Raw genomic sequence first — 407500 nt, 5'->3', positions numbered from 1 at the left:
CAGCAATGAATTATTGTTTTAGTTATATTTGCTTTAACCTTCTTAATGTTGTAAACCGCAACACTTTTAGTTAGGCTATATTATTTGTCTATTATTATTCTGTCATAATAATACCACTTGAATGCATTCTTCAGTGTATCTCCACTGCATGCCTGAATAATGAGCTGGTCTGTTAGCTTGCTGGTTAAACTGTAGCTGGTTTGGGAGGGCAGCCATGATCTCCAGTACCTCCCACTCTGCTCCCCCCATTCCTGCATCTCAAAAGCCCAGACACCTGGTATGCCCTAGAGGTCCCTCAGCAACAATGGACATTTGTGCAAAGAGACAGATAAGCCTTTATACTGGTTCCTCCCTGTGTACCTTCCCCCCTTTTTTATCAGGTTGTGACTCAATAATTAATTTGTAATTAAATAAATCACAAAGTATCATTACATTACTGGATGAGATAAAAGTAAAATACAGTTATTAGGGAGTGAAAGATGTGCCCACTGCAGGTAACTGGCTCATTGCTGCTATTTATAGATTAGTTTGTGTGTGAAAATTATATTCGGTGCTGTGTAGAAATATTATTGAAATGCTATGATTAACGTGTTATGATCAACCCAGGTCTTTGATGTGTGTTTTGCTGCCATCTGCTGGACATTTGCACCACTAAGCTGTTGCCATCAAACCCCACACGGTGACTCTGTATTTGCTGCATTTGCCCTGCCCACAGTAGACACGCACAGCAATTATTCATTTCCTTGCCCTTTGGCCCATTTGTAGCCTTTACATGATTTTATTGACTGGCCAGAGCCGGACAGCTGCCACTCAAGGTCCCTAGCCGACATGGAGGACCATCTGAGGATGAACAGAATTTGTGCTTGTGTCTCTCCCGCTGACATGAGGCACTGAGGGCTCTCCACACAGGCTTTTGTTGTAGAACCCTATGATGTTTTTTCCAAGTCCCTCTCATGTCTGGTCTAGTCCATTCCCAGCTAATTCCCTTTGTCCCACCACTCTCCTTTCCACCATTTGCCCGTGCCATGTTTGAAACGAGTCGACAACTTGAAGCTCAGAATTCCCCAGTGTGAATTTTTGGCCGTGATGGAGGGGTGCTTGCCTGAAAATTCATGATTGATCCATTAACATTCATTTGGGCTTATATAATGTGTGAGGATGATTAGCTTCTCAATGTTAGTGGGCTAAACCAAACAGCTGGTTCCCGTCTTCCTCAGAGGGTCTCTGCGGGCTGCTGCAATACCACAGAAATGAGCCCTTCCTTTTACAAGCGAAGCACTTCCACATCTTCTCAAGTCTACACTATAAGTTACAGGTTTTATATTAAAATTTGGTTTAAGGGCATGCCACATTTAATTGGAAAGCCTAAATTTTACTGCTGTTTGAAAATATGTCTTGTTTTAAAGTCTGTATTTTCCAGATTGGTTATTAAAACAGTCAATGATTTTAGTAGTCGATTATCATGATTATTAAGTACTCCGAAGGCATAATTTTCCTATGTATTCTGCCAAGACCTTATAACTTTTATGAAATTAAATGAATGAAAAATCTTAGAGATATCGCTTTCAACGTTGAAATTTCAATAGTCAAGGGACATAAAGTGCTTACTATATTTCAATCTCTGGACTTCAGCTTTTATCCTCCTTAGATTTACCATAAAAGTTTAGAGTAGATCTGTCTGCAGGGGTAAAAAATAGATTGTCTCCTTCGCAAAGTGCCCAGACCTGTTTATGCTGAAGACAGTTAAAAAAAAAAAACGATTTCCATTTTGGATGATTTTTCAAGATTTACAGGGAAAATCACCCAGAATTTGAAGGGGTTATTTGAACATAGAACTTGTATTACTTGCACTAAATAAAGATACATATATTACATACATAATATTCTAAAACCATATATTTTCTGTTTGCAGCTGGATGACCCGTCAGTGTTTCCAGCCGTGATTGTGGAGCAGGTTCCAGCTGCAGATCTTCTGCAGGTTTACTCGGGGCTGGAGTCTGACGAAGTGACCAATGGCATCATGGTGGACACGACGCTGCATGTGGTTGAAGAGCCATCCATGCTTGTGGGAGGAGTCAACCTGTCTGGTAAGTTTCATTCATTTTTCTCGTATATTACTACCGGTACTGCCTTGTCTTTAATGAGTTAAAATGAGAACATTTGGTATTTTTTATGAACTATGCATTGAACTATGCAAGAATTTCCAAAAAAGTATTGTGATTTATCACATACCTAACCTTTTCATACCTTATTCAAGAACTCTGCTTTTTTAAATATTTTTCTAAATAACTCTAAAAGACCATCGTGTTATTTTTAAGCAGTCCTGCATAAGATTCTTGGTAGCGGGCTCGCCACCTGCATTACTCCATAGAGATTGAAACAAAGTCTAGAACATTCTCCATGGAGACAAGCACGTGGCAGATCCTCCACCTGAAAAGTTACAAATCAAGTTTGTGGAGAAACAAGCCACAGCACACCCTTGTTTTTCAGTACTATTAAAACACCTTTAATTAAGTACGATCTATTTTTAACTTCTCCTACCTGGTGAAATAAAACAGGCAATGGTTGTCATGGCAGCCTTTCAGTTGTATCCAACAAGGTCTCGACATACAATTAGGAGCAAAGCACTCAAATGCATTGGACTTGAATTGTGTTTGTTTCCTTGTTTAGAAACAACAGTGTCAGGGGCAGAGGACAGCATGGAGACAAATGAAGCAGCAGCAGCACTTCTCAATATGGAGTCTCCAAATAATATTCTGGATGAAAAGCGGATGAGTATGTCCTCTTAATATGTGGAATTAATATGGCACAATATGGTTTTGTCTAGGGAAAAAAATAGAATTAGTATTTTATTGTTATTGGAAGAAAAAAATGTAAATAAGAATTTGTCCTAATAAGAACTAATTTTAAATAACGAGGGCTGATATTAACTTAAAAGGGCCATATGGTCAAGTAGTATAGCTGGATATATTCTCAGACACAGACCCAAATGGTTAAATAAATCCATAAAATAGTCTGCAACATGTTCTATAAACTGAACATATATATGACTGTAATCTCTTGATTTATGTTACTCACGGACAAGCAAACATTGGCAATAACAGGCTACACAATTACTAAATCTAGACTTGTACAGCATAATGTACTGATGTTTTCCCATGCTTTATGTCATCTGTAAATCTGCCCTTTATGTACAGTTCACACATATGGCATGCTGGAAGCAGACTTGACATACGCCTCACTCAGACCAGACCAAATTGACAACAGTGGCCTTGACATGTCCCTAGACGAGGACACTTCTTCCATGGATGAGATCCCACAAAAGTGTCATTTCAAACCACAAAAGAAAACCAAAGGTATACGTTTTTTCTTTCATTTCTTCTTCTTTGAAACATTGCTCTTATTTTCACTCCAGTCGTCATGATAATTGAGTGACTTTGCTGCGACCTTGCACCTTTTAACACACTATCCTGCTATTTGATTCATAGTGCGGAAGCCGCGGCCAGTGCGCCCCTGCTCGCCCATCAACGCCCCTACCCTGCCGCTCAGAAAGAAGAGCAAGGAGGGCAAAGGTGAGCCACGTTAACTAGTAGTTGTCTGCATAATGCGGCAATAAAAAAAACGCAAGGTCTCTGCGCCTTTTGTGTATGCTGTTTTCTCTCTGGTGGGATGCTCTAACGGTGCTCCTCAACCCCTGCAGTCCAGAGGGGGTGAATCTGCTGCACTTAATGGATGGGGAGGACTGCAGAGTGCCTTGTTTCACAGGAACGCACAAGTGATTGCAGGCTGGAGGGCACACTGATGTTAGGCTGATACAAGCAGACTGGTGGTGCTCAGTGTGAACCTCACCATAGAGTGTGACACATAGGTTTTGTGTGTGCGCGTGCGCGTCCGCGTGCGCGTGTGTTTATTGAACACTTCAGGCCTAAGCATTGCACAAAATGGAGTAATCCAGTCCCAATCTTGCTATTTTTAATGTGCTGTTCAGACATATAATCACATGACACTCATCATTACACGGCTTAAAAAACATGCATTTGATATATTTTAATATCTGCTTTGAAAACATGAATTACTCATGCTATACAGATTGTGAAGGGATTGAATCAGAAACTTTTTTAGCCCTTGACATTTCTTTCCAACTTTGGGATAGTTAAGTGATGACTCTTACTTTAGCTACTTCTCGGTCCAATGAAATCCTGGCCTCATTCACTATAATGGTGGTGATTTTAACCTGCTCCAGAGTTTTGAACAAAGCTGTGCAGTGCAGTTTGGTCTTCCTTCAAAGATAATGTTAGAGAAATTATACAATTATTCATTATTAAAATGAAAAACAATGCTAAACCATTTTTTCCTTAATTTTAGTGTGAAAGGTTTGTTTCCTCTGATATGTCTTTAATTCATCAGGAGGTTCAGACAAAGCCACTATTTCTGCTGTTTGTGTTTATGGGACATTTGGGCCCAAACAACAACGATGATGTCACACTTCACTCTCCCAAAGCCATTTTACCATTATCCTAAATTGGGGTTTAGGGTTACAACTTAATTGCAAAGGAAATAACTTGTTTAGAACTAAAGTTTTTCTGTACTTGTTTCAGGCAATACCATCTACCTGTGGGAATTCCTCCTGGCTCTACTGCAAGATAAAAACACCTGTCCCAAATACATCAAGTGGACACAGCGGGAAAAAGGCATCTTTAAGCTGGTGGACTCCAAGGCAGTTTCCAAGCTTTGGGGCAAACACAAAAACAAGCCTGACATGAATTATGAGACTATGGGAAGAGCTCTCAGGTAATGGTGTAACCCAATGTTACCTCTGCTTGGGTTGTGTTCTCATAAAAGCAAGATTGGATGGATTAATTTACAAAAAAGCTTAACTATGCAATATATCTAAAAAATGTACTCTTGTGTTTTGATCTTTCAGGTACTACTACCAGCGAGGAATTCTGGCAAAGGTGGAGGGGCAGCGTCTTGTTTATCAATTTAAAGAAATGCCTCCTGATTTAGTTATCATAGAGGATGAAGACCAGGGTTCTGATGTAAACTATGGAAACCAAAGATCCGCCAATGGGAGGTCTGCGGTACGCAAAGGGAACAGTCGAGCCCACAGCCAGCACCATCTTCAGGCCAGGAGCATGAAGCGAGAACCAGAGGATCACTTTTTGTTTCGAGAAATCAAAGAGGAAGAACTAGACGAGCAACTACATTCTGTTCATATGCTACAAGCCTGTCACGGTGCTCTTTCTCAAGACCCAATACAAGCTCTGAGGTAAGGACAAAATACAGCCAATGCATTTTACAGTATAGAAAGTTTCAAAAAATAAACTCTATAATGCTGAACACCAAGAGTTAGAACCATCACTGATCGTTAACGGCAGATATTGTTTTAAGTTACATAGCTTGTCTTTGTTAAATTATTTTTATTGTCATCAAATTAATTGCAGTCCTTTCTTCTCTGAATGCAAATACTTAGACCGTTTTTATCATAGAATTATCATAAACCAGGCACTGACTGTTCCTGTTTGTATAATATAATTTACAGAATGTGTGGTATTTCAAGAGGAAGGCAAATGAAAAGTCGATTCATAACATGGGCCTGTTAGGCTAGGAACTGGATCCCAAAGGTGGAAAGTCTGTACAGCAATGCATCATGTTACATTTTACTTTGCTTAACTCCCTGTTTTGGTGCTTTTGTTACTATATCAGTCAGTTGCATATTTTATCAACTGTTCAACAATGTTTGCACTTCGAAAACAAGGAGAATAATGACTACAGCGGTACAACAGACAACAGAGTGTTTATTATATTAATAAGGTTATTAGTTCTGGGGAGGATTATAAATGTGTGCAGTGTAACTTTCGCAGTAAGGCTCCATTAAAAAATAATCCTTGTCTATATTTACTAAGGGAGTAAATTAATATTTGAATACAACAAGGCCAACAAAGAAGATGAAGAAACTCCGTTAGATATTCTGTTTACTGCTTTATTTATGCTAAGCTTGTTTGTTCTGTCTCCTAAGGAACATCACTGCTCCCACATCTGTTCCTATGGTTATGACTTCTCCTGGATCACTCCAGTCCATGCCCCTCACAGTTCTGGCCAATGGGGACTCAGCCACTTGTTCTCCCCCTCGAGTCATACTCCACACAGTGCCCTCTGCCACAGCTGCTGGAAAGGAGATGCTCACCATCCAGACAGCCTCTCTAACAGGTGGGGCCAGCAGTCTACAAGATGGCCTACTTGTCACCAGCCTGAGCCCCTCCATGGTCTCCTCCTCCACTTCCTGTACTACTCCAGGAGTCATTAGTTCCACAGCTTCAAACACCAATGGGCTGCCGCGCCTGGTCGCCATCAACACCACCTGTGGGCAGACTATGGTGGCACAGCAGCCCGGCACTGTAATTGCTACAGTGCTCAAATCCAGTGACTTCTCTAGGCTGCAGGTCAAGGAGGAGCTGTTGGACCCGAGCTACTTCCAGTCCATAGTGAACGGTGATGCATCACTGGTGGATGAGTCCGAGCTGCCTTATCGGACTGTGATCATTGACAGCAGTCAGCAGCACGGCCCGGAGGCTGGAAGTGAAATCATAATGAACGGACACGCCTCCCAGAGCAGCAGCCCCAGTGAAGGCCTGACCCCTGTGGAAGAGCTGGAGGTGCACGGGGAGATGTCTCTACAGCCACAACACACTCTCAAAAGCCTGCATGAGCTGCCCCTGTCTCTGCAGCTGCCCGCAAACTTTATCCAGATTAAGACAGAGGCTGCAGAAGCCTGAGGACTGCTGGAATCCTCACACGCTCCACAAAGTGCTACATTTGAACCAATTTGACCACAAACTAAATATTTCTACTCCTTCCATAGAATTCTGATCAAAGATCAGAGCAAGGGATCTTGCAGCACAATATTCTGAAAGGTTATTAAGCTTGGCCTCAGGATTTTTTGTTTACGCACACATTTGTGACCATGTGCCTAATTTAAAAAGAAAATAAGGGATTGTTTGTGTGAAGTCCCTGATCAGACCTGGAGTTACCTTTGATAGACTTTTGCCCCAAGATGCAAACACATGCCCACCAGGAGAAGAGCCATCGGATAAACCAGTGATCTCTCAAAACCACGTGTGCCAGTTAATAATTTACCCTAATGTAATTTTATGTTTGAAAAGACTTTAGGGGCTTTATACCAGCTTAAACCAAAACCGAAGACTGAAAGCCAAATGGTGCAGTTATTCAGATGGTGACATGCCTGATGCATGCGCGTTTAAACCAGATACTCTGCTCTCAGAGCTCAGCTGTGTGCCTTATAGGACATTTAAAAGCTCACTGTTTTCTTGGAAACAACCTGTAACAGATTAACAGTGGGCTAAATAGCTTAAAAGATTTCCATGAAGATATTTCTTCATTTATTTTGATACAAACATGAAAGCTATCCATCCTCTCCCACTATGCGCCTTAAACACTGTGTTACTATGGAAATGGACATGTGTGTTCCAGTATGTTCCAAGGACAGTTGAACATCAAAGCTTTTTATACAGAGCAGGAGTCCAAAAACACCATTAAGGTAGTGAGGTGCAAATAAGTAAAGCAGAGTTATCTTCAAGGTTTAAAGTGTGTTTATATGAAATGGAATATACTATACATATATACATATGTAAACATTGATGCAATTCAGATTCAATTTTATGGCCACAACAAATTATTTATTTTGTGAAATTCTGTATTTAAAAAAAGGCTCATTTGACTTCTATTTACATGCATGAACATGAACATGAGGGAAATGCATTGAATATGAGGATGAAGCTTATGATGATTACTTTGAATAGCACCAGATACTGTATAATGAGGAGTATTTTGTGACTCAGAGCGTAATCGTACATTATTATACCGATGTTTTATTGTGCTATTGTAGATACCCTTTTACTTTTTTAATCATGAATGTGCTTGGATTCTCTCTTTCGGCGGACATACCTCAACATGCAGAAAATGTGTGTAATATATTTCACCAGTGTGCTCTTGATGAATTCATGCATTTCTCCTGCTCTCTAACTCCTCCTCTCCTGCTCAGGGGTCAGTTCAGTCTGTGCCCTCTTCATTTGCTGGCCCACTTTGTTAAGGACCTCTCAGGGCAGCCATCTGATTGGCCCCTTGGTCCTGCCTGGATGAAGCCATATTGATCCTGAACGGTTTCTCGACTAAATTGGTTGTATTTTCCCCAGACTGTAGCTTCACGCTGAGGGCATTGAGACATACTGACCTCCATCTGCTCCGGCACCTAAGGACAGGACTTACCCGCTGCTTACTCTGTTCCAGCACTCCGAATGTATATAGTTTTTAAAGTTCATATGCAAATTTATAGGGACAATCTTTTCTTATGCTGGGTTACATTTGCATTAAAATCTTAGACCTTGAGTGAGCGAGGATGAGCTGCTTTCTGACTTGCCTGAGGTATGTCTGCTTGTCCTATTTTGTTGCTTTTACTGTCTTGGGTTGTCAGTAGCTTTCTTTATGCTGAATATAGAATAGATTTTTACAAAATATTCATGCATAATTAAAAAACAATCTCCTTCTGTACTCCCTTGTTTTTTGTTATTGTGTCGCCTTTATATAAAGGCCGTTTGGAGAAACCAAAAAACTAAATTATGGTAAACACTGGGAGAAACGGCTCCGACCAGGTTACTTGATCAATTCATTACTTGTGCCTGGAATAATTAAATTAAGTTCTTTTTCTTTATATTGTGAGGACGTGCAGATTTGAGGGACATTCGGCCACATGACATTTGAAAAGTCTGACAAAGCCAGTGTGGTGACTGGCTGTGAGGGGGCCATTAGCAGACTGGAGACTGATTGGACTGTACTTAAGAGCAGTGCTGCTTCTCCGGCGACTGTGGTGGGCGGATGAATACATTAACATTTGACATGCTCAGAGCTGGAAACTCTCTGAGGAGAGAGTCCCTGATGCTGCTGCTGTGACTGAAGGATGTGCTGCTTGGCGTGTGGAAGGGTTGCACTGACTGAGATGGATTAGAGCATGTGCTGTGTGGATGTGAATATTGGCTTGGATGGGGTGCTTGTGTGAGATTTCAGGGCGGGAAGCTGGTGCAGCAAGCTGTCTGGCATGGTTGCCTTTACTGTGCCTGGTGGTGTTGCCTACTCCCACACTTCTGTGCACCTCGCCATCCAATAAAGGGTATGAGCACTCGCATAAACAACACAATGTGTGCCCTCATGCGCTGATAGTAGTCTGCTTGAGTAAAATAATGTATAGGCAGTGTTTGGAAATGAATACATGTATTGAAAACACTAAATTAGAACAACTGTTTTCCAGTACAGTTCATTTGGTGGTATTCAGAATTCAGATATTTCTAAAATTAGAGGATAACATAGTATTTGATCATTCATCATTTAGGCTTTGATCTGCGCTGAATTAGCACTGTCACTGGCACTAGACCTGACTAACAGCTATGAGTCTAAATCTCACCCAATCTTTATTAGCTTTTTTTTTGGGAACATTAAACAACAAAAACATAACCGGGCAAGACCAGAGAGACACTAGATAAGTAAAGAATTACAATTTCAAAATAAGAAGAAAAGAAGGGTTGAAGCATATTAAGTCCAAAATAAAAACAAAAGTCCCATTTTGTCCATTGTTAATCGAATTTGTCCATATTCAAATTGAGTAGTCTAGTCTAGTCTAGTCTTAGTCTAGTCCTTAATCGTCGGAGCAGTTTTTGTCATACTTCTGCAAGCTGCAAGGAGTATGATCCATGGTGGAGGTTTTGAGGCCCAAACACATAGTTCTAAAATTGAGTGGAATGTTGGTGTGGATATACCTTCCCACTCCTCATCCAGCAAAACAAACTCATTTAATTTCAATATATTTAATAAATTGGCTGTCCAAGTCATTAATGCATTTATATACTTAGATAGTATTCCCCTTGCTCAAAAGAGCTCTCAAAATGAGCTTTGCAATACATGCCATAAGCAATATTGCAAAAAAAATCTGCAATTTATGTGTCACTAATTCTTAAGAATCAAATACAGTTTAACAACAATATTTCTTTGTTACACCACACCTGCACAAACTTAATATTTAATGTAATATTTATCATCATAACAGTGAACTTGTCAAACCTATTGCACAAAGTGGTTTCCTTTCTCTAAACAAGCAACAAATTGTTGTCACAGAACGAAATCTCGATACAGCAGCCCACAATATCGATACTGTATCACCAAATGAATTATCTCGGTATATCAACTGACGCAATGCAATATTATAGCTCACACCTAACTGGTATGCTGCTCACAACGTTTCTTTGTAGCCTAATATTGTTGTAATCTGTTATTAGGTCTACTATGTGTCAATAAAGTGTTTCAGTGTGAGGTTAAGGTCCATTGAATCTCATAACGAAAATTACGTCTACAATTCAGTGGCTAACTCCTTATATTGCAAATAAACTTCACTCAGAAAGAAAGTGCTTTTAAAACAATTGCTCAAGCAGAGAACAAGGCACAACGGTCTATTACACTCAAACAGACACTTTGCTTTTTCTGCTCAGCTCTCCCATCGATCGGGCTGCCATATGGTAAACGAATGGTTGTTATGGATTACCAAAGTAATGGAAAGCTACCAGCATGCTTTATGTGCGCACTGCTCCAACCGGCGGTGACTGAATCAGAGAGAGCCCCGAAGATGAAGCGGGCAGGGCCGGGGCCCAGCGAGGGAGAGAGGGGGGCAGAGGCGCGCGGGAGGACTATTTCTGTGTCGCCCGCAGCCACTGACACTGCGCGAGTGTTTACTGCTGTGCCATGCAGCCTCTCACAGTGGGGACGGCTGAAGGATGACAACTGACTTTATTGTGCCCGCAGCTTCTGGCAGAAACAGTAGAAAGGAGAGAAAGAGATTATTTAACCACCAGGTCACCAGACTTGGCCCGGGCATCACGCATTGGATGCCGTTACTGTCGTTGAAATCACGGCTGTCTGTTACTGCTTGAAAAACAGTGTAAGCAACGACAATATTAACAATAAGGAAGAAAAGTTCCATGAGTTCCGTTGAAATGTCCAATGATTCAAAAGTGTGAAAAACAACAGCTGGATCGTGCGTAATTGCGCAGGACCGCCTGTTCGCCACGAGATGGCACTGTTGGCACGCGCGTCCTCTCGCTGCGCGCGCCACAGTCGCTCCAGGTCACTCTTACTAACGCACACACTCCTCAAACGTTGCTTTCCGCTCTCCTCAATCCAACAATAGTCACAGATCTAAACGAAAGGATGATATTTGAAATTAAAAATAGGCAGGAGAGTTTTTCCTCCACGCGCTCTCCGTTTTAATAAGTGACACATTAATTCACCCGTGTTTGATGGTGGATATTTCTCCGGGCAACGTGGAGGCGCTTTCCTCTGAACTGTGCGCTTTTTACGCATCACTATCTGCGCCACCTCCCGTTGCGCAGTCCACCTTGTTCCTCCTCCTCCCCATCAAAACAGTGATAAACAAGCACTCGAGGGCGCATATGAAACGTGTGCTTCTTTTGGAGATGTTCTTATATTCGCCCTTCAAACGAAAGCAAATGTAACTATAGGCTGCTTTATTATAGCCAGGCCCGCTCAAGCACGTCTGGGAGATGAAAATCAAGTCTATTTAGAAAACAGCCTGCGTTGGCAATCAGATCATTTGTTTTAGATTTCTCCTAAATAAAACATTTCTTGTGCAGAGCATTTTTTCCTGAACATCGCCCATACGTTCGAACTGCTGTGGAATTAAATATTAACTCCTGGCATACACACGTCATTAATTCACTTAACACAATGTTTCCTCCTCCTATATTATATTGAACTGAAACTTGACACGCTTCAGATGCTCGCGCTTCATCCAATGACGATTTTAACTATGATCTACGTGTAGTAAATATTCCTACAAAATATTGACTGTTTCCATCGATGACCCCTATAGCGTCACTAACTCGTCTTTACAGCCCTTTATAAAGATGAATTATAATTGTTACATATCTTCCCACTTTCAAGTTTGACTTTCATGGTTATATTAAACGTTTTTTTTCTAGTCCCATAGGCAGGAAGCAGCTCAGAGGGAAACCAACTATATTATTGGTATCAAACCTTCTCCACTCAGGGTCCTTGCCATCCCGTTCTCCATTCCAAGTCTCAAGGCTTCCATGGTAATTTACTCTCTCCACAGCAGCACAAAAGAAGTCTTCAGATTCCTCAGAGACAGAGCTGGATTGACAACCCTCTCTTAAAAAAAAGAAAAGAAAATCATCATAAAATTGCAAAAGAAAGGGCTGTGACTTCATATGTTTTAATAAGGAATGCAACTATTTGATATGTTCTGAAGGAAAAGATTATTATATACAGTGATATTTGCTAACTTTTTATTTCCTATTTTGCCTTGGGGGCTTCAGCTGTACACTCTCTTGACAGTTTATTTGAAGTATGATTGCAATTACTGGATTTGTTAACTCACAATGCCACTATTCTTTACTTGACACATTGCCCCGGGCCATTGCCTTTATTGATTTAAAAATAACAATATGGTAGAAAGCTTGAACTCTCATTTATGAGCATATCCATAAAAAATTTACATACAGTAATATGTTTTGAGCCAAACCAGGTTTCAGCTGCCAAATATTATTGATGCAACTGACGACATTAGCATACGCAGCCTCCTGACATGAATCAAAAACAATATTTACTTACTGTGAGAGATCTTTTACATTAACAATGCTTTATTACAATGCTTGCAGGAGACAAGATGGAATGCAAAGCAACCAAATGCATATAGGCTTGTGGACGTCTTTGTCAGTACGCTCGTTTAATTTCATGCTAAATGTTTCTGCTAATGAGCACTGAGGCTAATGAAGACGAGAAAGAAGACTTGTCTATTATATGGATTGCAAAGCACACATTTCAACAGCTTAGACTAGACACAAACACCCCAGGGTATTAAGTTCTTGAATACATTGTTTCATATGATAGCAACAAGTGAGATTATTTGATACAATGACATTTTAATTGAAATAACACAGAGAGAGAGATATATATATATGTATATATGGGTACAGTAATGCTTCAAAGTGACAAGAAAAGTACCGTTCCGTTCGCTCAATACACCGGAGCGTTTATGCACCTTGTTGAAAAGATGACAGAACAATTACAAATGTTAGCTAAAAAGAGTTTGTTTGAGCCAGACAGACAGAAACGTAAAATCATCTTGGAAAAGAAGAAACACAAGTGAACAAATGCGTTTTTGTTCCATTTGCGATAACGGTTAGATTACAAGCAAAAAAACAATGACAGATGTAAGTTTTTTTTTGTCTTGAGTGAGCCAAAAACTACCACTGAACTCGTGTAGTAGTTATTCTTTAGTAAATATAAAATTGTTTACCAGTATATTGTCTATTACTGCTATTATATTTCCCACAAACATATTCTCAAGGAGGTAAATTGCCCCACAAAGTACATTTTATTTTCAAATATTATTCAATTTCACCTTTTAAAATCTGAAATGGCATCAATATTAGCCAACCAGACAAATGCTATTAGATTATTTTGGCTACAAACTCATTATGCATCACTTTGGCTCGTACAATTGTATGCAGGTCATCATCTAAAGTCATCCCTTAACTATTAATGTTAGTCTTGAAGAATATACTGTACAAAGATACATTTTTGAGCAAATCTATAGCACCATTTTTCTTACGCCTTCTTAGAGTTATAATTTCTGAAATACAATATTACACAAGCCAGCCATCGTGACTTTATTGTATAGAATATAATTAAGCATATTGTTCTGATGTTGTTAAGCATCTCATCATTAAGCACCTGTTAATATAACCGAACTCAGTATTTTGTCTAAGCTGATCCTGCAGTAAAACTAACACAAATTGTTCACAGTTTGTTGTGTATTCCTGGGTCCGCATATATGTCGTATGTTTGTTGATGTTTTGATTGATCAGTGCAAAATCTGTCAATGCATGTCAATGGATGTCTGTGCTGTGGGGCTGATGTTTTATTTTGTATCATTTAATTAGTCATGCAGCCAGATATAGGTATACAAACTGATGAATAGTGTGTAGAGAGCTACACTCGGCTAAAATACATAAAAGACAGAAGCATGTAATGTCATATAAGCCATGTCTTTTGTTATTAAAAAAAAGTGATAATAGGATATTTGTAAAAAAAGAGTTAAATAGGATGAGTTTGAAATAAAATGTACAGTGCTTTAGTCTATTAGATTTTGCAACAATTTTAAATCCTCATCATCTAAGACTGTTTGAGTCGGTGTCAGTTGATAAGCAAGGCAAAAAGAGCACAGAATAAATGGCTTTGAATGCTCGAACTCCCAAATAAACTGTTCAGACTGACTAATGCTCGACGGGCCAACTTTATGATTGGGAAATAATTGCGTGCAATGGGCTGCTATCCTCTCACAAGTTGTCTGGAATATTTATCACCACCGCAGCGCCGTCCCGCCCTTACAAAGGGACAAAACCAGCCTTTCCCGCTCAGATCCGTCCAAGCATGCGGGCGATCCACCAGTTGCACGGCATGACAATTTGACAGATGGTGCGGCCTCCCTGGTAGTAGTAGGGCCACGGGTTGAAACCACCCAGCGGCTCGTGGTAGCGGCGGCAGTAGCGGTAACCACGGCGACAGTGCTGGCAGCAGAAGCCGAGGTCATCCAAGCGGTTATCCAGCTCGATGCCGACATCTCTCTGCAATAGGACACGAGAGGTGGGACAGAGGGTTAGAGTCGCACACACACGCACACACAGACACACACACACACACACACAGACACACACACACACACAGACACACACACACACACACACAGACACACACACACACACACACACACACAGACACACACACAGACACACACACACACACACACAGACACACACACACACACACACAGACACACACACACACAGACACACACACACACACACACACACACACACACAGACACACACACACACACACACACACAGACACACACACACAGACACACACACAGACACACACACACAGACACACACACACAGACACACACACACAGACACAGACACAGACACAGACACAGACACACACACACACACACACACACAGACACACACAGACACACACACACACACACACACACACACAGACACACACAGACACACACACACACAGACACACACACACACACACACACAGACACACACACACAGACACACACACACACACACACACACAGACACACACAGACACACACACACAGACACACACAGACACACACACACACAGACACACAGACACACACACACACAGACAGACACACAGACACACAGACACACAGACACACAGGCGCGACAAATGCCATTGGTCTCAAGGCAAGGTGAGAGCAGAGTGAGAGTGAGAATGGATGGGCCTGTTGTGGGTCGTGAGGAGGTTTGAAAGAACCGAAACAGTGGTAACAAGTGATGCGTGGGATAAAGCATTGTTGCTCTACGCTGTCGCAAAACTCACATTTCAAACTCGCTCTCCAAATCAAAGGCTCAATACTCTTTACCGATTGCAACGCCAGAATGATAATGGAAACACAATCGTTAGTGAACGGTCTGTCATTTTTTGTCAAGCAGCTGTAGTTTCTTTAATAAATCTGTTTAGTTTTATAAATCTGAAATAGATATATAATTCCTCAAACTGTTCAACTGTAAGATCGTTTCTTCTCTTCTCCTTTTATGTATTTTTTTCCCTGAAATTTGTATCCAATTTCAGTACCGATAAAAGTATCAATTAAGTTTTGATAGCCCTACTTTACAGAGTCTTTTACACAGCTTGTTAGAACTATTTTGTACCTGCTTTCTTTTGCTTTCAAGAAAATCAAAACCAAAATGTGTCAAATAACAAGCCATTGATTCTCCAGATTTGTGAAACAGTATTCATGTTTTTATAATGAATTAACAGTGGCACCACAGGCCTGATCATGATCTCATTTCTGCAGTTATTGTATTATTGAAGTGACATATAAACAGTCATGTAAGTTATCATATTCCTTTATGATTGTGTTGAAAATATGCAAAACACGGCAAACTAATTTGGCAAAGACAAAAATGTTAACGATGATTGTACTTTCAAATGCAGCAGTTGTTTTAAAACACAGACAAATCTGATCTATTCATCTTGTTATCTTGTTATTGTCGTTTTAGGGTCATGTGTAAAGACGTAGTGTGTAGTCCGATGAAGAGGTGTAGCTTCCTCGACAAAAGAGAGACACAGAACACGACCAGAGGGCGAAATTCTAAATAAAAATACAAATAGACACCAACTAGACCTTGAAAAAAAAACAAAAAAACCCACTCATGGCACAATGAAAATGAAAAGTCCATTTGGTCTAAAGTCGGTCAAATTTGTCCAAATTAAGTGGTGAGGTTTGTGCCAGCCATGGAAAGCAGCGTAATTACATGATATTAATAAACTAAATAATAAAATCACGCAGACGAACCGCATGTGACAATGATTTGATAGCCGCGAGGTTAATCCAAGCTGGCAGAGAATAAAACATGATGTAGCCTGGCTATACTCCTCTCTTGACCTTTCTATTATGCCAGGCCCATGTTTCTTCACTGCGGGCTTGACATTGCTCTCTCAGTCTCTCCGACAGTCCCAGGCTCCAGTCAACGACACTCTCGCGCTCAGTAGTTACCAGCATAATTACACTATTCCTTTCATCTCTGACCTCTTTAACTCCCCCAACTGAAACTCACACTCTCTGCCTGCACCAAAATGGCCGACTCCCCTTCCCTCCAATCGAGCATTCAAATTAGCACTCCCCATGCCTTGGCGCCCTCCCCCTGACCTTGACTTTAAGTGCGCGCAAGCAATTAGCAGCGTAATGATCGCCCTAACAAGGATTCTTTCATTTACGCTCGCTGGCTGCCTCGGAATTTACAGAGGTGGGCCAAGCGAAAGGTAAATTGGGTAGAATTAATGGCCCTTGGATTTTTCCATTGTGCGGTTTGTGTTGTGGACTGGACTGGCGGGGGTCGCTTGGCACGACTTTGAACAACTCCAATCTGGGGTTCGCTGGAGTGCCACTTAACTCGCCGGTGGAAGGAGTCGAAAAGCATTTGACCACATTTCAATCTCTTTTAGCAAATGGATCCGTGGAGACGGAGCTAAAAGCAGGGCATCCCGGGGCAGGAGTTGCCGGGCGCACCGCTGCCTTCAACACACCACAACAGACTGGCATAATTCCCTTTGTAAGTGTTTAAAAAAATGTCTCCGCTAACATGCAGTGGGGCAGAACAAAACACATCCACTGCTGGGAATCGGAAATGTGCGCGAGTTGTTTAAGAGGACAGGACCCGCAGGAGCACACGGAGAGCCCGGTCACTCCCCTGCTATATTATGGAGGGGATTTAGAAGCTGACTTTCATTCCCGCTGAAATAGTGGGAAGTCTATCACAGGCGTTTACTTTTTTTCTTTTTTACCTCATCCACTGATTTTTAGGTGAGGAATAAAATGTTGTATTTTGTAGCAACAATTAATCTAATTCCATATTATTATATTGGACAAAAAATCCAGAGAAAATATAGAGGTTTGACTAAAATTGTCTCCCCTGTTTTTGCCCTTACCAAACTAGTGTACAGTATCTCAGTGAAGGTTGTTACTTAGTTGGTGCTAAATCATAAGAAGACAGTTTGATTCTTGCTGTTGGTCTTGTCCTTGGGCAAGACACTTTTATTGTGTTAAAGTAAAGTACATTTCACTCAAATATAGTGGATTATATGGTTACATTTGAGATTTTACCAACAATTTTGACCATTTTCCCCTCTTTGACAATTCTGGTGATATTACTAATTTAACTTTTTTTTTTACTAATTGAGGTTGGACATGGACAACTGTTGCCTAGCAACCGTATTGAGAACAAGGGCTAAAACCCATACAAACCACACAATTGCTACAATTTGACAAAACACCTTTTTATTTTGTTAAATGGTTGTTTGAACTGTCAGAAAATGCTGTCTGTTGCATGTACGTAAATTATTTATTTAATTTGTATTACTCATTTAACACTCAATTTACAACTGCCCTCTGATAAATTGTTGTTTCTTGTAAATTATTCCTCACTGTTGCTTCCAGACAGAGATTCTGTTTCAGAACTCAGCTATATTCAAGTAATATTCAACTTTTCATTTAAATGTTTTATTAATAAACTCCAACTTAGATTATGTTAAACTATGATAAATATTTACATATACTTACTTATTTACTTATAGAAAACGTGAGAATCAGTCATATGCCCTTTAATGTCAGAGGTAGAAGAGGTCACCTTAACATTAGTCTGCACCATGACAGCTGTGGTGGCTATTTTTTATCCACTTTATGAATACTTTTTATGTATGGAATTGGTCCAGTGTCATCCTTCGAGGAACATAAAGCTTAGGTGGTGTAACTTTACAACACTGTGCTATAAATACTGGGACCGTAGACTGTGCGTGATATGATGAATATGACAACATTACATGCAGCCAAACACTAGCTTTAACACATAGGAAAGGATGATATGAGGGGGTGCTAAAGTCTGATTTATTACTGTGACAAGCCCAGCATTTTAATGATTTATTGTCTCAGTCAAGTTTCAGGTCAACAGCTTCCAGGCAACAATCTGTTATGGAAACAACACGAAAGCTGTCAATGGACCAACGATAATCTTATCTGCCCCTCACAGCCACAAACCGTGATGCTCAAAATTCCCCCTTCGAAAAATCACAAAATGAGGGCAATATTTTATTCAAATGAAACTGCAGTTACAAAAACAAACAACCAGTAGGTGGCATTCTAGCACAAAGACAATTAATCAGAGCTATCCTTATAAAACATATTATTCAGCGCTGAGTGTTGTGTGATGTGGGTGCCGATATGGAGCGGTTCACCTTGGGAAATCTGAGGCACTCGCACACAAACAAGCAGCGTTAATGAAGAGCAAAAGCCATTACCTCCGTGCTGCATCTGATTTCATCACGCACACACTCCCAGAAACCTGAATGCATATTATGAGATATGAATGAGAGAAGTCAGTCATTCAAACCATGAACGCACAACCTGCTTTAATCTGTGCACTTGTTGGTGATATTTCACACAGTTCTACACACGAGGCGCACGCCAGGCTGTTTTCATTAAATCTCAAATTCATTCCCGGATCAAAACAGCGGCGATAACAGTTCATAGCATGCTCAGAATACTGCGACATATGAAATACAGTGATCTCCTATTCTCATTTCAGCGCTGCGGAGGCTGATCATAAAATGGATTGTAATTGAATAAAGATATTGTGCGTCTTAGTAAACTCTAGTGGTTTACCTAAGTGATAAGGTGTTTTCGATTCCTCTGGAGGCATGCAACAGTTAGTACAGTTAAAGGAACAATTCTGCGGAACAGGAGAGAGTGCAACTAACTATTTGAACATTATACCATTATTAGATCATACAAAATGGACTTAGATGTGGTTTTATGTTACATGTGTTTGCTGACTAAGTTAAAGTTACAGACAAAGCCAGTGTGTTGGCATCTGTATTGTGTATGATGTATTTATTTTTGGGACGAATGTGAAGCAAATGAGCTCATTGGTCATCTATTTAGAGTTTTTTTTTTGCTTTGCTCATTGATTCCTCAGAAATTCACCATGTTTTTCAGTCCCTGAGATATTATTTTTTTACAAACTAGTATGCCTGTTCCTGATTAGCTAATCCACCTGCCAGTCACGCCCATCGGAGCTCGGGAAGGTGACGATGATAGAGAAGTGATGATATCGATTCAGTTAACATTCTGGATTTTCCAGGTTAGACTTTTTGTCCAAAGGGAGCATAAAGTGCCCACAATTAAAATACTACTTTGTTAGTCTATAGACAGAACATTCCCAAAAGCTCTTTATGATTTGTACAATTCCTATAGTTTTAGGCCTATCCCATTTCCGCCCCCAAAATTATGTAAAAATAGCTACTGTATCTTGATAAAAGCTGTTTAATCCACTAGGGACAAATATTCATATTTAAGGGCATAAAAAGGGCATTTTTTTTTCTATTGTTGAGTACTGAGTGTGGTGTCCACTGTGTTGGGTAATTAAAGCATGATTTTTGCAATCAAAAGTCATATTCTGAATAGAAATAATGATAACTGTTGCATACTAACAAAGCCAAGAGACATTTTGAGTAGAGCCCTTGTCAAATGGCCTAATCTTCATCATTTCCCATGTAAGCTATTTTATCACCATTTATGCAATTTTCAAAACAATAACATTTTATTGGTACGATAAAGTGCATTTACACTTGTTTTTACCTGTTTGGTCCCAGTTTGAGCCCAGTTTAATTCAGATGTAGACTTGATTTGGTATTGTTTTAGTCCTGGCCAATGTGAACGCCCCCAGAGGGACATAAATCCATCCCAGTACTGCCAACATGAAGAAACCTTTACCTTTTGACACTTAGTCCAATCATTTAAAACATATCACTGGTTACATTTAAGACAGGAAATTTATAGAAAAAATATTGCCAGTGCCAGCTCTGCTTTGTGTGAGAGTGAGCAGCCTACTGGTTGACAGTGGAGGAGTCACATCCTTGGTTGTGTGGGTCAAGGACAGTGGTTGTGTTCCTTCAGCCCTGTCACGTGGTCGTTTTCCAGGGCCACCTCTGATACGTACCGTAGTGACATGGCAGCTGTGGCAAAGGTCAGCCCCATATATCTGCCGGGCTCTGTCACAAAGACTCAGACCATTATTGTCCTTTACAAACTGTGTTGGCTGCTGAAATTCAGACTTCAGAATACATGTTTATTTAGTAAGGGAGAGAGGTCTGGCAACAAATGGGGAAAGCTCATGGAGCCCAGTGGCTGGTAAGTTTATTAGAGTTACTTCTTAGCTGGGTAATGGGCGTGTTAAATATTAGTGGTTGCAACTTTAGACACAGGAGTTACTTTTTTAACATGAACAACCTTTTCAGCATGCAGATTTACTCTGAAAGAATAAAAAAGCAGATAGCACATGCTTCCAGCATCCTGCTGTAATGCACCAGAGTTCAGACTACCAATTACAGACTGTAGGCTCCCGTGTAGTCACAAAGTCCTTTGTTATGGCCAGATCCACAAATACGGACCAGACAAACTTGTGGGATGAACTACTGTGGTATGTATTGCTCTATTGATAGAGGAAAATGTTTCAAAAGGAGAAGCTGGTGTTTTTATCCCCCTGGTATGTTTTAATTGCCTGGTGTGCTCCATTTCTTCTTGCACACGTTGAATGGAGATGAAATTGAGGAGTTAAGCGGGAGGTGTATCTGGGACAAGTCTGATAAATGTCAACATTACAGGACGTCTCATTTTCAGAGTCTCCGGGTGCTTTGAAGAGAAGCCTGAGCTTGAGTCATTATCTTGAGTTTAACATTAAAGCCTGTTCACCTGTAAGTACTGTGCGCATGCCTGACACGTGCCCCAGTGTATGGTCCTATCTTTAGTGCGCAAATACACTGTGCTTCTTTTTGTCTGTAACATATTTCTGCGTCAGAATTTCCTCAGAGTCAAGGATAATTAATCAATAGTATCAGTAGTATAGCGTCTAACACCAAATGCCACTTGGCCTTCCTATTCATCGTATGTGCTTTGATAATTAAAGCAGTATTAATAAATGTTTCCTATCTGTGCAGCAGTGAGTGACCTTGAATGTGCTCCTTTCTACCGCGCTCTGTAGTGCCTCAGAAAGAAGATGAGAGAAAAGCACTTACGGCTGCTGTAGGCATAAGCTGTGGCCTTTGAAAGGCTGGATATTCCTCTCAATTAATGGGGAGACATTAAGGAAGTCTTCAATGAACTGGCCTTACTTAAACAGATATATAGAGCAATTGCTGTGCCCTCCGGTGCACAAAGTCAGTTTTAACATCAATTAGTGAGCGATTTCTATGCAGAGAGAGTGAAGTCAGAGCAGAAGCATATGGAGGGATACTGTAACTGCCTGTTATGCTGGCTGCATGAGGCAAAATCATGGAACTCTTACATAGTCATTTACAGGAACATGGTCCAGGACGTCACGAGCGACCCGCTGACCTATGACCTCTGCATCAGGTGTGTCCACCTCCAAGTCTTCAGCATCTGAACATAACAGAAAAAGGATCTGTTTATATTTAGTGGAGAAGAATGAAAGGGTCTTTTTGCCGCAAAAGTAAACCACCAGATGACCATCAGTCTTTTGCAGAAACACGGCTGTAGCCAAGGCAGCCAGTCCCACTGGGCCCAGTTATAACCCGCATGAATGCCCTCCAGTGCCGTGCTAATGGGCAGCAGTGCCCCCTGCTCTTACCACTTAGAGGGGTGGGATGGATCCAGTGGATGGGCAGCTCCTGGCAAATCTCCCAGATCTTTGAGTCGAAGAGGAAGGCTGGGTTAATGATGGGCTCCTCGGCAGGGACCCAAACTCTGGAGTCCTGCACCACCTTCACTTGTGTGCCATCAGCCGGCTGCTGCACCTGAAACACACAGCTCTGCTCAGCTCAAATGTCACAGTTTTATCTGTCACCTGTTTCCATTGAGAGGGTCCTGACTCCATTGGCCCCTCCCCTGCCCTTCCCCTCCTTCAGCCCATGGCGTGCTCCTTCTATTATACATCATTGAGATTCACATACAGTGATGATTTGACTTTTAGATGACTTTAGAAGTGGTCTTCATTACTCGGTGTGTGGCAGCAATATCATTTAATGTGACAGACACAATAAAGCCTTGTCCTCTTCAGCCTCACACTCCCACTCAACCCCACAATGCTCTGCTTGGCCCCCAGTGCCATCACCATACATAATTTGTTGATACTGCAGTTCATGAGCTGTAAAGTAAACTATTATTGCTTAATGATCAGGCCTACATGTCAGTGTCGTCTAATAGAGACATATGAAGACACTTTGGTTATGCTCTCCCATAACAGTGCACATATGTATTTTTCTTCATGTGTATGTAAATACGCACACACAAACAAACCCCTCGTCTCATTCCCCTGCTAATTAGCCTCGCCGAATAGAACAACAGTTCACTTGACTGATGTTTGTACAAGGTGATTTTCTCCCAGTCTAAAGCTTAATTGCACATTAGTTAAGCTTGACGTAGAATCCTGGGGCTATAGTAGGAGTCAGATTCATTTATATTAGGCTGTGCTCCCTTCTTCCCAATTGGATACCTCCATTCTAACTGGAATTAGAATAAGCTGAATGCATTCTGTTATTAACATTGGTGTGATAATATGTATCCAATCACATGCATGTGCAGTACAGATTAATTACATAGACCAATTAAGAATCATACATACACACTGCCTGTACGTTATAATTCATGGTGGTCTGTCCCTGTATCTAAGGGTATCGCACAGAATGCACATGCACTGCACACTTGACCTAAATCATAAATTCTTACTACGCATAAAATGTATCCCATGCATATGGTAGTTGTAGGCTAATCTTGTGTGGTTGGTACGGTCAAACTTCAGATAAAAGTTCTTACATGGACATTTTGAGAAGGTTAATTTGGTTGAACTTTGGTTTGCCCGATTAATTAATATTCCTCAAGGGCTCAGGACCTGTCCCAAATCTGTATCAAAGGGTGTGCTCCATATACAGTCTCATGATATCAGTCTGTTTATATCTTGTATAATCCATATATAGGGATGTCAAGTTAATCATTGTGATTATAAGATAAGATTAGCTTTATTTGTCCACACAATGGAGACATTTCGGTTTATCCCAGGCACGCTATAGAAGTGACAAGTTTAGAAGCAAAAATAGACTTCAATATATAGTCCAAAAATACATCTGAATGTAAAGTATTTTTTATTGTGCAGTTTTTTATTATTATTATTATTATTATTATTATTATTATTATTAGGCCCGAGCGCCACAAGCTGGCGAGAGGCCTATTAATCTCGTAAGGCCGTGCGAAGCACGGCTGCGAAAGTGCGCACGTAGTGCGCACGAAATCGAGCGCGAAGCGCTCGCCCACTTCCAAACACTCACTAACGCACTCCTCCACTCATGCACGCCCCGTGCATACTAATTAGTTGTAGGAAAATGGAACATTACCGTTGTAAACGGGCGAAGCCCGTGCAAAAGTTCGCACTAAACGAGCACTTTACATTGGGATGACGACCGCGAAGCGGTCGTCATCCCCATATAAAGCACTCATTTGCGCTAAGTAGCTCACGAATACGTTCCCCATCTCTTGCATGTTCCGTGCATATAAGCATGTAATGCAAAAATTGAACATTATTACTGTATAGAGGGCCAAAAACACAAAGTGGGCGGAGCCCACTCAAAATTATCGAAAGTACCCGTCAGTGACCAGGGACCCACACCATGAGGTAGGAAAGCGCGAGCGCTTTCCGAAAATGTATAGTTTATGATATTTGAAAAATGGGAAACATTGTTTTCGCATCGGAATATTATTCTTTCTTTCTTTCTTTCTTCTTCTCGGGACCAACCCCCCTATTTTTCACCCAGTGAACATTGACGAAAAGTCACAAAAATTTGCACACCTCTAAAAATCGTGCCTCTCTACATTCTGGCTATTTCCCTTTTCTAAAATAAAAAAAATTGGCGCGTCAGCGCCACCAAATGTACCAAAAATGCATTGAGAGATGGGAAATGACCCAAAAAAAATCTGATCGTAGAATCATGAAATTTGGCGCAGAGGTAGATGGTGACAAGAGAAGTAAAAAATATTATTACGGCAACGCCGTCCCCCGAACCAAATGTCGGCCATATTGCTTCAAAAATGGCTAAACATGACTTCGGAGTTTTTCCAAACGTCGTACTTTTATGAACTCCTCCCAGGGCGTTGGCCCTAAAAAGCTGAAATTTGGTGAAAATGCTACTGAGGAGTGGGACATCAAAAGTTATCCAAATTACATTGATACCTCTCACGGTCTCTGTGCGGCGAAGCCGCAAACTGTAGCTAGAATTTCAGAAATCTCCCATATTTAAAATTTCTGCCGTTTGCGCAGATAAAGTCCGAATTGCGTCAAATTAGAATCAGTTGTTAAACTCTTTGCCCTAAACCTACTTGAAGTGAAATAAATTCATTTGGCGCCACAGCGCCCCCTACAGATTTTATATGGAGGTTAAATGTTTAGTTTTGCGAAATTATATGAAATTTGACACACAACTCAATTTTAGCATCCCCATCAAAAAAGTCAATGACTCATGTCATAATTGTTATGGCGTTGCCGTAACGATGACCGAAACCTTTCATGTTATTCCAATGGGGAAATCACCAGAACATGTTTACACTTTAGACTTTCACAAACTCCTCCCAGGGCGTCAGCCCTATTAACCTGAAATTTGGTGAGACTCATCTTCAAGACCATCAAAAGTTATCCACATTTTCATTCAAAGAGTCACGGTGTCTGTGCGGCAAAGCCGCACATTTTGCCAAGAATTCAAAATAAAATTGCTTTTTGATGGTAAAACAAAGGGGAGAAGATGTGACAGCGTCACAGATTCAGCAGTAGGCGTAATAAAAGGACAATTGGGGCGCGTTAGCGCCCCCTCCTCTTGCGGCGTGGCGGCGGTGTGGCGGCGGCGTGGCGAGGGCCGATCATTGCCGCTTGCGGCTATATTTATTATTATTATTATTATTCAGAAATGTAATTTCATAAAGATGGCTACAAACTTGAGGAATGAAAATAAAAATAGAAAAAGATCACCTTTGTTTGATTACGTTTTCAGTCATCGTGAATCATCTTTAAAATTAACAATAGGTACATAATAAATAAAAAATAAAAATAGGACACTCACACAAAAATAGTTGATGTATCTCAAGGGGCTATCCCTAATAAATAAAAAAAACATTTTTCTCACAATAACTGTGACGAGCCTAATCCAGCATGAAACATGCGGAAAGTAAATTAAATAAAATGATAAAAGTGATAATATGTGTTTGTATTTATTCTGCGCATAGAAAGGCATGCATTCTTATCTGACCTATGAACTTTCCGAGCAGATCGTTAACTCGCTTGCATATGCTGCTCTATAATTCATATTAATGTATAAAGAAGAGCAAGGTCGTGTCAGATATTTAATCTTTCTGTCTTTATTTTGATCTGTAATATGCCATATTCCATAATATATCTTAAGCCTTACACTAATGGTTACTTGTTAATGTTTTTAATAGTCATAACACAGCTTCACCTCATAGGATCACCTGTTTGTGAATGCAGCAGTACATTGAAATCTGGTTTAGAAGTATCCAAAGAGTTGGCCTCCTGTAAACCCATTGACCACTTCAAATCTTGGGCTCGGGTGGTGTTTAGCCGAGCCTTTGACAAGCTTTCCCTCACTTTTAGATCGCTGAACGGTTGGGTTGATGATGACTCAAAGGACTTGGGCTGTGGTGCAGGCTTTCGCTCCGGCAATGAGTTCGTGCACCGACCATTCCAGTGGCTACAGAAATTAAAAATCAAACCAGAGAAACACAAACAGTCCTCTCTAATTGGACCTCTTAACCACTGAAGCCAAGTGAGCTTGCTCCGAAAAGTAAATGGGGGTCACGACACGGGGCGCGCAACATGACTTCGTCTGCACAGCTGAGAAACAAGTCCAATAAGTTGTGGGAGAGAGCGCCTTAGAGAGGAAAGGGAAAGGTCAGCATTTTAGCATAGGGTAGGGATTTCTAAATGCCAGTTGACAAGCACAGAGACAACATGATTACAGTGCTCCTCCATCATGCTCGCTTTTCTATTCTGCTATTGACCAATGGTCTATTATTATAGCACCGTTTTTTTTTATCAAGTATTGGAATGATGGAAATTTGTTTTGGGCACACTGTTGGTGTGTGTGTTTTCTGCCTGTTGTGTTATAGTTAATGAATCTACCCTCTCCTGCCATTATGTCCCCAAGGAGAATATACTGTCCATATGACACATAGTTTGAAACTCTGCCACACTTCTCCTGGAAAAACTTCTTCCATGCCCACGAGCGTCGTCACACAGCGCGAGATGGTGTGTTTGTTTCACATTGAATCACGACTGACACCTCTTGGAGAGAAATGTGGCGAAAGTGGTCCTTAAACTTAATACATCATGTTTTTGGTGCAACGTCCTACTGATCACAGTACAATTCACCAAGCTCATATCCTCATGCAGATTAAACAAACAGTTCATTCAGGGAGCGCACCCATGCTGTTTGACTGTTTGCCCACATCGTCTGGATCGGTGGGAGGTTTTTGGGTTGCTGGGTGAGTTACGGTCATCCATATTAATTGGCTGTTTAATGGAGCCAACAGCCTCCACTGACATCGATGAGAGCTGTGACGGAGGTGGTTGGCAATTTCCATGTCAGACTGGGGGTACGGGGATGAAGCTCAGGGATTACTCCCTCTGACGCTTCTCAGAGAAGACAAATTGAAAAAGCAAGAAAACATCCCAGCAAACAATTCGTGTTTGTCACCTGGTTCTCGCTCGCAGGGAGCGTTTTTCTTATCAGCCGCTTGCAGTTTTCTCTGCATTTTCCCTTATTGTTTTTCTTGTCGGCCCTGGTGCCTGAGGAGGTTGCTGTGAGGCCTGGCTCTTAAAAGCCTGCAGCTGGCTTAACTGCACACTATTAGTGCTATGCCCTAATCCTGTGAGCTGCATGTGCTGCACCTCCTGCTGCAGATGGAGAGAAGTGCAGACATGGGAGGACTTTCACTGAGCAGGAGTCAGGGCCGCAGTCAAATGTGAAGGCATCCTTATGTGGGGCACTTCAGAGGTCAATGTCAGTGGCTCTTTGATATTTATATCCCTTGTTTCTGTTGGAAAACAACTCTGCTGCTATATGTCAGCCATGTTTGCAGTGATGTGGAAAATGTGTGGAGAAAAACATCTAAAAGTATTGACTTTATAGAAGAGGTAGCACTGCAGGTCACTTGTGATGTAGGTGGACATTTAGCCTTCTCCATGAGGGAACACATGCGTGGCCAGAAAAAAAGAATCTGATACAATAGTCACATAACACAATCAGATGTTTTATGTACATCCTGGTGACAGTTGAATTGTGATTTTTTATTGTTGTATTTAGAGTACAATATATTTTCAAAATAAAGCTTTTGATCTTGAAATGTCTCTTTCATTTGTGTCTTTGTCACATTAGTTACAAAAGTAGCATAAAAGCTCCCGACATATGGTGCAGTGTCCTTGTGGATCAGACACCAAGATGAGGGAAGTAAAACAAAACAGAATTTGTTTTTGTACATAACACCTTTTGCTTTCTTAAAAGTTAAAACTGAGCCTGAATTTAGCTTGGAGTCCAAATTGGCTTATTCTGTATTTTAGATAAAACACTGAACCTCAAATATTGTACAGTATGTGCCAACTTCTCTCCCTCTACAATGGGAAATGTAAATGAGCGCATGCTTGCAGTATGAGACATCTGAAAGAGGGATTTTCTCTTTGAACCCTCAGTTGAATTGCGCTGTGACACTGGGGGAAAAAAATTGAATTCTGATTGATTGAATTTCTTCCTCTTCTTTTACTCAAGTTCACATAAAGTATGAGTGAAAACTGAATTACTCTAAAGTTGTGAATTTCAAAGGGCACATTTCTTTAAAATACTGTTGTACTGCTTACCTTTCACTTAGCCATCTCTAGCACCCTTCCCTTTTAGGCTATTTGGAAGGAGCCTTTGGAAGAGATCATTAAATATTAATATTTAAGGCTCAAAACTGACAGCAAACACTATTTGATGTGAGCCACAAAGCAGCTTCGGGCTTGTGGGCAGCCTTTCAGATGGTTTCACTCACACCGTAAGGCTTGGTTTATTCTGCAGTGAGAGGCTGGTGGAGATAGGACAAGATGGACAGGCGGTGGTTGCTCTACACTCTGTTTATCTCTACTGCAGTATGCACGACAGCGAGGTCTGCATAGGCCACGTACCTGTGACTGTGTGTCCTCTGCCTCCATCTCTGTCACCTGGGGAAGGCTCCTGGTTTGGGTCCTGATGTAGCACTTCTGATGCTTGGCAAACCGGATCCCTGTAATTCCCTGTGAAAAAAATAAAAGAATAAGAGGACATAGAACAGAAATAAACCATGTTCATGTTTCCACATATATAGCCTTGTCCTGTGGATGTGGCATTCAGCCCCTGGTTTTGTACAAATATGCGTGTTTTGTTCCATTGTGACAGGTTGAGGGACAGAGTAACTTGCAAGGGACAGCTATTTATAATGTGCACATGACAATAGCTTTTTACAATAAATAACCAAACAACTACAAATGCAATTGATTTAGAATTTAGAAACATAATATATTCAATACAGTTCCTTCATACAATTTAGTTTTAACATCTTCTTAAAAATTAACATTTGTTGCTTATTTGCCTTTTACTCCCAGACAGCTGAAGCCGTGCTGCAGAGGAGCTAAAAATAAAACTCATCTATCTCCATGGAGCCGAGCAGATGACCCACCAGACCAAGTTAAAGGTCAGATCCATGGAGAGGCGAGTCTCCTCACAATGAGAATGCTTGTTTTCCCAGGTATTTTTAGCAATTAAAACCCCCATAAGAAAATACATGCAAGTTTGATGTGGAATATTTCTGGAAAACCATAACATCTCAATGGAGACAAGCAGATGACAAACCTTCCATTAGAAAAATGACATTGTTTATTTCATTTTATTTGAGTTTATGCAATATCAATAATTAGTAATCAACAAGTTGCAAACAATGTACAGTAACAATAAACCAAACTATTTTAGCCAGAATGAGAGAGCAAAGAAGCAAGAATTTTACCCCAACCCAAAACTCATTATTCTATTCCATGTGATTGCATACATAGATATGTACATACACACATGGATACACATATAACCACATATACACAATACCCCATATACAATAATGTCATTCTCTGTTGATTTACGTACAGTTAGGCCACAGTTATTGTAGTACGTGGTTTACGGATCTGCTGCACTTAGATTATTGATTTCTACAATATAAATAAAATAAATTATTATATATGTTTTTTTTATAAAGCCGACAACGCAAAATACCCCCTCCCATGGGGCGTTTTGGGTAAACCCGGAAGAAAACATCTTTTGAAATTGAAATTATATTTATATTTCGCCCGCCTGTTCAATATATTTCATTTAAAAATCCGTGAACCAAGTAATAAAATAACTGCGGCCTTAGCAGTTTAGATTTAATAGTATAATACAATATAAATCATGATTTGAGTTATATAACATAACCATGAAAGCAAGGGACAAGGTCATTTCCTCAGCACTGTGCCTCCATAATACAACTTCTTGTCATTTCATTTTTAATTGATGAATTGTTAAGCACTGTTTAAGTTGCTCCCATAAGACATTGCAAGTCCACACCCCACATACTGAAACCTCCCATAATGAGTGCAGGGTTTACATTTTGATCCCTTTGCTCTTATTTTACTTTTGTTGTACATATTGTATGAAACTGAATGACTGAATGTTATCGCGGTGCTTCATTTCAAACCTTGAGAAAAAAAGGCATGAGGTTTCCCGTGACAATGTTGAGAATGAAGAGTTTTATACGGAGAGTGCCCACATTGAATTAGCCAGTCACAGGCCCCTGTCACTCCTCTTAATCTGCGCAGTCAAGTGTGGCGCTCGTCTCTCCAGCTCCACTCCTCCACCGTACGGACTCTAGCGCCTTTCAATTTTTCGACAGCTTCAGTACAAGAGAGAAAGATCTGTTAATTCTCTTCCCTGGTGCCATTCTCCGTTAATCTAAGAAAGTCAGCCGGAATGAGCCTCGAAGACTATATCAGATTGTATCCAATTTATTTCTCCCATGGAGGAGAGCTACTCATTGGCATGCCGTATTACTGCAGACGGAAGAAAATCTACACTTGGCAAGGCTGGCGTTTAAAATTTGATCAATGGGAAAGTGGCATGAAAACAGATATGATTCTAGTTGGATTTAATTACAGGAAAAGTTTGGTGACTTTTTTCCAGCAATGTATCTGATTTGTGAAAACAGCTATATCACAGCTGTCATAATCCATTGCATATAATTTCATAGGCACAAGAAAATGATGGGCCTGTAATGATCTCAAGCACAAAGGAATGTACTTTATTGTGATGTGTTTCTTTTTAATTTGAGCATTCTGTGCTGGTGTGACGCAGAGAGGCCACTGTCGTGATGAAATGCAAGGATTACTAGGGTTGGTCATGCGGAAAATGAGGAAAGACACATTAACACGGAGTTGAAGAATTAAAAAGTGATCTCACTTTGAGAGATAATGTAAGATATCCAAATTTCCATACTTTATGCAAGTTGATAAGCTGCACACTCTCTTTCAACAGCAAGAAGAAATTGTACATTTCGGTGAGTTTCAAGTCATGTGTCATAGTGTTGTAGTCATGACGATGGATTGGAACAGCAGACTCAAGCTTAACATTACTATTGCTCATTTTTCATTAATTCAATGGGTATCAATAATGTTATGGTAAGATTGAGTATATATATATATATATATATATATATATATATATATATATATGGATGCCAGACAGGGGAACATTCCAGGTTTCAGTTGCTCTACCGGGAAACTTAGTTCACCTTTAACTATAGCATAAAAAACTTTGATTAACAGCCAAGAACAATCTTAGATTGTTTTGTAGCTTTGTTTTTTCAGAAAGTAGGACAAGATACTAAAACTACTCTGCAAAATGCAGAATCGAAGCTTAGCATTATTTGTTTACATCATCACAAAATCAGTAAAAAAGGTTTTAAATCAAGACATTTTGACTCCCATCCAGTAGTATACTTCCATTTGATGTTACTGGCTTGAGAATCTATGATTTATACAACACTGAGCTAGATAAATCCTGCCCTAAAGGGAGGAATTATAATCTGAAACTGCACTGCCTTTTCTTTACCTGATAAAATTATTATGGATCGGTCGTCCAATCTACCGTTTTGGTTTTTGATTGGCTCGACTGTTGTAAACAGTAACCAGATGACAACTTTGCAATCTTTTCAACCTTGGAACTCTCCTGGAAGAATGGGGGATTGTTGGCAACAATTCAAATAGGCTACTTGTGTTTCTGCTTTTCCAGACTATCCTCACACCTAAAATGACACATATTGGTTGTTTCGTTAGATCTCAAAATACAGCAGATGGCAAATTTGTAGCATAGGTCAAGGGAAAATGTCTTTTTTTTATGATAACAGCCTCATGCTGATCAAAAATGTTGTCTACAATAAAGAGATATCTTAAACTTTGGTTTGTTTATGTCCCAACATAAATCTTTTTCATGACCCATTATTTACTGTGGGACAATTTAAATGATAAATACAATGTAATTGCTGTTAAGACAAATTAAATCAAAACCATAATATTAATTGAAATTCTCCAATTTAGTTTCTTAATGTTTGTTTTTTTACTTTCTTTAGTGAGCTCATATGTAATTCTATATTATTATAAACATGAGATGCCAAAGTAAAGGTGCTCAAGAACATGTTTGAAGGCTAATAACAATACAAATAATGGATAATATAGTATGTGTCCTATCTAAGATCATAATAGTTGGATAAATTATGAGAACTTTATTCACAGTATGGATTAATATAGGTGAAATATATCCAGATATGTTTTAGATACATTTATTGTTGTACAATTTTCACATGACAAAGTCTCAAATGTTTTGTACCCAGATATTTTTTCTTGTCTTTGCTTTTCAAAATGAGTCCGATTTTGGGCTGTGACAATGGTTAAGTGGAGTTACCCTCTGCTCCAGTCCTGGTGGCATAATCCTCTCATTTTCCATTCTTGACACAGCCCCGAGGCTCTTGCTGATTGTTTTAACGCTAGTTTATTCTGCAGAAAAACATGCAACAATTTTTCCTGTTTTTCTACTAAACAACTCACCACCACAGCAGCAATTTAGTCCAAACCTATTTGACATTTTATAAAGCTTTTTCCCCTTATTCTAACGTGGAATGAGGGCGCAAATTACTCTGCACTTTCACTTGTTTCTTCTCTGGGGGATACGCTCCAGTAGCAGAAAGTAGAACAAGCAACAGGCCTATAGTACTCGTGTATGTGTGCATGTGTATATGCAAAAGTGAAGAAAACAGAGAGATTGATTTGGAGGTTAAAGCATTCTGGCGGCGTATACTTTACGTTTATATCATACAGCCATTTTCAAAGATGCCCATTATAGGGAAAAACGATCACAAGTCAATGCATCTTTCTGGGATGAGTTTTATCCTGTAACTATCAGCCTTGTGACCCCAACATTTCACAGTAAATAATGGTGTGACAGGAGAGCCTTCATTAGCTAGTCAAGCAGTGAGTGGGCTTTATTTGCAGAGGTGCGGCGCGTGTAATGCACAGTCAAGCGGGAATTAGGAATGAAAGGTAAAGTAATAAGTTCTGCAGCTGGAGACGGAACAGCAGAAGCAAAAAGGCACAGAAAACAAAGAGAGATTGAAGTATTAATGGTGTTTGTCTTTTCTTGGGAGTTTTTGATCGAAACTGGGCACTACAAATCACAGAGTTTTGAATTTGTTCAAAGTGAAGGTAGTGAGTCAGAGACAAACAGTCAGCGGAACTGGACTTGTTTATTTTCGTGGGTTTTATTTCATTTGTATTGGAATTGTTGTGCAGGTCCACAATAATCAGTTGATCAGAAAAGCAGTGGAAATTAAGTATTTAAATTGCCAAACCGTTAAATCTTATCAAATAAGTTTCAAATGTCTGTTTGTTGGTAAAAAGAAAAGAAATTTGTAAAAAGGAAGCTTGCTCAAGTTTTCAGATTTTTGAGGCAGCAAACTGATTGGAAAGCGTGTGTAGCAATAATATGGTGGTTTTAAATGTGTAACAATAAAAAAATTCAACACAAATGTTTTTTTGTGTGACATTTTGTGTTTTCCGCCAAAGACTACATTGTAAAAGCAGGACTTTGTGACAAAAGCAGCGCTGTGATTGGCTATGCTTGGGTGGTCATCCCTAGTTTCAGGTTAACGTCTGAAAAAAACACTTCTAAAAACTTTACACATGCCATAAATGAATGCATGGGGTTATTACCAATGTGTTAAATATTTTGTAAGAGCTGGCTTTGATAGATCTTCCTCCTTTTGTGGTTTGAAAATCAGACACACTTAGCTCCAAAAGGCTCTGCTCTTTAGACTGGTTTGCAGGCTAGTTGTTGTTAGATGTGGCATCGCACTCAAATATAGATTTTTTAGTAAAACACGGTCAGAAACGCATCACGGTTAAACAATAAGGTTTGTAGGAATGGTTAGGAAAGTGAGGATTGAGCTTTTAAAGTTTTTTTCACTATTCAAAGACGTTTAAAAAGAGTACAGCCCTGACACTGTTACTGGAAATTGTTAGGTTCTAATATACTGAGAATAACAAGACAAGATACGGTCGTTAAAATAAAATAATTAATTCCCTACAATTACAAAACTAACAGATTAAAACACGCCTGTCCCTCAAGTTCCCTCAGACCGGTCTGCCCCTCGTCTGGAGGCCTCTCACACACAGGACAAAGAATATGAATATTCATAACAAGGTGGATCTTCTCTGGCACCAGCCGTACCAGGCCATACCTTCCACTTCCTAATATGGTCGTGAGGTGCGACCCTTGACCCAGACAGAGGAGTTGGTTGGAGTTGGGGGAAGTAGAAACGGACACAAGCAGACAGAGCAAGAATGTGTAGTGTGTGTGTGTGTGTGTGTGTGTGTGTGTGTGTGCGTGTGTGTGTGTGTGTGTGCGTGTGTGTGTGTGTGCGTGTGTGTGTGTGTGTGTGTGTGTGTGCGTGTGTGTGTGTGTGTGCGTGTGTGTGTGTGTGTGTGCGTGTGTGTGTGTGTGTGTGTGTGTGCGTGTGTGTGCGTGCGTGTGTGTGTGTGTGCGTGCGTGTGTCCAGTATGCAATAACAATGAAAGGTATATTAATGCATTACAATATTAAATGCTTATTAATTACAACAATATGAATAATGATTATAAGATATATTATTCAAATGGATTCAATATAGTTCAATATCAAGTTAATGTATTATAAACAGAAGGATTGCAAAGTTGAGTAACTGTTGTCAACAAACTCTTCCAAAAGGACAAGACACAAACATCATAATCCTACCTGAGGATACATTTTCCAAACCAGCCTGAAATAGCTTACGCAACCTTGTTTAACATTTACTTACGTGTTTGAAGTCGTGCACCTCAACTACTTCTTCGCTGCCGTTGCCCATTCGGAAGATTTCAATGCGCTGGCTTGGGTCAATCTCCATCACGCTGTCAGTCTCTACCCCGTCCACCACGGCTTTGTACTGCTGGTCATACACCTGCGGAGAGAGACAGAGCACGCCCGCTGTTACTGTACGTCCAGCACTCAATACTCAGAGCTGATGCACTCAAGAATGGGAAAAAAAGGTTACACGAAACATCAGGCCCCGGTCCAAGCAAATCAGTTCAACAACATGAGTTAAAAGATTGCAATTCGGAACGTCATACAGTCATTTCTACAGGGTCAGGGAAAATAATATACCAAAGCATATTATGCTATGACAGAGGAGTTGGTTGGAGTTGGGGGAAGTAGAAACGGACACAAGCAGACAGAGCAAGATTACTCTTTGGTATACTTTTAATTTACAACATTTGAGAGCAGGAATCTGTACTTTCACATCAGTTTAGTTAACGCCCCAACTTTATGGAATCAAAATATACAGATAAAAACAGCTAGAACATTTGGGAAACTGATTTACCTGTAGTTTCTGTTGAACAAAAAAAATGTTTTTTTCTTTATTAAGACGAATACTTTTGATGCTTTAATAGACCTCAAAATGTGTCCAAAATACTTTTCTTTTCTTTCTTTTTTTGATTTTGTGGCCCGTAGGCTTTATTGAGAGGAAAGTACAGCGTGAAATGGGGATGAAAGAGAAGGGAGGACATGCAGTAAATTGTCAGAGTTTTACTGAAGTCGTTTTTTCATGTCATACTTTTATTCTTACCGGTACATTTTTCATGGTAACAATTGAGTACTTCTTACACCACTGCAACCCAGTCATTCTGTTGACATTCTGTTGACATTCAAAGACATTCTGTTGGTCCAGGTCAAAGAAACTGCAGTTCTTCCCTGTTTAAACTTTGCACAATATGGAGGTGTGATTAAATAATAAAAGATAATGTGCTTCTTCCAAAACAGTGCCTATTGTTCTCTGGGGAAATGGTGCAAGAACAGAAAGTTATAATGAAATTTCCCTTGGGTGTGAATGAAAAAGTTCTGCCAGACAAAAAAAAAGAGGCAGTTTAAGACAAAACTTGCGATTTTGACTGATATGTTTTAATAGATCGACTTCTTTTCTTTACTTTTCTTTTACTTTCCAGCATAGCAAATGTGTCTGCCTGAAGAAAAGATAAAATTATCCCTGTATTAAAGCTTTGAAACGCATTAGACTATTTCAGTAGCTTGACTGACGATGCACTTCCAAAGAGTAAAACACAGTAAAAATATTGCGAAAAAAAAACATTAATTCCCAGTAAAATCAACTACAACAAAAAAGGACACTGCACACACACATGAACCTTCTATTAGACATTTGTTTTCTTGTCCACTCTGATCACAAACGCTTGCTCATAGGGGGTATACTACTGCTTAATACATGTTTATTTCAATGTATCGCTCTAGGGACAATTAACCAGAGAAAAACAGTTTAAACCAGCTATCAGCCTTCATAATAAACACTGTATCACTAAAAAGAATTGCCGCTCATACGCAACAACAATACAACCGGACTTCACACTATTCATCTTGCCGTATCATTGACAGCAAATTGCTTGTGCATGTAATGTTTGGTCATGAGTGCTTATGAAAACCAGTAACACACAAGTGCTGTGACTCCAGCGGAATGAAGAACTTCTGTGCCTACTCCTCCTCACTATTGCCTTTAAGCAGCGTTGTTTATCACCACCACTTGCTTATGTACTGCTCTTGGACACGCATGGATAGCTCTTAAAATTCCACGTCAGAAAAATGATTCATGCCCACCAGCTGAAAATATGCTATTAATATTTATGTGCGGCTTGTGTTATGATGAGAAATATATTGCTGAGTTCATCTTCATCTGTCTCAGTGGCAAATCGGAGCTCGGCCAATGAGACGTGTGATTAATGGAAGAGCCAGGAATGGGAGTCTGTCAGGGTATATTCTCTTCGTCACATACATCGTATTGATGCTGCGACCACAAACTTATCCTTCATGCAATCCACACTTATGTTTTATTGTTTGTGTTTTAGGAGCATTTTGATTTGCAGCTAGCTCATGGGTTACTATCATGTAAAATACTACAAGTTGAACCTTGATTGTGCAACATCTATGCTCGGATTGGGAGTTAATTAAAGTCGAAATTAAGAAAAGTTCAGAGCGACAAAAAAAAAAGAAAATATACAGGAAATACACCTCCATACAGTTCCTACACCATGAGGCAAATAAATTGTCATGGGACGCATGGTTAGGGCTGGGTGCTGTTTTCAGTGCCTGTATTTGTTGTTTGTGTAAATTGATGGCCATTATTATGCAAAACATGTTTTCAATGCATTTAAAATCACATGTATGTTTCAAAGCATACTTGACAGGTACGTCATCTTACCTTACACTGTGTTTTTTTTTGGGAAACATGGAGGACCTTTCATTTGTGTTGTCCCAGCGATGCAGGTGTTTAAAGCCAAGGCACCAAAGGCTGGTACCGAAAGAACATTCTTTTTTTGGTACCAATACTTCCTGACCCTTTTGGTTCCCAGCCTTTGTGGTGTATGCATGAAGAATGATCAAAAATAAGAAATATGAGCGAAATAATACTGAACAGAATGCATTTGAATATAATCAGATTATACTCCCGTCCCTGGTTGACCTTTTCTGCATTAATAAGCCTTATCATACGAGATACATAAAACAAACTTTTCCATTATATATACATCAGTGCAAATGTATTTAGAAAATATTCCTTGGCAATTTATTTTCTTTTCCTTTAGTTTTTCATTAATAGATTATAACATATATATTTATTTAACTCTGCCCAGCACTCGCGTGATATTTATTGCCTGTCCGTCCCTCGTGTATGGATGGATTGGGAGAAGCAAGCCTTTTGCTATGCTGCTCCCACAGCCTGGAACTCCAGTCTGAATGGAGGTGCGCTGAAGGGTTTTCATGCTATATTGATGAACCAAGAATGAGAATCCTACAAAAAATTTCACTGCTTTTAAATGTAGTTTCTTAAATATTTCTTGTTTAAATGGGTAATTCTTTTTATAATTATGTGCTGAAAGTTTCCCACTTTTCCCCAGGTCATCCTAAAAAAATAAGTTTTGATCTCAATAGTTTCTTTACCTGGTTAAATAAAGATTTATAAAAAATATTGTCATGTTATGCACGTTATTTAATGCATATCTTTCTTTATGATACAGGAAAGTATAGCGTGAAATAGAGATAAGAGCGGGAAGGACATGCAGGAAGTTGTCGGAGCCAGATTTGAACTTGCGAACTTGCAAATGTATGTCTTCAATATGATTTCCTGCAATATTTTAACTCTCTTGTATCAAGATCTCTTCGTGAACTTTTAGAAACGGCTTAAATAGCCTTATTCTCAGTAATAATAATTAAATGGGAAATAACTCCTAATAGAAGATTAGCGATGAAGTGGCACTGTAGCTTATAGTTTCCATTATTTCCAAAAAGTCAACCCCATCATGAGGAGAAGCCTGATTAAAAACAGTCTCAAAATCCAAGTGCCAATTGAGCTGTTACGGCTAATACGGATGCGATTAACCAGTCTGAGAGGCAGTGTGGTGAAATTAAACTTTTATTTGAGCATTTCTTTTAGATTAACATAAAGGTGGAATGGGGGAACAGAAATTGAAGCCTTATTGATTTATACTAAAACAGCAAATTTCATTTTCAGCAGGCTATCACTTTGATGAAACTCCAACCGCGAGGACCTCCCCGACGCACCAGGTTGAAATAGACAATAATGTATTACAACTGTTTGACTTGAACTGGTTCAATATCCAAAGCTGCCGCTGCCGTTTCTGTGATTTTCCTATTACCCAGCATATATGTTGGAAATGATGTAACAGAGAACTTTAAGTGCACTTGTTTGTCATAATCGTGTTCCGTTTTTGAAGAGTAGTTTCCAGAACTGTCGGTGGGCAGAAGAACTGTGAGACCTAATTAGCTGCCCATATGACACTGAACGAGCAGATATAATAAAAGGCCAATGCTTGCAGAAGACTCTAATTTATGTCGCCGGGCGGAAAGAGGCGGGCCCTGAAGTCGCAAAGAATTCTAATGCAGCTCAAAAGGGGAAACTATTAGAAACAAATGTGGCATTAAGTTGAAGTGGAACATATTTCTCTTTTACTTCACCACCTTTGAGAGCAATTATCTGTACTTTCTACACCACTACATTTTTGAACTGAAAAGTAAAGTACGTTTCTATAGAATCTGAGACCACCTGAAAAGGCCATGGTGACATCTGCCTTAAGATGAGTTACATACTGGGGTTTGACAAAAATATATGTGATACTTGAGCATTTTTGATGGTATAAAAAAAACGTTACATTTCACTATGGAAAATGTACGAATTGTTTGTCTCCTTGGAGATGTCAATTGCTTTTCCTGGAATGTTCCACATTATAGCATTAAACTTCAGCGACCCTGCTAACAGTAAGAATTAATATTTTTACATGTATTTTTTGGCCCTGTAATAAATCAAATATAGATGAGTTCAATAACATACTGTGGAACATTTTTGTCAAAGCATTTACATTAACAGACAAGCAGCGGACCCTCCGACAGAAATGTGACACAGTGCACCTTTAAGTGACACCTCTGAAAAGCTGGAGAACTTCAGGAGTTCAATAACTCAATATCTGTAAGTCTTACCGTCTAACATTAACATTTTAAATCAGCATCAGTGTTTTTACACAAACTACGAGCAAGATCTGAGCCCCTATACACAATCACATTTCACATGCTTTATAGATCTTTGTCCCATGGAAGTGTATTTATTTTAATGTTATTGTATGATGGTTGACATGTATTTATTCATTGAAATCTATGACCATAAAAACTGTATAAGATACTAGATACACTGAACTAAATATAAATGCGACACTTCTGTTTTTGCTCCCATTTTCAACTCTTCTATTTACACAAAAGACCAATTTCTCTCAAATATTGTTCACACTTCTTGCTGAGAAATTAATAATCTATCCCACTCAAAGTTGTATTTATAGTGATTTAAGTTTGAATAATATTTATTACCCTGGACTCAAGACACCATTTCCCGGATAATTCCTGTTTTCACTGACCTCATAAATCAGTGATACACATTCAGCAGCTTTCAACTGGAAGTTTCTTTTATTAAGTTGTTTCAGATCAATATTACAATGTATTTATTTCCAAAATATAAAATAATGATCAATGCATGGGTGTCATAGATTATAATGACTTAGCTGACAAAGGCATAATATGTCTTCTTTAGGTCGATGCTGGCTAGTTTGCATAACAGAACATTAGAGGGCAGACAGCAGGACATCTGGAGAAGCCTTTTTGATTTGTGGTTATCATTTTCAACTCTGAGCATGCACTTTACCCCATGCTTGGCCTTTTATCTTTCTACAAAATCTTCAAACAACTTATTTAAATACCCCATAGTTTGCAGAAAAGTGGTCTTGCTTGATGATTACAGCAGCGTCTGACTGTGCATCTCTCTGAAATCACATTTTTATGATTTGGAAAGATCTGATGTCCCTGGATTTTAAAGAGTTTCCTGTAGACATACCAGGTTTCTGTGCCTATAAGCAACAGTGTAATCTTAGAGGTGTGCACTGACTCCCTGTGGTCTCTGCAGCTTTACACATTCTGAGGGGGCGGTAAAGTGCAAAAACAACTAACAGCAACACAAGTAGTAAAGTTTTGGTGCAGAGTCCGCTGCAAGTCTCCATTGAGACGGAATGTAACAGTCTACTATTTTTTCTTTTTGTCTATTTTCTTTTTAACGGTGATATAAAGATAGTACAACAGCACACAAGACAAATGAAAACTGACTTACACATACAGATGTTGGCAAAATAGGGTTTACATACATTAAGGTTAAAGATTGGGTGACAAGAAGAGAATGGCTACTGTTCTTCTTGCGTGTGTGTTTGTCTCTCTATCTATACACGGTGTCTTTTAGTGGCCTCTACAGGCCGCTGGGCATTACTGCGGGAAGCATGAGTCTTATTTTGCCACAGCTGCTCAGTCTGAACCGTGTTCAGAGGCCCGTTCATGCTCCGCTCTCTAACATGAGCTTTTAGAACCAGAGCGGACAGCAGCTTCTTTAAGAGGTCTGCACATGCGCTCTGAGGACCACACAGCCTCAAACCCCTGGATCTATGCTCAAACCACACTGAATAAACCTGTGTGGGAATCTTAGATGTTTACAGGTTGTGCCTAAACTGAGTGTGTGCGAGGAGAAGTGAAGCAACAGCAGCGCCAAGTTTCAACATCAGACTTAAAAACTGTTTAATGAATTTGTGTAATGAATTGGTCGATGAAGTCAGGTTATTTATTCATTAGCACACTGATATAGTACGTGAGCTCAGGTGTTTGCCCCTCACGTGGACATAGGAGGTTTGAAACCCACCCTCGCATTTTTTATTTCCACTACTATTCACTAAATATAGATGAACACCCAGGTCCCCCCATCCATAGTCACCGTATGCCTATATATATATATATATACATGTATATACGAGTGCTCCGACCACAGGCACCACTTTGTTGAAAATTGTGGATATGTCACGAAGTATGCAGAGGAGAGGGGATGGAGGGATGTGGCAGCCAAAGACCATTGATGGAGTGGTGAAGTGGTGTATTCTGAGTACACTTAGTACAGTTAATCGAAAGTGAATTGGTGAAGTACATTTTTGATCATCTTTGACTGGCGTAATGAGTTCTATGGATAATTTGATAGTAAATTTGTTGTAACATTAAATGGGCATTGATCACATAAATAGAGACAGCTATAGTTCCACGGTGTCCCTCTGAAAAAACAGCTTTCACAGGGAAAGCATAGTTGTGACGTACCATTCTAGAAAAATATTTCACATCTCCAGAGCTCGGAATATAATCCAGTTTGAAATAGACAGTGCCTTGTTTATTTCCTTTGTTCAAGGTTTCTGTCTGAAGTTATTCTTAACAGCCTCCACTTCGATGGTTTGAAACGCAGCATCGCAAATGAAAGAATGAGAGTCGGCAGGCACAGGCTGACCCCAGGCTTGTTTGGAGAAAATGGTCAGTGGTGCGGAACTAGAAGACGTTAAAGAAAGGTCACGCTGATGCTGTTGCAGGTGAGTGTGCTTGGTTGGTTTGGTACGCATCACAGGGAGAGAGAGCATATGCATGTCGATGAAGTGGTAGTTGTGGGAACGCGTACCAGATGAGCAGATGACACTATGTCCCCTCCCATGTCCTTGAGGGCGAGGAGATTGGGGCTCCAGTCAGGCAGAACGTGATGGCTGTCAGTCAGGACGGGCGCGGCAGGGGCAGGAGTGGTGGGGGAGGGGGGGAGGGGCCAAGCACTGAGGTCTTCTGGGAGCCATTGGCAGAGCTGTGATCGATCGAGGTGGGCAGCAGTAACTGACAAGCGAACACCGCGTCCTTTTGGCTTTGGTTCTTTAAAGGTTTCCACAGACTAAAAGCAGTCACAGGTTCACTTTTAACCTTGGACAACATTTCAGTGATTAGAATAATATGGCTTTTGGCCTATTGGGTCAGGATGCTGAGGTATGAATTTAGGTTTGGGATAGTCTTTATATAGTTTCCAGTATTGGTATAGGCCAATATTAACCGATTTTTAATGATATAGGGAAGAAGGAAAAAATCCCAGATTGTCTTTTTTGCATCATTTGTCAAAATGGAACAGTCTAAAAATTTTACCATATTTAATACAATCATGCAACAATTGATTGTGTGTTTCAGATAAATACATTGCTATTACTTTTATTAAAATGAAAAGTGAATCTTTACTTAAACTTGCATAGATTTGTGGGCTTTGCTTTGGATTTTAAAATCTAAATATTCACATTGATAAATATTGTTTATTGGCTCAATATTTATTGGCTCAATGAATGCACATAGAACCATTCAAATTTAGAAAATATGGAGAAAAATCTTTATTAAAAGCCACTACACAGAAAAGCAAAGACCTCTGCCAAGATCTTCTATTTTATAAGAGTTTGTATTTTGCTAAATTCACAAGCTTATAGATATTGCACGGCAGTTTGAATAAAACACACAGTTTACAGTAAATATTGTTATTATATTATTAAGTCCAAACCACAAATCAAATCATAAAGCACAAAGAATTGGCCTTAGGAAAAACACAACATGCTGAAATGCGGTTCTGCCTCTAGGGGGCTATCATTTCCAATCACAAGAAGCACACAGCGATGATGGATTAATCAAAGTAAAGGACAGGAAACAGAGAGACACTCCTTCTGTTTCATATTGAGCTGAGATTGAGGAGGGATTTGGCCCAGGGAAGAAAAATGAAGAAAGCATTTGAGTCTCGAGTGCACATGCCATCTCCCTTCACTTTATTATTTCTTCAAAACAAACTATGGAACGCTTTATATACGAGGTGCACTAACTGACCCCAGCCGCAATCCTCAACTCAAAGAATATAGAAATGTTGATCAAAGGAAAATACTTTTCTGAGTTTACTTTTACTTTTTAGTCCCTCGCACTAATCTGATTTCCGAGGTGTGAAGATGATGCATTAAGAGTTTAACTGAGAATGTAAACAAGTGGAACTGGTATAGAAAATAAAGATTCTGTTAAAGAAGGGGAACTGTAACTCGGCTGTGTATCAAAAATAATGTGAAAACTCCAATTCCAAAAACATGCTTTAATCTCCTATGGACGATTACAACTTGTGGCCAAAATGTTCAAATTTTATACAATGACCAGTATTCTCATAAAAAACTTGGGGGTCATAGGAGCCAGGGAACAGATGAGGAAATGTATCACATTAGATCAATTTGTAGTTCAAATATACACTGAACAAAAATGTAACACTGTGTTTGCTCCCATTTTGTATGAGCGCAAGATATGAAACCTTTTCTATAAATATAAAAAACCCATATCTCTCAAATATTGTTCCCAAAATCAATTATTAATAATAATATTAATATAATATCATGTAAACACATCACATGTGTGGCATACAAAGATGCTGATGAGACAGTGTGAATATTGCACAGGTGTGCCTAAGGCTGGCCACAATAAAAGGCTCTGAAAAGTTCAGTTTTGCTTTACTGGGGGGTCAGAATATTGGCAGGAACTGGAACTGTCGAATCCCAAACATTTGATTCTGTTCTATTGCACATAACGTATGAAGTTCTATCATAGGTACAGGATTTTGAACGATGACTGTGCAGAGTGTGCAGAGTAGAACCTTGTAATCCCAAAACTTTGAAAAGCATGTCTGGAATGAATATTGTCTCCCAGTATGGAAGATCCATTAGATTTTTTTCATGAGGAAGGTTAAAGCAAAAACAGCTGGGAATGGAAACGCAGCCGGTGGTGAACTTCCAGTTTTTCCACTGATGCACAGGACACCTCCTCTCACTCTGATTCTGTTAGTCTTTCCACGTCTCTCCTCAGGGCTACGAGTAGGAATGCCTCTGTACTCTGAGCGTCAATAGGACATTTTGGACTTTTGAAATAGTGAAGACCACCCTACAGGCACAAATCTCCACTTATACTATATGAAATATGAAAAGAAAAAGATAAGAATATAGAATGAAAGATGGTATATCAGGAAACAATGTGTTACTTTTAACGTTAAAAGAAATACTTTTCTTAAATGAAAGACACAATAGCACATTTTACTTCTTACTGCGAATGGGCTTGCTTCACCACAACATGTGGCCCCATTATAAGGCCTGGAGGAGCCTCCTGAAATGTAGTTTCTTTAGCTATAATATTCCACAGTATGGCATAAAGCATCTCTATCTGAATGGAGAATGTTCAACGATACTTTCTCAAATGTTGGAGAAAGTATGGTTTTAACTTTATATTTCCATAGAATTGCAGGTTACTTTCCACCACCAGAAAGTTACACACTGTGCCTTTAAAATAACACAAGTACAAAAACCTGCTATTGTGATGTGAGAATATTGCAACTACTATGTAAAGTATTTTCACTGGTGCCAAACAGAGGGATAGAAATGGAAGTTTAATTATTGTTTATATTAGTAATTAAGAGCAATATATTGCTATGGCAAATAACATACTTTCCATTTGACAATTACTGTCGCTGACAAATGTACAAAATGAATTATAGTCAGTTTGCCAAAGCAGTTTACTACATTCATATTTGTATGAGCATATTGGAGTATGGAGGGACATGAACCACAGTGTGGGCTGTACTGCAGGCCTTGGGAGACGCGAAAAGACACCATACTGAATTGGCTGTTGATTTGCCACCTCCAAACAGAAGTGCAGATGGCCTGCGCACGTGTAAACACATGTTTTTGTATTCACTGTCAGGCGCTAATTGTTCCAATATCTGTGGTTCCGTCTTGCTAGGTGATATTAACAGATTTTACATAAACATTGGGAGAGCAAAGAGGGAAACTGTTCCTGATGTGATTGGTGCCTTGGGACTGGAGATTACATGTGTGGACACTGATTAGTGAGACTGTCTACTCTCAAAAGCCGGAGAATTTGGATAAATGAGGTGGGAATCTTGTGCATCTGCCAAAACACATGTGGTCTGGTGATTCTGGTGACGCCTGCTCAATATGGGCTGCTGTTTGTGGACGGGCGCCAGTTTGGAAAATTCAATAAACAAAATGTCCGATACCCACTACAAGAAACTACACACAGGCCAAAATGAGCCCTGAGTTATCAATCTCACTGGAGCTGAAGTGGCAGGAGTCTGGTGCAACATGATGCAAAGTCAGGAACAACCCTGACCACATGTAGATTTGAACATAATGAAGATGTAATGTTCGGACAAATATCCCGCAATAGATAAAACAGGCCATTCTCTCACAGAAAATCTATCGTTAAATCTTGAATTAACTTGGTATGGTAAAAAGATGTTGGAACCCTTTTTACAGTGTTTTTAAAGTGATAAGGCATCATGTCTAAAAACAATGTGAAAGAAAATGACTAAATGAGTAAAGCAGGTTTGCTGTTGATGGTAAGGTTTATTTGTGCAAAAGCAGAACCACAGACACATGGAGAGATCTGATTCTTGATATAGGGTAATCCAATCACCTTGGTATCTGGCACAGTTCAACAAGATAAGTGTATCATAAGGGCTGACAAGTTTACTGTACTCATCTATTTGACTCGAGGGTACTAATTACATTAGCCAATGAGTATGGAAGCATGTCTTGTTCTTATTCAACTTGTGGTTTAGATTCATTCAGTTGTATACAAATGAAGCTGAAGATTATTGAAAGATAGTGAAGTGTAAACCCTCATTTGTCCAGCATTGTTCCATTGTAGAAAAAATGCAGTTGTAGTCATCTGGACTCTGTTTATTGAAAAACTAAACGTTTCGACTCTCATCCAAGAGTCATTCTCAATCTGCGAATGGAGTCTGGGAACTCAGTTTTAAATCCTACTCTGTTTAAACCCTAAACTACCGGGCGGGACCTCCTGATAAAAGGAGCTTTTAGTTGAGACTGCTCTTCTTTGTTTTGTAAAGGGCTATCTACATAATTGTAACCTGACTTTCGCTCCCTCCTCACTGAGCACCTGATTAGCATCAGAATGCCCTGGACCTCTATTGCTCCGGGGTTTCAAAACACTACACAACAGTTTTTTCTAAAAGAGTCCAGATGATACAACAGATTTTTTTCTACAATACAATAAGCAAGCTTTGTTTTGAATAAAAGACAATAACATGATAACACTTCCATGGACATAATGACCACTGAGACTGAATTTCTTTGACTCGAAACGTAACCAATTCCAGTTGAAATATTTATGTTACTGAAACCTACCAGCGCGGGTTACTATTGGCAACCGAGCATCCAGTTGAATCCATGCCAGTGGCAAGTGTTAGATTTTATACGAACATACATTCTCGGAGGTGCTGAAGATTGCTGCTGCATGAAATACCACATAACCAATTGAAACGTGTTTTTAAAGTAGTTTCTCACACAATTAAATAATGTTTTAATATGTACAGTATTTGTTGTAACTAAAATAGACATGAGACTGGACACTAACAAATGAGGTTTGAGTTTTGTGAATTACTGTACAAAACATTTAAAGCAAAATTGACTTTTAAGAGTTTTGTCATTTACACACTAAAAGTTGTATTAAGAGTAATTCATGCATATTTGAGTAATCTTTATTCTCCGGCAATCAACACATATTGCTTAGAAAAGTTTTCCCCAATGCCCATACACGCCCTGTGCTCTGGAACTTTTGTCTTAAACAGTGATCCAGGATTCAGCAGTGCTGGGAGCCATTTTAGTACTAATGAAAAACATATTGCAGGAAGTGGAGACAGGAAGTGGAGACAGGAAGTGGAGACAGAAAGTGGAGACAGGAAGCGGAGACAGGAAGCGGAGACAGGAAGCGGAGACAGGAAGCGGAGACAGGAAGCGGAGACAGGAAGCGGAGACAGGAAGCGGAGACAGGAAGTGGCTGGAGGTTCAGACAATTGTATTCCAGCGCCACTTGTGGTTGGGTGAATGAACGGTTAGTGGAGGCGTGTCAATCATTAGAGGCGTGGTTTACATTTGCAGGGGCGTAACCATAGACTGTGGACAACAATGGACAAAGTCAATAGGTTGTGTTCAAATCACAACATTACAGACATATGTTTAGTACAGATGGTGGGCAGCTAAAATTAATATCTTTAAAATGTAGATTTCTTTTGTAATATAATTAGTTCTTAGGCCTTGTCACGAAGAGGAATCCCAAGATTCCAAATGTTTTAATTTTCAGTGCAGTCAATAGAGAAAAGTGGCTTTTCCCCCATCTGAAGTTATGACATCATCACATTTTAGAACGTAAGTGCCACCTATTCCATATTTGAAAATCATGCATGTTTCGGAACGAGGAGGGGCGAGGTTATAGAATGTAGACGCCCCTTCCTGCCCACACTGTCAATCAGACCTGTTGCTAACGTGAGCTGAAGCAGACTTTGAAGAAACACCGCATCTGATTGGTTAGTCATCATTGATCATATCTCGATTTACAAAGACAATAGTGAAATAAAAACATCAGGATTGCATAGATGTTTTTAATACAAACATTTTAAGGAAAGAATATGCAGTCTGATGAGCTATACCCTCTGCAAGAACGAAGGCATAATATGTCTTGGTTACAGTAAACAAACAAACAACCAAACAAACTGCAGTAGTAGAGCCAGATCTGGGCGGCCTGCCTCTTGTCTGGGGGCTGTGTGAGTGCCCAGTCAGCGCATGATGAAAGGACGCTCTTTCACACAGCCCTGCTCTAAATATAAACAGTTTAAGGCCCAGAAACATTCAGCAGTGTAATTAGCAAAAGGCTTTTTTCTGTGGTTTTCTTAAATGTGGAGGTAAATGAGATTAAATTTAGCCTTCTCTTTATGTCCACGATGTCAATAGTGCAAACAACAAGGTTCGGAGAGTTTGTAATCATTGCCTTAAGATCTAAGTCTAATTAAACTGTAAAATATTCAATGGTAAAGGGGTTCATTCTATTATTAAAAGCAGATTATTCAACAAAGCTGTTGGGTAAGAGTAAGCAAGTATCCTACTCTTATGCAGGTTTATTCTTACTACTACAAGTTCCATGTCATTTGTGCTGCTGCTACTACTGCTTACAGCTCAGTAAGTATCTAATTCAACGAACACATGGGATTAAGAATTTGTTTTGTTTCTTTTTCAAGCTCAGAATATCAATAAACTGTAATCGACAACTAATTTTGCACATGTACGTTTTCTGGTACAGGGTCTGTCACCTGGTTTTGTTGTTGCTATTGCTTTCCTTGCAATGTTCCACAGCATTAAACGTATCTATTTCCATGAAGACAAGCAGGTTAAGCCACACGTTACAGGTCAGATCCATGCAGGGGAGTGTCAGGACATTTTTCACTGATGTAATCTAAGGGTGGCATCAGGAACAGCCAATGTATTTGAATCATTTTGAGAATTTAACATTTCAATTATGAATACTTTACTGTTCATGTCCTCTTCTAAGTCATTATTTGGTGCAATATTAGTCCAAAAAGAAAAAGAAAATTATTATCCTTTGATATACTGCCTCAGAGTTTTTTTCTTACAGTTGAAACACCACTAATTGAATAAAAGCTAGATATATTCATGCTTTACTGTGGAGCATTCACAGCAAAGTCATAACATCTGAATGGAGACAAGTGGTGGACCCATTTTTCTGGTGTAACGATGTCAAAAGTGTGTACATTATCTAGAACAAAAGTTACATTTACGTTAATGTTGTTAACATTTCCTAATAAAATTACTCGGTTCAATTTATTTAACATAAAAAGGAAATTGTTGTTGAGCACAGGCCTTTTGGGTATTCACCCCTGCAATTATTTTGAGCATCACTTTGATTTTCAAAACATTTTACCGCTGCCTGAGCCAAAGGGCAGAGAAATGAAATGCTAAGGTCACCTGCTCTGAAGAATATGCCTCAATGTGTCAAGCAGCAAAAGCCTAATGGAATTATCCTCCAACAGCGCCTCGCGTTTGCATAAACAGCTCATGGCAACAAAGTACCATCCTTGTGTGCCAATTGTGATTCATCTATTGGATTTTAACAGCTCATAGGCTAAAAACAGTGCAAGATGTTTTCACCATAATTTAATCATAAGAAGCACGTAAAAGTTCTAAAAACATGTGTGATGAAGGTCAAATTGCAGGGTTGGCCTCCCGGGAACAACGAGCAAAAGCGTTTTCCTTGTCCAACAGTTTTGCCACGATGTTCAATAAGCACACATAAACCTGCCGCAGGGAAGAGCACAGAATCACAGCTCCCTGTGGACTTGAAGTGATGTTGCCATCGGTTACATGACAGAGTTTTATAAAATAACGACAGAAATGTTCAGTTTGGAGTGCGTGAAGAATCACAAATTGTTCAAATGTGGGTCTTCTTTTAAACGGGTCATCACTAGGGCCCAAGAGTAGCACAAGTGATTGGAGAGAAATGCTTTATCTGCTTACTACAACATTATTTGGATTAAATAGTAAAAAAGCAGTGTTAGCAAGCAATAGATTTAGGTAAATATGGTAAAAATAAAAATAGAAGAAAATGGAAGAATTTCTGTGTATCTAAGATGTGGTTATTTGTTACTAAGAGTTTCGTTTGCACCCGGACTGCAACACTCCACTGAACACACCACTGAATACATTCTTGAAAGTTGCCAAAGTTGTTATGAGAAATTCCTGGCTTTAACAATATAATAGTTTGAAGTCTCTGGACTTGCATTGGATTAGTATCAGATTGGTGTCAGGTTGTTATAGATGGCCATCGCTCAGCTGAAAGAGAGATCTACCTGGGCCTCCATTTGGGTTCCTTCACATGAGTATACTCCATTCTTTAACAGGATCATCAGAAATTTTGAGAAATAGGCCCTTTTCTCTCTTTCCCAGAGACAGATGAGAAGATCGAAACCACTCTAGCGTCTGTGCCTGCAGAGTAGATTAGCTTATGTTTGGATTTTTCATCACTCCAGCAGCATATATCCTGCAAAAGAGGCCAGGCTGAAGCTTTTTTTCTGAGGAAGGTAGAATAGATTTGAGCAGACTAACCAGTAAGTGCAAAAAAACAAGACGGAAAATAAAGATAAAATAAAACAAATTGTGTTTATTATTAATACTGTTAGAATGGTTAGAACCCCTGCACTTCCACAAGGACAAGCCCCTTAGTTTGTTGTTTTGATGTTGATTTCAAATTACATCCCAACATTTTATCTGCTTATTGGGAAGGATCAGGGCCGCTGCTAGCCATTTGGGTGCCCTAAGCAGAAATGCTCAGTGGTGCCCCCATAACCCCAACCCACTTTGAACGTGCAAAATACATAGGGGGTCTAATGTCTGTAATGCAACCTTAGCAACCAAAGCATTTCTCCTGATCTTCTGCAGAACAGATCGAGGCTCCAGAAAACACTACAAGCTGTAAACTATTGACGCGTTGCATTTATGAAAACATGATTTAGACATTTGTAGGAAGTTGAACCACTTTGGCTTTGCGCTCACCACAGTGACAGCTCCACAGAGCTGCGCCAGCTGGACGCATCACACATCTTAGTTCATGCTCTTTTTTTTGTGGTTTCTAATTGAATATGAGGCAAATTTTGATCATCTAAAGACCATTTTGCTCCTCGCATTTGTGGAAAACGTATGTGGCCCCAAACAGTTCCCAGTAGAGCCTTGATCTGTCTGCATCTGTTTAAACGGTGGCTGCCTCTGCGCATCTCAAACTTCATGAAGACAGAGAGGTGATACTTGAGTCCTAGTTTGAATTGCTAAAGATCTAAAGCATACTGCAGTATTAATGTTTAATTGCAAAAGGAACAATGCGGCTGATTTACTGCTTGGTCAGGCTGGTGCCCCTCAGAGCTCGCACATACATAATGGGAGTGGCCGCACTGAGATAAAACATTCTAGTTTTTATGTGGATTTCATAATAGGACATAGCAGACCAAGGGGCCTTACAAATGGCCAGGTTCAATGTTTAGGGATTTCCTTTTAGACATTTATAATCAAAATAGCAACTAATACAACCCATTGGGAACATAAATGCTATATTGATTCACAAAAAACAAAACTTAGTCCACACTGAAAATGAACGAAGCTGAGACAAAAAGTCTGTTATGAATGTACATTATGGTAAAATAACTAAACTAATCAAAAACATCAGTGATGACAGAATTAAATCTAAAACTGCTTTATTTACCTACATTCACAAAATGTAACGGTCTGCAAACACATAATAAAGTAAAGTACACTCGCCTCTCACCCACACGACACTTGTGGTGACTCTTTTCCTCCGACTATAACAGGTTGTATGTACACAGCCCAATGACTCAGACCAATATGATGCAAGCACACAACATGACATGGATCAGCTCAAGCCAGCACTTGCGATTGTGCCATACAACGATTGTGTTAGGATATGGGCTTCGAACCTACTCACAAACAAGTGCCATATAAAATTGTCAAAATATACAGCTATTATTTCCATGAGATTCCAGATGCAATAAATAATAAATACAATTCAAAAAGGCAAATTACTGATCTGTGAAGTTTATTCCTTGAAGAATTGATCAGATATATTATTGATCGTACAGCTTTCTTCCACTGCTAAGACAAGCACATGATATATTGGTGAAATCTGGGGCATACTCCTGATTTAGTTCGCTCTGGACCTAATAGTTCTTGAAAAGCTTAAGTGGGACTAAAGGAGCAATCACAGTGTTTACTTTTCTCAATGTGTATGCACCGCCAAGAAGTGTAAACCACTCTGAGGGAACGGTGGGGATTTAACCTCCACTTTCAACCTCCACAATTATGTCTCTCAATCCACAAACAGCTGATGCAAGCTCCTTTTCAAAGCTGTGCAGGAGGTTATTAAAAGCTACTTCAAAAAAAGTGTTTGCTCAAATATTATTAATACACAAGACAAAAAAAGATTTATCTTATACTTCTGCTTTATCAAATGTCAAGTAGAGGACAGCATATTGATACCAGCCCCCGAGATATTAAAAAAAAATATAACAACGACTGTTTTTAAAGGATTTTTCTGGTTAAATCAACACTCCAGTCCATTAACTCGAATGGAATTTTGGAATTAATTTCACATACCTCATTGTACTTCTCCTGTTTGAGTTCTATTTTGAAAATCAATTTATGTTTTGGCTTGTGAATGCTGAACTACTGTGTCAACTTTCTCTGTACACCTGAAAGGGGGTGTAATGACCCACTTACTCCCCATGGTCCCCCCGTGTCTCTGCCGTTTTTGTTGCATTTGACCACCGTGCATCTCGAGCTGGACTCCACTTGCAGCTGCTGTTCATTTTCACTGCTCTCAACCATATATGACTAATCACATTGGTCATTTTAAACAACTTGAGAGCTCGCCGGCAATAAATCACCTTGATACGTGCTCCTGAGCCCATAATAGAGCTGCGTTCTGGAAGGAGGGGCGCGCCAGGGGAGGTGTGGGGAGTGCAACTTCGGGACTGGCTCAATACTTTTGGTCAACACGCCATTGAGAAGAATTATCAGAGGGCGGTACTTTCTCGTGGTTGGTGTGTAATTGTTTCTATGATCTCAATCACGTCAAAACAACAAATAATAAGTTATAGTCACTCAGTTGATGCAAGTGTGTTTTCCCTCTCAGCTAAAGTCAGACATCAACAGATCTTTGTATAATCATTCAAATATTGTTCTGGAAATTTGGACTTCAGCTTTTGATCTATCCTTCAATGTCACTGGGGGTAACAGATTATAAAAAACAAATGGGGCAATATGCACCTTTTTCTGGTCAGGAGTCTTCCACCTGCTTGTCTCCGATGAGATGTAATTACTTTACTTTGAAAGTTCCTCAGTATGGCATTCAAGTTCTATTTTGCATTAATCCAATTACAGATGTTTTTGTTGCAAAATCATATAATTATATAAAGCAATAACATTTCCATGGGAAGTGGCAGACCCTCCACCAGGAAAGTTACTTAGTGTATCTTTTTAGAGGAACTATATCCTATATTTTACATGCTGATGGGTGAAAACGAAAAAGGATGGTTATTAATATTTTACAGCCAGCCTGGGAATTTTTTCATTCTAGTCTATATCACTATATTCTGTGCATTTTTTAATCTTCTATAATGACTAAATTTCCCAACAACCTTTTAAAATGAGCTATAAAGCCATTCCAGGCAAATATGGCACCAATCGTTGCCTTTAACACTTGTTCCCGTCTTTGTTGCACTTTCATGATGTTTTGGACAAACCTTAGATATAAAGTAGAAAGAAGAAACAATCCCTTTCTTCTTCACCTCAGCAAGGGAGGCTTTTAGAGCGAGCCATATATAGAGTATAGTGTTTATCTTCACCTGCCAACTGTGTGGGGAACTTCACAACACCTTTAAAGATTGGACTTGACAAATTATGTAACGTAAGCCAAAATCTTGCACAGAGATACGACTTGGGAGCGGCATCTAAGGCGCTAGCGTTGGTAGGAAAATTGTTAAATTACACCATCATCTGGCTTTGATTGTGGAGCCTTTCGTTCTATCATGACATTATTCCACGACGCACCTTCTTCTTGTGCTTTTGCCTGCCAACGAAGCACTCAGCCGAGCCCAAGAACAGTCTGCTCCTTGTCACTGCCTCAGAATGAATCTTGTTGCCTTTTGTTGAGGCGACGGCAATATTTGAATACGACCAATCTCATGTAATAAAACGGCCCGTTGTGCTTTATGAAATATTCATCCAAGGAATCCCCCGGAGACTTGGATGCATTCTGATGCCTATCTGTGAATGTGAAGTGGACAGGAAGATTGTATAAAGCAGTGACCGCAAGCTGCTGCAAACAGTCATAAGGGAGCGACCTCTATGGTGGTGGATATGTCTCCTTGTCGCTCTGCTGGTTTTTAGCCATTCCACCTTATAATAAATCAACAAGAGCACACTCCAGGATCCAGCAGCTAAGTGGCATTTAAGAAACAGCTTGTGAGAGCTGTAAGGCTGCAATTTGGATCATTTAGGCACAAGGCAATAATTTGGCCAGATGAATGGCATTAACGGCAGGCTGCGGTGACGTTTTTAAGCCAGTAAAGCCACAAAAAAATAAAATAAAAAGGGCAAGTAGCATTTTGTTAAAAGTCAATGAAGGCTGAACTTCTGTGCGGTTCACAAAGGGCAAAATACTTCCCCGTTTCTAGTCCCCGCTCAATACTGCAGACTGCGACACGTTTACATTCTGCCAGTGCACCCAGAGATGACAATAGATAGCTATTTATCAGTAGTCCGCACGGCACAAAGTCATCTGTGTGCCAACATATGCATGAAAAAAAGTGCAAAGAAAGCAATAAAAACCTCCAGCGCACATTCATCATTCAGTTGCCAAAATACCGTTAAAGAGACAAATACGGATGGCAGCCTTGTGTTTCCCCCAACATGGTCAAAGTAAATACAACATTTGTTTTATGATCACAAGACATGACCACACAGTAAATGTGTCTGTCACAAGGTATATAGATAGGAGTGCCTAACAAATCTGCATTGGGAGACAATGTAATGGTTCAAACATTGTTTTACACTTTCTCGACAATACAATAAAAGCAAGGGGAGGCTCCTATGCATGCAGTGACATTGGGACATCACAGTGGAATCTGGGTAATGATGAGAGCCCTATAGGCTGTTGCAATGGCCCCAGTGTGGCAGCATGTCAGAGGCGGTTTGCGCTTCTTTTTTAATAACACTGAAAAAGAGGTCGTAGACCCTACGGGGGAACACAGCTTGCATGTGGGTACAGCTGTGTGATTTTTACTTCTATACATTGTCTCATGCTGTTTGGGAGTGGGGGAAAAGCTGTTGATTCAGAGGCTCACTTGGTCCATCAGGGTCAGCTGCTGGTGAAAAGCATCCAAATTAAACTATAAAAAAAGAAATGAAAGCTTTTTATTATTTTACCATTGATTGAGCTTTGAACATATAAAGTGCTTGCAGCGCTGAGTGAAAGATGTGATAACTCTCTGACCATTGGGTGAGGTGCAAAGCAAGTTTATTTCATAGATCATAAATATGTGTACTGATTGAGCATAAGTTTTAACAAAAGAAGACGAGTTTATGTGAATTCAATGTAAAGTAATGTATATTTACACTACAAAATATCAGAATATTTACAAAACAGAAATGAATTCAGATTAAATAAAGTCTTGATTTATAATGGTATGAAGGTGTATAATAACCACTACTGCCACACATACATAGAATTTAATAAAGTAGTGGAAGGTTTTGAGTGTGTTTACTGCTTTAAAGCCCTCTCCGTCAACTTTTGAAGCTTTTACTGTTGACATCTTGTTGCCAGATTCTGCTCAATATTTTACAGATGTGAATCCATACCTGAAAAGGGCAGACAAAGTTTATTTATGAATATCAGGTGATGGCAATTCCCCAGTTTTTCTTTTTAACTTTGACTTGTTGCTTTTCGTTCTTGCAAGTTTTAACCATGACATTTGTTTAACTGGACATTGGTTAATATTTTTAAAGTCTCAGTTTGTACAAATCTATAAAAAAACTATTTATTTGCAAAGCAGTAAGCTGAAAGAGAGACATGCCTTGTTACCTGGAAACATGCCGTTCTAGTTTCTGTGGCAGTAACAGATTTGACCGATTAAAAGATCAGTAACTATTTAATTTTGTGGACCAAACACAGAGATGGAATGAGTTTTGTCCCTGTGAAAAAGTGAGAAAGTGTTGACACACACAAGTCAAATAAGGATTTTTACTCTGGGACAAAAGGTTCAGAACAATGTATCCAATTTTTGTAGTTCATTCAGACAAAATAGCTGAGAGTAAGAATGTTTGAAAGGAAAATCTCATGGAGCTATCAAAATAAAAGAAAGGGCTCCTCTATATTTCAAAAGTCCATACAATTTCAAGAGACAGCTGAAATGTGAACCTATAGGAGCTAATGCTTTCAGCCTGTTTCACTCTTGAGAACTCGAGTGTGCGGTCAACCTTTTACACTCAGAAATCAGGTAATAATAGGCAACTCAACAAAATAAATAGAATTGAATCGAAAGATGCATGTTTGTCTGAACAGCTAAAGTTTGAGCCTGGATTTGAAAACCTATAGCTTTACTTGGACACAGGCCTCTTTTATTTATATCTACATTTTATATATATATATATATATATATATATATATATATATATATATACATATTACACGGGGGCACTTCCCCAAAAAGGTCTGTTTACATCCCAGCTGAAAGGGAGTCTATTGTGGAAGTCAAGAGCAGAAGAGCTGAACTCCCTGCCCTCCACGGTGACGAGCTGGTTAGAGGGGAAAGACAGCTGGAAGGAAGAGGAAGAGCAGACCAAGAAAATGTGAAGGAGATCAGAGCTCTACTGTGGGGCCAGGTTGCTGCTGCGAAAGCGATGAGGAGAATAAACCGTTTTTCTCACCACAAGAATTGAGCATACTGTCAGAACTAATAGCTAATGAATACTACGACATCCAAGTGAGAGACAAAAGGACACTAGAGGACACTGCTTTTCCCTGACGCCCGACGACCCCCTGTTGTGCATCTCAAATGACAAACCTGAAATATGATGAACACACTGCAATCCAAATAACTGTCACCCTGTTCATACATTTACATGAGCACTAACCTTCTTATTACCCATGCATGGATTTACTCATGTGGGTCATTGGGTCATGAGTAATGCCACAATACGTATCCGTGGAAGAGTATTGACACGCGTTATCGCTATCAAGTGACAAAGTGCACTACATTTTGTCCCAAATGAGAACGAGCGGCTGTCATCCATCAAAGTGTGTGCTAGCAAAGCGACGTGAAGCTGGAAGTGCAACGCGATGGAAGCACTTCTAATGCAACATGTGAAAGGCAAACTGTCTAACCACCGCAACAAGGTCGAGTAACATATTAAATTTGATGAACAGTGTTTTAGCATTAAACATCTTTTAAATGCCGCAATAAAGATGTGATCATGAAGATGTAATTACTAACATTACATGGTAATTTAATTTCATGCGTCGTCCCCTGAATCTTCCCCACCGCACATTTGCATTTTATAAAGTGGCTCATTGGCTAACTGGGCCGTTAAATGTCATGATCGTTTAAAACACAGGAGAGGTTCTAACCAAAAGAAGACTCATCATAATAAGCTAGGGATGTCATGATGTCAAATATCTTATCACAATAATGTCACAAATGATGACAAATTTTATCATGATAATTAATGAAAAAAATGAATAAAAAATGACGTTCTTCATTTTCTAGAGTATTTAGATGTTATTGCTTTGCCTGCAATGTTCCACAGAACGGCATTAAACTTGTTATTACTATTTATCTCACAGTTGCTCAACACTAGAACTCCCAGAGCAATCATTTTAACAGCTTTTAGATTTAGAATTGTAATATTTTCTTCTATCATTCTGACTTTATTACATTTCCTGTATTAATGAGTCATTTGGTGGGAATCATTATATTTTTTGATTTTATAATTCACATCACAGAGGCCTATATTACAAAAATATTTATTTATAAACTAATCACCCGCCAGCAAAATGTACTATTTAAATTAATTTATGTATTTTTTTCTCAATAATCTTTTTGTTTAAAAAATACTGTAGATGTACTGAAATTATAATATGGGCTACTAAAAACAAGGCATATTTTAAAATAATTTCAAACGTTCTATTCGGGGTCCAACCCCGTGGTCCCAATTTCAGGTCCGCCCCTGCAGCACGGCTCTCACTATTCAGGAGCCATCAATCTGACTTTCCTGTCGGTCCAGAGCAGAGAAAACACTTCTGCTGCACAAACTCTTGTCAGGACAGTGTCTTTACATCACTTTTATGTTCCATTCAAGTTGTAGCAAAAGCTCTACTGATTACTTTTTTCAGCATTGCATTGCGATGATCACATGTCGCACTGCCTTATTATTGCATTTTTATTTCACGCTATATTTCATTTTCTCCGTGACTATGAAATGTGTGTGCACAATATAAGGACCAGTAAGAAGCTTCAGTTTTGTATAATATCACTAGAAGTTCGGAACGCTTCTTAAAAGACAATCTGTCTAAGATATCTGCTTTGGCACTGCTTCCGAGATGCACAGCCTCCCGTGTAGGAGAGAGAGAGAGAAAGACAGGGACATATTCATCAAATCTGATATGAGGCAAAGAGCTACATTCTGAATGGCCAAGAGGCAATATGGCTCGCGACCCTCAGGTTTTCCACCCCTCCACTAAATATTGATGAACACCCCAAGTCTGCATGCACATCCATAAAAGTCAGCGTATGCTCCTGCTTTTCCGACTGTACTAACACACTGGTACTGCACGGTGTTTACTCTGTCATGTTAATGCTAAGAGCTTTGTTTTGCTCTACAAAGCCCATGATGATTTTATATCTTTATTCTTTGGAATATGACAGCAATGTTTTGTACCAAAGGCTTGTCAACACATTTTAAAAGGAAAGGATTTCATTTGCCTCGCCTCCATATCAATAAATACCGTACTGTGAAATGAATACCTTGATAATATTGAACTGTGAGGTTTGCATATCGTTACATCCCTACTAAAAATAAAAAGAGATTGTAATAAATTAGATCCCATTTAAACAATTCATGTAGGAAACCCATTTCAGGCCTGAACGTCCCATCAAGCTGACCAGTCCAATATTCCTTATGATCATATGATTAATCCGATTGTAAAATGAAGGAACCCTGACATTTCTGGGATTCATTGCAGAAACGTGGCTCGTCCAAAAGCAGCTCACTGGTCTGACACTTAAATAAAACCTATGTCCATGGAACGGCAGCTCCTAAAAGGGCACTATCATGCTGAGCTTTAAAGGCAGACAAAAAAGCATGGATTGAATTTGTATCCTCCAGTAATATTTGGGTAAGTTTAAAAGACATGAAAGGTTTTGCTCTGATGAAAAATTCAAGGGAAACTTTTCTTTTTTTTTGTGAAATGTGAAGTGAGCTCAGCATTATATCAAGCCTTTTTATGAAGCAAAATATCAGTGGCAAGTTTTATTCCTAATAATAATAATGTTAATTATTATTAGGCTCTGACTGAAGTGCTGGTGCAGCGAACTTTGTGCATATGAGGATAAAAGTTTGACTGGAATGGTACAGTACGGGTCAGACCAGGACAGAATGTTTGTTGAGAGATTTAATTTGCATGCAGATGGAGAGTTTCGCATTTTACCCTGAGCGGTCTAATTATCACTAGTTTGACACTTCATGTAAAAGTGACATTTCCAAAATTTCACCTAACAGTGCTACAGGGGGTACTTATCCATGCAATGGCTTACTGCAGGGGAAAAAAAAGACAAAAAGACAGAAGGTGACATTGTGGTTATCACCTGAAAGCCAAGAGGTCCTGGTTACGCTCTTCTGTGCAGAGTTTGCATGTTCTCCCCATGTTTGAAAAGGTTTCTTGAAGATGCTCTGTTTTTCTCTAATACGCATGAACAATAGGGTGACTTCTAAGATACTCCGCTAATAAAGACAATATATCTCTTGGATTTGCGCTGTACCAGCCAATCCATTATTCTCTTTGAAAGCAGAAGGAGCTTGGAGCCAACGCGCTGTCACGTTTCTCTGCTCTGCTTCTCTATATTCACATAAACTGGCATGTTGGGTTTGATGGTTTGATGGTCCATACAGTGACTCAAACTAACAACTTTGCTCACGAGTATGTTTGGAGATTTTTTTTGGAGATCATTTTAAAAGCAACAAATCATGGTAAGAAGGTTAAAGGTTCGACTCCCGGGCCAGACCGGGCCTTTCTGTGCCGGGTTTGCTTCCCCCATCAATCTAAAACATGCTCTTCGCTCTCAAAATGATGGACATTTGGAGTCTCTAAAAGCACAGTAGAGGTAGAACATTCAGCTGCCAAGCTCCTGTGTTATGGAATCAGCTCCTGTCCATGTTAAAGAGGACGACACAGTCTCTTCATTTAAGACCAGGCTTAAAACCTTAGGAACAGAAATAAAAACCTACAGTTTGCCCTAGGAGCAACTATGCTGTGTGGCAGCATTCATACTTTCTGCTTCCTCCTAATTTTTTTTAAATCAACAATATTTAGTATTTTCTGTTCACCTGTTGTCTGGTCATTTCTGTTCAAATGTTTTACTCCTTCTTCCACTCTTCTTTGTGGAAGTGATACTATTTTAGCTGATGCTGACCTGTAGATCCGGATGTTCTTCAACTGCCTGGATGAAGTATCTTAATAGCGGTCCACCCCTGATTCTAGGCCAGGTATGCGTGTGAAAATGAATGCGAATGCTATTGCGATGGGCGAAAGGCTTTGTGCGAACTAGCAAGTAGATTGATTTAAAGATCTATACTTCCTTCTTTTGTGACTGTTGTGTCATCTGTGGCAGTGACTTTAACCTCCACACACAGCCTGTACTAAATGTCTCAAAACTCACAAAGCAAATTGTATATGTATATATATTTTTTGGAGGGAAATCAACCCCAGTGCCAATATCCATTTCTCCAGTCCACATACAATCTATACTAGAATAGACTCAAAAATCAATGTCTGGACAGACATTGTTTATTTTTTTTTGTTACATTCGGCCTGAATTTGAAAATGGACCAATTTAATTGACTTTGGACCAAATGGGATGACGATGCTTGACTACATGTTTGGGACTGTGTAAACATTTTTGTTTGCTCTCTCTGTGTGTTTTGTTTCTGTTCATTCATTCATTTTCTACTGCTTGTTCCCTTTCGGGGTCGCGGGTGACTGGAGCTTATCCCAGTGACTTTGGGCCTTAGGGGGGTACACCCTGGACAGGGGCCAGCTCGTCGCAGGGTCAACACAGAGACATAGACACACAGACTTCATTCACTCTCACATTCATTCTGTTGATTGTTTCTGTTCTGTCTTTTTATTTTATTTTTAATGAAAGACTGAAAAAAAAATGATGTCTCACCTCTTGAACAACATGATTAGATGTCTCTGGTTTAGTAGTTTATTGTCTCAGGGCCGGTTCCAGACCAAACTGACTGAGGGTGCATTCAAGTTTCAAAAGTGTGCGGAAGAAATACATTATTTACCCTGCCACATAGGAGAGTGCAGACATTTTAAAATTATTTTTTGCCCCGGGACCCTCTTGAATGCAATGATTATTAAATATTCAGTTCTGCAGACAAATCATATCTAAAGTAAATGTATGAAAAACATTGGAAATGTTTCTCTTAAATTATGCCGGTTAGTTCTTGTACTTGTCATTAAAATGTGCCAACTCTCTAACATTTGAAGGTGCTATAACTTCTTGTTTCCTTACATCTAAAATATTCCCAGCACCTAATGCTTATTTAACATGAAGTGTGAGACTGAGACCTGAAGGCATCATTTAAAAGCTGCCATCTTCTCCACAACTCTGCAAAGGGACTAATATAGGCCAGTCTGCCAAAAAGGCTATGTAACCTTTTAATTGGCCAAATGCATTAAGAGAAGAGAGAACATACCAAGTGACATTTAAAACTATTTATGGGATTATGCAAGAGGACAAGGTGTAATTATTCAAATGATCTTTTGTTACAATTTAAATCACTTTCGAAAAGGCAGAGAAACAGTTAGTAAGCATTCACCCCTGAAGTTCAAATCTTGCCAGAAGTTCACACTGAAAAAACCTGCACAATTTTATTCTTGTTTGTTTGGTCTATGCCCTTTTAGTCCATACTCTTACTCTAATGTCAATATCAGTCATTTTGTATTTATTTATTTTTTCCTGAACTAGAAAACAAGGTAAATGGACAAATAGAACACCCTAAGAGGAAAATTGGTCTTAATGAATGTATGTCATGTCAATTTTGTTCAATTTATAGAACTGGTAGTTCACTGAAATAAAATGTATTACAATGTGTACTTTCCTTTTTTCATGGAGTCGAGGGCATGTAAAGGTAAGAGTGCAACAATGGTTAAGGTTTTGGTTATTGTTTGTTTTATTTGATTTATATGTTTTTTTAATATTGTTATTTTTGTTTGGTTCGTTATTTTTTGTTGATTAAGTTAGAACTACAGATTTACACACTATCCCAAAGTATTTATGGAATTTTTATCCGTTACACATCTTCTGAAGGCTTTGGGGGTTCTGAAATAACGTTCGAACCTGCTCATAAAATACAACAAATTCATCAATTCTATGTCAATTATTAGATACAGTGAAAAAATATGATCCGATCAAATAGTAACTGTCAAATGTTACCTAATTTGTTTTGTTTTTTAACATTAAAAAGAAGAAAAATTTAGTTGTCTAATATATTTTTGTTGAGTTCAATGGAATACAATAAAGTTAGAGTTTAATATTATTTACGATTATTTTGACAAAACATTCCTTTTTCAATCGACAGTCAACACTTTGCACAATCTGTCACTATTCAATCCTTTTAAAATATGCTCATAAACCCTTTCATAACCACAGTGACATGCCTTGACTGTTGCGCTGTACAAACCTATCCGCACAGAGCCAGTACTTTTGCCGACACACCTTGGGCAGTGGCTGTGAACGCACTATTGGCAGTGCAGACTTACTGGGAGACTGAAAGTGGATGTGAAAGCTCAATCACATTCGAAATTGTACAACAGAGCAGAGGAGTCTACTTGGCAGTCACATTGGTGAGACAGAGCGAGCGCGGGTGTAGAAAAGGCAAAGCGTTTGTGACTGTTTCCTCCACTGCACTGGAGCACATTGAACAACGCGCTGAGCGAACTGGCACAATGAAGTACAATTAAGATGCCGACTTCACGTACATATTTTAGCGTTTGTAAAAAATGGAAGGACAAAAAAAGGAGTTCGATGAGTAAGTTCTATGTTCAGTGCACTGTAAACTTAACTGAAGCATTCCTACAACGACTGGCACTCGACTGGCAACCATTTAAAACAACTCGCTCTTGTTTTCTGCATTGCTTCCCACTCTTACTTTTTTTCCTCCCTCCGCCCTCGCTCGGCCAGTTCCTTGAGTGGAAGGGATAATGCATCATCTTAGAAGCCAGCCCAGAGCGGTCTAATTTAGCGGCCAGGGAGGGACAGGGGTGGACACTGGAGCCGCTAATGAATGAATGAGCCTGACATGTCAAATCAGGAAAGATTAGGGAGTGAGGGGGGCAGGTTCTCTCGAAAGGTCCCACAGACACAGCTGTTTACGCCGCGTGTCTCTGCAGAATATTAAATACACCAAACAAACAAGAAACTCTAGGTTGTGACTTATTGGGTTGTCAGAAAGCTAAGCCTGCGAGTCCAATGTCCACACAGGTATATTTGAACTTGACCTAAGCCTGGATAAATGAAGGTTCTTTCAGGAATGGCATGAAACAACCCATTGCAAATTTGTGCTCAAGTAAAAGTACAGTAACATAGATAAAATTTACAAAGTACAAGTAATGCTGCCAAAATTTGACTGAAATGAAAGTAAAATTATGCATAAAAATACTATTTCTTCAGTCTTTTATACAAAACTAGATGTAACTGTTTAACGATGAATTGAGTTGTTTTGAACCACAATCCACAGTGTTTATAGAGTGTTTGTAGAGAGACGAGCAGAGACAGATGATTACTGTACTCACTAACTCCAAAAATGTACTAATTACAATTACATGGCACAAATTATGCTCAGTTACCATCACAAGTCGAAAGATAATTATAGTCTACATTATGGACTATATCTTCTACTTATAGACTATATCTACTACTTAATTACAGTAACTTGAGAGTATTTTTTATTAGTTAACTTCCCACCCTTGCATAAAGAATGTCAAAGTTAGATTGTGTGCGCACAGTGCCCCTTTCAGTCTAATTTTAGCTACATTTTAATGTAATGTACATTTTAATCTTTTTATTGTCACACTCAGTTCATGTTCACAGCTACAAAGTTATGATGTAGATAGTGATTAAACAGTGTCATGATGTAGTGACTACCTCTGCTCCCGTCAGTAAATATTCTACAACTGTGTATATTTTCACACATACATCTGTTGTTGGAAATTAGGAACGGCATAACAATGAGATACAAATTGTGTCTTCAACTGTGAGGCTCTGTCCATGCATGCTGTAGACATCACATTACAAATATGGAGATGTCTGAGATCACTGAAAACACATGATTGACAGAAAAATCAGTTGTCGCTCTCAATTCGGAAAAGCTTTCTTTAACATAGCGCCAACACAGCATGAACTTTTCTGCTGTTTTGTTAAAAAAAAATTGTTTTTCACCATTGCTTTGTTGGTTAGAAATATCGCTTTTGTGCTGTGCTTGTTGCTGTTGGCAAAAGTAAAACCCACCCACTCATGAATCTTGAGACAAACCAACTTGCTGTGAATGCTAACAAGATGACCACAAAACACATGTTAAATACATGCCAAGTTATCTCATTTTGTTGCGATGGGAAGCAATAGAATTCGGGTCAGATCTTGCGTCTTGCTTCTCTGTGTTGGTGCGTTGGCATGTGTACAATTGGAGGAGGGGGGGTTCTGGGTGTACACAACCTTTGAGCAATAAATAAACAAAGGCAGCAGCATGGTCAGCCTTGGGGTGACAGGCACCTGCGACTAGTGACAGCCGCGTTCATTAAGGCATGAGTCCTTTAAGAGGCCATCCACCGCCGCGTCCCAGCAGCCTCCTCCGGACCACAGGGAGGCACGGCACCAAGGTGAGCAATGCAATTCCAGTTTGAATAATGGAGCACTTTCCCCAGGCTTGACATTCCTGTTTTTTTTCACAGGCAGATTTTTCCCCCCGCTCGCCGCCATATACAGGCTATAGCAACAGCTGTGAGCTATTCAAGGTGCTGCTACTGGAAAAACTGGTTTACAACATCTAAAGGTCCACAATGACTCCCCGCCCAGCTGCCCGTGTGCAGATAATCTCAGCTCAAAGTGGCTCATGAATTAAAAATAGCTCAGAATACATCATGTCTAATGAGAACTGTGCTTGTTCCACTGCAATGGCAGGCACCAAATCTAAAAAATCCAAAGCTTGAAGGGATGTTTGCTAGTTTTATTTGGAGTTTTTACTCATTATTTATCAGGAATTTGGGGAAATCTCTTTTAGTAACAGGTAATAAATACAGGATTCCTTTGTAGTGTTGTTTTTTTGAAAGATTTCAAGTACAAATTTCTGACAAAAGAAGCCGAAAAAATACTACTAAAAAATTACTCATTGACTTCAGTGGCATAACTTTTTCCATTTCATACAAGGTGATAATATTTAATCATGATTTTTTTTTTATTGTGGCAAAGATCCCAATATTACATAACTTAAAACCAATGGGTATAATTTTGAGGTATGATATAGATTTACATTACATCTTAATAGTGTGAATCCCCCCAAATTATCACATTATTTCACCATTTTGAAAACAATGAACCCTTAAATTATCTGAATTATTTCTCTTGTATTATCTCTTATTTCTAGTTGGGTTCATCTCATTTGCAGAGCGTTGCTGAATTGAACCGATACTAACTGAGGATTCATTTACAGAAAGGCAGAATCCCCTGTTGAGACGTTCAGCCCAGAGCAATAATAATCGCGCTGTAAACAGGACTCTGCTGTAGGTTTAATATGAATCCACGCGCTCACACAACACATATGATCTTCCTCCAGAGTCCAGCCATGCCCTTTCACTCACAAATCCACCTGGGCACAGAGAAGATTGCACTGTATCTCTGCTAACAGCATATGTTAGTGAATAATTAGAAGGTGATCCCATGTGTCATTTTCATTAACAATGTATATCACCTTCGCATGCTCATTTCAACATATTCAGGATTAGAAGGTCACGGGGCCCTGGGTGACTGCGGGGATATGCAAAGGCCCTTGTGACATCAAGCTCCATTGCAAAGGTCAACTTAGAAATATACAATGTAGTTTATTTTCTTAATAACAAATGATAATAAATACCATTTCTAATTATTATCTTTGACTTCACTTGTTTATTCCAAAGTAATGAGATCAGAACATGATGTTGGGCAGTTTTGACATTTTAGATAAGGCAGCACAACTTGGATAAACGTGTTAAAGCAGAAAAAATACCAAATGCTTTAGAATTTAAACTACTATATGAGAGTGTGTTTTACTTCTAGTTGCTAAAAGTATTGTAGCCTAGTACTTTTGTAGCACACATTTTAAATTCTTCTTTCCTTTGGTTTAATTTTTTGATTTAACAAACATGGGATTTAGATAAGAAAGGATTTTCAGCTTATGATGTGAGAAAATAGTTTTTATCTCTGGTTGACTACAAGAAAATACTTAACAATGAGAATAGCATTTTATATTTTGATTCAGTGTTAAACTAAATTGAATGTGTTCATAGTATCAAAGACAAACCATTTTAAAGAGATGACAAATGTATCAGAAGAATCCTCTGGCTCAGTGGAGCAGACAAAAGGAAACAGATGAACTTTGTCTGCCAATAGAAAAAACATTTTCATAACTAAAAGACTTTAAAACATCATCGCTCTGGCAGATTCTGCAGCTTGAAAGCACCATGACAACTCAACTGTAGGTTAAGCTTTAATGATACACTTTTGTCTTGGGCCTCATCTATAGGTCTGCTCAGCCTCCATCAATTCTGTTCAGTGTAAAGTGAGTCCTGGTTCCTTCAGCGTCAGAATAAGTGAAGGGCTGAGCCGCTGTTACTTTGCACCTCTCGTTCTCAGGTGCAGAATTCTGTCAAAACAGCTGGAGCTGAAAAAATAAGAAGTGATTTACATCTGAAAAGGTACGAGGTCTCAACATTCCTGCAAACATGTTTTGCACTTATTTTAACACCCTGTCATTTTGCAGTAAGTGAAAAAGACAGTTTTGAATCAATTATTCAGTAAACCCGGAAATACAGGGAAAATCTGAAATTTACTTAAAAATATGCTAAGTAAAATCACATTACAATTTCCAAAATAAACTCCCTGGTTGTTGTCATGTATACACTTTCTCAAGATGAATGTGCAACCTCACACAAATTCACTATGTTTTGTAAGTGACATTTAAAAAAACTTAAACCTTAAAAAAGAATGTCCTCAAAACAACCATTCTGTTTATTTGAAAATTTCCAGTATTCAGAGTTTGTAGTTTAAGTTAAGATTCAATTAGCAAAATTCCCCAATTTGGTGTTAAAATCCAATTATCTTTTCTCCCAGTGAGAAATTAGTAAAACATCTTATCTACGTAATCTAATTTACTCAAAACTTAAACTTACAAATGAGTATTTCTTAAGGACTGTGACTGCCTGACTTCAATTTACTGAGCTCAACACAAAACAACATATGAGATATAAGTAAAAGATGTATCCTGCATCATTGCTTTGCATGACTTTGCTTTGAAATGAAATCATGAAAACGTACCATGTTTAGATCAGTTTATATCTAGGTAATGTCCAATGGTGTAGTGTTCGTATACTTCCTGCTCCAAACTGACTAAACCTTAGATTGTTCTTCTGTAACCTCGGGGAGCCTCTGCCATCTGACGAACAGGTGAGTGCTGTGTCATGTCTTCCTTCCTGATGTCAATGCCAGAGAGAATAAGCCCCGCCCCCTCAAGACCCCATCAAATGAAAGCAGGCCAAGGTCCGCAGGTTTGATATGCATCGCCCGGGCAACCTCTTCCGCCATCAACACATCGGGGGCCATATGCGAGAATGATCAGAGCTTGTTAAAGTGGAAATAATGACTGCCTTACCTCCAGCATGAAATATTTAACAATAATAATTAAAAAATATAGCCGCAAGCGGCAATGATCGGCCCTCGCCACGCCGCCGCCACGCCGCAACAGGAGGAGGCGCTAACGCGCCCCAATTGTCCTTTTATTACGTCTACTGCTGAATCTGTGACGCTGTCACATCTTCTCCCCTTTGTTTTACCATCAAAAAGCAATTTTATTTTGAATTCTTAGCAAAATGTGCGGCTTTGCCGCACAGACACCGTGACTCTTTGAATAAAAATGTGGATAACTTTTGATGGTCCACCCCTGAAGATGAGTCTCACCAAATTTCAGGTTAATAGGGCTGACGCCCTGGGAGGAGTTTGTGAAAGTCTAAAGTGTAAACATGTTCTGGCAATTTCCCCATTGGAATAACATGGAAGGTTTCGGTCATCGTTACGGCAAAGCCATAACAATTATGACATGGGTCTCATTGACTTTTTTGATGGGGATGCCAAAATTGAGTTGTGTGTCAAATTTCATATAATTTCGCAAAACTAAATATTTAACCTTCATATAACATCTGTAGGGGGCGCTGTGGCTCCATATTAATTTATTTCACTTCAAGTAGGTTTAGGGCAAAGAGTTTAACAACTGATTCTAATTTGACACAATTCGGACTTTATCTGCGCAAACGGCAGAAATGTTAAATTTGGGAGATTTCTGAAATTCTTGCTAAAGTTTGCGGCTTCGCCGCTCAGAGACCGTGACAGGTATCAATGTAATTTGAATAACTTTTGATGTCCCACTCCTCAGTAGCATTTTCACCAAATTTCAGCTTTTTAGAACCAACGCCCTGGGAGGAGTTCGTAAAAGTACGACATTTGGAAAAACTCCCAAGTCATGCTTAGCCATTTTTGAACCAATATGGCCGACATTTGGTTGGGCGGACGGCGTTGCCGTAATAATATTTTTTACTTCTCTTGTCACCATCTACCTCTGCGCCAAATTTCATGATTCTACGATCAGATTTTTTTTGGGTCATTTCCTATCTCTCAATGCATTTTTGGTACATTTGGGGGCGCTGACGCGCCAATTTTTTTTATTTTAGAAAAGGGAAATAGCCAGAATGTAGAGAGGCACGATTTTTAGAGGTGTGAACATTTTTGTGACTTTTCGTCAATGTTCACTGGGTGAAAAATAGGGGGGTTGGTCCCGAGAAGAAGAAAGAATAATATTCCGATGCGAAAACAATGTTTCCCATTTTTCAAATATCTTAAACTATACATTTTCGGAAAGCGCTCGCGCTTTCCTACCTCATGGTGTGGGTCCCTGGTCACTGACGGGTACTTTCGTTAATTTTGAGTGGGCTCCGCCCACTTTGTGTTTTTGGCCCTCTATACACTAATAATGTTCAATTTTTGCATTACATGCTTATATGCACGGAACATGCAAGAGATGGGGAACGTATTCGTGAGCTACTTAGCGCAAATGAGTGCTTTATATGGGGATCATCCCAATGTAAAGTGCTCGTTTAGTGCGCACTTTTGCACAGGCTTCGCCCGTTTACAATGGTAATGTTCCATTTTCCTACTACTAATTAGTATGCACGGGGCGTGCGTGAGTGAAGGAGTGCGTTAGTGAGTGTTTGGAAGTGGGCGAGCGCTTCGCGCTCGATTTCGTGCGCACTACGTGCGCACTTTCGCAGCCGTGCTTTGCACGGCCTTACGAGATTAATAGGCCTCTCGCCATTTTGTGGCGCTCGGGCCTAATAATATTTAAAGGCCAGAGGAGATGGTGAGCGAGGTGAGTCATATCATTGTTGAAAGGGAGAGAACTATGACGTGGACACAGGAAGTAGATTTACACAATTTCAATTGTCAAAAGACAATTGAAATTGAAGTGAGGGGGTCCACTGGGCAGACGTCAGATGTGTGAGATGCAAATGTGCAACACAATGCACCTTCCAGATGTCACGCTTCAACAGCCCCTTCAGCCTTTCCTTCCTAAGGGGCGTTCACACCACGACGTCCAATTCGCGCCCGGCGCAGGAGATGGACGCCTGTACATTTGAAGGCAGACGTCTCGTCCATAAACAAACTCTAGTAGAGGCGTGTCCGAGCGCATGCGCAGTGGAGGAGTTATTGTGTTTCCCTGTGTAACTGCGCGATGGCAGAACAAACGGAGAAAGTGGCTTTGGTGCATTAACTTACAAAGTCCAAAAACGGAGGCGATGGGCTCCGGGGTTTGTCTGGGGCCCACAGATACTTCAGAGCTGAGCAGAGTTTATTCAATATCATTATTTGCTCCAAGAGCTGCGTCTTGAAGATTTTTTTAAATTTTCTTCTCCGTTTTTGGACTTTGTGAAGTTAATGCACCAAAGCCACTTTCTCCACTTGTTCTTCCATCGCACAGCTACAGAGGGAAACACAACAACTGCGCACGTGCGCTGGACGCCTCGGACGCGCGTCTGCAAGTGAGTTTATTTATGGACGAGCGTCTGAGGCATCTGCCTTCAAATGTACAGGCGTCCAACTCCTGCGCTTGGAAGTCCAGGGGCGGTTTTAAGAGGGAGATAGGGGGGCTCAGCAGGGAGATAGGGGGGCTCAGCAGCTCAAATAAGTTACAAAGGAGGGGGGTGCCATGGAGGCTCCCTGCTAGGGTTGCCAACCATCCCGGATTGCCCAGGACATCCCGAATTATGGGTGGTTTTGATTTGTCCCGTCCGGGACAGCTCCAGTCCCGTATTCCAATCACAGCCTCGCCGGCCAATAATTGGCTACTGCAAACGCGCTACGCATACATTTACATACATTTACAACGTGCCTCTCGAAGCTCCACTTCCTGGAATTACCGTGACAGACGCTCGTCTCAGCCAATCAGCGCGTCCGGCTGCTGCGCGCTGATCCAAGGTTAGATTGAATTAAAATACCTGGCCTGTCCTCGCGCTCTGACTGCCACCGCCAGCTCAAGATCAAGTATTATTCAAATCCACAAAGGGAAACAGAAGGTAAAGCGTCAGTTCAGTTCAGTTCAGTGTCTGCAGCATATGGCTACAGTCTAATGCTAACATGACATTTGAGAGAAACTTAATAATAATTAGGCCCGAGCCCCAATCAGGGCGGAGGGCCTATTGCTCCCGCAACGCTGCCGAAGGCAGCGTTGCAACTGTCTGACCAAACCTGTTTGGTGCCCCGTCGCCCCTGGCAAGTACAGTGAACTAGCCCATGCCGAAGGCATGGATCATGCATACTTACTCCTGCTATGACAGAAATAGTCAACAATTAGTGAATGGGCGTAGCCCATTCACTAATTGTTGACAACAGCAGCGCGAAGCGCTGCATTCCTCCAAAAACCCTCCTGGCATCGTCCCGTACGCGAGAATCCATGCCGCAGGCATGGGCCATGCTTGTATCTGCTCAAATCAATGGAAGTCTATGGGGAGTGGGCGGGGCATCCCGACGAAATAGGGAGTGACGAGCGCGTAAGCGCTCGTAATGATGATTCCACCCCATGGCGGCATCGGGAAGGCTTAGAGCTTTCAAACGATGTATAATTTGTTGTTATAGTGGAAACGGCTATATTGTTTTTGCTAAAAATATTATTATTTTTAGGCCCGAGCGCCACAAGCTGGCGAGAGGCCTATTAATCTCATAAGGCCGTGCGAAGCACGGCTGCGAAAGTGCGCACGTAGTGCGCACGAAATCGAGCGCGAAGCGCTCGCCCACTTCCAAACACTCACTAACGTACTCCTTCACTCACGCACGCCCCGTGCATACTAATTAGTAGTAGGAAAATGGAACATTACCGTTGTAAACGGGCGAAGCCCGTGCAAAAGTGCGCACTAAACGAGCACTTTACATTGAGATGACGACCGCTTCGCGGTCGTCATCCCCATATAAAGCACTCATTTGCGTTAAGTACCTCACGAATACGTTCCCCATCTCTTGCATGTTCCGTGCATATAAGCATGTAATGCAAAAATTGAACATTATTACTGTATAGAGGGCCAAAAACACAAAGTGGGCGGAGCCCACTCAAAATTAACGAAAGTACCCGTCAGTGACCAGGGACCCACACCATGAGGTAGGAAAGCGCGAGCGCTTTCCGAAAATGTATAGTTTATGATATTTGAAAAATGGGAACCATTGTTTTCGCATCGGAATATTATTAGGCCCGAGCCCCAGCAGGGCGGAGGGCCTATTGCTCCCGCAACGCTGCCGAAGGCAGCGTTGCAACTGTCTGACCAACTGTCTGACCAAACATGTTTGGTACCCCGTCGCCCCTGGCAAGTACAGTGAACTAGCCCATGCCGAAGGCATGGATCATGCATACTTACTCCTGCTATGACAGAAATAGTCAACAATGATTGAATGGGCGTAGCCCATTCACTCTTTGTTGACAACAGCAGCGCGAAGCGCTGCATTCCTCCAAAAACCCTCCTGGCATCGTCCCGTACGCGAAAATCCATGCCGCAGGCATGGGTCATGCTTGTATCTGCTCAAATCAATGGAAGTCTATGGCGAGTGGGCGGGGCATCCCGACGGAATAGGGAGTGACGAGCGCGTAAGCGCTCGTAATGATGATTCCACCCCATGACGGCATCGGGAAGGCTTAGAGCTTTCAAACGATGTATCATTTGTTGTTATAGTGGAAACGGCTATATTGTTTTTGCTAAAAATATTATTAGGCCCGAGCGCCACAAGCTGGCGAGAGGCCTATTAATCTCGTAAGGCCGTGCGGCTGCGAAAGTGCGCTCGCCCACTTCCAAACACTCACTAACGCACTCCTCCACTCATGCACGCCCCGTGCATACTAATTAGTAGTAGGAAAATGGAACATTACCGTTGTAAACGGGCGAAGCCCGTGCAAAAGTGCGCACTAAACGAGCACTTTACATTGAGATGACGACCGCGAAGCGGTCGTCATCCCCATATAAAGCACTCATTTGCGCTAAGTACCTCACGAATACGTTCCCCATCTCTTTCATGTTCCGTGCATATAAGCATGTAATGCAAAAATTGAACATTATTACTGTTTAGAGGGCCAAAAACACAAAGTGGGCGGAGCCCACTCAAAATTAACGAAAGTACCCGTCAGTGACCAGGGACCCACACCATGAGGTAGGAAAGCGCGAGCGCTTTCCGAAAATGTATAGTTTATGATATTTGAAAAATGGGAAACATTGTTTTCGCATCGGAATATTATTCTTTCTTCTTCTCGGGACCAACCCCCCTATTTTTCACCCAGTGAACATTGACGAAAAGTCACAAAAATGTTCACATCTCTAAAAATCGTGCCTCTCTACATTCTGGCTATTTCCCTTTTCTAAAATAAAAAAAAATTGGCGCGTCAGCGCCCCCAAATGTACCAAAAATGCATTGAGAGATGGGAAATGACCCAAAAAAAATTTGATCGTAGAATCATGAAATTTGGCGCCGAGGTAGATGGTGACAAGAGAAGTAAAAAATATTATTACGGCAACGCCGTCCGCCCAACCAAATGTCGGCCATATTGCTTCAAAAATGGCTAAACATGACTTCGGAGTTTTTCCAAACGTCGTACTTTTACGAACTCCTCCCAGGGCGTTGGCCCTAAAAAGCTGAAATTTGGTGAAAATGCTACTGAGGAGTGGGACATCAAAAGTTATCCAAATTACATTGATACCTGTCACGGTCTCTGTGCGGCGAAGCCGCAAACTGTAGCTAGAATTTCAAAAATCTCCCAAATTTAACATTTCTGCCGTTTGCGCAGATAAAGTCCGAATTGCGTCAAATTAGAATCAGGTGTTAAATTCTTTGCCCTAAACCTACTTGAAGTGAAATAAATTAATTTGGAGCCACAGCGCCCCCTACAGATTTTATATATAGGTTAAATATTTAGTTTTGCGAAATTATATGAAATTTGACACACAACTCAATTTTGTCATACCCATCAAAAAAGTCAATGAGACCCATGTCATAATTGTTATGGCTTTGCCGTAACGATGACCGAAACCTTCCATGTTATTCCAATGGGGAAATCGCCAGAACATGTTTACACTTTAGACTTTCAAAAACTCCTCTTAGGGCGTCAGCCCTATTAACCTGAAATTTGGTGAGACTCATCTTCAGGGGTGGACCATCAAAAGTTATCCACATTTTTATTCAAAGAGTCACGGTGTCTGTGCGGCAAAGCCGCACATTTTGCCAAGAATTCAAAATAAAATTGCTTTTTGATGGTAAAACAAAGGGGAGAAGATGTGACAGCGTCACAGATTCAGCAGTAGGCGTAATAAAAGGACAATTGGGGCGCGTTAGCGCCCCCTCCTCTTGCGGCGTGGCAGCGGCGGTGTGGCGAGGGCCGATCATTGCCGCTTGCGGCTATATTTATTATTATTTTTCTTGTTCTTCATCGCTTTGAACTCTAATTTGACCCCCTGAACATGCTCAAAAACTCACCAAACTTTGCCCAAAATTCAGAATCGGCGAAAAATTTTGTTTTTTCTGGGCCATTTTTTTTCTTCTAAAAAAATGGTGCGACAGCGCCACCGACAAAAGTCAAAATACATTGCGCCTATGGGAGACGCCCCGAGGTCAACTTTGTCGTAAAGCTACGAAATTCGGAACACGCATTCCTCTTGTGAGGACAAAAAACAAATATTATTGTGGCCACGCCCCCAGACTTACCCTATGGCCGCCATCTTCCTTTGAAAATGAAAACACGCTGTGTTAGCCATTTTGTTCACGTCAAACTTTGACGAACTCCTCCTGGGGCGTTTTGCCCACCAACTTTAAAATCGGCGGACGTCCTCTGGACAAGTGGGGCATCTAAAGTTGTCCAATTTTTTGGTATACCTCTTACGGTCTGTGTGCGGCGCAGCCGCAAAGTTGGACAACTTATTTTGGGATATTGCAGATCTAAAAATTGTTCCCATTTGATCAAAACAAGTCCGATTAGGACCAAATTTGAATCAGTTGTTCAACTTTCTAGTTTGGACCAGTTTATGATGACAAAATTGAAATGGGAGCGATATCGCCCCCTACAGAGTGACCTTTAAATTAACATTGAAGGTCAAAAATTAGTTTTACCAAATTTTTCTAAACTTTACCCAAAATTCTATTTTGGCGTCCCGATCAAAAAAGCCAATCAGACAAATGCCTTAATTTTTACGGCGTAGTCGTAGCGATGACATAAACCTCCCATGTTATCCCTATGGGAAAACCGCTAAATCTCTCGAATATCCACATTTTTCTGTTTCACACTTTAACAAACTCCTCCTAGTGCGTTTTGCCCACCGATCTCAAAATCGGTGTACGTCCTCTAGACAAGTGGGGCATCTAAAGTTATCCAAATTTTAAGGATAGCTTTTACGGTCTCTGTGCGACGGAGCCGCAAACGTTTCCCAGAATTCTGACTATTTGGCCTTCAGAGTGGCCTATAAACAATAGAGTTTTTCCAAATGACATGATATTTTGAACAAAATTCTAATTTGCCATCCTGATCATAAAAGTATGAGGGCCAAAGTCATATTTTGTACGGCGTAACCGTAGCGATGACAGAAACATCCCATGTTGTCCTTATGGGAAAATCGTAGAATCGCTCAAATCACCACATTTTTACGCTTCACACTTTAACAAACTCCTCCTAGGGCGATTGTCCGATCAAACTCATATTTGGAGAATATCATCTACACAAGCGGGGCATCAAAACTTATCCATATTTTGATTCTAAGTGCTACGGTCTCTGTGTGGCGGACCTGCAAATATATGTCAGAAATGGGAAAACAGCGAAATTTCTGAAATGTTCACATTTACGCTTCACACTTTAACAAACTCCTCTAAGGGCAATAGCTCGATCAAGCTCATATTTGGGGAAAATCATCTACACAAGCGGAGCATCAAAACTTATCCATATTTTTATTCCAAGTGTCACGGTCTCTGTGTGGCGGACCCGCACATTTGACCGACATTTGTGTTCATTTGCACTGGATTTGCCATGTCAATTGTGTCGCCGTCTGTCAAATTCTTTTTTAATTCAACACAATAAGGGCGCCATCTTTATCAAGTCAAAAGCGCAGAGTCGGAAGGCCGGCGGCCCGCGAGGGCCGTTGGATGCCGCTTGCGGCTTTAATTTTTCTTGTTCTTCTTCAGCGCTTTGAACTCTAATTTGACCCCCTGAACATGCTCAAAAACTCACCAAACTTTGCCCAAAATTCAGAATCGGCGAAAAATTTGATTTTTTCTGGGCCATTTTTTTTTTTCGTTAAAAAATGGCGCGACAGCGCCACCGACAAAAGTCAAAATACATTGCGCCTATGGGAGACGCCCCGAGGTCAACTTTGGCGTAAAGCTACGAAATTCGGGACACGCATTCCTCTCGTGAGGACAAAAAAAAAATATCATTGTGGCCACGCCCCCAGACTTACCCTATGGCCGCCATCTTCCTTTGAAAATGAAAACAAGCTGAGTTAGCCATTTTGTTTACGTCAAACTTTGACGAACTCCTCCTAGGGCGTTTTGCCCACCGACTTCAAAATCGGCGGACGTCCTCTGGACAAGTGGGGCATCTAAAGTTATCCAATTTTTTGAGATACCTTTTACGGTCTGTGTGCGGCGCAGCAGCAAAGTTGGACAACTTATTTTGGAATATTACAGATCTAAAAATTACTCCCATTTGATCAAAACCAGTCCGATTAGGACCAAATTTGAATCAGTTGTTAAACTTTCTAGTTTGGACCAGTTTAGGCTGACAAAATAGCGCCCCCTACAGAGTGACCTTTAAATTAACATTGAAGGTCAGAAAATTTGTTTTACCAAAATTGTCTAAACTTTACCCAAAATTCTATTTTGCCGTCCCGATCACAAAAGCCAATCACAAAAATGCCTAAATTTTTACGGCGTAGTCGTAGCGATGACAGAAACCTCCCATGTTATCCCTATGGGAAAACCGCAAAATCTCTCAAATTACCACATTTTTATGTTTTACACTTCAACGAACTCCTCCTAGTGCGTTTTGCCCACCAACCTCAAAATCGGTGTACGTCCTCTAGACAAGTGGTGCATCTAAAGTTATCCAAATTTTAAGGATAACTTTTACGGTCTCTGTGCGACGGAGCCGCAAACGTTTCCCAGAATTCTGACTATTTGGCCTTCAGAGTGGCCTATAAACAATAGAGTTTTTCCAAATGACATGACATTTTGCACTAAATTCTAATTTGCCATCCTGATCATACAAGTATGAGAGCCAAAGTCATATTTTGTACGGCGTAACCGTAGCGTTGACAGAAACATCCCATGTTATCCTTATGGGAAAATCGTAGAATCGCTCAAATCACCACATTTTTACACTTCACACTTTAACAAACTCCTCCTAGGGCGATTGTCCGATCAAGCTCATATTTGGGGAAAATCATCTACACAAGCGGGGCATCAAAACTTATCCATATTTTGATTCTAAGTGCTACGGTCTCTGTGTGGCGGACCCGCAAATATATGTCAGAAATGGGAAAACAGCGAAATCTCCAAAATGACCACATTTTCACGCTTCACACTTTCACCAACTCCTCCTAGGCCGATTGCCCGATCAAGCTCATATTTGGGGAAATCATCTACACAAATGGGGCATCAAAAGTTATCCATATTTTGATTTTAAGTGCTACGGTCTCTGTGCCGTGGAGCTGCAAATATACTGTCACAAATGGGAAAAACGCCAAATCCTTGAAATGTTCACATTTATACTTCACACTTTAATGAACTCCTCTGTGGGCAATAGCTCGATCAAGCTCATATTTGGGAAAAATAATCTACACAAGCGGAGCATCAAAAGTTATCCATATTTTTATTCCAAGTGTCACGGTCTCTGTGCGCTGGAGCTGCACATTTGACCGACATTTGTGTTCATTTGCACTGGTTAAGCACAGCATTGTACATGTCCAATGTGTCGCTGTCTTAGTTCTTAGACAATTGCGTTAGCGCCATCTCTGTAAAATGCAGAGAGCAGAGTCGGAAGGCCGGCGGCCCGCGAGGGCCGTTGGATGCCGCTTGCGGCTTTAATTTTTCTTGTTCTTCTTCAGCGCTTTGAACTCTAATTTGACCCCCTGAACATGCTCAAAAACTCACCAAATTTTGCCCAAAATTCAGAATCGGCGAAAAATTTTATTTTTTCTGAGCCATTTTTTTTTTCTCAAAAAATGGTGCGACAGCGCCACCGACAAAAGTCAAAATACATTGCGCCTATGGGAGACACCCCGAGGTCAACTTTGGCGTAAAGCTACGCAATTCGGGACACGCATTCCTCTCGTGAGGACAAAAAACAAATATTATTGTGGCCACGCCCCCAGACTTACCCTATGGCCGCCATCTTCCTTTGAAAATGAAAACACGCTGAGTTAGCCATTTTGTTCAAGTCAAACTTTGACGAACTCCTCCTAGGGCGTTTTGCCCACCGACTTCAAAATCGGCGTACGTTCTCTGGACAAGTGGGGCATCTAAAGTTATCCAATTTTTTGAGATACCTTTTACGGTCTGTGTGCGGCGCAGCCACAAAGTTGGACAACTTATTTTGGAATATTGCAGGTCTAAAAATTGCTCCCATTTGATCAAAACCAGTCCGATTAGGACCAAATTTGAATCAGTTGTTAAACTTTCTAGTTTGGACCAGTTTAGGATGACAAAATTGAAATGGCCGCGATAGCGCCCCCTACAGAGTGACCTTTAAATTAACATTGAAGGTCAAAAATTAGTTTTACCAAAATTGTCTAAACTTTACCCAAAATTCTATTTTGCCGTCCCGATCACAAAAGCCAATCACAAAAATGCCTAAATGTTTACGGCGTAGTCGTAGCGATGACAGAAACATCCCATGTTATCCTTATGGGAAAATCGCTCAAATCACCACATTTTTACGCTTCACACTTTAACAAACTCCTCCTAGGGCGATTGTCCGATCAAACTCATATTTGGGGAAAATCATCTACACAAGCGGGGCATCAAAACTTATCCATATTTTGATTCTAAGTGCTAGGGTCTCTGTGTGGCCGACCCGCAAATATATGTCACAAATGGGAAAACAGCGAAATCTCTAAAATGACCACATTTTTACGCTTCACACTTTAACAAACTCCTCCTAGGGCGATAGCTCGATCAAGTTCATATTTGGGGAAATCATATACACAAACGGGGCATCAAAAGTTATCCATATTTTGATTTTAAGTGCTACGGTCTCTGTGCCGTGGAGCTGCAAATATACTGTCACAAATGGGAAAAACGCCAAATCCTTGAAATGTTCACATTTACGCTTCACACTTTAACAAACTCCTCCTAGTGCGTTTGGCCCACCGATCTCAAAATCGGTGTACCTCCTCTAGACAAGTGGGGCATCTAAAGTTATTCAAATTTTATGGATAACATTTACGGTCTCTGTGCAGCTGAGCCGCAAACTTTTCGCAGAATTTGGACTATTTGGCCTTCAGAGTGGCCTATAAACAATAGTTTTTCCAAATGACATGACATTTTGCACACAATTCTCATTTGCCATCCCCAAATTAAAAGTATGGGAGCCAAAGTCATATTTGGTACAGCGTAGCCGTAGCGATGACAGAAACATCCCATGTTATCCCTTTGGGGAAACCGCAAAATCTCTAAAATGACCACATTTTTGCACTTCACACTTTAACAAACTCCTCCTAGGGCGATTACACGATCAAGTTCATATTTGGGGAGAATCATCTACACAAGCGGGGCATCAAAAGTTATCCATATTTTGATTTTAAGTACTAGGGTCTCTGTGCGGTAGAGCCGCAAATATATGTCACAAATGGGAAAAACGCCAAATCTTTGAAATGTTCACATTTATGCTTCACACTTTAATGAACTCCTCTGTGGGCAATAGCTCGATCAAGCTCATATTTCGGGAAAATCATCTACACAAGCGGAGCATCAAAAATTATCCATATTTTTATTCCAAGTGTCATGGTCTCTGTGCGCTGGAGCCGCACATTTGACCGATATTTGTGTTCATTTGCACTGGTTAAGCACAGCATTGTACATGTCCAATGTGTCACTGTCTTAGTTCTTAGACAATTGCGTTAGCGCCATCTCTGTAAACTGCAGAGAGCAGAGTCGGAAGGCCGGCGGCCCGCGAGGGCCGTTGGATGCCACTTGCGGCTTTAATTAATAATTGTCTTCACTATTCCCATGAACAATGCATCCAAGCAAGTCCAGTAGTGGTTTGCCAAAATTACACTGAAATTAGTAGGTTTATGGTATGGCTAATGAAACCTTGTCATTTCTGTAATTATTATTGGTCAGCTGTTGGAAGAAAGTGTCCCTCATTTGGGGTTGAGATAGTTGGCAACCCTACTCTCTGCCCAAGGAGTAATTCAACTAAGAACCGTCTATGCTTAGAATTATAAGGCTCTATGAGACATGTTTGTTGAAATTTAGTTATTCATATATTAGTCACTACTGTGTACTATATGCATCTTACATGGTTTTGTTCAAGTTTTAACTGCACTTTTAATATACATTTTGCAAAGATTGGATTGGATTGGATTCAACTTTATTGTCATTGCACAGAGTACAGGTACTAAGACAACGAAATGCAGTTAGCATCAACCAGAAGTGCAAAACAGCAGTTAAAAGTGCAGAGTATGTAAAGTGAATCAGTGAATAAATACAGAATGTACAGTAGGGGGCAGTATGGAGTATGAGCAGTTGTCCACAATCACTGTGTGTGTGTGTGTGTGGCAGTCTACAGTCTCTGTATGTGCATGTCTGTGTGTGTGTGTGTGGGGGGGGGGGGGACATTGAGGTAGAGAGTTCAGCAGGATGACCGCTGCAGGGAGGAAGCTTTTCCTGAACCTACTGGTCCGGGAACGGAGCACCCTGTAGCGCCTCCCGGAGGGGAGGAGGGCAAACACAAAGATAAAACACATTTAACTGTTAACTTGCAAACCAACTAAAGAAGACTAACCTTTTTTCGTCACAACATTATAAGTCAGTGAAATGTTGATGCAGTTGAACAAACTGCATTTTAGTGTAAGTTTTATGTAAGGAATTGGTCATTCTCTAACATGTACCAGATGCCTTGGTCAATGTGTCTCACAGAAGCATTACACTCTTAGCATGCCTGGGCCAGCGTGTCTCCCAACTCGTTTTCTTATTTAAGACAATGACGACCCAGGACAAGCATGGACTTCACTACCACAAGTGATATGTGTCTGTCCTGTTCTCATGGTAAAACTGGCCTCTCTATTAAGGACTCTGTATGACAGAACTATGACAACATATTTACAAGTCAGGGAGAAGGATGTCTAATAACTAGAAGATTGGGCACAATTCTTACTTCAAGTTCAAATAAATTTGAAATTTCACATTTATTCTAATAAGACAGTGGTAGCTTATTTACCTGTCATGTTTTGGCACCAGGACTTCTGCCTCCATCACATGTGACATCTGATGTGACGTGTCTTTTATCAGATGTTATTCCCAGGCGTGGTCAGTGTGAATAACAGCTGATTAAAGACACAACATCAAACATGAAGAAAGAAGACATGGAAAAGTAATGTGAAATTTATTTGAAAAAGAAGACAAAATAAAAGTTCCAAATATATAATGCAAAGTGAAATGTATGTCTGTGCTTACCCTGCATTTAAGCACCTGTCACATATTAAGCAACTAATCCCAATATTGCACACCTTTTTGTTACATTTTGACTTAAAAGAGCACAAAAATCATGCATTGGTACATTGCTCTAGAAAAATCATTATCATATTGTACCATTGTAAACCGAACATGAATGTGTCTAACTTAGTTACTGATAATAAAAATTTGAGCAAAATTATTATAATTATTTTCTATAATTCAAGACAAGAAAACTGTTGTTTTCCTGCTCATCAAAATAAGCACTTTTAATTAGGTTTACCGTAATTTGCTGTAACTGCCACATTAGTTCTTTAGGTTGCATTTAACATGTGACATGAAAGCAATAGTTGAAAAGGCATGGCTGGTATTTTGACCCAAACTGACAACAAATACAGCCTACAGGACTAATCTCGTTTTTGTTCTCTTTTTGGCTTATATGGTTTAAATAATGATTGAATTAAACACTGCGTTATGTGTTTGGAATTGCCAGCAGCGATGTCAGGGTTATTTTAAGAGCAAACTGTTTCTTCAACATCATGTCAGTTTAACACATTTTCTGCTCCACATATAGTAACACTAGTTTTGTTTGTGAAAATATTGACTGTTGCTTGGTCAAATGAGCTTTTCCAGTGCCTCTGGGGAAACTGGGACTGGGGGACTGGAAAGAAAAGTGGTGAAGCTATTCTCCATCAAGTGTGATTGGATTGGATTCTACAAGATGAATTGGCTAGACAAGAATTTATCCAATTACATTGCAGAGAGTCCAAGTGCGGCCACTCATGTCTTGGTCAACAGCAATTAGGGTCAGCGGCGTTATCAGGAGCCAGAGGATGTTTGCTCTGTGAGCGGAGGTGGCACAGGAGCAGAAGGGAAGACTTTATTACCCTGCACAGGCATGTATTGTGGGCTCTTACAGCTCTAGACACATTCGCCTGAGTATTTCCTGCCGTATTATGATCAAGATACTCTTCCGCTCCATGTTTTGACAAGGCTGGTTAAAACAAAATGGTCGGACGGTCTGAAGAGTCTTGACTATTTTAAATGTATCTAGATATCACAAAAGCAGCAGAAAACATACGTATTTTCTTATTTTACCAGCATGTGTTATTAAAAAGAGGAAAATGTATAGGCAATGAGTCATGATTCAAATGATTATAGGCCCATATTCAATTACAAATATGAGTTACCTTCTCCTCGAAAACATGGGGAGCTCATTCTGCCTCTCAGCTTTACCAAACATCGCTAATAAAAATATATTTTGACTGTGTTTTAATTTTGACAGAATCCAAGTAATTATTTGAATTAATAGTGATTTCTAAATGAGCCAAATAATCATGCCATAGCCTCGAGCGGCCCTATAGCGGTGTGTTTGATCTGGAGAGAGACGTCGCCCCTTGAAGGACGTTTCTTCAAGTTGGTCTTCAAGCGTCTGAATGCGTAATCAGCGGCGGACATCTTTGTCAAAGGAGCGCTCTAATTGGTCATGAGACAACAGATCGTTGTGATGGAGGGAAATAGATTCAATGGGAGACGCATCTTTTTGGATTATGTGTATTTCAAGCACAACCAATTCAAGTCAAATCACAAATGAGTCTTAACAGATGTTGAGAGGAGTAAACAGATTGTTCTGATTTTAAAAGTTGGTGGTGTGCGCAGCCCGCAGCTACCATTAGCATTCTCTCTCTGTCTCTCTCTCTCTCTCTGTCTCTCTCTCTCTAGAGAGCCTCATAGAGAGAGAGAGAGAGGAAGAGAGAGAGATTGAGAGCCTTATATATAGAGATAGCCTTAGAGAGAGATAGAGAGATGGATAGAGAGCCTTATAGAGAGAGAGAGAGAGAGAGCCTTATATAGAGAGATAGAGAGAGATAGAGAGCCTTAGAGAGAGAGCCTTAGAGAGAGAGAGAGAGAGAGATATGGATAGAGAGCCTTATAGAGAGAGAGAGAGAGCGAGAGATGGATAGAGAGCCTTATAGAGAGAGAGAGAGAGAGATGGATAGAGAGCCTTAGAGAGAGAGAGAGAGAGAGAGATGGATAGAGAGCCTTATAGAGAGGGAGAGAGAGAGAGAGCCTTATAGAGAGGGAGAGAGAGAGATGGATAGAGAGCCTTATAGAGAGAGAGAGAGAGAGAGATGGATAGAGAGCCTTATAGAGAGAGAGAGCGAGAGATGGATAGAGAGCCTTATAGAGAGGGAGAGAGAGCCTTATATATATATATATATATATATATATATATATATATATATATATATATATATATAGAGAGAGAGAGAGAGAGAGAGCCTTATAGAGAGGGAGAGAGAGAGAGAGCCTTATAGAGAGAGATAGAGAGAGATAGAGAGCCTTAGAGAGAGAGCCTTATAGAGAGAGAGAGAGAGAGAGAGAGATGGATAGAGAGCCTTATAGAGAGAGCCTTATAGAGAGAGAGAGAGAGAGAGAGAGATGGATAGAGAGCCTTATAGAGAGAGAGAGAGCCTTATATAGAGAGATAGAGAGAGATAGAGAGCCTTAGAGAGAGAGAGAGAGAGATGGATAGAGAGCCTTATAGAGAGAGAGAGAGAGAGATGGATAGAGAGCCTTATAGAGAGAGAGAGAGAGAGAGATGGATAGAGAGCCTTATAGAGAGAGAGAGAGAGAGAGAGAGAGAGAGATGGATAGAGAGCCTTATAGAGAGAGAGAGAGAGGGAGAGAGAGATGGATAGAGAGCCTTATAGAGAGAGAGAGAGAGAGCGCCTTATATAGGTGGATAAATAGAGAGAGTTAGAGAGAGAGAGACAGAGATTCCAATCTAAACTAAAAATGATTTAGTTTAGCTGTGCATATGACTGAAAGGATTTTATTTGCACTCTTCTCTTTTATTGTCTTTATCTGTTTTGTGATTTTAAAGCGTGTTTCCCTTTGTGAAGCACATTTTACCAACACAAAGTCTACAAAGTGCTGCACAAAGTACAAAACAAACACAAGCAAAATATGTTAAAAAATAAATAAATATGTACAAATCAAATACAAAATAATTAAAAACAACATAAAATAGATAAAATAATACAAGATGGTCAGAGGACCACACAATTCTCATGCCAGTGAACAAAAGTGTGTTTTAAACGAGACTTAAAGCATCAACAGAAGGTGCATCTTTATGTGGAGGAAGATCAGCTGCAGAAAAGGTCGGCTTTTGAGTCTCGTTTTTGGGACAAGAAGTTGGAAACTTTGAATTGCCTTGTGTATGAATTGTGGTCTACAAATAAAGCCGCCTTACCAAAGTAAATGGTTTGTTTTCAGAGATTTTCAAAAATGACTCTTGGTCTTTTGTTATTTTTGTTCCAGTGGGACGAGGCAATGTGTCGCTTTACGTCCTTGATCAGTAGTAGAGGACGGATTAGTGTTTACTGTGCTTAAAACATCCAACTGTTCACAAGAACTATACAAACTGAGATTCCTATTTGAATTCAGGTCATATTAACTCGTTTAAGTGTAGGGAGAAAATGCATTGCAAAGACAAGCTGAGTCTCACCACAGCCCACACATCTTTTACTCATATGGAATACAATATCCAGAGTAGCTACTGCCGCTGGCTTTGGAGTGTTTACTTTGGACAGAATCTGGAGTGATTTAAACATATGTGATGTGTGTTCATGCGTCTTTCAGCAAAAGCATATTTGTGTGGCAGTAAAAGGAGATGACCAGAGCAATACCAAAAAATGGGCTTAATATATGAGTTGCAACCAGTCACAACCATGAATGTACAACGCATTAGTCCCACTCTCCTGGTTGAAATGTTAGTCCAAACTCATGTTGTTTTAGGCACGCTTCTGTATAAAAATACCTGTGAATACTGGAGTCTAGACTGTATGTCAGTTACATCCGTACACATGTTTGATAATGAACTAAATTAACCAGCTTTCCAAGCTATTGAAGCTATAGAACTCACGATAATGGTTCAGTTTTGACAAATCCTTAAAAGGAAGTAATAAAGTATTTGATTTAAATAAGAAATATGTACAATACGACACGATACAAGTGTGTCCACGTCTGACTGCTGGACCGTGCTGGCAATGCTGGAGAGCTGCAGTTCACAGAAGCAAGCAGGAGCAATTATTACCGGACGGGAATATTCAGGGAATGGGATCTTGATATATTATTACTTAAACAAGCATGAATCACTCTAAAGACAATTTTGAGTTATTATGGAAACTAATGATAACATGTTTAAAATCTAAATACCTAAAATGATGCATGTCTTCTTTACGAGACATTTTTTAGAACAGGGCTATTGGACAAAATCCGGTTCAATGAGCAATATGGTCCGTCCCGTTGTGGTCAAATGGGCCTTGGGCCAGACCACATTTCAATAAAGCTCTTAAAACTCTCTGGCCGACTGTGAACAGCAGCACAGATGCCACATTTAGCGCCAAGAAAAATGGTCAGGCCCTTCATGGTAAAATGGGCCATGGGACCAGTTCAGTGCCCTACTGCAGCGATCCCCAACCTTTTCCTCACAAGGATCGGCACGATCACAAGATTATTCAGGGACCGGTTGCAGGGGGCAGAGCCAGTAACAACAGCATGAAATGTGTCCTGGTTCAGATTCTGTGGTCTAGTCTCTTATAGTCCTGGTCCAGATTCTGTGGTCTAGTCTCTTATAGTCCTGGTCCAGAGTCTGTGGTCTAGTCTCTTATAGTCCTGGTTCAGATTCTGTGGTCTAGTCTCTTATAGTCCTGGTCCAGATTATGTGGTCTAGTCTCTTATAGTCCTGGTCCAGATTCTGTGGTCTAGTCTCTTATAGTCCTGGTTCAGATTCTGTGGTCTAGTCTCTTATAGTTCTGGTCCAGAGTCTGTGGTCTAGTCTCTTATAGTCCTGGTTCAGATTCTGTGGTCTAGTCTCTCATAGTCCTGGTTCAGATTCTGTGGTCTAGTCTCTTATAGTCCTGGTCCAGATTCTGTGGTCTAGTCTCTTATAGTCCTGGTTCAGATTCTGTGGTCTAGTCTTTTATAGTCCTGGTCCAGAGTCTGTGGTCTAGTCTCTTATAGTCCTGGTCCAGATTCTGTGGTCTAGTCTCTTATAGTCCTGGTCCAGATTCTGTGGTCTAGTCTCCTTTAGTCCTGGTTCAGATTCTGTGGTCTAGTCTCTTATAGTCCTGGTTCAGAGTCTGTGGTCTAGTCTCTTATAGTCCTGGTTCAAAGTCTGTGGTCTAGTCTCTTATAGTCCTGGTCCAGATTCTGTGGTCTAGTCTCCTTTAGTCCTGGTTCAGATTCTGTGGTCTAGTCTCTTATAGTCCTGGTCCAGAGTCTGTGGTCTAGTCTTTTATAGTCCTGGTCCAGAGTCTGTGGTCTAGTCTCTTATAGTCCTGGTCCAGATTCTGTGGTCTAGTCTCTTATAGTCCTGGTCCAGATTCTGTGGTCTAGTATCTTATAGTCCTGGTTCAGATTCTGTGGTCTAGTCTCTTATAGTCCTGGTCCAGATTCTGTGGTCTAGTCTCTTATAGTCCTGGTCCAGATTCTGTGGTCTAGTCTCTCATAGTCCTGGTTCAGATTATGTGGTCCAGTCTCTTATAGTCCTGGTCCAGAGTCTGTGGTCTAGTCTCTTATAGTCCTGGTCCAGATTCTGTGGTCTAGTCTCTTATAGTCCTGGTTCAGATTCTGTGGTCTAGTCTCTTATAGTTCTGGTCCAGAGTCTGTGGTCTAGTCTCTTATAGTCCTGGTTCAGATTCTGTGGTCTAGTCTCTCATAGTCCTGGTCCAGATTCTGTGGTCTAGTCTCTTATAGTCCTGGTTCAGATTCTGTGGTCTAGTCTCTTATAGTTCTGGTCCAGAGTCTGTGGTCTAGTCTCTTATAGTCCTGGTTCAGATTCTGTGGTCTAGTCTCTCATAGTCCTGGTCCAGATTCTGTGGTCTAGTCTCTTATAGTCCTGGTCCAGAGTCTGTGGTCTAGTCTCTTATAGTCCTGGTTCAGATTCTGTGGTCTAGTCTCTTATAGTCCTGGTCCAGATTCTGTGGTCTAGTCTCTTATAGTCCTGGTCCAGATTCTGTGGTCTAGTCTCTTATAGTCCTGGTCCAGATTCTGTGGTCTAGTCTCTCATAGTCCTGGTCCAGAGTCTGTGGTCTAGTCTCTTATAGTCCTGGTTCAGATTCTGTGGTCTAGTCTCTTATAGTCCTGGTCCAGATTCTGTGGTCTAGTCTCTTATAGTCCTGGTCCAGATTCTGTGGTCTAGTCTCTTATAGTTCTGGTCCAGAGTCTGTGGTCTAGTCTCTTATAGTCCTGGTCCAGATTCTGTGGTCTAGTCTCTCATAGTCCTGGTCCAGATTCTGTGGTCTAGTCTCTCATAGTCCTGGTCCAGATTCTGTGGTCTAGTCTCCTTTAGTCCTGGTCCAGATTTGGTTGGTTAAGCTTGATGTGACCTACTATGTTTAGTGTTGGATCAGGACTAGGTCTAGTTCTAGATCTGCTGCTATGATCTGCTCTAGTTCAAGTCTGATTATTAATTATCACTGGTTTCTGGGTTGATATTTGCTCAGTTCTGCTTTGGTCCTGTTTTTATGTGACAGAGAAATATTGTTTTATTTTGTATTCCTTTATTTAGTTATCTGCTGAATTGTTCCATTGCAAGTTGTTTATATATATTGGATATAAATGATGAAATTGTGGTGCAGTTTTGTAGTCCGGCCCTCAGACAATAGCCCTGCACAAAATCGGGCCCCATGGAAAATATTATTGAACTGCTGCAACTCACCACAGCTGGGATAGACAACTTCTTTTCCAGTAAAACAGTTACCGAAAACATTCCCCCATAAAGAAAATGTAAAAGCAGCAATGGTGACAAGACCAAACCAAGTAGAAATGATTTTTAATGCATTGTGATGTCACGTTTTGGCATAAATACAGGTACAGTGGGCTTGCATGTGCCAGTATCTTACAGTGTCTTGGTCTACTCACCCTTGCTGGCACGGGGCTCCACAGATAGTGCAGGCTGATCACACACAGGGCCAGGACCAGGAAGAGCGTGGCCAGGATGAGGGCCAGACGCTGGTACCCCTGGGATCTCCTGTGTTTGCCCCCCTCCACCTACCAACACCACAACATGTCATCAACATAGTGCGGCCCGCTATACATGAAAGTTCTGTTCCAACGTCTAATTCCAGTCGTCTACTCTTCAATCGTTGCTCTGAGACAGACGACGTATAATTTGGCCCCTGCCACACTTCCTGCTGCATGGAAGCCTCCGGTGATAAAAACAATATATATATATATATATATATATATATATATATATATATATACGGGAAAAATGGGCCAAGACGAGTGCAATGGAAGAACAAGGTGTGACTGAGGTAAAATGAAAATAAATGAAAATGCAAAGTTGGATTTCATGTTATTCACTACACCACTGTTGGACTATTGGGGATGATGCTTTGAACTAAAAGAATTGTACAGTTTGTTCATGTCATTGGAAATATTCTACTCCTAAAATATTGCTAATGCATTTCAATAAGATTTTGTTTAACTTGAAAATGTCCCAACTTTTCTAGAATTGTTATGGTTGCAAGGAAGGCAGCGTTCAGAAAGGTTGCGTGTATTAAAAATGAGCTGTGATTAAAAGTCATGGAGGTGTAGTCAACTCCCCAGGCTTTGACCACAAATGAATGAAGTCTTTTGTTCCACTGTTCACACTGGACCCCTTCAAATAGTCTCCAAAGATAACAGAGATGCTAGTGTGCAAAAAGAGAAAAGAAATTTAATGCAGTCACTTCAATTAACAAAATTGGTGTTGCTTATCTGAGTTTTGTAAAATGGTGATAAAAGGGGCCGTGGTGGTTCTTTTGAGTCGAGTTGAGCTGCAGCAGATCGGGCCCCGGGAGAGTGTTGGTGAGGCAAATAGTGTTTTTCCTGCAGAACTTTGACTTGAAAAATGCAAATGAATTGTGGCTCTTGTTATAAATAGAAATGTATATTGATTAAAGCTGCAGGCCGTAAACGCAATGTGTATGGAGCGTTACGTGGTCAGTCCCCCGGCGGTAATCGTGGAGACGGTTATCTAGCATGTTGTTTTGACTATTGATTTCGTAGTTGGCAAAATGTTCTGTAAAATCAAAGTTATTATAATAAAAAAGATAACACCATTATTTATTTATCATTTATAACCAAGAGCACTGAGTAGCACCGCAGTCCATTGGGGACAGGGATAGTTACAGTGTTTAGCCAAGACTGCCAAAAATCAGCACAGGAGTGGGAAATTCCATTGTAGTAATAACACTTTTCAAATCGAATAGCTGTATCTAAATTATAGTTGTTGCATTGTCATTATTAGCCAGCCAATAATTAGGCCTGTAACTATAATGACTATATTGACTTTTGTTATATGAATACGCTGGAACCACGCTGGAGTGTATCATTCTGCCTTGTATGTAGTTTGTGTTTTTAAACGTCTGAACATTTATAAAAGGGTTTATTGGGATTATCAGTGATTGTCAGTGGCCTAGAGTAGTTTAAATACTTGTAATTATTGTGACATTTTTCTCTAGCAATATATCGCTCTTCAAAATGTGTTATTGTGCACATCTAACGTTTTTGGTCTCCACTATAACTGCTTATTGAACATTCTGTCAACCTTGGGTGCTGGCCACATCCTATTTTTCATGTCCGCCTGCTTTCTCCACTACACACCTACTATTTTCAGTGTGCATTGCTGTTGTGGATTAATAATATTTCATTTCATTGGGACCCAAAACAATACTAAGGCCCGTTTGACATTATCCAAATCCATTCAAATAACACGTTTGACATGTGTCCTCGAGTGGAAAAAGCACTTGTGTCTGAAAGCGGCGGCGATCTCACGTGGAGGATTGCATAAGCCGTGGAAACTTAACTTAGCAAACCAACTCCCCTCAACCCCCCCACCCCCTCCTCTTCTTCCACTGTCTGTGCCTGAGCTTTGAATCCACACAGGAAGGTGGGATGCACACACACACACACACACACGCACACACACACACACACACACACGCACGCACACACACACACACACACACACACACACGCACGCACACACACACACACACACACACACACACACACACACACACACACACACAGATGGAAGTGTGTACTATTGCCGAAGCAGCAGCGGACGCCAGCTACTGTTTAAAGGTTTAGGAGTTCACAGCCAGCCCCATTCCTCCAGAGCTCTGTGAGGGAGAACGCCGGGAGCCCCCTGCAGTTATCATGCACAGAGAAGGTTTGGCACCAAAATAACTTGAGAACTTGAGAAAACTGTTTTTTAGCCAGAGAAGACAATTTTACCTGGGCAGTCTATTGTATTGTTTCAAAGACATCGAAAAAGTAGCGTTTGTATGTTGAGGACATTTTATCCCCACTTTAAACATCGCAGTCATATATGTGTATTAATTTCAATTTCAGTAAAGGTCAATTCAAAAACAAAAAGTCAGATTCTGAGCTAGTCCAGTCTGGTGGTGCTAGAGATTTTCTATGGGCAGCAAATATTCAAGGCTATGGTGGCCAAAGAACTTAATTGCAAAAACAGATATCTACCTATTTTTTTTCTTATTAATATCATCTTCAACACATATTTTAATAACAGTGAAGTTGAGATTTAGATTTGCACGGGAATGACATTTATATTGCACCAAAATAGATTGGCTTTTGAAAAAAATGACAGACTAAGAGTAAAGTGGAAGTACTGGCACATATCTTTTTGTAAATATCATCTTCACATATAGCCAACATTATAGACAAATTATAGTGTCAGAAATAGTTTGAAAAAGAGATTATTAATTGTAAAAAATATTTGGAAACTTTAACTTTCCAAACAAAGGGCTAATGGTTAATAAGATAAGATAAGATAATCCTTTATTGTCCACACATGGGGAAATTTCATTGATACAACGCAGTAGATACAGAGGAAAAGGACAGAATTTAGGAAGTTTAAAAAACACTCTCAATAGAAGAACTCTTATAAACAAAAACTCCTATAGACAAAACCTCCCATTTCCCAACAAGGGATGGAGGGGAAAAATTAGGATGTCCGCCGGGATAACGTGACGATCTCCGGGTAAGACGATGGTTTTCCGCAGTTTCATGAGTTCCTCCTTTGTATAAACGCACCGGCGCCGATCCATACGGCGGCTGTGGCCGAGGAGCGCGGTGGGGCCGGAGGGGCTAGCTCAGAGCTAGCGCACATCACGACGACACAACGAAAAACACTCAATAATCCAGCCGAACAAAGTCGAAACAAGTTGAATTAAGCGATTCCAGCGCGTGTCCCGATCGTACAACTAAAGTAGAAAAAATATTTACAAAATACAAACGATAAAGCACATAAGTGTGAAAAAAGAGCGGAGCGTTGCACCGGGCTGCCAGCTGGACCGGCGCCTTTGTGACGTCAATTGTAATGTCTTGGCAGTACTCTATTATCTATCTGTTCCATTACTTGTATAAGGCAACTGAGGTTTTATAGATACTATGGTCTTTCTAAAAGTGACTTTAAACAAAGAAGCAATTTCTTAAACTGGAGAAAGCCTAATCTCATCTGATCTGAAGCTAAGCCTTGTCAGTACTTGTGTGAATGTGGTGTGAATGTGGTGCGTGTTAGAATGGCTGGTGGTCGTCGGAGGAGCTGATGTTACAGATGCAGCCTCACTTCCGTCAGTCTGCCCCAGGGCAGCTGTGGCTACAATAGAAGCTGACCACCAGCAGGTGTGGATGGAATGAAGAATGCACTCACTGTAACTTTTTTGGTGTCTTGAGAAGTGCTTTATATAAATCCATTGCATTATTATTAGTATTATTTCCTCCCCCTCTAACCTGTATTATGCACTTATCATGCTGCTTTTGCATTTTTTTTTTAAGATAATGACAGTGCAGTGGGTTCAGCAACAAGTGGAATATGAAAAGCTGTACTTGAGAGCAGCAAAATCCTCCTGCTCCTCAGGTGCAATAATAAAGAGTCAACTCAAGACAATGGGCATTTGAATGCAGCCCGAATGAGTCCAGAGGTGAGATATTGGAGATTGAAGGCAAACACACTGGTGCAGGAAATAAAGACAAGATGAAAACTCAATAGGAATTAGATTTGAAAATTAATAGTATGAGAATCACTTTGCAACTGGAGTGGGAAAAAAAATGGAAATAACTACTATAGTGTACTTTTAAGATTATATGATGACAACATAAACACATCCTCTTTCGAAGTAGTATAGCTCAAAAAAATAACAATAAAAGTAAAACTGGTAGTACTGATGATTTTTTGTTGTAATATCAAAAGTTAAGTTGTAATTAACAATTAAATTACATTTCTATACAACATAGGTTTGGTTTTTAGAATTGTGATAGTTCTGTTGACAACTTTAACTCCCGGGAAAATAAAAGTTATCATTGTAATTTCAGAATAGTATTTTCTACACAATAAATAAAAAATGAAATCAATGAACTGCTGCACTTACATCTTTCCAAAGCATCTGTTGACTGCTGGACTGACTGCAAGCCTCCATAATGCAAACCTCGGGGATGAACTCCTCTTAGCAGTGGGGGAAATACAAAGCGTGTGCAGGAGTACAGTCCCAGCTCTGTGCCCTTCTGCTCTGCAATTTGGGAGTGCACTTCCACAGAGGGGAGGGAATTTTCACAATGTTTTTTTTTTTCTTTGTAGGTACAAGGAGTGGAATTACTGCAGCATTTGTGATAGACATTAAAAGCGAAGGCAGATGTCTCCTCTCCTATTTCAGAAGGAGACAAACTACTAGACATACTCTGAGCTGAATAAATTACAGTGCACAAAGATCGCAGGTAGAATAACAGCTAAATTGTCTCAACATACCTCCCTGCACAAATGTATTTTTTTAACACGTTGGCTGAAGATGAGTGAAGGATTGCTGAAGGAATATGCCACATAAAATAAAAATATTTTGCTCTTATTTGCAAAGAAAAATAACTTGATTTTTCATTTGGAACTTTTAAAAAGTGTCACACAGTTGTCTGGGGCTGTGAAACTGTATGCTAATGTTGCCGCTGCAGTAAGAGTAGTCTAAGTCATAAGTTGATCATTAAAACTTAGAATGGCAGATTATGTGTTGTGGAAAATGGTTAGTAAATGTGACAGCGATCTGAAAAAAACACTTATGGCATCTTTGAACTTTATATAATGGAGTCTTAAGGCCAGCTGCACACTAAAGGATTTTAAAATCTTATACAATTTAAGATGTGACAGAAAGTGTGCAAAGGCAACACGACAAGTATTAGTAACAGAATCGCACTGACCCCACAGACACGAGGAGTGCCACGACAAATAATCAGGCTTAAAGTCCCGTTAAAATACAAGGTTTATGTCCGACCACAGAAAACCATGTTAATATGAAACTTCATGACCCTGATCCATACAAAACAGCTATATTCGTTATACTACTACTTTATACAGCCAGTTCTTATCTGAAAGAAGGCGTGACACAGTATGGAATGATGACTGCAGCTAGTGGACTCTAAAATAAGAATCACATGTTTGAAAGCACCTATAGAACCCAAACGGCAATAAACTCTGCAACACTGAGTTCCTTTCAACACAGAGAGAGATAGAGCTATTGATGCAGTGTGTTTTCAAAGAAATGATTGTCCGATTGTTATTTCACAGCCTCTTAATTGTATTGTAATTACACAAGCAGCCACAAAAAGAATGTTGGTGAAGTTGTTCAGGGACAATTGATCCTGACACCCCATAGTTGATGGGTGAATACACTTACCCCACTCTGCCAGAGTCCACTATTATCATGAATAATGCAGAGCTTAAAATAATAAGCTCCCATAACAACCATTTTTGTCACTTTGAGTCTATTCAAACTGTACATATTGGATTCAGTGGATTTAACACCCTCGCCATCTTGTTAACAATGATGCTCAAGTTATTTTTACAAGAGCAATCTGCAATAACACTTGTACCAGAGCAATAAATACATGTGAAACGGCGGTTGCCCTATACTGGTTTATCCTTGAAGCGTTTGGTGATCCGTGCCCTATAAAATTTGTCTGAGAGCCTCCAACATTGACATTTGCAACAAACTCTCATCCCTAAGTCAAGGTTTGTTTATGGCAGGCCTTGCGCTCTTGGAATTATTGTTATCATTCCTCAAGTGCAAGTAAATACAGCCAGACACTCCACTGTGTGACAAAGGAGTTATGCAGGTGAGTATATATGATGAAGGTCACTGCATAATGTAGATTCATATATTGTGCTCTGATGTTGTGGTGCATTCAGTGACCTGCTGCTCCCTGTGAATTTGCTTGCCTTTGGAGGACTTCACACATTTAAATGAAACTGATAGAAATACCAAACACAAAGTGTGTTTTTCAAGGCATTATTTTAGCAAAAATACATGCAAGATAAATCATTTGAATGCCATACTGTGCAACATTTCTGTCAAAGGACTAATATCTCCATGCAGACAAACAGGTGGTGAACCCATCACCAAAACATGTACATTTAGACCTCTGTTTTCCACAAAGTGTTGTGTTACAACAAAAGCACAGAACATTTAGTATAAATCATTAAAAGCGTCTTTTACAACATATATCACACGATATGAATAGGATGTTTGTTTTCAAAGTTAATCTTTAGACACTGCACCATTCACAAGTTGCTTTCAGATGACAAACTTAAATACACTGACAACATTGCTTTGGTCGTCTGTCTCACAAATGCTCAGTGGCCTACTATGTAAACTCTGCACCTGAGCTTATGAAATGGTTTGAGGACAGTCACCTCCAGCTTAACGTGAACAAGATTAAAGAATGTGTTTCAGCAGATCCTCTGTTCCAGCCACTTTCATCAAATGAACAGGAAGTAAAACACAATAACAAGTAAACATATGGGAACAATTTTGCATTAGTCGACCATGTTTAATGGTCATATTGAATGTACTGTATTAAAAAACACAAAAACACACACAGCAAAGTACTTTGTTGGTGTGTCAGCTGAGGAGTTCAACCAAACCCTTACAGTATCAGTGAGCAGGACTCATTTGGCACGTTCACATCTTGGACCCGACTGGCTGTATTTGAATCCATCACATTGTCCTGGTTGTCAAGATTATTCTATATTGATATAATTTACTGCACAAACTCTGATATAACTCAGTACAAATTGAGCAGATGGATGCAAACTCATTTACATTTGTTTTTGAAACAAGAGGACTTAGAGTCTTCTGTAGTACATAGTTGAAAATCACTGACCTTTCTTATGTAAAGCAAACATGTTGAGATGGAACAATAAGACACAATCAGAAGGCAATGAGTCACTTTTCTCTATAAGTTCCACAGAGAGCGCTCGTCGCATAATGACTTCAGACACACAAATGCTCAGTGCATCTTAAGAAATTACCCATCGTCCACATCATGGTCGCTGCTATATTGTACCATTTTAAGCAGTTTAAAAATACCGACATTTTTTATTTGACTCAGCACCAATACCAAGCCAGTCGTGACAAAATCGAGGTTAAAAATCTGACAATAAAACACAAATATAATGTAAAATGAGCACCTAGATCTGATCAGTAATTGGTCAACATGAAATTAACTTTTTGGAATTTTGCCATCTTTTTATGCCATACCATTATTAATCTTGAACGTCAAGGCAAAAAAAAAACCATGTATTTTACAGTGGCATTGCATGTTTATGACTAAATACAACACAAAGCTAAAATGTGTGCCAAAATGTCAAGTAGTTTATTTCAAACGCAATTTCTCTCACTGCAAAGTTCCATTTCAGACTGGATTTTAACCTCCGCACTGGAACATTTCTCTGGTAGGATTCGTTGGACCTGCAAGCCCCTTTTAGCGTGGCGGCCCACATTTGAGGCACATATTAAGTCTGTCACATCTGATAGCCACACAACCTCGTCAGCCCTTTCCCATTGATATAAATCTTCACAATTACAGCGACATTTTGCTTGGGTAAATCAAGCACAAGCTCTTTCAGGAATAGTGTTGTGTCAGCAGCGAGCTCGAGCATCCCGAGGACCCTCATCCCCCCCGATAGCATTCAGCAGAGCCACAAACCGAGGCTTTGACACTTCCAGAACAGAATAAACAGCAATTTGGTTTGGGGTGCATGGCAGATACTCGCCGATTAGGAGCGCAGGTTGATGGGAGCGTTCAGAGCAAAAGCAGGGGAATCACAAAATGAACATTTGCACTTCTTTGTGCCTCAACCTTGATAGCTTTGATTGAAATTTTATATTATATTTTTGAGACATTGTAATAGAGAGGCTGATTGTCGATGAAGACAAAACCTGACATAAGCAGAGAAAACATCATAAAACAACTATTGTCTTTGTTATATTCTGTTGTGTTGTAGCCATCTTGAAAAAATATATGTTTTAAAATACTCCAAAGCCTTGTCAAGGAAGTAGAGGCACAAAACAACACTTCACTGAGGAGGCAAAACTCACACAAATGCTGTCCCCAAGTTCTGTTAAGTCAAATATTGGGCTTATTTAAGGCTTTGATGGCACTTACTCTGATACATTGCTTAATTCTTGGACTTCAAATAATTTTCGGTTTGGCCACTTGCTAAATTTCCTTTACATTTGGAGAAAGTAGTTGACTGAATTATATAACAAATCAAAATAAAGGCTGAACCTGGATAACCAGAGGTTACGTTGTTTGTGACATATGGGTCTTACTAGAATCTAATTGGTTTGTTGTGTCCATCTTGCAAAGGAACATGCAAACAAAACCTAAAAGCTGGTGTTTGGACAGAAAGCATGTTTTCGAGGCTACATCCTCCGTACTCCTCTCCCCTGTCATACTTCAGTGACATTAGAAAGCTCAGAGGAAACTGAGCGTCTTAACAGGAAGTTTACCCAGCACAGCATGTCCCAGAAGTGCAGACGGAGAGGATTGACACGTGTTATATTAGGAGGGCTTTCAGAGTAAATTGTGAAGATTTTGGAAGATTTATTGTAGAGTAGCTACTATGACTGAAATGTCTTGCTCTTGCTAAATATGTGCAGCATTACACCTCATGGGCTTTGAGTGGCTCACTCACAAGTGCCCACTTCTCAAGCATTGTAGGAGTGAGAAAACAACTTCAAACAATACCGTACACGGTTACATAACACATTCTGTTCGACGTCAAATATTATTGGTAGAAAATATTTTCCCAAAAGAGAGTGATGGGAGCTAAGTTACCAGTATTTCACTGTCATTGTGAGGTCAGATGTGGGTATTTTCAACTTATACCATTTAAGATAATGAACTGGGGGCAAATTACATTTTTTGATCTAAATATTAAACACAGCTATAATGTAAGTCGTCTGCAAAATTAAATCTGATTTTTAGGAGGTCAGATTTGGCAGAGTGGTTAGCTCTTGGCCTTTTGGCAGGACCATTGTTCTGTTGATCTTGAGGTGGTTATTTACATGTATTATATTTAGTTAGTGTTTTGAATCATTTGTACAGTACCTCTTTCTTTAAAGTAAAGTATAAAAACATGAAAGCTTTTCTTGTCATTGTAAATACAGCTGTACCATGAAATGACAGATCAGATGGTGGGTTCTTCCTGTGCACCACAGGGTGAACATCGCCACACAGAGAGAAGCGTCTGGGGTGAGGCCAGAGTCCTACGCACTGAACCACCATGCTGCCTTCTGCAAAGCTATTTAAGATAATAATATCAATAGCAAATGTATTATTTGTTTATTGTTATTAAAAAATGCATGAATATAATGCATTTTATGATCACAAATTCACTGCATTTATTTTATGTAATTATTTAGATTGCATTTAACATACAAATTAGTATTTTAGTTAAATGGCTGTATTGACTTTATTCTATTTTTAAATAGTTATTTATCTTGGTTTACTGACTGCATCTGTTTTATTCTTCTGCTGTCATATTGTAACTTAAGTGCACTTTTGGGTTAACCCTTAAAAACACAAATGCATAAAAACAAAATGTCTATTAAATCAGGACACAAATGCGTACATGGATTTTGTAGACAGCCTAAGGGAAGAGGTGAAGCCCAAAACCAATTTTAAATTATTTTCACTTTGCTTGGCTAAACTTGAATACAAGTGCACCTAAGGGAAATAATAGAGACATAATTCTTCCAAACTTTGCTTTTTGCCATTAAAGTAGGTGAGAGATTTTTTCTTTGACATCCTGAGGAAGAGTATCAATGCAATGTGGATTATGACACTGCAAATCTGCCTCCAGTTTATACATTCATTTCCCCAACCTTACCTAAAGAGAACAGCCACATTCTGAGGGATTTTTTCAATTTCTTGCTTGATAGGACAGTAGTATTTACTTATATAATTGTACTCCTCCTGCAACTTAATGCTCTCAAACATGAATACAATTATGAATTCCGTCTGAAGCCCTGCTAAAATATGAAATAAAAAGGAAACTCAGCAAATTGTAAAGCTGCTTTAGAACTTTCCCCCCCATTCAAGCAACTGATAGTAATGAAGATAATGAATGTGCATGCTAGACTTAACAATATGGCCCATCTGGTTTACTGTCGCACTCTCTGAGGCGCACAACGTGACAGTGTTTCATCCGTGGACTTTACTCCACACTTGCATCACCTGCAGCTGGTCCACCACAATTCTTTTCAGGACAACTTTTGATAGATACTACATCCTGAAAACACCAAAAGAACTTGGAGATGCTCTATTTTACCCTTGATAAACTTGTACAAATCCTTTTCTGTAACATACTTTTAAGACAAAGTCACCCAACTTCCCAGTAGCTGAAATTGTTGCAACTAATACAATAATTCAACAGACAAATGAATGAGGATGCGGTAGGTTTATTGAAAAATAAATAGATCCCAGTTGAGTGAGATGAAGACTATAAGATGGTGACACATTGATTTAAATAAACTACAGGCCTAAAACAAGTGCGTTCTGTTGTCAGTGCTCTTGCCAATCCACTACATTTGTTTTAGGGATATTTTTCATTGCTTGAGGACAGGCCTACACATGCTTATTGTATGGCATTGTACTGTGGTAACTCTTATGCATTATTTTTATTACAAAGCAGCGCAGTAATTTAACACATTTGATTTGCAGGGCAGTAACGAGGTAGCTTAACAAGTTTTAGTTCACCAAGGTCAGTACTTCAAATTCCTCTAGCTTGACCACCTCTCTGCTGGAGGAAAAGACTTGGTCGGCACTAGATCATACACTCCTAACTCACGGAAGTCAAAATTTGGAAGTTACAGAATCCAATATGGCGGCCCTCGTGGCGGCCCAAATCACATGCAAGGTACATTTCCTGTATAACCTTAGGGTTAGGGTTAGGGCTTATGGGTTAGGAATTAGGATTAGGGGTTAGGGTTAGAGTTAGGGTGTAGGGGTTAGGAATTAGGAATTAGGATTAGGGGTTAGGGTTAGGGTTAGGGCTTAGGAGTTAGGGTTAGGGTTAGGGTTATTTATTTTATGGTCAAACACCATCTTTCAGCAGACTATACTATGTGTGAAGTGGAACAGACTGTAATGCAATGAAAAAAAGCTTTTTAGAAAGAAAAAATTGCCATGTTGGTCACTTTCTACCTGATTCCGTAACTGTTTATTGTCTGTTATACGTGTTTCATAATAAAGATTTTTTTTTTTCCCCTGTCCTATTTTTTCCTTGTAATGGCTTGGACTTTATTTTAGCAGCACACATCTCTACGGGGAACTGGAGCACACTGTAGTCAAAGTGGACCTGGCCTAAAAAAGACTGCTTTGAGCTTCAAGACCCTACATCCCAGGGCTCGTACCACAGGACTCGGACAATAGAGCCAAACGTAACTCATAGCCAAATCATAATTACCTCTGCACCCATTCCGAAGCAGCCCAATTGACTCCAGCAGATGAATGACAACAGGTAAAGGGCAGTGATTAGCCGTGGGCTGCGCTAGCTTTGTTTGGAGTTCACTCTCTATATAGGCCATTTTTATGCAATTTATATGAGCAAACTCTGCACTAAAGTAGATTGTTTTTTTGGCTTTGGCTGTCTTTGTATGAACAATAATGTGTCTGATGTATTTTTGTGGACGTGAGCCCAAAGGATTAAGTGTAAATTAGAAAGGAAACAATCAAATTAATTGTGAACTTCAGGCCATTTTGTCAAACCAAATAAATTAATAAGAAGACAAATGTGGGATGGTCAAAAACATTTCTACATTTTATGATAAATATCTATAAAAAGAAGAATTTAGTGCAGAGCTAAGACTAATTATAAACAAATTGTGGCAAAAATGTTAAACAGTGAACAAATGCACAGAATGCAGTGGAAATGAAATACAACCTCTGCTCATTACCTTAGTATTGATTAATTAATAAATATATAATTAATTTTGTGCACCTGGCCCACTATTGCAAACAAAAGGGTCATTTATCAGAATCACTTTAACAAATTTGAGTTAAAAATGGGACTGCACAGCTTCCCATGCAATACAACTAAAGCTTGTTTTTAAATGAGCACTGAAACCTCCCCACGAGTTGTCATTAACTATTAATAAAATAAATTACTATCACTAGCAGGTGTAATGGCTCAGAGACTAAATGTATTAATTATGAATAACACTGGTTCAACTGCATCCATCTGGCCCAAATGAAGTCCCATCAGCAGCTATCAATATGAAACAATTTCAACTCAACTATTCATGTCTTTGAAAAGGTTGTTCATTTTGCTAAAGCAAGTGGAGACACAAGGAATCAACCAATCACGATAAATATAATACAAATAACTTTATTATAAACGTGTGCATGTGAGGATACTGATAACAGAGTTACAACTTCTGTCTTACAGTTTAATAAAACGTTTATATATGTTTCTATTTGTCTGGATTGAAATTGTAATGCATGTTTTCTTGTTTTATAAAGACATTTGTGTATGAATTATGCTGTAGAAATATTGTCTGAAACCCAGCAGTACACCATGTCATTTAATTATACCTAACCAAGTATTTCAGCAATGTACATAATATTCCAAATAAATGGCTTGCTGTTGTAATCTTTACTTACTTATAATTACCGCTCTTGTTTCACTGCAAGAAGTTCCTGGAACTGATTCCCGGTCTTTCTGTGTGGCGTTTGCATGTTCTTCTAAAAAAATGTACATTAGGGTCCTCCCTTCTGGGGCCAGGACTCCCCTGAAAAAGAGATGCTACATCTCAGTGGGACTTCCCTGGTTAAATAAAGGTAAATAAATAAATGAGGTTAAATATGCTATTTATTTATGCTATTTAGTGCATATTTAACATAAAGAACTCTATTCCTCCAAAAATATCACTTTCACGCTCCAAAGCCTGTTATACCTGTTCGGCTGGCGGTGGATTTAGCATAGATTATCAGATTAATCTGACTCCATCACATATTCATGAAGTGCCCATGCTGTTATCAAGAGTGGTGAACAAAGAGCCGCAGCTTGCGCTTGTGATCCTCCGACAAGTAGCCCCATTAATTAGATTGAACCATGTGGCCATCTCTACCTGTAATGTTAATCCCCCACTGAGGAACCATCTGGGCCTCCAGTGAGCACAGTAAACATGTGCGAAAGAATGCTAAAAATCTCCACAAATGGTTAACAGAAGCAGCAAAATAAAATAAACCAATTTAGACTCCATAGTGAGAGGAAAGAGGTTCCTTAGCAACTATTGGTTGATTCGCTGTGGGGAACTCTTGCACAAATACGATTGAAATGCAGTGCGATTAGAGACATTAACCCTCACTATTACCTCCAAATCAACCAAAAATACTCTCCCTGCCGCTCTCACCCTGGTAAAGTGCACATTAAGTGGCCTGTGGGCTGATTTTTAAAATAAAGTTACTCAAGGCAAAAAGAAAATCCAATATTTTTGACAAATAATTCCAAAAACAGTGTAACAAAAATCAAACGGATGGCTCTGTCGTGCCATGGGGTAGGCTGACAGAAGTGAGCCTCCCAATCTGTGTCATCAACATCCAACTACCACCAACCACTCCATAATACGGATGTTGGGAAACATTTTTAGCCAATGTCTTCCTACTGAATGATTTAAATCTCATGTTTGAGACCATTTGACTGTTAACAGATTTATGAAAAAGACAATTGCTAGATCCATCCATTTTCATCTGGGGCCGGGTCACGTAGCAGGGACTCCCAGACTTCCCTTTCCCACGCACACTTCTTCAGCATCTCCAAAGGAACGAGGCATTCCCAGGTCATACTTAGTCTCTCCTGTGTGTCGTAGGTCTCCCCCGGGGCCTCATCCATTGATTGACCGGTAAATCGAGAGTTTTGCCTTGCGACTCAGTTCCTTGTTCACCACAAAGGTCCGATACAGCGGCTGCATCACTGCAGACGCTGCACCAATCCGCCTGTCCATCTCACGCTGCATCCTCCCTCACTTGTGAACAAGACTCAAAAGTATTTGAACTCCTTCACCTGAGGCAGGGACTCCTCGCCCACCTGCAGAGGGCAAGCCACCTTTTTCCAGTGGAGTGGCTGGCATGTGACCGAGCCAAGATTCTGTGGGACGTCCCGATACAGACCTACAGAATGGTAATGTCGAACCAAGCAGACATTGTGGTGATGGATAAACAGAAGAGGAAAGCTGTTGAGGTTGACGTGGCAATATTAACGGGAAAAAATAACACAAGAAACTGGAGAAATACCAAGGCCTCAAAGAGGAGCTGGAGAAGGCGTGGAAGGTGAAGGTCAAAGCGGTGCCCGGATTACTCGGGGCAGTGACCCCCTGGAAAAACATCAGACATCTCGGTCCAGAAAAGTGCAGATCTAGAAACAGCAAAGATACTGCACAGAACCCTCAAGCTCCCAGGCCTCTGGTACAGGACCCAAGCTTAGAAAATGGATGAGAAGGGAGAAAGGATTTTCTTTTTTTTTTTTTTTGGTAATAATTCTGCCTTTGTTTGCATATGTGGTATGCTGATAGTGATTGTGTTCAGGGTTAAGTTCAGTCTGAGGTAAAAGTAAGACCAAAGGCACATCACTAAACACATTTGAGATGGATTAAGTCTGGTACTGTTGTTGATGAGGAGCAGCAGAAGGTAAACACACCAAGGCGCGAGTGGGTGCAATGGTATTTATGTATTTATTTATTTATTTATTTGTCTATGGGAGTTTTTATTTATTTATAGGAGATCTTCTACTGAAAGTGTTTTTCAGACTTCCTATAAGTGATCTGTTCTTCTGTATCTACCTCTGTATCTACCTGCGTTGCACCAATGACATTTCCCCATGTGGGACAATAAAGGAATATCTTATCTTATCTTATCTTACTTCATTTGACCTCATGGCTCAGCAATCAATTACATCCACTGCTAAAAAGTCTGGCTTATTATTTATCATTTGTTCATTGTAATAACCTTCAGAACTCAAAATATTAATTAATTAATACAAAAACATTTATGCCACACATTCCAACATGTATTCTTCTTATCCGATTCATCAGTAAACTCCTTGTATCATTTTCAGAAGTGGCCCTAGTCTAGATGACTCTAATGCAGTCATTCCTCTCTTCGTATTATATTCAATTACAAATATTTTCTTGTAATTTTTAATTTAAAGAAAAAAGCTCATGGTGTGGAGCTTGAAAAAGATCTCCTCTCTTATTATCATTACATCATATATATTATCAGTATAACACATTTAGCATGCTGTTACATTCTCCCTGTTTGATCCCATAACTACTTGTAACAAATGTGTTTGTGGCTCACCACAGGGTTACCTTGACATTTAGCTGTAGTTGATAAAAATGTTTAGGTCATAACCGTAGGAATTGTTCATTTCAGATTCACAATGTATAATATAGACCACATGCTTCATAAACATGGACTACTACTGATGAATCACAGGGAACTAAAGTGATAAAACAATATGTGAAATGTATTATTTTAATCAAGTCACATGCATTGTTGCTTGTTCTGATATAATAGGAGCCTTAATTGCTGTGTAATTACTTCTTCATATACAGTGGCAATAGTATTCATACCTCTGGAACTGTTCCACATGTTGTCACGTCACGACCTTGTCTTGGTGGGTTTGTAGTTGTGTCACACTCTTTCCCTTTCCGGATAATGGATTGAACAGCGATCTGTGAGATGTTAGCAATTTTCTTTAATAAAACCCTGCTTTAAACTTCTCCACAACTTTATCCCCGACCTGCCTGGTGCGTTCCTTGGACTTCATGATGCTGTTTGCTCCCCAACCTTCTATTAACAAACTTCTGTGGCCTTCACATAACAGCTATGTTTATGTTGAGATAAGATTACACTCAGATTGACTCTAATGTATCATTATCATCTTGCAACTATCATCAGGCAACTTCTGACAGCAATTGGTTGCACTCAGGAAAAAGGCGCTGAATACTTTTGCTCACTGCACACTTTTCAGTTTTTTATAGAATATATATATATATATATATATATATATATATATATATATATATATATATATATATATATATATATATATATATATATATACCGTATATCTGTACCTCATGTTTTCCTTCCACTTCACAATGATGTGCCGCTTTAAGTTGCAAGCCTCTGTAATTAGGCTCTGATTAGCATCCCGTATTGGCTGACATGTGCGACATGAACTCATACACATTTTACTGACTATATGAAGATATTTCTCAATGCAAATGTGTTTTTTGTCCAGGCAACATTTGTGAACACTAACACAGATCATGACCTGTACAAGAATCCTCTCACTCCTCTGATAATTGACTCCTGAAGTCACAGCTGCCATGAGACAGACTGATGTAAAGGCCTTTCTGTTAAATGTTGATAGCTGATTGAAAACAGGAGGAAAACAGTGCATTTCAGGTACTGTTGCATTAATTCTGTCCTCAAAAGTAAAGGTGACATTCACTGCTGCATCCAAAACTTTCTCTAACCTCAAGTTTGCCACACTATTTTAAGTGGCTGGTGACTGCAGCCCCCATCTATTACCTTGTCAGAAACTTGGTATTGAAATTGACTTATCCGGTGACTCCCAGTCCGTCCACAATACATCTCAAATACCCTCCTGAGACCCAATTTTCTATGTGTATCTCGCCACCTCCTTGTTTGAGTTATTTCCACTGTGAGCTCAAGTAAGCCATCATGCCGGACATAATATGTCCGAAACGTTTTTTTTCTAATATCATTAGAAAAAAAAAACGTTTCGTACCAAGATGGAAGATCAACTCGACGCCAACAGCAGTCTTGAGGGAGATTCCACTTTTTAAAAATGATATCAATATTTGACACATGCTCATTGGGGGAGAGCAGAATATAAATACAAACATTAATTGACTGTTTTGAACTGAATATGCGGTAGATGGTGGATAGGGTAATGAGCGTCATTAACTGTGTGACATTTCAACAGACAGATTCTATAGATGTGTTTTGCAAAATTGAATAAAACCACCACTGATAAGTTGTGATATAAGATATGTTTTTCTGCTAACGGTCAATTCAGGAATTTTGCTTGAGTTATGTGGTAATGATCAGACCAAGAAAAATAATGAGATACATTTACAGCATTATTGAATGGAAACTCTCTATATTCCGTCAGGTCATTATTAGTTGTTATTGGTTTTCTGTATATGCTCTGTACATTTAGCAGGGTTTAGTCAGTGTAATTTATAGGAGGAGAGGCAGACCAAGTTTACACAATGTGGAGCTGGCCTCTCGCTCGAGTCTTTTTTAAGGGGGCAACATAGCCAAATTGGAAAAGAATGAATTATGATTATTATTATTACCATGCAGAAACACACTGCGGTGCACACTGCTCCTGACAGGTTGCTCCAGCAGCAATATTCTCCACAAGGACAGGTGTCTCACATGGTGCATTTCTTAAAGCATGAATGTTGTCTTATAATATCTGCGCTCATCTCATGAAGACTAATATACATCAATTTGCCTCGCCCCCTTTGCGTTACAAAAATAAATTGAATTTATGTGTGTAAATATCACAACATTTGATAATAATTTTTGTAGTAAAGACAATAGTGAGACAACAGCTCTGTTTGTCTAATGCAAGATCATGTTTGTGATGTATTGTGTTTGCTGATATGTGATATATAGATGTGATATTTTGATGTGTTGTCTGTTTGTGATTCTCCCGGATGTATCTGATTGCATTGTTTGTGGATGTCTTTTCCTGGAGGCGTTGTTTTGTTTGTGGAGTTAGTTTGCTTGCTGTCTGGAGGTCAGCATGTCCGTCCTGCTCGTGCACAGGTAGCCTGTCACGTAGAGCGCTGCAAGCTTCGGGGAGTAATCACGCGCCTCCAGCCTCCCCCCATCAACATTCTCCGCTGCCCTTAGGCCAACAAACCAGATTTCTCATGTCAGCTGGCATGCACCTTCAACTCATAAGTAGCTGTTTGACTTTCACAAGTCTCACATCATCTAGGCGTACACACTCCCAAGCAAGGTTGCCATCTCCTTGGTCCATAATTATATGCCAGTTATAAGTGTCCACTCTCGCATGCAGATGGGCTGGGCTCCTTCAAATGCAGGTAGTGGGCTGGACCGGCCTGCTTGGGCTATTTATCACTTTCTAAAAGAGGGTCCTCATATCACAATCATCATTAAAAAAAAATGCCATTAATATAGTTTTATAGTTCTATGCAGGTCTGCCTCTTTCAGTAAAAGTGTAAATAACTACAGCAGTTCAAAACAATAGCTCTGACGTTTGTCATGGAAATTTACTTTTGTAACTAACAGACGGCACGGTGGCAAAGGCGGTTAGCGCTCTTGCCTCCCAAGAAGGAGATCATGGGTTCGATATCTGGACCAGACCAACATCACATGATCTCTCTGGGTGGAGACTGCATGTTCTCCCGTGTTACCGTGGGTTCTCTCCGGGTTCTCCCACCGTCCAAAGACATGCATGTGTTAAGCAAAATTGGTGACTCTAAATTGGCCCTAGTGAATGAATGTGAGACTGTCCAGGATGTACCCCGCCTAAGGCCCAAAGTCACTGGGATAGTCACCCCGAAAGGGAATAAGCGGCAGTGAAGTACATTTCATAAGCTTAGACAATGACCAGATCCTTCATATGATCCTTGAAGAATTTAAAGCAGAATTAAGTAACTTTGACGATAGAGCTCCCCCTACACTCCGTTGTGGAAATACATCACATCTTTTTTCTTTCTTTATCTTAATAAGACAATATGATCACATAAAAAACATAACACATATATTCACGCCAAGTATAAAAAAGAGCCAGGTTTTCTCAGCCGAGCTCTCCAGAGTTTTCCACCAGGGGAGATGATGGACTCTTCAAACTAAAATAAATGTTACTTCATTCTGCTCTTAGTCTCTTTAAAAAAAAAAAAAAAAATTAATGCTATTTTCTCCCCAAAATTATGAATACCAAAGTAAAAAAGTTTACAATGTGTAGATGTTTTTTTTCTGTGGACCACATTTAATTTTCCCAGTACATGTATGTCAAATAATATTCATAATTTCTCACATTTTGCAATAACAAATTAAACCAATGAAGACTCAGATATCAGAATAAATGATCTGGTGAAGACTGACTGATTGCGTGAGGTCCTGATTGTGGGCCATTAGCAGCTGAGCTCTCCATCTGAAGTGACAATGATTATCATCTGTAACGCGGCGGCCATTAACTCAGGACTGGCAGGTATTTCAAAGTGGAACCACATTATATTTCAACAGCAAATGGAAATGTGCCTTTTCAACCAAATAACTGCATTAGAGTCATTTTGTGACATTACCATCTTTATATGAACGGAAAATTACCCAAACTAACCTGTTGTAGCGTGGCATGTAGAAACAAGATCGTCTGAAAAATACAGATGAGCTGCAGCCATCATGAAAGCCTTTGAAAGTATCTGTGGCTCCTTTATTACACCATTCTGTGTAGTTCAGATTGAGATTGCAGAGAATAGACCATTAGTTATTCATTTTTGAACATGTATATATATTCATGAATGTCTTTTTTCAATAAGGATATAAATCAATCACTACTCCATGAATATGAGATCTATCATCATAGAAATAAATGGTGTAAATATGTTAATCTGTCCACACCCGCTCCAGAATGTCGGCATGTCAGAATGTCTTCATCTCCAAGATGGCCATAGGTGCTTTGCATTGTGGGTCAAAGGCCAAGGGAAATTTGAAGTGCACCGGTCTGTTTGTGTGCTTGTATGTGTTAGCTTCTGGGTTTGAGGCTCATCGTAGATAACCAAATGTATTTTAGAACTTAACTTTTCAGTTCCAGGCAGTTGATCACAGTCTTTTTATGGTTTGTGGTTTTGGCACCATGCTGCTCTGTGCTCCACTCCTTGTTGTTGGGTAGAATAGACTTCCTCTTTGGTCTGACTCTTCTTGGTTGTCCACAAGTGGATTTGTCTCACTTTCAACAAACGTCCCCTAAAATGCACCAGATTACCCTACATCAAATGACATATATCATATATGTGCAATATCTTTTTAATTTGGTCACTCCTTTTTTCAGTGGTTGCCATAGAACCAGTCATTAGACTTTGGCAATTGGCTGTGTTAGTCAGTGGTTATCCAGGTGTTTCTAAAGCACTTATTAATGCATATTAAAGGACACATGTTTACTGTTCTGAGCTTTTAATTATATTCTAACATTGGTTCCTCATCAAAAACATACCTGGAGTGTATTGCTTCCTTCATCTTTGTCCTCTCCCCTCTGAGCCTCACAAAACACTGTTCTAAATATCCCTGTTTTGTGTCGTCATAGGTAGTGTTCCGGAGGTTAAGAATAAAGTCTGAAGTCTAAGACTTACATCTACAGTAGATTGCGGCAGTGGAGGAACAACCGCCATAAAACAACAACAACAACAACAACAACTTGGATACCAACCGCCATAAAACACCAAAGAAGAAGAAGAAGAAGAACTGACTGGAGGTAGTGTGTTCTGGAGAGCAGTGTGTTGGCATGTTGGGTAGAAATGAGAAGAAATATTAAGAAATATTAAAGTTTGGAGCAGCAGCAACACAAAAAAGAACACTGGATCTTAATTCCTCAATCAAAATTAGCAAGTCACGTTGTATGACATGTTTTGCACTGTGTACTTCTGAACTGTCCCTCACATGCTCTTGTTAGGTGCTAATGCATAGTTGTGCTTTTATAATATTAAGTCTTTAGTTTGGTCTCTGCTCAGGCACGCTCCAGGAGAGCTGTGGGGCTGTAACGAAACTGCACTGAGGCCTCTGATTTAAAATTGGATTTGTATTAAATTATAATAAAAGTACCAATTCACATCACATAAATTAAAATGTTAAATGGATTTGCTTCTAAAATGTGATAAACAATCTAATCAAAGTCAATAACGTATATTATAAAGTAACAATACACATTGTGTTATCTTAGTTCACTGCTTGTTGTAATCAGGCTTTGGGCAGGTAACAATGGTGACCCACCTCTAACAGATTTTTGGCTTCGTGACACTTGCACCAAAGCAGAAAGACAAGTGTACAGTACATGGGTGCACAAGCCAATTTGAGTGTGTGGAGTATGGTGTTCAGGTGCAATCAAAAGTCCACAGAAACAGCCATTAGAGCAGAGCCGAGTCAGCACATCTCAGTAAACTCCCCAGCACAGAAAACGCAGAGATCCAGAGATCAGAGAGGCCATCTCTGATCTCTGGATATTCGCTTCCCACGAGAGATTTATGCTCTGTGTTGTTCGATGTGCAATCTCCCAGATCTGTAATCTTGCCCATGAAATTTATATATTGTTTTTGATTGAATACATTTGAACTACAGGTAGAGCAAATGTGATGTAATTCCCACTTTACACAATTTAGTGAGTTCAACAATATGCAAATTTGTAAAGCAACATATGAACAAAATCAAAAATAAATGGAATTGGCTACTAAATCCGGCTTGTCTGAACTGTCTTGTGGTAGTATACTAAATGTAAGGTGTAAAAGCTGTATAATGTGGCCACAAGTTACAAAAAATGTTACATATCTAAATAAATATAGCAATAAACCATAACTGACTCAAAAATGCATTACTTTCGAACTGAATCGAACTCTGGTGAGATTCGTTTGATGTGAAAACCAAGACAATCTCCTGTGTGAGATCAATAACGGGACAAATGACACGCAGAAAGACGTGAAAGTAACAGGAGCAGGTCAAAGTCTAGTTTAATTATATTTAATGATGATCACACAGAAATAATTTGGACCCGAAACGAACAGAATCCGGTAAATTTTGTAGGGTAAGTGCGATTTAAATTCATGACGAATGCTATAATCAAACTCAATTCAACTCAAAAATATCTTTATTTTGCTTTCTGACCATGGCCTTTGTTCATGTTTAAAATAATTCTAATGTCATGCAATTAAGTCAATATTATGACAGCATTATAGTAAGCTTCAAGAGAATTTTGTTTTTTCAGTGACATTGTTGTGGTTCTTGCTTGTGTAGTACTTTGGATTACTTCATTGACCCATTTGGGTTTTTAGGGATAAATATTGTTTTTAATACAAGGTCAAATCTAGGTCACTTATTTAAATACAGGAGGAGGTTTTGTGCTTCTCATTTTAATTAGTGTGAGCGTGTATGGTAATATCACGAAATTGAACTCATTTCAAAATCACTAATAACATTGATTTAACCTTGAGGCAGTGACACGTATGTGGGCCATGTCACACAGGGGGCAGTGTGGCAACGCTGTTCTGCATGTCCTCCTGCAGTAAGCATGGTCTGATATAGCTAATAAATAGTAAGAAGTCAGATAAAAGTTCTGTTTATGGCATAGTATATGATTATATCATTTGTACAGTGACAATTATATGTTGTTTTTGTATCATTTTAAATTCAAAATAATTATATAGGTTAGCCACTATTCTTTAAAGACGAGTTATAATGAAATTTTGTTGAATTTTATCTTGGTTTTCAATCTGAAATCATTACAAATCATACATTCAATCGCTCAAGGTCACTCGTGCTATTAGGATACTCCCTGGACGCCAACTGACTGCAAGGCTGAAGAAGACAAAAATCACCATCATATAGATAATCATATTAATTGTAATTAGCATTGAGCATCTCCAAAAACGACCCAGCTGTTTTTCACCTTTATAGGGTTCTATTCACATAGTTACCTATTCAAAATTGTGTTTGCAAATAGTTACTCAAAATGCTTGTAAAAATGATGAGCTTCCATCTGGTTTTCTGGGTCAGCCTGGTGTGAAGGACTGAGGAAGTGTTTGAGCCAACAGATGGCAGCTGGCTTTTACTGCACAGAGGCGCTTCACAAAGTGAGGAGGGGCCGACTTTGGCCTGCACTTCACATGTTCAACACATCAAGCGCCGCTGTGATCATGCAACATTTACAGTGTGTGTGAGCTTCTTATCTGGAGAACTTTACTAATCCTCACACCAGTATTTTCTACATCCAGCTCATATTTTCATAGTTGACATGGAACTAACTAGATTTTAAATTAGAATTTGTTCGGTGAATGTAATTAGAAGGTGATGTCCTTCTGACTCATAAAAGGTATTCACACAATAGTGGTCACCATGGAAACCCGGTGGCTGGAGTGGTCTTGTGGGAAATGTGCTTTAATAATGTATTGGTCGAGCACAGAAGGCAAATATAATGTGACCACAGTCAATGATTAGATATGACCACGTTCTTTTGAGGTCCTGGGTGTATAAAAGCTCATAATGTGCAGCACAAATTCATTTTCTTTGTATGAAAATACAGGCACAGTACATTCACTTTAGAAAGACGGTACTGTGTTGTACAACCGCTTTGTGCCAGAAGGAAAGCACAATGAGAATGGCAACAATGGACATTCATTCATTTTCTACCGCTTGTTCCCTTTCGGGGTCGCGGGTGACTGGAGCCTATCCCAGTGACTTCGGGCCTTAGGCGGGGTACACCCTGGACAGTGGCCAACTTGTCGCAATTTTACCTAACACATACATGTCTTTGGACGGTGGGAGGAAGCCGGAGAACCCGGAGAGAACCCACGATAACACGGGGAGAACATGCAGACTCCACCCAGAGAGATCATGTGATGTTGGTCTGGTCCGGGAATCGAACCCACGAGGAGGCAAGAGCGCTAACCGCCTTTGCCACCGTGCACCCTGGACATAACGTGATTATTATATATTTTTAGAATCCACTGAAGTGAATCACAGCTATAGACACATTGTGAGCTCTTGTACAGTCAACAGGCAGTCAGCCACGCCACTGTTCTTTTCGTGCTCTTCAATACTGATGCAGACTTACAATAACAGCAAGAAGCTGTAATAAAAATGGATTTAATAGAGCAAAAGTCATTGATTTGTTTGATTTTTTGGCCAGTTTTTTTCAGTATACATTTTCCTTCACTCCACAACAACTAAAATAGAATAAAAACATCCCGCTAACAGTTTTAGGGAAACAGAAAATATATATTTCATTTGAACTATGATACATTATTATGTACAGACATTCTCTGGTTTGCACTCTGTCCCTTTTATTCATTCATGTTCACTTTTTCATATTTGACAAATGTAATAGTCATAGTTTTAGACTTTATGATACATTTTTAGTTTTAGTCACAATGAGAAAAACTATGAAAAAAAATGTAGACAGCAAAATGAACACCACTCTCAGGGTAAAACTAGTTGCTGACAAAACTGTGGCCATTATCATTGGTTTTGGGAGTGTCATTCCTTCCCACATCAAATCTATGTATCTGGGCCTCAAAACTCCTGCCATGGACACATCACTGCTACTGCATACTGCTGGCGGCTGGAAAAAGGCCGTTATAAAAACATGAATGACAAAACAGCCCTAACAATCAAACACCGGACTGACATCATAATTGTCAACCCTAAAATGGAAAAAATCCCATTCGGACTCCATTTGAAAATTGACAAAATTGTGGACCAACTTTGGACCAAATGGGACGTTTATGTTGAGCAGAATGCACCTTGATTTCATTAGATGTCTTTGAGGCCTTAGTTGTTTTTTTTGTCATTTGTGTTTGTTTTTTGGTTCAGTTTGAGTGTTTTCTGTTCTGTTATATACATCTAAAAACGGGAAAAAACTGACAAAAAAACAAAAAAAAGTTTGACGTGCATGCAATAGCACGTTATATGTGTTCTAAGTTTGTATTAATACACAAATGTGGAGTTCTTTTACACATAAAAGGTTTTAATGAAGCGTAGTGCAGCAGCGTCACAGAGACTCGTCCTCAAAAGCAAACGTGATTTGAGTGTTTCTCTTTTCCACTGGAATTGATTGTCATTATACATCTTTGTCCACAGTAACATTGAATTCCTGGCATAACTCTCTGGTACAGCCACTCCGACTTGTTACAAAATTAGCCTTGGAGTAGTTCAATTCTCGACTGACACTATAAGACGTGCTGAGCTGAGTGGAGAGACACTTCAATTTGTCGCAATTCCACACTTGTGAGGATTTGAGTAATCACCGGGCTACACAGGCTGATTGGCGCAGAACGATGGCTGGAATTTTACAGAAACGTCACACTGATGATATGCAATTTTATAGTCCCTTGTCTGTTCATATAAGTCACAGAAATGCAAATGCAATTATGGATAAAATGATAGAAGAAAAATAGACCTGGGACTCAAGCAATGTTCTTGTGTCTTTGGGCAATGAAAACACACAAATAGTACATCATTTTGCAGTCAGGAAATGACAATTTGATCAGAATTATTTGTCATGAAGGCTAACTGTATGAAAAAGTCAATTACAATTTATACTGTTAATGGACTTTCTAAACAGGATTACTCAAAATATCATGACTAAAGCTATGATTATGATGAGGGAACACTGTTAGAACATGCTTAAAAGCTCAACAATGTCAATTTTGTATAATATGTGTCCTTTAAAAACTTACTTGAACCATTATACATAAATATTTCATGTATTGCTGGACATTCTGCTAAGTATTATGGCTATTTGAACAATAAAAAAGTTTTAATATACTTGCCACAATATAGAGTACATTATCCCTTTCATCCAGTATATTCTAATATATCTCTTAGAAATAGTAGACTGGAGAGCAGAGATAAAATGCTCAGAGACAGTTCTCTTCAGTTACTTCACTAGCAAGGACCACGACCCCAGCCACGATGCAAAGTGTTTATTGACATACGAGAAACATGAACAACACAAGTCTACAGAACTGTCTACAGAACTGTCTACAGAACTGTCTACAGAACTGTCTACAGAACTGTCTACAGAACTGGATGCTGTTTTGGGGCTTCAGGCGACGAGGGCTGTGGGCTCCGGGGCCTCGATACCCCATCTAGGAGATGAATTAGAAGAATTAGAAGAATCAAAAGAGGGTCAGAGGGCGGGGCATGATGTGTGTAACCTCAATGCTTAAATAGTGTAGCCGCAGGAAGGGGCGTGAAAGGGGTGTGGTCCTGCTCTCGAACTTACAGTTTTTTACGATTGAATAAACACTAAAATCTAAAGTTTAGCCCAATTATCAAAACCTTACACTCAAGGACCAAAACTCGGCCTCAGATCTGCACCACTGTAAACACAATAAGTCAGTTCACACTTTGTGCAAAACAACCACACACAGTGATTTACATCACTGAACACACTTGTATGTATTTAGACACAGAAGTTTATCAAAATGTCAATTCTAAAGCACTGACTGTCAAATGACCACACCCATGTGCCAAATGACCACACCCATGTGCCAAATGACCACACCCATGTGCCAAATGACCACACCCATGTGCCAAATGACCACACCCATGTGCCAAATGACCACACCCATGTGCCAAATGACCACACCCATGTGCCAAATGACCACACCCATGTGCCAATCCATTGAACACTGCCATCAGGTGACCAAACACAAGATCGCTTAATTGTAGACCCAATCAGGTTGGTGTAGTACACCAATCAGGTTTAAGCACTATAAAAATGCAGCAAGTGAGTTCACCAAACTGAACCAAAATGGAAGGAAGAGGAAGAGGAAGAGTGAGGATGAGAAGGAGGAAGAGGAGAAGGAGAAGATGGAGGCAGAGGCCGTGCCAGAGGTAGAGGTAGAGGAAGAGGAAGAGGTAGAGGAAGACTTCAAGCAGGAGGAAGAGGGGGAGGAGTTTGGGAGGGTTCTTTTTTGTACTGGATAAAATGTAATGTTCATGAAAACTGGGAATTTTCTTTTTCGGCATGTTGGCTTGAGGATATGGAAAAAAATCAATTACACTGTCAACAGCATTAGTCTTGTGTCCTGTGTGGTGTCTACAGTGATGCACACAAGTGTGTGTAGTGTTCACTGTGTGTATTGTTTTGCACAAAGTGTGAGCAGACATTGTGTTTAGAGTTGTGCAAATCCGAGCCATGTTTTGCAAATTCACGGTGTACTTCACCCATACGACTCTGTGCACTAGCCGAAAGTGTTTAAGGTTTTCCACAGCCGTGTGTAACTGGTGTGTAACTGGTGTAAACATAGTTAAGTCATATGCAACGTGTGTGTTCATATGGTAAAAAATATGGTTTTGATCAATTAGTGTAGAGTTTTTACAAGAGTGTTTCATTTTGCAAAGGAGCTAAGGTGTTTTGATAATTGGGTTTGTGGTTGTGCTAATTGTGTGTAGGGTTTTGCTAAACAAAACAAAACAATCAAAATTGTGTTTATTCAATCGTAAAAAACTGTAAGATAATAAACTTATGTTCATATCAATTTAACCAGCATCTCCTAGTTATTGAGATACAAGAGCTCCAAATGCTAAACAGTAACAGAAATGTTATTATGTATGGGACGTGACCATGAAAACATTTCCTGGACTTATGTTGTTTTATTACTATTTTGATTATGATTTCACCAGGTGGCGCCTTTTCCTTTTGGAAGTGCTTTTCGGTGTTTTTAAAGACCACATTGCTTAAAAGTGTCTTGGTGATTGGATAGCATTGACTCTAACTATTGAGCACCTCTTTCCATCCAGCTGCAATAGTTGAGTTGAGAAAGCTGAGAAAACAAAGCTTATTCATGGATAAACTTTGTTGAGAAAATACTCATAGAAAGTTTAGTATGTTGATTATAACTTTGAAGCAAATGTGTGGTTTGGTATGTAAATGTCAGGTATGTAATGTACAGTGTAGTGAGAGAATTCACCCTTATCACACTCTTTTGAATTGTCTTTACAAAAGCACTACTTCTAAGATTTTAGAAACTGTGAAAATAAAAAACATAATAGAGAGATAATAAGTGTTAGATTTATGTCGCAGCTTTCAAGATCAAAGCACTTTCTTCTCTCTCCTTCACTTGTTGTCGTCCCTTCTGTGCAATCAGCAGCGATCGGAACTGAACCACCAACCTTAAGGTGGTTGGGTGAACACAATCACCACTGAGATTCTGCCGCAAAGAACATTTATTACAAGAAAAGCCATAGGGAACTGTCTAAACATGATTTGGTCAAGTCCTGGAGGCCAGATGAGGTTGTACCAGAATGTTTCTTTCTTTACCTGTGCTAATTCTGTTCTCATCAGGGCACATCATTATAACTCTTGAAAGAATACTTATGATAGCACCATTATGAAAAATGACTAATGTTCTTGAGACGGTGTACACTCCCACATAAATTCTCAGTTAAAGTGTGTTGGTCTGATCATTGTAGGGACGGGAAACACCGTGACAACACACACTTTTTGTGGAGGAAAAACAGGAGTCTTCGTTAGCGTCTCTGACTGAATCAGAACACACTTTAATGAACGGAACTTCCGGTGCAAGACAGTTTCAGTGTAAGAGCACACATTTATATACACTGTGGATATCATACATTCAGGGCAACACCCCCACTTGCTCTTAACACTGTACATTTTACATATATACAAACGAAAAATGCACTTTTAAACTATTACAGTTTACATTTACATTCCAAAAAGAAAATTTGTAAACCTCTCAATTTTTAGCTTGACAACAGATTTTGTAAAAATATCTGCAACCATGTCTGCTGTAGCGCAATACTCTATACAGATTTTCCCGTCATTGAGTGCAGACCTAATGAAGTGGTATTTTATGTCAATATGCTTACACCTCTGACGATTTATGGGATTTTTCGATAATGCTATTGCACCCTGATTATTGCCGTACAAAAGAACTGGTGAGTATTCACGTTCACTGTCCATTCCTGTCAGTAGTTGTGTAAGATATAAACTCTCCTGAGTGGTGGCTGCCATGGCCATATACTCCGCCTCACATGTTGACAAAGCTACTGTTGCCTGCTTCCTAGTTTTCCAACATATAACAGGCCCACTTTTAGTCGGGGCAAAACAGTAACCAGTAGTACTTCTTCGGTCAGTAGAATCTGTTGCCCAATTTGCATCACTAAATGCTATACGGTGCAGATTGTCCTCTGTCTTTTTATAACACAGCTCTTTGTTCAATGTACCTTTTAGATATCTTAGCACATGTTTTGCGGTTATCCAGTGATGATCTTTTGGATCTGATAAATATTGAGAAAGTTTGCTTACAATCCAGCTTAAATCTGGTCGTGTACAAGTCATTAAATATATCAAGCTGCCCACTAGTTCGCGATACTTTGCTGCATCTACTGGCTCACCATCAGCATCAAAGTTGTGTTTTTGTTCACAAGGAGTAGAACGTGGCTTACAGTCTGACATATTAAACCTTTCGAGTATTTTTGAGATATACCTTCTGTGGTTTAGTTTTATCTCTGTGCCTTGAGTACAGTCGATTCCTAAGAAATGTTTAAGCTCACCAAGATCTTTCATCTTAAATTTTTCACTTAACATTTGCTTTACATTTTTGAGTGAACATTCATTGTCAGTAGCAATAATAACATCATCAACCCAAATTATCAAAACAACTCTCTCATTTTCTGTTTGACTGTTGTAAACACAATGATCTACAGGATTCTGAACAAAACCTCTTTCACGTAGATGATCGTGCAACATCTTGTTCCAGTTTCTTCCAGATTGTTTCAAACAATATAAAGATTTGTTAAGTTTGCTAACTAACTTTTCACCCGTGTCTGACTTTACTTCAAAATCCTTCTGGTTGCTCCATGTACACCTCACAATCAATTGGCACATGCAAATAAGCAGTTTTTACGTCCATTTGCTGAAGTTTTAAATTGTTCTGTACTGCCATTTGCGTCAGACAGCGTACTGATGTCATGTCCGCAGTTGGAGAAAACGTCTCCTTGTAGTCAATTCCTTGTACTTGACTGTAGCCTTTAGCAACGTACCTGGCTTTAAAAGTCTCAGTATGATCTGCATTGTCTTTTACTGTAAATACCCAACGTCCCCCCAGTGCATTTTTACCTTCTGGCAGTGTGGTCAACGTGTATGTGTCGTTTTCTTTCAGAGATTTCATTTCATCTTTCATGGCATTAGTCCATAACTTTGCCTTTGGGGAGTGTACAGCTTCTTCAAAAGTCTGTGGCACACCATACATCACCCTGTAACAGTAATCAATGTTTGTTAAGGTTTGGTCATCTTCTTTGCAAACATAGTATTTCAGAAACATTGGACTTTTCCGGTTTCTTTTAGGGTAACGTGGCTCTTTACTCCCACTTTGTTCCTCCTGTTCTTGTTTCGCAGGTTCACAGTCATTTGTACAGTTCTCGTAACTTTCAATATTAGGCTCCTGTGCCTCACTTTGACTCTCGTCGTTTGTCTCGTCTCTTGCAGTGGGGCGCTGCAACAATCCCACTGGTAGATCATAATCATCGTCTTCATCTTTATTTGTCTGGGTATGGCGCTCAACTACACTCTTAGTGAGGAACTTAACCAACCTGTGTTTCAGAACTCGTCCAGTGTCTGGGTAATACACTAAATATGACGGACTGTTTTTGTCATAACCCACAAAAACTCCTTCATTACATCGTGAGTCTAGTTTCTTTTTGTCTTGTTGATAACTGTAACAAACTGATCCAAATATTTGCATTTTGGACATGTCTGGCTTCTTCCCTGTCAGCATGTAATAAGGGGTCTCTCCTGTACGCTTGCTATAACACCTATTGCGAATCACTGCGGCTGTCATAACAGCATAAGTCCATAGGTTTTTTGGTAAATTACTTTCAAGTAACATGCACCGAGCCATCTCAAAAAGCGTTTTGGTGGGGTGAATACGGCGCTGAGGTCTCATGTCTTATTCCATTCTTACGGAGTAAAGACTGGAACTGTCTAGAAGTGAATTCTGTTCCATTATCTGACCTCATACGTTTAACTTTCCCATAAGGTGTGATATCTGCAATGAATTTTTCAGTCGCCTCAACAGTGTCACTTCTTGCCTTTAGGAAATAGACAAATGTTGCCCCAGAGTAGTCGTCTGTAAATGCCAGCGTGTACTTAAAACCCTCTTTAGCTTCTGGCTCTATTGGTCCAGCCAGGTCGGTGTGGACTAGCTCTAACACGGCCTCTGCTCGTGTGTCAGGCTCTCTGTTTCGAGTTTGAATTAACTTCCCTTTTACACAAACTTCACATTCTGGTCTAGAATTGTTAGCTTTACTCTTGATTTTCATTCCCTCTGTGACATTTTCTAATTTTGTCAAATCTTCATAGTTACAATGTCCAAGGATCTTGTGCCAAGTTTCTATATCAGTCACAAAGGCGCCGGTCCAGCTGGCAGCCCGGTGCAACGCTCCGCTCTTTTTTCACACTTTTTTCACACTTATTGTGCTTTATCTTTTGTATTTTGTACATTTTTTTCTACTTTATTTGTACGATCGGGACACGCGCTGGAAACGCTTTGATTCAACTTGTTTCGACTTTGTTCGGCTGGATTATTGAGTGTTTTTCGTCGTGTCGTCGTGATGTGCGCTAGCTCCGAGCTAGCCCCCCCGCGCTGGCCCTCCGCGCCCCCCGGCCACCGGCGCCGTACGGAACGCGTTTATACAAAGGAGGAACTCATGAAACTGCGGAGAACCATCGTCTTACCCAGAGATCGTCACGTTATCCCGGCGGACATGCTCATTTTTCCCCTCCATCCCTTTTAGGGAAATGGGAGGTTTTGTCTATAGGAGTTTTTGTTTATAAGAGTTCTTCTATTGAGAGTGTTTTTTAAACTTCCTACATTCTGTGATCTGTCCTTTTCCTCTGTATCTGCTGCGTTGTATCAATGAAATTTCCCCATGTGTGGACAATAAAGGATTATCTTATCTTAAATCATGACATTTGTGACATTCATCATTAACAGCATTCTCATTGTTAACAGTATTTACATAGTACAACCGTCCATATTCTTTTATGTCGAACTTTGTACCGTTTTTATGGATTAGCTGGTTACCTCCCTTCTTAAAGGTGATTGCAGCTCCTTTGGCGGTTGCTGCCTGGACTGAGAAGATGTCCTGTGGGTACGTAGGGATGTAAAGTGCTCCGTCCAGCGTAGCCTTTACTCTGCGTCCCTCGTCGTCTTGCAGGTAGATCTCTGCTACTCCACGATTCAGGGCAACTCCACTTGTCCTCGTCCCGTCAGCCAGCTCCATGAAGTGTCTCTCAGGTGTGAAGGTCTCATCAAAGGTTTTGAAGCTTTGGATGTCTGTCACAATGTGTGACGTAGCCTCTGTGTCCACCATGAGGCCCTTTTGTTTCAACACATCACAATTACTTGCTTTAAATACAAAAGTGTGGTTTTCTGCGTCAGCTGCTTGTTTAGCGTTGGTTTTCTTTTGTCGTCTACAGTTACTGTCTTCATGTGTGGGGCTTTTACAGTAACTGCACCACTGCTTCTCATATTGTTCTTTTCGTTCATTTCTGCATTCACGAGCCATATGTCCTTTCTTTCTACAGTTGAAACATGTCACGTCTGAGCTACTTTTTCCTTTTGCCCAGTTATTTGCTTTCATCACATTATCTTCAGAGTTGGTGCTCTTTTCTGTGCATTCATAACTCCTCAATTTTGCCTTGAACTCTCCAAAAGTCATTTCTCTGTCACTTTGAGTCACGTGGATTGAAAAAGGCTTGAATGATTCAGGTAATCCTTTCAGAACCATTGCAATAAGCAACCCGTCACTCAGAGTCTCTTCAGCATTTCTCAGAGCTGTAATTGTCGTCTCTGCTCTTATGATATAGTCCGTGATGCTTTCATTAGCTGTTTTGTGTAGCGACGTTAGCTCAGTGTAGAGGCTAATGCCACGTGGATTTCCCTTACCGGCATAGTGCTCGCGCAAAATTTCCAGCGCTTTCCGCCCGTCATCTGCGGCTTCTCTCATCACAAGTGAAAGACTTCTGTCGTCAAGAAGTTGTATCAGCACTGCATAGGCTTCCCCATTTTTATCAGCGTCACCGTCATTTTCATCTCGTTCAAAATGGTACTTTTTAGCCCAAGTAGCGGCAAGTGTCCGAGGAACTTTGTTTCCCATAATTCGTAATTCCTTTCGTCTCCATCGAAGCACAAACGGTTCCACCGGTTCCCTTCATTCCCTCTGGGCCCATAACCTGTTGGTCGGATCATTGTAGGGACGGGAAACACCGTGACAACACGCACTTTTCGTGGAGGAAAAACAGGAGTCTTCGTTAGCGTCTCTGACTGAATCAGAACACACTTTAATGAACGGAACTTCCGATGCAAGACAGTTTCAGTGTAAGAGCACACATTTATATACACTGTGGATATCATACATTCAGGGCAACAAAGTGACACGTTGGCATTTAAAAATAGACTTGTAGAAATGTGCTTTACGTTCACATAAAGGGCGCATTCCCACTTTGCCGCAGCCTTTACTAAGTTCTCCAAAAGATTTGCACTGTATCTATTGGTGTTTACCCACTGAATTGTTCACATTTTTTTGGAAATGATAATAGTGATAATCCTGTAGGCAGCCTGTATGACCTAGAGATGAGATAAACTATTCTCAAATCCTCCATAAAATGCACATGAACTCGTAAGCTCTCTCTGACTCGCGCTGCTTATTGGCTGTATTAAAACATTAAGCCGAGGTATTCAAAGGTTAAAGGCACCAATCCACTAAAGCTGAAATTGTGTCACAATCCGGGTAGATGAGATTTTCAAGAAAAGCATTGTGGCTTAAAAGATCCATCATTTATTCGAATTCCCAGAGAAAGCCAGACACTGTTTTTAATTGACTCCAACCGTGTGCCACTGGCTCAGTTAGAAGAATCTACAACGTAGCACTTGCATCATTTATTCTGACATAAATATCCCAGCAGTCACAGATGTGGATATGATTTACATTTTCATAATTTCAAATAAAATACCTGAGCTGCCTTTCCAGATGAAGCCTTAATGAGAAGTACACGCCGTATGCTGCACACAAATGTCTTTGTTATGAAAATGCACAAATCATAGGCTCACGTGCCACTGTCATGGCTGGAGCAGTTAATGTGCATGTGCTGCTGGAGGTACCTTAAACATTCAGACTGAAGTTATATGTTTTTCTGGGATTTGAAAGGGCAGAAAGTGTTGTGCTAAATGGTGTAAACAAGTAAGGTGAAGGAAGAGTGAATACTCACCAGAGAGAGTCTGAAAAGGCAGGGAAATTGAAGCGCTGACAAGATTCCAGTGTTTTTGAGATTGTATGTTACTTTCAGGACTTTCTCCTGTGTTTACTTTAACTGCAATCTATAACGCTGCTATCATAAATATTTCATTTTCACAATAACCCGGCTGTGTTTCTACAGCTTACAGCACATTCTTCTCAGCATTCCTCTCTATGGAGCTCAACAGTGGACTATAGTTCTGCAAACAGAAATCCAATTTATTTGACTTTATAGTAAATCAATCATTTAACAGTTTAAGGTACACATGGAGACAAACCAGTAATGGGGCTGTTCATGATATTTTCACAAAAACACGTGGCATAATGCCCCAGGTCATTTTTCAGGACTTTTGGGAAAAAAGAAAAACTACTTTTTTATTTAAACAGTTGTTTCTACTGTCATGAGTTATAGTAGAACTGTGAACATTATGTGTAGTTAAAAACATAGTCATACTGTATTGTTAAACAGTAGCTTTGTTAAACCTTGTGGCTGACTTAAGTTCAATTGTTTCTCATTGGACCAAACTGTAAGTAAGTAAGTAAGTAAGTAAATTTTATTTATATAGCACCTTTCACAGACAGAGGTCACAAAGTGCTTCACAAAACACAGAATAAAACAATAAAAACACAAAAAACTTACAGTGAACAATACATATACAACAATATACAGTAAAATCAGTCCCTAAAACAAGTGCATTTAAAAGGCTTGACTAAATAAAAAGGTTTTAAGCTGACCCTTAAAAGCAGTAACTGAGTCCAGTGACCGTAGGGAGAACGGAAGATCGTTCCAGAGTTTGGGGGCAACTGCCTGGAAGGATCTGTCTCCTCTGGTCCGAAAACGGGTGCGAGGAACCAGCAACAGTTTCTGATCCAAGGACCTTAGTGAGCGAGAGGGAGTGTACGGTTTAATCAGATCGCTGATGTACGATGGGACCTGACCATTTAAAGCTCTACAAGTTAAAACAAGAATTTTAAACTGTATCCGGTAGGAGACCGGCAGCCAGTGAAGGGCTTTAAGAATGGGTGAAATGTGGGCCCTTCTATTTGTGCGGGTTAAGATCCTCGCTGCAGAGTTCTGGACCAGCTGCAGACGAGAGAGTTCCTTCTTGTTAAGACAGGAAAACAAGCTATTACAATAGTCTAAACGTGAAGACACAAATGCATGAATTATAACTTCCAGGTCATTTTGAGACACCATTTTCCTGAGCTTAGAGATTTTCCTCAACTGAAAGAAACAGTTCCTCGTCAACAGCTTGGAGTGGTGCTCTAAAGACATGTCTTTGTCAAAGACAACACCCAAGTTTCTAAGACTTGGTTTAGCAGTCTGACCTAAAACACCCAAGTACTGGTTTATCCCTGGAATGGCATCATCAGGGGCAATAATCAGAGTTTCTGTTTTGTCAGCATTTAGCTGCAAGGAATTTTGACTCAGCCATTGTTTAATTTGCACTAAACAACTGACCAAGGAGTTCAGCTTCTGGATCTCAGAAGGTTTAAAAGAGCAATGGAGCTGAATATTGTCAGCGAACAGGTGATAGGACACATCACTAAACTCTTTAATGATCATTCCCAGGGGAATTATATAAAGCAGAAATAGGACGGGGCCCAAGACGGAGCCCTGAGGAACTCCACACAACAGATCAGCTGAGTCGGACATTATTTGGTTTGCAGCAACACTAAAGCTCCGACCGGATAAATATGAGGAAAACCAATGAAGAACTGACCCCGATAGTCCAATCAGGTCCCTCAGTCTGTTCAACAGGATATGATGGTCGACAGTGTCAAAGGAGCAGACAGATCCAACAGAACTAAAACCGTGCATTTCCCAGAATCAGCAGACATCATAATGTCACTGGACACTTTGAGCAATGCGGTTTCCGTAGAATGATGTTTGCGGAAACCAGATTGAAAGGAGTCGTGAATGTTTGACTGATCAAGGAAATCTGACAATTGTTCAGAGACCACCTTCTCAAGGATTTTGGACATGAACGGGAGCGACAGAGTTGTTGCTGATTGTTGAAGCAAAGTTCCACAAATCAGTCATGATTAATTATCTTTTAATATCCTTTGTTGACATTATCCAGCAGATTACTAAACCTTGATTATGAGAGTAGAAATACTGAGTATTGATGCTTGGTTTAAACTATCTATGATAATTAAAATGTCTTGTGTAGACTAAGTTTATAATGGATATTGATGATTAGAAAACACTTACCATACAGGTATATTTATAGTTACAATGTACTGTAATACTTTTTGTCATCCCTTATATTGGCATCAGTTCCATACACTTCAACATATACATTTGATTAAAAAAGGTGAAACAAAGGCAAAATTCAGAGCACAGAAGGTTAAAGTAATCGGAAATAACATTACGAGACACATTTAAGATGACAGCTGATAATTTACTTTGAAGAGTTCTGATTGGCAGAGAACAAAGCCGAAGACACCTACAGATGTCGCAGAGTCTGGAGAATAGAATTAGACAAAAAAATCAGTTTGGCCAATGAATGACTTCACTATTCACCGCATGTACACAAATCATAATGTTCTCTCAAACCATTTTTCTCCTCAAAGTTCTGAGCAGTTTTGTGTCTTGTGCGTAAACAGATTCAAATTGCAGTTGTCCTGCCTCTGTAATCCTTTGTGTGCCTGTATAACAAAGCTGCAGAAGATATAGCTGAGACAATCATTAGGGACAAAGCCAGGCCGTGGGTAAATTGGACGTTCTACTGCTTACATTTATCATTCCCCCGTCTTGTATGTTGTCACTTTGTTCACAGGGCGTTTGATTTTGTTTGATGAAAAAAATCTAAAGCTACAGAAACTCTGTGGCTGTTTTGTTTGTCAGCTGTGTGGCATAATGAGAAGAAAGACGCAACTTTACTGGTGGCCGTCTGCCAAGCAGTAAAAACTATGGGGGTTGGAACCATATGCCAGTAAATTATTAATGCTTTTGTCTTTGAATGTTTTGTATGGAAAGTAGCTATCACCTCTGCCATTATCTTTTGAGCTCAATTAGTTCATTTCATAATATTAGCGCCATCTCAAAATCAAATAGGCAGATTTAAAGTTTTTTTCCCCTTCTTTGAGCAGAATAGAATAATAAAGATTGAAATCCATGGTTTGGTTGAGGGCACATCGGGAAAATAAACTCCTTTGTAAACATATCTTAAAGGGGAAATCAAGACAGATGTCCATTTGAATGTATACTTAAAATTTAATCAAATAATTAATATCTAACAAAACTATATAAAAGTATACTTGAAAAAGCAGGGTAACTCAGTTTTCCGATGCAGCTTTAAATAGATCATATGTTATTTCCATTTAAATGCTGGCTACAAACATGAGAGCCATTCTTGAAATGTTCCTGAAAAACAATGGTCATCCATAATAAAATAATTCAGATTTAAAAACCACTCCTGTGACCAAAGGCTCAAACTTTCCACCAGCTCCTACACAAGGATTCAACATTCACTCCAGACACATGCTTTTGTCCCAGTAAAGTTCAGCAAAGATCCAAGCTCTGGGACGCCTTTGGAAGATCACTGTTAGAGGGATGTTGTTTCAGCTGGAAGCTGAATAAATAAGATAAGATAAGATAAATGCGGCAACAAGCCTTTTTCTGCCTATGTGTGCATAAACTGCAATGTCTTGGAGGAGGGCCTGATTATCTCTGTGGAACTGTTGTTCATTTGCCTATAATATTCCACAGTATGGCATAAAACATATCTGTCTCCATGGAGGACGTTCAGAGGGATGGTTTTAATTGTCTGTTTCCATAGAATCATGCCATCTCCAAAGTAACACATAAAAAAACAAATAATACGGTAATAAAAAAATAGCTACATTTCTTCCTCCAAAGTCACACTCCAAATCTCCAAGCATATATATGAAAATTAGACATGACTGAATCTCAAACTTATTAAAATGCAATTAATATGTCTAGCTCTACATTTTGCCACGACAGAAAACAGTCCAAGGGTCAGATCTGTGACATCGTTTTTAGCTTGATGGAGGAAATAAGAAGAAAGTCTTATCCGGGAATTCAACCTGCAACTCCTATGGATGTGATTTTTCTTCACAAAAGTATAACTTATTAAAACTAATGGCTAAGATTATGTCATACCAACTCTTGAACATTGTCACTCTGATCGATTAACCTCAGTTTGCATATTAACAGTAAAAACATTTTCAATCGATGTCATTGTCATCCAACACACATCACACCTCTCCATTTTCCCCATGATTCGAAGATTTTATTCACACGACCAATAACTGCCCACGCCTGAGCGCCGCTGGGAAGAGAGCGGCAAAGAATAACATAACAAACCCAGACATACACGGCACCACACCACCTCTTCCAATCTATAGTCGGAGATGAGTATCGGGCCGGTCAAAGCGCTTTCCTGTGCACCAGTGCCGTCCTTGGAACTATTTAATCACAACATGGAACAGTGTGGCAAATTGGTGCTCTCTGATTGGCTGGTTCTTGACAGCCGTGACCATATGGAGGGAAGCGATATACCTACCTGCTATCTCGCCGTGAGTGATGTCTCCGGTAAAAATGATTACTTCATTTAACCGCGCATTATTCGCTTGGCTTGGGGTTGGAGGCAAAATCTAAATTCATAAGGAGCTGAGGATGGGAAGGCGCGGCGCATCAGCTGGGCCTTATTCGTGATGCCAGAAAATGTCACTGTTGTGGGAGAAAAAACGTCAGGGGATAATGAGTGGAATGAAATATGTACGGTTGTATGGCATTTTGGAGCGACTGTGCAAACACAAAGAATGTACACACACAAAGTTTCTTGAACAAAATAATGAAAATAATTTAAATTGGGGAAGTGAACTTTGAATTCACTCCAACTCTCTCTCTTTCCAAAGTATTGACAAAAGTACTATTACAGTTGGACCTATACTGAATACTCACATACTGATAACAAATAGTAATCATATAACTTTTCTGCGTTCTGCTCATTTTTTGTGTCTTGATGCATCAATATTTTTCACTGTGTGTGTGTGTGTGCGTTTCAACTGCCATTCGGAAGTCATTTTCAATCTGAATGTAAAATATGTGCTAACTAAAATGAGAGTGTCACCGTTGCTATGAACACGTACAATCTCGATGACATACACGTTATGGATTATACGTTTTACCATTAACTGTTTCCATGGTTAATTTGACCCTGGTGAATTATAGAAAGCTACAATGAGCTGAATCTCTTGTTTGCAGATATTTGCCATTTACATTTGTACAGTGATACGGAAATGATATTAACATTCAAGCCGACTGGTGGCAGAGGCGACAGATACTATGTGGCATTTCAGTAAATGTCAGCCAAAAGAATAAACAGTTTTTCGACTTCCATTTCACTGTGCCACAATATTCGTCATTAGTGCTGAGTGACTTACAATGCATAAGGAGTAATTCATAATTTTAACTGACGCTCCAAGCAATAAATGCCAATGGTTGATCTTTGGCACTGGAAATCTTGTGCAAATGGACAGCAGTGCGGGATGTGTCACATTTGAAAACACATGTCATTATCCTATCCAGCCATTAAACCAACAAATGTAATAATATACTCATTGCCTTTAATGTTGGAATATTTTTTTCTCTAATGAAGCTGTGTTGTGCATGGGCATATAGACAATATTAAGTCACAAAATCGAGTTACAGTCCAAGCTAAGTGAATCCCTTATTACATTACAGTGACATGCAGATACTATTTACAGCAGTAAACCGAATATTAACAAGTGCATGTGATTAGATCAATCTGCCCCGCTAATGAGGGAAATACTCACAGCCTCCTCACACGCACCATGTGCCCCCATCCGTGGCGCTGAAGGAATCATTAGACTCTTTTTTCAATGCAATAATATGAGATTTAGCTAAAGACTCTTTTGCTGCTCCACACATTGTAAACACACAGTACAAAAAAGCTTGGTTATTGCTTTCGTTGTGTATTTTATGGACATGCCATCAACAATATTTAAGCAGCAGACTATGTTTTGGTATTTTGAGTTTATCATATTGTTACAAAGAGATCAGAATCCAGTTTCAATAGTCATCCTCAGCAGTACAAACATGGTGGGCCTATTTATTGATACTGACTTAAAGGAGGATATATGGACTTTCCATTTTCATTTACATAAACATGTCCTATATTTGTCTCCAGCTACAGGATTAACACTGTTAGAAATTTCAGGGCCTTCACAAAAGGCCTAAACATTTCAGTATTTAAATGTTACATTTAATATTATAATAATGATTAAAATGCATAAAATATGTCAGTTAAAGTATAATTTTAAAACTATAATTCAATCACACATTTTGTAAATAATAAAGAGTAATGTGTGGTTACATGTTCAGAACTGGCCAGACAATAAGGATAAGGCCCTGGTGTTAGCATTGACCAATCACATTTTCCCTTTACGTTTGACTAGTTAAAACCAGCACTGCACTGGTTTAGTTTGTTTTTGCTCTACATGTTTGTAACAGCTAGCTCAAACCCTTTTCACTTTTGGCTGAGTTCATGTACAAGAAAGAAACCTTTCATTTGGAATAATAATGGAAGAGGAACTTTTTGTGTTTGCTATGTAAATTGTCATACAAAGCGTGTCTAAAAAACAACTGGGTTAACTTCTCATCAACAGATTTACAGAGTTACACACCTGATAGCCTGACGTGATAAGTGTGATATATTAGAGAGGAAGAAGCTGGACAAAGTCATCAAGAAGTCCAGCTCCGTCCTGGGCTGTGCTCTGGACTCGGTGCAGGAGGTGGGGGACAGGAGGGTCCTGGCTAGATTCACATCTATGCTGGACCATGAGTGTCGCCCCCTGCAGGACACTCTGTCCGCGCTGGAGAGCAGCTTCAGTGACAGACTGATCCACCCTGGCTGTGTGAAGGAAAGGTTTCGCAGGTCTTTCCTTCCTGCTGCTGTCAGACTTTATAACAAACACTGCTAGCCCTGAACATGTGCAATACTGATGTAACCATGTGCAATACCTGTAAATAAGAGTGTTCTATTTTGTTTTTATTCTGTTTACTTACCTGCTAATAGTATTACCTATTACCTAGTCTTGTGCTAGCTATTTTTACTTTATTTTATTCAATTATCATTATTTTATTATTATTATCTTATTTATCTTTTTATTTTTTATTTATCTATTTTATTTTATTTCCCGAGTGTTCTATTAAGAGTGTGTTATTTTTTAAACTTCCTATAATCTGTCCTTTCCTCCTGTACTACTGCGTTGTAACAACGAAATTTCCCCTTAAATTTTCCCCTATATTAAAGGATTATCTTATCTTATCTTAGATTATCCTAGTGAGAAATAACATACAAAACAAACTGATGTGTTAATTTTGTTGGTGGTGAGCTGATGGTTCTGACATGGATGCTCATGTGGTTTTCGCTAATGAAAAGGTGGAGACTAGCTTTTTTGATGCATTTAAAGTTCCTAAAATTGTCGTGTAGTTCATGTTGTAAGTTTGTATTTTAGGTCTCAAGACAATTATCCATTCAGAAAGAAAAATGAGCCTCACATTCTCATTTGGGTTGCCAGTTCCTATGACTGTATGACTGTGTTTAAACATCTGCCTCTTCGCTCTGATGTGAATGATCTCTGCTTAAAGCCCAGCACCTGCACCAATCATGAATCAGTGCTACTGCAGCCTCTGCTCGCTCCATGAGGGAATTTTGGAGGTTCTGAGCTGAAAATGAGCCCTGTTCAGAGGAGGAGAAACACTTGAATGTGTCCTATATGCTGGGGTACCTGATTTTCATACGGTGAAAGAAGGATGCTACAAACAGTATGTAAATAGTTATAAATGATTCTTAACTTTCACAAATCCTTGACAAAACCCTTCAAAAAGAAAAGTAAGCTGTACCTTTTTCAGACAGTGGAGCAAAGCAGGGTGGACAATCAACACGTGTGTCATAGTGATGAGTTTGCAAACAATACAATGTTTTACACTTAGATGCAGCCAGCGCACAGCAGTCTTATTGAGTCACAAAGTATTGCTCTTTCTCACTTCATTGTGAGAAAAACTACATTTACAAATGTACAAGGGAAAGGGTGGGTAATATCGCTTTAAATTGAGTATGCATCCTGAAAATGAACGCTTGTAGATATTAATAATGATGTGCCAAAGGTTTATGAGCGCTAGGGACTAAGACATTTAAATAACTACAGTGCTTCCGGTTTTGCTACCACTTAAATGCCTTATCCATAAACAGCCAACAACAAATCTGTGTATTTTGATAGTGTGTCTAGACTTTCTTATTCTTCCCATTCTGAAGGTTATAAATGAGGCATTATGCTGTGACAGACCTCATATATATTTACCTGTTTTTGTTTATAGCTGACATTTACACTTGGATTTGATTTGCCCCTAACCTCCAACAAGGCACTGTGCCGCGTCGTCATAACAGAATAGATGGAGTTGTGTTGACGTGCCGAGCACAAGCCAAGCTATTTTCAAGCAAAAGTTTTTTCTTTTTAAAGGTAATTTGCATTTTGGCTCACTTACTTTCTCCATAAAATGGCTGAAAATCGGTTTACAAGACAAGCTGTGAACAAAGGAAGATGGTACAAAGAAAGTGAGGATCTAGCTTGAGTTAATCAAGATAATTCAGTTGTCTTTTTGGTTGTTTTCAGATTGTGGAATGGGGGAGGTGGGTTGGAGTATTTTCATAAATGTGCAAACAGAAAATCCATTGTTCAACCTGATAAACTGAAAGTAAGTTCTAATCATTTTTACAGTGTCACTCCTCAGTGACTCTCCTCGTGGTCTGAGCTTCTTCTGGACTAGACTTGATGTGGGACGGACGGTGGCAGATGTGGACCTCCTTTCTAAAGCATAAAAGCAGGAAAGTTTAAATGGTTAGGGCTCTAATTTCCAAGCAAAACCATTTTGAACAGATTTTTCAAAAGTAGGATTGACTGCATTAACACAAATCTTAAAGTTTGTTGGCAAACTACAGGATAAACATATACAAGAAAATATGTTCTGGTCCTGGGGGTCTGCTGATGACTTGAATGAGGAACTTGGATCTTGATTTGCGGTTTCGATAGTGAAGCAGTGTGTTCAGGGCAAGAGAGGCAAGCAGCGAATGTCAAAATGTTCCAAAACATATCAAAATAATGTTGTTTTCCCTTCACCTCTGAATGCTGAAGCACGGCTGGAAGTCAAGTTGTTTTTTTGGTACTCCTACTGGCCAAAGAGTGTACTGTAGCCAGAAACTAGATTCCAAATCCTTCCTCCATGTGCATTCTTTCACCTCCTAAAGAGGCCCTGCCATTCTCCCTCTTTCCTTTTATAACTGCATCTTGTTTTAGAGGTTTGTGCATGCATACGCCAGGTTTAAACAGTGCTGAATAAACCCATGGGAAAACCAGAGAAGTCGACAGATTGTGCTCCACACTATCATTTTTTTTTAAAGCCTTTTAAAAATAACTAGCTTTTAACGACACGTCACTGTTTGCACCTAAGGCTATGCTCTTGTCACGACTCGGAAATAGATTTCTTTAAGAAATATATGGCTTTGATTTACATAATTTGGGAGTGACAGATGCGTGTTTGTAGTAAACAATGTGTTGATTTTTGTGGCACATGAAGCTGTATTATACTGTATGTGCTCCTGTCTGACCAGTGCTCTGTTATAGGGAGGATCTCTTCTTAATAGTGCATTCAGTGGAATAAGATCAATATACATCTGTAGTAGAGCTAGAGTTACCATGTCACTCTATTCAAATTCTAGATGGATATTTTGATGGCAGATAATCAAAACCTCGTATCTACAATGTTTTAAATTTAGGGTTTTTTGGTCAAATGTTGAGATCATGTTGAGTGTATTTGCAATACAATTTTGCCCTTAATTGTCAAAAAATATGATCAGGCCTTTCTGTGCAGATTTTGCCTGTTTCTCTCCATGTATCTCCATGTCTGGGTGGGTTTCCTCTGGCCTCCAGTTTCCCCCATCAACCCAAAACACACGCAAATCCCCCCGAGCGCTGCATTGCAGTGACCACTGCTCCTGAGGAGATGCCCCAGCGGCATCAAATGATGGGACAAAAGAAGAGGACAATTTCCCTACGGGGACAATAAAGTGTACCTTTAACTTAACCTATTGGTGGGAAATTCCATTATAAAATTGAATAATATTAAAAAGGGTAATTGAATATATTGGTTGTGATTTATCTATCAAAATGTTTTTATTTTCATAATTATTTTTTACCCATTAACTAGAGCAGGGGTTTCCAAAATGTTGAGGCCGGGACCCCCAAAATAACTATGGAACTGATTAGGGACCCCTGCCCGTAATAATGTAAACTTTAAAATAGAAGTAAAATAGGTTTAATATTGTTTATATGAATAGTTGGCATTATTTGTCTTAATTTCACCAAATTAATCTATTTTCAACTTAAAAAGAGGAGGAAGAGAACCAAGGAGTACCCCGTGAGAAGCATATCAAGGTTCTGTAGTGGCCTAGGCAGTCTCCAGACCTAAATCCAATAGAAAATCTTTGCAGGAAGCTGAAATTCCATGTTGCTCAGCAACAGCCCTGAAACCTGACAGATCTAAAGAAGATCTGTGTGGAGGAGTGGCCAAAATCCCTTCTGCAGTGTGTGCAGAAGAACTTTGACCTCTGTAATTTTAAACAAAGGCTTTTCTCATGGGTTCAAATACTTATTTGCAGCAATAACAAACAAAAAAAATATTTAAAAACTATACCATGTGATTGTCAAGAAATTAGACATAAACCAATGCTATTCCTTAACACACAGAGATTCAATTCAACTTAGAATACGAAACGATACAGAAACGTCAGACGTTGGTGTGGCATGCATGGGAAAAACCGCTGGGCCGGGTCGCCAAGGCTGTTGTAAGCAGCCTGGCGACCCTCCTTAGTCTCACGATGTTTTTTCTCATGCAGGTTGGTTTTATTAGAAATTATGGAATAGGCGGGTCACATTCTCATTGGTCAGCTTCACATCAAGGCACTTGTCTTTTACAACAGTTGGTATTTTTCCTTAGAGATAGAGCATGGGTAATGTTTACCTAAACTCCCCTGGGCTGTTACACTCCCTAGGGGTAAACATTCCTCTGCACCATCTTTACGATACCTTCACAAACGCAGTTTGTCACATGCTGTTTTTCTCTTAAAGTAATGATGCCGATAATATAAATATCGTCGTATCACTATTATGCAGATAAAATACATCACAGAAATATAATCATATATTTACATTTTATCACAGTGATTTCTAGATTTGTATTTTTATTTTGAGATTCTCTCTCTCACATTTCAACAAGCAAGAAGATCAGCAGGCCAGGGGCGCAAACACCTCCATCATTTCTAAGTGGGAGAACTTGCAAAATCGCAGGGTGTTCAAAACATTTCCTCACTGTATTTACAATGGAGTTCGTATACAAATTTGGCTTTATTAATTGTTATTTATTAACTAACCACCCAAGTCTGCTTGCCTTCCCATGAAAGTCAGTGCACACTCACTGCAGTGAAGTAATACAATCGAACTTAAAATGTGTTCCATCATGTTGGCTTTCCAGTGGCGCAAATAGGTATAATATATAAAAAGTGATCAAATAGAGTGGTTCATTCCACGCTCCAGGTTTGTTACAATCCATTAGGATGGATGATGACCCTTTCTAGTCAGCCATAGATTAGACATTTTGTCTTGTCAAAAGCTATCAGCACCACTGTTCGTGTGACAGGCAGATTAAATGTGCAGCTTGATTTGCCGTCATCTGACAAAATAGAGAAATTAACCATATTCTGTTCCTGTGTTAAATTCCTTCTCGACACATCTTCATGACCCAATAACTGTGCGTCGCCCTGAGCATAATGAGATAGGTCCGTGATTGGAAGCTTATTGCTTTAAACCCCTGATGCCCCGACCCCTAGGGTTGAATGAAGTAGTGTGTTCTCCTGTACATCTCCAGCTAATGTTGACATACCCTTGAGCAAGACAATTAACATGGAAATGGCTCTATGCGTACAAGCTCCCTTTATACTGGACAGTATTTTGTTGTGTTATATTTATTGGAATGTATAATACATTAACAATAATGGTAATGGGCACTTCAAGTGAATGAAATTGATGGTGGTGTTGTGGTTTAAGGCGTTGCAGGTTTTACACCATTTTACTGAGTGACTAAGTCAAGGTTCTGGAAGAAGTGTTTTCCTTGGTTTAAAAGGTTTTGGCTAAAAAGCACATGGCCTGGTTTCTTAACAAACCTTTAGCTGTGTCAATGAGAAAAAGGTCAAAAACAGCTTGATGTGAGAGTCTTGTGGTTCAGGGCCCACAAAGTATATATTTAGACCTCTGAACAGTATTTCAGATCTTTATAGTGTCTTACCTGACCTCTGCCATCTCAGACGTCCCCTCCGCCATGCAGTACCCCGGGCAGAACTAAGGAACAGTGTCAGAGAGCAGACACAACAAAACGTTTAATGTGTACCAGCAATTATTATTACATAGGTAATCTTCTGTGTGTACATATTAATAATAATAGTAATATGTACACACAGAATAATATTAATATTTACACATGGAATAATATTAATATTACCGTAATATTGTTGATAATACATATTGATGTAACTCTTTTGTAAATCATTGCCCTTTTCTTAATCTTCTTTTCTAGAGTCCCTTTGTTTGTTTCTGATTTATAGAAATGTTTTATATTAATTTATTTTTTCTAGTTTCTACCCCATTCACCCAGTAACATTTGGTTTAACCAATGTAAATAGTTTCTGGTGGTGTTGTTTGTACTTCACTCTGATTCTTCCTCTTGAGTGATGAGATGACCCAGCACATAAACTGTGACTGCTGCTTTGATTCCAAGTGATCTGGTTTTATAAAGAAGATTTCTTAGTAAATCTTAATAATTAGGTACATGATATGAAAGGCTTGATGAATAAAATGAAATTACACTGAAGAGGGTGTCTAAAGCAAGAGAAGTATATTTACCATATCATCCATGTCATACTACTACTCCATTGTGGTAGTTTGACCATTAAAAGTAAGATCCTTGTAGCGGCCTTATAACTTCGTTGATGTGGTGGAAAGGACCAATTTCTATGACTGTGCACAAGGTGATTAAGTTGATTGGCAATAATTCCTGCCCTAATTAAAAGGAAGTGAACAGCCATTCATAATTTCCAGTATTTTTTAAGTCCACTGCCAAAACAAAGCACTCATTTCAACCTAATAAACTGCACACATCATTATGTACAGTCTCTAATTTCAAAAGAGTAAAAAGGCCTAATGACTGTCTGAATTGAAAGAAATTGTTCTTCAGGTCATGCAATTACAAGTTTAGATCTTTATATCAGTTAACATCCTACCGGAGATGATAAAAGCAAGATTTAACCTCTAAATGCTGATCACTCTGACATTGCTCATGTCGGGCCTCATTTGTATGTCCAGGTGAAGCCATTTGGTCTAATGCTTTGACATGGATCATTTCCTTGCACCCTCGCCCCATCAGCCCAAGGTGGACGAGGCGAGAGTACGAGAGAGTAATATACTGGAGCCATCTGTTCACCCGTCAGACCTCTTTTCACAATTTATGACTCACGTCTATTTGTCCAAGAGCTGCCCCTCCCACAGCGGCTCCTCATAGACAGTGGACAATGCTAATGTCAGAATCATGTGTGACTTGTGTAGGACTTTGGGTTAGGACTAATAGTATGGCAGTGGTTTAGCCCGGTGTTTGAATCCAGTCACCACCACCAAATATAAAGTGAATGAAAAATGCAAGAAATTGTAAATTGACTGTGAGCATCCATAAAGCGACATACAACATAATATTTTAGCATTTTATTTTTTTTTAACTATCAATTTACTCAACATCAACATTTTGCCTATCTTAAAAACAACATTCACAGTATTGTTTACAAATTTATATATTGCCCACCTCTTCTTGGGTTGAATACTTAACACCTTTCCTGAAAGGTATTAAAAAAGTATAAAGTTGATTAATGGTTTTAATACACTTACAATATACTACAAATACACTTGCCTTTGTTTGTGTAGGTCGTAGGATTGTACTGCAAGATTAACCAGTGAATCCATACATTTTATTTTAAGTGGTGTTTATATGAATGACTATGAAGAAACCACATGGCTCTCATGCGTTCTGTATGCCCCACACACTTTTCCTTAGTGGCCAATGGGTGAGAAGGTACTGTGAACCAGCTGTTCTGTCTCTGATCCGGCTGTAAGGTTCACTTGGTTTGGATTATGAAGCATCTTTATATGCACAGTCACATCTTCTACCCAGCAGGAGATCCCACCAACTGCTGCCATCTGACTCCAACTCCACAACAACCGCTGATTAACACGAAGGCCGACACGTCCCCATTCTCCTGGGTCTTACTGCTGTTGTGGTCTGCACTCTACAGCCATTTACCTGTTTTTTCATCATTGTTACTCTTTCAATCACAGACTAACAAACTGATTCAGATCAGATGCTAGATGCTAAATAGTGAGAAAAGTAAAATAGTTAAAATGACTGTATGAACAAAACTCTTCAATAGCCAACATATAATTTGTGTTTTGCTGTTTTCTCCATTAATGTACATTTTGTTCACAATATCATCCACAATAACAGATTGCCAGAAATAATTTCTGAAGCAGCAGTTGGAGAATTTAGTTAGAAAAATCGTAATTCTTTTCTAATGAAGACGCTATCCTTGATCCCCATCATAGCAGACTCTCAAAGAGGCATGAATCACACCTCACCTGTTTTTTCTGCTCAAGTTTATGTGTTAGTTGAGCTGGTGTGGGTGTTAACAACAGTCAGCATTCAACATTCAAATACTGTCAAGGTTCTGTGACGCCTACCGACTGGGCACCGCTGAGGGGGAAAATGGAGCTGAGTGAATGGGAAAAGAGCCTCTGAAACATTTAAAAGTACATAATCTATATATGTCACACTTTCTTTCTCCCAAATTTGATGACCTTATGTGTCCTGACTGTCCTCCACATGTGCAAATAAAGCAATACAGTTTGGGGCTGAGGTGGCTCTCAGTTTCACCTTCTTTTGTTAATTTTTTAACAATCCTAACATACACTCACCGGCCACTTTATTAGGTTCACCTGTCCAACTGCTCCTTTAACGCAAATTACAAATCAGCCAATCACATGGAAGGAACTCAATGCATTTAGGCATGTAGACTTGGTCAAGACAATCTGCTACAGGTCAAACCGAGCATCAGAATGGGGATAAAAAAGGTAATTTAAGTGACTTTGAACGTGGCGTGGTTGTTGGTGCCAGAAGGCTGGTCTGAGTAGTTCAGAAACTGCTGATCTACTGGGATTTTCACGCACAACCATCTCTAGGGTTTACAGAGAATGGTCCAAAAAAGCGAAAATATCCAGTGAGCGGCAGTTCTGTGGGCGCAAATGCCTTGTATATGCCAGAGGTCAGAGGAGAATTGCCAGACTGGTTCGAGCTGATAGAAAGGCAACAGTAACTCAAATAACCACTCGTTACAACCGAGGTATGCAGAAGAGCATCTCTGAACGCACAACACGTCCAACTTTGAGGCGGATGGGCTACAGCAGCAGAAGATCACACCGGGGGCCACTCCTGTCAGCTAAGAACAGGAAACTGAGGCTACAATTCGCACAGGCTCACCAAAATTGGACAATAGAAGATTGGAAAAAGGTTGCCTGGTCTGATGAGTCTCGATTTCTGCTGCGACATTCGGATGGTAGGGTCAGAATTTGGTGTAAACAACATGAAAGCATGGATCCATCCTGTCTTGTATCAACCGTTCAGGCTGGTGGTTGTGGTGCAATGGTGTGGTGGATATTTTGTTGGCACACTTTGGGCCCCTTAGTACTAATTGAGCATCGTGTCAACGCCACAAATCCATGCCACGAAAGATTAAGGCAGTTCTGAAGGCAAAAGGGGGTCCAACCCGGTACTAGCAACGTGTACCTAATAAAGTGGCCGGTGAGTGTATATTCTACTCCGACAATGCTCATTGTAGTTACTGTTATTTCTAAGATTTGTAAGATTTCTCTAGAGAACAGGTCAGAGCCCTTTCATCCTCTTCTAAAGGCAGGCCAGACTACAGTGTCAAAGGTGCTGTGGTGCGCTCATGAGGTAATCCGTTTAGAGAATATTGACAGTGGCAATGCCTCTGAACACTTCTAACATTTATCTAGCTTTTTGAAGTATACGTGAATGTCTGGTGAAAAATAGTGTACACACAACAGTATTTTAAGCACGATCGCAGTTGTACTTCTCCAGTATCATGTAATAATCTGTTCACAAGCTAATTTGAATGCTTACTTACAGTGGCTCCCAGAGAAGCTTTCGAAATGTAGCCTCTCACTGCAGCCTTCACAGCACATCTGAGACAGGCTTCCATTCTGATTTAAGGTATACTGAAAAATAACCTCCACTTTGCCTCCAGAGCTGACATATTGCATATGCGGATGTGGGAGGAGCGGCAATTTATTTCTTCACAAGGGGTCACTTGTATTTTTAATAATTCATGGGGAATATGTTGAGCTGTCAGTCCCAGCGCTTTGATCAAAGGCTCGTCTATCTAGGGCTGAGGTATCAATTTCCCATGAAAGGAGCTGGACGTGAGCACACACCTGCTTTGAGACAGCCCGGGTGATCCTACAGCTGTCCAGAGGTGGTTCAGTACAGCCAAAACTGTAATAATAAAATAAAGATTATATATAGTTCTGAGGCTTGTACTAGAAAGCTTGATTAGAGGGTTAGTAAGGTAACTTTGGGCTTCACCCCGGTTCAGTGGTACTACAAATCTGGATCACTTTCTATGGGAGCAGATCTCTATGGTAACATGCCCTGACCTCTTGACCTGCTCCAGACCAGATTAAGTTGCCATAAAAGATAAGAAGATGACACTTTGACCAATTAGAGAGTAGAATACAACTGAACGAACCAGCAGGACAGCAGGAGAGCGCGAGCAGCAGAGAAGCGAGGAAATACACAAGCAACAGCACGTATACTTCTATATCGATTCACATAGATATATACATTTTACTTATTTTAATTATTTATTTCGAGCAAGTTAATACATACAAATAAGAGAGTAAGTATACATGTCACCAAAACAAAACAAAAATGGCATATTCAAGAATTTGGTTTCTTATTCAAATTCCCCAACTATGGACATGACTCACATCATTATTATAAGTAACAGTTACTGTAGAATCAGAATCAGAATCAGAATCAGAAAGGGGTTTATTGCCATTTGTCGATGAACAAACATTCACAAACATAGGAACTTGTCCTGGTGGTTCGGTGCAATACAAACAACAAACATTGAACACTTTATGCAGAGACGGCATGATATGTACACTCTAAATAAAATATAAAATATAAAGTTGAGTAGTGCAATAGAAGTGAACAGTGCAATGAGTACAAGGTGCTTAGGCAGTGTTCATGAGTCCCACGGCAGGGGGAAAGAAACTGTTCTTATGACGGGAGGTGCTGGTCCGGATGGACCGTAGCCTCCTGCCTGAGGGGAGTGGCCTCCTGCCTGAGGGGAGTGGCCTCCTGCCTGAGGGGAGTGGCTCGAATAGTCCGTGTCCAGGGTGAGAAGGGTCGGCTGTGATCCGGCCTGCACGTCCCAGAGCCCTAGAAACGTGCAGGTCCTGCAGAGATGGAAGTCACCTTCTCAGCAGAGCACACAAAACCCTGTAGTCTCTGTTTGTCCCTGGCTGTGGCTCCAGCGTACCACACGTGATGGAGGAGGTGAGGATGGCCGTGTAGAACTGCACCATCATCTCTGCTGTCCTATTGGCTTTCCTCAGCTGCCACAGGAAGTACATCCTCTGCTGGGCCTTCTTGATGAGGGAACTGATGGTGAGCTCCCACTTGTGGTCCCGGGTGATGGTGGTGCAGAGGAAGCAGTAGGAGTGCACGGTGGTGATGGGGGAGTCTTAGATAGTGAGGGGGGGCTGGGAGGCTGTGACTTTCCTGAAGTCCACGATCATCTCCACCATCTTCTGGGCGTTGAACTCCAGGTTGTTGCCGCTGTACCAGGACACCAGCCGGTCCACCTCCCTCCTGTAGACCGACTCATCTCTGTACAAGATGAGCCCGATGAGGGTGGTGTCGTCCGCAAACTTGATTAGTTTAACGGAGTCGTGGCTGGAGTTTCAGTAGTTTGTGTACAGGGAGAAGAGCAGGGGAGAAAGTACACAGCCCTGTGGAGCTCCTGTGCTGGTAGTCCGTGTGTATGAGACATTCTTCCCTAGCCGCACGCACTGCCTCCGATCTGTCCGGTGATCCACCTGCAGGCGGAGTCGGGTACGTTGAGCTGGGAGAGCTTGTCCTGGAGCAGAGCAGGAAGGATGGTGTTGAATACCGAGCTGAAGTCCACAAACAGGATCCTGGCATCGGTTCCCGGGAGTCCAGATGTTGCAAGATGAAGTGGAGAGCCAAGATGATGGGTCGTAGACAATATTTGGTTGCAACCGAAAAGACATACCAGCAATGATAAGGTCAAAATGACCAACAATGGTAAAACACGGCACATACTAACAATGGTAACAATAGGGTACAAAAAGCACAAACCAACAGTGCAATATGGCAATACATTTAAACCTGTTTCTCTCTGTATTCTGACCAGACCATGTATTCATATAAAAATGAGTGGATATTACGAGTGGTTCGAAAAGTGGGTAGTGGAAAGTTTCTGAAACCTCTCAAATGATAAATTTGCTTTTTGAGTGCAAATAACTTTTGCACATTACTTGGTTATAACCTGCTGAAGGGTTTGAATAATAACATTACTGTATATTATTTTATAAGGTGTGGGGTTTGTGAATAATCTGGACAACTCGTTTTTGCATACGAATAATTGGTTAGTTAAGCTTAAATAATTGTTTCCCTATACTTCAACACAATACCTGAAGTAAGGGAGAAGTAATGAGCAATAAAATATACAAGTCCTTTGAGTCTATTTTGGTCTAGGTGTTGTTTTGTTTTATTTATGATTGAAAGGCTCTTGGATATTTTTCATTTTTGCATGAGTGATGTGGGCTTTCCCATAATTTGTTGTCCATGAATACTCCAAGGAATTTATTCTCGACAATATTGTCTATTTGTACACCTTCAATAGTTATTTGTGATTCTGGAGATGATAAAGACGAGGAACGATATCTAAATAGGCCTCACTCATATTATGGCATGGCCCAGCTCTCAGGCCCTGACAATACCTGGATAACCAAACCAAGGGACGGTGCACAAGTGGATGGCAAGTGGCCAGCTGAGAGGGTGGCAATTACAACAAATACAAGCTTTAATGGTGCCCAGCATCAAAACACCTCCCGCCGCAGAATGGTCAAAAAGAGCATGAAACCGCCTGGGTCGCAACTGGGATTCCTCACCGGAAACAAGATCCTATTATACCCACAGAGGACCACATAGCTGACTATCATCGAGTTCTGATATGCTGCCATCCCGGAATCAACAGCAAGTGCCAGATGCATCAAACCCTGGTTAGGAATACTCTGATGCGATTTCAATAATAGAACATGGTAAAGTTACTTAGACTTTCTATCTCATCAAATAATTCAAATTAGACATTTCCCCCACAACAGTAGAAGGACCGTTACATTTAGCCTGAAAGGGGGACCTCAGGTGTTATGGCCTTTTCCTGAGACTGGCACATTTTTTCTTCAGTCAGGCATCCAGCCATGAACAAGCAGATCCCTTCCAGAACTTTACTTTTCAGGGCAGCCAAGGGACCATGACACAGAGTGACTAACTTGTTTGGGCTGAACCCCGTACTCTCCCTGTCTGCCCATTGCGCAGCCAAAAGAAGTCATAGGAGCTTCTTCCCAATCCCTATCCAACTCTGTGCAGTACACGTGTAAGGGATCATCTCAAAATGGGTTGAAGCTGAAAAGACGTAATTTTTTTCGTCTCTCTCTGGACCCCCTCCCCCCCTCAAAAGACGAAAGACTGGCTTCACATAAAATGTTAACGCGTTGATTAAACGATAGTCGCTTGATAGACCCTGCTCACCTCTAGTGAACATTCTGAACATCCTTTGGTATGTTTATCAGTAGAAGTTATGAACTCTCCAAATAATGTCACCTGTTGCGCATGTAACAGGTCCCCAAGACGAAAAATATTACGTCTTTTCAGCTTCAACCCATTTTGAGATGATCCCTAACCAGTCCATATATTATAATTACACAAAACCATTATTATTTTTGTTTAATATTGTTTTACTGTGTTGTCTTGGTCCTCCAGTCCTTACTTCTTCGTTGTGTGTTCCCCTTAGCGCACTGGTATAAATTTGAGGGTCGTGACTTCCTCTTCCCTTTTGATAACTCCGTGCGGGGAAGAGGTCAGTCATCCCTCGTGTCATCTCTCGTGTTTTATGTGTTATATATTGATTGATTGTTGTTATCTCCGTTGTAGTTTGGGCTGGATCTGCGTAGTGGCACATGTTCACTTTTGCTGTGTTTCGTGTTAACCAGAATAAACGGAAAGAGCCTCCAAAAGATGAACTGTGTCCCGTGGCTACTCCACGCACCACAACCATAAATATCACACAACACAGGAACACACCGGTCACACACGCACCAGAGAGATTTCAAAGTCTGGTAAAAACACTCTGGGCGTGATAGGCTGACCACAAGCGTTTTTAGAACTTCTACAAACATGTGAGAGGAGAGGTTGGCGCTGGCTTTATCGTCTGGTATGGTTTCGGGTAATGACAAGTTTATTGGCAAAGTAGAGAAAAGGAGAACAACATCCAACATCAATTTTCCAAGGGCATCTTAAGAAAGGTGAAGGCTAAGCATGAAATATGCCAAACTTTTAAGGTATGTAACCTAATTAATGCAAGCACATCAGCTACAGCTCACTGCTCTTTAAAAAGCAAAAGCAGAGGGTTTCTTCCATATGTCTTTAGTTGAAAATGGCATCTACTAAATGTAACACCAACTGGGCCTCTATCCTATACTGGTTGATAGACTAACCCTACTCCAGACAGCTTTAGTGGTTTGTACTGCTTTTTGTTGAAAGCAGAGGAGCGCTGAGAGGCCTTGGAGAACATGAGAGCAGAAGTTGGATTTTTAGAAGCACTGCCCGGTGCTGGCCTCCTGGGATGTACACAGCTCCTGCTTTTCTTTCTTGGTTCTTGGGCCTGTTTCATCTCACTGCCTGCCAATGAGCCATGATAGCACAACTTTTTTCACAGTTCAGGTCAGTAGCGATAACACACTCTCCTTTGTGTTCTCAGGGCTGCAGCTGTGCATTTCTGTTTCCCAGTTTGACAAAGTTTCAGGCGAGAACACAAACCACTTTTCTCGAAATACAGTAAGACGCCTTCGCCTTTCCTAAACAATTTGCAGATGTGAATTGATTTATAAGGTTACAAAATGAATGGGGGTCTCTGAGGATTCTTCAAGTCCATCATGTTCCTGTTCACAAAGCTTGTCAAATTGATTTTTATGTGAGTAATATAAGAGTTCCTAATAGGGAACCCTGTATCCTTACAAAAACAATATGATTCAAAAGGACATAATAGGACAGTAACGTGATAAAATATGTTTGTTTCTATAGCAACTGCAACTAAGAGAGATATTTACATCAATCAGTTAACTGAAATATTGGTATTGCAAATTCTGTTCTTGGAATTTCCTGTGCACAATTTGAGATGAATAACAACATATGCACTTAAGGTTGAGCCAGATCAAAGAGAAAAAGCCTCTTAGTTCAAAGATGTTTGGTAATGTAAGCACTTCTCTTTGGTCTCTATGTTAGAAGGGTAATTGGGAGAAAACACACACACTCAGGGAATCATGGATAAAATACTGCAGTGTACACAGACATGAGTAAGGTCAGCTTCAGCTAGAAAGGTTTGATATTTGCTAGAAAGATACAATTTAATTTCTAGAGCAATGATATATTGTGTTGCATCCTAGCTTGTAGGTTAAAAATCCTTTACCAGTATTTTTGCAAATTTTACTTGGACATTTTAAGTAAAACCTTTAATAAAATTGCAAGGCAATTGGAGATATTGACGAAATCCAGACAATGTTTTATCACTGCACCAAGAATTTAACAAAACGTGAATAGACCATAAAATTAACAACAAAAGAGCACAAATATCGCTTGTTTGAGAGATCGCGCTAAATATTTCTTTCTCTTTCTCAGGTCATGTTTTATTGTTTTAATTATAGACAAAATTCGCAATATTATAATTTTGCATATCCATGCAGTACCATGGAAGCAATTTTAACCAATACTCAAAAGTACATCTTATACCTTGAAATCAATTCTCTTGAAGAAAAGACATTGTATTTTAGTGGGTGCTTTATTTTTCCTGAAATTCTTGCACTTATTTTTGTCCAATTTTGATCAACAGTCTTGGCGTTAGGGGGAAAAAAGGTGCTGGAAAAGCTGTGTGTGATTGTGACAAAAGCAAGTTCATTTAACAAGAGAGAAGACAAATCCAGTGAGTGCCTGAATCACACTTGTACAGTAGAAGCGGCAGAACAGAGGCGGCTGGAGCAGCAATCAAAAAAATAAATATTAAAAAAATCCCTGGAGAATTACTGCGTCTACTTAAAAAACAAACGTCCTCAGCTCGAGTGAGAGGCTGCAGAGTTTGATTGCTTGGAACCAATTTTCCAGTTTTTGTTCAATTCAGTTTTCATGTCTTAGTTTTGTTTGGAGCAACTTCTCATTTATTTTGTTGTGCAAATCTTGTTAAGCGCTTATAGTGTTATTTTAGACATGGACTACATGATTTGAGAATAATTTATCAAATGATATTGTTAAAAGTACAAGCTTTAAAGAAACTATACCTGATTTCTTTGTTCTTGTGATAAAGTAAATCACACAGTACAGTATGTGGCGATGTGTCAGGCAGTAAGAGCTGCGATTTTCCTTTCTCTGCATAAAAACAATTAAAAAGTAGTACATTTTGATGACATTTAGTAGTGATGGGAAGATTTTTGTCTCGGTTAATCAAGATTCATCCAAAGCTGATGGTGCTAATGCTATGAGCAGTTGAAACAAGGACTTCAAGGACCACAGAGGAGGCTCTACGCAGCTAGAAACATTATTATTGCACATTAAGTTGCCATGCGCTCTCGGCTTGTCTCTTTTTACAGGCCTCAAACATAGATAATATGAGGGAAAACATTGCCTTTATAAACAGAGGGCTAAAACATTACGTGATGTCGCCGTTACTGAGACTGATGCTCTGTAATGTGGAGGAGTAAGATTGTACAAACAATAAATAATTGGACTATTTTAAGTTGGCCTATTTCATACAGGAAACAATAATTAACTCCAAATAGAGACAAATTCAACATTGCCCAACTATGTTTACGAAAGCACAGCGTCAGATTGTGTTAATAAAAAGACATACAAAACAAAATGATTCCTGTCGGATTAAGATAAGGTATCGGATCGGCATCGGAGATCACAAACCATAAAAGAGTTGGATCAAATCGAATTATTTGTCTTTAAGAAATGCATCTTAAATTAATCAGATCACAGCAAGTGTATTAAGGTGCAAATCGATCTGAGATTCACTTACATTTAGGCATTAGAGACATTCTTTCTTTCATGCATTTTAATATGCTTAAGAAATAAGAACTAATAAGTCAAATTAGCACCTTGCATAAAGAGCTATTGGTGTAAATCGTTTAGCAAATCATTTTCATATGAATATATATTTAAAAATAATGAACAATCTACTATGTCCCTATCACTGTCTTATAATCAGCGTGCAGCACTTACAGAACATTTTTCAGGTAAACCTAATTGCTAATATGTATCGAACATAATAGTAGATTAAGAATTCAGCGATACATATCAAGTGATAATTTTTATGGGCTGTGCATGAAGCCACTGTCACTTTTGATTAATTAGCAGGTTGTCTCACTTGTCAGAAGTGCCAGAACCAGAACTTTAATTAACATATACATTTGCATTAGTGCAAAGGTGGCCTTTGATTAATATAAGTTTAGTGGATAATTGAAGTGATATGTTGCAGGAATATCATAATGCAACCAAACACAAGTCTAACATGCACGGCATGTTTTCAGCTGGCTCTGCAAGTGAATTCTAGTCAAATGTAGAAGAATTCGGGATGGGAATCCTGCCAATAGGGGATGCAATGCTCATAATACTGAGATGTGACATATCAGGGCATGAGGATACTGTAATTATGGTATGCCATGATTGACACTAAACAGATCTACATCATCCTGAGAAACACTTTTGCAGTTAAAAATGATTTTCCATCATAAACTTGATTACGGCCATTTTGGTGCGAGAGCGACCCGAGATAAAGGTTCCAAGGCTGAATAATGGTGTGATAAACTTTTGATCACCAGGCCATGGCCTTCAATTGGCCTTGCACAACCCACGATGAAAACAGTATGGACAAACTTTCCAGGCCGGGAAAATTACCTCCAAAATAACAAATAATAATGAAACAAACACAGCAGAATTAAATAGATTTCTGTAATCAGTTTAAAACCATTTAAAATTTGGCTTAATTGTATTTATTTCTGTAGTTTATTGTGTTATCTAATCCAATTTCACGAAAGTTGATTGTTTTTAATCAAAAAGAAATTAAATACAGTGTCATAATTTGAATAGCATATCTTGAAGTCATCTATATCAACTATATTAATGTTAATATGACAATGAACTTGCATATCTCCATGGAGACAAGCAGTTGATGGCACCATTGGATTAAGTTACAGGTCAGGTTTTCAGGTTTCAAGGTATTTTTGAGCAATAATAACATCAGTAACAGAATAAATGTCAGATCCGTTTCATGCCACACTGTGGAACATTTAAAGCAAAGCAACCCCTGGACCCCCCCAGAAAAGTGACATCATGCATCTTTAAATAGCTGTTAGAATTCATATGTACCAATTCAGATATAGATAACATGTCACCAAATAAAAAATCACAATGAATAACAATAACCATACATCGTCACGCATTTAATTTAGAGACATCATGAGCTTGGTGGGAATCACTGGTGCGAATGACAGAAACGTCCCAAAGCAATCGAGTTGGGAGTTAATAAAACATGAACTTGCTCCAAACATTGACACATTAATGTTCTCCAACAGTGACGCCTGACGCTGGATACGCGCTGCTAAATTACCTGCCAAACAAGCCGGCTGCTTTCCTCTGTACACGCGATGTGGTTTACCTTTAGAGAGATGACTTATCTTCTGTGTCTCTGTGAGTTTGAGAACGAAAACAATGTCACAACAAGAAAGCGATGACAGGTCATTTTTGCCAATTCTGATTGTTTTCTAAGATGCCATAAAGGTTTGCTTACCCTTAGTCTCAGGATGCGAAGAGGGAAATAACTCTAAGTAAAGGATGTAAAAATCAAATCATGGCCATGTTTTCCTTTCATTTTCATTCAAACAATGGCACAGGTAGAAAGAAAGTCAGTGTGAAAGGATTAAACTGGAGTCGCTTACTTTATATTACTACACATCAGACACCCACAGCACAACAGAGGCTATAGATCTATAAAGTATGTCTGATTTCATAATTATCCAAATGATGCCATCTATAGAACCCAGACCCTGTCATTCACTCTGCTTCTGAATCCCTGTGTGGAAATGAGACGTGTGTGAACAATCAAACACTTCAGAGCTTTGAGCTAAATCTTTAACACGACCCATTAATGCAACCAATAAATATGCCCATCTCTTAAAGGTTACTCAATTATCTCTAATTACTGACTGGACAGGAAATAATTAGCCCCGGTAATGATGCTTGAGCTTAAAAATAATGTAATAAGAAATCTCCCATGAGCCCACGTGCTATACCACATGGTTTGTGCCCACAATTAAAGTCATGCATTTTAGATAAATAGGTTAACTGTTTTCACTTGCACCCAACTCAAAGCAATGAGCTGTGGGTCCAGGGAGAGGACTCCAGGTGGTAAAGGGGTGACAAACACATTTTCAGCACAGAACTAGCAGTAGAGGTAGTCATACATAATTGTGAATAGTAGTAGTTGTAGAAATTGTATATGTAGTGTAGTGTGGAGCAATCTGCAGTATGTGAAAATGAAAGACTATAACATGTATAGCAAGAATATAGCAACAATGTTTTAATTCAATTCCATTTATTTTTGTGATGCCCAAAATCACAACAGCAGTTGCCTCGGAGGGCGACAGTGGAAAAACAGATTACACAATGTTCATAGGGACTTGGCAATGTCCCAAGCTCCACCTGTCCTTAGACAAATGTCCCAAGCTCCCCCTGTCCTTAGACCCGCTTTCTCGGGCAGGAAAAACTACAAAATCTCCTTGGGAAAATGTAGAAACCTGGTGGAGAGATCCGACTCCCTCAGACAGACAGGCGGAACGGACAATGTTAACAATCCTATTCTGTTCCCTAGTGGTTTCTTGTCCAAACAAACTATGTCTTTTGAGGACTTGCAGTTGCCACCCATACAATTTATATTCTGTACGATTAGGACATTGTAAGGCTTTGTGGCAAGGAAAAGGAACTTACTCTGACGATTTAAAGATGACAAAGTGCTTTGCCACCCCTGATATCTAGTGATAATCCATCAGACACATACAGTAGATCATTATTGTACATTGTGTTAATTGTAAACAGCAATATTGATCTAAAATTATATCTAAGAAAAACGGGTCCATTGACTTTTGGTTCAAACCCGCGGCACAGATTCTCAGCCTCACTTCACCATATCGGCCATTCACTGGATTTTGACTCACATGGAAGCTCGTCAAAACAGTTAACAACAGGTACATTTTTGGAGGGGGAAGCAATATACCCCCTGTAAATGTATTAGGGGATTTGGATTTCTAATGACACCTGCTCCCTGCCGCTGGGTTAATGTAATAATACCATCATGAGGAGGCTAGTCTTCAACGTCAGGCTAATCCCTAGTTTAAGGCAGTTACAACAGCCCCACCAATGATACTAGCTTTGCACAGATGCAGCTTAGCATACATTATAGAGCTCTTATGTTCAACAACTCCCCGTCGCCGCAGCAGGAACAACTTGTCACCTTGATTGGATTCATAAAGGCCTGCGCCACCCTGCATCACAGCGCAACCCAGCCAAATAAGGCAGAATTATAAACCACTCGCCTATGTGACATGCTGGGACAGAGTTGGAGTAGCAATAAATTAGAGCAAAGCCAAAAGGAATTAGCTCTCGGAGGGAAATGTCAAGAGTGCATGGACTTAAAGCAGAAAAAAATAAGATCATGTGACAACCCTTCTCCCCCAAAAAGTAAGAGCAGAGTTTGCTTCTGCAACATCATGCTAGAAGTCTAAGTTAAGCTCCAGAAAAAAAGCATATCCAATTTACTAAAATTAACTACATTTTGAGCACAGTAATGATATTTGTTTAGCTGCATTCAATAGTCAATAGTGGAAATGTCTCTAATTAAAGGTAATTATTACTATTATTTATAGCGCTCTCACCTCACAGCAATAATGCCCTGTGTTGGTCGACCAAGCCTTGTGAAGCCTTTCTGTGCAGAGCATGTCCCTCCTCGTGTCTTGGTGGTTTCCTGTGACCACTACAATCCCCCCATAAACCTGAAAAAAACTAAAACAAACATGTAGTCAGTTCAGATCAAGCGTAGCTCAATATCTGGAGGGATTGGCCCTCACACATGGCTTTGATCCCCAGAGAGGGAGGCAGTGGGGACACTTTTTGACATGATATAGGCCCTTTAAATAGCCAATATTAAGTATGAGATTTATATGGTAGAAGGCTTTCTATTTTGGCTTCATCTTCTGTTTTTTTTTTATTGAGGATTGTTGGTATTATTACAATCAAGCCACAAGTGTTCAGTAAAACAATAAATATTTTGGAAAAAAAAGCGAATGAATCCCAATTATCAAGGTGCGTAAGACAAGATTTTACGCTTTTCTAATTTTGACTTTATTTTGTGTATTTGTACCGGTTGTACATACACATTATAGTTTTACACCAATCAAGTCGGTACTTGAGGAGAAAATATTGAAAAAGCTGTAGAAAATGAAAGGAAGTGACATCACCCTAGGGATGTTCATTCCATTCAAAGTTTATTCATAATTAACACAAAGAAACACATTTCTGAACCCTCAAAACATTATTTATAAAAACTAAAGTTGCTCTCATATATATTTATTTTAATTTAAAAAATGTAACCTTAGAGTTTTTGCCCTGTGTTTAGTGGGTAATTTACTAAAATTATGTCATTGCAAACAGGAAGTGAAATGATAAATTTAAAAAAAATGTGCAGACCCACACACACACATGCACACGCGCACAAAGAAATTACAGGAGCAGGTTCTCTGTCAACAAATAACAGTTTAAGACATAAAAGAGAAGAGTGCAAAGAAAATAATTTCAGTCACATGCACAGCTGAACAAAACAGTTTTTAGCTCAGATTTGAACATTGTCAGAGTAGAAGCCTGTCTCACATCTTCAGGAAGACTGTTCCAGATTTTAGCTGCATAAAACTGAAATGCAGATTCCCCATATTTAGTCCTGACTCTGGCATCAGCAGGAGGCTGGTCCATGTTTAGTCCTGACTCTGGCACCAGCAGGAGGCTGGTCCATGTTTAGTCCTGACTCTGGCACCAGCAGGAGGCCGTTCCATGTTTAGTCCTGACTCTGGGCACCAGCAGGAGGTCGGTCCATGTTTAGTCCTGACTCTGGCACCAGCAGGAGGCTGGTCCATGTTTAGTCCTGACTCTGGCACCAGCAGGAGGCCGGTCCATGTTTAGTCCTGACTCTGGCACCAGCAGGAGGCTGGTCCATGTTTAGTCCTGACTCTGGCACCAGCAGGAGGCCGGTCCATGTTTAGTCCTGACTCTGGCACCAGCAGGAGGCCGGTCCATGTTTAGTCCTGACTCTGGCACCAGCAGGAGGCCGGTCCATGTTTAGTCCTGACTCTGGCACCAGCAGGAGGTCGGTCCATGTTTAGTCCTGACTCTGGCACCAGCAGGAGGCTGATCCATGTTTAGTCCTGACTCTGGCACCAGCAGGAGGCCGGTCCATGTTTAGTCCTGACTCTGGCACCAGCAGGAGGCTGGTCCATGTTTAGTCCGGTCCCTGAGGTCCTCAGAGTCCGAGATGGTTCATAAAGCACTAACATGTCCAAGATGTACTTTGGTGCTAGGCCATGGAGAGACTTATACACAAGCAGAGCTGCTTTAAAGTCTCTTCTCTGAGCCACAGGAGCCAGTGCAGAGACCTGAGAACAGAACTTATGTGATGGTACTTCCTGGTTCTAGTCAGGACCCGAGCAGCAGCGTTCTGGATGTACTGCAGAAAACTGTCCATGAGATCATCACCAGTCTGAGTTCATCTACATGCTGCCTCGATGTGTTACCCACCAGATTTCTAAAGTATGTGCTGATCAGTTTGTTAGCACCATTCACTCACATAGTTAACATGTCGCTTCAATCTGGAACATTCCCAAAGTCTTTGAAAACTGCGGTCATAAAGCCTCTCCTAAAGAAGAGCAGTCTTGATGCCGCAGTACTGAGTCATTACCGGCCCATCTCTAATCTGCCATTTTGGGGCAAAGTCCTTGAAAAGGTTGTTTACCAACAGCTCACAGATTTCCTCTTAATAAACAACTAATTTGATGTTTTTCAGTCAGGTTTTAGACCTCATCACAGCACTGAGACTGCTCTTGTCAAGGTGACAAATGACATCCGCCTGAACACTGACACGGGCAAAGCCTCAGTCTTAATTCTGTTAGATCTGAGTTCTGCTTTTGACACTGTCGATCATGGGATCCTCTTACAGAGACTAGAGGACTGGGTGGGCATCACTGGCACTGCCCTAAACTGGCTAAGGTCCTATCTGGAAGACAGGAAGTACTTTGTTGAAATTGGTAGCTGTGTCTCAAATCACATGACCCTGACCTGTGGAGTGCCCCAAGGGTCAGTCCTGGGTCCCCTTCTGTTCAACCTCTACATGCTGCCGTTGGGTCAGTTGATACGCAGTGAAAATGTGTCCTATCACAATTATGCAGACGACACTCAGATCTATGTTTCACTATCGGCAGGTGACTATGGACCAGTAGATTCACTCTGTCACTGCATCCAACAGATCAGTTTGTGGATGCAAAACAACTTTCTCCAACTGAACTCAGACAAGACTGAAATAATCGTTCTTGGCCCACAGAAACAAAGAGAAAGTGTTAGCGGTCACCTCCAGAGTCTCGCTCTAAAACCTCCAAACCAAATTCAGACTCAGACTTGAACTTTAATAGCCACGTCAAATCAATAACATCAGCAGCTTTTTACCATCTAAAAAACATTGCCAAAATCAAAAATATAGTGTCAAAACCAGATTTAGAGAGACTTATCCATGCGTTTGTCTCCAGTAGATTAGACTACTGTAACGGCCTGCTCACTGGCCTCTCCAAACGAGTTGTAAAACAGCTGCAGTACATCCAGAACGCTGCTGCTCGGGTCCTGACTAGAACCAGGAACTATGATCACATTAGTCCTGTTCTCAGGTCTCTGCACTGGCTCCCTGTGGCTCAGAGAATAGACTTTAAAGCGGCTCTGCTTGTGTACAAGTCTCTCCATGGCCTAGCACCAAAGTACATCTTGGATATGTTAGTGCCATGTGAACCATCTCGGACTCTGAGGACCTCAGGGACCGGCCTCCTGCTGGTGCCCAGAGTCAGGACAAAACATGGGGAATCTGCGTTTCAGTTTTATGCAGCTAAAATCTGGAACAGTCTTCCTGAAGATGTGAGACAGGCTTCTACTCTGACAATGTTCAAATCTAATCTAAAAACAGTTTTGTTTAGCTGCGCATATGACTGAAAGGATTTTTTCTTCGCACTCTTCTCTTTTGTTTGTGATTTTATTAGTTTAGACAATCAGTTGGATTGATGATTTTTAATTTAGTTAATTTTATTGTATTTCTGTTTCTTTAATTTCTTTGTGATTTGAATGCATTTTTCCTGCTGTGTGAAGCACTTTGAATTGCCTTGTGTATGAAATGTGCTCTACAAATAAACTTGCCTTGCCTTTTACAGCAGAGGCCAGTGAGCAGGCCGTTACAGTAGTCTAATCTAGTCGAGTCAAACGCATGGATAAATCTCTCCAAATCTGGTTTAGACACAATGTTTTGATTTTGGCAATGTTTTTTAGATGGTAAAAAGCTGCTTATGTTACTGATTTGACTTGGCTTTTAAAGTTCAAGTCTGAGTCCATTATTACCCCCAGATTTCTAAATTGGTTTGTTTTAGAGCGAGACTCTAGAGGTGACCGCTAACACTTTCTCTTTGTTTCTGTGGGACAAAGATGGTGATTTCAGTCTTGTCTGAGTTCAGCTGGAGAAAGTTCTTTTGCATCCACACACTGATCTGTTGGATGCAGTGACAGAGTGAATCCACTGGTCCATATTCACCTGCCGATAGTGAAACAGATCTGAGTGTCTTCTGCATAATTGTTTATAAAGAGGAAATCTGTGAGCTGTTGGTAAACAACTTTTTCAAGGACTTTACCCCAAAATGTAAGATTAGCGATGGGCCGGTAATTACTCAGTACTGCAGCATCAAGACTGCTCTTCTTTAGGAGAGGCTTTGTTTTGACCACAGTTTTCAAAGACATTGGGAATGTTCCAGATTGAAGCGACATGTTAACTATGTGAGTGAGTGGTGCTAATAAACTGTTCAGCACAGACTTTAGAAATCTGGTGGGTAACACATCGAGGCAGCATGTAGATGAACTCAGACTGGTGATGATCTCATGAACAGTTTTGTCAGTTACAGGTGCAAAGTGATGGGTGGTTTTAGGATTTTTGCATTTTGGGATTTATAGCATTTTAATGCCCTGAACTTTGTCATTAAAGAATAGTGCAAACTCATTACACTTGGATGTGGAAATTAGTTCTAACGGCAGCTGAGCTGGAGGGTTTGTTGATCTGTTTACTTTGGCAAATAGGACACGAGAGTTGTTACTGCAGTTTCCAATTATTTCGGAAAAATATCTTTCCCTAGTTCTACATTAAATGAGGTTGTACATGTACAACTTCTCTCTGTTAATCTCTTGTTGAACCTGGAGCTTTGGCTTCAGCCCGGCAGCACTCCCTTTTCTGTGCCCTGACAGAATCATAATTTCACCCTGGAGAGACTCAGACACAGGACACAGAAGAGATTGATTAGCGAGCTTTATTATGATCATGGGCACTCCATAATCTAATTGAATTAGATGTCTCCCCCCGGAGCCTGGAGACTGGTGGTGGTAGATGTGAAGAGAAGATAGAGGATGAGGGGAATGCAGAGGAGGAGAAGGGGAGGCGGTGGGCCGCAGTACGGTTTGAGTGGCCGAGCCATCTGCCTGAGGGCTTAAATGCGACCGCCTGGGTGCTGATTGGGAGCGGGGAGGAGTAACTTGAGAGCGTTGATTGTGGATGAGGAGCAGGTGCGAGGGCCATGGTACAGACGCCCCCTGACCTTTCACCCTCCTTCTTGGCCTGGAAAAACTGCATAACCCCTTTGGGATAAGCGCAGAAACCTGGAAGAGTCCATGGTGAAGTGAGGGATCTGACTCTCTCAGACGGACAGGCGGATGCAGCTTGAGTGCGATGATGGCGCTGGGGAGAGGGGTCCTTCCATGGAGGCCGACGCCGATTTAAGTTAGGTCTTCCAGGTGAATTTACGCAGGCTTCATTTCTCCATGGCGCCTTCTGCTTATTTTTAACCATTTTAGCCTTCATAGCGGCAATGGTGTCCAAAACATTCAAAACACTAGATAGATAGAGTTCAACAAATCATTTACATTAGAACATGAGACATTTTCAAAGTTTATAATTTCCATAAACAGTGCACCTCCTCTGAACAACTGCAGGACCAACCGGTGGTTTGGGAGAAACAGACATGTCAAAGAAAACACAGAAATGATCAGAAAGAGCAGCATCAACCACATTGACATTTTAAATATTTACCCCCTTTGTAATTATGAGATCTAGAGTGTGCCCTCTGCTGTGGGTGGGGCCACTCACCCACTCACAGGCTGAGTCACAAATATTATCAACATTCACATTTAAATCACCTGTAATGACCAAACTATCAAAGTCAGTGCATACGACTGAAAGCATCTCAGTAAAATCATCAATACAACTTTGGCAGTGCTGGGGAGATGAAGAGATGAAGAGAATGGATGGAGTTTTAGCTCAAATTATTAAAACACCATGAGGGACCACCTGTGGGTAATTATTTCATCTCTAAAGATTGCACAGACACTGCCCCCTTTTTGTTTTCTCATGTTTCATATTTGAACTTAAAGTTGGGTGGAGCCGATTCTATTAGAACTACATTTTCTGTGTTTTTGTCAAGCCATGTTTCAGTGAAAAACAAAAAATCAAGATTATAAGAAGAAATAAAAATAATTAATTAAGAGTGATTTGTTACATAAGGATCTGACATTTAGCACAGCAAGTTTCAGACTAGTTTCAGTGGGACTGGACCTTATCTTTTCACAGGGAATATGAATCAAATTTCTCAGATTGGGCAGCCTGACTCGCCTTTTGTTTTCCCATCTGTGTGATGTGACAACAGAAATAGCACTTGGGTGGGCTATTTTTACACAGGGCCCCGTGTTGGTTTGATTTTTAATATGACTATAAGTCCCGACAACGCTGAGACCCAGTGCATCCTATCAATGGGAGTTACCAGGTGAAAGGCGAGGGGGGATGGGTGGTGGGGCTTTTGTAGCCGGTGAGAGTTTGGGACCAGGTGAAAGGTGAGGGGGGATAGGTGGTGGGGCTTTTGTCGGTATAGCAGGAGTTGGCTTGTGCTGGGAAGAGTTGATAAGTGTTGACATAACACTTGATCTTGCTATATTGGGCGTGAGTGGAGCCATCTTAAGGCCTGATTTGATCAGACATTCAAGATGGCTGGGAAGGCCTCTGGGTGAGGGTGGAGATGGAAAGGAGAGTGAGGAATCTGTAGTGGGAGTAGATGTTGTAGTGGGGACCCATGGCTGCTCTGAGGGCAGGGGCGGTGACAGGGATACTGTCGGGCCTGTCACAGATGGGGCCAAAGCCTTTGATGAGGACCCTATGTGGAATAATTTGAATGATTCCTGCGCTGGCTGCGGTGAAGATTGTTGTGGTGCTGTTGCTGATGAGTCCTTCGCGGGAGGGGGTGGAGGTGATTGTTGAGTAGCTGGAGCTGAATTCTTTGCTGGTGGTGTTGGACCGGCTGCTGATGAATCCTGGTGGAGGCTGTGGTTGTGGTGCTGTTGATGCTGAAACATTGGCTCGGTCTCTGGCTGATGGAGCAGGAATTCTTCTCTCATTACTCTCTTCTCTAACTATCTGCTCAGGACCCTGTCCAGGCCCATTCTGATGCCTCAGAGCGTGGAGCAGGTTCTCTGTCAGCACCCTCACTCCACCTCTGCATAGGTGTGGCCATTTCTCTTAAACAGGTCCTCTCGTTTCCAGAATAGATTTAACTTCTCAACATAGTGTAGTCCTCTGGGTGCACACTCTTTGGAAAGCCATGTGTTCAGCTGAAGCAGCCAGCTAAACTTTATCTTCCTGTTGATTTTTGGAAGAGTTCATTTTATGAATGTTTTGATTTCCACTTTATCAAGCACGTTAAATAACTTCAAGAAGTCTCTTTTCAAAACTTCAGTCTGTTCTCGTCATATAGCCACAGCACCCACGTGAACAATCAGCAAGAAAGAAAGCGTCTGCACTCTTCAGAAGCAGGAAGCTTCCACTCTTCGGAAGCAGGAAGCAAAACTATGGAAATGTAGATCTTATAAACACACTGATGATCTAAATAAAAGTGCGTACATCAAGCAGAAACCTGAACCGTGCCTATGAGAGGTTAGAGGTGTTATGGGAAACATCCTCATCATTTGGAGCTGAAGACTTCTTTGTGCGTTCATTCACACTGCCGTTAAACCAGCCTTGAATATGAGCTACAGAGGCTTGTTTTTATCGCTTTGGAGGTTTGTGTGGTGGGAGTCTGCGGCTAACTCTATAGCAGCAGCTCTGTAAAAGGAATACACAAGTATGAGAATGAGGCTGAAAAGCATAGTGAGTTTAAAAGAAGGAAGATTAAAGTGTAGTCATCTAGACACTAGTTTTGAAACATTTTAAAGTTTAAAAAGTCAAAAGAAATCCCACTCAGTCAGTATTTCTGTACATTTTACACATTCATACACTTCCAAACTCCAAAATCCCAATAACATCTCTTTATCCACCAAGCAAATATTTCTATTCAGAAAGTAGACTTTAATTTAATTTAAGTAGATGATTAACACTATGTTCGAGATCATGGCAAATTTATCATATTAGTGGTTTGGGATGTCGAGTGTGAGTGTGATAGGAATTGCTAAGCATGATTTTTAATTACGAGAAACAATTGTATATATATATATATATTCAGCTTATCTGCCGTGAATGATTTCCTCTGTGCCATCAAAGTGAGTGGTGGTGTTTGGAGGCTGCTTTAGAGTCTCTCTGCAAGTTGTGACGTAATGACTATGCGTGACCAGAGGTGGTATCATGCTCTCCTGGGACCAGTGCCTTCCATGACTCCTCATCTTTCATGACTCTGCTCCATTCACTTTGATCATAAGAATACTGGGATTCAGTAAAAAAATTATTGGTGCATTAAACTAGAGACCTCATGGTTACTGTGGTCAGAAGAAACGATATGGCATCACTTTTAAGCCACACAAGCCAATATGCAATCTTATGGCCCGTTCAAACCGCAAACGCCTATTCGCGCGTTATGGCGAGGTTGGACGCAAGTACGCATGAAGAAAAACGCAAATACGCCGCGTTCTCGACGCAGCGGAGCAGAGACGAAATATAGTAAGCAGACGCGCGTTTGCCGCGTGCGCATGCGCAGTGGAGGTGTTGTCAGTCTGGCTTCTTTAATGGCGGATCAAAGTTTAGAAAGTGCCTTTTGCGTATTTGCTCTTCAAAGCCCAAAAACGGAGACGCTCGACGGCGTGTCTGGATCCACCAGTGATCCGAGTTGAGTCAATAACATAATTTGCTTCAAGACTAGATAAATCTCGCTCTCAGCTGTAGTTTCGTTTGTCCCGGGTCCTGTTTGATGACTTGTTTTCCCGCATTGGTGCGCGGACATGTACCAGGACAACAACTACAGACGCCTGTCCATCTGTCCATCAGGTCAGTACAGAAATATTCATGTTTGAGCGCAATAATAAAGTGTATCTGTTGTGTATCTGTTGTGTATATGCTGTGTATATGCTGTGTATGTGCTGTGTGTGTGCTGTGTATGTGCTGTGTATCTGCTGTGTATGTGCTGTGTATCTGCTGTGTATGTGCTGTGTATGTACTGTGTATCTGCTGTGTATGTACTGTGTATCTGCTGTGTATGTGCTGTGTATCTGCTGTGTATGTACTGTGTATCTGCTGTGTATGTACTGTGTATCTGCTGTGTATGTACTGTGTATCTGCTGTGTATGTGCTGTGTATCTGCTGTGTATGTACTGTGTATCTGCTGTGTATGTACTGTGTATGTGCTGTGTATCTGTTGTGTATGTGCTGTGTATGTGCTGTGTATGTGCTGTGTATCTGCTGTGTATGTGCTGTGTATGTACTGTGTATCTGCTGTGTATGTACTGTGTATCTGCTGTGTATGTGCTGTGTATCTGCTGTGTATGTGCTGTGTATGTGCTGTGTATCTGCTGTGTATGTGCTGTGTATCTGCTGTGTATGTACTGTGTATCTGCTGTGTATGTGCTGTGTATCTGTTGTGTATGTGCTGTGTATCTGCTGTGTATGTACTGTGTATCTGCTGTGTATGTGCTGTGTATCTGCTGTGTATGTGCTGTGTATGTACTGTGTATCTGCTGTGTATGTACTGTGTATCTGCTGTGTATGTGCTGTGTATGTACTGTGTATGTGCTGTGTATGTACTGTGTATCTGCTGTGTATGTGCTGTGTATCTGCTGTGTATGTACTGTGTATCTGCTGTGTATGTGCTGTGTATCTGTTGTGTATGTGCTGTGTATGTGCTGTGTATGTGCTGTGTATCTGCTGTGTATGTACTGTGTATCTGCTGTGTATGTGCTGTGTATCTGCTGTGTATGTACTGTGTATCTGCTGTGTATGTACTGTGTATGTGCTGTGTATCTGTTGTGTATGTGCTGTGTATGTGCTGTGTATGTGCTGTGTATCTGCTGTGTATGTGCTGTGTATGTGCTGTGTATGTGCTGTGTATCTGCTGTGTATGTACTGTGTATCTGCTGTGTATGTGCTGTGTATCTGCTGTGTATCTGTTGTGTATGTGCTGTGTATGCACTGTGTATCTGCTGTGTATGTACTGTGTATGTGCTGTGTATCTGTTGTGTATGTGCTGTGTATGTGCTGTGTATGTGCTGTGTATGTACTGTGTATGTGCTGTGTATCTGCTGTGTATGTGCTGTGTATCTGCTGTGTATGTACTGTGTATGTACTGTGTATCTGCTGTGTATCTGCTGTGTATGTACTGTGTATCTGCTGTGTATGTACTGTGTATGTGCTGTGTATCTGCTGTGTATGTACTGTGTATCTGCTGTGTATCTGCTGTGTATGTACTGTGTATGTGCTGTGTATCTGTTGTGTATGTACTGTGTATGTGCTGTGTATGTACTGTGTATCTGCTGTGTATGTGCTGTGTATCTGCTGTGTATGTACTGTGTATCTGCTGTGTATGTACTGTGTATGTGCTGTGTATCTGTTGTGTATGTGCTGTGTATCTGTTGTGTATCTGCTATGTATGTACTGTGTATGTGCTGTGTATGTGCTGTGTATCTGCTTGTGGTTGTGTATAAAACCAATGAAAAGTACATAGATAGTAAAAATTAATATTTTTTTTAGTAAAAAAAACATAGTTTTCATAGCGTTAATATTTTGTTCTAGTGCACCATTTAAAATTCGATTGTGGTATATTTAATGAAAGTACAAGTAAACTAAATTTAGGCTATACAGTTATTTGTTTGTTTTATTATTCAGATTTCTTGCCACTGGGGATTTCTACTGGACAATCACCAGCAGCTTCAGGTCCACAACAGAGGACTGAACGTCCACAACAGAGGACTGGACGTCCACAACACAGAGGACTGGACGTCCACAACAGAGGACTGGACGTCCACAACAGAGGACTGGACGTCCACAACAGAGGACTGGACGTCCACAACAGAGGACTGGACGTCCACAACACAGAGGACTGGACGTCCACAACAGAGGACTGGACGTCCACAACAGAGGACTGGACGTCCACAACAGAGGACTGGACGTCCACAACACAGAAGTGTTTTTGATAAAGGGATTTTCATATTTATAGCAAAGACCACATGCTCACTCAAGATTGAGCCCAAATGTCTGGTTGTTTACACAGAATGAGATAAAGTTAAATGAATAAAACAGTGAGAAGCTTCTCAGCTCTTAAGTTCTCTGTTCTCTTTACTTCTGTACCTACTTGTGCGTTGTAACACTGAAATTTCCCCACTGTGTGGACTAATAAAGGATTATCTCATCTTGTCCTTGTTTGTTTTTGTTTATGATCTTGAATTGTGGTAAATTAAATAAGTACATCTTTAAATAGCCACTGAATTTCCCACAGACTCCCCAGTATTATATATATATGAAAAAGATGCATGTAAACAGGACACACATTTTATAATATAAAATAATTTATTTTGTGGAAAAATAGAACAGTAAATAACTATATAGATATCTCTCTCTCTCTCTCTCTCTCTCTCTCTCTCTCTCTCTCTCTCTCTCTCTATATATATATATATATATATATATATATATATATATATATATATATATATATATATATATATATATATATATATATATATATATATATATATATATATCGTCTGCCATTGTTGTGGTGCCGGTTCTTCTCGGGTGAAATGTGTACGTACATCACTGGAGCGTCATCTCTGATTGGCTGCTGTCCCGCCGCGCCGCAGAAAAGCTCAAAATTCTGAACTTATTTGCGGCGAACCGTTTTGATGCTTTGATGCTTTTACGCCCGTCAAAGCATCTCGAGCGGAAAACGCAAAAGCGCGCCCGCCTCGCCGCGCTCCACGGCGAATCGCGCCGCAAATAAGCGGAAGCCGCGCCGCAAAAACGCAGGAGGTGCTCGACGCGCGTTTACATAGACTTTGAATGTAAACTGGACGCTTTTGCCGCACCGGTCTGAACGGGCCATTAGAGTAGGCTGTTGAGCTATCATATAGATTTTAATCTCAGCACAGGATAACTAATAATGGAATGACTCAAACCAAAGCATTCAAAATGGTAGCCCCATCATTCAAATGTAAAGTAAATGCAAAGTTGTGCAAGACTGAATTTGTTACAATCAGAAAGTCAGATGGCATGCTAGCCGCTGCTAGACGTTTAAGAAGTTGCACATACATAAGTGGTTGTTACCATCTCGTTGTTGTAGAATTGTTTCACTGCCTCGACCATTTGCAATCTCCTTCTCTCCATATTTCTCTCTGTATCTGTCCTGTCAAACACTGCCTTGGTGCAGATATGTTTTGAGTTTAAAAAGATGAGAAAAATAAAAAGGAAAGTCATTGGGCCCAAAAATTCAGTCAGAAGTCAGATTGCTTGCCTATCTATGGACCTCAACAGTTCGGCTCACTTCGAAGTTTGCTGTGGTGCCGGGAGTAAATGTCTCTTTCGTTTGTTAAAAATTAAAACTAGTAACACTTTAATGGTACAGCAGAGGCTAGGCAGCCGTGTAACTCATGGCCATTAAATGGTTGTTTTCAGTCAAAAAACACATGTAAAACTTAAATTTGGCAAAATATTAGCCATAAGTTATTAACAAAGTCATATACTCATTACTTACTAACCGCATACAGCTGATCTGCCCCAAGAAAGCTTTCATGATTTTTCTTTCAGAAACAATATAAGAAAAATCAATGGAAAATGTACTTCTGGAACCAAGTGGTGGGAGGCCCCTGTTGAGCTCCATAAAGCACAAATCTGGGCATAAATGCATATGTACATATATGTGACATACACAAAGTAATTCAAATGATGTGAAAGATGTAGACAATTATCAATATATATATATAGGATACCAGGCCTTGTGTTTTTCCCACTCTACACAAAGTTACAGAGCTTTATATCTTTCCGTCAGGAAGCAGCTTTTACTCTAAATGACCCTTTCATCCAGTCCGGCTCATCGCTTGTTCTTTTAGCCTCTCACTGCGTCACTGGAACAGGTCCTGAGGAGGTGGTAATCGCAGTGATGCCTCTGCACTCCACTGGATTGCAACAGATCAGCCTGTACCTCCGAGCTCCTTGTGGCCACCGCGATGGTGCATGAAACCAAGCAGTACATTCTCTGAGACTTCCTTATCTCTTTTCTAATGGAGACTTGCGGCGCAGGCCCTACCAGCTCTGTTGGGATTTATGCTGATGCCAAGTTTGTAGTGCTAGAAGCTGCTTTGTCTACTCCCTTTGAACCCTGAGGGGAGCCTTGGACCTAAAGAATCTGTCTGCCAAAATGGGCTTTCTTCTGGCTAAAATGTGGGTAAGCTGTGCACCTTGTTCACGAGCCAAATGTGCATATGCAGTAACTCTCCTCACTGCTCCCCAGAAGACTGCCGTGCTGCGTGCCATGCCAATCAGGTCCGTGAGTTGGCAGAGCAGGACCTTGCGCTCTGACAATGAGAGGAGGATAAGATATCAAAATTGTGTCTCCTAGTGCGGCGCGGCTGGTCTGAAAGAGCGTTTATTGAGCTAATTCACTGTGCCCTGTCCAAACACGGAGGCTAGACAAGAGTAGACTGCTGAGACACACAGTACTGTACAGGAAGACAGGGCTTAGCAAATGCAACAAGCGTACACCTGCTGGAGGGAAGAAAACACAGAGGATAGACCAGGGAGAAAAATGTCTATAAATATGAATATCAATGGAATATGTCTGCAAAATGGGATAAAACCATGAGTTGAAAATACATTAAAGGGTTGTATCTAAATACATCTTCAAATCTTTGCACAGTGGGAGACAGAATGGTATCTCACAGAACTACAATATAATGTAAGTAATACATATATATAATATATAATAATATGTACCATGTGTGTCATTAAGACTTACTGTAAGTGCTCATATCATGCTTTATTGTTGCCACGACAGGTTTTTCAATCACTGGGACTTTTGCCATTTAAAGTTTACTTTTGCAAAACAGAAGTTTGGTGCTCCTAAACAAAAGTTTAGCTCTGCAATATACACTTTTACATTCACAACTGATGAATCGCCCTTCAAAAGCAATGTTACCATCAACATAATGTGCTCTTTCCTCCATTTGGCGCTGCAGCTCAGAAGTCTTAGTCCTGCTCTCAGTGACCAAAGTGACCAAAGTGACCGCTGGTTTAGTGCAGGCTGTAATTGATAAATACATGTATACAATTTGATTTGATCAATATATTTATACTGAAGAAAACTGAGGGATGTCAGAAAAGCACATCGACATCACACTGTATTACAGTTACATAAATATTGTTGGATGTCTCTGTACATTCATACAGTCTTTACTCTCTGCTGTGGCCATTGTCTTGATTCATAGAAGACATTCTTCTTTTCACAAACTGTTTTTTGCAGTTAAGTTTACCATGTGTGAACAAAACACTAGTATTGAAAAACAAGGTACATTGAATGAACCAATATGTTTCTGAACGAGAAGTGTGTGTTCTGTTCTGAGAAAGAGACTGAGAATTGCATGAACCGATGAGAAATGTTCCAAATGATTTCACCAACCAAGCCTCTGTTCAGATAAATGTTTTAATCAAGTGATCAAACTAATCCAAGTTTTAAAAAAATAAACCGTAAGACTAGTCAACATATTGAAAAATTTAAGTCAAACATATTTTATACATTTGGAATCCTTTTGCAATATGTAAATTATACATTTACACCAATATCACACTGGATATACATTGATGTACAGACTATGTCCCTGTTGGTCCATACGGCCTGCGCTCTCGGCTGAGACCATTGTTAATGCATGTTATGTTTGATGTTACAGCGCTATGTCCTTAAACATGTGCAAACAGGTCTGTAGTTTTTAAAAAAAAGCAGATTAAAATTTTGTGAAATGGTATGTTTTGTTATGTTGACGTGTTTGAATCAAAAAATTTTAAAATGTGTTAAAATGATTAAAAAACAACAACAACAATGCTGTAATGGTAATGTTGCTTTGGTATTTCACTGGTTTATAACTACATTATATTAAATATGGCCTCATTAGCACAAGCTGTATTTATTTCTGGCATGCTATCAGATCCATGCTGACCAAGTGATCGCAATTTGAGTGCGGAAATGCTCAGAGTGAGGGCCCAGATGGACTTAAAATCAGCGTAGAGAGATCAGGGATTGTGTGAAACTCTTTACTGGACTAAGCAGGATTGCACAATGATGCAAAATACAACTTGTGTTTTTGATGAGGGAAGGACATTAGCAAATAAAAGCTCAACTATATATCCCTTTGAGATATTGAATTAATTAAAAAACGTACCTCTAAATTATGAACAGATTTTACACAGGCAGACATGTTAATCAGAAAAATTCAGAATTTCACCTTTTATTCAGCCAAGACAAAAAACAAACACATTCTGAATGTACAAACCTTGACTTGTTCAAGCTGCCACAGAAATTAATTTGTTTGGTGATGAAGAAGGTTTTGAATTAGCACAATCATTTCTTTGTGTTATTGAGAGCAAATACTCCTCCAACTCAACTTTATGAAGCTGAATTGTACAGACAAATTAGTGAATTAGGTGAGAGTTTGGTAATTACAAACAAACAGAGCACATCAGAAATCCTTACTATAACAATATTTTTTTGGAACAAATGACTTGGATGACTTTGAATGATTACTTTAGAAAGAATGAGAAAACAAAATTATTCAAACAAATCTTCTCTCCCAATTAATGCATTGGTTGTATATAGTAATTGCACACATTTTCTCACCCAGTTAAGCACAAAAAGAAGTAGATGTTTTTGTTTCTTATGTATTGTAAAATATCTGACAACTTTGAATAGTTTGTTTCAAGGACACATTATGTAAAATTGACTTTTTAGTGCTTTTGACCATGTTCTAACATTGTTCCCTCATCAAAAACATACCCGGGGCAGCACTTAGCTACATTCACACTGGTTTGAAGAATCTCCTCGATAACTCATGACGTGGCTCTGAGAATCTTCTTTGCTGTTTTTTAAGACCATAAAACATCGCAAGACTAATCACAATCTGTACAACTGTGTGCTTTGACCAGGATGTAAGAAGCTGCTTTGAAATGCGTTGAAATGTTTATCTTAAACTGCATGTAATTCCCTCTGCAGTCAATAGATAGCTCCAAAACTCAGTTTTAACTAGGGACGTCTGTCAAATTCAACCCACGTCTGTGTTTTTTTTGTGAGCATTTGCATGGGATAAGACATGTCAGAAATGAACTCATTTCTACTGACTTTATTTTCTGAAAGTGTTTCTTCCATTTTCAGCTATTTTAAGTTTGTTTTTAGCTTTGTGTAACGTTACCTGTGCTGTAGTGTAAGACGTTTTTCTTTTGACCACATTGTTGCAATCAGCGATCAAAAGGACATCCTCACAATCCATTTTAATCCATTCACGCTAACACAGGCCCTCAATCCAAATTTTGCTCCAAAAGCATCCAAACTTTCCCAAAGAGCCTTGATCCTGCTCGGGCCTCAGTTGCCACTTCAGTTAAAAGTGGTAAACACACAACTCTGACAATTCACAGACATGGACCATTAGCGCAGTAAAAACACACGATGCACGTCATTATTACATTCCACCCGGGGTCTATAGGTAAAACTAATCCTCTCCGAATCAAGGTGGGTCCATAGCAAAAAAGCAAAAAAAAAACATTTGTCCACTTGACATTATTTAACGTTATTTTTCTGTGTTTCATATCATTTTTCACATGGCAAAGTGAAGTAGGAAGAACCACCATTGCACAGACAACACGCTCATGTGACAGGACACAAGTGGGGGAGTTTTTAAAAAGTTTGCATTTACTGTGTTTTAGCTTTTTGTTTTGTGTTTGTATTTTACTGCATGACCACGACCAGGAAGTGCATCACGTTTCAAGACCCCAGCAGCAGGAGGCTACACCTGGGTGTGAGTACCAAGTACATGGATGGAGTTCTGCTCATGTGCAGTAGGCTTATGGAGCATGGATGTAATGGTATTTTTGTGTATGTGCCTGGGAGGACTCAGTGATGGCATTTGTCCAAAGGAGGGGCCGAGAGAGACAGGGGTCTGGACCAGAGTTTGGAGAGGGTACTATGAAGTGTACTACATGGGGATACACAGCCTGCCCTGTAAGTATTGGAAATAATGGTGCTCAAGCTGACAAGGGTGAAGGACGTGGTTTGGTGATGGACGAGGTTTGGTACTGGCCCATTGTGTGTGTCCCCTGGAGGCGTGAGCAGGAGGAGGCTGACCGGGACCTGAGGTGGAGCCACGTCCCACCTGCTGGCTCGGTCCCAGTTGCCCCACAGATATCGCATGGACGTTTTTGGCATCTTTAGTGTTGCTAATTTTAACACATTTTAATGGTCGTCCCTTTTTTGAAACTCATTTGAGTACTTTTATAGTTGAGATGGCTTTTATTACATATTCATGACTTTTTTAACATCTATAATTATTGTATTTATTAAATTCTCATTTTATTTGGAACGTATGTTTATTATTAGTCACACCTTCACCAGTCTGTTCCAAAATATAGTCAGTAAAAGGTACACATTTACAAGAATAAAGGGGATAAACCATCTTGAAACAGCTTTGAAGTCCAGTTTAAAGACTCCAGGAGTAAAGGCCTATCAGTGGCACTCCTTATCATAATAAACCAATGGGTCTTACCATCTCTATATGCTGCCTGTAGATGATAATCATTGATTTAGCTGAGCCTCGCTGTGGGGGGTCATATCAAAGCTGTTTGGACTACCTTTGAAGACCAAGCTCTTTTTGGCATGAATTCTTCTTGTCATGACAAAAATTCCAACGCTCCAGGCCAGTATTGACCCAGAATCGTGATGACATTGACTCCACAGGAGAAAAAAAAAAACACTCACTCAAAACAACAAACTTGAGGAACGTGAATTAAGCACTGGCTGAGGGCTGGTTTTCTATCCGTGTTAATTTAAATGGCTCTGCTTTCTGTAACAGCGCTCATGATGGATTTATGATGGAATTCTGCCCTTTTCTGACTTATCAGACGGTATCAAAACATGTTTATTTTCTCATTCACTAGATTCACATTCCGGTTTCAGAAATGGGTTGAAGAGCAGTCTCACAGCAGCAGGTTTATAAAAGCAAATTGTACCTTACTACCCACTATCATACAGGTTACATGTAGATACAAATCAAATTGACTTGAAAGGGAAGTAAAGTACAATTATTGCGTAATGTGTGACTTTAAATGCTCTATGGCTACAGTTTTATTTTATTTAACCTTTATTTAACCAGGAGAACATTGAAGCAATTGAGTTGTGTTTCAATTGAGCATTGAAACACAAACAGCAACCTTAGTATACACAGTGAAGTGGTGACATTGTAAGTTAGACCATAACATGCCGTCTATAATCCAGCCGCGACTTGTTGTCCGTTGCATAGTCTTTAAATATTGATCAATTTAGCATTGCTATGGAGAAAACCCCATAAGGGTAGAATGAAAGGCTCATTTATGCTTCATTTTTTTATGTAAAAGGGACAGTGCATTTGAAGCGTCGTTACCTCAGATTAATTTAAACGTCTAACCATTTCTAATGTCAAGGCTGTGTTCTAATAAATGACCACCAGAGGATGCTCAAAATCAGATAGAGAATCGTCCAAAACGGACTGTGTTTAATGACAGTGAGTGCCACTTTATCCCTACTTTACAATGCTAAATGAAACAAGAGAAGAAATAATTCTGTGCACACGAGGCAGTCACGTAATCAATATAGTATTAAACAGATCTTAACTACACAAAATAATGCTCCAGCGTGAACAAAGCAAGTCTCAGATCATGGACTAGGAGAGCAAAGAGTTGGAGACGTCCAGAGCGTGTTCATGCTGCGTCAGGTCGGCTCCTGCGCAATCCATGCAGCTTTAGTCCTAATCTCTCCTTAAAGCTTATGCACTACTGCCTTTGAGTGCGCTGCGATTTCAAACAGGCCCTAAACAGTGCAACAGTGTGGGTGTTAACAGTTAAACGAAGCGCCATGTTTTACCAGATTACACCATATGATCACAAAAAGCTCCCCCGCAGATATGGCAGGCCACACATCAATACAATATACATACAAACATAGAGCATGAGCCTAAAGGCAGAAGGGGATTCACGGACAAGCAAGTAAAACAGAACTAGTGCTGAAGGGCTGTGCATGGAGCCCATTATATAAAGATTCATGGTCAGGGTATGAGAACTATAACATCATATCAAATAATAATATGCAAAACATTTAAAAACAATCTTCGATACGCAGTCAAATATTTAACAGGAGACAATATTACTGCAATTTAATGATAAATCAGATAAAACCAAACCTTTGGCAGAACTCTTCGTCCATATCCAGAGGCAAACACAAACATAAAACCCTGCCATATTCTCAGAGATGAAAAACAGGCATAAACAAACAGTTCTTATTGTTCGCGCTTACTCACAGCAGAACTTTCATCTGTGCATTATTGCAGTGGATTATAAACCCCCGAAGAAAACAGAAAGTGTACATTTATTAATGTGATCGAAATGATGTGCTCCAGCCAGTGTATGTCCAACTCAAAAGATGATTCATGTTTGGGGAATGAAGAAAATTGCTAGTGATTTTCTCTATCTGCTAGACAAACGACTTTATGCAACGGCTTTCAGTTGTTCCAATGGGATGTTGCCTGTATTTTAACACTTGCCTAATAACAATTTCAGCCACAATGTTCAGTCCCAAATTTGTACAAATTACACAAGGAGGTACAATTAACATTATGGTGAAAAGTACAGTCTAAACTTTGTTGAATTAGTCTCTGCAAAACTTCCAACCCCTTTTAACTGACAAAACTGTCCATGAGATCATCACCAGTCTGAGTTCATCTACATGCTGCCTTGATGTGTTACCCACCAGATTTCTAAAGTCTGTGCTGAACAGTTTGTTAGCACCATTCACTCACATAGTTAACATGTCGCTTCAATCTGGAACATTCCCATTGTCTTTGAAAACTGCGGTCATGAAGCCTCTCCTAAAGAAGAGCAGTCTTGATGCCGCAGTACTGAGTCATTACCGGCCCATCTCTAATCTGCCATTTTGGGGCAAAGTCCTTGAAAAGGTTGTTTACCAACAGCTCACAGATTTCCTCTTAATAAACAACTCATTTGATGTTTTTCAGTCAGGTTTTAGACCTCATCACAGCACTGAGACTGCTCTTGTCAAGGTGACAAATGACATCCGCCTGAACACTGACACGGGCAAAGCCTCAGTCTTAATTCTGTTAGATCTGAGTTCTGCTTTTGACACTGTCGATCATGGGATCCTCTTACAGAGACTAGAGGACTGGGTGGGCATCACTGGCACTGCCCTAAACTGGTTAAGGTCCTATCTGGAAGACAGGAAGTACTTTGTTGAAATTGGTAGCTGTGTCTCGGACCACATGACCCTGACCTGCGGAGTGCCCCAAGGGTCAGTCCTGGGTCCCCTTCTGTTCAACCTCTACATGCTGCCGTTGGGTCAGTTGATACGCAGTGAAAATGTGTCCTATCACAATTATGCAGACGACACTCAGATCTATGTTTCACTATCGGCAGGTGACTATGGACCAGTAGATTCACTCTGTCACTGCATCCAACAGATCAGTGAGTGGATGCAAAACAACTTTCTTCAGCTGAACTCAGACAAGACTGAAATAATCGTTTTTGGCCACAGAAACAAAAAGAAAGTGTTAGCGGTCACCTCCAGAGTCTCGCTCTAAAACCTACAAACCAAGTTAGAAATCTGGAGGTAATAATGGACTCAGACTTGAACTTTAATAGCCACGTCAAATCAATAACATCAGCAGCTTTTAACCATCTAAAAAACATTGCCAAAATCAAAAATATAGTGTCAAAACCAGATTTAGAGAGACTTATCCATGCGTTTGTCTCCAGTAGATTAGAATACTGTAACGGCCTGCTCACTGGCCTCTCCAAACGAGTTGTAAAACAGCTGCAGTACATCCAGAACGCTGCTGCTCGGGTCCTGACTAGAACCAGGAAGTATGATCACATTAGTCCTGTTCTCAGGTCTCTGCACTGGCTCCTGTGGCTCAGAGAAGATACTTTAAAGCAGCTCTGCTTGTGTACAAGTTTCTCCATGGCCTAGCACCAAATTACATCTTGGGCATGTTAGTGCCATATGAACCATCTCGGACTCTGAGGACCTCAGGGACCGGCCTCCTGCTGGTGCCCAGAGTCAGGACAAAACATGGGGAATCTGTGTTTCAGTTTTATGCAGCTAAAATCTTGAACAGTCTTCCTGAAGATGTGAGACAGGCTTCTACTCTGACAATGTTCAAATCTAAGCTAAAAACAGTTTTGTTTAGCTGCGCATATGACTGAAAGGATTTTTTCTTTGCACTCTTCTCTTTTGTTTGTGATTTTATTAGTTACAATCAGTTGGATTGATAATTTTTAATTTAGTTAATTTTATTGTATTTCTGTTTCTGTAATTTCTTTGTGATTTTAATGCAATTTTCCTGCTGTGTGAAGCACTTTGAATTGCCTTGTGTATGAAATGTGCTCTACAAATAAACTTGCCTTGCCTCGCCTTAACAAGATGACCTAGTTGGCAAACAATTACAACATTAAAAGGAGAAATATTATGCATTATTAGGCCCGAGTGCCACAAGCTGGAGAGAGGCCTATTAGTATGGCAAGGCAAGGCTGCGAAAGTACGCACGAAATCTAGTGCAAAGCACTTGCCCACTTCCCCTAACCCACCAACGCTCATGCACGTCCCATGCATGCTAATTAGTAGTGGGAAAATTGAACTTTATCGTTGTAAACCGGCGAAGCCTGTGCGCAAAACAGTCATCATCCCCATGTAAAGTGCAATAAATGAAATAATTTATTTAGAGATAAGCTAAGAAGTTCACTCGGGCCAACCTTAATAAAGTAAAAGGACAAGCAATGCTGGTTTTGAATGACTGGGGCGGGGCATACATAAATTAAATTAATGGTCACTATCAGTCATGAATAACAATGATAAATTATTTGACAAAAGGATTTGGTTAGGCACATTTTAAAAGCTGGATTGCCGGGGTCAGATCTGGATGTTTTTGTTGCAATATCTACCATATTTACAGATTGTCAGGGCTCATCTGAAAGTGAGCGGCTGCTTTGAATTATGAATCAGAAGAATGCAGATGTTGGTGAGCGAGATAGATGAGGCTGCGGGTGATCAATATGCTCATCTCCCCGGCACCTAAAGCTAATAAAGGCGTGTGGGAAGGAGCCAGACAGAGTGGCGCGAGGCGTATTTACAAGGAAGAGATGCAACTAATTGTGTGAGGAGATTTTCCTTCTAGACATGTTTTTGTGGTGGTTTAAAACCACATCAGTCACTTTACATAAACATGTGAAAACAGAAAGATTTGAGGAGAGGAAGGTCTGAAACACTCTAATATAGACGTGCAGACAGAATGAGAGGTCCTTCTAGATTGTGTAGATGTGTTGCTCGTAGAGAAACAGATGCATTTACATGTTGTTGTTGTTTTTTCTTAGATGTTCTCCTGTAATGCTCTGGACATGTCGAATTTCAGTTGGAGAAATAAACGGGACCAAATACAGGTGCAATAGTAACATATGTGACTCGCCACGGCAATTGCCGGACCATGTCTCGGTGAAACTGAGAAAAACAGCATTTTACTTTTTTTCCCCCAAATTTGTGATTTTCATTTTTTTGCAGAATGTGCTAGTTGAAGTTATGAATAAGCCCCTGTGTGCTTCAGATAACACTATTGGTTGTCTTAAACGTATACATTAAGCTGTTAAAAATGTGGAGTTTTCGGGTCTTTTTCCTGCTCTCCTGGGGGGCGTCACCTTTTTCTAGCCAACGTGTTGTTTACATTTTCCACCAATCAGCTGTGATCCGCATGGCAGCTGCGTGCTCCGTGTTTTCCTCTCATTACTCCAGACCGTCTGCAGAGCACAGTCTTCAGAGCTTACATTTCCTGGACTACATTGCAACGGAACTGTTTACTCAGGTACACTTTTACTTTACTACTAAATTATTGCTTTAACACTGTGTTTTAAGGCGGTCTCGTGATCACTTTGGAATCTTACTTGTCTGCTCCGGTGGAGCTAATGCTAAGCTAACATGTTGCTTCAGTGCACTCTGCAATACGGGCTTAATGTGACTACTTGCTGTTATCACCATGTTATCGGGTTATTTTTCGGCGTGGGTTGGCCCGTGGGTTGTGTGGGTCGTGCTTTGTGTCTGTTTTTGGTGCTAAACCGGCTGTTACCCCCACAGCCCGGAGCTAAACGCAGCTATTCGGAGCTAAGTTGTAAGCTAAACTTTGCTATGTTATCGGGTTATTTTTCGGCATTTTGTCTGTACAAATTATATACTTATGTAGTATTTCTTGACCCGTGGGTCGTGCTTTGTGTCTGTTTTATGGTGCTAAACCGGCTGTTACCCCCACAGCCCGGAGCTAAACGCAGCTATTCGGAGCTAAGTTGTAAGCTAAACTTTGCTATGTTATCGGGTTATTTTTACGGCGTTTTGTCTGTACAAATTATATACTTATGTAGTATTTCTTGACCCGTGGGTCGTGCTTTGTGTCTGTTTTATGCTGCTAAACCGGCTGTTAGCGCCACAGCCCGGAGCTAAACGCAGCTATTTGGAGCTAAGTTGTAAGCTAAACTTTGCTATGTTATCGGGTTATTTTTCGGCGAGGGAAGAGAAAAAAACTACAACTCCCGATACCACTTCTGGTCACGTGGCTTACGTACGTTGCACGTCACGCACGCACTGCGTCACTCGAACCAATCACGCGCTTGCCTGGCCATTATCAGCTTCCTGTGTGTCTCTGTGCACGGTGTTGGGAGAGACAACAGGACGGCTGAACCAGGTAAGCTTTGCGACTAAAACACCCGCTTTTAATCACTTTAATGTGCGCCGGTTTTAAACTTGAGTGTATGTTTATGTTTTGGTGTGCTGTTCTGCAAGTGTTTTGCTTTTACGAGCAGTGTTATCTCAAGTGAGCTAGCTAGCCCCGCTAGCCGAGGGCAGATGTCCCAATATCTCCGCGTTTTGCATCTTAAATACACCGTTAACGTCACAATGTGAACTGTTATTTGTGAAGCGTGTTATTCGCATATTACTGTTAACCCTAATCCTTTTTTTCCCCTTTTCAGAATTGGCAAAGACACCCTGACTGACATGACCTGTCTCTACGTGAAGTCTGCTAAGGAGCGTGGTAAGTGCAAAACATTAATTTGGTGATTTTCATGTTTTAATGATTAGAGTATAATTAACCATAAGCAACATCTGTTTTTCAGGTGAGCCTGCAGTTTGTACATCAAGCTTCAGATCACTGTGGAAACAGCTTCTCCCACACGTCAGAAGCTGCAGGCCACGCACAGATCTCTACAACAGAATCTAATGTGCTGTCTTTCGGACCCTCACCGCCAGCAAGCAAAGACATCAGGATGCATTACAGCTTTGACTTTGCACAGCAGGTACTAATAATAGTGCAAATGCAGAATAGCAATTATAGAGACATATACGTCTTAATCAAATGTCATATGTATTAATCTAATCTCCTTTCTCTCTCTGTCTACTACAGATACACTTTCCGTCCAACCCTCTGCAGACGGGGCCAAGCTTCACTACACAATGGACATCCACTTCCTCATTGCTGGCCACACCAAATTCTCCCCTGATTGCGGCTTTGGACTTATCAAGCAAGCATACATGAAGACCAGGGTTGACACTTTGGAAGACATCGCTGAGGTTAGTTTATATTATTTGACTACTGTAATGTGTAAACATTAGCCTGGCAAAACTTCAGTGCTGCTCTCTGCTTAAGATATGTTTCTTCTGTTCTCATTTTTTTACAGTGTCGCCCTTGTCATCAGGTAGTGGAAAACAGCTCTCCTGAGTCTCACCTCAATATCCCACAGTTGTTGGAACGGCGGATAGCAAAGTGTTTGTCAAGAACTTGGACTGGCAGAAGCATCTGAGTCCCTTCTTCAGACGGCTTCCAAAGATCAAGAGTTATCAGCACTTCAGGTATTTATATTGAAACTCTCACATTGTGTTAAAAAAAATAAATAGTTAATGAGTGTTTTATGTGAAATAGTTGGCCATTTCTTAACTGTCCTGTTATTTGTTTACATCTTTGATGCCAAGAGCCGAGAGTCACAGCACAGAAGAGTGCACAGACGAAGAAGAGGATGAGGATGTGATCTCTGATGTAATTGGACTCTGGTGGTGTACATATCATATCTATTATCTCATATCTCATATATTCAAAGCCATGGACCCGTTGCAGTTCGTATACCTGGCCCTGGCATCTGTTTATAAGAGTTCTTCTATTAAGAGTGTTTTTTAAACTTCCTATAAGTTACTGTCCTTTCCCCCTGTATCTACTGCGTTGTAACATTAAAGGCTCTTATCTTATCTTTTGTTGTTTGTGTTGCACTGAATCACCTGTGAATTATGTTTATCGACAAATGCAATGAACCCTATTCTCATTCTGATTCTTTGATGCTATTCAGGGCCTTTTGTAATCCAAGTATTTCCATTTTAATATAGTAACTTCTAATTCTGATTCAAGTCCAGTTACCATCAATAACAACACTCCTCTTGAGTCTTCAGTGACAGCTGTAGGGGGAAGGTGGTGTCAGTGTGACAGGGGGGAGGGCTTATCTCAATGAGATGCAAATGAGCCCCGCCCCCTGTGACTCTGGGCTCACTCCGGTGAGAAACTTTGGAAGCCGTTTTCTCAGTGAATGGGTTTGAGAGTTGTATACATTCAAATGACCACAACTTACTCAAATATTATCAGATCTACATGAGTGAGACATCATTGGAAAGCTTTGAATTCACACTTTCAGAATCTCAGAATCTGTGAATAACTCAAAATGTCTCCGGGTAGACATGTAACTGGATTAGCCACGTTCAGTCACAATTTGATTTTATAGTGCTTACTGTCCAATAAAGCCTTGTACAGATTGAAAAAAAAAATATTCTTACATAAAGTTATTTATTCAAGCATGGACGTGTTCAATATTTTCTTGGCTTCACTACAAATAATTAATCTTTTAACCTTGTCTCAAACCGTGCTACTAATGTGTCAAAATACTTCTCTCCTCTCCGTCACCATCGGAGGGCTTCAGACACTCTGATGTTATTGTAGAAACATGCAGCGCTTCCCCTGGAGATGAATGTCATGGCATCATAAAGGGCCATCGTGCTGCTTCTCTGGGAACACCACTTTATGTGCGACGGTGAAAACTGTGTTGACAAAGAATTTAGCAGGTCAAGAAACGCATGCACCATTACTGGATGTAAAGAAGTCCCTAATGTTTTATGCAAATGCAGCACACCCGAGTGTATCAGAGACATTGCATATTCACACTATAGGCTCTCCTCACACATGCATGCTTTAACAATTATTTAAATGTGCCTCGGTAAGCACGTTTCATTCGTGTTCTCAGCTGTGCACGCTCAAAGGCAGAGTGCTTTCCGGTCGTTATTATTGTGAGCATAATGCTTTCTCACATATGTATGGTAGAAAGCATAACCCTATAAAAGACAGAGCCATTTTGAATTATTCTGAATGTTGCATGTTGCATTTTATGGTTTAAAATTGTATGATCGACAAAAAACAAAACAAAGACATGCACCAATGTGATTGTGGAGGGGGAGTGGCTCTTTTCATTTGTGTTTCCCAAGCTGGTAAAAGAGTAGTTGGTTGTAGTTTAGAATGGTTACAGTTCTGATTTTAGCCCATCAGAAATTGCATTTGACAAAAATCAACACGATCAAAATAATGTGACAGTATCAGTACAAGATCAATCACCTACAACCGTCAATTAACCCCTGTGGGAAGAGAGATTAGTGTATCTGAAGGTTCAACTATTGTGATACAACGCATTGTTTGTGCACGCTTTTTTTTTTTTTGCGATATTGATCATTTACTGATTATGGATTGGCCAAAGTGTGAAGTTGGCGCCCCCATAGCGCCCAGTTTACCCAGATATGTCAGAATGACCCCTTAAACTTTTGAATAGGTATATTGAATAGGCTTTTGAGAATAGGTATGAAAGATTGACCCCCCAATTGTAGTCTTAAATGGGCATTTGAAATATCGATCATTGATTGGTCATGGTTATCGAATGATTGCCATTCTACGTTAGAGAATGATTGACAGTGGTGAGTTCTGTGTCCTTCTCCTGTAATGAACCTTAAAGCTGAATGATAAACTGAGTTAAGAGGTTTTAACACTGGAAATGTAGTTTGGATTAACAGTTGTCTACAATTAAGAGCAATACACTTTTCTATTTTTAATGAAGAATGACAATCTGGCTTTAAGATTATTTGTCAGGAGAGTTTGTCATTGATCCAGATGCCCAAGTATTGGTAATAGGGTACTCGTTCAATCACATTACTATTTAAGAATATATCAATTTGTTGTGTCATTGAAGTGCTTTTGGGAGAACAACATACTTTTAGTTTTAATTGAATTCATTAACAATAAATTAACACAGTTTGGTTGAATAGAGTGAAAATCCACTTGGATATTTTGAATCACTTATGTAGCAGAAGGCATACTAGCATATGGAATTGCATTATCTGCAGTGGATGCGACTATGTTTGGTTGCAGCACTATACCCTGGTCTAAAACTAGACTTGCAGCTATTTAAAAAAGAAATTTTCTGCCCTCCATGTTGCAGAAGTTGAACAAAAGCAGTTATCCATAGTAAGAAAATACTTTCAGTTGGAATTGTGAGATTAACATAACATATAGTTAAACAATGCACTCGTTTGATGGCATTAACAACTTAGGTTTGAGGATGTCAGCCTTTTTTGATCTATAGAGAGAAACATAATTATTTAATACTTCATACTGTGTAAAGGGCTTAAGGGAAAATGCTCGATCATCAGCACAATTCTCATGTATTGGGGCAAAAATATTTCCAGTGTGAGTGCTGGTAAAATGCATCACAAATATATTTTTTTGTTGTCAGCCTAATTTAATCTTCGATCATTTAATTTGGTAAAGAGGGAGTCGAATTTTGTGATAAGGATTTATCCGTTTTCCAAAACCTAGCACGACTGCTCTGTGATGCGGTGAAAGTATTGATGTAGTAAGATGCTTTGGCTTTATGAACAGTAGAATCATCATTTATTGCGTTTGTGACAAAACTGCTGCCAAACTGCTGCTGATTTGGTTGCCTCGGCTTCGGCTTTGTCATGAGATAATGTTGCGATGTCTGGACAAAACCAGGTGCAGACGGAGGACGATAAAAAACTACAACTGTAATTTTACCAGCCGATGGTTCTGAGGCCGCCATAAGTAAAGACAAAAATGACAAAGGAGGGGTAAAAACAGGAACAATATCTTCCAAAGTGCGGTACCATTTTGTGCTAAATGCAAGAAATACTACAGTGATTTGCTATGTTTGCAAGAGTGATTTACCATGGCACGGGAGTATAACATCACTAGACGAGCACCTTAAGAGGAAACATGTTGGACTTGAAGCGAGAGACGGCAAATTGGAGTGGTAATATAATGTTAGAATCTAACGTAGTTATGCTCCCATGACACGCTAAATCAGTCTTGCAAACATAGCAAATCACACGACTGATCTGTTAGGGAATGATCTTACTGTTAGATCATTCCTTCGTATCATGAAATTAACATTAGAAGGCATATTTTAAACTTTTAAAACATGATTGTGCATCGAATAACATTATACCATATTTTAAATAATCATAATGTTCCTAAAGGCACTCTTGTTCAAAGATGGTACAGAGAACTGCATTGTTCAGGCACTTATGTACATTTTACTATTTATCTCATATTTCTATTTTTGATTTGCGGCCTGTACAAATGGTGATGATATTCTACCTTATTCTTTATTTTACAGAAATATTAACATTTGCATTGTCTAAACACACACACTTCCAGTTGTGCATGCACTGTGAAGCTAAGTGGTTAAGCACATTCACTCGCCTCCTAATGTGGCCATACTGCAGAGGAGGGCTCGGAGACGATGACCCATAATTCATCAGCCCGTGCCTTGGACATCTGGTACTATTGGCCAGCCGGAGCGCAGGGACGTCTCGGCACAACCATCTCTGCACGCCCCTGTCTGTCTCTCCAGGCTCTCCAAGCAATTGACTCATTAGCTCAGCGCCGACCGTCTGACTATGAATTATGCATGTGGAGGAGAGAGAGAGGGAGAGAGGGAGGTTGTGTAGAGAGGGTCTTTCGCAGGTGGGCGAGGGGTCTCCAGGGGCAACGCAGCAGGGATGAAAGTGCGATGGATAAGAGGAGGAGGCGCCGCTCGCCGTGACACAGGGCAGATGTTGGCTGGAGTGAGGAGGTGCGAATGAATAAGAAATAAGATGGTGTAACGTGATTAGGGAAATTACACTTCACTCGTAGCAGTGTTGTGTTTATGTTTTTCAATGGTTTGCATGGTTGTCAATGCAGATGAGGTGCAATACTGGTGCAGGTGCTGGTTAACTAGTTGTAGAGTCAATAAATATATATATATATTCCCCCATAAGGAAGGCAGATCATGAAGTGAGTGTGTATACAGAATTTAGTCCCCACAAAATAATAAGTACCCACCCAAAACAACAACAACAACAACGATGGAGAGGATGGGCCACAACAAAGGCATTGGTGCTGTATAGATACAGTCGACATTAACGTGTCATATCAGGGGGCGTGGTCTGGTGTGGGGGAAATTCTGCTGATTTAATATAACAAGAATGTGTATGTTTAGCACAAATAATTTGAGTGGTGTCACTTCTGGGGATGGACACCAAGACCCGGTATAATAACAGCCCCAGTGCCAAGTCTTAACGGTCCACTGGATCAATAAGCTCCTGCGTTATCGGTGCTCTTAAGGCCCTCCACACTGCACGCCACAGCGTTTGTGTGTAAGCTGGTGAAATCACAGCCGTGCATCAACGCAAGGACGGCTACACCAAACTTGTCTGTGCGTTTAGACACTTGTAACAGTGAAAATAACTAAACGAACAGGCTTGTATTTCACGTCTGTGCAAGCTGAGCAAGTAAATTGAAAGCACAAATTGTCTTACTGAACCTGGGCTCCTTCAAACGATCTATAACTGCTCCAGGAAAGTGTGGTGCTGATGGTAACTGCAATACAACAAACACATGCATTCGACGTATAATGACTGGGATATGCACCTCCGCTCGCGTCAGGGACAGTGTGGCAATTCTCATTCACTTATAATACTTGTTTTTGTTCAAAATGAGTCAATTTTACGTCTGCATAGGGAAAAATATGCTTCACGCAAATGTCACGCACAGTCAACGGGGGGCAATAGGAAAGCCATCAGCCAGGAGTGGTGAAACACAGGTTGCTATAATGCATCATCTGGAAAATTTGCAAAATGTGTTCACAAATTTAGAGAACTCAGGCAAGAAGTTTGAAAAAAGGCTTATTTTAATTTGAAAGTTAAAAAAAATCCTGCGTTACAGCCAATTATTTGCGCGTGAGTTTGGGGGCGTGTGCACACAGAGGGAGTATCGGAGGTTATAAAGGCGGGGCTCACTCAGACACAGGTGAGCAGGTAGAAAGCACACAGACTTTCAACTGTTTGTGTGTGTGTGCATTTTAATCATGGTAAAAACAAAAATCCACTGTGATGATTTTAAGGCATTTTTGAAACGGGTTCGCTTTTAAAGACCAGTTATGTCAACTAATAAAGTACCGTGTTGAACATAATAAATTGGCTCTCGTGGACTCGTAGAAGGCCTGCAGCGCACAACACGTCTGGGACCTGAACATGACCTGATGATGGTACAGCCGCTACATCATACATACATTTCAGAGTAGAGAAATACATTATTTTAGTGTAAAAGAACAGATAAAAGAACTATTAAAGAACAGGAAAAACACCCCTCCCAAGTCACAACTAACTCTTCATGGAGGTTGTTTGCAGTAGCATTTAGCCCACAGCTGCCATTTACATTCTTAGATAACAATATACATTTAGGCTGTGAGACCGCTTTATTCTTTTCCATGTCTTTGTGTCTGTATTTACTAAATCGGAGGTCTCCAAACTTTTGCAAAGCTCAAAGTTCTACCATTGGTAGTACCATTATTTTGTTTTTTCACTGGATCTTTAGACTATTGAAACATAGTATAGGCCTGTACTTTAATAGCCTAGTAATAAATTGTTATCAAAATGTAAACCTTCAATATAAAATAGGAAAATGTGGAGAAAATGTATACAAAATATGATTTATTACAGTTGCCTAAAGTTACAGGTAATTTTGAAATGAAAATATAGTGGTCACAACTAAATAGGCTAATAGAAGTTTAAGCTTATAATCTCACTAGCTCTTCTAATTATATCAGTTATTGGTGATAACCATGGTAATGCTAAGGGGAGGGACTTGAGACTTGCAACTGCAAACCTTGAAAAGGACAAAAACTGCGTAAACAGGTAGGTTTACGCTATGGCACTACCTGTCTCCTCCTCCTTTCTTTTTATCGCTTCTTTGAGCTCCACTGTTGGGCTTGCCCTGTGGCCACTGTGTGGTCCTACTGCTGTACTCGCTCTGATAGTAGCTCGTGCTAGTGTGGACCTCTGTGTGTAAAGAACTGGTCATTCAGTATGTTTATCCACAGTCGCTTGTACCCCAGACAATGTATATATAAATAAAAATGGTCTCAGAGATTGACAGATTAATGATCACTGTAGTAAAGTCTGTATTTGCTCTCAGTTCTGGAAAAGTGGGCTGGTGCCAGAGTCAGGACTAAACATGGACCGGCCTCCTGCTGGTGCCAGAGTCAGGACTAAACATGGACCGGCCTCCTGCTGGTGCCAGAGTCAGGACTAAACATGGACTGGCCTCCTGCTGGTGCCAGAGTCAGGACTAAACATGGGCCGGCCTCCTGCTGGTGCCAGAGTCAGGACTAAACATGGACTGGCCTCCTGCTGGTGCCAGAGTCAGGACTAAACATGGACTGGCCTCCTGCTGGTGCCAGAGTCAGGACTAAACATGGACCGGCCTCCTGCTGGTGCCAGAGTCAGGACTAAACATGGACCAGCCTCCTGCTGGTGCCAGAGTCAGGACTAAACATGGACTGGCCTCCTGCTGGTGCCAGAGTCAGGACTAAACATGGACCGGCCTCCTGCTGGTGCCAGAGTCAGGACTAAACATGGACCGGCCTCCTGCTGGTGCCAGAGTCAGGACTAAACATGGACCAGCCTCCTGCTGGTGCCAGAGTCAGGACTAAACATGGGGAATCTGCGTTTCAGTTTTATGCAGCTAAAATCTGGAACAGTCTTCCTGAAGATGTGAGACAGGCTTCTACTCTGACAATGTTCAAATCTGAGCTAAAAACAGTTTTGTTTAGCTGCGCATATGACTGAAAGGATTTTTTCTTCGCACTCTTCTCTTTTGTTTGTGATTTTATTAGTTTAGACAATCAGTTGGATTGATAATTTTTAATTTAGTTAATTTTATTGTATTTCTGTTTCTGTAATTTCTTTGTGATTTGAATGCATTTTTCCTGCTGTGTGAAGCACTTTGAATTGCCTTGTGTATGAAATGTGCTCTACAAATAAACTTGCCTTGCCTTGTTATGTAGTCTGTGGCCCTCAGTATATGTTTCAAAATGCGGCCATCAGTGAAAAACGTTTGGACACTCCTAATCTAAACAATTGAGAAAACATAATTTATTTGGAATCAAAGTAAAAGTTCCTCTGTATATGGAGGAGCTTTGTTGGACTTTGCCCAGAGACAGAGTGTGCCAGTGTGATGGGGTAATCGGCCCGGCTGAAGTTTGTGTCCTGGCCTGGCTCTGACTGATGATAATGCAACACGGCGTGGTGATTGAGTCGACACGGAGCGCTGAAAACGACTAAAAGTGGAACAATATACACTTTAGAAACATTTGTTCTAGGACAGCATGTGCCTGGTGTCTGGCCAAAAGGCTTGGGTAAGAGCCAAATTTATCACCTGGAACCCTGCAGTAGCGAGGAGATGGATAGCAACAGGCCCGGTGTTCCTCTGCCTGCACCCCAGCCTGGCGTAGTCAAGAGGATCACAGCAGGATGGATGGCAGCTCCTCTATTGGCTCTGTGGAATCATGGCCCTTTAATAGTTCTCTAAATCCTACACGCAAAAGAGAAGCATTGCAGGTCCTAAAAAGGCTATGGCATAAAATAACCTTAAGACAAATAGCGTTAGCGAAAACTTTTAATTACACCCTCAATGGTTTGTTTTTGTAATTATTTCACGAATATTTTAAACTCTAAAATGGTGTGTGAAACTGGGTCAAACTGTATTGTACAACGTGCTCATTTCCCAGGTTTACAAACAGCCAAAGAGCAAGGTAGGATACTATGTTTATAGTTTTTGTCCTGCATAAAACTCATACTTAATTGCAAAACATGAGCAGTGGCCAAACAAAGTGCATCACTCTTTGCTTTGAAACCACAGTGAACTTGCACCATTTGTACAATTATAACAAATGCTGATACAAAGGGAGTGGGAATACTTTTTTACTCTTTCTCCCAATTCATTAGCTCATGTGTGATTGCTTTTCTATAATTACCATCACAGTTGTAAGTGTAGATTTTCTAGATTAAAGGTAAGTTATGTAATAACAATTAAAACTGTCTATTGTATATGAATGCAGTTAATACAGCACAATGGATATCAATTTGGATATGCATGATATATTATTAGGTCCGAGCGCCACAAGCTGGCGAGAGGCCTATTAGTTCTGTAAGGCCGTGCAAAGTACAGCTGCAAAAGTGTGCAAGAAGTGTGCACAAAGTGTGCACGAAGTGAGCACGAAGTGTGCATGAAGTGTGTTCCAAACACTCACTAACGTACTCCTCCACTCATGCTCGTCCCGTGCATACTAATTAGTAGTAGAAAAATTGAACATTACGGTTGTAAACAGGGGGACGAGCGCTTTACATGGGGACGACCACGAAGCTAAACACATTTTATCAATTAAAGGTCCCATAACATGCAAAATCGACTTTTCAGAACTTTTAACCTTCTTACATTGCTATTTGTGCTTCATATATGTACCCAGAGTGTTTTTTTGATTGATTCCCGCAGTTTTTAGCTATATTACAGACTATCTCCTTTCCTCCAATCTCCAAACTGACGGGCGGTGGGGCAAGACCGCGTCATACCCACAGGCACACGTCATCATCCCCCCTCCCCCCTCTCCACCCCCCTCCCGCCTGTCACCTCCCGCCCCCTTCCCCCCGGCTCCGCGCTGGCTCCAGGCTCTTCTCCCCATACAAGCCCCGGAGTTTTTATGCTTCGATTTACGACGAAACACGGCTCAAAGAGGCCCAAAACTTCATTAATGATATCGCACTCTTTACTATTATCACAATGGTGAACGTTTATGTGGCAGCAACCGTTCTACCCGACACCGAAAAACCAGGAAATAAGAGCGCGATGGACATAAGACTTATATACAAATATATATATATAGATCTATAGATATATCTGTTCTGCGCATGCTGTAGAATAAACACCAGATTTATTTAGTCTCAAAGTAGTGTTGATCTGAAGTTCTATCGTTTCTCACTCACTCACGGAGCAGACAGCTGTGGGACACACACTACGTCACGGGTGGGCGGGGCACACACGCGCTCTGAGACTACGTCACGGGTTGGGCGGGGGAGCCAGATCGCTCTTCGCAAGGGTGGGGGCGAATATCAAACCAAGCCGTCTGCATTTCCGGGTTGGTGAGGGGGTCCAAGGTCTGGGTGATATTTCTTAACTATTATGTTAAGGGTGTTGCACAACACTTATTATTATCAATTATACACTTAGGATAGACTACGAAACGTGAAAAAAGCATGTTATGGCACCTTTAAAAAATGCTATGTTGGCAGTGGATAGAGCTCATTGTAAAGGGTGAATGTGATTTTCTCTATATATTTTTCTAACATTTTTATATGACTTTTGCTTTACCAGCCTTAATATCCACCATTTCATCATCAGCAGATGAAATGGTCATGGTCATTCTCTTACTCTTAAATATTTTATGTCCAGGTCTGTCACCTCTGTCCATTTACCAATCTATATATTGATTCAAACTAATTATAGGACGCAAATTATAATTTCAAGACTAGTGAATTTGATTGTCTTGAAGTAGGTATCGTACTGTGTCCTATCATCCTTTATTGCGGTGATAAAATGCTAGTGATGTATTAAAAACTACGTCAGTATAGCGATGTCTTGGGAGTTGACTTTTTGCCCTTAACACACCATGCACTGTAAAAAATACACATCTCCAGTGAGAGGGAAGCCAATTAAGGTGGCACGGCTGTGTGTGTGTGTGTGTGTGTGTGCATGTGCATGTGCATGTGCATGTGCGTGTGTGTGTGTGTTCAGTATCTGTACAATAATTGCACCCTCTGGGTTCCGTCTTAATGACACAACAATGCCATTTTCACTGTATCCTTGGTGAATTACAGTGGCTTTTGTGCGCCTGTTCGGAGCCTTCCTACACATGTAAACAAATCAATATAATCATAGTCACACAGGAATCGTAATTAAAGCTAAAATGAAAGCAATAATGGCTGTGCTGTACTTGGAAAATGAGTTGCTAATATGCAAAATGTGGCTGCCACTTTGTAGTCAGCCTATGCTATTGCCAAAGGGAATAGGAGAAAAGACTGTTCGAAGATTACTTGTTTACTCGTAAACAATCACATCTTGCTAAAATATTAGGCCCTGTCCCAATACTCGCACTTCAGGACGAGCCGCTGAAGTCTGCAGTGTGTCCCAATTCTTAGAATGTTTTGATTTTCACATCATCATGGGCTTCTCTCTGCACTTCCAGCAAGCGTGGAATGATGCAGACTTCAGGCCACTAAAGTTACATTCCCCACAAAGCATTTCCTTGTATGCCCCAAACTCCATTTTCTTTTGATAACTGTAGAGCTTTGAACCAGATTCAAGGTTTTTTGCCTTATAATACAAATCTTGTGATTTTTTTATTCCACTCATCAAACAGCTGTCATTTTTTACCACTGTATGATGAACAGTATACTTTTTATAACAAGATTTGGCTATTTTTTTTATGTTCTATATCGTTATATCATTAATATGTTAATTGTAACTATATCATGTACATTGTTGCAGTGAAGATTGAAAACAAAATGGTTCATGCCAGAAAAATGTGCTGAACATAAAAACCTGATCGTATAAAGGATCCAAAAATGGAGGGGAGTCCATTCCTAATGAAGGGCCTTCCAGGTCAGTCCCTGTGCCAAACCAGAGGAGTCATTCTATGACTGAAAAGCACTTTATAAATAAAGTTTGATTGATTGATTGAAACCTCTCCAAGAACTGGATGCTCTACCTCCCCTGACCACTACTACGGTGTACATTTTAGGACATTTTCATTCATCGTTGTCCACCCCCGCCCTCTGTATATATTTATCCAATCTCCCACATACAGCATGCACTTACATGAGTGCATGTAACTAGACACAGAGGGCTGTATTTTGTCCACAGTCATTGCGTTAACTTTGGTGTCGAGGAGCTCATTTCTTGACATATTATTGCGTTGGTGCAATTGCTGACAGCGTGGAATTCTAAACAAAAAGTGTCATATCAAAATATGAGGTGGAGTGAAGCAAATTGAAGGTGTGGTGCATTCTATGAACGGCCAGAATCATAACTAATAAACTAGTTCACTTATGTTACATATGGACAAGATAATCATAATAAAACAACTGTCATGGGAATAAATTACACACATTTAAAGTTATAGAATAATTATAACAGTCCAATTTTCTCCCACTCACATGCAGTGCAGCGCCGTTACACACTTACCTGTGCGGTGTGGGCCAGACTGGACCTGCAGACTTGCATGTGCTCAGTTTAGAGAGGCACTTCTATTTGGGAAACTGGATAAATTCCCACCGTCACCGCCACGTTCACTCGACCTCCTTGTCCCAGTCTGCGTAAAACTGGCACAGACGGTACAACACAAGAGGTGCGATTCTGAGCAGAGAACGCTCCGAACTCTGTGCTGATCTTAGGTGTTATGTGATGGTGTGTCAGCCTATAGGTGGTGGGCTGAGTGTCTATCAGCCTTTATTAGTGAAAACATCAAGGATAGACACAGAATTTAATGTAGGATCGATTTTTCTCATGACATTTGCTTTGTTGCCATTGATTCTTTTAATTTTCACAAAATCCATTTTTCGCTTGTAGACTTCTGTTCCCTCATAACACAAACCAACCACTGCAGCAGATCTAGATCATAACGTCTAGTAGAGTAGCAGAGTAATGCAAGTGTGAGAAGGTGGTGAACTTTTCCTTCAAACAAAGACACAATCTTCTGCCACCACGCAGCTGTACGTTTATATTCACATAGATTTCCTGAAATAATGGTATTTTGCAGTCTGACAAATCAACCCTCCTTTGTTGAGAGCTCTTGGTTATTGTGTTATACATTTTCAGTGAACGCATTCTAGTTGTTATGGCATGTACTTGGGGTTCAGAAAAAAAAGAAATCTGCAGGGCTCTGGGCTTTTATTCAGCAGTTATTTAGAGGAACAGTGTACAGATTCACACGTGGTAATATCACATAAGCAGAACGTTATTTTTGTGCTGCAACTTTATACCAGGCCCACGCGCATTTCATTATGGTTAGGAGCACAGCGAGGGGTGGAGCACAGGTGGGTGGGGTCTGTGCTGGAACAAGAATGTTTCAAATGGTTATGGCTGATATCAGAAGACACGTGGCCAACTGCTGTTTTTGCCTCAAAAAAGTGTCAGAGAAAAGGTACAGATCACCAGAAAACAAGGCAAAAGGGCTTTGGGCTCACTGCTTATGTGTTAGTGAGAACATGGAACAGGTGTCATGCAATACTTGTGAAGTTCTGAGGACTGTTAAGTGTAGAAAATCAACTAATATCTCATAGTTACGGCACATGCTTTATAAAGCTGGGGTCCCAAACTTAAAAACCAAAAAAACAAATCAGAATCAAAGCAAAATAAAAAATCTTTGTAACTCCCTCTTGGCGCTATTAGTGGCCTCTTCCACTACTGTACTCTGACTACGGCTCTCTGAAACTTCAGGTCAGGATGATAATTTGCTGTGAGTGTTTAACAGCCTTTCAGATGTCAACATTTACCCCAGGACTTCACATCAGCTGTACAAACCTTTGTATTCCTGATGTCTACACCACACTGCGAGCCATGTTTTGACCTCATACAACCCAAGGCCCGTCTTCTGACATTTGCAGCATTGATTAGGCCTGCATTGTCTAACTTGACAGGCGCTCCAAGCAGCCTCTGTCTTTGCAAACAAAGGCTCTTCACAAATGCTAAGAAATATCCTCCTCTCTTTCAACTCCACATCACAATTGTTGCTCTGATTTGTGCTGGCTGCAACTTAGCTCAGGGGTTTTATTATAGCTTCTAATAGGTATGTCATTTGAAGGTGACAAATTTGACAGCTATTTTACCCAGGGTGCATTGCTTGGATGCTTTAATAGAGCCATTGGAAGGTCTTATAACAGAGAAAGAAAAGAAAAAAATAGAAGAAAAAAACCCCCACAAGAAACGACAGAGGAGCCAGGGCTTTTGATGGTTTTGATTCCTGAAGGTTTACGGTGAGCTGCAGTGCAAAAACCTTTGTTCTAGCATGTGTGGGATTGAGGAGGATTGGCCAGCAGTGTGTTGTAAAGACACGAGAGGTGATGCTGCAGCAAATCCCAGAGATAAACCCCTGCTCCTTCTGTATTCTGCCCCAGTCACCTGCCGCGTGGTACATTATGCATGAAGTGTGCTGATGATTGAACATTTCTACAGCAGGCTTAACACAACAAAACTGTGACAACGCAAACATTTTATCACACAGTTTCTATAATATAACAACTTAGTACTTGTTGTATATCTTTTGAAAGAAAGTTGGTGTAATCCCTTTCCAGGAGTGTTCCATGGTGGAAAAAGATTCAGTTGTAGTCATCGGGACACAGTTTTTGAAAAAAACAAGACGTTTGGACTTTCATCCAGAAACAGAGATGTGAGCCAGACATTTTAAATCCGGGGCTTAGCCCAAAAAGAAAGGGAGATGGTTCATTCAGGCCGATATTATGGGGTTTTAGTGCCCCCAATACTGTATTTCCTGTACATACAGTAACCCTCCAAAGGCAAAGAAAGACCATGGCCTTTTTGCATCTGAGAGAGCGCCTCCCTCCAAAAACGTGGAACAGCAGAGGTGGTAGAATTTAGTTACATTTACCTTTTCAAGAAATTGTACATTTTGGTGTTCTGATTTAAAACTATCAGTGACAAAACAAATATGAACAACGTGGGGCTCAAACTCAGGACCCTGAGATCAAGAGTCTCATGTTCTACTCACTGAGCTATCCAAACTGTTTTGTCACTGCGTATTGTTGACATCAACTTTAGTAATTCTTGGAGTTTGAAGTAACCGTCTCTCACTTTCTGAAATTATTTGAACATCTGTGCTTTTTGCACTGCTCCTTCTGATATGATTTAGTTACATTTTTGTAGAAGTAAAAGTCAGTCTTACCTTTAGCAGACACTTGCCTCAATGAGCTGTTTGTCCTGTAGTTTTTCTGCTTTAGCTTTGTAGATGAATAAAACCTCTCCTCTGAGTCACTGCTACACTGACAACCACAATTAATTCATCGTTTGAATCATGTGCTATTTTCCAGTCGATCTGCTCTTATTTATGCCCTTCACTTTTTGCAAAACCTCAGTTAAATGATGTAGAAAAGGCCTTTTGTTAGCTCCATGGTCGAATCACACGACGTGCTGTCTGCTGTAAACACTTTCTATGCTCCCGCCCACTTTCTACATGCAGCCAATCATACACCAGTTCAACAAAAATTACCAATGAGACAACAGGTAAAGAGAACAAGCATCCAATCAGAGATGGGAATGACGCAGAGGAGAGAGTCGGACTCCGCTCTGCACAAAAGACACGTTTCACGAGGCCACTGCAGTATTTGAACCCGGGTCCTCTTAACCCTGACTCATGGCTGTACCCGCTGAGCTCAACACCCCTGAGCTGTGAGAGGCTCATTTGATATATTCTTAAATTACCTAGACTCAAAAACGTGTTAATCTATTTGTTGAAGCTAATCTTTGTTACGCTAACAGCCCCGTAATGGGCCAGAGAAACTTCTGTTGAATATGTTTTAGTCCAAATGCTGCGCACTTTTTCAGATGATAAGAGATGATAAAGCGATCAAATCAAACTTTATTTATGAAGCACTTTTCAAAAAGAATTATATTGGGAATTTAAATTACATTACATTGCACAACAACCTTTTGCTGTACATAAAACACTCTCTCACTCCCACCTACAACCCCCCCACACCCACATATCCACACGTTTTCTCAGGTAAAATGCATAGCACACTGGAGCTGCAAATAAAAATTACTTTGATCAATAGCGAGTCTTCTTTTGATTTATACTCAATTTTAGGTTGGTGAATCCAAGCTTTACTTTAAGACATCCGATTATAAGTATAGTATATTTACAGACAAGTCAATTTTTTTTTAATTTTTCTTCTTATTTTTTTAGATTTCTAAATTAGTTGATGATCTCAGTAACAAATTAGTTGTGTTTATCAATTAACATGTTTCTGTTTCTGAGCCGGCTTAAGGTATAACTCGACTATTTTAGTGCAAGAAAGCAATATATCATAAGCAACATATTATGATTTCTATGTAACATATCTTAAGAGGTGGGCAGATTCCCACACATTTGACTTTTAATACATTACCCATTACATTATAATATCCTTCTATTGCAAACTAAAAGTACTGACTGACTACAACTTAATCAAAGCAGAAAGCTTACATACTTTCTAACTCAAAGGAGGAGTACACTGTGTTTCTCAATAGAATGTAGAAGTAAAAGTATGATGTCAGAAAACTCTGAGAAGTAAAACAAATATCAAATTTCTTCAGGAAAACTGTTTATTGACTTATCATTGGCACTCGGGGAAGGCATGGCCGTGGTGTTTACTATGCTATTTTGTACATTAGTTAAACAATTCTTTGATATAAATAGGGCTTTTATGTGTAATATAATATGGCAGACTGAAGTTATACAAGACTGGCTGTACTTTCTGCTGTGTGGGGTTGAATTATCCAGCGCCTTCTCCCGCTGTTGTATTATTTGTATTAGCTATATCTCATTCTCCTCAGCCACAATCCCACTCTCACCACAGGGATCATTAAATTTTAATCAAAACTGAACTACAAAAATGTACCATATTAAATTATTCTGCTTTGTACGTTACCAGTACTTACTGTTTCAGCAACCTATTACAGCCTGTGTATTAAATAATCATACTTTTGTTGGCTTTTTTGGCTGCAGCACAGGAAATTAACATTCTGCAGATGTAAAATGCCTGCCAGATTGTTTAATCTTAAATTTGCATTCCTTGTGTTATTTGGTCTTGTTATCAAAGTTCAAACATGTTTCTTTATAGCAAGATTAAAACTGCATCGGAAAAAAGCCAGATGCTTTCAGTCAATGGCTTTTCTTCACTTTGTGCAGTGTTGTCTGTCCAGTGTGGTGCATTGGAGTCTGCAATGCAGGGGGCTCACCAGTCTGCCTTCTATTTCACTTGTCATTGGCCAGTGCATATACTGTTACTCTTACTCTAAGCATCTGTGAGGGAGCACCACCACATGGAGTCCACTGAGGCCGAGTGAGGAGACGTGGGAGGCTGATAAACAAGTGAAAGTGAGCCACAGGACGGAGCTAGAGCTGTTGTAGACACTGTTAAGATTGTCAGGTAGTCTTGTTCCACACTCCAAAAAGCTGATTACCGTATGGTTCACTGTATATAAACGTTTTATTCAAGTTGATTATTTAAAATGTCGCACTTTTTTGCTGACCCAGAGGTAAATGGTTGCATGATTGTGGCCTTGTGCCACTCACTGAATCGTCTGTACTGCAGTTAGGTACAGATGTCGATTTAAAGCTGGCTCTTCGTCACATTCTTCTGTGCAAATTCAAATAAAAGGTTAAAAGGATTACATCCTTCAGTTCTTGTTTTGAGTACAAAATCAGGACAGAAACTTGTAAGGTTGCAGTTAGCAATTGCATTTTGTCATGTTTTCTGCTAAGAACATTCAGTCTCCATGGGGTCATATTGTGTCTGAAATCCTGTTAGCTTAGTCAAGTCATGTTTATTTGAGAGTGCTTTTAATTCAACATTGATTCAATATTATATAAGTATAATGTCTGATCTTGTTAGAAATATTTTGTAATCTTTCAAATGCATTTTCGTGTAAATGGTATCAACATATAGCAGCTTCTTTAATAGGCCAAAGAGGCTTCACTTACTCTGTAAATCATCATCATCATAATCATAATAATAATCTATCTTTATTTGTATAGTACTTTTCTGAACACATTCCAAAGTGTATCACACAACACAGGTTAAAATAATCAAGAAGAATAAAAAATCAGATACAAAAACTACTGCACAATGTTTAATGCCTTTTTAAATAGAAAGGTTTTCAAATGTAGACTAATATGTGCAAAGTGTAAGTGTTTTTAGGCATGCACATGCCCCTCCTTTGGTTGTTTGTGCATATGCTTTGGCTCAGGTGTTTGCATATTCAACAACATGCAGCACCATAGGACTTCCCACACCCCCCTGAGTACGCCATCTTGTTTTCAGCCGTCAGTGATGAGCCCACAGTAGAATTCATCCCTCATCATCTGCCAAGTTATGACAATGTTCAGCCCGTGGCCTCAGCCGACGAACAATAAAAACAAAGAAATGCAACAGATTTGAACACAAGGAATATTCAGAAATACAGTATGAGCACTACAACCAAGATGTCAACAACTTGTTTCAATTTGCCGCTTGATTAAGACAAGATCTGCCAAAAGTGTTAAGTAAAAGTTTAAAGGTCATCTGCAAAACAAAACCTGCACCTTCACTGCTTCAGCCCTTAAATGCCTTTACTGTGCTGGATTTCTTACACTTTAAATACACACCATGTGGTCTTCCACTGTATGCCATTAAACAATGGAACTACATGGCCCAGTAAGCATTATGAAATCATGCCAAATATGGACTTTCAAAGATGGGGCTAGTGTAGTTCATCGCATTGCAGAGCCTCACTTGGGGCTTTCCTGTAGAAACCCAAAATCATGGAGCAGGACACTTCAAAAAAAGCACAGAAAGGAAAGAGTACATCGATGATCAGTCACACTAATTTGACAGATCCTAACCTCATAGAAAAACTAGCCTCCCAAGCTTATGTTAGCATAGCGGCTACTGTAGCTGCCGACGGGTGCAGGTCTCGGCAGAGAGGACGAACCGAAAGAGTGGACGGGCCAAAAGAAGCCACCACTTGCAGAGACAAAGCATCACATTTAGGATGACACAGATGAGCTGAAAGGACTTAGAATCGAGATGAAAACTTTGCGGGCAGAAAACAAAACCAAACAAACTAAAGTGAAAACTTCTGGACCTAGATCCCAACAACCTTAGACTTGGTGGTGGCTGAGAGCAAGGAAAAGACAGAAAGGACTATCTCAATGGTTTTCTTCCAGAATTTTTGTCAGCGTCCCAGGTCAATATGGCCCCCATCTAATAATAAAGCGAGCCCACCATGTTGGCCAAAGGAGAAGAGCTACAAACTCCCAGAGAGCCCTGATAATGCAGTTTCTAAATGATAGAAACACAGAGAAATGGAGAACATCAGCAATACATATGTGGCTAGAGGATACATATATTCGGACTCAAGTAATTTACACTTCGAAATTTTTTTGTTATTTTGATGATACCAAGATAGCTGCTACATAACTTATTTCTTTTGGGCAATTGATATCATTATACTTGATGAAACATTGTCATTATTATGATGATACTCCCCGTGTTACCGTGGGTTCTCTCCGGGTTCTCCGGCTTCCTCCCACCGTCCAAAGACATGCATGTGTTCGGCAAAATTGGTGACTCTAAATTGGCCCTAGTGAATGAATGTGAGAGTGAATGACTGTCTGTAATGTCCATGTCTCTGTTGGCCCTGCAACTAGTTTGCCACTGTCCAGGATGTACCCCGCCTAAGGCCCAAAGACACTGGGATAGGCTCCAGTCACCCGCGACCCCGAAAGGGAACAAGCGGTAGAAAATGGATGGATGAATGATGATACTAAACTAAATATTGTAACAATTTAGTCTATTTGTTTTAAGCTATTGACTTATTGTCCCTTATGCAGGTTTTGAGTTTTTATTGCCTGGGTAAAGTTAAATTCACCCTGGCGAGACAAAGAGACCACGAGAATGGACTGTTTAGCAAGCTTTATTCGTGAGTTATTTGGCGCTCAGACCCGGGCGGAAGACGTTGCAATCATGGGCACTCCATGATCTATTTGTATTAGATGTCTCTCCCCGGAGCCTGGAGACTGGTGGTGGTAGATGTGAAGAGAAGGTAGAGGATGAGGGGAATGTAGAGGAGGAGCTGGGGAGGTGGTGGGTCGCAGTACGGTTTGAGCGGCCGAGCCATCTGCCTGAGCGCTTAAATGTGACCGCCTGGTGCTGATTGGGAGCGGGGAGGAGTCACTGAGAGCGTTTATTGGGGATGAGGAGCAGGTGCGAGGGCCATGGTGCAGACGTCCCCTGACCTTTCACCCTCCTTCTTGGCCGGGAAAAACTGCATAACCTCTTTGGGATAAGCGCAGAAACCTGGGAGAGTCCATGGTGAAGTGAGGGATCTGACTCTCACAGACGGACAGGCGGGCGCCGCTTGAGTGCGACGATGGCGCTGGGAGAGGGGTCCTTCCATGGAGGCCTTGACGTAGATGGGTGGAGTTAGGTCTTCCAGGCTGAATTTACGCAGGCTTCATTTGTCATGGCGATGTTGAAATATGGATGATATTCACATAGCTAAAGTATAGTTGCTCTATGATTTATTTACTTGTCACATAAACTTGTTAGGAACCCAAGTTATGGGGGAGGTGCCATGGTTCTTTGTTTGGTGGCGGGTGGAGTTTTGTGCCATGTCCCTTTGTTTCCTTCTCTTTTGTTGTCCACTACACGTCTCCTTAAAATACTCCCACATACCCTGCTAATGCATTTACACAACCATTCTTCCTTCATCTGACATTCCCGGGTCATCCTGAACTAGTAACTGGTTAGTTTATGTTTCATGATTTTTGGAGTTTGGTTATCCAGGTATTGTTGTGGCCTCAGAGCCGAGCCGTGACATCATGCTTCCTGGATGAATAGAGATGCTACATGAAATACTTGTTTTAGACTTTTACTTTACTTTTTCTGGTTGCATGCAGTTGATGCAGTGCAAGATGTGCGTGATCAGGTGTGCAGAAAATGGGATAATTATATAATAATAATAATAATAATAATAATAATAATATAATAATAACTTTTATTTATATAGCGCTTCGCTTTTCAGTGACCCAAAGACGCTGAACATAATAAAAAAAAAAACATAATAAAAAAGGGGGGGGGGGTATTTACAGACAGGGGGGGACAACACGTACAATACACATTAATATATATACAAGCTATCCACCTTATTCCGAAAGCCTGTCTGGGCGGCGGCCATCTGGCGAAGTACTTCTTCCGCTTGTATTAGTTAACATAGGGTTGCGGACCTCAAGACAAAATAAGTTAGACTAAAAAAGACTATGTCGGTTTCAGGCCACACAGGGAATCAGTGCATTGTTGACTTGTTGGTCACATGAAATTTTAACATCAATCTACTTCATAGCGTATTTTAGCTGCTAGACTTTCCCCTCATTCTCCTCTTAAGTGTACAGAGTTCTCGCTCGACCGGAAGTGCCATTAGAACGGAAATGCCAATTTGTGGTTTGGAGAGTCAGCGTATCCAGTCCAGATTGGTCCCAGTTGATGGCAAGGGAAGTCACCTCGGAGGGTCCTTCATTAGGAATGGTTTTCACTCCAGTTTTTGATCCTGTGGCTGAAGAAACAAGAGACCATCACCAGCCTTAGTTCTTCTACTTGCTGCCTTGACATGTTATCCACCAGACTTGTAAAGTCCTTGCAGAGTAGTTTGTTAACTCCACTTACTAAAATAATCAACATGTCTCTTAAATCTGGAACATTCCCAAGGGCCTTGAAAACTGTGGTTATTAAGCGGCAGCTAAAGAAGAGCAGCCTGAATCCCACAATACTAAATGATTATTGACTCTTTCAAATTTGCCTTTCCTGGGAAAAGTCCTTGAAAAAGTGATTTATCAACAGCTTATTCAGTTCCTCCTAATAAGTGACTCCTTTCATGTCTTCCAGTCGGCTCTCTTTGAGCGATAATGCTGGTAATGCCTCTTTATCACTAGAACAGCCTTAAATTGGTTGAAGGCCTACCTTGACAACAGGAAATACTTTGTTGAGATTGGTAACTGTGTCTCTGACAGCATGGCATTGACCTGTGGGGACTGCACTGGCTCCTGTGGCTCAGAGAATAGACTTTAAAGCAGCTTTGCTTGTGTACAAGCAAAGTTGGCCTAGCACCAAAGTACATCTTGGACATGTTGGTGCCATACGAGCCACCTCAGACTCTGAGGACCTCAGGGACCGGCCTCCAGACAAGGGGGATCTGCATTTAAGTTCTATGGGGCAAAGGTCTGGAATAACCTTCCCGAGGTTGTGAGACAGGCCTCCACCAAGTGGTGTTTAAATCTTGGCTAAAGACTGTTTTATTTGGCTGTGCCTATGCCTGAAATACTTTTATCTGATTATTGAAAATACCATGTTAATGTGTTTTTATTGATTTATAGTGACTTACACTGTATTGGTTTTTTTATGTTTTTTTTTTTATCATTGTAAAGCACTTTGGAATTGCACTTTTGTACAAATTGTGCTCTTCAAATAAAATTTTATTGATTGATCCTATATTTTGTCAGGTTTTGGATTTTAGCATGAATCCGTTTTCTGTTTCTGTTTATTTGCATTTTTAATAAAAAAGGGGGGGAAACTATTAAATCACGCCAAAAAACATGTCTAGTCCTTTTTAGAAATGTTATGACAATGAATACAGTATACATTTTAGAGTAACTTTCTTTCCAACACCATGAGTAATAACTCATAATTCAATACTGCTTAATGCTAATTAAAATGTTGTGTACATCCCTTTCACTTACCCGCAAACAAGCCAGATACACAAAGACCATGCACGTTTCTGCACACAGTGGCACATTTTGGCACATGTAGTCATCCTGGTGGTGAACTGATCTCTACAGAATGTGGCAGGGGCATCACCTTGTCTGCTCTTATTTTCTGCACCTACCGTTTTTTACAGAGTAGCCTGGGATATGATTAACTTGCGCCACCGCATCGGGTGATGTTTGGAAAGCTGTTGTGGTGTAAGAACCGGTCCGATTGCGGTTTGCCTTGGGGACATGGTGGGGTGATCAATACAAGCGGGTGACAGCCGTGGACTTGATTAAAAGTGACTGGTACATCTGGCAGCCCGGGCCATTACTTTCCCACTCGGAGTCCCCGGGGTGAGAAAGCATGAAGTGACAGGCCTCAGTCAGTGTTCCATTACCGCCTTTGTGCTGCCCCCCAGGTAGAGGCCGGGGCAGAAACAGGCTGATGGACGACCCAGGGGGGAGGCCTGAAGAAACGAAAGTGAAGGGGACACACAGTAGGTTGCAAGGGCGATGTACAAATACAACCATGTCAAATCACACATAGATTATGTGGCACAGTATTTCAGAGGGATTTCTGGCATTTTTCTTTTTCAGACAGATATAAGTTTACACTATTACTCGCATCTACATATTGTATAACAGCCCCAACCAACATTTGCTGGACACAAAATGTAATAGAAATCATGGGTCTGCTCCCATCATATCTCTGTGCATATTCAACAAAAAACAGATGAACAGTATTTGCTGTGATGTATTGCTTTCTGTACCAAGGGATTGCACAAATAATATTTATTTATTAGTAAATAAAAATAAAATATTGTCTAAAAAAGTGTTGTCTATCTACTTGTGTCTCTACCGAGGGAGAACACCGGATTTAAAATTTAAGAAGAATTATTTTTCTTAATAAGATCCACTTTGTTGCCATTCTTAAACATTTTCACAAATTTCACGCTTTTATCTCATCACTTTTTCAGTCAAATGCCACGGCAATGAACCTTAGAATTTGACAGTGAAACAGAACATAGAGCAACACCACACAGCTGTTCACCGACACCAGAACAAAAACTGATCACACTGGCTGTGGCCTATTCTTTGTCATCCTGGAGGTAATAGGTAATGCTTGGGTTAGAATCTGAAGAACATTTCTTTTAAACTGTTTTACAGACAACAAAGCAGTTACCTTCAGTGCATGCTACCATACAGCTGTATATTTCTATTCAGAAAGATTTCCAAAAGTAACGCTACTATGCAGACAGTTTTTCTTGCAAAATACATCCATGTGTTACTTATTCTGTTGGTTTCTTTATAAATTAGCATAGTAAATCTATTGAAATGGAAATCAAAAGTAATGTGTGGTGCTAATAAACAACAAATATTGTCAAATGTCAGAAATATTGATTGTGAAAAATATGACTGAGTTTATGTGTGGTCAAGCACAAAATCAACCTGCAAAAAAGTAACAGCCTAGAATTACTAAGCCTAAATAAAGACATTCAAGTCATGCAAACAAGTTATAACTCGTTTGACTAGTCATAATCTCACTTCCTTTCAGAACTTCACTTACAGTGCACCAGATCTCATTGCCACTTTGCCCCAATGCAAGTGCCAAGTATCAAAGGGAGTCTGACATTAAACCGAGTGTGATCTTTATGTACTTAATCTCTCTGCGAAACTACAAGATGCATCTCTGCTTTGGAACAGCGTGACACCCATTGACATAACGCAGCGGTTTCTAACAAAGCCATAATGGACAGGCCACATGTCACCAGATGGAGCTCACATGGTGCTCACATGGTGCTCACATGGTGCTAACATGGCGCTAAGCAGCCAAAAAACATTAAAAACACAGCTCTACAGTCGCAGTCCGTGTGACTTCTCTGACATGTGGCATTAGCTAATACAATTATTCATTGTTTATGTATTATTCAAACCTTTAAATGATAAAGATGATTTAAGTCCGCCAACATATGGCACTGTGTGTATTGCAGCTTTACTCTTGAACCAAACAACCAGTAACAAACAGTGCTCTAAAAATGCAGAAAGCTATATGAACATAACACCATGGGTAATGTTTTCCTGGTTTAGCTCGGCCTATAGCCTTTTAGTTATTGACTATTCTGTACAAAGGTACAGTAAAGCAACTATTATTAGAATTAAATAAATACACCGTAATTAAAAGCAAATAAACCCTACAAGCAACTTCAACAATGTTGAAGAAATGTTTACCCTATTTAAAGCCCCACTAATAACGTTTTAGCACAAAAACAGAAGATATAAAAGGATGGTTTTAATATAATTTTTAACATTTTAATTATAAAACCTTAACAATACTGTGAACGGCCTTGGATCTTCACAAAAGTGACACTTATATGGCCTGCAGGAGCCTCGTCCTGCCTGTTTCAATGGAAATGTTGTTCTTTCAGCTATGATATACCACAGTATGGCATAAAACAGATTCATCTCTGATGAAGAATGTTCCAAAGTATGGTTTTAACGTTCCATTTCCATGGAATTGTAAAACATTAAAAGTGCTAAAACAGGACTTACTATAAGTTGTGGAAATCCTAGTCTTGCTCAATGTCAAATTTGACGCAAAGATCCAGGGGGAAATAACATTGTGTGAGTTGTGGTATGATGTTCATGTCAGAGGTGGAGCCAGACATTCTAAACATCCGGGGCTTAGCCCAAAAAGAAAGGGAGGGGGTTCATTCTGGCCAATATGATGTGGTTTTAGTGCAGTTACAGACAGTAACACTCCAAAGGCAAATACAGCCTTTTTGCCTTCTGAGAGAGCTCCTCCCTCCAAAAAACGTTGAACAGAACAGCAGAGGTGACATTTAGTTATTCAAGAAATTGTACATCTTGGTGTTCTTTAAGACAATTAGTGACAAAACAAATATGAAAAACATGCCCATGATAGGGCTTTAACTCACAACACTAAGGTCCACAGACTGATGCTCTGCTGTCTATGCTAATCAGTCCTCAGAGAATAAAGTGCTGTTTTAGAATAAGACTAATCTTTCTTGAAAGTAAAAGTCAGTCTTACCTTTAGCAGACACCTTCCTCAGTGAGCTGTTTGTCCTGTAGTTTCTCTGCTTTAGCTTTGTAGATGAATAAAACCTGAGCCACTGCTTCACCGACAACCACAATGAATTCATGGTTTGAACGATCATGTGCTGTTGTTGTCTATTCTACGTTAGATAAACTTTGTTTTTCAGCACATGTTCTGAATGTCTCTTTTTTCCAGTCGATCTGCTCTTATTTATGCCCTTCACTTTTTGCAAAACCTCAGTTAAATGATGTAGAAAAGGCCAAATTGTTCAGATTGCATGACAGATATGACATTGCATGGTCAGATCTACCTGTTGCGCTATCCACTTAGCGACAAAGTGATGCATCCGGGGATTAAGCCCAAAAGCCAGGGGCTGGCTCCGCCCATGGTTCATGTCCTGTATCATTCACTGTGAGCGCAGCTGTATGAAGCTCCTCTGTCTCTTTATTGTGACAAACATCGGTCAGGGCTATTATATTATATCCTGTGAAAGGTGGTATGGACGATTTTTTTCAGCAATTTTTTTTATCATATTTCCTCGTGGCGTGGATAAATCATTAGTCCTGCCACGTATCAATCATAAAACGCACCTACCGCTCACCTGCAGCCGCGTCAGGCTCGTCCCCACGTTGCCGCGTGCCTAAGCGCATGGATCTATCATAATATAGTTCCCTCAGTGTACGGGGCAAAATGAAGACGGAGAAAGACAGTTCGAGCTGACGCAGAAGTGGACAGAAATCTTCGGGAGACGAGCGATGCGACGCGCTCCGTTGCGCTAATAAACAAACGCACGTGTGTGTTGTATCAGTCCGCACGGGGGAGTGCGCATGCGCACTTCCGCCTGCGTTCTCAAATCGCCCCGAAAAATCGTCCATACCGCCTTGAATAATACCTCCCACCCCAACAGCACCTTTCTGGCCGGGTCATGGCTACAAACTGTACAGGATTCACTTGAGAAGTTCTGGTCCTGACGTTGGTCTGAAGATGTTCAATTGCTGCAACATCTTTTCATTGTGTATCTGAAAATAAAGTAAAACAAGAAAAATATTTGTCGAAATAATGCAGGTATCAGATAAAAGGGTGTTATGAGTGAGGAGCTGGACAAGAGGTGTGGGCAGTAAGTAAAGAATCATGTTTCATGAGCTGCATGTAGAGCAGAGGTGGAGGAGGCTGAAGCTGTACCATGAGAAGAAGAGGAGTGGATGTCTGTCACAGGTGCAGAGATGCAGCAGAGGTTTTCCAGGCTACGTAGGCTATATTGGATTATTGATATGTCTAAATTAGGTGTGCCCAAACTATGGCCCAGGGGCCAAATGTGGCCCTCAGCAAAAACAAAATTGCCCCTCAAATTCTGCTATAGTAACTTAAAGATCCCATATCATGCTATTTTTCCCGTTTCGTAGTCAACTCTAAGGGTATATTTGATAATAATAAGTGTTGTGCAACACCCATAGCATAATAGCTATGAAATATCACCCATACCTTGGACCCTGCTCACAAACCCGGAAATGCAAACGGCTTGGTTTGCGAAGAGCGATCTGCCATCTACCATGCGGTGATTATGACACGTCCTTGTGAGGAGGCATCTGCAGATCAGAGGATACAGACTGTACTCTCGCTAAAAACTGCAGGAATCAATCAAAAAAACACTTTGGGCAGATATATGAGGCACCAATAGCACTTTGATTTTGTATGATATGGGACCTTTAAGTAACAAGCATTTTGATACAGACCTAACATGAATGTTCCGAGTCTTAAATGTGTGGTGGTTCAGTCAAACTACATTGACATATTATGTCAATTTCAACATTTGGATCAACCTCTTTGTCATGTAGTTTGTGGATTTCCGCTTCGTATACATTTAAAAAAAAGGTCTGGATACCACTGATGTAAATGATAAACAACAGTCATTTAACATTTACATCCCAAGAGAACCACCCAATGTTTCTAATTGTATCAATACAATGTTTGCATGCGTTACTCTTGTATTCTGTTTATTAAAGCAATGAGAGTGATTTATGATATATATAAAAATAAAATAATAACACATTTGGTTGTCTATCGGCAATAAATCCTGTTTGTGTCGTCTCTATTGACTAGACAAGACCTGCAGGGGTCGCTGCTTTGGTACGCAAGATACAACTTCATTTTACATATTTTAGGATCTAACAAAACAACCAAATATATAGTTTTTGGTGTGAGGACAGTCTGCTTTACACCAAGTTACACCATTTAAAATTATTATGTCATCGTATTGTATTCAATTACTGTTGAACTAATGCAAATCCTTTGTATTTGATAATGATCCATTTCCATCATGAATCATTTACATGGAAGATACAAGAACTTAAATAGTTAAAATGTGGCTGTATGAGTTACTAATGATATTCTCTACTGGAAGAGTACAATTAGGGATGCATACATTTATGGGTATACCACAAATGACCTAGGTAACCCTGGTAACACTAATGACATCCTGTTGAGTTGGCCATCAGAAAATATCCGCTCTTCACACATTGGACAACATAAGGCTCACTGTGAGGTCCTTGTGAGTCCTGTTTAATGACCTGTTCGAGACAAATTGACATAATGAGCTTTACGGATCAAGAACACTTCTCTCATCTTTTTTTTCAATAATGAGCAAAATTAGTCGCTTCTTTAAAATCAGTGTAGTTATACAGTTTAACAAATAGTGTGTCTTCTGAAAACAGAAAGTCTATAGGTTTCACTTAAACCTGTAGACAACTAAACAAAGTTTCTTGTTTCTCTCCATTCATTAAGTACTTTGAGAGGCACTGTGTGCAATTGTTAGTTACTGTATTAGTTACTGTATTTTACAGTGCTAACCCTGCTCAAGGCTTATTACTATTATCATGTAATATATATATATATATATATATATATATATATATATATATATATATATATATATATATATATATATATATAATAATAATAATAATAATAATTCCTAACAATTCCGACATAAATACAAAATACTTTATTTGGCTCTCTGGTTCAAATAGTCTGTATCAGCAGTGGAACAGATGCTTTGCGATTGTGTGCGTGTAGTGCCTGTCTGATAAGTCCTGAACTGTGCTCAATCTCAGCCACATAATAGTCTTTAAAGCAGCCAGGACAAGCTGCAGACTCAGCTGTGGTGGGTTGTCAAAATGATTCAAAGGGAGCAATCCCATTTAACCCTAACCTCAAAGCTGGTGTTCCAGAGACCCACTTTCAAAGAGGCCCCTTTCCTTCAGTAATCTGTTACAATCAAAGAGGCGCAGACAGTACACACACAACCTGTTTGTCTCACTCCACACTGGACCCTATATCCATGCTTCAGTACTTCAGTACGTCTTGTGTGATGCCTACTTACTGTAGTGGAAATAGACTTCTAATTGTCTATAGGCTAGGGCTTTTAGTTCTTCAAGTGAAATGTTTCAAATTTGGACAGTAGATTGCTAGATTATGTCAATATTTTTATCATGATGGGATGCATTTCGAAATTTGAAGTGAAAGGCAGGTCACAACATCCCTATAATTACGTTGCCAATCCAAGTTTTTTATGGGTAAAGTGATAAAATAGAAAGATAAAACATAAGCATATATTTTAAACTTAACTGGTTAAAAGTTGTGTCAAAAGTTGGATATCATGAGTGAATCTTTCATACAAGCAACAATGTAATTGCTATGACAATATAAAAAAAAATAACTTGTCCAGAGTGTTTATTTATAATATTTAAGATAAGATAAGATATTCCTTTATTGTCCCACATGGGGAAATTTACAACTATATATTTGAAAAATGCATTTGTAAACCTAACTACAACCCCCCTTCAATGTGTAGGTTTATCGTCTTGCTATCAACATTGGACAATATTGGTGATATTGCACACAAAAAATATCCGTATCAGTTGAAACATATCCATATTGGGCCATCCTAAATATTGTTAAATCATAGGTCACACGATGAATATAGCAAGTGTGTGGACTAAAATTTGAAAAAGAGTTTAGTTTAGTCTTTATTTGAAGGGACAAGGTAGCTCTTAAAAGTCAGATGTTCTGCACCAGATTATAGCGAGATTATAGCTTTTCCATCTGCAGTTCCTGGTTTACAAGTTAGACAATGTAATTACACCCAATCAACAATCAGAATTGTCCACTCTCTGAACCAAACATTCTCACACAACATCAATTAGTCATAGAATATACAGCACCTACCATTTAATGCTTCTCACTATTCAAACAATTCATACAATACATATCATGATTACACAGCTTTTGTACATTGTAAAATAGACAACAGGCTTCTTATAAGGTGAAGTAACCATTTCATTCTCATTGCTGACAAGTTTAATTCTTCCAAAACGACTTTTATACAAAGAACATTGATTGATTTGTTTGGATTTTTAGTTCAGTTGGAAGATTATTCCACTCCTTTAATTCTTTATAAGAGAAGGCTATTTATGCAAATGAGGTGTTACTTTTTGGTATTGTGGCATGATGAACTGCAGGTAGGTCGTGAATACTTTTTTGGTTATGTACACATGCAGTGCTGTGTCGTATAAAAGGTGCACTTCACCTGCCATCTTCTTTCGGGTTGAGGGCACGTCTCGTGCATGGATCCAAACTGATCTGGGTATTGCTAGCTTAAACCTGACGTGAGTTAGACTAGTGGCCAGTCCATTGGAACTGCAACAAAACAATCCTCCACAGTCCAGAAAGCCTTTTTCCCATAGAGTATAATGTAAAAACAAACTGCTTGTGTTCACCTAAAGCATTAACAAAGGTCAGATTTTGTGACGATTTTTGCCTTTTTCAGGTCATTAACTTTTTCTCTGTTGAAAATTCATGAAATGTTTTTTTTTTCTTTCGTTTTGACTCGCTCTGCTCGACTCTAGCAACTCTGGCTCTCATTGGTCAGAGCGGTCACATGGTTCACAAGCCCACGCTCCTCGCACACGCTCATGTGGGAGAAGAACACTACTGGTGTTTGGTGGACTGTGAACTACCGGCTGTAGCTGAAGGCTAACCCAGCGCTCCCATTAGCTTAAAGCCGCAGCCATGTAGTGCGGCTTGGTCGGCCCTAGTGGCCAGTCCAATGGTACGGCAGTGATAAAATCCTCTGCTGCCCAGACATTCTTTTTCCCACAGAGCACAATGTAAGAACACTTTCACCAGCTTTTACGGATTCAGTGGCAATTTTTACCTATTTTTAAGTCCAGCTTTGGCTCACTCTGTTTTGTGCTGCTCTAGCCGTTTTTGCTCTGATTGGTCAGAGCTGTCACATGTTATGGAAGCCACGTCACTTCATGCTACTTCAGGGCCATACATCTACCAGATAGCTAGCCGCTAAAGGCTGAAGTGGCAACATGTACTAGTGAGCATGGCCCATTTACTTGAATGGACCTCCATTTTGCTCCCTGGGAGCTTGGTGTCATGACGCATGTCATTACAAAATTCTTAATAAAATATTTGCCTTCTGATGCGCTGAATTGGCTTCTTCCTCTGTGCTTCCAACTGTTTGGCCTGGAGGTAAGGGCTGTCACTGGTCAACTGTTAAGGTGAGCTGGTCAGTAAGACTAATCAGGTTTTCAAATTGAAATGTCAAACGAGTTGATTAAAGAATGTAGGCCTTCAAACTGCTGCAATAAACAACTTATACTAAATTACTATTGCAATATTCACAATGGATTGAGCTGTTTAGAGGTTGTGATGACGTCATTCAACTTTGACACAATGGAGCTTGTTCAGTTCACCAAGTCTCTGATAAATGTTCCTTTCTGTGGTGGAGGCTGAGGCTGGTTTGATCACATCTTTGAGAGCTGCCTGTGTTGTACTTTTGCTTTGCTCCTGTACATCTGCACTTAAAGCCAATCATCTAGGCAATAATTAGCTTAGTGCATATGAATTTAGAGTTGAATGAGTCGCCACTGCCGCTCTGACACTAAGCTGTCTTTGTGAAAATATCATCAGAGTAATGTGTTCAAGGTGATCACAACATGGTGGCAACATTTTCTGTGCTCATTAGCACTAATAGAATGTAAATAAATGTCATGGCAATAGAGCCTTGGTGATGGCTATGGACTCACTGATGCAACACTTTCATAGCTTGTTTGTATCTTTTCTTCAATAATATTGCGTGGACCCAAACACTTGTGTTTCATTGGAGAGCTCTAAATATATAATATATATAACCTTTGTGATGTGAAGGCTAACTGAAACATACCGCTAAAAACATCTAGATACAAAACATCCAATATGTGCTATTAATTAATAACAGAAAAATAATATAGTTTAGCAGAAAAAAGATGGTTGCTAGCAAAAGGCTCTTAATCACTGTGCAAGTTATCAAAGGTCTTTAATCACGATAGCGCACAGGTTATTTCATATAGAGCATTCCTACTGGTTTAGCTGGATCCTTTGCCCACAGATGAGCTGCTTCACTGCCTTCGGAGACAAGAAGACGTCAAGCACCTTGTCATCCACTATTCAAATTTAGATGATATGACTTTGCTTTTGGCTATGCCCCGTCTTCATCAACATAATATTGAATTCTGAGTAAGAGCTAATTGTATGTATGCAGCGCATACCAACACCAGAGGGAGAAAAAAAATGTGGTAATAAAACCATTTTACATGAGTCCAATGTTTGTGAAAACACAAAACGGAACTGCAAAAAAAACCTAAGCAAACAGATCCGTACAAATAAACATTGTGTAAATATGTATATATGTATGTGTGCGCGTGTGTGTGTGCGTGTGTGCGTATGTATATATATGTGAGTGAGTGAGTGAGTGAGTGAGTGTGTGTGTGTGTGTGTGTGTGTGTGTGTGTAGCATGCTATTAAAAACAACCACATTGGCTATTGGGAAGAACTCTGCATATTGTATCCTGATTTAACATACCCTTACTATTCTCCAAAAAAAGAATATTCGTAGACCCGTAGAAACTGGCAAACGTAAAGGTCATAGGTTATTTTGGCATGTAAATGTGCCGAAGCGGAACTACAAAACTTGGAAGAGAGGAAAATTACTGCCAACCATTTTTGCATGATGTAAAATAAAGATTCTAAAATTGTATTACCTCTACAGAGACTTTGGTTGGATCTCTAGTGTGGGTTGAGCTCAATTTTATAAGAAAATTGTGACTTATATTCCTTCGAAGCTGGCTTGCTAAAGAACAGAATTCACAAACATAGGAACTTGCTTTGGAGATTCTGTGCCAACATAAAACATAAAACAATGAACAATGATAAAACAACTTACTCCTTGACAAAAAAGTAATTACACTGGTCAAAAGATGAGGCCAATTTGAAGATCGTCCTGGATCCAAATTTTGTTGTAGACTTGAAAAGTTGCAAAAGTCCTTTGCTTCAGTGTCCACGTGGTGTCCACAATGCAATGGATAGTCCAAATATACATTACGTCTTGGTTCAAATGTGTGAGGAGGCTACGAGAGAAATATCCTACTGGAGTTTGAAGACTATTTGAAGCATGTTGTATTTTTAAAACAATGTTTAACACCATAAATATAAGGTTCATATTTTATCTTTGAATCACACACTAATTGTTTACGTCACAGTTAGTCAGCCACCATTTGTATACACTACCAGTGTCAAAATAACTTTATGATAAGTAAAGTGACCACAATATTATTGGTAGTAGGTGACTGTGGATGAATTGTTTATTTAGAATGTTTGAAATAACAATTTTAACTGACTTATATCTAATAAAATTAGAGTCTCTTTCCTCGTGGCGTGGACAGCCGAGTAGTTCATTCACATGTCAATCATAGGATGCACCTACTGCTCACCTGCAGCCTCGTCGGCTCGTCCCCAGGAGAGCAGCATGTTTCCCTGTGTCTAAGCGCATGGATCTATTATAATATAGTTCCCTCAATGTACAGGACAAAATTAAGACAGAGAAAGACAGTTCGAGCTGTCTCAGAAGAGACGAAAATCTACGGAGACGAGAGATGCAATGCGTCGCGCTAATAAACAAACGCACGTGTAGCAACGAGGCTTTTCTCTGCTTCTGCACGGGTTGAGTGCGCATGCGCACTTCCACTTGAGTTCTCAAATCGGCGAAAAATCCTCCATTATTCCTGTAAGAAATGATTAATTATGTAATTATCATTATTATTATGTCAGTAACCACCCAATTGTAGTACTGGACTTTAAGCCTCTACTTTTTTCTCACGCTTTGAACCCTGCAGCCTATACAACGGTGCGTCTAATTTATAGATTTTTACTAGCTAATGGCCACTAGGGGGCACTCTAGCAGGGAGTGCAAGCATTTGACATACTGTAGAAGAAGATGTCAGTCGACAGTGGTCACTGTATTTTAAGCTTCAAAACGCTTTGTGTTTTATTACAATCAGACTCATATTCATGGAGAAATGAGTCTAATGAGAAAGTGAATCTAGATGCAGCAAACTTGGTCAAGAACTACAGAAAACGTTTGACCTCTGTAATTGTAACAAATTTCTGTACCAAATATTAACACTGATTTTCTCAGGTGTTTAAATACTTAACCTAACTAATAACTTATGGATTTCTCCATAATTTCAAAGTGGGAGAACTTGCAAAATTGCAGGGTGTTCAAATACCTACTTTCCTCACTGTACACCAAAGCCACTCCCTAAACCTGGGCTGCCATTGCATCAAGAATGCAACCACACTGGGAAATACAATTCCTCCACCGCATATGTACACTGGACGCCTCGGACGCGTGTCCAACTGGGGCATCCGTCGAAAATCTGGACTCCAGAGTCTGAGCATGCCTTTAAAATGTGTACTTTCTTAAAAACATGGAAAAAAAAACACAGAGCTGATTTATTTTTGCTGTGGTACAAAGTTATTGCTCACTTATCTACTTCATTGAGCATTATAATGATCCACTGCGATGAGCACATTTCACAAGTTTACCGTCACAAACTGTGTTTCCATCACCTTGAAGTATTGCATGAGTAAAGGGAGGTGGAAATGCCAAATATCGCATTTTAGAACCCTTAAGTCTTAATGCTTGAGGCAGATTTTGCTGTATGCGCTGTGGATTTTGTAAGGAAAGGAAATGCTTTAAGTCACATCATGAAGCGAATATTAAAACTCACATGTTGGCCAACTATAACTTGCCCAGAAACACATGCGTCTTTATTAGAGGAGAAACTCAGGGATCGTTTATGTTTGTCCAACATAAAAGGGTTGTGCGACTTCATCGTTTGCCCTTTTCTACTTCAGCATCACATTTAGGCAAAAATAGAGGCACTGGCCTTATATCTGAGGTGAAACATAGCATTATTAAAGTGTTAACGACCTGCTGAAATTTGCCATGACAAAATAGTACGCGGCAAACAAATAAATTACAGAAAGTACGACAAACCAAGCAGACTGTGTACGGGGCGCCCTCTGCATTTAATGCATGAAAAAAAACTCTTTACAGCTGACAAATGCGCCCTGGCCCGGAAAAGAGAAATATGCTCTATGTGAAGTTATTACTTAAAGGTTGAATGGACGATTTTTTTGGCCCAAATCTGAGTCTTATTTCCTCGTGGCGTGGACTGCAGATTTGTCCTGCTACGTATCAATCATAAAACGCACCTATCGCTCACCTGCAGCCGCGTGCGGCTCGTCCCACATTTCCGCGTGTCTAATCGCATTGATCTATCATAATATAGTTCCCTCAGTGTACGGGGCAAAATGAAGTCGGAGAAAGACTGTTCGAGCTGACTCTGAAGAGACAGAAATCTACGGGAGACGAGAGATGCGATGCGATCCGTCGGGCTAATAAACAAACGCACGTGTGTGTTGTATCAGTCTGCACGGGGGAGTGTTCGAAAAATCGTCCATAACGTCTTTGACAATCCCATAGTTCAGGGGTCACTAATAAACTTTCACCGAAGTCCAATGTGAAAAAATGTCCACAAGCCGAGGTCCAGATCTTCTCAGCGCTTCTGCTACTTTTATATTATAATATAATAACTTACATAAAGAATATTATAATACAACTATTTTTTCCCCCCCACAATTTACCAATTAATCATATTCTATGTCAAATAGAATGATGGTTTTAAAATAAATGTAAGTGTAGTTGGAGATGTAATCGCTAACTTAGATTCGGGAGCAGGACCACGCCTCAACCTCTTACCTCCCCAGCAACCACACCTCCCCTCTTTAACCACGCCTCTTATTACCCAGAAGGCCTATATATGCAAAGGCCAATCCCAGCATCTCTTGTTGTCTCTGCTCTCTCGACCCCACCCTCCCACCCCATGTCTCTATCATCGTCACCTTAATACATAACCATCCATGGAGGGGGGGTTCTGAATCAGCTGGGCTGATTACCCGAGACAGAGCCCTCATCCTGAGTCTCTACCCAGCCATCTCATCGATCTCTCTCTCATCTCATCAATCTCTCTCTCATCTCATCGATCGATCTCTCATCTCATCGATCGATCTCTCATCTCATCGATCGATCTCTCTATATCTCTCTCTCTCTCGATATCTCTCTCTCTCTCTCTCTCGATATCTCTCTCTCTCGATATCTCTCTCTCTCGATATCTCTCTCTCTCGATATCTCTCTCTCTCGATATCTCTCTCTCTCGATATCTCTCTCTCTCTCTCTCGATATCTCTCTCTCAATATCTCTCTCTCTCGATATCTCTCTCTCTCTCGATATCTCTCTCTCTCTCGATCTCTCTCGATCTCTCTCGATCTCTCTCTCGATCTCTCATCTCATCGAGCTCTCTCTCTCTCATCTCATCGAGCTCTCTCATATCGATCTCTCATCGATCTCTCATCGACCCATCATGACTTATCAATAAACATTCTTTTGTATTTCATTGTTGTGGCGTGGTCCTTGCTAGTGAAATGTTTTATTGCTCATTTAGTTGATGTTAGGTCTGCTTTCGTGCTTTGACCTTTACGTTCCTCTTGTTGGTTTAAGAGCAGAAAAGTTAAGTTAAGTGTTGCAAAGAAAACTCTCTCATCAGTCAGCGCTGCGCTTCTTTCTTATTTAGTCAGAATAAAACAGACATCACTGATCTAAAGCTTTCTTGCGCCGCGCTACAATTTGACGCATAGTGATGGCTCGGGGGAAGCGGCACGGGCTGGCTCCTGCATGTACAATCTTTCCACGGCTTTGGGGACGTCACTGAAGTGTGTTGCCCACTCACACCTCCTACTGTGTGAGCATGAAAGTGTGCTTCAAAACCCAACGCACACACGGCATAGGTCTACTGCTGCCAACATCCTGCCAGAAACTGCCCTCTGATGTGTGCATTACATCAGTGACATTACATTTTTTTAATAAACACCTTGAAGAATTGGAGACAGCATATGGCATCTGCACTTGACATGCTCACCTCCCTTGGGCAGGAGGAACAGCTGTTGGATTCACCGGCCAAAACCAGTTGAGGATACACTATTTCGTACATGCCAAGTCTCCTGTGGGGGCATAGTACCTTTAAACATGTGATTGCTAAACAGAGGAATTTGTTGGATCTCATTCTCAAAATCCTTCAGCTTTGGGCTAAAATCATAAGCAAGATGTCTCAGTAGGATGGATGTGCACAGTAATTCATCAAACCTTTTGAAACATGTCATAATCTGAATGGAAACAACATTAGCTGGTGTGTCAAGACTAGCCAGGTATACAATGTGGCCTAAAATAACTTCCTCTTCCCTGCGGACTCACAGTATGTAGGATGAACAAAGTGTGTCTTCAAATGTTTGTAGAAGACTAAACATAAACTGAAAAAAAACTATAAAGAGAACATTAAGACTTTTTTTTTTAATAATAAACTGCAGGGCATCGATTCAATATCATATCTGCTTGCATCTAAATCTTATTTTTTTTTTAAAAATTACAAAAAAAAAACCTCAATAGTATAGGAATACAAACCAGTACATTCTAGATTTGAATAAAAAGTAAAATAATGATTTATTGTTTTACCCTGATTCTTGTGGTAAGAGTGAGCAAGAGAAGCTGGTCAGAGAAGCTACTTCTGTGAGCGCAGCTGATGTATACTGATGATGATACCCAGGGCACTTCATTATACAAGACATATTACACTTTTTTTATTTTTTTTAATTTTTAAACTAAACAATATTTGCCTTACATGTTTTTATTGTTGAAAAGTGGTCAAGTAACATTTTTGAACCCCACATCCATGACTCGGGATTTTCTGAATATTCCAAAGTAAATACAGAGACGTGGGTGGACTTGTACATGTCTCGCTTTTAAGTTGCCACAATCATAACATAAACAAAGCATGACACATTAGAAAACTATATGCCTCTAAAAATGATTTGGTTTATTTGGCAATAGAATATGCTAATTGGTACATTTCAGCCAAAACCAGTCGGCTCAAAGGATTTCTGTATGTGAAATGAGTGCTTCACCTATGGCACAATTATCTGTATAGCATTACCATAATGTTTACAGACACCCAACTCATCTATAACCTTAATTTACCATGCACACAAGGATTTCTACATTTTGCAGATGGAAGTATTAGTGGTAAATTGGTTTCATCCATGGGAAGAAGCCCTGAAGATTTCTATTGTTCCCATTTAATTATTTGGATGCAAACAAAGCTAGAGGGTGTAGTCTGCTCTTTCTAAACCCAGGACACTATGCGCTCATCTAATTGCACTGACTGAATGAATGGGCAGACACCAAGTGCACCCAAGAAGACTGGTGCATGAATATGAATTGGTTCCATAGTGCTAGAATTAGTCCTTTTCATTACTACAGGCTTATAAGGCTGTGTGTTTGGCCGGCGGCTGGGGTCACAATAAAAGGATGTGTTTGCCAGAGGTGCGGAGCCCGGGTCGCGGGAGACTAAGCGGCCCAGTTATGAAGAGTGGAGCTTATATCTTCCTCTCAATCAAGCCCAACCGGCAGCTAAACTACATAGGCAGGCGCTCCACTGGGGGCAGGGCACACCGCAGGCAGTGAAGAGAGTGTGACCCTCTCAACCTTTGTCATATTACTTAAAATGTGCTTCAGAGTATGGGTTATATAAAAAGGCAGCAGATCATATGTTGCATGAAATAAAATATTCTACTTTGTTCCCAGTTTAAAGCAATATAAGACAATTTAAGTTTAAAGATACTGATGCAATATGTTTGGATGTCAAATTATTAAAATCTATTCATATAGAACAAACTACTACAAAGAGAAACATTTGTCAGGACAACTGGCCTCATTTTGTTGCTTGAAGAATTCAGCAGCAATGTGGAGAGAAATACGCGGTTACTCAGTGAATAAGAGGCTCAGAATGTTTATGGGATGTTGAACATCTGTTTCAGCCTTAGGCCGCAGTTATTTTATTACTTGGTTTACGGATTTTTAAATGAAATATATTGCACAGGCGGGCGTAATATAAATATAATATAATTTCGATTTCAATTTCAAAAGTCTGTCAAAATGTCTTCCGGGTTTGCCCAAAACACACCACGGGAGGAGAGGGGGGGGGGGGGGGGGCTTTTTACATTTCATTTAATGCTATTTTGCTTTGTCGGCGGTACTTTATAAAAGAAATTGATAATAATTTATTTTATTTATATTGTACAAATCAATAATCTAAGTGCGGCGGATCCGTAAACCAAGTAATAAAATAACTAAGGCCTTACGTAGCTTATTTAGTCCAAAGTCATTCAGAATGACACTTGGATGAAAGTTGAAACATTTCTTTTCCAGTCCAGTTGACTACAACTGAATCTTTTTCTACAATGGAACACTCCTGGACGAATGAGGGATTACACCGACATAGATAGTTCTGATACAGTCCGAATAGCGCGCTCTGTAATCCCAACCACAACAATTACTTGTCAAAACATGACTCTGGTAAAAGTCAAAGCACAGCTGAAACTCCTTTACTTGAGTAAAAGTACAAAAGTACACAATCGTTAATGTATTTAAAGTAAAAAAAAAGTAAAACCATACAGCTGATGTAAAAAAAAATAAAAAATCAGGTGCATTATGGGTTTTAAATTAATTAACTCTCTACATTTACCTTTTATTTAAGCTCCATCATTGTTAACAAGTTAACTTGTTAACAATGATGGAGCTTAAATAAAAGGAAAACTACACCAAGGGCAGTGATTGATATGATCCTTGCCTGGTCTATTCATTCTCGTGTCTGTGTTTACGAACACACACAGCATGGGCTCAGCAACACTGTGGTCAAACGCCACTAAAATATGATTCAGTCAGTTTGTTTAAACATCCACCTGTTGCCATGAGAAAATGCTCCACCTCGCTCACCTCTGTGCCTCACTCGTCCCAGCATTTCTCTTTTAATTCTCTCCTGGTTGTATTGGACTTATTTCTTCCAACAGGTCGTGCTGAGTTTGTGAGTCCACACCGAGTCAAAAGCAGAGGTGAAAGGAAAAAAAAAGAAAGCGCAATCCATGACTGGCATTCAGGCGGGCACGAGCTGGCTTTGTGAAAGGAAAAAAATAATAATGTGCGTGTTTAAACAAAAGTAACAAGCTCGTTTTAATTATGTAAGGAGTAGAAAGTACAGATACTGGGTTAAAAAGTAAGGAGTAGACATAAAAAGTCATCAGAAATGCTGATACTCAAGTACAGATACCTGGAACATTTCTTAATAATGAATACTTTGTTGCCACCTCTGATTCTGACATAAAACACCAAAATGCATTAGTGGCAGTACCTTACAATCTGCAATCCATCTCACTCTTTGCTGGATTCTGTACAAGAATCATTTTGTATTCCACAAAAGACTGCATGATCACAGCTCTGCACAAACAGCCCCATCAGTGCGTTGAGGAAGATAAAAAGATACATTATGACAGCCGTTTCATTTGCCATGTTCAAAGCAGCGTCCACCATTCTTTCGGCTCAAAACCCTCTCATTTTGTTTAATAAAAGAGTTTTTACATCTAAAGAGTGCGTCCCTTCAGTGATTACGCCCCCCACTGGGATCACTGCAAATGACAGCAATATTAAAAGATTACTCTAATGTCGAGGGTTTTATACAGAGAATAAGCTCAGGATATAAAACATCTTCTCTGTAAATATGATTATCAGTCTCCTTCTTACGTCTGCCCTTTGACGGTCCCATATCTAATAACGCCTATATAATAATGTAGTAATGTATTTAAAACCTACTAAATAACTGGAACTACTATAATGAACATGCATTTACAACATTTCTGAAATGTTATTTGCAATACAGTGGCAGTGATTGACCAACACACAACTATATTTGAATTGGTTCGATATAAGCCCGTTCAAATAAGCCTGTTTTCCCCTCACTTCTGCTGCTGAAGCTTGGCTGGAAGTCACTGTGTTTTAGTGACCTCTACAGGTCGCTGTGCAATATTGCGCGGGAAGCTTGATTCTGCTTCTCCCACAGCGGCTCAGTCTGGACCGCGTTCAGAGGGCCGTTCATGCTCCGCTCTCTAACATGAGCTTTTAGAACCAGAGTGGACAGCAGCTTCTTTAAGAGGTCTGCACAAGCGCTCTGAGGACCACACAGCCTCAAACCCCTGGATCTATGCTCAAACCACACGGAATAAACCTGTGTGGGAATCTCAGATGTTTACAGGTTATGCAGATACTGGCAGCACTCATCCATCTCATTTTGAAGGATAAGAAAAATGTAGCTAGAATACATGGACAAAAAGTAAAAAACATCCACATTGTTACTAAACTAAGACGTAATTAAAAATACAGAAAATTATTGGTCTTGTGACTCAAGCTTTAAATTGTTTAGCTTACCTTTTTCTTTTTTTTAATGATGGGAAAAATTTATGGGAACTTTACTTCCGGAACCCAAAACATTAGGGTTCGATGTGCACAAAATTTCTCTGGAGACTTTGTATTAAATCATTGACATAGATAGGATAGAGAAACATTAAAACGTGAAATGCTCCAGATGTGCCTAAAGACCTTCCTATCTCCTGTCTCCTCCCTGTAGATTTGTCTGGCATGTTTTAACAAACAGGAGGCTCAGAGAGCTCCTCCTCACTGAATTATCCAAATCATTCCCCATTAACCATTTTAATGGAGTGTAGAAGCTCAAGGACACCATCGCTGTTAAGATTATCACTTCAAAGACAAGCTGTTGACGTGGGGAAACACTAACGACGTACTGAATTAATCATGAGCGGGGCCTTTGGTCAGAGGGCCCCAGTGTGGCCCCAGCACACTACACTTCTCATGCCCATTGGTGGAGATGTTTTTGAGGTTCAAGTAAAAAATGCAGGTCATGTACGGTTTGTTGATTGTACCATGTTGTTAAGTCACGACAAGATCATTCAAAGACGAAGATTTAAAGATGAAGATACTGTATTTGGTCATTTTGTTATGCCATAAACAGCTTTTTCATAATTCTTCCATACTTGATATCTGAATGGCAGCCGGCTGCTCCACTCCATGGAGAGGTTATTGCTTTGCCTGAACTGTTTCACAATATTGCATTTAACATAAATAGCAAGAGACATATGTTAATGTATTGAAAATAAAAAAAACAACATTGGCATGTATAGTTATTGGGAGCGGAGTCAACTCATCACAGATCTGACCTGGCCTGGTGGTGCCCCTGCTTGTCTCCATGGAGATAGAAAAGTTACATAGAGCAATGGGAAGTCAATATCAGTATATGGTGCAATCTATTTGAGAGCTATTCAAATGAAGGCACAAAGACAAGACTCCATAGAATATTCAGAACATTTGGGTCCTGATTTGAAAGGCTGAATTATCGAGGATTCACAAAACAGAATCATACATATTTTCATTCATATTTTTCAGTTTTACCCTATGCCCCTTTTCTTGTCAAACTGTATTATTGATCAAACATCATTCTTAGCACTTACATATGTCTGTGTATCAGTTTGACACACAGAGATAAACACTGTTTCATGCTAGTTATGTTTGAAAGGAGCTTTATATTTTGATAGGAGAAATACTGGCCTGCTGCAATGCTATTGCGATTTTAGAGAGCCATGTAGCATAGCTGCAGAGGTTGTTCCTATTCTCTGCCTTATCTGCGGTGAAAGGCTGAGCAGTGGTTTGGCACAAGCACATCTGAGTACATCTACTCTATCTGAATGTTTGGGTGCCTTGTTTACTGTGTTCTGTGGAGACGGTGAAGGCTGCAGCATCCAGCTTTTGTTGTCAGCGTGTGTCTGCAGCAATAGCTGGTACTTGGATGTGAAGTATTTTCTGGTTTGAATGACTATGTAATATCATTTGTGTATTACTAACAGCTATTGTGCAACAAGTGACTGGGAGTCTTGTCCTTACCTTACCGCCAAAGAGAAATAAACTTTCAGATGCACGTTTTGCTCCATCGTTAAAACCACTATTTTGTAGCTGATGAGTAAATGTAGGGTAATAGCGATGTGGTGAGTTTAATTTGAGTAAACTATAGTGCTAAAACAAGTGTGTTCTGTTGTTGTGCGTCAGTGCTCTTGCCAATCCACCTCTGTTTTAGTAAAGTTTTTAATTGCTTGAGGACAGGCCTACACATGCTTATTGTATGGCATTGTACTGTGGTAATCTGTCAACATAAAAGATGAATAAAGCTCAGTCAAACGCATTGACTTTGTTTGTTTATTCAGTATTTTAATGATTATGTTACTGTGTTAATAGGAAAGCCAAGGAGTCAGGCTCGCCCCCTTGTGTTAGCTTTCATTTTTGCAGCCTCGTGTTTGGAGGAGAAAGTTCTAAATCAAGTAAGGACTTGCCAGGTTTTACCTCTGTTTTGCTGTGCGAGAATGAACAACGCAAATGGAACGTTTTTACAATAATGTTATTATTGGTAACGCAAGAGTACTCTAAAGCATTACTTTTACAACACAGTAGTGCAGTAACATAACGTGTTAGTTTTCCAGGGCAGTATTGAGGTAACGCTACCCAATACTGGCCGTAGTTAGTGTGGCACACCCATTTTTACCTGTGCACGAGTGTCTTTCCCCCTCACAGAACAGTGAATCTCAGTGATTTCACAGCTTCAAATCTACATGCGACTTTATACTTTGAACAAAAGTTTGTAATTGGAAAGAGAAAAAGTGCTTCACAAAGGGCTTAGTGAATAGCTCAGTGTTCAGATGAAACACAAAGGCTCAGAGAGGGGACTCGGAGTGAACTTGACCTAAATGGCAGTATTTAATGAGAACAAAACCAGGGAGGTGATCAATACACTCTATCAATTCAAACTTTAAATGGACTGCACTGCAGGCGCCATCCTATAAAGACTCAGTCGCTTTTAAAACTGCTCTCAAAAAGAGGCAATATCAGAAAGCTTATCAGAGACGTATCAGAATTTTTTTTTTCATCTTATAATATTTATGGATGTCAAACTACAAGATGTGATGAATTAAAAATCTGAAGACAGAATGCAGTCACATTGTGCTCCGAGTGATAAAGTCACCGTAGTTTTACTGGTTAGCTGAGGCTAGCGTGGCATGCTAGCTGTGTTGTTGCATTTGTAAAAGTTAGTAAATGAAAGAGAAATGAGTTCATGTTCTGTCCATGGCGGAGCTCCACTGCTGCACTTTGAGGAGCTTGTGCAGCGACAAGAGCGCTCACTCTGAGACCTAGAAGATTCTAACCCAACAAACAGGTTTGATATCAATCGCAGCTCGTCTTTGGTCATACAACAGTTCTGTTTAGTCTTTGTCCCCGTCTCACACTGAGACCTGCGAGCCACCAGTTTGAGCTACGAATCAAAATTTTGCCAACAATCATAAATCTTTTGTTGTCTTTTGCAGAGAGCCAAAATGGTGCAGTGGACCCCGCGGCTTTACACCCTCTTATTCTGTTAAGCTCTAACGAATTGTTAGGGTATGAATTGTGCTAGAATAAATTTGCTTTGCCTATTTAAGTGTAAAGAGCAACAACATCTCCCCTATTGTTCAATAATTGTGTCTTTATGCTGGATAACACAGCTTTTCTCTTAAGTAATAAGAGTATACGTCTAAGAAAGCAACTACATTTTCACACTTTCTTGAGTAGACACCTCTTAGATCTACTCACAGACATCACTAATGGATCACAGCCCCTGGCTCAGCACATACAGTACATGCTGCCAGTCATCAAGCCATCATGGTTGGTGTGGAGATGGCTGCTGTATTGAGGGCTTTGAGACTGAGGTCAGCACTGAAGTCCCATCCCTACACTCCCCAAGTTCCCCGTGCTGAGCGGCGGGCCAAGTTCATCCCAACTGACCGCTGTGATGTAGGGCCAAGCGCGTCTCCCTCTGCCCCACTAGAGCCTCCTGCACCTCTGCTTCTCCCGCCAACTGGCTCTCTCACCCATGCTCTGGTCCAAGGCTCCTCCTTGTACCGTATGTCTGCTGCTTTTTTTAGGTCTGTGATGGATGCCAACCTTCCCTGGGTGTCCTTCGATGTTGTGCCACAGAGGGGGATTAAACATATTTTTCTTTTTTCATAAAAGGGGATGGATGAGTGTAATCACCTATAATCTCTAATTCTAGGTCTCTTGATAATGTACCAGAGGCAGTTTGAGCCATTTGGATGGTTTCCCTTCTGTTGTCAATAGACACCATGAAAAGGAGCCGTGCTAACATTTGAAATGACTCTTTATTAATACTGTATTATAGTGCAGCTGCTGTCACAGTGCCTCGCTAACACTGTGTCATTATGATGACTAACTTGTGTTATTTAGAAGGCAATTCACTGATACAGTTGTGACTCATTTTTCATCACTCTAAAACAAGGGTCTCCATTATATTTGCCAGGGGGCCAGGGCTAAGGTCCGGGGGCCGGACAACAAATTCAACAAAACAAATCAACATCGAATTTAATTTCAGAGAAGTAAAAATATCATAATAATATTATATTAATAAAAACAGGAAAAAAGCACTAAAACCCAACGTAAACCCAGTGTTTACCAGAAACCTGACTTGACCAGTGCAAAGCAGACCTAAGACAAGACAAGGGTTAAACCAAGACTAAACAAACCAAATCTACAAGAAAAAAACATGGATAGGCTATAAAACAGGACTAAAGCAGGTCTAAAGCAGCATTAAAGCATGACTAAAGCAGGACTAAAGCAGGTCTAAAGCAGGACTAAAGCAGGTCTAAAGCAGCATTAAAGCAGGACTAAAGCAGGTCTAAAGCAGCATTAAAGCAGGACTAAAGCAGGACTATAGCAGGACTAAAGCAGGTCTAAAGCAGCATTAAAGCAGGACTAAAGCAGGACTATAGCAGGACTAAAGCAGGTCTAAAGCAGGACTAAAGCAGGTCTAAAGCAGCATTAAAGCAGGACTAAAGCAGGACTATAGCAGGACTAAAGCAGGTCTAAAGCAGCATTAAAGCAGGACTAAAGCAGGACTATAGCAGGACTAAAGCAGGTCTAAAGCAGGACTAAAGCAGGTCTAAAGCAGCATTAAAGCAGGACTAAAGCAGGACTATAGCAGGACTAAAGCAGGTCTAAAGCAGTACTAAAGCAGGTCTAAAGCAGCATTAAAGCAGGACTAAAGCAGGACTATAGCAGGACTAAAGCAGGTCTAAAGCAGTACTAAAGCAGGTCTAAAGCAGCATTAAAGCAGGACTAAAGCAGGACTATAGCAGGACTAAAGCAGGTCTAAAGCAGTACTAAAGCAGGTCTAAAGCAGCATTAAAGCAGGACTAAAGCAGGACTATAGCAGGACTAAAGCAGGTCTAAAGCAGTACTAAAGCAGGTCTAAAGCAGCATTAAAGCAGGACTAAAGCAGGACTATAGCAGGACTAAAGCAGGTCTAAAGCAGTACTAAAGCAGGTCTAAAGCAGCATTAAAGCAGGACTATAGCAGGTCTAAAGCAGCATTAAAGCAGGACAAAAGCAGGACTAAAACAGGTCTAAAGCAGCATTAAAGCAGCATTACAGCAGCATTAAAGCAGGACTAAAGCAGGACTATAGCAGGACTAAAGCAGGTCTAAAGCAGGTCTAAAGCAGCATTAAAGCAGGACAAAAGCAGGACTAAAACAGGTCTAAAGTAGCATTAAAGCAGCATTAAAGCAGGACTAAAGCAAAGCAGGTCTAAAGCAGGTCTAAAGCAAGTCTAAAGCTGCATTAAAGCAGGACTAAAGCAGGACTATCCATCCATCCATCCATCCATTTTCTGCCGCTTATCCGGGGCCGGGTCGCGGGGGCAGCAGTCTGAGCAGGGACTCCCAGACTTCCTTCTCCCCAGACACTTCCTCTAACTCCTCCGGGGGGATCCCGAGGCGTTCCCAGGCCAGCCGAGAGACATAGTCTCTCCAGCGTGTCCTGGGTCTTCCCCGGGGCCTCTTCCCGGTGGGACATGCCTGAAACACCTCCCGAGGGAGGCGCCCAGGAGGCATCCGGAACAGATGCCCGAGCCACCTCAGCTGGCTCCTCTCGACGTGGAGGAGCAGCGGCTCTACTCCGAGCTCCCCCCGTGTGGCCGAGCTCCTCACCTTATCTCTAAGGGAGCGCCCAGCCACACGGCGGAGGAAACTCATTTCGACCGCTTGTATCCGCGATCTTGTTCTTTCGGTCATTACTAAAGCAGTATATAATATAATAAAGCAGGACTAAAGCAGGTCTAAAGCAGGACTAAAGCAGGACTAAAGCAGGACTAAAGCAGCATTAGAGCAGGACAAAAGCAGGACTAAAGCAGGACTAAAGCAGGACTAAAGCAGGACTAAAGCAGGTCTAAAGCAAGTCTAAAGCAGATCTAAAGCAGCATTAAAGCAGGAATATAGTAGGACTAAAGCAGGTCTAAAGCAGGTCTAAATCAGCATTAAAGCAGGTCTAAAATAGGACTAAAGCAGGTCTAAAGCAGCATTAAAGCAGGTCTAAATCAGCATTAAAGCAGGTCTAAAATAGGACTAAAGCAGGTCTAAAATAGGACTAAAGCAGGTCTAAAGCAGCATTAAAGCAGGACTAAAGCAGGTCTAAAGCAGGTCTAAAGCAGGACTAAAGCAGGTCTAAAGCAGGTCTAAAGCAGGACTAAAGCAGGACTAAAGCAGGTCTAAAGCAGGTCTAAAGCAGGACTAAAGCAGGTCTAAAGCAGGTCTAAAGCAGGACTAAAGCAGGTCTAAAGCAGGACAAAAGCAGGACTAAAGCAGGTCTAAAGCAGGACTATTGCAGGTCTAAAGCAGCATTAAAGCAGGTCTAAAACAGGACTAAAGCAGGACTAAAGCAGGTCTAAAGCAGGTCTAAAGCAGGACTAAAGCAGCATTAAAGCAGGACAAAAGCAGAACTAAAGCAGGTCTAAAGCAGGATTAAAGGAGGTCTAAAGCAGGACTAAAGCAGGTCTAAAGCAACATTATAGCAGGACTAAAGCAGGATTAAAGCAGGACTAAAGCAGGTCAAATGCAGGTCTAAAGCAGGATTAAAGGCGGTCTAAAGCAGGACTAAAGCAAAGCAGTTCTAAAGCAGATCTAAAGCAGCATTAAAGCAGGTCTAAAGCAGGTCTAAAGCAGGACTAAAGCAGGACTAAACCAGTACTAAAGTAGGACAAAAGCAGGACTAAAATAGGACTAAAACAGGTCTAAAGCAGGAATAAAACAGGTCTAAAGCACAAATAAAAAATCAAAGCAGCGCAGAGCGCTGCGGTTGCGCCGCGGTGCGATTTAAAAAATATATATATATTTTTTATTTCTGGGAAACTGGGACTTGCTTAATGCTACCAGACCAAATAGCTTGTTCATGGGCCACCTATTGGAGACCCCCGCTCCAAAACGAATGGATAGATTGTCTTGACGTTGCACAGAATATATATAAAGTAGTGGATATTGTATGGAACATGGTGGTGGCAGAATTTGAATAACACCTTTACTTTGTCATAATATGACATTATACATTTGTGTTCATGAAAGCCTAAAGATCCAGTGTCAGATAATATATATTATGTCCAACAGCCATTCAACCGCTCTCGAAAATGACATTCACAGAAGAAGAACAGGGGCACAAGAAGAGGCGTGAAAATTAAATGTCATTTCTTGACAGGGTCGTCTGTGAATTAAGCCAGCGGTGAAGTGTGACAAAGTACTTTTGTGACACGGCCGCAGAAGACAATTGCTAACACTCCAACAAGTGCTGAGAGGAGGCCAGCGATGAGGGTGAGCTCCATTACACACACTGTAGACATAAGGGAGAGAGGTGAGAAGACTATCGTGCATCATGGCTTGTCTCCATATTCAGTTGACTTCAAGCTCATTTGTCTACAAAAATGTCCAATATTTATTGTATTTAAATCATGTCTATGTTATTTTTCTTTGTTGTTCTGTTTAGTTTTCTTCTTTAACCATCCCAACGCAGGTAGCACTAGCCTTAATTAAGAACTTTTTTCTCAGACTTCACTTATCTTTTGTTTTCTAGACATTTGTTTGAGCATTTCTCCAAATTTGACATGGCAGTAACTTTAATAAGTAAAATTAGCTCTCATAAATATCTTATCTCCACTTATTTTCCCCCCATTATGCATCTGTTTGTCATCTATAAAAGATAAATAAAGAAAATTTCAGACACCACAGACGCTTGTTCTATGGCAGATCTTTTGTATTTCATGACATTATTATATCATCTTTGAAAAGCCATCGGCATGTTAAGCAAACGTCTTCTGGGAATATCTTTCCGGTCTTATACAACCCCAGGTCACGGAACTAAACGTGCATTGGCGGAGCGTTGTCTCCCCTTTCAAAGACATGCTAATACAGACCTGAGTCCAGAGCTTGATGTGGGTCTTCTGCCTTCACATCTCACTTTCCTCCCGATCATGTCCTCCTCATCCCTCCTTGATCAAAGTCCCCTGTAAGCAGCCAGGATTCTCTCTAATGGCCTCATTCCATTACATCATGTAAAGCACTACATCAGATTCCGCGTTCATGAATCATTAAGCACTGGTTATGATCATGTCGGCTCCGCGATGAAGTAGTGATTGAGGAAATGGGAAGTGCCGAAGACCAGCCGAGGTCACAGGTGCGAGACATGCAATTCGCACGAGCTAAATGAACAACTGCGAGCGGAGGCCGTGTGAGGTTACGGGCTGTTCCATATTCATATCTAATTCAACAGTGTCTCCGTGATGACCCAGACACAGAGAGAATATTTTAGTTTAGATCTCGTGTACCCTGGAGTGGCAAGGAACAACACGAGCTGACTCCTTTTATAGTCACATTCTTGTCAGAAAAAGTAGCGAGAGCAATGTATTTTTAACAATCAATTACATTTCCCAACAAAACATATGGGATGAGAAGAAAACGGTGTTTGTTGGGGAGTTGAAAAGGAATGTCACGTTATCAAACTTCAGGGTAATGATTTTTGTGAGGGAAAACAACAGGATTTAGCAATTATTCATGAATACTGAGACCTTAACCAAACAGTGAAATCTTTAATTCTCTTTCATTTCCATTGTCAAACACACTAGTATTCCTCAGGTTAGTGACCAGCTTTGCCAGATAAAACGACCTGAAAGACAAAATAAAGTCATTGTGAAAAAACAGAAATGAAAAAGCTTTTTATTGTGCTTACAATTATTTTCAAAGAAATTAAAACACACACACACACACACACACACACACACACACACACCGGTAATAAATAGTCAAGTAAAGAATAAGACTGCTTTGCAATCTGTGTGTCCTATTTGAAGGCAATTGTACATATTGCTTTTATGGTATCCCTTATGACTCCTCTGTTTATTTTACAACAATTGCTTAATGCTACCAGTATAAACCAACAGGTCAGATCTCTCATACAACCTGCAATGTGCATGCTTTAGTGAAATTGATGAGTTCATCTTGGTTCCATTATTGTCTTGATGGATCAGATTGCTGACTTCCGTCAAAAGCAGCCTAATGAGTCGTTGACACACATCTGAATCGATGGCGTGCATTAGTGTGTCACACAAAGCTGGGTTGGCCTTAAACAAAATTGATAACTACCAAGAGCTTTCATCATTATAACAAATGGCACCAATAAAAGGACAATTCATATTGCATTTAATGTATTCACTCCCGTCACAGAGGATGCCCAGGCTGCTTTATAGTCAACAGGTGATTTGTAACTTTGATTTATCACTCCTCTGTTTTGGTGCAGTTATGAATTTTAATAATCCCATATGACAATGTTGGCGGACGACATCAGAATCTGAACTGTAGTTTTTCGTCTATGATTGACTCTCATACAGAGCACTTGCAGTACACAGTAGAATAACAAGGTGGCAACCTTATCATAATTACAGCTGTTTGTGCTGTCAGCCTGGCTCCATCTCATCCCTGATCTCCTCTGCTTGGGCTTTGTCTTGTTTCTCACTGTTGTTAATGCTCAGCCCCTAATGGCTATGGCGTCTTCTTCGCTAAGGCTTTGAAACGTTTGTCTGCATCCTCCCTCCTCATCCTCTTACTTATTTAATAATGAGGCCACAAAAGGCAGTGTCTCTATTCATAATGGGGCAGCAGTGGAGCCGTGTTGGTTGGCATACAAATCTGGAGAATAAAGCCAGAGAGAGAGATCTAAATGAGAGATAAATTAGCCTTTTGTGACTGATTGATTGGAGACTGAGGTGAACTCTCAATTGGAATGCTGAGGCACTGTGGAAGGCACAGTGGAAAGTAGCAGACACTGTCAAACACACAAGTCTAAATGTGAATATCCAAAAGCTCTAACTTGAGGTTTGTTCCAACATCCAGATGGTTTTCTGTGCTGATGACAAGCATGCTTCCTCGTTGATTTATCTCTATTTAGACTGGAGGATTCAAGATCCCTCACCACCCTGTCTCATCTCAAATAAACCACTATGCACATCTTCCAGTTTTAGTCAACACAACAGCGGAGAAATATGGAGCAAGTGTTCCATCTGGATGAGTGACATACAGGTTTGAGAGTGTTCTCACACTTACAGCGACAGAACTCATTACTCATCTGTCAAGAGAACTCTGAAATAGTGTTCCAAACATGGATTAGAGCTGAGGATCACCTTCCTCTATGTCACATGATCTAAATATCTGTTTTTCTTGCACTGCTCCTTCAGCTATTCAGATTGTTTTGTGGTTGTTGGCGTCTATCCTGTCATTCCAGTTCCATTAGCTTCCAATCATAAATGAGATTTTACTTGAGAAATATCATTATGAACCACTGACTTTGACTCGAGTACACTTTTTGGCTACTCTCCTCTACTTGTGAGCCATGCCCAAAATGAAAGCAAGTGCCCTGAGTCTGAGAAATTCTTTAAAAATCAGTTAGATTTCCAAAATATCTGTCAACTGAAGCTGTTTATAACCATTATTCAGATACTAGTCATTATACAGGCATTTTTAGTTTTCTGGATGATCTTGTAAAATCTCTCTCTGTCTCTTCCCCTCATTGGGTTTGTGTCTCCTTCTTCAGAGAGGCCGGCTCTGACCAGTTCAGAAAGGAGTGAGCACCATGTGGGAGTACCCACATGGTGCTCACTCCTTTCTGAACTGGTGAGTGCGTGATTTGCTTCTCTACAATCCACAAAAAGAGTTGAACTTGTTGACATGCATTATCCTCATATAATATAACAGCTCGGCAGCAAGAATTTCAAAAGGAATTCAAGCCCCTTCAGGAATGACCCTATCAAATCATGCTATCAGCCCACACTCCTTTAGGACTCATTAGTAACATTGCTGCAGTCCTCCATGCTCCATCCTTGAGACCTCCAGAGGGTCAAGATTCTTGTTGATCACATGCTGGGAGCCACAATACTTAGTAGGCAGGTGCTTGTACAAGCTTAACAAAAAGCCAAGGAAAGTCAGTCGATGTCTGTGGGGATTTAACCATGTTACGGCTTTGATGCATTTTAAATTGACCTTGAGCATACTTGAGAGACAAGGAGAGAGGGCAGAAACACAACACTGACGATCAATTACTATTCTATAATTGGACAGGGCTTTAATGAGGCTAGCGGATGCAGCCTTGTGCACCTTTGTCAGCCGAAGTCACCGACGTGGGTGGCCCAATCAAAGCACTGCCTGCCTCATTAGCATATCTGCACATGCAACATCGGCACTCCAACAGAACACTAGTCAAATGCACTCGATTAAGGTCCTGTTTTCTACTGACTCATTATGATCTACTGCTCTGCACATCTTTACTTTTTACAGCCCTAAATAATAAACTATATCCATGGGTTTCACAGTGATGAGACATTTGGAACATTCCCACAGCAATTAACAAATTCAAATATTAATCATTCGGATCCTGTGCTATTGAGCAATACCTTCGGCCCGCTGCAGAGTTTACAAGACGTCTTTAAGGCAGTAAAAATCAGGCACTGCAAATTAAAAGCTACTGAAAGTATAGTTATTATGAAGTGTTACCTCTTACTGTTGTTGTGTCATTGGGCAAGACATTTCACCCATCTATATATGGGGTGTGTGTGAGGGATTGGTGGTGGTTGGGGAGGTCGATGGCGCAGATTGGCAGCCACGCCTCCGTCAGTCAGCGAAAAGGTTGCAGGTTCGACTCCCCGGCCGGCCCTTACTGTGCCGGCTGTGCATGTTTCCCTGGGTTTTTCCTCATCAACCCAAAACATAGGTATCTAGGTAAAATCCTTCATCTACACTAGTCCTGACCAAGATCTAGTTCAAGATCTAGAGACGGGTCCCTGGGCGCTGCATACGCTGAAAATAAAAGCTAATCCAATCAGACAAAAACAGTTGAGTGTCTATTTAAAAGGAGAATGGTAAAACTTTTCTTTGACTCATTTGCAGTGTCACAATGTTTGAATGTGTTGGTGCTGCCTCCATATGTTATGAACTGATGTGTTGTGTTATTGAAAGGGGCGGGGACTGTGCAGCTGTTTCCTCTCACTTGTTTGGGGGCAGTGGAACATGAAGATCCATATGATGCATTGCGCACTGCTCCATGATGCAGGTGGTCTCAGAGGAATAAGGAATGAACTAATATTATATTGGCTGTGCTGATTGAGCTAAAAGAGGAAATATCCATGCACTGTGAGACTATTAATCCTGGTAATACAGTTGCAACTTGACATCTCGACCTGCTCGGTTCCTGCATTAGACCCTCATGCTAATACTGTGAGGAAATTTGGGGGAGTATTTACAAAACTGAAAAGGAAAAAAGGAAAAAAATGCAAACACACAAATTGCTCTGCATAATGGTTTTCATTTCAGCATTATGTGAAGTCTTTGAAAAGGAAAATGTTACTACTTTTAAGGGGTTAAATGTCAGAGAAGAGAAACTACATTAATAAGAAAATACATTAGTGTTGAATTAATTAACCATAATTGACTTTTTGTGGTGGAGGGTCAAAGTATACATTAATGTGTTGCTTGAAATGTTCTAGAGTATGTCATGTCTCTTGTGTTGTGTTTTAACAAGGACAAGGACGTGGCAGAGCTTTGACCATTTTTTGAGAAGGCTAAAAATGACAAAATTAGCTGGTTAGCTCTATTAAAAGCTGTCAAAAACAAGATTGTGTGGTTTTATATTTGACATGCAAAACCTAATATCCCCATCTATCTTTTCAATATGTATTTTTAACTTGTGTGAGTTGCCATTTGCCTCCTACTTTGTTTTATTATGAAAGGCCATGTACATACAGGGCAAAGGATCCTAATGTAAAAGGAGGATTGTTCTGTTTGTGTGTCACAATGCACAATGCTAATGCTAAAATGGCTATACTTGTTTTACTGAGATGAACTTGAAAGTGCCTTCATCAAACAGGGACAACATGTTCTCTAGAAAGGGCACATGATTGCATCTCAGTCCTTGGCTTTTTTGGTTACGTTTAAGTGCTTGTTGACGTAGCACCAGGTCATATGCCTAACATAAAAAAAACAGAAACACCCACTCACGTTCAATCAAGATTTACCCTTACCATCCAACTTCAAAGGAGCCATATCCCAAGTGGAGGATTTCAGGGAGCAATAGTGGCTGCAGGCAATAACGCACCTCCATTAGGCCCAAAGCTAGCACAAACATCGGACAGGGTCATTCACATTTTACTGAGGTCACTTATGCAGCAGGGAAAGAATGGCAGCGCTGCACAAACGCCAATACAACAAAACACAAATACTGTGTCGAACAAGCTTTTAAAGGAAATGGGTGAAACGACATTCTTACTCACAGGAATTGGACTGACAACACTTGGGTAATTGGACTTTTTACTACACTGTATATAATCGGGTCAATTGTGAATAGTTGTTGGAGAGAATAGAACCAAAATCTCTATGTAAATAATAGCAAATGGTCATATTTCCATAGGAGTTGTTGTTGTTTTGCACATGAACACTGATATTTATTATACTTTTCTTGTTTTGTCAGTTATTTTGTTATACTCTTTGTACAGACTTTGGACACTCACTACTTTTATCTTCAGCAAAATGGCAATAATGTTGTGGATTCATTTTTCTACACTTCCAGTTCATACTCAAATAACAAAATTCATTTTTAGCTACTGTATGGGAGCGCGCCAGGCACTAGTTTGTCCAAAAAAAAAAGGCTTTTTGAGGTATTTAGTGGACATCAGTCAGCAGTGATCATTAAAACTTTTCTGCAGTCACAAGGAAACTATAAATTGGGTGTTGCCATGTTCATCTGACACCTACAGCTCTAGGAAGTGAGCTATAACGAGAAATAGAACACTGTGTGGAAATTCAATTATCCAACTTCAGAAGTAAATCAAATGCACAGATTACGCATATTTTAATGCGATTATAAGGAAGGTATACTGCTTTTTATTCAATTCTTGGCAGATATTTAAACCAATATAAATCACTTTGCCAATCACATCTGGCAATAATCTACAGGATGTTACGTTCGACTTCCTCATTAAAGATAAGCTATAGAGGGTTTCAATTTCCATAGGGCCTGGAATCTAAACATTTACTGAGGGAGCAGAAATAAGTGGAAAGTTTATAGAAAGTTTATAGATCAGGGCTAGAAGGCAATCCACTACTTTGTATAAAACAATGGAACAAATCAAATCGTTTAACCATTTAATTGTTATTATTGATATGTGTTGTACAATTTGTATAGATTTACATTCTACTTTTACGTGTGAGTTTGCATTTTGTTTCATTACAACAGAACCATAAAACATGTAGGTGTTTCCCGGACCCTCAGTGTGCACAACAGGGCAGAACATCCTTATTGCGAAGTGCTTTCAAAATCCTGTCCTGACAAGATATTCTGTTCAGGAGACTATGCCTTTTTATCTTTCAGGAGACATTTAATTTGAAGTACAAACCTGGCATTTTGTGTAAATGGCAGACAAACAACTAAACATCTGCCTCGTTCCAAAGCAAACTCAGAGCAGTTTAAACAAGACCTCGGCAGATGGCTGTCGCTGCTTATAGTCATTTTCGCTTTGTTTTTATTTCACCGATTGTACATTTCTAATGACGACAAGACACATATCAAATTATAGCTTCTACATAATTACTAGTGTGGTTAATTGTTTTTGCTGTCTTGTTCAAGTTCTTGACGCAGATGCTTGAGGAGTCTGAGAAGGACGTCAAATGGTTTTACTACTTTGGAAATGCCGTGCAAACATCGATACTGAATCCACTGTGGGCATTGGGATAGACCTGGTGACTCTTCAACTCGTTTTGAATCATTATCAGTGGAGTTTTTATAGCCCAAGCCGACATCCTGTGATGGGTCTGTTGTCTCATTATGGTCAGATCACTTAAACCATAATGTTGTCTCCAGGAAGTATCCATGTTTGTGCAGACTACAATATAAAAATTGACATTTCAAACTTTCCTGTCTCAAAAGTTGTAAGGCAGGATATGGCAGCAGCATATGGCACATGATACAATTAAGCATTTAATTAGCAGAAGGAGAGGAAATGTGGCATCCAGGCAACACATTTGACTATTCCATTTTGGTTCATTTTAAAATAATTGGCTCTTTTCTTTTGAAAAAACAATCATTCAAATGATAGTGTAATAAAAAGTTTGTTTTTAACAAAGTTGAAATAAAAAAAAGTATTGAATGTGAGCATATGATAATGGTTAGTTTATTTTACAATGTACAGGAGCATTAATAATCAAAGACAACCTTGAAGAGATGGACTGGGGCAAAACACCAAAGTGCTAAATGTTTTGTTTGTTTGTTTGTTTGTTTGTTTGTTTTAGATTCCCATTAGCTACTGACACAGCAGCATCTATTGAATGGTAAAATGTTATGGATCCTATATTCAGGAGAGACCATGAAGACCAATGGGGTCTGTTGTCTCGGGCTCCAGGGTCTTATGGACCCAGGAACCCTCTTTCTATTCATTTCAATTTGAGGCAGCGCCATTTGAGGCTCCTCTCCGTAGACGGGCCTGCCTAATACTCACATCAAGGGGACATATTATATCAAATCCACTTTAATGAGCTTTTGACCTTGTTATAACTGTGTTTCCTCGTTATTAATGTACTACAAGTTGTAGTTTGGTTGTTTACAGCATGCTTGAGTAATCCCGTATTGTCCTGCAACTGAGACTCAAGTACACAGACCAATTCATGTTTTCACCTACCCCCTATCCCCACCCACATCCCTGTACTTAGTTACATTATTATATCTGAAAAATGAGGACTCTGGCTGGGTCTGAATGTCAACACTAATCCTTACATAGGGCTCATGCCATTTTTAGTCTGAAAAGTCCAGCAGTATGTGCGAGTACTACACTCAAAAGGTCCTACAGTGCACATCGAAAAAGAATGTCAAGCGCTGGTCAATATCGACAATGCATAACGAGAGTCAGAAAAACCACCACAGACAGCTACAGGTCGTTAACTGGACACAACACGACTGAACGAAAGAAGAAAGAAGAGCAGTTTAAACACTCTGTTAAACACACTGTTGACCCCTTTTGACAACCGCAAAGTCGCTACAGCGCCTTTTCTTAGCGAGAGCAGTAAAAAGAAAAAGTTGAATAATCCAGTCCATTTGTTGTGAGATGAAGGTCAAATAAAACTTGTCTAATGATTTTTTTGTCCATCATTTAGGTGAGGTGAAAGTGGTAATCTGAGTGTCCCAATCACTACGATTAAGGGCACAATATAGCCTGCTAAATAGTGAATGTAGTGAATGAGGGGTTAGGGACAAGGGAGGACACTTGGACACTGCCTCTGGGTGATACATGCAGGTTCTAAAATGTCACGTACCCACTCTGCAAAAGTAAAAACACATGATGACAATTCGCTGCTTGTTGAAATGTCACTATGAAGGGGCGGGGCTTAATATTTCTGCACTCTCTATTACTAAACTGTTTAAGATTACATTACATATTACAATCTTATATTGCATATTACAATTAACAAACAGTAAAATAATGATTTACTTATAGTTCAATAGGAAGTACCTGGAAAAAGCGCAATAACGTCTCCTTTAATTATCGTCATTGTGCTATTTTTCTTTCTCATGAACAAAATTTCAATCGTTGTATTTAACTCTCTCCCAAACTCAAAATGCTTAGTCCCAAAATGCATGATGTAATTTCTTTGTGATCATGATTGGAGTGAGCTAAAATCAATTTGTTCATTATCTTATTGGGACTAAAACTGGCATCTCATCATAAAAACACACTTTCTCAAACAATTCTTAACATCTCCTTTAGATTCAGGCTATATAAGTGGCAAAACCGTCATTTCCAAGTCACTATATGTGCTGCTGTCTTATAAAATCTCTCTCGCCTCTGTCAGATGCTAATTTGAATAGACACGGATATTTGACAAGAGAGCTAAAGTACACAGAACGTGGAATTGCCGAGTGTGTATGCAAATCTCTGGTTAGCTCAACTACTCTGAGCCAGCCCTTTTGAAATCTTAACACAATCTTCCGTTGAGAAAAAACCCTGTAATCCTTTATTTATTAATAAAAATAAAATTTACCAAATGAGTCTGGGAGCTGCCTTGTCTTGTCTATTACAGCGGAAACTCAAAAACCATACAATTCCTCTTTGACAAATTGAAGCCACATCTGCATGCGCGCCGGGCATTTTATGGAAGGTTTAGCAGGGGGATCTCAAAGGCTCATTAGATGTCTTCTGGCTCTGCTTGGACAGCTAAGGGCTTTCTGCAATTCTTATGTGAACTGGCAGCCTCCACTCTTATAAGACAAGAGCCATTATGAAACTAGGCCTCACAAAACTTTAAGAGGAATACTTAATGTCCAAAAAGAGATAGTTGGTGTGACGATGCCTTCAAGCCCTGTGGCAATGACGGCCTGTATCTCACGTTTAAACTGATATGGACACATCATTACCCGGCCGTTTCCTCCCAGCAGCGGGACAGACAGACAGGCAGACTGCGACGGGAGCGGCAGCGCCGGGGATCGCGCCTCTGCTGCCCACATATGCAATTCAAATGCACAGGAGGCAAGCTATTGTGCGACAGGGCTTTATACGCCTGGACCCACTACATCTGTATCTCTTCCGGGCTTTGGCTGCGTGTGAAGGGAGGTAGGAGGTGAGTGACAGCAGGTGTGGATGCGGCCCAATTAGAGCAGGCCTGTTGGAGGATGATGAATGGGGCCCGGCTTGGTGGAGTGCCTTGGAGAAGCGCACGGGCCTGGTGATGCCCGCAGCTGTCTCGCCGGATGAGTATAAACATGCTGAGGGGTTTCTCCATACCAAATAATGCAGCCTCCATGTCTCCCTGGAAGCCCTGTGACAGTTAGGAGCTCACCTTGTTGGCTGTTACCGGCCTTGAACTAAATTTGGAGAATCATCTAGTTTGACATCTACGCTAGGTGCACCCTCTTGCAGATAAGCGACGGCTGTACAGTAAATGTTGGTTTGTGTACAGTGAGGGAAAGGGGGAAGCATGCCGTGTGGGTGAGGGGGAGTTGGTGGCAAAAACAGCAGCTATTGCAAGAACAGTATTGGTGGACCGGACAGTGAGTGAAGATGTGGAGGACATGAGGACATGAGAACATGAGGACACGAGGACATGAGAACATGAGGACATGAGGACATGAGAACATGAGGACATGAGAACATGAGAACATGAGGACATGAGGACATGAGGACATGAGGACATGAGAACATGAGGACATGAGGACATGAGAACATGAGGACATGAGGACATGAGGACATGAGGACATAAGGACATGAGAACATGAGGACATGAGGACATGAGAACATGAGGACATGAGGACATGAGAACATGAGGACATGAGGACATGAGAACATGAGGACATGAGGACATAAGGACATGAGAACATGAGGACATGAGGACATGAGAACATGAGGACATGAGGACATAAGGACATGAGAACATGAGGACATGAGGACATGAGAACATGAGGACATGAGGACATAAGGACATAAGGACATGAGAACATGAGGACATGAGAACATGAGGACATGAGGACATAAGGACATAAGGACATGAGAACATGAGGACATGAGGACATGAGAACATGAGGACATGAGGACATAAGGACATGAGGACATGAGGACATGAGGACATGAGAACATGAGGACATGAGAACATGAGGACATGAGGACATGAGAACATGAGGACATGAGGACATAAGGACATGAGAACATGAGGACATGAGGACATGAGGACATGAGGACATGAGAACATGAGGACATGAGAACATGAGGACATGAGGACATGAGAACATGAGGACATGAGGACATGAGGACATGAGGACATGGGCACAATTTAGCATCTATTTTGGATTACTTAAAGAGGCATGTGCAAAATCAACTATTTGAAAGCTTTTAATCATGGAATTTCCGGGTACCTCATGATTCAGTTCAACAGACATAATTTCCTAGTCCAGGGGCAGCCAACCAGTCAGAGACGAAGAGCCACATTTTTTACTGTGTTACCGCAAAGAGCCACATCATACACATGGGCACACATGAACATCACCCCATCCCTTCCTCTTACACACACACCTCTGCTCAGCCAAATTATTATTATTATTAACAATATCATGTCACACACAACCATGATAATGACAGAAATTGACTCCTACAGTACTAAGACCACAAGCCAGGCATTTTCAACGACGAACATTGTGTCTCACACACACAAACTCTCAGTTCAACAAAGTCCAAAACCAAAAATAATTTACATACCATATTGAAGTTCAATATTGCTGGTTTTCTTTTAGATAATGGCTGTATTCCCGTATTTTGGACGGGGTATTTTGAAAGGTGGACAGGCATTTTCGAGTGCAAGGACGGGATCATTTTTATTAATAAATCTCAGAAAAAAGGGAATATTATCATTAAATCGGTCCGGGAAGCGTTTGATTAAAGGTTTTGGCAGCATTCCTCTCTAGTCCTCTTTTACTATATAGTTAGGAGACGAGGAAAAAAAAATGTAAGTTCAAGAGTTTGTGTCGGGTTTCGATCATACAAAAGCCGTTGTATCCAAAGCCGTGTCGCTAACCGCTGGGCCAACACGTGACCCAGTTTCAGCACAGCAAACGCAAATCAGTTTCTGGCACAACACAAACACATGTTGATATGAACGTAAAAGAGCCGCATGAAACCAGGCAAAGAGCCGCATGCGGCTTGCGAGCCGCGGGTTCGCCCTGTCCTAGTCAAATGCCTACCAACACATGTTTACATTATTTATTTTTTAAATTTCATAAACTTCAATAGTAGGTTAAAATATTGGAAATAGGTCCACTGACGTCCGGTTTAAAACAGCAGAACTGATTCTCTGATTCTCTGTCTAACTCAGCATTTTGCCATTTCACCATAACAAAGACCACTTTTTTAATTTATAATGTTGATATGTTTGAAAAGTGGGCAGGGCAGAATAAGGTGATTACAAATGTAGCAGAGTGGTCAAGGTGGTCAGTACTGCTCTCTCTCTCTCATATGTCCGCTCTCAATGCATTTTGGGCGTCTAAATTCATTTCTTCGTTTGGCTCGTTTCTCTTTGAATATGTGACTGATTGTAATAAAACATGAAGCATTTTAAAGCTACAATACAGAGGACTCGGTCTCCTCTCTCCAGTCTCTCTCAGTGTGGGTGTGAGCTGGTTTACCTGCTTCCTGCATATCTGACCAATTATAAAAAGTGTTAAATGTAATGTGAGTGTGTTTCACAGACAGATGTTCCTCTCTGTGCTGTACGAGTCTGTACGGTCCAGACTCTGGTACAGGCGCAGTAACAGGTGTCCAACGTTGGAGGTGGAGGTGTCCAGCGAACGCTGCTGTTTACGTTTTACGTTAACGTTAACCACAAAATGTGACTATCCATTATTCTATAATTTATCATTTGTGTTATTTATGCCCATGAAGGTAGTTTTATAATGATTATCTTGTCCATATGGGGATAGTAACATGACTCCAGTGCACTAGGTTTGAAGTTTATTAGTTACGATTCTGGCCGTTCACAGAGTGCACCAGACCACGGCAAGATGGCAAAACAGCCCGGGAACATCATTGTGGCTCCTGATATAAAGATGGATAATGGATAATTTGACTTGTTATTTGTCTAGTGTCATGCTTGTCCATGTTATTGTTGTGTATTGTTGTGCTCTTTCTGTACATGTTTCACCCAGTAATCTGTTTTTACATCTCTACTTGTAATATTTTATATTTTTCTACCACTCCTTATGTACTGTATATAATGTAAATTATATATATCTTATCTTATCTTATCTTATCTTACACCTTGCCTGGGATTTCAATTTTGGAAACTAGGTAAACTACAGCTAATACTGGCACATTCACAGAAATATTGATTAATGTGCACTGCTGTTTCAGTTCAAATAAACTAAAAATAAATTATAAATAAGACTAGACAGGCCATGCCTTGACCATAAACCTGGGACACATGTCTTGAATCCACAGTGGAGCTAATCCACCCAACACAGCCATCCTGGAGCTTGCAACACTCGGAGGCTCAAACTAGCCCTGCAACACCTTAAACATTTAGAAACCCCAATTATTATTGAAATAAAAGATGCAACTTGCAGACAAACTGCCTGAAGGTTATATTGCCACACAAAGAAACAGTGTTTCTAGTGTTTTTTGCACATTGCTTTGTGTGTTCAATTTTTAATACATTTTAAAATTGCACTGAGCCAGTCACACAGAGAATAAATGTGATTTGTGAAATTTCAGTATCATTGCAAAGTAAAAAATAAACCATCCAACTTCAACATTTAATTTTGAATTCTAGTCAGATGTAATTTAAGATGCTGAAAAGTCTATCTTGTGTTACATCTCCCCAAACTCTTATAAAGTGCTGATCTGGCAGTGTGAAGGTGAGGGAGTCTTTGTGTGAGAGATTATAGCAGAAGCTTCAGGATTCAATTTCATTACAGTATGAGATAGTAGGAGACCACCTGTCTGCCTCCGTCGTCTTTTTTCATTATCTTAATCCAGTGGAGTTTGGGTGCTTAAGCTCCCCACTCCTTCATAATTTAGACTGACTTTAATATTGCCTCAGAAAGTTAATTATATTAACTTATATTTGCATTTCTGGGCAGAGGCCGTAAGTCTGTTTGGGCAAAGAGGGGCTTATAATGCAGTATTGAGCTGCACACATTTCACCTGTTCATTCCCACATGAGTTACATTGCCTTGCATCACTTCGGGCTCAATGAGCAAACCAATCGAAAGGGCATATACTGTAGATTAAGAAAGATAAACAGCTTTAGATGGCTTGAAATGCAGGAGAAAGTGCATTTCTAATAGTGCGTGGCCCAACCCAGCACATTTGTCTTCCTGCGCCATCTGCCACAAACTAACCCCTATAAAATCAATAGTGATCCATTGCGCTAGAGTAACCAAGGAAATCATTAGCATACTGTATGTGGAAAGAGTGAGGAAGCCAAGTCTACTGAAAAAGAAGTAAAACAGAGGGCGAGAATTTGACACTGCCCACATTCACCAAATGGCAAAACCGACACCATGAGGAGGATGTGTAAACCCAGTGGTCCCTCACACTCTCTACACCAATGCGGTTTCTTAAATGTATTGCCTGTTTTAAATATTAAAAAGAAGAAGAAGAAACATTTCAGCTTTTAAAATCCTCCAATATTATTCAAATCGATGTGGGACGACCAGGGGAACAAAGCTGGCTCAGTTAAACAATATCAGGACTAAATGTATGTACTAGTGGGACTTCTGACCTCACCAAGTAAGCATTTTATATGACAACATATTTTTGGTTGGTACACATAAGATGAAAGTTTTTTTTTCCATTTAAATGAGAACTAATTCACATTTTACCTATTAAATGTCCTGTATAAGTCTCTGATGGTGTTTGTTGTCTCCTCCTGCTGTCTCTGGGCAGAAAACCAACATCGACCTGAAAACGACCATCCTGGGAATCCCTGCCTCTTTTTTATATTTGGAAATGTTAAATGTTTTACCATGTGATTATACTGGAAGAAGGGGGGGAAAGTCCGTTTGGAGGTCAGTCAATAGTGAGAAAGGTATTTGCTTTTGTTTTAACCGTTGCTGATTATTGAGTTTTAAAAAAAAACACAAATTTGATCTGTATTTTTCTGTTTAGGTAAAACATTATATGGAAAATGAAAATAGAGTTATACTGTTATAGTGTATTGAAGATACATGTACATGTTAAAACAAAATCATTCCTGTACAACTCAAAACATTTGTAAAGTCTTGGGCTCTATTTTGCTTAGTCTTAGTGTTAACTTGGGTGTTGCGGAGCTCTTTTCCTGACATTTTGCGTTGGCACAATTGCTGACAGCAAGAAGAAAAAATTTGAGGCCGTGATGTGGCGAATGGCCATAATTGTAAATAATAAACTTCTTAACAAGTGCGCCGGAGTTGTGTTACTATCTCCATATGGATGAGATAATCATAATGATACAACCTTCATAGGCATAAATAACACACACTATCAGTTATATGGGGCCCGACTGGACCTGCAGACTTGCATGTGCTCAGCTTAGAGAGGAGCTTCTATTTGAGAAACTGGATCAATCCTCACCGTCACCGTCATATTCACCTAAAATCCTTGTCCCGGTCTGCGTAAAACATGCACAGACTGACCGACAACACGAGATCCTCACATACGATCAGACTTTCATCTTCGGCGCTCGGCGAAGTACTCAGCTCCGGAGCTGACCACAGTGGGCTCGGTTCTCGCAGCTTCCGGATCACGCCCTCCGGATCACTCCCTCCGAATCCACGCCCTCCGGATCACGCCCTCCGAATCACGCCCTCCGGATCACACCCTCCGGATCCACGCCCTCCGGACCACGCCCTCCGGGCCACGCCATCCGGATCACGCCCTCCGAATCCACGCCCTCCGGATCACGCCCTCCGAATCACGCCCTCCGGATCACGCCCTCCGAATCACGCCCTCCGGATCACACCCTCCGGATCCACGCCCTCCGGACCACGCCCTCCGGGCCACGCCATCCGGACCACGCCCTCCGGACCCCGCCCTCCGGACCCCGCCCTCCGGACCACGCCCTCCGGACCTCGCCCTCCGGATCTCGCCCTCCGGATCTCGCCCTCCGGATCCCACCTAGCACTCAGGTGTCCAGCTGTGCGTAACGGTGTGGTGCTGCACACGTTTCATGCGGTCCTTGTTGTCCTGGACCTGGTATGGACTGGCACCATCTCACTCCAGCCTCCAGGGGCCAAGTCCAGTCCTTTACACCAGCGTTAAGGTTGGGTAGATAGCCAAATAGCCCCTGGAACCGCCCCCGGAATAGGCTCCCGTTAACGCTAAGTCCACGAGCAAAATATGGCCTTTTGAGTGGCTGAACAGATACTCAACATGTATCTTTTCAACCACACAGGTACACACGTGTCAGTTGCAGTGAGGCATCCAATGCATTGTGATTTTGGGAATGGCAGTCGGAAAAGTTTGGGGATATCGCAGATATCTAAACAATACACTTACACAGTCTTTTTAAATCACGCCAGAACTGTCACTAGAAGTATGAAATTGTGTGCCGTAAAAAGGTCAATACAAATCTCCAGTAGTGACACAATACCAGTACTCACTTTGGTAACAACACATCAATATCTAAGATGGATCTACACAGCCCTGCTCTACACCAGTTCCGACTCTTGTTGCTTTCAATATAAAAACAAGACTACAACAACAACGCTCCAAGATGTATCTTTTAAACCTTGCCAATTCAAAAATGAAATCCCCATGCGTTTTTAATTGCTTTCAAAATTAAGAAAAAGTGCTGCTAGCAACCATAATAACGAGACAGAACAACACAAATTACACCAGCCAAACACTCCAATTATTAGTGAAATCCTACTAATGTGATTCTTGCATTTATTTTTCGCTCAAGTGAAGCTGTTCACCTTGTGGAGGTGAAGGTTGGGGTCCCAGGGCTGACGGGGCTAATCCTCACTCCAAAACGTTTGTGTTTAAACCCTAATCACCGCCCCGAGCATAATTGACTAATCCAAGCTGGGGTCTTGCTAATTTATGTGTGCAACAGTTCAGAAGCTTAAAGACAATCCGGCTGTGTCACCAGGGTGATAGATGCCGCCCCCCGTGTCCTCCTCTCCGCATGAAACCTCATATGTTTATGTATCACGATCTGACAGGCGCGGGGTCGGAACGCACACTTCCGGGCATTTTTATTGAGGAGACACAAAAATGCATGTGTTTGAATGTGAAACGTAGTCTTTTAAGGGTGTTGCACATGTGTAGCATGTAAGGCCTCCACACGTATAAGGTTATTTTCATCATAATTCATTAATACATTAAGCTAGTTTTGTAGATTGGATGGTTTAAAGTGTTCTTGGTTCCTTTACAGAGTTCATATAAAAAAGAAATACAATGAAGTGCATTCAATCATTAACATCTTTCATCAAGAAACGGTCCGGATCCCACCCGGTAGCAGGGAGCAGCACTTGTGTACAAGATAAAACAGGTTAACATGCAGCGGTGGTTGAGCTGGACGCCCAGTACCAGTGGGCTCTGGCACCTTCACCCCTTTGAGGGCACGCCGTACTGGGGCTTTAACCTGGGCTGGGAATGACCCCTGGCTTCAGAGGACCACCGGACACACACACCCGGTCTACAGTGAAGACACACCCAGCTGCGCGATGAGGCTCGGGGAGCGCCTCAGACACAGCGGCACAACTACATCGAGTAGACGCATGAACGCACACACACACACACGCACGCACGCAAGCACGCGCGCACGCACGCACGCACGCACGCACACAGACACACGCACGCACGCACACGCACGCAAGCACGCGCGCACGCACACAGACACGCACGCGCGCACGCACGCACACAGACACACACACGCACGCAAGCACGCGCGCACGCACGCACGCACACAGACACGCACGCACACAGACACACGCACGCAAGCGCGCACGCACGCACGCACACAGACACGCACGCGCGCACGCGCACACACACACACGCACGCAAGCACGCGCGCACGCACGCACACAGACACACACACACACACACAAGCACGCGCGCACGCACGCACACACACAGACACACACACACAGACACAACAACAACAAAGAGCGTTTAGGTATAGTTTAGCTCTGGCGCCCCCTGCAGGCAGGGCAAAACAGACAGATGCACACATCCACACTGCTACACATGCGTGGTTGTTAACAGCACGGCGTTGAGGGTTTGATTCCAACCCTCGACCATTTGCCAAGTGTCTTTCCCCCCGTGAAAAGTAGAATGGGGAGGTTATGAAAGAAGAAGGTACTCGTGGTTAATCGTACAGAGCAATGAACAATGAAGACCTGGATAAATTAAGAGTTTGAAGTGTTGTTTTGCCTGTTCATTAGGTTCTCCATAAATCATTACCTTGGCAATGGCTGTTGTTCCTTGGGTCCACATCTTAAAAACACATGATATACAGTTGAATAATTTTGCAGCACAAAAATACACAATTTAGATTGCATAAAAGCTTGAAATATACCCATACCCAATGTTTTAGTGATGTCCCTTTAAATTCATGAATACATTGTTTGCAATGTCAGTTGGCAGGGCATCCAGGCCATTATATCCTTGGACATAATTGTTGTTTTTTGCATTTTCTAAATGTGATATCAGAGGCACTGGACAACATCACAGTGATGCATTGTAAGAGCTTTAGTCCGAGTTTCTATAGTCCTGGTTTATTCCCATTTAGTAATAACTGGGGCCAAAGGACCTATTCATTAAGGGGGGGGCTCCCATGTTTGAAAATGATGCCCCCCAATTTTCACAGCAGCTGCTCGTCACTATTAATGTGTCCTTCACTGTTGTCCGGTTTCCCTGTCTTTGCTGATAATGCAAACTACATCATGAACTGACTCTTTTAAGTGAACTCTGAGTTGTTGGATCCGCAGTGCAAACCAGAGCAGGAGGAAAAGTGCTGCTGCGGTTTTTATCAGTGAGTGAGGCAGAGGAGGAAACACACACACACACACAAACACACACACAGGCACGGCAAACTCAGGCAAATTCACAAAGATATTTGATCTAAGTATTATCCACATGGAGCCTAAAATCTGAATGTTTTGAAACCAGGTGCCAGAGTGCAGAAATGTCAAAACGGTTTGGCGTCTCTGTTGTCACATCATATCCGACACTTTTTTGTGAAGGTTGCGTCATTGCCCCACTTCTACTTAATGACAAGAGTTTGAAGCGCATGCGCATTGGCTTTGTGTTACTTTGAAACAGCGCCACCAAAGAACCTGGCATATGTATCCGCAAGTGTGATGAACACATTTAAAGAAATGGTTCCATGTTTACAGATTTTCTTTTCAAAACCATCACCGTTTTGTCTTGGTCTTGATGTGGAACTACAAGCCACATATAGGTCATGTCCACAAGGCTTCCTGCTACATCTAGGGGCCACTGTCATCACCCTGGTCTAAGACAGCTTGTACAGTGGTGCATGTGTGTTAAACCACAGGATTTTACAACAGCGGCCGGATGATTGTGTCATCATTGGAGCGCAGAACCGGAATGGACTTCAGGACAATATATATACACTTTTGCTCTCACCATGGACTTTCTCGTACCCTTCTAGCATCGCACCACAGTGTGGCTATTTACAGCAGCCATTTCCTGCGGTCAGACTTGTTCACACTGGGCCAAGCGCATCTGCCCTAACTGGTGGCAGTGTGAAAATGACCTAAAACTCACTGTTATTTGTTGTTGTTGGTAGTAGCTGTATTTACAGTAATAGTCACTGCAGTAGAAGTAGAAGTAGCAGTAGTAATAGTTGTAGGACTCTCAATGCATGATTCCAATCCATCATCTTCTTCTCTTGCAATACAAATAATAATACTAATTGAAGATCATTTTATACCCAGTGTTTGTTGAACATTTTAAATAGGTTATGAATCACTTATGCAACCTACCAAGGCAATTATGCTGCAGCATTGCTTTTCAGGAGGCAGGTTGCCCTCCAGCCTCACAAAAAAGTGGAGCAACATTCATCTAAACAACAGCAGGGGGCTGAGCAAAGTCAATGCTGCTAATGACTTTTTAAATTTACCGTAATAAAAGTTTTTCAAAACTTATCACCCTGGCACAGGCAATTATGAAAAGCATGTGTAACAGGGTGTAAATGGTTGATTTATTAGTGAAAGCTAAATGTTATTCATGGAAACTTGTTAGAGGAGAGACATATAGCAGATGATTTTAGAGCACTATTCTAGTTCAATGAGTGATAAACCTTTGGAAGAACCTCAGACAATAATTGTAAAAATTGTCAACACATCAAATCAATCAAACACAAACTGCACCCCTGGAAATGTGAATAAACATAAAGACTTCCAGTAGATAAAAGCAACAAAAAAGAGGTTTAGACTATACAGTTTAACTATAGTAAAAGCTTTAAAGATGCAGTGCTGTCACTCATTTTCTCTCCTTCTTTCTCTTCATTTATATTTGAATTGGTTTGGGAGCATGAGAAAAAGCATACACTGTAAAGACATATACGTAATTATATAATCAACCAAACCTTTTTTTCACGGTATATACAATCACCGCTGAGTGGTGTTAATGCTAGTTGGGATGCGTCTGGCTGTCACTTTTAGCTCTGAAAACACAACCACATGAAGTTGAGGATGTGCAAATTGATCAAAGTATTGATACATTCAATACCAGCTGCTCTAAGTTATGGTACAGATACTGCTATAAAATAATCCATACAATCAATAGAACATTTCAAATGGTCTTTTGACATGGGGCTGCATCGTAAAATGAAGGGCCGATGTTTGACACGACAAACCGTAGAGCTACACTTATTACCCACAAGATTGTTCACATTTCAGTTGGAAAGATCAGTGTTTAGGACAATTTTTTATGAATTAAGCTGTTGTGTACAATAAGCAGTGTTGTAGCTTTAAACATTTCTTATTCAAATGGAAATTATGACATATACTACATTATTCATATTCAGAATCTTTATTCCGGCCTTGGAATTGGTTTGAAAGTGAAAAAGCTGGTATCACACATTGTCTGGATCACCACATAATGACATCACAAGATCGAACCTGATGGGAAAAAGATTAATGTACACGATTTCCCGAGATAACACGAGGCCATCACTATCAGTGGTACCTGTCTCTTGCTTTGAAAACCACTGCTAAAATCATTGCTGTGTCACTTTCTTTTATCAGCTATGACCAGAAACCCACGATCCAGCTCTTTACTGAGTAGAAAACCAATTACATCAGCTCCCACTTTGAAATTTTTAAACCCTGAGCACAACACTGACCTGCCATCAAATAGTTGTTTGGAGAATTAAATGAATTATGAAAGTGCAGAAAAACAATTTAGTCTTGCATATCCAGATGCCGTTCTAATAAATCACTGCCACCCAAAAATAACTAATTTGTCCCGTATTGTGTGTGATTGATGAGCAAGTTCCCTGGTGCAACAGAGAGCCACAGTTCAACCGTGCTGCGGCGTAACTCTAAAAGTCGAGCAGAACGGCTTTCATCTCGTCAACTGTTATTGATATTGATGCACAAGTATTTAAACAAATGAGCCCTGTGGCACAAAGTGTGTTCCCTCTACCTGCATTGACAAAAAGTACCTTCCAAATAATCCTTAAACTGTTCACATTGTAACTGTTAAAATAGTTTATTTGTTGATTTAACCATATTTAATTATGTTCTGTTCCACCATGAGTCTCCAGAAAATGATTCTCCGTGATTTTACAGCCTCTTTCTTATCAGCAATGCTTTAATTATCCTTTTTGGTTCACGTCTTATGCTCACACCTACTCTTACTTGAACTTTTATAAAATATAAGATAAGATAAGATAATCCTTTATTGTCCCACATGGGGAATTTCCATTGATGCAACGCAGGTAGATACAGAGATAGATACAGAAGAAAAGAACAAATAACTTATAGGAAGTTTGAAAAACACAGGTGAGGATGGACTCAATATGAGACATCATCAGGAATCAGTTCAACTATAATTCCGATGTCTGTATTAGTAATAGCTGTGTGCATTGCCTAAAGCTTGGATTATACTTCCTGCACACGGAGGGCAGCGGAGAAGACGTTGGCAGTATTTATAGTCTATGCGTTCCATGCAGCTGTGGACAGTAGAAAGCTGAGCTAGCCGCTTGGAAATCTCGCTAATTTCCGAGCAGACATCCACATAGTTACAACGTTTTCCCTGACACTGACGTAGAAGATCTGGTCCCTGCGGCGTGTCTGCAAAAAATATTTTACTGCGCAGACCCTTGTGGACCTCAGAAAAGGAATCAGAATCAGAAAAGGTTTATTGCCATTGCCAATGAACAGAATTCACAGACATAGGAACTTGCTTTGGTGATTTTGTGCAACATAAAACAATGAACAATGATAAAGCAACATAAATAGAATCAAGAAGGGCATGCATTAGAGAAAAACTATTTAAACACACATTTACAATTCAATTTACAAATGTAGCGCAGAAAGTAAATGTAGTGAGTGATTGATTAAATTAGTTAAAGTGACCGGTGTTTAAGAAGTGTTCATGAGTTCAACGGCAGAAGGAAATTGGCTGAGGGGAGTGGCTCAAATAGTCCATGTCCAGGGTGAGAAGGGTTCGGCTGTGATTTGACCCGTTCGTCCCAGAGCCCTGGACACGTACAGGTCCTGCAGAGATGGAAATCTGCAGCCGATCACCTTCTCAGCAGAGCGCACAATGCGCTGTAGTCTCTGTTTGTCCCTGGCTGTGGCTCCAGCGTACCACACGGTGATGGAGGAGGTGAGGATGGACTCAATGATGATGATCATCTTCTTGATGAGGGAGCTGATGGTGGGCTCCCACTTGAGGTCCTGGGTGATGGTGGTACCGAGGAAGCGGAAGTAGTCCACGGTGATGATTGGGAAAGTCTGTTATAGTGGGGGGGCAGGTTGTTATCGCTGCACCAGGACACTTGCCGGTCCTCTTCTCTCATCCCCATCTGAGATGAGCCCGATGAGGGTGGTGTTATCCGCAAACTTGATCTGGTTTAGGGAGTGGTGGCTGGAGGTGCAGCAGTTTGTGTAAAGGGAGAAGAGCAGAGGAGAAAGTACATAGTCCTGTGGAGCTCCTGTGCTGATAATCCATGTGTCTGAGACATTCTTCTCCAGCCGCACGCAACCGGAGGGTGTCCGGTTTGGGGGCCACAGGATCTCATCCCTGCTGTTTACAGACAATGTTGTCCTGATGGCTTTGTTCTTTGTTTGTTAAACTTCAAAATGCTGTAGGTTTTATTACAATCCAACTCCTATTCACTGAGAATAAGTCCTGCAGCGGACCGCGGGTATCGCGGGTGTGCCACGAGCCCCGGTTCAAAAGACGCATCACTACCTTGTTTATTTATGTGTAAATATCTCATGTAACAAAGTGGGCACCTGCGGTTTATTAGGTGCGGCCTGTACATGGACAAGTTCTATTTTCTTCGTAAATATTGTGTGTGCGGCTTTTATTCAGGAGCGCTGTATTGTATCATTGGCTGGACACCTGCCACTGAAATACAATGAAGTGCATTCAATCATTAACATCTTTCATCAAGAAACGGTCCGGATCCCACCCGGTAGCAGGGAGCAGCACTTGTGTACAAGATAAAACAGGTTAACATGCAGCGGTGGTTGAGCTGGACGCCCAGTACCAGTGGGCTCTGGCACCTTCACCCCTTTGAGGGCACGCCGTACTGGGGCTTTAACCTGGGCCACTGACAGGTGTCCAGCCACCCAGATACCTTCAAGGCGCTCAAAGCCATATGGTTCTATGGTAGAACCTGATATTTTTCAGTCAGAAAACTTTGGAGGTAGCCATGATTAATAATTGTCTGAACTTTTGCGATTAGGATTTTAAATAATCCACGTCTCTTTAGAGTGACACCCAAAAATATTTTTTTAAATGTTTTTCATTCAGTGGAAACCAAGATATAAGTAAGGACATGTAGTCATCTAAATGTATTATCCAATGCCATGTACTTTGAGGTTACTATGGCTACAGAGATGTGACAATGATGTGCAAAATGTATAGACTTAACCTAGGGTGGCATAGTGAGCGTCCCTTTGAAACAAATGACCCAAAAACATTTTTATGTCTCAGTTTGTACAAAGGAATTGAACAAAATTATCAAATTACTGGATACATAGTGTAGTGGCCATTTTTTTTATTTCTTTATTTGGTTGCTTTAGTTATAATGTCGTTTGTGTATTTTGACTTAATGTTACTTTCTTCATTACACAAACTTAAGTGGATCTATGAAAAAACATGTACTTTATTTATATTTCAGAATAATTAGCAATGATTAAGTCCTTTATAGATAAAGCAAACCTGGACACTTCTTGATTGGCAGCAGCATTGATTAACCGCTCTCTAGGTTATGAGTAGGAGCATCCCATCAATGGCTCTGACAGCTATCGTGCTGCTTCAAAGCAACATATCCACACTGCACACTCAGGCACCAGGCTTCACTTTCACCAGCGGGAGAAAAAACAACACCACAGACACGGATGGAAGCATCTAAACCCTTAAACCAACCGCGAAACAACACTTCCCCATGCGAGACTCCCTAAACCTACATTTGGTTAGAATTACCAAGCTGTGCTTTTTTCCCTGAATAATAGAGACACTGGTGATATGGGGTGGAAAGGGACTACAGTATGAAATCAAAGACACCAGCATGTTTTCTCAAACCACAAAGGCCGCCCGGTTCTATGCCAGAAGTGACTCTAGTGAAGCCTGAAATATAGTATGTTTCCCCAGGCACTAGTACAAGTGAGATATGTTTGTGGTCGGTGCTAGTCTAAAGAACACATGAAGCCTGGGGCCCAAAGGATTTGTGCAGCTTTCGTCATTTTCACTGTAAGAAAGACACCTGCTATAGAGGGAGTTGTCTAATACAGTGGAAATATGGCAGGGACCAGTGTACTGAGCAGAGCAAGCATAAAGGGAGGACATGTGACTAAGGCTTTGGATGCAATATGAAACCAGCAATTGCACATATGACAGAATTGCACATGGTTAGGTCAGTATTGCGAGTGTTCAGTACTAACAGTTTTTGTTATAAAGTCTGACAGCAGCAGGAAGGAAAGACCTACGGAACCTTTCCTTCACACATCGAGGGTGGATCAGTCTCTCACTGAAGCTGCTCTCCAGAGTGGACAGAGTGTCTTGCAGGGGGTGAGACTCATGGTCCAGCATAGATGTGAATCTAGCCAGGACCCTCCTGTCCCCCACCTCCTGCACCGAGTCCAGAGCACAGCCCAGGACGGAGCTGGACTTCTTGATGACTCTGTCCAGCTTCCTCCTCTCCCTCTCTGTGATGCTGCTGCTCCAGCAGACCACACCATACAGGAGGGCTGATGCCACCACAGAGTCGTAGAAGGTCTTCAGGAGTGGCCCTGTCACTCCAAAAGACCTGAGTCTCCTCAGGAGGTAGAGCCGACTCTGGCTCTTCCTGTACAGTGCGTCTGTGTTATGAGTCCAGTCCAGTTTGTGGTTCAGATGAACACCCAGGTACTTGTATGAGTCCACTCTCTCAATGTCCCGTCCCTGGATGTTCACTGGTGAGGGGGCAGTGGGGTGGCGTCTGCGGAAATCCACCACCATCTCCTTGGTCTTCCCCGCGTTGATGAGGAGGTGGTTCCGCTGACACCAGTCCACAAAGTCCTGTCATCTCCTCGTCATCGTCGTCCGTGATGAGTCCGATGATGGCAGAGTCGTCAGAGAACTTCTGCAGGACACAGCTGTCCGTGTCATGTCTGAAGTCTGCAGTGTAAAGGGTGAAGAGAAAGGGCGCGAGGACAGTGCCCTGGGGCGCCCCCACACTGCAGGTCCGAGTGTCAGACACACAGTTCCGGGCTCTCACAAACTGGGGTCGGTCTGTGAGGTAGTCCAGGATCCACTCTGCCAGGTCATACTCCACACCAGCCGTCTCCAGCTTGTCCCTCAGGAGCAGCGGCTGGATGGTGTTGAAGGCGCTGGAAAGATCGAAGAACAGAATCCTCACAGAGCTGCCAGGCTTTTCCAGGTGAGAGAGAGAGCGGTGCAGCAGGGAGATGACGGCGTCCTCCACTCCGATGCCAGACCGATATGCAAACTGCAGCGGGTCCATGGCTGAGCTCACGGTGGAGCGGAGGTGGTCCAGGACTAGCCGCTCCAGTGTCTTCATCAGGTGGGACGTGAGAGCCACTGGCCTGAAGCTGTTGAGGTCTTTGGGGCGCGGTGTCTTAGGCACAGGTACCAGACAGGAGGTCTTCCAGACCTGTGGTACCACCCTCAGCTTCAGGCTCATGTTGAAGACATGCTCCATAACTCCACACAGTTCATCTGCGCAGGACTTAAGGAGCCTGGGGCTGATGCCATCAGGTCCTGCTGCCTTCCTCACTTTAATCCTCTTCAGCTCACTCCTCACCTGTGCTGCTGTGACAGTCAGTGGTTGGCAGGGGGACCGTGTGCTGGGGGGATGGGTGAGTCCAGGCGAAGTGGGGAGATGATGGTCCGGGGCAGATAAGCGAAGAGGAACAGATGCAGGGCATTGTCCAGCTGTGGAAGAGGGAGCATGCAGCTGTGTAGGGGGAGGGGCGGGTGACCGATCAAACCTCAAGAAGTGAGCATTTAAATCAATCACCCACTGTAGATCCCCCTCTGTCTGGGCAGGGGGGATTTTGAAGCCCGAGATGGTTTTCAGGCTCCTCCACACTCCCTGAATGTTCTTTTGCTGCAGCTGCTCCTCCATCCTCCTCTTGTAGCCAGCCTCAGCCTGCCTGATCTTCCTCCTCAGCTCCTTCTGCACAGTCCTCAGCTCCTCCTTGTTCCCTGACCTGAAGGCTCTCTTCTTCTCCTTCAGCAGAGCCTTCAGTTCACGGGTAATCCATGGCTTGTTGTTTGGAAAACACAGCACCGTCCGGGAGGGAACAATGTTCTCAAAACAGAAGTTGATGTAGTCCGTGATGCACTCTGTGATGGTGTTGATGTCCTCCCCATGTGGGTCATAAAGCTCAGTCCAGACAGTGGTGCTGAAGCAGTCCCTCAGAGCCTCCTCGCTCTCAGCAGACCACATCCTCACGGGACACTACAGGCTGCCTGCGCACGATGGGTTCATACACAGCCCTCAGATGTACATGGTTGTGGTCCGAGCTGCCCAGGGGAGGGAGGGGGGAAGAAGAATAAGCCTCCTTGGTGTTGGCAAAAAACAAGTCCAATGTTCTATTCTCTCTGGTGGGGCAGGTAACATACTGGGTGTATGTTGGTAGAACAGAAGAGGGAGAAGCGTGGTTAAAGTCACCAGAGATGAGGAAGAGAGCCTGTGGATGCTGTGTTTGCAGCCTACAAGTGCAGGAGAGCAGTGCTTCACAAGCATTTTCAGCATTGGCAGACGGGGCCACATAGACTGCGATCAAAATCACATGTGAGAACTCCCGGGGCAGCTAATATGGCCTCATGCCAATAGCCAATAGTTCAATATCCTTGTTACATAGCTGCTCCCTCACTGTGCAGTGTTCGGGTTTGGACCAGCTCGTGTTCACATACACCGCCAGATCTCCACCTCTTTTCTTCAAGCATTCTCTCGTTCTGTCCGCCCGCAGCAGATGAAAATTGTCCAAACCTACAATAGAGTCTGGCATTTCTGCTGTTAACCAGGTCTCTGTGAAAATCAAGACGCTGCTGTCCCTATAAATCCTCTGGGGCCGCATGAGGCTCGCTATTTCCGTCATTTTATTTTGAAGGGACCTCACGTTACCCATGACTACGGCGGGAACCGACTTCCTGTTTGTCCCTCTCTTCTCTCGGAGTTTACGTCCAGCCCGTCTGCCTCGTTGCGTTTTCCTTAGGATGTCCGCCGGGATAACGTAACGATCTCCGGGTAAGACGACAGTTCTCCGCAGTTTCATGAGTTCCTCCTTTGTGTAAACGCGGTACGGCGCCGGGCGGGGGGCGGGGCCGGAGCCGGGGGACTCAGAGCCAAGACACATCGCAATGACACGACGAAAACACTCAATCCAGCCGAATAAAGTCAAAACAAGTTAATTTAAAGCGATTCCAGTGCGTGTCCCGATCGTTCGTGAAGTTCCTCTTTCATATAAACGTGTATATAAACGTGTACCGACGACACGCCGTACTTTAGCGCGGTCGGAGGGCGCGGGGGGGCTGGTGGGCTCGCTCGGAGCTAGCTCACGTCACAACAACACAACGAATGCAACGAAAAACGCTCAAATCCAGCCGAAAAAAGTCAAAAACAGTTGAATTAAAAAACTATTCCAGCGCGTGTCCCTATCGTACAGTAAAATAGAAAAAAATATACTAATTATATTTACAAAATATAGGAGATAAAGCACAATAAGTGTGAGAAAGAAGAGAGAGCGTTTACACCGGGCTGCCAGCTGTACCAGCGCCTTATGACGTAAAAACCTTATGACTGCTACACTGACAACCACAATTAATTCATCGTTTGAATCATGTGCTATTTTCCAGTCGATCTGCTCTTATTTATGCCCTTCACTTTTTGCAAAACCTCAGTTAAATGATGTAGAAAAGGCCTTTTGTTAGCTCCATGGTCAAATCACACGACGTGCTGTCTGCTGTAAACACTTTCTACGCTCCCGCCCACTTTCTACATGCAGCCAATCATACACCAGTTCAACAAAAATTACCAATGAGACAACAGGTAAAGAGAACAAGCATCCAATCAGAGATGGGAATGACGCAGAGGAGAGAGTCGGACTCCGCTCTGCACAAATGACACATTTAAAAAATGTAAATACGAAATAAATTTAAGCTTTTTTAAGACTCAAAACAGGCGGGGCTTTGGAAAAACATCCGGGGCCCCAAAGCCAGCACCCCGCTCCGCCAATGGGCAAAACGCAAAGACACACGTGGAGCGCGGACGGGCGATATACAGCGGTCTGCAGTTTAGAATTTGCCGCATTGAAAAGAGACTTTCTTGGCCCGACCTTCCTCACGAGTCAAAAGACAACCTGTGCATCACTACTATGGCCCATATTTTTGTGTAAATATTTTATTCAGGAGCGCTGTATAGAACGAAAAGTACAGTATGTGATGTAAAAAATTGTTGGGGAAAATGTGAAGCTGTTGTACATGAAAAATGATTGGTTTGACTTTAGTTTGTGATTCTATTAAACAGTCAATTATTCAAACTGTGTTTTTGAAAAGCATTTGTGATATTTTTTCGTTTCAAATTACTCTTGTTATCTTAATTGATTAATACAATTGCTAATACACTTAATAAGTATTTGGTCTTGTTATGAGACAATGGTTAAATCGTTCACCCCATAAAGAGCCAAATGAATGCAGAAATACATGTGTAGCCAGTGTTGGGGAGAATACTTGGAAGTGTATTCAGTTGCAGAACACTAAATACCTGCCCTAGAATGTCTTCTGTGACATATTCCATTACATGGTCCAATCTGAGTACTGCATTTGAATACTTAGAATACTTTCACATTGAGCGGCATTATGCTATATTGTAAGAGCTTTTTGTTTTTGTTTTACCATTTGTTATGCATTCATTTATACAAGAGAACCTTTATCACAAATTAAAGAAGAAAGAAATCGCACATGCACTCACTATAAGAGCTGTGTTTTTCCATTTTGCTCTCAAATTCCATGAAGTTGAAAGTCTTAATTGTGTTCTTGAATATTGTAATGTATTCTTATGATTTTTAGAAAAGTACCGGGACTTCCGGTTATAATCTTGGTGTAGATGGTTGCATTACACCATGATTCTGCCTTAAAAATCTCTGTTTCACCCACAAAACCCCCCAAAAACGTGCAAGACACTGTGAGAGAAGACTAAACATGGAAAAACAAGGATGGTAAATGCTTCGGGTGCTCAACGATCGAAGCATAATCCATTTTTTTTTTAGTATTATGCAGTGAAAAACAAGCTTTCAGTAAGAACACGTAGTAAAAACAATTATCTAATGCTAAGGAGAGTTAATAATTAGAACATCAGTGCAAATTGTAGTAAGGTCATTACATCTGGTTTACTTTCTGACCTGAGCACTGTATAACCTGTTTCTGAAAAGATGACATAACCCGTTGTCCTATAGGGTAAAATGAAATAGTATCAAAGCTGAATCGTTACCTCAGCGAGCTAACAATGCTACTGCTAATACGGCTCGCGGAGATGAATGTCGCACTTTTGGGCGCCTTCCGCACTGCAGACTCGCATTGTCATTTTACCCAAATGTAGTGGTCCAGTTGTGGATGAATCAGTTAAGTTTGTATTTGTTACAACAACGCCACTCCGGGTTACTTAGAGAAAATGTTCCAAATAGGCGCGCGGATAAGTATGTTTTAGAAAGACAGGCTTGCCAGGTTCCATTTAATTTACAGTCTTTTTTTTTTGCAGAGTCTTTATTTAACAATGGTTGCATCACAGCACAAAAACGTCACTAGGCTTGCTCAAATGCTACTCCAACTATGCAATAATGGTGGAATTACTGGTGGTTTAGCCGTGCTGCAGAGGCCGGGGGGAGCACGATGACTCACTGTGCTGCTGTCACCGCTCTTGTTCACTCCCACTCTAATTTGAGATTTGGGTTGAGCAACTTCCAGCGGTTGTCTTCACAGCCCTATCGTTTGGTATATATTGGTGAGAGAAAGGGCAGAAGGCAGACTCTGCTGTTTAGCTCATGCTGCTCGACACAGTTGATAACAAAGGCGCGAGGCAGCGAGGATGACTAACACCAAAGTATTTTTATTGTTTGAATCTAGGAAATGGAAAGGATGCCCGTTTTATTTGCAGGTGTGGAAAGTACTGTAGCTCATTACAAATACTTCCATCCATCCATCCATTTTCTGCCGCTTATCCGGGGCCGGGTCGCGGGGGCAGCAGTCTGAGCAGGGACTCCCAGACTTCCTCCTCCCCAGACACTTCCTCTAACTCCTCCGGGGGGATCCCGAGGCGTTCCCAGGCCAGCCGAGAGACATAGTCTCTCCAGCGTGTCCTGGGTCTTCCCCGGGGCCTCTTCCCGGTGGGACATGCCTGAAACACCTCCCGAGGGAGGCGCCCAGGAGGCATCCGGAACAGATGCCCGAACCACCTCAGCTGGCTCCTCTCGACGTGGAGGAGCAGAGGCTCTACTCCGAGCTCCCCCCGTGTGGCCGAGCTCCTCACCTTATCTCTAAGGGAGCGCCCAGCCACACGGCGGAGGAAACTCATTTCGACCGCTTGTATCCGCGATCTTGTTCTTTCGGTCACTACCCAAAGCTCATGACCATAGGTGAGGGTAGGAACGTAGACCGACCGGTAAATAGAGAGCTTTGCCTTTCGGCTCAGCTCCCTCTTTACCACAACGGTCCGATGCAGCGACTGCATCACAGCAGCCGCTGCACCGATCCGCCTGTTAATCTCACGCTCCATCCTTCCCTCACTCGTGAACAAGACCCCGAGATACTTGAACTCCTCCACTTGGGGCAAGGACACCCCACCCACCTGGAGAGGGCAAGCCACCTTTTTCCGGTCGAGAACCATGGCCTTCTCATCCCAGCCGCTTCACACTCGGCTGCAAACCGTCCCAGTGCATGTTGCAGGTCCGGGTTTGATGGAGCCATCAGGACAACATCGTCTGCAAACAGCAGAGATGAGATCCTGTGGTCCCCAAACCGGACACCCTCCGACCCCTGACTGCGCCTAGAAATTCTGTCCATAAAAACTATGAACAGAACCGGTGACAAAGGGCAGCCTGGGCGGAGTCCAACATGCACTGGGAACAGGTCTGACTTACTGCCGGCAATGCGAACACAGCTCCTGCTCCGGTCATACAGGGACCGGACAGCCCTGAGCAAAGGGCCCCGGACCCCGTACTCCCGGAGCACCCCCCAAAGGACACCCCAAGGGACACGGTCGAAAGCCTTCTCCAGATCCACAAAGCACATGTGGACTGGTTGGGTAAACTCCCATGAGCCCTCGAGCACCCGATGGAGGGTATAGAGTTGGTCCAGTGTTCCACGACCGGGACGAAAACCACTCTGCTTCTCCTGAATCCGAGGTTTGACTATCGGTCGGATTTTCCTCTCCAGTACCTTGGAATAGACCTTACCCGGGAGGCTGAGGTGTGTGATCCCTCTGTAGTTGGAACACACCCTCCGGTCCCCCTTCTTGAACAGAGGGACCACCACCCCGGTCTGCCAGTCCAGAGGCATGGTCCCTGACCGCCACGCGATGTTGCAGAGACGTGTCAACCAAGACAGTCCTACAACATCCAGATACTTTAGGTACTCAGGGCGGATCTCATCCACCCCCGGAGCCCTGCCACCGAGGAGTTTGCAAACAACCTCAGTGACTTCAGCTTGGGTGATGGATGAGCCAGCCTTCGAGTCCCCGGTCTCTACTTCCTCTTCGGAAGACGTGACTGAGGGATTAAGGAGATCCTCAAAGTATTCCTTCCACCGTCCGACGACATCCCCAGTCGAGGTCAGCAGGCCTCCACCCGCACCGTAAACGGTGTTGGTGAGACACTGCTTCCCCCTCCTGAGGCGCCGGACAGTTTGCCAGAATTTCTTTGGTGCCTTTGGTCCTCCATGGCCTCCCCGAACTCCTCCCAGGCCCGGGTTTTTGCCTCTGCGACAGCACGGGCCGCGGCTCGCTTGGCCTGCCGATACCCGTCGATGACCTCCGGAGACCTACAAGCCAGAGTGGCCTGATAGGCCTCCTTCTTCAGTCTGACGGCATCCCTTACTTCCGGTGTCCACCACCGGGTTCGGGGGCGACCACAGCTCCGAGAAGCTGCATCAACAATGGAGGCGGAGAACATGGTCCACTCGGACTCAATGTCCCCAACCTCCCCCAGGACATGGGAGAAGCTCTCCCGGAGGTGCGAGTTGAATACCCTACTGACAGAGGGCTCCACTAGACGTTCCCAACAGACCCTCACAATGCGCTTGGGTCTGCCAAGTCTGTCCGGCTTCCTCCTCCGCCAGCGGATCCAACTCACCACCAGGTGGTGATCGGTTGAGAACTCTGCCCCTCTCTTCACCCGAGTGTCCAAGACACGCGGCCGGAGGTCTGATGACACGACAACAAAGTCGATCATTGACCTCCGGCCTAGGGTGTCCTGGTGCCATGTGCACTGATGAACACCCTTGTGCTTGAACATGGTGTTTGTTATGGACAATCCGTGGCTAGCACAGAAGTCCAATAACTGAACACCGCTCGGGTTCAGATCGGGGAAGCCGTTCTTCCCGATCACCCCTCTCCAGGTGTCACTGTCATTGCCCACGTGGGCGTTCAAGTCCCCCAGTAGAACAACGGAGTCCCCGGTCGGTGCACTGTCCAGTACCCCTCCCAAGGACTCCAAGAAGGCCAGGTACTCTGCACTGCTGTTCGGCCCGTAGGCCGCCACAACAGTGAGAGACCTGTCCCCCACCCGAAGGCGGAGGGACGCGACCCTCTCGTTCACTGGGGTAAACTCCAACACGTGGCGGCTGAGCTGAGGGGCTATAAGCAAGCCCACACCAGCCCGCCGCCTCTCCCCGCGGGCAACACCAGAGAAGTGGAGCGTCCAGCCCCTCTCGAGGAGATGGGTTCCAGAGCCCAAACTGTGCGTGGAGGTGAGGCCGACTATATCTAGTCGGTATCGCTCAACCTCCCGCACAAGCTCAGGCTCTTTCCCCCCCAGCGAGGTGACATTCCATGTCCCCAGAGTTAGTCTCTGTGTCTGGAGATCTGGTCGCCGAGGCCCCTGCCGTCGACTGCCGCCCAGATCTCTCTGCACCGGCCCCTTATGGATCCTCCTGCGAGTGGTGGGCCCATGGGAGGGCGGCCCCACGTCGCTCTTTCGGGCTGTGCCCGGCCGGGCCCCGTGGGGTAAGACCCGGCCACCAGGCGCTCGCCATGGAGCACCCATCCCAGGCCTGGCTCCAGGATGGGGCCCCGGTGACGCCAATCCGGGCGACGTAAACTGCCTTGTTCTTGTAGTCGTCATAAGAGGCTTCTGAACCGATCTTTGTCTGACCCGTCACCTTGGACCTGTTTGCCTTGGGAGACCCTACCAGGGGCATGAAGCCCCCGACAACATAGCTCCCGGGATCATTCGGGCGCTCAAACCCCTCCACCACGTTAAGGTGTCGGTTCAAGGAGAGGCATTACATTACAAAAGACATTACAAATACTTACGCTACTGTATTTTTTTTTAAGCGATTGTACATTTTTGAGTGGATTTTTAAACATGTAATAGTACAGTACAAGTCTCAATCCTTTACTGCACGACTCCAGAAAAGCACACAGCATTGCCTGCTCTGATTGGTCAGAGCGCAGAGGATAGGCAGATATAATTAAGCTTCAAGCTATTAAATGAATCAAGTTTTGTATTAAAGACAGTTTTATTCAAATGTTACTGAAGTGAGTAAAAGAGTAAATAGTAACTAGTAGTGTTATTAAAGCTTACTTTATACTTTTACTTAAATACAAATTTTGCAGGAGTACTTGTAACTGAGTGCATTTTTGGCCATAACCTTTACTTATTTTATTGTAAAATCAAGTTTGATAACATTGTTGTGAAATTCTAACGTAATCTTAACCCTAATAGACCAAATTGTCAACACTAGAACCTAAAATGTCTCTAAAATTGTAGTGGAAACATTATAATCAAGATCATTGGCTCAGTACCTGACTTTCTTCATGAAGTGTGTTGTAAAAGAAGCAATTTGTGGGAAAAATAGAATTGAAAAGTGAATTGAATGTTTACAACTGACAGACCTTCATAAATGGACTGTGCAACTACCAGAGTTAGAGCCAAAAGGTGAAACTCTCAATTTACCGTTCAATCTGCAGACTGTTACCTCTTTTATGTGGTCATGAGCAGCGGATCAAGGTCCAAAAGCTAAGAAGGCCACAGTGGATGATGGGCAACTCCTTCAGCAGATAGAAAGTGTGTTCCTCGACAGAATGTTAGGGCCTCTCTGCCCGTTCAGACTGTTGCAGGAGAGTTTAGATCAGGCCCAAAAACATCCAGGCTGACCCAGGCTGAGCCGCACTATCCAAACCTGACCTGGGCATGAATCATTCGCTGCATGTCTGGGCCCAATCCTGTGCACTACTCAACAAACAACAAACCACAGTCACAGTTTTTGTTTGTTATATGCAGCGTTTTCATGTGTTCACATCCTTTTAGACCATTTTATTTCTCTCCCTCTCATTTGCATATCTCTCTGGTCTTCTCTTCCGCTCCTCTCCTGCCGCTCCGGACAGGCACCACGCACTTCCATACCCTCACCATGTGTATTTGACCACTGGAGGCGAGTAGTTACATTTACTCAAGTTACATTTACTTCAGTAACTTTTTCAAGAAATGATACTTCTTGGAGTAACTACAGGGTGCGTGTATCGCGCCGCAGTGTGCACTTGGACCTCTTGAACCTCCAAACTTACAGCTGACTAGCATTGTCCCTCAAGTCATAACCTGATATATTTATAAGCTGCAGGCATTTTATTTTGGTAGTAAAGACATTTTTTAACCAAATTAATAGTTTCAACTGGAGTGACTGGCCATTTAAAACATGTTTATGTCTTACATATTCATACATAATATTGGAATACTGGAATTTCCCCATTGGACAAATCAAGGTTATTTTATCTTAAATAGCTTTCCTCTAACAATAAAAAAATAGCAATTCTGTTATTATATTCCATGCATGTGAAAATCTAAGGTACCCAAACACATATATAATAGATAATATAGTGGCCACAGATATTGTATGCTTTTGTATAAAATGGATGAGAAATTAAAATGTAAATCCTTTTTGTGGCCGCAGCAGAAACACATGGACTTGTGAGTACGCCAGGCTCATGTGCTGTCGGCCGCAGTGTCGTGAGTTCGATTCCCGACTCTGACTATTTACTGCATATCCTCCCTTCTCATGGTCGCCCTTCAATCTCTGGGCAGCTTGTCAGAAACATTGGATGACTGTCGTGCAGTATTTAGGGGCCCATCGCTGAATCAAGAGTCAGTATTTTGGTCTTACCCAGGTGGACATTCAACATACTCCGCATGTTTGGGTTGATGGGGGAAAGCAGACGAAACTAACCATGACAAACATCAAATCCAATTTTAAAAATGAAGCTTACATTACCAAACAAACCTGCGCTGTTTCCTATAACGTGGCTGGATCAGTGAAGGTAATGATTAGTTCAAGGGGAAATAGCAAAGTGTTTGTATTTGTTCCCTTGCTCCATTCATTAACAAGGACAGATTCAGCCTTTTACAACCTTCGTTTGCAATATGCTTGTGGGGCTGATTTGAATTGAAACCCAATTAAAGTCAAAGCAAGAAAATTTACATTTTTACTCAGAATTTATATTTATCAAGTGCTGTTTTTTAGGGATATGCCTGTGGATTTACTGGAGTTTGTCCCTGCCTTCCACTGTACACCGGCCTTCTGTGGTCCACCAAACACCAAGCGCGCTCCAGTTGGGCAGTGGTCAGTTGGCCAAAAATTGTCCTGGTTTTTTGTCCTAACAAGCTTTTTTTGTACTACACACTCTTATGTGATACAACCCTGGTGATTTTGTATTGTAGAAAATGAGGATGTCTGTCATGTCAACGGGAGGGTAGAGGTCATCATTTATACTATTTAAAAAAGGCTGCAGATCAGAGCCAAATATATATATATACATGTATACATAAAAACAAACTTGCATTGTTTTCTTTCTAATAAGGGCTTTAAAGGGATATTTCAGTGATATCGCTGTTTTTTATTATATAGCCCTTTTCAACCTTCAAGGCACACAAAGCGCTTTACATCCATGTCATTGTGGAAAAGTATCACATTTTGTAGAAGCTTAAGTTTTTCAGCAGAACAGAGCAAACATCAGAGGAAATAAGCAGCTAAAAGAGGACGAATGAAGGGCAGTCTTATCTCTGGCAAATCTGTAACCAACTGTCACATTTCAGTACCTGCTCAACTCGCTGGGAACCTTGCCCTATCAGCCAAGACCACACGCTTACTTTACAAAGACTTTTCGGTCTGGAATCATATCCAGCCCCTCCAATTTCCAAAGGGCATGATTGACATGCGGATTAACCAATCAGAGATACACATGGTTAGTGTCTGAACAAACAGGGTACCAGACATTTTCAAATGGAAAGGGGACAAGATATATCCCCGTCCACTGCTTACATTACGTCATACAATGTTCAAAAATGTTACACAGACATTTTTTCGAAACAAAATCACTGAATGAAATTTTAATCAATTGATTACTTTAGGAAATACCACTATGAAGTGGCAGGACAAGCAGTTTTGAACAAGAAGTAAATAGACCTGTTTCTATTACAAAGTGGTTTTAGGATATGCTCACACTTGCAGACAGACCACTTACAAATTGGAATAAAACCGTGACTAAAGCTGGAACTAAACTTCATGAGAAAGAATTAGAACACGATCAGGTCAAGAACAGAAACAAGCAAAGAAGTGTGAAAAGTCATGTAAAAAGCACACCATGCTCCCTTTTAGAAACAGTTGAAGATATCTATTCTAGCCTGGGTTAAATGGTGTCAGTAAAGACCTGAATGCTGCAGTCATTTCCCCTGCTGAGCTCTCTAACAAGCTCTACGGCTGCAGGTGAGCTGTGGTCCAGCCGAGTGAAGGTGACGGCTCAGGGCTAACCTCCACAGGTGGCGGTGCTCCAAACAGGCAGCAGTACAGATATTTTCATGAACTTCAACTGTGCTTCCTGATCAGAGCAAATGATCAGTGAAAAGTATGTCCACGGGTTTACAACAGTCCACAATGGTCCTAGAGGTGTGAGAAGCAAAAAGATTGAATGTGAGTGCAATTCGATACAGACTTACAATACAATAAATATTTACAAATAAGGAGATATTAAAACCAAGTAATTGAACAAAGCAATGACTATTAGAACATGTTTAAGCCTGTTTTCCCCTCATTTCAGCTGCTGAAGCGTGATTGAAATAATAGTTCATTTTAATGGCCTCTATCGGCTGCTGAGCAGCACTGTGCGGGAAGCTTAGTTCTTCTTCTCCAACTATTTTTTTATTCTGAGGCCGTGTTCAGAGGCCCGTTCATGTTCCACTCCCTGATATGAGCCAAAGCGGACAGCAGCTTCTTTTAGAGGTCTGCACATGCGCTCTGAGGAAAACAGAGGTTAGCAGGTTTTGCCTAACTGACCATGTTCAGTGGAGAAGTGTGACACCATCATGAGAATATCACTTAAAACAAATGACCAAAACATGGCCTAAAACCCTCAGCCACGCCTTTTTCATCTCTCCCCTCGACAACTGCAACATCCTGCTCTACAGTTCACCTTCCAGACCACTCATCCGTCTCCTCACTTGCAGTTCCTCCTGTGAATACATCAACCATGCCACACAGACCTGGAGGGGTAAAAAGCACTCAACACCTTGATTTATCTTTCTTTTATTGCCCCAGATCAGTGAAAATCAAAATACCAAATTCAAGACTTCAGCATTCACTACAACAAGCTGAACATTCAACGCTTCCTGGCAGCGAGCTCACACAACAGTTTGCCACCCAATGGCATTGGCAGTGTGAAGGGTAGAACTGTCACAAGAGAGTCTTCTTCTGGATGGATTCTGCACGGGTGATGATCTTTCAGCTGCAACACTGTATCTAAACCTGACTCATGCAGTGAGTGGCTTCCCATTTCTGAAACAACCATGTGAAAAGACAAATCCCGTTGTCATGGAAAAGATGTCAGTGTGTTTGAGAAGGGTTAAATCATTGGCATCAAGCAGAGAAAACATCAAGGAGAAGCAGAGGCTAATGTACTACAGATCTGAGCCCCAGTGAGAGTGTTTGGGACGAGCTTTGTGCAGTGGTCACTCTCTCCATCATCAACACAAGATCAACTGGTGAGATATAAAAGAACACTGGATGGAAATAAATATTTGAATATTGCAGAAGCTTATTGAAACTATGCCACAGCTAATGTGTGCTGTGTTCAAAGCAAAAGTTATGAAATATTAGAGCGTGTGCCCCATTTTTTTCTGAGGCGACTTTTTTGGACAGGCAGTGGATATCGATCGATTGATTGGTAAAAACTTGGTGCAGGGTTTATGTCCAATCGTAAACTCGTATTTACGGTTCATTTGTCGATGACACTACAAGCAAGAGTCCAGTGTGTGTCTGATGTTCTCAGTCTCAATTCTTCAAATAGCCCAAGCCAGCTATATATTCTACTTCAAATTAACATTAAAAAGCAAATTATTTTTCTATGTCAGATATTGGTATTGTGAAAAAGTGTGGTAATTATGTATGTGAAGTTCCAGACATTGGCTTTAGGAAGTTTTCAAAACTTGACCTGATTCGGCAGTTTATTAAAGCTCTTAAAGTTATTTTAATTGTTGCACTGATTTATTTTTTTTTGATTTAAGATTAACGTGTAGAATTCTTTCAGTTGTGTTAAAACGTGTGCTCGATAGTTTCCCTTGGCATTAGGTGACACTGCAGGGTATTGCTCTGGTGTCAGGGGCATTGGCCCATGGGAAGTGGCTGGTTGCCACTGTGTGCCAGGTTCCGGTGGGGGCCCCGGATGTTCGCTGGACCTACGCTGTTGTGTTCTATTGTTTTAGCCGATCTGGTAAATGTTTTCGTTCTTAATTTCTGTATTTTAGTTGTGTGTGACAGAGCCACGGGATGTGGGGCATGAGCGGACTAAATCTTTTTACATCTTTTTGTTTGTGCGTCTTTGTCTTTTGTTTTGAGTAACTCTTTCATTTGTAAACCTTGCGTATCTTGAACTGTTCCACCCGGTTTGATTTGTTTTGAATATCATGCGCTGTGTTTCAAGCAAGTTGTTCTGAATTAATTCAGCTCTGTAACAAATCTCGGATAACGATGACGAATATCAGAAAACAAGAATACTCTCTCATTGTTTAATAAATAATGCTAAATGTATTTCATACCTGTCTTCGCTTCATGCCTGAAGGGCTCCCTCCTTCAGAATGCACACACCAATCTTTTTGACATTTGACGTGTAACTCTCAGCAGCAGGTAGCTTTCACCTTGTATGAAGTGTCCTCTGCCTTCAGCCAATAGATCACCTGGAAATATTCTTGTGCCGCCATAAACCACCTGTGCTTCAAGCGTTGCTCAGTTCTGAACCCAAGACATGCGGCTCCGTTATAACAATACGTTTATATATTTAATATTTGACGCTAAAGCAATTGCCGTACTTTTCTGACAACAAGGCGCTAATTTTTCCCACACTCTGAACCCGGCTCATAAAACGGTGCCGTTATTTTATAGATTTTTACTAGCTAACACCACTGGGGGGCACTCTAGCAGGAAGCGCAAGCATTTGACACTGTAGAAGAAGACGTCAGTGGTCACTGTATTTTAAGCTTCACAACGCTGTGTGTTTTATTACAATCAGACTCTGATTCACAGATGAATTAGTTTGATGAGGAATTGAATCAAAACGCAGCGAAACGCAAATAATTAGTTAGTTTAGCACTTGCCGCATTGAAATGAAACTTTAATTGGCCAGACCTGACCATCTTTCTGTGTAAACATCATGCAGGAGCAGATGAACCAGATATGAAGACACAGGTAAATCAGCTCACACAGAGTAATCAAGAACAGAGGGGACACTAGGGACAGTAGGGACAGCTGTGAGTTTATTTCTATTTGTTAAACTTCAAAATGCTGTATGTTTTATGACAATCCAACTCATATTCACTGAGAAATTAGTCTAATTCAGGGGTGTCCAAACTTTTTTCACCAAGGGCCGCATTTTGAATCTTAAACGGGGCAGAGGGCCACAAACCAACTTGACAATGTCGAATTTGTTGAATGACAAAGTGAATAATTCGAAATTTTGCATTTGATGTAATTGCGATGAGCCTCCATACATTTAATTATATCTAGAACATTAATATTAGGTTGGTATAACATCAATTATGGCTAAATTTTCCCAATTTCACAGTAAAAAGTACTAGTTTTTGTTGTTTGGGCCGACATAGCAGGAAGCTGGAGGGCCAACAAAAAATGGTCTGAGGGCCGCATTTGGCCCTTGGGCCCTAGTTTGGACATGCCTGGTCTAATTAGACCCGCGCCGAGACCCCTGGTTCAAAAGACAACCAACGTGGGCACCTGCGGCTTATTGACAGTGCCGTTTATGTATAGCCCGAAAAGTATGGTATAGGCTGCCTGTCATCATAGAAACTTCGAAAACATATAACAAGTATTGACCTTTCGATGCAATACAAGCAGCTCACACAGTTGAAGTGGACTTTTGTGACAACAGCGACAAAAACAATATAATTTGTTAAGAATTAGTTTTAATGTGTAAAAGAATCATACATACATACATACATACATACATACATACATACATACATACATACACACACACACACACACACACACACACACACACACACACACACACACACACACACACACACACACACACACACACACACACACACACACACACACACACACACACACACACACACACACATACATGGGGAGGAAACACATTTGTGAGGAAGTGAAAGGGGCTGATTTTGTATCAATCCGAGCCAATGAGACTTGAATCTGATGTGTCAAACTCAGTGCTCTGTTACCTTGACAACAAACACACCAAAGAGGAGTGTTTAGTTTATTACCTGGATAAGGCTAACGCTAACGCACTGGAATCGCTTTAAATTAACTTGTTTTGGCTTTATTCGGCTGGATTGAGTGTTTTCGTCGTGTCGTTGCGATGTGTCTTGGCTCTGAGTCCCCCGGCTCCGGCCCCGCCCCCCGGCTCCGGCCCCGCCCCCCGGCTCCGCCCCCGGCCCCGCCCCCCGGCCCCCGGCCCCGCCCCCGGCTCCGGCCCCGCCCCCCGGCCGGCGCCGTACCGCGTTTCCACAAAGGAGGAACTCATGAAACTGCGGAGAACAGTCGTCTTACCCGGAGATCGTCACGTTATCCCGTCGCAATACTGACCTAACCTAATACTGATGTGCAATTCTGTCATATGTGCAATTACTGTGAAATTCATGTGCAATCTATGTGCTGTCGTGACACATATTCATGTGCAATTACTGTCGGGATCACATGCAATGGTATTTATGTATTTGTTTGTCTATGGGAGTTTTTATTTATTTATAGGAGATCTTCTACTGAAAGTGTTTTTCAGATTTCCTATAAGTGATCTGTTCTTGTGGATCTACCTCTGTATCTACCTGCGTTGCACCAATGAAATTTCCCCATGTGGGACAATAAAGGAATATCTTATCTATCTTATCTTAAGCATTAAGTATTGCTTAACTTCTATTCATAAACATATGGTTTGGTTATTAGAAAACCCATGAAGAATGCTATAAATGACATGTCTTTAAGAACAACGTTCCATATATCAACAATGTCTGTAATGATTAAATATAAAAATGTAAAATGTTACATGTAGTTCAAGGTAACTAATGCCACTTAGAAGCTGTTTTATGAAACAGGCACCAACAATAGACATTTTTGACTGGCTCTTTTCAATCTGATATTTTATGAAGTGTAAAATGTAATTTATGGAAATAAAGTGTGTTTACTTAATTGATTCAGTTGTAAACATGCTTTAAAAAATGTAATTTTTACAGTCAATGTAAAATATTCAATTTTGGACCACCAGCCGCCACCGCGTGACAGTGGACAATCTCTCCATTCAAAGATGCCATGGAACAATGTTCCAAGGTCCACATATTGTATCCACCTACATGTACTCTAGCTTCTATTATGCTTCAATTAAAGGCCCTCAATGCAAGAGCTTTAAGTGATTCTTGGGATAATGATGGCAAGCTCCTCTCTATTCTTTATTGCATGTGTTTTAAATCCATACTTAAGAACACTGAAAGATACTCGCCGAAAAAAAGGGCAGTTTCAGAATTTTCCCAGACCGGCAATTGTATGTTAGTGAGATGAATGCAGGAATAACAGGAGATTGTTTGCGCTAGAGATGCAACATTATGGAGAAAAACATATTTTAAAATAGAAATCTAGAGTGCTAGGTTGTAGTGGCTAGTGTTGGTAATAACAAGAGTACTTTCCTATACGACAACAGTACAAGTAGACAGCAATTCTTGAGTGTAAAAATTTATCATATAAACATCCTCAACCTTTCGATCCTGATGCATCCTTTCAGAAGTTCAGAAGTAAGAGTGCCAATAATTGAATATATATATATTTTGAAATCGAATCATCTTGAAATATTCTCTTCAGTAACAATGGCATGGTTGAAAAAATATGGTGATGTTATTATTGTTGTCGACTGCATGACCCAAGACCCATCTTATTTCTGCAGCTGTTCTCCTGCATTGATTTCTGGAGAATTGTGGAGCACCATCTTTGTGACTGACACGACCATTCCCACAATCATTCACTACATCCAGTTTTCTTCAAATTCGAGTGTAGGGAAGGGGAATTTGTACAACATACATTTTAAATATAGATTGTATCATGTTGATTAGTGCAAAGATAGACCTCTTATCAGACTTTAAGTTAACTTGTCCTGTTGTGAAGTTATGGATCGTCACAATTTAGCAAAAACAACATGTGTTTCTTCATGTGGCTGCTTTGTGCATTACATTTTTACTGTAGCTGCGTCGGTTTGATGTAAGAGACACTTCTCATACTAACCCTTGGAATTGTTTGTATCTATTTTTTCTCAGTCATATGACATTCTCTCTCTGACTGTCAAAACTAAAAGAATAAAGTGGAAAAACAAACACCGTGTCTATCTTAACTCTTCTAATACCATAATTACATTGCATTTGCATTACAAATATATTTACGGTTTGTGTCTTGTTTTTGGGCCATTTTACTCTTCGCCATGCAAGGTACGTCTGACCCATAATGCAACAGTTACACCTCTTAACGTTTATCATTTGTCACATGACCTCTTGTTTATAAGGACTGTATTACAATGGTAGAAGCCGATCCGGTCTGTATTATAATGTAATATTACAATAAATATTGATTTAACATTTTTAATTTTTTACATCTTTAACCTTTGACTATATTTATATTTCACAAATGTGTTTAATATTATGAACTCAAACTAATTAACTCCAAAACTTATTAAACTGAACTCAAATACGGTATTTTCCGGATTATAAATCGCACCAGCCAAAAAATGCAAAATAGAGAAGAAAAAAAACATATATAAGTCACACTGGAGTATAAGTCGCACCAGCCAAAAAATGCACAATAGAGAAGAAAAAACACATATATAAGTCGCACTGGAGTATAAATTGCCCTGCAACACTATGAAACGTATAGTCTGGAAAGTAAGGTAAGTGAATTTATCTGTTCACACAAGGAATGTCTTATCTTCAAGTGAGCATTAGTGTGGTTGGGAGCTTTTATTTTTAATTTTGCAGTTTACCAGCAAAGTCTATATTATTGAAACAGTCTTAAAAGGTTTAATACTTGATAGACCTTCATTTTTACACGTCTCCTCTGGGTCACTGTGCCAGTTGATTATGGCATTATCAGACTTGCACACTCAGCAGTGAGAAGTGTTACAGTGGGCGCTACTGTAACAGCCATTGTGTCTTCCTCTGGACATGCTCATTTCCTATACAAATGCAGACCCAATGGAGCATTCATTATTCATCACACAGAGAGGGGATGGGCCGGGCAGCATGAGGCCAGACATGACCGCACAAACAATATATGGTTTACCCCACACTGAAGAAAGCAGCAGTGGTTCTTAAACTATGGTTTGCGTATCACTGGTGGTAAACATTCCTCTTTTAAAATTCAAGTAGTGGAAATCTGGGCTAGTTCCGCTTTAGTTATGGAATGCGTAATGTAATGTTAATGTAGTTCCATGTTTATGAAAACTGGTGCTCTTGTATGGAGGCGAGGATCCGCTTTTATTTTGCGGATGCTAGGATGTGGATTAGCGGAACAATACACTGGCACACTCTGCCCTCTAGAGACACACTGTATCACAGGCGTAAACCTCACACACCCTAACCATGTTCCCACTCACGCCCTCTGGAAGGTGCTTCAGGTCCATCACGTCCAAATCAGTCAGAGTCACTGTTTCTTTCTCATAACTCTAAACATGTGACCCGTTTATTCACCTGTTGTTGTGCGTTGTATTGCACATGTGTTGTGTGCCCGTTTTGGTCTGTAAAGCATGATTTCCAAACTGGGGGGCATGGACCGCCAGGAAGGCCGCCAGACATTGCAGGGGGTGGCCAGAAGTAATACTTTGTCCAAGTAAAATATTCAAACATTTATTTAGAAATGGTTGAAGGAACATAAACACCACATTTGCCGTTTATTTGTTTGAAATAAATGCTTGTTAGTTATGATATTTATCATCTTAATGTATTTGTTGGACTGGAAGGGTCCGGCAAGTTTCTGGTTTACGCAAGGGTAATGGGCACAGAAGATGTAAACATTTCTTGCTGTACTGGAAAGAAATTCTACCAACTTGTTGTGTGACCAATAATAAGTTATTATGAAATGTATTTACACAAATGTTGTGAAATAACCCAATGCAGGGTAGTGGCTCATACTGTCATCATAATACTATATGGCCCATATCAATTTAGTTATTGTAACATTTTAAATGTTTTTTGGACAACATTTGTGAATACAAACTACATGCCTGTATCATTTTACTGGTTATTATCATTAGAGGATTGTTTATTCATATATGTATTTATTCATGTAGCGGTCTGAAGTCGTTTTCTGGTCATTAGGCGAGTGTTTTTCCGCAGTCCATGCGACTCTGCATGCCGTTCGTCAAATATGCTCAGTCATATACAGCACACATCATACACAAGCATACATATGTTTCAGTACATTTACTTCTACACTTTGACAACTTATTCCCCAACAGCAAGCACTACTATACCGAAGAGAATGCCACATTCATACCAAAAGAGGCTTGGTAAATTGGTTATCATGTCTGGGGGTTGTAGGTCACACAGAGTGACAAATTGTGTGATGAGTAATATCGCATTTATGTGAGCAGAGATTGATAGTGAAATTTACTGCTATTGCAACCGTTTACTCGATGTGGAGTACGCTGGTTGTTTGGAGGCAAACGTGTGACCATCAATGTGGATCTACTAGTTTTAGAGTTATTTTCTGATGTTAGAGGTTTAATAGTATAGAAGAAAGTCTAAAAGACCTTTGTTTTCACGGGCATCACACTGGAGTAAAGGGTACGGATTTATTGAGCCCAATGAAGGAGTGGGATATAAAGGTATATTTGGTTGATTGTTTAAGTCTTTGTCATCTCAACCATCCACACCAATCAGAAGTGGGCAATGCGGGTGAAGATCCTTGCCCAGAGACACAGCAAAAGTAGTTTGAGCTTGCTACCCTCTTGAACACTAAATCCACTGTGCCACTGCATCCTTATTTCAAGACAAGAGTTTTGGCATTCTCCAACATTTCCCACAGCTCTTACAAACTTGCTTATTGAGTAGAAGGGAGCAAGACAGGTTCACTATTGATAAAACACCTCTCTCCCGCTCGCTCCTGACACTCTGTTCATTACTACGTTTAATGAAAAACTTCTGCGTATTAAATGGATTACAAGGGAGAAAAAACAGTAAAACATTTCAGTCGGTCGACTTTCTTCAACAAGACGAGCAATAATGCAGAAGAAACATTAAACAAAAACGTGTGGTCCTTGTCACCTTGCAAAATGATAATTAATTGAACCTGTTTTGAAGCAGCAGAGGCATCAAACTTACATGTTAATCTATCAAAGGGATAGAAATGAGCTTATTCCTCGCACTGTGCTACTGTGTCTCGTCTTGATCCCTGCAGGAGTTTTGAGTTTGTGTATTAATAACCACTTCAAAGTGAATGTGCCCCCGTTCGATGTGTTGCGCGTGCATTAAGAAGGCCCGTCTTCGTCTCCTCTCCATCGTAGACGAGATGTAAACATAAGAAAGCGCGCCGACCTACAGGCTGGCTGCCGTCTGGAAGTCACATCCAACTGTCTGCCGTCGTGCTTTCATTGCATTTTGACGGTTCCATACTTATGATGTAGGTTTTTTTTATTTATATTCTGTGCAGGGTTCAATACAGCTGTCTCCTGCATAGTTTTTCAATATTCTGTTACTACTATGAAACTAGACACACCAAAGTATTTCAATTATGCAGGATTTGATCATTTCAGACAGTTGTACCAGTAATAATTTAGTCCTAATCTGTAAAAACACTTCATGTGTTATTTGCGTTTACATTTATACTGTATCATTTTAAATTATGTTTATGATAAACATCTTAATGAGGAGCTTCACCTTACTGTATTCCGGTTGCCACGGGCGCCACAAGGAATTGTCCCTCCTTTTGCTTGTATTAGTTTACATAATGCTGTCAATCTCGACAGAAATAAGTTCTGCACAAAGCCGGTTTCAAGCCGCCCTCAAGACGCTCAGTATTGTTAACTTGTTAGTTTGAATCAACATTGAACATTTTACACAAATCAAACTACTTCATCAAATATTTCAGCAGACTTTTCCCTCATTCTCCACCTAAAGGACACCTTTAGAGACTCCTTCAGCAGCACCACAGAGTCTGCCCTCTAGGGACCACAGCCCAGACTCTCTCAGCAGTAACACTGAGTCTGCCCTCTAGGGACCACAGCCCAGACTCTCTCAGCAGCACCACAGAGTCTGCCCTCTAGGGACCACAGCCCAGACTCCTTCAGCAGCACCACAGAGTCTGCCCTCTAGAGACCACAGCCCAGACTCTCTCAGCAGCACCACAGAGTCTGCCCTCTAGGGACCACAGCCCAGACTCCTTCAGCAGCACCACAGAGTTTGCCCTCTAGAGACCACAGCCCAGACTCTCTCAGCAGCACCACAGAGTCTGCCCTCTAGGGACCACAGCCCAGACTCCTTCAGCAGCACCACAGAGTCTGCCCTCTAGGGACCACAGCCCAGACTCCTTCAGCAGCACCACAGAGTCTGCCCTCTAGGGACCACAGCCCAGACTCTCTCAGCAGCACCACAGAGTCTGCCCTCTAGGGACCACAGCCCAGACTCTCTCAGCAGCACCACAGAGTCTGCCCTCTAGGGACCACAGCCCAGACTCCTTCAGCAGCACCACAGAGTTTGCCCTCTAGAGACCACAGCCCAGACTCTCTCAGCAGCACCACAGAGTCTGCCCTCTAGGGACCACAGCCCAGACTCCTTCAGCAGCACCACAGAGTCTGCCCTCTAGAGACCACAGCCCAGACTCTCTCAGCAGCACCACAGAGTCTGCCCTCTAGGGACCACAGCCCAGACTCCTTCAGCAGCACCACAGAGTTTGCCCTCTAGAGACCACAGCCCAGACTCTCTCAGCAGCACCACAGAGTCTGCCCTCTAGGGACCACAGCCCAGACTCCTTCAGCAGCACCACAGAGTCTGCCCTCTAGGGACCACAGCCCAGACTCCTTCAGCAGCACCACAGAGTCTGCCCTCTAGGGACCACAGCCCAGACTCCTTCAGCAGCACCACAGAGTCTGCCCTCTAGGGACCACAGCCCAGACTCCTTCAGCAGCACCACAGAGTCTGCCCTCTAGAGACCACAGCCCAGACTCTCTCAGCAGCACCACAGAGTCTGCCCTCTAGGGACCACAGCCCAGACTCCTTCAGCAGCACCACAGAGTTTGCCCTCTAGAGACCACAGCCCAGACTCTCTCAGCAGCACCACAGAGTCTGCCCTCTAGGGACCACAGCCCAGACTCCTTCAGCAGCACCACAGAGTCTGCCCTCTAGGGACCACAGCCCAGACTCCTTCAGCAGCACCACAGAGTCTGCCCTCTAGGGACCACAGCCCAGACTCCTTCAGCAGCACCACAGAGTCTGCCCTCTAGGGACCACAGCCCAGACTCCTTCAGCAGCACCACAGAGTCTGCCCTCTAGGGACCACAGCCCAGACTCCTTCAGCAGCAGCACAGAGTCTGCCCTCTAGAGACCACAGCCCAGACTCCTTCAGCAGCAGCACAGAGTCTGCCCTCTAGAGACCACAGCCCAGACTCCTTCAGCAGCACCACAGAGTCTGCCCTCTAGGGACCACAGCCCAGACTCCTTCAGCAGCACCACAGAGTTTGCCCTCTAGAGACCACAGCCCAGACTCCTTCAGCAGCACCACAGAGTCTGCCCTCTAGGGACCACAGCCCAGACTCCTTCAGCAGCACCACAGAGTCTGCCCTCTAGGGACCACAGCCCAGACTCCTTCAGCAGCACCACAGAGTCTGCCCTCTAGGGACCACAGCCCAGACTCCTTCAGCAGCACCACAGAGTCTGCCCTCTAGGGACCACAGCCCAGACTCCTTCAGCAGCACCACAGAGTCTGCCCTCTAGGGACCACAGCCCTTTCCCTGAACAGCCTCCTGTGCACTCAACTCGCACTATTTCAACAATATTCATGTTCAACAGCATAGATATTCATGGTCTAACAGCATGACACAAATAACCCTCTTGGACAAAGGGTTCACACTGCTAACATTATTAAACGATGACACTGCATAATTAAATTAATTAATTAATTTCCCTTTCTAGTCAGTGCCCCAATATTTACACAAATAAAAATAAATGAACTTCCGTTTTCCTTTTTAGAGAATAATACATGAGATAAAGATAGCAACACAAGAGCACGATTAGTTTGTATGTTTTGTGGAGCTCAAAGAGCACATGTCGGTGTTGACCAATCACAGGTCAGAACACAAGCACACGCACACAGCGATGTTTACTACTGATCCTTAGTTTTTCTTTCCGACAGGAGATATAGGTGTACAGTGCATGCAGCTGTTCAGACCCGACCAACAGTAAAGTGCAGCAGAAAGGACAGAAATGATTGTACATTTGAGAGTTGTTTTAACTGACTGTACATCATTTTTTTTTTCTAAAACACGAGATGAAAAAGTAAAAGATGATCAAGAGAATGTTTAAATGCCAATAACAATCTAAAAAATGTACCATATTTCACCCTGGAGAGACTCAGACACAAAAGCAGAAAAGATGTTTTAGGGAACTTTATTGCAAAGTTTATTTGGCGCTCAGACCCCGGTGGAAGGCGTAGCGATCATGGGCACTCCATGATCTGATTGAATTAGATACCTTCCCCCCGGAGCCTGGAGACTGGTGGTGGTAGATGTGGAGAGAAGGTAGAGAGAATAATAGATGCAGAGGAGGAGCAGGGGAGGTGGTGGGTCGCAGATACGGTTTGAAGTGACTGAGCCATCTGCCTGAGCGCTTAAATGCCACCGCCTGTGCGTTGTTTGGAGCGGGGAGGAGCGACTGAGAGCGTTGATTGGGGATGAGGAGCAGGTGTAGGGGCCATGACACAGACGTCCCCCGTCCTTTTACCAATCCTTCTTGGCCGGGAAAAACTGCATAACCTCTTTGGGATAAGAGCAGAAACCTGGGAGAGTCCATGGTGAAGTGAGGGATCTGACTCTCACAGACGGACAGGCGGACGCCCGCTTGAGTGTGATGATGGCGCTGGGGAGAGGGGTCCTTCCATGGAGGCCGACGCTGATTTAGGTTAGGTCTTCCAGGTGAACTTACGCAGGCTTCATTTGTCGGAAGTGCCAATCCTTAATAAAAATAGGGAAAACAGTGTAGAGTGGAATATGGTCAATACTTGAAGCAAAGTCGTGAAATAAGTGTCTGTTCCCCTCTTCTGGCAATGAAGGGAATAGAGCATTTTGAAAAGGCTAATTAGTGTGGCAGTATAGCCTGCAGGCGGCCTCTACCACTGATCAGGCGTTCTATTGGCTGGCGGTAATGTCAACCAGTCTTAAAAGCGCTTCCTTCCTGACTTTGCGCCCTCTGACCTCTCGCGCTTACTTCCGCCGTGCACGCCACTCTCAGGTAGTATTCAACATTCAGACATGTGAGAACGTTAGCGTTATTTGTAACACTGATTGTAACAGTTTAATTTAGTGCTTGTTGCCATGGGCCTGCACTTTCTGCTGCGACGCGCTCTCCGTTATGCCGGCTATCGGGCGTGTTATTGTCTGCCGTCTGTCCAGCCCTCCGTCGCACTTATCCAGCTGCAGGTGCGTGGCGTAGTACATAATCTAGCAGTCATCCATCCAGTCATTGTCTTTCATAGATCTGAGCCATGGAGCTAGTGTGCACTGTCGCCGCCTTGCCTTTTAATCATCTTTCTTTTACACTGTTCCGGTCCAATAATCTGAATTCAGTGGTTTCAAGTTTGTGAAGATAAGATAAGATAATCCTTTATTGTCCCACATGGGGAAATTTCATTGATGCAACGCAGGTAGATACAGAGGTAGATACAGAAGAACAGATAACTTATAGGAAGTCTGAAAAACACTCTCAGTAGAAGATCTCCTATAAATAAATAAAAACTCCCATAGACAAAACCTCCCATTTCCCAACAAGGGGTGGAGGGGGAAAATAATAAAGATAAAAATAAATAAATACATAAATACCATTGCATGAATATGTGTCATGACGGCAGAGTAATTGCACATGAATCACGACAGTAATTGCACATATGACGGAATTGCACATGGTTAGGTCAGTATGACCTGGACTGTTTGAGATAAACGTCCAACAACAATCTGTACTTAACTTATTCCAACTGTAATGTCCATCCATTAATTAACTTATTGACCATGCATAAATAAACATGTATTTTTGCTAACTTCAAGTCTCTGGCAACAACGAACCTATCAACAACGAACCTATGTGCCTTATATATTTAGTCTGGTTTAGCCACTATGGACAAGAAGGGCTAAGCTAAGCGACCCTCGGAATACCACATTAGCATTAGCGACATGAGGCAACTGTGAGATGCAAAGGAATGATCTCCACGCTAGTAACAGACAACACACTTTAGAACTTGCTGTAGACCTGTCCCCAAAAAAGCCCTAAACAGAACATTATAGTTCAAAATCCCAGTCCGATTATATTTAACCCACAGTCCTATGTCTGATTCTCTGTTTTTATGTTAAACAAGTCAAGTTATTATAAAGGTCCTTCTTAAACACACATTAGAATGATACTAAAACACTGACAGGGCTTACATTTAATACATTTTGAACACATCGTGGGATCAGGAAAGTTGGCCCACAGTGACAGGCTGAGCAAAGAATGACAGGAGTTGTAGTCAGTAGCCGTGAGGGTTGTGTGGAGTTTATAGAGAAAGTACATCCCCTCTGGTGTGTCAACATACTTAAGCGGAGTGTTGCCTACGCCCTGCAGCTGCCCCCAGACTAAACTGCCACTGGTGCAATCTCCACAAGACCCCCAGGGCCCGTAATTCTCTTTGTAGGAAGTCTGACAATTTGCAAAGCAGTCAGGGACGGATGAAGAGGAGAAAAAGAAGACGAAAAGCATAGAGTAGTTCTGCTGATGTTAATGTTCTATCCATTGGCTGAACAAAGGACACAGTAAACAGTTCTACTAGGTTTTGGGAACCTTCTCACTTTCAATTGCAGTGATATTCATCCACTCATTTGCCACTACAGAGCAACCAACAATGCACAGCCATGTAAACAATGAGGCATTTTTCACATTCTGTATTGTAGCTTTTGTTTCCAAGCAAACATATGTGACACTGGGAAACATATAACACAGGCATCTATAAAATGGTCCCTGATAAATAAAACACAAATAATCCAGTTGTCTGTGTAAATCGACCTGCCGCCCCCCCCCCGTGCAGAGACAGAGGCGGTCGGTGGTAGATTTGTTAAAGTGTTTATATTCATACAGAACATCCAATCAGTCGTAGATCAGCATGTCACAGGCTATAACACTGTGATGACGAATGAGTGTTATTTTGTCTATTGGCTGAACTAAATTTGAATGAATCCAAAGATTTTGCTCTGTGACCTGCCCTAGGCCTGCATCCGGGTTGGTACAATGCAGGGCCTAGTTCACACATAAGCGGCATCACTACAACCCAGTCCACCACAACGTCAGCAGACAGTCACAACACATGGCATCAGTGCAGCGCCAACACAACACTGTAGATCCACCCACACAGCCAACACCGGAGTACACCAGGATGATCAGATCATTTCACAGGCGTTTCAACGGTGGAGCTTCAAATACAAAAAAACGAAGGTCTTATCTTGCTTCTCTGACAACTGAAGCATGTGTTATACGGACACTAGCGTAAGTCCAATATATATGGATATATATGGATATATATGGATATATATATATATATATATATATGGATATATATATATATATGGATATATATATATGGATATATATATATATATATATATATATATATATATATATATATATATATATATATATATATATATATATATATATATATATATATATATATATATATATCGTCCCATTTTCTAAGCTCGGGTCCTCTACCAGAGCCTGGGAGCTTGAGGGTTCTTCAGTATTTTTGCTGTTCCGAGCACTGCACTTTTCTGGACCGAGATGTCTGATGTTTTTCCAGGATCTGCTGTAGCCGCTCCTCCAGTTTGGGGGTCAGTGCCCCGAGTGCTCCACCTTATCCTTGATGTACTTGTGGATCTTTGATGTTTCATCCTGGATAGTGGCTCTCACACTCACTAGTCCCCGGCCTCCTTCCTTACGGCGTGTCCAGTCTCAGGGTGCTGGATTCGGGATGGGACCCTCCATGGTCAGGAGCGTTCACGTCTTAACATCTGTGGTCTGTATCTCTTCCATTGGCCGCCTTGTTATTCCTAAAGAGTATCTGATCACTGGCAGCTATATATTTGTGTAATATATATCTATATATAGTTTCCAAAATAATATTGTATTTATTCCTTACTCCTGCTGTCATTCCTTTCACGTTTAATTACACCATAAGTACTCCACTAGAGGAGGCCACTGAATTAAGGCTAAAATACAGCTCATTTGCATAACTGCACTTCTATGCTGTGCACGCAGAGAGCCATGGGCAGCAATGATGCTTGATATCTCCAACATTTGTCGTGTCACGTGCATGAGTACAAGTTTTGTCAGTCTCACAACAGTGATTATTCTGATACATTCAATTGACAAACAAATCTGTCACATGCAACAAAGACCTATATATTTGGAGCAACTCATATTCATCCTATTCACTGGAGACACAAAGACCCTTTTCTTTTGCTATTCAGTTGGTACAAAAAACATATTCCTAATCTTTGCCACATTTTTCTCAGCACAGTAAACCCTTGACAATCAACCTGTAATTGATTGTAAGGATGAAATTGCCTGTTACAAGCCAAACCTCAAACAGCCTGGGGGATGCAGCCGGGAAACTAAATAACAAATGAGAGGACAGGATGAAAGACACAACTTTAATTCACCACAACTGATTTGATAATAAAACCCCAGACCATTTCACAGTATAGCCAATTATGTCGTCAGTGAGTTCTGCAGTGGAAGATAGAGGCAGACCTTTATGCCCGACTATCAATCAGCCATATTCTGGACCTCTGCATTGTCCATGTTACATTGTACATTTGTGAAAGGTATTCAATCAAGACTTTGCTCAACATTATATGCAAAATGTGTCATTTCAATAGCCCCCAAACCACAGACCACAATTTAAACTCTGAATGGCAATCAAAATGCTAATATATGTTTTGAGCGTTACAATATTCCTTCAATCATGAGTCATCATGTGATTGTGACTGTTTGTGACTGTGCCTCTCCAGCAATCACCAGAATTCAATCACGCAAAATGGGTCAAGTGTTGATGTGAGGAAGGTGTACTTTGAACAGTCATGTAATACAACATCTGCTGAAAGCAAGTGCTACTGTAACCTCTAAATGACTTAACAGCCCCTTATTGTGTGTTAAAGGGTTATATATGAAACTATTTTAGGAACACTTATGTGGAAAACAACAAAATCCACAAGTGCTTATTATGTACGATTATGTATTATGTATTATTATTTTATTATTTTATTATTTTGATAGGTCAATTGAGACCACATCTCATGAAAACATGGCCAAGAGGCAACACAAAAACCACACAACAAATACACACGTCTAAACACCTCTCACTTTAACTAATGTAACTAATGTTTACTTCCTACACTACATTTGTATATTTAACTGTTAATTTGATGTAGATATAAGCCTATTCTTATTTTTATCCTAAAGTAGATTTAATAGTTTTTCTGTAATGCTTTTTGATTTTATATATGGTGTTTTATCATTGTTCATTGTTTTATGTTGCACAAAATCACCAAAACAAGTTCCTATGTTTGTGAATTCTGTTCATTGACATTCACATCACTTCTAACATGCTACAGTAAAACGTAGAAGCTCGAGAGATAAGAAATGTGTGACCAAAAATGCACTGGAATCCACACACATGTGAATGAATTAAAACACAACTCCAGATATGTGCAACACATTGTTGTTTAAACTGACTCAAATGATATAACACTGATAAGGGAGATGGGAAGAGCCGCACAGCTGCTGCTCTTCGAGGTGGTTCCCGCAGCAGCGTGTCTGTGGGCTTATCCAAAGCTGAAGACGCAGATGAAGTAAGTAAGTCATTCTTATTTGTATAGCACATTTAAAATCCAAAGTACTTCACAATGAAAAACACGAAGGTCACACTCTCCTCCCGAGAAGTGTTGTTACAAAGTATTTTGTAAGTAGTAGTATTTAGTTACACCCAACACTGGATGTGATATAACATTCAAGATGATATGAATTTGCATCTGGCCTCTTACTATGACAAGCCTCAGACAATCTGCAGTCCAACAGACACAAGTGCCTCCAAGGTGACACAAAGCATGCATCAATTCTTCAAGAGTAAAGAACTAATTCATTAGGATGTCAATCCGGACGAGCGTCCATGCCTTCATTTTTTTTCTTAATTGAGAGATAATTTGGGATTTGGAGACGCAGCAGCTCACACATAATGAATATTGACACCTGTTATTTCTGCCCGTCTCTGCCACTCTCTGGACACTGTGATTTATTAACGGTCATGCCCTGCCGAAAGGTGACACGCACGTACGTCTTCCACTGGTCACGGGGTTCACGTCCCGGGACAGAGAGGCTATTGGCCGCGCCGTCACCCGCCCACCCTCTAGGGCAGACCTGGATGACAGAATGCAAGTGCTCCCCTGGGCATGTCTGCTCATATCCCACGTAACAGCTGTCCGACTCCAAGTGATGGCTTCATTTTGATTGTGCCGAAGGTTTTCTCACCGCTATTGGCCCCCTGAAAGTAATATAAGCGTTAACATATGTCAGAAGGTCAACAGCATGCGTTTTCACCTTTTGCACAGCTCTTCAGGTATGATCCATTTGACGCAAAGTTAAAGGTGCGGGCGGGGTGTGGTGGAGAAAGATGGATCGCCGTCTGCACCTCTCGTGTCTCCAAAGAGGGGAATAATGCTGTGCTGACCTAAAGCACTTGATATCAAAAGTGACATGACGCGCGCACACACGCCCGGGAAATGCACATACAAATGAAATTTCACGCACACTTGCCAGATCAAGCGGTAAATGTCAATCTCCAGTCCTCTGTGAATCACTGCAGACGGGGCCAAAGCATGTTGTCACAGGAAACAGAATGTTAATCAAACTACTCAGGTTCACTGCATGTTTGAATTGCCATATTGAGAACAAGCGGCCAGGACGTGTCTTTGTGTCGACAAAAGACTAAATATAACCAGGTATTTATCACATTGGGGAGAATGAAATGTGTGAGCACAGTCACTTCACCTCATTTTTCACCTTTTCTTTGCCTGAAATTTTCACTGTATGTGTTTTTATTTAATTACAGGTGTTATTATTACAGAAAAAAATAAAAGAAACCTTCTAACTTTAGGGATGGGAAGCTCAATTCAAATATTGCTATCAGGTTAGTAATATATTTGAGATGTTTCTTCATTGTTTTGTGTCAACACACCTTCTCCAGCAGCATTTTGGGCAGATCCATCCGTGTCAGGTGTTTTAAGAGCTTATTTCAAACCCTTTTGATACATAGAATTACTAAAACGGCTTCACACACTGGGCTAGACCAGTATTGGTTTTGTATCAACACAAAAAACAACTGCGGTATCGCCCACCACTAGCGTGCGGACTCGCCTCTCCACAGATCTGACCCTCCACCAGTAATATAGTGCAGCTTTACACGTCAGGTTAGGCAAGTAGTAATATGATTAAAATGAAGTCAAAAGTAATGTCTCCTCAAAGCACGAATACTTAACAGGAGAAGCTTAATCAGATTCTTTAGTTGGGGAAACCATGCAAACCCTTCACACAAACGTCCCACACAAACCTCCCACGCAAACGTCCCACATAAACCTCCCACACAAACGTCCCACACAAACCTCCCACGCAAACGTCCCACGCAAACGTCCCACGCACACCTCCCACACAAACGTCCCACGCAAACGTCCCACACAAACCTCCCACGCAAACGTCCCACGCAAACCTCCCACACAAACGTCCCACATAAACCTCCCACACAAACATCCCACGCAAACCTCCCACACAAACGTCCCACGCAAACCTCCCACACAAACGTCCCACGCAAACGTCCCACGCACACCTCCCACACAAACGTCCCACGCAAACGTCCCACACAAACCTCCCACACAAACGTCCCACACAAACCTCCCACACAAACGTCCCACACAAACCTCCCACACAAACGTCCCACGCAAACGTCCCACACAAACCTCCCACACAAACGTCCCACACAAACCTCCCACACAAACCTCCCACGCAAACGTCCCACGCAAACCTCCCACACAAACGTCCCACGCAAACCTCCCACACAAACGTCCCACGCAAACCTCCCACACAAACGTCCCACATAAACCTCCCACACAAACGTCCCACGCAAACCTCCCACACAAACGTCCCACGCAAACGTCCCACGCACACCTCCCACGCAAACGTCCCACGCAAACGTCCCACACAAACCTCCCACACAAATGTCCCACACAAACCTCCCACACAAACGTCCCACACAAACCTCCCACACAAACGTCCCACGCAAACGTCCCACGCACACCTCCCACACAAACGTCCCACACAAACCTCCCACACAAACGTCCCACACAAACCTCCCACACAAACCTCCCACACAAACGTCCCACACAAACGTCCCACGCAAACCTCCCACACAAACGTCCCACACAAACCTCCCACACAAACCTCCCACACAAACGTCCCACACAAACCTCCCACACAAACCTCCCACACAAACGTCCCACACAAACCTCCCACACAAACCTCGCACACAAACGTCCCACACAAACCTCGCACACAAACGTCCCACGCAAACGTCCCACGCACACCTCCCACACAAACGTCCCACGCAAACGTCCCACACAAACCTCCCACACAAACCTCCCACACAAACCTCCCACACAAACGTCCCACACAAACCTCGCACACAAACGTCCCACGCACACCTCCCACACAAACGTCCCACGCAAACCTCCCACACAAACCTCCCACACAAACGTCCCACACAAACCTCCCACACAAACCTCCCACACAAACCTCCCACACAAACCTCCCACACAAACGTCCCACGCAAACGTCCCACACAAACCTCCCACACAAAGCAGGTACGTTGTTGTGAGGCGTGATTGATAAAACCGCTCTGAGGCCTGTCAACATCAATAGTCAAAATCTATAGAAATGTTTAGTTTTGTAATGTTTTAAGGATTATCCTGGGTCGTGTATTAGGCTGAATAAAGCACAGCAGACGTGTTTGTGTCCAGTGAAAGCTAAATAACCTTTGTTTGTGTACAGCAGACTGTCCACTCGCTCCAGAGGGTTAAGCATGAGTGGATTAAAACGCCGGCACACATCCGTTTCCATACTCTAATCCTCTTAGTGCCCACTCCTAATACGTTTTTTATATCTTTACTATCTCTGGCCGAGGTGAAATATCAGATTAGCTGCCAGGCTTTGACTATATCTTATTACCACCTTATCTAACACTGAGGGCTTGTGAGCTCTGTGGGGGCAGTCTGTGTGTCAGCTAACCGCCTCCCTGTCTTTTGTTCTGACATGCTGGGCCGACACTACTAATGCTTTTATGTCATAATGCTCAGAGAGATTACCATCCATCATTCACAGATTTGCTGATGCGTTGCCAACAGTCTTTTGTTGTTAAATCTGAAATTCCTTCGTTTTAGTGAATGGCATGACATACTAGTAGGATTGTGGATTTTATGTTGCTGAATTCAAGCAGGATTAGTACATTTATTGAAAAGTTGTTGGTTTTTTTGAACAGCAACAGCTATTTGCATGGATGTGAGCTGCTGTTGTAACAAAAAAGTGACTAGTGGTGCTTCAGACGCTTCCAAATGTCAATTTTTTTGCAAATGCTAATGCTGTGGTTGGCAAATGTGTCTCTAATTTGTGTCAATAATCCACCGTCATGATTAATTCAGGCCCGGATCTACAGGGTGCAAAAGGGTATTGCAACCTCATTTAAAAGTGTTAGCTCCCTCATTTCAGGTGTGTTAAGTAATGACACTTAATGGAAGAGTATAATGTTTGCACCTCTTTGAAACTCCCATGCACTCAGATGCACCCTCTGTCAGTTTGGTCTAGACCCGGGCCTGGGTTAATTGCCCATTACATTAAAGCAGATTCAGGATTAAATGTATTTTCATGTTTATGCACACATGAAAACGAGATAGTGTTTCGCAGAGCCCCTCAGTCTGAACAAAATTGCAATTTAATAGGCATAAATAGTACAAATACAAAAGCTAGTGCCTAATGTAGAGCTGCAGATTAAGTCCCATCTACAGCAGCAGAAAGTAAACGCTGTGACTATAACTCGTATCCAACAATTATCTATCGAGTAGCTGTTTAAACATGACCTTAGACGGTGAAAACATAATCCATCGCTTTCTATGTATTGGACTTGCTTTGCAGAATTTCCACTGTAATGTCAAACTGTCCTTTGTTTTACGAGTGATTGGCACGGCGAGTGGGAGTGGAGCGGGCTGGGCAGTGGATGAAAGCAGACAGAATGCACGGCTCCATCTTCAGACCGTTATAAAAACAAAGTGCTTTTCAGAGCAATAAGCCGCAGACACAATGTCTCTGCACCGCCGCGCACAAACAACACGTGTCGAGCGCACACCTGTAAACAAATCCTCTATCAACTCACGACCTAACTTCCATCCCTGCACTTGGATCTCACATCGCTCCAATCAATCACTCTGTGGAGGAAGTTAATGAAAGACATCAGAAAACACCCGTCAGTAGATGAATGTGTTCCCATTAAAACAACTCAAAAGCCAGGCCGCATTTTCCTTTTGTATAGATGTCTACGAGCCAAGACAAAAATATTAAACTAAACTTTTCCAACTTGAAAAACAACAAGATTCAAGTGTGCAGGTGTATTTGGTTTTTGGATATGTTTTTCTTTTTGATTTTCGATAAATAAAACAAATAGTGCTGTTAAATTGCATTGGCATTCAGCCGTCCTCAGCTCTAAGTGGAAGTTGGCACTAATTTGCCGACACTTCAGAAAGTGAGATATAAGCCAGCTGCATCAGATTTCGCACTTCTGCTGAAGCCAGAGTGACTACATTTTTAGATGCTAATTTTATGATTTTCTCTATCAAGCTGTGGTAACTTTGGTCAAATGTTTTATGTGATTCTTTTACTGGATTGTTATTTTGCGGTTAAAAAATTTTATGATTGAATTTTGGCTTTTCCTCTAGTAATTTACCCTGGCATAATCCCAGCGGCAGACTTTTCTGTCAGCGCAGTGAAAGTACCAGTTTATCCATTAACTTCTGACAGTGGTGTTTGCATCTACCTGCACATGCCTCTAAACACAGGTCTGTTCTGCTCAGAAATGGCTCAGTAGAACATGTTCAAAGGCACTCTTAGAAGTGGAATATTGTGCTGAATATTATAAAGTAACTTGCCAGAATGAAAGAAGATAGGAGCCATAATGTATAGTGAAAAAAGTGTTTTAAACTATATGCAGATCGTCAACATGAATGAATAAAGTAAGTAATGTGTGCATGGGATTTCAGTCTAAAAGGCAAAAAAGTAATTTTTTGGGACATCTCATCTCCTCATAAAACCTTAACCCAGCTGAATATGCATAAAGATTATACATTGTAAGTGTGGATAAAATTATATACTGTAAGTAAGAAAAATGAAGAGTAAGACCCCAGAGGACGGAGCAGAACAGTAGCTCCACTCTCACAGTAAAAACACATATTGATGGGAAAGTTTAAGCTCCTTGGTTGCAGAAGCTGCTCCTGCTCTCTGCGGAGTATCATTTACATTATAGGTAGTCAAAGAGTGTCCCCAAGCAGGACTTGGCTCATTAACCAGAACACTGTTAAAATAATGAGGAAGAGGAAGCTCGCCTGCTCTGTCTGAATTACACATCACATTTCTGGGAGTAAAACTGGATTTTCTCTGGCCTCCATGGTCTGAGCCAGTATTACCTGCACAGGGGCCATCCACAGCTCGCTCCACAGCATTGATCCTGGTTCATTTGGAGCGCGGCCAGAGCCAAGGGAGCACGACCAAAAGTGTTGAGTAGTGATTCCAGCCATTTCTACTCCCTCTTTTACTTAAAGAACTGCTGACATCCCCTGTATCTTTTGACGTATATAGCTCTCATGAATTCAGTACATGGTGAGTTAACACACAGCAGCGAGAGAAGAAATCAGGTGGAATGCATACTGTGTACTTATTAATGGTATAATGGCGGAGCACTTGAGTGTGGAAATCTCTCCTGTGATCTCTTAATTTGTGCCTTGGCCGTTATCCGTCTGTGGCTTCCAGTGCAGGCTCGCTGTGGGGAAATTATCTATGAATGAAACAATTGTTGACACAAAGAGAATGATTTTTTTGCCCACCAGTGTGAGGGCAGTGGATTATGAAATGCTGTGATCCATCCCCAGTCCTCAGGCCTCAGTAAACATTTGCTGACACATGGGAAAAGGAATCCCCACAGCCGCAGGGTCTGGCAGCCTCCAGCCCCTGAGATGGAGGAGGATGGTCCAGAGCTCATCTAAAACAGGGAGTGACATTGTCGGAGAAATCGGTTTATATCTTAAGACCAATATGTTACGTTACAATTATATCTAAACAATCGTATACAAGGACACACCTACATATAGAAACTGCCATAGAACAAATGCTTTGAGAAGTTTGTATTTGTTGAAATTCTATTATTTAAAGACTGTGGCCCTAGTGAATGAATGTGAGAGTGAATGGCTGTCTGTTATGTCTATGTCTCTGTGTTGGCCCTGCGACGAGTTGGCCACTGTCCAGGGTGTACCCCGCCTAAGGCCCGAAGTCACTGGGATAGGCTCCAGTCACCCGCGACCCCGAAAGGGAACAAGCGGTAGAAAATGGATGTCAATATGTTTTTTTCTTGTTGTGAAATAGTTAAAGGGGTCGGCCAACTGCTCGTCTCCAGTGCAAAGTTTCCCAGTATGGCATTAAACGTATCCACCTCCATGGAGACAAGGTCAGATGTGGAGAAGTGACCCCTGCTCACACGGGCCGGAGGCTGACCTCTCGCCTCTGCAGTGTCATTCATGAAAACTTTATACCACCATCATCTAACCCAACTATACTTCATCTATTTACATTGTTTTTATGTCTATACATTATAGTTTTGTGTGTGTACCTGATTTCATATTTTATATTTTAGGTTGATGGGGGGAGAGCGGTGTACCCAGAGGAAAACCACCCAGACACAGGGAGAAACAGCAGCCAAACCCAGAACCTTCTTGCTGTGAGGCGTGAGCACTTAGCCACCGTGCTGATTGTTTTGTGTTGCGCCGTGTCCCACAGTATATTCCAAGTTTCTGAATTTCTGGTCTGACCATTATAGCAATAACAAACTGTTCTCATACATGTGATAGTTACAGTAAGTTAAATGCATAATGCGGAACATTCTTGGCAAAGCAAAAACATCTCCATGGAGACAAGCAAGTGGCAAACCCTCCATCAGAAAAGTTACATAGTTCCTCAAAATGTGAAACGTTTGTAAGCTATTCTGAAATAAAATATAATGACATTGAATTAAGACACTTTTTACACATTCTGTCAACTCTTGCAAAAAGTACTTATTATATTGTATCATTTTTGTATTCCCATTCATTTAGATGATATCACTTCTGCACGTTAACATTTCAAACAAAGCTATTCTAAATATAACAATAACATAATGACCTTCTCTGCAAGAACACACAACAAACACACTCCACATTCCGTGTCACTTTTTACTGCCAAAAGATGCTACAACTCGCAAATGAAGAAAGTAAACAACATTGCTATACTTCACCAGGAATTAAATTGTATAAAAAAGACTCAGAAAACCAAGCACAATCAACAGTGTCTTAATCAGTGAACTAGACAAAGCAAGCAGAAAAGATAAGGTGTAATTCAAGCTTTGAAAGTGTCAAAGTTATAAGCCTGGGTCAAAATGCAAGGACTATTTTTGTACAGTTACAGTTATGGAGCATTACCGTGTTTTTCTTCTGTTATAATTTGCTCTGTAAGTCTGTTTGGAATTGTGTGCGTATCATTTTTGGGGTTTTGAAAGAAAAAACATGTCTTGTCGCTGCCACATACACAAGTATTTAGTGTGTTCCACCTGTCACGTTGGCTCCAGACAATGACACAGAGGCTACATGCATAAAAGTCTGTTTTTATGTGATATGCAGAAAGTCAGAAGACGTCCTGTGATGTTTCCTATGAAGTCTTTAGCTGCGTTTAATGCCGCGTTAAACCTGGTGCCATCTTTAAAGCCAGTGTTCAGTAGGCTCGCTTATGTGTCACATTCTGCTTATGTTGCCGTCTTCAGGAAGTGATGAAAGCCAACCTAAAACTCATCTCGGGCCAGCTTCCATCGGCCCTGGGTACAGACTACACTCTATAATGTGTTTATTTTCAAGAATGTTAAGGACCTCCAACTCTCTACGGATCAGAAATCACTGTGCTGGTAAAACACAATCTGCTCCAGCCAGACTACTCCGCTGTGGATGCACAATTACAGTACACTAAACAGCATGATATGGCTTTCATGTGCCATTTCCTTAATCCCACTTCGCACAGAGGGATATGAGTCTCCCAAGAAAATCAATCCTTGTGTATCCCGGCATTTTCCCTTCCTCCTGTATCTGCAAAGGAAGCTGCCATAGTCCCCTGCACCTCGCGCCACCTTTAACACAGGCGGCTTTGAAGACAGCTAATTTCCATACTAATTTCTTTATTTTCTACCTCCTCGCACTGCAATTCGAGACCATGCAAAAGGTGGGAAGACATGTGTCGCTTGATCTAATGGGGGACGACTAATTGCATTCTGGGATACATGCCTGGAATTTGGAATCTCCGACAAAGCGAAGGCATGTTGTGAAAGCGAGCAGCCTCCACCAACATGGGGGCAATTAATAAGGATCCTTCAGGGCAGAGAATTTGGCCAGTCCAGCCTCCCAGAAGAGCGCACTGCTGCCTTTATTGATATGTGTGGCCAGATGGAGACAGGTCCACTATCCCCAGGCAGAGCAGCTCCACTGGGGCTTCACTGTGACTGCACTGTTATAAGGCCAACTTAGCCCGCCCGCTCCAATCATGGGAGCACAAACAAGCCCCTAACACACCAAATGCTAAGCCAGATCAGTCTTGCGGGTGGTTGTCAGGTTTTTGCAGGGATAACATAGCATGGGATTATTTCTCTCTCTCGCTCTCTCCGTCTCTATATCCAGCACCAGTGCACTTATTCTTGCCAGGTGTGTGTTTTTCTGAATTCACATCTAATGCCTCTTTCCAACACATGTAGGTATCCATACATGGTGGTGTAGACATAAAAACGCTTATACACCTGCCAGCCACGCACGCTCTCACCTCATATCTGCACCCCGCACAGCGACTATACGATCCAAGGTCTCTATTTATACGGCTGACATGTACTCAGCGGTGAAATTAAGATGAGGTGTTGAGTGGGTAATGTTGAAATAGCGAGACCTTCTAATTTGTGGCCGGACTCACGGAGCTTCACACGGCGCCATGACAGTCCTGTTGATGCCCGGTATAAAGGTGATGAAGTGTAATATTTTAAACTGGCGCAATCACAGGGCAAAGTCCTCATTACCATCAACACATTGGTGGCACATTATGAAAGGCAATAAACACAACCCCTCGCTGCGGCATCCATCATTGAGGCAACATATGGGTGCCTGCAGGGGGCAGCGCTTTACCACCTGGGCCAAGCGAACAACACTTTGATGGTCAGTAGAAATGACATTTTCCACGCACACTCTCATCTGTCATTGGTAGTGTTTACACATCAGTTAAGGCAGGACCTGGTCATTATTTTAAGAGTAACTGCTACATTGTGTTTCTTTATTTTTTTGCCCAATAGGCGTTATAGTTTAGGACAGAATAGAGTAAAAGGGGAAGAAAAACAGGAAATATTGTCGGAACAGCAAATCGATCTCCCAGAGCTGAGGCTGACACTGAGCCAGGTATATGTGCTGTTACTTAGACCACTCAACCACCAGCAGCACATACACACAAAGACACATTTAGATAAATAAAACTGCAAAGTGAATTTGTTTCTCTAGATTGTTTCTAGAGTCATCTATCTGCTTAATACACAGCATTTACTGAACTAGCACTATTGAAGTTGGAATTACATCACTTTTGACAGTGAATCTTTACAATTCCAGACATTTTGCTGGAGTTTGTTACATCACAATTTCATCCATACGTTAATGTGCCCGATTCAAACGGTTAAATAAAAACACTGGATTGACAGGGCTTTTCTAAAGCAAAACCACAGAAGTCAGTTTCTCTTCATGAACATGTCACAGTGCGGTTATCCTCTGTGAACAGAACCTCATCCCCCATTTCACAGTCAGGATTTACGGCATTAGCCAGGCTCAAGCACTCAGCACCACTCCAAACAGTGACATCAGATTAGATAGTCAGATTAGAGTGAATAATACAAGCCACGAATATGTTTTCCCTCCCATTTAACCCCAGGTACCAGCGGTCAGTAGCACATATATATTTTCTCCGGACACGAGCCGCAGAATCGCCCCAAACATGATGGCTTATGTAGCGGGAGCAGTGACCATGATGTCTCCATCCGTCTCGGGGGTGAAAGAGAAAGGTGCTCTTGGTCGTACTAATTTGTCTTGAGGAGAAAACAGCTGTAAACACAACCCAAGAGGGCGCCCAGATAAGCACTGCGCTCCTGTGATGCTATCAGACGGCAACGCTGTCCCACCCAGACAGCGCAGTACATTTTTTAGGTGTTCCTGCCACCGTGTTGTACCCATTAATCAGAGCTGACATTGAATAAACACAACAACACAAAGCTAATTGAGCGTGCGGCAGGTGAGGAGAAACTTGCGAGTGTGGCATTCTGGTGGTACTATAAATGTTTTAAACTAATTTAAATTAAATAAAAATAAAGAAAATAAAACCAACAACGCCACCGGGCTTACACCCGGAAAACTAACTAAAAGGACACACAGATTCGTTCTTGATTATACAGAGGCAGATTCCAGTTTCACATGTAATTTATTTAACAGGCTATTAATTTAATAAATACAGGCTTAGGTAACACAGTTCGTATCAGTTCTTTATGCGTAGATGTATAGTCTTTTAAGAGTCCAGTGGATCTGGACAACACAGGGCACAGACATCCATAACAACAGAGGGCAGGGCAAGGCAAGGCAACGGCTCCAGCGCACACCGCCGCTCCAGAGAGTTTAGGTTACATCACGTTAGCTGCCCGGGACCACGCGTTGTGGGGCTATGACAGCGAGACCACAACAATCCCGAGTCAGCAGAGATCACATCGGAGCGTTAACAAAGCGGCGCCAGGTGACAGGCCACGGCACTGGAGAGCGGAGGTACGTGGAGCAACACCCAGACCCAGGAAGTGCGTAGGTCAGAGGATGAATGACAAAACGGAACAACATTTTATTGGCCAACGGCCCTAATGATTAGCCAATAGGAAGTGGCATGGTCTGCCCGCAGGCCATACTGCCACATCTATCCCCCCAACATTTAATCGGCGTCCCGACGATATTTAGGCCTCACACACACACAAATTCGTACACATAGATCAACTATAACCATTAAACTCACCGAACGGGAACAGGGTTGTCAAATACACCTCTGCAAGGTTAAAACCCTTTAAAATGACGCAAGTCGGATTCTCCAACCGCCTAAGCTGTAAGCTACAGCTACCTCATCTTACACTCTCAACACAGATGAGGGGCCTTGACGGCAACTTTACTCAGCCAGCACCTGAAATGACATGGCCGGTTCAATCAGATCACACAGACCTGGGTGACATTTGGGCGCAGTGAGCTACCTCCCTTAAGGCAACGGTTGCTCAGCCCTAAACACTTCACAAAGACATCCACCCCAACTGGTACAGCTTCCTAGCCGCCTCTTCATCCTCTACTCACTCCTGGAGCTAGATGAAGTGTCCTTAAGACCCCCAGTGGTTGAACGTTACACACCCAAAAAAATTTACTTTGCCCCATACTTGCTAAAGCTGTGCTCAGGCTCTTCCCCTCTGACAAAACTGTAACAGTAGCTGGCTTGTCGCCGACCGTAAGCGAGGCATCCTTCATCTCATCTCACATACCACTGCTGGGGGGTACGAGCCACCCACTGGAGGCCGCCAGGCACAGCACTTGCCGCTTGGACAAAGCTGCTGTGACCCACACACTCCCACAATCCACGACCACTCCTCCGTTGCCTTGCCCTTAAACACGACACAAATAAAATTACACAGGTTACCAATTTTGAGCTCCACAGCTATACTATAAACCTTAGCTCAAGTATTCCACAAGTGTCAGATAAAGCAACCATGTCAAATGACCAACATGTTTTGGCTATTGAAAACAAAATGTACATTAAACTAAAGCAAAAAAACCAAACCAAACATGAAAATGCATGCAAATGTACACATTGAAAACAAAAGAAAAACAGAACACTGACGATCAATGCAGGTTTAGACCAACACATGTACAAACACTCTAGTCAGGGTATTTAGCTCACTGGGATAGGACCACCAACAATATACACTGGAAACCTTGCCTCTGTATTTTTAAAATCAAAGATCCTGCCAACAACGCCAAAATGTGGCATTCTGGTGGTACTATAAATGTTTTAAACTAATTTAAATTAAATAAAAATAAAGAAAATAAAACCAACAACGCCACCGGGCTTACACCCGGAAAACTAACTAAAAGGACACACAGATTCGTTCTTGATTATACAGAGGCAGATTCCAGTTTCACATGTAATTTATTTAACAGGCTATTAATTTAATAAATACAGGCTTAGGTAACACAGTTCGTATCAGTTCTTTATGCGTAGATGTATAGTCTTTTAAGAGTCCAGTGGATCTGGACAACACAGGGCACAGACATCCATAACAACAGAGGGCAGGGCAAGGCAAGGCAACGGCTCCAGCGCACACCGCCGCTCCAGAGAGTTTAGGTTACATCACGTTAGCTGCCCGGGACCACGCGTTGTGGGGCTATGACAGCGAGACCACAACAATCCCGAGTCAGCAGAGATCACATCGGAGCGTTAACAAAGCGGCGCCAGGTGACAGGCCACGGCACTGGAGAGCGGAGGTACGTGGAGCAACACCCAGACCCAGGAAGTGCGTAGGTCAGAGGATGAATGACAAAACGGAACAACATTTTATTGGCCAACGGCCCTAATGATTAGCCAATAGGAAGTGGCATGGTCTGCCCGCAGGCCATACTGCCACACGAGCACACAGATCTATTGTTTATTGAAGATTGTTGCTTTGTGAGCCTTTTTGTTATCCCCGTATTGTGTCTTTAATGTTATATTGTTACAAAGACAATTGATTTCACCTATTAGATCTCAGCGATTCTCCAGTCCATGATTACACCGATTGTATCTTGAGGTATAGGACAATAGTGAAGATGCTTTTGATACAGCTCCAAAAACTGTGATCAATAACACTTTTCTGGTCCAAAAACCTTGACAGAGATTTTACCACAAGCATAAACAAGTAAATCTACTATACAATAATGGATTTTTCAGTTATTTTAAATGTTTTTTTTGAGAAGTGCCGTGTGAAGGTCGACTTGATAAAAAATCAAGCATGTTAGAAGAAGCACTTTGTTGATTTGGGAGGAATGCAGTGAAAGCAGAAACATACCGTATTTTCCGCACTATAAAGCGCACGTAAAAGTCTTTAACGTCCTCAAAAGCCGTCAAAAGCACGATACGCCGATGCGCGACTATATTTACAGTACTCCAGAACCGAAAGTCCCAACAACATATTTGCAAAGCATTCTGGGAATAGTAGTCTACCTGCACGCGGCACAAGCGACACTTTGTCAAAACGTAAACAACATTTTCAGTCAGGCACAACGCAGACACCTACCGGTGATGGCCCAAGATGGCTGCTGCCTAGAGACCATTGGAACTCTTATATTATGCGCTTACGGGCTAAACTATCAGTCAACTGTGGGAATCAAAAGGCCGGAATCATCACTGAACTGCCGCATGGCTCCGAGATGCGGGATCACATGACCAAAGAGATTTTAGCACGGAGCACCATCGGCGCTTTGGCTGCTTTTACCATTATGCGCCCCAGCAGACATTAAACCGGACACGGGACGTAAACAATCGGGGCTGTCCCAGGTAAATCGGGACGTCTGGTCATAGCTGTGCGGGATGTACTTCGGCGCATTTGAAGGATTTGATGACGAGGAATGAACTGAAAAAGTGAGTGTATTGTGATGTATTTTACGTGTTGCAACTGAACGAGGCTGGGAGTTGTTGTGAATATGCTAACTGTCTTTTAGCGGTAGCAGAGTGTGTTCTGTGTTTGTATTTTATGTGTTTACAAGTGATCTTGACTGAGAATTGATTTGGATATGCTAACGTGTCTGTTAGCGGTAGCAGAGTGTGTTCTGTGTTTGTATTTTATGTTTTTATAAGTGATCTTGACTGAGAATTGATTTGGATATGCTAACGTGTCTGTTAGCGATAGCAGTGTGTTTTGATGTTGAACAATGTTGCTCTGAATGAGTTGAACGCGTTTCATAAAGCTCAACTGACTCTGACTTATCCGTCTGTTTTGTTTATCTTATGCGCTTTATCGTCCGGTGCGCTTTATGTAAGGACCAGTACACATAGTACACAGATAGCTGATGGTGCGCTTAATAATCCGGTGCGCTTTTTCATGCGCAAAATACGGTAACTGCACGATAAAAGGTTCAAACATTCATACACCGCCTCCAGCAACACAAGCAAGCAATTTTTTTCTGGTCTTGTGCTGATTTATTAATAAATTCATTGTTAAGATGATATTCTCCCCCGCACAATAGTTAAGATAATCATGACCCCTACAATGCAGTACATCTAAATGACGTTTCATTATCTCCCATTCTGCATTATCTCAGATGTAAATTTCGAAGTTTGTGCATTTCTTAAACATTAGTCATTTTATTGGAAGGTAATCGAACTGTAAATGAAAAGATAAATGAGTGGAAGTACAATGTATAGCCAAGCAAAAGTGTGGAGCATGCAATGTTAATATTACACGAGGATAAATCGCATATTGTTCAATGAGACTCAAACCAGGCATTCTTTTTCTTTTTTCAAGAAAAATCTCACATCGAAATATCATCTATACACAGTTGGGTGAATAAAAGGACAAAAAGCATCAAATGGATTGGTTTGTACTTTGTGCATACATCATTAATAATAATCTATACATTTGAACCTAATAAATAAATGATATATAAAATGCATATGAACTGTAGTCTATAAATAAAGAAATGCAATGAAAAATGCATGAGTAAAACTATATCCCAGTTAAAGTGAACACATTAACTGTAAACTCACATTTACCATTTCAGCTGTTATTTGTGACGAAGGCTTCAGTGAGAATGTGTTTGGCTGCTAACATGAGAGAACTGTAAACAGAATCTGGTAATTGCCATATAACAGCATAAAACGCTGAAACAATTAAGCTCAAAGAGAACAAGCCTCTCTTAAACATGTTTCGTTTCCGTAGCAAACGGGTCACTGGGTTACTAAATATTAATTGTTTAAACATCATCAAACTGCATATTAAATCAATGTGGCTTTTGATGATCAGGATCCCCCCAACTGAACGACTTCAAACGGAAACGTTCTACAATTCTTTGGATTCATTTGCATTTGTATGGAACGAGGGTGACCGCACACACTCCTCGAGACCATCCGCAACAATACTCCATGTCACGAGTGCAGAGAAGGAGCAGATATTTGATTAAACCTGAGGCGAGCAACCAGGGAGAAAAACATCTACATTACAGCAGAGCGTGCGTGTGGGAATCAAAGGAGCTCAGGTTGAATGTGGAGTCACCGACCAATGAGAGGAAACGTTTCATGGAGTTCTATGAAGTCAATTGTGTCAAACTCATGAAAACTAAGGTAACGTTAAACATACTTTTAGAATTAGGCTTTCTGAGAGCATTTATATCACACTTTCATTTACCACAGCGTTACTCAACCTCATCATTCCTACATGGCTTATTTATACTCATTGTTCATTAAGGGTGGGACAGGTTATAACTTCTGCCTTTGGGACATGACCAATTTGAGCTTCAAAGAGCATAAATACGAGCTCCTCAAACCATTTTCAGAAGATTGAAAATGATTTTGAATGCAAGTTAAAACATCTTGATTTCGAAAACAGAGTCCAGATTAACCCCTTTCAAACTGCTCCTACCCAATAATATCATTAAAATAATATATATATGCATACAAAAATATATTGTAATATATTAAAATACAGTGAGTTAGACTTTTTTAATTGGGAAACTCCATTGTAAAGTGGTTCCAAGTCTAACTGAATGAGTGGAGGGCATATCGTCATTGAGACAGCCTGTAGATTAAGCCTGTCAGTTCTCTTCCTTTTCCACCTCTGGCAAAACTCTCACAAGAAGAATCAATGTGTTTTTTCCTAACCTGAGACCAACACAATAATGTCATCCTCAGCCAAAATAACCACTGCCATTTAGCTTATTCCAAATCAATGCGAAGCTGTCTGTCTCACCTAACTCTGTAAGTCTGTTTTTGTGCTGGAGCCAAGTTCCAGTGAGGCGTCGGACACAGGGGTGATAATGCCGGCATCTGTCAGAAGAGCTTAGATATTCCTTTCCAAGCGAGCAGCAGGGACGGACCACTGACGTGCGGCGTTCCTTGGCAGCACAGGAAAAAAGAGGACATGAAAAAATATATATCTCAGCCATTCCCTATGTACTTTCAACATGCACTGGTGGAGGCTTTGCAGAGGATATATGCTGAGAGCCCGTCGTAAGGTTATGAAACAAGCAGGAACTGAAATAGCCCGGCTTTGACTTCAATTGGCAAGTTTGGAACAGAAATTCAATGTGGGCTTCGGAAGCAGCTCAAATTCAAACATGCATGTTTGTATTTACAAAAGAAATGGATTTCTCATGTTTGTTATACTTTATGTTACACTCATCTCATTAATTACAGTGTAGCAACAGTAAAAACATACAATCAAAAAAGTATGGCACCGTGTAATAACATGTAACTCAAACATAATGGCCTATATACTTATCTGTAATAACATGTAACACAAACATAATGCAGTGTGTTACAACTTGCAATAATGTGCAAATGTAATGCAGTGTGTAACGACATGTAATTACATCTTACACAAGCATATTTCCTAAATAACAATCTGTAATAACATGTTACACAAACATAATGCCCTATATACTAATCTGTAATAACATATTACACAAACATAATGCCCTATATACTAATCTGTAATAACATGTTACACAAACATAATGCCCTATATACTTATCTGTAATAACATGTAACACAAACATAATGCAGTGTGTTACAACTTGCAATAATGTGCAAATGTAATGCAGTGTGTAACGACATGTAATTACATCTTACACAAGCATATTTCCTAAATAACAATCTGTAATAACATGTTACACAAACATAATGCCCTATATACTAATCTGTAATAACATATTACACAAACATAATGCCCTATATACTAATCTGTAATAACATGTTACACAAACATAATGCCCTATATACTTATCTGTAATAACATGTTACACAAACATAATGCCCTATATACTAATCTGTAATAACATGTTACACAAACATAATGCCCTATATACTTATCTGTAATAACATGTTACACAAACATAATGCCCTATATACTAATCTGTAATAACATGTTACACAAACATAATGCCCTATATACTAATCTGTAATAACATGTTACACAAACATAATGCCCTATATACTAATCTGTAATAACATGTTACACAAACATAATGCCCTATATACTAATCTGTAATAACATGTTACACAAACATAATGCCCTCTGTCACATTTTGTAATATAAAATCAAAATGTGCTTTGCAACCATTAAAAAATACATTTAAATCCCAATGCAAGTGAATTAAATAAACAAAAACAAAAATAAAGGTAACAATTCACATGGCTCTAAAATGTCAGAGATATACTTTGGTGCTATGACATGGAGAGACTTAAACACAATAACATGGAATGCAAACATACTGCATTGTGTAACAACCTGTAGCAACAGGAAACAAACACATTGCACTGTGTAACAATGCCACATGTAACACAACGATTTATATATTAAAATACATGAAATACATTTATATTTTAGTTAATCTGCACTTACTCATATTTACTTTTTTAAGAGTGGAACTAAATAAATTATAATTTCAATGAATTTAAATAGAAACCTTATTGGTATTTGATTCATATTGCAATACTTGGTATTAGATCAAAAACAAAAATCATTGTCAACATTATCACGTTTTTACATGTTGTTAGACAGAAAGAGCTAGTTTATTGTAATATAAAGTATTGCAAGTAAGTTTCTATCTAGCCAGTCATGGCACACTTTTCCCCAGCATTGTTTATAACTCCTATTACTCATCCTGTTTATTAATCTATTTGACCCATCTTTCAATCCCGCTGGGGCAACCTGTCAGGAAGATGGACAGAAACCTCAATAATGTGCTATAACTGCGCTATTGCATTGATAACAATTAAATTGAAAAGGAATACAGAAGTTTTCTCAAATAAACGGAATAAAAACTAACAACACTGTTCAATTCATCCGCCCTCTCTCAACACAAGAAGATGTAGGGATTTTAGCACAGCCCAAAAATCAATAGTGGACAAAAGCAATGGGAAGTATATTGAGGTAGACTGCTGCTCATAAATAAAGTACAGTATATTCTGCTCTATGGCGCTGGAAGAGAAAGAAATAGTAAATTGCTGCTGTATAGTTTATGATCAACGTGCCGCCTGGGGCGTGAGGGTTGAACCAGGCTGAACTGCAGGGGTGAGACCATAAGCTACAGTGTGAACCCTCTTAGCCCTCAGCATGCTCCGGAGCACTCCAAATTGGACCAAAAAGTTTTCATTGAGCAGATGCCTGGCAGGATCTTTGGTAACTCTCACATTTTATGGTTAACCACAAGGTGTAAATCACATATAGACAAGGTTTTGACAATTCTGCTCAAGTATATACTGTATTTTCCGGACAATAAGTCGCACTTTTTCTCATAGTTTTGGCCGGGGTACGACTTATACTTATATTTATACTTATGTCATATTATTTGTTATTTCCACACTTTCACACAACCACATTTCATACTCCAGTGCAACTTATATATGTTTTTTTTCTTCTCTATTATGCATTTTTTAGCTAGTGCAATTTATACTCTGGTGCGACTTATAGTCCGGAAAATACGGTAGTGTTGGGCAGAAAAAACAACAATAACAGTATATATGGGAAACAGACAACAGATTTGGATTCATATACATTTGTTAACAAGGCCATATTGAAAAGTTTGGAAGAAAATAAAGTTATGATTGTTGTATTTGAGTAGATTTTAATAAATGTATATCTTCCTTGTTATGTTTTTGTCTACAGAGCATAATCTGTCCGTGCATAAAGTCCTGTGATGCTGGAAGGTTGGACTGCACACTCCGGAATAAGATTGCCTTTTTCAAATTAAGGAGCACAAGGGGTACATTTTTGTAATGTTTTTCCAAGTAGGAAACTATTTTAATCTCTCATTTTAATACAATACCATTCCCAAAGCTCAGGGTGGTACACCACCTCTATACCTACAGCAGCCCTGAGGCGCCTGATGCAACTTCCCCAACTGCTGCCAATAACGCACACTCCACATTCATTATTTGGTAACGTGGGTGAAGTATCTTGCTCAAGGTCACAACAGTATACACTGGTCAGAGATGGGATCAAAACATTTAAGTCCATATGACACATTAGACTGCACTATTAAGAAAAACAAAGGATTAGAACAGATTAGGATAAGATTTTTTCTCCATTTTGACAATTTTGGTGACGTTCAAAATGTTGCTTCCTATTTTGACATGGCCAGAAAATATGACATAGTCAGAGGTAATTCCACAACTGTTACTAAGCAACCAGATTGTAAACAAGAGTCAAAGTCCATTCAAACTATATAATAACAATAACTATGATTTGATGACACAGGTGGAGATATTCTATTGTAGAACTCACTTCCATCATTTTCAACATTTAATTGTCAAATTTTCTTCATAAACTGCAACTTGATGTAACATTATGATAATTATTTACCACAGGGTCTATCCCACCAAACGTCATATAGACTTTAACCTTGTGGTCACGAGACAACCGCTCAATCTGAGCTGCGGTGTCTCTCGGGTGTTTCAACAAATATTTCAGTGGGACATGCTACTTTAAATACTACATGTAATTTGAACTCATTGACCAAACCCTTTAGTATTCATATTGTTACTATAATGTCAAGTACAAAAACATGTAACAACTGTTGAAATGCCATTGGAACAAACTTTAAGATTTTTTTCAATTTGATTTTAATGAACAAAGAACAAAAAAAAAAGAGAGTATAAACATGAAAATATCAAAACACGACCAGAGGAAGAAAAACAGACATAACTCAAAGATATTCCACAATTCAATAAAAACTACAACACAACTGAACCCAAACAAATGTCCCAGTTTGCCCACAGTCTGTCAAATGTGTCCATTTTCAAATTAAGTCCGAATGTGATTTGTTCTATATGTCGAATGTCCATTATAATGTCAGCCCAGTCCTTGATTGTCGGTGCATTTTGTGTCATAATTTTTTTGTGAAGGCCTTTTTCGCTGCAGCCAGGAGGATGCTCCAGAGATATCTGCTGATCGTGTCCATGGCAGGAGTCCTGAGGCCCAAATACAGGGTTCTTAGATCCATTGGAATGGTGATGTCATATATTGTCTGAAAGGCTTTGTTGATCTCAGTCCAAAACCTCTGAACAACAGGACAATCCCAAAACACAAACAGTGGTTTGCCTCCTGGCTGCCACATCCTCTCCAACAGTCTGCATTTCCCTGTGAGTAATGTGCACTTTGACATGGAGTTATAAAGAAACTAGACACACTTTTCCAACAGAATTCCCTCCAAATATGTGATCCTGTGGTTCTCCAATGAGATGCACATATACTTTCCCACTCTTCATCATCCAGAACAAAGTGACCCTCACTTTCCCATTTGCTCTTAATGTGATTAGAGTGGCTGCCAAGACCGTTAAAATATTTATACAATTTAGATATTATTCCCCTTGAACGTTCAGATTTATAAACTTCAATGAATGTTTCAGTCAAAAGGCTATGATGGTCATGATTCTTTTGAATTTCTTGATTATAATAACTCCTTATTTATAAATACCTATAAAAGTGTTCATTCTCCAAGCCAAAGGATTCTTTCAGGTCTTCAGATGATTCTCCTTTTCAATCTAATAAAATACTTTTATACCTTTTGTTGTCCAGATTTTGAATCTTGAGTCTGTGCTGTTAGATGTCAAATTTTGATCGCAAGCCAACCAATTTCAAATATTAACATCTTTGTTAAGTTTGCATGTATCGATTAGCTCCATCCTTGTTGTAAGAACAGATTTCACCCATGGAAACACCCATGGACGCCATTTGTCATTATTTTGCATTTCTATTACCAAAGCATTTATTTTACACAGAATTTGTGTAAATAAATGTTTTGCATTTTAATTATATGAACTGAATTTTTCTTACATACATAAACAGCTGTGGGAAATAATACAAGGCTCTGGGTGAACACAACTAGGCCGACTCACTCTGCTTGGCTTTCTGTGGCTTTAACCTGCTCTGATGGCACAGATTGTGGAATGGACACTTTGAACACAGGCATTGTTCATATGAATTTTGAAAACAAACATGAAACTGAGGTCTGAGCCCCGCTCGTCACGTCTGTGATGCACTGTGTATGACATGGCAGCTGCGTTAGCTCTGTAAACAGCAGAGACAGTGTGTGCAGGATTGTATCCGCTCTGCTGTGGAGGACTGCAGTGAGGAGATGAGGAGTTGTCCTGACCAGCACTAGGTGGATGTATTATAATATATTAGCACTTTGACCCAGTAGGAAACGCTGGAGAAGAAATTTGTTTAAGTTGAACTTTGAGAATAAGTGCGATGTGAGAGGTGGGCGTGGCTCCATGCACCATGATGCACACCCTAAAAAAATGAAATTTGTTCATAAATTGGGGTAATTTTGTATGCTTATATCCAAGTGCTTCTGTGCAAAGTGTCTATGCCACACAGAGCAGGAAAAGACTGTTCAGTCTGTTGTACGTGAGAAGGCGAGACAAGTTTATTTGTAGAGCACAATTTGTACACAGGGCAACTCAAAGTGTTTCAAACAACTGGAAAAAAAATGCATTAAAATCACAAAGACCTGACAGAAAGAAGATTGCAAAGGAAATCCTTTCAGTCATATGCACAGCTGAACAAAACAGTTTTTAGCTTAGATTTGAACATTGTCAGAATAGAAGCCTGTGACACATCCTCAGGAAGAATGTTCCAGATTTTATCAGCCTAAAACTCAAACGCAGATTCCCCATGTTTAGTCCTGACTCTGGCACCAGCAGGAGGCCGGTCCATGTTTAGTTCTGACTCTGGCACCAGCAGGAGGCCGGTCCATGTTTAGTTCTGACTCTGGCACCAGCAGGAGGCCGGTCCATGTTTAGTTCTGACTCTGGCACCAGCAGGAGGCCGGTGTGATAAAATGTGAATATATGATTATATTTCTGTGATGTATTTTATCTGCATAATAGTGATATTTTATCTGCATCATTAGTCTAAGAGAAGAACGGGTGTGTGACAGCATTTGTTTGTGAAGGGGTCGTAAAGATGGGCCAAAGGATGTTTACCCTAGGGGGGGTGATAACCCAGAGGAGTCTGGGTAATGTTTACCCAAGGCTTGATCTCTACGGAAAAATACCAAGTGCCTTGATGTGAGGCTGACCAATGAGAAATGTGACCCGCCTATTCCAGAATATCTAATAAAACCAACCAGCATGGGAAAAAACAGTGTGAGACGCGGGGGTGAGACGCAGGAGGGTCAGCCAGGCTCCTTACAACGGCCTGGCTGACACAGCCCAGTGTTTTCTCCCATGCATGCCACACAAATGTCTGATGTTTCTGTGTCGTTTCATATTCTAAGTTGAATTGTGTTCTCTATGTGTTAAGGAATAGCATCGGGTGTATGTCTAATTCCATGACAGCCGGTCCATGTTTAGTTCTGACTCTGGCACCAGCAGGAGGCCGGTCCATGTTTAGTTCTGACTCTGGCACCAGCAGGAGGCCGGTCCATGTTTAGTCCTGACTCTGGCACCAGCAGGAGGCCGGTCCATGTTTAGTTCTGACTCTGGCACCAGCAGGAGGCCGGTCCATGTTTAGTCCTGACTCTGGCAAAAGCAGGAGGCCGGTCCATGTTTAGACCTGACTCTGGCACCAGCAGGAGGCCGGTCCATGTTTAGTTCTGACTCTGGCACCAGCAGGAGGCCGGTCCATGTTTAGTCCTGACTCTGGCACCAGCAGGAGGCCAGTCCATGTTTAGTCCTGACTCTGGCACCAGCAGGAGGCCGGTCCATGTTTAGTCCTGACTCTGGCACCAGCAGGAGGCCGGTCCATGTTTAGTTCTGACTCTGGCACCAGCAGGAGGCCGGTCCATGTTTAGTCCTGACTCTGGCAAAAGCAGGAGGCCGGTCCATGTTTAGTCCTGACTCTGGCACCAGCAGGAGGCCGGTCCATGTTTAGTCCTGACTCTGGCACCAGCAGGAGGCCGGTCCATGTTTAGTTCTGACTCTGGCACCAGCAGGAGGCCGGTCCATGTTTAGTTCTGACTCTGGCACCACCAGGAGGCCGGTCCATGTTTAGTCCTGACTCTGGGCACCAGCAGGAGGCCGGCCCATGTTTAGTTCTGACTCTGGCACCAGCAGGAGGCCGGTCCATGTTTAGTTCTGACTCTGGGCACCAGCAGGAGGCCAGTCCATGTTTAGTCCTGACTCTGGCACCAGCAGGAGGCCGGTCCATGTTTAGACCTGACTCTGGGCACCAGCAGGAGGCCGGTCCATGTTTAGACCTGACTCTGGCACCAGCAGGAGGCCGGTCCATGTTTAGTCCTGACTCTGGGCACCAGCAGGAGGCCGGTCCATGTTTAGTCCTGACTCTGGGCACCAGCAGGAGGCCGGTCCATGTTTAGTCCTGACTCTGGCACCAGCAGGAGGCCGGTCCATGTTTAGTCCTGACTCTGGGCACCAGCAGGAGGCCGGTCCATGTTTAGACCTGACTCTGGCACCAGCAGGAGGCTGGTCCATGTTTAGTCCTGACTCTGGCACCAGCAGGAGGCCAGTCCCTGAGGTCCTTAGAGTCCGAGATGGTTCATATGGCACTAACATATCCAAGATGTACTTTGGTGCTAGGCCATGGAGAGACTTGTACACAAGCAGAGCTGCTTTAAAGTCTATTCTCTGAGCCACAGGAGCCAGTGCAGCGACCTGAGAACAGGACTAATGTGCTCATACTTCCTGGTTCTGGTCAGGACCCGAGCAGCAGCGTTCTGGATGTACTGCAGCTGTTTTACAGCTCGTTTGGAGAGGACAGTGAGCAGCCGTTACAGTAGTCTAATCTACTGGAGACAAACACATGGATATAATATAGTGTCCAAGTCGAGTTTGGACACTATATTTTTGATTTTGACAATGTTTTTAAGATGGTAAAAAGCTGCTGTCATTGATTAGACATGGCTGTTACAATTAAAGTCTGAGTACATTATTTTTGGCCCGTAACATGCAGTAAACAGTCAGAGTCGGGATTCAAACTCAGGAAACTGCGGCCGACTGCACCAGGAGCCTGGCATGTGTGCTGTGCCTTAACCACTCGACCACTGGGCAGCACAACCCCCAGATCTCTAAGTGGATTTGTAGGACAAGACAGAGGAGCGTTTCTACAAACCCAGAGCCTTTCTCCCGTCAGTGGCCCTGGCTCCACGCTGCACCAGAGCTCTGTCTGGAGAGGCGGAGGAACAGACCTGATTACTGCACAAACACCACACACTTACCTTCACTTTGAGCTGACAGGACACAGGGTCAGATTAGTCTATTTAGTAGATTTTTTACATTTTGCCTTAGCCTCGAAAGCATCTGCAGGTAATTCGTCAGCAGCCATTATCTTAAACAGTATGAGAATATGTAAGGATGTTTATGCTTTCTGTCTTGTTGGTGATAAGTGAAGTGAGAGCTCTATGTCATTGCACATAATTGACAGACTGGAGGGCGCTCCAGAAAAACAACCATAACTCTTTCTATTGCCAAGTTTTGAACTAAACATTCAGAAATAGATTAATATAAATACAAATATAAACCACATACTCAAGACATTCTTTTAAAAGTCTTATTTTCTTAATTTTTAAAGCAAAGCAGTAGGTATGCAGTCTCAGTGCTCGTGGGGAACAGGAGTCTGATTCAGTCTGGATTCAACCAAAAGTTAAACTGAGACTTTGAGACACTGAACATTTTTAGCACTGGATTTTTTTTTTTTTTTTTTTTAAACAGCGACTGATGTTTTTATAAACTCAAATTGAAGACGTTATATTTCAATGCACTGAAATTTAAAACACTATTTTTTTCAAAATGTATGAAATAAGAAAAAAAATAAAAAAATACAAGACAAACAGAAACATACAAGAGCAGGGCCAGAGAAAAAAAGAACAGATTAGAGATTATACACATAAAAATAAACACAATACAATAAAGAGCATCCAATGAAAAGACAGTTTAAGACATCATATTCATATTCAATTCATATTTTTACTTGATTGGATACAAAACAAATTCAGTTCACATAATACAAATGCAACAGATTAAATTACATAAATGCAGTGCAAAATCAAAGCATTGGTAATAAAAACACAGAATAACCTTCAAACTGTCCAACCAACCTGAGGCATAATGAGAAAAACAGGAGAATATACTTTAACTATTTATGAGAGAGTGAGATGCTCAAATTGGACAGTTTGTGGTAGAGGCAAGAAAACGTGTTCACATGCTCGAGAATTTATGTTCAAGCGATGCGACAGACATATCTGAATGGTTTAACAGTGAATTTCACACTTCTTTTGTATGATTCTTACGGTTTTATTGCTGCAATATTATTCACTTACTGTAATTTTATTGGTGATAATTCCCATGAATGGCTCTATTTATATCTATATATATCTTATTGATAAGTCTCATAATTCAATCTTATGTCTGTTTTAATTGTCTTTAATTTAACATAGGAGGCTTCTGTTTAAAGAAGGCATAGATGAATATACAATATGAACTCTATCCAAGCGTTGACCCAATTTTACAATCCACCATAGTTCAATATTCATTTATTGATTAGCAGTGAATTGGATAAGGCTTAGCACTAATTCAAATTTTGCACAGCGAATTAATTGTGGTGAGGTGGCCAACTTGTGTTGTAAATGCAAAAGGGAAATTGATTTGGCACCATGTTGCATTGTTATTCTTCCGCGCACACACAACGGTGTTTTGAGTGCAATTGAAATACAGAGCTGAGGAGCTGTGACCGCTGTGGACGCTAGGTGTCACCCTTGCGACTTTGAAAGAGGCCCGGTGTCAGCGGCTGTGATTCTGGTGAGGAGAGCAGACTGTGATGCTGGTGAGGAGAGCAGACTGTGATGCTGGTGAGGAGAGCAGACTGTGATGCTGGTGAGGAGAGCAGACTGTGATGCTGGTGAGGAGAGCAGACTGTGATGCTGGTGAGGAGAGCAGACTGTGAGTCTGGTGAGGAGAGCAGACTGTGATGCTGGTGAGGAGAGCAGACTGTGAGTCTGGTGAGGAGAGCAGACTGTGATGCTGGTGAGGAGAGCAGACTGTGATGCTGGTGAGGAGAGCAGACTGTGAGTCTGGTGAGGAGAGAAGACTGTGATGCTGGTGAGGAGAGCAGACTGTGATGCTGGTGAGGAGAGCAGACTGTGATGCTGGTGAGGAGAGCAGACTGTGATGCTGGTGAGGAGAGCAGACTGTGATGCTGGTGAGGAGAGCAGACTGTGAGTCTGGTGAGGAGAGCAGACTGTGATGCTGGTGAGGAGAGCAGACTGTGAGTCTGGTGAGGAGAGCAGACTGTGATGCTGGTGAGGAGAGCAGACTGTGATGCTGGTGAGGAGAGCAGACTGTGAGTCTGGTGAGGAGAGCAGACTGTGATGCTGGTGAGGAGAGAAGACTGTGATGCTGGTGAGGAGAGCAGACTGTGATGCTGGTGAGGAGAGCAGACTGTGATGCTGGTGAGGAGAGCAGACTGTGAGTCTGGTGAGGAGAGCAGACTGTGATGCTGGTGAGGAGAGCAGACTGTGAGTCTGGTGAGGAGAGCAGACTGTGATGCTGGTGAGGAGAGCAGACTGTGATGCTGGTGAGGAGAGCAGACTGTGATGCTGGTGAGGAGAGCAGACTGTGATGCTGGTGAGGAGAGCAGACTGTGATGCTGGTGAGGAGAGCAGACTGTGATGCTGGTGAGGAGAGCAGACTGTGATGCTGGTGAGGAGAGCAGACTGTGATGCTGGTGAGGAGAGCAGACTGTGATGCTGGTGAGGAGAGCAGACTGTGATGCTGGTGAGGAGAGCAGACTGTGATGCTGGTGAGGAGAGCAGACTGTGATGCTGGTGAGGAGAGCAGACTGTGATGCTGGTGAGGAGAGCAGACTGTGATGCTGGTGAGGAGAGAAGACTGTGATGCAGACTGTGATGCTGGTGAGGAGAGCAGACTGTGATGCTGCTGGTGAGGAGAGCAGACTGTGATGCTGGTGAGGAGAGAAGACTGTGATGCTGCTGGTGAGGAGAGCAGACTGTGATGCTGGTGAGGAGAGCAGACTGTGATGCTGGTGAGGAGAGCAGACTGTGATGCTGGTGAGGAGAGCAGACTGTGATGCTGGTGAGGAGAGCAGACTGTGATGCTGGTGAGGAGAGCAGACTGTGATGCTGGTGAGGAGAGCAGACTGTGATGCTGGTGAGGAGAGCAGACTGTGATGCTGCTGGTGAGGAGAGCAGACTGTGATGCTGGTGAGGAGAGCAGACTGTGATGCTGGTGAGGAGAGCAGACTGTGATGCTGCTGGTGAGGAGAGCAGACTGTGATGCTGGTGAGGAGAGCAGACTGTGATGCTGGTGAGGAGAGCAGACTGTGATGCTGGTGAGGAGAGAAGACTGTGATGCTGGTGAGGAGAGCAGACTGTGATGCTGCTGGTGAGGAGAGCAGACTGTGATGCTGCTGGTGAGGAGAGCAGACTGTGATGCTGCTGGTGAGGAGAGCAGACTGTGATGCTGGTGAGGAGAGAAGACTGTGGAGGCGAGAAGAGGAGAGAAGAGGCCTGGCTGCTGCTGCTGCTGCTGCTGGTTCTGTGTGAATGAGAAGATTTCTGAGAGAGTGAGCAATAGTGCATGTGCAGGCATGTGTTGATGAACGTTACAGTCCAACCAAGAGGAATCTCTGTCTGTCTGTTTCCACCCTTGAGACCTAACTGCCCGAAATGGTTCTAATTATATTCAATGTCCCATTATATAATAATTAATTAATGCTGGGATCTGGTGCTTGCCTGGTCTTTAAATAACAAATTAAACCCCAGGCATTGCGCGTAATCCTTTCATAATGATACTGGCAACCATAAAAATGATATGCAGTCTACTTATTTTCCTTAAACGTAAAAAGCCGCGTTGGGCTGCCAATTGATCCACTGGAAACATGCAGCCTATGTTCAGACTCAACTATTAGAATCAATGCGAGACTTAATCATTGGCAGTTGCCTCATCTGGTTTACTGTGGTATACTGTAAATAAATAAATACATTATGTAACATTGCTTATACTTGCGCAGACGGCGCATCAACACGCGTAAGTTGCATGATTCCCCTCAGAAAGGTAAGATCTGATCCACATGATAATAACAGTGATAACATGGACAAGGCGTGCCTAGTTTGAGACTAAAACAGGGGAGGAAAAGAGCATTTCACACGTGGCTCTAAGAGGGAATGTTTTTCTCTATCCTCAAGGGGCCCGAGAGAGAGAGAGAGAGAGAGAGAGAGAGAGAGAGAGAGAGAGAGAGAGAGAGAGAGAGAGAGAGAGAGAGAGAGAGAGAGAGAGAGAGAGAGAGAGAGAGAGAGAGAGAGAGAGAGAGAGAGAGAGAGAGAGAGAGAGAGAGAGAGAGAGAGAGAGAGAGAGAGAGAGAGAGAGAGAGAGAGAGAGAGAGAGAGAGAGAGAGAGAGAGAGAGAGAGAGAGAGAGAGAGAGAGAGAGAGAGAGAGAGAGAGAGAGAGAGAGAGAGAGAGAGAGAGAGAGACCCCAATGTTTGGGACTCATCTAATATCACCACTTCGTGTTTCAACTTGTAACGCGGTGATTGCCAGTCGTCCAGTCTATGTGCACAAAAAGAAGGAGAGGAAGAAGGAGAGATGGAGAGAGAGAGATGGAGAGAGAGACGAACAGGTAGTTGCCTTGCTGCGCTTGGCCCCGCCCACCAGCACTGAAAGCCTCCTGTGTAGCCTCTGATTGGCTGAAGGGGGGATGCGGGTCCTGAGACAGAGCGCTGGCTTTGGAGACGCGCGGCCGCCAGTTTGTGCCAGTGACGCGAGAGGAGCGCACGTTCCGTCTCCTCCCGGATGAGAGCGGGTTCTACTGCTGCAGCCGCGGCGTGGTCACGGCTTTAGGCGCGGCGTCTCCTCCCTCACGCGCGCACACACAGGATTGCTTCTTGGGGTTTTTTTGGGACTCTTTTTCGGGATTTTTTGCAGCTTTTTTTTTTTCAACTGGGAAATATTGTTTTTTTCATAGAAGACTAGGAGGGTGAAAAGCTCGTCTGCACTTATGCGATGTGGTGACATTCCCAGCACTGGCCCTTCACACGCACGGACACAATATCACAAGTGAGATGTGCCATTAGACCAATTCTGTCTCTTGACCACATCGGAGGACTTTATTTCAGGTGTTTTTTTGTGGACTAACGTGCTGGAAAAGGATTCCTACTCAGCCTGTGCCACTGCTTAATACTTTAAAGATGAACAGTGTGCGTTGGGAGCCGTGCGTAACGGGCGCCTGACCCGGTCCTCCGTGGATTTGACACGGCTCTGGCGGCGTGAGAAGCCCCGGCATGTTCCCAGTGCCGCCGCAGTCCACTGGAGGATGTGCTCTGAGAGTGAAGTAAGGCACTTGTTAGAATTACTCATGTTTAACACTGGACTTTGTGAATGAGCTGAGGAGCGGCGCGTTCTCCGGGTCCTCGCGCGTAATTGTCCGCACCAAGAGAGAGAAAAGTCCAACAGGTCCAAATCAAAGCCCGAAGATGGAGTTAATACAGTTAATCCTGCTGTTCCTGCTCTTTTGGATCGGAGCAGATGCTGTGATTAACCTCAAATATGGAATAAACGAGGAGATGAAGCCCGGGTCTGTGATTGGGAACGTGACGAAGGACGCACTAAAGCAGGGATTTCAGATCGCGCCGCAGCCGCCGTACCTGAGGGTCATTTCCAACTCCGAGCCGCGGTGGGTGGAACTGAGCCCGGGCGGGATCCTTACAACCCAAATGAAAATCGACCGGGACGTAGTTTGTCGACAGAACCCGAAGTGCATCATTTCCCTCGAAGTCATGTCAAACTCGATGGAAATCTGCGTCATCAAAGTTGAAATAGAGGATTTGAATGACAACGCGCCCCGGTTCCCCACGAGCCACATTGATATTGAGATCTCTGAAAACGCCGCCCCGGGCACTCGCTTCCCCCTCGAGGGGGCGAGCGACCCGGACTCGGGGGTGTTCGGGGTGCAGTCTTATTCCATCACTCCCAATGAGCTTTTCGGGCTGGAAATCAAGACCAGAGGCGACGGCTCCAAGATCGCAGAGCTGGTGGTGCAGAAATCACTGGACAGGGAAACCCAGTCCCATTACACGTACGAGCTGAGCGCGGAGGACGGAGGGGACCCGCCGAAAATAGGTGCGGTCCAGTTAAACATAAGAGTGATAGACTCCAATGACAACAACCCGGTGTTTGACGAGTCCGTCTACACCGTCAACGTCATGGAGAACTCTCCCGCGAGCACTTTGGTCATCGACCTGAACGCCACGGACCCGGACGAGGGCACGAACGGCGAGATCGTGTACTCGTTCAACAGCTACGTCACCGAGAAGACACGGGACGCGTTCAAGATCGACCCGAGAACCGGGGTCATCACCGTCAACGGCGTTTTGGATTACGAGAGCGCGCAGATCTACGAGATCGACATCCAGGCCAAAGACCTGGGTCCCAACTCCATCCCCGCCCACTGCAAAGTCACCGTGAACGTGATGGACATGAACGACAACCCGCCCGTCATCAGCCTCCTGTCACTCAACACGGAGATGGTGGAAGTGAGCGAGAACGCGCAGAGGGGGTATGTCATCGCGCTGGTGCGAGTGTCGGACAAGGACTCGGGGGCGAACGGGAAAGTGCAGTGCAGGCTCCAGGGCAATGTCCCGTTCAGGCTGCAAGAGTACGAGAGCTTCTCCACGATACTGGTGGACGGCAGGCTGGACAGGGAGCAGAAGGACACGTATAACCTCAGCATACAGGCCGAGGACAGTGGCATCCCCCCTCTGCGCGCCACCAAGTCCCTGGTAGTCAAAGTGACCGACGAGAACGACAACCCCCCCCTCTTCTTGAAGCCGCACTATCAAGAGATGGTCATGGAGAATAATCTGCCCGGGTCCTGCCTGCTGGAGGTGGGTGCGGAGGACCCAGATTTGGGCATGAATGGCACCGTGTCCTACTCCATAGTCCCCGGTGAGATCAAGCACATGGATGTAAACACGTACGTGAGCATCAACCCGTCAGGCAGAATCTACTCCATGAGATCCTTTGACCACGAGTACACCAGGACTTTTGATTTTAAAGTTTTAGCCCGGGACAATGGCAATCCATCACTGTCCAGCAACGCCACGGTCCGCATTGTTGTCCTGGACGTGAACGACAACACCCCAGTCATGACCAGCCCTCCCTTAGTGAACGGCACCGCTGAGGTCTCCATCCCTCGCAACGCCGGGGTGGGCTACATGGTGACCCAGGTCAAAGCGGACGACTACGACGAGGGGGAGAACGGGAGATTGACTTACACCATTTCAGAAGGAGACAGGCCGTATTTTGAGATAGACCAGGTGAACGGAGAGGTGAGGTCCACCCGGTTGTTCGGAGAAAGCGAAAAATCCACTTATGAGATAACTGTGGTGGCGAGGGACCACGGGAAGCCCGCCCTCTCCGCCTCGGCCTACATCGTGGTGTACCTTTCCCCGGATTTGAATGCACAGGAGTCTATCGGACCCGTCAACCTCTCGCTCATCTTCATCATAGCCCTGGGTTCTATAGCAGCCATCCTCTTCGTCACCATGATCTTTGTGGCGGTTAAGTGCAAGCGGGACAACAAGGAGATCCGGACCTACAACTGCAGGTACTGATCATATCTGATGTTTGCTAGGGCTGCACGAAACAAAAAGACTAACCAAATCATAACTGTAGTTGGACAAAACGGATCAAATATCTCACAAAAACAAACAAATTGCGTCTTAAGTTGAACAGAGAGTCGAACAGAGCGTTATCAAAGCACATTTAACTCAAAAAAGAGAGGTCCCGTCTGTTTAACCACAGCATCATTTGAATATCCTCTTCAAACAGTTTATTTCACTGTAACATTTGTCACGAACGTTCAATAATGATCAATACACGTCCGGTTTGTGCCATTGATACAGTGTGCAGTGCAGCCCTATCATGTGTGCGTGTTTTGATGATGTCGGAGGCAGAGCATGTTACGCTTCAAGATTCTGCTGTGGTGTGATTCGCTTTTGTGATGTACCATGTGCGATGCCACGAAATGAAAAGTGCAAATGTGCCCACTCAGATATACAGAGGGAGGGCTCTTTCGCCGTTCAGCTTAAGGCGCCGCTGTTCCACGTCACGGCAATATGAGTGATTGACTGATTTAATCCAGAGAATGTAACCAATTGACTCGGAAATATACCACCGCCCCAAACTGTCATGTCCAATTTGTGGCGGTGGTGGTTGACAATTAATGCCCCTCCACTCCAGCAGCAGCAGCAGACATTTTTATGCATTACATCAGGGCTTTGCAATGAATCACATCTCAATTGCAATTATGATTATTGCTCTAATCGATTACAAACTTTTGAGTAATCGAAATCACAGCGAAATAAAACCGTTTCCTTGAGTGGAAAAGTTGAACTGAAGCTTTCTACTTGTCTGTTCCTGCCAGATACGTCACCTACTTTCAATTCATTTGGCGCCCCACCTTCCCGCTAAGCAAATAATCACTTGAGCAATCGTGATTTGAATATGAATTTAATCAATCGTGTATATCGTTTTTCCCCATTATCAAGCAGCTTTAGTTCATATTGTGCGCAGTGACTGTCAGAATCCCTGGCTATAGCAGCATCACGTGGACTTAAATCAATAACATGACACGGGATCATTCAGAAGTCGTCGTTATGAATGCTCGGAGGTCACCTGATTATTATTTTCCAGGTCGTGCACACGGAGCTGCTGTTTAGTTCATCAATCCGAGCATCGACTTTGCCTTTGATTTCCCTGCGCCGTGATACAACTATAAATTTACATATAGATTGGGTTTGAGAATTTAACCTGGAGCTATAATCATATTTGGCTCTAAACATAATTTGGTCAATTTAAAGCAAAGTTACACAGTTTTCAAGCTGCTAGTCATAAGGAGACGAGCTCTTGCAACAAGGCGGTGCTGAAACATTGATTGGCTGACAATGTAGATCACGTTTATTGATGGTTTTAATTACAACCAAATTACAAAAGCTCATATTATTATAAACCTATAAACCTATTACGATCTTCAATATGTCCTCCTATTACCATGAAATGCAGTTACTTTTGTTACTTTGAACTAAATTACTCTAGATTAATTTAAAAAGGTTAATAAAATGGATGAACTGTATTAAATAGAATACCTAGAAGCAGGAAGTACAGTACTTTTAATAACATACAGTATACTTTCCCACACAAAACCTGTTCCGATAGAAATATACATTTATTTAATTACTCTAGATTAATTTAAAAAGGTTAATAAAATGGACGAACTGTATTAAATAGAATACCTAGGAGGAAGTACAGTACTTTTAATAACATACAGTATACTTTCCCACACAAAACCTGTTCCGATAGAAATATACATTTATTTAATTACTCTAGATTAATTTAAAAAGGTTAATAAAATGGACGAACTGTATTAAATAGAATACCTAGAAGCAGGAAGTACAGTACTTTTAATAACATGCAGTATACTTTCCCACACAAAACCTGTTCCGATAGAAATATACATTTATTTAATTACTCTAGATTAATTTAAAAAGGTTAATAAAATGGACGAACTGTATTAAATAGAATACCTAGGAGGAAGTACAGTACTTTTAATAACATACAGTATACTTTCCCACACAAAACCTGTTCTGATAGAAATATACATTTATTTAATTACTCTAGATTAATTTAAAAAGGTTAATAAAATGGACGAACTGTATTAAATAGAATACCTAGGAGGAAGTACAGTACTTTTAATAACATACAGTATACTTTCCCACACAAAACCTGATAGAAATATACATTTATTTAAGTATGAAATTAAACAAAAAGGCAAAAAGACACATTTAAAACGCTGTTAGCCTTTTACCACGATACACCAGCATAAAACATGGACGATTCTAAAATGACAATGTAATTTAACTTGTCCAAATGGCTGCATGATTTCAGGGAGCCTCAGAGTTAACCTCCAGGCCTCAGCCCAAATGAGAAGTGATGTCTCTTATTGGCGCGGGCAACAGTAATGGGCACAACAGATTGTGAACGCACACTGCTCACAGCACTCGTGTGAGAGCCCTTTCCCGCTGGGCGCTTTAATCACTCCTGATACAGCTCCTTCTCAGTTGCCACCTTGAATTTGAACAGCACTTATCTCAAATTCATTGCGTGTCCCTCTGTCTGCCCTCGCCGCCCGCCTCTGAGGATTTTCATTTTACAAGATTTGAATTTTGGAATGTGCACAATGGTGACGGAATGATTTTTTTTTTTTTTTTTTTTCAAACACACTCTAAAACGAATGTCAAATGTCTGAGTGCTGAGTGCTGAGTGCTGAGGCTGAACAAAAATTTGGAAAACATATCTAACTGTGATTATTCTGACAAGCGTGGCCATTAGATTTGTGCAATTGTAGGATTCTGAAAAGAAGAGTTTAAAGTAAAGACATTAAGAAGTATTCAAATTCGAGAAAAGACTGACAAATGAAAGAGTAAGAATCCTATGTTGTTCAGAACATGTTTATAAAGGGCTAAACTACAGGGTTAGCAGATGTTTACATGATAAGATTGGACATTTTATTAAATAATTTGCTGTCTTTTTTACTTTTCAAATTAAGAACATTAGGGTTGTTCAAGGTATCAACACTTATATTGATACATCAAATAAATCAGGTAAATAGCATCAGATTTATTTATGAAAACTTATTCAAGGAAAACATTAATGAAACTACTATTATTTTGTGTGTGTTTTCCTAAGTATCAAAATGTTAATATCGTTCAAATTTACTTGCATTTACACTTTTTGTGATTAATTGAAGTGTTAATGTTTATCACTTATTAATCCTCATTATTATAGTTATCAATTAAATTAAATAAACTAAATAACTAGTACAATCACATTTTAGCCTTTATTTTGAATTGAGTGCAAGATTAATTTATTCTGATCATGTCATTTGCTGGTTTTGCCCTTACTGAGCTTAAAAATCCAACAATTTTCTAGGTAATAGTGGTTTAAACTGCTGCGAGCCTTTTTTTTCTACAACATGCAGCAACGAGCAACAGTTAAAGTTACGACCACGGTTCGAAGCAATGGAAGAAGCGCTTTTCCTGTTTATGGATTTTAAAGCAAAGATAATAAACCATATGCTCCTCGCTCTAAGGATAAAAATGGGAGTTGGAAGTAATGCTGATGGATCAAACAACACATCATAAGGAAAATGTCTGCTGAAGTTAGGGAGTCATCACAGTGGAGATAGTAGCATATGTTCACGGGCTGGAGACTTGTAAAAACTGCAAGGCTGTGCAAAGAATGTTTTTTTTCCTCCACTCTCAGGACGCTTTGATGGAACATGGCTGCGTTGCTCATTTGCTCCTATTAAACTCAAATGACTTCAGTTCAAGTTTGCAGCGGCGAGCGAGAGCGGCTAAATGAATCTGAATCTGCAGTTCTCTCTCCAACACTGTGGACTGCGCCTGATAATGAAAGGAAGGAGCCCAAATGGAATTAGTGTTGGCTTACTGTATGTGCTTTGAATATAGTTGCATAGACCGGTAGTGTTGCTCGGTCGCAATGTCGTGTTGTCGCTTTGCTTGTGTGATCCTGACATGTTTGCATATTGTGTGCTTTGCCTTTTGTGACATGTGTTGAGCATGCAAATGCAAACAAAATATGGGACAGCAACTCTGATGTTTACCTTCCAAGTGTGCGGTTCTACCTCTGGACACAGCAATGAAGAGTCAATACTATAGGGTTTTTTGGGAGGTAGTTAGTGGTATTGGTGTGTCTTTGAATCTCCAGCCAGTGTAGACATTGGTTTGACTGTTTCTCATCACTTAAAAAGTACTGAACACCTTCAAAAAAACGCCAAAATTGTGAGAGTGCTGAAAAAAACTGAATTGCATTGATAAAAACTAAATTCGAATTATAATTGCTTTCACTTTTTTCATCTCAGCCTGCCAGATAAGAATAGGTTGTTATAAAGAATTTTACAAAAGGGCTGTGGAAATATTGGGAATAATAATTGCCAGTGTCTTTTAGCTAATTCTGCCACGGTACAAAAATATACTAAATTAAATGAATCAAGAATTCAACATAATCCAAATTGACACTGAAAGATTCAAACCCCTGTATTTATGTGTTTGAAAGCAATACTCATTAAGTGTTTATTCAGTCATTATGTTACGTGCACTGATAATCCAGTTGCTAGGCAAAACTACATTTACGTTTGAGCACAATAATGACAAACTGGCTAAGATCAAGTGTCCACGGTGGAACGGCGCTTACCGGCATGACGCGCTTCTCATGACTGTACAGAAACGATGGCTGGAGACAGAGCACTGCTTTATTGAGTCTGTTCAGTTTCTTCTACTTGCGCAGGGTGGCGGAGTATTCCTACGGCAACCAGAAGAAGTCCAGCAAAAAGAAAAAGCTGAACAAGAACGACATCCGCCTGGTGCCGCGCGACGTGGAGGAGACGGACAAGATGAATGTGGTGAGTTGCTCCTCTCTCACCTCCTCCCTCAACTACTTCGACTACCACCAGCAGAGCCTGCCCCTGGGCTGCAGGCGTTCCGAGAGCACCTTCCTAAACGTGGAGAACCAGAACTCCCGGAACGCCGCCCCTAACCACGGCTACCAGCACCCCTTCCCCGGACAAGGCCACCAGCAGCCAGACTTGATCATCAACGGCATGCCGCTGCCAGAGGTGAGACACAACCCGCTTACAATGTTGGGTCACTGCTTCGGGCTGCACAAGACAACATCAGATTATGTCATTAACTCGGAACTACCCGATTTTCATTACCGTGGTCGGTTCTGGAGGCTGTTAAAAGGGACGCTGGAGCAAACTTGTTAATGCTGTTCACTTCTCAAAGTCAAACAAGGTCAATTTGATCGACTTCTAGCAACCGATGCAAACTAGTCACGGATTCTTGAAGATAATTGGCTCTTGTAATCTGTCAAATGTGTGCTAAAATTGCCTTTAAATCGCTTGGGTGAGTTCCAAGTCTCACACAAAAAGATTGTAAACGACAAATATCTATTGTTGTAATTTCAGCTGATTTTGCTGCTATTCATCGTTGTATACACGATATTTCCCTTCAGCACAAAATTAAATACAAAATAAATAAAATAAAATGCATTATTGATATGTATTGCTCTCCTTTACTAACTGTCCTTTCCAAGCCCTATATTTCAGGAGCCAAATCAAAGCGTCCCTTTTTTAACTGTCACAAAAACACATAAGCAAACTAAGCTGTCATTCTACACTCTATGAAAACAAAATATCAGCTCGACTCATTTGTTTTCCCTCGCTACAAATCGGGTAGTTCCTCGTCCCAGAAACCACACTCGCGTTTGCAATCCCATCCACCTCTCGCAACGTAGCCCGGCGCGCGCCCTTGCGAGTTCAGTCAAATGTCTGTGTTTTATCGATGTCGCAGCTCAGCTATTCCAAATGGCATGCGTGACTATTTGTCAGTAGATCTGCGCAGAATCCTTCCAAGGCCTTTTAAGGTGGCCCCACACTGAATCTGACCTGTGACTGAGCGAGCACTTTGCCAGGCACAAATCTGGAGGCCTGACAAAGTGGATTATTCGGCTTCACTTACTCAGCCAGTGCAATTTTTCACCTGATTTTTTTTTCCCCCCTGTTTGCTGAGCCATTGCAACAAAAGCGAACAACTGCGAGGCATCTGTGTACCTGCCAGATGTATTGACCAGGCTAATCAGCTAGCACAGAGAATAATCATTGCTTAAAAGCTTGTCCATTTGGCTGTTTTGGATCATTTTGCTTGGCTTCTTCTGTTCACATTACGCCATCGAATCGCTCATCAAATCTCACGCACGGCTGCTTCATCCATTTCATTTCGAGTGGCTATTCGAGGTGTTGGAGTTCACATGCATGCTAGCTGATCTTTATTCTATGGATTTTTGGATGTATAAACTGCTCAATTGGATTCCTAAGACACCTTCTCTTGCTTCTCCCTGACCCACTTCTTCATTTCCAGAGAGAGCGCGGCAGACATTTTCATTTGCACTCAAAACACTTGTGCGCATTTGTTTGTGTTTGATGCTACGGACGGCGAGCTTATGAGCACACGTCACTTTCCGTTAGAGGAAGACGCTGGGGCGAAAAAGGGGTTAAAGGGGGCAGGGATAGTCTTAAAACAAGACACACAAGATGGATATTGACGTATTGACTGGGTGATCCGGAGAGATCCAGGCACCCATGGATCGTGCGGGGTCAATGAGCCCTACTTACAGGCACGCTGATTTACTGGGGCTGTCTGGAATGGCTCCGCTGCTCTTTGAGTGGAAGTGTGTGTGTGTGTGTGTGTGTGTGTGCGCGTGCGTGTGCGTGTGTGTGTGTGTGAATATTGCACAGGTGGAATGGAATGAGAAATGTAGCAGGGAGAGGCGGGGCGGCTTGGGTTGTCCTGTGGTTTTATCCGGTCAGTGGAGGCAGAGGTGAAGTGAGGGGAGTGGGCGGCGTTCATGCAGTGACCCGTATGCTGTAATTGTGTTTTGCTGGTGGGGAAGCACAGTGCAGGTCGCCACCGGTCTCTTCATGGCCAAAAATAGTCTTAAGTCTATCATGCTGCGGTGCATGAGATTATGCTGTGTTTTCCACCAAAGATGATCTCGTAAAAGCAGCCCTTTGTGACAAAATTAGACCACTGCTTGTTTTCTGCGCCTAATAATAAAGCATTTTATTTGACGTCAAACCAGAAGTAAGAGCCAGAATCAGCGCTTCTGATTGGCTGTGCTTGGGCGGACCCCAGTTTCAGGTCGCTGTTCTAAAGCCATGCATGCTTCTTACAGTAAATGCATGTGGATTTTACTAATGGTTTGTGAGAGCTAGGAACTAGTTAGACAGAGTTAAATACGTACTTCTAGTTTCGCAGTGTGAAAATCAAGTACTCCAGCTTTCATCTTACCACGACGACTCCATCCATTTTGAGGATTTTGCAATATTGGCCCCTCATTAGTGACAATAATAGTTCTAGAGCGCCAATTAAAACTTGCTCTTTTTGCAGTTTGTGCCACTTTGCTGCCATTTGCAAGCTGTTAAACATTATGCCCTCAGAAATTGGCTCTGATTTAGGAGCATTTCAGATGGTTAGAATCCATCCTCTTCCCGCAAATAAGCTGAGCCTTTTATTTGTCTGAGCTAATGAAAAAGTGCAGAGGAAGAAGACAACTAGCGCGAGAGATTGATCTGAACGATTCCATATGCAGGCCGCGCGGCGGAGTTGATAGAGCTGTCGAGGGGCAGATCCTGGGATAAGAGCGAGAGGAAGAGAGACTCTGAGGCAGGTGTCTGGGGCCGGAGCGCATTGCCCCATTTTCATAGTCCCTCCTCATTGGCTCCAGCGCAGCGAGGGCCCGTTTAGCATGCAGCACTTGTCTCCGCCCGCCTTGCACATGATGTCGACAAACATCTCTTTGACCTGTCTCTTGCATTTATAGGCCTGGACTGAGAACAGAGGGGAGCGTGTGTGCATGAGAAGTGGCTATGAAACGCCACAGATAAGACGTGGAGCACAATGTGGCGATGGGACAATGTCAGGTTTTAGTGCTGTGGCTGGGCAATACTGACAAAAGGAAGAATGAGTATCCTGTTGATGGTATTCAGACGGTGTGTTGTCAGTCCGAACGGAAATGTGTGAAAACATGTCTTTAAACATTGTAGCTGAGTGTAATTGTCAGACAAATGTGCAGTGTTTTTTTTTTTTTTTTTCTATAAATTGTATATATTTTCAAACAATACGACATTCACACTAAACTACTGGGTAATCTAAGTCTTAAATTACAAATGTAAAAAAACGGGGGGAAACACAAACAAACGTACACACACACACACACACACACACATACACACACACACAAATCCCACATATTTAAAACGTAGTGTGTAATGTAGCAGTATGATGTCTATTTTATAGATGTTTTTAGTTTTGGGAGGCAAAGGCCTTTAATCGATAAAAAGTATCTATTGCTCAGATCCTTAAGATAAAATAACATCCCTCTCACAGCGTTCTTTTGACACTCAATCTGGATTTTTTTTAGATGAAATTCAAACAACAAAAAATAAATGCATCACACATTCATTCTGGCATCTCTGATACGACGTCTTCTCCATAGGGATCGTTTCATCTTATTTATAGCACAAACAAACAGCAGTGAAATCAGTGATAATTGCTTTGTAAAATAAAAAAGAACCAGCTCGAGCTTGAAACCACTTAACTCCCCCAGTCCTGAGCTCTTGTCCCGGTGCTGAATAGGTAGGACCCTCTGTTGTGATTTCTGAGCCTGTTTTGTTCCCCCAAATCGTTTACCGAAGGGTAACCTCCTAATTACCCATGCATCATTTTTTACTCAATAGAGGCCATTTAGTTTTGTACACCGGGGCTCCAGTGTGCTGTGTTTGTTTACTTTGCCAAAACACATAGTACAAATGGTTATTTGGAACTGGAAGTTGGCAAAAAACACTATTTCTGTTTTAAAGAAATGCAAAAAAGTGTCTTTAAGCGCCCAAATCTTGATGTATTATTATTTAATAAATCATCAAGTATATCATAAAAAAATAAACTGCCAATATTATTGTGGCACGATTTGGGAAAGCTATAAAGTCTAGCAATTGCTACTAAATTTGTGATTTATGTTTTAATAATAGGATTCTGTTGAAAGTACACATTTAAACACATCCAGGAGAATTTTCAAAAAGAGGGTTTTGCAGTTTTTATGCAGAATAAGACGTGACATGATTGTTGTTTGTAGAGTAAATCATGGAACTCTTCTCCCTCGATTATAGAAATCGTAATCAACTCATTAAGTACCGGTAATCTAAAAATTGTCCACTGGTCAATACACAGACTTCAGTACATGCCATGAGCCAAGGGAAGAGGTTTTATTACCCTTTCATCTGTCAAAAATCTCAAGCAGGATGTCCTCCGTTCAGCACTACTCAGGAAACATCGAGTAAAAATCCTTTTGTGTTCTAAACAACTCATCGAATCGACTCATCAATTACGAAAAGAATCATTTGTTGCAGCCCTAAAGTGAAGTCGGATTCAGTATCTTTATTGGTATGTTGTTTGTTGCCATTATGTTCCTGATCAATGCAAACTTGTCTTTTGTTAGTTTACGCAGGTTTGAGCGACCTTTTCCTAATCTTGACAAAAGCAGACTGTGTGCCGGCAAAACCGCATGGTAAATGATGTCCTCTCCCCGCGAGATGTGTATATTTATATAGACGATCGTGTTCCTCCCTCAACTTCACTGTCCATTGTTCTGAAAAACATCAGCTGTGCGAGGTGTTTGTCAGCGCCGCCTGTGCTCGCACTAATACGAGCGCTCACCAGAGAATAGAGCCATCTTCCATGTCTTAATTATTCTGAATCGCTTGGTAGAGAGACAATTATACAGTAAAAGGAATGGCCCGTGGCTAGAATGTGTTTTTTGAATTCGTAATGTAAGACTCTGCTCACCGGTGATTCCAGATAATGAGCGCACCAGGAATATATCCAACTAGATTGATTGGCCGTTTTCGAGCTGGAGATTACAACTTTTTTTCCCTTTTAAACGATGCAAATGGTTCAGAATAATGTGATAAATTAGAGGCATCTGGGCGGTTTGCAGTTCAACCGGTTAGTGTCCAGTGTGCTTCTGCTGCACAAGTTTGGTTAAATGATCAATCAATGCGGCCGACTTCCAAATGCACTGAACTCATTTATTTAGAAGTGCTGTAACTACCGTGTTTTCCGGAGTATAAGTCGCACCAGCAAAAAAATGCATAATAGAGAATAAAAAAAACATTTATAAGTTGCACTGGAGTATGAAATGTGGTTGTAAGTGTGAAAATAACAAATGATATCACAAGTCGCTCTGGAGTATAAGTATATAAGTATAAGTCGCATCCCGGCCAAAACTATGAAAAAATATTGCAACTTATAGTCCGGAAAATACGGTACTTGATGATTTCAGCGCTCTCCATTCTCCATGTATATAGAAGAACTTTACACCAGTGCTGGTAATGGCTGGAGTTACTACATGGGCCTGTAGTGTACATTTTCAGATACAATAACATTTGAAGATATTATTCCGTTCATCGATAATCATGATTATGCAAGACACAAGAACTAAAAAAAAAGAATCATTGTGACAATCTATACTAAAGTAAATGTAAAAAGCGTTTACATCAAGCTGTTTATGTCACATTAACATTCATTTCTCATTCAGAATGTTTGATTTCATAAAGCTGCTCTCATAATAGAGAGAAATATTAATTTATCAGACAATTTCAGGGAAAATAAAGGATTTTTTTTCTTGGTCAAAGTGTCAATAACTGTGAATAATCGTTTAATCTTAATGTTTCTTCTCACAATAATTCAAACACTAACATTTTATATAGTGACATCCCTAATTGTGAATTGCACATTTTAAAACGGCTTTGAAACAGCTCCATTGACTTCCTGTTCAAGACTGCAGACCTGACATTTGAATAATTTTGTTTTATTGCTGTAAAATGGCTACGTTTCAATGTAAGTACAGAGCAGTGGGTGGATATAGGGGGTAGGTGACAACAGGGATTTTCTGAACACTCAGTCAAGCCTGGAACACTGAACACCTCAAGTCAATATAAGACAATATAACTCTTTTAAGTGAAGATCGCCTCATGTTCTACGTTTACATCACATTTTCAACACCCAAAGACCGTCTGGCTTTTCAACATGATTCAATTCACATCTTGCATCGCGTCAGCTTGAGGATCGGAACCCGCTACCTACAGACACAGTACACACTCTTCCTTTACTGATTACTGTCGCCACATAAGCATAACTGAAAGATTCCCCGAGAGCGCTGATTACAAACCAGAGGAATGCAAAACAACATGTACAGTTTATTTTCGCTTTTGTTCCGCTCGCTCAGTCAATCAAAGGCGTGAGCGAGCGAGAATGAAAATTAAAACTCCAAAAGCGGCGTTGCCTTTGCGCTGTTGAGTTAGGCAGACGTTCCGATGCTGGTGTAGCGGGGCGGTTATCTCCTCATATCGACTGAGGCTGGAGACGCGCATGGAAGCAGTGGGATGTGTCATATTCAGCATGCAAATAGATGCTATGCTACATCTGCTCACACACACACACACACACACACACACACTTACGGACACACACACACACACACACACACACTTACGGACACACACACACACACACACACACACACACACGGACACACACGGACACACACACACACACGGACACACACACACACACGGACACACACACGGACACACACACACAGTCACACAGTCACACACACACACACGGACACACACGGACACACACACGGACACACACACACACACACGGACACACACACACACACACAGTCACACAGTCACACACACACACACACTAATACATGCAGATGGAATAACTTTGTGTGTGAAATATGGTGTGTGACAAGATCATCTGCATCATTTTGAAAAGAAGGAGCGAGAAGAGAAACATGATGGGTTTGAGCATAGCTGGAATTTTTGTTTTGATTGAATAGAGTGTTTTTCTGCCTCTCTTTTGACCCCCTCGTTCTACATACATGAATAAGAAGCACTAGGATCAATTGTAAGAAAAAAAGAAGAATAGAAAAAAAAAAGAAAATGTAACGTGCATTTATTTTGACCTTTGTGTTAAAGGCGCACTACAGTGTGAAACCCATTGTGATTTGCCCAAGAACTGTCAACTTTGACATTCATTTTTGCCTTAAATGTTCCACAGTATGGCATTAAATGTCAATTCAATCCCATTTTACAGGGCAGATTTCTTTGACCAAGCGAGAGATAAAAGCCAATTAAAAAAAACTGTATTTGAATAAATGTAACATGTTTGATGCCAAACTGGAGAAGATTCCAGGCAAAGCAAGTGGTGAATGGCATAATAATGGCATTTTGTCTTATTTAACGTTACTATGAATACTTTAAACAATCTCCGGTTTAGTTTAATACTTCATTTGTAAGCGTTCTTGCTTCTGATTTGTCTCATTTGCATCTCGAATTGCCCGCTGTTACGTCAATTTCCAGTCATTCATAGTGCAACTAATTTGACTTACAACTAAATAATGCATAGTTTAAATTGTGATCCCGGAACGCTTTTACACCCAAAGCTTCTGTTTTTATCTATGCATGTGTCTGGTTATGTATTCTGCAGTGGGCATGGCATCCTTTAAAGTCTCTGCTCTCTTTTCAAAAGCCATCAAGGAAGCAGGCGTTCCATCTGTGAAGGCTTTAGAGGCTGATTGACTGGCAGAAAGTGTAAACCTGTTAATTATTTAGAGAAGAGGACTTGGACAGAGAAGTTGAGGAAAAACATTGCTTTTCAAGTTCTTTGCTGGGGAAAAAAACACAAACAGAAAAGTTTGACAGTGGTCCTCAAATGATTGGTTTGGAGCCAACATTCGGTTGTGGGAAAGATGAATCAAGCGTTGCAATTCCTGCTACGGTTGCGACCATAAAAGTCAAAATGCTCAAGAAAATAATATATTCTCCTCAAATGTCTTTATTGTACACGTGGGATGTGGCAGTGGTGAAGTGGGTGGAGTCATGTCGTAACCACAGTCGACGAAAATCACATGTTTGCAACTAGAATCTCTATTAAGTCTAGCTACGTTCCACCGCAGTCTTTTCTTGAATATGGCAGAAGTGCATTGCCAATCACCAACGAAAAGCAGACAGACAGAATCCCAGCTTCCATCGGCCCCCAGGGACCACCGCCCTCAACTTTGGAGCCCGCCCGTCGAACCCACGTGAGCGGCAGGGTTTGACTTAAGCCCGTCACGCCGCGCTCTCCTCTCAAACCTCTGCCACGAAGTACACCGAAAACAATCCTCCAGACGAAACGCCGAAACGCAGACAGAAAGAGCGAAGAGAGAGCCGTCTATTTATAGAAACGGAATGATTTTTCTTCTACCTGTATCGCTTCAGCCTCAAATATGTTATTTCTCGCTGTAAAAGGGGGTTTTGTGATGGGGAGAAGATGCTATGGCCCAGAGCGTATCAGAGTGCAAGACAAAAGTAATATCTTTTCTATTGTTAGTGCTTTTTTTCTTACAGTAATATGCACCTGTTGGTAATAAAAGTGTATTTTTGTTCTTTCTTGTAGGATATGTATGCAGTCTTTCAGCTTTATTAGACATAGGAAGAGGAAAAACATTCATTCAAATAAGCATGAGGTTATGAGAAGTTATGTGAAGATTCAGTTTTATGTTGAACCACAAAGACATAGTCATTTTAAAAGTATTTTATTGGAAACGTTGTAGTTTTGTAGTCACTATTTGATACATTGTATACTGCCATAAGTTTGTCATCTCAGCGCTGGTTATTCAATGTCATAAAAACCTGATACACCTTTTTATTTGGTATTCTGACACTCCAGGGATGTAAAGATTATTCGGTTAATTGATAAACATGATTATTCAAGTCCCAATGTAAACGCAAGAACTGACAAAGCAAATATAATAATAATGTAGTTTAAATCTGTGCACCTGAATGTAAAGTGCTTTTTTTATGCACAATATCATGATTTTTTCATCTATAATGTTTGATTTTATGTCAATATTGTGCTACAATCGTGATATCTCTTCACTTAATAATCCTAACACTACATTTTGATATTGTGACGTCCCTATTTGGCACCGAGACAATCACCTTCATACAACGGCTCCCCAAAAAAAGAAAAAAGCAACTTACACTGCGACTTCAAACCCCATTAGTGCGCTTATCACTCTAATTACAATAGCTACAATTAAAGCGGACATACTTACATTATATACTTAATCACCTGTTAAATCTGGATGATCTGGAGCAGAAAATGACTCTGTATTTTTCAGATAACAGTATCAGTCCGTTAATGGCCTTGTCGGTGCTGGAGTTTGCGTCCCCGAGCTCAAAGGCGGAGTAACGACGCCGGGGCGATGGCGACGCCCGCTCTTGCCAAATGAGAGCGAGCCCAATGGAGTGATCGCAGAGGACACAGTGAGGATGTTTATGGCCGAGCTAAGGAACATCATTATGCACCTTGTTAAGTCCTGCGAGCGATGCAGCGTGCAGCGTGCTTCTAATTACACATTTAAATGAGATTTTCGGCTGACCTGGGTTTTTTTGGGGGGGGGGGTTTCGCCAGCAATTCCTCAAAGTAAAGTGTGATAAAAAGACAGCCTGTTTGCCATTCCCAAAGTATTACTATCTTTTTTGGGATATCAAAATGCATCAGAGGTTTTTAGGTTATTTTTGTAAAGTTTGAGAAAGTGGGGCTGTTAGTTTCCTTAAATTATTACAGAGAAATTTGGTTCACAGGCGCAACTGCAATACATGGTTCAGTCTAGTACTTGTATGTATTATATGGAGAATGTGTAAAGAAAATTTAAAAATCTAATTTCTACGTAGAATTTATATTTTTTTTGTGTTCTTTTTGTGCATTTTGCTCTGGTTTTACTTTTTTATGAACTTCCTTTGGCAATTTTTCTCAATACCTAAGCAATAGAGTGTCTAGAAAACTTTGAAATACATTATGTTTCAAGTTATTTTTCATAAATCTGCTCACATTTTAGCTTCCTTTCAGCTTAAAAGTATTCATAGTAGTCGTTTTATAGTATCTGTGGTCTACGAACATCGGATTCTTGTGATCAGTCTTCTCTCAAATGTTAATGCTGTAGTAGTAGTAGTAGTAGTAGTAGTAGTAGTAGTAGTAGTAGTAGTAGTAGTAGTAGTAGTAGTAGTAGTAGTAGTAGTAGCATAGAAGAAGCAGAAGAAGAAGTAGCAGTAGAAGAAGTAGTAGTAGTAGTAGTAGTAGTAGTAGTAGTAGTAGTAGTAGTAGTAGTAGTAGTAGTAGTAGTAGTAGTAGTAGTAGTAGTAGTAGTAGTAGTAGTTGTGGTTGTAGTTGTAGTTGTGGTTGTGGTAGCTGCAGAAGCAGTAGCAGTAATAGTTGTAGTAGTAGTAGTAGTAGTAGTAGTAGTAGTAGTAGTAGTAGTAGTAGTAGTTGTAGTAGTAGTAGTAGTAGTTGTAGTAGTAGTTGTAGTAGTAGTTGTTGTAGATGTTGTAGTAGTAGTAGTAGTAGTTGTTGTTGTTGTAGTTGTAGTTGTAGTAGTAGTAGTAGTAGTAGTTGTTGTAGTTGTAGTAGTAGTAGTAGTAGTAGTAGTAGTAGTAGTAGTAGTAGTTGTAGTAGTAGTAGTAGTAGTAGTAGTAGTAGTAGTAGTAGTAGTAGTAGTAGTAGTAGTAGTTGTAGTAGTTGTAGTAGTAGTTGTTGTAGATGTTGTAGAAGTTGTAGTAGTAGTAGTTGTTGTTGTTGTTGTTGTTGTTGTTGTTGTAGTAGTAGTAGTAGTAGTAGTAGTAGTAGTAGTAGTAGTTTAGTAGTAGTAGTAGTAGTTGTTGTAGTAATAGTAGTAGTTGTTGTTGTAGTAGTAGTAGTAGTAGTAGTAGTTGTAGTAGTAGTTGTTGTAGATGTTGTAGAAGTTGTAGTAGTAGTAGTTGTTGTTGTTGTTGTTGTTGTTGTTGTTGTAGTAGTTGTAGTAGTAGTAGTAGTAGTAGTAGTTATAGTAGTAGTTGTAGTAGTAGTTGTTGTAGATGTTGTAGAAGTTGTAGTAGTAGTAGTAGTTGTTGTTGTTGTTGTTGTTGTAGTAGTTGTAGTAGTAGTAGTAGTAGTTGTTGTAGTAATAGTAGTAGTTGTTGTTGTAGTAGAAGTAGTAGTAGTAGTAGAAGTAGTAGTAGCAAAGCAATACCGTAAAGCGTCCCCTGGCTAAGTGAATGCGTGGAATTCTTAATTAAATACAAACCGTCTTTTCCCCACAACATTACATAAAAACCTCAGCAAATAAAGATATTACAGTTGTTTATCATGTTTTGCAGTAGCAGATCTTAAAATGGTATTACTGGCAGCGAATAAGATTAAAGGATAAAGTCTTACTAAGGGCTCGTTCAAAACAATTTGCATGGTTAAGTTCGTCCTGTTTGCAAATGTCCTGCTCTCAGCTGCAGCGAGGATACAGGGGGAAGGCTTGGCTCTGCATTGTCGCTAGTTGCACTACAGGTTTCACAGACTTGTTGTTGCCCATTGTCCCGCTGTTTCCCAGGCCTATGAGTGACAGGGATATCCAGCGGGGGGAGGGGCTTCTGTTCACCATAACAATACCCGTGCCCCCGTGAATAGAAACTTTTCCAAGCTCCAACCAACACCGCGGAGGAATGACCTTTGCGAGTGTGTCCTGTTTTCTGCCTAAAACAAAGAGGACGAAGGAGGATGTTAGTTAGCATTTCCCCTCCACATCACATTAAATGTCAGCGTCTGCATTGGTAATTGGGAGAGGGAGAAGGGAACTCGGAGTGAACCAATTTGCTGGTGGATAGATGGATACAGGGCTGTAGTTGTTCGCTGCATTGCAGATGTGCCGTCTGTTTCACCGCCCTAATTGCAGTGCTGCTGCTGCTGCTGGTGGGAATAGTTGTTGTAGTAGTAGGGAGTAAAACCAGTACTTTTCCACATTGGGGTGGGCGATGTTGACAAAATGTATATCGGAATATTTTGTTTTGAGTATTCCGATAACGATATTCAGACAATATTGTGTGAATTCAACAGAAATGTCTCCAAACGTATTGAGCGTTAACTGTCAAAGAAATGTGAAACGTCTGTAAAATGTATCACAGAAGTACAAACATTTTACCTCGTACCGTTATTTGATAGTTTACAGCAAACATTTTAAATATTTTTAGTTTTTTTAATCAGCTCTTTGTGTCACGATATAATCAAAATGTCGATGTTTCGCCCTCCTCTAATCTAAAGTATAATTTGAAAGTGCATGATGTAACTTTTCTGGTGGAGTTTTCTATGAAGATGTTACTGCTTTATCTGGAATGTTCCACACGACAGTATCAAACTTTTCTGTCTTACATTTACACAGTTACAGTTGTTGTATTGCTCCAAAAATACCTTAAAAACCTGCATCAGTAAAACTTTAAAATACAGTTCCTTAGTAGACTATTTATAATGCATGAATAAGCAGTAGCTATTTGTTTATACGCACTTATAAGGTATTTACTAGCATGTATCACTTGGTTATTTAATAATAATAAGCAGCTTATTAATGCTCTTCCTAACATTGTGTACATAGTTTATTGACACACACATGCTTTGTAGTTAATGGCTTATTAACATGTATCTACAAATGCTAGTAATTGTCTAAACTCTCATAAAACAATCAGTGCATATAAATAGTTTACAAAGGAACCTTTTTTTAAAGCGTTACCCATGCATTCTTACTGTGAACGCCTCTCCACAGCTCTGACTTGTAACTTGTTTGGCGTCGTCACCTCCACAGAAATAGAATATGTTTAATGCCGTATTGTGGAATGTATGTAACGAGTGGAAAGTTACACAGTGCACCTTTAGATACGTAAAATATAGATGTGTTTTTTTTTGTGTTCATATTGTTGTAATCAGAAAAACAACACAACAAAATATGAGGATAAATAGAAGGGAAAGAGATACGAAAAGCATTCTTCAACATTCCTGAAAAGTACTGTGCTAGCCTTAGCGGTGCTATAGTTCTATTTCTAAACAGACCAACTCCCGTCTTAAATCTCTCCACAGTGCACCTGCTGTTAATTATAACGTTCCTCTGAGCTTAATTCAAATGGAAATCAAAGAGTTACTCCATTGTAGCATGTTTACCTATTTTAAGTGCGGCGAGGATGAATCCGAAGGGGAGACAATGGGGAGCGAGTCATTGTGCTGGAAACAATCGGCGCATTATACCTTTGTTTTTCCTTCGCTTTAACTCTGGAGTCAGCTCTGCCTCGTCCCCTTCCTTTAGCAAACCGCCGTGGCTCTTTTGTGTCTTTGAATAAACCTGGATTTGCTGTAGGGGAGAAGGCAGGCGTAGGGTACAGCTAGAGGGAGCAGCGGGGTGGTGATTGAGCATTGTTCATCCACACAACAGTGGCAGAACATGTAATGAGCTGTAGCATTTGCACCCAGCTGACCTAATGTGCTGTGACTGAGAACAGCGCTCGGGAAGATTCTCCCTGCACATGTACAGATAGTGTAGGAATGTGGAGGGGAATGGTTTAGTGAGGAGAGGAAACGCAACACGGCAAGAAAATACTGGGTTCAATCTTCATTTTGTGTTGGAGTTACAAAGTTTGACTGATGTAACTGTTCGTTTAGTCGATTCATTGGTCACTGTTGTACAACATTTGTATTAGACGACCAATCATTTAAGGTTATATGGGACAAATAGCAGAAAGTTGAAGATTTCTGAGGGCATATTATGACTTTTTCTGTTTATATAGTGCAGTTGTAGTCTTGTTTGTGCAGATTGGTTAAGACAGAGTTACCTAATAGTTTTGAGATCGTTTGCCAATATCCAGGCCAGCTTTTAGTCAACTAATCGATCGGTAGGGCACGTCTTTAGTCGACCAAACATGTTTTTAGTTGACACACAGTTCCCGTGTACAAGTTTATAAGATTTTTGTCTGGATTTCTCTTGGTCGTTTAATATGCACTTGTTCACAAAGGTAAACTGTATAAGACTGACTATCTTTTTTAGTTGTCTCTAAGTAGTCAGACATTGTTACGGCTACTTCAGCTGTAATTTTTGTATTTATTTTTTGATATATTTTAACCATATATAAGTAAATATGTTGACTTAGGGCTTCTACATTAAGAATATTTACACGTTAAGTACATTAAACATGAAAATCACAAATTGTTTATTCTTTCTTTTGCCTTTTGATTTAACAATGTCACTGTCTTTGTGATAAAACCTTCTTTGGATTGTGTTTTAGCGGCTGTACTCCACAACGATGATTGAAATAGCCCATGCTTATTTTGTTTGTTGACTTTGCACAATTATTGCCATCGTTGCAGCCCCATTGTTCAGGCATGGGACTGATCCAAGTCACTATCTTGGCTCTTCTTTCTTCTCTTTCCAACTTTCCCTTCACCCCTGTTCACCCCCTCTTTTATCCTCACTCCCCCTTTGTCCCCTTGTCTGCAGCGACTGTGGGACCCCTAATGTGTCTAATGTGCTATTTTCCCCTCTTTCGCCATGAAGTCAAACTGATTCAGCCCGACATAAATCAGATATGCCCCGGCACTGCAGCTTTGATTACATTAAACCCGTAACGCTGCATGCAAAGAGGGAAAAAAAGAACCATAAAAGTTGAGGGTGGAATCTGCTGATGGTAGTTGCAGGGGATTTGTTCATCTCATTTTTCTATCAAAAGCTGTTTTGCATTTTGATTTTCTGCTTCTCATGAAAGCAATGCTAGCTTGTTTCCTTGGGATTAGGGCTTTCGAGAAAAGACCTAGGCATATTATTTACCCTCTTCTTTCCTAAGAGTGAGACAGCTTTTTATTTGTTAATTTTCCCCCGAGCGATATCAGGTCAAGTTGGAAAGACAAGAACATGTGCCAGCCAGTAGATTAGAGTCATTTCTGCCTGGAGAAGAAGAAAACAGCTCTAATGATAATAGTTATGATTGCCTTGTGAGGGATTTGGTAATGGCTTTACCCGCCTCTGTCCTCTGTGGTACGGCATTATAAAGCAATATTCAGTGCTCAGACCCAGTGTCGTGCTGCGGCGCACAGTGGGAGGTTAGTTTTTACTTTCGCATCACGTTCAGCGTGTCACACCCCAATAAAGTCGGACTAATGATCCTAAAAGAACGCAAAGTATACTGTATATCTTTCCCAGAATAGTCTATGGTTGTTACTCTAAGGAGATTTGGGAGCAAAATGCAAATTGTAGTGATGGAAGATTGGAGTGGCCAAAAACGATTAAAATGTTAATTTAATTTTCTAATGATTTTGGTATCATGTTTGCACAGCTGAGCGTTGGCTAGCAACCGGTTTCCGCTAAAGCGCTAAAGTATTCGAATCATTTATAAGAGATGTGATGGCCGCGATGTTTTACGGATACTAATATGTTAAAAGTGACATCCACCTGCAGCTCGATGTTCACTGTGTGATCCAAGTATTTCATTTTAGCATAACTAGGCAAAACCTCCCCAGAATTGGACAGGAAGTAATGACACCAAGACTGAGCTGGCCAGGTGCTGTTGTTCAGGGCCCATAGGTTATATAACACAGTCTTACACCTTTACAAGCAAGAAATATCAATAATAAAACTCCTCCACCTCAAAGTGACCTGAGAGTTGAGAGCACTGCATCTGAATGTTGTTTTTGCCCGACAGAAAAGCCGACATGTGGAGTGTTGTATTGGTTGTGGGGGAGGACATCACAGGACAACATGGAAGCCATGTTCTGACTTGTGATTTGTACACTAACACAGTAATGATTATTTTTGCCGCTAATCTGCAGATTTGGCCGTGTATTCTGGTGGAAACAGCATCAGCGGGGACAGTGCGGCCTTGCCCTGGCTGAGAGGCTTGTCTGTGGCTAAGCCGGTTGGCAGCGACGGCAGGTACACAGTGAAAGCGGAAGCCATTTTGAATGCGGTCGCAGGAGGTCAACACGAAGGGACCGACACGGGCTGTTTGGGGAAGGTGTGGTCGGTTACTATCCAATCGTTCTGTGCTTGAACTATGATAATGTCAAAGAATTTGGAGTTCTAAAGCCACATTTGCGTCGTCGTTAATGCGCATAACAAGCCAGTCGCCAGCGTGCATGAGCAACTGCAGAAAGCTGACTTTTGGTTTAATTTGGAGGACTAGCTCTAATCCAGACTTAAGTCCCTAAAGCTGAATCCCCCTCCCCTCTCTCTCCCTCACCCGGCCCCTCTCCCTCCCTCTCTCTCCTCCCATGGCTGCGCGATTACCCGAGTGTCTTTAAAAGGATAAGGGGCCTCTTATCGCTGCTCCCCTCAACACTTGTTTCGGACTTCACATGTGGGGGAAGTGTCAGCAACTGTGGCCAGCCTTTATATAAATCGCACAGATTATGGCTTCTGACAAATGAGATCAATGATAATCACAATTTATGCCTTTATTAAGCCGTCAGTCTTGGAGGCATATGGATGTGAACATATGCCTTTGCTTCCGGACCGGAGTGCAGCCGAGTTCAAGCCCGAACACTGCTCACACGCTGCATTTAAAACACATATTTTCAAAGTAGGGATATTGTTGTTTGTAAGACTTAGTGACGTAGGCAATGGTATTAGGGATGGGAAATTAATCAAATTTTAATCGTTATCAAAATTCAGTCATTCCTAATCGTCAATAATACTTTGTTTAATTTCAGATTTTGGATGAATACAATTGACTATTTTGGGTTGAATGACAATAATTAAGATTTATGTTTTTATATTTTTTAAAAAACATACATCTTAATGAATATTGCCATTTTTATGTTTCATTTTTGTATTTAAAATATAAATGACACTAAATTGAAAATTGTGATTGATCAATGTGATTATCCTATAGCCCCTTACATTTAGCCTGCGCTTCGTGCCGGATAAACTATAGCCCAGTATTCTTCATTAGCTCATTTATTGTCATTCACGTCTGCCACTGTTCTAATCCGTCTTCATATTGCATAAGTGAGCTACGCGGTGCTGTGAATGGTAATCAGCAGAGAAGCCAAGACATATGGCATATGTTTTACAGTCATTAGGCATAACGCCGCCGTGGACAATGACAAAGGCTGATGAGATGGCGACCGGTTGATCTTATGAGTTTCAGAGCTGTTTGTATTGCACTCTGCTAATGAAGCGGTAGCGGGGAGAGGCATCGGGTGCACACGGGCCCTCGGTGTTGCAACTGGGAATAAACGCACCATATGCCTGTTGCTCATCAGGATGCTATATTTGAACCGGGTGCTGTTCCTTAGCTGTTCCAGAGGTGTGATCGTGGTGAGGCGAGAGAGCAGCGAGAATTCCTCACGGACTCCGATGCCGAACCCTGCGCTCCCTCAACGCAAAGGTGCATTCTGGGAGTTCTCGGCCGGGCATAGTCACGAGGGGGGTGCACTGAAATAGAAGTAACTCATCACAAGGGCGCGCTTGTTTATCTGGCCGTGGACATTTTTGACTCAGCTCATTAACCCGGTGCACTGAGGTGGAGCGGCTCCGTACAGTTTGACTGCGAGCGAGCGTCTCTCTCTGTCTCAATTAATGATGATAAGCCAGTCTGAGAGCATTGCACTTGAGTTAATAAACGCATGCAAGTGAATAAGAACAATGCTAGAATCTGCTATTGATTTGATACTGGTTTACACCCACACCCACTAGCTTTCACTTGTAAATTACAAATCCATCTAAACTATATTAGCTGGGAGATGTATTGTCCTTTCATGGGTTTGTAGCTCATTTTAGTTCTAGAAACCCGTTGATAGACTGTCGGGAAGTCTTCTTGGAAGCATCGTTTCCCGTTTCTTTTCTCCTCCTATTATCCATGCATGAGGAGTCCGCTCCAAATTGTTTAGCGTGACCTTTGCTACGCTAGTGCTAATTATTAGCATCACACAAGCCCTGTAAGGCACTTGGCTAATTATGTTGGATTCATCTGAAAGGACATCAATGTCATTCTTTATGTGGACATGCCTTGGCCTGGAGTCATTGTTGGCTAAAACTGGAATGAGGTTCATTTTGGTAATACAATAAGAATGTCTCAAATCATCATTGTAATGAAGACACAGGTCTACAGTTAGGGGCGCACAGCAGAACAACCTCAATACATGTACAGTACAAGACAATAATCTCAAGGGTTAGTGATGTCAAACAGTGGCAAATTAAGACTATTATTTGTTAACCTATCAAAGTCATTTATCTTGGTCTATAGCCTCAAAAAATAATAATAATAATAATAATAATAATAATAATAATAATAATAATAATAATAATATTTTTAATTAGATGAGGCTACTTTATCACTTTGGGGTCTTTTTATGTTGGGGATGCTATTACTTATTTTGAGGTTCGCGACAGAAAAAGGTTGAAAACCAGCAAAGAAAATCGAGAAAGAAAAGTCCACATCCTTTTTTCAAAGAGGTTTTATAAAATATTTTCATATTGATGTCAGCTTACTTTTAAATTCACATTTCACATCGTATCTGTGCCACTTTAATGACTATAATTGGCACTATACAAGTGTATTTTACAATTCCTGTCACTTAGTTCTTTCTTGCCCATTGCGTTAATTCACTGGTGTTAGTTGAAAGCAGAGTCTTTGAAAAGCACTGTGGGATTACTCGCTAATGTACCAGGTACCAGGACCTCTTGGCTTTGCATCTCAAAGGCTTCATGACCAAAGAAAGGCAATACTTTTTCAAACGCGCTCACATGAATGGAGAAGGCCAATCGGAGTGGTCCTTTGGCTGACGGGCAACTGGTATAAGAGTGTTCCAATTAATCCACGGCTGATCGCTGCCATATTTTATTTCTTTCACACTACGCTATTATACATTTCAGGCAGGTTGGGCCCTTTTCTCATCACCCACTGCACTTGCCTTGCGTTCCACCTTCACCAATTCCCGTGTTTCAGGGAAATATAAAAGGGACTTGAATTTATTTGATTGTGTTCAGCTTTTCTTCCTACTCCTCTTGCTTTTTCATTTAATCAATCCCCAGATTACACGTAAAACCCCATTAGTTGCCCGAGGGTAAGTCGACGGATTGCTTTACTACAAGATATCAGTGTGCATCAGACTTGAAGAAATAAACAACAGGAAAGAAACAAAAGACAAATAATATTATGTGCATGGAGACCGAGAATTCCTCCGATCAGCATCAGTGCAGATAAACATCCAGCCTGGAGATGTGTTCTTGGGAGATAACGGCTTAGTGCGTCTTTTGGACTATAAATACAAACATGCAAGTTTGATAAGCCTTGGAAATTACTACATGTAGTACACAGCAGTAGAACAAAAGGATTCAAGATCTTGCTTTAGCTTGAAAGAGGTGGGCGCGGCAGGATCAGATCAGTTTAAATCATAGGGATGGAGCTTAGAGACGTGATTACAAGGTGCACAACAAAGTCATCCTGGGGCGTGTTTTATAGGAGGCCTGGGAATACGTTGCCTTTCCCCGTGCGGATTCGATATACAGGAGATATGCCGTCTGTCGCTGTTCTGCCGTGACCCTGTATAGACCCCCCCGTGGTGAAAAATGATGTCTGCATGCGGACCCAAAGACAAGCGACTACTACAAATTAAATTAAATGAAGTCAGCGCTGTTAATCCCTGTGTTTCTAGTCAAAGCCCCCGCCCCCTCGTGTCCCCTGCATCTGGACCCCTGTGTGCCGGCCCGACGCTCAAGCTGCCACGGTCCCTGGTGGAGACAACAGCCGGCTGAGCGACTCTGATCCTCGTCTATGTATTTCTATATTTATTTATGGTCCATTATATATGTGTGTGAGGGAACTGTCGTTTTACATCGCCGTATGACTCGAAGGCAATGTTCTCTTTGTTGTCGTCATGCTTTGTGTTTAGTGGCTGCTGTAAAAAAACGATTCATATTGTGTGGATGAAATGGGACAATGTTGTTTGTTGTAAAATGCACATAAAAGAGCAGCACACTGTTGACGTCACTGAAACAGACTTGTCATTTATTTTGGAATTGGTATGTTAGCGGCGTACTCCGCCATCATCCGAATTACCCAAACAATTCCCTCTGTAAACAGTTGTTGCTCAAAGTAGGGAAAGCCACTTTCATGAGATTCTGGAAGCTACTGATTCAATGTTGATAAAGACTTTCCCTCTTTTGTAAGCAAACCAAAGCTTAAGATATAGAAAACCTAAATAATTACTAATAAAGCTTAAGCGTGTCACAATAATTACTATATTGATTTATCCTGCAGTAAATAATAGCTAGAAAAAGATTCAGTTGTAGGGCTCAGTATTTATCTTCTTTGTTACCCTTTTCTGTAATATAAGATTCGAGCTGTAGAGAGTGGAACACGTATTGATAATTCTTGGTTCGTTCTGCTGTTTATTTCATGCTGTAACTGATACTGTTTATTTGTAAGATCTTTACATACTGGAATTCTCTGGCATAAAGTCATTTTAATAATATCGTTTATCGGAATATTTTTCTATAGCAATGTATCGTAATTCAAAATTTATAATTTCCTGTCATGTCAATGGGCTGCAGCTTCATGGAGTCGACTGATCTGGTGTTATGGATGATCATGGGGCTCTGCATTTTGTTTTGTTCATTCTGTGCCCTTGTCATAGTCGGCCTGTTAACAAGCCGGATTTACTGATGCTCTTGTGCGATGTGCAAGTATTTAATGCTCTCCCGTCAATCCCCCGCGCTGACATCTGTCAGGGAAAAAAAAAAAAGACATTCCCCCCATATTAGCGGCAGATGTGGTGTGTGAAAACATGCTGCTAACTTCTCTCCCGTAGTCGGAGTGTACGATGTGAGGACGAGTAGCCTGGTTGGTTTGCGATAGTAGCTCAAATATCTCCCATCTGTTTTGAAAGTTGACCTGATTCCCGATTATCCACCCTGATTTGAATAGCAGCTATGATATAATACCCTGGCAGCTGGTTTATCTAGATATGATGTTTGGGGGTTAGCGGATTCGAGGGGTTTTTGGATTGGAGTGTGTGTATTTGGGCACCTGCGACACACATGGCATTTTGAACAAAGCTCCACAGCCCTCCTCATACAAGCCAGAGTAAATAAGCCTTTTTGGACCGAGTGGCAGAGGCTAGTTGGATTAATAAGCACTGATGATGAAGTTCCACTTGAAAGGGGTTGGTGCTGAACCATCTCCCTCCGCTCGTTCTGATTTGACAAAGATGGTTGAAGTGTGGCTGTAGTGTTACAACACGCTGTCTTCAAGTGTCAAATAACTGGGTGCTAACAGCCAACTAATTCCTGTAATTATGTTTAAGTTTGTTATGAGAATGTTTGACGGGTATATTGAGTCTGTAAAGGAGCTGCTGAGGTTTAAGAACGTACAGTATACAGCAGGAATGTGTGTGTGTGTATCAGAGCACTGCTTCTCGACTCACCACTAAAATGGAAGGCTGTAGAAGGCTGTAGAAGGCTGTAGAAGGCTGTAGAAGGCAGAACGACAGCGCTCCCTGTGTGTGTTGTAAAAGCTGATGGATATCCAATATGCAAAACTTGTTGTAATGGAGTTGCAGCCAAAGGCGCTCATGTGATCCAACATCTTTGAGATAATCATCCATCGCACGTTGTCTGAGTAAAGGTTAAAAGTGTCCAATCCTCAAAATAAAGTGGTCCAGATTGTGTCACAAGAAACACGGCAAAATGGAACTAATGTGCAATTAGGTGAACTATATTTGATACAAACTGTGATTTGAAAACGGAAGTATAAGTGAAGCATGCAGCTGTGGAGGGAAAACAAAGCATTAAGTACTTATCTATGTTATGCACATGTGTGACGTGCACTCAGGAGAAATAAAAGGCTCACAATGATTATTTTTTAATTATGATAAAGACTATATTACTCATTGTGACGTCAAGAAGGCACGTCGGAACACACCGTCAGAAGCCTATTTTAAATAATGAATATCGTTATAAATCAGTTGACTAAACATATTTAAAAATGTATATATATATTAAATAATAATAATATAAGTAAATCCACTACTTCTTCTAATCTCATGTTTTCAGCATGCATACTCTTGTGGTCTATACAGTGAGTATTTGCCATTTGAAGCATTACAAAATAAAATGTCACTGTTTCCTTTTGTTTTGTCGATAATCGTGAATAATCATAAACCCTCAATATTTCATAATAATCACAACACTATATTTTTCCCTGTGACAGCCTTGGTCATAATATCTCTGATTGCAACGCTGTCATAAATCTGCCAAATGAAAACACAGGGCTGAAAAGAAACGTGCATACAATTAGGACGCAAGTGAAAGATGCAAATGAACGAGTCTTACTCAACTCAAATGTGGAGAACATTAAAGTAAACCCACATTTTGTTTTAACACTACCCAGGATGCATTCGTAAAATCTTCCTTAATGAACACCTCTTCTGTTCCACACTCACTCACCCTCCCTTCCCCTCTGGTTTGCAGTGTTTTTTTGTGCGTGCGGGGGCTTTGCGACTCTCTCCCTTTTACCCTGTGTCAGATTAAGGCATGTCAATAAACAGGTTCACTCAATCCATCTCCGCTCACACACCGCCTGCCCGTCTGTAATGAGCTACTGCAAATCTCCGTGCGACTAAAATGTCTGCGAGAGATGCCTTGTCACAGCGTCGGAAAAGAGAAGGCAGCGAGGTAGGTAGGATATAGGAGGCAAGGGGAGGGAGCGGAGAGAGTGCGATGTGGCAGTTTGAAGGGGAATTCACAAAGCAGCCAGCCTTCTGCCTCTTTACGCTTGCCACTTGATTAAGGCCTTTACATTGATAATTCGCGTCATCCTCCTGTGCATTGGCGTAGTACAATTTTCATTTGGAGCTTGCCGCAGTGTATTTCGACTTTGCCGCAGTGTTATTATTATGAAAGTCTGGTTAATTACAAATGCGTTCTCACTTGCACAAACACGACATTAGAATTAGTACTAAACATAGTCAAGGCCAGGGCTAAACCAGGACAAGTACTCGACATAATCTAAGTCTTTATTAGATATTAAACTGGGCTCAAACCGGGACCAAAGTGTGAATACACCCATAGGAGTTATTTTATTAACACTGAGTTGGAGTTAGTGCTCAAAACATGAAGCATCATAATACTACAGCATCGTAATACTACACAGCATCATAATACTACAGCATCATAATACTACAGCATCATAATCGTAATACTACAGCATCGTAATACTACAGCATCGTAATACTACAGCATCGTAATACTACACAGCATCATAATACTACAGCATCGTAATACTACAGCATCGTAATACTACACAGCATCATAATACTACAGCATCATAATACTACAGCATCATAATCGTAATACTACAGCATCGTAATACTACAGCATCGTAATACTACAGCATCGTAATACTACACAGCATCATAATACTACAGCATCGTAATACTACAGCATCGTAATACTACAGCATCATAATCGTAATACTACAGCATCGTAATACTACAGCATCGTAATACTACAGCATCGTAATACTACACAGCATCATAATACTACAGCATCGTAATACTACAGCATCGTAATACTACAGCATCATAATACTACAGCATAATACTACAACTACTAACACTATCAATTACACAGAAATATTGCATCTTGGTATTGTGACTTGCCAATCATTTAAGAATTACCACTGGGCATTGCTATTACTAACCACTATATCTACTGTCTCTCTGCTTTCTATAACTTGTACCACAACTTTACATATTTTTTGGTCATATTTCCACTCAAGTGCTTTTGTGTCACATCCAGCGATAAGCATTAGCACCAAATATCGAATTTACCACCACTACTTCCTCTGCATGTCTGTTTTCGACTACTTGGGACTAATGCTTCTGAATCCAGTTCATAGATTTTTGTTGCTTGGCCACATTCAAAACAAGATTCGAGGTTGATGTTATTTATTCAGTCTTTAAAGGGAATATGTTTACATAATCATCAGTGCTTTTGCGTGTTTATTCTAAGGTTCGGCCCATGGGGAGATAGACTACACCTTTGAGAATTCAAAGCGAACACCCTTTTTCCCCACAACATATACTAATATAGGCCAGACTGATATCTAGTAATCCTCCCAGCATATAAAAACATTACTCTACGTATTCCCACAGGAGACGGAAACCATGGACTTCCTAGATTAGACGTTAATGATTCCTCAGTCTTAGAAAAACACGTAGTTTGTGTTTGCGTTGGCGATGCACGCGTTTAAAAGCTTATGGAAAGAGAGTGGGGTGGAAACTTTGCGGTTGCACGTCAGCCTAACAGAAAATCCCTCCAGACTCGCCTAAAGGGGAAGTTCCCATTTGTGCTTGATTGGAATCCGCAGGTCTTAAGAAGAGTAAATCCAATTTCTCTTAAGGAAACATGGTTGATATTCTGGTCGTTTTGCCGTCATCCTCCATGTTTGGAGCGTAAACCCTTGAATGCTTATCTCTAAGGGAAGAGCGTCTCAGAATGTGCTGTGGAATAGACATTTGCTGGTGGGACAGTTTGAAAGATTCTCTGATCAAGAATAAACCTGGATTGGGTTGGGTGGGAGATAGGTTCAACAGAAATGAGTTCAAATATAACAGAAACATATTATTTCAGACTTATTTATCAGACAAATGTGAATGGGTAGAAAAAAATACCATAAACAATGTGCGCATTATACAAATTTTGCATTTTTTCTGAACTAAATTCACAATATTTTCAATTTTTCTAAATATATTGCCCACAACTAGACCTGGTTTAGTTTAGGTTTGATCAAGTTTAGACCTGATCCAAGTTCTTGATTCAAAAACGTTTGTGTAGTCTAGATCTAAAACTGGCTGATTCTTTAGTTTTTGGTTTGTGAAGTCTGATCCTTATTTGCTGCATGTCGTTATCACCACCACTACCACTACCACTACAACTACTACTACATTTAATATTAGTCCTACTACTAAAGCTACAACCCAACTAATCAATATGTATGGCAACGGTATTCCATTGTTGGTTCTAATCCTCAGTCTGACGCCCTGAAATCCAAACATTTCCCTTAGTGATGATGGACAAAGTTTGCCAAGCAGTCACCAGTGTCTCTCGAACAGGTGTTCCTTGAAACACTATCCCTCCTGATAGTGCTGCTTAGCCCCTTTCTCATTGTCGCAAGTTCGGGCCGGACCCCACACTCACCACGGCTTAGAATTCCCGGCCCAGTGTCCCATTTTTAAGACAAAGACCAAACAAAAGTCAGACCCAGGAAGCCACGTGCACTATCCTGATGCATTGAGACAAGCCGAGGCCAAAGCGTGATCGCCCCCCTCTGCCAAAGACAACAGGCCTAGCTTAAGCCTCTTTAGCGCCAGCCAGCCTACCACCAGCGCCGGAATGCAGACATCAACAGAGCAGGGTGCCTATTATTTAAAATCTTTTCATCATACTAAAGGAAGAAGGGAACTAGCTTTGACGTTGAGCAGCCCATGTATAATGAATGCCGTTTCTATCAATGTATGTATAATTAATCACATCGTGGCTAATATGGAGCCTCCAAGCTGGAGTGACAAGGAGACTGGGAGGGCTATTGTCTCGTTCCATCAGACAGACAATTGATGGGCTAACTTCCTGTGTGGTAGTTGTGGTTGTGCAGGTGGAGATTGCGTGGCATCGATATACTCGGGCCTTTGTTCTTGGCTTTTTGGAGAGCGCCGGCTTGATTGTTTTGGACGAGTAGTTGGTTGTGTGAGAGAATGGGGAAGGTTTGAAAAATGAGACGGAAAGTCGAGCAGGATGCGGCGCGGCGCGAACGTATCTGTTACATTGTGTGTTTGGAAATGTGTTTCTTGGTTTGCTCAACAACAAGAAACACTTAGCACGTGTGGTCAAAGACGAGGCCGACTGGAAGAAGTGCGCTGGAGTTAAGAACATTATTACTGCAGTTAAGTAGAGGTAAACAAGCAACAGCACACTTCAAAAACAATACTAATCTTACTTCAGACACATACTTTTTCTTTTTGAGATGATTTTATTGCACCCAAGCACTGTATCACTTCAAACGAAAGCTTAGTGCTACGACTACAACTACTGCCAACATTACGTCTTTGAGACTCAGGTTTCTACCGCCACTAATACCACTTTAGCACATTCAGTTAATGGTTTGGATGATGCCTTGCTACCGTTATTACCTGACTGATCGCTACATCCACAATTTAAGTATAGTAGATGTGATATCACCCCTACAGAGTCAATTATTTCACATTTAATACTTTTACAAATGCTGTGAATATAATCATTACAACAGAATGAGAATATGGGTGCTACTCCTGCCACTATAACAGGTAAAAGTAGCCTTTTGTGAATGAAATATCCAGCTACGCATTCCCACCTGGGCTTTGCAGGTGTTCTCTTATGTTAATTCTCCACTGTTGTACTTTTTGTGATCCATTGATTGGTGATGAGTGCAACGACGCTGTGAATCTGGCACGTTATTTGTCACACGCTTAGCCTTCTGTCAAAGTCGATTGTGGATAATTTGAGTTGCATCGGAGCCAGTTAAATGTTAACAACTCTCTGTATTCATAACAGTGGGCCCCATTTACGCATTGAAAAGGAAGAGACAGAGCGAGAGAGGGGAAAAAAAAGAAATTTGTAATCTCATCCGCGAGCCATGGCTGTGCCTCGGGCTCTCTTTCACCCTTTTTTACTTCTGATCCTCCCTCAGGGGCTCTGGCTTCTCTGAAGGAAGAGTCAAATCTATAATCTAGCAGATGGTACTGGATCTATAGGGGACATTCTATAAGACCACTGAAGGTGATGATCATGATATTTTGGGTAATGGGGTGACAGTGGTCTTAGACGAGCCAGCTTCTGATTTGAACTGTAAATCTGTTCTCTTGCTCTAAACTGAACTAAAACCCCAATGAAACTGGTCCTGGTGGTCTTCTCCATGGGTGTCGGTCTTAACCATGTGCACCCTTAGGCGAGGAGGTGGTAGGGTGCCAGACGTGCTCGAGATTTAGCTGGAGAAACTGTACTTGTCTGTGCAAGATTGTGAATAGAACGATATGCAACTTTTCTGAGGTTCCAATATACAGTAACATAATCCCTCCCACAGTAATATAGTCTATATCAACATATAGACATGAGCCAGTGCCACACTTTGATTATGCCTGAGCAAGCGATTTCATTGAAAAAACAGTACGATACAGATAAAACATGCATACATAAAGCTCAGTGTCTCCCGGAAGCAAGTGGGATAATGAATCTTTGTTATTTTCCTAATTGTATTTAACTCCCCTGGATTTCCTCTTCCTCCTGCACGCTTATGACTTCCTTTAGCAATGGGATATCAATAACCATGAACATCATGTGAAGTGTTTCCTTCCGGAGAGCGAGAGGGGAGTCCGCGAGCTCGCTGCATCTCCCCAGGACACAAACACAATAGGGGAGTGAGCGACAAACGTAGACTGCTAAAACACAAAACACAACAGCGAAATCCAATATGACAGTTGTAATTGATTGTCTTTTGGCTGCTTTGTGTGTGTGCGGTTCTACGGAGGGTCTGTGTCCTCGGAGAGCGCAGAAGGGATGCTGCTTCTCAAATTGATGACGTTAAAGACATGAAGCACTTTCCTTAATCTATTCTGTCCTCTGTTGTTGCTCAGATTTTATAGGCAGTGGGTAGTTACTTTGACAACAACATTATTTCATGATTTCTGTCCTGGCCTCTTTCTTGTATTTTTACATTGAAAGCATTATTATGAGTCAAGTAATTCTTTACCAATTTATTGTAAACTCTTTGAAAGTGAAATGAAAGTGGACTAGATGTCTGCCAAAATATTGTTATATGTGATACTTATAATTTTGTATTTTGTATTTTTGTATTTTGGCACATTTTTGACAAAACTAAGTTGTAGCAGCACTTCAGTTTTAAGTGGCACATCCAGTATTTTGATTAAAATTGGTGTATTTCCTAAACAGATCATGAATGTAGTGGTTTAACAAGACTATTAGTATTATATGCATGTTTTCCCCTTTTCAAAATACATATATAATCCACAGTATAAGTACAGTATGAGTAAATAGCCTAAATATCTGCAGTTACCAAACCACTTTTGCACAAACATATTCCACAACACAAGCCTTCTCATCTCAACAATACGTTTGCGCTACAGCGTGCCATTGTCCCTCCTGCTTTTCTCTCTTATCTGTGCGACATCTGCTGAACTTGTCGGCTGTTTATTGGAGTAACAACTGGCGTCTCAGCGCTACCGCTCGCTCCCCCACCACCTTGTCCTGGTGCTCCCCGTGCCCCTGCGCACAATGAATACACTTGCATCTCGTCTACAGAAGCGACTGTCACGCCGGGAGAAAGGCAAATCAAATCTTATGGCAACAACTAGGCGAGGAGATTGCTTTTTTCCCCTCCGGGTGGCGGCGACGGCGGCGGAGGGACAGGTTGAGCTGCCCCGGGGCTGTCCACCGCATGCCGATGTGTGCCGCTGGTTTGACCGGGGACAAAGACGTAACTGGGGTGAAAAACGTCAACTGAGGAGATGGACACAAAGGCAGAGAGCAGAATCAGTCAATCGTACACTTTGTTTGTTCCCAATGTGACGTCCTATTGGAGAGTGTACAGTCTTCGGATGGCCCACTTTTAATGATGTCATTGCTTTTGCACAATACAAACCATTGTCGTTCATTGTATTGTCGAGTTTGTGATTTTTGTTCACTGACCATGGCATTAAAGCGTGTTCTGATTCAGTTGTTGCGCCGTTGGCTCGTGCATGCCTTGCGTTGCCGGTGTTGTAAATAGTGAACTGTCTGCTGTCATTTGTGTTGCCGAAAAGTCCCTTAAAGTGTATATGACAGGTTAGACTACACATCTCACCCAAATGTAGTGAACAGGATTATAATTTAGATTTTACAATTCATTCTTCCTAACTTTGTGAATTTTGGCGATGTTTATAATGTTACTTCCTGGTTGGACATGTTGAGTCCTTACCTGTTACCTAACTATACTGCAAACAAGGACGTCCTTATAAATGACACATTAGTTATGGTCCAGAACAATGATAACACCTTAATTGTGTTAGATTTAAACTGTGAGAAAATGTGTTAGTTTTCCCTGTTGCCTATTTTTTTCCACAACCCAGTTCTGCCTCACAATCACCGCTTTGCATGTGTGGCTATGCTAGCAAAAGTTGAATTTTCACTCTACATTTCGCCACAATCAGGTTTAGGTGTTTGGTGTTTGGTGCTAGGAAAAGTTGATTTTTGGTTAAAGTTAGTGTTCTGGGACCAGGTCTTGGCAGAACTGTTTTGTGAAAAGAAAAAAGAAAAAAGAAGCTTCCTTGTATTATTGATGGATTGTCGCTTATTGATGACATCATAGAGAGAACTCAGCTCTACTTCCTGTTCATTTCAACTGTGATTTTTCTTCACAAAATGCAACTTGACTGATGTAAAACTATGATAAATATTAACCACAGTCACTATCCCACTAAACTAAACAATAATTGGGAAAACAAATTACAACCTGTCATATGGACTTTAAATTCATATTTCTTTCTATTACATAACATCAAATTTGAATTTCTAATCAGCACTTCTATTTTGTCGTTAAAACAAAGTACAATGGGTCAGCTCTGTAAATGTTCTAGTAGTTTCCCCATATGAACGTTTCCTCAGTGCGTCATCACACAATCCCTGCACACCGACAGCTCACGATGCACAATTTTCCTCCTTAAATCTAGAGGAAAATGGCCAGAAGGAGGTGGAGAACCATCGATGCTGTTATCGGTGTTATGAAATGATATTTAACGGATAAATTATTGCCAAGTCAAACTCTAAATGCATTTTACCACTGCAGCTAACTGCCCACTGTCAATTCTGAAAACTGGAAGAGACGCCAATTCTGCACTTGCTGTCGGTTGTTAAAGGCTAATTAAGGCTAGTGCCAAAATCTCCAGCGGGTCATCTCCTGTCCATCTCTTCTTCATCTCCTTTTTTTCTCCCTCATCTCTCCTAACTCCTTAATAAGCCATCCGTCTGCCAGCGACAGAGGTGCTCACTTTCGCTCTCCCACTTCCTCTGCACCCCCTAATGAAAGGAACAATAATTACTGGAACACCGCGGTCCTGTCCTCCAAACATGGTCTTGTTCCCATCAAAAAACACATTGTCCAAACGTATTAAGGAGCTATTTGCGGACAACCTAGCTGTAGTTAAGCCCTGCTCCTCCCTGTTCTCCAGAAACCTGACCTCCCGATGAGATATATTGACATGTCCGCCAATTTGAGGTCAGTCAGGAGAAGAAAAATGTGTGGGCAGCCATTGCAGCTTTTCTTTTTTCTTTTTTTTTTTACAGGAAGCTAGCGGGTAATGCTTCCGATTCTCTGCTGGACTAGGCGTTCCTAAGTGAGTCATCAATGCCCAAGGTTATGCCCTGGCGTGTTGCCGGTTTGTTTATTTTCAGTGACAATTTGATGAATCGAGCAAATGGGGTTATCTCCTAAAGGCTCTTGATTTATGAGTGGCTGCTGTACCAGAGATACAGCGCGGTGCAGAGATGGGGGAGGGACCTGCTGATTGGTTAAGAGCTGCCTACACTTTACACAGACAACAAAAATGTGTACAGAGAATTGCATTATGGTTTGGAGTGGACTTTAAGGGCAGGAAAGTGTTTCGAGGAGAGCCATAGTTTTTGCCGTAAATAAAAACGGTGCCAAGCAAAGGGAGTGTTCTATTTGTGTCTTTTAAATGAAGGTTTCCCCTTCTTACTCATGCCTTGCATTTTCATTAGGCTCTCTCAGCATGCGCAGCCACCGTAGAGGGAGAAGAGGCTTAAATCCTGTTTACCGGGACTATAGAAGTAGAACTCTTCACCATAACATGTGCTCTGGAGAAGTAGAGGGCCACGGTGCAAAGTTTGTTGAATACACAAGCTTAAAATTAGCATGAAGACCGTATAAAAATCTCTTGGAGGAGGTTGTTTTTGGCTGTACTTTTGAATGCATTTATTTTTTGCGTGTGTTTGTGCGTGTTAGCAAAAATAACCTTCATACTATGTCGCAGAATTGTTATGTTTTCTATAAGGAAATTATAGAAAATGTGTGAATGTATTGGGGCATTTGTTAATTTAAAGATTTTTGAGCCTGATTTTAGATAAAGCCAACTATAGACACAAGTAAAGTATATGCCTGGAATATTTCTTTCTTTGCTTTTCTTTACCCTTACCTTAACCATAAATAACAAATGTCTTGACTTTTTTTGTATCTATACATTTTTCTGACCTTTTTTGAAAATGCACAGTCTGTAAAAGTGTGAACTCCTCTGTGACACTCCTCTGTGACACTATCGACACATTAACGTTGCAAACCTGTGTACAAATCCCATGTGCTCTTCTTCTCCGTGGCAGAACTTCCAAATGCATGAAATATCATGTGTTAATGTTTAATGATTCATCTGAAATGTTCCATGTTGCTCCCGCTGCTACCTTTGATATTTAATGGCGTTAAGCTGAATGGGAACAAAAGGAGTTCGGGGTAATACAAGAGAACAAACTGTGTGTGCTGCATATTACCGACTTATAATCAAATGTTAATTAAATTCTTTTTTGGTGAATAATCTTCTCTATAGTAATGAGTTGAGGTTTAATTAGGGCTAAGTGGCAAAAAGGAAAATGGAAGCATGCTAACCTTCAGTGCAAACACTCCATAATTTAGTGAACGCACCCCTCGTGTTGTTTACGACTGCCGAGGTTCAGAAGTGTTGAGATGAGATGGACAGTCGGAGTTACTGCGGAAATGAGTACTTTATTTCTAAATGCAGAGATGATAAGCCATCAATGAAAATAACATAAATAAATGCTTCTGATGCTGCTCAAGCTAAATTACATCTTGAAAACTAGTCTCTAATTTAGCCAAATAAGCAATCAGGTTTTGCATAACTTGCCAAATGAAAATGGACCTTTTTTTCCAATTCAACAGCTTTGAAGTTTCACTCTTTCATTAAGTCGCTATTGATGACATTAGCTTCAATTATCTTAAAATGGGTGTTTAATGCATCCTTGACAATCAGCGATTTTGGGTTTGGACCAAAGCCTCGATGTTGAACTGTGAAAAAAAACGTTATTGAGCATTGTAATTGATATGTCGATCAATGCGAGTTTTAAGCAAATATTACTTTAGACTAATCGCATTTTCCCTCATATTGATATTACTATTTTACTTTATTTTGTCCTATTCAAAACAGATAAAAGTGCCAAACTCAATTTAAACTTCCTGAACACAAACAATACAGAGTTCGATTGAAAAAACCCAAGCATATTTTTGACAACTCACTGAATCACAACCTTGATTAAAATGTGATTAATTGTACCATTCTACGTTAGACTCGTTAATATGCTCCCCCGCTAACACCGGCACTTCATAGCATTTGTATCTTTGAACTGGTGAGATAAACACTAAACAGCCAGCAAACAGCGACATACACTTCCATCCTCTGGCACATATTTCGTGGAGCGCAGACAGGCCACTGGAGCTGTTTGCTGGAGGTAAACACCACTCATCGCTGCTGTGATCTGCCACACTCACTTTGACTTATTTATGCATTTTTATTCATCTCCAAAGACATCCGAGTATACTGGGACGAGGAGAGCGTTTGCTGCTTGATTTGCTTGCCTACATTCCTGGCTTGTGTTGCTATAGATACATTACTTTCATAGCTTAAAACCTTTACTTGAAAGGCACGATACATCATTTTTTAGATAAGAAATAGAGTTTTTTCAAATTTTGAGTGGTTTTATTCCACTAAAAATCGATGAAAACCTATGAGAGGGCTTGCATCTCCACAAATCCGACTTGTACTTGGCCTGAAGGAGCCTCCTGCTGTTTGTTTCCATGGAAATAATATTCCAGAGTGCGGCAGAAAAACTTGAATGTTCCAAAGGATGGTTTTAACTTTCTACTTCTATGGAATTATTTCTTCCTGAAGGTCACATACTGTGCTTTAAAGTTTGTAAAGAATGTTTTATTAAATCTGTTTTGAAATAAGTATGCCCTGTTTCTGATTTGCATATTTCTGTCTTATGTTTAATGGTCATTGTCAGTGAGTTTGTTTTCCTGGTGTAAGAGTTGGAGCAAGTGGTCAAACATCCCGTTTCCATGTTGTTAGCTTTTTGTCATATTATTGTACGTCATTGCGTCACTGACACGCTCACTTTTCCTGTGAAAGATCCTCAACCTGCTCGTTTCCATAGCGATGTTATTGCAATGCCACCAATGTTCCACAGTATGGCATAATATATAAACTATATATTACATTTATTCAATTGCAGGTGTTTTATTGCTGGCCTCTCCGTGGATCTGCCTTCTAGCCGCTTGTCACCGAGTTTTAAAACCACATTGAGGAACTTTCCAGACAAAACAGTTACATATCCATGGCGACGAGGAGGTGACGGACCCAAATCTAGACAAACGTTACGTAGTACACCTTTAACTCACACTTACAGCACAGGATTGTCCAATTCAGTTCTCTGGATAATCACCCTTTCTGCCTCTGCGTCTGCGTTAACCTTTCTTATCACGGCTTTTCTGAACAACCCTTTGATTCACGCTACTGTAGCTTTCCAAGGAAGTCAGGCATCGACAGTCGCTTTTATCTGGTAAGACTATCTGAGCGGTGGAATTTTAAGCGCAGTTCTTTGTGCTGGGAAAACACCTGCATCTCTTCAAAGTTGTCTGAAGGTGCTAAGATCTTGGCGTTTTTACGTTTTGACCCATGAAACTCTCCCAGTGCGATGGCCTATGAACCCCGCGACTTCTAAACGCAAGCGGAGTCCATTTGTTGAGATTCTCCTCGTGAAATTATAGTAGCAAAACCATAAAAGATGTAGGCTGCTTTGAACTGCGTCGTCTAATGTAGGTCAGAGATGTGGTGCGTGCATATTTTCGAAAAGCCGTTTCATCTGCAATTGCAAAGTTAAGATTCCCCTGGTAGATGCTTAATTTCATCCGCTTCCCTCACACTTATTTATTTAATATTCATAGCATTCAAATAGTCTCCGACATGGTGAAAAGTGAGGAATTCAGAGAGGGAAAGGAATAAAAGACAAACTTTTCATTCTGGTGGCGTGGTTCCCTAATGACTGCAGCCCAGCACTCGCCAAAGTGTGTTCCTTTAGCATCGGAGGCACCAAGATTAAAACAAAGCTCAGATGATATATTTTGTTGCTTAAAAAATGGATGATCATAAGCACTTGTTCGAGCCGCTTCCGTCTGCCTCTCCAAATCAAAAATATCCGGGCAATATTGTTCGCAGTAACCGATTAGTCTCTCTAAACGCTTGGTAAATTGTACAAAACACTGTAAAAAAAAAAAAGAACTCCAATTGCAACCAATTTCACGCATCTTCTAAAGCTTATCTTACAATGATTGTCATCTAAATAGAGTTGTTCTGTGGCCACAAATGTTTCTTAGGTTGGTTTATTTCTTAATGAGGATGGACGATTGTGGCCACTACTGATTGATTTTCACCAACAACAATCGATTTTTGACAATATCAATATATTTTTTGTGTGTTTTTTAACAGACTAATGGAAATAGAAGAGCAATTAGGCTAAAAAATATGGTGTTCACACAATCTCAGTTAAATACATGCTGTTACTACTTATTTATTAATGAGTGAAATGATCATTTGTAACCTGAACTTCAGTTTAAAATAGATTTGTGGTCCTTAAAACTGAAATATTGGTAACAGCAAACATCGGTTGTCAGCCACAGCAACAAACCAAATATCAGATATCGGTATTGGCTAAAAAAACATAGTGGACCATCCCGATTTTCTCAGTTCAACTTCCATCATTCACACGTTTCCAAAGCATCAAATGGCATGAGTTGGAGCCCTGGATACGGCGGCCCTCTCCTCTCCCACTCAGCCTCCCCCTGTGTGTGCTTTGAAATAGAACAACCCCCAGTGATGTGCTGCTCACTGGGGCCTTTGTGTAAAATAACATTTCAACTGAAAGCCAATTAGTGCTTACATTATTTTGATGCCGCTTCCATTATTAAAAGTACCTTTCTCTCTCTCTCCCCCCCTCCCCCCCACACTCACCATTCCACTGCCCATGACCATCCTCCCTCCTTTCCCCTCCTTCCCTTTTCTCTCTTCTGTCTTCCAGAACGAGAACTACTCCATTGACACCAGCTACGTGAACAGCCGAGCCCATCTCATTAAAAGGTATGTCTTGATTAGAAACGGTAACCGGTGCGTCGTTACCATTGTTATCTGTAATTGTTTTATCTCATTAGGCTACAGTTACACATGCTGCCGCCCACGTGTGCTCCAGCGTGTACTTCAATTACTGTGGTGAAAGGGGTGGGGAAACTTCTCACAGGGAAAGATTAAAAGGCAACTCTCTGTATTGCATCCAAAAATGTATTATCAAATTATAAAGCTGTAGAGTGAGGTAATGACTTTCATATTTCATATTTAGAGCTAAACTTGTTTTTAGTGCGTAATGGTGTTTATTAACTGAGTGCGCCGTTCGCAGACAGGGAAAACAGATGTGGAGTTGATTTAGATGCATCTCATGAGGATTCGCTGTTTCAAGAGTTTCATAAACAAGTGTAGTGAGATAAGCCTATAGGTGCTTTAAAACTGCATTGTGGGAAGTAAACATTATGTTAAGACAAAAGTAAATATAAGTAGTAACACAGTATTGTAAATTGAGTGGTTTAATCATGAAGTATTTGTCATGCTAGGCTTGAAATACACAATATTCTCCTGTTTAAAGTCACATATCCTGCTGTATTTTCTGAAAGTACAATTTACTATTAGCACTATTTTTATTGATTAGACCTCCAACCCACTATTGACAAACCGTAACATGGCATCCGAACTTTCAAAATACAAACCAAACATTCAAACTCCAAAACCACAAGTTTTACTTTTCACTCTGCGATTTCAAATCCAATTCACTTCCTGCATGTTTTCAACTGTCTGCTCTTATCAGCTGAAATCAAATAGTGAATCTGGGCTTAGCCTGACAGGATAAACCAGAGGAATGCAAGTCCAGAGCAGGATAAGGGGGTCACACAATAACTCCCAGAGCCGCAGACTGCTCTGAAACCGAGCCCTACCCTGAGAGCACAGTCATCCCTTGTTACCTGCAGCCAAGAACCACAAAGCTTTCTCTTTTGTCTCAGTCTGTCCTTTGCTCTTTTGAACAGCCATTATAGCAATTTCTGTTCCCCCCCCCTCCGCATTAATGTAAACAAAGAGCATTCAAGTGTGGGCCTTCCGCGGCACAGTACAAAGAGAGGCCCTCAGGATCCGGCCCTAGCCCTGGGTCCGGGACAGGTGCAATTACAGTGATAACATCAGAGAGGCATTAGCTCCACCGCAGAGCCCCCTTTCTCCTGGCAGCACACCGGCACAAGGTCTGGGAACGCAGCTAAAGCTGGCTCCACAGTGTCCTTCAGCCTGTCTTCACCTTCACCGCTTGTTTGCTCACTTCTGTTTACTCCGACCACTCTTCAATCTCCCAACGGGCCTACTGCGCCGTTCAATATGAAAGCATAGAGATGTTTACAGATGGAGAAACCTCCCTTTGACTTAAAAATAGTAGGAGCATCATGAAGGTGGCCAAAGAAAATGTGCAAGAATTTTGATTTTAAAAAAGTGAAATTAATTGTTGTATATTAATCCAACCAAATGGAGTCACAATTCTTTTGTTTATTTGTGTTAGTTGGTTGTATGAGGAAGTTCTGCACTAAAAAACTGAAAACCAGATCCAACTAATATACAAAACCACTGTAATACACTGTAGAAGTTTCATACAGAAGTTACAGAAGTGCACCCTTCATTTTTCAGCGCCTGCTAATTCCAAAGCTCAATATTCCATCTATCAATATACACAGATGGATAAATCCCATACTTCTTCCTCCTACGGCGACAACACATGTTCGAATCTTCACCCTATTTAGCGCTGTTTGTAAAGCAGAATTTGTTCCAGTGGGATGAAAATCAAATGAAGGGAAATCACGCTGTTCCTTTGCAGCTGTTGATTGTTGCGCCCCCCTCCCATGCACCAGCCTCTTTATTGACTGCAGGTCCCAGACAAGACAGATGCTCCGTGTGTGTGCTTCCAGCGCTGCCTGCATCCGTCTTCTTTGGAATTTGCGGCAGTATTTGTTGGATTGTAGTGAGTGAGTGCCTCCTGTTCGTCCGATGCAATGTCCTCAAGGCCCGGAGCATCCATCCAGAATGTGCGGTTCCAGTCCAAAACGACCCAAACAAACGCAGTCATCTCTTAGGGTCACTTCAATCGAAAAGGCTCTCGGTATATTATAACTTTGTGTTTCGAAACACGTCGTTGGAGGAGGAGAAAACACTCAGTGGAAGTGCAATGTTGGTTTAACTCGCCTGTGTCGACACTTTTGGTTTCCATTGTTCTAAAATGTGTAATATAAATGACAAAAAGCAATCCATAAGTAGATAAGATAAGATGAGATAATCCTTTATTGTCCACACATGGGGGAATTTCGGTTATTCGACAGATAACTTATAGGAAGTTTCAAAAAAACTCTCTTAATAGAAGAACTCTTATAAACAAAATTTAAAAAAAAACTCTTATTAACAAAACTCCTGTCCTATCGTAATAAGGAATGGAGGAAACAAATTAAAAATAAATAAAATAGAATAAAAAGATAAAGATTAAAATAAAATAATAAAATAATAATAACAAAATGAAATACAATAAAATAAAGTAAAAATAGCTAGCATGAGACTAAAAATACTAATACTAATGGTAAGTAAGTAAACAAAACAAAACAAAACACTCTTATTTACATCAGTTGTATGCACATGAATATGGCCATAATTGCTTGTGAGTACGACAGTAATTGCACATGAATATGACGGTATTGCACATGAATATGACGGTATTGCACATGGTTAAGTCAGTATTGCACAAATTGCAGTATTGTAGTAGCAGGGAGATAGAGTGGATCGGCTAGTAAGAATGCATGAAGATTGGTAAATGTTCCAGTTTGGTGTTCCATTAACCAAAGACATGCATGAAAAATGAGGCCAATACAAAATATATGTGTGAACGGTTGTAGGAGTCGCCGAAAATATAATGAAATAAGCTGTAAAAGAAAACCAAACACCTCAATCCAAGAAGCATCCAGTTTATCTTTTGCATTAAACCAGGGCCTGTACAACACAGAGAACTGTAGAATTAAACCTCCGATTTCCAAAGACGACAGGCGAGTGAGTGAGTGAGTGAGTGAGTGAGTGGGACGCCGAGCTTTTTGACAGATAATCAACATACCCGTCTTCCCTCTCCTCCCTCTGCTGGCCCCGACATAGCACATCCACTTTCAAGGACCTGGAAGGAAACAGCCTGAAGGACAGCGGGCACGAGGAGAGCGACCAGACAGACAGCGAGCACGATGTCCAAAGAGGCCACTACGTCGACACGGCTGTCAACGATGTGCTCAACATGACGGCGCCCCCTAATGTGTGCCAGCTGCCAGAGCAAGGTAAGGATATACTCGCTGTGAGGAGGACCAGTGCGTTATCGTGCCAAAATAGGTGGAGGTCATTGAATTGAGAGCTTTGGTAGATTGGGAATCCCTTAGAAAGCAGTGCATAGTTGGTGTTGTGGAACTGAGCCAGGTGTGGTTTACGGGTGTGGTCAGAAGACTGATTAGAGACAGAAATGCGTTGAGAAAACAAGCTTAATTACAGCTTTTGTTTTCTAATTCAATCTAAATCCAACCTCACTTCAAGTTTCTTATGTTTTCCAAGTATTTTTGTGAGCACAGAATTACACATTGTTAAGATTGAAATGCACGTTTGAACTGGTCTTATGTATGCCTTTAGCTTTTACATCAAATGAGGGCTTGGATGGCATTACCAGCCCTCATTTCATATCAGTTTTTCTCATCTCTCAGAATCTGACGTCTCAGATTCAAACATGAAAGATTGACATTATATAAAGCACACAAAACAGCCTTGAACAGACATGTATTTCCGCATCTGTGTTTATGTTACATCTCATCATTAGCATTAGCCTGTATTCAGACTTGCCTCATGCATTATCTTTGCTTTTGATGTCCAGCCTTGAGCAGCTAATGTAGTGGAGCTCTTACGGTGGATTCTACTTGATACTGGCTTAGGCACCATTATAGACTGATGGTTGCCCGTCGTCTGCTAGACTGTCGTGTGGCCGAGCCTCACATGTGCTCTCGAATGGCAGCAATTAGTTTCTAAAGGAACAAGGTGCACATCTACATTATGTTTGCGTGGGTGTCATCCATTATTCCGCCTTAAGCCGTGAATTAATGTTGATGTTTCTGTTTGCCTGGCAGAAGTCAGTGAAAGGGGTCGTTACGGTTTGTTGCTGCTGCCAGTCAGGCTATAGGGAGAGTGGGATAGCACAGAAGGGAAGGAATAAAAGTGTCTACAATATTCACCTGAGGGTATTTACCTAGCTACAGGAGGGAGCACCATATGCACAGGTGTGATGGCTCAGTAGGTCCACAGCAGTAAGAATGGCTCTCAAAGGTAATTTTGCATGAATGAACGAGGAACATGGACTTCCCTGAAAAGAAAAGGCGCTCTGACCAATGTAGTGCTCCAGATAAAGAGCTATATTTAGATTAGCCTCATATAACATACCATTCTTCTATTGCCCTCGTAAGGCTCTCTTTTTCGCTCTTTTTTGCTCTTTGTCTCTCTCTTCTAACGGAATCTTACATGAGCATATCACAAAATAGAACCTATTTATAAGGTTTGTATGTTTTTCCCTTCATTTTGATCAACATCTTGTCAATCAAGAACTGATCAGATATGTGCTTGTCTTTGCCTTTTAATCAACCAGATGCTTCACAGTTAGACTGGGTTAATAGAACATACACTTTATGCTAATGAGAATGGAACACGTCCAATGGAGCTGCGTTCATTGCTGCTATTTACAACGATGTAGCTGACAATGTATGTATAGGCCCAGAATGTATGGTAACCACCAGCAGTAATTACTGTATAAGCTGCAAAAAGCCAGCACCTGTAAAAATGCACGCTGACAGCTTCGCTAGTAGTGGGATCTCATTATTGGAGACAATTAGAAATTATGTACATAAAGAATATTACAAGTGGGGAGAGCTCTCCGAGGCAGTTCTTTTTCATTAACACCACCCATGATTGTATCTGTTTCAGCGAAATGGATGCATGCCTCTTGAATGTGTAATGTGCTAACACACCACTGGTAAACACAAGAGGCTATTTCACTGCCATGTCCATTCCCTTTGACCAATAGATGATAACAAACTGTCTGCTTGGAATTACAATTAGCCTGGGAGACTTTATTGGAGTCTTTTTTCCTGCCTGGCCATCTTCGGGCTTAGTGCTCCATGGACAGCAATTTTCTCCAGCAAGGCTTTAACAAAATGGCTTCGGCGGAATCTTTTTCCTTTGTTTGAAAAGTCAGCGCGAGGCGGTGGTCACACTAGAGAGTAATGAGAAGCTGTTCATAATTATTAAATGAATTGGCCAAAGATCCTTACACGTTCAGAAATGTAATGACATAGCAAATGAAATCGTCCTCTATTACCATCTCAACTGTCTAATTACATGGTTTAAGGGTATGGTGGGCTAGCGGAGATGAGCAGATTTAGCATGACGAGCAGCTGAATGCGTCTTCGGCAGGAGGACGGTTTTACATCAGTTTGTTAATGTGTCATTTTCCGTTATGAATACTATTTCTTTAGCATAAGTTGTCATAAAAGCTATTATGTGTCAGTTTTGAGCCTGTAATTCCCATAGTGTAATCCAGCGATGTTGGATTAGCCACTCTAATCTGACATTCAAGGTGCCCTTTTGGATTGGCCCAGCGCCTCAAGGTTTTAACATGTCGTCAAAAAATGTCTGTACAACAATTGGTCATCCACTGGTGGCATAGGATCAATAAATAATTGATTGGTAGGTCAACTTTTGAACTAAAAAAATAATAATCTGGCATCTTTGATTTACTTGGGTGAAAATGTTGGTAATAATAAAATACAATAATTAAAAATAGATCCTACCACTGCTGGTGGGCAATATACAGTATTGAATTTGATGATAAATCTCGATGATATGTAAAATGTGAATATGGAGTATATTTTTTATAGTAAAAGATGCTACAAAAAGAGCTGATTGATAAAATAAAGAAAACCATTATGTTGTAAACTTTCAAATAATCGAATAAGATCATCTTTCTGCACTTTTAGATTTATTTTTACAATCATTTCATCTTTTTCTGATAATTCAAGCTCAACTAATACATTTGACGACATGTTTGAACACATTTCTGTTGAATTTACTTAATATGTTCTGAATATCTTCATGGGGATACGCAATATCTGTCAATATTTTATGATTTAATAATATGAATCTACATTGAACACATTTGATGTCAAATATTGCACACAGTTCTTTTCTAACAAATGGCTGGAAATATCTGGAAACAAAGAGTATGCTCGACACCCTGCTGCTCAGCTCTCTTTGGCACCCGCAGTGTTGTATAGTAAGACAGGATAATGTTTATTTGTCCCACAATGGAGAAATTCCGGAATTGCAACACAGATTAGGCACAGAAGTATAATAATAAAGACAGATAACTTGGAAATAACTCTTACAATCTTATTAATAACAACAATAGTGCACCTCTCCTGCCAGCCCAAGTGCCAAACATGTCGAGAGACTGCAATTGCCAAAGGATAACAAACCAAAGATGGAAAGTGTCTTGTTTTTTCTTAGTCTTTGCCTTCATTGTTCTTGTTTTCTTGCGTTGATAACTGCTGAGAACAAAGGGAATGAGAAGAATTGAGGAGGATGGGTTAAACTGCGGGGCTTCCTCTGTGCAAATGTTTACCATTCCCACTGCCACAAAAAGGTGTTGTTTGCCCCGAGAGACAAGCCATTACTTACAGCACAAAGAGGTCCTGGATTTACATCATCTCGCGGGGCTTTTCAAGTGGGAATGTGCGACAAGATGCAGCTGCTAACTAACCTAGTTCCATATCGCAGTGACTCACTTCATATCAGTTCATAGTTGTTATATTTGGCCTTGCTCCATAGCCTTACACATCATAATTTATCATCTTATTGAGCTTATTCCGTCCACTTTTCCCTCTTTTCCCACGTGATCGACACTTTTTTCCAGTCCAGCTGGAACTCCGTTGGTTTAAATGAAAAATGAGGGAAAAGTCTTAAATATGCTGTAAAGTAGATTGATTTGTGTAAAATATCCAATGTTCACGTGACCAACAATTCAACAATGCACTGATTCCCTTGGCGGCCCGAAAAAAGCTTTTTAATCTGTGTAGAATTTATTTTCTCTCGAGATCGGCAGCTTTCTGTGAACTAATACAATAGAACAGAAGGATTATATTAGGTTTGGAGCAAGTTACCAAGAAATACATCGTTGGATATTATGAACCTCTTTACTTTAGGCTTTAAAAACTTTTTAATTGTAACATAATGATAAATGATAAGTTTGAAGCTGAAAAAAATGAGGCCAGTCCATAGAGTTGAGTGAGTTTGATGTGGACAATTAGATGGACCTTTGCCTAGCCATTCTTTTCAGCTTTTCATGAGTTGAATCTTCTAAGACTTCTGTTTCAGCATGTGTGCCAAGGTAATATTCCAGACCGGGAATCTAAACGAGGTACTCTGACCTGTATTTTATCACTCCATGGATTAGATTAGGGAATTATGTGAACAAATTGCATTATATCTTTTAGAATCTACACACGCAAGGCGATCTTTTAGCACGTAATAGCTCCCGAGGATCTCACCAATACAATAAAAATGGATGATATCACTCTGTACTTTAAAACGAGGAGCAGAGGGCTTATTCCGAATGAATCCCTCTTTATCTTTATAAGCATGTCTGTGAAGTTCGAGGGGATTTGGTTGAAATGTGCATGACATGGTAGCTTTGGCTCCATAGCACCATTAGTGTCAAGGGAAGGGCCTCCAAGGGGCTGGTGACAAAGAGAGCTAGATCTGGATTTATTTTCTCTCTCTCTCTCTCTTTTGATTGCCATAGCTCACACTTAATTCCCAGCAGATGCGGATGAGCCGTGGTTTTTAAGGATTAAGATTGGTGTATTGTTAAATGACTTGAGTTATCTGCACCGGGAGAATAAGGCGAGCGTGACACGGTGGTACACTGTCCGATTCGAGAGTGATTTCCGGGTCAATTGTAAGTGTTCTGAATCAAAACACCTTTTCTCAGCTTATTAGACTCAGAGGGATCTTGGAGGATGTTCAATTAGCCTGGGCAGGGAACAAACTTCTTTTATTTCTGACATATCCCTTGGTTTTTCCCTCTGGAGAGAATATCTAATCTAACTGTTAGCTCCCCATAGGCATGTGCCTGAAGCTATAGCACAGGAATGGAAGCCCCCTCTATGGGCAGAGTCCTTCTCTGTATTCCCTTTTTCCATCAGCAGATCCACAGGGCTTCACTGTTCCTAATTGATTCAGCCTGACGTGCAAACCTTTAAGGCCCCTATCCTTCTATCTGTCTGCCTCTATCTCTGATGAATGACTGCAAACATCCCAAAACACCATCTCCCAACTTTGTGCCAGTCAAGCAGTACTTCCCCCTCTTCCGTATTGAATTAAAGAACCAGTAAAGGCATGTCACATGTTCCTGCTGCAAATCTGCCCTAAATTCAACACGGGAACATTTCTAGTTTGCAGTTCTGTGATCTACTAACGAAAACGCTGACAGGTGTCAGAATGAGGAAGGCAATAGGAGCGAGGCTGTGCTGACAACACAGGAGCGCTGCAGACTGAGATGGAGAGATGAGCGGAGAGTCTCGTAAGCAGTCTTAGCGATGGAAAAGAAAAAAGGTGAAACAATCTCCCTGACAGGTAGAAATTTTGTTCCACTCTGTGAGTCGGAGATAACTCTGAACATGCGTTAGGAATGAGTGATCCTCCAACAACTCTTTATTGAATTAGGCGTCAAAACTTGTCTGGTGATTCGCACTGACAACAACAAGTGTAACGTTACAGTGTTTTATGATTTGATTAAGGTAGTAAAGTTTATACAGGCACCATCCATTTTGATTTGGATTTGCCTAATCTAATGTGGAACCTGTGGATGTAAAATGGCTGACAGTGACAAAGAGCTTGGCACGATGCGAGCATTAAGGAAGATCGAGTGCACACTTTGCGGTGCGGAAAGCTTGACTAGCAGGTGTAGTGAGCTTTGTAATGAAGCGCCATGATCCAGATTTGTGCCTCTGAGACACCGAGACGTGAGGAAATAAAATGTAATTTGGAGCCGTGTCCATCTGGGCTCGTCTTCCTTATCGGGCCCTCATCTGGAAATGAAATGGAGGCTGGCGTAGGTCGCTGGCACCGTCTTATCCAAATTACACCTAATGCAATAAAACAGAGCTGACCAATATTGATTTTTGCCCCTTGTAAAATGGCAATCTGCTTTTTAAACATTTCGCTGCACGGAGCTATTTCTGTTAAAGCAACAATGTTTTCCAAAGTCGCAGTCATAGTGCAAAGCAAACGAACAGGATGTTTTAGAAAATAATTTCTTCTTCAGTTAAATCCAAGAGGATATAACTTTGCAGATACGAAGGAGGACTTAAACCGACTTGACATGTTTTGATTCTCTGTGTAATTTTTACAAGAGTTTCCTCCAGCTCCTCTTCATTCCTCAAACAAGTGCTTCTTCTGAGGTTCGGGCGGCAAACATACAATGATGTGTTCCCCAAAACCTCACTGTGCCGAAGCCTGGAGACCTCTACACACATTAGGCAGTAAATCCAACCATATCTGAACATATAGAACATTGAATTACCAGCAAACACGTAGAACATTTTAATCAGTTCCAGTTAATAAACATGAATTGTGTTTTAAACGGTTGGATGGCGGCGTTATAATGCCACAACTAGTGCATTTAATCCACAAGACACCGGCCACAGCGAGCAGATTGAACACGTCAGAGGGAGAAACAGAAACGGTTCATTATTTTCTAGGGTCTCACAATGAGCCTGATGTATCTAGTTACAGGCCCTCCACTGACAGCTCATTTTCTAGACAATCTTGGCTTTCAGTTCACAGCACCAGAGAGGAAAGAAGAGAGCGAGTGAACACAGTAAAAGTGGGGCTTCCATTGCTTATTCATGACGCCGTGCCCGATGCTAGGTGTGTTAAAAATCTGGGCAGAAACCAAAGTGAATCACATTTGTTTGTCGACCGCCGACGCCGGAGTCCGGGTACCAATCGGCAGCAGATGGGAAACAGAGGGGGGGATCAGGAGGATACTAGACAGAGGGAAGGAGATTAAGAACAGGTAATGTGCAGGAGTAGATGGGGCAGAGTGTGTATTAAAGTGAGAGGAGCACCTGAATCGTAAATGGGTTCGGTAGCGTACACGGAATAAGAATGAGCGAAGGTGTGGCGTGGGCCTTTAAAGGTTAATCAGGGAAAGAGGGAAGAAGGGGTCCAGGGGATGAAGGGAGGGAAGGGTAACAGGGGCAAATAGAGTCGAGTCCGATAGGTAGAAGTGTTGCATTGTCTCAGCACAACCCAAATCATTGATTTTTTGCTCTGCTCTGAGAAGGCAAGTAAGTGAGCCATTTTTTACTAAGAGTACAACTGTGTATTTAGTTCTCCAAGTTACAGCGGTGAAAATCTGAAAGATCTGTGCGTTTGAGTGTGTTCTGTACGTTTGAGTGTGTTCTCTGTGCGTTTGAGTGTGTTCTGTGCGTTTGAGTGTGTTCTCTGTGCGTTTGAGTGTGTTCTGTGCGTTTGAGTGTGTTCTCTGTGCGTTTGAGTGTGTTCTGTGCGTTTGAGTGTGTTCTGTGCATTTGAGTGTGTGCTGTACGTTTGAGTGTGTTCTGTGCATTTGAGTGTGTGCTGTACGTTTGAGTGTGTTCTGTGCGTTTGTGTGTGTTCTGTGCATTTCAGTGTGTTCTGTGCGTTTGTGTGTGTTCTGTGCGTTTGTGTGTGTTCTGTGCATTTCAGTGTGTTCTGTGCGTTTGTGTGTGTTCTGTGCATTTCAGTGTGTTCTGTGCGTTTGTGTGTGTTCTGTGCGTTTGTGTGTGTTCTGTGCGTTTGTGTGTGTTCTGTGCGTTTGTGTGTGTTCTGTGCGTTTGTGTGTGTTCTGTGCGTTTGTGTGTGTTCTGTGCGTTTGTGTGTGTTCCGTGCATTTGAGTGTGTTCTGTGCGTTTGTGTGTGTTCTGTGAAATATTGATTTATATTGTTTTGGGGTTAAGGCAGTTTGTAATGGAGCTCAACAGTTCCACCCACATGAGAATCAGAGTTGGTTTAATTTATCCATGACTTTTGTTACAGACGTGTAGACAACCAGCTGAAGAAATGTAGTGATCAAAAATAAAGTTAAGAAACTCTAATTTAAAAAGGAATATAAGATAAGATAAGATAAGATAAGATAAGATATTCCTTTATTGTCCCACATGGGGAAATTTCATTGGTGCAACGCAGGTAGATACAGAGGTAGATCCACAAGAACAGATCACTTATAGGAAGTCTGAAAAACACTTTCAGTAGAAGATCTCCTATAAATAAATAAAAACTACCATAGACAAATAAATAAATACCATTGCATGTGATCCCGACAGTAATTGCACATGAATATGTGTCACGACAGCACATAGATTGCACATGAATTTCACAGTAATTGCACATATGACAGAATTGCACATCAGTATTAGGTTAGGTCAGTATTGCGACGGGATAACGTGACGATCTCCGGGTAAGACGACTGTTGTCCGCAGTTTCATGAGTTCCTCCTTTGTGGAAACGCGGTACGGCGCCGGCCGGGGGGCGGGGCCCGAGCCGGGGGGCGGGGCCCGAGCCGGGGGGCGGGGCCCGAGCCGGGGGGCGGGGCCCGAGCCGGGGGACTCAGAGCCAAGACACATCGCAACGACACGACGAAAACACTCAATCCAGCCGAATAAAGTCAAAACAAGTTAATTTAAAGCGATTCCAGTGCGTGTCCCGATCGTTCGTGAAGTTCCTCTTTCATATAAACGTGTATATAAACGTGTACCGACGACACGCCGTACTTTAGCGCGGCCGGAGGGCGCGGGGGGGGGGGGGGGGGCTGGTGGGCTCGCTCGGAGCTAGCTCACGTCACAACAACACAACGAAAAACGCTCAAATCCAGCCGAAAAAAAGTCAAAAACAGTTGAATTAAAAAACTATTCCAGCGCGTGTCCCTATCGTACAGTAAAATAGAAAAAATATACTAACTATATTTACAAAATATAGGAGATAAAGCACAATAAGTGTGAGAAAAAAGAGAAAGCGTTTACACCGGGCTGCCAGCTGTACCAGCGCCTTATCACAGTAAGAACAACATTAAATAAATATGTATTTTACCAGTTAAACCCCCATTGATAAAAGAACAAGATTCATTTGTAAAGTATTTTTTGTATTTGTATTGTTTTTTGTGTAGTATATTTACATATTTTACCCATAAGTCAGCTGAAGTTCCAGAATAAAATTTCACATTGTCATTCCAATAACATTAGAGTTTAAACAGAAACAGATTTTGAATTAAATTATAGGTCTTGTGCTCATTAATTAGCAAATAACTGATAAGCCCCCTGCAAGCTTTTTTAAATTTAAAAGTATGATATTTATCTTTGGAAAGTCAATGGTGAAATTGAAAAGGGAAATTAACTTCCAGAACCTTGAATTGGTTGTTGAGCTCCATAAGTTGGTGGATTGTAGTTTAATTACATGTAATGACAAAACATTGTATAGTTATTACCCAGACAGTATAGTTTCTGATGCACACACACAACAATATCATCAGCTCGTTTTCACCCCCCATCCTCTGTGTGGTCTGGTCACTCCTAAAACCCCGAGAGGATTTACATTTTACAGCTGGGAGTTATCTTGTCCTGGTGTAAATTCAGGATTTACAAAGCTTTACTGACACATTGTCCTTTATGGCTGCGGCTCCACAAACATCCGGGGCGAGCGCATGACACAACAAAGTGACAGTGAGCCAAGGTAAATGAGCATTCAAAAACAGACCCAGGTTTGTGGAGATAAGATTATGTGAAAGTAAAGAAGGACAGGCACACACGGAGAGACAAAGCATCAGATTACAGTTAGAACACAATGGTAAAATGACTTTATTACTTACTTTGAGACAATCACACAACAAGCAGCACGTATATCATCACTTTGATATTATTTTACTTACTTAACTGATATATATTGTGTATTATTTTTCAATTTGAGCTCATTGTTATTCATGAATTTGCAACATAATGCAGGAATGTATGTTTAATAAATGATGTCATGTTACTTTATTACCTTTGCTTTGAAGACATACTGTGCAGATTTATCCATTAAAAAGTATACGTGGCATCAGCTCTCAAAACTATCTATATGTATCGAAGCCAAACTGCAGACTGAAGACTAAAACAACTGCAAAAACAACTATTTATACAGAAAAGTATTAGGAAACAATGTATTTATATGTAAAGCGGCAGATTAAACTCATAGTTCACTGGCAAATCTTCATTACTGCTGTATAAATCTGTATTAACTAAATAAACTTGTCGACTAGAGCAACATTTTGGTCGACTAAGATAAGATAAGATATTCCTTTATTGTCCACACATGGGGAAATTTCATTGTTGCAACGCAGGTAGATACAGAGGAAAAGGACAGATACATTATAGGAACTTTAAAAAACACTCTTAATAGAAGAACTCTTATAAACAAAACTCTTATAAACAAAAACTCCTATAGACAGAACCTCTCATTTCCTAATAAGGAGGGGAAAAATAAATAAAGATAAAATAAAATAAAAACAGCTAGCATAAGACAAGATAATACTAATAATAATGGTAAAATAAACACTCTATTTACATCAGTTATATGCGCATGAATGTGACATTATTGCACATGAATATGACGGTATTGCACATGGTTAAGTCAGTATTGCACGTCTTAAGACACTATCGACCGTTTAATCCTTGAAAGTAAAAGACTTGCAGCCCTGGAACAGTATATACCCAGTTCATTTCCTGGCGACGCCCTCACTCCTCTGCCACAAGCGTGTTGATGAGATGGCAGGAGTAAACAGAGATAAACAACGTGCCGCGGACACCGAATCCCCACGGACTCGGGCCCTCGCTGTGTGGCTGGAAGTGGGCAGAACGCTCCCCCGGCCCGTGCCAACCAGGGGCTTGTATTACAGGGATCCCAGGATATCAGACACCGGGCAGGCTGCGCTCCCTCCAGGCAGGGCCCAGTCTGGCAGCTGGCCCACAGCCCAGAGAGCTATAATCGCCTCTGTTACCTGTAGCACTTACTCCTGTTCACGAGCAGGGGACCTATGGCGACACCGCAGGGGGATTTACAATACCCAACTCTGCTATGTGCATTTGAGGTGGAGGTAGAAGGTCTCCAAATGTAGTTGTAGTGACAGTAATGTTGTAAATGTAGAGGTATTTTACTTTCAAACAAAATCACTTCTCAAGGGGAGACACTGAAGGTGAATACCAACACATTTTGTATTTAGAGAAATCAATATATTCTGTATACCGTATTTTCTGCACTATAAGTCGCACCTTTTTTCATCGTTTTGGCCGGGGTGCGACTTGTACTTATATACTTGTACTCCGGTTATTTTCACACTTGCGAACTTATTTCATACTCCAGTGCGACTTATATAGTTTTTTTTTCTTCTCTATTATGCATTTTTTGGCTGGTGCGACTTATACTCAAATACGGTAGTTCACTCGCATAAATGTAAAATAAAAAATAAAAAATTAGATTATCATGTACTGTTTTTATACAAAAAAAAGGCATTTCATGTGTAAAAACTGACACAATTGCACATATTTACTGTAAATTGGGACATATAAATCTGAGAAAACGGCCTTTGAAGTTACATACAAATAGAACATATATTTAAATCAACAAAAAGAAAAATAGAAAACTTACAGTGAGCGCACATGCAATTTCTCCTTCTTTAATCTGTAATAAAGTTTCTCTTACTGTATTAATAAATGCGTAGCAAACGATGAAACAAACACAAAAAGCTGCTTTAATCCCATCGTGTTTTCACTCTATAATATAATACAACTCAATATGAAAGTACTCTAAGTATTCAGAATACAGTACTCTGATTAGACCAAGTGTCAAAACGCGTTACACAACACATGTACTACAGCCGTATTTGTATGTGTGGCAGAACATTATTGTTTTAGCTTTATTATCCAGTCAGAAAACATCACTCCATATTTTCTACAGCTAATTAAATGAAAAAGCGTGGAAGAATCCCAGCCCCAGCCGCATATATTGAATCCACACGGACTCGCGCTGGCATGAGGCATTTGTTTTATCTCCCTCTCTTTGTGTGAAGTGAAAGATTAAGAATACACTTCGCTCTCTTTAAGGGCAAAATCAGCCGTCTTCTGACAAGTGCATTGTGGGCCGTGCTTTTCTGTCCGGAATACAAAGAGACATTTATCACTGCAGCTGGGCTAAACGCAGGAAGGAGGAAGTGGGAGGAAAAGAAGAGACGGGGAGCGAGAGAAGTGGGGATTCTCCTGTTTTTTGAAATGTATTTTTTAACCCCCATCACTTCCTGTCTGTGGGAAAATCCTCCACCTTTTCCCGCTCTAATCCTGTCGAGATCTCGCTTTCATTTCCGCGCCACTATGAGAAGGTCTGCCCAGATCCCCCCAGCTTCTGTTGTTATCGCATGGCGCTTGTTTTCTTCCATGGCAACATCATCACTCCCGCGGAATATAAAGCAGAGATATGTAAAGTTATGTCCTAATCCTCAGTCCTGGCAACAAAAGGTTACTACCCCGGGCACAGCGCAATAATATTTCCATATTCCTGCGCTCATGTATATTCAGAGGCGCAGGTTTTATTTGATCACTTTTTATAGCTGCTGAAATGAGTCGTATTTCTCGTAACATGGAGGGATGAGAGTTATGTTACTCAAGGCAGGGATTCTGAGCGGATACTGGGGTAAAAGTGTTGGTTTGTCGGGTTTTATTTAAAGTCATTATCCAACTTTGGGATTTTGTCGGTTTGTGTCCGCTAAGGATTTATTATTGTCTGCAGTTTTCCCAAATTAAGAGTCATTCGGGAATTCAGTGCGTTGAATCCTGTGGAGGAACAAGGACTCAATGTTGTGACTTAAGTAAAAGTATACACAGGAGAAACAGTAAAAGTAAAAATATGACAGATTTAGACAAACGTTATTCTTCCACAAAGGGAATGACACAATAACTCGCACATTATAGTATATTTACTAAATCCATGAATATGTGGTAACAGAAAAATAGTAAGATGTACAAATAAGTAAGTAAATGTATACAAATAAAGTAAAATAACTACTAAAAGTATTGACGTATCCCTTTAAAAATGTACTTTTAGAGTTAAAAAAAAACAGATTTTGAGAACTATAAAGCATCAAAAGTAGTGATGTTATCTGTTTTAATGTGTTCATATATTATAGCTTTCTCAAAGTTGGGACATTAACTCATATAGTGCTAAAGTCTCAATTAGTAAAGAACAGTACTTAAAAAAAAAAAAACTACAACTTTATAGACCTTTTTTAAAATGTAGGCGAGTAGAAAATACAGAACATTCTTCCTGTTAAATATAAAACAGTACTTTTCTTTCTGTACTTTGTTACATCCCACCTTTGGCTGAATGAGGATGAATGTATATTTTTCAGTATTCAATGTATGTTTTAAATTATATTCATTTTGAGTACATCCAGGATAAGTGACACTTATGAGAAGGTGTAAATATTCACTGTCAAACTGAACACTACGCAGCGACATTGGTCATTTCTATTTGCGGAGGACTTTAAACCACCTAAATAACTCCATCCTTTTCTATTTGCAAATTGTGACAGCGCGACCTGATGAAACGGCTCTAAAACCCCATAATGAATGCTGCTCTATAAAATACAATAAAACTATCAAAGCCAAAATGATTTCCCACGCAGAGGCCAGCGAGACCCACCGCTCTGAGGGTTAAAGAGAAGTCACCCACGCCAGCTCCATCATTACCATTTATCATCCACCAATTAGCATCACTGCCCCGGCCGTCCTCGCCGTGACCTCAGCTCCACGCCACCGTCGCTCTACATTTTGAGTAAGTCTCTGCAGAAGAGAGCGGCAGCGCGTTGTAAAGTATTGATGAACGCGGGTGCACTGGGAGCGGCGGAGGGTTGTGTCGGGTGCCACTCGTGACCTTTTCTTTGCTAAAGTCTTCGTTCCGTAGCGTCGGCGCGAGATTTTCAATGTCAACACGTCTTCATTTCGCCCGTGCGTCGCGGCCGCTTCGGCGAACAAAGACGCGTGAGGGTAAATGTGCTTGAGTTTATGTGCCAAATTTTGAAGAATTTATTGCGTCGCTTTCAAGGAAATTATATTATAGTCTTCGAAAAAATGTGTCACAGTTAAGTTTGTTACAGAATTAAAGAGATACATGTTTTTTGCAAAGTGGCCTGCATTGCTCACCTACGCTCGAGCGCAGGGGTGTCAAACTCATGTTGGGCTGAGGGCCGAATTTCCACGCTTTAACAAACTGTTGAACAAAATTTGAAGAAAAAAAAGAATCAAAATGAAATTGCTTTATAAAGCCTAGTAATAGTTATGTGTGGAGACTGTTGCACAAATCTGCAGCAGGAGAAAGACTTTGAGTCCATATTCATGCATCAGCAGCAGGGACTGGAAGAAGATAAGAAAACCTTTATTTGTCCCACAATGGGGAAATTCTAGTGTTGCAACACAGATTAGGTACAGAAACAGATTAGGCACAGAATTCTAATAATACAAAAAATGATAACTAAAAAAAAAAAAACACGCATGTTCTTAATAAAAATAACACTTTTATTTACAGCTGTTAATATGGACTGTGATATGATTTCTGATATGAAATGTTGATATCAAAGAACTGCACAAACTCAAAATGAGCTCAGTATTTTTATAGTCATGTTAATGCTTTATTATTTATTTGGATTTAATCTTTATTAGGGACATAGATGAGGACACTGGTTCAATAGCTTCAAGTTACAATAGTATTTATAGTATGTTTTTGCACCCTGACCTGTGTTTTTACCCGTGGATCCTGACCTGACCTGTGTTTTTACCCGTGGATCCTGACCTTACCTGTGTTTTTACCCGTGGATCCTGACCTGACCTGACCTGTGTTTTTACCCGTGGATCCTGACCTGACCTGTGTTTTTACCCGTGGATCCTGATCTGACCTGTGTTTTTACCCGTGGATCCTGATCTGACCTGTGTTTTTACCCGTGGATCCTGACATGACCTGTGTTTTTACCCGTGGATCCTGACCTGACCTGTGTTTTTACCCGTGGATCCTGACCTGTGTTTTTACCCGTGGATCCTGACCTGACCTGTGTTTTTACCCGTGGATCCTGATCTGACCTGTGTTTTTACCCGTGGATCCTGACCTGACCTGTGTTTTTACCCGCGGATCCTGACCTGACCTGTGTTTTTACCCGTGGTTCCTGACCTGACCTGTGTTTTTACCCGTGGATCCTGACCTGACCTGTGTTTTTACCCGTGGATCCTGAGGATCCTGATCTGACCTGTGTTTTTACCCGTGGATCCTGACCTGACCTGTGTTTTTACCCGCGGATCCTGACCTGACCTGTGTTTTTACCCGCGGATCCTGACCTGACCTGTGTTTTTACCCGCGGATCCTGACCTGACCTGTGTTTTTACCCGTGGATCCTGACCTGACCTGTGTTTTTACCCGTGGATCCTGACCTGACCTGTGTTTTTACCCGCGGATCCTGACCTGACCTGTGTTTTTACCCGTGGATCCTGACCTGTGTTTTTACCCCTGGATCCTGGCCTGTGTTTTCACCCGTGGATCCTGACCTGACCTGTGTTTTTACCCGTGGATCCTGACCTGACCTGTGTTTTTACCCGTGGATTCTGACCTGACCTGTGTTTTTACCCGTGGATCCTGACCTGACCTGTGTTTTTACCCGTGGATCCTGACCTGACCTGTGTTTCCTGACCTATGTTTTTACCCGTGGATCCTGACCTGACCTGTGTTTCCTGACCTATGTTTTTACCCGTGGATCCTGACCTGTGTTTTTACCCGCGGATCCTGACCTGACCTGTGTTTTTACCCGTGGATCCTGACCTGACCTGTGTTTTTACCCGTGGATCCTGACCTGACCTGTGTTTCCTGACCTATGTTTTTACCCGTGGATCCTGACCTGACCTGTGTTTCCTGACCTATGTTTTTACCCGTGGATCCTGACCTGACCTGTGTTTTTACCCGCGGATCCTGACCTGACCTGTGTTTTTACCCGCGGATCCTGACCTGACCTGTGTTTTTACCCGTGGATCCTGACCTGACCTGTGTTTTTACCCGTGGATCCTGATCTGACCTGTGTTTTTACCCGTGGATCCTGATCTGACCTGTGTTTTTACCCGTGGATCCTGACATGACCTGTGTTTTTACCCGTGGATCCTGACCTGACCTGTGTTTTTACCCGTGGATCCTGACCTGTGTTTTTACCCGTGGATCCTGACCTGACCTGTGTTTTTACCCGTGGATCCTGATCTGACCTGTGTTTTTACCCGTGGATCCTGACCTGACCTGTGTTTTTACCCGCGGATCCTGACCTGACCTGTGTTTTTACCCGTTGTTCCTGACCTGACCTGTGTTTTTACCCGTGGATCCTGACCTGACCTGTGTTTTTACCCGTGGATCCTGAGGATCCTGATCTGACCTGTGTTTTTACCCGTGGATCCTGACCTGACCTGTGTTTTTACCCGCGGATCCTGACCTGACCTGTGTTTTTACCCGCGGATCCTGACCTGACCTGTGTTTTTACCCGCGGATCCTGACCTGACCTGTGTTTTTACCCGTGGATCCTGACCTGACCTGTGTTTTTACCCGTGGATCCTGACCTGACCTGTGTTTTTACCCGCGGATCCTGACATGACCTGTGTTTTTACCCGTGGATCCTGACCTGTGTTTTTACCCCTGGATCCTGGCCTGTGTTTTCACCCGTGGATCCTGACCTGACCTGTGTTTTTACCCGTGGATCCTGACCTGACCTGTGTTTTTACCCGTGGATTCTGACCTGACCTGTGTTTTTACCCGTGGATCCTGACCTGACCTGTGTTTTTACCCGTGGATCCTGACCTGACCTGTGTTTCCTGACCTATGTTTTTACCCGTGGATCCTGACCTGACCTGTGTTTCCTGACCTATGTTTTTACCCGTGGATCCTGACCTGTGTTTTTACCCGCGGATCCTGACCTGACCTGTGTTTTTACCCGTGGATCCTGACCTGACCTGTGTTTTTACCCGTGGATCCTGACCTGACCTGTGTTTCCTGACCTATGTTTTTACCCGTGGATCCTGACCTGACCTGTGTTTCCTGACCTATGTTTTTACCCGTGGATCCTGACCTGACCTGTGTTTTTACCCGCGGATCCTGACCTGACCTGTGTTTTTACCCGTGGATCCTGACCTGACCTGTGTCTTTACCCGTGGATCCTGACCTGACCTGTTTGCTCTGGTTTGGATGTTTTGTCGTCACAGAAGTTTGTTTTCTTGTTTGTCCACATTAGCGGCACTTTTAGCTGCAGCTTTAATGTTTGACACTCCTGCTCCAGCCTTTATACTTTTGATGTGGTTTTGAGTATGGAAGTGCTAGCAAAGGTTTAGTTGTTTTCTTCTTCTCTCTTTTCTTTCATTTTGGAAAAAAATAAATAAATAATAAAAAGAAAAAGAAGTGCTGGCAAGGATGAGAGCAAAAAAAAAAGTTTTTATCTGGCTGTTTTTGTCACATTTATTTTATTTTGCCATTCAGAAAGTCCAATTTTGTGAAGTTGGTCGCCAGACGGGAACGAGAGGAACTAAAATGTTTCACTGTCACATTCTCAGTAATCGTGAATTACAGTTAAATTGTGATGTTTCTTCTCACAATAACTAACACATCCCTCGTTTATAATTAAAACGCTCCTCACCAATTACATGCATATTACTGATTTGCACAGTACGTTTTTTACATTCATGCAACTCATTAATTTGTGTGCATATTACAAGAACGTATAATACAGAATGCTAAAGGTTCAAAGCTAAACAGGACACGTGTTTTAGATCGGGGCATAACCGCAGGTGCTACAAAACCACATGAATCTATTAACATTAAACGCATTATTCACAAAGCTCCTGGTTTGTTCTGCAAATACATCCTTTCCAGGCGATAGACGCACTATTTTTTATTCATTCCTCTAATTATCATATGGTATTAATACGTTATCCATCTGACGCAATTCACTCTGCGTCTGCATTTCCTCCTGCAACGTCTTCCACTCCGCAATCGACTGATGGATAAAAGTCTGCTAATGGTTGCCTGCTCCATCTGAACGAGACTCTTCCATCCCCGCAGCCCCTCGCTCCTGAAAAGGGAGGATAAAACATAATAGAAGAGGTTGGCTGTTAAGTTTAATGGCAGGCGAGGAAGTCTCCGAATGGTTCTTTTTAATGATGTGCCTGTTCCCGTGCCGTCCTTGTTAAAGATGAGACCGGGATGCACTGGGAGGGTGGGAGCCGACCCCCATCATGTGCGGACCAGAGAGCGTCATGTGTTCATCTGTGGGGTCTCAAGTCTGTCAGATGGCTTGGAATCAAAATGGAGGAAATGTGTAGGAAATGAAGCTGTTAGCCGTTGCTTTTTGATGTTTTAATGGGCACGTGTGTCGTGTTTGCATGAATATAGATGGCAGATGGTGTCAAACTTGTGCTTTTACTTAAATTCAAGAGTGGTTTATTTAAGAATGTTTGAACTAAAGTTTTGCTTAGGTGGAAAAGGACGGTAAAAGCAATACAAACCATGAAGAAAAATATATATCGCAATATTTTTGGGGAGTTTCACGATAACGACGTCCAAATGTATGTATGTTAATCCAACATAAAATTGGATTAGTTGAGGCCATTAGAAAGTTTACAACATATTTACTTTACAGATTTAATTTTGCCTTTTTCCCCCCCTAAATTAAAAAAAAATATTACACATAAAACACAATACAAGCAGAACCGACCAGAGAGCCAATTTTAAATTAAAAAATACAAATAGACATCAGCTAAACAACAAAAGAAGAATGGCACAATTCAACTAAAATTAAAGTATTTTTGGTCCATTTCTTCACAATGACCTTTTTCCCTGCCACCAATAGTACATTCTAAAGGTATCCATTTATTATGTCTAAGGCAGGAGTTCTGAGGCCCAAGAACCCTTTTTGTAATATTTTTCATATATAAACAATGCACTCGATATTCAAATGATCATGATATTACCTAAATGTTGATATATTGCCCACTTCTTCTCTTTAATTTTGTTTGCTGTTTAGTACAAATCCAAAAACATATCATTTCTGGAAAAACAAAACAAAACAAAGCTACTGCAGCACACTGATCTTCTTATTAGCTTTAAACATATCAGAAGTAGGTTGTTCCCCTGGCAAAAGGAACTCCGGGACGAAGAAAAGCTGGTGAATTGGATCTTTGACACCTGTCACTTCCACTGGGCTGCACCGTGCTCCCCGCTCCACACATAAGGGCCTTCCGTGTCACAGCTCAGCGTGCTGCCCCGAGTGGGCACCGGGGCCTTGCAAAATCCAATTACCCGCGCTGTGTCAGACCCTGCCTGCATCTTCCTTATGTACGCTCCTGCTCGTGTTCCCCCAAATCAGCCCAGATGTGCCCATTAGTCCCGCTCCCCTCTTCAAGACCTCCCTTTTCACACCTTCCGTCTCAATCTATGTGTGTCTACATAGCCGACGCCTTTACCGGCAGATACTCCTGCTACCGGCGGGAACATGTAGGCAGCTAATGCTACGGACATTGGTTTTGACGCTATGATATTAAGTGGTATCTTGGCCGGGCTTCACTGTGGCGAATAATGGAGCCTGGGAGAGGAGCAGCATGCAGCGTCTGTGCCAAACGGAATGGCTTTGGTGACAAGGAACCGGAACATTTCTTTCACAAGCTATTATGTACTCGGTAGGGAGCGTGTGTGTTACTTGTTTTTATTTGTGGCTATTGAGTGACAATGGCGACGATCTTGTGGGCTGAAGGATTACGTGAGGATTTGAATGGTCACAATAAGGCTGCAATTATTAAAGTAAAATTTTTAAATATATATGTAATGGTAATATTTGTTAAAGGAACCGCATCTGATTTTTGTGACGGTTTAAAGCAACTGTTAACATTGTGACGCCCAGACTGTTCTTGCCTCTGAAAGTTGTGAAAAGCGCGTATAAACTTTGACTTTAATACTTATGATGCTTGGAAAACATCAAGAAAGTGAGGAATAAGTTAAAACCCCTGCAAACTGAACAAGTTTTAGTTCTGTTTTTTGCGTTTTATAAAAGATAGTAAAAAATGAATCATAAAAGCAGTTCCTATTTCAATATTTATGACCCTGGACGTGTTGGCAAATGTTAACGGAATCTTGGTTTTATTTATTTTTCCGTCCTTTTTCAGATATTCCAACTCTAAACACATTTTCAATAGCTGTCAGAGAAATTGACAAAGTATATAATTCAAAATGTGTAAAATATTGCGCAACATATCTGAGTTTCTTCTATTTACCACATTGCAAATCTTGCGACAATGCAACTCAATTTAAGGATTTTTGGCCCGTAGACAGGACAGATGAGAGCAAAAGGGTTTGAGAGACGGCTGCACCAGGAGTCTTGCACTCCACCACCGGGCAGCACGTAGCACAACAGTCAGGAAGCCTTGAAAACCTGCCCCGTCTCACTTCTTGGCACAATCAGGACTTCACATACTGTTAAGACGACCAGTCCAAGTATAAAGCAAGACCGAGGAGAGAGATGAGACGGTTGAACAGACGGCTCGGAGATAAAATGGAATATAAAGTACACAGTCTGGCAGACACAAAGCGAACGTGACTGAATGAGACGGCACCTGTAATTATGTAAGACCACTCATTTGAGATATGACCCAGGTTCACAGCGGGAGATGAAATGTTGGTATTTTGCCCTTTCAACCAGCTAAAGCCCTGCTAAGATATGTTAAGTATTTCTTCACTGTACAGAATGTGCATATTTCCTTGTAGAACTGTATCACTAAAGTCGTTCAGTTCATTCATTGGTCGATGGTGTCAACAGTTTTATTCCTCAACTCATTATTTTATTTAGATTAAAAGGATGTCATTTGGACGACAGCAAAAAGGAGACGCATGAGTTTGATCTAACTTGTATTTCCCTAACATAAAAAATACACTGTTTAGCAGTACCTTTCTTGTATAGTTGTAGTCTTTTGAGTGCATGGGTTAGACACATGGCGATACTTCATAGTTTTCATAGCTTTTGCCCAGTTGATAGGACATGTCTTTAGTAGCCAATGTAGTTTATGAAATAGATTCATTTGAGTTCAAAAGGATTACAGTACTATCATTACTTGAAATCATACGTAGTACATTAGGTTTAGGGAATATGAATACACATGCAAGTTGGCGTCTCTGGTATCTTTAACCAAGAAAACTAAGCTAACATTATCCATTCTGTTCAGATTCAGCAGGCAGTAATACTTTTAAGATATTCTAGCACAGAAAACTGTCTTTTGCTGCTGGGAAAATGGCTTCACATCTATAGATTCCTGATTAGAAGCATTATTTACCTCCAGGAAGAAAATCTTACCTGGTATGTTTTGGCTTTAATGACTGCAGTGTGTAGTTCTTCCATCCCCAGGCCTCCTCGCCGCTCGCGCTCCTCAAACGCTTTCATCTACCCCCCAACCCTATACGCAAAAGTAATTTAAGAGTCTGTTTCTATCCCCCTCGCTTTGGCAAAAAGACTCAAGGGTGCGCCAGTAAATTAGCTCGCTAGCTCGGTCAAGCTTAAATACAGAAATGCTGCGTTTGTTCCAGTGTATTTAAAAATGTCCTCTGCCTAAGTATCAGAGAGGCCCCAAAAAAAAACTAAAAAACTGCAAGCGGACGGTCCGATTGGCCAGATTGGGCCGAGTGGGTTGCTTTGCGATCGGCCCCGCTGTGAAACGAGTATTGGGAGTGCATTATGGAGTAGTTGTAGCGGACCTAAAGGGCTGGCTAATTCGAAGGCCGACCATTAGTGGGGCAGATTGGGACAGCGGTGACATTGGCTGTGTCGTTATGGCCTTGCGCTAACTCTACAGGCCAACTATTAGCAAATACAGCAAGGAGCCCAAGTGCAGCGTGGTGTTACATTCCCGTATTGTTGTCTTGTTCATTAAATTCACAGCGATTTCAGTCCAAGTTGATTGAAATGGCATGGTTCCAAATGGTATGCTGTATCGGCCTACATGCTGTTCAAAGGCAATAATCAATTTAACTTCAAATGGATCGGATTACTTAATGTAAGCGTGCCATCTCGAGTTTCAGGGTTCTAATGACTTCCTTTGTAATTCCGAGTCATAAGCGTCAGCATGTAGCATTAGCACCAGAAGAGGGGGTGAAATGTGCTTCATCAAATGTAATATAGTAGCTGCAGTGTATGCCTTTTAGTGTGGGTGCACGGAACACAAGCTCTTTGTCAAAATATTGTTTCTGCCTACTGCCTTTTTCTAATCATGTTGTCATCATTAAATCAAACAAACACAATATGTTTTTTACGTTGATTGTTTTTCTACTTAGTATGTCTACTGTGGCATATTGGAATGGACTGAGATTGTAGCAATAAGTCAAAGTTGTAGTTTTCTATTCCTCTGTGCTTAAAACATCCTTTATTTTGCTCATTGTCGTGCTGCCAAGATTGTAGCGTGACCCAATTAAAATTGAGTAAAAAAGCAGCAGATTTCAGTCATTTAACATAAAGCTAGAGTGAGGCTGTCTGTGTGTAGATGTGTAAATCATTTATAATGCAGTCTAGAGCTGTTAAGACGAGCGCTGACCTTTGGTGCAGCAGCTGTAGGAGAGCAGGCAGAGTAAAGGTGCAGAGTTAGCAGTGCGCTCACTGGGAGCAGATCATCCACTTATGTATGTCATCATGACATCCGACTCACATCATCTCCACTACATTAGGCTGTCCATTGTCCAGTTTGAGCTAAACACTGCTCTGCTCTGACATATCATCTCTCCCTGCTCTCACATCAATGTTTAACAGTTATTGTTTGTCCATCTTTAGGGGCATTGTTTATGCTGTTTGAAGATGCATTGTTTATGCTGGGCACTGCTTGAGATAGGACACTGTGCTGTGGACTCAATGGGTGAGGTGGAGATAAAAGACAGCTTAGAGTTAAATATTTGTAGAATTAATCAGCAGCTGTTCTATATTGATAGAAAAATCTTCCAAAATGGAGCTAAAATAGAGCTTTGTTGGACTGAATACTGAAAAGTGCTGCTGCATCAGATATTCTCACAAATATTTCCTCTCTCAATAAGTGCAGTGAAGAATCCCACATTAGTGGTTACATTAGAGCTAAAGAAGTTGCCATGTACTAAGCCTTACTTCTGTGACAATGAGTATTGACTGGAGGAGCAGAGTCTGCGCTGTAATGACAGAAATGAGCACGAACAATTTTGGGGTAGCAGATTGATTTAATTACAGTGGTGCATGTGAGTCATAAATACTGATGAGCAGGGTGCAGAGGACAGGAGCATGGGGCCTGGGTGCAGAGGACAGGAGCATGAGGCCTGGGTGCAGAGGACAGGAGCATGAGGCCTGGGTGCAGAGGACAGGAGCATGAGGCCTGGGTGCAGAGGATAGAAGCACAAGGACTGGTGCAGAAGGACCTGGGTGCAGAGGACAGGAGCATGAGGCCTGGGTGCAGAGGACAGGAGCATGAGGCCTGGGTGCAGAGGACAGGAGCATGAGGCCTGGGTGCAGAGGACAGGAGCATGAGGCCTGGGTGCAGAGGATAGAAGCACAAGGACTGGTGCAGAAGGACCTGGGTGCAGAGGACAGGAGCATGAGGCCTGGGTGCAGAGGATAGAAGCACAAGGACTGGTGCAGAAGGACCTGGGTGCAGAGGACAGGAGCATGGGGCCTGGGTGCAGAAGGACCTGGGTGCAGAAGGACCTGAGTGCAGAGGACAGGAGCATGGGGCCTGGGTGCAGAAGGACCTGGGTGCAGAAGGACCTGAGTGCAGAGGACAGGAGCATGGGGCCTGGGTGCAGAAGGACCTGGGTGCAGAAGGACCTGAGTGCAGAGGACAGGAGCACGAGGCCTGGGTGCAGAAGGACCTGGGTGCAGAAGGACCTGGCTGCAGAAGGACCTGGGTGCAGAGGACAGGAGCATGGGGCCTGGGTGCAGAAGGACCTGGGTGCAGAAGGACCTGGGTGCAGAAGGACCTGGGTGCAGAAGGACCTGGGTGCAGAAGGACCTGGGTGCAGAGGACAGGAGCATGGGACCTGGGTACAGAAGGACCTGGGTGCAGAAGGACCTGAGTGCAGAAGGACCTGGCTGCAGAAGGACCTGGGTGCAGAGGACAGGAGCACGAGGCCTGGGTGCAGAAGGCCCTGGGTGCAGAGGACAGGAGCACGAGGCCTGGCTGCAGAAGGACCTGTCTGCAGAAGGACCTGGGTGCAGAAGGACCTGGGTGCAGAGGACAGGAGCACGAGGCCTGGGTGCAGAAGGACCTGGGTGCAGAGGACAGGAGCATGGGGCCTGGGTGCAGAAGGACCTGGGTGCAGAAGGACCTGGGTGCAGAGGACAGGAGCATGGGGCCTGGGTGCAGAAGGACCTGGGTGCAGAGGACAGGAGCATGGGGCCTGGGTGCAGAAGGACCTGAGTGCAGAGGACAGGAGCATGGGGCCTGGGTGCAGAAGGACCTGGGTGCAGAGGACAGGAGCATGGGGCCTGGGTGCAGAAGGACCTGGGTGGGTGGATGTGTCGGGCGGAGAAGTGTGTGATGTGACTGAACCAGATGCTGAGGGGAGCAGGAGCAGCTCACTGCTGTGCGCTAAGGGTGCCCCTCCGCTGTTTATAAAAACAAGACCATCACACTCCATCTTACAGTTCCCCCAGGAACCAGGCCTGGGGGCTGATTTATGGCCCACAGAGCGAACTGGCTGGCTGCGATGACAGCAGTGCTTGGACTTTCCCTGGTGAGGGCCTAGCCTCAGCTGCCCACAGACTGTCCTCTGATCCAGTTAACCACTCAACATGCTGAGCTCCAACACTGGAGCAGCATAGGAGGCCAAATCTGTTTGGTATAATGCACACTTTGGACTCAGTTACAGAATCCTGAACCCTAGTACACTTTTCACAAACTTTCTCTGCAATCAAAATAAGGTTCAAATAGAGGCATGCATCTCCCTTTGTGTCCCCACTAACTTCCATCAACACGCTGTACTAACAATTTAGATCTAATCAATCTTTGCCATGTGACTGCCAGGTCGGAAAATTAATATAGAACGCAATTAGAGGAAGCCATTTCCTTGTCAAAGCGACATCGCCACAGTGAGAGATGAGCAAGATGAATGATATTTTAAACTTCACACTCAAACATGCTGCTGCAAAAGGAGGTCACAAAAACGCTATTCTTTATATTGAGGTTGAACATAGGTCTGGCTCCATCATAACTCCACAATCAAAAGACACAAAGCATAAAACACACCTGAGCACTCTGCTACTCACAAGTCTGTACTTTAACCTGACAAACGGAACCAGGCCATCTATTCCAACCACCACAGAAATGTCAGCATTTTATGTGATGAAAGAAAATGCATTGTAGTGGCAGACGTTCTTCATGAAGTGATTTATAATGCCACATTTCTGCTCCATATTCTCTTTAAGGTTTAACACAAGACTGACTGAATAGTGTCAAACCTCATGTCCCCATCGTCTTGTGGCTAAACAAAGAATATAGAAATGGAAATAAGTCTCTGCCGTGTAATGTTTTGAATGGGACCAGCTCAACAATCTGATGCCCTGCTTATTGTTCCGACACATAATTTTGCCTAATTGTTTGCAACCTTTAGGGCTACATGTGCTAGTTTTGGATGGGAAAGGCGTCTTTGTTGTGTAAAACCAGACTACAGCCAAAAATGGATGTGGAATAAATAGCTGGCAAAGCCTCAGGGATTTTTCAACCTCTTCCGCTTTGTGTTTGGGGATTTCAGAGGATTTTGCTGATTTCTGTTTTGCTACATTAGCAGCTACAGAATAGAGCCCCCCAGCTCCAGTGTGGTTCTATCAGTGCAGGCAGCAAAAGGTAGTGATGCTTCAAGTTGCCATTTTATGAAGGAAGGATTGAAAATGTGAATACAATAATGTGAAGCAGAAATGTCGGGGAGTCTATTATACAACATGGAATAGTCCTCTTTACTGTAAATCCAAAACACATTTCACTGAAGACTGCGAGGCATTCACGATATTTCAACATTCCCAAGCAATAATAACAACACTCGTGAATGGGCAAAAACAGATGAATTAATAATCAACAGAGAAATAAAAGGAATTGCAGACCAAGGGTTTTTCATAATATTTGCGTATTTGCATTTCTTTCCCACTTTAAGTATTATAACGTTGCCTACACATTTATCTTTATATTTGGTCGCCACGTTCTTGAATTGATCTTTTATTTTTAGGCGTGTAATCTGTCATTATAGAACAAAAACATTTTTACAGACAAATTGAGAAGAACAAAATAGTAGTGAGATAATCTCTGATGCTGTCTTTGTCTAGTATCTGATTTGCGCGCCATGCCATGCGCTCCACGCTGCGTTATGTTTTAAACCCCGTACAAAACACCACCTCCCCACTGTGCGCCCTCAGTCATTATTCTGCATTATATAGCAGATAGGAAGCACTTTTCACTGCCTTCCTGCGCCAAACCCCGTGTCAGCGTGTGATTGGCAGTCATATACTTTCTTCTTTTTTTTTTTTGAAGTAAACGACTTTACCATCTCCAATTCTCGACTTGTTGACTTCCAAACTCGCTCGTTCATCCGCCACTATTGGAACGTGATTGTATTTTGTATGAGGTCAATGGCCTGCTCCTTTTCCCATTTAAATTCTCCCTCTTCCATTTTATTAGCAAGTCTTTTTGAGCAACATCTGCGCGCATGGAGCTGCGAGCATGGGCAGGATGTGTGTGTTAATGGCACTTGGCGTTCCTAACAATGCCATTTACAAGCCCGCTGCTCCCCCCATAGACCCCTGAAGGAAAGGAGAGATAGTGCATTCAGCTTCCATGTATGCAGTTCTAAAGCAGAGTGTGTTCAACTTGTGTATATTCCTTTGTGCCTCCAGGCTTTTCATGCTTTAAAAAGTGCTCCCGGCATTGGGAAAAAAGTGTTTAGAGGAAATTTCATTCATTATAAAGAAGCTTGCAGATATTTAATCGTCAGTGGAAAAAATTCAACGTGTCAAACAAAATGTACTTGATATTTCAGTTCACTAAAGCTGGAGCCTACCATCGCAGCAAGCAGTTAGAACGTTTGATGAAATGATCTATTATACGATATATTATAATGAATTAATAAATCTGCTTTGAATATAATATTTATGGAATGTGTCGAGGCGAATTGAAATTTCTGTCAGAACCGACAATTTGCATACTTCATCCTGGGCATTGTGTAGCGTGTACCTGGTAAAGACTAGGTGTTGTGATTATAGTATTACTTTCTGATTGGAGGGCTTCTTTTCTAACAAAGCCGACTGCGCTGCCTTTTGTCTCCTTGATTGCAGCTGGTGCCACTCTTGGAAACAATCAGCCTCCCATGCAAATCACCACAGAATGGGACTTGATTCTTTACCAAATTAATGTATGGCAACGCGAGTGCCACCTAAATTAATCTCGTTTCAGAGAAGTTGGAAGTCACTTTTGTATTTCGTTGGGTTTGTACAAAGGGTGCGGTGATTCAGCTTGAATTGGATAGAAGTAATTTTGGTAAACAAGACACAACAACTATTAATTTGATCATCCTTTACTATGGATTCCAATCTGGGAGGAAGGACAATACTGGACAGTGCAGATGTAATTGTGAAAGGTTGGCAAAGAGTGGGGAGAGACATTAATTGAGTTGTTCTCGGTTGGCTTGCATTCATCCGAACCAAGAACTACAGACTAAACCTCTGGACTAGTTTCAAAACATTCACAAATTCCACAATTTCGACAAAAGGGCAACAGAAAAGTGTTTTAATCGTACATATTTAAGAATTTGTCAAAACATTCTGCCCGACTCTGTTATGATGCTACTTTGTAAAGAAAGTGAAGTGTTGGTCTTTAGAACCATCCCGTGAATGGAAATAAACATAATTTTACCTTTATTGATAGCTTATCCCTTGTTGTTAAATGCATAAATAAGGCAATTCCAGTCCGATCACATCCTGCTACGATAACTTCTAAGAACAGTTTACAACACCAAAGACGACTCTTTTTGCACTGAAGACGTAAACACTGTAACAAACATTTCTTGTTTTTGACATTCCCGTTTGCGTTAGCGTCTTCGTTATTACCCGTGTGCCGATGATCAAAGCCTTTCGCTCATCTGAAGCCGCCGTACGGTCACTCTCACCATGTCACTCCTCATGTTCGCTTCTCCACCAACATAATTAGCCCCTCTCATACTTGTGTTCCAACATCCTCAACATCCTCGCATTCCCTCACTCATTTAGCCGCATGTTATCTGCCAGCCTCGTCAGATTACACTTTGTGAGCGACAACGCTGGCATAGCTGTCCCTGAAAAGCTTAAATCTTTAAATATCGATCCCCCAGGGGCCTTAGACGAGGTACTTCGCTCGCTCTCCCGTTCAGGAAGGGGAAAAAAAACAGATCATTAGTGATTTTAATTAGGTGATCTGTCAAGCCGCGATTGCCAGATGTAAGCGTATGCATTTGGGTCGATGGTAAATCCCTCGCGCGCACGCTCCTTCCTTGTCACCTTGAGCCGCTAGAATGGAGGATGTCTCATGGAGGAACAAGACAAGCAGGAGGAAAAAGGAGGAAATGTGTCATAGCAGATGTATTCAAGGATGTGCGTGGTGTTCGATTGGAGGTGGGGAGCTGCAATGGAGAAACTAGGGTGTTTGGTGCATTCATGATGAAAGAGAAATATGGGGACAATTAAGCGTTGATTACATTTTTAGGAGACATTTTGGCTGTACACCGCTCAAGATCAGTCCCTGGGAGAAGCACTGATCTTGCCCCACCTCTCTCAGCAGGTTGGCAGTGATGGAAATAATAATAATACGCTGTGAAACTAATGTTAAAGGTGACACATTATGTTTTTATCTATGTATTTAGTGATAAACTACAAAATACGTACATTCTTATTTCACTTTTTTCCATCAAAAACAGAAATATTGATCAAAACGGCCTAAAATGGCTTCGCTGACTTCCTGTTCAAAAGAGCTGAACAAATGGGCCCCGCCTCTTCATAGTAACATTTATCTGTATCAAGAAGCAGATTTTCATTGTTTTTGGTGTTGGAAAATAGTTACATGATATGTTTAAGCCCTGAATGCAAGAGCTGGGGCCAGAATTAAAAGTAAATATTGGGAACGGGGCGGGGATTACTCAAGAATTTGTGAATCAATCAAAAATCTGACTAAACTAATGATGTAGGAACAACTGTTGAAGTGGATTTTACACAATATGTCCCCTGTAAAACTTTAAGTCACTATTCACCTTATTCTGGAAGTTGCCCTGAGCGCTGCCATCTGAAGTACAATAAGTTCTACAAAGGGAAAAGGTTGCTTTCAGACTTATCTGTGCACATTATCTCAACATTTTGTGCAAATCAATCTACTTTATAGCATATTTTAGGTGTGAGACTTTTCCCTCGTTCTCCACTCAGTGAAGGGAAGGGCCATGACAAAAAGAGGCAAAAGTGGGCGGGGCGGAATAAGGTGAACAGCCACTCGAGGCAAAAATTGTGGCAATATAAACATAATTAAGGGTTGGTATACCTCATATTACTTCTTGGCTAATGCTGTCTGTCGCTGCTTTATTTTGCTCTGGCAATAAGCTCCAAAATGTTATTTAACTTGTATTTTTAAGGTCAGGTGGGAAATCAATTAAAACCATGAATCACTCGAATAAGTAGTTGTTGTTTCGCCACATTGCCCAGCCCGTAGGATTTCAAGCATTATCCCAGACGCTGAAATAATGGGTTTCATATTTAGAATTTCACGGATAAATTGTTCAATTATCACCTTGACACTTTGTAGTTATTGCGATTGAGCATGGGGGGGAAAAAAGAAAAGATATATTGCGTGTCCTTTCGGGCCGACACAGAGAGTACAGCCTCCTCTAGACGCAGACAAATCTTTTTTTCACTCCAGCGTTAAACATCATTACATATTTATAACTCGGCGCCAGATGACAGAGACAGAGAGGCAAAGAGGCAACAACACCGCAACCCGTCTGCCGCTGCCTCAGAGATGGATCTGATTGCATTGTTTAAAGCCGCCTCTTCTCCCGTGTTGCTATAGAAAACCCAATTATACAAGAGCTGCAAATGGACTTTTGATTTAACAATTCCTAATTTAATTGCCACTTTAGGAGTGCCCTAAACATCTAGTTCTGCTGGTGTGAAAGGCAGTGCAGTGTTGAAGATAAAAGTGTGTTGGTAGACACAAAAAAGAACAGGAAAACATGTCAAGTCTCTTCAAGACTTTAGGGACAGATGAAAATCTGAATAATTCTGATGTTGATATGATGGTGATTATGCAGAATGAACCATGCAGAGAGAAACCATTTCAATTTAATTAAAAGTCTGAAAAAGCATTTCTAATTGTGTATATCTTCTTCTGTTGCAGATTCTAATGAAGACTTCCACTGCCAGGATGAGTGCCGTATCCTAGGACACTCTGACCGCTGCTGGATGCCACGCATGGCCGTCCCGGCCCGTGCCAAGTCACCAGAACACTCCCGTAATGTCATCGCCCTGTCGATTGAGGCCACCACGGTGGACGTGCCACACTATGAGGATGGCACCATCAAAAGGACTTTTGCCACCTTTGGCAAGGACGGCCATGAGGATGTGGAGCGGGGCGATCTGAAGGGGAAGCGGACTCAGGAATCTCAGGTGTGCAGCCCTAAGGCCAATGGAGGGGCAGTGCGAGAGGCTGGGAATGGACGCGAGGCCGCCAGCCCCATCACCTCCCCTATGCATCTGAAGAGCCCAGTGTCCAAACCCTGCCAATCCGCCTACAACACACTCAAATGTCGCGATGCAGAGCGCATCGCTAAACACAGCCTGCTCCGGCAGCCTGAGGGCAAGGACAGTGAGCCGTCAGTGCGGGAGATAAACACTCTCCTCCAGGATGGTCGGGACAAGGAGTCCCCGAGCACCAAGCGCCTCAAAGACATAGTACTTTAGCCTGTCCTGAACATAGCTCACTCATTTCTGTAAACTTGCAATAGCTGTGTGCACAGGAGGCCGGCCTGCTGCAGAGACACACCCATGTACAGTGTCCAGTCCCGTCTTCTGATGGACTGTAGTACGCTGCAGCTTGTTGTGTGCTCACCTGAGCTAGTGGATGTGGCTTTGTCGTAGTGGCAGTACTTTTCCTTGTTTGCTTTGTGTTCCCTTCTCAGTTGCAGTGAGTGGACTGACAGTTTACTGTTGACTGCATCGACCGGCTAGAGGAGCTGTCCAGCTCTCAGCACCAAAGCAGGACATGACTTGTGTGGACACCTAAGGTGCCAAACACGAGTAGAGTTTTGCCTTTTGAACTACTTTTGTATCACAAACTGATATTTGCCTTCTTTGGGTTTTGCAGTTTGTTCTAGCTGCCAAAATCGCTTTGTTCCTTTGTACAGTGAGCTCTGTCAATGTATAAAACAACAGCCTACAAGTTTGAACTGTCTGGTTGACTTCAGTGTTTGGAGCGTTCAGAAGAAGAGACTTATGAGTGGACCTCTGAGTCCACATCTCTGAAGACAGACTGTGGGCTTTAACACTGTTCTTGTTTGGCTAAAGAACTATTACAATCGGCCCTGGCACTCTCTCAATCTCAACACTGGAAATGGGACAGACGCATCCTTGTGTTTCTTTTGAGTTGTATGAAAAAGAAGTCCTGCTTTTGAAATCTCCTGTGCCCAAACCTTGATTGTAGCCAGTGGAGCACAAGTTAGAACATTGTGCTCTGGTCTTGTACTTTTTTGACTTTTGACTATGGGGCTAGGATAGAAGGGATCGTCACTCTCATGTCTTGCTATGTGAAGCTCTGTATAGGGTTTACTATTATCATTTTTAATAACCCGTTGTTCTGTGACAATCCCTTTAATGTTTTTGTTTCAAGAAAAAATAAAAGAAATAAACATTGGTGTTGAACTGAAGCTACAGTAGCGTTTGTTACACAAACACAAAAATGAAAAAAACATATATGCCAAAATATATTTTATAAATAATTTAAAAATGTATAATGAGAATATTTAATGCTGTGTAGTTATTTTAATGAGTAAGTTATACTTGAAATTAACTTGCTTATGATAATTTGTCTTTTGCTTTTATATTGCTTTTATTTTATTTTTCATTTCATTAATTTTCGGAAATGGAACTTTTAATTATTTTTTGTTTACTGTGTGACCCCCAGCAACTGTTGACTTGCAGTTTACCTTGTTGTAAAGAGTTTCTTATGGTCAGTTCTTGTGCCATCAAGTTTCTGTGTGGGCTACTAGAAAATGTTTAAAAAAAAATCCCAAAAAAATCCAACCATTAAAAAAGAAATTTCAGCACCAACATTAGTGTGTCTGTCCGAGCTTCGAGTGAGATAGCAAAAGAAACCAAAAAAATGCACACAAATTCTGGCAAGACGTTGGCTTCAACTTAGTATCAAACGGGAGACAGCGGCGTTCCACCTTAAATGTCTAAAGCTGGCCCTATTGACTTTAAATAAGCTTATGGTGGAGGTGCATTTTGGGTCTTTGTTGAGTTGATCTTAACAAGTAGCTTTAGCCTATACGGTGGAATAGTTCAACAAAAACACTTCTGGAATAACAGGTCCTTGGAAAGAACATCAATTTGGAGAATGTTGCTTTGCAGTAAATATGTACAAAGTTGACACAAATATGAGTGAGAGTGGACCGATTGCATACAACCAACTAGATCTTGTAGCTGAATGTTTTGCTGGTCTCACCCATGGCTTCTGGCAACATGAAAATCGGAATAATCACTGAATGTATACAGCAGCTTATAAATAAACTATTAAATGTGACTGGTCTTGACTCTTGTGTCTTCACTCAAATCAATGTTTACATTAGTGTGCACAGATTGATTTGTGGTTTAAGTATAATTGTATGATATGAATTCTATTCTATTCATTTATAGAGGCAACACTGGCATGATTCTGTATATTATTATTATGATCGGCACGACCTAGGGCAGGGTGAGGCTGGTAAATATAGTTATATTTTCATCTTTAGAAAGGCCTCGAATGGTTTGAACAGTGTCACAAAAATGACCAAAGTTAAAATAGTACCTTGCACTCAAACAAAACGTGTCATGTTTGAATGGTGAGCTGGATACTATCTCTTGTCGGGCATATGCTGCAGAAAGTCTACTTCACAGGCACTGTCACTTGAAAGAGCCTTCAGTGCATAGAAGTTCAGAAAATGCTCCATGTCTTTGAACTGACTTGTTCGTAGTCCCAACAGGGTTAAGGACATAGTCATTAAACTATTTGTAGTATCCTGGAAGCAGTTAGGGATAAAGGAGAAGTAAAGCTCAACTTTTGGCCAGGAAGAACCCACAAGAAGGTCAAATAAAAAAGAGTGAAGTTTTGTTTATTGGATAGGGAAGTTTTATAGTATGAATTAAAAAATAAATTTTCAACTGCAAACCATTCTACACTCCACGTGAGATCGCCTCATTCATTCTGGCCGCTGTTACTTTCCACCAAGCGCAAACGTGCGGGAGAACAGGTTCTGATTGTGGAGCGGACCTTCCCGGACTCCTTGTGGGCAATTTTAACAAGGGGAATCTCAGAGAGCTGAACATGCTAGATCATAATTACACAACAGTCAGCAACGCATTTTGCGCAGTGGCCCGAGTTGCAGTGAGATCCCCACACACACACAGAGGCTGAAGCTCTCCAAACCTGTAGTGAGGACCATACCAGTGAGGCAGAGGAGGAGCTACATGCGTGTTTGGATGTTACAAACTGGGAGGTTTTCAGCGCTGCCACAGATAGTCTGGAGGAGTACATGGACACTGTGACGTCATACATTCAATTCTGTGAGGACAGCATTTTACCAACACACACCAAAGTCTAGATCCCGACCTATTGGTAAACTACAGACCTATTTCAAATCTTCCCTTCGTCTCTAAAATCCTTGAAAAAGTTGTAGTAAAACAGCTTTGTCGCCACCTGCAGGACAATAACTTATTTGAAGTTTTCCAGTCAGGGTTCAGAGCCCACCACAGCACTGAAACTGCACTAGTTAAAGTCACAAATGATTTGTTATTAGCCGCTGACGATGGACTGGTCTCAATCCTGGTTCTGTTGGACCTCAGCGCAGCGTTTGACACCATTGACCACAACATTCTACTGCAGAGGTTAGAATGTGATGTAGGTGTTGGAGGAACAGCCCTCAGCTGGTTTAAATCCTATCTATCTGATAGGTTCCAATTTGTTAATGTAAACCAGAGCTCCTCACCAAGCTCTAAAGTAATTTACGGTGTGCCACAGGGTTCGGTACTCGGTCCAATTCTGTTTACTCTTTATATGCTACCATTAGGCAACATTATCAGAAAGCATGGCATTAACTTCCACTGCTATGCAGATGACACTCAGCTGTATTTATCAATGAAACCTGATCAGAGCGATCAAGTAGACAGACTTAGTACTTGTGTGAAGGAGATAAAAACCTGGATGACACTAAACTACCTGCTTCTTAACCCTGAAAAAACCGAGGTCATTGTGCTTGGCCCTAAGCATCTACGAGACTCTCTATCTGAGCAGATAGCCACACTGGACAATGTCAGTGTAGCCTCCAGTTCTACTGTAAGAAACCTTGGAGTCTTATTTGACCAGGAGCTCTCATTTAAAGCTCATATAAATCAAGCTTGTAAAACAGCCTATTTCCATTTGCGCAACATAGCCAAAATCAGAAGAATCCTGCCTAAAAGTGATGCCGAAAAACTTATCCATGCATTTGTAACGACTAGATTAGACTACTGTAACTCCCTGCTTGCAGCGTGTCCTAAAAGCTCCATAAAAAGCTTTCAACTGGTTCAAAATGCAGCAGCAAGATTACTAACAGGAACAAAAAGAAGAGAGCACATCACGCCGGTGCTGAAGTCTCTTCACTGGCTCCCTGTCGAGTTTAGAATCAAATTCAAAATTCTACTCTTGACCTACAAAGCCATAAATGACATGGCCCCATCCTACCTCAAAGATGCTATAGAACCATATCATCCAAACAGAGCTCTTCGCTCTCAGAATGCCGGCCTTCTGGTGGTGCCAAGAGTCTCTAAAAGTACAGTAGGAGGTAGAGCGTTTAGCTACCAAGCTCCTGTGTTATGGAATCAGCTCCCGACCCATGTTAAATATGCTGACACAGTCTCTTCATTTAAGTCCAGGCTTAAAACGTTCCTCTTCGAAATCGCTTATGGTCAGACTAGTTAGGAACAGAAACATAAACCCACAGCTTTAGCTACGCTGCCCTAGGAGTAACTGTGCTGGGGGAAGTATGACAGCTTGAGCACTATCCTCTTCTTCTTCTGACTACTTATGCTATCAAACAATATTTATTTTTTGATTCCACTTGCAAACTGTTCACCGCCTTCTTTTCTTTCTCTCACTCCTGAGGACCTGTGGACCCAGATGCCCCTCTCCTGGTGAAGTGGTCCCTGCCCCGTATGGACGGTCCCTCATGTGCCTGAGGAGTGGGTCCAGCTCGACTCAGACGGTCCCTCATCTGCCTGAAGAGTGGGTCCAGCTCGACTCAGACGGTCCCTCTTCTGCCTGAAGAGTGGGTCCAGTTCGCCTCAGTCGGTCCCTCATCTGCCTGAAGAGTGGGTCCAGCTCCAGTCTCCTCGTGTCCGTCTGTCCGTCTGTGAGAGTCGGATCTCTCCTTCACTGGAACTCCTCCAGGTTTCTACGTTTTTTTCCCAAACAGGTTTTTTTTGTAGTTTTTCCTGGCCGAGAAGGAGAGTCTAAGGACAGAGGACCCTGGGACATCGTCCCTCGCCACCACAGACATTGTCTGACTCCATCGCCACCACAGACATTGTTGATTCATTTCTCCCTGTGGCCCTCAGAGGCAACTGTTGTTGTGATTTTGGGCCTTACAAAAATAAATTGATTTGATTTGATTTGATTTGAAGTCACTTTCAATAATGACAAACCCTAGTTCAACCAAAGATAGAGTGATAGAGAGTCCAACAAAGATACGAAGAATGGATTTAGCAGGGAGGTGTTGAGAGCTAGATCACAGTATAATACGCGTCTGAAGCATCAACAACCCCGCCTCTGTGTGGAGAGGGCTCCGGCTTCTCACCAACTACAAGCCCAGAGCCCCCCACGACCGGAAACTGGCCAAAGAGCTTAACACCTTCCACTCCATGTTCGAGTCTACGGTCCATCCGGACCAGAACCTCCCGCGCCCCACTTTCTGCCCTACTTCCAACCATCAGTGAATTTTTGTGTAAATATCTGTGTCGAGACAAGTTTATTTTTTTTTATCTTATATTATTTGTAAATTCTTAATTTATGCATGCCATATTTGACTCTATAGATGTTGCTATTATTCTTATAATAGCAACATCCTATGTTCCTATGTTTGCAAACTATGTTCAATTACTGAGTCTGTTCTGTTCTGTTCCGATTCTGATAATTTTGTTACACATTAAGTAACAAGTCCAATCCAGGCACTTGGATACATGGAGAAGGGTGTGTCAAAGCCACAAATAAACAAATTATTGTGATAGTAAGCAGAAGATGAGCAGTAATATGGATACTATTGTAAGCACTAGAACATAAACTAAAAAAAAAAAAAAAAAAAAAGCAAGTATGCCACCACAAACCCTCTCAGTATTATTAGGTTTACTCAAAAGCCTTCCACAATATGCAAATCAACACTTCCCTACATGCTTCTCTCACCATGAATATTGTATGAATCTTCTTCCTCGTTATTTCCAAGTGGACCTTTGGGAATTTTCCGACAGGTGAGGTGAATGTCTGATCTTCTGTGCTCTTTTCAATTCCAGGAGAGGGTTGCACATGCCATTTTAGGAGACATTTAACACACCCCCAAAATGTCTCTGTCGTGATCCAGTCTGTCAGGGGTGTTCCTAGCTTTCAAGTCACTCTTTTCAAGATCTGTTGGAGATCTATCGAGGTTACAGTCACTTACAACATTCAAATAAAAAGAAAAGAAAGATGTAAACGCAAACACTCAGGTTGAGGACCTTAAGAATGATTATTGTATGTGAAACAAAGGTATCCTTTACCGTAATTCTCGGGCTATAAAGCGCTCCTGAATAAAAGCTGCACCAACAAAATTTACAAAGAACAAATAAATTGTAGCGACGAGTTGGCCACTGTCCAGGTTGTACCCCGCCTAAAGCCCGAAGTCACTGGGATAGGCTCCAGTCACCCACGACCCCGAAAGAGAACAAGCAGTAGAAAATGGATGGATGGATTGAAATAAATTGTACATATACGTATCCGTGGCACAGCGGACCTCAGGTGCGCCATGAGACCCCTCTAATTAGGGTAATTTTTTTAGTGAATAAGAGTTGGATTATAATAAAACACTCAGCATTTTGAAGCTTAACAGACAGAAAACACATCACAGTTGTCCCTACTCTCCACTCGTCTTTTATTACTCTGTGTGAGCTGATTTACCTGTGTGTGTGTCTTCACATGTGGTTCATCTGCTCCTGAGCTTGTGCTTAGGGATCATCTCAAAATTGTGTTGTGCTTCTGTCCTTCTGACAGCACGTCTAAGGTCTAAACGCAGGCAATTGACAATTACAGAGTTTGACAAGAAACATTTGTTTGTCACTCTCTCATCCTCTTGAGACAATCTCAATGTGGTCATCTCACAGTCTAGAGAGAGACGAAAAAAATTAAGTCTTTTCAGCTTCAACCCATTTTGAGATGATCCCTTAGCGAGTGAGTGTTGTGTTGTAACATGAGATATTTACACAGAAAGATGGTCCACGATAGTGATGCACAGGTTGTCTTTTGATCCGCTGGTCACGTCTGGCCAATAAAGTCTCATTTAAATGCAGACCGCCGTATATCACATGTCTGCGCTTCCTGTGTCTTTGCGCTTAGCCTTGTCTAGATTCACTTCCTCATTAGACTGATTTCGCTGTGAACGTGTGTTTGATTGTTATAAAACACACATTGGTTTGAAGATTGTAATGCAGAGAACACGACGTGTCCCTTACGTCTTCTTCTACTGTGTGTCAAACGCTTGCGCTTCCTGCAAGATCGCCCCCCAGAGGCTGTTAGCCGGTAAAAATCTGTAAATTAGACGCACCGTTGTATGAGCCGCAGGGTTCAAAGCGTGGGGAAAAAAGTAACGGCTTAAAGTGGGCCCTCCTGTCAGAAATGGCCCTGCAGTCTGCTTCCGTGGTTGTTTTAATAGGCTCTTCGCTTACAGATAGATAGAACCATGTCTTTATAACATCATCCACTTGAAATTTGGATTTCTCTGTTGACTTGGATTGACAAAGACTAAAACCTATGGAAAATGTAGAAAATAGAGACAGATTCGAAGTCTTTCCCTGTCACTACCACTCAATAAGTACCTCCATCTGGCAACTCTGACTTGGTTTGTATGGATTGATGGGCAAAAAAAGGCTCAAATAGATGTTGAACAGGCAAAACCGGGGGAGAGAACTGCCACACAGCTGCCCTCCACGATAAGAAAAGGAGGTTGGCTTCATTTCTATAATTAATTTGCCTTTCCCTCTATAGCCTCTGGTGGAGCCAACATGAAAGCCGGTCTGAAAGCACACTTGCTAACACATCCATTAGTCTATAAGGAGGATCTTGTTTCTTGCAGCAAACTTCTCTCCCCTCTTGGGCAATGGCGGTATTCCAACCAGGGGCCCGCGTTCGCATGAATTACTGATGGCCTTTTGCAGACTTGTTTAGACCCCTGGGTGCACCGTAACAAACTAAAGGTGCGCACACTGAAGGGCACGGCATGCATTTTCACATTCATTACACAGGAGCTAGCTTTATCAACCGCTAAGACACCAGAACGCACAGTTCAGTGCAAATAGGCTGTAGCATCATCAATAACAGTGAAATTCCCTGAAGTTACTTATTTGCAATGCAGGATGTGTATCGCCAAAACTAAGCTTCTAAACATGTACAGTATTTACATAGATTCCTGTGGGTATTAGTTAGCATTGAATGTACTTACTGTATTACTTCAACTGTTGCTGTTGCATCACACTGGGAAAAATGACTAGCAATGTACTTCAGGCTCAAAGCAGTTGTGTTAGTTGTGCATATGACTGAAAGAAAAGGATTATATCTATATTCTTAGTTTTAACATATTTTATGATGATTATGGTTTATCTGTTTGAATTACTTTACTTTCCTGCCTCTGATACCTCATGGCAATGAGGTCACAGGTTTGATTCCAAGATATTTTCTGTGTTTCCAAGGACTTTATCTTGATTTGTATGGATTTTTTTCTGACACTCAAAAGAAATGCTCATGATTTGGAGATGGTCCATGTTTTCCTGCTACTCCAAACAGGCCACATACAAAGGATGCAGGACACAGCAACCACACTGCTGTAAAATACAAGAATACAATCCAAAACTCTATTTAACGCCACACAACCTAAGCCATGAAGCTAGTCAAATCAAATACTGTATCAAAATATAAACTAAAGAGGACATATTTTTATAACATGCCCCTTTCTATTCCATACATTGCAGGAGTGAAAATGACTCCTATAATATTGTGCAAACAAATCTATAATAAAACTAAATTAAATAATAAAATTACTGCTTCTACCACAAAGACTTAATGAAAAATATCGCTGCCTCTGATTCATTGCCGTCACATATTTTCCATTAGGGTAAGATTTATACCAAAGGTTACATGGGACACTTGCGCTATTAACATCCTATTAATGTTTCAAATATCATTTTGCAAAATTGGTGAGGGGTGCAATCAGAGAACAATTAAAGTGATTTATTTGTGACGCGCATCTCGACATGTTGGGCGATCACGTTCTTTCTCTTCAGTGCTTCTTGCATTCCTTCGATATAAACTTGCCTGGCTCCCTCCTCCTTCTCCCGCTCTCTCCCCCAAACCCCCCAATCAGGCACACGATCTCGGTGCCACTGGTGACCTCATTCAGTCAGAAGGCCTTGCAGCTGCTCTTGTCTCATTATGAACGTCTACTGCCATTCACTAACCTCTGGATTAGGTGACCAGCTAACAACGGAGTCCATGCAGCGCATACAGAACGTCTTCAGCTACTCCTTAAACAAGACCACCATTGTTCTTGGAAGCAACAGAGCACTGGTGATCAAATGGCAGGTTCGGGGCCCAAATGGTGGGTCACTAGGGATTTGGTTTCATTGGGCAAATACAATTGCAATTCAGACATGGTGCGCTGTCCCCGCTACACGTATTTAAACAGCCGGCCAAACACACTTAACAAGAGCGGGAAAGAAAGTGTGTTGGTCCATTGCTTCTAAATAAAGACGGCCATGAGCTGGATGTAGAGACACTTTTGGATAATGTGACAAAATAACGTTACAAAAAATGTTAAAGAAGAGAAAGAGAAAGCAAATATATTATAATTCATTTCAAACATAACTCTTATAATTCTAGTGGAGGAGCAATTTTCAAATACATTCACTATTAGACTCAATTAATCAGCTCTGTCAACAGAAAACAGTTTGAATTAAATTACATGGAAACGTTGAAAGGAAGTATTTACTGCAGTACCTTTTGTATAATTTAAATTGTTTTATATTTTTGTTAATTCTGCTAAAATTTATACAAGCAAGAATGAAATAAATCACATTAAAATAATAATTTTAAAAAACAGAAACTGTGCTTGAATCAAGGAAAGGGAAATGAACTAAAATTGGTTCACCCACTTAGAAAGAGCATATAAGAAAAAGTGCAGTGAAATTGAAGAGAAATTGTTGCAGGCATGGAAATACTTAAGTATAAATCAGTATATTACTTAAAGACTTGAAGGGGATATATTATGCAAAATAAACTCTAATGGGCTTCAGACCTCGTTACAACAGTCTTTCCTCACCATTCGTCTACACAAAGTTGTATTTTGACTGATTAATTCATTACCTTCCATCTCTGCCCACAACCCTGTTTTAAGCTGTCATTATTTGAAAAATCAAGACTCCAAGTGACACATGCAGGTTCTAAAATGTCAAAAATAAAACAAATATGCAAATGACAAAACTGCTGTTTCTTGAAATGTCACTGAACCTGTTTCTATCATCAATATTGCAGTTTATAATGAACAAAATGTAAAATAATTATGTACTTTTGCACCTTTAAAATGCATATTAAACACATTGAATTTGGATTAAAAGTCTGGAAAATGAAAACCATGTCACAAAGGAGATCTGGGATAAAAGTTGGGTCAGTTCAATATTAGATTGATACTATACATGACACTCCCATAGCCTAATTATTTTTAGATAACTTTGAGGGCCAAAATGCAACTCACATTATGACTTAATTTCCTGTTCAAGAATCCTCCTAATTAAAGTTATGCCCGACATGCAAATGAAACCTGACATTGTGCCACTTGACTCATTTCTTTTCTCTCATTTCCTTCCACTTCCAAGTCTCTGCGTCACTCTAGGTAGAGCTCAGTCATAAAAGCTGCCGCCGCCAGAACCCCGGCTTCTGAACTCAGACTCAAACTTTGGAATGTTCTATTAGGCAGAGTCTAGTCATTTCCCTAAAATATGCACTTCCTCTTGTTCTGAGAGCCAGTTACTAAATGTCCTGTTCCTCAGATCCACACCTCGGAGCAAGACCATTATCATCCCTGCTGGAGAGGACCGAGTCGGGCTGGGCAGGGTGTTGGCTGCTCCCCATGTGTCCTCAGCACATCTGCGCTGCTCCCAGCTCAGGGCACTAAACGTCTTTGGATTCGATTAAAGGTACTTTTAACTGCAGTGATCTAAAAGTAGAGGTATGTGTAAACAGCTGTACTCAATCCACAATATTTTTCAAAGACAATCTGTGTCTTTCTCCTGGAATTCTTTACAACCACTGCAATTAGCCAGAATAGACCGACTACTTACTACTACCGAATCATGAATTGTGTGCGTAATTGATGGTGGGTGGAGAGGCAGTTGTCGCAGATTGACAGCCATGTCCGCCCTGGGGCAGCTGTGGATTGTGACAACTTTTTTGTTTGCTTTCTTCGCAATGAATGTTGAATGAATGTTTTTGTTAAATAATTTTCATGTTTTTGTCCATAATGTAGACTACCCCTAACATGTTGAAGATTGTGCAAACCATCTTTTCTCACACTTATTGTGCTTTATCTTTTGTATTTTGTAAAAAAAAAATCTACTTTACTTGTACAATAGGGACACGTGCTGGAATCGCTTTAATTTAACTTGTTTTTGACTTTGTTCGGCTGGATTATTGAGTGTTTTCGTCGTGATGTGCGCTAGCTCTGAGCTAGCCCCCGGCCCCCCCGCGCCCTCCGGCCGTCCTGACGTACAGTATGCCGCCGGTACACGTTTATATAAAAGAGGAACTTCATGAATGATCGGGACACGCACTGGAATCGCTTTAATTCAACTTGTTTTGACTTTGTTCGGCTGGATTGAGTGTTTTCGTGTCATCGCGATGTGCCCTGGCTCCGAGCCCCCCCCGGCCCCCCTGGCCGGCGCCGTACCGCGTTTACACAAAGGAGGAACTCATGAAACTGCGGAGAACAGTCGTCTTACCCAGAGATCGTCACGTTATCCCGGCGGACATCCTAAAATTTTTATAAGAGATCTTCTACTGAGAGTGTTTTTCAAACTTCCTATAAGTTATTTGTTCTTTTCTTCTGTATCTACCTCTGTATCTACCTGCGTTGCATCAATGGAATTTCCCCATGTGGGACAATAAAGGATTATCTTATCTTATCTTATAAAAAACTAATATACATTAAAAACAGATTGCTAGTGTTACTTCCATATGCCTCCAATAGAAAATTGACTTGCAAATCTTGTGTTGTATGGGTTTCTTATCTATGTTTAGCATCTAGTCATTTCTATCAGTGCAAATAGTACAACCTGGAAGACTTATCTTGACCACAAGATTGAAAACAAATCATCAAACCGCAGCAGTAAGTTTATATTCCGTCAAAGAGCCAAGGCTATCCAAACAAGAAGAATTCCCTTTTGTTTTTTCTTTATATTGTATTGCAGGATGTTAGCGCACTTGTCAGTATGAGGAGTGGGCCGGCCGCTGCTATCGGTGACAAGACTGATTACGCTCTCCATCTCCACAACACTGCAACATATCTAAAAAGGCCCGGCCACTGACCACCACCCCTTTGTACAACTCACAATGGAACTTTGATCGGAGTGTGCAATGAAGCTCCTCAAACAATAGCCTACATTCATTGCGGGGGCCCCCAGATCCCGAAGTGCGATCCATGCGGCGCTAGCGCGTTCCCCCGGCTAGCTTTAATTGGAAGTGATGCTAGACAGATCATATCATAACCATTAGCGATGCCCTGATAAAAGAGACCCAGGGAGGCGCTCCATAAAGACTCTTGTGTTCCAGAGTTCCCTCCAATCACAGGCGACCTCGGACACTCGAAAGGCCCAGGACAGTGGCTCGAGGGCTCGGGAACAGGGGCCCGCTTGACCTCGTCCTCCTTCTCTTCTCTGGAGGATGAAAAACGCTGATAGCAGAGACACGAAATTAAAGAGTACAGGGCTTTAAAAGATTTCATTATTGTCAGCAGCGGCAGGGGAAGGAATCTAGAGGGTGTTTCGAGTGGAAGTTCATTATAATGGCAGGGTGATTATTTGACCTAAACTCCTACTGCTCCTCTGACTTCCAATGATTTATACTGCTCCAGGTACAGTCCACAATTCGTGTGACCTTGAATTGGGGGAAAACACACAAAAACGGAAGGAGAACTGGAGCCATCCTTTGCTATACTAAAAGTAGTATAGTGTAAATGTCAGACGCAACAGTTCAAATGGTGACTAAACTCAGTTACCTCAATGCAGGCTGTAGGTTTTGGGTGAATTGGTGAAACAGACTTCAGTCCATCTCTGGGCCACTTCAAAATAAAAATACAAAATAAAAAAATGAAGAAAAAAGGTTTGGTTAGGTAGAAGTAATCACTATTGGCATTGGCGACCTTGGAGCCTACAGTGCACACACAGCTTTGTTTTTGGCACTTTGTAACTATACAAGTGCTATACAAACACAAATAATTATTATCAATATTATTATTGTTATTATTTCTATTATATGTCTCTGTGTGTGTGAATAAAATGTACCGGTATGTACATTGTACTGCTCTCTCTACGTGTTGAATACGTTGTGTATGTGAACGCAGATCACATAATACAGTCTTTTAGACAGCTTACAATTATTGACAATTGTGGTGTGAAAAGCTCGAGTGAAACTGAAAAGCAAACAGAAATAAAATCTACATTAGCTTTACATTAGCTTTGACCAGGAAGTAGCCAGCGCCACAAAATTCTAAACATGAGCTAAACAGCCCATTCGATCTTTTGGTATGCTTAGTATGTCGTAAATACGTGTGAGTAAAGTTATTGCTATGCTAATACACAGTCCTCTGAGCTAGCAAGATCTGGGCATGGTCTAATTCCAGGTAACATGTGCAAAAACGATCTCTAAAACAGAGTTTATAAAGGTAAGAAAACATTTAAAACACTTCTTAAACTTACAGCCATTGCTTTCGTAGGTGTGGACAAGATTTGACAAACAAGAGGAGCAGTTTGAACATAAATAAGCAAGCTTAAAGAAACACGTTTTTCTTCATCTGACTGGTTCTTGTTACCCAAGATGCATTGTGATGAATAACAAGGCCTTCAAAATAAAATACAGGAAAACCAATCTGAGAGCAAACAATTATCTTAAACCCTTAACTGAAACACTTTTACTGAAGGCAGAACATACATAGTTATTTAGTTACAGGGTTTCATTTTGTCACACTCTCCACGCCTGGAGAGAACATGCTTTTTGCAGATGTGGAGCCCAAATAGCACCAGCATGACTGCGCTTCCTTTCCAGGCATATGGCTGCTCTCTCTTGTACACAGATAAATTAAAAACACATGAAGCATATGGCATAACAAAGCTATTGTTGTTGTTTTTTTGCGTAACCTTGTGGTGTTTTGTGACTAATTCTAATGATATTTACAAAAGCAGTGCCAAGCTGACTGAGCTAAAGTTCCCCTGATTCACCTTAAATGAAGAAACCAAGAGCTAAAAGAGATATACACACATTCAAATCAACAGGAGAGATACAAAAGGCCTGCAGCTGTACTATAAAGCATTTGTTGTTGTTGTCAATACATTTTTTTGTGATGTACTTTTGAGACAGGATTGTTCAGAAGAAATGTGCTTCTAATCTATACACGGCATTGTCTTACCCAGGTTCATACCAATTTTGTAAAAACTTTGCACAAGGGTAAAATGGTGACCAAGGACAAAAGCATTAAGTTTAGAGGCAAAGCCATAAAAAGTAGCAGATGTGATTTATTTGAAGAGTTTTTCAACAGAAGGGATAAGGGTGAGCTGGAGGATTGTGGGCCTTGGCAGAACTATGAGCCCAGCGTTGTCCTTCTGTGGTTAGACTCTTTTCATGAAGCATTCACTGCGACAAATTCACCTTGTTAGGATCTAAAAAGGATTTTTTTAAACTATTTATGCCATTGTGGATCCAAGAATAGAAAAAATACGGAAAATGTAACTAAGTAACTTGGTCTGCTTGTCTCCATGGAGATGTTGTTGCTTTGCCTGTGATGTTCCACGGTATTGCATTAAACTAATCTATCTCCATGTGGACATTAGGGGACCCCGACAGCCAAAGTTACAAGTCAGGTCTGTGCAAGTATGTTTTAACAATAGAAATACCTGCAGTTAAATAAAAGATAGATATGTTCAAAGCCATACTGTGGAACATTCTAGGCCAAGCATAAACATCTGCATGGAAATGAACCACCATAAAACTAATTTAATGATAAACAGTTTTTTGCTTGTATTTATAAGTCTGTGGCGGGAGTAAAACTCTGGAACTCTCTGGATTATTATCTAACAACATCGACTAATGTCTGTATCTTTAATAAACAGTTGAAAGCAATTACAATCAATTCATTTTCAATTAAATCATTTCAAAAAAAGAAAAAAAAGGGGGAAGACTCAACCATCAAAGTGTTGTGAATGTAAAACAGTGTATGCAAAAAGTAAAACCAGTTGTTTAAACAAAATGTGTTTTTTTTGTTTGAAAAGGGGCAGATATCTTTACGATTTTGTTCTTCTCTCTGCTCCTTTTCGATTGTGACTTAAATAACACACAATTGAAATAATAATAATAATAAATTAAGAATAATATGTTTAAAAATCTATAAAAAAGGAACTGTATTGGATTTTTACCTTCTAAAATTGAGAAATACATAACTTGTTTTGCCGAGTGTCCTGTTTGTAACCTTGCAGAATTTTGTTGTCAAACTAAAATTAGCATGCTAACGGCACACTTCCTTTTTTGCAGAGAATAAAACACTCTATAATTCGATGCAACCTGGACACAGCAGTTGGATTTTGAGACTAAGAGCTGCTTATACAATATATCTGGGGGAAACATGGGAGTCTTTTATCAATCAGGCTCTTCATTAGACAAGACAGTGACAAGTATGAAATGGGACAGAGTGATTCCTGAAACCAAAAACAAGGGCTCAACATCCATCTTCAATATCAAGATAGTTTTAAACAATCAAAACAATTAAATGAATGCAAGATGGATGAGTTTAGCCATTTTATGGATTATTTAAGGCAAACCATCGACATGTTTACAGTGGCGGCTGGTGGTACAAATTATAGGGGGGGCTATTGAAATTTTTAACATTGACTGTATGGATACATATTTTAAATACACATTTACAACTGAATGAATTAAGAACACTTTATTTCCACTTTTGTTAATGATAAATTAGAAGTTAAGCGACACTTAATGCTTAGCAAGTTAGTGTTAGCCTTATGCAAGTAATAAACAAAACAAAACTGCGTGTTTGTTGTCATGGTAACGGAGCACGGAGTTTGACAGACACATGTCTCGGCTCGGTTTGATACAAAATCAGTCGCTTTCAACACAAATCACGCCAGCAAACAGTTGAGCAGCTCATTCTGAGTTGTTTTGGACGTACATTTTGTCACAGACTCTGTAGATGCAGTTTTAAGATGGAAACACGGAAAACACGGCGTGTGGCACTTCCGCGTAGGCGCGCGCACATGTCTGTGTCTCTAGCGTAAAAAGCGTAGCTCCATGGCGTAACTTCTACGTTCAAAAGGACGCTTTCTGGAGCGCCCCATAGTCGCTATTTTCCTATGGAGAAAGCCATAGTGACGTAGTCACTTTTGATTGTGATTTGATTGGCTAAAAATCCCCATTGATTTTTTATGGGGCTCTGGGGCTCTATTCAAACCGCCCCACGGCTACGTAGAAAAGTGACGCAGGCTGGGCAGCAGACCACGCGCCGCGCAAACAAAGTATACATCTATATCTATTTACAGATGTATATATGGATATATATTATTATTTTACACATTTACACTAATAAGAATATAAGATATTTTTGAATAAATTATATTGTTTTTAGACACAAAAAAAAATTACGTAGTTGGCAGATTGACAGGGGGGGCGGCGCCCCAGCGCCCTTAATGGACCAGCCGCTGCTGCATCTTTATGAAAAAAAAAAAGTGTTTTTTAAAACACTTTTTTTTTCCAAAGATGTTTGGCCCTTAGGCTTTGTTGGACAGCACAGATGAGAGCGAAAGGGGGACCAGAGAGCAGGGAGGTAAGTAAGTAGAGTCAGGACTCAAACTCACGACACTGCGGCAGACTGAACCAGGAGCCCGCCATTATTATTATTGGCATTTATCAATATTTGTTTCTATTATATGTCTCTCTGTGTCTAAATAAAACGTATGTACATAATTATTTTGTTACAAGGTTTCATTTACAAAAAAGTAGCGGCTTAAAGTCTGAAAAGTATGGTATTTACAATTTCAAATGAATAAATAAATAATTAAAATACAGTTTTTTCAGCACTTAATTAAAGCTGAGTATGTATTGCATTTAAAGTAACCTTATCATTGTATATGCAAATACATATTTATTCATATGCATAATATTTGAACTTTGAATGCATAAAATAGCTGCTGCAGTGCTCCTTGAAAGCAGCAGTGACAACAAAAGGCCTCGCATGGATTTCACCATTCTGTGGAGAAGAATGAGAGATTACTCAGTGCGCTCCAATTGGAATGGTGTGTGGAGAGCACGCTGCTCATTGTGCTCTATGTTATTTAAATCTGGGGACAATACTAAATGGATTTCCCCAGGCTTTTGCTACAGGTGTGTGCAGACTCTAGTGCAGCTGCTACAAGGAATTGGACATGGTGGTTTTTTTCTAAGTTGCCAAAATAGTTGGGGACAGACTTCTCTGCGACACAAAGGTAGAACATGAAAGATGGAGTTTAAAATGAGGGCTATGAATACAAAGAAGAGTCAAAGTGGATCTAGAGCCTCATCATCACAAATGCCTCTTCACAGATTTCTGGTGGGTGGTTTATGTAATTTCTATGCAATTCAATGCCATACAGTGCCTCGGATTGCATCAGGGGGGAAATATGCACCTAAGCGTTTTCCTGGCTTTAAAACCCCCATTCAAAACAGAAATCTCATACAACTCATCAAAATTAGTTTTACTGTTAATGCCTTGATTAAAAGATAACTTCTTTTGACTAATCAAAATCAAAATTCTAAAACTGGCATTCAACCGCTTGAAATCAATCACATTCAATCACACTCAAAAGTAAAAATGTTGAATGGGTCATTACCACTTTGCATACCTCCCAGCAGAATATTACTGTATCTTACCCAATTCAAGGCAAGACACTGCAGGCAAAACTTTTGTTGTTGTTGTCAGTTTCATATATATATATACTGTATAACATATCGACTTTCATGTGGAAACAACTGAATCGTCCAATCTGCTCCTAATTGTTTTTAATCTGTCACTTAATCCATTTACAGTGTCCCGTAGTTTTTGTTTTGCAGTATCTAGTTTACTCAAAAACTGAATAAGATGTGAAATATCACCTCTGTACATCAAAGAAAAAATCTTATATGTCATATTTAATATCAATCAAGATTTTACTGTACCAAAGTGTTTGGTACAGTTATAATTATTATTATTATTATATATATATATATATATATATATATATATATATATATATATATATATATATATATATATATATATATATATAAATTATTCAATGCAATAATTTACTCATTTATATATTATACGCACACACGCCAAGTTAAGGTTACAATATACTTGGAATACGTGGAATATGAATGTATTCAATCTGTTTAATGTTCCCTCATCCTTCTCACTGTGTATTATTGTGTATCCTGTACCATTGTGTATCCTGTACAGGGATATGAACTTGCAGGCAACTCCAGAAGCTGGAGCACTTGATTTTCAAACTGAAAAAGGAGGGAGACACTATCAAACCCTTTGGCACATTGCTATTCACACGCATGAATCTTTTAGGCGCGTGCACAGCTGTGGGAAATGTGTGTCAGACGGAGCAGCGAGGGGCCATGCTGCTTTACAATACTCTTAAACTTATACAAGGCCCAGCTTTTGCCCTTTTCTGCTACAAGTGAAAACCCTCCTGCAACATTCCCATATACTGAAGATGTGTAAAGTACCAAAGTACTTCAGTAACAGTATTGTAAAAAAGAAAATCATTAGCTTTTGTTACCTAAAGCAGAACTAAATAACTTTAGCAATAGAGCTCCCCCTGCAGCTCCCTTTTGCAAATACATTGTCAGAGCACTCTTTTTTTGAAAAAAGACGGTATCGTCACATAGAAACCATTTCACGTTGGCAAATATAAAACAAAGAGTCAGGATAGTCATCTTCGGGTTCATGTGGTGTCACAAGACGGTGGACAAATGCCCCAAAAATACATATTTAACCCTCACACGGACTTACAAAGACATTTACTTATTTATCCCTTAAGTAATTTTTACAGTTCACCTCTTATGTGAAAGCAAATATATATACTTTCTACTCCACGTAGGGGGTGAAAAAGTAGAAAATACATTTCTTTATGGCTATTTTTTTAGCATGTTTTTTTTTTTGTAAAATCTTGCATTAAGGTTTTGAGACTGAGCCCCAGTCATCAAAAATATATACATACAATTCACTTAATAAGAAGAAATTGGGTTGGAATTGCTCACAATTATTTTTTTAATCAAAATTCCTAATTTTAATGCTTTATTTATTTATTTATTTTTTCCCTCCATTCCTTATTAGGAAATTAGGTTTTGTCTATAGGAGTTTTTGTTTATAAGAGTTCTTCTATTAAGAGTGTTTTTTAAATAAGTGATCTGTCCTTTTCCTCTGTATCTACTGCGTTGCAACAATGACATTTCCCCATGTGTGGACAATAAAGGATTATCTTATCTTAACATTTTCTTAAAAGGTTCTTGCAGCAAACTTTTACTTTTTACTTGGTACATACTTCCTTTTACTTTTATTCAACTAGATTTATTTACATTATACTTTTACTTGATTTATGTATTTTTTGTACCAGTCCTTTCCCTCTATTGAAAACGGAACTGACTTTTGGATGCAGCTCGACCCTGCACTGTCCCGTTGTTGGAAGGTCCCGGAGCTCTCTGGGGTCCTGGTTTCTTTGTTTAATGTGACCTCATGAAGAATAAGTAGCTTAGTGTGACGTTTTCCCCAGGAACATCCCAAGGAACTGAAGGCCGTCCTCTGACCACCAACACTGCAGTGACAGAGCCTTCAAAAGCCCCTCCAGCCTCCATCCACCTCTCTCCATCTCTGCCTTCCTCCACTCACTTGGGAGATTGCATTTCAAATTCAACAGCGCGACTCCTAATGAACCCACGCACCAATTTCCAAGGCAAACTAGCATCTTTATGGAACGGGGAGATATTATTAGGTCCTTAAGGATTTTGTGGTGGGGTCGGTATGAGCTTCAGAGGTGCAGCTCATCAATTCCCCAGATCACTCCCTGCATAAAGCAATGAAGAAAAATGTGACATCCGCAGCAGCAAAAGGATGAGTTTACTTGTTAATATCTTGCCTATATGGTTTTGTGCAGGTTATTAAGAGCAGAACACATGACTGCATCTTGGTTTAGGATCAAATCTACAAAAACAGCCAGGCATTTACAATAAGGAGCAAGAACGTTCCAATGAAAATGTGAAGGAAAGAATCAAACACAAGCACAATTCAGCCAGTTTTAATTAAAATTGCCAAAACAAATTAGCTTTCAGCTCAATTGTCAAAGTTTGAGAGAATGTGTGTCATTTTCATTTATTCTGAACCATGTTGGACAATTTAAGTACATAAGTAAAGAATCTATGGAACGGAAGCAGTTTCTCATAATCAACGTTCATGTTCTTGATGAATAATGTTGAAATTATTCCCCAAAATATATTTAGTAAAAGTAATAAAAAGGTGCAAAAAATGACTTCCTCCATTAAATATTTGCTTTTTAATAACAAAGAAGAAAGGTGGAATACATTAACACAAAATTGTATTATTCATTCATTATTATAAGTAGGCTAAGTAATGCATTCATTAAGTGAAGTAGGAACAGGTATTCATAAAACTCTCCAGTATTTTCACTGGTTACTATGTTAACAGAGTAATGTTTGTGGACGTGAAGAACATGCATGTTATCCAAGAAACAAAGACTAATGCGACGCTTCACGAAAACTGGTCATTTACATGATTAATGGCATTAGAAGATGGAATATTGTACATTCCACAAGAGAGACAACCACGTCAGAGCCCTGATAAATCTTAATGTTATTTTTCATTTTTTGTTTAACACTGTAAAAGGAGGATGTCCTCTGCACTCTTAATGTTAAAAAAAAAAAAAAAAGGAACTACCACCACAACTGGTGGGTGGCCAAAGTAGTTAAATTAGAGTCAAAATGATTATCTGTTCAGTTTACAGTAATTTTCTTTCATTTGTCGTCAATATTTGTAAAACTTTAATTTGTCGTTGTCAAT

At 41.1% G+C, this 407500-nt stretch overlaps 3 protein-coding genes across 10 annotated transcripts in view; 2 read left to right on the top strand and 1 right to left on the bottom strand.

The window, feature by feature from the left end:
• The window catches only part of elf1 (E74-like ETS transcription factor 1), a 32627-nt gene extending 24059 nt beyond the window's left edge, over window positions 1-8568 (top strand). For all 5 annotated transcript variants that reach the window (XM_072436103.1, XM_072436106.1, XM_072436102.1 and 2 more), the window contains 7 exons: window positions 1913-2087; window positions 2671-2775; window positions 3198-3356; window positions 3489-3572; window positions 4599-4791; window positions 4925-5269; window positions 6020-8568. In XM_072436103.1, the coding sequence (XP_072292204.1) occupies window positions 1913-2087; window positions 2671-2775; window positions 3198-3356; window positions 3489-3572; window positions 4599-4791; window positions 4925-5269; window positions 6020-6776 (1818 nt within the window). In that variant the 3' untranslated portion in view covers window positions 6777-8568. The remainder of the gene's footprint in view (window positions 1-1912; window positions 2088-2670; window positions 2776-3197; window positions 3357-3488; window positions 3573-4598; window positions 4792-4924; window positions 5270-6019) is intronic.
• Window positions 8569-12509: 3941 nt separating this feature from the next.
• On the bottom strand, window positions 12510-93641 carry tnmd (tenomodulin). Its single transcript, XM_072436127.1, has 7 exons — window positions 93514-93641; window positions 88991-89119; window positions 35201-35341; window positions 28941-29048; window positions 22356-22521; window positions 22053-22147; window positions 12510-14729 (listed from the first exon to the last, which is right to left on the bottom strand). Exons 1-7 carry the CDS (start codon window positions 93559-93561, stop codon window positions 14520-14522), a joined length of 897 nt encoding a protein of 298 aa, XP_072292228.1. The 5' UTR covers window positions 93562-93641; the 3' UTR covers window positions 12510-14519.
• Window positions 93642-138040: 44399 nt separating this feature from the next.
• pcdh19 (protocadherin 19) lies at window positions 138041-388404 on the top strand. Of its 4 annotated transcripts, none has more exons than XM_072436101.1 (6): window positions 138041-138053; window positions 310090-312249; window positions 317010-317124; window positions 352362-352420; window positions 355556-355728; window positions 386002-388404. In XM_072436101.1, exons 2-6 carry the CDS (start codon window positions 310118-310120, stop codon window positions 386562-386564), a joined length of 3042 nt encoding a protein of 1013 aa, XP_072292202.1. In that variant the 5' UTR covers window positions 138041-138053; window positions 310090-310117; the 3' UTR covers window positions 386565-388404. The 4 variants fall into 4 exon arrangements, with proteins under 4 accessions (XP_072292202.1, XP_072292200.1, XP_072292201.1 ...); XM_072436099.1 differs by having other exon boundaries at window positions 317010-317337; XM_072436100.1 differs by having other exon boundaries at window positions 316992-317124.
• The last annotated feature ends 19096 nt before the right edge of the window (window positions 388405-407500 follow it).

Source organism: Eucyclogobius newberryi, unplaced genomic scaffold, assembly GCF_026437365.1.
Source record: "Eucyclogobius newberryi isolate DKJ021-1_F unplaced genomic scaffold, fEucNew1.0.hap1 SCAF_11, whole genome shotgun sequence".
Classification (NCBI taxonomy): domain Eukaryota; kingdom Metazoa; phylum Chordata; class Actinopteri; order Gobiiformes; family Gobiidae; genus Eucyclogobius; species Eucyclogobius newberryi.
The sequence above is the reverse complement of the archived record's forward strand: the minus strand, read 5'-3'. Positions and strand labels throughout refer to the sequence as shown.

What these genes read in the sequence shown, in the direction of transcription:
- tnmd (XM_072436127.1), bottom strand. Translation starts at nt 93,561, where the DNA reads ATGGAGGCTTGCAGTCAGTCCAGCAGTCAACAGATGCTTTGGAAAGAT. An exon ending in GGAGCCCCGTGCCAGCAAGG is followed by an intron (nt 35,342 to 88,990) that starts GTGAGTAGACCA and finishes CTCTCTCCGCAG; the next exon opens with GTGTATGACCAGCAGTACAA. An exon ending in CCATCCCACCCCTCTAAGTG is followed by an intron (nt 22,148 to 22,355) that starts GTAAGAGCAGGG and finishes TGTTATGTTCAG; the next exon opens with ATGCTGAAGACTTGGAGGTG.
- pcdh19 (XM_072436098.1), top strand. Translation starts at nt 310,118, where the DNA reads ATGGAGTTAATACAGTTAATCCTGCTGTTCCTGCTCTTTTGGATCGGA. An exon ending in ACGGCATGCCGCTGCCAGAG is followed by an intron (nt 317,338 to 352,361) that starts GTGAGACACAAC and finishes TCTGTCTTCCAG; the next exon opens with AACGAGAACTACTCCATTGA. An exon ending in CGAGCCCATCTCATTAAAAG is followed by an intron (nt 352,421 to 355,555) that starts GTATGTCTTGAT and finishes GCCCCGACATAG; the next exon opens with CACATCCACTTTCAAGGACC.